The sequence below is a fragment of the Pseudorca crassidens genome, chromosome 14 (genome assembly GCF_039906515.1).
Source record: "Pseudorca crassidens isolate mPseCra1 chromosome 14, mPseCra1.hap1, whole genome shotgun sequence".
Lineage (NCBI taxonomy): Eukaryota > Metazoa > Chordata > Mammalia > Artiodactyla > Delphinidae > Pseudorca > Pseudorca crassidens.
In genome coordinates this window covers 15,362,301-15,939,016 of record NC_090309.1, presented here as the reverse complement: position 1 = coordinate 15,939,016, position 576,716 = coordinate 15,362,301, and the positions used below count along the sequence as shown (strand labels likewise).

Below are 576,716 nucleotides of genomic sequence, written 5' to 3'. Positions count from 1 at the left end.
AATTTTACATTTTCTTAGACAATAACAAGCTAGCTCTTTCTGGGATCTAAGAAAGAAAGATAACTACAAGTGGATGAAATCATGTAATATTTTGTTACTGAGATTGAAGGCAGGAGAAATTGCCTAGATTTTTGAAATTTGTTAAAGAAGTTTTGAAGCAAAGTGACTAAGTCTTGGGTCACGCTGTCCATCATTAAGACCTTGTGTCATGGTTTAAATGATGCAAAAAGTGATGGTGCATTGTCCCATCAGTGGTGTCTTAGAGTCAACAAAATACAGTATTTCCAATCTTGAGTATTCTCAGTGTTGACTGTCTAATGAAAATTTAGAAATGTGCATATTTATGGAAAGAGATGAAGAGGATTTAATTCAACAAAGTCCCTCCTCTGGAGAGCCCTGTATTTGTGTAGAAGAAATGCTTTCACGGGAGATAGTGAAGTGTCAGGGCTGAGGTCATGTGCTCTGAGATCTGATTGCTTAGGTTTAAATCCCAACTCAATGGTTTAGCAGCAGCTAGACAATTTATCTAGCTGTTCTGTACCTCAATTTTCTAATCTGTAAAATGAGAATAATGAAAGAGACTCCTTCATGAGGTTAAGTGGAAATTAAGTAAAATAATACATGCAAAGAATGAAGACTAGTACCTGATACAGAGGAAGTTTTCAATAAACTGTCATGCTATGGGTATAAGCAGAAAAGGAATTTGTTTACTCCTGCAGAGGAGTAGATGAGAGATAGATGGGAAATTCAGAGAGAGGGGATCTAAGTGATGACAAAAGTTTTTCCTGAGGTGTGATGCTGCCCCCAGGATTCCCCAGGTAAAATCATGCAGATGCATTTATTAGGGAAAACATAAAAAGTGGATACCAGGTGAAACAGAGAAAGCACATGAAACAGAAATAGAAAGCAAGGCCCTGAGAAAGTAAGTCTCTAGGAATTCACCGAATTGAGTAGAAGTCTTTGGATCATCACAGGCCATGCAATTTGGGGTTAGATTCTATTTTACCTAGATTCTCCACCTGAGTTAAAGATATATATATTTTTTTCTTTCTCAAAGATGGCAGTTTGGTCCCATCTTGGGTGCTAGCTCTGCTCAATTGACATGTTGTGCTGAGAAGGATTGGGGAGCTGTGATTTGGGCTTCTCAGAAAACGTCACTGTGAGGGATGAGCAATGTCTGTTCTAGACACTGGAGAACTAAGTCATAACATGTGAACAACATTTTGGCCACCTTGGCATTAGGTCACACTTAGATCCTCATGGTATTAAAATGAAGTAAAAATGAACAAAGCCCCAGCACACAGTACCTCTCTGTTCTCCCTGGCTGGCCCAGGACACTAGCATCTTTGGACAGCTCCCTTCAAAGCACTGGGATGTCACAAAACTCGATTGAGTCTAGGTTTCTGATTCACAGTAAGGTGATTCATTCAACAAGTTCTGCTACATAGGAATTCTCCATCCCCAATCAAGCAACCAGCAGGTATCCAGGGGATTCTTAGCTAATAGACATTCCATCTATATATGTCTAGATCCAGATCTATATCTAGGTATCTCGGCCAAGATACAGATATTCCATCCCTAGGCAGAAAAGTCAGTAGCAGCCAAATGAACTGAAAGTTGTAAAATCCATATTGCTGGCTTGAAAAGGCTTCATTGAAATATGTAGACAGGAAAGAGAGAGAGTAGTTTCAGAGCTCGGATCAACCTTAGCAATCACTCTATTTAAATCTCTCATTGTACACAGGAAGAAATTAAGGTCCAAAGTTAACAGAGCATCAGAGGCAGCTCTAGGATCTCAAGCTTCTGGGATGTGCCTAGCCCAGGACCTCTCCTCCCATAATGCTGGAAATGCATGCCAAGGGATACAATGCAATCTCAGCCCCCGCACCACTCTTGCTGCCCGCTCCCGAAATCCCAGGATAAACCGGACCAATTGGGAAGTTATCTTCTCAGAGAACTTTGACTCCATTAAAAACTCAGCAACCCTCTGCCATGGCAGAGCCATCCATGTGTGTTTCTTCTGAATCCCAAGCCCAGAGGAATTGTCTCAAATTGCATCTATTAGAACCTTATCTCAGAATTTAGCAACAGAGTACAGAAGAGGTTTTAGATCATGCAGCCTCAAAATGAGCCAGCTGTTATTTCTGCTTGAAATGTCAGCTAGTTCCCAAGTCTGTCCCCAGGTGACCTACTGTTATGTTTTATGCCTTTTCTCCAGAAGACTCCTTTTCAATGTAAATATGCTACTTTTGAGGGCACCTTCATAACCCATTAACACTCAAGCATGTTTTGGTTGGTGCAGTTTGCAGAGAACAGAACAAGTCCATGATCTTGGACAAACAATCCCAGAAATTCTTGAGCTTCACACACTTTCTGGTTGGGGAGTATCCCAGGTTGCTTCCTGCTCATCCCCAGCACCAGGGAAGTGCAACAGGGCTTGTGGTACTGTCAGTGGCAGAAGTGATGCCATTCATCAATCATGTTTGTAATATTCACACATGTCATTGTATGTAGCTGTCATTCATTCCTTTTCAATGCTGGATAATATTCCATTGTATGCATGTGCCACAATTTATTTATTCATTTCTCCGTAATAGACACTTGGGTTGCTTCCAATTTGGGACAATTAGGAACAAAGCTGTTATAAACATTGAGTATTGTTTACACATGTTTCCTGGTGCACTTGTGCACACATCTCTCTAGGTATAGCCTCCCAAAAGGATGCCCTGGGTCATAAGGTATGAAGATCTTTAACTGTAGTTTTCCAAGATGTTTGCACCATTTTGTGCTCCCACCAGCATCAGTGAGAATTTCCTCTGCTCCATATCTCACCAACACTTGGTATTTCAGGGTTTAATTTTAGCTATTCTGGTGTTTGGAATGCTATTCCTTGGTGGTTTTATTTTCCATTTCTTTGATGACTAATGAAATTAAGCACATTCTCACATATTTATTGGCCATTTGTATTTCCCTTCCATGAAGAGTGGGTTGAAATCCTTTGTTGATTTTTCTTTTGAATTGTTTATCTTTTTCTTATAAATTTGAAGGAGTCATTTATGTATTCTGTATACTAACCTTTTATAATGATAATTGTTGAAAACCTCTTTCCCACCCCATAGTTCGTCTTTTCACTTTCTTGTTGATGTGTTTTGTTGAGCAGAAGGTTTTAGTTTCAACAGTTGAATAGTTAAATAGTTGGATTTATCAGTCTTTTCTCTAAAGTTAGAGCTTTTGGAGTCTTATTTAAGAAATCCCTCCTTACCACAAGAACACAAAGATGTTGTCCTATATTCACTGGGAAAAGATTTAGAGCTCTGCCTTTCATATTTAGGTCTTTCGTCCCTCTGGCATTCAGACTTACTTGTTCCTTTACCATAGGGCCATAGCATCATGGTTTGAGCACTGACTGGGAGGGAGGCTGCCTGTGTTTGAGTCTGTGTTTGGCTCAGTTACTCCCTAGCTGTGTGACTCTGAGAAGCTGCTTAACTCCTCTGTGCCTCTGTTAAGCCAGCTGTAATAGTGCCTACCTTATTGAGTTTTTATGAGACTTAAATGAGTTAATAAATGTAAAAAGGTTCGAATGAAGAAGGCCTGGCACACAATCAATGCTTTATAGGACTCGGTGATATCTTTGTTCTGCCCTTAATGTTCCTCTGCCAGCTCACGCAGACCCCATGATCAGTCCTTGCCACACCCCAGCCACAGTCAAGGAACAAGGCCCTATGACGCTCCGCGCTGTTGTGATAAATATTCTGCCTGAAGAGTTTCTTCCGGCTGCGTGATTCTCCTGCGTGTGTTGATATCTACGCGCTTCACTTGCCGTCAGCAGGTGCCTTAGCCTCCTACCAAGAGGATGGCCCTAGTTCTGCAGACTTCAGGATCAGAGAGATGTGGAATTCAGTTCTCCCCAGACATTTCTTATGCTCCCTGTGAAGTTAAATAGCTCTGAAAAGAGAAAGGTTTCTGAGCTTTTATCAATCTGGGATGCACATTTCAATCTGGGCGGGGGGTGGGGGTCACTCTGCATGACCTGTCAGAATCTTTTCCTGTCCCTGGGTGGCACCTTTAAGACACCAAAAGTGGCTTCAAGCCAGAAAAGGAAAGGAGCTAATATTTGTTGAAAGAGTTCCAAGTTCTAAGTGCTTCATACATGTTATTCATTATTTAATCCCCCCAATAAGTGTGAGTAGAAGATAATGGATGTGCCAAAATGCTAGAAGAGCTAGTATTCAGGACAAGGTTTTTCTGGCTTCAGTGTGAGAACGCTTTATATCACGCAGCCTCCTGCAGAGGCAGCGTCTGGTAGAATTACTAAGAAGAATCAGTCTCACTCTATTGAATGTTCCACTCATTTTTTTTTTTAATACTGTCACCTCATCTGCCTCCCTGGTCACTTATCCTGGAGCCAGCTTTTGGCTGTACTTAACGCACAAGCTGCTCTCCCTGCAAATGTCAGTACCTAAACGTGACAGCTCACCACACGACTCAGACTGGATTTAGCATCTAAAGCCTCCTTCTCCAAATCGTATGCTAGTGGCTGCCCCTGTGATCTCTCTCCTAGGACTGGCAGCATATGAAGTGTCACAAAACTCCTCCTTTTGCACAGATATATTGATGAATATAGATCAGTTCAAATGTGTTTGTGTGCATGTATACGCGTAAGAAAGGACAGAAGTGAAACAGTAATGACTTGATTAATACGAATCTTTTTTTTTTTTTTTTTTTTTTTTTTGGCTGTGTTGGGTCCTCGTTTCTGTGCGAGGGCTTTCTCTAGTCGCGGCAAGTGGGGGCCACCCCTCATCGCGGTGCGCTGGCCTCTCACCGTCGCGGCCTCTCTTGCTGCGGAGCACAAGCTCCTGACGCGCAGGCTCAGTAGTTGTGGCTCACGGGCCCAGTTGCTCCGCGGCATGTGGGATCCTCCCAGACCAAGGCTCGAACCCATGTCCCCTGCACTGGCAGGCAGATCCTCAACCACTGCGCCACCAGGGAAACACTAATACGAATCTTTGATCATTATATACAGTCGTCTGTGTGTGTGTATGTGTGTGTGTATGACACACACAGTTAAAAGTGTACAATTAAGGTGTGCACTTAATGAAATTTCACATTACCTAACTGGTATTAACTAACTAGAATATTTTTGCTGAACTCCACTTTTTTTTCTGTTTTTTAATTGAGGTATAGTTGATTTAGAATGTTGTGTTAGTTTCAGGTGTACAGCAAAGTGATTTAGCAATATATATATATACACATATATATGTTTGTATATACATATATATATATATATATATATATATTCTTTTTCAGATTCTTCTCCCTTATAGGTTATTAGAAAATATCGAATACAGTTCCCTGTGCTATACAGTAAGTCCTTGTTGGTTATCTATTTTATATATAGTAGTGTATGTATGTTAATCCCAAACTCCTAATGTATCCCTCCCGCTCTGAACTCCACTTTAGAATGATGCAAGTAACTGAGGTACTTGCTGCTATTTTCAAGAATTCACTCAAAAGAGTAAGTTCTGGATTGAGTCTTTAAACAACCCCCTGGGCTCGACACTCTCTGGCATCATGGCCTTGGCTTCTTGGTCTGCAGATCCCAGGCTACATCGCACAGGTTTGGCACGCATAAGAGGATCTTCAACAAATGTTTGTTGTATAAACACATGAAAGAATGAATTGAATCCATTGACATGCAGCCCAACCATCTTTCCACGGCTGGCTCCAGACCATGTCAGTGATCCCTGGAAGTAAGAAATAGCACCCAGGGGGCTGTAGAGGAGCCAAGTCATCAGGTTCATTCCTACAGTCTAACTTAGACTCAATTAGGCAGAAAGTCGATTCAGGCATTTCAGAAATTATTTATACAGCAGGAGTTAAGATTGGAATTTTTCTTCACAACCCTTAACACAGGGCTTCACATGTAGCAAACATTCAATAAATACTAACTGATGGCCTTCAGAAATCTAGATAATTCTCTTAACTAAATTCCTCCTTTGCCATGTGTGTATAGATTAACCAAGGTAAACATTCACGGACACACAAGTGCACCGTCCATCCTGCCACCGCTTCTGTTCTTGGCTTTCCCATCTCCATTTGGGAGCTGGTTGCTAAGGGACCAGGTCTAATTCTTAGAATCTGAGCAAATCCCTTCTCTCCAAACAATATGAGTTTGTTTTTCTTCTTGAGAGTTTGGCAAAAGTTACATTCCCATCCTGCCCCATACACAAGAAGCTATCTCCTACTGCAGGAACCCCATAGCATCAGCACATGATCCCAGCTTGTGGTGGCCTCCTGCCACAGACTGCCTCTTCTTGCCTCTTGCAGTGTGCCTCCAGAAGATACTCAAGCAACCTCAGAAGGCAACCAGGAAAGACATGGTACTTGGATGAGAAGGTGACATAGGCACCTGTACTCCCCGAATTGTTTTATGGGCTTTACATACCTGGAAGGGTACTGCTGAGAATGGTATCTGGCCACTTAATGGCAGGTCAATCCAAGCATGATACAGTCACTTCCACAACTACCAGCAGGCAAGAAGTGAACAGTAAAACAAGATATGACTTAGGCTTTAGGACCGTGTTATGGGCTGAATAGTGCCCCCCCACAAAACTCATATGTTGAATTCTAACCCTCAGTACTTCAGAGTAGGACTGTATTTGGAGATAGAGCCTGGAAAGAAGTAATTAAAGTAAAATGGGGTCGTGTGGGTGGGACCTAATCCAATCTGAAGGTTGTCCTTTTAAGAAGAGGAGATTAGGACACAGACACACACAGAGAAAAGCCCATGTGATACAAGGAGAAGGCAGCCATCTACAAGCCAAGGAGAGAAGGCTTAGAAGAAAACAACCCTGCTGACACGTTGATCTTGGACTTCCAACCTCCAGAGTTGTCAGAAAATAAATTTCTGTTGTTTAAGTCACTCCATCTGTGATACTTTGTTATGGCAGCCTGGGTTGACTAATGCAGGCAGCAAAAAGTCTGGGATCAACCATGACCATTTGTGACATTGGTTAGCACCATAAATACACACCAGAGGCAAAGGGTCATAATTATGAAAGAATAGAAAGTATTAGGGGAACAAGGCACCCCTGTTCTTTTTGTTTATTGAGAAGTTTGCCAACATCTCTGTATCAGTTCTCCATTGCTGCATCAAAAACCATCTAAAGTTTAGTAGCTTAAACACCCACCATCCATGTGCTCACAACTCTGGGAGTCAGCCATGTGGGCTGAGATCATCTGGGCAGTGCTTCTGCTGGTCTCTCCTGAGACTCCCATGGCTGCAAAAACTCTGCAGCTTAACCCGAGAAGGACGCTAGAAGTTGGTCTCGTTCACATGTCTGGCAATTAGTACTGGCTGTTGGCTGTGGTACCTGGGTTCTCACGCTCCAGTAGGCTAGGCAGAGGTGCCTTCCATGGTGGTCTGGGGTCAGCAATCCAAAAGTGTAAAAGCAGAAACTAAAAGGCTCTTTGATACCTAAATTCAGAAGTTTCACAATATCAGTTCAAACACATCCATTTGGTCGAAGTACATCACATGGTCTGATTCAAATGGGAGGAGAATTAAACCCACTTCCTGATAAGAGGTGCAGTAAAGCCCCAGTGCAAAGGTGTATGATCACAGGATGGGAGGTACAGCTGCAGCCATCTTTGCAAACATGTTCCTCCACTCCCTTTGGACTGACCATCAGAATTATCTCCCTGATTATTTAGAAGAATGGATACCAGGCTTCTGTGTGTGAGTGTACCTTAAGGATTAGGAGATTTGTTTATCCATCCATCCATTCTGCAAATAAAAAAATGAAAATTAACTCTGTGCCCAGGTACCAGGAATACAGAAGTGAAAATGACATAATGCTCACCTTCAAGGAAATGTTATTCACTAGGGTCACAGAGATACAAATAAGTGGATCAAAGCAGATTTGCATACAGAGTAGTCAATCCTAGAGAGGAGAAGATCCAGAAAGATTGTGTAAAGGAGAGATTCTTGCCTTAAGTTCAGAAACATGAGGTGCTTTTTCAGATAAATTAGTTAAGAGGGTAAAGTTTTGGGAGAGAGAAAATTCTTGAGTCTTGAGTAGGAGGTTGTATCACATCCTGGCAAGGTAGGGAGGAGGCTTCTCTGCCACGACAAGGAGCATGAGCTTTCTCTGTAGGCAAGAGAGAGACATTGCAGACACTCAGGTTTGGGCTGGTTATGGTCATACTTGCAATTTGGAAAAGTGTGCAGGATTTCTGGAGTCAAGGGAACCAGTTAGTTTCTGCTTTATAACAAAGTGAATCAGTTATATATATACATATATCCCCATATCTCTTTCCTCTTGCATCTCCCCTCCTCCCACCCTCCCTACCCCACCCCTCTAGGTGGTCACAAAGCACCAAGCTGATCTCCCTGTGCTATGCGGCTGCTTCCCACTAGCTATCAGTTTTACATTTGGTAGTGTATATATGTCCATGCCACTCTCTCACTTCGTCCCAGCTTACCCTTCCGCCTCCCCGTATCTTCAAGTCCATTCTCTAGTAGGTCTGTGTCTTTGTTGCCATCTTGCCCCTAGGTTCTTCATGACCATTTATTTATTTATTTATTTATTTATTTATTTATTTTAGATTCCATATATATGTGTTAGCATACGGTATTTGCTTTTCTCTTTCTGACCTACTTCACTCTGTATGACAGACTCTAGCTCCATCCACCACACTACAACTAACTCAATTTCATTTCTTTTTATGGTTGAGTAATATTCCATTGCATATATGTGCCACATCTTCTTTATCCATTCATCTGTCGATGGACACTTAGGTTGCTTCCATGTCCTGGCTATTGTAAATAGAGCTGCAATGAACATTGTGGTACATGACTTTGAATTATGGTTTTCTCAGGGTATATGCCCAGTAGTGGGATTGCTGGGCCATATGGTAGTTCTATTTGTAGTTTTTTAAGGAACCTCCATACTGTTCTCCATAGTGGCTGTATCAATTTACATTCCCACCAACAGTGCAAGAGCGTTCCCTTTTCTCCACACCCTCTCCAGCATTTATTGTTTGTAGATTTTTTGATGATGGCCATTCTGACTGGTGTGAGATGATACCTTATTGTAGTTTTGATTTACATTTCTCTAATGATTAATGATGTTGAGCATCCTTTCATGTGTTTGTTGGCAATCTGTATATCTTCTTTGGAGAAATGTCTATTTAGGTCTTCTGCCCATTTTTGGATTGGTGAAGGGGCCTTTCTAGTTAAGGTACTGTGGTTACAAACAATAGAATACAACTCTGACCAACTGAAGCAGGAGAATTTATCAAAGGCTCTGGAGGATCTCACAGGATTGACAGGGCTGGAAAACCAGGCTTGTAACCCTCAGAAAAGGGATTGCTGAAGAAAGTATGAAGACAAGACCTACTCAGCTCTGCTCCCCACTGGACATGGCTGCTGTCCACACACAGATTCTAGCCATTCTTTCCATTTTGATCATTTTTTAATCAGGTCCCAGCTTTTGGAAGAGAAATTCCAATTGACTGACCTAATGTCATGCTGCTACCTGGCTGTGCCAGGGCTGAGAGAGACTCTCCAGGACCACTCAGAGAAGTCTGTACTGGAAGGTTCAGTATCCACACTTTTGCTCCACAAGACAGAGTGGTAATTCCCCAGAAAGAAACCAGGGTGCTCTTAGGAGGAGGAATGAAAGCTAGGCAGCCCCAAATCGACAATATCCATTATAGGACCATTCTGAGAGCCCAGGTGAAGGACATTGTGCCCCATCTGCTTCACTGGGACAGTGGATGTCCAGAACAAGAGCATAAATACAAAAGCTGCAGGTGATCATGGCCTTAATTTAGCCCATCCTAGATGTTGTGGCCCCAACTCTAGCACCTTACCAATGGCACTCCCTCCTCTACAAGAGAGAAGTTAACCAGTTTGTTAGATTATTTTTCCTGATCAAGAGTATCAAATGAAATAACTAACTCAGTCATGCCTCTGTTTTGACAAAGTTTGAAGAGGTCACCTCTTCCTCACTAAGTTTCCTAAGCATCAGAGACTAACCTTGAACATGATCTGGTACGTACATACATACTCATGCCCCAAGAACTCTACTAGGAAGAGGTTTGTTCACAATATTTAATTTTTTTAAATTCTCCTGTTCCCCCCCAAAAGCAAACATTTATTTCTCTTAAAATAGCTCCTAGTAGCAGCCAGAAAGACAAGAGCTCAAGACCTTCCCATGAAAGTAATGACCATAGCAGTTAATAGCCCAAGGCTATACCATGGGTCATCAACTCCTAGCCCACCATTAATTCTCAGACAGTACTACTAATATAATGCTTTGCAATGTCACTCACAGGGAGAATATCTTCAAATCATTATCCCCCACTTGGCTTATGCTGTTTCTGAGGATGAAGACAATTTCCCTCACTCCAACAATCTACAGACATGACCAACCTCCTGAACGAGTGAGATAGAGCCAGTTTCTGGAGTAGACATTATGGAACCATGGACTTTGGATGCCTGACCAACTTGTTACTGGTCACAGAGTCTATGAAAGAATAGTGATGATGGATTTCTAAATCTGGTTCTAATTTTAAACTTCAACACAGAGTCCCAGAAATGGCATTAAAAGTTTTAGATTTTAGGGACTTCCCTGGTGGTCCACTGGTTAAGATTCCATGCTCTCAATGCAGAGGGTGCATGTTCGATTCTGGGTCAGGGGACTAAAATCCCACATGCCAAATGGCATGACCAAAAAAACAAAACAGATTTTAGATTTTATTTCCAATGAGCCCCATTTAACAGCCATGGAATCTTGTAATAATTGGTTTGATTTTCATGTACTTCCATTTACTAATTTATTAAATGGAGATAATATTCAAGAAGGGTCAAGAAGGGTCAAATAAAAACAAAGTATACAGACTTTATAAACTGTATCTCCCATGTGAGTGAATGGGAGGAGGCATCAATGACTATGTTGACATTTCATAGCTCTGAGACAATTTTTTTTTAATATCATCTTGCTCTCACTAAGCAGAAACTACCTGTGTCAATTTCTCAGTCTGTCTTGCATTGGTTAGCTTGCTAAGAAGCAAACTCTCTGGCCCTAAGAATCTTGAAAGAGAAAGTGGTATAAGGTAGATTAAGCCATTTGTACTTGGAAAAGCCTCCAGTGAGAGCTGGCAGTAACAACCACCCTCCCAATATGGCTGAACTGTATCTTCCCTTCCTTCTCTCTTTCTACTTTTACTTCCATTTTTCTCTCATTCTTTCCTGGATTTCTCCTGTTCATTCACCAATTTATGTATCCACTCACCATCTCTTGCACTGTCTGTTGAGTCTCTACCATGTCCAAGGCACTACACCTGGACAGGTATTCACAGAATGGGTCAAATCTTTACCAGCTGAGGGACCATGGATGAGTTAGTTGTTATTGGGCAAGTGCTCCAGAAATGTAAGACTTCATTACACCTCCACCCCTACCCTGTGCCTTGCACTTGAGGATGACAACATGGTGCCCATTGTTGAATCCTCCATGCATAGAAGTTCTATACATGTTTTTGCTTGATGGAAGCTAATTGAAATCCTTACATAAAGCTTGTACAAAATGAAGCCAAATGCCAGAGTGTCTGCTGTAGGAGTCTCTGAGAAGTATTTTCAGCAAATAGTATTCATCTTCCCACTTGGGTTTTGAACGAGTTGAGAAATAAGATGAAAAGTAAAGATGATGTCAAAAATATCAATGTAATGCTGACTGAGGCTGAATGGGGAGACACAGCTGAGTGTAAGAGCCAACAGGGCCTCTACCTACATCCCAGGTAATGACAGACTTCCCTGTGCTGTCACAGCTGACACTGGGCCAAGGTGGTCCTCCTGCTCAGGAGAGGCCCCTGCACAACTGACAGAAGGGATGACCAGTGGAGAATATTCTTTGTGGGAAGACTTACACTCAGGAAATGCAAGAAGGTGGGAAACAGTTGAGCAACTCATGCCTGGTTATTCTTCTCTGGTTTACAAATAAGTACTCTACCTCCCCAGGGCTGAAGTGACTATAGAAGCGAAGAGAGACCCAGAGTTATAGCTGTCAAGTTTCCTTTAACAGAAGAAGGATAGGAGTGGGGACAAATGTCCCCAATGTCCCCATTAACATCCACTGAAAGAGAGATTTGTATGATTATCACCTTTCTACTTAAATAGAATAAACTTTTTCTTTAGACAATATTCTTTAATTTCATTTTAAGCCACAAGCAGTGCTGCTGCATTCACTATATAAATGATAATTTCTGGAGGCTTTTTATTCTTGTAATCAAACCCGACATACACAGACTAACCCCATGTAAATGATAGGGAAACAGATGACCAAGTCTTACACAGCCAAATAATCTGTTAGTTCTCCAGCTTTTATAATAAGCACTCTTGTAGACTGTTTTCAAATGATTTAATTTAACTTAAAAAATTAACTTAACATCTAACTAGGTGGTAGGTATTCTGTTAGGGACTAACAATATAAAGATGGATGAATCAGAATCTCCCCTCCCAACAAGGTCATGGACTAACATGAGGGACAGACAGGAGAATCAATAACATAATGTGATAAGAACTTCAGCAGAGAAATGAATAGATTGCCATGAAACACAAGTAAGGGAACTGATTACCTGCCAGACAGGAATCAGCAAAGCTATAGAGAGGGGGTAAAACTGGTTTAAAAAAAAAGCAATGAATGAATGGGTTCCCATTTCTGTGATCCAGAGATAAGCTTCCCATGTTCCTCCTCTGTATCTGTTCTTCCTTCTTTGTGAGTAGTCTTGGACCAGTATGTCCAGATTCCTTGTCCTCTCCTTTTTTGCTCTGCCTCTTCATCCAAAGTCTAGAGTCCAGGGAAGACTATAAAACCCAAGTTGAAGGGAAAGGGCACAATGAGAGTATAGCTAGGCCCTATGCATTTAAGAATCTTAGGCAGGGGAGGGCCAGGTGATAACAGCACTTAACACTTTCTGATCACTTATTACATGCACGGTGTTGAGGATCTTAAAAACCAAGACTCAGTCCATCCTTGTGGCAATGAATAATTAATGAGATATTTATTAATTTAGATAGCCTCACCCACCAGAGGGCAGACAGCAGAAGCAAGAAGAACTACAATCTGGCAGCTTGTGGAACGAAAACCACATTCACAGAAAGATACACAAAATGAAAAGTCAGAGGACTATGTACCAGATGAAGGAACAAGATAAAACCCCAGGAAAACAACTAAATGAAGTAGAGATAGACAACCTTACAGAAAAAGAATTCAGAATCATGATAGTGAAGATGATCCAGGACCTCAGAAAAAGAATGGAGGCAAAGATCAAGAAGATGCAAGAAATGTTTAACAAAGACCTAGAAGAATTAAAGAACAAACATCTAGAAAAATTAAAGAACAAACAGATATGAACAATACAATAACTGAAATAACTGAAGGAATCAATAGCAGAATAACTGAGGCAGAAGAACGGATAAGTGACCTGGAAAACAGAATGGTGGAATTCACTGCCGTGGAACAGAATAAAGAAAACAGAATGAAAAGAAATGAAGACAGTCTAAGAGACTTCTAGGACAATATTAAACACATCAACATTCTCATTATAGGGGTCCCAGAAGGAGAAGAGAGAGAGAAAGGACCCAAGAAAATATTTGAGGAGATTTTAGTTGAAAATTTCCCTAACATGGGAAAGGAAATAGTCACCCAAGTCCAGGAAGTGCAGAGAGTCCCAGGCATGATAAACCCAAGGAGAAACATGCCAAGACACACAGTAATCAAATTGACAAAAATTAAAGACAAAGAAAACTATTAAAAGAAACAAGGGAAAAATGACAAATAACATACAAGGGAAGTCCCATAAGGTTAACAGCTGATTTCTCAGCAGAAACTCTACAAGACAGAAGGGAGTGGCAGGACATATTTAAAGTGATGAAAGGGAAAAACCTACAACCAAGATTACTCTACCCAGCAAGGATCTCATTCAGATCTGACAGAGAAATCAAAAGCATTACAGACAAGCAAAAGCTAAGAGAACTCAGAACCACCAAACCAGCTCTACAAGTGCTAAAGGAACTTCTCTAAGTGGGAAACACAAGAAAAGAAAAGGATCTACAAAAACAAACCCAAAACTATTAAGAAAATGGCAATAGGAACATACATATCGATAATTACTTTAAATGTGACTGGATTAAATGCTTCAACCAAAAGACATAGGCTGGCTGAATGGGTACAAAAACAAGACCCATATATATGCTGTCTACAAGAGACCCACTTCAGACCTAGGGACACATATAGACTGAAAGTGAAGAGATGGAAAAAGATATTTCATGCAAATGGAAATCAAAAGAAAGCTGGAGTAGCAATACTCATATCAGATAAAATAAACTTTAAAATAAAGAATGTTACAAGAGATAAGGAAGGACACTACATAATGACCAAGGGATCAACCCAAGCAGAAGATCTAACAATTATATATGCATGCAACATAGGAGCACCTCAATATATAAGGCAAATGCTAACAGCTATAAAAAAGGAAATCGACAGTAACACAATAATAGTGGGGGACTTTAACACCTCACTTACACCAATGGACAGATCATTCAAGCTGAAAATTAATAAGGAAACACAAGCTTTAAATGACCCAATAGACCAGATATATTTAAATGACATTTATAGGACATTCCATCCGAAAACTGCAGATTACACTTTCTTCTCAAGTGCTCATGGAACTTTCTCCAGGATAGATCACATCTTGGGTCACAAATCAAGCCTCAGTAAATTTAAGAAAATTGAAATCATATCAAGCATCTTTTCTGACCACAACACTGAGATTAGAAATAAATTACAGGGAAAAAAACCATAAAAAACACAAACACATGGAGGCTAAACAATATGTTACTGTATAAACAAGAGATCACTGAAGAAATCAAAGAGGAAATCAAAAAATACCTAAATGACAACAAAAACAAGATGATCTAAAACCTATGGGATGCTGCAAAAACTGCTCTAAGAGGGAAGTTTATAGCAATACAATCCTACCTCAAGAAACAAGAAAAATCACAAATAAACAATCTAACCTTACACCTAAAGGAACTAGAGAAAGAAGAACAAACAAAACCCAAAGTTAGTAGAAGGAAAGAAATCATAAAGATCAGAGCAGAAATAAATGAATTAGAAACAAAGAAAACAGTAGCAAAAATAAATAAAACTAAAAGCTGGTTCTTTGAGAAGAGAAACAAAATTGATAAACCTTTAGCCAGACTCATGAAGAAAAAGAGGGAGAGGACTCAAATCAATAAAATTAGAAATGAAAAGAAGTTACAACAGACACTGCAGAAATACAAAGCATGATAATAGATACTACAAGCAACTCTATTCCAATAAAATAGACAACTGGAAAGAAATGAACAAATTCTTAGCAAGGTATAACCTTCCAAGACTGAACCAGGAAGAAATAGAAAATATGAACAGACTAATCACAATTAATGAAATTGAAACTGTGATTAAAAATCTTCCAACAAACAAAAGTCCAGGACCAGATGGCTTGACAAGTGAATTCTATCAAATATTTAGGGAAGAGCTAACACCCATCCTTCTCAAACTCTTGCAAAAAATTGCAGAGGAAGGACCACTCCCAAACTCATTCTACGAGGTCACCATCACCCTACCAAAAACAGACAAAGATACTACAAAAAAAGAAAATTACAGACCAATATCACTGATGAACATAGATGCAAAAATCCTCAACAAAATACTAGCAAACAGAATCCAACAACACATTAAAAGGGTAATACACCATGATCAAGTGGGATTTAACCCAAGGATGCAAGGATTCTTCAATATACGCAAATCAATCAATGTGATACACCATATTAACAAATTGAAGAATAAAAACCATATGATCATCTCAATAGATGCAGAAAAAGCTTTTGACAAAATTCAACATCAATTTATGATGAAAACTCTCCAGAAGGTGGGCATAGAGGGAACTTACCTCAACATAATAAAGACCATATACAACCACGCCCCCAAATGAAATATTCATTAATTAAATTAATGTTTATTGAGTATCAACCATGTGCCAGTACTGCATACAGTAATAAACAAGGTCAGTGACATCCCTGCTCCAATAGACGTTATCCTCTCATAGATTTTATTCACAGAGGGCTAAAGCAATTTGTCCAAAGGCACAATACTAGAAAGTGGTCGAGCCAGGATTGGGACCTTGCTCTTTCTGACTCCAAGTCCTACACTTTCAACACTGTACTGAAATAAAGTCAAAACCAAACAAAATCACGTGTGCAGTCTCAGGAGAGAGGTAAACAACCAATGGAACCAGAGTGTAACTTGAGCCTTTAACCCAGGCATTGGCTACTTCTGGGGTGTGATTGGATGTCTGGGTATTTTTAAGCTGCCCAGGTGATTCTGATGGGCAGCCAAGCGGAGAACCACTGTCCCAGGTGTTGCAAGGAGCTGGTCTGGGATTCCTCGGAGGTAGGAAAGCAGCAAGCCATGCTCCCCCAGGCCCCCTGACTCCAGCTTGAACCTGAGCATCCCCACTTTTATCTTGTTTTTATATTGAGCCTCTGCCTCAGATTGCCACTGATGAAAGAGCCCTGCTGCTAACAAAACAAACAAGTTTGTAAAACATCCATGGGGTTTTTGCATCAAGGAAAATTTTCTCAGCGTCATTTTGAATGTTCCCTACTGGTACCTTAGTTACTGGCATTCCTATATGCTATTGCTGAAAAGAAAAAAATGCTTGAATTATTAGAAAATTGCCATAAACCTAGAGTCTATACTAACCTTTCCATATTCATTCAGTGCATATTTATTGAGCATCACCTATGTTCTAGATGATAAGGATGCCACTTTGAAGTTGAGAGACAAGGTCTGAATTTCAGGAAACATATATTCTAATGGGGGAGGCAAATAGACAAATATATAAATGAGACAGTGTTCAATCATGCACATCTTTCAGTCCAGCGTCCTATCTGCCTGGAGTCCTGTAGAGGAGGACTCAGTATTCCTGCTCGGTCCTCCCAGACCCTGAGGAGCCACTTTCCCTCCTAGCTGGGGGCTCAGTGGCTCAGTTCGTGGGGGTCAGCTGGCATATGTGGCAGCTGCTACTGCTGTGGACTTTGTCCTCAAAGGCTTACCTAAGATCTGATGGAGTCTGGAAACCAGCCTTCCTATGAGGCGGGCCAGGCATTGGTTTCTGGACATCAGAGGGAGGGTCCTTTGATAATGAGCCTTAAGATAACTTCACCTCCCCAAGGCTGCCTGGCTTTTAAACAGTTTTGAAGTGTCCAGAAGCTCATTTTCTGAGAGGTGGTCATTTCGATACATCTTGTTGCTTAGGTCCTGCAGGAACTGACATCCAATGCATTGGATGTCTGGAATTCAGCCTGGACAGAGGATTTGCATCTTTGTCTGGATAAACATTCACAAACAATGAGAGCTTAATTGGTATACTGATATTATCATACAATCCAATTTCAAGGCTAAAGATGGTGTTAATGCAGGAGCAACCACCTATAATCTAACTGGTGGATATATACGAAAGAAGTAAAATAAACATATCAACTGCTGACATGGAAATGAGAATGTTGAAGGTAGTTCAGACTCCGTGGAAACAATCTGTTCTCTTAAAAGTTGTCTTGTCCTTAATATCCTTTTGTAGCCTCAGCAAAAAGGGCTCCTATCTCTTACGGATATGATCGCAAATTTCAAACGAATAAAGTGAATATTAATGAGATTTTTTTTCTTTAAATGGCTATATGAAAACTTCAAACAGTTCTTCCATAGTCAAATCATCCCCATCAGGAATTTCAGACTCATAACTTTCATTCCACTGGGTTCATCTCCCAGATTAAAAGACTTTTTTTATAAAACAGCATTTATTATTTTCTTCTCTTACTGAAAAAGTTATACACACTTCAAAGTTTAAAAACAAATTTAAAGGCACAAAGAAACAGGTTAAATTCACGCAGAAATTTCTAGCTAGAAATATAAATATGAAAAATTTGGAGTCTTTTCCTTCATTCTTACATATTATATAATATTTTTAGATGAATAACAATTCTGCTAAGAACCGAAACTACCCGCACAGCGGGGCAGAGTTCCATAATTAGTGGCAGGTGACTTCCCTGCTGGCGCAGTGGTTAAGAATCCACCTTCCAATACAGGGGACATGGGTCCGGGAAGATCTCACATGCCGCTGAGAAACTAAGCCCGTGCGCCACAACTACTGAGCCTGAGCGCTAGAGCCCGCACCAGAACTACTGAACCCGCGAGTCACAACTACTGAAGCCCGTGCACCTAAAGCCCGTGCTCCGCATCAAGAGAAGCCACTGCGATGAGAAGCCCGCGCACCGCAACGAAGAGCAGCCCTCACTCGCCGCAACTAGAGAAAGTCTGCACGCAGCAACAAAGACCCAACACAGACAAAAATACATATATAAATAAATTTATTTAAAAAAAATTAGTGGCAGAGGTGAAGATAGAAGATGCTCTCTGGCTACAGAATTGGCAAGAAGAGAAATGAATGGCGCTGTAAAAATCCCATGTCTTTCCTTAATGCTTAAAGCTGAGACTTTATTTATAAGGAGATTCTAAATTCCAGTCTGGTCTCACCAGGCTGCCTTTGATAGAGGTAGCCTGTTTGTCATGTTAATGAAGAGAAAAATTCCAAGCTCCACAAAGACTTTTTTCCCCAACAGCTGAAGGGGATAAAGACATATCGGCAAGTCAGGGGCGGAAGTGAGGCATACCCTAAAATAACTTCTTTACCTTTGGGGCCAGCTGGCCTAAAGTCAGGACTGAGGCTGTTCCAGCTCAGGTCAGAGCAGCGGCTGCACAGTGAGAGGTGATGCCCAGAGGCAAAGCTGCTGCCCAGCATTTAAGCAGCCTGGACCATTGTCCACACCAGTGCTTCCCAAACTTGAGCTGGCATCAGAATCCCTCAGAGGGCTTTAAACAACACATCGCTGAGCCCTGTCCCAAAGTTTCTGATTCAGAAGACCTGGGGTGGGGCCTGAGAATCTGCATTTCTAACAAGTCGCCAGGTGATGCCAACACCAGGGGTCCCAGGACCACACTTTGAGAACCACTGGTCTATGCTGACACGTGCTATTGAACACAGGTTCAGAGCTCAGGCTTGCAAGGCAGACAGATCTGATTTTCATTCCTGGCTCCATCACCTATAACTGTGTGAGCCTGGGTGAATAATTTAATTAATCTGAGCCTTTGTTTCCTCACAACTGGAAAGAGACCATAAGATTGTTCCAAGAAATGGATCATGAAAAAAAACAACAAAAAAAGAAATGGATCATGCAATGTAAGTGTTAAGCAGATTACCCAGCTCACAGTAAACACTCAATACATGATTTTGTATTCTTTCTATTAAGTTTCACCTCAACACCCTTCTGGAATCTTTTTGCATTTGCTGGTACTGATCCCCCAGCCCTCTAAAATGCTGGCTCACTCTCTTCCCTTTCCAGCCCACCCTGTGGTAAGGAAACTCCATCTTCCTGCCCCCACTGATCCTCCCAATCCAGCTAGCAAATGCTTCCGACCAGGCTAGTTCTCTGCTGCCACCTTGTGGCCTACACTCACGTAACACCTTACAGGTTAATCTGTCAAGGTGGGGCTTCTGGCGCGGCAACCCCAAAACGGAGCATAAGCAAAGGAGCCAGAGGTGATGCCCACTCGAGCTGCTGGTGGGTAGGAGACCGTGGAGAAGTCTTCCCATCCAGATCAATCTGCAGGGCAATTCAGATCCCGAAGACTGCAAAAAGACACAGGTGCTCACATCAGCACCAGGAGACCAGGATAGCTACCAGGCAGCTGATCCCCAGGCAGGAGTCTGGAGGCTTCCACTGACCTCACACTGGGCCTGGCCAGTGGCCTTCAGAGCAGGACCTCAGTTGTGGTCGTTCCCGAGGACTCCTGGGACCTCCGGGCTTATCTCTTTTGATTCCTCCTGCTGCTGCTGCCAAAGACATGTCAGGGACAAGGCTACTCTAGGGACCCCAACAGTCCCATGCTGGAACCCTTTTTTTTTTTTGGCTGTGACACAAGTCATGCAGAATCGCAGTTCCCCCGACCAGGGATTGAACCCATGCCCCTTTCAGTGGAAGCACAGAGTCTTAACCACTGGACCTCCAGGGACATCCCCTGGAACCCACTTCTGATGAACTGCTCATCATACCAGGTCTCTGGAACACACCCAGTGCTTTAGCAGGGAAAGGAGCAGGACACAGACACAACTGGGCAGCGAAATGAATTCCCAAGATGCTCTTGCTGTCTTGTTTTTCATTCCCGCTGCAAACAGTTCACTGAGGTGTCACAGCTCAATGGGGGAGCAAATGCAAATTACTTTATTTTTAAACGACTTTATCCTTCCCTGCTGGAAAGCAGAGCTCTTAATGACAGTTTTGAACAGAACTCATACTTCTGGGGACACTTCTGGTTATTAAAACTTATTTGGTTCAGTTTTAAACTCTTCTCATGTTCCATCTTTCCACTAAGTACAGGGACCCTGACTCCTAAAAAAGAGGAAGTAGAGGAGGGTCTGGTCTAGCTTGGGGTGTCTCTTTCCCCTTCACTCTGCAGGGTACGGGAGGAGGGTGAGGTCAGGGTCCAATGTCCCTCCACTCAACTGCCGTTCTCAGAGCCCTCTCTCCATTAGCTGCTCTCCTGGAAAACACAAACTGGCCCCATGTGGCAGGAAGCCAAGTGCTGGCTCTCCTGTAGGGACCCCACACAGGGGCTCCTTGGGGCTGTCAAGACTCCCTGAGCACAGTTCCCTCTGGGAGGCGGGGCTCCATCTCCACAGCATCCACCCCCACTGTGACCAGCACTAAAAGTGGACCCAAGGATAATTCGTGCTGGCATCCTCTGGCAACCCTGGTCTGTGGTCTAGTGGATACCTTCCATTCAGTTTCTTTTACCCACAGGAAACTCACATCTTTGTCCACCGAACAACATGAATGCAGGCTGTTTCCATGACTACTCTCATTCCCCAAACACATGGCCTGGACAGATCAGCAAGGAGCATGCCTCTAGGAAATGAAACACCATCTGTCCCTCCTTGCAGGCCCCCCACATCTTCACAGGTGACCTTCTTGGAGCCCCCACCTCACCCCACCCCCTGCCCAGCTGGAGGCGGGGGAGATACACTTTCTCCTTTCCCCAACAGGAGAAACAAGGAAACACCTCTCCTAAGGGACTTCATGCCCTGAGGCTCCCAACACTGATAACATTCCCTCCTTGTGTTCTCTCCTCCCAGAGCAATGAACTCCCCACACAGTGGGAAGTGAGGAAAGTCACCAGAGAGATGCCACCTCTCAGGAAGGTGAGGCTGGGAGAGGGGTACACTTTGGGCTTCTCTCTTTAGAATGTGGGTTATTTGGTACCTCATCATCCACATTTTGGAGCCTCTAGATAACAATTCTGGGCAATTGACAATTCCCACTCAGCATCTGCTCCTTAGACAGTTGGGTGCAGCACTCACGCAGGGCCTGAAAGGAGTAAAAGGCAAAGCACTGATTCTTCTCCAGTGGCTGACACTAGTTCTGCTCTGGATGGGCTCATTTACGACTTGCTTCAGCTCATCATTGCTCCATCTCTGTGTCAGAGTACATGAGGGGTTAGGTCACCACAGGCACCGCCTCCCCTCTCCTCTAGCAGAAGAAAGTAAGACAAGTCAAGGATCAAACAAAGGAGTGGGGCAGGACTTAGCATGGCCAGAGAAATGCAGGGATTACATGGGCAAATCTGGGGGTTGGGAGATATCTACAAACAACTATTTTCCCCTTGACCAGACATGAGCCCAGAAAAGCTTACTTCTTTAAACAGCCTTTTAATAATGCTGCCTTTCATTTTATAAAGTGTGCTACAGTTTGCCAAAGATCTTTTCATTCATTCATTCATTCACATGAGTTTTTTTGTGTGTGGTATAAATCAGTGAGTTTTAACAAATTGATACACATCTCATCACTATCACAAAGTTTTAAACATGTTCATATCCAAACCAAAAGGTTTCTTTGTGTACGTGTGGAGTCAATGTCCATCTCCAACCCCAGCCTCAGACTGCTTTCTGTTACTATAAAGTAGATGTTTCATTTCTAGAGTTTATTAATGGAATAATGCAGTGTTGACTTTATATCTGGATTCTTTTGCTTAGCATAACCCTGTAGAGACTTATGCATGATGATACATACATCAATAGCTCATTCCTTTTTATTGCTGAGTAGTATTCCTCAGTATAGATGTGCCACCATTTGTTTATCCATTCACCTAATGATCATCATTGCGTTGCTTGCAGTTTATTGTGAATCAAACTATCGATATTCATAAACATGTCTGGTGTATATATGTTTACATTTATCTTGGGAAGCTGCCTAATAGTGGCATTGCAGGTTTATATAATAAGTTATGTTTAACTGTTGTTTGTACCATAGTGCATTCCCACCAGCAATATCTGAGAGTTCCAGTTGCTCCATTTCTTCACCAACAATTAGTATAGTTAAAATCAGTAGAAGATATATGTTTGGGTATCTGTCTGAATTCTCTATTCTATTTTACTGGTCTACATTCCATTGATCCATGTAATATTATATCAGTAACACACTGTCCTGAGTACTGTAGCTTTATAGTAAATCTTTAAATGTGTATTGTGAGTCTTCCAGCTTTGCTCTTTTTTTTTTCAAAAGTATTTTGACTGTTCTAGGTCCTTCACGTTTGCATAGAAATCTTAGCGTCATCATTTCAATGTTAAAAAAAGCTTCCTGGGAATTTGATTGAAATTGTATTGAATCTGTAGACTAATTTGGAGAGAATTGATTCTCACAGAATTGTGTATTCTGATTTATGAGAATAGAATATTTCTTCATTGTTTTAGGTCCTCTTTAATTTTTCTCAGCAATGTTTTACAGTTTTAACTGTTCACGTCATACACATAACTCATTAAATATGTCTCTCAGGTTTTTTTATGTTTTTGAATGTTATTGTAAATTACATTTTATACTTCCATTTGCAATATTCCTTGTTGGTGTAGAGTAATATAATAAATTTTTGTATACTGAGCTTTTATTCTGTGACCTTGATAAACACTTATTTGTTCTAGTAGCTTTTTGGTGGACTTCTTAGGATTTTCTACATATAGGATTATGTCCCTGTGAAGAAATAACGTTATTTCTTTTATTTTTGAACTATATGCTTTTAATTTCATTTTCTTGCTGTATTGCATTAGTCAGGACTTCCAGTACAATGTTGAGTGGAAGGAGTGAGAACAGATAATCTTTGTCACGTTCCCTGTCTTAGGGGAAAGCATTGTCTCTTATCATTAGATTTCATATAAGCACTAGGTTTTTGGTAGATGTTATTTTCAGTTTGAGGAAGATTTCTTTTGTTCCTAGTTGGATGAGTTTTTAATCACTGGATGTTGTTTTTTGTTAAATGCCTTTTCTGCCCCTATTGAAGTGATCCTGTTTTTTTTCTCTTTAATACTGTTAAGCATGGTGAATCATATAGATTGATCCCTTCTGTAGGAGTTGTTCCACATGTAGATGTATTTCTGATGTATTTGTGGGGAGGAAGGTGATCTCCACATCTTACTCTTCCACCATCTTTTAGCTCTTCTGATTGATCTCTTAATATTAAATCAACCTTGCATTTCTGAAATGAAATCCCTAATTTTTTTATGGCATACTATCCTTTCTTCACGTTGCCAGGTTTGATTTACTAATATTTAATTAAGGATTTTTGCACCTATATTCATGAGGAATAGTGGAATGTAAATTTACTTTCCTGTGCTTTCTTCGATACCATGATAATGCTGGCCTTATAAGATGAATGAGGCAGTGTTCCCTTCTACTAAATTTTCTGGAAGATTTTGTATAAGATTGGTATTATTTCTTCCTTAAACATTTGATAGAATCCACCAGTAAATCTATCTGAACTTGTAATTTTCTGCCTGAGAATGTTTCTAATTCAGTTCATTTCTAATAAATTCAGTTCATTGAACATATTTAGAAATATCTAGTTGTTCAATTTTTTTAACACCTTTATTGGAGTATAATTGCTCTACAATGTTGTGTTTCTGCTGTATAACAGCAATTATAGTTTCTGCTGTATAACAAAGTGAACCAGCTATATGTATACATATATCCCCATATCCTCCCTCTTGTGCCTCCCTTGCTGTCTCCCTATCCCACCCATCTAGGTGGTTACAAAGCACTGAGCTGATCTCCCCATGCTATGCAGCTTCTTCCCACTAGCTATCTATTTTACATTTGGTAGTGTATATATGTCAATGCTACTCTCTCACTTCATCCCAGCTTACCCTTCCCCCACCCAGTATCCTCAAGTCCATTCTCTTCGTCTGCATCTTTATTCCTGTCCTGCCCTTAGGTTCATCAGATCCATTTTATTTTTTAGATTCCAAATATATGTGTTAGCATACAGTATTTGCTTTTCTCTTTCTGACTTACTTCACTCTGTATGACAGACTCTAGGTCCGTCTACTTCACTACAACTTACTCGGTTTCATTTCTTTTTATGGCTGAGTAATATTCCATTGTATATATGTGCCACATCTTCTTTTTTTTTTTTTTTTTGTGGTATGTGGGCCTCTCACCATTGTGGCCTCTCTCATTGTGAAACACAGGCTCCAGACGCGCAGGCTCAGTGGCCGTGGCTCATGGGCCTAGCCGCTCTGCAGCATGTGGGATCTTCCTGGACTGGGGCACGAACCCATGTCCCCTGCATCGGCAGGTGGACTCTCAACCACTGTGCCACCAGGGAAGCCCCACATCTTCTTTATCCATTCATCTGTTGATGGACACTTAGGTTGCTTCCATGTCCTGGCTATTGTAAATAGTGTTGCAGTGAACATTGGGGTACATGACTCTTTATGAATTAGGGTTTTCTCAGAGTATATGCCCAGTAGTGGGATTGCTAGGTCACATGGGTTTTAAACCTTGCAACCATCCTCGGGTTGGTAGAGGAAGCAGCATTTATTCACTAAGGAGAAAATGGAGATAGGAAATGACTTGCCCAGAACAACAGCATTAACCTCTCTCATGAGTAAAGCACTGCTATCCAACTCTACAAACTTGAACAGGTCTAGCTATTTAACCAGCTTTAAGCACTTGTGTCCAAGGCCTTGAAGGAATGGGGGTGGGGGGGTGGACATGGCACATATAAGTTTGGGTGGAAGGAGGAAAGTGCCAGAATAAGAGCCCACAGACAGGAAGAGTGGGTGCAATTTGGCAGCAGTAGGCAGTAAGTAAGCATAAGCAGTAGGCAGTAAGTAAGCATAAGCAGTAGGCAGTAAGTAAGCATAAGCAGTAGGCAGTAAGTAAGCATAAGCAGTAGGCAGTAAGTAAGCATAAGCAGTAGGCAGTAAGTAAGCATAAGTCCTGAGTGCCTGGACAGAGGGTGAGAGGAAGTTTGTAGATCAACAATCAATCAACAGAAGGCAAACTCGTTTACTTCATATTTTTTCCTCCTTATACAGATCCAAATACTCTCAGATGCACTATGGGAAAATCCCTTCTTGATAACAAAACTTTCTGAGGAAAGAAAGAAAAAACCCCTGAACTAGTTTTAACCATTTTTGTGTTGTTCTAATTTGTCTTAGCAGCAAAGAAACTTTCTTTTGTGAACTCAGGGGCTTCAAAGCCAGCTTTGTTTTCATGTTTGGTATTGATTTAGATTCTCCGGAGGGTATCTTGACATCTCTCCACACCTTCCCTGATTAATCCAGCAAGTCCAACAGGCCCTGCTCCACTGACAGGGAGAGGGAGGTGCAGAGAAATTCAGAGCTTCCTCTGAGGTAACAAAACCTCTCCATAGTGGAGCATGAGCTAAGTACCAAGTCAACACCCAGGGCTGTGTGGGTGCTTCCAAACATCCCAGCATCCTAGCTCTGAGAAAGCACTGAGATCTCTCAGGTGAAAGGGGCCGTAGGATTTTCACATTTTCTGCTTCCTGCCTGACATCATCCCTTGGAAGGCAGCCTCTTGCCTCTCTGACCCTGAGACAGGACTGGACCTGCCATCCAGAATCCTAGTTCCCAGCCTGCCTCACCCACCTCATGGATGGTACTCTGCCATGTCCCCTCTCCTGGCCTCAGTTTCCACATCTGTCAAACAAGAGGCTGGAAGATTTCTCATGTCCTCCTCAGCTGCCTCTTCTCTTTGACGCAATGTCTGGTTGAATCCTTCCTTTGATATGACGTTGAAGTCTTAACCTCAGTCAGCCGGGGCTGCTAGAACAAAATAGCATAGACTGGGTGGCTTAAAAGACAGACGTTTAGTCCAGAACAGGTCTTCATACATGAAACCCTGGTGTGTCTGAAGGAATAGAGAGGAGAGAGAGGCTTGCCAGATGGTTTCAACAAAAATATCTCACACACCTGATAAATATTTATCAGACAAAAAGGGATAACCTTATTCCACTTATATGTCTGATATTTTCACAATTTAGTTCCTGAACATTCAAATCTGACTTCTCAGAGCTGGATTCAGACACTGGCAGCCAGAGCTCAGCAGAACTGTGTGATTTCCAGGTGCTCTGTTTGGCCTGGGGGTAGAGATTATGGGGTGTTACATGATATATCAGAGGAATTTTACTTTGTAGCCTAAACATATTTGTAGCCAGTCTCAGAGACACCAAATCACAGAGAAAAGAAGAAGAAAAATAAGAGAATTCTGTTGTCAGCTGTCTCCCCTTCCTTCACCTAAAAAAAGCAGCTCTCTGTGCTCTGGGTAAGGGGGACATTTGGCAGGATTGGTTAAACTTGCTTACCCAAGATCTGACCCCATCCCTTAGCCTTCAAAACACATGCTGAGAGGAAAGGGAGCTTAGAGCTTGTCTTGGCTGCCTCTCCCGATCCCTGCCCTCTTGGGCCTCAGGTACATTTACCCTGGGGCCTCAACAGAGTGGAAATGGAGAAAACAAGCAGAGAGGGGCAGGGTGGCACCATGGCCTTGGAGAAGATAAAACCGTGAATCCTTGGTTAGTGACTTGGGTTTTCAGACCATCTGGAGCCAGGCATTCAGCCTCAGGTTTCTCATTCATCAGATAGGGACAAAAATACCATCTCACGAGATTAGAGTGTTTTCCTTCCCTTCCTCTCACCCCAAGAGTGCCTGGCATAGACAAATAATTTGAGAATTATTTACTGAATAAACTTCACATTTTGTCCAGAGACAGCACTGAGTTTCCACGTAAAATCTCACTTATTCTCCCCTAATGGATCTTTCTCTCAAGCTGAAAGATGAATCCGGAGTACATCATTTGGAATGTTACCTTGATGTCCAGCTCCTGGCTTATTCTTTTGTCTTTTGTAGTTCTGGGACCTCCCAGCTGAACGCTCTGTTTTCCCAAAGCAGGAGAGAGATAAATAGACCCACAGCTGCAGCAGAGAGGGCAGCTGCTGCTTAATTGAGAGACTGGCCTCCTTCCCATCTGGGACCCCATAGCCTTCATCGTTAGGGTTTGAGATAGAAGGTTTCCAGGTACTGTAAACCTACCACACCTCAGAACTCTCAATCACACAATTAACTTGGGATCTCAAGGGCCAGCTTCTAGCTAAGGAGAAAAAAAATGGAGAGAAATCCCAGCTCCTTCCCCTCCCTCCCCAAAGTCTCAGGAATCAGAAACTTTTGCCTGTTTCCCTTTGATTAAAATTGATTTTAGGTCACCGTTTAGCAGAGACAACAGAACACCACACACAAACCTTGAACTATCCTTAGCCCTTCATCTGGAGCTGGAAATGAATTTTATTTCATGCTCTCACACTATAGCCTGCAGGTAGAAGCAAAGGCTCCACTTCATGAAAGAGTAGGAAAGTCAGGGTGATTCTTCAGAAAGCCCTGTGGTGGAACAGCCTAGCGGGATGCAGGGCTCCATTCCATAACACACCTGCAGGAGAAGATAACTCTGGTTCTCTGGTCACATCATGAAGCTTCCAGTCTTCCTCTGTGATGACATAATTGCTGGTAACAGAAAAGCAGTGGTTCTATTAATTTCCTTTCATGTCAACTCGCCTGCTTTCCTAAGTCACTAACACCATAGACAATTCTCCTCTTTACCTAACAAACTCCTATTGCCATTTCCCTGCACTTCCCTGACTCTGTGTTTGCCCTAAGCTCCAGAACCCGGAACGGAGCACTGCCCGATAGAAACATAATGCTAGCCACACCTGTAACTTCAAATATTCTAGTTACTGCATTAAAAAAGTAAAAAGAATCAAGTGAACCTAATTTTAATCATACATTTTATTCAATCCTATATATCTAAAATAGTATCAATTCGACATAGAATCAATATTTTTAAAATATTAATGAGATATATTCATACTATTTTTTCATCCTATATCTTCAGAACACAGTGTATCTTCTACACTTAGAGCACATCTCGATTCAGATTGGCCACATGTCAAGCACTCAGTAGCCACCTGTGGCTGATGGATGCTGAACTGGACAGTGCAGCCTAATATAACAGCTCACACATTGCAGTCTAATTCGGTGTTGACATGTTCATCTGCCCTGTTAGCATGATGGTCCTTAGGAACAGGACCATTAACAGTGACTGACTCATAGCAGCTGAATAATAACTCCTCGTGGCATGATTGACTGTATTAATAAATCAATGTCACCACTGACCACTGGTAAAAACAGCTCTGCTGAAGGAGGGGAGGGAAAGGGGATGTGTTTGGAGTTAGGTATTTTGAGTTAAAATCTGCTAGGAGATTCTTGGATTATAATGCTCAGAAATAAGTCAAAGATAGAGATTGAGGCTCAGGAAAAGAAAAGGATGAAAATAAAGGCTATGAAGGTATGGTTTGGGAAGGTTTTCCTTACTGCAGAAAGCAGAAACACACCCACCCATTTCACATGAAAACGCTATGGACCATTTCTAAGAAAAATCACAATGGCATTGTAAAAAAAAAAAAAAGAATCCCAGTGCACAAATGCACTGACTACTTCTCTCCTGTGTTATTTACTTGAAGTGCATCCTGGACAAGATGGGAATGTAGGCGGGATCCATATGCAAAGTCCTTCTATGCAGCAGGAGTCTCCCCCTCTGCTAATTGCTCTCTCTTCCTCTCACCCCACTCCTCCAAATGATCAATACTTTCAAACAGAAAAAGAAGACTCTTGGCAAACACCCTCATATTAGAGCAGTGCTTCTCAAACTCTTTTTTTTAGAACAGTGTATATACATCACCCGGGATCTTGTTAAAATGTGGGTTCTGACTCAGGAAGTCTGAGGCGGAGCCTGAGCTTCTACTTTTCTAATGTGTTCCAGGGGATGCTAACGCTGCTGGCCCATGGACCACACTTTGAGCAGCCAGGCATTAGGGGTTAGAGACCTTACCCAGACTTAGATTTTGATTTCTAAAAGAGAATCCCAGAAAGAAAGCACTTTAGCCAACAGGAATAAACAAAATGTCAGGGATCAGATGGGACAACAACAACAACAAAAACTCCCCTGAATCCTGCAAACAAACTCACAAAAGCATCTCTCGTTACAGGTAAGGCCATCTAATTAGTAGGGGATGCTTGTGCTATATAGTACAAATCATGCTGGAATTGAAGCTGAATTTTAATCCCATCTCTTACACTTACTAATGTGATTCTGTGATTTTCCCTTCACGTCTATGAACCTAAGTTTCCTTAGCTGTAAGATAGATATAATATCACATAGCTCACAGGGGTTCTTTGAATTCAAATAACATAGCATATATGACGTTTTCTGACATATGCTAGAGGCTCAACGAATGCTTATTAAATCTCAACCAAAATATTTTCTAGTTACCTGTGTGAGAGTAGCACTGGAATAAACCTGGAAGGATGAGAAAAGAATTTTTCAAGTGAGATATATCTGCTTTTAGGTTGATTAAGGCTCAGTGGTTAGGATATTTATCTTCAACTAAATGCATCCCCTTGTATAAAAGCAATGCAAATACATTCCAAGCAAATGTCTTCAGGGAAAGGGCATAATTTCATCTTTATCTATTTTTATATTTCTTTACAGTTGCCATGAGAGCATTTTAATAACCTCCATGGAGTTGAAAGTGATGCAGGTAATTGCCATAAGTAATTTAAGGGCTATTAAAGCTAACAAACCTCTCCTGTGAAATACCTTGTTAAGCAGTGATCAGCAGATGTAAAAATTGTGTGCAGTGTAAATTCAAGCTCTTTCTCCAGTTAAGCTGAAGTGAAAATATAATTACATTACACATAAAAGGGGGCAGATATTAAAGCTCTTCCTGCTCCAGCCTTGAGTTGACTCAGGCTGAAGACACCCTGGTATCCTAATGAGATCCACTTCCTTCAGAAGAGGGAGGCTCATCTCTGGTGTCATTTCCCGTTACCTGAACTGAGCTAATTTTCCATGCACGCTTCTTAAGATTATAAATCTGAGCATTTCTTGGTGCAGAGCCCACAGGGATCTGGTTCCAGCCTTGGCTTCCAGCCTCGTGACCTGGAGCAATTCTTTTTACCTCCACAGTCATGAACTACTGAAAATATGAAATAAAAAGATTTTATGGTGTGTCCTCAAAGATATCGTTGAGCTCTAAAATTCTCTGACCCTAAACAATTTGTATACTCAGATGCCCCTCTTTTGCCTATTTTAAGTATCAAAAACATAACCATGAATCCAAAGTAGGGAGAAAGGAGGAAAGAAGAAGGAAAGAGAGAGAGAGAGAGAGAGAGAAAGAAAGAAAGAAAGAAAGAAAGAAAGAAAGAAAGAAAGAAAGAAAGAAAGAAAGAAAGAAAGAAAGAAAGAAAGAAAGAAAGAAAGAAAGAAAGAAAGAAAGAAAGAAAGGGAGAAAGAGAGAAAGAAAGAAAGAAAGAAAGGAAGGAAGGAAGGAAGGAAAGAAGGAAGGAAGGAAGGAAGGAAAGAAGGAAGGAAGGAAGGGGAAAGAAGGAAAGAAAGAGAAAATGAGAAAGAAAGAAAAAGAAAAGACCCATAAGTTGATGTTACAAAGTTTACACATTTTATACCTTCCAGAACCTTGTAGGCCACACTCAGAATCAATTTATTCTTCCTTCATATACTGGCCTACTGCTTGATTGCCCTATTTACTAGGCTCACAACACATTAAAAGGGACACAGGCAAGAACACTGACAATAATCATAATCATAAGCAGCTTTTGGCAGGAAGGAGCTCTCTACAGGAGGTCCCTTTTGTCTTCTCACTAACCTTAAGCCAGGCATCCCCATGTTCTATTCATCTCTGTCCATAGCACAACTTTCAAATCTTTTGATCACAATATATCTTGCCTAATCTGTTGTCTCTTTCTGTAGATCAAAGAAGTAGAAATAAGTAACTAACAGATGACCAGATCTCTTCACTTGCTTCCCCTTCACTAATCTTGCAACCAAACTGTGTGGACAAAATAGCATCTAAAAACAAATCATAAGAAGTGGACAAGTCTGCACAGAAGCCTGCACACAGTGGGGGATGGCGATGACTGTGACCCCCATCTCAATGATTAACTGAGATTACTTCCCTTTTTCCCTTTAAAAACTTTCATGGCTGAGCAAAATCTTTGAAGGTGGTTTTGGGGAGTTGCTGAGTCCACCATCTCCCCAGATTTGCAAGCATTCTGATTAAAAGCAACCTTGCTGGGCTTCCCTGGTGGCGCAGTGGTTGAGAGTCTGCCTGCCGATGCAAGGGACACGGATTCGTGCCCCGGTCCGGGAAGATCCCACATGCCACGGAGCGGCTGGGCCCGTGAACCATGGCCACTGAGCCTGCGCGTCCAGACCCTGTGCTCCACAACGGGAGAGGCCACAACAGTGAGAGGCCCACGTACCGGAAAAAAAAAAAAAAAAAGCAACCTTGCTTCCTACCAACATTTGCAAGTATTGATTTTTGAGCAATGAGCAGCTGGACCTGATTTGGTAACATAAAAAGTGAAAGGCCAAAGAAGAAAACAGAAAACTTTAAGAGGGCAGGACGTTTTCTGGCTCATTCTATATACCTATTGTCAAGTACATAGTATATGCACAATAATGATGAATGAATGCAATACTTACAAAAAGCAGATACAATTTTTTTAAGTACAGTGGTCAGGGAACACTTAGTACAGGTACAAACAACCATACACACCTGAAGAGCCTCCTAAAGACTGTTTCACACACTGCAATTTATATCATTTTGTGTATAAGGAAAATTAAACTGTGCTCCATAAGATCTCATTAAGATGGCCAATGATTACTTCTGGTTAAATGTGGTTAAATAAGCACATGTATTTATCTCTGCTGCCTCCTAGTATCCTACTTAAAATGAGAGTAAAGTGATGTGTGTGTCTGTGATCTCCAGGAGGAAAGAGGGGAAATGATCCACAGTGGAAAAGAGATGTTAACAAATATTTTCAGGTAGAAAGCATCAAATGAAATGATCAGAGCTGATAAAGCAGAACAGTGAGGGCCTGCAGAAGGGAACCAAGAAGCCAGCCAGATCAGGCCTCAGATCCCCAGAAAGACTCAGAAGTGAGAGGCACTAGAACAAGGAGGAAAAGGAGCTGAGTTGCAAACAGGATGATTCCTTTAAAGTCTGTTAAGAAAGTGGCTAAATTCTCAGGTTCCTTCTCCCACTTTGGCAGGAAACTAGATGCTTATTTCACAAAGAAAAAATCCAGAGATGGCCCCAGGATCAAAGCAGGTGATAAGGAGAGGCACATGTCAAAAAACAGGGGTGTGGGGCTTCCCTGGTGATGCAGTGGTTGAGAGTCCGCCTGCCAATGCAGGGGACACGGGTTCGTGCCCCAGTCTGGGAGGATCCCACATGCCGCGGAGCAGCTGGGCCCGTGAACCATGGCCGCTGAGCCTGCGTGTCCGGAGCCTGTGCTCCGCAACGGGAGAGGCCACAACAGTGAGAGGCCCGCATACCACAAAAAAAAAAACAGGGTTGTGAATGAAAGTACATACAGATGAGTGAAACCCAGGTGCCCTCATCTCTCTGGACTCCAAAACACTGGCTGCTTGGGGCTACCCCCCTCCTACCACCACACACCCAGGCAGGAAACTGGAGGATTCTTATCTGGAAAAACAGAATACACCCAGAGAAAAGAGCTCTAAATACTGACACTCAGTATTTCCAGATACTAAGTGATACTGACACTCAGAAACTATACTCTCATACAGGATTTTCCCATGAACAGCTGGATCCCAAGCCACATCATATTTGATAAGCCTTGCCTCTCCCTCAAAAAAAGCAACCAATTTGCTCCAATATAATATTCTCAAGTATAAACAGACAAAGAGCACTGGAAGTAAGCCCCCAATAGGAATAACCAACACCAAGCTAACAAAAGAAACTCAGTGAAAATCAAGAGAGTGAAGGGAGAAGAAAACATTGAATGTATATAACTGGTATCCTTAGAGGTAAGAAAAAATATTTATCCATGGCAAAAGAACAGGATGCCCTATTTTTAACAAACAGAAAGAAATTAGAACTCTTAAAATTTGAAAATATAAAATTTGAATTAAAAGATTCAATAGAAAAAAAATGTAATGGAAAGTTTAGAATGTAAAGTCAATAGATGTTCCAGATCAAGATGGCAGAGTAAGAAGATCCTGAGCTCACCTCCTCCCACAGATACCCCCAAACACAACTACATATAAAACTACTATCTCTGAGAACAACATGAAGACTAGCAGAACAGATTTTCTGCAACTAAGGATATAAAGAAAAGACCACATCAGACACATGGAAAGGAGAGGCAGAGATGGGGTCTAGTCAGAACCCACACCCCCAGTGCAGTGACCCAAAAGCAGGAGGGACATCACAACTGCAGAAGTTCCCCCTGAGGAACAAGGGGTACAAGCCCCGCATTGGGATCCCCAGACTGGAGGTCTTGCACTGGAAAGACAAGCTGCCATAACATCAGGCTTGACAAACAGTAGAACTTGCAACCAGAAGAGCCAGAGGGCTGTGGGAAACAAAGACTCTGATCTTAAAAGGTTCACACACAAATTTACTTGCTCCCAGCACAGAGGCAGCAGCTTGAAAAGTACCTGGGTCATATGAGAAGATTTATTGACTAATTTTAGGGTGTGTGCCAGAAGGGCAAGGATCTGGTAGAACTTTCTCTGGGAACAGAAGCACTGGAGGGTGCCTTTTAAAAAATTCTTCTTCCACCTAGCTGGCCCAGCACTCGCAGGCACAATTTCTGTCACTGTCCATAAACCTAGCTAACACCATGTACCCTGCCCCAGCAGTAGCCTGAGGACCCACCCCACTCAATGTGCCCACCCTGACCAGCCCCTCCAAAGCAGCTCCTGTCTCACCCTACCTCTGAAGAAGATTCAGCCAGCACTGGCACCCCTCTAAATTAGCAGCTCCCATTGTGTCCCACTTGATGGGCAGTCAAAATCAGCACCAGACCTCCTCCAAAGCAGCTCCCACTCTGGGGGGCAGGGTTGGGCAGTCTCTCCTACCAGCATGCCTGGAATGGTCACAGCCAGGACCTGCAGGCAGCCAGGCCAGGGACCAGCATCACCCACAAGGTTACCCACAAAAGTCATGGCTGGGCCTCTCAGCCAGCTGGCCTGGGGCACAACCCCACTCACCAGTGTGCCTACAGCAATCACAGCCCAACCACAACAGGAGGGCACACACAGACCACACAGAAAATACCCAGGAGCACCTAGCTCTCATGACCAGGGGGGGATTGTACAACTGGGCCCCACAGAATGCTTTCTACATAAGCCACTCTTTCAAGACTGGGAGACATAGCTGATATACCTAATACATGGAAACAAAAACACGGGGAGTTAAGCAAAATGAGGAAACAAAAGAATAACTTTTAAGGGAAAGAACAAGACAAAAACTTCAGAAAAAGAAATAAACAAAATGCAGGTAAACAGTTTACCATATGAAGAGTTTAAAGTAATAGTCATAAAGATGCTCATCAAACTGGAGAGAAGAATGGATAAACTCAGTGAGAACTTCAACAAAGAGATAGAAAAAGTAAAAAGGAAACTATCAGAACTGAAGAATACCATAACTGAGACAAAAATACACCAGAGGGAAATCAAGAGCAGATTAGAGGGTGTAGAAAGAATGGATCAGTGATCTGAAAGACAGGGTAGAGTCTCAGAAGAAGAGAGAGAGAGAAAGGGACAGAAAATCTATCTGAAAAAATAATGGCTGAAAACTTTCCCAACCTGACAAAGGAAACAACATCCAAGTCCAGGAAGCACAAAGAGTCCCAAACAGGATGAACCCAGAGACTCACATCAAGACACATTATGATTACAATGTCAAAAGTTAGAGATAATTTTAAGAGTAGAAAGAGAAAAACAATGAGTTACACACAAGGAAACTCCCATTAGATTATTAGCTGATTATTTCAGCAAAAATTTTACAGGTCAGAAGGGACTGGCACAAAATATTCAAAGTGCTGAAAGAAATAAAACCAAGAATACTCTACTCATCAAGGTAACCATTTAGAATTGAAGAAGAGATAAACAGTTTCCCAGACAGGGAAAAGCTAAAGGTGTTCATCACAAGTAAACCACCTTACAAGAAAAAAAAATCTCGGGTAAAAGCAAACATATAGAAAAGGTAGTTGATCAACAACATATAAAGCTAGTATGAAGGTTAAAAGACAAAAATAGTAAAATCATCTGTATCTCAAATAATTAGTTAAATGATATACAAAATTTAAAATGTAAAATATAACATCAAAAACAAAACATGGAGAGGGAGGAATAAAAATGTTGTGCTTTTAGAATGCACTCAAACTTAAGTAACCATCAACTTAAAATAGACTACTATATGCATACGTTGTTATATATGAACTTCATGGTAACCACAAATCAAAAATGTATAACAGATACACAAAAATTAAAGAGAAAAAATATAAACATAACACTAAAGAAAGTCATCAAATCACAGTGGAAGAGAACAAGAGAAGAAGAAAAGAACAGAGAAGAACTACAAAAACAACCAGAAAAAAATAACAAAATGGCAATAATTACATACCTGTCAATAATTACTTTAAATGTAAATGAAGTACTCCAATCAAAAGACATAGTGTGGCCTAATGGATTAAAAAAAAATTTAAAAGACCCATATATATTCTGCCTACAAGAAACTAAGATCTAAAGACACACACAGACTGAAAGTGAAGAGATGGAAAAAGATATTCTGTGCAAATAAAAAATAAAAGGAAACTGGAGTATCAATACTTATCTCAGATAAAATAGACTTTAAAAGAAAGACTGTAACAAGAGACAAAGAAGGGCATTACATAATGATAAGGGATCAATCCAACAAGAGGCTATAACACTTGTAAATATCTAAGCACCCAACATAGGTGCACCTAAATATATAAAGCAAATATTGACAGACATAAAAGGAGAAATTGACAGTAATATAAAAATAGTAGGGTAGACAATATGCTACTAAACAATCAGTGGGTCAATGAAGAAATTGAAGGAAGTCAAAAAATACCTTGGGACAAATTAAATGAAAACACAATTTTCCAAAATCTGTGGGATGCAGCAAAGCAGTTCTAAGAGGGAAGTTTATAGTGATACAAGACTACCTCAGGAGGCAAGAAAAATCTCAAGTAACCAATCTAACCTTACACCTAAAGGAAACTAGAAAAAGAAGAACAAGTGCAAAGTTAGTTGAAAGAAGGAAATAATAAAGATCAGAATGGAAATAAATGAGACAGAGACAAAAAACAAAACAATAGAAAAGATCAATGAAACTAAGAGCTGGTTCTTTGAAAATATACATAAAATTAATAAAGATAGACAAAATAATAAAAAATCAGAAATGAAACAAGAGAAGTTACAGCTGACACCACAGAAATAAAAAGTATCATAAGACATTCTATGAAAAATTACATGCCAACAAATTGGACAACCTAGAAGAAATGGATAAATTTCTAGAAAAATACAATCTTGCAAGACTGAATCAGGAAGAAATAGAAAATCTGAGCAGACTGATCTCTAGTAGTGAAATTGAATCAATAATTTAAAACCTCCCAAGAAACAAAAGTCCAGGATGAGACAGCTTCACAGGTGAATTCTACCAGATATTTAATTAAGAATTAAAACCAATCCTTCTCAAGCTATTACCAAGAAAGGAAGAGGACTGAAATCTTCTAAACTTATTCTATGAGGCCAGCATTACCCTGATACCAAAACTAGATAAAGACACTATCAAAAAGATAAATACACTACAAAAAAGCTTAATATCCCTGATGAACATAGATTCAAAAATTCTCAACAAAATATTGGCAAGACAAATTCAACAATACACTGAAGGAATAATATACAATGATCAAGTGGGATTTATCCCAGGGTTATAAGAATGATTCAATATCTGAAAATCAATCAATGTGATATATCACATTAACAAATTAAAGCATAGAAATGATATAATCTTCTCAAAAGATGCAGAAAAGGCTTTTGATAAAATTCTATACTCATTTATGATAAAAACGCTCAACAAAGTAGGTATGGAGGGAACATACCTCAACATAATAAAGGCCAAATATGACCATTATAAAGGCCAAATATGACAAACCCACAGTGAACATAATACTCAACAGTGAAAAACAGAAAGTTTTTCTCTCTAAGATCAAGAACAAGACAAGGATGCCACTCTTTCCACTTTTATTCAACACAGTATTGGAAGTCCTAGCCATAGGAATCAAACAAGAAATAGAAATAAAAGGCACCCAAATTGAAAAGGAAGAAGTAAAACTATTTGAAGATGACATGAAACTATATATATAGTTTTATATATATATATATATATATATATATATATATATAAAAAACCCTAAAGATTCCACTAAAACACTATTAGAACTAATAAATGAATTCAGTAAAGCTGCAGGATACAAAATCAATATACAGAAATCTGTTGTGTTTCTCTATACTAATAATGAACTATCAGGAAGAGAAATTTTAAAAATAATCCCATTTACAATTGCATCAAGAAGAATAAAATACCTAGAAATAAATTTTACCAGAGAGGTGAAAGACCTGTACTCTGAAAACTATAAGACACTGATGAAAAATACTGAAGACAACACAAATAAATGGAAAGATATACCATGTTCATGGATCGGAAGAATCAATATTGTTAAAATGGCTGTATTACCCAAAGCAATCAACAGATTCAATGCATTCCCTATCAGAATACCTATGGAATTTTTCACAGAACTGGAACAAGTAATCCTAAAATTTGGATGGGGCCATGAAAGACCCTGAATAGCCAAAATAGTCTTAAGAAAGAAAAACAAAACAGGAGATATAATGCCCCCTGATTTCAAGCTATATTACAAAGTCATAGTAGTCAAAATTGGATGGTACTGGCACATGGATCAATGGAATAGAATAGAGAGCCCAAAACTAAATCCACATTCATATGGCCAATTAATTTATGACAAAGAAACAAAGAATACACAGTGCAGAAAAGACATTTTCCTCAATTAATAGTGTTGGGAATATATGCAAAAGAATGAAATGGGACTTTTTTTAATACCATAGACAAAAATCAACTCAAACTTAAATGTAAGACCTAAAACCATAAAACTCTTAGAAGAAAACATAGACAGTATGTTCTTTGTCATTGGTCTTAGCAATATATTTTTGGATCTGTCTCCACAGGCAAGGGGAACAAAAGCAAAAATAAATAAACTACATCAAACTAAAAAGCTTTGCACAGTGAAGCCATCAACAAAACAAAAAGGCACCTACTGAATGGGAGAAGATATTTGCAAGTGATATATCTGAGAAGTTAATATTCAAAATATATAAAGAACTCACACAACTCAACATCAAAAAAAAAATCTGATTTAAAAATATGCAGAGGACCCAAATAGATATTTTTCCAAAGAAGACATAAAAGTAGCCAACAGGTACACAATAATGTGCTCAACATCAGTAATCATCAGGGAAATGCAAATCAAAACCACAATGAGATATAATCTCACACCTGTTAGAATGACTATTATCAAAAACACAACAAATGACAATGGTTGGTGAGAATGTAGAGAAAAAGGAAATCTTATGGACTGTTGGTAGGAATGTAAATTGGTGCTGACAGTATGGAAAACAGTATGGAGTTTCCTTAAAAAATTAAAAATAAAGCTACCATATGATCCAGCAATTCAACTTCTGGTTACTTACCTGAAGGAAACAAAAACACTAACTTGAAAAGTTATACTCACCCCATGTTCATGTTCATTACAGCATTATTTACAGTAGCGAAGACATGGAAACAACCTAAGTGTCCATCAATGGATGAATGGATGAAGAAGATGTGAGATATATATGTTAGCCATAAAAAAGAATGAAATCTTGTCATTTGTAACAATATGGATGGTCCTAGAAGGTATACTAATTGAAATGTCAGACAGAAAAAAAACAAAAACAAATACCATATGATTTCACTGTGGAATCTAAAACAAACAAACAAAACAAAACAGAAAGAGACTCATAGGGTCTCTTGCCAGAGGGGAGGAGGACAGGGGTTGGGCAAAATAGATGAAGGTGATTAAGAGGCACAACTTTCTAGTTATAAAATAAATGTCATGGGATATAATGTACAGCATAGGGAATATGGTCAATAATAATGTAATAACTTTGTAATAACTGGATAGAAGGTTACCAGACTTATTGTCATGATCAATTCATAATATATATAAATGTCAATCACTATGTTGTACCCCTGAAACTGATATAATATTGCACATCAACTATGCATCAAGAAAAAAGAAAAAGGAAATAAAAAATAAGAGAATAGTCTCAAGAGTCTCTCAGAAAGCAGAACAAAAAGACAACTATAGGAGAGAAGAGGAAATTTGAGTATCAGTCACTAACCACTGTGTAATAGAGTTCCAGGAAAAGAGAACAGAGTAAAATGAAGATGAAATTATACAAAATATTCTCAGATATGAGAGATGCAAGTATTCAGATTAAAAGAGGCTGCTGAATGTAGAGCACAATGAATAAAGAGATCGCCACATCAAGTTACACTGCTGTGAAATGTCAGAGCATTGGGGATAAAGAGAGGATACTATAATGTTCAATCATTAATAACTAGTTTACATACAAATGATTGGAAATATGAATGTCATCTGACTTCTCAACAACACAGTCAAAGCTATAAGTCAATTGAACAACTTCAAATTTTGAATGAATGTCTGCATCCCAGAATTCTACATTCGGTCAAATTATCAATTAAGTGTGAAGAGAGAATAATACGTTTAATATTGTCAGGTTCTCAAAAAAATATTTCTCATGCATGCTCTTTTAAGAAGCTATTGAAGGATGTGCTCTCCTGAAATTAGGGTATATACTAAGGATGCAAAAAAGGTGGGATTTAGGAAATAAGAGGTACATTTTGGGAAAGAGGCAAAGGGAAGGGGCAGGAGCACATCTGTACAGCACAGCAAGCCTAGAGCACAACTAGCCTGACAGAGCAAGAGGATAGAGGACCCCAGAGTAACATCTCCAAGAACAAAGAAAAACTGAAGATTTGGGCTGGGCAGGAAATAATAGCCATTGCTTTTAAGAGTGAAAACAATTAGTGATAGGACACTATTTGTCTATTAGTGATAGACAAATAAGGAAGTGGGGAAAAAATGAGGTAATGACTAGCTCCGGGAAGGAAAATATTTTAAACAAAAAAGGAAATGTAATCACAAAATACTAAACAGAAAATTGGGCAAACATTTTACATTGTTTTATCTAAAATTTTTGATATACTTAGAAAACAGGGAGGAAAGCAAGGATGTTGGATTATATAGGATGTGAAATTATCACCTAATAAGAAGTTGATAAAAAGTGAAAAATGGTAAAATTTAATAAATCAAAAACCAGCATTCAACTCAAAAGGGATTAGGGAAGAGTAGAGCTGGGGACTTCTGGGTTTGTTTTGCTTTTTGTGTGTGTGTTTTTTTTTTCCTTAAAAGCCTTCTAATTCTGTTTGATTTTGGTAAAAACTTTAAGTGACTTTAAAAATGAAATCAGATTGTCATAAGTAATCTGACCCAAGACAATGGTTATGCTGGAAGTTTTCCCCTAAAGTGAGGAGTACACTAGAGTCAAGTTAGAATGAACATAGCATGAGGGCTAAGGAAAATTGACCAGACCAGCAAATCCAGGATGACCTGAGGCATCACTAAAGTCCAAGGGATCGTGTCCAAAGGGGTGGAGCAAGAAGGACTGAAAATACTCTGGGGTCTGTGCTTGACATCAGGTGAGCACCCATATTTTTAATTAAGATGCCTAAAAATATGAAGGTTGAAGGGCTCTCTGTCTTAGGAAAAATGGCCATGGAGAATATGGGTTAGGCCTCCAGTTCTGCTACATAATAATCAGCCCTGAACTTCAGTCTCTAATGGATAACTGAGTAGCATGTGCTCATGAAAAAGCTCAATAACGTCTGCTGTCTAGGCATGTGAATGTGTCATACTGGGTAGGGACAGTTCAGTGATCATGAAGATACTCAGGGGGTTAATTTTTTTTTTTTAATTTGGCAGTGACTCGCTGCTTGTGGGATCTTAGTTCTCCAACCAAGGATCAAACCCATGCCCCCTTGCAGTGGAAGCACGAGTCCTAACTACTGGACTGCCAGGGAATTCCCCTTAGGGGCTTAAGTCCATCCATATTTCAGTAAGAAACTGGAGCCCCAAACTCAGATTCTACTTTCCGCAGAGGTAGGAACAACCCATGCACACACATGCCCGTGACTTCATTGTCCCCAAGCCTGGGTAGGGTCCGTTCTGCAGATGGCAGACAACACTGGGGATAGAGAAAATGGGGCTGGCATAGGAAGTGACTGACAGAACAAAAATGTCCAACACAAGCCAGAAAGATTCCCTTCAAAATGGTTAAGTTTTATGCTAAGCTTTATTGCTTAAAGCTTCCATTACATGAAATATGCACTTATGTAAAAGAGCTCATTCCCCAGTAATATGAGATTAATGAGGCATCACTGTACATAAAAACTACTGAACTGACTCAGATCAATAGTCTCTCCTGTCCAATACTCTGCCTTTTAGAGGACATAAAAGAATATGAAATTCAAAGACAGAAGCATCTGGATTTAGGGCTTGGAGTCACCACTTTGCATTGTGTGACTTTCAGCAAATTGTTTACCTGCTCCCAGCCTCAGTTTAGTCATCTGTAAAATAGTTCTAATAATACCTTCTTGGTGGTGAGGTGAAAATTCAATGAGATAATACCCTGAAAAGTATCTTTCAGACTATAACATAGTTTAAATATGCTCATTAATTTATCTGAATCATATGTGAAACCTTAATAGCTGTGGTCTATCATGGGTTTCTTTTGTGTCCTGAAGATTGTTAACTTCTTTTTAAAAACCTAATTACTGACTTTTCTATGAATATATTTTTAAAATTCCTAATCTGTTCAGAATTTTGGGTCTCTGATATTCTGATGAAATATTAGCACATTCAACTTCAAAAAAGTGATGGGAAGTTCACAGAATCTTTTTTTTATACCTAGGAAATCACATAACTTAATATTTTCCTACCCCTTCTCACCTGGTACCTGAATCCCTCCAGACCCACCCCATGTTCAATTGTTCTCTTAGTGAAGATCTCCCAGACTGGGATGTTGTGAGTAAGTCTGAAGCTTAACGGGGGCTGGAAGAAAGAATGGACTAAGTTAAAAGATTAGGCTCTAGGGCTTCCCTGGTGGCGCAGTGGTTGAGAGTCCGCCTGCCAATGCAGGGGATACGGGTTCGAGCCCGGTCTGGGAGGATCCCACATGCCGCGGAGCGGCTGGGCCCCTGAGCCATGGCCGCTGAGCCTGCGCGTCAGGAGCCTGTGCTCCGCAACAGGAGAGGCCGCGACAGTGACAGGCCCGCGTACCATTTAAAAAAAAAAAAAAAAAAGATTAGGCTCTAACAGACACTCAGTGAAACATTTTCCAGAAGGCTGCATGAAGCCCAGGCCTTCTCACGTACCCTCAGAAGTTGGGTCGCCCCAAAAGAACTAGGCTAGTGGGTTTGACAGCTGGCTGAACAGGCTTTTCCAGTTGGGGCTCACCACAGGAAGGGGTGTCTGGATATGTGACATAAACAAGGAAGGGACACGGTGCAATTTTGATTAAGAGTCCAATATAAGTTTTCACTTTTTTTATGCCTCTGTTAGGAGACCGTGGTAGGAGGAGTGTTGGATAAAGAGCCAGTCTTAAATCTGGCTTTGCTACCAGCCATGAGACTTTGGACAAGCTACTTCTCCTCCATGGGTTTCAGTTTGTACAAATAAGGGTTATGAAGTAGATCATGGGTTTTCAAGTATGCTTTGTGGATTCTTTGTGTTCTCCAGTTACACATTGGGTCATATCTGGAGAGGCAGAAAGAATGTAAGGACATGGGAGCAAAGGTGTGTCTATGTCTCCCCTCCAGATCCCATGTAACAGGAACAGCTTTCCCATCATCCTTTTTTTTTTTTTTTTTGCGGTACGCGGGCCTCTCACTGTTGCGGCCTCTCCTGTTGCGGAGCACAGGCTCCGGACGCGCAGGCTCAGCGGCCATGGCTCACGGGCCCAGCCGCTCCGCGGCATGCGGGATCTTCCTGGACCAGGGCACGAACCCGTGTCCCCTTCATCGGCAGGCGGACTCTCAACCACTGTGCCACCAGAGAAGCCCTCCCATCATCCTTTATCCATCTTATGTTAAGATTTTTGAAGACAGTGCTCCCTGGCTAAGAAAACAATCCCTGGATTGTATGCCCCTAATGTCCCTTCCAATCCCTTAATTCCCTGATAAATGAACACCCCATGGCACTGGATACATGAAATTGATGAATTCTGGTCTCGGAGGTATAAATTCGCTAGATGTATCCAAATCAGCACACACAGAGTAGCAAAGCTGGCTGGAACCATCCCATATATCTTCAAGAAAATTAATCTGTATTCAATAAAACACTTATTGTTACATAAACATCACGATGTGTTCATAGAAGTAGGAAAAGACACACTCTGCCTTTGTAGGACTTAACACTATTGAGGAGGAAGACTGAAACACATAGGACAATGACAACTCAACCTGTTTCCCCCCAACTCCCCCCCAAAAAAGTGCATAGTTAAGTGAGACATTCTAAGTTACAAACTCTGAATGTGTCTGCATGTAGCAGTAGGGGAAAGCATAGGAGGAGATGGGCCCAAGAAGTGAGAAAAGGCATCGTGAAAGAGAAAAGAGTTTTGAGTTAAGACTTCAAGACAACAACTAAAGTCCAAGGACTAAACACTAAAATACCTTTGAAGGTTTCAAACTGCATAAGCTTAAGTTTAGAAATACGATCAATGTTAACAAATCATGCTGACCTGAAAAATACTCTTTTTTTATAGCAGAACAGTTTCCTTCCCCACCACCACCTTCCCCCATCCCTACCCCTGCTTAACTCCCTACTTCCTTTAAACTTCATTCCAGAAAGGTTTGAGAAGGGAGCTATGGTAAGGAGACATAAGTTTGTTAGCCCAATAATTCAATAATTCATGGAAGTTATGCTATAAAAGGTGTAAATATTAGCCAAGGGAAAAGTATATCTAATATATTTTCATACCACAGAATCTAAAAGACCTGATTTGGAGGCAAGATGGTATTGTGATTTCATACAGAACCTTCGCCTACCCCCTAAAGCAATATGCAAGTCTTAACCTCACTCACACAAAAAAAATATGAGTAGGGAACTATATTCAATATCTTATAATAACCTATAATGGAAAAGAATCTGAAAAAGAATATATATATGTATATATATGTAAATTATTATAAATACGTATATAATATATGACTGAATATATTATATATATTAAATATATTTATTTAATATATTATATATAAATATATTTTTATATATATATAACTTAATCACTTTGCTGTGCACCTAAAACTAACACAACATTGTAAATCAACTATACTTCAGTTTTACAAAATGAGTAGAATGAGGCTTATACTACTGAGGAGGTGACATTGAAACACACAGAAAAACTACAGCACAACACAAAAACAGCCAAAGAGCTGAAGCTCTAGATCTACTGGGCTTGGGCAAGGTAATGGTCCCCGAGGATGTTGGGAGATCAAAGCCAGGCCCCTGGAGTAAAAGCACTGGGATTGGCCTCTCCTTCTGTTACCTAGAAGGCAGGAAAGAGAAAGCAGAGGCAGCCACATGTAGGCTCAGGAATCAGATCTGCAATGTCACTGGAGAAGGATAGCTCTAAGCTATCAGTATAACTCTAGTTCTGACCTGTGGGCCGTTTGAGAAGATTGGATGAAATTGCAAGGATAAGCACAATAAGAATAATGTCATGAACATAAACACCTCCCCTCTCAGCTTACAGTAAAATTCCAAAGTAGGCGAGTAAAACTAATGTCAGAAGAGACAGACACATCAAAAAGACAAGAGATACCAAGTGTTGGCGAGGATGTGGTAAAAACACTTGTGCACTGTTGGTGGAAACATAAACTGGTGTAGCCACTATAGAAACCAATATGGAGACCCTCAAAATTTAAAAATAGAACTACCATATGATCCAGAAATCCCACCTCTGGATATATATTCACAGGAAATAAAAACAGGATCTCAGAGAGATATCTGTACTCCCATGTACACTGTAGCATTATTAACAATAGCCAAGATATGGAAACAACTTAAGTGTCTAATGATAGATGAATGGATAAAGAAGATGTGAGATTGATATATATAGATATTGATATATTGATATATATAAATATATATAAATACTGAAAATTAAACTGTAATCACAGAAGTAAAATAATCTCTGTAGGAAAGGACAATCCGGTAAGTGAGAAGACGATGTTAATAAACTGATTTGGAACACATCAATGTAGAAAATCGATTTTTAAAATAAGAATCAGAAGTTGATATACACGGGAGGATAGACTATGAATCACTCACATATGCCCAGAAGGGGTTGCCCAAAAGGGTTACAAAGGAATATGTGGAGAGGCAAGATTTAAAGAGTTAATGGTCGCTTCTGCTTAAAGAAGCCACTCTTAAAACTCTACTAAAATGACCACGAATGGGTTTTTAAAGGCATAATCCACAAAATAAAAGGAAGAGAAACTATAATACATACATATGTACATACATACATAAAAAAGCTGAGAAGCAGGGCTTCCCTGGTGGCACAGTGGTTGAGAGTCCGCCTGCCAATGCAGGGGGCGCGGGTTCGTGGCCCGGTCTGGGAAGATCCCACATGCCACGGAGCGGCTGGGCCCGTGAGCCATGGCCGCTGAGCCTGCACGTCCGGAGCCTGTGCTCCACAACAGGAGAGGCCACAGCAGTGAGAGGCCCGTGAAACGCAAAAAAAAAAAAAAAAAAAAAAGCTGAGAAGCAGATATGTAGAAAGTGACTTAGTGGACCCAAGAATGCTGAAACCTGAGAGAAGTAAGAGGCAAATTCACTTATACTGTAGAACTCCCAAAGTCTCGAGTTGGTTGCAACAGGTAGCTCTGAAAGATGACGTAAAGGTGATGCTGAGAGCAGGGAAGTTTGCTGAATATCCATCGAACATGAAGTCAGTGGCCCAGACATAAGGAAAGCAGGAGGTCAGAGGAAATGGTTAGTGAAGGAGAGGCCCAACCTCAGTAGAACTACTATTTAATGCCTTTTATACACTGGGCACCATGTAAGATATTGTTTGAGGAAAGGTATTGTCATTGGGGAAAAGTTTTCCCTAAATCATCATCTCACAACATCACAGACTGAGAGTACTGGCTTAACATTCAGCTCAAATATCTTACTGAGTAGTCAGGCAAATATGGGAGGGCCCTGGCCTTAATTAAAAACATCAGAAAGAAGTTCAAATAAGAGCATGAATCTGGGAATGCCAAGGAAGGGTCTAAAGATGAAAACTTCCCATTTTGTTTGTTACATATTAACCTGCATAGTGATTAAACTGCATAGAGTCAGACAGCCAGAGTTGAGTTTCAATGCTACCATTTACTACCCAGCTAACATTGGCAATTTATTAACCTCCCAGGGCCTTGGTTCACTTGACTATAAAAAAATGAGAATATCAATACCTACATCAAAATGTTAATCAGATCTTTCAGGGAGAGAGCAATGTCTGCCAGGTGCTCAAGACAAGAAACAGTCAGCACCCAGAGCACCTTCCTGTCTTTAAACCTTGCTAATGAAGCAGTCATTTGATGGGCTTATAAAAAGGTAAGAATATACTCAAACTAGGCAGTAGTGAGGGCCCCTGATACTCACAGACATAACCTCCTCCAAGTCTGTAAGCTCTGGAGCAGCTATTCTCAACACTGGCTATACAGTGAAATAATGCAATCAACTGAGAAATTTTTTAAACATTTGAAGACACCTCTTCCAAGATAAATAAATAAAGCATAACACGGGTACTAAAAGAGAAAAAAAAAAGACCACAACCAACATCAATCAAATGAGGATTCCTAAAGGTGAGGTAATGTTTAAAGCATCCCAGGTAATTCTAATATACAATCAGGGTTCACAATACATCTCTCTGGACTACTTTCCAACAGTGGCATTACATGAGAACTACCTGGGCACTGGTAAAAATATAGATATGGAACCCCACCCCAGACTAATTGAATCCAAATATTTAAGGCTAGGACACAGGCATTGCTTTTAATTCCTCAAACGATTATTATATGCAGCCAGGATTGACAGTCACTGACTCTAGGGAAAATCCCGGTCAAGACCAGGGTTGGTGATAGGTGTGCCCAAGGAGGCCTTTGGGACACTGCTTAAGTTTACAGACAGTCTTGGACTCTAAACTTCAGCTCAGAAAGAATGCAGACAAATCACGTTCCCCTCATTCTGCACAAACCAGCCCACACCTGAGCTTTACCCTCCAGAACCTGGTCCTCTTCATGTAGAGAAGCAGAGAGGGGTAGGAGGATGAGGCAAACTCAGCCATTCTGCTTTGGCCTAGATGTAATTAGAAGTTCAATCTTGGCCTGAATGGTTATTTAGAATTAAAATAATAAGGACCTTATATACTGATATCACATTTAACTAGCCATCTTATCCAAAGTGTGAGTCTAGCCTCTAGACTCTAGCACAGAGAATCTGGCCATAAGTTTTTGCATGGTGACAAAAATTTGACAGATACATGTGGTTTCTCATCAAAAGCCCCCAGAAGAGGTTTCTGAATGTCTCTTACCTTATTATTTGGTGCCAGGCATTCAGTGATGAATGATCTGTCCCTTCTGCCACTGGCTGGTACAGCCATACAGGTCTCAGCCACAACTGTAAAAGAAAATGCAGCTTGGCATTGCGTTTGGCTTAGCTTTTGCCAGAGACACATTATTGTGTTAAGTATAAGCATCTGCAATGAGAGCTTCCTGCTGATATGAAAAAACACTGAATTCAGAGAATTTCACGTAACAAACAGAACACAGTCACAGGTAACCAAGGCAGAAAATTCCATTCCATTAAGTTCACGGGGTCCTACGAGCATCCATGGATCTATCTGGAGGAGCTTACTAAGGGAAGAGCACAAAGACCATTGCCAAATGCACATGAGACACCCTCAAGGGAGGGATTTCTTTCAGGATTATGAGGTCTTTCATTAGGCAGGTGAGGAGACAGTGAAATTAGACCATTGATATTATTTAATTTTATTCTCAAAAGTTAATAAAGTCTGGGGAAGCTTGGGTTTCACATATTGAGGTAGTAATAGAATTGGGACTTCAAATGAGGGCTCCTGACTCTAGGCACGATACTCTAATTCCAGAGCCATGAACCAACATCTCTGGGTTCTAAAGAACCAGTTATACATTCTAACCAAACAATATAGTCTAGGTTATAGCAGCTTGAAGCCCAGAGGAATAGTTTATTCTACACCAGAAAATTCCCCCAGAATAAATTTCTTATTCGTCATTAGAGATTCATCCTGAGGAGGAAGAAAAAACACATGAACATAAGGATGTGGAAGTACATAGATCTTGCTATACATCAAGTAAGAGTGGTCAATGTGTGTATCTATAGATGTACACATACACATTAAGTATAATTTGCTAATATTACCACAGGAAAGATTTTTAAGTTAATATTTTACTTTAATAATCTCATTTGACAATCCAATTAAATTTTTAGAAAAACTAAATTTTAAAAGGATTGGATTTTTTATTAACTTGGATTTCCACTCTTGTTTTATTATAATGTACTTGTCCTAGTTTTTCTGTGGAGAGTATGATAAGATGGTGTAATGAACCAGATGACAATGTCAACAACAGCAATGACATCTGACCTCCCTGTGATGCTGTACAACACATGAGAGCATGCTGTATATCTTGCCTAAGCATAATCCTAGTGACTCAGTACATAGCTGAATACTCAATTTGTTTGGAAATCTGACACTGTGTAGTTCTTGAATCTATCATGTGTGCTATTCTACTGTTTCACCAAAAGAACTTTTAAAACCCAACTCAAAGACTTTCCATTTGGTTTGGGTGCTGTCATTTGATTTTGAGCTTGAGAGTTGTGAATATTTTGTTTAATACTGGCTTCTTGAATGATTTTCTTGCCACACTCAAATTCTGTTAACAGAAACTAAAATAAACTTCATTTGATTTTTTGAAAATTACACTGACTATCCAGTTGAATTTTAAAGTTTAGTAGGTAAAAAAGAGGAGAGGGAAGATATACATGATTGAAATAATTATGGATTGCAGACTGGTATTTTGCAGAGATAAATTGTCATGTATTATATGCTTTAAATCAATTCATGTATTATAAGCTTTAAATCAATATTATTTTCTACAAAAAGACTTTTTTTCACTGTTATATTAGTTTTTAAATATTTTCTTAACTTTAGACAGTTCATTTTTAAGGCAATATTTCTTATATTTAAACATTTGTAAATAACTGAAATTTTCTTAGTTTCTCCTGCTAATTTTTCACTTAAAGTAAAAATAAAGCTTTGTGTTAAACATATTGTATAGATAAACATTTAATTTAAAAAGTTACTGCGTATGTAATATTATTTACTTTCTTATTCCTGAGGCAGGAGAATAAAGTTTTGTGTTGGGATAAAAACATTTTTGGTGATAGGATAATACACCCATTGTACACTTTACATTTTCTATCACTTGTACATATTAGTTTTTTTGTTGTTGTTCAATGTAAATATTTTTATTGAAGTATAGTTGATGTGCAATATTATATAAGTTTGTACACCTTTATATAAGGTGTACAGTAGAGTGATTCACAATTTTTAAAAGTTATACTCCATTTATAGTTATTATAAAATAGTGGCTATATTCTCTGTGTTGTACAATATATCTTTGTAGCTTATTTTATACTTAATAATTTGTACCTCTTAATCCCCTACCCCTGTGTTGCCCCTCCCCCTTTCCCTCTCCCCACTGGTAGCCACTAGTTTGTTCTCTATATCTGTGAGTCTGCTTCTTTTTTGTTATATTCACTAGTTTGTTGTATTTTTTAGATTCCACATTAAGTGATATCACACAGTATTTCTCTTTCTCTGTCTGACTTATTTCACTTAGCATAACACCCTCCAAGTCCATCCATGTTGTTGCAAATGGAAAAATTTCATTCTTTCTTATGACTGAGTAGTATTCCATTGTAAATATATACCAAATTTTCTTTATCCATTCATCTGTTGTTGGACTCTTAGGGTGCTTCTTTATCTTGGCAATTGTAAATAATACTACTATAACATTGGGGTTCATGTATCTTTTCTAATTAGTGTTTTTGTTTTGTTCAGATATATACCCGGGGTGGAATTGCTGTCATATGGTAGTTCTACTTTTAGTTTTTTTAGAAAGTGCCATACTATTTTCCACAGTGGCTATACCAATTTACATTCCCACCAGCAGTGTACGAGTGTTCCTTTTTCTTCACATCCTCACCAACAATTGTTATTTGTGCTCCTTTTGATGACAGTCATCAAATTTATACAATTCATTGTATATTATTTTCTACAAAAAATACATTTTAAAGCATAGGTCTATCAGCAAGAAAAATGTAAATGAGCATAAGAAGTTATTTCCCAATACTTAAAACATATATACCAAATAAATTATAAAAATTATGAGGTTCAAATCATAAACAGAGTTTTGCCTTATATCTTTATATTTGAGCTCAAAACAATCATGTAATCGCCACAGAAGACTTGACCTTGATGGTTCCAATAACCTGTATGTACTCAGCATCAGAGTCTGATATATGGTAGATGATTAATAAATATTTGTTATCTTCATGGATTAATCATTTTTGGATAGTGAATTTATTTTTAAAGCCGTAAGTTCTATTTTTTCAAGTTTTGAAAAGTAAAGACCCAAATAACTTTTATATGCATTCAAGGATTTAAGCCAAGGTAAAATTCAGTTAAAGACCAAAATTTGAACTAACTCAGGATGTTACCTATCTGTTGCAGAGTGACATCAACACAGGTACTTGCTGTATTATCTGAAAGTTGAGGTTGTATTATCTGTATATTCCAAAGTTATAATCAATACTTTTCATGACCTTTAAAGAATATATTTTTGAATTTGAATATTTTTCCCAATAACTAATCTTTCCTATTGTCTTTTCTCCACTACAAATTGTATCCAGTCAGAAATAACTTTGCTTTGCTCCCAAAGGAAAAGAACAGCTTTACATAGTAAAACAAATTTAAAATGATACCATCAATATTGATCAGACCTTTGTATTATTTTATTAGAATCAATGATGAAAACATACTTCTATTAAATCTTTTATAGTAAATCATATTGATTTATTATTTTTCCACCCAAGGCAAGTGAAATTGTTAATGAAGACTATTTTTTTAGTTTGGCAGGCAACATGAAATCATTTGCCATCTTTGACTAGGAAATCAGTACAGGAAAAATCCTATGCATGTGATGGATGTGGGAAGCCTTGCCAACCAACCTTTGCCACCACTTATTTCACCTGATTTACAGAGCTTTTTATACATCAGAAAATTCACACCAAGAGAAAGTTTTTAAATCTAGAGAATGTGGGAACTCTTCCAGCCAAAATAAATAAATAAATTCCTTCTACATCCCCTAGCCTATGCAAAAGACATTTCAAACACCACACCTAAAACCAAGCTTTGATTTACCCCCAAGTCTGCTCTTTTCTTCCTTCTGTTATTAAATGATGTCAACATTTGCCAAATTTGCTCAGGTCCCCAAACTGAGGGCAACCTTTGACTCCTCTCTTTCCCTTAACCACTACGTTCAATCCAACCACAAATTTTATGTGCACTACCTTCTAAATAGAACCAGAATCAGCCATTTCTTATCTCCTCAATAGCCGAAGTCTAATCCTCTCTCTCATTTTTCACCTGCCCTACTGCAGTAGCCTCTTGACTCCAATCTACACTGATATCTAAGAATCAATCTTTCATCAATTTAAAACTTTTTTCTCCACCGGCTTTTGTCTGACTCAGGCTCCATGAGAAAAGAACCTTCACTATTTTCTCCTTCATTCATTCCCACCTTGTTTGTCTGTTTCTCCTCCCACACTCTCCGTGTTCTATTTGTCACTCCTGGAACCGCTAGTAGTGATAGTGTTACTGAGTCCAAGCTTATAATGCTCAGTGCACAACAGGCCCATAAATCATGAGATTAGTTGTTGAGGCAAGGAATAGTGGGTTTATTTGGAAATCCCACAGACTGAGAGGATGGTGGACTAGTGTCCCAAAGGACATCTTACCTGAATTAGAATTGAGACTTCCATGATACTAAAAGGGGAGGGGGTGTGGCTTGGTTGTGGCAAACTTCTTGGTGCAGGAATCCTTTGTTCTTACATCTCTCCAGGTAAGTCTGGTCAAAATGTTCCTATAAACCTCCAACAATACACATTTATTTTCTGTTCTGCAACTTTTTATCTCTATATGAATGGAAAAGTGTTGTACCTTTAAAGGTCAGAGCCTTGAGAATGGGCTATCATGTATATTTCAGGCTATAGGCAACATTCTTTAACAAAAGGTGCAGAGTCAGCATGACTAAGCACAAGCAACAGAGCTCAAGGGTTAGAGCTAAAGGAATAGATCCAATATGGAGTCAGGTTGCTTCTTCTCTGTTACAATAAGGAAAACATGCAAAGAGGCCCTCATGTGACCCTTCAAAGACTAAAAAGATTTGATCCAAGTGCTATTCACTTTCAGATAGAAATATAAAAGCAGTTGGATTATTTCTCCTTCTAACCTCCCAGTGTGCCTCTTATAGAAATAATGCCTAAAGAGATAGGCAAGCTGAAGAAGGAAAACAACTATGTCAGTAAGAAAAGAAAAATAAATATAAAATATGGTTTTGAGTAATGATCATTTCTCAAAATAAAACAGAATGAGATAAAGAGTTATTTGGGTTATTCAGGGAAAGAAGGTGATTGGATCAAGCCACAAGATTACAAGTTAGAAAGAAGAGCCCAGGACTGTGTGATTTCAGTCAGGACAATGGGCACATCAAAAGTCTGGTATAGGTGCATGAGAGTAAGAGATGAAGATAAAATAAGTTGCTAATCTTGCAGAGAAGGAAATTTGGGAAGATTGCCAGGGAGATTTGCTTCCATACTGTGTTTGGACAGGAGAGATTAGAAGCCAGATTGCAGAAGTTAAAAAGAAGTGTTAATTGAGTCTAGTTACAGACTAAATGTATATAGGATCTCAGTATGATTTGATAGAAAAAGGAATGAGCACAAATAGGAGGTACATAAAAGAAGCAGAATCAAGCAGCTTCCTTATTTTTAATGGACTTGTAAGTTTCCGAATGGGTAAGAAACTAACCCTATAAATATGGGAACCTGAGGATAATACGGAGTGAGTGGGAATTCAGAAGAGTGAACAGAGTTTTAATGAGGTACAGAAGGAAGGGATTCAGAGCCTGGGTGAAAAGAAGACTGTAAATGAAGAAGAGAGAAATTCCTTTCAGTAATAACAGAGGTAAGTGGGAGAAAATAGATTTGGGGAGAGTGTTCTGTGTAGGGAGAAAATGACAGCTGGCATGGGTCTTGTGTAGAGCAGGGAGATTTTTAAGAGGATTAACCCCATCCCCCATGTGTCAATTTCTACCTCTGTGCAATGGAGACTAAATGCAACCACCTCATAGGGTAGTTGTGATGGTTAAATCAGCAATGTGTAAAGAGGCTAAGAACTGAGGGACCTTCAAGATGGCAGAGGAGTAAGACATGGAGATCACCTTCCTCCCCACAGATACATCAAAAATACATCTACATGTGGAACAACTCCTACAGAACACTTACCGAAAGCTGGCAGAAGACCTCAGGCTTCCCAAAGGCAAGAAAATCCCCACCTACCTGGGTAGGGAAAGAAAATCCCCACCTACCATCCCATAGGGATGGGACCTACACCTCTGGAAGGGAGCTGTGAAGGAGGAAAAGTTTCCACACACTAGGAAGCCCCTTCACTGGCAGAGAAATGGGGTGGCTGGGAGAGAAGCTTCAGAACCACGGAAGAGAGCACAGCAATAGGGGTGCAGAGGGCAAAGCGGAGAGATTCCCACACAGAGGATCAGTGCCAACCATCACTCACCAATCTGAGAGGCTTGTCTGCTCACCTGCCAGGGCGGGTGGGCGTTGGGAGCTGAGGCTCCAGCTTTGGAGGTCAGATCCCAGGGAGAGGATTGGGGTTGGCTGTGTGAACACAGCCTGAAGGGGACTAGTGCACCACAGCTAGCTGGGAGGGAGTCTGGGAAAAAGTCTGGACCTGCCTAAGAGGCAAGAGACCATTTTCTTGAGGTGCATGAGGAGAGGGGATTCCTTCCCTGTCTGCCCACAAAATGCAGAGCACCACCTAAATTAGCTCCAGAGAAGGACGTGAGCAGTGGCTATCATCTCAGACTGTAGAGATGGGCATGAAACACTAACACTGCTGCTGCAACCACCAAGAATCCTGTGTGCAAGCAGAGCTCATATCCACACTACCCCTCCTGGGAGCCTGTGCAGTCTGCCACTGACAGGTTCCTGTGATCCAGGGACAAGATCCTGGAGAGAACACACGGTGAGCCTCAGGCTGTTTCAACGTCATACCGGCCTCTGCCTCTGCAGGCTCGCCCTGCATTCCAATTACAACTACCGTACACCCTCCCTCCCCTCAGCCTGAATGAACAAGAGCCTAATCAGCCGCAGGTTTAACCCCATCCTGTCTGGGTGGGAACAGATGCCTGAGGGCAACCTACACACAGAAGTGGGGCCGAAAACAAAGCTGAACCCCAGGAGCTGTGCGAACAAAGAAGAGAAGGGAAATTTATATGTGAAGCCTCGGGAGCAGCAGATTAAATCCCCACAATCAATTTGATGTATGCTGCATCTGTGGAATACCTGAACAGACAACGAATCATCCCAAAATTGAGGCGGTGGACTTTGGGAGCAACTGTAGACTTGGGGTTTGCTGTCTGAGACTAATTTGCTTCTGATTTTTATGTTTATCTTAGTATGGTATTTAGCACTTGTTATCATTGGTGGATTTTTTTATTGGTATGGTTGCTCTCTTCTTCTTCCTTTTTTATTATTATTTTTTTATTTTAATAATTTTTTCTTTATTATTATTTTTTCCTTTTTTTATACCATTCCTTCTTAGCCATGTGGCTGACAGGGTCCTGGTCCTCCAAACTGGTGTCAGGCCTGAGCTTCTAATGGGGGAGAGCTGAGTTCAGGACTACCAGAGACCTCCTGGTCCCACAAAATATCAATTGGCGAGAGGTCTCCCAGAGATCTCTGTTTCAAAGCTAAGACCCAGCTCCACTCAACGGCCAGCAGGCTCCAGTGCTGGACACCCCATGCCAAACAGCTAGCAAGACAGGAACACAAAACCACTCATTAGCAGAGAGGCTGCCTAAAATCATAATAAGTTCACAGACATGCCAAAACACACCACCTGACGTGGCCCTGCCCACCAGAAAGACAAGGTCCAGCCCCACCAACCGGGACACAGGTACCAGTCCCCTCCACCAGGAAGGCTACACAACCCACTGAACCAACCTCACCCACTACAGAAAGATACCAAAAACAACAGAAACTATGAACATGCAGCCTGTGAAAAGGAGACCCCAAACACAGTAAGTAAAACAAAAGGATAAGACAGAGAAATATGCAGCAGATGAAGGAGCAAGGTAAAAACTCACCAGACCAAACAAATGAAGAGGAAATAGGCAGCCTAACTGAAAAAGAATTCAGAGTAATGATAGTAAAGATGATCCAAAATCTTGGAAATAGAATGGAGAAAATACAAGAAATGTTTAACAAGGACCTAGAAGAACTAAAGAGCAAGCAAACAATGATGAACAATACAATAAATGAAATTTAAAATTCTCTAGAAGGAATCAATAGCAGAATAACTGAGGCAGAAGAACAGATAAGTGACCGGGAAGATAAAATAGTGGAAATAACTACTGCAGAATAAAGAAAATGAATGAAAAGAATTGAGGACAGTGTCAGAGACTTCTGGGACAACATTAAATGCATGAACATTTGAATTATAGGGTTACCAGAAGAAGAAGAGAAAAAGAAAGAGACTGAGAAAATATTTGAAGAGATTATAGTTGAAAACATCCCTAATATGGGAAAAGAAATAGTCAATCAAGTCCAGGAAACACAGAGAGTCCAATACAGGATAACTCCAAGGAGAAACATGCCAAGACACATATTAATCAAACTATCAAAAATTAAATACAGGAAAAAATATTAAAAGCAGCAAGGGAAAAGCAACAAATAACCTACAAGGGAATCCCCATGAGGTTAACAGCTGATCTTTGAGCAGAAACTCTGCAAGTCAGAAGGGAGAGGCAGGACATATTTAAATTGGTGAAAGGGAAGAATCTACAACCAAGATTACTCTACCCAGAAAGGATCTCATTCAGATTCAATGGAGAAATTAAAACCTTTACAGACAAGCAAAAGCTAAGAGAATTCAGCACCACCAAACCAGCTTTACAACAAATCTTAAAGGAACTTCTCTAGGCAGGAAATTCAAGAGAAGGAAAAGACTTACAATAACAAACCCAAAACAATTGAGAAAATGGTAATACATAACATACCCTTACATGTTACTGATACATATTGGTAACATAAATATTAATAACTACCTTAAATGTAAATGGATTAAATGCTCCAACCAAAAGACGTAGACTGGCTGAATGGATACAAAAACAAGACCCGTATATATGCTGTCTACAGGAGACACTTCAGACCTAGGGATGCAAACAGACTGAAAGTGAGGGAATGGAAAAATATATTCCATGCAAATGGAAATCAAAAGGAAGCTGGAATAGCAATTATCATATCAGACACAATAGGCTTTAAAATAAAGACTATTACAAGAGACAAAGAAGGACACTACATAATGATAAAGTGATCAATCCAAGAAGAAGATATAACAATGGAAAATATTTATGCAGCCAACATAGGAGCATATCAATACATAAGGCAAATGCTAACAGCCATAAAAGGGGAAATTGACAGTAACACAATCCTAGTAGGGGACTTTAATGCCCCACTTTCACCAATGAACAGATCATCCAAATTGAAAATAAATAAGGAAACACAAGATTTAAATGATAAATTAAACAAGATGGAATTTATTGATGTTAATAGGACATTCCATCCAAAAGAACAGAATACACTTTCTTCTCAAGTGCTCATGGAACATTCTCCAGGATAGATCATATCTTGGGTAACAAATCAAGCCTTGGTAATTTAAGAAAATTGAAATTGTATCAGGTATCTTTTCTGACTACAACGCTATCAGATTAGATATCAATTACAGGAAAAAAATCTGTAAGAAATACAAACACATGGAGGCTAAACAATACACTACTAAATAACCAAGTGATCACTGAAGAAATCAGAGGAAATAAAAAAAAAACTAGAAACAAATGACAGTGAAAACATGACGACCCAAAACCTACGGGTTGCAAAAAAAAGCAGTTCTAAGAAGGAAGTTTATAGCAATACATGCCTACATCAAAAAAGAAGAAAAATCTCAAATAAACAACCTAACCTTACACCTAAAGCTATTACAGAAAGAAGAACAAAAAACACCCAGAGTTAGCAGAAGGAAAGAAATCATAAAGAGCAGATCAGAAATAAATGAAAAAGAAATGAAGGAAACAATAGCTAAGATCAACAAAACTAAAAGCTGGTTCTTTTTTTTTTTTTTTTTTTTTTGTGGTACGCAGGCCTCTCACTGTTGTGGCCTCTCCCGTTGCAGAGCACAGGCTCTGGACACACAGGCTCAGTGGCCATGGCTCACGGGCCCATCGGCTCCGCAGCATGTGGGATGTTCCCGGACCGGGGCACGAACCCGTGTCCCCTGCATCAGCAGGCGGACTCTCAACCACTGCGCCATCAGTGAAGCCCTAAAACCTGGTTCTTTGAGAAGATAAACAAAACTGATAAACCATTAACCAGACTCATCAAGAGAAAAAGGGAGAAGACTCAAATCAATAGAATTAGAAATGAAAAAGGAGAAGTAACAACCGACACTGCAGAAATACAAAGGATCATGAGAGATTACTACACGCAGCTATATGCCCATAAAATGGACAACCTGGAAGAAATGGATAAATTCATAGAAAAGCACAACCTTCCAAGACTGAACCAGGAAGAAATAGAAAATATGAACAGACCAATCAGAAACACTGAAATTGAAATGGTGATTAAAAATCTTCCAGAAAACAAAAGCCCAGGACCAGATGGCTTCACAGATGAATTCTATCAAAATTTAGGGAAGAGCTAACACCTATCCATCTCAAACTCTTCCAAACTATAGCAGTGAGAGGAACAATCCCAAACTCATTCTGCGAGGAAACCATCACCCTGACACCAAAACCAGATGAAGATGTCACAAAAAAAGAAAACTACATGCCAACATCACTGATGAACATAGATGCAATAATCCTCAAAAAAATACTAGCAAACAGAATCCAACAGCACATTAAAAGGATCATATACCATGATCCAGTGGGGTTTATCCCAGGAATGCAAGTATTCTTCAAGATGCACAAATCAACCAATGTGATACACCATATTAACATATTGAAGGATAAAACCATATGATCATCTCAATAGATGCAGTAAAAGCTTTCAACAAAATTCATTTATGATTAAAAACTCTCGAGAAAGTAGGCATAGAGTGAACCTCCCTCAACATAATAAAGGCCATATATGACAAACCCACAGCCATCATCATTCTCAAAGATGACAAAATGAAACCATTTGCTCTAAGATCAGGAAAAAGACAAGGTTGCCCACTCTCTCCACTATCATTCAACATAGTTTTGGAAGACTTAGCCATAGCAATCAGAGAAGAAACAGATATAAAAGGAATCCATATCAGAAAAGATGAAGTAAAACTGTCACTGTTTTCAGATGACATGATACGATACATAGAGAATCCTAAAAATGCTACCAGAAAACTACTAGAGCTAATCAATGAATTTGGTAAAGTACAGGATACAAAATTAATGCACAGAAATCTATTGCATTCCTATACACTAATGATGAAGAATCTGAAAGAGAAATCAACGAAACACTCCCATTTACCATTGCAACAAAAAGAATAAAATACCTAGGAATAAACCTACCTAAGGAGACAAAAGACCTGTATGCAGAAAACTGTAAGACACTGATGAAAGGAATTAAAGATAATACAAACAGATGGAGAGATATACCATGTTTTTGGATTGGAAGAATCAATATTGTGAAATGACTATATACCCAAAGCAATCTACAGATTCAATGCAATCCCTATCAAACATCAAACTACCAATGGCATTTTTCACAGAAATAGAACAAAGAATTACACAGTATGTATGGAAACACAACAGACCCGAAATAGCCAAAGCAATCTTGAGAAAGAAAAACGGAGTTCGAGAATCAGACTCCTGAACTTCAGACTATACTACAGAGCTACAGTAATCAAGACAGTATGGTACTGGCACAAAAACAGAAATATAGATCAATGGAACAGGATAGAAAGCCCAGAGATAAACCCACGTATATATGGTCACGTTATCTTTGATAAAGTATGCAAGAATATACAATGGATAAAAGACAGCCTCTTCAGTAAGTTGTGCTGGGAAAACTGGACAACTACATGGAAAAGAATGAAATTAGAACACTCCCTAACACCATATACAAAAATAAACTCAAATGGATTAAAGACCTAAATGTAAGGCCAGAAAGTATCAAACTCTTAGAGGAAAACATAGGCAGAACACTCTATGACATACATCACAGCAATATCCTTTTTGTCCCACCTCCTAGAGAAATGGAAATAAAAACAAAAATAAACAAATGGAACCTAACGAAACTTAAAAGCTTTTTCACAACAAAGGAAACCATAAACAAGATGAAAAGACAGCCCTCAGAATGGGAGAAATTATTTTCAAATGAAGCAACTGACAAAGGATTAATCTCCAAAATATACAAGCAGCTCATGCAGCTCAATATCAAAAAAACAAACAACCCAATCCAGAAATGGGCAGAAGACCTAAATAGACATTTCTCCAAAGAAGATATACAGATTGCCAACAAACACATGAAAGGATGCTCAATATCACTAATCATTAGAGAAATGCAAATCAAAACTACAATGAGTTATCACCTCACAAAAGTCAGAATGGCCATCATCAAAAAATCTACAAACAATAAATGCTGGAGAGGGTGTAGAGAAAAGGGAACCCTATTACACTGTTGGTGGAAATGTAAATTGATACAGCCACTATGGTGAACAATATAGAGGTTCCTTATAAAACTAAAAATAGAACCTCCATACTACCCAGCAATCCCACTACTGGGCATATACCCTGAGAAAACCATAATTCAAAAAGAGTCATGTACCAAAATGTTCATTGCAGCTCTATATACAATAGCCAGGACATGGAAGCAGCCTAAGTGTCCATGGACAGATGAATGGATAAAGAGGATGTGGCACATATATACAATGGAATATTACTCAGTCATAAAAGGAAACGAAATTGAGTTATTTGTAGTGAGGTGGATGGACCTAGAGTCTGTCATACAGAATGAAGTAAGTCAGAAAGAGAAAAGCAAATACCGTATGCTAACACATATATATGGAATCCAAAAAAATAAATGATTCTGATGAACCTAAGGGCAAGACAGGAAAGATACAGACGTAGAGAATGGACTTGAGGACACAGGGAGACAGAAGGGTAAGCTGGGACGACATGAGAGAGTAGCATTTACATATATATGTTACCAAATGTAAAATAGGTAGCTAGTGGGGAGCAGCTGCATCTCACAGCAAGATCAGCTCTGTGCTTTGTGACCACCTAGAGGGGTGGGATAAGGAGAGTGAGAGGGAGATGTCAGAGGGAGGGAATATGGTGATATATGTATACATATAGCTGATTCACTTTCTTATACAGCAAAAACATAGTAAAGCAATTTTATTCCAATAAAGATGTTAAAAAAATGAAAATTGAAAAAAATAAAAAAGAGGCTAGGAACTGTAACTGATGCAAAGTAACCTCTTACTGCATGTTAGCTATTATCATTCAGTTCTGTCACTTTCCACAACTGCAAAATAATTCTTTCTGCCATAACAATCAATGGGTAGATAGAGCCTTAACATACACAAATTATATTAGTTATTATTATCCTACTTGTTTTTCTGCACAATTCAATTTAGATGCCAAACAACGTAATTTTCATATTGTACAGATGAGGAAGCTAAGCCTCCAACAATGGCTTGTCTCGTTTCACATGGCTGGTGTATAGCAGAGTCATGTCCCAAACACAAGTGTGTGGACCCCAAGTTCTACTGTCTTGACACTAAACTCCCTTTCTGAATAAAGGAGAACTTATGAACAGATTTTCACCCTCCCCCCAAAACTTTTGTCACTGGTTGAATTGCGATTTCCTTGCTTCTTGCCCTTCTCGAGGGAAAGAATTCATTCGAGATGCATAGAGCATTTTTAAGTAGCAAGAGTTTTATTAAGCAAAAGTGGAAGTACTCTCCCGAGGAAGGTAGAGAGCCAGCTGTCTGGAAACCAGAAGCAGCCCTGCAACGGGGTAGGGTTGGGTTTTTTATAGTGTTCCCTCTCTGTGTCCTGCATCATTTGACTGACAAGTTGATTGACAGCTTTTGGTTATATAACTTTTCTCCTAGTGTGTAGGCACTTACCCATAAGCACCCAAGTGAAACCCACGGGGTGGGGGGGCAAAAAATACAATGCTAATTTATTACAAATATAGCATAATGAACCCAAGGTTACCTTGAGTCACCTTTTAGGTCTTGGTGCACCTGCACCATCCTGTGCTGGTGGTTTTATCTTGCTTGGTCCTGATGTGGCTGGAAACCTAGCAGTGGTCCTTGACTACAGGAGGGAGGATCTCTGGGTGTGTTCTGATCATCAGTGTCCCAGTGGGGGAGGAAAAGATGAGCCATCCAGGATGGGGCAAGACCCGCTCATGTCTGACTAGCTACCTAACATTTTGACTAATTGTGGTCATCACCAGACCAAAGATTTTAAAACAACTCAACTTCAACAAATCAGTCCTTCTGTCTCCTTTGCCCCTCGCTGAAAGATGAATGTAAAAAGAGAACCCTTCATCTGATCACAGTGTGGTAGCTCAAACTCTAAATATCATACCCACATTCAAAGCAAGAACAAGGGTTGTAATGATAGAACCGCCATCTACTCTTTTAACAGTAAAACAAAAGTTTCCCCAAAGTTCCCACAGCATCTTCCTTTACATTGGAACGAGGCCACATGACCTAGTCTACGCCTGAGGTCAGTAGGGAACATGGAACAATGGACTCATCTAGGGCTGGGCACATGGTCATCCCAAACAAAATCAGGTCATCCCACACTGGTGATAAGAAGGGGGAATGAATATTGGGCAAACAACTAACCGTGCCAGTCACAAACACTGCATGATTCCCCAAGCTGGCAAGAGGAGAGCCAGGTTCAATAGAAGCAGCCTGTAAGAGAACAAAAAATGAGGGCAATAATGCACTGAGAATCAGGTCTTATCAAGGAATGAGATTATTTTAAGACCTTAGAGAGGTGGCAGGGTTGCCCCATTAATATTTAATTTCTTGCTAACACAGGCTCAAAGCTATACTTACTTTTATTTGTGAAATAGAGTAACATGGGCTTTTTTCTTGCACTTCAAGTATGTGGAACAATCTATCAGCTACATCTGTCTTCTGAGTTCTCTCCTGCTCTACATCCTTTCAGAAACACTGGCATTTTAAAGTAGCCTTCAGTAGAACCCAAAGCAATGAATCATGGAATTTTCAAGCCTTTTGACATTACCAAAAGATGACAAAGCTTTGAGTACAGATGGTTTATGAGGACAAAGATAACTGAAAGAATTGAGCATCACCAAAGAACGTGACCCTTGGGCTGCATACCCAACTGTCTTTCTTTGGACGTCAGTGTGATCCTGAGGAAATCACCTCAAACACACGGGGAGATGGGATTAAAAAGATGTCCCCTTTCATCTGATCTGCTCTTTCCCTCCCAGACACTAGGATGGGATGTTATAAGAGGCCCCCTCATGCTGTTACTTAGTGTACCTATCTGGGACTTGGAGACTGGCTGTTTTTATACATAAATCTTCCCACCAAGTCCTCCCTTCATCCCCTTCCCCATTCACCACCACCTGTCCCAGAACTAGATTACAGATAGGCAAGTCAGTTGGGACAATCTTTTCTTGAAAGATTGCACAGTTCTTATTATGTCATCAATGGAAGCATACCAATTATTCAAGATAGATAAATAGTTCCACATCTCCCAGAAAGCAGGTAATTAAAAATATACAAATGTGAAGATATGTAAATTTTAGCTAAACCTTTAGAGAAGATTTATTATTTATCAAGTAAAAAATAGACCCTTATTTATCAAATAATTTGAGTCCACTCTTCTTGGACCAACTCTACAAGCTCCAGGCCTGCCCCTCCCTCCTCCAGCACAGCCATCTCCTTCTTCAAGACCCAGGCCAGTACCCCCCTCCCTTGCCCACCATCTTCTTCACCTCCTATCTCACTTTTATGCAAATATGGAACAAATGTCCTGTCATCGTTCTGAGACATTGGCTCTGTGACCAACCATTATAATTTTTCCAAGCACACACTATTTTAACTCTACTTTAAACTTTTCATCCAGGTTGTTACCATCACTGAGGAGAATTAAGGGGAGAGTGTGTGCTGACATTTTGATAAAGCAATTGAGACAAAGAAAACAACAATGGACCGGAGCTAGTCCAGAGGCCACAAGATGTGGTGGGCAGTGAGTGAGCAGGGTTGGTAGAGGAGCAGAGAAGGGTGTGCAGAGCTGGACAGCTCCCCAAAACAGAAAGTCACCACCAGGATGTAAAGCACACTCAGCCTTTCTTAAGGAATCTCCAAATCACCCAGAGGAAAAAATCTTGGAAAAAAATCTGAACTTCCTGTAGTTAAGAAAGGACAAGGGCATCTATCCATTGAATTTTGTTATGAAAAGTGAAAGTGGAAATCCCCAGTTACTAAATGGCAGAGTAAAGACATTTCTGCATTCTCAAAATGACTCTTAAACATCATGTAGAAAAGATACAAATAAAAGCTCTTTGATGATCTGGGTGATAACTCTAATCACAGACCATTATTTTTTGTTGTTGTTGTTTTTATATTGGAGTATAGTTGATTAACAATGTTGTGTTAATTTCAGGTGTACAGCAAAGTGATTCAGTTATACATATACATGTATCTCTTCTTTTTCTAATTCTTTTCCCATTTAGGTTATTACAGACTACTGAACAGAGTTCCCTGTGCTATACAGTAGGATGGACCACTGTTTATGAAGACAGACAGCAGACGGATTAATGTCAAGTGACGTGGCAGACCCAGAGAAGAAGTGTCAACTCTAAGTCCCTATGGAATGAAGGAGTGAGGAAACAAATGAGATACAGCCAATTTGACCCCAATATGGAAAAGGGTTAGGAATTGGAGGAACCAATCCAAAGCAGAAGGTGTGAGGAAGTCAGGAGCTAAAAACAGATTGATTGAAAGTTTTTGTTAGGTTGAACCATATGCAATTGCCTATTATTACAGGTTGAACTATGTCCCCTCAAAATTATATGTGGAAGTCCTAACTCCTGGTGTGTCAAAATGTGACCTTATTTAGAAATAGGCTCATTGTAGATGTGATTAGTTAAGATAAGATCATTAGACTAGGCCCTGAGCCAGTATGACCGGTGTCCTTATAAAAAGAGGAAATTTGGACACAGAAACACACACGGGGAGCTCACCATGTAAAAATAAAGGCAGAGATTGTGGTGGTGCATTTAAAAGCCAGGGAATGCCAAAGATTGCCAGTGAACCCCCAGAAGCTAGGGGAGAGGCCTGGAACAGATTCTCCCTCACAGCCCTCAGAAGGAACCAACCCTGCTGACACCTTGTTCTTGGGGTTCTCTCTTCCAGAACAGTGAGACATTAAATTTCTGTTTTTTAAGCCAGCCAATCTGTGGCACTTTGATACAGCAGCCCCAAGAAACAAATCCACCTACATTTGACACTGTTAGTCCAACAAAAAAGCAGTAATTTCACTTGATTCAACCTAAATCCAAGAGATAGTTATACTGTTGGATCCCCCCCTCTCCCCAGCCCCAGCAGAGCCAAGTTTTAGTCTCTGGAGAAAGAGGCAGAGGTACTTCCAAACTTTTGTATGTTAAGCAGATTAAAGCTTAACAACTGCTATTTTAGCAGATGGAGATACATTTAATGACTAGGTAAATCTCAGAAACGGCTGTGTGGCAGGGAGAGGCTAGAGGAGGTGGAGGCTTCGGAGAGGAAGACCAATTTGAGGCCAGATTTACTAGCCCAGGACATTCAGTGAACATGATAGCAGGAGGAGAAGGGGGTGATGCCCTGAGGATGCTGCAGAGTCTCCGAGTTGTAATTCAGAACATCACTTCTCATGGTTTCACATGCCTGGGCTGCACTGGGAGAGCTTAAATGGTAAACTTAAGAATCAGATTCTATGAAAAGACAAGCCACAGACTGTGAGAAAATATTTTCAAATCACATATAGAATAAAGGACTCGTATCCAAGAATATATAAAGAACTTTCAACACACTATAATAAGAAAACAAACAACTCAGTTTTTTAAAAGATTGGCAAAAGATTTGAACAGGCATCTCTCCAAAGATATACGAATTGCAAATAAACAAATGAAAAGATGTTCTGCACCATTAGTCATTAGGGAAACACAAACCAAAACCATAATGAGATATCACTCCATACCTAATACATATATATATATTCTTTTTCATATTATTTTCCATTATAGGCTATTGCAAGATATTGAGTATAGTTCCCTGTGCTATTCAGTAGAACCTTGTTGTTTATCTATTTTATATTTAGTAATATGTATATGTTAATCCCCAAATCCTAATTTATCCCTCCCCCACCCCTTTCCCCTTTGGTAACCATAAGTTTGTTCTCTATGTTTGTGGGTCTATTTCTGTTTTGCAGATAAGTTATTTTGTATCATTTTTTTACATTCAACATGTAAGGAATATCATATGATATTTGTCTTTCTCTGTCTGACTTATTTCACTTAGTATGATCATCTCTAGGTCCATCCATGTTGCTGCAAATGGCATTATTTCATTCTTTTTATGGCTGAGTGATATTCCATTGTATATATGTACCACATCCTCTTTATCCATTCATCTGTCAATTGACATTTAGGTTGCTTCCATGTCTTGGAAATAGTTTTTTGTAAATAGTGCTGCTATGAACATTGGGGTGCATGTATCTCTCCAGATATATGCCCAGGAGTGGGATGGCTAAAATTTAAAAGACTGCTCATACCAAGTGTTGGGTAAGATGTGAAGCAACTAGAACTCTCATACATTGCTGATAGGAATGTTAAAATGGTACAACCCCTTTGCAAAACATTTCAGCAGTTTCTTAAAAAGCTAAATATGCACTGGCCATACAACCCAGCCATTCCACTCCTAGGAATTACTCGAGATGAATGAAAGCATATGTCCACACAAAGACTTGTTCATGAATGTTCATTGCAGCTCTATTCATAATACCTAAAACCTGGAAGCAACCCAAATGCCCATCAACAGCTGAACAGATAAGCAATTTGTTATATATCTAGTCAATGGATACTAACTTAGCAATAAAACTAATCCATTAATTCATGCAAAAAGGTGGATGAATCTTATAATAATTACACTGAGTGAAACAAGTCCAACAAAAAAGGGAACATACTGTATTAATCAACTTGTATAGACTCTAGAAAATGCAAGCTCATCTATAATAACAGTTGCCTAGGGATGGGAAGGGACTGGCGAGGGGTAAGAGGAAGGGATTACAAAAGGACATAAGGAGACTGTTGGGGGTAATGGATATGTCCAGTATCTAATTGTGGTGAGGGTTTCATGGTTTCAGGGATATATATAATATTATGTCAAAACTTACCAATGTTACACTTTAAATGTGTACAGCTTATTGTATATTATTCCACAATAAAGCTGTAAAAAAAATTAAAAAGCTAAGAAAAAAAGAAGTCTATTAAATTGAGATTTTTATGTTTTCCCTTTGGTTCTTTTAAAAAAAATATTTTGGTGTGCTTTAAAACAAAAGACACACATAGAAAAATTGATTAAGCCACAGCGAAGCCATAATAAGAAGGACTCAGGTTACTGGTAATGTTGTTAACACCAGAGGTCATATTAATTGCAAATAAGCATTGTATTTGGTTTTGAGATTCTTGATGACTGGGGAGGAGAGAAGGGCAGGCAATGTAATAGGTTGCACAGTTCTCATTATCTCATAAATGGAAGCATACCAATTATTCAAGAGAAATTCACTCTTGTATTCTGAAAGAAATTTATCCCATGGAGCCTTAGGATGGCCATTGAATGATTTAATGAACAATTCCTCTAACAAATATTCCACAGTAATGGCCAAAACCATCTTGTGTAGCTATTTCCTCAGTTCAGACAAAGGACGTATCATTAAGTCTAAACCATTATGGAGTTAAACCAACATGGTCAGAAAGGTAACATTCTGATCTATCTATAACAGCGAAGTTATATCCTTGCATCCTTAGTTATACAGGTAAACTATGCCCTGAGTCTCCAGGACTCACCTGCTGGTAGATACACACCTGGAGTCCAAGCAAATTTTAGCTTGTTACCTGCCAATGTACATGACCTCAACACTCTGACAAATCTGCTGTCCTCTCAACATTTCTGCCAGATGCCACCCCTGCTTCTACAGAATCTGCAGAGCAGACCTCACCCAGAACAGGGCTGGGTGTTGCACAGGGCTCTGCCAGCTGCTCCGAAGATCACGGTCCCTCACTGGGCCACTTACACTGCTGTCCTCCAGCTTACAAGAGGCCTGCTTCATTACAGTGTGTGACAAAGTAAGGATCCCACCTCCCATTATGTCATTATGTAATGCTCTATTACCAGTTCTGCTGGAACCCAATACCTTACAGAGCTTTCACTGGAAAAACACTCCATTTTTGCTCACCGTCCTCTCACTCCCAAGGTCTGAGACTTGCAACCATGACACTAGGCAGAGGACAGAGTAAAGTGAGTACCTGGGTGTACCCGGCTTCTTCCTCTCTCAGGATGGGTTCTCTCCTAAGAGGGCACTAGCCCCACCTCCACGTGGACCTTGGTTAGGTCATCTGACTCATTCTCCGTGAATGGTTGGCCATCTCCAAATCCATGTAGTTGACACAATGAGCATCAGTGGTTCTCAAACTTTCCCACACGTTAGAATCACCTGGGCATCTTTGAAAAACCACAATGTCCAGGACACATAACAGCCTCCAAGTGATTCCAGTGCACAGACAAGTTTTAAGGCCTGTGGTCCTGACAGAAGCTAAAATCCAGGCTACAAATGCATCAGAAATTCTCTTTTGTCTCCCAAGACTAATGGAATTGAGAGTTAACTTACTTTGGGTGCTATCTCCTCATCCTCAGTCTTGTGCCTTTGCTGTAAACTCACCATCTAGAAGCAAGGAAGCTGAGGAATATTTAATAGAAAGAGAAATGCAAATTTGAAGGTTAAAACCAGGGACTATGAAAAGTCTCAGTACAATCAGAAGAACAAATTTTATGCTCAAGTAAAACACATACCAGGAGTCACCCACTCCCTCCTTTGCTCTCTGCTGTTTGTTTGTTTTGTACAGAAATGATAAGTTTTGTAAAGAAAGCATATTTCAGACTCAGCCTTCCCAGGCATTATGTTTAAGTGACAGCACTTAGGATGATGTATGAATTTTAAAGAGGCAATGTCCAAGCTCATCTCAGGTTTACTTGGGCATTATTATTCATGAAGCCCTTTCCGAGCTCTATTCAAGGATATCTGTAAACTGTCTCCAAAGACCAGGGACCCCTACTGTAATAAGCAAGTCATTTGTATGGAGGAAATGAAAAACCTGCCATGTCTGCCAAATGAAGGCAGACATGCCTAAGCAGAGAAGGATTGATGAAGCAAGATTAGAGAAAGCTGAAAGCTGGGTTAAAATACATCAAATTTGCTGAGTGATGGAGAGCATACCAACAACCACCAGGAATGGATGTTAGTGCCTAGATGATGTTGAATTTATTTATTTTTTTAAGAAAGCAGTACATATGAAAGCTCTAAAACCTAAGATTTACAGAAATTATGGCCCAGGGATTTCAAACACCTGCTACGTCCTGGTGAAGGATGATGGCATTTCTTTTGGCCTCCTTCTCCTGGAACAGCACAGGGTCAATCCTGCTTAAATATATACAGATGTCCTATGCTCTGCAGTCATTGACAGCCCAATTCTCTCCTCAGCACCCAGGAGAACAGCCCTGTCCTGATACACAGACAGTGGCCACCAGCAGGCACTGGCAAAGGTCTCTCATCAAGGGCTGTGACAACCCAACTGTTCTGTGTCCCTTTCATGGGGCCTACCCCGGATCACGAAACCTACAGCCTCATGTTCATTTATTTTATTTAATAATCACTTACAGAGCACTCATCCCATACCAGACACTATTCCAAGCCCCTTATCAATATGAACTCATTCAGTGCTTCCCACAACCCACCCTGTAAGGCAGGTACTACCATGATCTTAATGCTACAGATGCCATGGAAAGGCTGAGTCATGTGTTCAAGGTCACACAAGGAGAAAATGGTAGGGGCAGGGTGTGAATGCAAGCTGACTTCTGGTTTCAGACTCTTTTCCCAACAAGTGTTCTGTACTTCCTTTCGAACTACTCTGTGACCTGATCATGTCTTGCTCTATCACTGTTGTATGACTGCTTACAAACAGGTCTGTGCTATTTAAAGTTCTTTAAAATGAACACGAGGGATATATGCGGGAGGGTGGTATTATTTCTTTTAGACTTTAGGCAAAGGTTGAAAGCAGTGGTTCCCAAATGTTGGCATATGTCAGAACCCCTTGGAGAGCTGGTTAAGACACAGATCCCTGCACCCCTAGAGTTTCTGAGTCAGTAGGTCTGAGTGGGGCCCAAGAACGTACATCTCTGATCAAGTTCTTGGGTGACATTGATGCTGATGCTCTGGGGACCACACTTTGAGAACCACTGGTCTAAAGCATTATTTTTAACCCTTGAGAAACATTAGGCTAGTAAAATTTTGGCTATTAAAGGAGTTCATCTTAAGTCATTTTTATATCATTGGGAATAAAGACAATCTCTCCTGAAGAGAAAAAGAAGAACCAAAGAATACTCTTGAGATTGTGTGAAGACTGAAAGTGAAGATACATGGTTTTCTTAGTTTTTCTGTTTCTGAGAAGAAAAAAAAGATTAAAATTAGTGACTAAACCAGAAGGAAGTTTCAGAACTCCTAAGATTGGTAAGACGGGCCTCTCCAGGAGCCTGTGTTGCAGAAAAAGGTGAGAACTGACAGCACCTGGTGTCCACATGGCATTGGCTCCACTGAAGGGAGAGTGAACATGTCCCTATGAATTTGAATCTTTTTACATATGTCCCCATATGTCACCTTGTTCAAGTAACTAGTACATTATTATGACTAGTTGTCATCCTTGTTTTAGTAAAAAGATATATTGCATAGGTACAATATAAATGGTCAGAATGTATGCTACATTTAGTTTCTCATCAATCAAACAATATTTTCTGTGATTGTGTTATATGCTTAACACTGTGCTAAGGACCAAAATGGCACCAACCAAGTATAAAACATGGCCTCTGCCCACATAAAACTCACAATGCAGCTGGGAAGTCAAGTAACTCTCACTGAAACAGAAAAAAGCAAACAAAATCAGAAGTGAGAGTAATGTTATTTATGATTTATAAAACAATACTTTTTCTTTTTAGTAACATGTACTATTATTTTATCTATTCACTCAGCAAATATGAGTTGGGACAAGTACCATGTTGGACCATGGGAGTAGAAATAAAGGCATGCTTCTTGCCATTAAGAAGTTCATAGTCTGTGGAAGAAAGACACTTAAATATGCATTTATCAAATGTGATCAGAACCATAACTAGTAACAGAAACATGCACAGGTTGTTATTAAAACAGAAAGGAAGATGTGGCTCATCTTCTTAGGCTCAGAGAGTCTTAAAAGTCTCATAGAGAAGGTGATCCTGAGCTGAATCATGAAAGGTGAGTGGGAAATTGTCAAGTATACAAGTTGTACACTAGAGAGGATTCTGCATCCCACAGATGCATGGAGGTCTCACAAGCAAGGCAGATTCCAAGACTTCCAGAGAGATTGTGCAGCCAGAGCAGGTGCCATACAAGGGAGTTGCAGGATAGGCAGTCACCTGTCAGCCTGATGGCCTTTGCGTGCCACAGAAAGGAGATTAGACTTTTACCCAAAACAAAATGAAAGCCATTGAACAGCTATAAGCAAATGTCATGTTTTAGAGAGTACTCTCTGAGAGAATAGAGAATGGAAAGGAAGAGAGAGAGAATACTACAATAATTGATGCATAAGATGATGAGGGTCTGAATTCAGAGAGGAGGAGGGAGAAGGAGGCGAATTATAGAGCTAATTAAGAATATAGACTTGGCACTCGAGGCCTCTCTAAACATAGCTCATGAAGGAGAGGGAGAAGTACAAAACAACAGCATTGAGAGAAAACCTTTGATACATGTATAGGAAAAAATAATTAAATAAGGAAAAAACTTAATCCAAAAGAAAACAAAGAGAAGAAAAAGTATGACAAATAAAAAGCAAAAGCTAAGATTAGCAAAATGAATCCAAATATATTAATAATTATGATAAATATAACTGAACTAAATTCTGAAGTTGAAAGACAAATATTTTCAGGTTGGATTTTAAAAATCCACCTAAATGTCATTCACAGAGAAATGCCTAAAATCATCAGTAGTCAGAAAATTTGAAAGTACAGAAATAGAAAAATTATAGTAAGGAAATCAAAACCAAAGAAGGTAAACATAGCAATATTAATATCAGACAAAACAAACACTAAGGCAAATAACATTTGAGAGAAATGAGAGATGAAAAAGTTCACTAAGGATTTAAATGACCAGAAAGATATAACAATTCTAAATTCATATGTTTCTGATAACAGCCTCAAAATTTATAAAGCAATATTTAAAAACAAAGAAAATCTAGCAAATCACTATTGAACTATGGAATCTTAACATACCTCTCTCAGTAACTAAAAAATAAAGCAAATGAAAAGTCAGTGAGAACATAAAAAATTTTGAGGCACAAAATTAATAAAGTAAATTAATGATATTAACAAAACACTGCATTTAACAGTTGTTGGAAAAGTCAATCCAACATAAAAATGGGCAAGACATATGTATAGGGCATTTACAGAAAAATAGAAAGCATAAATGACTAATAAACATAAGAAGAGATGTTCAACCTCATTAAAAATCAAGTGCAAATTAAAATCATAATGAGATACCATGTCAGCACTACTTTGACATTGGTGAGGATGTGACACCAGAAGAGGCCCAGTGGTGGGAGCTTAATTTGTTTCCACCATTCTGGAGGGTGGTGTGGCATTATTGCCTGAAGTTGACCCTGCATACATCCCTCCATCAGCAGCTTCACTCCTAAGGGAGTGTGTTAGTCTGCTCAGGCTGCCATAATAAAACACAGACTGGGTGGCTTAAAGAACAGAAATTTATATTCTCCCAGTTCTGGAAGCTGGAAGTCCAAGGTCAAGATCAAAGTTGCATAGAAAGTCCATGGTCAATGTTCCAAGACTTCTCCTCTTGGCTTCAGATGGTCATCCTCTTGTTGCTTCTTCACATGGTTGTCCCTCAGGGCACACCTTGTGTCTCTCTGTGTGACCTAATCTCCTCTTCTTTAAGGAAACCAATCAGATTCGATTATTTCCCACCCTAACAGCCTCACTTTTAACTTAATTACTTCCTTCAAGGCCCTGTCTCCAAAAATAGTCACATTCTGAAGTACTGGGGGTTAAGACTTCAATTTATGAACTTTGGACAGGCACAACTCAGTTCAAACAAAGAGCTTCCTTGGAGAAACTCTCTCTTGTGGCACAAAGAAACATGTGTAAGCAACTTTTACTGTACCTGCTATAATAACATATAAAAAGACAAAAAAAAAGGGAAATATTGGAATATAAATGTTCATCATCAGGAGAGTGATAATAAATTGAGATATTTTGGAATAACATACTACTGTTAAAATGAAGTGTAGTTATATATGCTGACATGGGTAAAAATCATAAATACGTATTTTTGAGTGGAAAAAGCAAATTGCAAAAATTCATGCAGAATGACACAATTTATATAAAATTGTAAAATATGCAGAACAGTAGATATTATTCAAGGCATCGTAAATATGTAAATTAAATCAAAAAGACATGCATGGGAATAATAAACAACAAATTCAGGGTGATGCTTACGTGGGATGGGAGGATGGGAATTGCATTTGAGGAAGCATACACAGGGCTTCAATAGTGTTGATTATGTTTTACTTTTTAAGGTGGGAATCAGGTATCCCAGTATTCATTATATTACTATGTATATCTTTTGAATATCTGAAATACTTATCATAAATTAAAGCTAAAATTAAAATATAAGAATTTTGGTTTTCCGTGTTTTCATTTTCTTCTGCAAAGTTATTGATGCTTTTTGAGATTTCTTTTACTTAATAAAGAGTATAAATTTTTAAGACATTTTTAAAGGGGGCTCAACTGTATATAAGAATTCTAAGAACAAAAAGAAGAAATAATAACATAACAATGCTGAAAACATAAAATAGACTATTTCCCCAAAATGAAATGCTACATTACCAAGACAGAGAATGATGAAGGAAGAGTAGAAAAATTGGAAATAAGAAGAGTAAAATGTTTTAAGATGAATAAAGTTGTGGAATGCCAATAATCAATAAATATAAATCAACCTGAAGCACATAACTTAGAAATATATTACAACAGTAAGCACTGCAATCAACTTGGATATCATTCTCATCCTATTCATATCTCTAACTTCCTCATGAGAAAAAGCAAATGTGCCTTTTAGAGTCAAAAGAAAACAATTTTCTTTTCATTTAGCTTTTTCCATAACCGTTAACAAGTCATTGGCACAGGTTTTTGAAAGTCTAGTTATACTTTGCTAAAATGGAAATTAGATATAGACAGCTACTAACAGCTCTCTTAAGAGTTTGAATATTAGACTCATTAATTACATCAGAGAAGAGTGAGATTATGTACAATCAAATATGAATAAATAAAATACAATAGTACTTTATTAATATGTTATTAAAGTTTTAGTAAAATGTTAATACTTTATTAATGACAATTAAGATCCACTAGAATGGTGTAGGTTATAATGAGCACAGCTGATAAAAATATAATCCTTTTTCTCAACAGATTTCTTTGCTGGTGGTGAAAGCCCGGTTTCTTATCACTGACTAATAATGTGCAAAAGGTCCTTCAATTTTCTATGATGGAAATCTCAAGGTCCTGGTCTACTGCAAACATCCCCAACTACTTCAGAGAGGCTATTAAGGTGTCTCCCCTGATGTGATTAATACAGGCCCTTCTGATACCATGTGGTGTCATTTTCACTTCCTCTGCTCTCACTGTCAATCTGGTTCTTTAAGGTCTCAGGCAAAACAATGTGTCATGGTGCATCTTCATCTCCAGCTGACACGCCCCAATGCTGTGCCCAGTGGCACCCAAACCACGCCCTGTGTGACAGTTACACAAGAGGGAAAGACCAGTGACCTGTCTGTGCTACATCATAGCATCCCTGGAGGTGGTAGACTGGACCACATGCAGGTACCTGAGCCAAACACATCCAATCAGAGTTCTTCTCCTGTATTTTCCAGACTAGAGTTGGAAGGACTGGAAACTGGGAACTGTGTCTGTCATTGATTGAGACTTTGGCACATGGTAGGTATTCTCACTGAATGAAGGAAGGAAGGAATGAACCAAGGCACTGTCATTGGCACACCGTGTCAGCCTCAGTCCCTCTTCCCTCGGGATGAGTTTTCTCTACAGGAGCCTCATTTTCTCTTTCACAGGTGACGCCCACCCTACTAACCATCCAGACTTTCTAACACATGGTCGAATTTGGGTAACCATGGTTAGCTTTAAATTGGGACCCCTTTACCTGATCAATTACACCGAAAATGCAACAAGATACTATGTGAAGTAGTGAATTACTCAGTACTCAAAACATATGGGCAGAGAGTGGAAAACCATCTGTTAGAAGTCGGGGGACAGCTTTTCCTTCCATTGGGGGGAGGCTGGGTTACATGACACCTAAGCACATTTCCAACTCTAATGTTTTATTTTCCTAGTAACAGCAGAGTAGTCAGCATCATATTCCCAGGTCTTGAAGACCCCAGCTTTGCTGAGAATCAGGGATTCCTGTAGGTAATGCTGATTTCAGGTATGTCTGCTCTTGGGAAACCAACTGTATTCTTCAATCTTAAGACACATTTTTTTGCACATACTAATATCTCTGAAAGAGTTATGAGTCTTTCAATCAATAGCTTGTCATTGTTTAATTGCCAGTGCTTTTCTTTTTCTTCCTTAGTGGCCCATAAAATAATGGTGTGCCTTACGATTGATGACATCTTTGATTCAATTAAATATGTTAGGCCTTTTTCAGGCTCCTCTGTATGCATAGTCAATGTGTTCTTTTGTTTTTCTTGTGATTTCCGAATATATCTAATCAACACTCTTAAATATATACCCACAGGCTTTGCAGGCAAGCCCCTCTCCCATTTGATAGGGCAAGGACTAATGTTTTGATTACTCAACTACATGGAAGCAAAACAAGCAATGGAAAGATATTTCACAGCATTTAGAGATGTCTTTTTGCAGAGCTGCATTAAGTAACTTGTCTGTCCAGTCCAGACTCATTGGTTACTAAATGAAGCCACTCAGAGGGAAAAGTTCAGTCCCACAACCATAATACACCTCCTATTAAATCAGTGGTAGATATTTGTACATGCTGGGTACTCCCAAATTCTCAGCTTGGAATTTTAGCCATCTTGTTAACAAAGACACTTCTACTTCTTAAGTACTGTAGCCATAGACCCAGGTCCAATCTAAATTTCTCTGTCTTGAAATTTCCTCTTCACCAGAGAGAAATTAAAATCCAGGGAAGAACTCGAAATAGTGTGAATCGTTAACCAAGCCCAAAATTCCAGACTCTGAAAGTTTCTAAAATGTATAAAACTGGAGCCACTGAAGCTGAATCTTTGAGCTGCATGATATTCTGATTGTGAGATGGAGGGTGAATTTCACAAGAAGAAAAAATGTTTGAAAAACAAAAGCCAACCTTCTCTGTCCTTGACCGTTTCTGGGCTCCTGGTTTCCTGTGATGAACATACCCTAAGGTGATCCCCAATGAGCCACATCCTTGTATAATCCGCTCCCCTTCAGTGTGGGCAGAGCCTGTGATTTGCTTCTAACCAATAGAATATGACAGAGGTGATGTCATTCCCACGATGGTATTACATTTTATAAGACCCTGTCTCAGCAGACTGGAAAGTGACGTTCTCTGCTGGCCTTGAAGAAGCAAACAGCCATGTTCTAAATTGCCTATGGGAGAACCACGTTGCAGGGGACCACAGGGCAGCCTCTAAAACCTGAGAGCAGCCTCCAGCCTCCAACCTGTAAGACCCTGGGCTCCTCAGTTATACTGTAAGGAAATAAATTCTGCCAACAACCTGAAGCTCAAAAGTGGATATTTTCCCAGATGAGCCTCCAGATGAGAATGCAGCCCAATTAACATCTTAACTGCAGTCTGGTGACACCCTAAGCAAAGGACCCAGTCATGCATTGCCCCCCCCCCCAGATTCCTGACTCTTGGACACTGTGAGATAATAAATGTGCATTGTTTTAAGTGGTTATATTTGTGATAATTTGTTATGCAGTGATAGGAATCTAACAGTCTCTCTCTTGCTCCTCCACCTCCCTCTTTTCTTTCTATCATCATTGTGTCTGCAAACATTTATTTATTCATTAAGTTAATATATATATTTTTTGAGAATCTACTCTGTTTAATGACCTGGACCAGACTCCCAAGATACAGCAAGGATCAATCAGATTTTGCTCTCCTGGAGTGTACATTCTGGTGAAGGAAGACAGACAATAAGCATAAAAACAACTATTTTTTGAAAAGTGGTTTGAGAAATAAAAATAACCAGGGACATGTTATTTAATTCTCTCTAATTTTATATTTGTTTTTAATTTCTATTCGCCTTTCTTATTTCTTTTTCAATATGGGTAACTACACTTTGGGTAAAATAATAAAATTCATTCTATCAAGTGGATGACCCAAGGATTACTAATTTATCAAAGGAAAGATGGACTAATAGATGAAAGATAAATTACTGCAAAAATAAAATATTCCAGTGAGGCTAACAAAATAAACATGAGCTGGCACTAGGACTCATTAAATAAGAAGGTTTTTAATCACATACACTTCATCCAACTCCCTTTTTGCCTTTCTTTTCCACATAAAGATTTATACCAGCACATTCTGCCACATTCAGATATTTCAACAGTCCCCTCCAAGACTAACTAACCTTCCTCCTCTCCTCTCTTCTCTTCTCTCTCTCTTTCTCAACTAGTTGTAGACAGTGGTAAGGAATCTAGGAACCATGTTACAGAGGGAACATGTAGAGGAATTTGAGTTTCTAGCTTGGATAGGACTTTCCTTGTCCAAGTAACTAACAGGAAATACAACCAAAGTGCTAACAGGAAACTAGACCAATGAGCTCAGGTTACAAATAGATAGATTGCCGACAACTATAAAAATTTTTCTTGATAATTGGAATTTGTTCAAAACATACCAATACACCTAAGAAACTTGTCCCTGGAGGAATTCAAGCAGAGCCTATATGCCTTCCTCTTACAGTTGTTATGGGCGATGCATTTATTACCCCTCTGTATCTAGGTTCGGTTGCAGAGGACAGAATTCACTCTGGCTACTTTAAGCAGAAAAGAATTTACTATGTGTTGTTAGGTGGCTAGTAGAAATACCTGGAGGGCAGGCTCAAGGCTGAGATTTTAGGAGCAACTCGAAGAACAACAGAGCAGAACTCACCCTCTGAGGGAGCCTCTGCCATGCCAGAAAGAAAGCTGAGGAAACAGGAAGCTGCCATCACATCTCCTGGCTCCAGGACCACACTGCCTCTAACCTGATAAGCACGTCCAGAATGGAAGCATCTGCCTCTCTATGTCCACTCTGTCTTCCAAGTCTCATGAGGGTGTGTGCTGCTTGGTGGAAGATAGGACATTTGCAGAGCCCAAGATAAAGGAAGGCTGGGAAATGTAGGCTCTGGGTGCAAGAGAAGCTCTGTAGTATTTGGAAGTTCTCTCTTGGTTCTCTGAATCGTTAAAATCCACCCAAATGTGGTCATTCCCAATTTTAAGTTCCTACTTCTTCCCACAAATGCTCCAACTTTTGCATGTGATCTAGTGAGGCTATGAGCTCAACCTGTGCTGTAAGCCCACATCAGAATCTGGAGCTGACTTTGATTATATCAACTCTTGGCAACAAGCGATAAGAGATTCTCTCAGGGCAGAAGAAACTCACTAGTTCTCTGACTGAGGCTTGAAATGAAATATTAGAAGTTCAAGGTGTTATTTTTGTTTGTTTTTAAATACTATTGGAAGAAGAAAGCCCATCCCCATAGTCCTTCTATTGCTATCCCAGTAGCCACGGTTCTAGTAGGCACTTTCTTCCGGATGAGCCTGGAATTTAGGTAACTTAAGTAACTTTTGTCTCTCCCTGTTATGTCTGGTTTCAGTGCCCATGTTTCCAAACTATACATCCCTTAAAATTACAAATCAAGAGAAGATTGCCTTCCTAACTTTTAATAACTTTCCATAATACTTAACTAAAGTTAAGGAGTTTCTGTTCCTTGCAACCACTGATCTCTGATTAGAGATCATAATATAGCAAATAGCCATTGAATATAAGAAGGATAGCGGTTGAGTGAAGGGTAAAGTTAGAAAAGAGTGTTTTCATGAAATCAGGAAACATGAGTTCTAATCCTAGCTCTGACTCTATCTCCTTGTGTAATTAAACAACTCACTTTACCTCTTGGTGACTACACTTTCTTATCTTTAGAATGAGAATAATATCATCTGTCCCACCTGATTTCCTAAAGAGTTATATGAGATATTGGATGGGAAAAGATTTTTTAAATCTACTGAAATAAAATTACAGGCCAAAGCACACATCAAGAGCCCTAGTTGGTCCTGTGTTTGAATTTAATAACCAGGGAAGGCTGGTCCAAGAAAGCAACTTTTGAGTTGGTAGATGCAACTGGTGGAGAGGATAAAGCAAAGCAGAGAGAGCAGGATTCATCCTGCTCATCCTGTTCACCTGCCCTATCCTCTGAGAAATACATTCAAATGATGCTTCAGTTACCCTGAAATGATCAGTCATTGGGAAGCCAAAGACAGAATGATCCTAGGATAATAAGCCAGTGGTTTCCAGATGTGAATACCAGATCAGTGCATCAACGTCATCTAAGAACTTGTTAAAAATGCAATTCTTGGGCTTCACTCTAGATCTACTATATTAGTTACCTGTTGCTTTGTACAAATTACCCCAAATTTTGGTGGCTTAAAACAGCAAATATCTATTATCTCACAGTTTCTATGGGTCAGGAATCTGGGCGTGGCTTAGCCAGGTGCCTCTGCCTCAGGGTCTCTCACAGGCAGTCAAAATGCTGACCAGGCCTGCAGTCATCCCACAGCTCGACATAGGGAAGATGTGTTTCCAAGTTCACTCACATGGCTAGTGGCTGGCCTCTTGTCCTCATTGGCTGTTAGAGATGTCAGTTTCTTGCCACCTGAGTCCTCTCCACTGGGCAGTTCACAACAGGTAGAGCATCATGGAAACCACAGTCTCTTAATCACAGAAGTGATATTAGACCACTTTTGCTGTATTCTGTTCATTAGAAGTGAGTCTTAAGCCCAGTCCACACTCAAGGGGAAGGGATCGCACAAAGGTATGAACACCAGGAGGGGGAATCTTTAGGCAGGTATCTCAGAGGTTACCCACCAGACCCACTGAATCAGCAAGTCTGAGGTGGGGTCCAGACATCTGTTATAACAGCTCTGCTGGTGATTCAGACACACACTGAAGTTGAAGATCACTGGTCTAGGCTAGAAACAGGTCTCTGCTCAGTGGGATCTTCCTAAAGAGTCTCACTTCTCACTTCCTCCCCAGCCTCACCACAAGCAGAACTGCAACCCACTCCTTTCAGTTCCACACGCGTGATTAGGACTCACAATCGGAGCTGGAGAGAGAAACACCAGTGAAATAATTCCTACTGTCAAGGACCTTACTAAGCCTGGCCACACAGAGTTCAGAGAGCTTGCATCTGCTTTTGCATTTACCAACAGGTACCATTTGCTGGGTATATTCCAGGCATCTGCTGCTATGCTAAATATTTTACAAATAGTATCTGTTTAATCCTCACAAGAACCCAGTGAGATAGGTATCATTATCCCCATTTAGTAAAGGAGGATTTTGAGGCTCAGGCCATGGAGTGACTTGCCCAGAATCACACACAGTAAGTAGCCAAGTTGAGAAGCAAACCCAGGCCTCCTGACTGCAGATTGAATGAGCACCTAAAATCCTAACATCTCTGTCTGTTTCTCCCAGTGACATGTCTCTCTTGAATATCCTGACACCCCACATAATCAAGTCTCAAATCACCATGGCTCTGCTGCCTACAGACCTCATAAATCCTGCTTGCCCCACCAAGAGGAGGAGTTTAGGGAATCAAATGAGAAACTCCAGGTCCCAAAGCCCTATTTCTCTTCCGAAGCTTTCCAGGTCACAAGGGTTCTTTAGGGTCATTCCTTCCATACTTGTGTGAAGAAAGAAATGGATCATAGCCTGGGAGCAAAGCTTCTCTCCTTGTTTGTCAGAAAACTTAAAGTGGTCATCGCTATAGTCGACTGTGTATATTTAAAATGTACGATGTGATGACTTGATACACATATACATTGTAAAATATTTCCCACAATCAGGTTAATTCACACATCCATCACCTTGCATAATTTACCTTTGGATATGTGTGTGTATTCGTGTGTGTTGTGAGAACACTTAAGATCTACTCTCTTCGTAAATTTCAAGTATACGATACAGTACATTAACTACAGTCACCATGTTGTATGTTAGATCCTCAGAAATTACTCATCTTCTAACTGGAAGTTTATACCTCTTGACCACCATCTCCCCTTCCTCACCCCTAGCCCCTGGCAACCACCATTCTGCTCTCTGTTTCTGAGTTCGACTTTGTTTTTAGATTCCACGTGTTAGTGATATTGTGCAGTATTTGTCTTTCTCTCTCACCTGGGAGTTTTTGAAACATCTCAGTGGTGGGCCCCACCTCAGAGTTTCTGCTGTAATTGATCTGGTGTGAGATGCAAGCAGCAGTGCTATTTCAAAGCTTCCCCAGAAATCCTCCTGTGCCCAATTTGAGCATCGCTGCTCCAGTATTTCAGACGCTCTTTAGAGCTGCCAACAAAGGGAACAGGATTTCTTGCCTCCTACTTCTAAAGCCCATCACCCATAAGGACAGGAGCAGAAAGCAGGAGAGCACGGGCTCCGAGTCTCTCCCCTGCTCGCTGTTTCTTCTCCAGCAGAAATCAAACCAAGCACACTGTGGAGGCTCCAGATAGCTCAGAGCAAACAGTCACTACATATGGACTGCGTGGCCTGCACTAGTTTTTAAAATTGTTACGTTTTTAAGCACTTATCTATGCGCCTGATACAAATGATAAAAATACATGGTCTCTGTTCTCTAAGAGCAGGAATGTGCAGTGAAATCATAATGTAACAAACAAAATAAACAAATAAAAATTAAGCCGGACACATGAAAAGATGCTCAACATCGCTAAATTATTAGAGAAACGCAAACCAAAACTACAACAAGGTATCACCTCACACTGGTCAGAAGGGCCATCATTAAAAAATCTACAAATAACAAATGCTAGAGAGGGTGTGGGAATGTAAATAGGTGCAGCCACTATGGAAAAGAGTATTAGAGGTTCCTCAGAAAACTAAAAATAGAGTTGCCATGTGATCCAGCAATCCCACTCCTGGGCATATATTCGGACAAAACTATAATACAAAAAGACACATGCACCCGTATGTTCACAGCAGCACTATTCACAATAGCTCAGACATGGAAACAACCTAAATGTCCATCAACAGAAGAATGGATAAAGGATATGTGGTATATATATACAATGGAATGCTATTCAGCCATAAAAAAGAATGAAATAGTGCCATTTGCAGCAACATGGATGGACATAGAGACTATCATACTAAGGGAAGTAAGTCAAAAGGAGAAAGACAAATACCATATGATATCACTTATATGTGGAATCTAAAATATGACACAAATGAACTTATCTCGGAAACAGAAACAGACTCACAGACATAGGGAACAGACTTGTGGTTGCCAAGGGGGAGGAGGTAGGGGAGGGGTGGATTGGGAGTTTGGGATTAGCAGATGAAAAGTATTATATAGAGGATGGATAAACAACAAGGTCTTATTGTATAGCACAAAACACTAGAATCAATATCCTGTGGTAAATCATAATGGAAAAGAATACGGAAAAGAATGTATATATATGTATAACTGAATCACTTTGCTGTACAGCAAAAATTAACACAACATTGCAAATCAACTATATGTCAATAATATAAATATTTTAAAAAATTAATCCATAACATAGTGTGATTTTTACTCACAGATGGGAGCACCTGTTCATTTATTCATCAAATATTCAATGTGGGCACCTTGTGTGCCAGACACCAGGTCTAAAATGGCAAATGTGGGTGAACAAAGAAAGTTATCTCTACTTTCATCAACCTTGCCGTCTATAGGGAAGATGGACATTAACAGAGCAGCATGCAAATAACTCTAAGCCGAATGTGTGTGCTCATTTCAAGGGTGGAAACAAGCAGACCGCTTCTCTGAAAGAATTAACAAGGGCAAGGAGGGGTTGAAACCTACCTTAAGAGATCCGAGAAGATAGACCTAAAGAATAGCTGGGAAAGACCACGTCAGGCTACGAATGTGCCTGTGGGCCAGAGGTGCAGAGAGAATAAGATGGGGGTGTCCCAGAGCTGGGAAAGAGGTTGGCATGTTACAAAACACAGAGGAAGGAGGGCATGGTGGCTGTGAGTGAGTTGGGTGGAGGTGGGAGAGGGAGTAGGTAGACGAGTCCAGGAAATGGTCACACATGTAGGGTCTTTTGAACTGAGGCTTGACATACATGTTGATCAAAACAGATGTGGTGGAAATCAAAGAGGTTTGCTAATGAGAAGCTCCCCGGGCAGGACCAAGTTTGGTGGGAACTGAAGTTTATGAAAAGAATGCAGGATGGGGAACATAAACTTGCCAGGGGCCCTGGAAGAGCCTTGGAAGGGCAGGGGCAAATAAGAGACGTGAGGCTTAAGCTTGGCTGGTTTTGTGGTAAATCTGTCCACAACCTTGATCCAATTCTGCTTGTCCTGTTGCCTGAAGTCGAAAGGGGGTGTGGGGTGCAGCACGGTGCAGGGGGAGCCTGCCATGCAGCTCCCTAATTAAGACTTACACCCCTTTCTAACCATATGCATTCCCATTCAAGCCAGCATCCCAAAGAAAGCACTAATATCAGGATTCGTTTGCCCATTGAACAAATATGCATGTATTTGCTAGGTTAAGTCTAAAATGTATTAGTTTTCATTGAAAATTATAGAGTACTTAATAGGCTATGAGCATGACCCAAAGAGACATATGTATTTCACATCTAGTGTGTACCAGGTACTATACTAGACTCCAGGGCTACAGCTGTGAATTAGATAGATACACTTGTTCACCTCATGGATTGAGCATCTTAAATTTGCCTTAGCAATTTTCGAGTACGAGAAGGTTTTAGGTCCCCTTAGTAAGTCTAGGCCAGTGACCTGGTCACCACAATTAATGACCTCCCAGAGAGGATGAAGTCCTATAAAAGTAGAACAATCTTGGGCTTCCCTGTTGACACAGTGGTTGAAAGTCCGCCTGCTGATGCAGGGGACACGGGTTCGTGCCCCGGTCCGGGAAGATCCCACATGCCACGGAGCGGCTGGGCCCGTGAGCCATGGCCGCTGAGCCTGCGCATCCGGAGCCTGTGCTCTGCAATGGGAGAGGCTACAACAGTGAGAAGCCCGCGTACCGCCAAAAAAAAAAAAAGTAGAACAATCTTGAAGACTCCTCAAGAATCCTATAAAAGCAGAACAGTCTCAAAGACTGTTCAGCAATCTCATAGAAAGACTGCCTTGTGAGAGAAATGGTGTGATCTCTAGCATTCTGCTACTTGCTGCATTTTGCAGATAATATATATACACATATTATATAATTATATATTATAGTTTATTATGTAGTATGTATTATGCATATATATATATTGCTCCTCTGTGTAAGACATCTTAGTACTTAGTAACTATTTAGATTTTGAAGGCAGATAAAGCCTGGTGAGAAAAGAGGGGCAGAATTTCTGCACGTGGGTTTCCAGGTGTGTGATGTTTGTCTTTTCCAGCAGAAGACTAAGAGCAGGATTCAGCTGTGGCATTGAAGGCTGGATTCCCATGGGGTGATCCTGAGTAAGCCACTGCCCTGAAGTAACTCAGGCAATAATGACTCTGAGAGAAAAGGGAAAATATTGGGTCAACACTCATTTTTTTAAAAAATGCTTTTAGAGAGAGACACATCCTCAACTAGTATTATTATCTACTGTGCAAAAATAGTGCTTAGGCTAAATCGAGTTCAAGTTGAAGTTTCAACAGTTTGACTTTGGATGTCTCTGACGTGGATGTGGGGTGGAGAGGTTATAGGTTTAAATACCTCCGGCACAGAATTTAGAACATTCAAAATCATCTGCTATTTTCTCTCTTTCCTCCATTTCCTTCCTTCCCAGAGTACAACAGTATCTCAAATAACATCTGTTCAATGACCTCCAAACAGTGCCTGGATCAGAATAACATACTGTAGTTTCACCCACAGTAGTCCTAATCACCACTGTCCCAGTTGGCTGAATTACATTCAACACACTCAAAATTCCTGTTGCTTCCTTCCGGTGTGAATTAACTTTATGGTGCATACTTGTCTAGTACAAGGTAAAAGCCTTTAATAAAATGTCTGGCATGGTCTCTTTTGGAGATCACTCAGACAGGTTTCGGTGTATGAGTCTAGGTGACTGGGGGTCTTGTACCCTTACATGTCACCTCCTTTCTATCAGATACAAGAGAAATGTAAGGTAATTCGGAGTATATTGGGAGCATAAAGAATATAGAAAACCACACCTTAGAGACATCATCAAAATGCAGAAGGAAGCAGTTTTGCTGGGGTTTGGCTTTTTTATTTCTGAACTTTGCACATAAAATAATCCCTTTGAGCCTTGCAGAATAGGGTCTTAGAAGTACTTTTTTTTCTCTTGAATATTTATTGAGCACCAAGTAAGTGTGGGGCATGACTGCAGGAGACACACAGAGACATAAAATGCAAGCTCTGCTCTTCAGAATAGACAGTCTGCTCAGGAGGCACAAGATAGAAAAGACTGAAAAAAAAAAAAAAAAAAAAAAGAAGAGGCCCAGCTGAACAGAAAGAGAAGCACAGACAATTTGGGCTCCAGGAAGTCAAATGCCAGCATAGAACCCATGAGATTTGGGGAAGATGGGGGATTGAGAATATTGATGAGAAGGAGGAGCAAGCATTTAGGTTAAAGTGCAGGACAGATTTAACTTACAAGAAGATGGATCTTAGGCAGGCAGGGTGGTCAGAGTGAAACACATGTGGTTTGTCTCAGGGTTCAGACAACGATGGCTCAAGGGCCGCATCCAGCCTGCCATGTGTTTGTAACGCCTGCAAGCTCAGAATGGTTTCTACATTTTTTCATGGTTGAAAACCATCAAAAAATATTTTGTGACACGTGAAAATTATAGGACATTCAAACTTCTGAGCAGACCAAGTTTGACGGGAGCACAGCCATGCCTACTTGTTTAAAATTGTCCCTGGCAGCTTTCTCACTACAGCACCAGAATTAAGTGGTCACCACAGAGAGTTACAACTGGCAAAGCCTAAAATATTTATTATCTGGTTCTTTATGGAGAAAATTGCCACCCCTTGTTTCTCTGACGAGCAATCCCTTGAACAGACCAAAAGGCAGGGGAACTATCGGGGCCCAGATCCTGGTGAGTCTTATTAGGCTTTGGAGTGTCAACATCACTCTCTTTTTTTTTTTTCTTTAAATAAATTTTTTTATTTTATTTTTGGCTGTGTTGGGTCTTCGTTGCTACGTGCGGGCTTTTCTCTGGTTGTGGTGAGCAGGGGCTACTCTTCATTGCAGTGTGCTGGCTTCTCATTGCTCTGGCTTCTCTTGTTGTGGAGCACGGGCTCTAGGTTCATGGGCTTCAGTAGTTGTGGCATGCAGGCTCAGTAGTTATGGCTCACGGGCTCTAGAGTGCAGGCTCGGTAGTTGTGGTGCATGGGCTTAGTTGCTCCACGGCATGTGGGATCTTCCGGGACCAGGGCTCGAACCCATGTCCCCTGCACTGGCAGAAGGATTCTTAACCACTGAGCCACCAGGGAAGCCCTTCATTCTCTTAATAGGGACTCATTGAAGTTCTTGAGCAAGAACAGAGAATGGGGAGAGGTGTGAAGATCAAGACAGGGAAACAATTGTGAGTACTTAGTGGAGGTGTGACCAATACAGACATGACCTGGTTCCCTTCTCTGTTCTCCTAAGGACATTTTCACATTCTCCTTCCTCTTAACCCTCCCCCACTTTCACTTTCAGCTGATGACCTTATCTACATTTCACTGAGAAATATTAAAAAGGAAGATGGAGCAAACAAACAACAACTCCCTCAACCTCCCCCGTGGAGTCCATTGACCCAGAGTTTTGTCCCCCTTCTGCTACACTGAAAAGATACCTGACCTGCAGTGCCTCCCTGAGGCTTTCAGAATAAGGTGCAAACCCAGACCTTGTAAGCAAGCAGGAACCTATGGGGCCTTCCTGGGACAGAGTCCTCCACCTGCCTCTTATTTGTAGAAAAAATTTAGCCTCCTAGGCCTTCCCCAATTTCCAAAAAATAAATCAGAGAAATTTAATCAGAGAAGTGAGAACATGCAGAAATAAAGGAGAACAGTCCAGCAAGAGAAAATAATAATAGTTTAGCCATTAAACAAAGTCAAGGACCTTTAGTTCCTCCTCAAGGACCATAGATAATATTCTGAGCCGTGTTCTTTGAGTTGTTTTGCAGATACTGAAACCCCCACCAGGTGGAAGAAGTTAACTGTATGCTGCCCACAAGCATGTAGACCCCAGATGAAAGGAGCCAGAGGTTGATGATCTTGACTCCCAATTATCTCACCACCAATCAATCAGAAGAATGTCCACGAGTTGGTCATGCACCCCACAACCTCCCTCCCTTACCCTATCTTTAAAAACCTTTCCCTGAAAGCCATAGGGGAATTTGGGTCTTTTGAACACTAGCTACCTGGACTCCTTGCTTGGTGCCTGCAATAAAGTCTGCACTTTCCTTCACCACAACTCAGTATCAGTAGATTGGCTCTACTGTATGCAGGCGAGGGGACCCAAGTTTGGTTTGGGAACAACATCAGGCCCTGCTCCTCTATCTATTCCCAAGTCCCATTGGATTGAATAAGCATGGCTCACAGGATGCACTCCCAAGATGACTTTAGGAAGTGTCATGGACTGAATGGTACCCCCCCCAAAAAAAACAAAGAGCTCAGCAGCCTAGTTCCAGGAATATGTGAATGCTATTTAGAAAAAGGGTCTTGCAGATGTAATTAAGTCTCTTGAGATGAAGAGATCAACCTGGATTATCCAGGGGCCTAAGTCCAATGATAAGTATGTTTATAAGAGACCCAGGGGACACGAGACAGAAGAGGAGAAGATGTGAAGACAGAGGCAGAGATCAGAGCATGCAGCTACAAGCCTAGGAACTCCAAGGAATTCCAACAGTGCCAGAAGCTGGCGAGCTTCCCCCAGAGCCTCCAGAGGGAGAGAAGATATGCCGACCTCTTGATTTCAGACTCTGGCCTCCAGACCCATGAAAGAAGAAACTCCTGTTGTTTTATTACCCAGTCTGTGGTAGTTGGTTATGGCAGAAAACTAACAGGGGGCTATTTTTTTTATCCTGCCCCAATGACTTTTTGGTTCCCAATTAAAAGATTCAGAACCCTAATACTCATTTAAATTACGGAATTGCTTCAGAATTTAGTAATTCCAAGTAATAATCAATCATTTCCACTCAGAGGTAAGGCAGCTGACTACTCTGATCTTCACCATCCCCACCCCCTCCCCCACCAGGCCCAGGGCCTGCTCCAGGCAGGAAGTCCGCTGTCCCGGAGGAGGCGGAGTTGGCCTCACCATCCCCATTTTCCTCACTTAACAGCTGCTGTTATAACCCTTCTGGGGTTGGAACAGGAGAGCAGAAAACTTCTTACTTGGCCAACACCATCATACACTGACTGTGCACTGTCCAGTCTGGGATGATGTTTGAGGATGACTCTTGTTCCCCAGGGGACTTTTCTGGGCTCAGCATCTCCTCCTCTTCACCCCAACCCTGGAAACCTGTCACCTGCAGGTGCCTTGCTGAAGTGACACAGTCTTCTCTGGATTACTGCTTATTCTTTCTCCAGTTGCTGGGACTCACCAAAGACCAACCAGATCACACAGCAGAGGCCTCCCTACCCACGCCGGTGTCAAAATTAAAGTTCTCGCACAGTGAATCATCATTAACTCAGCAGCTGAGATGTTTTCCTTTCCAGATCAGAATCCTAATGAGCTAAAAAGTTATTCAAAGATAGAACGCATTTATTGGAGTAAAAGCCAGGAATGCTGACCTCCACACTGTCAGATCAAATTTCTCTCGAATTACAGCATACCTAACCAGGCTTTTGATCTTGAGCAATTCCAGATCTGACAGAGCTGATAACAGATGCCCAGCCTGATAGAGCTTTGATGGAATTCCTGGTAAAGAAAATGATAAGGAACCACAGTTCCTTTTCCAGGCTGCAGAGACCACCTTGAACCATCCATCTCAACTGTCTGTAGTCAGCGCATGAGTGAGAAGAGTCAAGCTCTGTGCCACAGAAGCCAAAAACAAGGTTCTAACTGGTGCCCGGCCCTCCAGCTTTCTTCTGTCTCATGGCCATAGATCTTACTCTGACCATGCCCCCTGCCAGGGCAAGCCTATCCCTCTTGTTTGTAAAATTCAGGGGGTGGGCAGTGGATCACAGTGGTAATTGTTTGAATAACTGTTTTCTGTACCTTCAATATCCCTGAAAAAGCTATCTATTCCAAGCACCTCCCATCACCTCTAAACTGCTTGGTGATGACGAGCTCCCATGCCCTCCTTACAACCCTCAAGTGAAAAAGGGGTGACTGATTCTTACTCCTGGGCTGACAGTACCCTGCTCTTCCTCTCAGAAAGAGCCTATCCCTTACCACAGCTTCCTGAAGGGGGTGTGAAGCGTTCAAGAAGAAACCTGTTAAGTCTAAGGAAGAAAAAATAGCAATCTTACACCAACTCTTTCAGAAAATTGAGGAAAAAGGAAAACTTCCCAATTACTGTATAAAGCCGATATTATCCTGATACCAAACCCGGCAAAGACATTACAAGGAAATAAAGGTTTGACAAATATCCTTAACAAAATACCAGCAAAATATTCCAGCAACATGTGGCAAGGGTAAGGTCATAACCAAGCAGCATTTGTGAACAGAAATACAAGTTAATGTTTAAAAATCAAACATTTAAATTGACCAAATAAAGGGGGAAAAAATCATATAGACATTTCAATAGATTCAGAAGAATCAGCGGACAAAATTCATCACCTATTCACAATTAAAAAACAAACAACAAAATCATTCGGCTAACTTAGAATAAAGGGAAATTTTCCCCTATGTGTTAAAGGAAGGACATCTATGAACATCCTTGAGCTAGCATCATCTTTAATGGTAAAACACAAAAAAAAATCCTCAAGATTGAAAACTAGGCAAAGATATCTGTTCTCACACCTATTCAACACTGTAGCTGAGTAAGTACAATACAGCAAGGAAAAGAAAAAAAGGGCATGAAGACTGGAACAGAAGTAAATCTCTATTCATAGTTAACATAAATTTTATATTAAAAAAACTAAGAAATCTATTTTTAAAAAACACTAGGTCTAATAAATTCCTTTGGCAGGGTCTTAGGGTAGAGGGTCAATGTACAAAACTCAATTTATGCTTATACATTTTCACAAGAAAAAACTTGGAATATGAAAGACTCAATACTGTCAACCAGCAACCATTTTCAAAATACGCTATAAAACTTAATCTCAATCATCATCCTATAGAAATGAACAAGTTTATTCTAAAATGTATACGGTGTTACAAAAGGCCTAGTAGAGAGTCCAGAAATAGACCTATATGTTTATGGCCAATTGATCTTCTACACAGGCATGAAAGTAAGTTAATAGGAAAAAAAAAGAAAAAAAGGATTTTTCAACAATATTGATAGACCCACTTGAATATCCATAAGGAAAAAAATTCAGTCTTGACTCTACCTCCCCCACACCATGAACAAAAATTGATTCGAGCTTGATATATGAACTAAATGTATAACCTGATATAATAAAGCTTTTATAGGAAAACAGAATATCATCATGAATTTGAGGTAGACAAACATGTCTTAGGATCAGAACGTAGTAAACAGAAAAGAAAAACAGGTATGTTGCTCATGATCAAAATTAAAAACTTTTCATCAAGACACCAATAAGAAAACGAGTGAGCAAGACAGAGAGTGTGAGAAAATATTCATAAACTATCTATCGGAGAAGGTCTTGTATCTAGAATATATAAAGAATTGTCAGAACTCAGAAACAAAAACCCAAAGAAATAGAAGGTAGACAGAAGACTTGAAAAGACACTTCACAAGGGAAGAAATACCAAAAACATAAACACATTGAAAAATGTTCAACATCATTTTTCTCCAGGGAAATGTTAATTAATACCCCTCACACCCCTTACTAGGATGGCTAAAATTTAAAAGATAAAAAACACCAAATGTTGATGAAGATGTAGAACACCAGACTCTCATATTTTGCTGGGGAGAAATTTTCATCCAGCAATTGCACTCCTAGTATCTAAGAAAAAACAGTTTATGTTCACAAAAGACTTGCACATAAAAGATCATAGCACCGTAATCTACCACAGCCAAAAGCTGGAAACCACTCAAAAGGGCCAACAACCAGAGAATCGGTAAACACATTGTGCTATGTCCACACAACGGACTAGAATTCAGCGATAAAAAGAAATGAACTACCGATGCAAGCACTGACTTGGATGAACATCACAGAAATCATGCTGAGTGGAAGAAGCCAAACATAAAAGACTACATACTGTCTCATTACCTTCACATAAATTTCTAAAACAGACAAAAACTCGTCTAAGATGAATAAAAATACAGGTTACCTATTGGGGGGATAAGATGGAACTTCCTGAGATGAAGGAAATGTTCTATATCCTCAAGAGGGTGTGGTTACATACCTTCCTCCATTTGTCAAATGTGCACAGTTAAGACATGCATTTCTGCGTATGTAAATTTTACCTCGACAAAATAGCTATCACAACAAAAACACTGGGGGGAATGGATGGAGGTACAGATCATACAATGATAGCAAAATGTGGATAATTATCAAAGCTGGGTGATGGGTACATGGGAGTTTATTATAATATCATAACCATTTTGTAAATGTTTGGAAGTTTCTGTAATAAAAGCTTTTAAAATGCACTGGGGTCGTGAGCTGAACTTTCACCTTTCATTTGTAGAAATGAAATCAGAAAAACCAGAACTGAATATCCTGCTCAGATATGTTTGAGCTGCTCAGACCAGAGGCGGCAGTGGTTGCAGGAAGGGAGAGAAGTGAGATGAGAGAGTGGCTTCTCAAGACGCTGGGACGGGTGGAGAGGGAAGGTGGGGGAGGGAAGATGAAAGGGGATGGGAAAGGGAAGATGGCAAGTGGGAGAAAGAATCAAGAGGGTGCTGAGCTTCCTAGTTAGGACCTGAGGCATGAGGAGGGAGGGGTTGTCTTGGGATGGGTGTTTAGGGGACAGAACTGGGGGCTGAGCCAGGCCTGGAGCAGCCTGGAATCAGGGGTGGACCCTCAAAAGGATGTTAGGGTCACTGCCCCTCATCTGGATTGTGTCCCTGTCACAAAGCCTGTTAGACAAAAGAAGGATATGTTTGCCCTGGAGGAACCTTGGGTTGGAGGTGCCAACCAGAGAGACCGGAAGTGCCTTCCTCCTCAGCCATCATGTCACCTGGGTCGCCCTGAGCACAAGCAGGAGGCAAGTTCAAGACTTTATGGAGTGACACCAAGCCCTGGCCGAGTCCACTGTCACACACGCATCATGTATATTCTACCCAGGTACCCTGTGGGATGGGGGGGTCATGATCCCCACTTTCAAGACAAGGAAACAGCTACGAGCAGGAACTAAAGTCTACTTGACCCAAAGCCAATCACGACGTGGCCCTTGGCCCAGGCAGAATCCTTGGGCTGTGAAATACATCTCCCGACACCTGCTCTTTGTGTCTCAGCAGCCTGTGCGTGGTTATGGGAGCTCCCAAGACACCTGTTTCCCAGCCCCCCAAGACCTCCTCCAGCCCCTCCCAGGGTCACTGTCCCCAGGCACCTCCTCAAAACGAGCTCTTCCTGGCTCCCTGCCTTTGCCTGGGTGTGAGTCCTCCTTTTTGCATGGCTGGTACCTCCCCAGCCCCTCAGGTACCTACTCATCTCCCTTCCCCAGGAAGGGCTCCCCAAACAGCCTTCTTGAGGTGCTCCTCCTAATATTTTTTGAAGCTCTTGTTTCTTCCAGGGCAGTTACACAATGTGAGAATATTTTGTCTCTCCACTGGAATTGTTTCCTGTTAACAAGCTCCCTTTTAAACAAAAGGATGGATAATAGGTCTCCTGCTTTCTTGCAGTGAATGGCTTAAACCTCAAACAAAGAAATGGAGGCTCTGGGTGGGGAAGGGCAGAGCCCTCCGCAGAACCACAGAAAAACAAAGCATCGTTGAAGACCTTCCATTTCCCAATTAGGCAAAAACTGAAACATGGATGAGCTCCCGCCTAAATCCTAGTGATGGTGATGATGATGATAATGGTGGCACTGACAACAATTAGTTTGCCTTATCACGTGCCAAGGACTTAATATATTTATCTCGAATCTTCAAAACTATCCTACAAGATGGGGACGATTCTATGGATGCATGAGAAAAATGTAACTCAAAGAGATGTAAAATCACTCTGATAAAAGCCCAACTGAAATGTTTACACCCATTCTCTCAAAAGTTTTAGTTACAATGTCCCCTACAGAGCCCACTGAAACACACATATATGCACACGCATGTGCACACACGCTCGTGCACACACACACACTTGTGCACAAACACACACACACACCCTCCATTTCTCCCACTCCCCCCCAGCCCCACGGTGGAATAATAAAAAGCCTCCAAAACCATTTTCAAATCAAGTGGTAGATTTATTGGCTGTCTCTGTTATTCAGTGAGGTTAAAACGTCTCAGCGTAGGACACTCTAAACCTCGCTTTGGCTTCCCGTTGTGCTGCAAGACCAGCAACAGGAGCGCGGGTGGACAGTCAGTGGATGACAGAAGCAAACGGCCGCCGGCTCACATTGCTACAGTGATTCGTCCATAGGTTTAGGGAACATTTCGTTTGTTTTTCTTTCATAGCATCTTCCTCTTTTCAAACTCCTTCAGGAACAGGAGAGAGGGAGAAGAGAGAGGGGATTAAAGATTAAAAATCCAAATTACATTCACGGTCAAAATGATTCTTAAAACGTCTTGTTTTTAGGATCCAATGAGCAACCAAAAATTATAGAAGTAAAATACCAGGATGAGGTTACTGAACACAAAATGACAGTTTTCAAATGAGCGCGTGTCAGTCTGAATTTCACTAAGCTAGATGCGGAGCTTCAACTTTGTCTCCTAAACGCGGGGGCTGCGAGGCTTTGAATTACTCTTGTTTTCTATGGCAGTGTTATCATTAGGAGCTGACAGACCTGACTGTGCTTATCCAAACCTTTAACGCTACACGTGACACACACCAGCCCTTTTAATAAAACAATGGATTTGTTTAGTTTTTCAGAGAATAAAACTGAACACAGATTCAGTTCAGATTTAAACCAAACGTCAAGAACCTCAGAAATATATGAAAAGGAAACAATACTGAAAACCACATTTCTCTAGATTGTAACCATTAGAATGCAGCAAAATGTGTAGGTGCCTGCTGCCACCTACTGGAGTAAAATGGTAACACATGTCTCTGATGTGAATTCAAACATTTATTTGCTTTTTCTCTTCCTTCCCCTCTTTTAAACAAAATTCTTCACACACTCCCTAACCACCCAGATTTCTTTTAAACACTATGGCACACTGTGTCACATTCCACAAGACACGATCATGCAGGGAGTCAATAAAACAAGGAGTTAATTTTATTATCCCTAAGACAATGCCAAAGAAGATTATGCCAAAACATTGTTCCCTCCTGGGAAGACAATCGGGGCCTGTTTTCAGCATGTGCAAAAAGTTTTGTTTTTTGTGGGGTTTTTTTGTAAAGTCCATAATCATCAAAAAAGTAAAGAGAGAGAGAGAGAGAGCCTTAAATGATCACTCAAAGAGATAGGCCAAAAATCACTGCAAAGAGATTATGGAAGACACCAACTAAAATCTGAAAACCCCCAGCCTCTTTAGATCTCCCTCCATCCTGACTCCCAGTTTTCATTTCTTCTTAGTCGGTCTTTAACCTCTCTCCTTGGGAAAAAAACCTATGGAGTTAGCATAGCTATATCCCAAAGGCCCTCGATGGAAAAAAACAAAACACAAGGCAATTCTCTGCACAACCCCCAAAATGGAATTCAGGACACTTACGGACTCTGAAATGCTTTTTTGTATATCATACCTTACTACCCACAAAAGAGCAAATCTAGATGTTTGAAGAATAAAGTTTTTGAATCAGAACACTATTCCTTGTCATGCCCGATTAGAACATTAGGACCAAAAGGTGGAGTTGCTAGAGACTGTTAAGCTGCACACCGGAAAGAAAGAAACAGGAGAGACCCAGAAGAAAACACCATGGTTTCCAGGCACCCTGTGTGGCCTCCCACTTTTAAGGCCAGTAACTTCCGAGCACTCAGGCCACTGTTCCAGCTCACCTTGTATATGGTGGTTCCCAGCTGTGCAGGGGACATGCTGACCACAACTCCCGCACTCTGCAGGGCTGCGATCTTCTCTTTAGCTCCACCTTTTCCTCCAGCAATAATTGCCCCCGCGTGACCCATTCTTCTGCCGGGAGGAGCAGTTAAACCAGCAATGAAGGACACCACAGGCTTGGCCTTGGGACCCTGGAAAATGGGATTTTAGACACTCTGATGAAGAAGTTGATCGAAACTGGACCTCCGACTCATGACTCTGCCAGAAAATGGCAAATGGCTGGGGCCCTTCACTAATCTTCAATAAGAAAACAACACGGGCTTCCCCGGTGGCGCAGTGGTTGAGAGTCCGCCTGCCGATGCAGGGGACGCGGGTTTGTGCCCCGGTCCGGGAAGATCCCACATGCCGTGGAGCGGCTGGGCCCATGAGCCATGGCCGCTGAGCCTGCGCGTCCGGAGCCTGTGCTCCGCAACGGGAGAGGCCACAGCAGTGAGAGGCCCGGGTACAGAAAATAATAAATAAATAAAATAAAAAAAGAAAACAACACAAATATTGAGCTATGACTGAAACCACTGCATTCTCCTTTGAGATGACTTGACTCTTCCTACAAACTCAAAAAAACAATCCTGAAGCAAAACTGTTACCTGTTAAGATATTAAACTTCAAATTCACCCCCACAAGCTGTTTTACAAATACATATGTCACTCTTTCGTTTGAAAAACAAAAAAGCACACTTGAAAATACATAAGTTATGTGATTTGTGATAACGAATTAAGACACAGATCAGGTTGTTTTAGTTCAACATAACTCTGTCTTAATGCTTTTGCATTAAATCTACTGCAAATATGTTAGTTTGGCTGAAGTACAAGAGAAAATCTGGCCTCACACACATATGTACTTGGAAAAGGGAGAAGTATTTTAATATCTGTCAGATAACAGGATATTCCTTGGCACTACACAAACCTCTTCAAATGGTAACCTGAAACCACAGTCCTTTGTTACCTCAAAATTCATTCATCATTCTGGATCTTTTGCCTACAATGATTTTGTAACATCCATTGGTCAGAAGGAAAATACAGATTCACTGAGTTATGTAGCTCTTCCAAGTGCTGATACACTTCCTCATTCAACATCATCAAATCACTCTTCAGTATCACCGCCAATCTCCTTAGAAAAGTCTTTAGTAGGGTGAAGTTCATGGTGGCAGAAACAAGTTTTCCAAAAATATACATTTGCAAGTTCAAACTTTATCACTGTCAACGAATACGAGGAGTTGTTTTCCTTGACACAGCAGGATTGCTTTGTTCATTTTTGAGAAAAGATCCGCCAAATAAATACCAAGGTCTGAACAACCAGTCTGCCTGCCAGACATTCTTTCAAATAAAACGTGTTGCATGAAAAAAGCAGCTAGTTCAGCTCACAACTCAACTGGCAAAGTGCTTTACTTCCCACTTCATCACAAAATACTGACTCCAGGGTCGAGACTTAATAAAATTAATAATTCTTACTGCTTCTTTAAGGACATTCTTAAAGGAAACTGGCTTTTTTTAAAGTGCAAGTGCATGGCAGCGCAAGGTCACTGGCACAGTTCGCTTGGGCTAAGCTGACTCGCGTGAAGGCACCAGCACGCCAGGCTCCGCGTGTCTGACGCTCTTTACTCCAGTCCTGCCCCCACCATTCCTCCCTGCTCTTTACCCTCCAGGAATGCCAGACGGCTCTGCCTCTGGGCCCCTCTCTGCTGAGAAAGTTCTCCATCCTCCTTGGATACCTGGCAAATTCTGACTTAATTTTTAAGGCCTGGCTCAAGCCCCTTCTTCACCCCTAAGCTCTCCAACTCCCAACCCCCCTCCCGCTCTCTCCACAAGTGCTGGTTAGCTGCTCATCTCCTGTTCAGAGACTCTGCTGTGCCTCTGACACATTTCTGCCGTTACCCACAGCACACTGGCTGTAGCTTATTCCCCACGTGCTCCCCTCCTAAACCATGAATCTCTGAACGCCGGGACTACGTTTTCACTTATTTCTGTATGCCCAGCATCTACCATAGTAGAGAACTGAGATGAAAAGACTCTGTAAGTCATTTACTTATTCACTTGTAGGCTCTGCAAAGGATGTGAGCACCTGGTATTCGAGTGGCGCCAGTTTCCACTGGATCCCTCTGTCCCTATCCTCAAATGGTGGGAATATTACACTAGAAAGAAACAAGATTAGGATGAACCTAGAATGTCAAACAAATGTACACTCTGTCCTATTGACGAAGAAGAGTCACTTGAGATTTTTTAAGGAGCGTAAACTAGAATTGAAAAGACTATGAAAAAGCGTAGTCTGGGGCTTCCCTGGTGGCGCAGTGGTTGAGAGTCCACCTGCCAATGCAGGGGACGTGGGTTCGTGCCCCGGTCCGGGAAGATCCCACATGCCGCGGAGCGGCTGGGCCTGTGAGCCATGGCCGCTGAGCCTGCGCGTCCGGAGCCTGTGCTCCGCAACGGGAGAGGCCACAACAGTGAGAGGCCCACGTACCAGAAAAAAAAAAAAAAAAAAAGTGTAGTCTGAGAACAGGATACAGAAATGAGAAGCGTGGAAGCCTAAAAACAGGAAGACAAGTTAGGATGGCATGACTAGAGTCCAAGCAGATGCCCCGGACTGTGGACTCTTGTCCTTGAGCCCAGCAACCTGACTCCTGACCCCTCACAGCGTAAAGCAGAAGTCAGGCAGACCTGGGTAGGAACCTCAGCCCTGGCTGGTTTGCTGTGTGCCTGCCATCGGCAAGCTGCCAGTTTCCTTACTCATAAAAGGACAAAAACATCTAATCCGAGGGTCAAGATTAAACAACACCACTCCTGCAAATAATTACTGTCATCATGATGATAATAATAGTAGTTGTAGCAGGAGGCGACATTACTGAGTGTTCGCTCTGCGTCAGTTACTGTGCTAAGTGCTGAATATGTCACCTGAAATGTCCAAGCTAGAATCTCGTACACAGTAGGCCCTCAATAAAACTTAGTTCCATGAGACCAACCAGGAATAGGAATACATGTGCCAAATGAAACAAAATGTAAAGCTTAGTTTTTCCCACTAAATTCTAAGCTACTCAAGCTATTCATGTATTCTATATACGTTTTTAAATTACGGTGTACAGTTGGCCCTCCATACCCACAGGGTCTGCATCAGAGAATAGAAAATGTATGTGGGAAAAAGATTCCAGAAAGTTCCAAAAAGTAAAACTTAAACCTACCATGCTAGCAACTATTAACAAAGCATTTACACTCTATTAGGTATTATAAGTAATCTAGAGACAAAGTATATGAGAGGATGTATGTAGCTTATATGCAAACACTATGCCATTTTATATAAGGCACTGAGCATGCATGGATTTCTGCAGGGGTACTGGAACCAAACCCATGCAGATACCAAGGGATGACTGTAATGTCATATAACCTAAACTTTTTTTTGTAAAAAGAAGTCAGTTTTTACCTAAATTTTAAACTTCACAAACTTTCTGAGCTCAAGAGACTCTAATAACATTTTACTCCCATCTCCTAACAATTTACTTTATTCTTTCACTATTTGCCATTTACTGGTTCCTAACATGCCAGAGGACTGCGCTGGGCACCAAGTACACCAGCTCCTTGCTCTCCATAATACAGTCTAGAGTGACAGTCAGGTGTTAACTAAGCACGCCTTGCAGAAGGAACAAGCAAAGGCAAGTGAGGATGAAAACAACCGGCACATCAGATGGGACACGGATCTGAAAAGGAGGGTCAGGGTGGTGTGTGAGGGGCTGGAATACCATGCTAAGTCTGCCCTTTGTCCTACATGGATGGCAATAAGCAGGCTGGCGGGGGGGGGGGGGTGGGGGTGGGGGGTGGGGAGGTGGAGGGAAAGAGGAGCAGAGATATCAGGAAAAAAATTACCGAAGTGGTCCAGGTGAGATAAGATGAGAGCCTGCACCAGAGCAGAGGGACTAATTACAGATGACAATGCTCTCAATCTCCACAAACTGCTAAGATCTCAGAGACAGATCTCGGTAACTGAGTGGAAGCAAGAGCTGAGGGAGAAATAAAAGACGGTTCTGGGGTTTCCCTGGTGGCGCAGTGGTTAAGAATCTGCCTGCCAATGCAGGGGACACGGGTTCGAGCCCTGGTCCGGGAAGATCCCACATGCCGCGGAGCAACTAAGCCCGTGCACCACAACTACCGAGCCTGCACTCTAGAGCCCGTGAGCCACAACTACTGAGCCCGTGTGCCGCAACTATTTAGCCTGCGCTCTAGAGCCCGTGCTCCCAACAAGAGAAGCCACCGCAATGAGAAGCCTGCGCACCGCAACGAAGAGTAGCCCCCGCTCGCCACAACCAGAGAAAAGCCCGCGTGCAGCAACGAAGACCCAACCAGCCAAAAATAAAATAAAATACATAAATTTATTAAAAAAAAAAAACACGATGGTTCTGAGGTTTCTGCCTTGGGAACTGCATGAAGTGTGATGCTGATTATACGCAACGACCATTCGCACTTAGGGAACAGGCACTATCTGGGGAAGAATAAAGATGAGAAGAGCCAGGAGGATGAATGGAGGCCCTGGTGACTAGCGCGAGAGCAACGCCAGGGTGGACAGCAGATCCGACAGCAGCAGCGAACAGCTGCTTACTAAGAGTGCTTACCACGTGCCCAGGGCAGCTCTCCTCTATGTTACTGAGCCATAACATAAGAGTCCTACAAGGATGCTGGGAGCAAGACACTACTGTATCCCTATTTTGCCAATGAGGAAACTGAGGCACAGTGAAGTTAAGGAACATGCCCAAGGTCACACAGTTTCTAAGTGGCAGACAGAAGCCAAACTGCTGAGGATCAGGGAGTGAATAAAAAGGAAAAAAGAAAAAGTAAGAGATCCAGAGAGTAACGGGAACTTTTAAAATTACCACAGAAGAAAATCAAGTAGACTCAAAATAGCCCTTGAAAATTCCTTCAATTACATATGCATCACTCTGTATACACTACCCTACAGGTGATATTATCGGTTCCTTTAACTCTCCGTTACTCATTATTTTTCAGCGGCATTTAATTTTGATGCATTCACTCTCAATCTCTTTTACAAGCGTAGACACAAGTTATCTCCCGCCCTCCTGCGCGGCCTCCTGAAGATGCATCTTCACTCATTCGTCAGTGTCAGGAACATCCTGGAAACCATGTGAATGCTCTCCCCAGGTCTTTGCCGCAGTGGTCCAGAGCACACGTTCACTGACTGGGGGCTGGCAGGCACCAGGCTGCTTCCGTCGTTACTGTGCCCTCTCTCTTTCTCTTCCCACCACCCTCCTTCACCCCAGGCACAGAGCTTAATTCCCTTAAGTTACGTGAAATTATGATACAACGCCACACTATTCTTTTTCATTCGAAGGGAGAGGCAACAAGGAAAGCCTTCATAGGACATAGTTAATAAAGCTTTTCTACTTGACCTTTGAAGCGAAGTGCTACTCTACAAGGATAGACTGAAGCTAGAGGGAGGCAAGCTCCTGGAAAAGGGTATAAAGGACAGGTTCTTTAGAAGGTCAGCCTTGACAGAGAAAGAACACACATCCCCTGAGATGAGGAGAAAGGACACCAATGACAGGTGAAAATGGAAATACGCAGGTCAAATGACAGCTTTCAGGCTGATGGCCTGGAAGTTCTCCCTTCAGCAGGAGGCCAACTGACCTACCATGAAGTGTGAGGAGATGCCTGGGGGGAGGATTCATTCGAGAAGCAGAGAACAGGCCCCAGGGGAAACGGGGAGGAGAATCCACCCAGAAAGGGTCCCAAGTTCCCTGAGTGGCCAGTACTCCAGGTGCAGCTCAACAAGGTTTAACTTTATCTTTCACGTTTGCTTAAAAAATTTATCTTTGAAAAAAAACAAAATAACTTCTAAAACAAACCGGTGATATTATTCAAGGGCAAAGAGCTATATATATTTTTTTCCAAACCCAAACTTACTGAATTATGCTGCCTCAAAAATTCTGCAGCATTTTCTTCTGCATTACCACCAATTTCGCCAATCAATATGATACCTTCTGTGGCCGGATCGTTCAGAAAGATTTCAAGGCAGTCAGTAAAATCTGTTCCATTGAAAGGATCACCTCCAATGCCTGGAAAAGTCAAAGAATATCACCAGCTGAAAACTGGATGAATCATATAATTCAGGTCAGGAAATGCTGTTTTACCTGGTTTCTTATTTTGCCTACCCCTTTCTTACCAATATTTTTAAATGTGTCATCACTCTTGCATTTAACATTTAAAAATCACAAAATGCTACATTTATTTCTGCTTATAATATCACATGAATGCTAAACGGTGGTGGTGGGTTCCTGTTAGTCACAAAAACAGCCCTCTTTTTGTTTAACTCCTTATCAAGACTCCTCCCTCCCACAAAATTATTCCTAGATAGTTCTTTAAAAATGAGCTTTCTATATAGTTTCCCTAATTAGGAGAACTTTACTTCTGAAAACACATTAGCTTTTTCAGGGACATGAATTACTGTTTTCTATGTTATAACTTTTAACTTTGTTGGCTTCTGGTGAGTAGTTCATTATCAGTACCTTGTATATAACAGACGATAAATTCTGAAATTAAAAATAATCTGGATTAGCTAATCTGGCGTGTGTGTCTGTCTGTGTGTGTCTGCGTGTTAACATTACCTTCACTGTGGTAGTTCGCTGTGATTTGTTATTTTCACATGAACCGCAAACTTTATTACCATATTGGAGACTTAATACCACATTGGAAATAAATATTGGACATTTGTATTTCTTCTACAGTAAAAAAAAAAAAAAATGAACATTTAAGAAAATGTGTATTGGTGAGAATATCTTCTCTGATTAAACACTTAACCCATTTCTTTGCACAAAGTAACTCTTTCATGAGGGACATTGCACAGGAACCACTTGCAAGTTAAGACACAAGTCCCAGTGAGGGGAGGGGGGGGTGTCTTGATCCCTCTTACCTCTGACCCAAAGTGAGAGATGACAAGAGACCACACACAGAGGCTCCACTATAGGCACATGGCTTTTTAGCACAAGTACTTGGACTCCAGGCAATATTCCCTACAGACTGGCTGACACTCTTAAATTTTTAAGTTATAAAAATGTATTTTATAATAGATAAATACGCAGGACTGGCTCCCTACTCTTCAACACACCACTCAAGAATGAAACTGAGGAAGAGAAGCGGCATCCACTGAGTGCCAGCCACGTGTCATGTCCTGTGCCTTAGCACACGTCGGGCCCGCCATTTCCTCATCCCTCCAAACTCTCTGTGACATGGCAATTATTACTCTTCGTTCACAAATTAAAAACAGAGGCTACAGAAGACAGAACTGCCAACTCTATTTCAAAATCTTTTCTTATTTTCCATCACGCTATCTTGTATCATAGATTGTGCTTCTGCGCATAGAAAAGCTAAATTAATGTTTCATAGTGATTTTACGAATTTGAGTCTTTTTTTTTTTTTTTTTGCGGTACGCGGGCCTCTCACTGCTGTGGCCTCTCCCGTTGCGGAGCACAGGCTCCGGACGCGCAGGCTCAGCGGCCATGGCTCACAGGCCCAGCCGCTCCGTGGCATGTGGGACCCTCCCGGACCGGGGCACGAACCCGTGTCCCCTGCATCGGCAGGCGGACTCTGAATCACTGCGCCACCAGGGAAGCCCACGAATTTGAGTCTTAATAAAAATACTACAGGGTTATATTTTATAATTTTTTATCATAAAATGCTGCCTTTGATAAGCCTCTAAAAGATATTCTAAAAGTTTGAAGGAATATTTATAAAATGAGAACTTCGCCTGGCTTTTGGCAACAAATACCAAGATTATTTCAAAATGTAAAAACTTTTTTATATTTGTAAGCGGGAGGCAGTATGATGTGGCAAAGAGAGAGGTTCCAGGGAGCTCAACCCTCCTCCACCAATAACGCTGCCACAGGACGACATGCCAGCTCAGCGGTGCCTCGGGGGGTTGCCTTAAGAGTGAGATAATGATTGGCAGAGAATTCAGTGACTGTGAAGCACTGAGTGACAGCTGGTAATGATAACAAAATGCGAATTACAGTAATGAAAGTCCTATTTTGAAGGACCCTTTCTTCCCAGCAAGCTAAGTAACAGCTGTTTTCAAGGCCCAAGGCTCTCCAGGAGACACACGTCCCAGGATGTTTGTTCTGAAGCTCGGAAATCAAATCCCAGACCATGAATCTTGAAAATATAACAGTCAGCTTCACGTATAAGCAAATTAAATTCAAGATCACAACATCTTTTTAATAAAATGGCATCAAAATCTCTCACAAATAATCAAATCAATAATTATCATTATACTTATTCAGGGAAGATAGTGAACCCCAATAAAATGAGTTTAGCAAAAAAATCCCTCACCAATGCACAAAGACTGCCCCAACCCAACTTGTGTTGTTTGATGAACTGCTTCATAAGTCAGGGTGCCAGATCTGGACACGATACCTTAAAGAAAGAGAATTCAATAATATTAGGTTGTGTTCATATGACTATCATACAGTAAAATAAATTACAAACACAGGTATCTATAAAACCCATTTTACAATTTGTCAACCAAATAAACGATAACATCAGGTCATGAAATAAGAAGAAAAGACCTAAATTATAGCAGGGAGATTTTAAAAGTTATATAGAGAAGAAAGTGTGTTATTAGTTAGGGTTGTTTTATGACCATAAAAGCAGTTAAGAGAGACCTAAAGTCTTCCACGTAAAACGACTGCAGACATGCAGTAAAATGGAACAATAAACCTATAAAAAGGTCCATAAAGAAAAAAAAAGAAGGCATAAGTTTCAAGTATTAATCTTTGGCTAATAACCCTGATTTAGGAAAATAAATTCATAGTTAGGCTTGCTGTCTCCTGACCACACAGATTCCTCAAGACAGAGCCCTGTTCTCCTACGCTGGTTCGGTAAGAGACTGCCAATGCTGTTGGAGATTCTGCAGTGACTGTCTTTCTTGCTGGACTGGAACCTCCAGGGGGTCAGTAAACAAGACTGTTTTCCCTACACCTGCGTTCCCAGTATCAAGCACAGTTCAGGCACAGAAGGAGCTCAGTAAATATGTACCAAATGGGTCAATACTGAAAATCAATGGAGAACAACCACCCTCTCAAACAAAATCTAATTCCAAGAGTTTTAAGACCATTCACTAACTGGATCCTATTTCACGACAAATGACAACCACTAACACCAACCCCCATCTGTCTCATCCGTCAGTTTTTCCCTATTCTTAGAGCTTTCTTTCTATCTACATTCTCTCTTCTTAACACAGTCCCTCCTCTGTGGGACCTTTCATAACTGAGAAGGTTAGGTAGGTCATGCCTACGTACGTATGCATTTGATGCATTTAGCTTTTAAGTAAAGTACAATCAGTAACTTAATTGTATATCTTTGTGTGAATTACCTAGTCTCCTTTCCACTCCTGATTCTTATGAATAGAATTATGATTGATTAATTGATTTTTATGATAGAATTATGTTCTTGTTCAGGCAACACCCTAGATTACTGGGCAGTACAACTGTTCTATTTATTCTAGTCTTTTAATGGATCAGTATAATAGTGAACAGTAGCACAAGGATTTTGTAATTCTTTTAAGGGGCTTTCATCTAATTATATAAATGATACATAATTTATATAAATGCAAACTGCATACATTTAAGGTAATGAAAGCAATGTTTTTAGGGTAAATTACTCCTGCCATCCTTAAAATACATATATAGTAAAAGAGACTATCACTTAAAAATATCTATCATAGGGCTTCCCTGGTGGCGCAGTTGTTGAGAGTGCGCCTGCCAATGCAGGGGACACGGGTTCGTGCCCCGGTCCGGGAAGATCCCACATGCCGCGGAGTGGCTGGGCCCGTGAGCCATGGCCGCTGGGCCTGCGCGTCCGGAGCCTGTGCTCTGCAACGGGAGAGGCCACAACAGTGAGAGGCCCATGTACCGCAAAAAAAAAAAATCTATCATAAGGATACTTCTGCTTCCAAAAACAGGGGTATTTTCCTGTATTTTTCCTGCTAAGTACAAGTAAAAACCCTGGACATCATATATAAAACAAATATAAGAAATCTCTGAGGGGCTTCCCTGGTGGCGCAGTGGTTGAGAGTCTGCCTGCCGATGCAGGGGACGCGGGTTTGTGCCTCGGTCCGGGAAGATCCCACGTGCCGCAGAGTGGCTGGGCCCGTGAGCCATGGCTGCTGAGCCTGCACGTCCGGAGCCTGTGCTCCGCAAAGGGATAGGCCACAATGGTGAGAGGCCCGCGTACCACAAAAAAAAAAAAAAAAAAAAAAAAAAAAAGAAATCTCTGAAAGATGGAGAGAAGACAGAGTCACTAGGGACCTCAAGACTCAAGCAGTGACACAATGGTGAACAAACCACAAAGAGGATAAATCCAAAGAAATTCCCACCAAAACTCCTAATAAATAAACTTCAGAAAACACAAAGACAAAAAAAAAAAAATCTTGAAAGCAGCAAGAGAAAAGTAACACCTTACCTAAACAGGAAAAACAACTCAAATGACATCAGCTTTCTCATCAGAACCCATGGAAGCAAGAAGTGGAACAACATTTTTTAAGTGCTAAAAGAACTGTCAACCCTAAATCCTATACCCAGTGAAATTATCCTTTAAGGATGAAGGGGAAATAAAGACATTCTCAGATGAGGGAAAAATAAATAATCTGTCACCAACAGTTCCATCATAAAAAAATGGCTAATGGAAATTCTCTAGAAAGAAGGTAAATGATACCAAGAAGGAAGAACACAGCAATAAGCAAAACATGGATAGATAGAAAGACTTTCTCTTGAGTGTCCTAAAAGGAAGAAATAAAACTGTCCCTATTTGTAGATAACATGTTTGTCTACAAAGAAAATGCTAAGGAATCTACCAAGAAAACCCATTAGATTACAGCAACGTTGCAAGATACAAGATAAACAAAAATCAATTGTATTTCTATACATTAGCCATGAGCACATGGACACCAAAATTAAAATACAATAAAATTTACAATTGCTTTCTTAAAAAAAAGAAATAGGTGTAAATCTAACAAAACATATACAGGACTTATATGCTAAAAACTACAAAATGCTTGTGAAAGAAATCAAAGACAATCTAAATAAATGAAAATATACTGCATTCATGGATTGAAATAGTCAACATGTCTATTCCCCCCAGATTGACATAAAGATTTAACACAATTCCCATCAAAATCCCAGCAACAGTTTCTGTAAATAGAGACAAGATCATCTTAAAAATTATATGAAGTAAAGGAACTAGAAGAACTAAAATAATTTAAAAAAGAATAAAGTGCAAGGAAGCGATCTACCTAAAATTTCAAGACTTATCTCTTAGCTATAGTATCAAGATTGTGTGGTACTGGTGAAATCCAGAAATAGACCAACACAAATATGCCAACTGTTTTTCTGACAAAAATGCAAAAGCAACTCAATGGAAGAAAGATGATCTTTTCAATAAATGGTGCTGAAGCAACTGAACACAAGTAGACGAAAAAGAACTTTGATCTACGTCTCACACCTAGAAAAATTAACTGAAATTGGATCATGGGATTTAAATGTAAAACTACAAAACTTTCAGGAACAAGAAAGGTATTTAAGGCTAGGCAAAGACTTATTAGACTTGAGGTCCAAAGCATACTTCACAGGAGAAAAAAATTAGTAAGTTAGACTTCATCAAAATGAAAAACTCTTGCTCTCCAAAAGATCCTGTTAAGAGCATGAATACAGAGTGGGAGAAAATATTTGTAAGCCACATATCCAACAACGTGCTAGTATCTAGAATATATAAAGAACTCTCAAAACTCAACAGTGAAAAAGCAAACAACCCAATTAGACCATGGGCAAAAAAACATGAAGAAACACTTCACTGAAGAAGATATACAGATGACGGACAAGCACCTGAAAAGACGTTCAATATCATTAGCCGTCAGGGGAATGTAAATTAAAACTATTACAATGAGATATCACTGTACACTTATCAGAATGGCTAACATAAAAAACTGTGATACTACCAATGCTGGCAAGGATGCAGAAAAACCGGATCACACATACGCTGGTGACGGAAATGTAAAATGGGTAACAATTTGGCAATTTCTTTAAAAACATGCAACTATCATCCAACCTAGCAACTGCCCTCCTGGGCATTCATCCCAAAGAAACGAAGACTTGGATTATATAAAAACGAGTACACAAATGTTTATAGCAGCCTTACTTGTAACAGCCCCAAACTGGAAACAATCCCAATGTCTTTCAACAGATGAATCATTAAACACACTATGGCATATTCGTACCCTGGAATACTACTCAGTAATAAAAATGAATGAACTACTGACACAACAATCTGGTGAATCTCCAGAGAATTGTACCGAGTGTAAACAGCCAATCCCAAAACGCTACATACTACCTGATATTATTTATACAGCACTCCTGAAATTTAAAATTTTAGAAATGGAGAATTATTAGTTTCCAAGGATTAAGAAGGGAGTGGGAGTAGGAGGGAAGTGGGTGTATCTATAAAAGGGCAAGATGAGGGATCCCTGGAGTGATGGAAAAATTCCTTATGTCTGTATCAATGTCAATATACTAGATGTGACATTGCATTATAGTTTTGCAAGATGTTACCATTGGGGGACACTGGATAAAGGGTACACAGAAATCTGTCTGTATTATTTCTTACAATTACATGTGAATTTACAATTATCTGAATATAAAAAGTTTAATTAAAATAAAATTTTTAAAAAGGATGTAGAAGTCAAGCATGTCACATGTGGTTGAGAGTAAAAAAACGTCTAACATAAGTGAAAAAAATATTGTATAGTTAAATATCTATTTGGAATTCAATCTCTCTTCAATAACATTCAATTAGCTGTTATACAGTTTCATTAGCTATCATTAACACAAACGAGAAAGCCACTATACTATTGTACTGCTGTCATATTACATTACATCCCATTCAGAAATACCCAAGGGACTGAAAAATCCTTCCTTTCCCTAAACTCTTAGCTTAAGGACTGGAAGTCAATGAGGCTTCTGAGAACATTAGTACTAGTATCAAAATAGGAATAGTTAGTACAAAAAATTATCTTTTCTCCTTCACCTCCTTGAAAATCTTGTAGTGTCATATATTTTCTTTTAGGTGAATTTTTTTCTAAATCCTCTGAATTAAAGGCAGTCTCCCAGAGGACTTCCTCATCAATGTGCTACGGCCATCTGGAGAACCAAGGTCTAAAGGACTTCCCTGAACTTTTCTTACTTGTTTTTGAGGTTCATGGGCACCTTAGAAAGCAGGGTAGTGATCAGAAAGGCAACTCAGTACAGGACACACCTTATTCCATGCTCACCTAAGTCTACAGTAGTAGCCATTCCAAGCAGACTGCAGAGTGTAAAGAGTATTCAAATATGTGCAAAAGCATCAGTGGCTATGTGGATCAGGCCCCGACTAGAAATCAGATGGCCTATGGAACTCCCTGCATCCTCCCTCGTAAGAGAACTTGGTAAGTTCTCGACTGGCAGCACGGCTGACAGCTCTAAGAGCCATTAGTAATAAAGAAAAATCATGACCATTAACCCAGTCCTGTAAACTACACAACTGACATTTACTGACTATGTTTAACTATTCTTACTTAGTATTTACAGTCACGGTTTATAGATAAAGTACTGTAAACTCTATTACGGTGGAGAAACAGTATAGCTTAGTGAGAGTTAGGTGTGAAGAGTCTAAAAACCGCCATAATGGGCTAATTCTGAAACGTTAATTTGGTTATTTCCTTGAGGAACTAAACAAGTAGCAGTACAATTTTCCCAAAACATTTTGAGAAAGCCCATAATATCCACTGAGGCAAAGTAATTCTGACAGGACACAGAAAGACTAACAATAAAAATATTCACAGCATGTGTATCTGACAAAGAACTTAAGAGCCGGAATATTTACAGCACCCCCTATAATCAACAATTATATAAAAATTATATAAAAAAGACTACCCAATAAAAAATAATGTGTAAAACACTTGAACAGATATTTCACAACAGAAGATTTATAAATGGCCAATGAGGACATGACATCATTAGTCATGGGGGAAACTCAAAACCATAATGAGACATCATTTTACTCCCGGTAGAATGGCTAAAATTACAGACTAACAGTACTAAATGTCTGTGAAGATGTGGAGTGACTGGAACATTCATACACCGAGGGTGAGGGTCAAGAACGCACAGTCACTTTACAGAACTATTTGGCAACTTCTTAAAAAGTTGAACATGCTTTGACTCTATGACTTAGCAATTCCATTCGTAGGCATTTAACCCAAGAGAAATACCCACAAAAAGACCTGTACACAAAAGTTCACCTTAAATTTATTCATAATGAATCAAACCTGAAAACGACAGAAACATTTGTCAGTAGGAGAATGGACAAATTGTGGTATTCAATAAAATATTACTTACCGATAAAATAAACTATTGATACACGCAAACACATGGAAGAATCCATAGTGTGCTGAGCAGGAAAAGAATCTTTAAAAAAACCCCAAAAACATCTTCACTGATTCTAGAGAATTAGAGTTTCTCAAGCATCAATTCAGGACATAGAATCAATTCACTATAAAACTTCCCTGGTAAATTCTCTTAAAGTTGAATTAATTAAAATGAATTTGATTTGCAGAGTCAAATTCTCTTTGTGAGTTTTGAGCTCAGGACAAGGAATTTTGTTTTTAATCTATAAGAAATATATACTCACCAATTCTTCCTTTCTTGTGAATATGGCCAGGCATGATGCCAATTTTGCATTCTCCAGGCTGAAGGAAAGTAATTCATGGTTTCAGAAAAGTGAAAAAAAAATTGTAACTTCCTAGGTCATACACACAAATATACTTGGACTGATTCAAAGCTAGTTAGCCTTCAGAGGGCTTATTTTTGTTTTGTACACTCACATTGATAACTCCAGGGCAGTTTGGACCAATCAGCCTGGTCTTTTCCTGGCGCAGCAGTTTGTGCTTGACCCGCACCATGTCCTGCTGTGGGATACCTTCAGTGATGCACACGACCAAGGACACTTCCGCCTCGATAGCTTCATTAATGGCAGCAGCAGCAAAAGGAGGAGGGACATAAATGACAGATGCTGTTGCTCCGGTCTGTTCTTTGGCCTGAAACATTAACCACGAAGCACTTTATTATTGGTTAAGTCAGAAACATTGTAAAAGAAATTCAATACCATGATTTTAATGATGTCTTGGGGTCAGGAAAGGACATCACCAGGAGACATCGGATGTCTTCATTCTTCCCATTAACAAGTTCACTTTGCTGTCAGAAAACAGCAGAGTAAGCACGGCCTCCTTTCTGCCCCCTTGGGAAACCCTTCTGCATTGAAAGTTTCTGTGACCTCCCATTCCCTCAGGTGACAGCATGTCAGTACACCTGCAAGCACTGCCTGATTTGCATCTGTGTCCCCTCATTCCTGGGCCATGTTTATTTCTGTTGTTCTACAAGGCACTTACCACCTGTTCGGTACCAAAGACCCTGCACCTCCCCAGGAGAAAAGGACTGGTGAGCCCCAAGCTCCAGAACCCAGCTCTCAACCATCTGTTTAAAAATACATCCCACTTAATAAATAATATCAAGAGGCAGCAAAATGAAGTGGTTTTTTTCCTAGCTGTCAATTTTTACTCTAAATGCATGCTGATTAGAAATAAACTAAAATACACACGCATAAATGGCCACGAAATAAGAATGGGTCAAATAAGGTTAGTCTACTCTACATCACCCCTCACGATGCAAAGCACTGAAAGACCATCAATTTGACCACGCTTCTCTCTCAGTGGTTTCTACATACTCTCTACATGTATCAATACACATGTAGCCTTCTACCCACCTCCACGGTAGCCACGTCTCTTCTCCTGAAAGGAAGCTCCTTGAAGACAGAGACTGTCAGTGATCTCTGGCTCTCCAAGAGTGGCAGCATCTATTCCGTGAGAGGCCCTGAGAGAGACTCTATACAGGCCTCGGATAAGGTTTCACCACAACCCTGCATGCTTAGCATCCCCAGCTACAAATCAAGATGCTGAGGCCAAGAAATATTAAATAACTTGCACAAGGTCACATAGCTAGGAAGTGGTACAGGCAAGATTCAACAATAAGTATATCTGATTCCAAAGCGTCAGTTCTTTTCAGCTACAGCAGGCTGCCTCCCTATAAATGTGAAAATGTAACTTAACCAAGATGCAAATCAAAACTTTTTAGAAGGCTGTGCCATGGGATTCATAATGGATGCAAAAACCAAGTTACGGAACACACAGGTACAACTAGAAGGGACAGAAGTAAAAGACAGGGTCTTTGAGAATCATCCCCAAATGACTCCCCATGTTCCCAGCAACTTAGGGGCTTTCTCTACAGCACCCCGAATAAAAATAGGTATCTTGACAGCGACAGAAGAACAAGTCAAAGGATGCTGACTTGCCAGGGGTTAAAAATAATTCAAAACAATGTTTTTAAAAACTATGTTCAAGATGATAACAGAGAAGTGGGAACCAAAGGAAAAGAGCTAGGATGGAACCAAGTGTAGGTATTTTATGGAAAATATCAATATATCCCATGGGTGCCTACCCCTTAAGGCTACAAACACTTTCAGCAGCTGGACTGTGACAACAGGGTCTGTGCTGGCAAATAATACTGTAGGAAAGGTGTCCGTCCTACTCACTCAGAAAGCTCTTTGAAAGAGCAGAATGGGTGAGAGAGAGTATCTGTCAAAGAACTTACATTATATTCCAAATGTCATATCTATTTGTATCAAAATTAATAATAAATGAATTGCTTAGCAATGAAAACTGTTTTCAAAAGAAAGCAAAAACAGCTCATGACAAAAGAAATCTGCCTAGAGAGATTTTTTTTCTAAAAATGCAAATCAAAAAAAAAAAAACTAAATGATTATTCTACAGAATATACGATTTTTTTTACTCTTTAAAATACAATACACTCAAAACACACATACACGTATACAGTACACCCTATTTTCAAGTTTAAAGTAAAGTGAAAATTCCAATTTGAATATTTGTTTTTTTCTACATTTTAGGATTAAGAATACAAATTAACTTCAATTAGAAGTTAGGGGCTTCCCTGGTGGCGCAGTGGTTGAGAGTCCGCCTGCCGATGCAGGGGACGCGGGTTCGTGCCCCGGTCCAGGAGGATCCCACATGCCGCGGAGCGGCTGGGCCCGTGAGCCATGGCCGCTGAGCCTGCGCGTCCGGAGCCTGTGCTCCGCAACGGGAGAGGCCACAGCAGTGAGAGGCCCGTGTACCGCAAAAAAAAAAAAAAGAAGTTAGTATTCCATAAAGAGAGTACATCTGTAAATGTGTACTGTAAAAAGTGCAATTCTTTAAAACATGCCTGAGAAGTATGTTTATAAAGAGGAGGGGTACATTTTTTAACATCAATACATCAATCCCAAGTACTAAGTTTATTTCCTTGATTTTTTAAATTAAACAGCCAAGAATTTGTACTATGGTTTCTTTTATAATACTACTAGTATTGTACATATTCATTTAAGTGTAGAAAGAGAATGAAAGAATACACATTGAGCTTAAATTAGCTCTCTATAAAAGCAAAACCTGAGAAATGGAAAACACTATATAAAACTTAACTTTACATACTTTTATATCATCTGAAATTTTACAATAAGCAATTAGCTTTGTAGCGAAGAATTAAAGTTTCGTTTAAAATCAATTTAAAAAGTATTAAGAAATCAGCAAATTGGGGAAGAGACTAGAACTCTGTGATTTGTCCATCAGACTCTACAGTCAGGTTTCTCCACACAGGAACACCATACACTACTTACTTACTCTGAGCCAGGCTAAGTCTGCCACTTATCGGTCATGACACTATGTGCAGGACCCTCAACCTGTCTGCTCCTGTCAGCAGCTGGACTGTGACAACAGGGTCTGTGCTGGCAAATAATACTGCATGAAAGGTATCCATCCTACTCACTCAGAAAGCTCTTTGTAAGAGCATCCTTGTCTTTAAAATGGGGATGATAACAGCACCTACCTCGGGCTTGTGGTTCAGCCTGAATGAGGCCATGAATATGAAGCACCTGGCACAGTGCCTTGGCAAAGCACCCACTCGAAGTGTTAGGGTAGGGGGTGGATGCTGACATGTGCACTTCTAACACCCCAGAAGAAGAAATGGGAAGGAAGGAAAATAAGCCAAGCAGAAGCCAAGCCACAGCACTTCTTCCCTATATATATACCTACAGACAAAAATGACCCGGGGGGCTTCCCTGGTGGCGCAGTGGTTGAGAGTCCGCCTGCCGGTGCAGGGGACACGGGTTCGTGCCCCGGTCCGGGAGGATCCCGCATGCCGCGGAGCGGCTGGGCCCGTGAGCCGTGGCCGCTGAGCCTGCACGTCCGGAGCCTGTGCTCCGCAGCGGGAGAGGCCACAGCAGTGAGAGGCCCGCGTACCGCAAAAAAAATAAATAAATAAAAATGACCCAGGCTGCGGAGAAAACATCCTGAGCCTACCTGACTAAAGTGAACACACTGGTTTTTACCGCAATTCAAATTCCTCTAGGTTACTAGAATTTTAAAAAGCAACTGACTCTCCCCAAAGGGGCACAATTAAGATCTTGAACCAAGGCGTACTAGCTCTTCCCCTGCTTTTCTTTTCTTGCCAAACTCAGGTGCCATTAGTTACCTCCTTCACAGTACTGAAGACCGGTAAGCCCAGATGCGTCGTGCCTCCTTTCCCTGGAGTGGTTCCTCCAACTAATTTGGTGCCGTATTCCAATGCCTGCTGGCTATGAAAGGTGCCCTGAGGGGAAAAAGCGAAAGACTAATGATCAGCCAGACTGATCCTGTTACATGTCACTTCTCTGATCAAACTCTGCAATAGTTTTCCGTCTCATTCACAGCAAAAGCAAAAGCAAAAGCATCACACTGGCCACCAAGTCAGTATTCAAGCTGCCTCCTCACATCAGAACCCCTCAACTGCCCAACCTCGCTTCACCCACTGTTCTCCCATCACTCATCCTACTCCAGTCCTGCCTGGCCTCACTGTCCCCTCTGGCTGGAACACCCTTCCCCTAGACATCCACTTGACTCACCCCCAAAGCTCCTTTAGAACTTGACTCAGAGGTCAGGCTTCCCCTGAGCACCCACCCCAACTGCCACCACAACCCCACACACATACAGACACCTCCTTTCTCTGGTTTAGTTTTTCCACAGCACTTATACTTTCTAACGTACCACATAATTTACTCATTGATTTTGTTTCTCTCCCCCGCCACTCCATGAAGGCAATGATTTCTATCTACTTTGTTCACTGAGAGATGGCACCTAAAGCAACACATTCCATACAGTAGGCACTCAATAAGTAGTTGTTGAAAACTGAGTGGATCTATGCGGTCATTCTACAGGGACCAGAAAATGATGACTCACTACTCAAGTTCTATTTCTTAATTCAACGTCTTCATCTTTCAAAACAGGAAACTTAGTCCCGAGCATGTTAACTGACTTATCTTAAGTCAGTGATGGAGTTTTGGAAAGGACCTCAGACCAGTGCTCTCTCTTTAGAGAAATGCCATTCAAAGTGTCATCTGTATACACTAACGGTCTACAGTGAGATAAACACAAAACGAAAAAAGAATGGCAAAAATAATAAAGAAAAATCTAATAAAGAAAACAAAAATGAGAATGTTTGCAGACTTTTATAGCAATATAATATTCCTATGACTTTTACAGTATTTTGTAAAAAATATTCATCTGCATTAGATTAGTGATAAAGCAAAGACACACCCAAACTGGTCTTTCATTCCAGATAGTTAGAGAAGCACTACCCTAGACTACCACACTGTTACATAAATTCCAATGGACAAATTTTTAGTCCTAATGTAGTGCTAAACAGGGATAACATTTCCCGTTAATAAGCTTCTTTCCCGTAATTTTCCCATTATCACCATCCAGTGCAGAGTTAAGAATAGTAATAGCTTTTAGCAGCTCATAACAGCCAGTTCAAGAAATACCACCCACTGGAAATCTGCATTTTTGAGATTTGCTCTGAAATACAAATATTCCTCACTCATATGTGGAACAATGTGTACACTGAAAAAAAAAAGAACTAATGAGACAAAACGCAGATTCTCTACAGAGATAAACTCTAAATTTCAGACCTCATCGTTACGTCTATAAACAGAAACTTAAAACCAACAAATCTTAAGGCTCCCAATTACTCTAAAAAAAAAAGTGAATGAGAAACAGTGTATTTGCCGGTAACTCAGAGACACTGAAACCAACCCTGGATTTCAATATGTAGGCAAATCATTATCTAATTTATGAATCAAAGACAGTTCCAAATAGTGCTTATAGCATGGACAATGGTTCTTAAAAAAAAAGGTCAGAGTTTAAAATGTTGCAGGATTGTATAAAGCTTAGTAAACAGAAAAACAAAATCATACATAATAAACTTAGGTAGAGAATTTGGGTTAATCAAACATTTGATTATATGCTAATAAAATTAACATCTATCCAAAAAGGGACTAAATATGATTTTAATTGGCAGAGGAATGATAAAATGTACTTCATATCTTAGATGAGCATCAACTTTCTTTAGAATGTATATATGTGGAAATGATATTCATAAAACATACGGCTATCAGAATAAGTAAACCAATTTTACCTATGAACAAAATTTCTAAGTTTGGGGTGTTTCTTTTTTCATTGACAGTGGATTGTTTTTTTTAAGACAGTAGAGGAATGGGAGAAAAAGAAGCAAGGTCCACTGCAATTCACATTTTTGTGCCCAATTATTTCAAAAAAAAGTCAGAAAGCAAAAGGACATTTCACATGAACAACCTTCTAATCTAATTCATTTTTAAAAAAAGAACTACAAAATTTTAAAGCAATTCCTAAGTACTTTAAAAACAAAAGTTATAGAATTCTGGATATTTAGGTATCATCCTCTAGATCAGGGGTTAGTAAAATATGGCCTGAAGGACTTGACTTGCCACTGGTTTCGTGAATTAAGTTTTACTGGCATACCCATTCACTGACATATTACCTATGGCTGCTTTTGCTGTTCCAATACTACCAAGTAGCTGTAACAGAGACTGCATGGCCTATTAAGCCTGAAATGCTTACAATCTTGTCTTTACAGAATACGCTTGCCAACTCTTGCTCTAGATCACCAAAACCCTGCAGAATGGATGTGATAATTCTTTTAATCATAGAAAAATCATTAACTTTTAAATTACACAAAAATCATTAATCGCTTTTATTTTGCCATATCTCCTTTAATAATGAAGGAAGGGATACTTTGGGTTAAGGCTGATGGCTATCTTCCAATTGATTTGGTAGTATTCCCTCGTTTAAAACAAGAAAATCTGTGCATCTACTATGGTGAAACCATAAATGTGTACAAATGTTTTAAAGGGCAACTTAGCAATAGCTGTTAAAATTTTAAATACACAGAACCTTTGACACTTTGACATTTTTACTTTTAGGAATCAATTTAACAGACATATATGTATGATATATATTATATACTGTATAATTTGTTTATATATGTGTGTGTGTGTGTATATATATATACACACACACACACACACACACACACAGAGAATGAAAGAGAGAGTGTTCTGTAGAACAAACTCTGTAGAATGCCCATTATATAAGTGTACATATGTTTGTATGAGCAAGAAAAATATCTGGAAGGATACATGTCAACTTGTTATCAGAAGGAATTCCAGAGCAGTAGAATGGTAGGAAGGAAGGAAAGGAGATTCTTATGTTGCATTTTTTTGTGGAATCACGTCACAGTTATATTTAAACTTACATAAGTTCTATGATGTAGGCAGAGGATAGGGACAGAGAATGAATATAAATGAAATACTTCAGGCTATTTTGCCCGCTATTCCCCTGAAGACCATTTGCCCAGAGAGTACAAGACGGGAAAAATCAATGTACTACTTCCTCTTCCCATCACAGTTCCCATGAGCCTCTCTGGGTTTGAGCATTTCCCCACACTGATATGTGCTTAGCTGAGAATTTTTTTTGTACAAGGCCTAAACACAAGCCATCTGCCTTACCTAGACCTTAATTAAAGAAACAGTGATCTGTTCCAATGTTGGAGAAAAACCTGTTGTGTTATACTTGCTGAAAGAAAATATGTGGGTTTCCAACATAATACTGTACTCCTAGGGAGGGATTTTCAAGGTAACATTAAATATAATTTTCATCTTAGAGGCTGACTATAGCACCTAACCCCCTCCTGAGATACAACTCCACTGCTGTACTGTATACTCTTGTGCTACAAACTGTATTATAACTTTTGTGACTTTAAAACAATAGAAAATAATTCAATGTTTTTGTATCTCTAATATACATCTTTTAAAAAGTCTTGAAACACATACCTGCTTACCAGTGAAACCCTGGCAAATAACCTTCGTATCTTTATCCACGTAGAGATGCTTCCTGGAAGTTGTATAGGAGCAATGCCGAATTCCATTCTGTTGCACTGAAAAGTAAAGAAAATATGACACATTATAATTTTTCCAAACTTTTGGACTATGAATTTAACCTGGTGACAAAAAAAAAAAATCCTCTAATTCAGGAGCTATCTTGTGATAATGGCAACTTTAAATGTCACTTTTTAAATAAGATGTATTAAATACAAAAACTAATTAAAGAAACAAACAAGAAAAGACACTGTTGTATTCTCCAGAATCCCCTCTTTACTGAGAACCACAATTTTGTTGCTTTTTCTGAACTGAGAAAGAAGAGGTTACGTTTATAATTTTTATTCCTCAGCAAGAAACCAGGGGCTCACATAAACAGCTCAAATTAAATCCAGGAACTAAAAACTAGGTATCACTCTTACTAATAATGTTTACTAAACAGCCACATGCTTTCCCCATTTGACCCAACATTTTTAAGCCCAACATCAATAAGCAAAAGACGAGCTAAGAGGCAAACTTTGTCACAATTACTAAGAACTACTTTGCAATTCATTCCCCAGTAATAATATTAACATTAAATGTTAAGTCATAGAATAAAACTTATCTAAAGTATAATCCAAAATTACTTAATTTGGTCTCTTCTGATGTAAGTCTCAAGACCTCACATATAAAGGAAGTAGGGAAAATAAAATAAATAGGAAAAGTAGATGAGGGAGAAACATGTAAAAAATATCTAAGTTACTGTCAGCAAACTACCTCAGTGGAAACTGAGAAATCTTAAGTAGCTCCTAAAGCCAGCTCCCCATATTTCAAAAATCAGTAGAAAGTAGAGCACAGATGATTTACGTGGGCTGCCTTCTAAACCCCCATTAGAACCCCAACGTGCTGTCTCTGTGGTCCATTCCTGGCCCTTTCAAAATGCCAGCATCTATCACTAAGGTAGCCCATGAAAGCTAATAGGCCCAGAAAAGAACATCTCATCATAAACTTGTCCAGGGTCCACTCAGTGCTGTTTCTCCTGAATCACTGCTCATACCCTCCTAAATCCTCAGATCTCAGATTCCGTAACTGATCTGCTTCTGGCCCTTTGAACATCCCTTGATTCATCTTCAGCTCACGTACTGACCTCAGCTTCCAACAACTTTGAATTCTGTAGTCCCCTGTACCTCTAAGGAAGAGACAGGCCCGGAATCTGCCCTGACCAACCAGGAGAGACGTATTCTGTGTGCACACAGATCAGATGCATTCTTGGCCTAGACTATGCTGAACAAGGGACCCTGAGGGGGCACTGAGGGCCAAGTCCTGGCTCAGTGTACGCAGCTAAGCACCTTAACCTGGGCCAGTGAACACTACGACAGGAACTGTGGCCTGAGAGCCCACCCTAGCCAGGGCTTGCCCTTGGTTCCCAGTTCTCCCAGCTGGAGACACAGAACCACGATACCTATGGAAGAGCTTTACTCCCCTCTGCTATTCTTGGCAGGACTTGCCCAACAGTCCCTCCCACTCCTGGAATATTCAGTAAATAGCCCATCTATCAGGAGTTTCCAGACAGGAAAGGTACAAGATATGATTACAAGAGCAAATAAGATCAGGACATCTGGAGCCCATACTTGATAAAAGGAAATACTTGCTTTTTGAAGGTAAAGTTTAGTCCTCCACAAGTACTCTTACACTCTACCTTAACAAAGGAGACATCAGACAGTTCAAGTCTCCTTCCATGGGGCAGAAGTGGCCCTGTCACCCTGAGAAAGCACAGGTCTGTCTACATTCATAAAGCATGGTCTCAATACCCAAACAACTCCTATCACTACCTTCTCCTATTCCTTCCCCTACTCCAGACCTCCTGGATCAACTCTATGGAGCTCAAGACTTCACAGCACCAGAATTCTGGTGCTCACAAAAACTACATCCACCAAGTACGATGAAGAGCAGCTCACCTACCAGACAGCCTTGTGGCCCAAGTTGACAAAGGGCCACACCCTTGTGGCCCTTTGTCAACTTGTGCAATGACCCTGCTGTTCTACAGCATCTAGTGAAATGGATCTTGGGAGATTTATCGTGCATATGTGTGTACATGTGCTCTTCCCATCTACGGTATGAGCCCATACCTAGGCTTCAGGTAAGCTAGAACTAATAGACTATCATCACCTTTGAGCCAACCCCAAAATACATGTTCAAAGATAAGGAAATGAAATTCCTGACCACATTCTGTCCCAACAAGAAACCTGTACAATGCCAGACAAGGTAACACTGGTACCGAAATGAGGGGATGCTAGAATCAAGCACTTACGAAACCCAGAGAAAAACCTGAGGCGCCCAGCAAGCCGCGGTGCTCCATAATCACCATACATGCCTTTTTAATTCCAGACACTGGAAGACGAATCTTCCCGATCTCTGGCCCTTTACACCATGCACACTCTCCCAGTTGCCATGGCTGTGAGGAGGACCCCAGACACCTGCCACTCCATGCCACCATGACACAGGTAACAACTGGTGGCCCTATTTAAGGTAATACTGTTATCAAATCAATGATAAGTCTTACCATTGGTGACATCAGAGAATCAAGGAAATTCTTTCTCTTTTGCCATTTGTTTCCATTCAGACAGAAATAATGCAAAATATGTTTATACTCCAAGTAAAACTCACCAAATTTTAAGTCACTTATGTCATTTTCCTTATTCTTCCCCACCACAGACAATCCAAGCCCAGAATCACAGGTTGGAGGCTCCCCAGCGAAAGCAGCCTCTCCTCATCTCCACCTCTGCACCGCTTCACCTTCCCTCCCACAATCCCACCACTCTCTAATCTAGCAAACTACCAGCTGCTATAAATATTAAATCTGTCAGACTGGTCACTTTCTTTCCCTGTTTGATTTCTTCTCCATCCAAATTATCAATTAAATGCCTTAATTTAAAAAAACAAAAAGCCTATTCTACCTCTGCTGAAGAATGTAAAGAGGTTTAAGTACAAATCTTCAATTGTCCGTCCACTACTTAAAGAAGCCCAATCATATTTTGGTTTTAAACACAAACCTGATCTCTATGACAAAACCACCAAGTAACTACAGTAAGCTATTTCCTAAAAAAAAACCTTGAACACAGGACATACGTTAGTGGCCAAACCATCTTATAAATATTTCTCACCTTTCAATCAGAGTCAATGTACTCAATCTCCTGAGAATTTCTCTTGCGTTAATTCATATAAGTTCACATTTAAATAAAACATTGCACAGTGAGGAATCTTTAAATCTCCACATCACATTCATGACTTGTGAATATAATGGGGGGTTTGTAGGGGATCTGAGATTAAGAAGAATGGAAACTGTGAACACTTTCATGCGGTATCTAATCATAAGCACCACACCTGCCCACTGGAGAGCGCACACATTCTGTTACATTCTTTACTGCGTTATTTCTAAGTAAAATTTTTTCAGGCTAAGTTTTCTTTCAAGATTATTTTAAGTCTCATTTAAATACTTTCAGAACTTCTAACTATAAATTCCATGAGTGTAAGGACCACGTCTTGTACACCTTGGTGCCTCCCATGGCATACGGTACAGTGCCTTACAGAGTACGTGCACAGGAAATGTTTGACTGAATTTCAGGACAAGATAGGATCTATGAGAAGAAACACATATAAATATCAGAAGTTCCATCTCTTTCTGTGTGAACTGGAAAAATGTCCATCTTGAACTCCCATTACCAGGAAAGGGGAACAAAACCTACGTCTATTTTTGTACATGCAGAGATTCTTGGTTTCCCAAAAATTCATACAAAGAGTCCAGCCCTAAATGCTACTAGCAATCCTCAAAGTTGTATCAATGTAGTACAAATTCCATGCTAAGCTTTTTTTTTTTTTTCAACAAATGAAATCCAGGAAGCAGTAATGTAATACAAATGGACTATTTCACTACAGAAGAAAAGAACCTAAAGCAAAACACAGCATAGTCAGAGGTAAAGGCAGTGACAGACCAGGAGAGTGGTTTCATAACACCTAACAGGCAAGGAGGACAACCTTAGCAACCTGAGCAACACCAGGGGCCAACAGGATGGAGGGGACCAAAGCCGAACAGAAAAATGGACAAAGGCCATAAACAAGAAACACAATTGGTGACGGATAAATGGTAAATCGACATATGATGTGATATCTGACTTCACTAATATTAAGAAAATGAGTATTGTTAATTAAATATTAGGGCAGCAGAGAGGCCTGAAGTCGGCCACCAGGCAGAATTTCCCAGTGATGAAGGCCTTAGGTCATCTCCAGAGAATGTGGGTGGAGTCGCTTTCTCTTCAGGTTCTTAGAAATAAGCTAGCCTAACCTTGGGACTGCATCCCAAGCAGCTGAAAGCATAGCCCAGGAACCAGACAGGCCTGGGCTCGAGTTTACGGGGCAGGTCTTGTGATCTCCCTTGGCCTTAGTCTTCCCTTCTGTAAGTGGAATAACAGCTGCTCACGAGGAGGCTGTGATGTTGATATGAGATGACACCTGTCAATTGGGTAACAAAGGGTCTGGTACACTCCCTAAACTGGGTTCACATCCTACCTAAGCACAAAAGTCAATCATTTCTAAAAAGAGAGAATATATAATTCATATTTTAAAATCACATAAGTCCAATCAGAAGTGTTTTATGTCTCATGCATATCCTATACATGTTTATGTATAAATATACTAATCCATGTCTACATATAACATATAGTAGGTACACGTATATTAGTAAATTTTTACCATCTAAAACATTTTTAAAGGTGCATCCTCACTGTAAAAATGGGGATAATAATATTATGTACCTCACAGGCAATATGAGAATTAGATGAGTTAATAATATATAGAGCATGCAGAATAATAATTAGCTATTTCACTATTAGCTATTTATTACTGACACAGAATGAAAAGACCAAACTGCTTTGAGATGTTCACTGTGCCAGGATGTCTGCCAGACACAAGGGGCTCAGGGGTAAACAAGATGGACTGAGGACCACGTGAAGCTTCCTGCCCTGTAAGACAGCTAAACATTAAACAAAGAAACACAAAACCACAAAAGTGCCCACTGTAATAAAGGCTGTGAAGTAATGGGACTGAGTAATCTGAGAGAGAAATCTGTATCGGTCAGTCACATGCAGAGTCCTCTCCCCTGCAGAGAGCAACCACATCATTTACAAGATGGTTGCAGGGTGGATGCAAGCTGCGGCCAAAAACCACCTGCCCAATGGGACTCAAACCACAGATGGCATTGTGTGACCAGTACTGTGCTCCTAACCAGTAACCCGAGACTGTTGATGAAAATACTCCTCCAACTCCCCTCTCAAACTATGTCCTTGTTACTCATTTATTCCTGCATGTATTCCTGATTTTAACAAATGTATATTTATTAATCATATGTATTATGCATATATAATCTGCAGGCTATTGGGGTCCCTACCTACAGGACCTTAAAGTATAGCAGAGTAGCTCAGCAGCCGCTTACTTCCAAACCCCAAACAATCCACCGTTCAGATGCGAAATTATATATTCATTCAGTATTTACTTACAAATGAAGTGTAATTGGCTCTAAGTATCATATTTCATCAAATCTAAAACACCACTGATTTTAAGAAGCACTATTAAGCACCAGTATGAAAAAAATGCTGCCAATTTACTGTAAGATACTATCAATTATAAGATACATCCCAATTTTAGAAATGTTATAATGTACAAAAATGTGGGTCTATGGCAACAAAATGCCTGTCCTTTGGTGAAATGAGATTCTTCCCCTATACTTAGAGAAATTATTTTTAACATCCTCAATTAAGTTTTTATGGAAAAACAAGTTTGAGGTCAGAAAATCAAGTCACTTTCTCATGGCTACATTGATACATTTAGATCGAGGCCATTTTGTACTTCTGAAATAAAGATTTGGTTCTTGGATGCAATGACAAGAGACACTAGGTATCAGAAACATCACTATTGAGGGTCCCCTTTTCCAAGCTACACTTCTAAATGTCTTCCAGATTCCAAAAACAGTCTTACACAACTTGGCAAACACATGGAAAAGGCAGGTGACACCTTTGAGCGGAGTAGTAACCTTCTCAACGAACCAGTGAAGTTGCCAAAGAAAAAGAAAAATCAGAGCTTCAAAAAAAGAAGGCTCATGGCTTCCCTGGTGGCGCAGTGGTTGAGAGTCCGCCTGCCGATGCAGGGGACACGGGTTCGTGCCCCAGTCCGGGAGGATCCCACATGCCGTGGAGCGGCTGGGCTCGTAAGCCATGGCCGCTGAGCCTGCGCGTGTGGAGCCTGTGCTCCGCAACGGGAGAGGCCACAACAGTGAGAGGCCCGCGTACCACAAAAAAAAAAAAAAAAAATACTGGCTCTTGAATAGACATTTTCCCAAAGAATACATACAGATGGCCAACAGGGACATGAAGAGGTGCTCAACATCACTAATCATCAGGGAAACACAAATCAAAACCACACTGAGATTTCACTTCACACCTGTTAGAATGGCTATTATCAAAAAGACAAGAAATAATAAGTGTTGGTGAGGATATGGAGAAAGGAAACCCCTGTGCGCCTTTAGTAGGAATGTTATTGGTGCAGTCACTATGGAAAACAGTACTGAGGTTCCTCAAAATACTAAAAATAAAACTGTCATATGATCCAGCAATTCCACTTCCAAGTATTTATCTGAAGGAAATGAAAACCCTAACTTGAAAAGAAGCCACGTTCATTGCAGCACTATTTACAATAGCCAAGATATGGAAACAACCTAAGTGTCCATCGATAGAAGAATGGATAAAGAAAACGTGGTATATTTATTAATATGCACACATGGGCACACAATATGGAATATTATTCAGCCATAAAAAGAGAAAATCTTGCCATTTGTGACAACACACATGGACCTTGGGGGCATTACCCAAAGTAAAATAAGTCAGGCAGAGAAAGACAAATACTGTATGATCTCACTTATATGTGGAATCTAAAAAAAAGAAAGAAAGAAAGAAAAACAGAAACCTGAGCTCACATGTAAAGAAAACAGATTGGTGGTGCCAAAGTTGAGGGGGAGGGGACAAGTGGCTAAAGGGGGTCAAAAGGTACAAACTTCCACTTATAAAATAAGTCATAAGGATGTAATGTACAGCATGGAGACTATAGTTAATAATACTATATTGCACATTTGAAAGTAGCTAAAAGAGAGCAGATCTTAAAAGTTCTCATCACAAGAAGTAAAAATGTATAATTATGTATGGTGATAGATATCACAATAGACAGAGAGACATTACAATATATACAAATATCAAAATATTAGGTTGTACACCTAAAACTAATATAATGTTTTACATCAATTATACCTCAATAAAAATAAAAAACACTAGCTCTTGTTCCCTATTCTCAAAGATCCAACCTACAGGAACTACTGGCTTATGTTTAAAGCAACCTTGCACTACCTCATACTTCTTGAAAAGTTTCACTATTTCAGTTTCAAAGGTGCTTATAAAATCCTTAAGCTTTCTCATGGAAGAAATCTTTCTTATTTTTCATTTTTTTTTCTCTCCCCACTTCAACTGGGTTCTTTCTCTTTTTTCCTAAGAACTGTTTTTTTTTTGGCTCAGTAATTTCTATTGATAAATATTCTAAGCTGCCCCCCAACAGGTCTCTGGAAGGCATCTACAAGTGTTTGGGGTTTTTTCCTAACTCAAATCAACATTGCAACACTCAAGACCTTCAGCACTCCCTAGCAGCTCTAGTTCTATTACTAACCTCAGAGCCTAAATAATTTGTGACTGCCTTTAAAAGAAGTTTGCAATGTGATACTGTTGTGGCTGCGGTTTTTCTAGTGTGAGTGGAAATGGGCTTAGAAATGTGGCATGGGAAAAAGATTTGGGAGATTAAAGGTTTTTAAACATTAACCCTAGAGTTTGTAACCTCTCTAATATAAGAGATACCTTGGTTTTAGATCTCAGACCTCTCAAACCATTAGTGACAGAGTAATCACGTGACTAGGATAATTCAAGGCCACTGCAGCAAGAGAAGCTAAACTAGATAACCTCTTAAGCCCTCAGGATCCTGAGAGTCTAGGAATAAAGAAGTTCCAGCTATGTGAGAACAGGACTGTTAAGTATCGCTAAGGGTGGATTCAAGATCCTGATCTTTTAGACACTCTTTCTTCTCTAGACTCTGCTCCTAAGACAGCAAAGGATTTTTCAGAAATTCAGACAAGCAAGACCCCAGACGAAAAAGACATGGGTATAACAAATCCCTTTTCGCCTTCTGCCTACTAAATTATCCTTTAAATTATATAATAAAAATCTCCAGAAAACATTCCCAAATAAACCCAACTTCTTCCTACTTGCTAAGGTTTGTCCTCAAGTGATCTGGTAACTAAGTGTAGCTACAGAGTGTACAGTCATCATTGTACACTTTCAAAATGTAATCTTCTCAAGAAATGAACTAAGTCTCATCCAATATTCAGTAGCAGCAGTAGAATTAGAAGCAAAGCAGAAGAAAGGGAGAGAGAAGAAAACTAACTTCGGTTGAGCGTCTATCGCATTCCAGGTGCTTTATATAAATTGTTTCACTTATTCTGCATGGTGAACCCAGATCATCCTGTACTTCATCATTTCTAGGATGCACATTTGTTTCATTTTTGTAAACATTTCTTAAATCTGGATGCAACTGATAACCAATGGTGTGTGTCATAATTTTAATTAGCAATCATTTCCCACTTTTAGTGGTAGACCAAACAGCAGTGCATCTTACACGTGATGGTGTCTCAGATTCATTAAAATATGGTAATGTTTTCAAGGTACGTGAAACAGAAATTGAGAAATAGATTTAGAAACATCCCCCAGAGTTATTACATAGACTGTACAGGACTAGCCAGACTTCAAACCCTGATGTGGCTGGTTCCAAAGTCTTTTCCTACACAACCTACCTAACAAACACAGAGACTTTGAACACAGCAAGAATTTTCAGCAGTCAGCGTTACTAGCAACCTTGGGTGTTAAGTTTTCAGGAACTGAAGAATTCACACCGCCTGATGGAGACATTACAAATAAGTTGGTTAAGGTCTCAGCCAACCCTAAGCTTCTAGGAGTTTTCTGGGCTGTGCACCCTTCTGGAGAATCACCCTACAGTCTACAGAAAAGACAATTAAAAGTGTACGACAGTCCTGTTCAAGGCTCAGCCTCATCCTCAAATTTCCTACTGATATCCTCCCCCTACCTCTCAACCCACTCACCCTCCCAGCTTAGTTCATCCTGGACCACTTCACCTCTCACGCCCCAAAAGAGCCTGTCTAGATGCCGCCCCCATCCCGCCGCCACTCATCACCGTGGGATCAAAGGTGTGCCCCCGGATCTGCAGGACTCCAGACCCGAATCCTGGTTCAGCCACTCAAGGTCCCTGCCCGCCAGCTGCCTAAGCCAGGCCCCCGCCCCACATATCCAGCAAAGCTCCCTCCATCCCAGAGGGTCCCCGACTTGGGACCCCCGCCGAGGTCCGGCCCCGGAGGGCCCAGCCGCGTCCTAGACTAGGACGCCGGGCCCAGGGGGTCGGGAACTCGCGGAGGCTTGGAGGAGAGAGCCCCGATCGGACTCACGGAGGAAAGCGCGGGACAGGAGGCGGGCGGCGGCGAGGCCGCTGCTGCCAGAAGTCATGGTCGCAGCAGCAGGGGCAGCAGCTAGGGCTGCGGTCATCCACCAATGACACTCCCAGGCCCCCTGGAAACCAGACAGGAGCCGAGGCGCGAGGAGGAAGTGGGTAGCCAGAGCGTTCGCCGGAACGAATGTCCCTCCGCAGAGACGTCTTCACCCAACACTGGTTCTTGCAGGTGGAGGAGAAAAAGGGCATCTTAACGAAGAAGTAGACAATAGCTCGTCTCTTCCCCGGAAACGTGGGTTTGATTCAACATTAATAACAACGGCAGCTCAAGGGAAACCCCACTGAGGCCGGCCGGCGCGGGGTATTGTGGGAAATGTAGTTCGATGGCCTCAACTTGTTAGTAGTTTAAACGGGGGCCTGCGGGAAGGGAATAGAAGGAGAAAAGGGAGAGTCAAACCCAGGGGATGCGGTGTCAAAAGGAGTGAGGAAACAGTGAGGCGAGGTGCAAAGAGCAATGCAGAACTTTCCAAGGCCCTTCCAAAGCCAAGGTGCCGACCTTTCTTCATTTCCCCGTCTACCATATAGAGAGGATCATACTCCTCACCCCCTACCCTTGCGAGGACCGGGAAGAATTACCAAAGGGAACAGTGACTCTGAACTCGCGCAGTGAAGATGAGGATGTGAAGAGAAAGACCAAAAGCTACTTTCCTGGCACCTAACTTCTTGGAATATGGATCTTTTGGTTAAACAAGCTATCACGCAGCCTTCGGCTAGCACTAAGCGAGTGAGTGCCTCTTCCCTGGGGCTCCTGGAGGACTGAAGTTACAGGTCAAGCGTGACCGCTCCTTGTTCGGAAGGAGCCTCCGAGAGTTCTAGAGTCAAAGGGTTAACAAGAGATAAAGGAATCCAACTCCCTGCCTCCAGCCATGCTTCTGAGAGTCCTCATCATTATCATCAATGAAGTTATGATTCTAACTCACTTTAGTCATGATAATTTACACGGAGATACGTGGTGTAGGAGTGGGATTACCCAGGGAGATTGCCCAGTATTTCCTCTATGACCCAGATATTGCCATCCCTGCTTGGACTTGACTGCGCACAAAATCCCTCCCTCATCTAAGGGATCATGTCCTTGCTATCATTTAAATACTCTCAGTGGTTTCCAGATATGTCCGGTATGAAGAATTATTTTAAATAGCAATGTTCTTCTGAGCTTTCACATGATAATAGTTATATTTTTTATTTCATTTCATTAATTAAATGCATGATGACAAAAAATATATAATTTTGGCATGATTTTAATGAATTTTTACTTCCGCAAGGACCAGGATTTTAGTTTGTTTTGTACACTGACGGTATCATCAGCACCTAGAACAATGCCTGGTACAAAGAGAGAACTCAGTATTTATTGAATTGAACTGAATTGACATATAAAAGAAATACCATATACATTATGTATAGAATCTACACACAATGTTTGATGGACCTAAGGATATTTCAATCCCTTGTAATAACTACACCTCCACCCCAATTCCATAGCTCATTGGTGGGAGGCTATTGCCCTAGACACTAACTATACCATTTATCTTTATATGCAGATTGATTTTGGAGTCAGACAGGTCTGGATTCAAATTCCAGCTCTGCCACGGGCTATGTGACCTCTGGGTCTCAGGTTTTCTCACTGAGATGGGGATGAAACTCTCTAACTCATAATAGGTTTATGACCAATTAATGCATTAATATGTAAAGTTTTTAGTACCTTGTAAGCATTCAATAAATAGTAGCTATTAAAGATAAGAACTTTCTTCTTCACATGACAGGATGATATTTTGAAGTTTTTACTGATGTCAGTAACCAGATGTGGAATAGGATATTTCCATTTGGCAACAAGCCATAATTACCTCCACATCCTATGAAAAGGAGCCTAGAAGCTACCTCTCTCCAAATTTCCTCAAGAGGTGCCCAGACTTCTCTTTGGATTCTCATTCTCACTCCTTGGCACCTCTAATAAGAAAAAGACTGGAATTCATTGAATAAGAGACTTCTTTTTTTTTTTTAACATCTTTATTGGAGTATAATTGCTTTACAATGGTGTCTTAGTTTCTGCTTTATAACGAAGTGAATCAGCTACACATATACATATATCCCCATATCTCCTCCCTCTTGCATCTCCCTCCCACCCTCTCTATCCCACCACTCTAGGTGGTCACAAAGCACCGAGCTGATCTCCCTGTGCTATGTGGCTGCTTCCCACTAGCTATCTATTTTATGTTTGGTACTGTATATATGTCCATGCCATGCTCTCACTTTCTCCCAGCTTACACTTCCCCCTCCCCATATCCTCAAGCCCATTCTCTAGTAGGTCTGCATCTTTATTCCCCTCTTGCCCCTAGGTTCTTCTGACATTTTTTTTTCTTTTTTTTTTCTTTTAGATTCCATATATATGTTAGCATACGGTATTTGTTTTTCCCTTTCTGACTTACTTCACTCTGTATGACAATCTCTAGGTCCATCCACCTCACGACAAATAACTCAGTTTTGTTCCTTTTATGGCTGAGTAATATTCCATTGTATATATGTGCCACATCTTCTTTATCCATTCATCTGTTGATGGACACCTAGGTTGCTTCCATGTCCTGGCTATTGTAAATAGAGCTGCAATGAATATTTTGGTACATGACTCTTTTTGAATTATGGTTTTCTCAGGGTATATGCCCTGTAGTGGGATTGCTGGGTCGTATTGTAGTTCTATTTTTAGTTTTTTAAGGAACCTCCATACTGTTCTCCATAGTGGCTGTATCAATTTACATTCCCACCAACAGTGCAAGAGGGTTCCCTTTTCTCCACACCCTCTCCAGCATTTATTGCTTGTAGATTTTTCGATGATGGCCATTCTAACCGGTGTGAGATGATATCTCATTGGAGTTTTGATTTGAATTTCTGTAATGATTAATGATGTTGAGCATTCTTTCATGTGTTTGTTAGCAATCTGTATATCTTCCTTGGAGAGATGTCTATTTAGGTCTTCTGCCCATTTTTGGATTGGGTTGTTTGTTTTTGTGATATTGAGCTGCATGAGTTGCTTGTATGTTTTGGAGATTAATCCTTTGTTATTTGTTTCATTTGCCAATAGTTTCTCCCATTCTGAGTGTTGTCTTTTCATCTGGTTTATATGGTTTCCTTTGCTGTGCAAAAGCTTTTATGTTTCATTTGGTCCCATTTGTTTATTTTTGGTTTTATTTCCATTTCTCCAGGAGGTGGGTCAAAAAGGATCTTGCTGTGATTTATGTCATACAGTGTTCTGCCTATGTTTTCCTCTAAGAGTTTGATGGTGTCTGACCTTACATTTAGGTCTTTAACCCATTTTGAGTTTATTTTTTAGTATGGTGTTAGGGAGTGTTCTAATTTCATACTTTTACATGTAGCTGTCCAGTTTTCCCAACACCACTTATTGAAGAGGCTGTCTTTTCTCCACTGTATATTTTTGCCTCCTTTATCACAGATAAGGTGACCATATGTGTGTGGGTTTATCTCTGGGCTTTATATCCTGTTCCATTGATCTATATTTATGTTTTTGTGCCAGTACCGTACTGTCTTGTTTACTGTAGCTTTGTAGTATAGTCTGAAGTCAGGGAGCCTGATTCCTCTAGCTCTGTTTTTCTTTCTCAAGATTGCTTTGGCTATTTGGGATCCTTTGTGTTTCCATACAAATTGTGAATTTTTTTGCTCTAGTTCTGTGAAAAATTCCAGTGGTAGTTTCATAGGGATTGCATTGAATCTGTAGATTGCTTTGGGTAGTAGAGTCATTTTCACAATGTTGATTCTTCCAGTCCAAGAACATGGTATATCTCTCCATCTATTTGTGTCATCTTTAATTTCTTTCATCAGTGTCTTATAATTTTCTGTATAGAGGTCTTTTGTCTTCTTAGGTAGGTTTATTCCTAGATATTTTAATCTTTTTGTTGCAATGGTAAATGGGAGTGTTTTCTTAATTTCACTTTCAGATTTTTCATCATTAGTGTATAGGAATGCAAGAAATTTCTGTGCATTAATTTGGTATCCTGCTACTTTACCAAATTCATTGATTAGCTCTAGTAGTCTTCTGGTCGCATCTTTAGGATTCTCTATGTATAGTATCATGTCATCTGTAAACAGTGACTGCTTTACTTCTTTTTTTCCTATTGGATTCCTTTTATTTCTTTTTCTTCTCTGATTGCTGTGGCTAGGACTTCCAAAACTATGTTGAATAATAATGGCAACAGTGGACACCCTTGTCTTGTTCCTGATCTTAGAGACAATGCTTTTAGTTTTTCACCATTGAGAATGATGTTTGCTCTGGGTTTGTCATATATGGCCAAATGTTGTATATATTGAGGTGGTTCCCTCTATGCCCACTTCTGGAGAGTTTTTTTCATAAATGGGTCTTAAATTTTGTCAAAAGCTTTTTCTACATCTATTGAGATCATCATGTGCTTTTTATTCTTCAGTCTGTTGATATGGTGTATCACGTTGATTGATTTGCATATATTGAAGAATCCTTGCATTCCTGGGATAAACCCCACTTGATCATAGTGTATGATCCGTTTTAATGTGCTGTTGGATTCTCTTTGCTAGTATTTTGTTGAGGATTTTTACATCTATGTTCATCAGTGATATTGGCCTGTAGTTTTCTTTCTTTGTGACACCTTTGTGTCACAAAGTGATGGTGGCCTCATAGAATGAGTTTGGGAGTGTTCCTCCCTCTGCTATATTTTGGAAGAGTTTGAGAAGGATAGGTGTTAGCTCTTCTGTAAATGTTTGATAGAATTCGCCTGTGAAGCCATCTGTTCCTGGGCTTTTGTTTGTTGGAAGATTTTTAATCACAGTTTCAATTTCAGTGTTTGTGATTGGCTTGTTCATATTTTCTATTTCTTCCTGGTTCAGTCTTGGAAGGTTGTGCATTTCTAAGAACTTGTCCATTTCTTCCAGGTTGTCCATTTTAGTGGCATATAGTCGCTTGTAGTAAATTTTCATGATCCTTTGTATTTCTGCTGTGTCCGTTGTTACTTCTCCTTTTTCATTTCTAATTCTATTGATTTGAGTCTTCTCCCTTTTTTTCTTGATAATTCTGACGAATGGTTTATCAATTTTGTTTATCTTCTCAAAGAACCAGCTTTTAGTTTTATTGATCTTTGCTATCATTGCCTTCATTTCTTTTTCATTTATTTCTGATCTGATCTTTATCATTTCTTTCCTTCTGCTAACTTTGGGGTATTTTTGTTCTTCTTTCTCTAATTGCTTTAGGTGTAAGGTTAGGTTGTTTATTTGAGATGTTTCTTGTTCTTTAAGGTAGGATTGTATTGCTATAAACTTCCCTCTTAGAACGGCTTTTGCTGCATCCCATAGGTTTTGGGTAGTCGTGTTTTCATTGTCATTTGTTTCTAGGTATTTTTTGATTTCCTCTTTGATTTCTTCAGTGATCTCTTCGTTATTAAGTAGTGTGTTGTTTAGCCTCCATGTGTTTGTATTTCTTACATATTTTTTCCTGTAATTGATATCTAGTCTCATAGCGTTGTGGTCAGAAAAGATACTTCATATGATTTCAATTTTCTTAAGTTTACCAAGTCTTGATTTGTGACCCAAGATATGATCTATCCTAGAGAATGTTCCATGAGTACTTGAGAAGAATGTGTATTCTCTTTTTTTTGCATGGAATGTCCTATAAATATCAATTAAGTCTATCTTGTTTAATGTATCATTTAAAGCTTGTGTTTCCTTATTTATTTTCATTTTGAATGATCTGTCCATTGGTGAAAGTGCGGTGTTAAAGTCCCCTACTATGACTGTGTTACTGTCGATTTTTCCTTTTATGGCTGTGGGATCTTCCCGGACCGGGGCACGAACCCACATCCCCTGCATCGGCAGGCGGACTCTCAACCACTGTGCCACCAGGGAAGCCCCCCCCCCACTATTATTGTGTTACTGTCGATTTCCTCTTTTATAGCTGTTAGCAGTTGCCTTATGTATTGAGGTGCTCATATGTTGGGTGCATAAATATTTACAATTGTTATATCTTCTTCTTGGATTGATCCCTTGATCATTATATAGTGTCCTTCTTTGTCTCTTGTAATAGTCTTTGTTTTAAAGTCTATTTTGTCTGATATGAGAATTGCTACCCCAGCTTTCTTTTGATTTCCATTTGCATGGAATATGTTTTTCCATCCCCTCACTGTCAGTCTGTACGTGTCCCTAGGTCTGAAGTGGGTCTTTTGTAGACAGCATATATATATATGTCTTGTTTTTTTATCCATTCAGATAGTCTATGTCTTTTTGTTGGAGCATTTAATCCATTTACATTAAGGTAGTTATCAAAAGGGAGTTCTTCTGAGTCATGAGTTGTCAATTTAATATTCTTTTTTCCCACTTCCAGGCAAGTTGGTGGGAAAGGGCTCCTAACAACAACAACAACAAAAAATAACAGATGTTAAATCCCAGGCTAACTCCTTGAAGAAATTTATGAGCCCACCATTGTGCCCTAGAGTAGATCAGGTCAAAGAATGCTCAAAAAACTTGAGTTTGGTTGGCCAACCTAACCCAGAGATTATTGTCTGCTTCCTGCCTGGAGAACTCTAGGCAGGAGGCTGGTGGAGCAGCCTTCATTGACAGGCAGGGCAGTATTTGGTGTGGCAAGGTGTGTAATATTCCTGTGGCTGAAATGGATGTTAGGAAAGAAAGCTGAGCTTCCCTCTAAGAGGATCATCTGCTGAGACAATGAACTCTAGAATAAAAGACCATGGAAGACCCTCACCACCTGGAGCAGGAGGGCACAGAGGGAGTTACAAGAGGTCAGCCAAAGAGCACACAACTCACATCAGGATACTATGCAGATGGAGTTCCCTAGTCAGGGAAGGAGGAGAGGAGCTATTGAAAAATCCACAAAGAGCCAGAAACCTAGAGCATGTGGACCCTCAGGATAGAACCACAAATAGTGCCATCAAAGAGATTTTATCCAAACATCACCCCACCCCTGCAGGCCAAGAGCAAGGGAGTAAAGGGGAGGAGGAGTAAAAAGAGAAGAAAAGAGACCTTATTCCTTTTAGCTGCAGATTGGGGAGCCATAGATCATGCCAGACCTGTAAGGGGGGAAGGAGCTTTGAATTAGGTATACTATTGAAGTTTAAAATTGGATTGAATGGGACTTATCATTATTCATTTTTAAAATAGGTTATTTATCCCCATGGATCAAAATTCAAAAGGTACAAAAATTTATATAATGATAAATCTTCCTTCCACTTGTCTCCCCACCACCCAGTTCTTATAGCCTCACATGGCAGTAAGAGGATGAGAGAGCTCTCTGGAGTCCCCTCTATGAGGGCACTAATCCCATTCATGAGAGTATCATCCTTGTGACCTAATCACTTCCCAAAGGCCCCCACCTCCTAATACCATCACACTGGAGTTTAAGTTTTCAACATATGAATTTTGGGGAGACCCAGACATTCAAAACATTGCATCTAGTCCCAATTCTGCCAACTTCTTCCTGGAAAGAAAACTACCCTCTAAAGGGAAAAATGACTGCTTTATCTCTAGTGATAAATGTACACTTAGAACTGTATTGTAGCCAAGAGAAGCTAGTGCCTCTGGGGCTGATGAGCCAGCCTAAACCCTCAGATCCCATTGTAAGTATCACTAATCCTTTCATAAAACAATGTTGAGAATAGGGAGCTTGTATCCCTGGTCTTGTTTATGGGAGACACAAATCAGAAACCCTTAGCCTCAGAGAAAGCTTCAGCTTTTGGAAAATTGGGAGAAGGGCTGGGGATTATTTTTCTCTCAAGTACAGCTTCAAAACAGGGACATAATCACACAGCACAATTTTAAGAAATAACCAGCTAACATCACTGGCTGATGTGAGCAAAGGCAGGCTCTTTCCCCTCTCTCCTTGCAGGGACTGGTACAGCTAACTCAGCTGCCTTTGCCTAAGAATGAGGACAAAGATCTTTCTGACATGCACTCACAGGACCCTCCTCAAAGCCTGTTATAGTTCCTTGAAGGGTTATAGCACCTCTGAAGGGGAGGTTTCATCTGCATTGTACACTTACAGAAATGTCAAGAGCTTTGACCTCTTCTTTAGAAGAAATGGTTTCCAAATATAATTTCTTTTCCCCGTACTTGAGCCCTGTTGCAAATTTGGTCCCTTAGGAAGGAGACTCTGAATACCCTGTGCAAGAGTACCCTGGGGACCAGGTCTTATGGAAGGGAAGAGAAGAGAGAAAGACTGGGCAGAGAGGGAGAGGTCCAGCTGCAGTGCAGGCCCAATGCCAGTCTTGACCAGTGGACTTCAGAACTGCCCTGAACTGGGCAAGATGGTCAGGCCCCTATACCCACCACATGCGTCATCACCACGTGTGAGCAGCCCTGGGAGGGGCATGATCGTGGATCCAGGAAATTCTCAAAAGGGCGGTGGTGGCCGGGGAGACAGCTGAAGTCTCTCTACCGACAGCACTCCCAGTAGGAGGGGGTCAGCACGTCCTCCAGTGAAGGGGCATCTGGGTGGCCCATCACGGTATCAACCAGATGTCCCTTCCAGGAGAAAGCCCGGTGAAAAAGCAAGGATCCTCAGCAAAACCATAAAGAAGACAGCTTGGTTTGGGTGTCACTCCTTTGCCCACTCTGTGACGATCTCCTACTGAAGGGGGACTCCTTTCCTTTTCCCAAGATAACCAGCACTCTCCTGTACTATCCAGCACTGGGCCAGCCATTCCATCACAAGGTTTCTCATCGCCTTGAGAAGTGCAGCAATGCTGTCTCCTAGGGATTAGATACTCTAGGACTATGGCCTAGTTTAATAGATAGTCCCTCCCAAATTATACATTCGCATTTTAACAAAGATCGCCAATGTCTTCACACAAATGAGTGATTCATGTTGAGAATTTCTGGAATTATAGCTGGGAAAGCTGTTTTCTCACAACTCTCTGATTCTTCTAGGATAACTTTCTGTCTTCATCAAGAAAACATCTTTAAAAGTTTTCTCTCTTTCTCTCTCTCTCTTTCTCCATATGTATGTGTATGTGTGTATGCATATATATGTGTATATATATATATGTGTGTGTATGTCTGTACATGTGTGTCTGTGTTTACTTTCTCATTTATTTATTTTTTTTGTAGTAGATGAAAATCCAAGACACAAGGAAAGAGCAAGTTTCCTTGAGAATCTAGGATGTAGCTCAAGACGTAACATTGTGTCCTACTCTGCAGCCTAGTGGAGGGGCAAGAAGAGCCTGCAAGAATTAGTGCTAAAAGGAGAGAAAAGCAAGGCCCTGAGGCCTTGCAGAGGGAAGAAGAGAGTTCTTGAGAAGCTGGTTATAGCCTGAGAGAGGACCCCAACCTGGAGGAGAATGACCCATATTCTTGGAAGACAAAGGATTCCACAGAAAACTACTCCAAAGGCTACTAGGTCATGGAGGCTCTGGCTCAGGCTCATCACTCATCTGTACGCAGCATTTTCATAGCCCAGGGCTCTGAAAATGGCCTTTTCACTGAAGCTTTATATATTTGTGAAGTGAATGAGAGTGTCGGGCTTTGAAGAATGATATCACCTGACAGAAGTTGAAAGGCTCTGCATGTACCCAAGAGGATGCACTCCCTTCCAATTCCGTTCTGGAACACTGTCTAACATGCCCACCAGATTGTTACTTCATTCTCTAGAAGGATGAACCTATATTTAGCTTTGCTTCTTGTTTCATACAAAGGTAATATACTTGTTCATTATATTACATTTCACAGATAATTTCTACTTTTGGATTTATGCTTTTCAATATCTTCCACATACCTTCCAAGGTTAACACATTACTTTTCTAACCAGAAAGAATAATCAATAGTTTGGGTTTTTATGGATGAAATGATGTGATTAGGACCCAGGCTCTGTGACGCTCTATGTTAGCTTATAGATTTTTGTCTGGCAGAGATGCAAATTGTTTCTATCCAGCAGAAAAAGTAACTCCAAAGTTTTGAACCCCCTCCGCCTCAAGTTTTATTGCCCTGCTGGATAATTCCCAGTTTTATATGTCACTTGGAAATATCTGTGCCTCAGTTTCCTCACTTATAAGTAGGGTTGTTGTGTGGATGAAATGAGATATTCCATGTAAAACACTAAGAAAAGAGAATAGTAGATAGTAAACACTCAGTAAATGTTACCCATTATTATCACAGGCTCATTTAACTGAAAAATCCAGGGCATATCCTTCAGGCATAACTCAAATAAGTCATGAGGACTTGTCTCACTCCAAACTTACCTCCTCACAACTCCAATAAAATCCTTCACTGAGAGAATGCTTCCATCTTGGTTCCTCTAGCAAGCGCATTGGGACTAACTGATTGGAAAGACTTGCATGCACTTGTAGGTGCAGGTGTCAGTGGGGTGGGCAGAGATGGGCAGCAGGCATCCCTGGCAGAGGCAAGGCCACAGAAGTGACTCTGCGCCCTGGAATCTGTGTCCTGCTGTCATGGCTCAAGGCCCTAAAGTCATGCACCAACCCCAATATCTCTGCTTATGCCTACTTTGTAATTTTAGCCTGTGACTTTCAAATGCTTAACTAGTAACAATTAACATGGTATCTTTCCTTAAAAATGATTCCCTATGAACTTAGCCCTAAGAGACACAGGATGAAATGGTAAATAGGAAAGAGACAATATTTAAATTGAAAAACAAATGAAAATATCCTCTGCTTGTCCACCCAGTGCTGGTGAAAGGGACACAGCTCACAAATATATGGAACAGAATATACATGGATTTCACCATCAGAAAACCCATGTTACCAAACAGGGTTCTTGGTCTCCTTAATCAATAGAAATTTATCAGAGGCCAGACTAGAAATTCAGGCAAGGCTTTATTGGGGGCCCTCCTGCAGCAGGGGGCAATGAGAACGAATAACATGTTCGCTTGCTTTCTGGCTCACTGAGGAAGGGGGAGCTGGTTCCTTATATGGGTGAGGGTAGGGGCGGGTCCAGGGTTCAGGCCAGAGGGGTGGCTTAGGTGATTTGCCCACCCCTTTGATGGTGTTGTGTGCAGGGGGCATGCACGGTACCCTGCTTTTGCTCCCAGCTCTTCAGAAGTGGCAGTTGAGGTTTTTTTGGTCTTTTTGTATCTTATTGTCCATATTTGCCCCAACTGCGTATGCACACAGTTATTTTTAGTCCCTTATAGTTTCTTTGTATTTTGTTGCTTGTGGAGACATTTGTCCAGGTGCAAACACTGTAGCAAAGGGTCCCAGGTCCCAGACTGTCTCACCTGGAGCTCAGATCTCTGTCCCAGCTGTTTTCAAAGGATCCCAGGGGATTTCCTGTGCTGTGACATAGGTGGCAATTTCTTTTCCTAAAGAAAAGGGAACCCCCCTCCAACACACAGACACATATACCTTCACAAATTTAATCTCCAGAGAGTATCCCTCTTGTATGGCTTTCACGAACCATATACTTTTTATAACTATATATAAAATATGGATCATAACACCTATCTCACAGGGTTATTATAAGGAATAGAAAGAACAACTGCACACAAAAAGTACATTGCATACTTCCTGGCACGTGGAAGGTCCTTGGTCAATGTTAGTCCAATACCTATTGGTATTGGAACTGACATTTAAGGAATGCCTCCAGGTAAAATAGATGGCCAAAAGTTTTGAATCTTCCTGAAAGTGAAATAGAACCAGACAGGCACTTAATGTATCAAGCTACTGAATAGCATCACCTCAAGTGAGAAGTTGAGAGCAGGTTGTTTTCCCAGACCTGTAAACCAACCTGGGCTCTGTCAAGCCCAGTACTCACTATCTCACTCATGAGAGGCAGCAACCCCAGATTCACGGCTCTGTTTTCACCACCACCACTATTCAGGAGATAGCTCCTTGAGGCAGACTTGAACCTCACTTATCAGGGCCTGGCAGACGTGGCCCTGAATGACACTCCAGGTTTTGCAATCAGTTTGTTCTCATTGTCAGAGGCAATCGTAATGTTCTGAGCACAGTTTCTGTAGAGGGGGCCTGGGAGACTTTCCAAGCCTCCCGGGCTTGCTTTCCTGCCAGCAGGACTCAGGCCCCCAGAAGGAGGCAGTTAAAAACCCAGGTGTCACACAAGTGGGAGATGGCAATGAGGGCAGCACGTTTTATTTAAATCCAGGTTTTTCTTGCATTTTATTTTACTCCGATAATTAATCCCCAAACTGGGGAAGCAAAACCCCTCTGTCATCCAAACCAATATACTAATGAGAGAAAAGAAAACTGACACGCCCTAGGTCATATATTTAGAATGAAACAGATCAAAGATTATCACCCACATCCCTTGACACCTAGGCTCAGCGCTGAGTCAGAGCAACAGTTGGAGCCAGTAGGAACCACTGCAGCATTGGCTCAGTGATGCTTCTGCAGGATCTAAGCAATCAGAACCTCCCAAGGGAAGCATCTCAGGAATTTGTATTTTTAAAAAGCTCCGCAGCTGATCCTCATGTAGCCCTGGCATTTGGCGACTCCCTGCCTTTGGCCAGTAGTACTTAGGAGTTCACAATTGCTTATCCTCTGAATGCCTGTTACATACATGCCAGCCCTGCCAGCAGGTATTGACAGAATGTTGCAAAGAGACAGTGTTTCACACTATTTACCAATTGGGAAACAATTAGAAATGAGCTCAGTCATGTTGGGTGGTTCTCTCTGTTTTTATCCGCCCCCTCCACCCTGCCCCCCAGGTTGAGAATATACAATCACCTAGCATAACCATGAGAAGATGAGAAAGAAAACAAAGTTTTTAGTTTTGGGGTTTTTTTTAAGAATGATAGATTTATAGGAAATGCAATGATCATTCAGGAGGTGGAGGATGCCTTGTTACATTGAATGATGGTGAAAGTTCTGCTTCCCATTTGGCCAACTCTGACACCACCCAGGAAGAAAGGAGGAAGGGTGCCTCATTACTGCTGGGTGGGGGTGGAAGTTCAGCATCCCACGTGGCCTCCACTGATACCCTTGCGGGAGGGCTTTATTATTAATGAGTAGGGATGGAAATGCCAACTCCCCACAGGTCTTCTTTGAGGATAGGGGGCACCTTGAGCAAGGATGGAAATTTAGGCTACCCACTTGACCTTTGTTGACAGGCGTGGGGCTGGGGTCATGTTTTTTCCATGGTGTTTGACTGGAGTAGGGTGGTGTCTTAGTCCATTCAGGCTGCTATAAAAGAATACCATAGACAGCGTGGCTTATAAACAAGAGAAATTTACTTCTCACAGTTCTGGAGGCTGGGAAGTCCGAGATCAAGGCGCTAACAGATTCAGTATTTGATGAGGGGTCACTTCCTGGTTCACAGACTCATGTGTCTTCATGTTCAAAAATGCTCCATCACCATAGGATAAATGTTTGTGAGATACTAAGTTTTAAAAAGGAGGTTAAAATTGTGACTTTATACAATGATATTAACTTTGTGAGATAAGGTGGAAAACATTTTATTTTAATGGCTACTAATACTTATCTCTGAAGCCTTCTGTGATATTAGTTTATCCTACACACATCCTTACACTACTTCTTTCTCAAACATAGCTTAACATTTTCCACCATTTTGTACCTCTACTTTAATCATAAAATATAAGGATCCCAATGCCTTGAGGGGCCACCAGTGGGGAATAAGACTTAAATGGTGCCAAAGTAAATTCGAAGTTCCGGGAAAATATAAAAAGCCCCTCCCCATCATCAACTCCTGAGTCTGTCTGCCCCTTTCCAGCTTCACTCACCCTTCAGCCCGCAGACTTCCTGCCAATCTGTGCCGTCCTCCATCCACCTCAAGCTGCCTGCTGTTTATTCTGACCTGCTGCCACCTGGATATAGCTGGGGGAGGGGTGGGAGAGCAAATGGACACTGTGATTGCCCAAGGCCCTAATCTGCTTTTCCACCTAGGCCTGGAAAAAGTCAGGAAACTGCCTCCAAAGGGAGGTGCCTAGAGCTTGATAAGGAGCTGAATTATCTTTTCTGCTGGTTAATAGCTAACTGGCTTGCCTCCTTTATTACCGGTACAGACTCAGCTATCTTCCAGGTTTGCCTGACTGTTAGCCTTTCCCATGTCAAGAAAGGAGGAGTTTCCTTTCACTGCAAAGGCAGTAGAAGAACAAAACATTGAACAGACAGGAGACAAAGATACTAAAGGAAACCTGCTCTACAAAACTATCTGCAGTGTTCCCTGGACCCAGTGGTTAAGAAGGAATTTAATGACTAGAACCAATGAATCACTCGTTCACTCAACAAATACTGATTCAGGATCACCTGTGGGTCTGGACCAGCCCATGATGGTGAGCAAACGAGGCTTCCTGATACTGAGAGGCCTCCAGCTGGGGGCACCAGAGAACAGCCAGGCCACAGGTCTGACGTTTAGTGTCACCCAGGTATTTACTTCTCTTTATTACTTGATCACCATGGACAGAAGTGGTGGATATGGTCTGGAAGTCAGGAGGCCCGGGATTTTGGTCCTGGTACTGATTAAGACTTTTAAAGGTACAACTACTTTATGTATTAAATTTCCCTGTCTCTCAAATGGCAACATGCATTCCTGCCCCTCCTGTTGTCCAGAACTATTTTGAGGATCAAATGTGGACAATAATAGAAGGTGCTCTGTAAATGTAGGTTATGATCATATTATCTGAATGCCTCAAATTCCAGCATCCAAATTATAAGTGGCAAGGGCTGGGCTGGAAAATGAATGAATGAAAACCCAGCTTATCCCTGACAGTTTGAGAAACTGCAGTGTTGTTCAGTGCCCCGTAGCCACACAGCGTCTGGCTCAGATTGTATCCCTGGATGACAAAAAGTAATTCCTGCAACACCAATGAGCCGCCGCCTCTGTTCTTGAAATGAAGGAGACAGAACCAAAGTTTATTTCCTGCATTACAGCCATAGGCAACATAGGAAAGATTTGTTGCTAAATCCCAAGCTCTTGCCAACACTCACCAAATGATGGTAACGATGCTGGGTATGGATTAGAGGCCTTCAGGGTCCGCCCTTGATGAATTCCTGCTAGACTTTCACAAACGTGATTTGGGTCCCACTGAAAGAAGCAGCCAGAGGGCAAGGACTGGACCCCTTTCCCAGGTCAGCAAGGGAACAAAGTCAGCGCTGCCAGCCTGTTGCTGACAACACTCTTTGGACCTGGTACCCAGTCCCTGTCTATAAGGAAAGCTGTAAAGACACGAAAGTACATCTCTGGAGACAGACACCCTACTCTAGGACATCATGATCCCGTGGGATATTTGTATGGGTCAAAGCTGTCTTTTTAAAGGGTTCTGTCTCTTGTGTTCTATGTTCATTGACATACTCTAAAGACACCAGCCCACTTTTATACTCAGATTCGGGAATATAAATTGGGTACTTCGTTCTTAGACATGAAAAGAAACTTGTCCTAAGAAAATAATTCAGATGATTACAATTAGTTATTTAAATAGTTCTTAAAAGCTTAGTCTGCCTTCCCCAACTAGTCATAGGACAGGAGCTACTTTTTATATTTACATGGTTGACTCTTGAACTACATGGTCAGAAGTCTAACAGCAAGGTGTTGGTACCGCTGCATCCCTACTAGAGGCTCTAGAAGAGAATCATTTTCTTTTCCAACTTCTAGAGGCCGCCCACGTTCCTGGGCTCATGGACCCTTCCCTCATCTTCAAAGTGCATCACTCCAACCTCTGCCTCCTTCATCTCACTTCTTTTTCTTTAATTCTCCTGCCTCCCTCTTATAAGGATGCTTACGATTACATAGGGCCCATCTGGATAATCCAGGATAATCTCCCCCCATCTCAAGATCCTTAATCACATCTGTGAAATCCATTTAGACGTGTAAAAAACTGCCAAACTATTTTTCAAAGTGACTGTACCTTTTTGGAGTCCCATCAGCAATGTGTGAAAGTTCCAGTTTCAGCTGTATTTTTAACATCGTAACCTGCTTACTTTGGTTCCTGTGCCGGGCATACTTTCCCACACAGCATCTTTTTGCCTATCCCTCTTGGTCAATAGAGCCTTAATTTGGCGGGGGTGGGGGTAGGCATATGTGTCTAGTCCTAGGTAATGGATCATGATGGTTCCTAGTCATTTATGACAATCCTGTTCCCTACCTCTTCAGCCTTCCTTTCAGCTAGATGTAACCTTTGGACCTTATTCTGGCCAATGAGACATAAGAAGAAATCTAATCTGTTGTAGAGGCTTCTGAGAGAGCTTTTGCTTTTCTGCTATAAAGAGGCAAATATATCCTTTGTCCTTATTCCCTTATTTATCGCTTGAATGACATGATGGCTGGGACTGCAACAACCCTATTGCCATCATAATGAAAAGGCCAAGAGAATCATAAAAACACCAACAACCCTGTTTAATTAAGCCACTGTTAATTGGGTGTTCTGTTACTTGATATCGAACACAACGCTAATGGATACAGTCTTTTTCCTCCCTACTGCTTGGAAGGCTACTGCTGTTAGTTAATGCACAGGATTTTTCTTTCTTTTCTTCATCTTTGCTTTATGCCCAGATATTTGTATTTCAGACATATTCGTCTAGATTTTATTTTGGGGAGGATGCCATTGTGAGAGGCCAAGAAAAGTTAGTGTGTGTTGGGTCTGCTGAAAGCACCCAATGCTCATTGAAATCTCATGTATTTTTACCTCCATGAGTTGGGCAATCCCTATTTTAAACAGGGGAAAAAGCTGACTTAAAAACTTTCTGGATATAGAGTATGGATTTAAAAGGCAGACATGTAGAAGAGGCAATGTCATTCATGAGGCATACCAGGACAAGTTGATTTCAAATGACAAAAATCTGTTCAAACTTATGCCTTTTTGAAAAAGTGTTGGCATTTTTTGGCTCACACAACCAAACTTTGGAAAACACAAATAGCTTTAGAGGTAATGGATCTTGGCATGAAAAGCCATGGGGACTCTAGACTGAGTCCATTTCCCATTAATGCATCTCTATGTGGCCAGCTGTGGTCTTCCCTTTACAGAAGAGGACAGGTCTTCCAGGAGCTCCAGATACATTCTAAAACCACCATGACTAGTGAGGAAGAGAGGATTCTCCCTCCCAGATCCACTTTTTGAAATCTAAGAGAAAGTCTCTGATCATCCCAACTTGAATCACATTCTTACCTCTCAAGTTGTTTATCCTGTTTGAATGTTTTAGTATCTGTCTTTCGTGTGAATCTTTCCTTGAATTGCCTAGTAATTCTTAGTTGTCTGCTTATTTTTGAGAGAGAGGATCTAAAAACTCTACTGGAACCTCCACGCACCCAGATGGAGCTTCTTCAATGAGAATCTCTACAAGGTTGATCTGGCTGGACCACTTAGTTTTAGAACCTCTGTCATCCATACATTCAGATTGTTCCCCTTGGGCTGGTCAGATTCCCCAGAGAAGATTCTCCCAGTCTCCTGCACAGAAGGGTCTAACTGCCAATGTTTTGAGACTAGGGCGACTAACTCATCCTCGTTTGATCAAGACTGTCCCAGTTTTAAAACTGCAAGTCTCCATCCTGGGAACACCTACAGTTCCAGGAAAATTGAGATGGTAGGACACCCTATGCTACTATTCTGGAAGCTAAGTAGGGAAAGATGGTTAGGTGATCTCATAATCTTTTATGCACACATTCAGGTCATCCCACTGTTTTCAGTATGGTGATCCACCCTCAAATGCGCTTAGCATCCATCAGTCTAGAGACTGTTTTACTCACACCAGAGTATAAGTTTCCAGTCTTCTACTACGATTGGGGAGGATGGACCAGATGTGAAGACCTGACCACTTCTTGGACAGAGAGCCATGCTCCTTATTTAAACCCTTATTCAAGAGATGTCTGATACCACTGACACCAGAGTCTTTGGGGATTCTGTAGTGTGTATCAGGTTGGATATTATCCTTCCCCACCATTGCTTACACTCTTTTTTGTGTCTGTTTAATCACTTACCACTTATATTTCTGCCTTCCTGAATCCACATTTTTATAGCTATTGTCTCTTCTCCCATTCTCCTAATGTCTCTGAGTTTATAACTTAAAAAAAAAATCCCTTCTGTAGGGTTGTAGGGAGGAATAAAAGTAGTTTGGCATATTAAAAATGCCACACTTGCCCAAGAGTCTACAGAAATAATCTATTCAAACACTTTTTATTCAAATACCTCAGTGCTTTGGGCAATGTAAGTTTCAGAACTTCCTGCTGTTGTCCACTGTGTGGCACTATCTTCTTACCATTTGAAAACAATTTCTACATTCTGGTATTAGTTTATTGATTTACAACATGTCTTAAGACAACAAAAAATAATGACATAGACTACAAAATCTCGACAGAGGCAAAAATTGACAGCAGTAAGAAATTTCCTAGGAGACAATCTACTGAAGTTAGAATTTTAATTTATCTTGACTTGGTGACTACATTTTTTTTTACACCTTTATTAGAGTATAATTACTTTACAATGATGTGTACGTTTCAGCTGTATAACAAAGTGAATCGGCTATACATATACATATATCCCCATATCTCCTCCCTCTTGCATCTCCCTCCCACCCTCCCTATCCCACCCCTCTAGGTGGTCACTAAACACTGAGCTGATTTCCCTGTGTGATGCAGCAGCTTCCCACTAGCTATCTATTTTATATTTGGTAATGTATATATGTCAATGCCACTCTCTCACTTCGTCCCATCTTACCCTTCCCCCTCCCCGTGTCCTCAAGTCCATTCTCTACATCTGCGTCTTTATTCCTGTCCTGCCCCTAGGTTCTTCAAAACCATTTTGTTTTATTCCATATATATGTGTTAGCATACGGTGTTTGTTTTTCTCTTTCTGACTTACTTCACTCTGTAGGACAGACTCTAGGTCCATCCACCTCCCTACAAATAACTCAATTTTCTTTCTTTTATGGCTAATATTCCATTGTATATATGTGCCACATCTTCTTTATCCATTCATCTGTTGATGGACACTTAGGTTGCTTCCATGTCCTGGCTATTGTAAATAGAACATTGAACATTGAACATTGAAATGCATTGAACATTGTGGTACATGACTCTTTTTGAATTATGGTTTTCTCAGGGTATATGCCCAGTAGTGGGATTGCTGGGTCATATGGTAGTTCTATTTTTAGTTTTTTGAGGAATCTCCGTACTGTTCTCCATAGTGGCTGTGTCAATTTATATTCCCACCAACAGTGCAAGAGGGTTCCCTTTCTTCCACACCCTCTCCAGCATTTACTGTTTGTAGATTTTTTGATGATGGCCATTCTGACTGCTGTGAGGTGATACTTCATTGTAGTTTTGATTTGCCTTTCTCTAATAATTAGTGATGTTGAGCATTCTTTCATGTGTTTGTTGGCAATCTGTATATCTTCTTTGGAGAAATGTCTATTTAGGTCTTCTGCCCATTTTTGGATTGGGTTGTTTTTGTGGTATTGAGCTGCATGAGCTGCTTGGAGATATTTTGGAGATTAATCCTTTGTCAGTTGCTTCATTTGCAAATATTTTCTCCCACTGAGGGTTGTCTTTTTGTCTTTATGGTTTCTTTTGCTGTGCAAAAGCTTTTAAGTTTCCTTAGGTTCCATTTGTGTATTTTTGGTTTTATTTCCATTTCTCTAGGAGGTGGGTCAAAAAGAATCTTTTTGTGATTTATGTCATAGAGTGTTCTCCCTATGTTTCCTCTAAGAGTTTTTTACTGTCTAGCCTTACATTTAGGTTTTAAATCTATTTTGAGTTTATTTTTGTGCATGGTGTTAGTGAATGTTCTAATTTCATCCTTTTATCTGTAGCTGTCCAGTTTTCCAGGCACCACTTATTGAAGAAGCTGTCTTTCTCTCCTCTTTATCAAAGATAAGGTGACCATATGTGCGTGGGTTTATCTCTGGGCTTTCTATCCTGTTCCATTGATCTATATTTCTGTTTTTGTGCCAGTACCATACTGTCCTGATTACTGTAGCTTTGTAGTATAGTCTGAAGTCAAGGAGCCTGATTCCTCCAGCTCCACTTTTCTTTCTCAAGATTGATTTGGCTATTCATGGTCTTTTGTGTTTCCATACAAATTGTGAAATGTTTTGTTCTAGGTCTGTGAACAATTCCGTTGGTAGTTTGATAGGGATTGCATTGAATCTGTAGATCGCTTTGGGTAGTATAATCATTTTCACAATGTTGATTCTTCCAATCCAAGAACATGGTATATCTCTCCATCTGTCTGTAAAGACTTTAATTTCTCCGTCGAATCTGAATGAGATCCTTGCTGGGTAGAGTAATCTTCTTTTTAGGTTTTTCCCTTTCATCACTTTAAATATGTCCTTCCACTCCCTTCTGGCTTGCAGATTTTCTGCTGAAAGATCATCTGTTAACCTAATGGGCATTCCCTTTTATGTTATTTGTTGCTTTTTGCTTGCTGCTTTTAATATTTTTTCTTTGTATTTAATTTTTGATAGTTTGATTAATATGTGTCTTGAAGTGTTTCTCCTTGGATTTGTCCTGTATGGGACTCTCTGCACTTCCTGGACTTGATTGACTATTTTCTTTCCCATATTAGGGAAGTTTTCAACTATAATCTCTTCAAATATTTTCTCATTCCTTTTCTTTTTCTCTTCTTCTTCTGAGACCCCTATAATTCGAATGTTGATGCATTTAGTGTTGTCCCAGAAGTCTCTGAGACTCTCCTCAATTCTTTTCATCCTTTTTTCTTTATTCTGCTCTACAGTAGTTATTTCCACTATTTTATCTTCCAGGTCATTTTTCCGTTCTTCTGCCTTAATTATTCTGCTATTGATCCCTTTTAGAGAATTTTAAATTTCATTTATTGTGTTGTTCATCTCTGTTTGTTTTCTTTATCGTTCTTCTAGGTCCTTGTTAAACGTTTCTTGTTTTTTCTCCATTCTATTTCCAAGATTTTGGATCATCTTTACTATCATTACTCTGAATTATTTTTCAGGTAGACTGCCTCTTTCCTCTTCATTTTTTTGGTCTCGTGGGTTTTTACTTTGCTCCTTATTTGGCTGTGTATTTCTCTGTCTTCTCATTTTGCCTAACTTGCTGTGTTTGGGGTCTCCTTTTCACAGGCTGCAGGTTCGTAGTTCCCATTGTTTTTGGTGTGTGCCCCCATTGGGTAAGGTTGGTTCAGTGGGTTGTGTAGGCTTCCTGGTGGAGGGTACTAGTGCCTGTGTTCTGGTGGATGAGGCTGTATCTTGTCTTTCTGGTGGGCAGGACTGCATCCAGTGTTGTGTTTTTTGGTGTCTGTGAACTTAAAATGATTTTAAGCAGCCTCTCTGCTTGTGGGTGGGGTTGTGTTCCTATCTTGCTTGTTGTCTGGCATGGGATGTCCAGCACTGGAGCTTGCTGGTCATTTATTGGTGCTGGGTCTTAGCATTGACATGGAGATCTCTGGGAGAGCTCTTGCTGCTTGATATTACATGGGTCCAGGAGGTCTCTGGCGGTCCAGTGTCCTGAACTCGGCTCTCCCACCTCAGAGGCTCAGGCCTTACACCAAGTTGGAGCACAAAGACCCTGTCAGCCACACTGTTCAGAAGAAAAGGGAGAAAAGAAAGAAAATAGTAATAAAGTAAAATAAAGTTATTAAAATAAAAAATTATTAAAATAAATAATTTAAAAGTAATAAAATAAAAGAAGAGAGCGACCAAACCAATAAACAAATCCATCAATGATAACAAGCACTAAAAAGTATACTAAGATACACATAAGAATCAGAAAGTATTCAGTCACATAGAGCAAACCCCAAGTCTACTGTTGCTCCCACCATCCACAGCCTCAGTTTTGGGATGATTTGTTGTCTATTCATGTATTCCAAAGATGCAGGGTACATCAGGTTGATTGTGGAGATTTAATCTGCTGCTCCTGAGGCTGCTGGGAGAGATTTCCCTTTCTCTTCTTTGTTCGCACAGCTCCTGGGGTTCAGCTTTGGATTTGGCACCGCCTCTGCATGTAGGTCGCCTGAGGGCGTCTGTTCCTGCTCAGATAGGATGGGGTTAAAGTAGCAGCTGATTAGGGGGCTCTGGCTCACTCAGGCTCAGGGGTGGGTCGGGTACGGGATGCGGAGCAAGCCTGTGGTGGCAGAGGCTGGTGTGACGTTGCAACAGCCTGAGGTGCACCGTGTGTTGTCCCAGGGAAGTTGTCCCTGGATCATGGGACCCTAGTAGTGCCAGGCTGCACAGGCGGGTGGGGAGGTGTGGATAGTGACCTGTGCTCGCACACAGTCTTCATGGTGGCTGCAGCAGCAGCCTTAGCGTCTCATGCCCGTCTCTGGGGTCTGTGCTGATAGCTGCAGCTTGTGCCCATTTCTGGAGCTCATTTAGGTGGTGCTCTGGATCCCCTCTCCTCGCGCACCCCAAAACAATTTTCTCTTGCCTCTTAGGCAGTTCCAGACTTTTTCCCGGACCCGCTTCCGGCTAGCTGTGGTGCACTAGCCCCCTTCAGGCTGTGTTCACACAGCCAACCCCAGTCCTCTCCCTGGGATCTGACATCCGAAGCCAGCCGAAGCCTCAGCTCCCAGCCCCCACCCTCCCCGACAGTTGAGTAGACAAGCCTCTCAGGCAGGTGGGTGCTGGTTGGCACCGATCCTCTGTGCGGGAATCTCTCCACTTTGCCCTCTGCACCCCTCTTGCCGTGCTCTCCTCCGTGGCCCCAAAGTTTTCCCCCCACCCCTCCCCCGTCTCTGCCAGTGAAGGGTCTTCCTAGTGTGTGGAAACTTTTCCTCCTTCACAGCTCCCTCCCAGAGGTGTAGGTCCCTTCCCTATGTTTTGTCTCTGCTTTTTCCTTTTACCCTACCCAGTTATGTGGGGAGTTTCTTGCCTTTTGGGAAGTCTGAGGTCTTCTGCCAGCATTTAGTAGGTGTTCTGTAGGAGTTGTTCCACATGTAGATATATTTTTGATGTATTTGTGGGGAGGAAGGTGATCTCCACGTCTTACTTCTCGGCCATTTGAGGGCCCTCTGTCAGTGACTACTTTTTATATTTACCACATTATATATATTTACTATCACAGGAGTCAGCAAACTTTTTCCTTAAAGACCAGATAGTAAATATCCTGGGTTGAATAGTCTCTATCAAAACTACACAACTCTATTTAGTGCAAAAACAGCTATAGAAAATATCTAAAGAAATGGTCATGGCTGTATCCCAATAAAGCTTTATTTAAAAAAACAGGCAGCAGTCTGGATTTGACCCATAGGATAGTATTCACTAACTCCTACTCTATGCTATTAAGATTCTGATCCCAGTTCCAACCTGTGGCAGAGGGAAGGGTGGTTCTCATCCCAACACGAAATTCTCAGACACCAGCAAAGTGTCTACAATTCAACTCAATTCTGACAAGGATTTACCTGGAGATTGTGTCAGATCCCACAGTTTAAGGGTTCAGTCCCACAAGACTTCCCCCTCTCCCCCACTTTAGACACTAGGCACAAACCCAATCAGCTATAGAATGGAAGCTCCCATGGTCTCTCTGAGCTCAGGGGACCATCAGTGGTCACATGTGAATGACCTGAGGCTCTGAGACCATCAGTGTTGATTTGTTTACTGGATACAGGTTCTTTACAATGTAGCATTTGACAGAGATCCTGACTAATATTTTCAGGAAGAAAAAGGAGTCTTTAGTAGAATTTCTAAATAAAGGAAAGTCATTTTCCTACTATTCTCATTGCATCACACCACATCTAGACTCTCACCTTCAGTTCTGAGAGCCATTTTAGCGTAGAATTAGTAGGAGTTCTGCAAAACTATCATACATAGACTAAAGAAACTGGCATGTCGGGAGGGAGGGATTCAAAGAAGGAAGATTAAGGGAAAGACATTTCTGCCTTCAAATATTTAAAAAGAGATCATGGGGGCAATTTGCAGAACTGACAAGAAAGTAGATTTTGACATCTACCAAAAAAAGAACTTTCTGACAATTAGAACTGTCCAGCAGTGGCATAGAAGTCACACATTTCCTGTAACTGGCAGTGATCAAACATGAGAAGCCTACCTTTTGAGCACCATTCCTGCCTTGTGTATCCAGCAGACCTACTGGACACCCATTCTGTTCTCTTTAATAGCATTTCTTAAATTTAATATGCAATGAGCCACCTGAGAATTATTAAAATGCAGACTGATTCAGGAGGTCTGGGGCAGGATCTGATATTCTGCAGTCTAACAGGCTCCCAGGGAATGCTAATGCTGCTGGCTTATACAGCACATCTTGAATAGCAGGACCCTGTGGCTGAGGCCCTTGGACTTGGTTGGACATTGGAATCACCTGGGGAAGGGGACGCTAGAAAAAACCCTGATGTCTGGGTCTCTCACTCTTAGTTTAATTAGCATGGTGTGTGGTCTGGGTGTCAGGGTTTTCAAAACTCTCTAAGTTACCCCTAACACAAAGTTAAGTTTAAGGAGCACTGCTCTATGGTCTTTCAAAACATTCAACACTGGATCAGAGATCACTTCTGCAAAGACCTTTAATTGGAATAAAATTATCTGGGCTTGGGCAGGTCATCTCATTCATGAATAATTAACATCGATTCAACATTTTTGAGGAAAACTTTGTAATCATCATTAAATCTCATAATGTGTAGGACATTAGACCATAGAATGTCCCACGCCCCCTCCAAATAGCTGAGATGAGAAGCTATTGCCCTGATTCAACATATGTGACTCAAAACCTCCTTTGGCTGTACATTCATTTGACCACAAGGCGGTGATAGAGCAACAAAACATGATACCACAACCACATCCACCACCACCACCCTCACCCCAGAAAGTTGAGCTATGTGACCTATACTTAAGGCCAGAACACTTGCAGACCAGGTATAATTCCCAACTCTGAGGGGTGATTGGTCACAGGCTCCTTTGAGAATTTAACAGCTATAGACAAATGTACACCCACAAACATGAATACAATTTTAAGCAGTTCACAGACCCTGAAATTAAACTGTGAACAGTCAAGCCTAAAGATGAGTTACCCCCCCACCCCAGTATAAATTATATGGAGCCTGAGCACCTCCATCCTTAGGAGCAGCTGACCTTACCTACTGCTTCACAGAGAAGAAAGAAGAAATCTGGTCCAAGTCTACCCATTTACCTAATCCACTTCGACCTTCCTTCCCTCCACACGGAACAGGGTGGCTCTTCTTTACACTGAAGGCTAAATCCTCCACCCGTGTTCCTGATCCCTTCACCCTGGCCTCCAACAAGTTCATGGCCTCTCTATTTTATGCTCTTATATATTTTCTTGTGCTAATTTAAAAATAACTCACTTTTCTCAATACAAAAGTGGTATATGGCTTTTATTTTTAAATATACAGAAAAGCAAAGGATATAACATAAAATACGCATGAATCTCATAAACGCTTATGTTTTTCTTCCGTGGAGTTTGCTGAGTTTACATACACTTGTGCTTTGTTATGCAAACTGTTTTATGACCTACTTAATCTAACATCTTTTAATCTTCATATATTTTCACCTGCCCTTAACCAGAGATGTTCATTTGATTCATCTATAGAAATTTTTAAGCAGATATTTGCCTAAATGCCAATTCCAAAGATTCTTATTTACCAGGTCTGACATGAGCCTAGAAATCTGTATGTTTAGAAAAGCCTCACGTGATTTTGAAGTATAATTCTAGGAGTACGATTGTTACTTTAAAAAAAATGTTTGTGCATAAAGACAATTTTATTATTTCTTGGATAAACTTTACTAAAGTATAACTTAAATACAATTAGCTACACCCATTTTATGTATACATTTTTTAAATTTATTGCAATAACATTGGTTTATGACATAGAAATTTCATGTGTATAACATTATATTCCAACTTCTGTATACACTACAGCATGCTCACCACCAGAAGTTTAGTTTCCACCCATCACCATAGAGTTAACCCCCATTTCCTCCTCCCCACCATCTCCAGTCCCCTCTGAAAATCGCTTCTCTGTTCTCTGTATCTATCTTTTTGGTTTTGTTTGGTTAGGTTTGTTCATGTATTATTACTATTTTATATTCCATATATGAGTGAAATAATATGGTATTTGTCTTTTTCTGTCATTTCATTTAGCATAGTACCCTCAAGATCCATCCATGTTGTCTCAAAGATTTTATATTTTATATTTTATATGGCTGAGTAATATTCCATTGTGCATAAATACCACATCTTCTTTATCCATTCATCTATTGATGGGCACTTAGGATGTTTCCATATTTGGGCTATTGTAAACAATGCTGTGATGAACATAAGGGTGCATATATTTTTTTCTAATAAGTGTTTTTGTATTCTTTGGATAAATAACCAGAAGTGGAATAGCTGGATCATATGGTATTTTTATTCTCAATTTTTTGAGGAATGTCTATACTATTTTTCATGGCGGCTGCACCAATTTACATTCCCATCAACAGTGCTATATTGTTATGATTCTCTTAATTCCTGTGAGTTCAGCAATACAGTTAAAATAATGTGCCTTGGAGTTTATCCAAACATATAGGTGTTTCGCTTCAGGAATTTTTCAGAATATAGTCCACCGTACATCCAGTAGCAGAATTCCATGATTAATATTATGGAATTTTAACTATTAAAGTTGATGGATCTCAGGGCTTCCCTGGTGGCGCAGTGGTTAAGAATCTGCCTTCCAATGCAGGAGACACAGGTTCTAGCCCCGGTCCAGGAAGATCCCACATGCCACGGAGTAGCTAAGCCCATGTGCCACAACTACTGAGCCTCCGCACACCCTAGTGCCCATGCTCCGCAACTAGAGAAGCCACTACAATGAGAAGCCCGCGCACCGCAATGAAGAGTAGCCCGGCTCTCCGCAACTAAAGAAAGCCCATGCGCAGCAACACAGCCAAAAATTAATTAATTAATTAATTAAAAAAAATAAAGTTGATGGATCTCAATTTGTATCTTAGCTCTGCCATTTGCCACTTCTGGACTGATCTTGGGTAAATTACATAACCTCTTTAAGCCTCAATTTCCTTAGTGGTGGAGTAGGTACAATAATACCTCTAAAATAATATGAAGCTGTTGCAATGAATAGTATAATGGTGAAGAAAACTTCACAAAGGATCCGGCATATAAATCTTAACTTCATGTTCACTAAGTTTTAACCATTTTTACTTAGTATTACTGTTTTCTTAATCTAGTTCTCGTAAACCTTTCGTAGCCTAGTTCTTTAGCTATGAAATGGGAATTTTAGGTTTGTTGGAAGTATTTGAGATAATAAATGCAAAACATATAGCACAGTACCTGGTACATAAGGAGCACCCAATAAATAGTAACAATTATTGCTATTTACAAGAGCTCTGAAACAATCAATAGGCAATAAACAAAGCTCTTGTTTGATAATGAATATGACATCTTGCCACATTAAAAAAATAAGTTTGGAGAGATTTGGTAAGTAGTGTTCAATACAGCGATACCTTCATAAAACTCTATGTGTCCGTGTCTTCTATCCTGCACCCTTCTTGGCTCTTGGAATGAATGCTCTTAGCTGCATAAGGTAACGTTAGAATACAATCACCTTCATCGACTAACAAAGAAATTCTTGAACTGAGGAGCAATAAATTATGTCTCCCCCACATAAACTTTGAAAGCAACAGATTAAAATATTCATTGCACATCCAAAATGAAGTCTATTTTGGGGTGTGTGTCTAACACTGCATATTATTATAATATGCTTTTATGTATACTGGGTTGTTTTGATTTTTTTTCATTACTAGTTTATATTTTATTGGCTCTGATTGATTACCTGTGTGTACCTTGCATCTCTGGGGAATTAGTATTTATTATGTCTACATTTGAAGTTTATCTGAATTGTTCTAAACTGAAGTTACTCCATTGCTGTTTGCGGTTCCTGATTAAGGATTAGGAGATCTGTATTCCAGTTTTACCTCTGCCAGGACTAGGTGCCTGACCTGGAGTAAATTATTTACTTTCTCTCTGGGTCTCAGTTCTCTTATTACCAAAATGAGGGTGACTTCCCTGGTGATCCAGTGGGTCAGACTCCACGCTCCCAACGCAGGGGGCCGGGATTAGATCCCTGGTCGAGGAACTAGATCCCGCATGCATGCCACAACTAAGAAATCCGCATGCTGCAACTAAGGGTCCCGCATGCCACAACGAAGGTCCCACATGCTGCAACTAAGACCCGTCACAGCCAAAATCAATCAATCAGTCAATCAATCTTTAAAAAAAAATGAAATGGGGGAGTAATTGGATTGAGTGATCTGTTTTCTCCATTCCAGCTCTATTATTATATGAGTCTCTCCTTTGTAGGTGGTGTCATGCCTGCATGGAAAATACATACCTGAGTATCTTAAGACTGAGAAAATGCAGGTTGTGAGTATGATATGTAAAGCACCTCATACAGGACTTTGCTTTCAAGGCAAGAAACAAATATCAAGGTGTTTTTTTTTAAGGGGGGGGGTACCAAAAAGGACAAAATATAATAATGTTTCAGCGGTGATTATGTCATTTTGGAGGGGCGGTTGAAAACCAAGTCTCTGCCATGTGGTGTAACATTTCCCCGAGGCAGGTAAAAGGCTGCTTCCCCTGATCACTAACCGGGGTAAGGTAACTTCAGTAAGCAACCTGCACGGGGCATCGGTGGGGTCGCTTCCATACAGCATTAGCAGCAGTCTTTGGAGACTTAATCCGGTGGGTCTAAATGCCAAACAAGATCCAGGGTCTGCTTTGGTGAATACGGTGCAGGGACCAATTAATATGGGCTCGTGCTTTGCCTGACATTAAGTCACCTTCCAGGCGGAAAAGAACATCAGCAGAAAAGGACTCGGTGAGGTTTGAGGGGAAGAAGAGCCCGCATTCCTAGCGCCTTAGGACACTCCCGGGAGGAGGTCGGTGGGTGGGGCAGAGACGCAGGACGGTCGCTCCCTTGGAGAGCGGGACGTGAACTGTCTACGCAGGCACTTGATTCTTCTAACCACAGCAAGTTAGATTAAAGCGAATGCCAAGGCAGCCTCAAGCCTCTCGAGGGGCAACAGAAAAGATTCCTGGAGGAGGAGGGAGGTGCAGTGAGCGTGGGCGGTTGATAAGCGAAGGAACAAACATAAGTAACCAACTCCTTTGGCTCCCTCGCCTTCCAGCCCAGCCCGGGAACACTTCCCAGCACGGAGAAGCCGTCAGGGCTAGTGCGAGCTCTCCATCAATCAGTGACGTAAGGAAATTTCCAGAGACAGTCATTGGCTCGACTGCCCGGCACAGTCCTGGACCCAGAGCTGCAGTTGGCTGAGGGGTTGCCGTGGCGACAGGTCGCGCACAGGCGCAGTGAGCCTCAGTGGAGGCCTGGTGGCTGCTAGGCAACGGGAAACATTCTCGGCTTAGAGACAACTTTCTACTAGACCCTGCTTTTTCTCTGTCTCAGGAGACCGTCTGAGGCGGCTGCTGGTCTAGTCTGACTTGGTGAGTCCTGAGGAATCGAGCTGTGGGGCTGAACTCCGAGGCGGGAGACTTATCATGCTTTTGGAGCACATAAGGAAAGGCTCAGAGAGGCAGAGAGGCAGAGAAGGCCAATGGAAAGGCATTTTAGTGATACCTACTACCTACCTAGCAATTTAGAGGGCTGGAAACCGAGGAACAGAGCTATCAAGAGACTTGTCCAAGGTCACACACGGAGTGGTCAGGTCTGGACCTCTGCTAGTCAGTATGGTAACCACTAGCCACAGGGGGCTAGTCTGAATTGAGATGTGCCCTAAAGGTGAAATACTTTGAAGACGTAGTAACAAAAAAGAAACTATCATATTAATAAGTTTTATATTGATTACATGTTGAAATGATAATATTTTGTACATGTTAAATAAAGAACATTATTAAATTAATTTCTTTTTTTGTTTTTGAATGTGGTTACTTGAAAATTTTAAATTGCATAGGAGATTTGCATTATATTTTGGTTGGCCAGTGCTGATCTAGACTAAAACCTGGGCCTGCTGACACCTGGTTCAAGACCTCGTGTGTTGTAATACTGTTTTTAAGGAAAGTATTTCCACCCATCTGGTGGGACCGGAGTGTGAGTGGTGGTGAGGGTACAAGACCGCTACAAAAGGCTCATAGTTCTAGTGTTCTGGGACCTTGCTTATGAATCAGAATCTGCCTTTTCACAAGCTCTTCAAGTGATTCTCATCCACATAAAATCTCCAGAAGCGCTGTTTTATGCTTTAGCCTTCAACTCTTTTTTCCCTTTATTTGGTTTCTCTGTGAGTACCTAGGCTATATATCTCAGATTACCTGCATTAGAATTACCTGCATTTTGAACACTACCCCCACCCCCGGAGATATTTTGCATACTCAGGTGTGAGAAACGATCTCAGTATAATGGCATTTCTCTTCATCCTTCCAAATCTGGACCATTGTGGTCCCCAAATCAGAGGCAGCAACAGCATCACCCAGGAAGTTATTAGAAATGCAAATTCCTGGGTCCCACCCCAGCTACGGGGCTTCTAGAAGGCCAGGCATAGTTCCGAATTTTCATTCCTCTGGTTTAGGTCCTCAGTTTGGGAAGAATGGGGTAACTTTGATAGGTTTTCTTTGGGGATAAGCAAATTCAGCTCTCCGTGGTTCTTAAAACCCCTCCACTTAGCCCTACTTCCCCAATCCTTTTGCTCTACTTTTCATTTTTCTTTTCTTGACCCTAAACCCTCTCCAGGAGTGAAGATGGCTTTTCGTGCCTCAGACAATGAGTTGGACCTGGAAAGTATTGGAGAGCTGATGGAAAACCCTGCGATTACAAGACTGAACAGTATAAAAGCAAAGGGAAGACTGAGTTTTGTAACACCCACAGAAAATGAAGGTGATACACAATTCCTGACATTTAAGCACACTACAAAAGCTCGGGAGAAGACAAGAAAACGACAGCAGCCTATAAAACTAGAGCCTCTGGTAAGTTTGAAAACCAGCATTTTAGCCACTTTTGGCTACAGAGGATGTTGCTTTGGGGGATGGAAGTAATTTCTAGACTCTTAATTAACAAAGAAGGAAAGAAAACCTGAAAGTTAAGACTCATTTATGAAATTGTAAACACACTTATTTATTCAAAATTATTGAGCTCTAAATACTGTTTGAGGTGGTGGGATGCAGTGGTGAACAAAGTTTTCTAGCAGATAAATTCTCTCTAGCATTATGTACAATACGGATACTTAACTATGTAGGCTGTAAGGCTCTTTTAGGTACTGGGGTACCGTTTGATACTAGGAACTTCAGTAAGAGTAATATATATAATTACATAATTTTATTATTTTTAAAGTGAATGCCTAGTGTCCTGAAAAATTTTGTACATGTCTGAAAATAGTTTTAAGAATCCATTTATGCCCTTGGATAATTATATATCCATGTAAAAGACCAGTGAAAGTGCATAAAAAAGTGAAAAGTGAAAGTCCTCACTCGGACTTTCAGATGTTAACTCCTGTTGTTAGTGGTTGCCTTTCAGGCTGTTTTATATGTTTATTCAAATATATATGTGTATATATATATATGTATGTGTTTGTGTATAAACATATAGCTTTAAAGAAAGATTATACAGTACATACTGATCTTCAAAGTACTGATTTCACTAAAACATATGGAAGTCTTTCCAATTTGTGCATACAGAGGTATCTTCTTTTTTTTTTTTAATAGAAGATGTTGGGGATAGAAGTTTATTAATTAATTTATTTATTTTTGCTGTGTTGGGTCTTCATTTCTGTGCGAGGGCTTTCTCTAGTTGTGGCAAGTGGGGGCCACTCTTCATCGCGGTGCGCGGGCCTCTCACTGTCGCGGCCTCTCTTGTTGTGGAGCGCAGGCTCCAGGCGCGCAGGCTCAGTAGTTGTGGCTCACGGGCCCAGTTGCTCCGCGGCATTTGGGATCCTCCCAGACCAGGGCTTGAACCCGTGTCCCCTGCATTGGCAGGCAGATTCTCAACCACTACGCCACCAGGGAAGCCCCAGAGGTATCTTTTCTAACAGCTGCACTGTGTTTTGTTGCATGGATGTGCCATGATAGAGTACCCATTAATTGTTCTCCTAAAAGGAGTTCTGGTTATTTCCTTTTCATTTTGTTGTTGTTATTATTTTGCTATTGCAGATAATGCTGCATTAAATGACTGCCTTTGTACAGATAAAAATGGATTTTCAGAAGTGGCATTTTGTAGGTCATAGAATATGTACATTTTAATTTTGAAAACTATTGCCCAATTGTGCTGAAAGGTTTACCTTTGCACCTACGATGTATAAGAGGTCCTGCTTACCTACATCTTTGCCAAAACTGACGCTATCAGTTCTCTTATTTTTGCTAGACTGATAAGTTAAAATGGCATCACATCTTATTAATGAAGTTAATTGTATTTTCATTCATTCATTGGCATGTATGTAACTTATTTCGTGGATTCTGTTCATAATCACTGTCTACTTTAAAATTAGATTGTTTGCTTTTTTCCTATCAGTTTCTGAGGTTTTTAAAAACATATATATATAATGTATATATGTGTAACTGAATCACTGTGCTGTATACCTGAAATTAACATGATATTGTAAATCAACTATATTTTAATTAAAAAAAATAAATAATAAAAACATATATATACATATATATTATGGACGTTAACCCTTATTCCATTGCTTCTCAAATTTAGGTACTGATTCATGCTGGAGGAAAACATTCTTGAAGGTCCATAGTGCTCATTTGTTATTTTTATTTTAATGTTACTTTATGTGAAAAACGGTTTACCTAGGGATTAATTCAAAATTTTTGATAAACAAATTAACATCTTAAATGCAAAGAAAACTACACAGCCAATTGCAATTCTGATTAACAGAAAATGCAAAGTAACAGATGTTGTTGACACTGAACTTCCATTTGCAAGGTGGGTATGGCACTACCTGCAGCTGCTCTCTTCTCCAGAGAGCAGTGTGCCTGCACTATGCATTGTGGGGAGTTTGGGGGCCTCTCTACTATTTTTTTCCCATGGAATTAGTATTAAACCTTTTACACTTGTTTCTTTCTGACGGGTTTACCTTCATGTGGCAAAAGTGTATAATTAACCCTTGATGATTAAAGTAGTTCCGTTTGACATCAGTGTGATAAATTTATGTATATTGAATTCAACGCCTACTACATGCCAGGCTCTGAGTCATGCTCTGGGGATACAACAGTGAACAAGGGAGAACAGATCCCTGTTGACATTCTAGTAATCCTAAATAATTAAACTGAAGAACGTCATCTAATGATAGGTGCTGTTAAGAAAATAATATAGGGAATGTGGTCAAGACAAACAGCAGGCTACTTTAGATTGGGTGACTACAAAGGTCTCCCTGAGGAGATGTCATCTGAATGAGTCCCAGACTATAGCCTTTATCACCTGCCAGACTGTGAATGGACAAGCCTTCAGAGATTACAGTCCCCAGCCCTTGAGCTGCCTCAGCTGATGTCAAGTGGAGCAGAGGCAAGCTGTCCTCACTGAGCTCTACCTACATGGTAGATTTTTAAGCAAAATAAATGTTGTTGTTCTGTTTTAAGTTACAAAGTTTGGAGCATTTTATTATGTAGTAGGTGACTGGAACAATATAACAAATACATGAATATAGTAGTTCTGCAATATTAAAAATACTAAGGAATAAAGTGAAAATGACATAAATTTCTACCACATGGAGAGAGTAGCTTAGTATTCAAGAGACTAATTTCATGTGTATAGGTACATGTAGTTTGATTTGTTCTGACAGAGTTAGTAATACTATGTTTGTTCTTTTTATCATTGCCATCCTTCCCCTCTCCTCCCCTCCCCTTCTTTGTTCTTTTCTCCTCCTCCTATGCCCACCTCCCCACCTTCCTTCTCCTCTCTCTCTTCTTCTCTTCCCTCTTTCTTTCCCTCTCCCACTCTTCTTCTTTTACATTTTTCCTTACCTTCAATTCTCCAATCTCTGACCCCCATTTCTATAGTATCTGTCATTAACAACAATCTGATGTACATCCTTTCTTGCTTTTCTCCATGCTTAATTTTATATAAATGGATAAATACACACACAAAAATACATATTTTTACATAATTTTTTATGAATACACAAGATAAAAAGATGTAAATTATAACATCAAAAACATAAAATATGTAGGGGGGATAAAATGGAGAGCTTTAGAATGCATTCAAGTTTAAGTTATTATCAACTTAAATCATTACAAATATAAGTTTTTTTAAGTGAGTCTCATGGTAACTATAAAGCAAAAACCTATAGTAGATACACAGAAGATAAAGAGAAAAGAATCTAAGCTACTGAACTACTGAAAAATATTATCAAATCTAAAAGGAAGAGAGCAAGAGAAGAAAAAAGGAGCAAAAGAATCATAAAATAGCCAGAACATAATTTACAAAATGGCAATAAGTACATACATATCAATAATTACTTTAAATGTAAATAGACTAAATTCTCCAATCAAAAGACACAGACTAGCTGATTAGATTTTTTTTAAATAGACCCTTCTATTTTAAATCTCTTATAGGCATCTACATGCTGCCTACAAGAGACTCACTAGAGATGTAAGGGTACAAACAGATTGAAAGTGAAGGGATGAAAAAGGTATTCCATGCAAATAAAACCAAACGAAAGCTGGGGTAGCTATACTTATATCAGACAAATAGACTTTAAGACAAAGACTGTAATAAGAGACAAGATCATTATATAATGCTATAGGGGTCAATCCAACAAGAGGATATAATGTTTGTAAATATGCACCCAATATAGGGGCACCTAAATATATAAAGCAAATACAGATCTAAAGGGACCAAGAGACAGCAATACAATATTAGTAGGGGACTTTAACACCCTTCTTTCATCAATGGAAAAATCATCCCGACTAAAAAATCAATAAGGGAACATTGCCCTTAAATGACAAGTTTGAACTAGTGGACTTAAGAGACGTATATAGAAATTCCATGCAAAAGCAACAGAATACACTTTCTTCTCAAGTGCACATGGAACATTCTCCAGGATGGATTATATGTTAGGCAACAGCACAAGTCTTAATAAATTTAAGAAGACTGAAATCATATCAAGTATCTTTTCTGACCACAGTAGTATGAAACTAGAAATCAATTACAAGAAGAAAATTGGAAAATTCACAAATTTGGTCAAGGAAAATTGGGTCAAAGAAGAAACCAAAAGACAAATTAAAAAATACTTTAAGACAAATGAAAATGGAAATACAACATATCAACACTTATGGGATGCAGCAAAAGTGGTTCTAAGAGGGAATTTCATAGGGATAAATGCCTACATTAAGAAACAAGAAATACCTTAAATAAACAATCTAACTTTACACTTCAAGGAACTAGAAATGGAAGAACAATCAAAGCCAAAAATGAATAGAAAAAAGGAAATAACAAAGATCAGAATGGAAATAAAGGAGATAGACACTGAAAGAACAATAGAAAAGATCAATGAAATTCAATGAAACTAAGAACTGGTTCTTTGAAAGATAAACAAAATAGACAAAACTTTAGCTAGACTTACCAAGGAAAAAAAAGAAAGAGGACTCAAATAAAATCAGAAATGAAAATTTAGATGTTACAACTGATACCACAAAATATGAAGGATCATAAGAGACTGCTATGAACAAATATGTGCCAATAAATTGGACAACCTAAAAGAAATGGTTACATTCCTAGCAACATACAACCAACCAAGATTGAATCATGAAGAAATAGAAAATTTGAACAAACTGATTACAGTAAGGAGATTGAATCAGTCATCAAAAACCTCCCAACCAACAAAAGTCCAGGACCAGATGGCTTCACTGGTGAATTTTACCAAACATTAAAGAATTAATACCAATCCTTCTCAAACTCTTCCAAAAAACAGAAGAGGAGGGAACTCCTCCAAATTCATTTAATAAGGCCAGCATTACCCTGAAGCCAAAACCAGACAAGGATACCACAAGAAAAGAAAATTGCAGGCCAATATCCCTGACAAACATAGATGCAGAAATCCTCAACAAAATATTAACAAACAGAACTCAATAATACCTTAAAAGGAGCTTACACCATGATCAAGTGGGATTTGTTCCAGGGAAGCAAGGATGGTTCAATATCCACAAATCAATCAGCATGATACACCACATCGACAAAACAAAGGATAAAAATCATATGGTCCTCTCGATAGATGCAGAAAAAGCTTTTGATAAAATTCAACATCCATTTATGATAAAAGTTCTCAACAAAGTGGATTAAGAGGGGACATACAACAACATAATAAAGGCCATATATGACAAACCCAAATATAACATAGTATTATGTTAGTATATCACTAACATAATACTCAACAGTGAAAAGCTAAAAGCTTTTCCTCTAAGATCAGGAACAAGACAAGAATGCCCACTCTCAACACTTTCATTCAACATAGTATTAAAAAATCCTAGCCACAGCACTAGGATAAGACAAGAAAAAAGAGATAAAAGGCAAGAAAAAGAGATAAAAGGCATCCAAATTGGAAAGGAAGAAGTAAAACTATTGCTCTTTGTGAATGACATGATACTACATATAGAGAACCCTAAAGAGATCACCAAAAAGCTATTAGAACTCATAAATAAATTCAGTAAATGTGCAGAAAACAAAGTCAAAATACAGAAATCTGTTACATTTCTATACACTAATAATGAACTATCAGAAAGAGAAATTAAGAAAACAATCCCGTTTACAGTTGCATGAAAAAGCAGGAAATACCTAGGAATAAACATAACCAAGGAGGTGAAAATACCTGTACACTGAAAACTCTAAGATGTTGACAAAAGAAATCAAGGAAGACATAAACGGAAAGAAAATCTGTGCTCATGGATTGGAATAATTAATGTTGCTAAAATGCTGATACTACCCAAAACAATCTACAGATTCAATGAAATCTCTCTAAGAATTCCAATGATATTTTTCACAGGAGTGGAACAAACAATCCTAAAATTGTGTGAAACCACAAAAGATCCCAAATAGCCAAAGCAATGTTGAGAAGGAACCATGAAAGATCTTGAATAGCCAAAGCAATTTTGAGAAAGAAGAACAAAGTGGGAGGTATCATGTGTCCTGATTTCAAACTATATTGCAAAGCTATAGTAATCAAAGCAGGATGGAGTTGGCATAAAACAGACACATAGATCAATGAAACAAAATAAAGATTCCAGAAATAAATCCATACATATATGGTCAATTAATTTATGACAAAGGAGCCAGGAATATACAATGGAGAAAGGACAGTCTTTTCAGTAAATGGTATTGGGAAAACTGAACAGTCACATGGAAAAACAAAACTGGACCACTAACTTACACCATACACAAAAGCTAACTGAAAATGAATTAAACATTGGAACAGAAGACCTGAAACTATAAAACTTCTAGAAGGAAACATAGGTTGTAAGCTTCTTGAGATCAGTCTTGGCAATGATTTTTTGGATTTGACATCAAAAGCAAAGGTAACAAAAATTAATATACAGAAATCTGTTGCATTTATATATACCAACAATGAAAGACCAGAAAGAGAAATTAAGGAAACAATCCCATTTACCATCACATCAAAAATAATAAAATACCTAGGAATAAACCTACCAAAGGAAGCAAAAGACCGGTACTCCAAAAACTATAAGATGCTGATGAAAGAAATCAAAGATGACATAAACAGATGGAAAGATATACCGTGTTCTTGGGAAGAATCAATATTGTCAAAATGACTACACTACCCAATGCAATCTACAGATTTAATGCAATCCCTATCCAATCACCAATGGCATTTTTCACAGAACTAAACCCATACACCTATGGTCAATTAACCTACAACAAAGGAGGCAAGACTATACAATAGAGGAAAAAGAGTCTCTTCAATAAATGGTGCTGGTAATGTAAATTGGTACAACTCCTATGGAGAACAGTATGGAGGTTCCTTAAAAAACTAAAAATAAAGCTACCATATGATCCTGCAGCCCCACTCCTGGGCATATATCTGGAGAAAACCATAATTCGAAAAAATACATGCATCCCAGTGTTCATTGCAGCACTATTTACAATAGCCAAGACATGGAATCTACCTAAATGTCCATCAACAGATGAATGGATAAAGAAGATGTGGTACATATATACAATGGTATATTACTCAGCCATAAAAAAGAATGAAATAATGCCATTTGCAGCAACATGGATGGACCTAGAGATTATCACACTAAGTGAAATAAGCCAAAGATGAATATCATATAATATGCCTTATATGTGGACTCTCACTCTCTCTCTCTCTCTCTGTCTCTCTGTCTGTCTCTCTCCCTCTCTCTCTCTCTGTCTCTCTCTCTGTCTCTCTCTCTCTCTCTCTCTCTCTCTATATATATATATATATACACACACACACAAATGAACTTATTTCCAAAAGAGAAAGAGACTCACAGACATAAAACAAATTCATGGTTACCAAAGGGGAAAGGGGGTGGTAGTGGTCGGGGGAGGGCTAAATTGAGAGGTTGGTATTAACATGTACACACGACTATATATAAGGTAGATAACCAACAAGGACCATATAGCACAGAGAACTATGCTCAATGTATAACTGAATCACTGTGATGTATGCCTGAATCTAACACAATATTGTAAATTAACTATACTTCAATAAAAAAATTTTAAATTTATTAAAAACTACAAAAGCAAAGGTAACAAAAGCAAAATAAACAAGCGGGACTACATAAAACTAAAAGGCTTCTGCACAACAAAGTAAACCTTCAACAAAATGAAAAGACAACCTCTGGAAGAAACTATTTGCAAATCATATATCGGATATGAGGTTATAATCCAAAATATATAAGGAACTCATACAACTCATAAAACAATCAAATTTTAAAGATGGGGCTTCCCTGGTGGCGCAGTGGTTGAGAATCTGCCTGCCAATGCAGGGGACACGGGTTCGAGCCCTGGTCTGGGAAGATCCCACATGCCACGGAGCAACTGGGCCCATGAGCCACAACTACTGAGCCTGCGCATCTGGAGCCTGTGCTCCGCAGCAAGAGAGGCCGCGACAGTGAGAGACCCACGCACCGCGATGAAGAGTGGCCCCCACTCACTGCAACTAGAGAAAGCCCACACACAGAAACAAAGACCCAACACAGCCAAAAGTAAATAAATAAATTTTTTTTAAAAAAAAAGGAAAGCAAGGATGTTTAAAAACAAAAAAAATTTAAAGATGGGCAGAGGACCTGAATAGACGTTTTTCCAAAGAAGACATACAGATGGCCGACAGATTCATGAAAATGTGCTCAACCTCACTGATCATCAGGGAAATGTGAATCATAACCACAATGAGGTATCGCCTCACACCTGTTAGAAAGGCTATTATCAAAAAGACAAGAAATAGGAAATGTTTGCAAGGATGAGGAGAAAAGGGAATCCTTGTGTACTGTTGATAGGAATGTATATAAATTGGTGCAGTCACTATGGAAAACAATATGAAGTTTCCTGAAAAAATTAAAAATGTGATCCAGCAGTCATACTTCTGGGCATTTATCTGAAAGAAATAAAAATACTAGCTCAAAAAGATACTTATAGATACGTATAATTGCACCCCATATTCATTACAGCATTATTTACAATACCCAAGACATGGAAGCAACCTATGTGTCCATCAGTGTAAAAACAGATAAAGAAAATGTAGTATATATACACACAATAGAGTATTATTCAGCCATAAAAAGAAGGAAATCTTGCCATTTGCAACAACATGGATGGACCTTGAAGGCATTATGCTAGGTGAAATAAGTCAGACAAAGAAAGACGAATACTGTATGATCTCACATGTGGAATCTAAAGAAAATGAAAACTGAACTCATAGAATCAGAGAACAGATAGGTGTTTGCCAGAGAACGGGTTGAGGGGGTGGGGTGGATGAAATGAGTGAAGGGGGTCAAAAAGTACAAACTTCAAGTTATAAAATAAATGACGTCCTGGGGATATAATGTACAGCATGCTGACTATAGTTAATAATACTCTATTGTATATTTTAAGGTTGCTAAGAGAGAATATCTTAAAAATTCTTATTATAAGAAAAAAAGTGGGGCTTCCCTGGTGGCGCAGTGGTTGAGAGTCCCCCTGCTGATGCAGGGGACACGGGTTTGTGCCCTGGTCAGGGAAGATCCCACATGCTGCAGAGCGGCTTGGCCCATGAGCCATGGCCACTGAGCCTGCGCGTCCAGAGCCTGTGCTCCGCAATGGGAGAGGCCACAACAGTGAGAGGCCTGCGTACTGCAAAAAAAAAAAAGAAGAAGAAAAAAAGTGTAACTATGTGTGATGATGGATGTTAACTAGATTTATTGTGGTGATCATTTTGCAACATATACATATGTTGTACACAGACTAATGTAATGTTATATATCAATTATGTCTCAATAAAAAATAAAATAATATTCAAATAATAGTACTCTTCTAACATATTTGCTGTAAAGATTAATGGGTGTTAAAGTTTTGTCACATAGAAGAAGCTCAATAAATGGTAGTTAATATTGTTATTTTAAAAAAACTATAAACAAAATTTCGGGAATTTGAACCCAACTATATACTATATCATTGCCAGTGGGATTTACCTCAGGAATGTAGGGAATTAACCATTTAAAAAGCAATCACTGTAATTCACCATATTACCCCACTGAAAAAAAAGACATATGATTATATCAATAGATGTAGATAAATCCTTTGACAAAATCCACCACCCATTCCTGATAAAACTCTCAGCAAATTAGGAGTAGAAGAGACCTTCCTCAAGTGAGTAAGGGTCATCCATGAACAACCTACATCTAACCTCAGACTTAATGGTGAAAAATTATGAACAAATAAGGATGTCTGCTCCCAGCATTTCTGTTTAACAATGTATTAGAGGTGGTAGCCATTGCAGTAAGGTAAGGAAAAGAGATAAAAGGAACCCAGATTAGAAAGGAAGAAGTAAAAATTTTCCTTCACAAAGAACATGATCATCTATTTGGAAAATCCAGTGAAAGCTATGAAAAAGTTACTAGAACTGATAATGAGGTTAGCAAGGATACAGAATACAAGATAGTATAAAAAACTAGTTGCACGTCTATGTATGAGCAATTTGAAATTGAAATTAAATAAAAATACTGTTTACAATAGCAACAAAAGTATGAATTGAGGGTAAATCTAATGAGAATGTGCAAGGCCTGAAGAATGAATACTACAAAATATAACAGAGAAATTAAAGAAGCTCTAAATGAAGAATGATACTGTGTTTGTAGTTTAGAAGACTCAATATTTTCAAGATGTCAGTCCTCCTCAAATTGATCTATAAATTTAATGCAATTCCAATCAAAGTCCCAGCAGTATTTCTCCTTTTTGATAGAAATTGACAAGCTGATTCTAAAATTCATAGAAAAATGCAAAGGACTTAGAACAACCAAAACAACTTTGAAAGAGAAGATCAAAGTTTAAAGTCTAATGCTCCTGATTTCAGTACTTACTATTAAACTACAATAATTAAGACATTGTAGTATTGGTGTCAAGATAGACAAATAGACTGATGGAACACAATAGAGAGTCCAGATATAAGCCTATACAATTATGGATTCCACTGGAAGAGTGCCCATGAAAAGTTGCTTGGTTTCCCCCAGACTTTGTGTCATACACCTTTTCCCTTTGTTAATTTTAATTGTTTCCCCCTTTTTCTTTAATAAATAATAACCATGAGTACAGCTACTCATGTAGTTGTAGGCTTTTCGATGATAGCCATTCTTACTGGTGTGAGGTGATACCTTATTGTGGTTTTGATAAGCATTTCTCTAATAATTAGTGATGTTGAGCATCTTTTCATATGCCTGTTGGCCATCTGTATGTCTTCTTTGGAGAAGTGTCTATTTAGGTCTTCTGCCCATGTTTTGATTTGGTTGTTTGGTTTTTCAATATTAAGCTTTATGGGCTGTTTGTATATTTTGGATATTATTTGCAAATATTTTCTCCTATTCCATAGGTTGTTTTTTCATTTTGTTTATGGTTTCCTTTGCTGTGCAAAAGCTTTTCAGTTTGATTAGGTCCAATTTGTTTATTTTTGCTTTTATTCATTTTGCCTTGTGAGACTAATCTAAGAAAACATTGCTAAGATTTATGTCAGAGAATGTTTTGCCTATGTTCTCTCCTAGGTGTTTTATGGTATCATGTCTTATATTTAGGTATTTAAACCATTTCAAGTTTATTTTTGTATATAGTGTGAGGGAGTGTTCTAATTTCATTGATTTACATGTAGCTGTCCAGCTTTCCCAACACTGTTTGTTGAAGAGACTGTCTTTTCTTCATTGTATATTCTTGCCTCCTTTGTCATAGATTAATTGACCATAGGTTTATTTGGTAGGTTTATTTCTGGGCTCTCTATTCTTTTCCATTGAGCTATATATCTGTTTTTGTGCCAGTGCCACATTGTTTTTTATACTGTAGCTTTGTAATATTGTCTGAAGTCTGGAAGGGTGTTGTCTCCAGATTTGTTCTTTCTCCTCAGGATTGCTTTGGCAATTCTCAGTCTTTTGTGTTTCCATATAAATTTTATGATTATTTGTTCTAGTTCTGTGAAAAATGTCATGGGTATTTTGATAGGGATCACATTAAGTCTGTAGATTGTTTTGGGTAGTATGGCCATTTTAACAATATTAATTCTTCCAATCCAAGAGCATGGGATATCTTTCCATTTCCTTTATGAATGTTTTATAGTTTTTAGTATATAGGTCTTTCACCTCCTTAGTTAAGTTTATTCCTAGGGATTTTATTTTTTTGATGCAGTTTTAAACAGGATTGTTTTCTTACTTTCTGTTTCTGATATTTCATTATTAGTGTAAAGAAATGCAACAGATTTCTATATGTTAATCTTGTATCCTTCTACCTTGCTGAATTCATTTATTAGCACTAATAGTTTTTGTATGGAGATTTTAGGGTTCTCTCTATTGCATATCATGTCATCTGCAAAGAGTGACAGTTTTACCTCTTTCCTTCCAATTTGGATACCTTTTATTTCTTTTTCTTGTCTGATTGCTGTGGCTGGGACTTCCAATACTGTGATAGAAGTGGTGAGAATGGGCATCCTCATCTTGTTCCTGAATTTAGCAGAAAGACTTTCAGCTTTTCACGGTTGAGTATTAAGTTGTCTGTGGGTTTGTGGTAAATGGCTTCCCTTGTAACTGCCTTTAGAATCCTATCTTTATCTTTAATTCTCACCATTTTAATTATGATATGTCTTGGTGGGGATCTGTTTGGGTTTATCTTGTATAGGACCCTCTGTTCTTCCTGTACCTGTTTCCTTCTTTAGGTTTGGGAAGTTTTCAGTCATAAATTCTTCAAATACATTTTTGATCCTCTTTTCTCTCTCTTCTCCTTCTGGAACCTCTATTATGCTTAGGTTGGCATCCTTCATATTACTCTCTATATCTCATGTGTTACTTTCTTTTTTTTTTCATTTCTATTTCTGTCTGCTGTTCTGATTGGGTGATTTCCATTATTCTATCTTCCAGGTCACTTATTCATTCTTCTTTGTTATTTAGTGTGCTATTTATTGCTTCTAGATTGGTTTTTATTTCACCAATTGAGTTGTCTAATTTTGATTGGTTTGTCTTTACAGTTTCTAGTTCCTTGTTACAGTGATCTGCATTTCTATCAATCATCTTTCTTAATTCCTTTAGCATTTTTATTATCTCCTTTTTGAACTTGTGGTCTAACAGTCTGGTGAGGTCTGTTTCATTATTTGTTCTTTCAGGAGATTTCTCTCGTTCTTCTAATTGGGAGTAGTTCCTCTGCCTTTTCATTTTACTTAAACTTTCTCTGTCTCTATGAATTCAGGAGAAGCACTTACCTACTGTGGTGTATGAAGGGATATTTTTAAGTGGGAGTGACCCTGTGTAGACTGTGTGAGTCCAGTATTTTTGGTGCAGTGGCTGGGTTTGGTATGAATGACAGCCACATCTTTCCTCATAGTGTGCTGGCCATTATCCCTTGATAGTAGGTATGATTGATGTTGTGGTCTCCAGAGCCTGTGCTGGATGTCAGATGAGACCTCCTCTTTGCTCCATGGCTGTCACAGCCCTGTTGGGGCAGGGTCTGCTCCCCAGTTGTTGGAGTAGAAGCCCTGAGGGTTGGGTTTGATCAGGATCCATTGCCCTTGAGTGTGTGAAATAAAATTCATATTTTATGGCAAGACAAGAAAAATTTAAACATAAAAAATTCTTCTCTGCACTTTGGCCTGCTCTCTTCCCCCACGATGCTTGTGTTTCTGCATTATGCATCAACAAAACCTTCCCCATCAGCAGGAATACCTGCTCAGCCTTAAAGAGCAACATTCTCCCAGCATCAATAAGACAACTCCTTAAAAGATAACATTCCTTCTTGATCTTGTACAGGGTCACATGACCCACCACAATGATGCTTAGATCTGGATCATTTAAACTACCAACAAAATGTCATTTGATGTATAGCCCTCTTTCTCAAAAAAATTTATATAACTGTGCCTTGACTTCTAACAGGTGGAACAGTTCTCAGAGCTTTCTGGGGTGCTCTTTCCTGACTGTAATCCTCAAATTTGGCTTGAATAAAATTTTCCATTTCTTTCTTAGATCGACTGATTAATTTTTCATCGACAAATACATGCCCTGCCCCACAGGAGGTAATTTCTAAAGCAAGTGAGGTCCATGTGGTCACAGTGACCCTGTGGACTGCTTGTGCAGGTGGCGTGGTTCCATCCAGAAGCAGCCCATGGTCACATCTCTTTCTCCGTGTGTTTGTCCCAGACCTACTGCTAGGCTGTGCTGTGGAGTGGGCTGGGGCTGGGGCCGGGGTGCTGTGGCTGCAGGAATCTAGGTGGTCGTGCTGCCACCTGAAACCTGGGCTGCCTCTGTGGCCAACCTCTCCCAGGACCTGTCAGCCGCAGATCCAGCTCCAAGCTGCAGTGTAGAGTGGGCGGGGCCGGAGCGCTTCTGCCAGACACAAAAGAACAGCTGTGTACTCCTGCCCAGGGCCCGTCCACCAGAGACTCAGCGCCCAGCTACTGTGAGTTTCTGTGGCACCACTTAGTGTGCATGCTGACAAACTCTGCATGTGAGTGCCGACAATGGGCTCCAAGGTTCGGTCCGATCCACACCCCAGGCCCTCCAGCCTGTCTCCCTGCAAGTAGATTGAGTCCTCTCCCAGGGCCTGTTGGTCCAAGGTTTGGCACTTTGCCTCTGTGAGTATCTGTGGCCCCATCTGGTGTGCACCTTGAACTGGGAAGTGAGGTGTGGCAGCAGCCGCCAGCACTGGTCTCTCTCTGCCCTGATTGTTAGCAAGCCAGCATGCCCACCCTCATCGGGAGTAGAATTTAGGCTTTTGCAGCCCCTATGTCTGTCCCAGCGGACCTCCCGGCAAGTAAGGGGCCTCTCCAGGGCAAGGGTGTGCCCTTGTGGACCTTCTCTCCTTTACGGATCCCTCCCAGGGGCGCCAGTTCCGTCTCGACGCCTTTTCCCCCTTCCTACCCAGTTGCGTGGAGAAGTTTGTTGAAGCTTTGGTTGTATAGGAGTTCTTCTGCCAGTTTCCCGTTGGTTTTCTGTGAGACTTGTTCCACATGTAGATGTATTTTTGATGTGTTTGTGGCTGGAGGTAAGCTCCATGTCCTCCTACTCCGCCATCTTGATCCCCCTCCAACAATTTTGTTTTTAAAAGCCCAAAAGTGGAAACGACCACCATGTCCATCAAGTGGTGAATGAATAAATTGTGGCGTTTCTACACTATAGGATACTACTCAGCCTTAAAAATAAATGAATTATGGATATATGAAACAACATAGAGGAATCTCAGCATAATTATGCTGAAAGATGGTGGGCAAAAAAAATACATACTATTTTATTACATTTATATAAAGGCCTGGAAAATGCAAACTAATGTATAGTGATAGAAAACAGATCAGTATTTGCCTAGGGAGGAGTATTGGAAAGGAACCTGAAAAGGCTCATGGTTGGGTTCTCTTCATTTTCTTGACAGTTTCATATATATATATATATCAGCACATCAAATTGTACACTTTAAATACATACAGCTTAATGTATGTCTATTATATTTCAGGAGAGCTATTATATCTCAGGAGAGCTGTTAAAATAATCTAAACTGTTAAAAAATGTTCACATTTCCCTGATTGTCTTATAATAATTTTGTTTGCAGCATCCTTGTTAAAATTTAGATCAAAATAAGATCCATGCACTAGCTGGTTAACATTTCTCTTAAGTCTCTAGGTCTGTAAGTTCCCCATCAACTCTTTTATTTTTTCTTAGGAAAAAGTTTTAATGGGCAAAATTTGGTTATTTTTCTATATAGTTCCACAGTCTAATTTTGTTGACTGTATCCCCACTGTGGTAGCTAACCTATATTTCTCTGGTTCTTGTATTTCCTATATGTTGGTAGTTAGGTCTAGAGTCTTAAGTTTGATTTTCTGGGGCCATGAGTACTTCCGTAGCAGGTGTAGTGTTCTTTCATTAAATTGGCATATAGAAGCTGGTTGTCCTTTTTTCCCCAGTTTTATTGAGATATAATTGACATAAAGCACTGTATAAGTTTAACATGTACAACATAGTGATGTGACTTACATGCATCATGAAATGTTTATCATGATAAGTTTAGTGAACAACCATCATTTCGTATAGATACAAAATAAAAGTAATAAAAAAAATTTTCCTTGTAATGAGAACTCTTAGGATTTACTCTTTTAACAACTTTCATACGTAATATACAGCAATGTTAATTATATTTATCATCTTGTACCTTACATCCCTAGTACTTATTTATCTTATAATTGGAAGTTTGTGTTACTGAAGGTTACAATCTATTTACAGTTATTACAAAATATTAGCTGTATTCTCTGCTTTGCAAAATACATTCTTGTAGCCTATCTTACACCCAATAGTTTATACCTCCCACTCCCCAACCCCTATAATATTGCTCCTCCCCCACAACTGGTAACCACTAGTTTGTTCTCTATATCTGAGTCTGCTTTTTTATTATATTCACTAGCTTGTTGTATTTTTTGGATTCCACATATAAGCGATATCATGCAATATATGTCTTTCTCTGTCTTTACTTAGCATAGAGATAGACTTTCTTAACAGTGTTGTAAAATTCACCTCTTATATTTTCATCTAGTACTTTTTTTTCCTTGATCTTTTTTTATTGAAGTATAGTTGATTTACAATATTTTATTAGTTTCAGGTGTACAGCATAGTGAGTCAATATTTTTATAGATTATACTCCATTTAAAGTTATTATAAAATATTGGCTATATTCCTTGTGCTGAACAATATATCCTTGTAGCTTATTTATTTTATACATAGTAGTTTGTATTTCTTCATCCCTTGCCCCTGCTCCCTTCCCTCTCACCACTGGTAACCACTCTATATCTGTGAGTCTACTTCTTTTGTTATATTCACTAGTGTGTTTTATTTTTTAATTCTACATATAAGTGGTAACATATGTCTCACTTATTTCACTTAGCATAATACCCTCCAGGTTCATCCATGTTGCTGCAAATAGCAAAATTCTATTCTTTTTAATGGCTGAATAATAGTCCACTGTATATATATAAGACATCTTCTTTATCCATTCATCTATTGATGGGCTCTTAGGTTGCTTCCATATCTTGGCAATTGTAAATAATGCTGCAGTGAACATGGAGTGCATATATCTTTTTGAATTACTGTATTTGTTTTCTTCAGATAAATACCCAGGAGTGTAATTGCTGGGTCATATGATAGTTCTTTTTCTTTAATTTTTTGAGGAAACTCCATACTGTTTTCCACAGTGGCTGTACCAATTTACATTCCCACTAACAATGTGCAAAAGTTCCCTTTTCTCCACATCCTCGCCCACATTTTTTATTTGTGTTATTTTTGATGATAGCCATTCTGACAGGTGTGAGGTGATATCTCATTGTGGTTTTGATTTGCACTTTCCTGATGATTAGAGATGCATTTCCTCTTTGGAAATGTGCCTATTCAGATTCTCTGCCCATTTTAAAAGTCAGGTTGTTTGGTTTTGTGATGATCTTCAATTAGTTATGGCTGTGGGAAGTGATTAGTGACCTTTGGGTAGAGTGGGAGTTCTGTATGATCCCACAGTAACTGTTGTAGTGAATGGTGGGGGTTTGTATTGGACAATTAGTGAGTATGTGATTTCATGCCTCTGTGTACTTTCTGTCATAATGTCACCCTTAGAAGTATTCATTGGTATTTAAAGGGCAGAATTAATGGAAACCAAGTAGAAAAGTCTTAGTCAAGCAATAGGCCATGGACAATGATGATAGCTGCTAATAATGATTGTGGCTTAGATAGGAAATTAGTCCAGGAAGGTGATCAATTTCCAACAGAGATAGAGTCCAAAGATAGTGAAGAACAAGTTCACATTAATATTTAAAAGATTAACATGTCTTTTTATTTCCCAAAGCCAGTGCTAAAAGCCTACCAAGATCATAAGAAATCAGAATCCATATATGAGCAGAATCGTTACCAGTTAATCACTTCTGGAGTCCTAAAGCCTCCAGGAAGCACTGAAGAAAGAAGTTCTACCAAATCTCTTGTTCAGTTCAAGCGTGAAGATTCTGTGAAAAAGAAAAAACAGGTAAGTATTGAAGTACTTAATTGATCTTTTTAATGTTTGTTTCATACAGCATTGCTAACATGCTTTTAACTCATAAGGATAGTGGCAAAATCTTTTCCCCTTAGGTTATGTAATGGATTGGGGTAATACAGTATTTCCCAGTTCTTCCTATTTAAGGAAAATTTGGACAGTAGAGTAAAATCATAAAGGAAAACTTTTAGCATTCATATAGTGTCTTTTGATCTTCTCTAGAAGACATGTTAAAAGAAGACATAACAGTATTTTGAATGTTATTATAACTTTTATGAAATTTTCATCATTATCCCCCCAAATCTTTGAAGACCTTGGTAAAGGGCAATAAAATGGAAACTGAACCAACTAGAGAGACAACTTTTGTAATTGGTGAGAGTTGTAGAGTGGGGAAGTTGCCTTGCAATGAATAAGTGAATAGTAGTTCTGGGGCAAAATCACTAGAGCCTGGCTTTATGTAAACACCTGTAGATAATTAAACAAAAGAACAGAAGTGGAAGAAAATGTGGAGGACACACCCACAATAAAAATACCAATAAAGCCAAGAATTCTCTGAGCTTTTTATTGAGAGGATCTTTCAGTGCTAGTTGTCTGTCTTTCAGGCTTTGTGCTGCAGTGCTAGAAATTGAGAGTTGAGGACAAGCTCTGTCCTTGAGGATTTCAGAATCTGGAGGTGGGAAATGAACAAGTAAACACTTAAGCGCAGTGAGGTGTGATAAGAGCTCTCACTGATCATTTAAAGTACAAAATAATGGAGAACTGAGCAGAAGAGATGCTTATACTTGGTGGCCAGGGAGATCATCAGTGGAAGAACAGCTACCCTAGGGAACTGCACTAAGCTCGGAGGAATAAGTGGAAAGTTAACAAGGCAAATAAGGTGGGAGAGCTATGGCCTTGGGAGCCATGGGTTTGGGTGAGATTATCCTGAAAGAATATCATATGATAAATTGTATGAAATTGTATAGCTTCAGTTAATTTGGTTTCTGTGAAGTAGAAAGAGAGAACGAGATATTTTAAGTGGGGCCAAGAAAGATCTGATTGTACATTAATTAGCTCATTTGGTATAAAGTGGGTTTCAAGAGCTTGAATTTTAAAAAGAGATTATGCAAACTATTATATTATATATAGGAAGGATTAATAAAACAAGGTCCTACTGTATAGCACAGGGAACTATATTCAATATCCTGTGATAAACCATAATGGAAAAGGATATGAAAAAGAATATATATGTGTAAAACTGAATCACTTTGCTGTACAGCAGAAATTATCACAACATTGTAAATCAACTATACTTCAATACAATTTTTAAAAAATAAAAGCGAGAGAGATTGTGTGCACATCTGGGATGAAGGAAGTAGCTGAAAAGGAATAAGTTATAGGTTATGTTTGGCTGTAACTGTAACTAAGTGAAGAATTCAGTAAAGAGTTAGAGGTTGAATGGAAATGTGGAAGAAAGGGGATATTCTGTTTAAAAGGAGAAGGGTATTTATTCTGAGAAGAGGTTCATTTTTCTGGGTATTGATTTCTCAGAATGAGTTCAGAATGGAAATGTATCTAGTAAGATTTACTGGGAGATGAAGGAAGGAAAGGAAGGAAGGAAGGAAGGAAGGAAGGGAGGGAGGGAGGGAGGGAGGGAGGGAAGGAGGGAGGGAGGAAGGAAAGAAGGACGGAAAGTTGAAGGCTTTGCTTCCGGTAATTAAGAAAGATTGACTTATCGATTGGACTGGGAATCCACCATAGAGGAATATGATAGATGTTCTACAATTTATGAATAAATGCTTCCTCTATTTCCCTCCCCCAACTACTGCAAAATCCAAACATATGTGACTGTTTAAATTGAATCACATCTTCCCACTGAGTTACACAATTAGACATAAAATGAAAATGTTTAGGCCTATTGTTGAAGAAACCTTTCACTTAGAATGCAGTACAACTTTTTAAGAGATATAATAAATAAAATAAATGCATTTCCTGTTAAAATATTAATACTCTTGTCTCAAAAGAGTTAACTACAGCTCTTGTTGAAACATTGGGACAAAGCAATATATATTTTCTCTGGTTCTGGTATCTGGTTTGGCCTCTTCTTTTATATAAGAAAACAGTACCTTTGTTGCTATCCCTGCCCAATAAATGAAAGGAGCATATTTTATCTTTGATTTTAAAGATGTATGTCCTTTAGCTCTGAAATTCCCAGGATTCTCTTCTGAAACTCCTATTCAATGAGGTATTTAATCAGAGAATAATGATCCCTATGAATACAAATCTTATGGGGACGTTGTTCCACAGAGCTTATGGTAATAACTCTCTTATAGAAATGGCAACCTCTATTAACTCTGCTAATAGGCAATAAAGATATCATTTATATATGTACCTCAATTATTCACCAAAGCAGGTGTGCAATACAGATTCTTTTATCTTAAAGCCAGTCCTGTCAGAGAGACAAAGGGATGACTGTTGGAGTTGATGTCACATTTCCTCAAACACGGTTATCAACCTCCTCGGCAGGAGGAGAAGACGTGTTTGATGCTGTCCCAAGTTTGTTGGGGAGGAGCAAAGAAGTGTGAGCGGCACTGAGAGCAGACAGTGGGACCCAGGGATTGGAGCAAAGCTCAAGTGTGTGAACATCGTGGGGACTTAGCCTTGGGGCTCCACACGTGGTCCGGAGCCAGCAGCATCTGCATCTCCTGGAAGCAAGTGAGAAGTGCAGAGTCTCAGGCTCCACCTTGGATTGGCTGGCAGACTCTGCATTTCAACAGGTTACCCAGGTAATTCATATGCACACTGAAATGTGAGAGGCACTGTCTCCAGAACAAACAATTAATTGTGAGTTAATAACATATATGCTTATGCTTAGGACCCACAGGGCGGGAAGCATAAGCATATATGTTACTAACTCAATTGCCTGTTCTGGAGACAGTGCCTCTCACATTTCAGTGTGCATGTGAGGACACATGTACCCCAGTGTTCATTGCAGCACTATTTACAATAGCCAGGACATGGAAACAACCTAAATGTCCAATGATAGATGAATGGATAAAGAAGATGTGGTACATATATACAATGGAATATTACTCAGCCACAAAAAGGAACGAAATTAGGTCATTTGTAGAGATGTGGATGGACCTACAGTCTATCATATAGAGTGAAGTAAGCCAGAAAGAGAAAAACAAATATCGTATATTAATGCATATATGTGGAATCTAGAAAAATGGTACAGATAAACCTATTTGTAGGGCAGGCATACAGACGTAGATGTAGAGAACAGACATGTGGACACGGGGAGGAAAGGGAGGGTGGGATGAATTGGGAGATTATATTTGACATAAATACACTACCATGTGTAAAATAGATAGCTAGTGGAACCTGCTGTATAGCACAAGGAGCTCAGCTCGGTGCTCTGTGATGGCCTAGATGGGCGGGATGGGGGGAGGTGGGAGGGAGGTCCAAGAGGGAGGGAATATAGGTATACATATAGCTGATTCACTTCACTGTACAGCAGAAACTAACACAGCATTGTAAAGCAATTTTACTCCAATAAAAAAATAAATAAAATAAAAGGAGGAAGTTCGAAAAAAAATAACACATATGCTTCTCCAAGGCTATTACATAATACTGATCCCCAATACTCAATGTAACAATCTGTCACATTCATTAAAAATAGTTTATTATGAGTTATGACGACAGCTGTCCAAGATGTCACTCACCAAAAAGCATCAAGGTTGTCAGAAAGAAGTGGGGCTGGTGGGGGGGGGCATGGGCAGGGTGTTGAGGGAAAGGCCCCAGTCAGGGGAGATACAGAGCAACTGAGCAAGGGGAGTGGTGGGCTCTCATAAACACCAGGGAGCTGGTAACATTTTGATGTAATAAACATTTAAGTGAAGGGAGAAGAGAAGGCAATGGGAAGTGTTGCTGGGAGTGCTTGTGGGAAGGAGACGGACATCTGGGCAAGGAGTACTGAGAGGGAATCTATCACTGCCGATCAATAGTTTGAAAGCTTTCAGTTCAAAATTGCTTTCCTTTAAGCCCTAGCTATCTTAGGCAGTGTGGTAATTAGTCCTGGAGGTTAATATTTTGTCACATATATAGGTTTCCCCCCCCTCAAAAAACTAATTTTGTAAAAAACTGGCTTTGTTTAGATCCAATGGCCCTCTGCCGAGGCGTTCTCCCCCTCTCCTGCTAAACTGTCACGTACCAGCACTGGAAGAAGAGGCCTCTACGAGATTAGTTCCTCAACTTACCCTAAGTACTATTTCCACGACCGGGAAGAAGTCATTAAAGCCAACATTCAAGATCCCTTGCAAATCATCAAAATAGTACGTGAAAATGAGCACATTGGATTTCTTTATATGATCTCTGCGGTGCCAAGATCTTCCACTGAGTACAATAGATATAATCTGAAGTGAGTTCTCTTTTATGAAGCAATTTATTTAGCAGCAAAAATTACAAGTAAGATTGCAAATGTTATCCATAATCAATTGCGTGTTAACGATTTATCTGATAAAATATAAGTTGGGTTATCATCCAATGACAAATGAATCTTAATCACAACAATTTTATTTTTCCCATTTATCTTTACTTATAGACATTTTATAGACACTGCTGTGTTTCTATGTTTATATTATATTGATATAATTCCATTTATTTTTAATCGGTATTATAAACATATTTTTGATATTTTTTGATTACTGAGAAAAGAAGACGGCAATGTATAAAAACTAGATGATGCTTGTTTTTTTCACGTCATTTCAGCTTTCCTTAATAGAGTAGAAATAAGGGTTTTTTGTAAGTAAAATGAGCTTGATAATTTAGGGTATTTATATAGATTAATAATACACACACACTCACATATACTCTCTATTGTTGCTAAACACACATTTGTTGTTGAAATAATTTGGAGTCACCCAAATGTGTCTGTGAATTGCTTTAATATTCAGCACAACAGGCAACAGGACTTAAAGATGATGCTGACCTTCCTCTGTGGTGGTTTAGTTGCGTTGAATGCTATAGTTGTTGAGATGGTCTTTCCTCGAAGGTGGTTGTAGTTGAGCATTGCCACCAAATTCTTTGAGCTGCCTTCCCCAGTCTCTGCTGCATAGGAAGATAAAAGTTCTTTCTAGGAATTCTCTTCTCCCTTACTCAGCACTGTAGTTTTGATTGAGTCAGATAACGCTGAAAACAACTCTCCTGCTGGGGAGAAGAAAAACATTTTAATCAAATTTTTAAATGATAGATTTATTGTAAACCTGAAAGAGCTTAACAGGAGTGAGGAACAATTTGTAGAAGGAAGAGAGATGCTTATGAAAATCATTCAGCAAAATGTACTGAGCACGCAATCTATAGCATGACCATTTCTAGGTGCTAGAGCTGTGTTAGGGAACCATCCAGATCAAAATTGCTGCCCTCATGGAGCTTACATTTTAGCAGAGGGAGACAATAATTAATACGATACAGGAGTAAATTATATAGAATGCTAGAATACACTAAGTGTTATACAAAAAAACAGTGTAGAGCAAAGGGGATTGGGAGTTCTTGGAAAGAGGCTCTTAATAAGTTGGGGTGGTCAGCGTGGGCCTCATTGAGAAGCTGGCATTTGGACAAAGACTCGAAGGAGAAGGAGTGAATTATGTGCTATGGGAAGAGGGGAGAAGAGCTTTCCAGACAGCAGCAAAGTGAATACAAATATCCCAAGGCAGGAGCACACCTGGCATGTTGAAGAACCGAACAGCAGGCTGGTGTGACTACAGTAGAATGAATGAGATGACAGACGGTTGATGGCCCTGCCAGCTATTGTAGAAACATTAACTTTTACTCTGAGAAAAATGGAGAACCAAGGAAGAATTTCAAGTAGAGAAGTGCCGTGATCTGAATTACATTTTGAAAAGGACCTCTCTGGTTGTTGTGTAGAGGATGGACTTTTGAGGAGCAAGTATTGAAACAGGAAGACCGATTAGAAGGCTGTAATTATTCACGTAAGAGATAGACCAGGTGGTAGTGGTGGAGGTGGGGAGAAGTGGGTCAAATTCTGGAAGTAATTTGAAGGTTAAGCCAACAGGATTTTCTTTTTAAACTCAACTTTATTGAGATATAATTGACATAATACTATGACCCATTTTAAGTGTAGTTTGATAAGCTTTGCCAAATGTATACATTCATGTAACCACTACCTCAATCAAGAATATTTCTGTCACCTGAAAAATTTCTCATACATACCCTCCACCATGACCACCCCTCCCTGACACCTCAAGCAGCCACTAGTGTAATTTCTATCACAACATATTAGTTATGCTTTTTTAAAAAGAATTTCACACAGAGGGAATCACAGCTGGTTTTTTGTGTCCAATTTCTCTAGCAAAATATTTTTGAGATCCATGTTGTTGCATGAATAAATTTCCTTTCCTTGCTGAGTAGTATTCCATTTTATGAATATACCATAATTTGTTTAGTCATTCAACTGTTGAGGGCTGGGTTTTTTACTGTTTTGTTTTGTTTTGTTTTTATTGGAGTATATTTGCTTTACAATGTTGTGCTAGCTCATGCAGCACAGTGAAGTGAACCAGCCATATGTATACACATATCCCCTCCCTTTGGGATTTCCCTCCCATCCAGGTCACCACATAGCACTGAGTAGACTTTCCCGTGCTATACAGCAGTTCCTCACTAGTTATCTATTTCATACCCAGCGGCATATATATGTTAATCCCAATCTCCCAATTCATCCCACTCCCCCATTCCTGCCCCTGTTGTCCACACATTTGTTCCCTACATCTATGTCTCTATTTCTGCTTTGCAAATAGATTCATCAGTACCGTTCTTCTAGATTCCACATATATGTGTTAATATATGATACTTGTTTTTCTCTTTCTGGCTTACTTCACTCTGTGTGTCTGTCTCTAGGTCCATCCATTCCTCTACAAATGACACAATTTGTACAAATATACCACATCTTTATCCATTAATCTGTTGATGGACATTTAGCTTGCCTCCATGTCCTGGCTACTGTAAATAGTGCTGTAATGAACATTGGGGGCATGTGTCTTTTTGCATAATGGTTTCTCTGGGTATATGCCCAGTAGTGGGATTGCTGGGTCATATGGTCTTTTTGAAGGAACCTCCATACTGTTCTCCATAGCGGCTGTATCCATTTACTTTCCCACCAACAGTGCAAGAGGGTCCCTCTTCTTCACACCCTCTCCAGCATTTACTGTCTGTAGATTTTTTGATCATGGCCATTCTAACCGGTGTGAGGCGATAACTCATTGTAGTTTTGATCTGCATTTCTCTAATAATTAGTGATGTTGAGCATCTTTTCATGTGTCTCTTGACCATCTCTATGTCTTCTTTGGAGAAATGGTTATTTAGATCTTCTGGCCATTTTTTGATTGGGTTGTTTGTTTTTTTGATATTGAGCTGCAGGAGCTGTTTGTATATATTGCAGATTAATCCCTTGTCAGTTGCTTCATTTGCAAATAATTTCTCCCATTCTGAGGGTTGTCTTTTCATCTTGCTTATAGTTTCCTTTGCTCTGCAAAAGCTTTTAAGTTTCATTAGGTCCCATTTGTTTATTTTTGTTTTTATTTCCATTTCTCCAGGAGGTGGGTCAAAAAGGATCTTGCTGTGATTTATGTCATACAGTGTTCTGCCTATGTTTTCCTCTAAGAGTTTGTTGGTGTCTGGCCTTACATTTGGGTCTTTAATCATTTTATTTTTGTATATGTTGTTATGGAGTGTTCTAATTTCATTCTTTTATATGTAGCTGTCCAGTTTGCCCAGCACCATTTATTGAAGAGGCTGTCTTTTCTCCATTGTATATTCTTGCCTTCTTTGTCATAGATTAGGTGACCATAGGTGCATGGGTTTAGCTCTGGGCTTTCTATCCTGTTCATTGATCTGTATTTCTGTTTTTGTGCCAGTACCATACTGTCTTGATTACTGTAACTTTGTAGTATAGTCTGAAGTCAGTGAGCCTGATTCCTCAAGCTCTGTTTTTCTTTCTCAAGATTGCTTTGGCTGTTCAGGGTCTTTTGTGTTTCCATACAAATTGTAAAATTTTTTGTGCTAATTCTGTGAAAAATGCAATTGGCAATTTGGTAGGGATTGCACTGAATCTGTAGATTGCTTTGGATAGCATCATCAGTTTCACAATATTGATTCTTCCAATCCAAGAACATGGCATCTCTCTCCATCTGTTTGTGCCATCTTTGATTTCTTGCATCAGTATAGTATAGTTTTCTGAGTACAGGTCTTTTGCCTCCTTAGATAGGTTTATTCCTAGATATTTTTTTCTTTTTGTTGCAGTGGTAAATGGGAGTATTTCCTTAATTTCTCTTTCAGATTTTTCATCATTAGTGTATAGGGATGCAAGAGATTTCTGTGCATTAATTTTGTATCCTACTACTTTACCAAATTCATTGATTAGCTCTAGTAGTTTTCTGGTGGCATCTTTAGGATTCTCTATGTGTGGTATCATGTCATCTGCAAACAGTGACAGTTTTACTTCTTCTTTTCCAATTTGTATTCCTTTTATTTCTTTTACTTCTTTGATTGACGTGGCTAGGACTTCCAAAACTATGTTGAATAATAATGGCGACAGTGGGCAACCTTGTCTTGTTCCTGATATTAGAGGAAATGCTTTCAATTTTTCACCATTGAGAATGATGTTTGCTGTGGGTTTGTCATATATGGCCAAATGTTGTATATATTGAGGTAGGTTCCCTCTATGCCCAATTCTGGAGAGTTTTTATCATAAATGGGAGTTAAATTTTGTCAAAAGCTTTTTCTGCATCTATTGAGATGGTCATGTGCTTCTTATTCTTCAGTCTGTTGATATGGTATATCACGTTGATTGATTTGCATATATTGAAGAATCCGTGCATCCCTGGGATTCATCCCACTTGATTGTGGTGTATGATCCTTTTAATGTGTTGTTGGATTCTGTTTGCTAGTATTTTGTTGAGGATTTTTGCATCTATGTTCATCAGTGATATTGGTCTGTAATTTTCTTTTTTTGTAGTATCTTTGTCTGGTTTTGGAATCATGGTAATGATGGCCTCATAGAACGAGCTTCGGAGTGTTCTTTCCTCTGCAATTTTTTGGAAGAGTTTGAGAAGGATAGATGTTAGCTCTTCTCTAAACGTTTGAAAGAATTTGCCTGTGAAGCCATCTGGTCCTGGCCTTTTGTTTGTTGGAAGATTTTTAATAACAGTTTCAATTTCATTACTTGTGATTGGACTGTTCATATTTTCTATTTCTTCCAGGTTCAGTATTGGTAGGTTGTACCTTTCTAAGAGTTTGTCCATTTCTTCCACATTGTCCATTTTATTGGCAAATAGTTCCTTGTAGTAATCTCTGATGATCATTTGTATTTCATTTTATTTTTACATCTTTATTGGAGTATAATTGCTTTACAAAGGTGTGTTAGTTTTGGCTTTATAACAAAGTGAATCAGTTATACATATGTCCCCATATCTCTTCCCTGTTGCACCTCCCTCCCTCCCACCCTCCCTATCCCACCCTTCTGGGTGGTCACATACCACCTAGCTGATCTCCCTGTGCTATGTGGCTGCTTCCCAGTAGCTATCTATTTTATGTTTGGTAGTGTATATATGTCCATGCCACTCTCTCACTTTGTCCCAGCTTATCCTTCCCCCTCAGCATATCCTCAAGATCATTCTCTAGTAGGTCTGCATCTTTATTCGCATCTTGCCCCTAGGTTCTTCTGACCATTTTTTTTCTTTTTTTTTTTTTAGATTCCATATATATGTGTTAGCATATGGTGTTTGTTTTCTTCTTTCTGACTTACTTCACTCTGTATGACACACTCAAGGTCCATCCACCTCACTACAAATAACTCAGTTTCCTTCCTTTTTATGGCTGAGTAATATTCCATTGTTTATATGTGCCCCATCTTCTTTATTCATTCATCTATTGATGGACACTTAGGTTGATTCCACGTCCTGGCTATTGTAAATAGAGCTGCAATGAACATTTTGGTACATGACTCTTTTTGAATTATGATTTTCTCAGGGTATATGCCCAGTAGTGGGATTGCTGGGTCATATGGTAGTTTTATTTGTAGTTTTTTAAGGAATCTCCATACTTTCCTCCATAGTGGCTGTATCAATTTACATTCCCACCAACAGTGCAAGAGGGTTCCCTTTACTCCACACCCTCTCCAACATTTATTGTTTCTAGATTTTTTGATGATGGCCATTCTGACCAGTGTGAGATGATATCTCATTGTAGTTTTGATTTGCATTTCTCTAATGATTAATGATGTTGAGCATTCTTTCATGCGTTTGTTGGCAATCTGTATATCTTCTTTGGAGAAATGTCTATTTAGGTCTTCTGCCCATTTTTGGATTGGTTTATTTGTTTTTTGATATTGAGCTGCATGTGTTGCTTGTATGTTTTGGAGATTAATCCTTTGTCAGTTGCTTCATTTGCAAATATTTTCTCCCATTCTGAGGGTTGTCTTGTCGTCTTCTTTATGCTTTCCTTTGCTGTGCAAAAGCTTTTAAGTTTCATTAGGTCCCATTTGTTTATTTTTGTTTTTATTTCCATTTCTCCAGGAGGTGGGTCAAAAAGGATCTTGCTGTGATTTATGTCATACAGTGTTCTGCCTATGTTTTCCTCTAAGAGTTTGATGGTGTCTTGCCTTTCATTTAGGTCTTTAATCCATTTTGAGTTTATTTTTGTGTATGGTGTTAGGGAGTGTTCTAATTTCATTCTTTTACATGTAGCTGTCCAGTTTTTCCAGCACCACTTATTGAAGAGGCTGTCTTTTCTCCACTGTATATTCTTGCCTCCTTTATCAAAGATAATGTGACCATATGTGCGTGGGTTTATCTCTGGGCTTTCTATCCTGTTGCATTGATCTATATTTCTCTTTTTGTGCCAGTACCATACTGTCTTGATTACTGTAGCTCTGTAGTATAGTCTGAAGTCAGGGAGCCTGATTCCTCCAACTCCATTTTTCTATCGCAAGATTACATTTGCTATTCGAGGTCCTTTGTGTTTCCACACAAATAGTGGAATTTCTTATTCTAGTTCTGTGAAAAATACCAGTGGTAGTTTGATAGGGATTGCATTAAATTTGTATATTGCTTTGGGTAGTAGAGTCATTTTCACAGTATTGATTCTTCCAATCCAAGAACATGGTATATCTCTCCAACTATTTGTATCATCTTTAATTTCTTTCATCAGTGTCTTATAATTTTCTACATACAGATCTTTTGTCTCCTTATGTAGGTTTATTCCTAGATATTTTATTCTTTTTGTTGCAATGGTAAATAGGAGTGTTTTCTTAATTTCACTTTCAGATTTTTCATCATTAATGCATAGGAATGCTAGAGATTTCTGTGCATTAATTTTGTATCCTGCTGCTTTATCAAATTCATTGATTAGCTCTAGTAGTTTTCTGGTAGCATCTTTAGGATTCTCTACATATAGTATCATGTCATCTGCTAACAGTGACAGCTTTACTTCTTCTTTTCCAACTTGGATCCCTGTTATTTCTTTTTCTTCTCTGATTTTTGTGGCTAAAACTTCCAAAACTATGTTGAATAATAGTGGTGAGAGTGGGCAACCTTGTCTTGTTCCTGATCTTAGAGGAAATGGTTTCAGTTTTTCACCATTGAGGACGATGTTGGCTGTGGGTTTGTCATATATGGCCTTTATTATGTTGAGGAAAGTTCCCTCTATGCCTACTTTCTGGACAGTTTTTATCATAAATGGGTGTTGAATTTTGTTGAAAGCTTTCTCTGAATCTATTGAGATGATCATGTGGTTTTTCCCTTTCAATTTGTTAATGTGGTGTATCACATTGATTGATTTGCATATATTGAAGAATCCTTGCATTCCTGGGATAAAACCCAGTTGATCATAGTGTATGATCCTTTAAATGTGCTGTTGGATTTTGTTTGCTAGTATTTTGTTGAGGATTTTTGCATCTATGTTCATCAGTGATATTGGCCTGTAGTTTTCTTTCTTTGTGACATCTTTTTCTGGTTTTGGTATCAGAGTGATGGTGGCCTCGTAGCATAAGTTTGTGCGTGTTCCTCCCTCTGCTGTATTCTGGAAAGGTTTGAGAAAGATAGGTGTTAGCTCTTCTCTAAGTGTTTGATAGAATTCGCCTGTGGAGCCATCTGGTCTTGGGCTTTTGTTTGTTGGAAGATTTTTAATCACAGTTTCAATTTCAGTGCTTGTGGTTGGTCTATTCATATATTTTATTTCTTCCTGGTTCAGTCTTGGAAGGTTGTGCATTTCTAAGAATTTGTCCATTTCTTTCAGGTTGTCCATTTTATTGGCATATAGTTGCTTGTAGTAATCTCTCATGATCCTTTGTATTTCTGCAGTGTCAGTTGTTACTTCTCCTTTTTCATTTCTAATTCTATTGATTTGAGTCTTCTCCCTTTTTTTCTTGACAAGTCTGGCTAATGGTTTATCAACTTTGTTTATCCTCTCAAAGAACCAACTTTTAGTTTTACTGATCTTTGCTATCGTTTCCTTCATTTCTGTTTCATTTATTTCTGATCTGATCTTTATCATTTCTTTCCTTCTGCTAACTTTGGGGTTTTTTGTTCTTTCTCTAACTGCTTTAGGTGTAAGGTTAGATTGTATTGCTATAAACTTCCCTCTTAGAACTGCTTTTGCTGCATCCCATAGGTTTTCGGTCATTGTGTTTTCATTGTCATTTGTTTCTAGGTATTTTTTGGTTACCTCTTTGATTTCTTCAGTGATCTCTTGGTTATTAAGTAGTGTATTGTTTAGCCTCCATGTGTTTGTATTTCTTACAGATTTTTTCCTGTAATTGATATCTAGTCTCATAGTGTTGTGGTTGTAAACGATGCTTGATATGATTTCAGTTTTCTTAAACTTATCAAGGCTTAATCTGTGACCCAAGATATGATCTACCCTGGAGAATGTTCCATGAGCAGTTGAGAAGAATGTGTATTCTGTTGTTTTTGGATGAAATGTCCTATAAATATCAATTAAGTCCATCTTCTGTAACATATCATTTAAAGCTTGTGTTTCCTTCTTTATTTTCATTTTGGATGATCTATCCATTGGTGAAAGTGAGGTGTTAAAGTCCCCTATGATGATTGTGTTACTGTCGACTTCCTCTTTTATGGCTGCTAGTGTTTGTCTTATGTATTGAGGTGCTCCTATGTTGGGTGCATAAATATTTACAATTGTTATATCTTCTTGTTGGATTGATCCCTGATCATTATGTAGTGTCCTTCTTTGTCTCTTGTAATAGTCTTTGTTTTAAAGTGTATTTTGTCTGATATGAGAATTGCTACTCCAGCTTTCTTTTGATTTTTATTTGCATGGAATATCTTTTTCCATCCCCTCACTTTCAGTCTGTATGTGTCCCTAGGTCTGAAGTGGGTCTCTTGTAGACACCATATATATGGGTCTTTTTCTGGTATCCATTCAGCCAGTCTATGTCTTTTGGTTGGAGCATTTAATCCATTTACATTTAAGGCAATTATCGATATGTATGTGCTTATTACCATTTTCTTAATTGTTTTGGGTTTGTTATTGTAGGACTTTTCCTTCTCTTGTGTTTCCTGCCTAGAGAAGTTCCTTTAGCATTTGTTGTAAAGCTGGTTTGGTGGTGCTGCATTCTCTTAGCTTTTGCTTGTGTAAAGCTTTTAATTTCTCTGTAAAATGTGAATGAGATCCTTGCTGGGTAGAGTAATCTTGGTTGTAGTATTTTCTCCATCATCACGTTAAATGTGTCCTGCCAATCCCTTCTGGCTTGCAGAGTTTCTTCTGAAAGATCAGCTGTTAACCTTATGGGGATTCCCTTATATGTTATTTGTTGTTTTTCCCTTGCTGCTTTTAATATTTGTTGTTTGTATTTAATTTTTGATAGTTTGATTAATATGTATCTTGGTGTGTTTCTCCTTGGATTTATCCTATATGGGACTGTCTGTCCTTCCTGGGCTTGATTAACTATTTCCTTTCCCATATTAGGGACATTTTCAACTATAATCTCTTCAAATATATTCTCAGTCCCTTTCTTTTTCTCTTCTTCTTCTGGGACCCCTATAATTCGAATGTTGATGCATTTAATGTTGTCCCAGAGGTCTCTGAGACTGTCCTCAATTCTTTTCATTCTTTTTTCTTTATTCTCCTCTGCAGTAGTTATTTCCACTATTTTATCTTCCAGGTCACTTATCCGTTCTTCTGCCTCAGTTATTCTGCTATTGATCCCTTCTAGAGAATATTTAATTTCATTTATTGTGTTGTTCATCACTGTTTGTTTGCTGTTTAGTTCGTCTAGGTCTTTGTTAAACGTTTCTTGTATTTTCTTCATTCTATTTCCAAGATTTTGGATGTCTTTACTAACAGCATTCTGAATTCTTTTTCAGGTAGACCACCTATTTCCTCTTCATTTGTTAGGTCTGGTGGGTTTTTGCCTTGCTCTTTTATCTGCTGTGTTTCTCTGTCTTCTCATTTTGCTTAACTTACTGTTTTTTGGGGTCTCCTTTTGCAGGCTTCAGGTTCATAGTTTCCATTGTTTTTGGTGTCTGTCCCCAGTGGCTAAGGTTGTTGCAGTGGGTTGTGTAGGCTTCCTGGTGGAGGAGACTAGTGCCTGCATTCTGGTCAATGAGGCTGGATCTTGTCTTTCTGGTGGGCAGGTCCACGTCTAGTGGTGTGTTTTGCGGTGTCTGTGGCCTTATTATGATTTTAGGAGCCTCTGTGCTAATGGATGGGGTTGTGTTCCTGTCTTGCTAGTTGTTTGGCATAGGGTGTCCTGCACTGTAGCTTGCTGGTCATTGAGTGGAGCTGGGTCTTGGCGTTGAGATGGAGATCTCTGGGCGATTTTTGCCGTTTGATATTACGTGGAGTTGGGAGTCTCTTGTGGACCAGTGTCCTGAACTTGGCTCTCCCAAGAGCCTGTCCGCCACATGGCTCAGAATAAAAGGGAGAAAAAAAAGAAAGAAAGAAAGAAGAAGATAAAATAAAATAATATGAAGTAAAGTAAAATAAAGTTATTAAAATAAAGTTTTAAAAATAATTATTAAGAAAAAAAATTTAAGTAATAATAAAAAAAAGACAGATTGAACCCTAGGACAAATGGTAAAAGCAAAGCTATACAGACAAAATCACACACAGAAGCACACACATACACACTCACAAAAAGAGAAAAATGGAAAAAAAAAATATATATCATTGCTCCCAAAGTCCACCTCCTCATTTTGGGATGATTCGTTGTCAATTCAGGTATTCCACAGATGCAGCGTACATCAAGTTGATTGTGGAGATTTAATCCACTGCTCCTGAAGCTGCTGGGAGAAATTTCCCTTTCTCTTCTTTATTCGCACAGCTTCCGGGGTTCAGCTTTGTATTTGGACCCGCCTCTGCCTGTAGGTCGCCAGAGGGCATCTGTTCTTCACTCAGACAGGACGGGGTTAAAGGAGCAGCTGATATGGGGGCTCTGGTTCACTCAGGCCGGGCGGAGGGAGGGTTACAGATGCAGGGCGAGCCTGCGGGGGCAGAGGCCGGCATGGCGTTGCACCAGCTTGAGGCACGCCATGCGTTCTCCCAGGAAAATTGTCCCTAGATCACAGGACACTGGCAGTGGCAGGCTGCACAGGTTCCCGGGAGGGGAGGTGTGGTTAGTGACCTGTGCTTGCCCACACGCTTCTTGGTGGCGGCAGCAGCAGCCTTAGCGTCTCATGCCCGTCTCTGTGGTTGGCACTGATAGCCGCGTCTCACGCCTGTCTCTGGAGCTCCTTTAAGTGGTGCTCTTAATCGCCTCTCCTTGCGCCCCAGGAAACAAAGAGGCAAGAAAAAGTCTCTTGTCTCTTTGGCAGCTCCAGACTTTTTCCTGGACTCCCTCCCATCTAGCCGTGGTGCTTTAGCCCCCTTCAGGTTGTGTTCCCGCAGCCAACCCCATTCCTCTCCCTGGGATTCGACCGAAGCCCTAGCCTCAGCTCCCAGGCCCCACCCATCCCGGCGGGTGAGCAGACAAGCCTCTCGGGCTGGTGAGTGCCGGTCAGCACCGATCCTCTGTGCGGGAATCTCTCCACTTTGCCCTTCGTACCCCTGTTGCTGCGCTCTCCTCCACGGCTCCAAAGCTTCCCCCCTTCGCCACCTGCAGTCTCCACCCGCGAAGGGGCTTCCTATTGGTGGAAAACGTTCCTCCTTCGCAGCTTGTCTGCTGATGGGTGGGGTTGTGGGTTCCCGTCTTGCTAGTTGTTTGGAGTGAGGCTTCCAGCACTGGAGCCTGCAGGCAGTTGGGTGGAGTGGGTCTTGGTGTTAAGATGGAGACCTCCAGGAGAGCTCTCGCCAATGAATGTTCCCTGGGGCTGGGGATTCTCTGGTGGTCCAATGTCCTGGACTTGGTGCTCCCACCCCAGAGGCTCAGGCCCAACCCCTGGCTGGGGAACCAAGACCTTGCAAGCCACCTGGTGTGGAGAAAAAGAAAAAAAAAGAGAGGGGGGAAGAAAAAAAACGGACAAACAAAACCCAAGAAAAAAAGCAAAGACCCAAACAAACAAACAACAACAAAAAAAAGGAAAAGAAAACAGACAAACAAAACCCAAGAAAAAAGGCAAAGACCCAAACAAACAACAACAATAAAAAAAGGAAAAGAAAACAAACAAACAAAACCCAAGACAAATGGTAAAAGAAAAACCAAACAAACCAGAAACAAAGCGAATAGAGAAACACACACAGAAAAATCAGTGGTGGGCTGTCCAGGCTCCCAGGTGGGCAGTGACCTGTGATCCTCAGGTGGCAGCGGTGGCAGCAGTAGCCCAACAGGATATTTTTATGGATTGTATACAAGGTGGGCAATCAGAGAAGTGCCCAGGTTGACTTTAATGATCGCTTTGACTGAGCAAGGGAAAGGGGTGAGATGCTATTAAGTAAGACACAGAAGACTGGATGGAACAGATTCTTCAGGGAAAAATAGGAGTTTGGATTTGGACATACTAATCTGGGGATGGCAAAGACAGAAGAGAATCAGGGTGGTTGATGAAAAGAGAATTGGGGTCAAGAGTGGGGACTTTTCTTAAGATAAGAGAAATAGCTTTTTTTTTTAAGATAGGAGAATTAACATATAATGGAATTTAAAGCTATTTGATGTAAAAAATATTCCTTTAATAGTATTGTTATTCCACAACTACCTTACTACTTCTTTTTCTAGTTTTTTATAAGTTTTGAAGAAGAGGTTATGGATCTTTAACCGTGACTCAGAAAAAAATGGTTTATTTGCTCATTTTTACAAACACTTCTTGATTAATGTGTGAAATGTTTTCATAGCTTCCTCCTATTTAAAAAATATTCAGGGCTTCCCTGGTGGCGCAGTGGTTGAGAGTCCGCCTGCCGATGCAGGGGACGCGGGTTCATGTCCCGGTCCGGGAAGATCCCACATGCCGCGGAGCAGCTAGGCCCGTGAGTCATGGCCGCTGAGCCTGCGCGTCCGGAGTCTATGCTCCGCAACGGGAGAGGCCACGGCAGTAAGAAGCCCACATACTGCAAAAAAACCCAAAAAAACAAACAAACAAAAAATATTCAATAACCCAGACATCAAGGAGTGCCATTTGTGATATTAATTCCCCGTTATGAAAGGAGTAAGATTTTGCCAAACAAAATGGATTCTCATCTGTTTACTAGCACAACACAAAGTATTGAAGATGAGTATGGAAATGGTGCTTCTGTTTGATTCAGGAAATTAATTGTCTTTCTAGACTAATGAACACTTCTACTAAGGGAAGTGAGTTGATGTTTTATACTTTTTTGAACTGGCACTAATGATGCTTGTTAGTAATATGCAAGATCTCATTTAAGAAGATGTTGGAATCACGGTTTGTTATTTTATCACGTTTTAGGATGGAGGTTAAATTTTCCGCCCAGCCCCAATTCCAAATATTATAAATCTTATGAGGAAAGACAATTATTTGGATGCCATACAGTTGGAAGCAGCTAAATTGGAAGTTAAAAGTAGTAAATACTGGATCAATGAGATAAGGACACATTATACCAAACTTCTTTTAAAAGTAATGCGATAAAATATAATGTCATCCCATAATTTTTTAAGTGTAGTAAAATACATTAAATGTGCAGTTCTACAATGTTTATCTCTACTGTGGTCCCTCTAAGTGAGAAAATAGTTACATTTACCAAGTTCATTCTAAAGAATAAATTTAGTGGTATGTGTTAGGCATAACAGTTTTGAAGCTTCTTCAAGGAGATGGGTAAATATTTTAGAATATTACCCCGGTAAGCATACAACTGTACACTGCAGATTACCTTGTCCAGCAAGAAGGCATAATGGTGACTCTGGTCAGGTCTGGGGCAAATTAGAGGAAACTAGGTAAAGGATTAGGAACTAGAGAGGTCAGGAAGGGAAAAGAGAACACAGATCAAGAGAAAATAATTCTATTTTGTTAGGACTTTGACCTTGAACAAGAGTGATTGTAATTGAGGTGTAGCCATGAAGTATGGGGGATGGCTGTTGGTTAGAAAGTTTGGTTATATACCCACTTTGTGAGAGGACACCAAAGCAAATCATCACATTTTAAATATCATAAAAGATGATGATTTACTTGTATTTACTACGTTCCAGGCAAAGTGCATACATGAATATACATGTATATATATACATATGTTTTTTAATTCTCACAATAATACTATAAGATAGATACATTTATTACCTCTGTTTTACAGATAAGACACAAAATGGTTAAGTACCTTGCCCCAGGTTGTACGATAAATAAATGACAGTGTGGCTTCTGAATGTATGTTCTTAATTTCTCTGCTCTACTGCCCTGTCAAGATGAAACTTGGTGGTGTCCACGAGACCTCCATGAGACTCAGAGTTTACTTGAAAGAATGTCTTCATTAGCCCCCCAAAAGTGGTGGAAGCCATGGAACCATTTTCTATCATTTCCAAACCTAGCACTATAATCTGCCTCTCATATAAGCCTATTGATTTTTCCAGAACAAATGCAAAATAATGCTTTCTTCCCAATAGAAAATTGATGAATAAAAGTGGAACTGAGATCCCAACTAGAAATCATTCAAAGTTGCACTCTCATCGTGAAAAAAAAAAGAAAAAAGGAAAAAAGACATGTCATACTATTACTGAGACACCTATAGAAAGATATGCTCAGAGAGGAAACAATAAGTTATAAGGTAAACACAGTTTATGTTATTTAAAAAAAGGTTAGAAATTAGGCAACATAATTAGAATTATCTCATATTGGATTTATTAACCACAATAATTTTCCTGTTCTTTTGCCTAAATATCTCATTAGTATGAAAGTGTTATCAAATCAATCAGTAGTACCAAGCAAGCTATATCAACACTTTACTGAAAGATATCCACTCTCCCGGGTAAAGGGGTGGAACTTTTAAAGGCATGTGCAAGAACAAAATATGAAACCAAATTCCATTTTTTGGTTAGCATCTGATCAAGAAGCTCAAGAAGCTAAGAATGCAAGAATACACAATTAATATCTAACGTCAAAATGACTCACTATCGCAGAATTGCAGTTTTACCAGCCTGTGTGGAAATTATTTATTCTATTTGGAGCCAGAAAAGCAAAGGAAATCAATAATACCACTAGATCCACATGTTACATAACAGAGATGACCAAATCCAGGACGTTATTAAAATTTTATTGCATATTGTTGGATGTACAGATATTAATAACTGCTAGATAATAGCACTAGCATCCTTGAAGTGAAGTGTTTGAAGAACTTTGTTCTGTGGAGCAAAAAAGCTACTGGGGTTGAAATATCAAAGGCAAATGAGATATTATGGAAATACTTCTTGAAAATGTATTTTCCATTTAGAGTTTATTCTGATAATCCTGAGATTAAAATACATAATACAGTATTTTATTCACAAAAGACTCCCATATGTAAATGTTTCTCTGCAGTTATGGATTCCAAATTAAATAATATTATCAAAATTGTAACTATAATAAAATCCAATCCACCACCTGACCTTCTGTTTTTAAGCTTTCTACAAAGATATGTGAGCTGAACACCATTATTTGTTGTTTCAGACTTAAATGCCTAAGTGATCCAAAGGAAGAATTTTGTCAAGAATTGGAAAATATTTTGCAAATGATTCAACTTTGTAGATTTAGTGAAGGATAGTTTTTGGTTTTACAGCTAGGTTACTTAACTGACATTTGAGTACCTGAATGAACTTAATAAAAAATATAAGAGCTGCCTGAAAATATATTAACACATACTGACAAAGATTAGGAATTCAAAGCAAAATTTCAGCTTCAGAAAAGTGAAATTTAAAATGGCTCTCTCGTGATTTTTTAGTCATTGTTGAGAATTTAAATCTAAGGAAAAATTAGTAAGTCAAACAAGCGTAACATCTGTGTTTGAGAGAAAGTGTCACCATTGTTTCTAAGGTACTTGATATGGAAATGTTTGGGTTTTAAATCAATTTGTATTATCATAAGAAATTTCAACACCGCATTTATCAAAGCAAGAAAAGGAAAAGCTGTTAGAATTAAAGAATGATGGTACCTCTGGCACATAATTTCAAAAGAACAAGTGATACAAATTCTAGTCAGTGGAAAAGGAAGTTTCCATTCATCAGAGACAGAGCAATAAATCATCATCTGCCATTTGCTGTCTCCCACGTCTATGAAGTGTATTCCTTAGCAGTGGCAACTTTAAGAATTTGAACAGACCATTCATCATGTCTTGATTAGAAATGCAGTAGCTACTTCAAAAATTTATAGTCATAGCTGTGGTTGTTTATGAGCTAGACTTTATTTGGAAGTTTTATAATATTCAGTATTGAATATTTCCCTGAATATTTTGTTTTATTTTTCTTATTATAATTAATGTCTTCACCAGTGTGCCTTATAAAATGTTATCACTGTACAGGTGTGTTGGAACATGTAAAGTTTGGGAAGCATTGCTTCAGAGCAGGGGTCCCCAACCCCCGGGCCGCGGACCAATACTGGACCAGTATTGGTCCATGGCCTGTTAGGAACCATGCCACACAGCAGGAGGTGCGTGGCGGACAAGCAAGCGAAGCTTCATCTGCCGCTCCCCATCGCTGACATTACCTCCTGAACCAACCCCCACACACACACCGTCCATGGAAAAGTCGTCTTCCACGAAACCGGTCCCTGGTGCCAAAAAGGTTGGGGACTGTTGCTTTAGAGGATTGTAGAACAGTTTTCTCCGCATGAGAATCTGGCCTTTGGTTAACTCTGAAGCTCTGTTCCCCTGGTAACTTAATACAAGTAGAATGTCAGTTGTTTCTAGGCAACACTGCTTATGATAAAAATGACCCCTGTTTGGTAAATTATATCTGCATTGAGAGGAACTATAAATGAATTATAAATACCTGAAGGGGAGTCATAGCTTTGGACTTCCCATAGTGCAGCAGTTCTTTTTCTGGGCATGTCTCTGCAGGAACCCTAAAATGTATGCTTATAGTTATTGCAAGAAATATTGGCTCCTCTTAAGCCAGGGTGATTTGCACACCCACGCAATATGGATCTCATGTCCTTGCATCTGAGTTGTCACCTGGGGAGGGGATAGCTCGGGAGTGGCTATTGAATTGTTGCAAGGGGTCCCATGGAAAAGCAAAGACTGATGCTGCCTGGAAGGCAAGAAGTAGTTCCTGTTCTAGCCTTCTAGGTAGAGGGCTGCCAGATATAGTCTATGAAAGTCTAATGAGCATGACCATTTAGTTGAATTGAAGGAGACCCTCTGGTAGGGCAATGTGTAAATATTTCTTTTTCATACTCCTGAAAAAGGAGCCACTGTGATGTCTGACCATTCCCTCCCTAGTACATGAGGGACTTTTTTCCCATATCTATGGAACCTCTCATCTCACTATTGTTTTAATTGTGTATGTCAATATTTTGCTATTTCTTGTTTTGGTCACTGAAATATAAACTTGTTCATATTGGTAAGGAACCGTGGGTGCCTCATAAGGCCATAGTGGGATACCAAGTCTTTACAATGAAATGGATGAGTCCTGCAACTCAATATTACAAACAACAACTCTTAGTTTGTGCCAAATATTGTTCCAAATTCTTTATATAATTAATCTTCATAGCAACTCTACAAGGTGGGTAGTATTGATATGTCCATTTTACAAATGAGGAAACTAAGGCAGAGTTGAGAAATTTGGCAAAGTTCATATACCTAGTGAATTGTGGGACTGGGATTCAAACCCAAGTAGTTAAACTTCAGAACCCAAGCTCTCATGCATTATGCCTAATGTACTCATCCTCAGAATAACAACTACTCCTGACATTTGTGTCACACATTCTGTGCTAGGCATTGTGCTGCGTGCTTTCTGTACATTAATCTTATTTCATCCTGAAAAAAAGCCCCAGTAAAAAGGTATCCTGTATAGTTGAAAGATGAGGAAATTGAGGTAGAGATATACTAAGGACTTTGCTATTTGATAGTGTTTTGTGATTTGCAGACAGGAAATTCAGAATAATGTCTGATGCTCCATCTTTCAATTCTATGATTTAATCTTCTGTGCAATTTCAATTTTAAAATCATTAGAAATCAATGTACAACAGAGTCCTCCTAAATCCTGAGCATCTTTAGGGTCCGAGAAAAGCCAAGAAAGAGGACACAATGTCTCCTCTACCTAAGTGTTTCCCAGTGTGTATTTCCTGGATCATAAGACCTAAGTGATATTAACAGGTGGATAGTAAAAAGACATGTTCTATGATCATGTAAATTTGAGAAACACCAAGTTAAATCACTGATTCTCCCTCTGGAAGACTTTTTGCCCCCTGGGAGACATTTGGCAACGTCCAGAGAGATTTTTGGTTGTTACAACTGGAAAGAGTGGTGCTGCTGGTATGGAGTGGGAAAAGAACAGGGATGCTGCTAAACAGCTGACGGTTCCCAGGATGGTCCCACACAGTGAAGAATTATCGGGCCCCAAATGTCAGTAGTGCTGAGATTGATAAACCTTGGGTTAAATATGATAATTATGCATTTCTGTCCTGTATAACCAAAGAACCTTTTCTTGTGGGATATCTGTTGGGATTAGGATTCTATGAAATATGGTTATGTGATTTGGGCTGTTAGGACTATAAAAATGTCCAAACTGGGTTCAGGCCATATTACTTTCTAAGTGATCAAGTTGGTTCTCAACTAGTTTCTAAGCCTGTTATGCTAAAGTAATTTTTTAGGCAGCTTTTTAAATTTCAGACTAAAGCTGTTCTGTCCTTTCAGCTAGATCACATATTTAGCAGCCTAGAACAGAAAACACAGGTAAATGCCAGCTTGAAACTTTCTCAAGTGAAAGCATTCTAGTTTCCATGTGAGGTCATAATTATAAAAAAACTCTATAATGAGGCATATATGTTATATAATCAGGAACATATCATTTTGAAGCCATATTATCAGAAACCTCCCCAGGTTGCTTAACACAATGACATTTTTCTTGGGCTAGTCCATGAAGAAATTTCAATCAAGTCAAATGTCAGTCAGCAAGTGGAAACACTACAGGTCCTTAGTATTTTCACTTGGATCATCCATCACTTGGATCATCGGATTGTCTCCCTACCCTTCCTTCAGACACACACACACACACACAGGCACCATTTTGGACCTATGACAATTTAGTGGGTGATTACTTCATTTTATACAGAAATTTGAAGAACCTAGAGCAGTGGTTCTCAGCCTTGGCTGCTAGAATCACCCAGGCCCCACCCCCAGAGTTTTATTTAATTGGTTTGTGGTGGAGCCCAAGCAACATCATTTCTTTAAAACTCATCAAATGTTCCCAATATTCAACGAGAGTTGTAGGCCATGGACCTAGAGCAATTGTTCTCCAGCAAGCCCTAAAGGACTTGCAAAAACATAGATTGTTAACCCCCAAGTTTCTGATTCAGTAGGTCTTGAGGGGGCCTCCGAATTTGCAATCCCCACATGAGGTTGATGCTGCCATTCCAAGGACCATATATTGAGAACCACTGACCCTAGAGCACTCTCTTATTGAAGAAACTTCCGTTTCCTCTTACTTACCATTTTGTTTAATTTTCTAGGTGAAAAGGAGTTACTTATCAGATATTTTACCATTTCTGGTTAATCAAACCAGAAGCAAACCAAGCCATTTCTCTTCTCCAGTTCAGGTTAGATCTAGATGCATACTGAATCATGACATTGACCATAATCAAACAGATTGAGGTTTACAAAAGTAAAACTCAGGAAATAGCTAACTTCTTTCCAGGCACTTGTTTGTTTCCCTTTGTCCAATAAATATGTTCAAATCATAATGACTAAAACTGTGTAATAATGAAAATAATGAGACAACTTAAATTTGCATAGGGCCACGTGAGCTCATCTAATTCAACCCAGTACCTTATAGCAGGTAAGGAATCACTCTCTTGTTTGTAGAAATCAGGATGGGAGAAGGGAACAGGGTGGACAAAGACATATGTATTCATTCTATCACAGCCTAAGCTGGAAACCAGCCTGACAGTTGAAAAGGGCAGTGTGTGCACAGAGAAGGAACTAATATGAGACAGGAGGAGGGTGCCACAAACACCCAGCAGAATGATTTGGATTTAATGATATAAGCAATAGGCTGTTCAGAGTTCTTGAGCAGAAGGGTCTCATGAGACAAACCATGCTTCTGCAGTCTTAGTCCAGTGGATCAGTTTAAAAATGAACAGATGCATTTTCCATCACTGCAAGATGTAACAACAGATAGAGATGCTGTTTGAAATAACAACTCACATTGAGATCTTATTGTTTTAGAAAAATTAAGAATTAATTCCAAGAGGAGAAATCATGTTTTTTAGGCCCCCAGTAGATTTCCTTTGAGTTTTATCTGAAATCGACAAGAACAGGACAATTGATGACCTACCACAATCAGCCATGCAATTCTCTCCACGTGACACATCCTTTTAGACATTAATAGAAGCCTTGAGTCTAAGTTTCATTTCAGATGGACAGAGACAGTTTCTACGGCAAAACAATTTGACAAGGGATTCCATGATTCTACACTGAGCAGCAAGAAAACGCTACAGATATTTTTTTTCCAGTAAAGCATAGTTAAGTGGAATTTTATTCAAGACATTCTTCTCAGTCTGATTAACTTGCCAAGGATCTCTGTTTAGTTAATTGGGTCATAAAGTCATCTTCTTTATCAGCAAAGTAGGAATTTTAGAGCACAGCAATTGAGAAAGTTAAGTTCTCTTTTTACATCTTAAAGGAAGACTAATTTTTCTGGTTATTTCCTCAAAGAAAGGCCTTTATGGTACAAACATCCAAAGGAGACAGCTGAGGGAATTCCCTGGCGGTCCAGTGGTTAGGACTCCGTGGTTTCATTGCCAAGGGCCCAGGTTTGATCCCGGGTTGGGGAACTATCCCTCAAGCTGCACAGTGCCAAAAAAAAAAAGAAAAAAATAATAACAAAGGAGGCAGCTGAAGTTTGAGGCTGAATTCTGAATGCCAAGAGGTGCTGAAAAGGCAGCCATCACTTAGGAGTAGTGGATCAACTCCTGGAACAGCTGAGCACTGAGGTTTGTAGTGTGAGGAATGAAGCACAGGAATCCAAGGAGTATATTTAGGGTTCAACCCCTTGGGAACAAACTGCAAAGTCTAAGGAAAATAGGATTCCAGAGAACTGGGCATAGGCCTTCTTAATTTTTGCAAAGATTTCCGTGACCCCACTGCCCCTTCTGCCTACCAACTGGATTGGGCTAGAAGGAAACCCCTGCTGATCTTCAAGAGAAGCATTTCATTAGAGTAGTGAGGAACAAGCCTAGTTTTCAGAAACTTTAAGAAGGAATGGATGGGGAGGATATGGCCATCATAAAGGAAGTTTAAGAGAAGGAAGAAGACAGGGGATTCTAAGTTAAATGGCAGCAGGGTTGAGAAAAAACTTTCTTTAAACTAAAGGGAAGCTTTCTACAAGTTAAAGAGAAGTTCTGCATATTTTTAGATGCAGAGGAAAAGTAGCCAAATGCCAGGAGAGGTAGAAAAAAGTGCTATGAAACCTCTCCACCTCTGTTTGGGTGAAATCCTGAGAGATACACTCAAGGGGATAAAACACAGTGAAGGTGTGAGATTTTCAAGTTGAAGGTACAAGAGAGAACTCACCTTGTCCCCACCATGTTTTCGTTGTTGTTTATTTGCTTTCAAAAAAAGTTCAGTGGTTACAAACATTATTGTGTATCAGAATCACGCAGGGAACTTGTTAAGCTAGAATCTTTGAGTCTCATACATAGAGATTCTGATTCTGTGTTGGACCCAGAAATCTGGATTCTTAAGCACCCCAAGTGATTTTGATGCTGATGATCCAATCTTTCAAAAAGACTCTCATGTGGGCTTCCCTGGTGTCGCAGTGGTTGAGAGTCCGCCTGCCAATGCAGGGGACACGGGTTCGTGCCCCGGTCCGGGAGGATCCCACATGCCGCGGAGCGGCTGGGCCCGTGAGCCATGGCCGCTGAGCCTGCGCGTCCGGAGCCTGTGCTCCGCAACGGGAGAGGCCACAACAGTGAGAGACCCGCGTACCGCAAAAAAAAAAAAAAAAAAAAGACTCTCATGTGTTCGTCTGTCCTGTGCAGAGTAGAGATGTGTAGTAGAGGAAAAGGCTTAGTGGTTTGAGAATGAGAATCTTGAATAGGTAGGAAAATGTAAATAAAAAGGATTTCTTAGTGGTACTGAGCACCAATAAGTTAAAATTCAGTATCATGGACCACATCTGCTACCTTCTAGAAGGGCCTTTAGTAGCAGATAGATTCACACAGGGTGAGTTTTCTAGACACACACCAGGGCCACAGTGAGGTGTTTGTTCTTGCTTTTAGGTTGGTTTGATGATTGATGTTAATGAAACATGTGAAGTTAATTACAGTTTCAAAGACAAGTTGAAATCTCCCACTTTGTAGAGAATCACCTGAAGAATGTCCTAATTATATCTTAAGCTGTTGACAAAGAAAAAAGGAAAAACATTTTAAACATTTTCCATACACCTCACCAGCAACAGGTAATACCTGGCATTTTCCCAGATGTTTCTGGCATGAGTCAACCAGAACACAGACAAAGAGTCCGGCAGTGGCATCAGTTAGGAGCTAAGCAAGTTGAAGTTCTTCTGTTATGGCACTGAATTGGGAGAGCGGCCTTTGAGACTCCCCACTCCACAGCACCATCGGCTCCCCCAGTTCCCTTGTGTGCTCACTTGAACAGCTCTTGCTTTGAGTTTGCTTTCATTCTGGTCCTGTATGCCCTAATTTTAAAAATATTTTTCTTACTCAGTGTTATTAAGACAAAAATAGAGTTAAAACCTAAAAATGATTTTTGCCAATGGTTCGTCATTTTTTGATTAACAGACCCAAAGCATATGAGATTTTGTTCCAACCCCTTAAAAAAAATTTATCATGCATACGTACGTAAATTTGTTTACATACAGCAATTTCAGGGATTTCACAGATGACCTGAAGGCTGTGCTCAAGGGCCATGAACTCCAGGTTCAGAATGCAGAGTTAAGGACTGTAAGAGAAAATAGACGTGGGAAACAGTTGATTTTCACTGGAGTGTTCCCGTCTAAGTTCTTATTTTAAGAAGTTTTAGAGAATCAGCCCTTTCTATTCTCATTCCTTTGTTTCCCACTCCTATTCTTGCTCCTGTTTTTATCCCGTTCTTGCTTTTCTTCTTTACTTGATCAATTTCTTATTATGGATGAGGTTGAAGAATACCCTTGATGAAATAAACAATTTCTTGTTAACGATTATTTTGATATGTGATAAACTGGACATTTTTAAGCTTAATCTGGGTTTTGACTCTAATCTTATCTAGTTCATTTTTTCTTGTTTTGATCTTTCTCATAATTCTGCCAATATTGGGTAGTGTAAAACTCTTTTACACTATTATTATTGAATAGTTTCTGAAGAATCAAAGATAAATAAAAACTTATTTCCATGTAGCGTTCATAAAAATCCATAATTGATTTGTTTTTGTAAAAATCACATTACTGAAACTATCAAGCATATTGCCACAGTTGTGAAATCCTTAAGAGCTATAATAAGTCCAACTGTTGTTAAAAAGCAGCTCCCTTTTCTTGAGTAATTTATTCAATCTAAAAGTAGTCTGTTAGAATATTTTTAATTTTTAAATAATGCTTGTTTTCCAGAAATGTTATATCTTTTTAAAACAGAATAGTAATGCAATTGCTTAATTTTGTGTTGAATACTATATTCACTTGCCCCAATTTTTATTTGTTCAAAGGGTTGTGAGTTATGAGAACATCAGTAAAAATGACTACTATACTATTAGCAAAAATGCAGTAACACATGTTTATAATGATGACATTGAATTTATCGAAATTGATCGATGGGAACAAGAATATCTATATCACAGAGAACTCACTAAGATTCCCGTATTTTCACTTTTCCGGAAATGGAAGGCTTTTAACGTGTGGAAGAAGAATGTCCGCTCTAAAAAAATCAGTGGATGTCGAGAATCTCTACAAAAAGATCTGTTCATTGTTAACCAAGTATGTATTTATTAATCATATTTTAAAAGAATTACTCACAGAAAAACAAAGTATTCGTATAGACTGTCCCTGAAATAGAAGATTTCATCTTTCAAGAGAATTGACAATTTTCATTCTGTTTGTCACTTAAAAGTCTGGTAATCTAGTGTATTTCTACATCTTTTTTTTTTTTTTTACATCTTTATTGGAGTATAATTGCTTTACAGTGTTGTGTTAGTTTCTGCTGTATAACAAAGTGAATCAGCTATATGTATACATATATCCCCATATCCCCTCCCTCTTGCATCTCCCTCCCATCCTCCCTATCCCACCCTTCTAGATGGTCACATAGTACCAAGCTGATCTCCCTGTGCTATGCAGCTGCTTCCCACTAGCTATCTATTTTACATTTGGCAGTGTATATATGTCAGTGCTACTCTCTCACTTTGTCCCAGCTTACCCTTCACCCCCCTCCACCGTGTCCTCAAATCCATTCTCTATGTCTGCATCTTTATTCTTCTACATTTTAACTAGGGTTGCAAAACACTAAAGTATAACAAGAGAGTTGCACAGGTCCCCTTTATTTAGAAGCAGCTTCAGAGGTTTGGATTCATGACCCCCTTTCTTGTTGATCAGGAAAGTTGTATATCCTTTTGAACAGAGCAGGCCAGCAAGCCCTATTACTAATTCTCATTTTTGAGACACTCTGGACTTTATGGTCCAAAATAATTTGGGGGCTTGTTTTCATGGCCCAATAACTCCCAATGTCTCATACATTTTCTTCTATCATGGATTCAGACAGTAGGGAAATTTTAAATATTTACTTTGGAGGAGGGGATTATCATGGAAAAAGAATTATTAAAGGGTAAGTGGCCACATTTAAAATCTGTACTCACTCCTTGAACTTCGACTTGCGGCAGAAGTTTTCTATTTGGCCCCTGGGAATGAGCTGTAACCACCATTACTGTCATGCTCAGTGTCCTCAGCTGTCTATTTTGTGAGACTGGGTCACCTCCCTCTCACATCAGAAGCTTCAAGTTTGCTTTTTACTGGTCATTTTGTTCACTTTGCATATGGTAATCTGAAAGATCATTATCAAGCCATCAGTCACACAATAAAGGAACATTCAAGGAATATGGCTCATATAGGTGTTAGTGCAAAACAGATATGTAAGATGTACCATCTCAGGTCCTCCATCCCATCAAGCGTTCTGGGTTGTGGAAAAGATTCTAATCCTTCTTGACATTGAACTCAACCCCTAGACCTCTAATTTCACTAAGGATCTATCAAGAATTTGAACCTATTTTACTACTTTTTTACCACCTTTCATCTTTTACCTTGTCTTGGACACTATACATTTCATAACTTTATTCCTAGGTAAGTAAAACAGTTCCTCTTGCATTTAACCTGTATCAATTCGTAAGGCTTTTCCTCTTTTTTTAATGTGCTGAGAATTGTCATTCTCTCTGCTCACTATTCATACCAATAGTGCTTTGACCTTGACAATATTTTCTCTTTAATGTAGCCCAAGCAGACTAGAAAGTTCTCATCATTTTAATCTTAGGTTGACGTAACTAATTGAGCCATTGTGTTGGTTTAAATATCTATTAGATGCTATCATTATCCACACACTTACCACTAATCTTTTATTTACAGTGAGTTAATTAAGGGGGTTGATTCTTTTAGACTATGTTGAAGGGATAAATGTGGAGCTGTCCTTGAAATTTTTCTATTTATGATTATTTTTAGTAACCAACCTTATTGGCATCTGTGCCCACATTTCCTAATAACAACTTTATTGAAGTATGATTCATACAATTCATTCTTTTAAAGTATACAATTGAATGGTTTTAATATATTCATAGAATTGATCAACCATCACCACAGTCTATTTTAGAACATTCCCACCATTCCAAAAAGAGTGATCAGCATCACTCTCCATTTCTCCCCAATGCCCCCAGACCACCCCCTGCCCCAGCTCTGGACAACCACTAGTCTATGACTTTTCTCTCTTGATGTGCCTAATCTATTTCATATAAATTCATTTCATATAAATAGAACCATACAGTATGTGGTCCTTTGTGACTGGCTTTTTTACTTAGCATAATATTTTGAAGGTCCATCTATGTTGTAGCATGACATTTCTTTTTATTGGTCAATAATATTCACTTGTATATATATATATATGTTTTATTTATCCATCCACCTATTGATGGATATTGGCGTTATTCCACTTTTTGGCTTTATTATGAATAAAGCTGCTATGAATATTTGTGTACAAGTTTTAGTCTAGACATATGTTTTTATTTCTTTGGGAGTGGAATTGCTAGGTCATTAGTAACTCTGTGTTTAACATTTTGAGGAACTGCAAAACAGTTTTCCAAAGCCACTGCACAATTTTACATTACCACCAATAGCATATGAAGGCTTCAGTTTCTCCATATTCTCACCATTACATCTGCATTTTTCATTATAGCTTTTCTTACTGGTTGTGAAGTGGCATTTCATTGTTGTTTTGATTTCTATTACCCTGATGACTAATGATGGTGAGCATCTTTTCATGTGCCTTTTGGCCATTTGTATATCTTATCTGGAGAACTGTCTATTCAGATACTTTGCCCATTTTTAATTAAGTTACCTGTATTTTACTATTGAGTTGTAAGAATTCTTTATATATTCTGGATACAAATCCCTTATCAGATATATGATTTGCAAAACTTTTCTCCCATTTTATGGGTCTTTGCACTTTCATGATCGTGTCCTTTGAAGCATAAAAGTTCTTAATTTTGATGATGTCTGTTTTGTCCATTTTTTTCTTTTGCTGCTTGTGTTTTTGGTATAAAAATCTATTGCTTCATCTCAGGTCACAAAAATGTAGCCCTATATTTTCTTCTAATAGTTCTATAGTTTTAACTCTTACATTTAGTTCTTCAATCCACCTCAAGTTAATTTTTGCTAATGGCGTGAGGTATGGGTTCACCTTCATCCTTTTGCTTGTGGCTGTCCAGTTGTCCCAGCACCATTTGTTGCAAAGACTATTCTTTCCGCCTTGAATTGTCCTGACACCCTTGTCAGCAACTGCCTGTAAATATGAGGATTTCTGCACTTTCAATTTTTTTCTGTTGATCTATATCTATCCTTATGCCAGTACCACACTATCTTGAGTACTGTAGTTTAGTAGTAAATTTTGAATTTAGGAAGTGTGACTTCCCTGGGCCTCTTGAATTTCCACATGAATTTTAAGATCAGTTTGTCAATTTCTGCAAGGAAGCCAGTTGGGATTTTGATAGGGAATGCTTTAAATCTGTAGATCAATTTAGGAAATATTGCCATTTTAACAGCATTAACTTTTCTAGTCTATGAACATATAATCCTTTTCCATTTATTTAGGTGTTCTTCAATTTCTTTCAAAAATGTTTTGTAGTTTTCAGAGTATATATTTTACATTTCTTTTGTCAAATTTATCCCCAAATATTTTATTCTTTTTGATACTATTATAAATGGAATTGTTTTCTTAAATTTCATTTTGGATTTTTCACTTTATATATGTAGAATATATATTTATTAGAGAGTATATATGTGTATTCTATACATATATGTGTATTCAATGCACATATATATTCTACAATACATATAAAGAATATATCTAAAGGATATATGTATAAATGTATATAAAGAGTGTGTGTGTATATATATATATATATATATATATACATATTCTATATAGCAATACAATTGACTTTTTTTCTTTAACATCTTTATTGGATATAATTGCTTTACAATGGTGTGTTAGTTTCTCCTTTATAACAAAGTAAATCAGTTATACATATACATATGTCCCCATATCTCTTCCCTGTTGCACCTCCCTCCCTCCCACCCTCCCTATCCCACCCCTCTAGGTGGTCACAAACCACCTAGCTGATATCCCTGTGCTATGTGGCTGCTTCCCACTAGCTATCTATTTTACGTTTGGTAGTGTATATATGTCCATGCCACTCTCGCACTTTGTCACAGCTTACCCTTCCCCCTCCCCATTTCCTCAAGTCCATGCTCTAGTAGGTCTGTGTCTTTATTCCCGTCTTACCCCTAGGTACTTCATGACCTTTTTTTTTTTTCTTAGACTCCATATATATGTGTTAGCATACGGTATTTGTTTTTCTCTTTCTGACTTACTTCACTCTGTGTGACAGACTCTAGGTCCATCCACCTCACTACAAATAACTCAATTTTGTTTCTTTTTATGGCTGAGTAATATTCCATTGTATATATGTGCCACATCTTCTTTATCCATTCATCTGTTGATGGACACTTAGGTTGCTTCCATGTCCTGGCTATTGTAAATAGAGCTGCAATGAACATTTTGGTACATGACTCTTTTTGAATTATGGTTTTCTCAGGGTATATGCCCAGTAGTGGGATTGCTGGGTCATATGGTAGTTCTATTTGTAGTTTTTTAAGGAATCTCCATACTTTTCTCCATAGTGGCTGTATCAATTTACATTCCCACTAACAGTGCAAGAGGATTCCCTTTTCTCCACACCCTCTGCAGCATTTATTGTTTCTAGATTTTTTGATGATGGCCATTCTGACCAGTGTGAGATGATATCTCATTGTAGTTTTGATTTTCATTTCTCTAATGATTAATGATGTTGAGCATTCTTTCATGCGTTTGTTGGCAATCTGTATATCTTCTTTGGAGAAATGTCTATTTAGGTCTTCTGCCCATTTTTGGATTGGGTTGTTTGTTTTTTTGTTATTGAGCTGCATGAGCTGCTTGTAAATTTTGGAGATTAATCCTTTGTCAGTTGCTTCATTTGCAAATATTTTTGCCCATTCTGAGGGTTGCCTGTTGTCTTGTTTATGGTTTCCTTTGCTGTGCAAAAGCTTTTAAGTTTCCTTAGGTCCCATTTGTTTATTTTTGTTTTATTTCCATTTCTCTAGGAGGTGGGTCAAAAAGGATCTTGCTGTGATTTATGTCATAGAGCGTTCTGCCTATATTTTCCTCTAAGAGTTTGATAGTTTCTGGCCTTACATTTAGGTCTTTAATCCATTTTGAGTTTATTTTTGTGTATGGTGTTAGGGAGTGTTCTAATTTCATACTTTTACATGTAGCTGTCCACTTTTCCCAGCACCAGTTATTGAAGAGGCTGTCTTTTCTCCACTGTATATTCTTGCCTCCTTTATCAAAGATAAGGTGACCATATGATGTGTGTGGGCTTATCTCTGGACTTTCTATCCTGTTCCATTTATCTATATTTCTGTTTTTGTGCCAGTACCATACTGTCTTGATTACTGTAGCTTTGTAGTATAGTCTGAAGTCAGGGATCTAAATGATATATGTATAAATGTATATAAATAGTGTATATATATATATATATGTATACATATTCTATATAGCAATATAATTGACTTTTGTATATTGAGCCTGTTTCCTGAAACCTTGCAGAATTTATTATTGACTCTAGTAGCTTGATTGTTTTGTATGTGCTTGTGTTTCAATTAATTAATTAATTTAATTTTTATTGAGGTATAGTTGATGTATAATATATATTTCAGGTGTACAACATAGTGAATTTTTAAAGATTATATTCCCTTTGTACTTATTATAAAATATTGAAATAATGCTAATGCTTATCACTTTCAATGGGCACTCTTGATATACCAGCCTAAGAATGAACCATCTAACCCAGATTCCATCGGAAATTTGCAAACAGCAGAAATAATGATGGGAGAAATAAACAAAACACCTTCAGTCTCTCTTACATTCACAACAGCTTTCACGTTTGTCCTTTATGCTGACAGCCAGATATTTAGGTTAGGCCAAAGTAATTTCTTAGATTATATATATTTTTTCTTCCTCCAAATTCCCACTGTCAAACTCTAACTTTTTGGCAGACCATCAATACCAGTTTTGCTGTCCACCTGGATCCTAGCTATGTATCCCTTTACTAATAGAACTTATATTTTTTGGCTCAAGGACTTTTTCTCCAGAGTACACTGGACTTTCTTGCTTTCACTGCCACATTTCAATTACAGACTCATTCCTACTCATGTACTCATGTTAATTTATTTAGTATCTTATCTCAATTCGGAGGCATAGCCTCTAAACTTCTGCTTCTTTTTTTTAAAATTAAGTATAGTTGATTTACAATATTATATTTTTGCTTCATTTTTATCATGAAAATTTCTCCATGAGATGAATCTTAAGGGCTATATGACTTCCTAGATGTTTTGTCACATAAATCTCTTCATTGAGGACTCTACTAATTTTAACTTCCCCTTATTTGTACTTAAAAAAAATAATTAAAGCACTATTTCATGTTGATCTGAATGACTATTGGTTGTCCTATTTTGGAAACTCCTAGAAAAGAGTCCAAGAGTGTGCTATATATAACACTTAAACCAGTGTCACATATAAATAAATTTAAGTTAACTTTTAAAAAATATAATGTTATTGTTCCTCCTTTGATTAGATTAGAAGTGAGGGTGAATGACCTAGAAACAATCTTGGAACATGTGCCTTCAAAGCCACCACCCTAAAACCCTGATTTATGATGATGGCATAGAGGAAGATTAAATTATATTATGTGACATTATTCCACAAATACTTCCACTCATTCTGCCAGCCCACATTGCAAGGTAGACTCTTAATAGTGACTGTTACCCACTGAAATTTTAAAGTTAAAATTTGTCTTTGTTCTATATCATAACCTCTTAGATCAATAGATAGGCCCATCCATTATCCATTATCATTATCATGGTGACTGGACATTGTAAAGTCCTAAGGTAACACTAAGAATCTTTTAATAGCTGTTAGCCAAACCTAGTGAAATTTAAGATATTTCCCCATCCTCTGTTACTTGCCCTCAATTTCATGGTTAAAAGACATGTATTCAAAATGAAAAGAAAGGACTTCAGACAAATTAAATCTGATAATTCAAAGAATACTTTCAGAACAAAATTTCAGAAGTGTTCCTTTTCAATGTACGCACTTTGTAGCTGTAGCTGAAATTAACATATAGAGCTATTTATTTTCCTTAATTAGCATTCTTGCTTTCCCAATATTTTTATACTTCTAAAAGGCAAAGGTTTTGTTTTTTTTACTAAATAATGATAAATTTCTATTTTCATTTAGTATTTGCGACCAGCTCTCCTTAAAATAAATGAATTGTGTTATCAATTGAGTTTTATGGGACTTTGTTATATTGAAAAATATCACACTTACACCCTGCAAGAATTTAAAGTTGCACAAGCCGTATGGCTAGAGGAGGTGAGGAACTTTGTCTACAAGTTTCAAGAATTTTTTTTTTCCCTATTACTGATACTTTGGTACCACTAATGATACATATTTATCAACGTCTAGGTGACAGGGCGCCTAGAAGAATTTCGAAACGAGGCCAAAGAAGTGGTCAGAAAGGCTTGTCGAGTTGCTCTGTGTGCTGCAGGATTTATGCCTGATGACTGTGCATATGAACTTATTGAGGGTATGAAAGGGAAAGAACTCCAACAGATCAGAAGTGGTGGCTTTCCGAAATGTTAACTCGTTTTCATTCCACTTTTCTATTTTAAATAAGGACCCTATTTTTCAATTCTTCCAATCTTTGCTTGATAGATTATAAATTCAATGTATATTGTAGAAGGGGATAAAACAGTAAGTACCACAACTTCCTTGCATTACCCTTGCTTGTGTATAGTATTTCTAAACTGGTTACAGGACCTTTATTTCACAAGCGTTTTATAGTGGACTCAGGGCCTCTCTGCTTAAACGTACGTCCAACCTACTAGTACAGACAATAGGTTTGTTAAAATTAAGGGACTGGATGGATCTCAGAACTGGCCCCAGCTGGTAGGGACTCTAAAGGATAATTTTATGCAGGCAGAAAAGGAGGGTAAATGTGTTCCTGGAAAGAGGTGGCACGGGACAGAAATCAGATCCTGTTAAAGAAGATGTTAGTAAGCTGTCTAGAGGCTTTTGTTAAGTTGAAATCCTTTGATGAGGAATTTGTTTGGATAACTGGGCTGTTTTCTGGAGTCTGAAATAGCTCATGAACCAAAGCATTTTGTCATTTTTGAATTTTACTTGTCTCTTAATCCATATTGAAAGAAATGGAGTTTTTACACAAGAATTCTTGTCTTTGTGTCTTCTGTTGTTCTTAGGTCACTGTAAAATGCCAGAAAGCGGAAGTCTCATTGAGTTGCCTACTTCTGGAGACTCCAAGAAAATGACATACACAGAGCAGGCCAGCAAAAGGCATCACTGCATGAGGCTAACATGGTAAATTGTTATTCTTTCTTTCAAGAAAAACTAGAGCATCCATCCTTCTCAAGTTTCATTAAAGTTAAAGCCATCATCACAGGATTCACTAGTGACAAGGGATTTGGAGGACACAGTAACCTGAATGCAGGCTCCAGAAGCCTGCCCTTCCAGCTGCCACCTAGCAAAGCAGCCAGAGAAGGTGGAGGGCATGTCCAAGGCCAAGAGCTCCTCTTTGATCACTAAGGCTTTGTTTCCCTCTAGCCCAGCCAGGAGCACTGGGCAGGCTGTAGTAAGGAGAAGTCAGGCACACAGAGATTTGTGGGCCTCCTGGAGTGGATCTAGAGGGTCAGCTCCACCTGTCTGGTCCCTAAAGAGCTACAGGCAGCTGCGTGGCCACACAAAGTTCCACCCTCTTCCTAAGGCAGGTTGCCACGGACAGACCAGGGAAGAAAATCCACCTTCCAGGATCTCACCAGGACCTTCCACCTGCTTACCCAACTGGGTCTTGCCATTGTCCCAGAGTTTGGATTCCACGTCATTCTAAAACCTCATCACTGCAACTAACTCTTGCAAACAAAATCACCAAACATTATCTGAAGAGTTGTATGTGGCACTAGAAAACACTGATGACTGTTACTCCGTGCTCACTAACTTGGTCCACATTTTACAACCATTTAATAAATCTTAATTGTGCCCCAGTTTATATGTGAGATAATCTGGTAGTAATGTCTGTATTGCAACAGAAGGCAGTGAAGCAGTCCTGAGGCCACTATCATAGGCTAGAGGCCCTTCAGGCTCCACTTAAGCAGCATAAAAAGTTATTTCAAATGCCTTGCTGACTCAGTTTACATTCTAAGCCCTCAAGTAGGGAAACATTAAATTTTCATCTTTGGGTTAGCAATTGCTGTCAAACAACATTTATTCAATAGCAAAGATTTTATTACCATTAGAATGTAAGTCACAGACATATGCTTACTGATTTCTTCTTTAAAGCATCTTTAAAAAAAATCTTATGGCCCCTAATGAGCTATGTGCTTTTTTCATAACTATATTGCTCATTAAATATCCTACTGAATGGTTAGAATGCCTAGCTAAATTGATGCTGTATATTTGAGTATATTTGTGTTTTAAAGTGAAGAGTGTCTAAGAACAACTGTTCTGGACAATTAATCTCTGATATTGTAATATAAATGGAAAGTCAAAGAGAAATTATGATATTTAAAATTTTAAATATTTGCATTAGAGTCACTTTCAAAAATAGGTAGTAAGTATAGAAAATTGAAGCAGTATTGTTTTTCTTTTTTTTATATTTCAATACTTTAATCTACAGTTACAGTATTTCACTTTTGTCAATTATTTGTTCCAATAATGTCCTTTAAGACATTTTGTTTTCTCTCCAAGAAATGATACAGTTCAAGATCATGTAGTTGTCATGTCTCTAATCTCCTTAACCTATGCTTTTTAGCTTTTCTTTGTCTTTCATGGTAGTGAGATTTTTGAAGAATACAGGCCAGTTGTTTTTTCAGATGTTCCTCAATTTGGATTTACCTACTAAAAACAGTTAGGATTTGTTTGCTGTTTCTCCCCCTAGACAGAGAGCATATAGTGAAAGTACTTGGATTACTCTCTGCCCTGCTCAGTTTGGTTATGTTACACATTTGAAATACAGTTAATTGGATTGATTTGGTTTGTTTGCATTTACTTTAATGTTGTTTTCCCCCATTCTTGTTGGTTCACTTTTATTTTACTGAATATGTAGAATATCAGGATGACTTCAAAACTCAAAACTATACCAAAAGGCATTACTCAGAGATGTGTTCAGTCCCTTCTCTTTATATCCAGCTCTAGGCAACCAAGATCTGATTTCCTTCCCTATAGTTTTTGCCTTTTCCAAAATGTCATATGAACAGATCTATATAATACATAGTCTCTTGTGTCTTTTACTTAGCATGCTTTCGAGATTCATCCATATTCCGTATCAGCAGTTCATCCTTTTTTAGGTATTAATTTCTTTGTTTCTTGCCATAACTTGGTAGATGCTGTTGTCCTCATTTTACAGATGACAAAACGATGCACAGATTAGTTAAATAAGCCCAGGTTCGCACAGGGAGAGTAGAGCCTGGATTTGAACTCTGGCAGTTTGATTTTTTTTTTTTAATTTTGAGATAATCATAGATTTGCAAGAAATTGCAAAAAACGAAGTGAAGAGAGGTTCTGTGTACTCTTCACTTAGTTTCCCTCAGTGGTCACATCTTACATAACTATAAATATAATATAAAAACCAGAAAATTGACATTGTATGGTGTACAGTGTATCATGTTATCACATGTGTAGATTTGTGTAACTACCACCACAATCAAGATACAAAACTATTCCATCACTGTAAATATTGCCCGCATGCTACCCCTTTATAGTCATACTCACTCCTTCCCCCCCCCCACCATCCCCAATCTTTTTTTTTAACATCTTTATTGGAGTATAATTGCTTTATAATTGTGTGCTAGTTTCCGCTGTATAACAGCTATACGTATACATATATCCCCATATCTCCTCCCTCTTGCGTCTCCCTCCCATCCTCCCTAACCCACCCCTCTAGGTGGACACAAAGCACCAAGCTGATCGCCCTGTGCTATGCGGCTGCTTCCCACTAGCTATCTATTTTATGTTTGGTAGTGTGTATATGTCCATGCCCCTCTCTCACTTCGTCCCAGCTTACCCTTCCCCCTCCCCGTGTCCTCAAGTCCATTCTCTACGTCTGTGTCTTTATTCCTGTTCTGCCTCTAGGTTCTTCAGAACCTTTTGTTTGTTTTTTTGTTAGATTCTGTATATATGTGTTAGCATATGGTATTTGTTTTTCTCTTTCTGACTTACTTCACTTTGTATGGCAGACTCGAGGTCCATCCACCTCACTACAAATAACTCAATTTCGTTTCTTTTTATGGCTGAGTAATATTCCATTGTATATATATGCCACATCTTCTTTATCCATTTGTCTGTCAATGGACATTTAGGTTGCTTTCATGTCCTGGCTATTGTAAATAGTGCTGCAATGAAAATTGTGGTACATGACTCTTTTTGAATTGTGGTTTTCTCCGGGTATATACCCAGTAGTGGGATTGCTGGGTCATATGGTAGTTCTATTTGTAGTTTTTTAAGGAACCTCCATACTGTTCTCCATAGTGGCTGTATCAATTTACATTCCCACCAACAGTGCAAGAGGGTTCCCTTTTCTCCACACCCTCTCCAGCATTTATTGTTTGTAGACTTTTTGATGATGGCCATTCTGACTGGTGTGAGGTGATACCTCATTGTAGTTTTGATTTTCATTTCTCTAATGATTAATGATGTTGAGCATTCTTTCATGAGTTTGTTGGCAATCTGTATATCCTCTTTGGAGAAATGTCTATTTAGGTCTTCTGCCCATTTTTGGATTGGGTTGTTTGTTTTTTTGATATTGAGCTGCTTGTATATTTTGGAGATTAATCCTTTGTCAGTTGCTTCATTTGCAAATATTTTCTCCCATTCTGAGGGTAGTATTTTTTTTTCTTTTCAAGCTTTATTCGTCTAAATGACTATCTAATTGAGAACACAATGCATGTCGTAACAGTAAATTCTACTAGCTACCTTTTGGATTATCTCACTGATAAGTTAAAACAGACACCTTCAGCAGATGTCATTCAGAAATGGATTACAGAAGAGAAGCCTGAAGTCGCTGATAAAAAGGTATATTCAGACACAATTAAGAAAATTCATTGGTCAACATTTATTGAGGAGTCCTTACTATGCACTGTGAATTATGCTATTTTCTGTGTACTGGAAAAATAGGAGAAATGCTTAGAGAATTTCACAGTATAATCAGAATCTACCATACACACATGAAATGACAGAATGAAAATCAGCATATCAGCAAGTATCTAATAGCAGAGAAAGCATCCATTGTGCTGAATATTACAGTCTCTCTCACAGGCACTTGCTAAAGGTTCCTCATGTGTTCACTCAATAAATATTCCTTAAGTATCTACTATGTACCAATCCCTATGCTGGGTATTGGGTACATGGTGATGAAAAGCATAGATAGAATACTTGCCCCCAAGAAGCTTACAGTTCAGGGGTCATCGTGAGCATGAACTGGCAGAGAGAAGCAGGGAAGGTGGTATAAATCAAAGATAAACAATGGTTTAGAGGCGAGGAGGAGCAAATCATGGGAGCAAACCTTTGTGCTTTCAGTGAAAAACCTCTTAGGAGGATGTTGGTCTTAGAAACACAGAGTAATGTGAGACATTTGAGATTAAATGCACAAATCTGTGCATTCTAACATAGCTTATCTGATAGCCCAATAAGCTTTTCCCCAGCTCCATCCATGACAGATACCCAAACACATAGCAAAACATGCATATCTGGTTTCATCAAGCTTCCTACCTTCATATCTCTGCTTCCCCCCAGGAGGCCCAATATGCAGTTTCAAGGCCTGTCACTCTTTGCCATAGTTTTCCTTTTCTCCAAAAGTTGAATTTTAGCTGCATACTCCTTTTCATTACTTTCTCTCCTTCCCTATTCTCAATTCCTTTTTTTCCTCAATACTACCACATTTTGAAAGTAACATTTATCTTTCTAATTATAAAAGTAATATATGCTAAGTGCAGAAAATTTGGAAAACACAGAAGTATACAAAGAAAAGCATCCTCTGCTATACCAAGTTAACTATTTCCAAGGGGGAAAGAAAGGAATCATACTTTACTTACTGCTTTATCACCTACTTTTTCCACTTAGCAATGTATTATGAAAAATCTCCCTAATCAGTATGTATTTGTTCCATATAACATTCTCACATAGAAATGTATTATACATCTTGTAAATAATTTTCTATTATTGATCACTTTCTCACTAGTCCAAATAATGCTGCAAAGAATATCTTTGTCTATACATTTTTCATACATCTCTGATTCTTCCCCTTAGAAGAAATTCCTAGATGTGGAATTGTTGGATCAGAAATATGCTCACTTGTTAAGGCTTTTGAAACTGATGCATAACTTTCTAGAACGTTTTGTGTCATTTTACAGTCTTCCTAGCAATGTTCGAGAAGGAGCCTTTGGCCATATGCACACTAGATATTATCATTCATTTCAGTCTTTGTCCATCTGATGGATGTAAAGTAATATGTCACTACTTTTATATGTTATATTCCTTTAACTGCCACCACAGTACGGGGATAAGAGTATAGGTCTCATGATGAGAAAGACCTGGGTGTCAGTTCTGATCTGCCACTTACAAACCAGTGTGTCCTTAATGAAATGTCTTACCTTCTCCAGATCGTAGTTTTCTCATGGGAATAAAAATGACGCCTGCTACATATGATTGGTGTGGGATTTACATGAATAGTTAGCACTGCCTGGCACACAGTAAATACTCAATAAATGTTACTGAATAAACTATTAATATCTTGAGGAAGAGAAGGAGGAGGATGTTGATTGATATTTCCTTTAGAAAATGTCAGATTACGCCCTTTGCCCATTTTTCTATTTAAATATCTTTCTATTTAATATCAATTATGATGTTATTAGTATATATTTCTATTGACTATATCAAGTATATTTCTATTTAAATATAACCAACCTTCTATCTGCATTACTATATACATTACTGATATATTTTTCCAGTTTGTTGTTTGCCTTTCCACCTTGTTGATAGTGTTTTTACAAGGAGAGAAGTTTTACACTGCCATGTAGTCTTTCCATATTTGCCTTTATTTTTTAATTTCTATGGTAGTATTCTTTGAAAGACATGCCAACATTATAACATCAGCTAATTGTGTAAGCTTAAGTTTATGTGCCTTCTGTAATACAGAGGTTTTTTAAATTTTAGACCTTGGTACCTATATCTTTATAACACTGCAGAAGTGCTCATTTCAGGGGGCCCCCGTGTTGGAGAAGCAGGAAGAAGATGAATCTCTCATTCCCATGTTTGTCACAGAACTGATTTTGACAGTCCAGTCACTGCTCTTTGAGCCTCCTTTGGAAGATTTTCTGGTATGTGTTTCCTCCTATAACATCCGTGTATAAATACCTTTCTGGAAAATGAAGCAACTGTTCTACTGTCACATGGTTGGCAGGGTTGCTATTGTCCCTTCTCCAAAATGATCGTAAGGAAAAGACAAAGCATTGTTCTGCACACAGCATGGCATCTACCTAAAAGGTATCTGAAAGTTTAGCACATTTTCTTTAACTTGAGACAGACTAGGGGCTTGGTAGGGTACACCACCGAGAGAACAGAAGCTATACAAAATGTAAAATTGACTAGAGGCATCCCTCCAAGAAATCACTGTGTTGTAAGTACCATTTTTGAAATCTTTTCAAGTATGTTGCATCTGAGCGTTGTTTCGGTATCGACTGCTGTGCCGCAAATTACCACCTATTTGGCAGCTTAAAGCAACAGCCATTTATTACTTCAGTCTCGCGGGTCAGGGATCTGGGCACTGCTTAGCTTCTTCTCCGCTTCAGGGCCTCTCCATGCAGGCTGCCCTTCGGGGATTGTCTGGGCTGAGGTCTCCTTAGAGGCTTGAATGGAGAAGGATCCACTTCCAAGTTCCCTCAGGTGGTTGAAAAAAATTCATCTCTAAGCAGCTATGGGATTGAAGTCCCTGGTTTCTTGAGGGAAGTCCAGTGGGCACCACCCTTAGATCCTAGGAACCACCTATAGTTCCTATAGTTCATGTGGCGAACTCTATAAGCAATTTACAATATGGGTGTTTGATTCTTCAAGACCAGCTGGAGAATCTCCTTTGAGAAGGGCCCAATCCCTCTTTTAAGGGCTTTCACTTGATTCAGACAGGTCTACCCAGGATAATCACCTTTTGGACTAACTCAAAGTCAACCTAATTATATCTGCAAAGTCCCTTCAGCTTTCCCTGTAATATAACATAATCATGGCTGTGGCATCCCATTACATTCACAGATCCCCCCATACTCAAGAGGAGGGGATTACACAGGGCATGTAAACCAGGGAGAGGGGATCTTAGGAGCCATCTTAGGGTTCTGCCTTCCCCATTTGGGTACAGGCATAGATTAATAAACCAATCAGAGTCTATATTTTCTGCCCTTAGCTGTGTATTGGTACAAAAGCACTAGTAGTCAGGATCTCTAGATTCTAGTCTTGACTCAGAATCTCTAGATTCTAGTCTTGACTTTACTCCTATGGGGAAACCACTTACCTCTCTGGGGTTCAGTTTATGCGTCTGTGAGATGAGGAGGCAGATGAGTTTTAAGGTTGCTTCCCCTTCCAGCAGTCTGTGACCCCGTAATTTATCAGATCATCAGGCTATTTTAGGTTATTTACAAGGACAAGCAGACTGCTGAGTTCCCTGTGGTTGGACCTTCATTCAGGACCTCCCACTCAGAGAGGCACTGGGCTCTCATGTCCCTTCTGGGCCAGAAGGCTCTTGGCCTTCACGTGGAAGGCAAAGGTTTCTGTGCAGCAGATGATGCAAGAAAGCTCTCTCCAGCAAGCAGCTGGTTATTCTCCTTAAGCTCCAAGTGACAAGCCTTGAAAACCTTAACATTCTCTGTATTTCCTGTTGTAGGGTCCAACTCCCCACAGGGGTGTTTTTAATTCCTACCCATGAAGTCATAGGCCAAGCATGTTCATGTGTTCACACCACACATAAGATTTTGCTTCATGTAATCCCAAATTAGCCAAGGGCAGTATAAACTGCCATGAGTGGATCACTCATCAATTTTCTATTTTTTCTTGCTCTGATTTTGGTCATTAGTCTTAACATTTCAAACACACATACACACATACAGCTTCGTCTAAAGGAAAATTATATACCTAAATCTTGACATCTGACATTGTTTTTTCTTGGGTTAACTATGGTTTCCTAATACTTGATCCAACATACATTTTCCACTTCTTTTCTTTCCTATTGTGTTTGACAGACCTCCCGTGGCATATGACTCTATTTACTGCTCCCGCCTCTGGAAACAGACTCCCCCTTGGTTTAATTTCTCATGGTTTTACTCCTGTGCCAACATTTTTTCCTTTTCAGTACGCTACCTTGGAGTCACTTTTTTTGTCTGACCTTTGACTGTTGCGATCCTGAAAGGCTCCCTCTTCTTCACATTTTATATGTTCCTCTGGGGGCTTGTGTCCGTGCCTGTTGTTCCAACTACCACTTCTAGAATGGTGACTTTAAATAAATATTTCCATCGTGTACTTTTCTTCTAGACTTCAGACTTGGAGCCATCTGGAAATCTCCACAATTAACTCCAACTCACCAAAATAAATTGAACTTATCAACTTCTTCCAAAACTTGCTCCTCCTTCCATATCTCCATTTCAATGAAAGGCAGTATCCGCATGCCCAAACCAGCAATCCAGGAGTCATCCTAGATCCTCCCTTACCTCTTTGAGATCAAGTCCTGTGTGTTGACCTTAACTGCACCTCCCCTTGATGGGAACCTCATCACCTCTTACCTGGCCTGCTGTGATAGTCTCTTCTGATAGTCTCTGTGATAGTCTCTGCCTGCCCCTCTTCTTTCTAATCCATTTTCTACATTGCTGACTACAAGATTGTTTCATAGGCAAATCTGATCATGTCACTTAAAATTAAATTTCTTCATTGTCTATAGGATGCTCTGTGAGATGTTGATAGGCATTCTAGGAGAAAAGGGTTTGTGATATGCATTTGCACATTAACAAGTATGGAAAATCCTGTTTTGTAGATCCAGAGGAAAATCCTGTTTAACCTAAGGTTTCTTCCCAAACTTATGTGACATTGGGACCCTTTTAACTCAGGGTAGTCCATGGTCACAATCTGGGGAATGCCAGACCACCGGCTAACACTGGAACCCAGCATCACTCACAGGGCCTTTCAAGAAGGGGCCGACTGCATCATGACTGCATTTTTCCACACTGACACTTATGCTCCAGCACCCAGACCTGCCAGCCCCCCTTGGGCCTCTCACACACAATGACTTACAAGGACTGTACTCCCATCTTGTATACTTGACAAGCTCCTGCTCGTCTTTTAAGACTCTTCTCAAGAAGTACCTTTATATCATTTAGTTATATATTATTATAAATTAATTCGTGCTCATGAAACTTCAAAGACATATAAAAAGATTATTAAAATCATCTGTAATACCATGTGTTGGAAATAGAAACAACCTTTTAACATTTTTATACTTTTTTTCCAATCTTGTTTTAGTACATACTGATATACCAACACACCTAACTTACCATGAGATTTTACACACACATTTTTAAAATGGGATGTTATACACCAGTTTCATCCTGCTCTTTTTTTTTAACTTAAGATTACATTATAAGCTTTTTCCCATGTCACTAATCAATCTTTGAAGAGATGCCTAATTTCCATTCATATAAATATACCATAACTTAACCATTCTATTTTTGAACACTAAGGTATTTTTTCTAATTAGTTTTTATTATAATTAATGCTTCAGTGACTGCCCTTCCACATGAATCATTGTTTACCTAACTAATTTTTTCTCTTAGGATTGATATCTAGGATGGAAATTACTGCTCAAAGAATATGAACTTTTAACCCACCTTTTGAACTTTCCCTGATTCTCTTAGGCATACTTTGGCCTTCCTTCCCTTATGACTTTTCTGTGTTTTGCTCATATTTCAGATGAATGTAATATATTTATCTTAATGTGTTGCAACTTTTTGCTTATCTACCTCTCTTTCAATTAGAATACATATTTCCTGAAGACAGGGGCTGTGTCTTCTGATTTGTCATATATTCAGAGTCAACGCCAGTACCTGGCATTGTTGAATGAGTTATTCTTATTTATTTTAGCAGTTTAGAAAATTCAAAACTTTTTATAAATATAACCATGTGTGTGTTTACATTTATGTTTGTGCTTTTCTCTCCAACAGCATGGTATTTCAGGCGCAATTAACCATTTCCAAAACACTGTGTTATCAGTTCCTAATCTTGTGCCTGATTCATATTTTGATGCTTTTACCAGCCCTTACATTAACAACAAATTGGAAGAAAAAACTTGTGGATTTGGTCCAAGCTTATCAGCAGTGTTTGATGATGATAAGAATTTTCACACAATTATCTTTCAAATAAAGGTACACTTTCTTTTACTAAAACTATTTTTATAATATTTTTGATTTTTAAGAAACTGGGTAACATATTTTCTTCCTGTCTTATCTTTAGATTAAATGCTACTTAATCTCTAAATGCTAAAGTGATTTTTTTTAAGTCCTGGTAGATTAGAGCACTGATTATAAGAAAGAGACTTAAAAGTACAAGCTATTCAAGATGGTATCACTTTTTTGGGGGGGGGGGAAATAAGGTTAAAAAGGAGGAAGAGACATTATCTGAACACTGGGTGGTACAGGGAAAATAGAGCAACTGGTGAAAATGTAAGGCCCTGCAAGACAAAAAGAACCAGAAAACCAGAATACACCCAACTCTTTCCCCACAACCAAAAACTAAAATAAAATAATCTGCACATTGCTCTACTGACAAAACAGAATGCCCTTGAATTATAAATTTTGTAAATCACTCAAATCCATGAGCTGAAGAAATTAAAATATATTAAATACCTGAGAAGGTACTATAAGGGGAAAATAGAAAGTGAAAATTAAAATATTCCTTCTCTTCCCTCCCATAAAACATGAAACAAAGGCTGCACTATAAACTAAAGTAAATAGCCTCAATATTAAATCAAAAAAATTCAAAATTTAAAATAAAAATGGAACTTTTTTAAAAAAGACAAAATATCTCAGAAATCAAGACTAAATTGCATCATGCCGGAGAGAATAACCTGAATGAAAATGTGATAATTAGTATAAAGACAGGAAAACAATCAAGAGAATGAAAATAAGCTAGAGATAGAAGTAAAAATGGTCAGAGAGAAAATAATTGAAATAGAAAACAGGCAAAGAAGAAATAACATACATATAATTGGAGTGTCTGAAGGAGAAAAACAAAACAAAGGGTAGAACAAACACATAACTATAGTCCAAGAAAAGAAAATGTGAATCTATATATTGAAAGGGCCCACAGAGTGCCTTGGAAAATTGACCTAGAAAAATCAACTCTGAGATACATCCTTTTAAAACTATTAGCTTTTAAAGCTAAAGAAAAATCCCTCCAGGTCTCACAGCACAATAAAAATAACTTACAAAAGTAAGAGAATTAGACTAGCATCAGGCTTCTCAAAAACAACGTATAAAGAAAGGCAATGATGGAACGGCATTTTTAATGAAACTCAAGAGCAGATAATGCGAATCAATAATTTTTATCTAACCAAGCTAGTCCTTCAAATATCAAGGCTATAGAAAAATAGTTTTAAAAAGGCAAGGGCCTAGGGTTTTTGGTGCTGATCAGGATTTTTTATGAAATTGGGATGAGTTTCATCCAACCAAGAGATAACTTGGCAAAAGGACTGATCTTCCTATTTCTGGATCCACATGTAAGGAGCTTGGAAGTTGCCACTCTATTCTAACAAGTAAAAAGCTGAACACACTGACTGAACAGACTGCTATAGGATCTGTAATAGAGGGGAGGACACAGGGGAAACCACAGCCCTCAAGATTGTAGAGACAGAGAGATGAAGACGGGAGTCATGGCTTCTGAGAGCAGAGACTATGAGCAGAAGCCTCAGTGAGAACCAGTGCCAGACAGGAAAACCTGAACTGTAACTGATGAATTGCAGGAGGCTCAGTGTGAACAACTCGGAGAGTTAAAAATCTCCGGGGACCCAGTTATAGGGAACCCCCACATTATTATGAAATTTACCTGCAAGAACTCAACCAGATTCTCACAGTAAATATTAGAGAAAAATTCTCTCATGCTTCCAGCAGGGAGAGGGGAAAAGGAATAATTTGAAATATGTCAGAGCACCCTCTTCTCAACAAGGCCTACCCTCAGAGGAAACTAGTTAACCAGAACCTAATTTGCTAATGTATTATTTGATCCTAACTTACCTGGGAGAGGGGAAATACACAACTCCAGCCCACTCTAGCCATCTGTCCCACCTAAGGAGAGAGAAAAAATAAGTGAGAAATATTTATGAAGTTCACAGTTCAGAAGCATTGGCTCACTAAAAGACTGAGACCTAATCAAAGGACTATAGAATATATCCCCTCCGCTGACACATACCATCCCCTTACTAAGGACCTATTAACAGCAGTTCCTTTTACCAAATACATCATGTCCAATTATCAAAAAAAAAAGTTACAAGGCACATTAATAAGGGGAAAAAATTAGAAGACAGAGCAAGTATCAGACCCAGACATGGCAGGGATATTGGAAATATCAGACCCAGAATTTAAAACAACTATGATTAATATGCTGAGGGCTCCAATGGATAAGATAAACAGCATGAAAGAACAGATGGGCAATGTAAGCAGAGAGATGGAAATCCTAAGAAATAACCAAAAAGAAGTGCTAGAGGTAAAAAACAAAACATAACAGAAATGAATAATGCCTTTGATGAGCTTATTAGTAGACTAGACACAGCTGAGGAAAGAATCTCTGAGCCATAGAATATATCAATAGAGTCCTGAAAACCAAAAAGCAAAGAGAACAAAGACTGAAAAAAACACAACAGACTATCCAAGAACTCTGTAGGACAACTTCAAAAGGTGTAACATATGTGTAATGGGAATACTGTATGATTCCAGCTATATGACATTCTGAAAAAGGCAAAAACATGGAGACAGTAAAAAGGTCAGTGGTTACCAGGGGGTTGAGGGTGGGGAAGTGAAGAGGCAAAACACTGATTTTTAGGACAGTGGAAACACTCTGTATAATTCCATAATGATGGATAAATGTCATTATATATTTGTCCAAACCCATAGAATGTTCCATACCAAGAGTGAACCATAATGTAAACAATGGATTTTGGGTGATTATGATGTGTCAGTGTAGGCTCATCAATTGTAACAAATATACCACCCTGGTAGGGGACGTTTAGTCTTTCTTTAGAAAGACTGAAAATGAAGTGGTGCTCAGTGGTGTAGAGACAAATGTAAACAATAAGAAAGCAAGATTTGTGATCCTATGAGTCAGGGCTATAAATTTCTATGCACCACATATATATACAGGAAACACTTGCAAAAGGCAAAGAGTTGCAATGAGACACAAATGGAACATAAATAGAAACACTGTGAATAGAAGACTTTAACATGCAACTCTCATCATAAGGCAGGTCAAGTAGGAGAAAAATAAATAAGGGTATAGAAGTCCTAACTAACATAATCAATGACAAATAACAAGGAAATAGCCATCTAAACAGGAAAAAAAAATGAGGGATTGCCTTGCAGACATTTATCCAAATAAATTTGAAAACCTAGATTAAATAGATAGTATTTTTAGGGAAACATGGTAATCTAAATCAACCACATTAAAAATAAAAAGCTTACCAAGCTCCACAGAAGAAATAGAGGAAGTTATCAAAGAAATACCTTGTAAAAAGCACCAGGCCCAGATGGTTTCACAAGGGAATTTTATCAACTCTCCAAAGACCAGATATTCACAATAGCACATAAATTGTTCTAGAATACTGAAAATGCTTGGTGGAAAAAACTTCATTGTTATAACAACAAAGCAGGTAATATATAATATTTAGGAGTAAACCTAATAAGAAATGTTTTAAAAAACCTATATAAGGATATCTTTTTAAGTTTTCTTAAAGGCTTCTGGAAGACACAAAAATAGACTTAAAGAAATATTCTTAGATGGAATGACTCAACATAATAGATATCTGTTGTCCCTAGGTTAATCTATAAATTTAACACAATGCCAATAAAAATACTAATAAGCTTTATCATAGAGCATAAGTTTATAGTAAAGCCTATATGTAATAATAGACATGCATAGAAGCTAAGAAAACCCTAAAAAAGAAAAGCTATTTGGGATATTATTCTTACCAAGTATTAAATATAAACTCTATAACTAAAAGATTGTGGTATTGGCTATCAGACCAGTGGAACAGAATAGAAAATCCAGAAATACACCTAAGTACACATGAAAATTTATTAAATAAAAAACATGGTATTTCAGATCACTGAGATATATTTGGACGTTTTCATAAATAGTGCTGGGATAACTGATTAGCCTTTGGTACAAAGTTAAAGTTAGATACATATCTCACATTGTATATAAAAATAACTGGATCAGAGATCTAAAAATTTATTTAAATCATACAAGTTCTAGAAGAAAACATGGGTGAATTCTTCTATAATCTTGTTCATAAAGAAAGGTTATCTAGCTATGACTCAAAATCCAGATGCAATAATGGCACAAATTGATAAATTTGATGGTATAAAGTTTTTTAAAACTTTTCAAGGCAAAAAAATATATAAACAAAGTAAAAATACAATTACAAACTGGGAGAATCTATTTGCAGCATACAAATCACAGCTAAGGGCTAATATTTTTATACATGAAGAACTCTTGCCAATGGGGAGCAGGGAGGAGACAAAAACTCGGTAGAAAAATGGTCAAAACATATGATAGAAAACTCACCAAAAACAAGAACCTAGACACATGAAAACATATTCTACCTCATAAGAGAAATGCAAATGGAAACAAAATTGAGGTAGCATTTCTCAACTATCAGATTAGCAAAATTCAAAAGTATGACAACACATTCCATTGGCTAGCTTATGGATAAACAAATGCTCTTCACACTTTGCCTTTGAGAATGCAAATAATGGAGAATTTTACAATATATAACAAAACTACATGTTATGTATTTACCATTTGATCCAGCAATTCCACCTTTAAATATGTACCCAGAAGATGCATGACCAGCAATACAAAAGTACATATGCACTAGATTTTGTTAACATTATTATTTTTATAAAATATCAGAAACTCCCAAAATACATAGGATGAACTATGGTACATTTACACAGAGGAGGACTATGCAGCTGAACAAAATAATACGGAAAATATCTACCAACTAATATGGAGCGATTTCCAGGATACATTGTTAGGTGAAAAAAGCAAAGTAGAAAAGAATATCTATAGTGTGCTACTTTTTATGTCAGAAAATAGGGAGGGAGACGAGATAAACCAGAAACTAAGGAAATTTGTTACCTAGAGGAGACAGTGGGAATGGTGTAGACAGGATGGTGGGTATGGAGTAGAAAAGATGGGAAGAGTCACGCTTAGTTCTGAGTATACTTTTTAATATAGCACTTAAAAATCAATAAGAATGGGGAAACAAAACCGTAAAATAGAATACAATGAAAACAAAAGAACTAGACTATATTTCAAATGAATAACATAACCACACTGCAAGGAAGGGGAAAAAAACTAAACCAAGTAACTTTTAAACACACTATTTTGCCCATATACCCTAAGCTAAAGACCACTATAACTATAATAAATATTGAATTCCACTTAGTCTGTTTTTCATAGTGGTATTAGTGTGTTAGCAATTCTGAAATGACTTTCTGTGTATTCTGAAGCTAAGCAAATAACTAAATATTGTGGCTAATGAAATGAGGTTATTCATCCCCATCCAAATATGGAAGAGGAAAAGCCAGAATGGTGTTATATTGGAACTGGAGTTATGAACTCATGATCTTTAATTGATCGATAGAAAGAGCACTATGTATAGGGTTTTGTGTATATATGTATTTATGTGAGGTGTTTGTGTGTATCCTAGATCTGCTTGCTGAGATGACCTAGAAGCAGTGACATCCTAGTAACAATGAGCATATTTGGTGTCCACACATTGTTTTCTGTATATCATTCCAAATCAAAAGGAACCAAATCTCTTTGGAGAAATGGCTTACTCAAAACCTGGGGCAGGGAAAGTACAAGAACAGCCCAGAGCATATTGTTGAACCAAAAAATAACAAGGTGCCTAAGGAGTAATGGCGACATGCAGAAAAAATTAAAAAGCCAACTTGAAGGATCTCCCTGGGACAATTTGACCTTTAAAATAAGTAATGATTATAACAGTCTTTGAATAAAATGAGAATACATGAGTCCATTTTGTGAATGAAGGAATGGAGTGAGAATGGAAAGCTCTTCCTTACAGTAAAATGCCAATTAGTAAACGTAGAAGGAAAACATAAGGAAAAATCACTGCTGTAGAAATAGGCAAGAATCTCTAATTCATACTAGAACGAGTATGCAAAGATATGATGAGGAAAAGGATATTGTCTCAAAGCGTTTCTGCATAGAATATTTATTGATTTAAAGAGAGAAAATAGTAAGTTTGCAGTAACGAAACCTCACAGACAGCACCTTAACTAACATGTTAACATCACCAGTAATGGGACAAATGAACATTCTGTGTCTTTTGACACTATTCACAGGGAACATACATCACTTATGTAGTATTATTGCCAAAAATGTATAACTGAATGTAAGCATTAGGAAGTATAACATACACACACAGGAGATACTTTTCGAAAATGTTAAAGGTCACGAAAGACAAAGATTGAGAAATTGTTCAGATTAAAGGACACTGCAGAGATGTGGCAAGATACAATACAAGAAATACATGATACGATACAAGATACAAGATTCAATACATGATCCTGGATAGGACAGTGGACCAGGAAAAAAAGGTTTTTTATTTTGTTATGAAAGACATTATTGGGACAAATGGCCAAATTTGTATAAGATCTGTAATTGATAATAGTATTAATATCAATGCTAATTTCCTGATTTAGGTCATTATACTATGGTTCTATAAGAAAATATCCTTGTGTTTATTAAACAAACCCTGAAATATTTAGGGGTAAAAATGTCTGTGTCTGCAACTTTCTTCCAAATGGTTCAGGGTAAAATAATATAGAGAAAGAGAATGATAAAACAAATGTGATATATTGTTAAAAATTAGGGAATTTCAGTGGTGATATATGGAATTCTTTGTACTATTCCAGCAAATTTCCTGTGAGGTTTAAAATCATATTTTGAACATGTTGGTGGAGCTTTCCATTTACAGACCTCCCGTTGTGTTTCTAATACCTGCATGATCATGTATCAGAGACTATTAAATCTGCTCAAAGGAGATATACTTTTTTTTTTTTTTTTGCTGTGGGGAAAAGGATGTTCTTTTTTATTATTAATTTTTATTGGAGTATAGTTGCTTTACAACGTTGTGTTAGTTTCTGCTATACAGCAAAGTGAATCAGTTATACGTATACATATATCTACGCTTTTTTAGATTTCCTTCTCATTTAGGTCACCCCAGAGCATTAAGTAGAGTTCCCTGTGCTATGCAGTAGGTTCTCATTAGTTATCTATTTTATACATAGTACTGTACATATGTCAGTCCCAATCTTCCAATTCATCCCACTGCCCCTTCCCCCCTTGGTAACCATAAGTTTGTTCTCTACATCTGTGACTCTATTTCTGCTTTGCACATAAGCTCATCTCTACCATTTTTATTGATTCCACATATAAGCAATATTATATCATATTTATTTCTCTTTTTCTGATTTACTTCACTCTGTATGACAGTCTCTAGGTCCATCCATGTCACTGCAAATGGCACTATTTCATTCCTTTTTATGGCTGAGTAATATTCCATTGTATATATGTAGCACATCTTCTCAAAGGAGACATACTCTGACATAATTTCTTCCCCTCAATTTTTAATGTAAATAAATAAACAGCAGAAATATTCTGGAAGATTACATAAGAACCTATTAAAAGGAAATAAATGAACAAGTAACTAAGCCATCCAGGGTGTGTGCTATTGTTTGTAATGAAACTTTCTACTGCTACCCACTATCCCTAAAGCAAGAGTCTGAATCCATAAAGCAATAACCTAGCACTGATGTGTTGGGAATGAGCAATTCCATTGATCATCTCTAGTTTTCCTTGGGACAAATTGCAGTCATTTGCAAGAAGTCTCGGTAGGAAATGTAAGGGAAGGCAATTGAGTGCAGCCAGGGAATAATGGACCAAGACCAACAACAAACTGATCCTAACTGCTGTTCATAGGCATTGAACTATGATAACATGTATTGACATGGGTATTGTAGGAAAAACTGTGGGGAAGTGGAGGTTGGAGCCAAGGTTAAAGTGAGGGGAAGGAAAGAATTTTATTAGGGCAAATTATGAAGACATTTTGGAATAGGAGACTTGACAGCACAGAGAAGTTAATAATGAGATTAGGCAAGTAATTTTGTAACTATGCTAAATGATTTTGCCCTTGCTCAAAAACACTAACCAAGATACAAAATTTGCAGTTTGGAAAATAAATAGACATTGTCTCTTACCATATATTTACTAGTGATGTATAAGTTCACCATGAAGCTAAAAATATTACAGGTGTGCCTCCTTTCAATCATAAGGAACAATTCTTTGAAAGTCAGATCTGAATGTGTATTTTTTTTTTTTAGTTTCATAAGAGAATACATTAATTGCTTCTTGTCATCCAGGATGGTATCTTTCCTCACTTACGTATCCTCAGGTCAAAGCATAGTGTTGGGCACAGAGAAGGCATCTGTGTTTGTTCAGTTTTATTGAATTGAATTCTGCTCAGGAAAAATATAGTTTGTCTGTTTTTTTATAACATTTAGGAAACCATACAGGCAGCATTTGAATCTGCTCAATTATATGCAGCTACGTTTGAAAAGTTTCAGATATTCTTCAAGGAAAATGAAAGTCTTGATTTACAAGCTCTTAAACTTCAAGAACCTGGTAAGTTTTCTGTTTGTCCTTACTAATTATGTTTGACAGGTATATCAAGGTTTATCATTGTGTATGTTTCTGTTTGGTGGTGTATGGTGACAGAAATGGTAGCCCCAAAGCGTTGGCCTGACAAAATGCAAGAATTTATTCATTTCTAGATTATTTGCTGTAGAGCCACTTTTTTTTTCTTTAGGTTTACTGTTACTGTTTTATTTCAGAATATTATGGGAAAGAATTCCTCCCCAAAAGCTTATCTTTTAGTGTCAAGTTGTACCAGTGCTAAGGTTATATAGCCTTTACATGGGAAGGAGTCAAAAGGAATGTTTACCTCTCAGATTCCTTTAAAAAATGTTTACATAGTGCAACATGTGTCTCAGGAATTCAAGTTACTCTATTTCTGTGGCCATATTGTAACCTGGTGGGTATGAATCCACAACTCTTAGTCATGAGATCAGTTCCAAAGGGAAATTATTTTATTAAACTCGTTATCTTCAACAAAAGGAAATAAAATACAATATCCAAGTGAAATTTCCGGCAAGAAAGTTCCCAAATGTTTACAAAAATTAAGTATATATTATTCATTATTACCATTTAAAAATGTGAAGCATATCATTCATATTCTTTTTTTATTTCATGAACTGGCTTTATTCCTTTATTTTCTTATGCACAAAAATGATTACTCTGATACTTTGCCTCACAAAGCAACACTGATTTTTTCTGTAAATTTTTATGCTTTTGTTTCAACCCATTCTTTTTATTATGCTGAAGTATTTTAAAGTAAATTAGACTTGCCATCCCTAAATGAAATATTTCAATATTCATCTTTAAAAAACATGTCCCTACAGAACCAAATTAATATTATCACACCTAATAAAAAAACCAAGAATTCCTTAATATCAACATTTAGTCCCTATTCAGAATCCCCCAAATAAAGCAGTTTGCAGCTAGTTTGACCCAGTATCTAGTCCAAGAGCAGGCACTATACTCACTTGTTATGTCCCTTAAGTTTTTAAAATCTGAAACAGACCCTTTATTTCAAGACACTGACTTGCTCAAGAAACCGAAGTGGGGTCTTACTTTAGAAAACAAATTAGACAAGTTCATTTCTACTGTTCTTCACCAACACTGTCACACTGAGACTTAGTGTGTGTTGAACTGAAGGGAACTGACAGGGACACAATGGCACCAGGGTGGCAGTAAGGTGTGGAACCTGGCATTTCAGCACATGGAGTAGGCCTAATCCAAATAACCAGTTCTAATCCCCTAGATCTTCTACTCATAACCTTGAGCCAAGGCCTCCTAGTATCCTGTCACCTTGTTCCTCACACTGGATAACTTTACTCCCTCACCAACCACTCATCTGGATGAGGCCACCAAGCTCCCAGGTTGCCCTTCTTCTAGTCCTGCCTTGGCTTGTCAATTCTATCCAATCCTGGAACCAGGGTCTCATAGGTATCAGCTGTTTGTTTTCTGGGACTCTGGAGTGCATTGGTCTGGACCCCTAAACGTTGTGTTCCTCCTTTTGTAGGAACTCCCTGGTACTTCCTAAACCTCGTACCCAACTGTTAGCCAGAGGTTAATAGAATGTAACTTTGCCCCTTGGATACCATGCCATGCCTGTTATCATATTCCCTCAAACTATTCTAACACTGCCTAGCACATATTATAGACACTTAACATATGTCTGTTTAACCAAACTTTTAGCCACACTGACCTCTGTCTAGCCCCAGAAGATGATCAGGGGACAGACTCTGGCTTCCTGAACTAATCAGCCATATCTCACCCCTGAATTTCTATAAATGTCAGTGTTTACTAATAATTTCTATACTTCCTGAGCACTTATGATAGATCCTGTGCTAAGTGATTTTCAGGCATCTCATCTAATCCTCATAATTCTATGAGGCGAGTATTCTCATTTTACAAATAAGGAAGTGAAAATATATAGAGATAAGGTAACTTCAAGTTTACACAGCTAGTCAGTGGTTTAGAAATCGTTTTCTCTGACTTGAAAGTTTGTGTGCTTAACTATTGTACAAACTGCCTCTCCTCTATCTCATAAAGAGAGAACTCTTCTATCAGCTTTACTCTTTTGTTTCCCTTTGAACATGGCTATATATGACCATGGCCAAGTCATTTAACCTCGAATGATCTAAATTTCTTCATGTATGAAATGAAAGTATTGGACCAAATTGGTGTTTCCCAAGCTAGTATTCCTTGAACCACTATTCTGAAGGATATTACATGATACCATGAAAAAATGAAAAAGACTCTGTGTTCAAGTAAGTTTGGAAAATACTTGACCAATCCACATTATACAGGTTTCCTTACCAGAAGTCTTCTCAGATCATTTGATATACTTATTTTGTCAGTTCTCAAAAATACACACATCAGGGCTTCCCTGGTGCGTAATGGTTGAGAGTATGCCTGCCAATGCAGGGGACATGGGTTCGTGCCCCGGTCCGGGAAGATCCCACATGCCGCGGAGCGGCTGGGCCCGTGAGCCATGGCCGCTGAGCGTGCACGTCTGGAACCTGTGCTCCGCAACGGGAGAGGCCACAACAGTGAGAGGCCCAAGTACAGCTAAAAAAAAATAAAATAAAAAATACACACATCAAAACCTTCTGAAATGAGTAGGACAGATAACTGTCATTCCTTTTTTGTATCACGAGGAAGCCGAAGCTCAGGAAGATCGACTTTGGGTAAGTAACTTACCCAAAGCCACAGATGGGTTAAAGACTTGAGCCTAGGTCTTCTAACACTTTGTCTGATTTGTCCTTTTTTAAAAAAATATTTATTTTATTTTATTTAGTTATTTGGTTGCACCGGGTCTTAGTTGTGGTTCATGGGCTCTTTAGCTGTGGCATGTGAACTCAGTTGCGTCATACATTTGGGATCTAGTTCCCTGACCAGGGATTGAACCCAGGCTCCCTGCATTGGGAGTGAGGAGTCTTAACCCCTGCGCCACCAGGGAAGTCCCTGTTGTGTTCTTTATACTGTGTCAAACTCTCCCTTGTATCCAGGAGAGAAGATGATATGAATAAAGGCAAGAATCAACACCCTTTTCTCTTTGGGATGGTAGAGGGGAGGATTAGAGAAGGAAAACAAGAAGCAGTAAGGAAATCAATCTGACTCAAGCAGAGAGAGTAATTGGAAATAAAGTTAACTAAATATTTAAAGGCCGAGAGGTACAGGATTTTGAAAGATGAGTAAAGTAGTTTAGTATTATATGTGTATTAGTAAGAGCTGTTTTTGACCAAGAGTATGATAAAAGTGTATTTAAGGTAATCAGGCTTCCACTGGTTTGGAAAAGGGAGAAAATGGCGATGGGAATATTATCAACATTCAACTTCAATATATGGAAGACACAAATTGACAAAGCCTTAGCCTCGATGAATGTTTACTTTGAGTTACCATGTGGGAGAACCCTTAGATTAAGCCAACTTCAAACCAACCTGACTCTAGAATCTAATCCATTCTAAACCAGATCCTCTAATACAATTACAAGTTATTTTCATGTGCCATTTTTAACAGGAGCCAGAGAACATATTTACATTATTAAATATTAGTTTCAAGAATAAAACATAAAGCATTATGAATTAACATTTTAAAGTTACACAAGGTCCTCTACATATGGATAATACATTATAAATATGTATGTAAATTTATTAATGCAATGATTTTTAATATATCTTTATAATGATCCTTTAAAATCTCATACATATGTTTTATGCTTTATGTGAATTACTTTACCTAGATGTTAAGTTCTTTAGTGAACAACTGGAAAAATATCACAGACAGCACAAGGACGCAGTAGCTCTAAGATGCACCAGGAATGTAGGATTGCTGCTCATTGACACTACGCAACTAAAAGAAAAACTAATTCCATCACCTTTGCGATGCTTGGAGGTAACTATGAACTAAGAAAGTTTTAAATTATGGTCTCTACAACTATTTTATGATTTTTCTCTTGCAAATAACCTATCTTTATTTTCCAGTATTGCAAATATTTAAAATTAACGTTAGTCTATTGCGCATCCTTAATTTCTAGGAAAAGTCCCATATTCTTCTTTCTGTCCCAAGCACAGTCAGCTTTCGGGTGAGGAGACAGCAGCCCTCAGACTAGCCTCTTACACCCATTCCTTTTTCCTTTGTTGGAGCATTTCAAGACTTGCTACAGAAGAGACACCACTGTAACAGCTCAGGATCCTAGTGGGAATGCTGGTTGATTCTAGGATACTGAGATCAAGTTTAGGAGATCATTTCCTGATCTGAAGCTGTCCCTAAAGATCTGATTATATTTTGGTGAGTTGTAGAGCTGAGGAAACTTGATTGCTTCTGCAATAACTTACAGGTCTTCCTTTAGAGTCATATATACTGTCAAATACCTCCAGAGAGATAATGGTGTAGAACAGAGATTGTCAAACTACAACCCACAGGACCAGTCCAGCCTGCCACCTGTTGTGTACGTACGGTTTTACTAGAACACACCCATGACAGTTGGCTTATGTATTGCCTATGGTTGCTTTCTCACTACAAGGGCAGAGCTGAGTAGTTGTGACAGAGACCATATGTCCTGAAAATCTAAAATATTTACTATTTGGCCCTTATAGAAAACTTCTGCTGACCCCTCGTGCAGATGAAAGAAGACAGAGCCCTGTCTAAAAGGCTGCAGGCCTGAGTGCTAGTATCTATTCTGTCACTAATTCGTTGTATGGCATTGGGCTTTCTTCTAGAGCTTTGCTGCTTCATTTGCTGCAAAAGAAAAAATATATAGAATTCAATTTCAGCAAACATTTCTGAGCACTAAGAGCACTACTATATACCAAGCCAAGGAACACTCAACTCAAACTGGCTTCAGCAATCAGAAAATGTATGGGCTATGCATCTAAAAAGTCCAGAGAGTGGATGGCCACCAGGGAGGTGTAATCTAGTGACTCAGTAGTAGTTTTAGTCATTCTCTATACCAAGCCTTCTGATGTGCCAGCTTCAACCTAAAGCTCACATGCCTTCACATTTCTCAAATGGCTGTCAAAAGCTCCATAGGCTAATTATTTCCTTGTTCATGTCCAGGGAGAGAGAACATGAGAGATCTCTCATCCTTAAACAAAAGTCTTGTGTTTCTACTTAACTGGATCAGCTAAGGTCAGAGGTTCGCCCTAATCCGATCACATGAGCCAAAGGAAGCCATGTTCATATTTGCCTTATGACTGATCAGACTCCGTCTTTGTTTCTAAAGGGGAGATCAGTTTCCTCCAAACCACATAACTACCACCCAACAGGAAAGAAGTGGAGTTGATGCTGGGGAGGGCACCACAATGTTCACTATACAGGGCAAAGCAGCAGAAAGGGCACTTACAAAAGATCAGAGCATTTAGGCAAACTTTTTAATAAGTTGTGCAATCCAGCTTGTTCTAGAAATTATCTTCAAAACTAGCCCTTCCTATTGGTTCAATGTGAAAAACACCAGCCCCTTCACATATACTGCTGCTTCCAATACCTGCCGACTTAACAGCCATTCAATTAGAATTTATCTAAAATATATAATAAAATGGAAATACTCAAGTAGTTATGATTCACAGTTCCTTTTTCTTTCCTAGGTGCTAAATTATATGCTTCCTCGTCTAAGCAAGAAAAAAGTGGATGCCCTTGTCTCTGAGGCACAAGATGCAGAATATAAACTTGAATTTGTCCCAACTACCACCATAGAATATGTTAACAACTTACTATTTCTTGATGAAATTCAGGAAAGGGTGAGTTGATTCTTACATAACTCACTATTCCAGATCTTGTGGTGAGTAAGGAAGGCAAGTAGGAGAAATTGAGGGACTGAAGATCAGGAAACAGCTGTCAGAATATCAAAAACACTTTCAGGCAAAGTAAGTATATGCCTTACATCACAGTAGTAATGACAGCTAACATTGATCAAACTCGTACTACTAGCCGGGAATGCATTACATTTTCTACATACATTACATTTTTGATCCTTGCGAAAACTTAAGAAGTATAAAGAATTTTTATTCTCATTCTGCAGATGAGGAAACAGGGACAAAACTAGGTTATGCTGTCCAAGATCACAGAACTTTTTGTAGTGGAGCCGGAATTTACACTTGGGTCTCTGACTGCAAAGCCAATGCTCTCAACCCCAGTTTATTGCAATTCTTATTTGTGATAGATGATAATAGAATTGTAAACTTGATATTAGTCATAATGGAAGTCTTGATCCTCCTTAACCTATATTTGCATAATAGTCAGGAACCTTCCAATTAGAAATAAAAGAAACCCAACTTTAGCTTAAACAGGGAGGCGGGACAGGGAGACAACAGCAGATACGGGGACTCAAGTAACACAAATGCTGGGGTCCGCTCTCTCCCTCCCTCCCTCCCTCTCTCTCTCTGTCTCTCTCTGTCTCTCTGTCTCTCTCTCATACACACACACACACACACACACACACACACACACTCACTCACTCCTTTGTCTCCCTTATTTCTCTCTCTCCGAAAACGTGGTTTCCTCCTCCCATCTTTCCCCTGTGGCACGCAATCTAGCATTTAGTTTCAATAGTCAGGTTTTTCAGTCACACCAGTTGGCATTTAAAATAGAGTTAAATCATTTTCTTAAATATCTGGAAATTGAAGATATGTTACAAATTTAAAAATACAACCTGAAATGTGAAATAAGTCATTAACAACAATAATCTGTTGGATAATGTTATATATTGTTAACAGAATTAATAGTAAAGGCTATTTCATGTACCTATAAAAGTAAAAATTTTGTTTCTCATTTCAAGAAACAACACCTTCTCAAATGTGATGATCTCAAGATGATTGTGGTTTTCCCTCAAGTCTACTTATACATCATCCCAGGAGGCTAAAGATGCCCAGCATTTATTATTATCTGCAGTCAGAAAGACTGTCAAATAACCAAAACCCAGTTGAGGTTTAGCCCTACCTTAGGACAAAATGTGGACCCTATTTAAGGAGGAAGGAATATTCCATGGAACACACTCCACCCACACCCACACCAAGAATGTGACTAGGCTTAGGAACTTACCAGAGCCAGGAATAAGAAGGCTGTGGGAAACCCAGGTGATCCTCTCTCCTCTCTGCATCTCTCTGAGGGTCTGCTTTGCTCCTTTACCTCTGCAAACACATTCCTCCTGCTGTTTCATCCTCAGCAGCACACGTGGCCACCAGCACCTCCCAGGTCACATGTTGCAAGTCTAGTGGGCCACCGAGAAAGAGAATCTCTCTCCTCTGATATCAATTCTAAATGTTTAATGAATGGATTCAGCCCCCACCCTTACCCTGATCCTGTTGTATAAACTGTGGAAGGAAGGATCATGTAGCAGGGGGTAGACTGCTCTCTCTCTGGTTCCAGAACAGGAGAGTCGATGTGCCATATGCAGAAACCCAGACTGTGTCCCGTCTCCATAAGGTTGTCTGTGCATGGCTGGGTGGTGTGTTGGGGAAGCAGCCTTTCTTAGGAAAATGCTCTGCACACACAGACAGCTTTTCTTTGGAACCTAATCCATTAGTTCCAAAAACGTTGTAAGCACTCACTTAGCAGGACACAAGGATGACAACAATGAGTAGACTTGCTTTCAAGGACCTCAGAGTCCTTGAAATGAATGAATGACAGCAGATAACTCTTATACAATGGATAAAGGTACAAGATACTGTTGTGGGCAGGGTGGTGGTGGAGCAGAGGGAGGGTGCAGTCATTCCTATGAGTTACAGAAGGCTTTGTGGAGGTTGGGGCATTTAAGCTTTGTCCTAAAGTCCATCTATTCAGGTAGGCATTCCAGGAAGAGGGAAATTTGCATGCACAGACCTGAGGCAACGTGGCAAGAACAGGATATGGCAGTTGGTATGCTATGTAGAAGGGGTGTTTGGTGGAGAAAGCTGATGAACCATAGCTAAAGTAGTATTTCCAAGGATAGGAGAGAAGGAATGGATTCTAGTGATATTAAGTAAGTAGAATTGAAAGGACTTGGTGGGCAACTGAATGAGGGGACAGCAAAAGAAATTTGAGATAACTCTTAGACACCCTTTTACAGTGAATGGGTAGACCACCAGCCAGCATAGGTAGGGCAGGCCACATAATCACTGTCTGACCAAACATTTTTGAGAGTGAAAGAGGCACCATTAATCATCATGCCAGGACAATACCTTGGTGTAAACCAAGACACTCCCAGAGAAAACAGGACATATGCTTACTCCACGTACCAGAAATCCAGGAAGGTGAGCAGATTTTGGTTGTCAGACTTAGTTCTATTTGTAACTTATTGAAGATGTTAGACACTTTTGGTTGAAAGTAACAAAAACTCACATAGTTAGCTTGGAAAAATGAGAAGAATTATTCTAAGTTTGCAGGGATATCTTTTGGAATCCAAAGGTATGGATAGAGCGTAGCCTTTAAAAAGGGCAGGAACTAGGGACTAGAGCAGCATAGGGAAACCAAAAAGACCTCTCTTTCCATCTCGCATCTCTGCTCCTCTCTAGAACAGTGGTTCTCAAAGGGTGTTCCCGACACCAGCTGCATCAGTGTCACTGGAGAACTTGCATATTCTCAGGCCTCACCCTGGACCTTCTGAATCAGAAACTCTCAGGAGGGGTTCAACAATCTTTGCTTTACCAAACTTGCCAGGGCGATTGGGATGCAGCTAAAGGTTGAGAACCATCTCTCTAAAGCCTCTCTGCAGTTTTCATTTCCTGTTTAGGACATGCTTTGTTACCCCATGGAAGCAAATAGCCTCCGCCAACAGCTGCACCCTAACTCTTCCCAAGTTCAAGAGAGAGATCACACTAAGCTGGTTTCACTAGGTCCCAATTTGACTCTCCCTGGTTCAGCTTGTGGCCAGGAGGTGGGTCAAGTTGTAGAACATGGATACTTGCTCTATAATCTTGTGGCAGAGTGGCAGGGAGGAGGGTTCCCCAAAAACTGGGGAGTCCTTGCCAAAAATGTAGTAAAGGCACTGTCCACTGAAGGAAGGGCATCAAAGCAAAGATGTTTAGTAGTCAGTAATAAAGGTTTCAGAAGCCTTTATTAAAGGGTAGTGTGAGTCTCACCATAGATCAGGGTTCTGAATCTATGGGTACATGGTCCACACACCTCAGGGGCTGCCCTGGGACAGTCACTGCTCAACACACAGGCCTGGAATGTCAGATGTTACAGCTGGGCATCCTCACAGCACCTGTTGTCTCTGAAAACTTCAAATATTGGCACTGTTTAATCTACTAGAGAACAAAACAGAGAGACAAAACTAAACACCTATAACAGTAATACTAACTATGCTCAGCTCTGAAAAACTTACCTCCTGGGCCTTATTACCTGCATCGTAGCAATGACTGTATTTGCCACCCAGCAGGCTCCAGCCAGTTTGATCTGCATTAAACGCACCCCTCTGTGTGCTGGCTCTTCACAGCGTGATATTTCCGATGCACAGCAGCTGTCTCCTATCAGACAATCTTAACGGGTATAACAAGGACTCTGATTTATTTAACGAGCAGCTAATGTTTCTGTTTAGATTGAAAGCCTTGAAGATGAAGGGAATGTAGTGGTTCAGATGTACAAGCTGATTGAACAATATCAGGTTCCCACACCTCCCGAAGACTTTGCTGTTTTTGTCACTATGAAGCCATCCATTGTTGCTGTTCGGAATGCCATTGATAAATCCGTGGGTGACAGAGAAACAAAGATTAAGCAATTTTGTGTGCATCTGGGCAGAGATCTTGAGGATCTAAGCAATGAAGTGAATGAAATAAAGCTGCTAGCACAGGTAAGCTGAAGCAGGATTTAAAAATCTGTGTAAAGGCTGACTATTCCATTTTAATAAACCATTTAGAAAGCATATTTCATTTTAATCTGGTTTAACTTTTGTTTTTTTATGGCTTAATTCTCTGAGCTGCTATTGAAAACTGAAAGTGTTTCTGAACCTCTCTTAGATACCGAATAAATTCTAGGCCATTGCAACTAAAGCATGTATGCAATATTGAATTCTCCTTCTGCTGGTTTCTATTTATTATTATGAAATGAGTGTTTTTATAACCTGTTAGCATATTTTATAGTTATTGTGACAATTTTAGGGTTTGCTTAGCCGCATATTAGAAAATTCCCCCTTAGAAAGAGGTAGAGTATAAATTGATAAATGATAAAGAAGAATGTTTGATTAACTTGCATCAATTTTCCTATACAAAAGATGCAAGAGGAATTATTTTAAGAACTTAGACTAGACATCCGGATGATTCTTTTTTTTTAATTTTTAAATTTTATTTTATTTATTTTTTATACAGCAGGTTCTTATTAGTTATCTATTTTATACATATTAGTGTACACATGTCAATCCCAATCTCCCAATTAATCCGACCACCCTGCCACCAATTTCCCCCCTTGGTGTCCATACGTTTGTTCTCTACATCTGTGTCTATTTCTGCCTTGCAAACCATTTCATCTGTACCATTTTTCTAGATTCCACATAAATGCGTTAATATACGCTATTTGTTTTTCTCTTTCTGACTTACTTCACTCTGTATGACAATCTCTAGGTCCATCCACACCTCTACAAATGACCCAATTTTGTTCCTTTTTATGGCTGAGTAATATTCCATTGTATATATGTACCACATCTTCTTTATCCGTTTGTCTGTCGATGGGCATTTAGGTTGCTTCCATGAGCTGGCTATTGTAAATAGTGCTGCAATGAATATTGTGGTGCATGTGTCTTTTGGAATTATGGTTTTCTCTGGGCATATGCCCAGTAATGGGATTGCTGGGTCATATGGTAATTCTATTTTTAATTTTTTAAGGAACCTCCATACTGTTCTCCATAATGGCTACATCAATTTACATTCCTGCCAAGAGTGCATGAGGGTTCCCTTTTCTCCATACGCTCTCCAGCATTTTTTCTTTGTAGATTTTCTGATGATTCCCATTCTAACCGGTGTGAGGTGATACCTCATTGTAGTTCTGATTTGCATTTCTCTAATAATTAGTGATGTTGAGCAGCTTTTCATGTGCCTCTTGGATCTGTATGTCTTCTTTGGAGAGATGTCTATTTAGGTCTTCTGCCCATTTTTTAATTGGGTTGTCTGTTTTTTGTAATATTGAGCCACATGAGCTGCTCATATAATTTGGAGATTAATCCTTTTCTGCTTTGTTTGCAAATATTTTCTCCCATTCTGAGGGTTATCTTTTCATCTTGTTTATAGTTTCCTTTGCTGTGCGAAAGCTTTTAAGTTTAATTAGGTCCCATTTCTTTATTTTTGTTTTTATTTCTGTTAGTCTAGGAGGTGGGTCAAAAAAGGTCTTGCTGTGATTTTTGTCAAAGAGTGTTCTTCCTATGTTTTCTTCTAAGAGTTTTATAGTGTCCAGTCTCACATTTAGGTCTCTAATCAAATTTGAGTTTATTTTTGTGTATGGTGTTAGGGAGTGTTCTAATTTCATTCTTTTACATGTAGCTGTCCAGTTTTCCTAGCAACACTTAATGAAGAGATGGTCTTTTCTCCGTTGTATATCCTTGCCTCCTTTGTCATAGATTAGTTGAACATAGGTGTGTGGGTTTCCCTCTGGGCTTTCTATCCTGTTCCATTGATCTATATTTCTGTTTGTGTGCCAGTACCATATTGTCTTGATTACTGTAGCTTTGTAGTACAGTCTGAAGTCCTCCAGCTCCTTTTTTTGCCCTCAAGATTGCTTTGGTTATTCAGGGTCTTTTGTGTCTCCATACAAATTTTAAGATTTTTTTGTTCTATTCTGTGAAAAATGCCATTGGTAGTTTGATAGGGATTACATTGAATCTGTAGATTGCTTTGGGTAGTATAGTCATTTTCATAATATTGATTCTTCCAATCCAAGAACATGGTATATCTCTCCATCTGTTTGTGTCATCTTTGATTTCTTTCATCAGTGTCATATAGTTTTTGGGTACAGGTCTTGACCTCCTTAGGTAGGTTTATCCTTAGGTATTTTATTCTTTTTGTTGCAATGGTGAATGGGATTGTTTCCTTAATTTCTCTTTCTGATCTTTCATTGTTAGTATATAGGAATGCAAGAGATTTCTGTGCATTAATTTGGTATCCTGCAACTTTACCAAATTCATTGATTAGCTCTAGTAATTTTCTGGTGGCATCTTTAGGATTATCTATGTATAGTATCATGTCATCTGCAAACAGTGATAGTTTTACTTTTTCTTTTCCAATTTGTATTCTTTTATTTCTTTTTCTTCTCTGATTGCCATGGCTAGGAATTCCAAAACTATCTTGAATAATAATAGCAACCGTGGACACTCTTGTCTTGTTCCTGGTCTTAGAGGAAATGCTTTAAGTTTTTCACCATTGAGAATGATGTTTGCTGTGGGTTTGTCATATATGGCCTTTATTATGTTGAGGAAGGTTCCCTCTGTTCCCACTTTCTGGAGAGTTTTTATCATAAATGGGTGTTGAATTTTGTCAAAAGCTTCTTCTACATCTATTGAGATGATCATATGGTTTTTATTCTTCAGTCTGTTAATATGATGTATCACATCGATTGATTTGCATATATTGAATCCCACTTGATCATGGTGTATGATTCTTTTAATGTGTTGTTGGATTCTGTTTGCTAGTATTTTGTTGAGGATTTTTGCATCTATATTCATCAGTGATATTGGTCTGTAATTTTTCTTTTTTTCTAGTATCTCTGTCTGGTTTTTGTATCAGGGTGATGGTGGCCTCGTAGAATGAGTTTGGGAGTTTTCCTTCTTCTGCAATATTTTGGAAGACTTTGAGAAGGATGGGTGTTAGCTCTTCTCTAAATGTTTGATAGAATTCACCTGTGAAGCCATCTGGTCCTGGACTTTTGTTTGTTGGAAGATTTTTATTCACAGTTTCAATTTCATTACTTGTGAATGGTCTGTTCATATTTTCTCTTTCTTCCTGGTTCAGTCTTGGAAGCTTATACCTTTCTAAGAATTTGTCCATTTCTTCCAGGTTGTCCATTTTATTAGCATAGAGTTGCTTGTAGTAGTCTCTTAGGATGCTTTGTATTTCTGTGGTGTCTGTTGTAACTTCTCCTTTTTCATTTCTAATTTTATTGATTTGATTCCTCTCCCTCTTTTTCTTGATGAGTATAGCTAATGGTTTATCAATTTTGTTTATCTTCTCAAAGAAGCTTTTAGTTTTATTGATCTTTGCTATTGTTTTCTCTGTTTCTATTTTATTTATTTCTGCTCTGATCTTTATGATTTCTTTCCTTCTAATAACTTTAGGTTTTGTTTGTTTTTCTTTCTCTCGTTCCTTTAGGTGTAAGGTTAGACTGTTTATTTGAGATTTTTCTTGTTTCTTGAGGTAGGAATGTATTGCTACAAACTTCCCTCTTAGACCTGCTTTTGCTGCATCCCATAGGTTTTAGATTGTCATGTTTTCGTTGTCATTTGTCTCTAGGTATTTTTTTATTTCCTCTTTGATTTCTTCAGTGATCTCTTGGTTATTTAGTAGTGTATCATTTAGCCTCCACGTGTTTGTGTTTTTTATGTGTTTTTCCTGTAATTGATTTCTAATCTCATAGCGTTGTGGTTGTAAAAGATGCTTGATATGATTTCAGTTTTCTTAAATTTACCAAGGCTTGATTTGTGACCCAAGATGTGATCTATCCTGGAGAATGTTCTATGAGCACTTGAGAAAAAATTGTATTCTGTTGTTTTTGGATGGAATGTCCTATAAATATCAATTAAGTCCATCTTGTTTAATGTGTCCTTTAAAGCTTGTGTTTCCTTATTTATTTTCATTTTTGATGATTTGTCCATTGGTGAAAGTGGGGTGTTAAAATCCCCTACTATTATTGTGCTACTGTCGATTTACCCTGTTATGTTATGTATTGAGGCGCTCCTATGTTGGCTGCATAAATATTTACAATTGTTATATCTTCTTCTTGGATTGATCCCTTGATCATTATGTAGTGTTCTTCCTTGTCTCTTATAATAGTCTTTATTTTAAAGTCTATTTTGTCTGATATGAGAATTGCTACCCCAGCTTTCTTTTGATTTCCCTTTGCATGGAATATCTTTTTCCATCCCCTCACTTTCAGTCTGTATGTGTCCCTAGGTCTGAAGTGGGTCTCTTGTAGACAGCATATATATGGGTCTTGTTTTTGTATCCATTCAGTGAGTCTGTGACTTTTGGTTGGAACATTTAATCCATTTACATTTAAGGTGATTATCAGTATGTATGTTCATATTACCATTTTTCTTAATAGAGAAGTTTCTTTACCATTTGTTGTAGAGCTGGTTTGGTGATGCTGAATTCTCTTAGCTTTTGTTTGTCTCTAAAGCTTTTGATTTCTCCATCAATTCTGAATGAGGTCCTTGCCAATTAGAGTAATCTTGGTTGTAGTTTCTTCCCTTTCACATCTTTAAATATATCATGCCTCTCCCTTCTGGCTTGTAGAGTTTCTGCTGAGAAATCCGCTGTTAACCTTATGGGAATTCCCTTGTATGTTATTTGTCATTTTTCCCTTGTTTCTTTTAATAATTTTTCTCTGTCTTTAATTTTTGTCAGTTTGATTACTATGTGTCTTGGCATGTTTCTCCTTGGGTTTATCCTGCCTGGGACTCTGCGCTTCCTGGACTTTGGTGGCTATTTCCTTTCCCATGTTAGGGAAGTTTTCAACTATAATCTCCTCAAATATTTTCTCGGGTCCTTTCTCTCTCTCTTCTCCTTCTGGGACCCCTATACTGTGAATATTTGTGTTTTTAATGTTGTCCCAGAGGTCTCTTAGGCTGTCTTTATTTCTTTTCATTTTTTTTTTCTTTCTTCTGTTCTGCAGCAGTGAATTCCACCATTCTGTCTTCCAGGTGACTTATCCATTCTTCTGCCTCAGTTATTCTGCTATTGATTCCTTCTAGTGTATTTTTCATTTCAGTTATTGTATTGTTCATCTCTGTTTGTTTGTTCTGTAATTCTTCTAGGTCTTTGTTCTTTAATTCTTCTAGGTCTTTGTTAAACATTTCTTTCATCCCCTGTATCTTTCCCTCCATTCTTTTTCTGAGGTCCTGGATCATTTTCACTATCATTATTCTGAATTCTTTTTCTGGAAGGTTTCCTATATCCACTTCATTTAGTTGTTTTTCTGGGGTTTTATCTTGTTCCTTCATCTGGTACATATGTCATTTTGTCTGTCTTTCTGTGAATGTAGTTTTCATTCCATAGGCTGCAGAATTGTAGTTCTTGCTTCTGCTGTCTGCCCTCTGGTGGATGAAGCTATCTCTGTTTTTACTTTTGTATTGAAGTATTTTTGTATTTTTGCACAGAGGAAGCTGTACATAAGTGTAATAAGTGTACAAGTCAGTGAGTTTTCAGAAAGTGAACACATCCATGTGTCCACTACTGAGATGAAGAACTATTGCTATTGCCATCCTTAGTGTCTCCCCTAGTCACTAACCCTTCCTTCCTCTCCAAAGGCAGCCACTACCTTGAATTCTAAAGCCATAAATTGGTTTTGCCTTTTTATGAACTTCAATTAAATAGAATCATACCTTTATTGTAAATTGTAATCATTCCATTTTTTTGGGGTGTGTGTGTGCTGCATTGGGTCTTCATTGCTGTGTGCAGGCTTTCTCTAGTTTCAGCGAGCAGGGACTACTCTTCATTGTGGTGTGCAAGCTTCTCATTGTGGTGGCTTCTCTTGTTGAGGAGCATGGGCCCTAGGCACACAGGCTAAGTAGTTGTGGCCCATGGGCTTAGTTGCTCCGTGGCATGTGGGATCTTCCTGGACCAGGTTTCGAACCTGTGTCCCCTGAATTGGCAGGCAGATTCTTAACCACTGAGCCACCAGGGAAGTCCCATAAATTGTAATTATTCCTTTATTGTAAAATGATAATTTTCCTTATATCATATTTTCTTCTTTCTTTTCCATATTGTATTCACCTCTCCTTACCTGAAGTCACGTTAGCTGAAACAAATGTAATAAATGAAAACAGATGAGGGAAAATGTATTAGGTATTCTTTAAAAGCAATATTATCCCCAAGTTACTTCTTTATACATTTCTGTAATTTTTACAATGTATATGCATTGCTTTAAATACAGAAAAACAACAATTTTAATATATTTTCTAAAAATTAGAGTGAAAAGAGAATTAGAAGAAATATTTTTTGAAAACGTTTATTAATTCATTTATTTTGATGGTATACATCAAAATAAGAATGAGTAATCAAAACCTATCTTAATTTTACAGGATCCACAGATTTTGGATATTAACGCTGACCAAGACAAAGTAAACGTCATGTTGAATGATCTGCAGTCAGTTCTAGATGATCTTCAAAAACGTGCATTTCAGTATAAATCCTATCAGAAGAATTTTAAGGTAATGACAGCTCTACACATATGTTTCTAAAATATGTGCATAGAAATGGCATTGGTGCATACGCATTTTCAATAATGTGACTGTAAGTATTCAATGTTTGGACACCAATGTGCTAGTCACTGTGCTGGAACAATCTGAAATACAAAATATGACATGTTCTCTGCCTGTGAAGTGTTTAAAGATTAGTACACAGGTTAGACAAAATGTCTTTCTAATTAAAAAGTAATTGTGAATTTTAGACAAACCCTCAGACCAGGGACTGTAGCTTCTATGTTAAAATGTATGTGGATTTTTAAATGTGGTCAATTAAAACCCCTCTATTCTTCCTTAAATAATATTCAAGCTTCTTTTACATTCATGTGTGTATTATGATTCCATCAATATTGCCTAATTTGCCCTGGTTTGATGTGCCAGTTTGATGAAAGAAGACAATTTGGCTAAGCCAGGGCAAAGATGGATACAAAAAGGGTAGGTTTAAAAAGCTAAAAGATATGCCTCAAAAAAATGAAGAGAAATGAGTGAGAGATATAAGTGCTCTGAACAGCTATTAGAGAGACCAAAAAGAAAAGAAAATAGAAAAGATTCCTAGGATCGAATCCAGAGGGCCACCAGCAATGAGGGAGGGGTTAATCAGTTCCCCAAAAGTTTCAGCGGAGTGCATGGACCTCACATGGGGATGCACCTGTCTCTTCCATAGCCCCAAATGGATGGCCAGAAAGTGGTCTGAGCAGTCTGAGTGTCCACTCCAGATCCCAGGGCTTGGTGGAGCAACCTGCAAAATAATGACCTGGCACTAGACAATGCAACTGGTACAATACTTGATTCAGGAGGTTTGTGCATGAGAGAATTAGGGTTCATAGTTTTTCCCAGATTAGTTAACTGACCTGTAAGACAGGAAAGTATGCAGTAGGACGGGAGCTGTGGCGGAAATATTGCTTGATAAAGGCTATAACTAACAGGTGGGCACTCTTGGGTCAGAAAGAATAGCCTTTCTTGAGCCAGAGCCTGAAATAGAAGTGTGTCTCCCTCCTTCCACGTTCCATATCTATACTTTACGATCCTTTAGGATCACCTCATATCAACCTTCCTCTGCAGCTCTCAGTCATTAGGAGGATAGGAGTGAAGGCCTAACTGGCCTAGGAAATCATCTCTAATTCTTAATGAAGTCAAGGCCAGATCCCTAATGTCAGGGTAATGCTAGCCTTGTAAAATGAGTTTGGTAGTGTTCCCACCTCTTCAATTTTTTTGGAAAAGTTTGAGAAATATTGGCATTAATTCTTTTTTCTCCCCCCAAATGTTTGGTAAAATTTACCGGTGAAGTCATCTGGTCCTGGGCTTTTCTGTGCTGGGAGGTTTTGGATTACTCATTCAATCTCCTTATCCTTATTGGTCTGTTCAGATTTTCTGTTTCTTCCTTATTCAGTCTTGGTGGGCAGTATGTTTCTAGCAATTTATACATTTCTTCAAAGGTATACAATTTATTGGCATATACTTATTCAGAGGAGTCTCTTATGATCATATGTATCTCTGAGGTGTAAGGTTTTTTTTTTTAGCATCTTTATTGGAGTATAATTGCTTTACAGTGGTGTGTTAGTTTCTGCTGTATAACAAAGTGAATCAGCTATACATATATCCCCATATCCCCTCCCTCTTGCATCTCCCTCCCACGCTCCCTATCCCACCCCTCTAGGTAGACAAAAAGTACCGAGCTGATCTCCCTGTGCTATGTGGCTGCTTCCCACTAGCTATTTCTTTTAAATTTGTTAGTGTATATATGTCCATGCCACTCTCTGACTTCGTCCCAGCTTACCCTTCCCCCTCCCCATGTCCACAAGTCCATTCTCTATGTCTGTGTCTTTATTCCTGTCTGCTGCAAGGTTCTTCAGAACCTTTTTTTTTTTTTAGATTCCATATATATGTGTTAGTGTACGGTATTTGTTTTTCTCTTTCTGACTTACTTCACTCTGTATGACAGACTCTAGGTCCATCCACATCACTACAAATAACTCGATTTCCTTTTTCTTTATAGCTGAGTAATATTCCATTTTATATATTTGTCACAACTTCTTTCATTCATCTGTCCATTCATCTGTTGAAGGACATGTAGGTTACTTTCATGCCATAGCTATTGTAAATACAGCTGCAATGAACATTGTGGTACATGACTCTTTTTGAATTACAGTTTTCTCAGGGTATATGCCCAGTAGTGGGATTGCTGGGTAGTTCTACTCTTAGATTTTAAGGAACCTCCAGACTGTTCTCCATAGTGGCTGTATCAATTTACATTCCCACCAACAGTGCAAGAGGGTTCCCTTTTCTCCACACCTTCTCCAGCATTTATTTGTAGATTTTTGATGATGGCCATTCTGACCGTTGTGAGGTGATACCACACTGTAGTTTTGATTTGCATTTCTCTAATGATTACTGATGTGGAGCATCCTTTCATGTGTTTCTTGGCAATCTGTATATCTTCTTTGGAGAAATGTCTATTTAGGTCTTCTGCCCATTTTTGGATTGGGTTGTTTGTTGTTTGATATTGAGCTGCATGAGCTTCTTGTATATTTTGGAGATGGATCCTTTGTCAGTTGCTTCATTTGCAAATATTTTCTCCCATTCTGAGGGTTGTCTTTTGGTCTTGTTTATGGTTTCCTTTGCTGTGCAAAAGCTTTTAAGTTTCCTTAGGTCTCATGTCTTTATTTTTGTTTTTATTTCCATTTCTCTAGGAGATGGGTCAAAAAGGATCTTGCAGTGATTTATGTCATAAAGTGTTCTGTCTATGTTTTTCTCTAAGAGTTTTATAGTGTCTGGCCTTACATTTAAGTCTTTAATCTATTTTGAGTTTATTTTTGTGTATGGTATTAGGGAGTGTTCATATTTCATTCTTTTACATGTAGCTGTCCAGTTTTCCCAGCACACTTATTGAAGAGGCTGTCTTTTCTCCATTGTATATCCTTGCCTCCTTTATCAAAGATAAGGTGACTATATGTGTGTGGGTTTATCTCTAGGCTTTCTATTCTGTTCCATTGATCTATATTTCTGTTCTTGTGCCACTACCATACTTTCTTGATTACTATAGCTTTGTAGTATGGTCTGAAATCTGGGAGGCTGCTTCCTCCAGCTCTGTTTTTCTTTCTCAAGATTGCTTTGACTATTCAGGATCATTTTTGTTTCCATACATATTGTGAAATTTGTGGTTCTAGTTCTGTGAAAAATGCCATTGGTAGTTTGATGGGGATTGCATTGAATCTGTTCATTGCTTTGGGTAGTACAGTCATTTTCACAATGTTGATTCTTCCAATCCAAGAACATGGTATATCTCTCCATCTGTTTGTATCATCTTGAATTTCTTTCATCAGTGTCTTATAGTTTTCTGCATGCAGGTCTTTTGTCTCCTTAGGTAGGTTTATTCCTAGGTATTTTATTCTTTTTGTTGCAATGGTAAATGGAAATGTTTCCTTCATTTCTCTTTCAGATTTTTATCATTAGTGTATAGGAATGCAAGAGATTTCTGTGCATTAGTTTTGTATCCTGCTACTTTACCAAATTCATTGATTAGCTCTAGTAGTTTTCTGGTAGATTAGATCTGGTAGTTTTCTGGTGGCATCTTCAGGATTCTCTATGTATAGTATCATGTCATCTGCAAACAGTGACAGTTTTACTTCTTCTTTTCCGATTTGGATTCCTTTTATTTCTTTTTCTTCTCTGATTGATGTGGCTAAAACATCCAAAACTACATTGAATAATAGTGGTGAGCGTGGACAACCTTGTCTTTTTCCTGATCTTAGTGGAAATGATTTCAGTTTTTCACCATTGAGAATGATGTTGGCTGTAGGTTTGTCATATATGACCTTTATTATCTTTAGGTAAGTTACCTATGCCTACTTTCTGGAGGGTTTTTATCATAAATCAGTGTTTAATTTTGTTGAAAGCTTTTTCTGCATCTATTGAGATGATCATATGGTTTTTATTCTTCAATTTGTTAATATGGTTTATCTCATTTTTGATTTGCATGTATTGAAGAATCCTTTCATTCCTGGGATAAACCCTACTTGATCATGCTGTATGATCCTTTTAATGTGCTGTTGGATTCTGTTTGCTAGTATTTTGTTGAGGAATTTTGCATGTATGTTCATCAGTGATATTGGCCTGTAGTTCTTTTTTTGTGACATTTTGTCTGGTTTTGGTATCAGGGTGATGGTGGCCTTGTAGAATGAGTTTGGGAGTGTTCCTGCCTCTGCTATATTTTGGAAGGGTTTGCGAAGGATAGGTATTAGCTCTTCTCTAAATGTTTGATAGAATTTGCCTGTGAAGCCATCTGGACTTTGGTCCTGGACTTTGGTTTGTTGGAAGATTTTCAATCAGTTTCAATTTCAGTGCTTGTGATTGGTCTCTTTATATTTTCTATTTCTTCCTGGTTCAATCTCGGAAGGTTGTGCTTTTCTAAGAATTTGTCCATTTCTTCCAGGTTGTCCATTTTATTGGCATATAGTTGCTTGCAGTAATCTCTCATGATTCTTTGTATTTCTGCAATGTCAGTTGTTACTTCTCCTTTGTCATTTCTAATTCTATCGATTTGAGTCTTCTCCCTTTTTTTCTTGATGAGTCTGTATAATGGTTTATCAATTTTGTTTATCTTTTCAAAGAAACAGCTTTTAGATTTATTGATCTTTGCTATCATTTCATTCATTTCTTTTTCATTTATTTATGATCTGATCTTTATGATTTCTTTCCTTCTGCTAACTTTGGCTTTTGTTTGTTCTTCTTTCTCTAGTTCCTTTAGATGTAAGGTTAGGTTGTTTATTTAAGGTTTTTCTTGTTTCTTGAGGTAGGATTGTATTGCTATAAACTTCCCTCTTAGAACTGTTTTCGCTGCATACCATAGGTTTTGGGCCATCGTGTTTTCATTGTCATTTTTTTCTAGGTATTTTTTGATTTCCTCTTTGATGTCTTCAGTGAACTCTTGGGTATTTAGTAGTGTATTGTTTAGCCTCCAGGGTTTGTATTATTTACAGATTTTTTTCCTGTAATTGATATGTAATCTCATAGTTTTGTGGTCAGAAAAGATACTTGATACAATTTCAATTTTCTTAAATTTTCCAAGGCTTGATTTGTGACCCAAGGTATGATCTATCCTGGAGAATGTTCCATGAGCACTTGAGAAGAAAGTGAATTGTTTTGTTTTTGGATGGAATATCCTATAAATATCAGTTAAGTCCATCTAGTTTAATGTGTCCTTTAAAGCTTGTGTTTCCTTATTTATTTTCATTTTTGATTATCTGTCCATTGGTGAAAGTGGGGTGTTAAAGTCCCCTACCATCATTATGTTACTGTCAATTTCCCCTTTTATGGCTGTTAGCATTTGCCTTATGTATTGAGTTGCTCCTATGTTGGCTACATAAATATTTACAACTGTTATATCTTCTTCTTGGATTGATCCCTTGATCGTTATGTAGTGTCCTTCTTTGTCTCTTGTAATAGTCTTTATTTTAAAGTCTATTTTCTCTGATATGAGAATTGCTACTCCAGCTTTCTTTTCATTTCCATTTGCATAGAATGTCTTTTTCCATCCCCTCACTTTCAGTCTGTATGTGTCCCTAGGTCTGAAGTGGGTCTCCTGTAGACAGCATATATATGGGTCTTGTTTTTGTAACCATTCAGTGAGCCTGTGACTTTTGGTTGGAACATTTAAACCATTTACATTTAAGGTATTTATCGATATGTATGTTCCTATTACCATTTTCTTAATTGTTTTGGGTTTGTTATTGTAGGTCTTTTCCTTCTCTTGTGTTTCCTGCCTAGAGAAGTTCCTTTAGCATTTGTTGTAAAGCTGGTTTGGTGGTGCTGAATTCTCTGAGCTTTTGTTTGTCTGTAAAGGTCTTAATTTCTCCATTGAATCTGAATGAGATCCTTGCTGGGTAGAGTAATCTTGGTAGTAGGTTTTTCCCTTTCATCACTTTAAGTATATCCTGCCACACCCTTCTGGCTTGCGGAGTTTCTGCTTAAAGTTCAGCAGTTAACCTTATGGGGATTCCCTTGTATGTTATTTGTTGCTTTTCCCTTGCTGATTTTAATATTTTTCTTTGTATTTAATTTTTGACAGTTTTATTAATATGTGTCTTGGCATGTTTCTCCTTGGATTTATCCTTTATGGGACTCTCTGCACTTCCTGGACTTGACTATTTTCTTTCCCATATTAAGGAAGTTTTCAACTGTAATCTCTTCAAATATTTTCTCATTCCCTTTCTTTTCCCTTCTTCTTCTGGGACCCTTATAATTTGAATGTTGATGCACTCAATGTTGTCCCAAAGGTCTCTGAGACTGTCCTCAATTCTTTTCATTCTCTTTTATTTATTCTGCTCTACGGTACTTATTTCCACTATTTTATCTTCCAGGTCACTTATCCATTCTGTCTCAGTTATTCTGCTATTGATTCCTTCTAGAGAATTTTTAATTTCATTTATTGTGTTGTTCATCATTCTTTGTTTGCTCTTTAGTTTTTCTAAGTCCTTGTTAATCCTTTCTTTTATTCTCCATTATATTTCCAAGAGTTTGGATCATCTTTACTATTTTTACTCTGAATTCTTTTTCAGGTATACTGCCTATTTCCTCTTCATTTGTTTGGTCTGGTGAGGTTTTACCTTGCTCCTTCAACTGCTGTATATTTCTCTCTCTTCTCATTTTGCTTAATTTACTGCATTTGGGGTCTCCACTTCACAGGCTGCTGGTTCGTACTTCCCATTGTTTTTGGTGTCTGCCTCCAGTGGGTAAAGTTGGTTCAGTGGGTTGTGTAGGCTTCCTGGTGGAGGGGAGTGGTGCCTGTGTTCTGGTGGATGAGGCTGGATCTTGTCTTTCTGGTGGGCAGGACCATGTCCTGTTGTGTGTTTCAGGGTGTCTGTGAACTTATTATGATTTTAGACAGTCTCTCTGCTAATGGGTGGGGCTGTGTTCCTTTCTTGCTAGTTCTTTGGCATGGGTGTCCAGCACTGGAGCTTGCTGGTCATTGAGTGGATCTAGTTCTTAGCATTGAGACGGAGATCTCTGGGAGAGCTCTCGCTGATTGATATTACTGTGGCCAGGAGGTCTCTGGTGGTCCAGTGTCCTGACTCTGGTCTCCCACCTCAGAGCCTCAGGCCTGACACCCAGCCAGAGCACCAAGACCCTGTCAGCCACATGGCTCAAAAGAAAATGGAGGAAAGAAAGAAAAATAAAATAAAGTTATTAAAATAAAAATTTTTTTGTTAAAATTTAAAAAATTAAATAAAGAAAGAAGAGAGCAACCAAACCAATAAACAAATCCACCTATAAAAAGAAGCACTAAAACCTAAACTAAAGGAAAAAAAATCAAACAGACAGAACCCTAGAACAAATCGTAAAAGCAAACCTATACAGACAATATCTCCAAAGAAGCATACAGATACACACTCACAAAAAGAGAAAATGGAAAACATATATATATATATATATATATATATATATATATATATATGAAAAACAAAGGAAGAGAGCAACCAAATCAATAAACAAATCTAATGATAGTAAGCTCTATATACTAAACTAAGATAAACATAAAACCAGAAATAAGTTAGATGCAGAAAGCAAACCCCAAGTCTACATTTGCTCTCAAAGTCCACCGCCTCAATTATGGGATGATTTGTTGTCTATTCAGGTATTCCACAGATGCAGGGTACATCAAGTTGATTGTGGAGATTTAATCCGCTGCTTCTGAGGCTGCACAGAGAAATTTCCCTTTCTCTTCTTTGTTCACACAGCTCCTGGGGTTCAGTTTTGGATTTGGCCCCACCTCTGCATGTAGGTCACCCTCTGGTGTCTGTTCTTTGCCCAGACAGGAGGAGGTTAAAGGAGAAGCTGATTAGGGAGCTCTGGCTCACTCAGGCCTGGGATAGAGAGAGGTACAGAATGCAGGGCGAGCCTGCGGCGGCAGAGACCAGCCTGACGTTGCACCAACCTGAGGCGTGCCATGTGTTCTCCCGGGGAAGTTGTCCCTTCATCACGGGACCCTGGCAGTGGCGGATTGCACAGGCTCCCAGGAGGGGAGGTGTGGATAGTGACCTGTTCTTGCACACAGGCTTTATGGTGGCTGCAGCAGCAGCCTTAGCATTTCATGCCTGTCTCTGGTGTCTGCACTGATAGCTGCGGCTCGCGCCCGTCTCTGGAGCTCATTTAGGCAGTGCTTTGAATCCCCTCTCCTTGCGCACCCCGAAACAATGGTCTCTTGCATCTTAGGTAGTTCCAGACTTTTTCCCAGACTCCCTCCTGGCTAGCTGTGGCACAATATCCCCCTTAAGGCTGTGTTCACACAGCCAACCCCCATCGTCTCCCTGGGATCTGATCTTGAAAGCCCGAGCCTCAGCTCCCAGCCCCAACTCACTCCAGCAGGGTTCCACCGGTGAAGGGGTTTCCTACTGTGCGGAAATATTTCCTCCTTCACAGCTCCCTCCCCGATGTGCAGGTCCTGTCCCTATTCTTTGTCTCTGTTTCGTCTTTTTTCGTTTTCCCTACCTGGGTACGCGAGGAGTTTCTTGCCTTTTGGGAAGTCTGATGTCTTCTGCCAGTGTTCAGTAGGTGTTTTGTAGGAGTTGTTCCACATGTAGATGTATTTTTTATGTACTTGTGGGGAGGAAGGTGATCTGCACGTCTTACTCCTCTGCCATCTTGAAGGGCCCCCTGAGGTATAGATTTTAATGTCTCCTCTTTCATTTCTGATTTTATTTCTTTGCATCATCTCTCTTTTTTTTCTTAGTCTAGCTAAAGGTTTGTTTATCTTTTCAGAAAAAAAGCTCTTAGTTTCATTGATCTTTTCTATTGTTTTTCTGTTCTCTATTTTTTTTATTTCCACCCTGATCCTTGTTATTTCCTTTCTTCTGCTAACTCTGGGCTTAGCTTGTTCTCCTTTTCTAGTTCTTTGTTGTGTAAAGTCAAGTTGTTTATTTGAGGTCTTTCTATTTTCTTAATATATCCATTTATTACTATAAACTTCCCTCTCAGAACTACTTTTGCAGCATCTCATCGGTTTTGGTGTGCTGTGTTTCCATTTTTATTTGTTTCAAGATATTTATTTTTATTTCCCTTTGATTTCCTCTATAAGCCATTGGTTGTTCAGGAGTGTGGTGTTTAGTTTCCAAATATTTGTAAATTTTCCATCTTTCCTCTTGTTGTTGATTTCTATTTTCATACCATTGTAGCTGGAAAAGATAATATGATTTCAGACTTCTTAAACTTGTTAAGACTTCTTTTGTGGCCTATCATATGATCTATCCTGGGGAATGTTCTGCATGCACTTGAAAAGAATGTGTATTTTGCTGCTATTGTATGCAATGTTTAAAGCCCCAGCTTATGGCAAAGCTCACAGTTTCTGTGCAACCAACCTCCTGGGGATTTTCCCACCTCCAAGGCATGAAAACAGCTTCTTCAGATTTTCTTGCAACCTTTCTCTGTCTAGGGTTCATATACAGTCCACTGGGTTAGAAATAGGTAAGAAACTAGGCTGTTCACTCCATCTTTAATCTCCCCATTCCCTCCACCAACTACCACACAAACATCCTCTCCCTCTTCTATCATCTAAGATATAAGCCCTAAAGGATATCATTGCCTCTAAAGACTGATCTGTTTACCCAATAGACCAGACAGGTATATACATGTATGATCCAGCTTGAGAAAGAATGCCCTTAGCACTCTTGTAATATTTGTGTCTTTGGAAAATTTCTAAGTTCTAAGGAAATATAAAGAATTATATTTTGTCACTCAAATAGAAATCTGAATATACATGGGGTTTTGTGATTTGTTTTTTCATTGTTTCTGTCTCTCCTTTTCTTTTCCCATTTGGGTCCCACCCATATTCTGCTAAGGTGTCACTGTATCAAAAATTATTGATAGGAAGATAACATAAGATCTCTATATCAGAAAATTAAATAGTACATTTTGCTTATTATATTTTAAAAGGTAGAAGTGTCCAAGTTTGAAACTTTGGAAGAAGTTAGTGCTGAATTGAAGCTCAAACAATTGCTCTGGGATTCTTTATCTGAATGGGATCAACTCCAACAAGAATGGTTACAGGTAAAAAAAAAACAACAACTTTCATTTCTTAAATCATTTTTGTATTATTTAACCTTAGAAACCTAATGGTATGAATTATAGTTTTTTAAAAAAATAAGCTGGTGTATTCTTAATTTCAGCAAAACATGCAGTGTTATTTTATGGGAATTATTATCAGCTTTCTGGTGAAATGCACAAAGGTCTTTCTGCCACATAAGTCTTTAAGTACCACAGAGAAGACTACATTATTGTAAGGCAGGTTTCTCAGGTCCTCCAAATAAGATAACTAAATGAAGGAGTCATCAAAGGACCTCACAGCATGGCATTTAACTTCTTTGTGGTTTCTGAACACAATGTTGTCCCAACACACTACAGCCAAGTGTTATTAAGGTTTGTAGGATTTTATTCATGATCTACACACATTAGATTTCTGTTAGCCTAGGTTCTGTTTTTATTGTCCTTTTTTTAATTAATTAATTTATTTATTTATTTTTATAATATTGTGAAAGAACTTGACTCATTGAAGGAACATGGTAAGTGTTTTTTTTTTTTTTTAGATGTTAGGGGTAGGAGTTTAATTAATTAATTTATTTTTGCTGTGTTGGGTCTTCGTTTCTGCGCGAGGGCTTTCTCTAGTTGTGGCAAGTGGGGGCCACTCTTCATTGCAGTGCGCGGGTCTCTCATTATTGCAGCCTCTGTTGTTGCAGAGCACAGGCTCCAGACGCACAGGCTCAGTAGTTGTGGCTCACGGGCCCAGCCACTCCACGGCATGTGGGATCCTCCCAGACCAGGTCTCGAACCCGTGTCCCCTGCATTAGCAGGCAGATTCTCAACCACTGCACCACCAGGGAAGCCCTTATTGTCCTTTTAAAAAAAAAAAAAAAAGAAAGAAAGAAAGCCCTTTTGTTCCCTGTGATAGAATAGAATCCCAGTAATGAGATCCAGGATCTTCCCTTGAGAGCTTAATAGTAAATTCTAGTAATAGTAAATTAGGGGACCAGGTATCATAGGGTTTGGTTTTTAGGGTCTACCCTTGCGTTCAAACCTTAACAAGTGTCAACCCTCTAGGAGGCAGAATAGATGACCATCTGTTCTTTCAAGTGTGATATGGACATGTAAGAAATACCATCAACTTCACAAATATTGTTTTACACTTGCTTGTTCAGCTTCCCTATGCTGGTGCCTATAATTAGAAGTCACATATCTGGGTACAGTGATGCAAGAATGTTTCCCAGATAATGTTCTAGGTACAGTAGATACCAGTGGAGAATAAAAAGGACAAAGTCCAAACCCTCACAGAATTTACCTTTCGGTGGAGAAAGTGGAAAATAAACAAACATATATATACTATTATATCAGAGAATTTTAAGTGCTTTTGTGTAACTCATTTATCACTTATCTCAGAATTAGAAAATGCTCCTGAGTAGTAAAGAAGAAGCTTAGAGAGTTTTCTGATTACCACCATAGATTAGAGCAGTAGCTTCTAAAGTGGGACAAATTTACCATAGGAAGTATACAAAAAGACCCATTAGGGAGCAAAAAGAAAATGTTGAATCCAGAAAAAAAAATGAATGTTTATAAATTTTCTTTTTTAAAAATTGAGGCATATTTGACATGTTAGTTTCAGGTGTAAAATATAATGATCCAATATTTCTGTATATTGCACAGTGATCACCACAATAAGTTCAGTTAACATTTGTCACCTTACATAGTTACAAAACTTTTTTTCTTATGAGAATATTCAAGATCTACTCTCTTAGCAGCTTTCAAATATGCAATACAGTGTTATTAACTATAGTCACTGTGCTGTACATTACATTCCCATGATTTATTTATTTTATAACTGGAAGTTTGTACATTTTGACCTCCTTCACTTATTTCACACACACACACCCCTCCTCTGGAAACTACCAATTTGTTCTGTTTTAGTTGTTTTGTTTTGTTTTGCTTTAGGTTCTACATATGAGTTATTCTGTTGTTTTGTTTGCTTTTGGATTCCATATACAAGTGGGGTCATATGGTATTTGTCTTTCTTTGTCTGACTTATTTCACTTTACGTAAAGCCCTCATGGTCCATCTATGTTGTCAAAAATGACAAGGTTTCATTCTTTTTATGGCTGAATAATAGCCTATTGTATACATATACTACATTTTCTTCATCCATTCATCCACTGGTGGCCACTTAGTTTGTTTCCATTTCTTGGCTATTGTAAATAATGCTGCTATGAACTTGGGTGTCTGTATATCTTTTTGAATCAGTGTTTTTGCTTTCTTAGGATAAATAATCAGAAATGGAATTGCTGAATCATATGATAGTTCTATTTTTAATTTTTTGAGGAATCTTAATACTGTTTTCCACATGGCTGTTGTGCCAATTTACATTTCTGTTAGCAATGCACAAGTGTTCCTTTTTCTCCACATCTTTGCCAACACTGGTTCTATTTTGTCTTTCTGATACTAAAATTCTAACAGGAGTGAGGCGGTATTTCATTGTGGTTTTGATTTTAATTTCCCAGTGATTAATGATGTTGAGCATTTTTTCATGTACCTGTTGGACATCTGTTACGTCTTCTTTGGAAAAAATATCTATTCAGATCCTTTGCCCTATTTTTAATCAGGTTGTTTTTCTGCTATTGAGTTCTTTATATATTCTGGATATTAACCCCTTATCAGCTATATAATTTGCAAATTTTTTCTCCCATTAAGTATAGCTTTCCTTTTCATTTTGTTCATGCTTTCCTTTGCTGTGCAGAAGCTTTTTAGTTAGATGTAGTTGCTTATTTTACTTTTGTTGCCTTTGCTTTTGGTGTCAAATCCAAAATATTGTTGCCAAGACCCACCTCAAGGAGCTTATTGCCTATATTTTCTTCTAGGAGTTTTTAGGTTTCAGGTCTTAGGTTCAAATCTTTAATCCATTTTGAGTTATTTTTGTGTGTGGTCCAGTTTCATTCCTTTGCCTCTAGCTGTCCAATTTTCCCAACACCATTTATTGAGAGACTGTCCTTCCCCCATTGTATATTCTTGACTCCTTTCTTGTAAATTAATTGACCATACATGTGTGGGTTTATTTTTGGGCTTTCTCTTCTGTTCCATTAATCTATGTGTCTGTTTTTGTGCCAGTACTATGCTGTTTTGATGACTATAACTTTGGATAGTTGGATAATCTGAAATCAAGGAATTGATACCTCCATCTTTTTTATTCTTTCTCAAGATTGCTTTGGCTATTCTGAGTCTTTTGTGGTTCCATACAAATTTTAGGATTGTTTGTTGTATTTCTGTGAAAAATACCACTGGAATTTTGATAGGGATTGTATTGAATCTGTAGATTTCTTTAGGTGGTATAAACATCTTAACAATATTAATTCTTCCAATCCATGAGCATGGAATATCTTTTCATTTTTACAAATTTTCTATTACCATCAATCCATATGCCCATCTGACATAATATATGTGTACACTTACATGTTTATGTAACTGAGAAATATATTTATAAATACATGCATACATTGGAATGTATGTTTAAATCAGTTATATTAAAGGGCTACATGATCAAATAATAGGAGACTACTTGGTGAGACATTTCTAGGTCACAAGAGTAAACATTAGCTATTTGTAACTTTACAATGGTTGGCCCTCTGGAATAAATTACAGGGATTGCAATACTGCATTTGGTGATATGGGAGAAAATGATATGAGTGTAATAAACAAACAATGCCTGATACACTATTAGAAATCTTAATAAGTAGAGCCATTTCCAAAATATAGAGTCAACTTGGTTTAACAACATAGCTATCAAAAAATGTGAGTAGAGTAAAAAAAATTTACTATTTCAAGTTTGCCTTTTATCATATGTCTTAACTTCTTTGTTTTCCCCTCAATTTTCATAGTCTAAATTTGACTGCCTGGATCCAGAATTTCTAAACAGTCAAGTTTCCAAATATGCCAAATTTGTGACTCAATTGGAAAAAGGCTTGCCACCCAACAGTGCAGTGCCCCAGCTAAAAAGTAAGGTGGAAAATATGAAAGAAAAGGTAAGTTTAGTAGAAATTATTTCCAAAACTCCAGGTCAATCAGTTACTACTTGATGCTAATGAGACCAAAGCCAGGAATTCTTCTCTGTTTAAATTAGTCAGCTTTGCAGAGAGAAGAAACAACAGACAAATTCAGCTACTGTATTGCAGAGGCACAGACTGCATCCCTCTCTTCAACTGGCCAAATCATGCAATTGATTTTTATGAGAATTCTAGTTGTTTCTCATTCTCACCAGCACTTGTTATCAATAGGGAGTTTATTTATTTGGTTTGGTTTGGTTTTCATTTTAACCTTTCTAATAAATGTGTGGTACAGTCTCATAATCATGACGATTTACCTTTTTCTAATGATTAGTAATGTTGAACATCTTTTCCCATGTCCATTTGCCATCCATCTACCTTCTTTGCTGAAATGTCTGTTTGAATATTAGCCCAATTTTTAATTGGGTTGTTTGTTTTGTTATTAGTGAGTTTTCAGAGTTCTCTTTTTTTGGAACTTTAAAATCTATATTTTATTTAATTTTTGACACATAGAGAACAGTGTCCATTGGCAACGATGATCCTTGTTCATTCATTCTTCTGTTGACTCTCAAATAGTAATTAAATAGTACTCAGAAAGTAATGGTAAAAGAGACTACCAGCTTGAAAATTTGTAACACAAATGATATTTGACACACCAAAAAGTTTTTATACATTTTACACAGCAGAAGTTTTTAGAATTTACATTCTAAAGACATTAGGGTCTAACAATTCATAGAAGAACAGCAAAGATTTTTTTTAATTTTTATTTTATATTGGAGTATAGTTGATTAACAATGTTGTGTTATATAGTCATGATATAAGTCCTTTTTCAAATATGTAACTTGAAAATAGTTTTCCCGGTCAGTGGCTTGTCTTTTTAGTCCCTAAACAGTGACTTTCACAGAACAAAAGCCTTAAATTTGATAAAAGTCCAAGTAATATTTTTTTCTTTTACAGATTATCTTTTTAGTATAGAATCTAAAAACTTTTGCCAAACCTAAAGGTCACACAGAGTTTCTTCTATATTTTCTTCTGGAAGTTTTTTAGTGTTGCTTTTTTTTTTAAATTAAAGTATATGATTTGAGTTATTTACATTTTTACACATGGATATTCAGTTGATCCAGAACCATTGTTTGAAAAAAGTATTCTTTCTCCATTGTTTGCCTTTTCATCTTTGTCAAAAGTCAGCTGACCATATTTTTTAGTCTGTTTCTGGACTCTCTATTCTGTTTGGTTGTTCTGTAAGTCTATTCTTTCACCAATACCATGCTCTCTTGATAACTATAGCTAGTAAGTCTTGAAATCAGGTAGTGTTAAGTTCTCCAACTTGTTCTTCTTTTTCACAATTTTGTCAATTCTGATTCCTTTACCTTGTCATGTAAATGTTAGAATTAGCTTATCATATGTATAAAAAATTGCTGGGATTTTGGGTGGACTGTGTCAAATCAATAGATCAATTTCCAGAGAATTGACATCTTAACAAGATTGAATTTTCTAATCTGTTACCTGCCTATCCCTTTATTTAGTTAGGTCTTCTTTTATTTCTTTTCATTAACATTTTATAATTTTCAGTGTACAGATTATGCACATATTTAAAACTAAGTATTCTTTTATGGTATCTTAAATTATATTTTTTTTCATTTCAAATTCTAAGTGTTCATTGCTGGTATGTAGGAATACTATTGACCTTTGTATATTGATCTTATATCCTGTGATCTTAATAAATTCACTTTTTAATTTTAGGAGATTTTTGTACATTATTCAGAATTTTCAACATAGAAAATGATTTCAACTGTGAATAAAGACAATTTTATTTCTTCCATTACAATCTGTGTGCCTTTTATTTCTTTTTCTTGCCTTGTTGCACTGGCCAGGATTTACTGTACAATATTGAATAGGAGTGGTGAGAGAAAACATCCTTGTCCTTTTCCGTATCTTAGAGGGGAAATATTCAGTCTCTTTTTAAGTATGATGTTAGTCAAATTTTTTTATAGATGCCCTATATTAAGATAACAGTTTCATAGTTTCCTGAGAGGTTTCTTTTTTTTATCATAGATGGGTGTTGATAATTATCAAATGATTTTTCTATGCCTATGATCATATGGTTTTTCTTCTTTAGTCTATTAACATGGTGAATTACATCTATCAGTGGTCAAATATTGAAGCAGGCTTGAATTCCTGAACTGAACCTCACTTGGGTCGTGATGTACTATACTCTTTTATATTGCTGGATTCAAATTACTAATATTATTTGAGGATGTTTTTGCGCCTATATTCATGAGGGACATTGATCTTTAGTTTTCTTTTCTTGTAACATCATTGTGTGGTTATGAGTTAATACTGCCTCATAAAATGACTTGGGGAGTGTTCCTTCCTCTTCTATTTTCTGCAGGAGATTATACAGAATTAGTATTATTTTTCACTTAGATGTTTGGTAGAATTCAAGAGTGAAACTATCTGAGCTTGAAGTTTTCTCTTTTGGAGGGATTTTAACAAAAAATTGAATTTCATTCATACAAAATGATGGACAAACCCACAGCCAATATCATCCTCAATGGTGAAAAACTGAAACCATTTGCACTAAGATCAGGAAAAAGACAAGGTTGCCCACTCTCACCACTATGATTCCAAAACCACTATGATAGTTTTGGAAGTTTTAGCCACAGCAATCAGAGAAGAAAAAGAAAAAAAAGGAATCCAAATCGGAAGAGAAGAAGTAAAGCTGTCACTGTTTGCAGATGACATGATACTATACATACAGAATCCTAAAGATGCTACCAGAAAACTGCTAGAGCTAATCAAGGAATTAGGTAAAGTAGCAGGATACAAAATTAATGCACAGAAATCTCTGGCATTCCTATACACTAATGATGAAAAATCTGAAAGTGAAATTTAGAAAACACTCCCATTTACCATTGCAACAAAAAGAATAAAACATCTAGGAATACACCTACCTAAGGAGACAAAAGACCTGCATGCAGAAAATTATAAGACACTGATGAAAGAAATTAAAGATGATACAAATAGATGGAGAGATATACCATGTTCTTGGACTGGAAGAATCAACATTGTGAAAATAACTGTACTACCCAAAGCAATCTACAGATTCAATGCAAACCCTATCAAACTACCACTGGCATTTTTCACAGAACTAGACCAAAAATTTTTACAATTTGTATGGAAACTCAAAAGACCCCAAATAGCCAAAGCAACCTTCAGAAAGAAAAATGAAGCTGGAGGAATCAGGCTCCCAGACTTCAGACTATACTACAAAGCTACAGCAGTCAAGACACTATGGTATCATCACAAAAACAGAAATATAGATCAATGGAACAGGATAGAAAGCCCAGAGATAAACCCACGCACATATGGTCACCTTATGTTTGATAAAGGAGGCAAGAATATACAGTGGAGAAAAGACAGCCTCTTCAATAAGTGGTGCTGGGAAAACTGGACACCTACATGTAAAAGAATGAAATGTGAACACTCCCTAGCACCATACACAAAAATAAACTCAAAATGGATTAAAGACCTAAATGTAAGGCCAGACACCGTCAAAATCTTAGAGGAAAACATAGGCAGAACACTCTATGACATAAATTACAGCAAGATCCTTTTTGACCCACTGCCTAGAGAAATGGAAATAAAAACAAAAATAAACAAATGGGACCTAATGAAACTTCAAAGCTTTTGCACAACAAAGGAAACCATAAACAAGACCAAAAGACAACCCTCAGAATGGGAGAAAATATTTGCAAATGAAGCAACTGACAAAGGATTAATCTCCAAAACATACAAGCAACTCATGCAGCTCAATATCAAAAAAAGCAAACAACCCAATCCAAAAATGGGCAGAAGACCTAAATAGACATTTCTCCAAAGAGGATATACAGATTGCCAACAAACACATGAAAGAATGCTCAACATCATTAATCATTAGAGAAACGAAAATCAAATCTACAATGAGATATCATCTCACACCAATCAGAATGGCCATCATCAAAAAGTCTACAAACAATAATTGCTGGAAAAGGTGTGGAGAAAAGGGAACCCTCTTGCACTGTTGGTGGGAATGTAAATTGATACAGCCATTATGGAGAACAGTAAGGATGTTCCTTAAAAAACTACAAATAGAAGTACCATATGACCTAGCAATGCCACTACTGGGCATATAGCCTGAGAAAACCATAATTCAAAAAGAGTCATGTACCGCAATGTTCATTGCAGCTCTATTTACAATAGCCAGGACATGGAAGCAACCTAAGTGTCCATCAACAGATGAATGGGTAAAGAAGATGTGGCACATATATGGAATGGAATATTACTCAGCCATAAAGGAAACGAAATTGAGTTATTTGTAGTGAGGTGGATGGACCTAGAGTCTATCATACGGAGTGAAGGAAGTCAGAAAGAGAAAAACAAATACCGTGTGCTAACATATATATGGAATCTAAAAAAAAAAAATTGGTCATGAAGAATCTAGGGGCAAGACAGGAATAAAGATGCAGGCCTACTAGAGAATGGACTTGAGGATATGGGGAGGGGGAAGGGTAAGCTGGGACAAAGTGAGAGAGTGGCATGGACATATATACACTACCAAATGTAAAATAATAGCTAGTGGGAAGCAGCCACATAGCACAGGGAGACCAGCTCGGTGCTTTGTGACCACCTAGATGGGTGGGATAGGGAGGGTGGGAGGGAGGGAGACGCAAGAGGGAAGAGATATGTGGATATATGTATATGTATAACTGATTCACTTTGTTATAAAGCAGAAACTAACACACCATTGGAAAGCAATTATACTCCAATAAAGATGTTGAAAAAAAACATGAAAAAAAATTTTTAAATAAAAAATAAAATAAAATAGATTCTCTATTGTTGGTGAAAAAAAGAAAAAAAAATTACGGCTTATATCAAAGATACACAGAAATCAAGTGAAAGAATTTTCAATGGCCCAAGTTGTAATGATTTGACCGAACAATAAATAATACAATATTGTGTTATAACCCAAATTATAAAATAAATATCCATGAATTCATATTGACATAAGTAAACAACTGAGTGGATGAATAGATAGATAAATAGGTAGATAGATAGACAAAGGATAAAAGACAAATCTTCTACAAAGAAAAATTCCAAATAACTTATGAGGATACTGCATCTCAAGACAGTGGAGCTTTATTTATTTTGATGCTCCATTGTTAGATGTATTCACACTTAGTATTACTATTTCTTCTTGGAGAATTGACCCTCTTATCATTTACATATTTTCCCTCTTTATTTTTTATAAGATTTCTTCTTCTGAAGTCTGCATTATCTGAAATTAATATAGTTAGTACAGATTTCTTTTAGAGTTTTCATGATATTACTTTCTCCATTTTTTCACTTTTAACTTTTCTATGTCTTTATATTTAAAGTATTTCTTGAACAGCATATAATTGGTTCCTGCTTTTTTATCCAATCTGATTTTTAAAAAGTCTTTTAAATGACATGTTTAGACCATTAATATTTAGAATATTATTTGTATGGTTGGATTAAAATTGTCATCATGCTGGTTTTTTATTTGTTTGTTGTTTCTTTTTTCCTCTTTTTCTTTCCTCTCTTGATTTAATTGTATATGTTTTATGATTCCGTTTTATCTTCTCTATGGAGTTGTTATTCATACTTCATTAAAGCAATTTTTAGTGGTTATCCTAGATTTAAAATATAGATTTTCAATTAATCCAAAACAACCTTCAAATAATATTATACTGCTTCATGCATAGTATAAAGAGTTTATAATACCATATTCCCAATTCTCCCTCTCATCCTTTGTATTAATGTTGTCATATATTTTACTTTTATATGTAGTATAAACACTACATGTTGCTACTATTTTTGTTTTTTATAGTTACCTTTTAGGAGAATAAAAATAGAATATGAAATTTATTTTACATCTGTTCCATTTCCAATGTTCTTCATTTCTTCGTATGGATCAAAGTTTCTGACTCATAGCATATTCATTCTGCCTGAAGAACTTCCTTTAATATTTCTTACTGAGTAGGTATACTAGCAATGAACTCCCCAAATTTTTGTTTTGAGAAAGTCTTTATCCTTTATTTTGAATGATATTTTCACTGGTATATAATTATGAGTCGGCAGATTTTGTTTTTTCTTTCAACAATGTAAAAATATCCTTTTGTTATCTTTTTACTTGCATGATTTCTGACATAAAGTCTGCTGTAGTTCTTATCCTTGTTCTTCTGTAGATAATATGTGTTTTTTGTCTGGCTGCCTTCAAATTTTTCTCTTTTTCTTGGTTTTTGGCAGTATGAAGTGTGATATGCCTGGGTGTATGTTATTATTGTTGTTTACCATTTATATTTATCCTGCTTGATATTCTCAGAGTTTCTTGGATCTCTGGTTTTGTGTCTGCCTTTAACTTTGAAAAAAATTGAGCCATTATTTCTTTGATATCTCTTCTGCTGTGTTTTCTATCTCTCTTACCCTTCTGGGATTTCTATTACATGTATGTCAGACCATCTGATATTGTACAAAGCTCAAGGATATTCTGTTCTAGGTTTGGATGGGGGCAGGGAAGTATTTCACTGTTTTTTCTCTTTGTGTATGAGTTTGGGTAATTCCTACTCACTTACCTTCAAATTCATGGATTCCTTGTCTGTGTTCATCTCATCAAAGACATTCTTTGTATCTCTTACAGTCTTCCTCATTTCTAACATTTCCATTTGATTTTTAATTATAGTTTCCATCATTTTATTGACATTTCCCTTCTGATCTTGCATGTTGTCTACCTTTTCCATTAGATCCATTAACATATTAATCACAATTAGCTTAAGTTCTATCTGTTAATTCCAACATATGTGTCAGATTTGAGTGTGATTCTGATTAATTTTGTATCTTTTGGGATGTATGTTTGCCTTGCCCTTTCACATACTTCTTAAATTGTTGTTGAAATCCAGACATCTTATGCAGAACAGTAGATACTGAAGTAAATAATTTTTATGCCTGGAAATGATCATGCCTTTCCTTCTACTTGGCCTTCTGTGTGGCATGTTATATTAAATCTGGTTAGAAATTCGGCTAGATTTGAAGTTTGGTGTTGCTGTGGTTGCCCTCAGTATACCACAGTATTCAAATTGTTCTAGTGATACCTTGTGTTTAGTTTGGACTTGTTTGCCAACGGTCATTTTTTCAATTTCTGTTTTCCCTGACCTTGGGTCATTCTTTCGTTTTATGCCCAGAGAAAATCTGTATCTTGCAGCTTTCCACTCTCTATTCCACTGTTATTTTTACTCAGTACTTGTTAGCCTGGTGGAAGAAGTGAGGAGGAATATTCCCTTGTGTTCTGATTAAGTTTCTATCCTAACAAAGCACTGTGCTCCTTTTTCACAAAATTCTGAGCTTCACAGTTGTTCCTGTCCCTCCTCCAGCTTTAGTAATATTTGTAATATTTAGTAATATTTGTAGCCCCCAGGGACTTCACACTCTCATGCTACCCTACATTCAGTCTTAGCAACTTATTTTTAAAATTCAGCAACATCTTCTAACTAGTTTAAACGGCAACCCAAGGCATCTCTCCTAGGTAAGCAAATTCTCGGGTCCTGTTTCTTGCTGTGGAGAAAACTGTGGGTACCAGTGTCTCTTCAAATTTTGACTTCGTTGGTTTCCCTGAAGCCTCACTTTTCTGATGGGTTCAATACAAGTCATTAACTTGCAGTTTGTGCAGACTTTTCTTTGCTGTAAGAGTGTCAGTGGTGTTCTTTCCAGCTCTTTATGTGCCCAAATTGAAACCAGAAGCCTTGGGCTGTTTTTCAGATAAAAAGGATGGTGTCTCTGAGAGTGTTTGTTTTCCAGCTTCCAGTTATCATTGACCTGAGGAACCCAACTCTGAAGCCTAGACATTGGGCAGCTATTGAACAAACAGTTGATGCCACCCTAGTAGACCTTGACATTCCATTAACCTTGGAGAAGCTCTCTGAGTTGCATGTTTTTGACTTTGGCCAAGAAATCCAGGACATTTCTGGACAGGCTTCTGGAGAAGCTGCCTTAGAAACACTTCTTAAAAAGGTAAGCCTGAAAAATGTATATTCTGAAGATCAGGGAATGTAAAGGTTTTCATATTCAGTGAGATCAACTTTTGTTTTATCTGAATGGGTTTTTCAACATTGCAGCTTTCACCCTCTCATTATCAGTTATCCTTGTGCTGTTTCCTTACATTTATATCATTATTATTGTTATCACCTCTATAAATATCTTCTTTCTGCTTAGCTTATAATCCAACAGGAACTTGATGGCAACAAATTTGCATGCTTTATATAAAGAACCACATACCAAGGAAGATCTCTTATGCCAAAATACATTACCTTTCAAACTTACACACTAGAGAAGATTCACTATATGAAATGCTTCAAAATCACATTGAGAAGATTTCTCTACTTAGGATATTTAACCTCCTTACTCCAAAAACACACATCTTCCAAGCATCTATGTAAAAAGAATTTTTTTCTTTTAATTAAAGCATGAAGTGGGAGGGAATACACATGAAAGTATCACAAATTATTCATATGTTTTAATGCTGTTCAATAAAATTAAGCAAATCATTGTCATCTAACCTAGAAGATTTTAAGAATTTTAAAGGCAGAAGGAGATTAGGATAATTATGGAGTTTTCACTTGTTTCATTCCACATGCATTTATCAAGTACCTACACACAAATGAATTGAGCTATCCTAAGACTTGAACTATTTCTAAGGTGGAGGATTCTTGGAAAACAACTGAATTTGTCGTCCTCCCTCACCGTGACTCCAAAGATGTGTTTATCCTGGGTGGCACAGATGACATACAGGTGGGTAACTGGGTTATTGAAACTTATGTTGAAGGTTCTTGTGAGACCTAGTCCTAAATATTCTATGGGAGGTTATTATGAAGGACTGAAATATGAGAGTTGTTAAACAAGGAAAAATCTAATTGGGAAGGCAATACATGAATATGAATAATTGACATGAATACTTGTACATGAAATATTTAGCAAAGCAATAGATATGTTTTATATATATATGAATTATAATCTTGTAGTTGATAACTGTTGAGGAATTTAGAAGAGCAAAGAGATCAGTTGTGGCTGAAGTGATCAGAGAATCCTTCCTAGACCAGGGAAGACATGCTAGACCTTAAAAATCTGGGGGTCTGATAGGCATAGATGGGAATGGAAGGCATTTCAAACCATTTAAATGAGGCAAAAAAGTGTGAATGAACATTTCAGGTTTATATCACACTAAGAAGCTAAATTCACTCCAATTTTTTGAGATTAGGAGTAGATGGTCATGCTCTGTTAACAACAAAAGAAGATAAATCTAACCCATGTGTTTGGAATATTCTTAGTGACTTAAAATCCAAAGGGCACATTTGTTTAGCAAAAGAATCTGGGAATTATGACTCAATTTAAAAAGCAAAGTCCACACAGAGACCTATGTTCAATATCCTGTAATAAACCATAATGGAAAAGAATATGAAAAATTGTACACATATGTATAACTGAATCACTTTGCTCTACAGCAGAAATTAACACAATATTATAAATCAACTATACTTCAATAAATTTTTTTTTACAAAAGCAAAGCCCTGGCCTGTTATGGTGTACCCAGCCCAGAATTAGAGATGAAATGGCTTTGCCAGGTGTAGTCTGGAAGAGCAAGACCAGACGTCACTCTGTGCGGTAGAGGGGAGAGCAGACCCAAGATGGAAATCAGTCAGTATGAGGCCAGGTGATGCCAGGTGATGGGGCTTCTGCTCTCAAGAAGTTTATAATTTAAATAGAGCAATTAAAATTCTTTAGATTAACAGACACAGTTTTTTAAATGTACATGTTCTGCGAGGGGTGCTGTGGTGTAAGAGGAAGGAGTAGGGGAGGGGGGAGGTAGAGGGAAAACTGTCTATAATCATCCAGAGCTTGACATGAATGAGTTCACTTTTCCTCTTCCTCAAGATAATTGAGGGAAAGTGATGTTTCATTGGGTAGGGAAGGCACTTACTTTTTCAAGTTTTGAGCACTTTGAGAAATAAAGACCTGGATGACCAAATGATATAAAGAAGGTACCATATACCTTGTAGGGGGGAGACTGGAGAAGAGTGCTGAGCTAAACAGAAATGTGTGCCATTAATAATTACAGAAACAGCCAGGATTTGACAATCAGAAGTTCCTTGGTGACATTTAAGAGAACATCATAGTGCATTATAAGCCCTAGTGAAGGAGAGAAGGAGGGGAAGTGGATGGGTGGGAAACAGTAAGTGAAATTAAGCTGTTTATTCAAAAAGTTGGCTTTTAAATGGTTTGGGATTAACATATACACACTACTATATATAAAATAGATAATCAACAAGAACCTACTGTATATATAGTACAGGGAACTCTACTCAAAATTCTGCAATAACCTATACAGGAACAGAATCTGAAAAAGAATGGATACATGTATGTGTGTAACTGAATCACTTTGCTGTACACCTGAAACTAACACAACATTGTAAATCAACTATATTCCAATATAAAACTAAAAATGTTAAAATAAAAATAAATGGGCTGTTGGAATTAAATATCTGTAATTATCTTTGAGAGCAAAAACACATGGTGTCGCATGTATTTTCTTCGCCTTTCCTTAAAGGTCCTTCTTGATGACAGCACCATCAACATTGCGACCATTGCCTCATCACGTTACGCTGGCCCACTGAAAACTCGAGTGGATGACTGGCAGAAACAACTTGCTTTGTTTAATCAAACACTGGTGAGTAAGGATCATTTCAATTCATGGACTCAGAGAATTGGATTTAGAAATCATTTGTTCAGTCACTTAAATATTGTACAGTTTAGATATAAGGTTTAATTATTGACATTTTATTATACTCAAAATGTAAGGAAAATGCAAATATATTGAACTCTTCTTTGCAAGACTATACCATTACCCTTGTATTAGTTATTATTGCTGTGAAAGAAAATACCACAAACTTAGTGGTATAAAACAATCTACATTTATAATCCCACAGTTTCTGTTCGTCAGGAGTTCATAACTTAACTGGGTCTTATACTCAGGGTCTCACGAGGGTTCAGTCAAGATGTGGACCAGGACTGGGCTCTCATCAGAGGTTCAACTAAGGAAGGACGTTGGCAGAAATCATTTTCTTGCAATTCCGGGACCGGGGGCTTCATTTTCTCACAGGCTGTCAACCAGAGGCCATCCTCAGCTCCTCCATGTTGCCCACAGTTTTTTTGCATGTGGACTTCCTCAACAAAATCGCTTACTCCATCAGTCGAGCAGGGAAGAGAAAGTCTCCTGGCAAGACAGAGGTTACAGCCTTGTGTACTGTACACATAACTGTGTACATCCTATTATCTTTGTATATTCTCCATAGCTAGAAGCAAGTCACGGTGGCACCCACACTCAAGGGGAGAGGATCACACAAGGTCAGGAAGCCCAGGTCTTGGGGGCCACCTTAAGAGTCTAGCCACAGCAACCTCATATTTACTAAACAAATACTGCTGCTTGAAGTCTCCTTGGCACCCTTCCTGTCATACACACCTTCTCTTTATTTTATTCAACCTCAGATTATCCCATAATAAAGAACCCACTTACTCTGGTCTCACTTTGTTCCCATCCAATCTCTTTCTTAGACTTCATTTTTTTCCCTTGATTTAATTATGTTGTGGTTTTTATATGTTCTAATATGAAAAGGTATCTGTGAAATAATAAAGGCACTAAGTAAGAAAAGGCAATTTGTTCCATCCTCATTTCATAGAGATCTCTATGGTGAATCCATCCTCTTCAATGGACTCTTTTTAATCTGACGCCTGTCCAGCCTTCTGTACTGATGACTGAGCCCCATGAAAGGAGAGACTAAATTTAGATCAAAGTAAAGGGCGTGTTTCCATAGAAGGTCCTTAAAAGAAGCAGTGCTGAATAGTAGGGATCCTCCAGAGAATTAAGTGTGTAGAAAGTGTGAGACCTGAAATAAACCAAGGAGTGGTTGGGACATTAGGGCTTAAGCATAGCCCCCAAATCTAGAGTGAGACACGAGAAACCCTTTCACGGATCTCAGGCCGGCACAAGTGATGGCAGGAGGTGCAGAGGAACGGTGAGGTCTATAGACTTTAGATCTGACCCTGCACTTCTGCTTTCTCTGATTAACAGTGATTGTCTCTAGGAGGAAAGTGATGTGTGATTTTCTTCTTCCTCCCAGTGTTCTGTCTTTGCCACATGTTCTGTCACAAGCAGGTTTTACTTTTTTGATCGAAGAAAATGAATCATATTTCTTCTTAAAAAGAGGGAGAGGGAAGAATGATAGACATAATTGAGGCAAAAAAGAAAACACCTTTTTTGCTAACCTTTTATATTTGGAAATAGTAAGTGAATCACTAAACTTACCACTTCCCAACCCTTCAGATTCCTTTAAGTAAGCATCGTGCCTCCACCTAGAGTGTCTCCTCTGGGCATTTTAATCCTCTTTCTCTGGGTCCATTCTGGTTACCACACAGTAGTAGATTCGTTATAACTCTACTCAGTACAAAAAATGGGTTGAAATTAGGCTGAGGTGAGACTTGGACCTTTTAATGAGGTTTCATTTCAAAGGACCTGTGAGAAGCTGCCAAAAGGAAAAAGATACAGTGAATCCCCATGTAATTATTTTTAACGTAACTGTATTTTTTCAACCTGAGGTTAAAAATCTGGTAATGTCCCTATTTTTCTCCTAGGAAGAGTGGCTGAACTGCCAGAGAAACTGGCTCTACCTAGAGAGTATTTTTAGCGCTCCAGATATTCAGAGGCAGTTACCTGCAGAGGCCAAGATGTTCCTTCAAGTGGATAAGTCATGGAAAGAAATCATGAGGAAGGTGAACCGGCTGCCTAATGCTCTCCGAGCAGCTACTCAACCAGGTAAAAAAGAAACCACAAAGGAATTACAGTTATCTAAAATGTCCATCACCTGTAAGATTCTAATAAAATGTGGTACATTCAACCCTTGATTCCAGTCAGCGTTGATGACCAGGAACATTTGTAGTACATTTGACACTCATGCTAAACAATGTGAATTGAACACTGTTGTTGTTATTTTATTACTATTTTTATTATTATTATCGTCATCATCATCATCATCTTTCAGCTCAGTTCATAGTTTTGGCACACAAGGATGTACTTTTTTTGCTGTTTTTAGAATTAGGGGATTCTGCCACAGAGTATCAGTGATGCTTCCATCTCACAATTTAGGCTACAAAAAATACATTTACATTCAGTTGACCTATTCTGTTAAAGTTCTCACAGACCTATAACCATAAAAATTTCCACACCGTATTTTAAGTAATTCATTAAGACCACTTACGAATATTGCCACTAATGGTAATTCTAATCTCAGGGTTGAAATGTGTTTTATTTATTTTTTAAATTAATTTTTATTGGAATATAGTTGATTTGCAATGTTGTGTTAGTTTCTGCTGTACAGCAAAGTGAATCAGTTATACATATACATATATTCACTCTTTTTTAGATTCTTTTCCCATACAGGTCATTACAGAGTATTGAGTAGAGTTCCCTGTGCTATACAGTTGAAATGAGTTTTAGTAAGTTCTGTTTCTAGGGATGTGGAATCAAAGTCCTTCTGGGTGATTACACATACGTGGTGATTGAACTTTACGGTTTGTATCACAGCCTTAGCAGGATTGGTGGTTGTTCTGCAAATGGCAGCACACTGCCTATCCTGGTGATACGGACAGAGAGCTTCCTTGTCAAGCAGAGGCAGACTGCTGGACTATACTCTTTGCCCAAAGACTCTTACATAAAACATAAACAGGCAGGAAAAACTCTGTGGGATGATAAAATCGAAAACCTTAAAACTTTGGGGCTTCAAGAGGCTGCCCACAATCCTTGGTTCCTGGTCCCCTTCCAGTCACAACTGCATCACTCCAGCCTCTGCTTCTGCCATCACATCTCCTTCTCTGCCACTTATAAAGACCCCTGTGGGGAATTCCCTGGCAGTCCAGTGATTAGGACTCCTCTCTTCCACTGCAGGGGGCACGGGTTCGATCCCTCACTGGGGAACTAAGATCCCACAAGCTGCGCAGCATGGACAAAAAAAAAAAAAGACCCCTGGGATTACACTGGGCCCACTGCATGATCCAAGATAATCTCCCCATCCTATGATCTGTAGCTTAACCACATCTGCCAGGTGCCTTTTTCCATAAAAACTAACATATTCTCAGGTTCTCGGGATTAGGACATGGGTATATCTGAGAGACCTTTATCTTGCCTAGCACATCCACTTAATGTGCATATCCAAACCTTTTGCTGCAAAAATATTAATGTGTTTTATTACAGAGTGCTGCCCCAGTGCCAACTGGACTTTTGTTATATAATGTAACTTTTGAAATTTTTTAAAAAATCCAAAATACATTTGGTCCTAGGGATTTCAGATAAAGGAGTGTGGACCTGTATATATCATTTCAGGTGATGATAAAGCAGTGAAGAAAAATTAAGCAGGGTAAAGGCGCTAGAGAGTAGTTGGGGGCTGCAGTGTGTGTGTGTGTGTGTGTGTGTGTGTGTGTGTGTGTGTGTGTGTGACGAAAGGATTTTTTTGATAAAGTGGCTTTTGAGTAGAGATCTGCAGGAATGAGGAAATGAAACATGTTCGTGGATCTAAGGGAGGATTGTTAAAGGCAGAGAGAAGAACAAAGACCCTGCGGTAAGAGCATGCTTAGCGTACATGACCGTCACCAAGGAAGCCAGAGTGGGGTGGAGTGCAACGCACAGGAGAGGGCTTAGGAGTGAGGCCAGAGAGGTGAGTGTGCTTGGGCGGCGGGTTGGGGATTGGATTAGGTCACTGATCACGTAGAGACTCGGAGACTGTGGAAAAGACCGGATTTGATTCTCAGACAGGTGGGGAAGCCAGGCACTGTGATACACACCAAAACATCAAGTGAGACATGAATCTTGCTCCTAAAGGTGCTACAGTTTAGTGATAAAGACATAGGATGCTATTGCCACAATTTTTTTGCATCTAAATATGGCAGAAAAAACAGAAGACATGAGTAAGAAGGTGACAGAGAATATGTAGTGTTTAGAGAACGGCAACTGTTTGGCTTTGGTTTGCGCACCCCTGGCCCCCAAAGCTGGGGGATGACAGATAAAAAGGTTTCAAGTTAATTACCTGTTCATCTGTGGCAAATATCAAAATTAATGTTATTATTAAAAGTTATAGTTAACATTCTTAGCCAACCCCCCCAATTTTAACTTATTAAACCATTCTTTCATCAAATAAAACCAAAACTTTAAAAATGTTAATATCATATTTTACTTCCACTTAAAATTATATTCTCTATTTATTTTAACACAACTTTACCAGTACCTTTTTTTTCAATGAACAGGACTTCTGGAAACTTTTCAAAATAATAATGCATTACTTGACCAAATTCAGAAGTGTCTAGAGGCATATTTAGAATCAAAAAGAGTTATCTTTCCAAGGTAAGTTTATAAAGCTACCAACAATATTTTTTAGTAGTTAAGAGTATCCATTAATTTGTTAGGATATATATAAAATCAAAACATCAGGGAACCAAAGAGGGAAACAAGAAAGATATTTCATAATAACAATCCAGCTAATATCTTGATTGGAGCGTGTAAGTGTCAAGGATAAATATACAATATTTGGTTTAAGTGGATAAGTACCCAAGGTACTGGAAAGATTCTTGATCACAGCATTGTTTCACTGCTGGGAGTGTATGTGTGTACCTGCATGTGTGTGTGTGTCCACAGATGGGTATGTAAAAAGTTAGAGACCTTTGTTGCCTGAGCTGGTTTCTTTAGGTTAATTGGTGGCCTAAGAGGGTTACTGTAGAAGTCATCTAAGAGGTCATTTCACAAATTCCAAATGAAATTTTTTACTCATCCATTCGTTCTAGAAACATACCAAATGTTTTGCTCAGTGATAAAAATACAAAGAAGAAAAGGCCAGATCCCCACTCTGATGGATCTCATGGTTAACAGGTGGACAGTCATGTAAACACACCATTTCAATATAATTATATATGACTACACTATGACTACCTGATGGTAGCAAGTGCTCCAGACTTCAGTCTTTGGGGCACATTGTACCGTAACACAGACATTATCAAAAAATGGCCCATCTTTCATGGATTTTACCTGTTAGATGTAAAGGAGATGGCTGTTAAGGTCTCTCCTAGGACAAGCACTGAGTCAGCCAGGATTAGGTGCTTATGTGGGTTACTTGGGTAAGAGGGGTTGTTGCTGGGTACCAGGACTGGGTATGTGTGTGCACAAGATATCCAAGAGCTGGAAGATTTGATTGAGTTTAACAGATTCAGGCAACATGGGAAAAGACAGAAGAGTTTGAGGTTTGGAATGTGCCTTTTATTTCACTCTTAAATCAGTGGTTCCTAACTTGAGTCTCCCAAGACCAGAGAAAATCTGTACACTGTTATAATCTTTAAGGAAATCTGGACACAAATTTACCTGTGATAATACTGAACACCAAAAAGCATCAGCTTTTATTTTTCCTTTTGTTTAGAATTACATCAACTAGGTCTACAGTGTTTATTATGTCAGGAGGCTCTGCACACCACTGATTTCATGCTCCAAGCCTTAATGAAGGCTTACTATGAGCCATGGACCAAGTTAGGTTCTGGGGACACAAGGTGAATATAACACTGTTCCTTCTCCCACAGGACTCATAGTCCAATCTTGACAGTTATCTGTTTCATTAGTCGAAAAGAGGCAAGGGTACAAATTATTACCCTATGTGGTATTTTAAAGAAGCAAGACTAATAGGGTGCAACCCAAAACATCTTTGTTTCTAATGACAGCCTCTGTGTTCCCTACTAGGGGCTAGTTTCTTCCTGTCCCTGGCCAAAATCTTGAGCAGGCCTCATGAATTTTTCTGGTCGTTCTCTGATAATAATACAAAAAGTTCTCATTACCTTAACCCATTAAATGATCTATAATAATCAAAACTCTGAACTTCTTTCAAAGTGAAAACATCCCCCTTCTCTGGCCTAAGCCTGTTGCAAGGCTGAAGGCTTAAGTGATGATGAGGATGTGTGGCATCAACCCTCCCCACTTCCTATTAGGTTCCTGAGGTCTCCAGTTTGGGGGCAGGAAAGGGAGGAGAGGCAAGACGGCAGGAGAAGCCTGACTTGGCTGGTACCCAACTGGGCCCCTCTCTCACGTGGGGCCTTCCACGTGCTAATGGGATCCCTCCAATCCCGAGGGATCTCTCATAGGCAGCTTCCTCCACAGGAGTGAAGTGTCTTCTCCAGCCAGACCCTCATCCTTCTCTCTTATCCCTGGGCATCCAGGTGTGCCCCTTCTCCAGTTTTTTTTTTTTTTTTCCTAGGGTATCTTCATGTCTCCAAATGGCCCTGTTGGGCAGTATCTAAGAAAATCCCAGGCAGGATCACACCAGCATGGCCCCCATGTGTGTAGTCACAGAACCAAATAAGGTTCCTGCAGCCACCCATTCATCTATTCAACAAATTATGTACTGAATACCAGGTATATGTGAGGTACAAGGCCAGATTCTAGGGAAAACAAGTAATATATCTTCACTCTAGGAGCTCAAAGCCAAGTAACAGACATACAACCAAATCAGTATCTTAGCAAGTGCTGGCATCTTTACAATTTTTATGAAAAATATCTGCCTTTTATGTACCAGGCACTCATTCCAGATGTTTGAGATGCATCCACCCTAATCTTTATAAAAATCATATTTAGAAACACATGGCCTCCCAGACCCAGGACCCATGGGATAGAGGTCCAGTAAGTCAGTGGATGGGGACGATATGTGCCTAAGGGATTTATCTTTCATGTCCATACAAGGCTTTGCTTCAGTTTCAAGTTACATTTTAAGTATATTCTTTCATCTAGATTTTACTTCTTGTCAAATGATGAGCTTCTGGAGATTTTGGCTCAGACACGAAATCCCCAAGCTGTGCAGCCACACTTGAGGAAATGCTTCGACTCCATTTCAAAGCTCGAATTCGCTCTCGTGCCTCCAACGGAGGGAAGAATTCCTGGCATGGAGGCAGAGCCAGAAAAGATTTACACTAATGATATTTTAGCGATGCTGTCACCAGAGGGAGAAAGGGTAAGGGCTTTTTGTTTATGATTCTTTATGCGTCAACTTTGTTACTCTTCTAGGGTGGAGGGTAGAGGTTTATTCATCATCATGCTAAGCATTCATCAAGTGCTGCTGTGATCTGGTCTTCTGCTGGCTCAGCAATTTCAAAGATAATCAACGATAAAATTCTTGCCCTCGAAGAACTCAAAGTCTAGCAGAGACATAGTCGAACAATTGAAAAGCCCCACAGAAAATGCAGTAACAGAGGCTGTGCTCTGTTCTTGGGAACAGGGTAGAAAGTACTGGAGCCAGTTCTTAACTCTCCATAAGGGGAACAAGAGCCGGGTGGTTAAGAGCTAGTTCTACTGCCCGGACACATGGATTCCACTCCCAATCTTGAACCTCATCTGTAAAACAAGGATTAGTAATACTGCCTGATTAATGAGTTGCTGGGGATTTTCAAGTGTGTATGTAAATTACTTAGAACAGTACTGAGCAGGTGCTATGAAGTATTAGTTGTCATTGTTTGGCAGCAGCCTCTCCAGGGCCCGGCACAGTGCCTGTAAACACCAAGCAAGTGAATGCATTAGTAGACTGTGGGGAATCAGGTGACCAGACAGAGGAGAATCACACATACATACACACAGGCAGCCAAGGAAGGTGGAGAGGAGACATGGGAGGGACAGCATTCCATACAGAGAAATTGTGCAGGGAAATGCCAAGGCTTTCAGTCCAGGTAGAGCACAGTAGTGTATCTATGGGATTGGAAGGAGCCCACAGACATTTTTCTTGTCCTACACATGCACCCAATGCTCATAGCAGCATTATTCACAATAGCCAAGACATGGGAGCAACCTAAGTGCCCACCAACAGATGGATGGATAAAGAGGACATGGTATATGTATACAATGGAATATTACTCTGCCGTAAAAAAGAATAAAATTTTGCCATTTGCCACAACATAGGTGGACCTGGAGGGTTTTATGCTAAGTGAAATAAATCAGACAGAGAAAGACAAATACTGCATGTTTTCACTTATATATGGAATCTAAAAAGTAATACAAACTAGTGAATATAACAAACCAGAAACAGATTCACAGGTATAAAGAACAAACTAGTGGTTACCAGTGGGGAGAGGGGAGGGGGGAGGGGCAAGATAGGGGTAGGGGATTAAGAGTTACAAACTACTATGTATAAAATAAATAAGCAGCAAGGATATATTGTACAGCACAGGGAAATACAGCCATTATTTTGTAACAACTTTAAATGGAGTATAATCTATAAAAATACTGAATCATTATGTTGTACATGTGAAACTAATATAATATTGTAAATCAACTATACCTCAATAAAGAAAATGTTTTTACTTGTCCTAAATTGATCCTCTTGCAAAAGAATTTGTTCATCACTAGTGCAAAAGAGAAAGGGGAAGGCCTAGGCTAGGATCCAGGGAAAACATGACATTTAAAGGGAGTGTAGAAGAAGAACAGATGCAGAAGCCCAGACAACCAGGGCAGTCAGGTCATTGGTAGTCCAAGAAATAAATATGAAAAGGGCTTTAAAGCGTCGATTGGACTGGTTGATTGGGAAAGCACTGGTCACCTTAATGACCTGAACAGATTTAGAGGAGTGGTTGGAGCCAAAAATCAGATGGCAGGAAGTAAGGGAAAAAAGTGGAGGAATTCATTTAGTGCACATAAACTCCTCTTTCCGGGAGTTGGCTCCAAAGGGAAGCAGTGAAATAAAGCACCAAGTGGGGGCGGGGGAGGGGGGCGGTGTAAAGAGAGGTGTAGAGTGGGTATCAGTAGAAGTACCAGTGTTCACGTTCAGGCTTCCATGTTTACCTAGCTCAGGGTTCCGTTACGAAGCACACAGAGTGTACAGCCTACGTGTTACCACAGCCTGATTATCTTCCAGGTGAGCCTGGGGAAAGGCCTCAAGGCCCGAGGCAACGTGGAGGAGTGGCTGGGCAAAGTGGAAGAAGCCATGTTCACATCTCTGCGTCGCCTGTGCAAAGCTGCCATCGCTGACTATCTGGGGAAACCGAGGACAGTATGGGTGATCGCCGGCCACCCTTCTCAAGTAACTTACACTCCTTAAATCTCCGCCTCTGGATCCTGTTTGGGTGAGATGCATCACACACTGAAGAAAGGTGTTTCCATGCAGGTGATCCTGACCATTTCTCAAATCATGTGGTGCCGCGATTTGACGGAGTGTTTGGAAAGAGAAGACGGTGATCATTTAGAGGCCCTGGAAGCTTTTGAAAAAGTAAACTTTGAGGTGAGGTTACGGCAGGGTGACATCGAGCATAGCGCTGTGCCAGATGGTCCTAGTGGCTTTTATTGGCGTGGTTAATGCAAATTCACTACTTCAGAAATTGTAAGCCCCTGACATGACATCCAAAACTTTGGGCTTCTCACTAAAACTATTTCTGTTCAAGTTTTCTCAGCGACACTACCCTGATGTTTGTGTAGTATGTATATGAATATTAAAAATAGAAGGAAAGCGTAACTCAAGAGGAAAATGTCAGGATTATAATGGTTTGCCACCTTTAAGAAGAAATGTTATCCTGGGTCCTGATATCTCTCCTAGAAGTGGATTCAATCCCAGAAAACCACAGGATTTGTGCCATTTCTATTCTTAGGCCCAACATGTGCTTTTCTACTGTTTTATAGAAGCCTCAGGCAACTATCAGTAAAGCAATAAATAACTGAATGAATTAAATACCATTCTACACAAATTTTTGAGCTATTGTTGGGAAATGCAACTTTACAGCCAGGCCACATCTTTAACTCCAAATTCAATTCTACTTCCAAGCAATGTTGCATTTTTAAAGACTCACCCTTAAAACAAAAAAGGAGGAAACAACTTTCTTGAAATAGGAAAAAACCTCTCTCATGAAGGTCCTCGATAGAATTTCAACTCAAAAAGCCCCAGAGAAAAGACTCGCTAAGGAAAGTCCCATTGACCTCTTTGTAGAGGTGGCCCCTGATCAGGGCCAGCCTGAGTGAAAAATCAGCACAGCAGTTCAAGGCTTTCAGAGGCACTGCCCTTCTCTGAAAAAGATTTAACCATTTATGTGAAAATCAGGAACTCAGTCTATCAAAAAATGCTTTCGTTTAATCAATCATTGGCTTGGTTTAAATGCTCAGGATTTCTGACTATTCCCCCCTCCCTCACCAAAAAAAAAAAAAAAAAACTATCCCTGAAAATGAAGAGTACTACCTTAGTCACATTTGATTTTTAGGGAGAACCGTGTTCTCTAGAGACATCATCACGTGGTGGTTAAGAGCATGGGCTTTCCTTGAGGCAAATGTCTACTCAAGTGTAATTTTTTGCTACTTTATGTCAATTTCCTTACCCTCTGTGACCCTCAGTTTCCTCTAATGTGAAACTGGGGTAAAGATGGTATTGTACTTCACAGAAGCCTTATAGGAATTAAATAAGTTAAACTGTTGTCCTGGGTCACAGAATTACAGATTCTTACTAAATTTGGAATAGACATTTGTCAAAACTATCTAATTTTATAGGTATCTAATTTTATAGATAGTTTCAAAAAATGCCTATTCCAAATTTAATAGTAAAAAGATATACATGTAAGCTGATTTTTGAAAATTATATATCACTTTTTTTTTTAATTTTTAGAGATTAAATGCCCTGGCTGCAATAGTCCGAGGCACTCTTCCTAAATTACACAGAAACATCATAACTGCCTTAATTACTATTGATGTACACGCAAGAGACATAGTCACTGAACTTGTTCAAGCCAAGGTAACTCTTTCACTTAAATAAAATCATATATTTCTTTCTGAAATTAATGCATCTAATATGTGTATCATTGTCATCACTTATGTAGGTAGAGGTAGTTGAGTCCTTTGACTGGCAGAGACAACTGCGCTATTATTGGGATATAGACCTGGACAATTGTGTGGCAAGGATGGCGCTCTCTCAGTATACTTATGGCTATGAGTATTTGGGTGCATGCCCAAGATTAGTTATTACTCCTCTCACGGTAAGTTACTGATCATTTAGGTTCATTACTGCTTTTTCCCCACCAAAATAGTTCTGAAAAGTTTCCTCCTACCATTAACCCTTGAAAGGACTTGCCATGAATACATCTTTGTAAAGCAGAGATTTCTGCTTTTTGATCATGTGCCTGGATTTTTTAGTATATTTCAATTGCTATAGAACCTTTCATAAAAAAATAATGACCCTCCTGCTATAGAAAGGAAAGGACTTATGAATTTGTGGCCAGAGTCAGTTCCCTTCAATAATGACAATTTATCAATTTCTTCAGGATCGCTGCTACCTTTGCCTCATGGGGGCTTTGCAGCTCGACCTGGGAGGTGCACCAGCTGGTCCTGCTGGCACGGGGAAAACTGAGACTACCAAAGACCTTGCAAAAGCTCTCGCCATCCAGTGTGTGGTCTTTAACTGCTCTGATGGTTTGGACTACAAGGTATGGTCCTGGCATCTGAACACTAACATTAAGTGTTTTATGTGGCTTTCTCTATTTGCAACATGACATAACAAAAGAAGGAGAGAAAGGGGTGATGGCAAGCTAGGGAAAACTAGTGGGGCAAGGAATGATTAAAGTAGAATAAATAGAGCAAGAGAGGAGAGTCAACACAAGGCAATCTGAGTGGGCCAGGTAGGAATCAAGGCCAGGGGAGGATTGGTCAAATGGTGGTGAGATTAAAGACCTGTTCATGTCAGTAGGTAGAAAGAGGGGAGATGAGATACAAGACAGAATAGCAGGGAAATCTAGGAACAAGGAATAAGCTTACAGGAAGAGACGAGTTACGTATTGAAACGTGTGGTGTTACGTATTCAGAGTTACATATTGAAAATGAAACATGTAGGAGGTGAGAATTCACGGTAAGATTTTTCATTGAGTAGTTCTCAGAATTTTTCACTCTTAAAAATTATTGAGGGCTTCCCTGGTGGCACAGTGGTTGAGAGTCTGCCTGCCGATGCAGGGGACACGGGTTCGTGCCCCGGTCCGGGAAGATCCCACGTGCCGCAGGGCAGCTAGGCCCATGAGCTGTGGCCACTGAGCCTGTGCGTCCAGAGCCTGTGCTCCACAACGGGAGAGGCCACAACAGTGAGAGGCCCGCGTACCGCAAAAAAAAAAAAAAAATTTTTGAGACCTGGGACTTCCCTGGCAGTCCAGTGCTTAAGACTTCACCTTCCAATGCAGGGAGTGCAGGTTTGATCCCTGGTCAGGGAGCTAAGATCCCACATGCCTCATGGCCAAAACATAAAACAGAAGCAATATTGTAACAAATTCAATAAAGACTTTAAAAAATGGCCCACATCAAAAAAAAAATCTTAAAAAAAAAATTATTGAGACTTCCAGAAAGTTTTTGTTTATATGTATGGATTACATCTATTGATATACACCATGTTAGAAATTAAAATTGCATTTAAAATATTTGGGGGGGGGGACTTCCCTGGTGGCGCAGTGGTTAAGAATCCGCCTGCCAGTGCAGGGGACACAGGTTCGAGCCCTGGTCTAGGAAGATCCCACATGCCGTGGAGCAGCTAAGCCTGTGCGCCACAACTACTGAGCCTGCACTCTAGAGCCCGCAAGCCACTACTGCTGAGCCCGCACTCCACAACTGCTGAAGCCCGTGCGCCTGGACCCTGTGCTCTGCAACAAGAGAAGCCACCACAATGAGAAGCCCACGCACTGCAACAAAGAGGAGCCCCTGCTTGCCACAACTAGAGAAACCCTGCACACAGCAGCGAAGACCCAACGCAGTCAAAAATAGATAAATAAATAAAATTTAAATAAATAGCCTTTCTTTTAAATAAAGTAAAATAAAAATATTTATTTGTTTTAAAATAACCATAATAAATTCATTACATGTTAGCATAAACACACTTTTTAAGAAAAATAGCTATTTTCCCAAACAACTATAAATAGTATAATCTATAAAAATATTGAATCACTATTCTGTATACCTAAAAGTAATGTAATATTGTAAATCAACAGTACCTCAATAAAAAACGTTGATGAGGATAATTCTTTATAGAAGAATCACAGCTAATACATGCAGAGGGATAACATTAGAAATTACTATTTTGCAAACTCTAAAAAATTAATAGATCTGGTAATGATCAACTTTGCTAAAACCACATTAAAAGATTAATTGGAAGGTTTGTAATGGATGGATCAGGCTAATTATCCATTGGTCAATCAAAACATCACTGAAGGGGCTTCCCTGGTGGCGCAGTGGTTGACAGTCCGCCTGCTGATGCAGGGGAAACGGGTTCGTGCCCCGGTCCGGGAAGATCCCACATGCCGCGGAGCGGCTGGGCCCGTGAGCCATGGCCGCTGAGCCTGCGCGTCAGGAGCCTGTGCTCTGCAACGGGAGAGGCCACAACAGTGAGAGGCCCGCGTACCACATAAAAAAAAAAAAAAAAAAAAAACCTCTTAAAATAAAAAAATCACTGAATTTGAGACAACCAGGAAACATGTATCTTCTTCTTTGGTACACAATCTGAATTATTCCTGTTCAGAAATTTTTAAACCTCAAACTAATGAATTTAATTAAGTGTCTAGATTTAAATACAGTTTTCAAGAAGTATATAAGGTAGAGAAACATGTTAACCACAAGAATTCAATCAGCCAAATATGGAATGCAAGAAATTCCAAAGGGAAAATAACCTATAGACCTTTAAAAAATAAATTGCATAAAAGGGGGAGGATGCAGAGAACTGTTATAAATTTAAAGAGATTAAAAGACACATTAACCGTAAAATAGATAGCTAGTGGGAAGCAGCAGCATAGCACAGGGAGAACAGCTCAGTGCTTTGCGACCACCTAGAAGGGTGGGCTAGGGAGGGTGTGAGGGAGACGCAAGAGGGAGGAGATATGTGGATATATGTATATGTATGGCTGATTCACTTTGTTACACAGCAGAAACTAACACAACATTGTAAAGCAATTATACTCCAATAAAGATGATAAAAAAAAAAGACACATTAAGCAGTGTTTGGACCTTGTTTGCATCCTTATCCTACTGTAAAAGGATCATTTTAGGACCATTGTGGAAAATTGAACATGAACTGTTGTTAGATGACATCAAGGAATTGCTTGGGTTTTGGTAAAACCAATTACTTGATTTTTGTTTGAATGTGTTAATGGTATTGGTTTGGGTTTTTTTGTTTTGTTCTGTTTTTAGGTTCTTACACATTACAGAATCTGTGATGAAATACTAATGATGTCTGGGGCTTGTTTTAAAATACTCCAACAACAGCATAAAGTGTTGGAATTATTTTAAAAAGAGCAAAATGTTGATGATTGTTAAACTGAGCACCTTCTTTTACCTCTTGTGTATGTTTGAAATACTCTGATACAAAAAGTTCTTTTAAAGTATAAAGCATCAAAATTAAAATGGCAGAAATACCTCCAAAAATTCTTTTTTAATGGTCAATCAATTGCTACACAATTAGTGTCTTTCAAAAAGAGGTGCGGGGGAGAAATTAGCCCCTGACCGCTATCAGCTAAGAGCTGGCCTGGTTCAAACAGACTCTGTGCTTCTCCAGTTGAACTCAAACAGCTTCACAGACCACCAACATCAGACTTGGTCACTTTGTGCCCATGATGCCGTGAGACAAAAACCACACCATAATCAAATCTGAGAACAGACACAAACAAGAACTCTGTCCAAACCACAAAAATGACCGAATATCCTCCTCTCTCCACTAACTGGAGTAACTGCTACATCTTTACTGACACCTTGAGCCACACTGCCCTATAGACTCCTAGATAGATGTTATTATGATACCCATCAGAGAATCACCTCAGCTTTCTGCCAACAAAAATTTAGAGTGACGTGGTGTCCCCTAAAAAGACATGTTCAAGTCTTAATGACTGACAACCTGTAAATCTGACCTGATTTGGAAGTAGGGTCTCTGCAGATATAACCAAGCTAAGCTGAGGTCTTACTGGACCTGGATGAGCCCTAATCCAATAATTAGTGGATTTGTAAGAAGAGGAAAATTCGGTTATAGACACACAGAGAGGAGAAGGCCATGTGAATATACACAGAAGGTGAGCCAAGGAACACTCATCATTGGCTGCAAACATGAAAAGCTATGAAGAGACGAGGAAGAATACTCCCCTAGGACTTTCAAAGTGAGTATGGCTTGGCCAACACCTTGATTTTAGACTTACAGACTCCAGAACTATGCAAGAAATAATTTCTGTTGTTTTAAGCCACCCAGTTTACAGTCATTTGTTACAATCACCCTTCAAAACTAATACATAGAGCAATACCCTGCTTCATTGAACCTTCCTCAAACTTTCCTATAAGAAGTCCTTTTAATGTTCTTTTACTGAGACATCTCATGGTTTCCCATGGTCTGTGGTCTCCCTTTTGCAATAAGCAATAAACCCAATTTTTTTTTACCATGGATGAGTTCCAGTGATCTTTTTTTTTAAACATCTTTATTGGAGTATAATTGCTTTACAATGGTGTGTTAGTTTCTGCTTTATAACAACGTGAATCAGTTATACATATACACATGTTCCCATATCTCTTCCCTCCTGCGTCTCCCTCCCTCCCACCCTCCCTATCCCACCCCTCTAGGTGGTCACAAACCACCTAGCTGATCTCCCTGTGCTACGCGGCTGCTTCCCACTAGCTATCCACTTTACTCTTGGTAGTGTATATATGTCCACGCCACTCTCTCACCTCGTCACAGCCTACCCCTCCCCCTCCCCATATCCTCAAGTCCATGCTCTAGTAGGTCTGTGTCTTTATTCCTGTCTTACCCCTAGGTTCTTCATGACCTTTTTTTTTTCTTAGATTCCATATATATGTGTTAGCATACGGTATTTGTTTTTCTCCTTCTGACTTACTTCTCTCTGTATGACAGACTCTAGGTCCATCCACCTCACCACAAATAACTCAATTTCATTTCCTTTTATGACTGAGTAATATTCCATTGTATATATGTGCCACATCTTCTTTATCCATTCATCTGTTGATGGACATTTAGGTTGCTTCCATGTCCTGGCTATTGTAAATAGAGCTGCAATGAACATTTTGGTACATGACTCTTTTTGAATTAAAGCTATGGGCATTGACTGCAGGCATGCTATAGGGAGATAAATTTTAGCAAATAGCCCATATTGAAGATAAAGATCTGGAATTTTTTAAATTGAGGTGTAATTGACATATTATATTAGTTTTACGTGTACAACATAATGATTTGTTATATGTATATATTCCAAAATGATTACAGTAAGTTTAGTTAACATCCATCACCACCAATTTTCTATGTCTTTGAGTTCATGTTTTTTTTAGATTCCACATAGTAGTGATATCATACAGTATTTGTCTGACTTATTTCACCTAGCATAATGCCCTCGAGGTCCATCCATTACATATTGTCACAAATGTGATGTATATGTCACAGCCAATTTTCTTTATCCATTCATCCATTGTTGGAAACTTAGGTTGTTTCCATGTCTTGGTTATGGTAAATAATGCTTCAATGAACATGGGGGTGCAGATATATTTTTGAGTTAGTGATTTTCATTTTCTTTGGATAAATACCCAGAAGTAGAATTGCTGAATAATATGGCACTTGTGTTTTTAATTTTCTGAAGAACCTTCATAATGTTTTCCATAGTGGCTGCACCAATTTACATTCCCACCAACAGTGCACAGGGGTTCCCTTTTCTTCACATCCTCACCGCACCTGTCATTTCTTGTCTTCTTGATAATGGACATTCTAACAGGTGTAAGGTGACGTCTCACTGTGGTCTTGATTTGTATTTCTCTGATGATTAGTGACGTTGGGTATCTTTCGGGATACCTGTTGACAATTTATTTATGTGTCTTCTTCAGAAAAGTGTCTTTGCCCATTTTGAAATTGGTTTGTTTGTTTGTTTTTCTATTGAGTTGTATGATGTCTTTATATATTTTAGATATTAACCCCTTATCAGATATATGATTTGCAAATATGTTCTTCTATTCCTTAGGTTGCCTTTTCATTTTTTTGATGGCTTCCTTTGATGTACAGAAGCTTTTCAGTTTGATATAGTCCCATTTGACCTGGAATTTTCTTCTTTTAAAACTTCTGTCCCATTAATATCCCTTGAGAAGTCTTCCTGTACCCCCCACCACCCAGGGAATGAAACCATTGCTCTACAACATGAAGGAGTTCCTCAGCTTTGTCATCCATAAGACCAGCTTCATCTTTAGTCTTATCCATTCTGTTGTTTAGTCCATCTATTTCATTTTTGTAATCTTGACTATAATATGATTAATTTCCAGGTATTATTTCTTATCTCTCACTAATTCTTTCTTAGAGCATCTTGTTTTATGATAGGAATGCAATTTCCTCTAAAATCTCTCTGAGGGTTCCATTTGAATTTTTAAATCTTTTCTTTTGTTCTCCAAATTACCTCCATTTTCTTCAGGGTTGCTCATTTAGTTTATTCTTCTTCTCTCTTCCTTGTTGGTGATGTTTCTCAAATATGTGTTGACTTCTACTACTTAGTTCTTAAGTGAGCACTGAGTTGATTAGTGAGAACAAATTGTTTCCTCAAAAGGCCCCTGCCTTAAAAGAAAAAGCTCCCCTGATCTCTGTGGGAGTGTAGTATGTTTGGTTAGCAGGCTTCCCCATACAGTGTGTGGGCATGGGCAGCCAGGAAGCCAGAAACATTTTATAAATGCCAAAATAATAAGGACTTTTCTTCTAGTAGTGAAGTTAAGTGGGTTTCACTCTTGGATGGAGCTGTCCATCCTTTTGACTCTCAGTTGAGTAAAGTGGAGGTCTGAAATCATCTGTCTTTTTTTATCTCTGCTTTCCTTATCTCCCAAGCCTAATGTCTTCTTCCAATATCTCCTTATATCTCCCAAAGACAGACCTCCCCCTTTCTCTACAAGACAGTCCTTGGGTTTTGGGCTGGAGGGAGAGTGTCAGCACTGCCAGCCTTAAGAGCCCTGTTTACTCTACTTGGAATAAGGAGAGGGAAGGACAGAGAAGGGAAGGACCAACAAACCTGATCTTTCCAAGTACTCATCTTTGGCTAATTCCCAAGGATCACCCTGGGACCTGTGTCTGCTTTTCTTGCATGTATTGCTGTTGGGTTCGGAGTTTCTTGGAGACCCCCCTGAAGGGCAGTTCTTCCTTCCCTCTGTCTTGGGCCTGCATTCTGCCCTTCTCAGTTGAGTAATCTGTATCTATGTATTTTCCATCTTCCAAGATTTTTTTTTCAAAACTTTCTTCCTGCTGCTGGTTTCCCTTCCCATTATACTTTTATCAAGCAGGTACAGGTATAAGTGTAGGTACAGAAATGGAGAGAGTTCTACCTTTCTGTCATTCATGGGCATTTAGGAGGAAGGGATGGTAGCAGTATATGCTCAGTTGACCATCTTGAAACAAACAAACAAAAAAACATTAGCTCTATTTTTAAAGAGATAGAGATGGTATAATGCAATATTTGTAAAAATGCTTAACCCAAAATTCAAGTCTCTAAAGGAACTTTCCTGTGTAGATAGCCACAAGTACATATTCATTCTCCTCCACCATTAAGATTCTGCTGTAGAAGAAATTAACAACCATTACATTACCCTGTGCAGCTGTGCTTCTGCTCAGTGGTCCCTGTTTGTTGTCTGCCATGTGTAGTACCTGGTAAAGATGATGAAAGCTTCTACCAGTAAAGTTTTTCAAGGTTTTCTTAAGTCATTAAGTGTGTCTATTCTAGGTGTTAGTTTCTTTGGGAACCTGTGAAGTATTTACATAGGTGAACAGAGGTTATGAAAAAGTAGGAAAATTGGTCAGATTGTCATTTTATTTAAAAATAAAAATTAGCTTCAAATCATTTATAGAGAAGACAAAAAGATAATTCCTCTTAGAGAAAGGTGTTAACTTCTGACATAAGACCAGGATTCACATAAAACCATTGCTGATTTCCAGATACCACCTATTTTCCTTTTACTATTTCAGCTCAAAATTTAACTTTTGAAAGAGTTCAACTCTACAATATATAGTTGAATGTATTTTGATTTCAGATGATGGGGCGCTTTTTCAGTGGTCTGGCACAGTCAGGGGCCTGGTGCTGCTTTGATGAATTTAACCGAATTGACATAGAAGTTTTGTCAGTCATCGCACAGCAGCTCATTACCATCAGGAATGCCAAAGCTGCAAAGGTAAGGCGCTGGTCAGTTGTCTGTGGAGATCGCGTTTCTTAACTTCATAATGAATTTACAGCATGTTGCATCTTAGGAAGGACAGTGCTAACTTTAGCCTCTGTATTCCAAGTTTCCAGTGTCATTGGTGAGTATTACAGCAACGGGACTTAGTTGGATGAATTAATTGCTCATCCAGGCAACACAGAGAAACAACTGAATGGCAGACATTGTGCTGGGACCTGAGGATACAGAGCTGGTGAGACTCAGTCCCTGCCCTCATGGAACCTTGTTCTTCCCACCCTCAACACACGTGCACATGCGCGCACACACACACACTCTTGTACTCCCTGTCCCTTTCTCCTCCACCTCTCTTTTCCTCCTCACCTTTCTTATTCTTGCCTTTGACATATACTTCTCTGCTAGGTTTCTCTAATGCTGCCTTATCTAGGCTCTACTGCCTTCCTCATGACCCCTAGTCTCAGTCTATTGCTGGTAGAAAAATGAGAGAGGAGTCCTGGAAAACCCAGGGGGACCTTGACTCTCCAGAACTCACTGGACTGGAAAAGCCAAGGAGTGTAGGGCCAGATGAAGATATTAAAAGGGCCTCACTATTTAAAATCTGATTTAGCCCATATGAGCATGTTCCTGGAGAAGGGTGTTGTACTGGGAAGGTGATGGCAGTGAAGGATGGGGCCAAGTCCCCTACCACTCTGTGTTGACCTTGTGAGATTATGTCATGAAGTCACCAAAGGGCAGATTGATGGTCAGCCAGTACAAACCAGAACAGCCTTGCCAATTGTTTAATATTTAAATAGTCACTGCCTTGAGCCCCTGGAAGGTCCCCACCATTACCTTGGCCCCTACCTGAAAAGTCTCAGACCTCCTCAGAATCCAGCCAGAAGGGTTCATCCTGACCTACAAAAGGGGCCTCTGGACCCAGCTCCCGCTCTAGGGACAAGAGCCATTCTCATCAGAAAGTGCCCTGCTAAAGAGCTGTTAAATATTTTATTGCCTCTGCAAAAAATCATATTATAGAACAAGTAAAAAAAAACAGAAATTGGACTTTTACCAGCTACTAAATTGTACACGTCATTGTACTTTACACTTATTTCATCTTCACACCAAACCAGTGTGAAGTAGATGGCGTTTTCCCAAGCTACAGGTCAAAAAGATTCAGAGACATTAAAACATTTCTGGGAACAACATAGAACCAAGACACACATCTAAATCTGTGTGACCGTGAGGTCCACGGTCCTCCAACTACACACCCTCTGGGAGGCCCGCATTAAAATCAGGGACCACCAGATATAACATAATGTCAGTCATTATCACCACCCTGAGCGCTTAGCATGCTTAGCAAAGCCTCAGGAGCAAGGGAGAAGGAACCAGAGAGAACGCAGGCAGCCTTGAAGCATTGCCAACTGGAGGGCAACCATGTGAGGTGAAAGGAAGGTAGGAGGACATCTGAGACTAACCAAATCTCACCCTTGACTTTGCCAGTGGTCAGAGGAGATAGTTGGAGTAGAATACGCCCCCTAGAATACGTGAAGAAACTAAAGCACAGCAATTTACAGGTTTGAATAACACAAAAGCCATTAAACAGCAGCAGGACTGGGGTCTCCAGTTATGGGGTCCAGCACTTTCTCCTCCAGGCTATGACACATCACCCCAGCTCTGTCATGGTCTTCCCCTGTATTCTTTGTGACTGAATATAGTGCCTTCATCCAGTCACCCACCTAGAATCCTGGAATTCGTCTTGAATTTTTCCCATTGCCATCAACCCCAGAATCTAAGCCATCACCAAGTCCATTCAATTGTATCTCCTAGATCTCTCTCATCTCCAATAAGAACTCCCTAATTCTGGCTCTCCTCATCTCCCCAATAACACTCCCTACTGGTCCCCCTGTCTGTAGTTTGTCTAACCTGTCCAATGCCATCTTTGGTCCTATCACTCTGCTCAAAACTCTCTGTTTCCGCCCATCCATGGAACAAAATCTAAATTTTTTAGCCGAGCATGCAAGGTTTATGATGCTCAGGGCATAGCCTACTTACACTTTCCTCCTAGAACTTTTCCCTTTAGCAAAGTGAATAGCTGGCCATTCCCTGAACATGCAATGCTGTTTCTTGTTCTTGCTCCCTTTGACTGGAATGGCTGCCCTGTTCATCTATGGGAAATGCCCTCTTCATTCTCCGGGTCTCACACGGGCTTCCCTGCTCCTCATATGAGCTTTGCTCCCTGCAGGCTCTGCACACACCTCCACTGTAGCATTGATTGCACTGCATGGTCATGGTCCTAGGTCTAACCCTACACAACAAGCCCAGGAGTTTCTCAAGGGCTCTGCATGCCCATTCCTAACCCATTGCCTGCCTGGCACAGATGCTCAATGGATGTTTGCTGTTGAATGAAAGTGAAGGGGTAATTCCAATGACTCTAACAGTGGGGCCTCAACCACTCAAGGACTAAGGTCAGATTCGAATTTCTTAGGGACTCCAGAAAGTAGTGGCGGAGAAGGTTTAGTGGCCATTAAATCTAAGTTGAATTGAGGAGTCTCAGCGAAAGATGTTGAGGCCCAGAAGATTACAGGTCTGGGCCAGGAAGGCGGAGACACCTGGGGCAAGGCAGGGGCAGGAAGGCAGAGAGCAGGAAGCACGTAGCCCGGAAGAGATTGGGAGTGGGTAGGACAGAATCAGGAGGGAAACATTCCCAACAGCAAGAGTCAGTAGTCTTTGCTTGAATGCATGTTACACAAGTTTTGTACTCGAGTAGTAATTATGGGAAAGAATTTACAGATGTTGGGGGACGTGTTAGCTTATATTTTCTCTTTCCCTTCAACAGCTCTCTAGATTCATATTTGAGGGGCGGGAAATCAAGTTGGTTATGACTTGTGCAGCCTTCATCACAATGAATCCTGGATATGCAGGCAGAACTGAGTTGCCAGATAATTTGAAAGCCCTGTTTAGGCCCTTTGCGATGATGGTTCCAAATTACGCATTGATTGCAGAGGTGAGCTTCACATTATAAAGCAGCAAAAACTTAAGCTTATTTCTTTTATTTAGTATTTGATTATTGTGGTAGAAAGTTTCCCTTATGAATGCAGTCTAGCCAAGGTTATACAGTATTGTTTCCTCTTAAGTGTGTAGATATCATTACCACATAGAATGTTTTGTTCTGTGTGTATGTGTGTGTGTGTGTGTGTGCATGTGTGTTTGTGTGTATGTGTGTAACTGCTATATCCCTAAAGCCCAGGATGGTATCTGGAATATAGTAAGCCCCCAAAACTGGAATGAATAAGTAAGTATAATTAGCCAGTCCATTGGGGTTCATCAGTTTGTCTCTAGGAATTAAAACGTCTAGATTATTCTAAAAAGACTGTATTATTCTCACTTCTCTCGCTGCATTATTTTTTTTAATTAGAGTCAAGGGATGTTAAGTAAAAGCAATACTAATCACTAATGATGGAGGTCAGGGATTTGTTTCTAGTCTGTATCAACTTAGTCAAAAAATAGCAACATTAATAAGCTAATTCTTTATGATTGTATTTGTTCCTTCTGTATCTATCTAGGAATCTTTCTATTTAAACTTTTTTTTTGTTTCTTCATACTAGTTAACACCCAGTGTATTAAATTTTATATGTATTTTTCTTGGCACTTTTTACCGAGGCATAATTTATATATAGTAGAGGGCACAGATCATAAGGGTACAACAGAGTGATTCCTTACACATGTATTCACCTGTGTGATCACCAAGACCAATATATAGGATGTTTACAGGACTCCGGAAGGCCCCTCATGCTCGCTGCTGTATTTCACAGCAAGGGATGCTACCCCTTTTCGAACGGAGCTTCTCAGAAAGCACATATTACTCCTGTGGCTAATAAATTCCTGACAACAGCTAATTTAAAATATTCCTCTGCATGAATTAAAAGTAATTGCCTAAGAATAGAATAGACCATGCCAAATCCTATCATTAGAAAAAGTACAACTTTTATTAGTATAATGCCTACAGCATCTCATGAGTCCCCCAGTGTCCTCTGTGGGTAAGATGGGGTGGTGGGCAGTTAAAGCAGGTGGCATCTTCACTCCAGACCCCTCTCTGGACAGGACAGTAAATGACTTGCTCATTGTCCAAAGCTGGTAGGAAGAAAACCAGGTTTGGAACTCAGTCCAACATTGTGTTCACATCTCACGTTTTGTCCTATTGTTATATTACTCAGTAATTAATTGGAGAAATTTAAAAATCCAGTCTTCTGAGTGCTATTCCTATTGTTGTTACAGATTAAATGAATCAGGGTCTGTCATCAGTAAATATTTTTAATCACCTGCAGTGCACAGAGTACTGTGCTAATAGGTAGTGATAGAGGAATGAAAAAAACAGACACCAGTATGAAATCTCTGCATTATCTCAAATCACAATTCCAAGGCCAACTGCAGTGATTTGAGTAGATTATGGATTGAAGGAAGTGTCCATATCCACCTCCACGTATCATCACTGATTTATTTAACCAAGGGTGCAGAAACTTGTCAGAGGCAAGGTGGCTTCCTAGGGCAGGGAGAGGCTGCAAATCTTTGTGTAGCTTCCCTTGACTCCCAGGGAGCCTAAAGGGAGTGCATCACTGACACTGTCAGATCAGGGAAGCTCAAGTCTTGCTTTTATACTCAGGCCTCACAGCACCATCCAGCCTCCACGATGTGAACATTTTCACAGTGGGCTCTGCTGCTCCTCGAACCAAATGTCACCAAGACCACATCTTCATCTGTCGAAAGAAAGCAGAATCAGTGCTCAGACATCCCCATATAATATCCCACCTTCCACCTTGTGGCACAAAACCTTTTTCCCTTCAATCTTTACATTTCCTTGTTAAAGGGTATAACAACTTGGAGAGATACAATATAATACCTAAAGTAGATTTTGAATACATTGGTATTATGCTAATATGTTTTTATCAATATAACATAATAGACACTGCATTATATTTTCCCATTCTAGGTAATTCTATATTCTGAAGGATTTGAATCCAGTAAAATATTAGCAAGAAAAATGACTCAGATGTATAAGCTTTGCAGTGAACAGCTCTCTCAGCAGGATCACTATGACTTTGGCATGAGAGCCGTGAAGTCTGTACTGGTCATGGCTGGGTAAGAAACCAAAGTGGGCAAGAGTCAAGTTTCCAACCATGTCATCACTTGCATTTCGTGAGTAATTCACAGATGGCTCTTAAAGCAACTTAGCAAGTGATTAATAAATGTGAGCTGCTGCTGTTGTCATCATGCTTACCTTGACAGCCCCCTGCTACAGTGAAATGGGGCATCTCTCTTCATCCCAAGGTTCTTCACTGTGAGAACCAACATAGCTGCCCCCAGACCAAACCTGAGTCTCCACTAGGCTTTGGGTAACTTTTGTTTCCCCTGAACTTGTCACATACAATGGGTTTCAGTGTACAAAAGGCTTTACCACCATGAGGTAGGATGATGAGAGTTAAAAGACATACAGTTTGTTATGCAGATACACTAATTAAGTCATACACGTCACCTGACAAAGCATACTTCAGTTTCATCATTGCATCCGCAGTCCAAGCTTTTATCCTAGACGCCCCCTCTCTCTTTACAGTTTGGTCCAAGGCTGAGCTTCTTTCTAGTTCCTAGTAGAGCAAGATCCTTTTCTCTTCTCAGGACCCAGTTTCTCTCTTTATAACCTCTTGACATGCCCACCTGTGGCATCCCCAGCTTGTCCAGAGTCTCTGAGGGAATCTATCCTCTCAGGCCGTGACTCGCTGGCTCAAGCTCCGCCCACACAGGACCCCTTCTGCCTGGCTCCTGTACCCCAGGCTTCTGCACAAACCTCCCTGGCTTTCTACCCTCTGTTTCTTCTTTCAACCTCCTAGATACAGTATTTCTCCTCTTTATAGGATTGCCATTAAAGGAAGAGGGATACTAAGGAGTTGAGACACTTGTATTCAGAGAACACGGGCAAGACAGACAAAGGAGCAGTCATCTAGAATATAATGTGTGAGGGCAACCATGGGACTGTGCCCTGGGTTCGTTGGCAGGGGATGGAGGGACTTTCTAGAGGAGGGAATGTCTGAGCTGGATTTTGAAAGAAAAATAAGAGCCAGCAAAAGACCAAAGCAGAGCATTCTGGGATAAGAGAAAAGGGAGTCACAGGGATATGAATCATCATGATGTATTCAGGGAACTGTAAATACAGGTTGGATAAAGTCTGGATTGATGGGGGGAGCTTGAGAAAATGTCCTTGTCATTCTCCTCAAGGCTATGTAGCCTGTGCCTGACTTGTCCGTGTGCTCTCTTGGAGATGGACACTGGGCATGCAAGGGAAAATGGTACCCTCCTTCCAGCAGGAATCTGCAGTGGCGTGCCCTCCACAGCTTTCTGCAAGCAGAATCCCCGACCCACAGGTTTGGAAAATCACATTCCATATTATGTTCTTGCAATGTCATCTGAATTATTCCTTTAAATTTAGGTCTTTAAAAAGAGAGAACCCAGACCTAAGTGAAGATGTGGTATTGATAAGAGCTTTACGAGACTCTAACTTACCAAAATTCCTAACAGATGATGCTGTTCTATTCAGGTAAATTTCTAGGTGCGACAGATAAAGCATAGCTACTGTGTAGAGGTAAAGCATAGTTTATCTTCAGATATGTCTGCCTCTAACAAGGTATCATCTTTTCTAGAGACACCTATTGCAATTTTTAAAATACTAGTTTAAAAGATACTAAAGTTTTAGCCTTAATCCAATCATTTATTTTTTTCAAAATATTTATCACCAAGCTGCATGCTATGCAAATTAGCATTGGGTTACAAACTCCTGACCTAAGAGAAATTCCTGACTCAAAAGAAGCAGATTTGGGCCCCCACATAAATGTGATTGCTTTTATCTATTTCTACTTTTATTATTTAGTTTTATGTTTATCCAAGTCATATAAGTATGTGGTTTTAAAAATAAAATGCTATTATAAGTTACTCTCATGAAAAACAACAGTTCCCTGCCCTTCACCAAGTCCCACTTCCCGAAGGCAATCATTTTTCAATTCATTCATTCGTTCTTTCCTATTTCCCTCCATATTTTTTTAACATCTTTATTGGAGTATAATTGCTTTACAACGGTGTGCTAGTTTCTGCTCTACAACAACCTCCATATTTTTTAGTACCACGTTTATGCCATCTCATGACTTTTCCATTTTAGATGTTATCTATTAAGTTACTAACAGAGAGATGAGGGTATGCACACGCACCTCTCCCCCTCCACCCATCCTCTCTGTGTAGTCATGTTACAATATAACTGGAGCTAAATATTCAGGATTTCCATAATTTATTATAGAAATATAAATGTTACCTAAAACTGCACTATCTTTCCCTTGTTATTAAATTATCTAGCTTTTCATCTTCCCTTCATATATTATCTTAATTTTTGTTTTTTATTCCTTTTACCTACTTTTCTATAAATCTATCACTAATTCATTTCAAATTCTGCCAGAATATAAATCTCCTAAAAACAAAATCAAAAACGACCTTCAATCGTACAAAATATTCTCTTGAATTTGTCTCCTTGGAGCCCTCATCCTCCTCTCTGATCTACACTGGTTGCCCATTACCCCTGGTGCATGTCTGTCATCCTGGGATGCCCATTTATGACCTTGCTGGGGATTCTCTTTGCCTTTATCCACTATCAGATCCCCTGTTACCCAGAACATGTGTCTACTCACTTTTGGCAGAACATGATGAAAATTTCTATACAGTTATGTTTGCACAATTATGATATTGCTATGAGTGAGATCCTAAGAAGTACATTTCCTAGATCATGGGGTATGGACATTACGGATTTACATAGATCCTATCAATATGTCCTCCAAAGACATTTTACATTTATATAAACAGTTTTATGAAAATGCCCATATCCCTTTATATGTTTTGGAGGGAGAGATACCAAAATAGTAGCCTATTTTATGTATATTACTTTAATTATTAGTACCACTGAGCATCATTTCTTATGTTCATTACTCATTTATATTTATTATTCTTAGAGCATTATTCTATTGTGCTCTTTTACTTAGCAGTTTGTGGGAAATCATAAACTTTATCTGGTATAAAAATTGGAAATATTCTCTAAGTATATCACTCACTCTTTATGTTTAAAGGCTTTTGCCTCACAGAAGTTTGATTTTTGCTTGTTTTTATTTTTTCACTTTATCAACTTTTTTAAGTTATAGAATTTTTATCTTTTTGAGGTAGACTTTCTTAACACAGTGTTGTAAAGTTCATCTCTTATATTTTCATGTAGTACCTTTTTTCCTTGCTCTTTTTTTATCGACGTATAGTTGATTTACAATATTGTATTAGTTTCAGGTGTACAGCATAGTGATTCAATATTTTTATAGATTATACTCCATTTAAATTTATTATAAAATATTGGCTATATTCCTTGTGCCGAACAATATATCCTTGTAGCTTATTTATTTTATACATAGTAGTTTGTACTTATTCATCCCCTACCCCTATCTTGCCTCTCCCCCTTCCCTCTCACCACTGATAACCACTCATTTGTTCTCTATATCTTTGAGTCTATTTCTTTTGTTATATTCACTAGTTTATTTTTTTAGATTCCATATATAAGTGATAACATAAGGTATTTATCTTTCTCTGTATGACTTATTTCACGAAGCATAATACCCTCCAGATCTATCCATGTTGTTGCAAATGGCAAAATTTTATTCTTTTTATGGCTGAGTCATATTCCAACGTATATACGTACCAAATCTTCTTTATCCATCCATCTGTTGGTGGACACTTAAGTTGCTTCCATACCTTGGTTATTGTAAATAATACTGCTGTAAATATTGAGGTACAAGTAGCTTTTCAAATTAGTGTTTTCATTTTCTTTGGACTTATACCCACGAGTGGAATTGCTGGATAATATGGTAGTTCTATTTTTAGTTTTCTGAGGACCCTTCATACTATTTTCCATAGTTGGCTGCATCAGTTTCCCACCAAGAGCATAGAAGTGTTCCTTTTCTCCACATCCTCACCAACATTTGTTGTTTGTGGTCTTTTTGTTGATTGCCATTCTGACAGGTGTGAAGTGATATCTCATTGTGGTTTAGATTGGCATTTCTCTGATGATTAGTGATATTGAGCATATTTTCATGTGCCAGTTGGCCATCTGTATGTCTTCTTTGGAAAAATGTCTATTCAGGTCTTCTGCCCATTTTTTAATCGGGTTGTTTGTTTGTTTGATATTGTGTTGTATGAGCTATTTATATATTTTGGATATTAACCCCTCATCATTTGCAAATATTCTCCCATTGTCTTTTCATTTTGTTGATGGTTTCCTTTGCTGTACAAAAACTTTTAAATTTAAGTAGGTCCCACTTGTTTATTTTTGGTTTTGTTTCCTTTGCCTTAGAGACAAATCCAAAAAATGTTGCTACAATTTATGTCAAAGAGTATTCTGCCTATGTTTTCTTCTAGGATTTTAATGGTTTCCAGTCTTACATTTACGTCTTTAATCCATTTTAAGTTCATTTTTTATATGGTGTGAGAAAATGTTCTAATTTCATTGTTTTACATGTAGCTGTCCAGTTTTCCCTGCACCACTTATTGAAGAGACTGTCTTTTGCCGTTGTATATTCTTGCCTCCTTTGTCATAGATTAATTGACCATAAGTGTGTGGGTTTATTTCTGAGCTCTCTATTCTGTTTCATTGATCTATGAGTTTGTTTTTGTGCCAGTACCATACTGTTTTGATTATTGTAGTTTTTTAATATAATCTAAAGTCAGGGAGTGTGATACCTACAGGTCTTTTCTTCTTTCTCAAGATTATTTTGGCTATTTGGGCTCTTTTGTGTTTCCATACAAATCATAAAACTATTTGTTCTATTTCTGTGAAAAAATGCCATTGGTATTTTGAGAGAGATTGCATCAAATATATAGATTGCCTTGGGGTAGTATGGTCATTTTAACAATGTTGATTCTCCTAATCCATGAGCATGATATATCTTTCCATCTGTGTGTCCTCTTCAATTTCTTTCATCAGTTTCTTATAGTTTTCTGAGTACATGTGTTTTACCTCCTTAGGTAGGTTTATTCCTAGATATTTTATTCTTTTTCATGTGATTGTAAATGGGATTGTTTTCTTAATTTCTCTTTCCAATAGATTGTTGTTAGTGTATAGAAATGCAACGTGTTTCTGTATATTAATTTTGTATCCTGCACCTTTGCCAAATTCACTGATGAGCTCTAGTAGATTTTTGGTTATGTCTTTAGGATTTTCTATATATAATATGATGTCATCTGCAGAAAGTGACATTTTTACTTCCTTCTTTCTAATTTGGATTCCTTTTATTTCTATTTCTTATCTGATTGCTGTGACTAAGACTTCCAATACTATGTTGAATAAAAATGGCAGGAGTGGGCATACTTATCTTGTTGTGATTTTGAAATAAAAGTTTTCAGCTTTTCACCATTGAGTATGATGTTAACTGTGGGTTTGTCATAAATGGCTTTTAGTATATTGAGATATGTTCCCTCTATATCCAGTTTCTTGAGAGTTTTTATCGTGAATGAATTTTGAATTTTGTCAAATGCTTTTTCTGTGGCTGTTGAGATGATCATGTGATTTTTATTCTTCCTCTTTTTTGTTAATATGGTGTATCACACTGATTGAATTGCAAATATCAAACCATTCTTGCCTTCCTGGAATAAATCCAACTTGATCATTGTTATAAAGCAGAAACTAACACACCATTGTAAGGCAATTATACTCCAATAAAGATGTTAAAAAAAAAACAAAAAAACAACAACAAAAAAATGATGTATCATTGTTGAGAATTTTTGCATGTATATTATCAGAAGTATTGGCTTGTAATTTTCTTTTTTTTTTTTTTTTAGTGTCTTTGTCTAGTTTTGGTATCATGTAATAGTAGCCTCATAGAATGAATTTGTGACTGTTCCCTCCTCTTCAACTTTTTTGAATAGTATGAGAAAGATAGCTATTAGCTCTTCTGTGTATGTTTGATAGAATTCCCCCATGAAACCATCTGGTCCTGGACGTTTTCTTGTAGCAAGATTTTTTTTTAATTACATATTCAATTTCACATCTAGTGATCAGTCTGTTTATGTTGTCTATTTCATCCTGATTCTGTCTTGGAAGATTATATGTTTCTAGAAATTTATCCATTTCTTCTACATTGTCCAGTTTATTGGCATGTAATTGTTAATAGCATTCTCTTATGATTTTTTGTATCTCTGTGAGATCAGTTGTATATTCCTCTCTTTCATTTCTTATTTTTTTATTTGGTTCCTCTATCTTCTTCCTTAGTGAACCTGGCTAAAGATTTATCAATTTTGTTTATCTTTTGAAAGAAACAGCTCTTGGTTTCATTGATCTTTTCTATTGTTTGTTTGCTTTTTCAATTATATTTATTTCCTCTCTGATATTTATTACTTCCTTCCTTCTGCTGACTTTGGGCTTCGTTTCCTCTCCTTTTTCTGATTTCTTTAGATGGTAGGTTAGGTTGTTTATTTGAGATTTTTCTTGCCTGTATCACTATAAACCTCCCCTTTAGAACTACTTTTGTTGTATCCCATAGATTTTGGAAAGTTATTTTTTTTATTTTCATTTGCCTCAAGGTATTTTCTGATTTCCTCTTTGCTTTCTTCATTGACCCATTGCTTTCTTATTAGCATGTTGTTTAGTCTCCATGAGTTTGTGTTTTTCCCATTTTTCTTCCTGTAATTGATTTCTAGTTTTATACCATTGTGATCAGGAAAAAATGCCTGATATAATTTCTGTCCTCTTAAATTTGTTGAGACTTATTTTTGTGGCCTAGCATATGATCAATCTTGGAGAATATTGCATGTGCACTTGAAAAGAATGTGTATTCTGCTGGTTTTGGATGAGTGTCCTGTAGATATCTATAGGTCCCACTGGTCTAATGTGTCATTTAAGACAACTGTGTCCTTGTTGTTGTTGTTGTTGTTTTTGGTCTGGATGATCTGTCCATTGATATAAGTGAGGTATTAAAATCCCCTACTATTATTGTATTATTGGCAATACCTCCCTTTATATCTGTTAACATTTTCTTTGAATATTTAGGTGCTCCTCTATTGGGTGCATATATGTTAATGAGTGTAACATGCTCTTCTTTTATTGACCCTTTTATCATTAATAATGTCCTTCTATATTGCTTGTTATAGGCTTTGTTTTAAAGTCTATTTTGCCTGAGTATTGCTACCCCAGCTTTCTTGTCATTTCCATTTACATGAAACATCTTTTTCCATCCCCTAACTTTCAGTCTGTGTGTGTCTTTAGCTCTGAAGTGAGTCTCTTGTAAGCAGCACATAGATGGGTCTTGTTTTTGTATCCAGTCAGCCACCCTATATCTTTTTTATTGAAACATTTAGTCCATTGACATTTAAAGTGATTATTAATTGTTATGTACTTATTGCCATTTTATTACTTGTTTTACGGTTGTTTTGTAGTTCTTCTCTGTTCTTTTCTTCTTCTTTTTGTTTCTTCCCTTGTGGTTTGGTGATTTTCTTTAGTGGTATACTTGTGTTCCTTTCTTTCTTGTTTTTGTGTATCTATTGTAAGTTTTGATTTGTGGTTACCATGCTGTTTATATATGTTGACCTATAACTATATCTACTTGATTTAAACTGATAGCCGTTTAAATTCAAACGCCTTCTAAAAGATCTACATTTTTTTATTCCCCTCCCCCACATTTTATGGTTTTAATGTCATATTTTACATCTTCATGTTTATCCCTTCACATTTACTGTAATATAGTTGATTTTACAATTTGTCTCAATCTTTGCACTAGCTTATTTAAGTGATTGATCCACAGCCTTAACCATATATTTGCCCTTACTAGTAGGATTTTTCCTTCCCTACAAATTTTTACTTCTTGTTGTAGCCTTTTCTTTTCCACTTAGAGAAGATCCTGTAACATTTCTTTTAGGGTAGGTTTAGTATTGATGAACTCTTTTTGTTTTTGCTTTTCTGAGAAGTTCTTTATCTCTCCTTCAATTCCAAATGATAATCTTGCTGGGTAGAGTATCTTAGGTTGTAGGATACTCTACCCAGCAAGTAGTTAAGCACTTTCAGCATTTTAAATATAACATGTCACTCCCTTCTGCCTGCAAGTTTCTGCAGAAAAATCAGCTGATAGCCTTAGGGGAATTCTTTTGTATGTGATTCTTTGTTTTCCTCTTGCTGCCTTTAGAATTCTCTCCTTATATGTAACTTTTGCCATTTAATCATGATATGTCTTGGTATGCATCTCTGCATTCATCTTGTTTGAGTCTCTCTGTGCTTCCTGTACCTGGATATCTGTTTCCTTATTTGGGTTTTCTAGTTCCTTATTAGAATTCTCACTGTGCTCATCTATTCTTTTCCCTAGTTCAGTTAGCATTCTTATCACTAGTACTTTGAACTCTTTATCTGATAAACTATTTATCTCTGTTTCATTAGTTGCTATTTTAGATTTCTTTTCTTATTCTTTCATTTGGAACAAAGTCCTCAGACTTCTCGTTTAGCTTAACTTTCTCTGTCTATATGAAATTAGGTGAAAGAGTTACCTATCTCAGTCTTTTAAGAGTGTCCTTGTGTAAGACCCCATATGCAGTCTGCACTGTGCCCAGTGGCTTTGGTGGGAGAGCTGGATCTGAAGTAAGCACAGGCCACATCTTCCCCCAGCGTGTACTGGCAGCAATCCCTGGTGGGAAATGGGGCTGGAAATGGAGGGGCTAGAGCCAGAGTCAGGTGTGAACCAGGGCTTATCCTATGCTCAGTGGTCAACACTTGCCCTGTGAAGGGCAGAGGCAGGTCCCAAGGTGCTGAAGCAGAAGCCCTGAGGTTGGGTCTGAGCTGGTTCTATTCCCTCTAAGTGTGTGATCTACCCCTCCCAGCATCAGCACCTTCACTCTAGAGGAGCAGTGCTGAGTGAGAAGGGCCGGACTGGATGCCAAGTGCAGGTTGGGGCAAGTACTGGGGTGATCCCAACACATCAGAGTTCCAGGCCACTCACAATCCACTGCCTCCATAAGCTCCATCAATAGCCTCCCTTGCCCTATTCAGATGCAGTGCTGGGTCCAAACCCACTCCTTCCCCCTAACTGCACAGTCTCCTTGGCAATGGCAGCCTTCACCCTAGTGGGGAGCTGCACTAGAGCTAGTAGTGCTGGAGCAGGTGCTCAGCATGGGCCAGGGCACAAGGTGGGAGACAGGGGTTGTGGGAAACCAGTCAGAGTCCCAGGCAGTTTCATTCTGTTTCCTCCCCCTTGTTCTTGGGAGTAAACAACCATGGGTACACCCCTCACAAGTGGAGTCTGGGTTTCTTACAGCTCTGCTGGTAGTCCCACTGGCTTTCAAACCAGCTAAGAGGTCTTGTCTTCCCAGTGTCAGCCCCCAGGACTGCAGTGCCCAATGTGGGTCAAACCCCTCACTCCCCAGGGAGGACCTCCAAGCCCATGTAATTCCCTGCCTCTTGTGTGTCCCCTCCAACAGGCACAGGTACCAACCTAATCGCTCTTTCTCTTCCCTTCCTACCTGACTCTGTGTGGATCTTTCTTTACAATTTTGGCCGCAGAAGAGTCTTTCTGCCAGTCTCCAGTTTGTTTTCAGTGAGAGCTGCTCCACATATAGATGTATTTTTGATGTGTTCATAGAGGGAGATGAGCTCACATCCTCCTACTTCACCATCTTGATCTCCCTCATCTTGTACGTTTCTTGTCATTTTATATTAAGTTTTTTACTGCCTCTCAAATGTTTTTGTGTTATGTAGTGTAAGGTGGGAGTTTAGCTTCTTTTTTTTTTTTTTTAAACTGGGCCAACCTTTATTATTTTTTTTTAAACCCCACATTTGTTTATTTATTTTATTTTTGGCTGTGTTGGGTCTTCGGTTCTGTGCAAGGGCTTTCTCTAGTTGTGGCAAGCGGGGGCCACTCTTCATTGCGGTGCGCGGGCCTCTCACTATCGCGGCTTCTCTTGTTGCAGAGCACAGGCTCCAGATGCGCAGGCTCAGTAGTTGTGGCTCACGGGCCTAGTTGCTCCACGGCATGTGGGATCCTCCCAGACCAGGGCTCGAACCCGTGTCCCCTGCATTAGCAGGCAGACTCTCAACCACTGCGCCACCAGGGAAGCCCCTAGCTTCTTTTTTACCCATAGAACCATACCATATTAACTGTTTCCTACAGAAACAGTCCATTTTTCCTTTACTCCCTTTTTTATGTAGTACTAGTTTTCTATTTCTATTTCCATCTTATTTTTCTGAATATTTATATACCATTATAAGCACACATAAGTGCTTTGGGGAAAAGTTGAGATATAATTTTTAAAATAAACTGTTAAATTTGTCACCTGTATGTTTGGTACTATGCCACATATTGTGTATAATACAAAAATGTAAGAAATATTCCCTACCTCCAAAGGCTCCCAATCTACTTAAGAACATTGGTCTACTGTACAAGAAACAAACAAAATCATGCACAATATCAGAGAAATGATAGATTCTGGTATAACACACAGGATAATCTAGTACTGTGTGTTCAGAAGCAAAGATAATGAGAAAAATAGGACCCATAGTAATGTTTAATAAATTAATTGTAACAAACATGGGGAAATATCAACGACCAGTGTTCCTAACTTATTTTCTTTTATTTTTTACAGTGGAATCATATCTGACCTTTTTCCTGGAGTCCAAATTCCAGAACACGATTATGGTATATTGCAGTCAACAATTATAGATGTCATGAAGAGACAAAATCTTCAGCCTGAGACATGTATGGTTAAAAAAGTGATACAGTTCTATGAAACCATGCTAGTAAGGCATGGTGTTATGTTAGTAGGGCCAACAGGAGGTGGCAAGACCACAGTTTACCAAATACTAGCAGAAACTTTAGGGAACTTGAGAAAACTTGGTGTAGACAATCCCTTTTACCAATCCGTTAAAACATATGTTCTTAATCCTAAATCAATTACAATGGGTGAATTATATGGTGAAGTTAATAACATAACCTTAGAGTGGAAAGATGGTTTGATGGCACTAAGTATCCGAGCAGCTGTGAATGATACTTCAGAAGACCATAAATGGATCATCAGTGATGGGCCAGTAGATGCTCTTTGGATTGAAAATATGAATACAGTCCTGGATGATAACAAGATGCTTTGCCTGGCTAACAGTGAGAGGATTAAACTCACACCTCAAATCCACATGCTTTTTGAGGTAAATTGCATATTCCTTACTGTGGAGTGAAATCGTTCATTAGATTAGCATACCATCATTAATTTTTTTCTCTTACTGATGTACCATTGACTATCTGTAAGGCCTACCATGGTGTTTTGTTTACATACTAAATATTTACCAAATTGTCCTTTTATAATAGATTGTCCATTCTGACAACCAAAGTCTCTCAAATGTTTCTGTCTCTCTATAGACAGGAAATACAATAAATTCTAGCTTCCCAAGCATTTGTTTCTTTTCCTTTGGAGGCAGTATATATATATATATATATATATATATATATATATATATATATATATATATATATATATATATATATATATATATATATATAAATTTTTTTAAGATGAATAAATCATCCTTCTGTGGTATGAATATTTGGTGATGGGATTGGAAAAGGAATGTGGGCCAAATACAGCTACAAAATATTATGGAAGATACCACCCCTGCTGTATTCATTCATCAAACATTAATTGAATAACTACTATGTCCTGGGTATTAGGCTAGGTATTGGATATAAGAATGAAAAAGATAAGAAGAAAAACAAAAAGAAGGGAAAAGAAATACTTATACCTTCCCATAAGGATTTGACAGTAGCCTTCTACATTTTTTTTTCTCCTTACGCCTCACTTAACTTTTTCTTCTCCATTTTTAATCACTTATCGCTCCGCCATTCTCTTCCACACAAAGCCTTACAGTGTTAAACTTTAAATGTGTGATTCCTTAACATTGAATTTAGAGGAATAAGGAAGTATCATGTTAGCCATTTCCTGTTCGACGTTTTTCAATTTTAGGTGCAAGATCTAAAGGTTGCCTCTCCTGCAACAGTCAGTAGATGTGGGATGGTGTTTGTGGATCCTGAAGAACTGAAGTGGATGCCTTATGTTAAAACCTGGTTGAAGAGTGTTTCTAAAAAAGTAAGTGCAATCAGACACTCCCCACTGTCTCCATCTGTCAGGGCTCACCCTTCCCTCGAGTGCCCAGATAGCAATTGGTTAACGCCTCACTGTGCTTGATTGAGGGAATCCCTGCATTGTACATAGCTCTCTCCCCAGAATTCTTGGGATCTTCCAGGAAGGTTGTGTAGTTCCCAAAGCTGTCCTCACTTTTTGTTACCCTGCCTGGCTTCTCTCCAGACTGTTTTCTCTCAAATATAAACACTTCCTTGAGTTTCCCCAAACGCAGGTAGAACAACCTGGGGCATTAAAAAAATGACTTTGCAAGAGGCTTGAGATAATGAAAGGGAAGTACCTGGAAGGAAAAGAACAGTAAATCCAAGCATTGTTACAGTTTTTAGATTTTAGGAACCCCTAAAACCTCTCAGAGCCAAGAAGAAGAGAAAACCAGTTTACCTCCCACCCAACCTTAGGTCGATTACCAAAGACAAATTCTAACCTCAGAGGTACCATTCCACCCAAAGTGAAGGAAAGCTTTTACATTACTATTCAGAACAACTCAGTTCCATATTATCTTCTGTGCCCTCTGCATTCTAAAATACGGTTCCTCTTTACCTTAACAAGCGATGTTTTTTTCTTTTTGAGATTTCATTCTTTTTTTTTTTTTTTTTTTTTTGCGGTACTCGGGCCTCTCACTGTTGTGGCCTCTCCCGTTGCGGAGCACAGGCTCTGGACGCGCAGGCTCAGTGGCCACAGCTCACGGGCCCAACCGCTCCACGGCTTGTGGGATCTTCCCAGATTGGGGCACGAACCCACGTCCCCTGCATCGGCAGGAGGACTCTCAACCACTGCGCCACCAGGGAAGCCCTGAGATTTCATTCTTTTTTATTGCTGAGTAGTATTCCATTGTCTATATATACCACTTCTCCTTTATCCACTCATCTTGTTCGTTTTTTATTATTAATATTATTATTTATTTATTTATTTTTGCTGTGTTGCGTCTTCATTTCTGTGTGAGGGCTTTTGCTAGTTGTGGCAAGCAGGGGCCACTCTTCATCGTGGTGCGCCGGCCTCTCACTATCGTGGCCTCTCTTGTCGTGGAGCACAGGCTCCAGACGCGCAGGCTCAGTAGTTGTGGCTCACGGGCCTAGTGGCTCTGTGGCATGTGGGATCTTCCCAGACCAGGACTCGAACCCGTGTCCCCTGCATTAGCAGGCAGATTCTCAACCACTGCGCCACCAGGGAAGCCCTGTTCGTTTGTTTTTTTTACTTGGGGTAGAGTTGCTTTACAATGTTGTGTTAGTTTCTTCTGTGCAACAAAATGAATCAACTATATGTATACATATATCCCCTCTCTCTTGGACCTCCCTCCCACCCACCCCCATCCCACCCATCTAGGTCACCACAGAGCACCAAGCTGAGCTCCCTGTGCTATACAGCAAGTTCCCACTAGCTATCTGTTCTACACATGGTAGTGTATATATGTCAATCCTAATCTCCCAATTCATCCCATTTCTCCCTTCCTCACCATGTCCACATGTCCATTTTCTGTCTGCTTGTCTATTCCTACCCTGCAAATTGGTTCATCTAATGGATAAAGAAGATGTGGTACATATATACAATGGAATATTACTCAGCCATAAAAAGGAACAAAATTCGGTCATTTGTAGAGATGTGGATGGACCTAGAGTCTGTCATACAGAGTGAAGTAAGTCAGAATGAGAAAAACAAATATCATATTTTAATGCATATATGTGGAACAATCTTTTTAAGTGTTTTGCTCCATCTCATCTCAAGAAAGCCACTTCAAGAAAGCCATCTTCTTTCTGCATCTCCCCCTCCAAAAATGAATCAGAAAACTATTGTTTTCCTTATTCTTAGGCAACAACATTTTAATAATTTTGTGGTAAACTCTCTGAGTACCTTATTTTTTTTTAATTTCTTATTGGAGTATAGTTGATTTATAATGTTATGTTAGTTTCAGGTGTACAGCAAAGTGAACAGAGTACCTTATTAAAGACAGTAATTCTCAGAATTGAGACTTTATCATGGGCTGCCAAAAGATGTTAAACATTTCTGAATTCACTCTTTTAATAGACTTTATTATTTAGAGCAGCTTAAGGTTTATAGAAAAATTTAACAGAAAGTATAGAGAGTTGTCGTATAACTTCCCTCCTCCAAATAGTTTCCCCTGTTATTAACATTTTGCGTTGGTGTGGTACATTTGTTAAAACTGATGAACCAGTATGGATGAACCATACAGTCTTATGAACTAAAGTCCGTAGTTTACATTATGGTTCCCTTTTGTGTTGTACAATTCTATGAGTTTTGATAAATAAACAATATCATGTATAATATCATACAGAATAGTTTCACTGCCTTAAAAATCTGTGCTCTACCTATTCATACATCCACACCCTCTCAACCCCTGGCACCACTGATTGTTTTTACTGTCTCCATAGTTTTACCTTTTCCAGAACATCATATAGCTGGAATTATACAGTATGTAGCTTTTTCAGATTGACTTCTTTCACTTAATAGTATGTATTTACGATTCCTCCATGTCTTTCTGTGACTTGATAGCTTATTTTTTTAGCACTGGATTAATACTCCATTGTATGGATTTATCAAGTTTATCCACTCAACTACTGAAAGACATCTCAAAGTTTCCAAGTTTTAGCAATTATGAATAAAGCTCCTATAAACATTCACGTCCAGGTATTTGTGTAGACATAAGATTTCAACTCATTTGGGTAAATACCCAGGACTGTGATTTCTGGATCATATGATAAAACTATGTTTACCTTTGTAAGAAACTGCTAGTCTGTCTTCCAACATGGCTGTACCATTTTGTATTCCCACCAGCAATAAATGAGAGTTCTTGTTGTTCCACATCGTCACCAGAATGTGGTGGTGTGGTATTTTAGATTTTAGCCATTCTAATAGGTATGTCGCGGTATCTCATTGTGGTTTCACTGTGCAGTTTTCTAATATGTTGAGTGTCTCTTCATGTGTTTATTTGCTGTCCATATTTCTTTGATGAGGTGTTCAAATCTTTTGCCCACTTTTTATTAGATTGTATGATTTTTTTTCCACAGATGTCAATGACTACGCATTGTGCTTTATTTTTATTTATTTATTTATTTATTTATTTATTTATTTTTGCCTGCGTTGGGTCTTCATTGCTACACATGGGCTTTCTCTAGTTGTGGCGAGCAAGGGCTACTATTTGTTGCAGTGCACAGGCTTCTCATTGCAGTGGCTTCTCTTGTTGCAGAGCACAGGCTCTATGTGCACGGGCTTTAGTACTTGTGGCATGCAGGCTCAGTAGTTGTGGCTCACAGGCTCTAGAGCGCAGGCTAAGTAGTTGTGGCACAATGGGCTTTGTTGCTCTGCGGCATGTGGGATCTTCCTGGACCAGGGATCGAGCCCGTGTCCCCTGCATTGGCAGGCGGATTCTTAACCACTGTGCCACCAGGGAAGTCCAGGTTATATGTTTTCTTATTATTGAGTTTTGGGAGTTCTTTATATATGTTGGATACAAGTTATTTATCAGATATGTGTTTTGCAAATATTTTCTCCAAGTCTGGCTTGTCTTTTCATTCTCTTGACAATATCTTTCGCAACACACACATTTTTAATTTTAATCATCTAACTTATCAATTTTTCTTTCATGGATTGTGCTTTTGGTGTTATATCTAAAAACTCACTTCCAAACCTAAGGTCACCTAAATATTTTCCTCTGTTTTCTTCTAAGAGTTTTATAGTTTTACATTTAGGTTTATGATCCATTTTGAGTTAATTTTTGTGAAAGGCATAGTATCAATGTCTGGATTCTCTCTATCTCTCCTTTTTTTTTTTTTTTTTTTGCATGGGGTTGTCCAATTCTAGCACCACTGTTGAAAACACTGTCCCTTCTCCATTGGATTGCCTTTGTTCCTTTGTCAAAGATCACTTGACTATATTTGTATGAGCCTATTTATGGGCTCTCTATTTTGTTCCATTAATCTATTTGTCTATATTTTTTTTGCCAGTATCACACTGTCTTGACTACTGTAGCTTTACAGTAAGTCTTGTCAGGTAGTGTCATTCCTTTGACTTTGTTTTCCAATATTGTGTTCACTATTCTGGGTCTTTTCCCTCGCCATATAAACTTAAGACTCAGTTTGTTGATATCCACAAAATAACTTACTGGTATTTTGATTCAGATTGCATCAAATCTATAGATCACATTAGGAATAACTAACATCTTCACAATATTGGGTCTTTCTATGCATGCTCATGAGCTGTCTCTTAATTTACTTAGATGTACTTTGCTTTCTTTCATCAGAATCTTGTTATTTTCCTCATATAGATCTTGGAAATATTTTGTTAAAAATATACCTAAGTATTTTATTTTTTGGTGCTAATGTAAATGGTGTTGTATTTTCAATTTCAAATTCTAATTATTCATTGCTGGTGTATAGGAAAGTAATTGACTTTTGTATATTTACATTGTATCCTACAGCTTTGCTATAACTACTTATTAGTTCCAGGAGTTTTTGGTCAATTCTTTGGGATTTTCTATGTAGATAATTGTTTCATCTGTAAACAAAGACAATTTTTTTTCTTTCTTCCCAATCTGTATACATTTTTTCCCTTTTATTCTCCTATCGCATTAGCTAAGACTTTCAGTACAATGTTAAAAAAAGTGGTGAGGGAGCAACATTTTTTTTTAAATCTTTGGGAATCAGTCCTTTACCTTACACAGATATTTAAAATGTTTCTCTTTATACTTCTTCTTTTTCATTGTTCTTAATTATGAGAGATATCATCAATAGAGATGACTACATGAAATATATGTTGACAGTTTAACAAATGATTATAAAATAAACACCTCTGTACCCATTACCAGATCAAGATGTAGGACATTATCAGTGACCCAGAATCTCCCCCATGTGTCCCTCCCAAGTCATAGAAGGGTTTTCCTTAATTTAACTTGTTCCATATCTTGTGATGCTTATACCCTTTAGTCTAAAATCACAGGATATATTGCAACATACAAGTTGGAACCAACCCTTTTTTTTTTTTTTTTTTTTTGCGGTGTGCGGGCCTCTCACTGTTGTGGCCTCTCTCATTGTGGAGCACAGGCTCCGGACACGCAGGCTCAGCGGCCATGGCTCACGGGACCAGCCGCTCTGCGACATGTGGGATCCTCCCGGACCAGGGCATGAACCCACGTCCCCTGCATCGGCAGGTGGATTCAACCACTGCGCCACCAGGGAAGCCCTGAACCAACCCTTTTTTAACTTAATTATATATTTTATCTGGTCTTGCTAAAATATTATTTGTTTGTTTGATTTTTCAGCTGAATGAAGAAACTCAAGAATATATGTTGAATCTTTTCCAGCGTTATGTTGATGACGGTTTAAATTTTATCAATAAGAAATGCAACCAAGCAATCCCACAAGTGGACATAAGCAAAGTTACTACGCTCTGTTGCTTATTGGAGTCTTTGATACTTGGGAAAGATGAAGTTAATTTGGCAATGGTAGGAAAGGTTTTCTTACTGCTATAAAACTAGGAAAATGTGATTATTGTATACATGCTCTGCAAATAAACAACTCCAAACTTTCTGTCATATGATTATTTGATTTTCAAGTTAATTTTCTAGGGGACTAATGACTATGAATAGATTCATGCAATCTCAGATTTGGAAAGAATTTAGCCTATAGATTACTCCGCTACTCAATGTTTAAACTTCCTTACAGTATAACATAATCACAGTGTGTGTCTACTTAAATACCTTCATGCAGTTATAAACATAGTTATAATAGTTGAAAGACAACCTTGAGCTTTTGTTCTACATGCTCCTTGCCATTCATTTTCCCATCAGAGTATTTAAATATATACTATTATAAACCATCACTCTGTGCACCATTGAATGAAATATAAGAAACATACAATGTGCCCTTTTAAAAATGCATAATTCTAAACAAAACAGACTTTAGACTTTGCAATTTAAGATTCTTTTTACGTTAGCATATAAAATATTAAAATTCTTTCCCTTTGTTCTTTCAGGAGCAAACAAAACTGAACACCGTACTGTGTCAGACTTTTGTATTCTGTTACTTATGGTCTTTAGGTGGGAATCTAACTGAAAACTACTGGGATTCTTTTGATACATTTATTAGAACACAATTTGAAGATAATCCTGATGCCAGGGTAAGAGCCAAATAAAGTTAACTTTAACATAATAACTCTGAATCATTAAAATTAAATTTCAAGACTAAAACTTTAAAAGCCTTGGTCCTACTACAAATTCTTCATGTAAAAGTGTTTCTAAAATTATTCACTTTCTTAAACTATAGGTAACGTTTATTGTATTAAAAATTTTAGGAGTTCTCTCCTGGCCATGTGAAGAAAGTAAGGTATAAAAGTGTATAAAAACTCCCTACTATTAGCAAAAACATTGAATTTTAGTTTGTAAACTTATTTTTTCACAGTGTTATGGTTTAGCAATTCTGAAGCTACTTTCTGTATGTTCTAAAATTGAGCAAATGAATCAATATATTGAAGATAATGGCAACGAGGTTTCTCACTGTTAAGAGAAGGGACTTAACAAATATGGAAGAGAAAGATTAGAATGCACCTTGTGTTATTGGATTGGAATTATAGGTTTTGGTACTCATGGAATATATATATATGGGTCTATACATCCATCCATACATAAATTTCTTACTTCTGTCTGCTGAGAGGAACTAGAAGGAATGACACCTCAATAGCAATGAGCATACTTAGTTACTGATTTCTAAATACTATTCTCCATGAAAGAGAACCAAAGCACCTTAGTGAAACAGCTGATTCCAGTACTGAAGCAGGGAAAGTTCGAAGAGCCCAGAATATCTTTTGTCAGATAGTGAAGAAGTGCTTGAAGAACGACGGCACGTGTCAAAAGAGCACAGGAGAAGATTTTTCACTATGTACTCAGTTTTTTAATAGTAATATCCTATTATCTATTACTCTGTACAGCTGCTGTTGGATTTTTGTTTCTTGCCTTAGTAAATGGCCAGACAGCCATGTAATAGTAGCCAGAACTCAATGAGTGTTATAGATTCTTCTTTCTTTACTGACCTGAGTAAAGTGAATGGATTTTTTCTTCTAATTAATTTTTTTCAAGTATTTCCTCTTCTCTTCTTCCTTGTTGCCTCTGAATAACTCAGGTTCTTTTCATTTCTTTTCTTGGTTGTTAAAATAGCCTATTTATTATTCCCTTGCTTTTGGTCCAGTCCTGTCTAATTCACCTATACACCATTGTTTTTTAGAATTACAGGTTACAATCTATTAATTGGTCATGAAATCAGTTGAAAGACTCTTAACCCAATTTTTAAAAATGAAATATCCACTATCACAACTTTTAGTCAACACTATATTGGTGATCCTAGCCAGTGCAATAATGCAAGGAAAAAATAAACTTTAGAAAGGAAATGAAACTGTCATTATTTGCAGAAAACATAACTGAATATGTAGAAAATCCTAAAGTTTTCTTAAAAATAGAATAGAATATAAAATAGAGTGATAGTTGGGGTGAATATTATACATATTTGAACACACATATATATATGTATGTACCATGTCACCATGTCAAATTGAGTCACTGTCAAGTGTGCTTGAAACACCACTGCTCTGTACAGCTGCCAGAATGAACTTTCTGAAATGTAATCTGATCATGTCACACACCTACTTAGAATCCTTCACTGAACTCTTGCTGCAAGCTCTTTAATAAATGACATTTTTGTAATTTGGCCCCATCTGTGTTTCCAGACTTATCTCTTATAGTCCCCAACATGCATGCCGCTTTCCATGGCTTCCAGACCTGTTTTCTGAGCCTGAACCCTGACTCCTTCTTCCCCATCCCCATCTCATCCCTTCTTTACCTTGCTTGAAGGACAAAGACTGACTCTTGCTTGTCCTTCAAATCTAAGTTGTAGCATCACCACCCCTTAGAAGCCCTCCTAAATCTCTAGCCACAACTATAACTCTCCTGCAAGTAGAAATGAGCCATCTCTCCTTTGTGAGTGTACTAAACTCCACTATAACCCTTATTTCTCCATGAGTATTAACTAATGTGCTTGTGTCCCCCAGGTAGATTACAAGGTCATTGAAGGCAGAGGTTGGGTCTCATTCAGCATTTTCCCCTAACACCAAACACAGTATTTGGCATGGAGTAAGCCCCTGAATGTTGGATTGAATTGAAAATGATTTACAATTCTAATATGGGGTTTTGATATAGTCAATATATCAGGTTTTTACTGTACTGCATTGCATGATTAAGCTTAAAGAATTAGACTCTGATCTTAAACAACTACTTTTCCACAAAGGAACAAAAATCCAAATCCATCCATGTTCCATGACTGCCTTTGTTTCTGTGTAAATATTTCTGTTGCCATGTGTCAATCCTATTGAAAGTGATGTTTAATTTTATACTCTAGCTTCCCAGTTCTGGTGATCTGTGGAGCATTCACATGGACTTTGACACCAAACGGCTGGATCCCTGGGAACAAATCATACCCACCTTCAAGTACAGCCGAGATATTCCGTTTTTTGAAATGCTTGTCCCTACAGCTGACACAGTGCGCTTTGGGTATCTAATGGAAAAACTACTGGCGGTCAGGCATTCAGTGCTGTTTACCGGAATAACGGGAGTTGGCAAGGTAGGAAACCTACATCAAACAAGAAGTTCTGCCCGAAACAAGGGCATGGTGAACTTAGAATTGTAAGCTCCGTAAATAATACCTTATTTCTCAGGGGAATTCCTTTTGAATTTTGATTATTTTTTCAGGAAGAATGTGACTGTGCTGAATCTATATCGACTGCACAGTTTGCCACTTTCTGAATAAATCCTGGGTGTCAATAATATATATAAACCAGAAAACCCTGTGGACCAATCTTCTGTGTTTGGGGGCTTTTATGTTGTGTCCTTTAGAAGTTCTAGGGCTGCCACTGCACAGGTTAAGGTGGGAATTTGTCAAGGCAGTTTGTGTCCCCAATGGACTATTGATGAAGGTCAGTCTGTCCCCTCCTGCCCATTTACTTCTACCCGACACAGCGATGGTGTTTAGAAAAAGTGGAGTATAGAGGAAAAGGCTGATTGTTTGGTCTTCTTCTTGGTTTGGGGGGAATCCATATAAACAGACACTCACTGTTTCCCCTCTAAATTATTTCTGAGTTTCTAAATCTTACTATCAAATTGACTTGGATAGTAACCAAGATGGCTTTTGGTATGATCCTAAAATAAAAACTTTTGCTGAGATAGAGCTGATTAGGATATTTCTTTGGCTCTGATAAATATCATTAAACGGAATCTCCAGGAAGAGAAAGGCAGATATTTCAATCTGGCTTTAACCTCTGTCCTTTTCTGTCCTGTTTCTTACTCATTGTTCTGGAATATTACTGATATAGACAATTGAAAGATTTTATATTGAATGAGAAATCAATTAACATTTTTTTTTATTTTAAAGTCTGTTATTACAAAAGGACTGCTAAATAGAATTCAAGAATCAGCTGGCTATGTTCCTGTTTATCTAAATTTTTCTGCTCAAACTTCATCTGCAAGAACACAAGAGATCATTGAATCAAAACTGGAAAGGAAAAGAAAAAATATTCTAGGTAAGAATTATCCTTGTCATTTGTCTCACACAAATTAATTATTAAATGCTAATAAGTCACATAAACCGTGTATGTAATAAAATTACAATTGGATATTTTCTTTGCTTAATTTATTTGTAAAGGTAATTCTGTTAATGGTATTCTTTCCTGGGTATAGATCTAGATATCTTACTGTTAGCAAGCAGGTAGTTTATTTCTATCATCACCTTCAACTCAGAATATCTTCAATCTCTGCCTCTCCAAGGCTTTCCCTCTCTCCACTCATGCCATGCTTTCAAACCTGCATTGATTTCCCTTTATTTAAAACAAACAAACAGGGGCTTCCCTGGTGGCACAGTGGTTAGGAGTCCACCTGCCAATGCAGGGGACATGGGTTTGAGAGACTGGCAGGATCCCACATGCCGCGGAGCAACTAGGTCCGTGCGCCATGACTGCTGAGTGTGCACTCTGGGACCCGCGAACCACAACTACTGAGCCCCCATGCCACAGCTACTGAAGCCTGTGCGCCTGGAGCCCATGCTCTGCAGCAGGAGAGGCCACCACAATGAGAAGCCCGTGCACCGCAACGAAGAGTAGCCCCTGCCCGCAGCAACTAGCGAAAGCCCGCGCACAGCATCAAAGACCCAATGCAGCCAAAAATTAAAAAAAAAAAATTGAAAAAAAACTCTTTATGTCTGGTGCACTGACTTATCTGAACAAGTAGGGAATAAGCATGAAAATGTTTTGGTGTTTCCTTCAGTCAGCGCTTTCCGCCAAGCTTTGTGGGATCTCTCTCACCCTGCCTTATTAACCGCTTAGATAAATACCATAACCTTCTGGTCACTTGCAATTTTGAGTCTGGTCCAATGTAAAGCTTCAATCCAAACCCCAAAATTTATTTTTGTCTTTTTTTTGTTTTTGAAGTATAGTTGATTTACAATGTTGTGTTAATTTCTGCTGTACTGCAAAGTGATTCCGTTATACACATATATACATTTTTTATATTCTTTTCCATTATGGTTTATCCCAGGAGATTTGATATAGTTCCCTGTGCTATACAGTATGACCTTGTTGTTAATCAGTCCAAACCCAATTTAAAGCTCTTCCTCTCCTCTGCTGTAAGCCAGGTTTGTGGCTGGAGGCGCTGGAGGGATATGGGGGCTCTTTTACTCTTCCCACCCTCCCTCTAGGAGGCTCTAGTGTATCTGGATGGGAGGAGAAGGGAAGGACAAGGTTCTCCCTAACTGAAGTTTAGGTGGGCCTCTGTGGATTGCCCCTGCTTCTCCGTTGGCCTGATGGTTGTCCACGCTTTCAGCGTGGCAGGCTTCCAGGAGCAGGTTTTCTCAGGGCCTCCCAGAAGAATTGTGCACAGGCCAAGCATTGACCTTCCCACTGGAAGGTTCCCTGATGTTGGGAATCACGGTCTCAGCCCCACTTTGTCCCACCCTCCAGTGGCACATCCTGCAGCCTCCTGCTGCTGGGGTCCACTTGCCCAGCCCACAGCCCTCCTGGGTGGAGCACTAGGCAGAGCTCAGGCCCAGCTACCTTCCACATTGTCTATCATCTCACAGGCCCTGTCATGCCAGCTGCTTTCCTAGCCCCTCTCTGTTACCCTTTTCCTGCTCAGGTAGGCGCAGGGCAAAGGAAGCCAGTCTTTCTGGTGGGGGCCCCAAATTTTTATGAATGGTACTCATAGCACGCCTCCCCACCCCTGACCTGCTACTTGGCTTCCAAAGGCCAGAAGATGAAGTGGGGCACTGAGTTTGCCTCATTCTCTTTGGAATTGTCACATGCTGGATGCCAGCGTAGTGGAGTCACTTCCTCTTCTTAAGTTATTCTCTCTTCTGTGTTATCACTCTTTTTTTTCTTCTGAATGTATATATTGACTTTCTGTAAGTTAAATATGCCATTGTACAGCTCCATTGCACTGGCTTTCCCTTTGATGTAATAAGGATGTTTTGAATATCCTGTCCTGTTTTCCCTGTAAGGGGTGGTGGGATGGCATTTATGTAAGGAAACTTTTGGGATTTTTCTGCTTCCTCCTGTGAAAAGGAAATGACTTTACTCACCCCAGGCCCAGGCCACACAGTTGGTGAGGGCAGTGGGAGTGGCTGGGATTGAGGAAGGTCAACTGAAGTGCTAAGATCCACAGCTTCTTGTCGGAGCCTGGATGGGGCCAGAGGGAGATCTCTCGTCCTCAAGACAAGACTCTGCTGGGACCCTTCTCACTCTGTAGAAAACTGAGCTCATTATGACCTGCACGGTGTTCACTGAGTCCAAAGCCTTACCTAAGTCTCGTCTTACGTTTACCAAGGGCAAATAATAATTCTTAAATTCATGTTGTTTCCTAGGAGCACCAGGAAACAAACGAATTGTGATTTTTGTTGACGATTTAAACATGCCCAGACTGGATCACTATGGCTCTCAGCCTCCCATTGAATTACTTCGGCAATATCAAGATTTTGGTGGATTTTATGACAGAAACAAACTCTTTTGGAAAGACATACAGGTTACTTTAGGTTTTAAATACTTTGCATGTTTCAGTTTAAATGGCAGTGAAATATGGTGTATTCATTTGCTAGGGTTGCCATAACAAAGTACAACAGACTGGGTGACTCAAACTATAGAAATTTATTTTCTCACAGTTCTAGAAGGCGGAAGTCCAAGATCAAGATGTCAGTAGGGTTGGTTTATTCTGAGGCCTCTCTCCTTGGCTTATAGATGGCCGTGTTCTCCCTATGTCTTCTTATGATTTTCTCCCTGTATCCATGTCCAAACTGTCTCTTCTTGTAAGGACACCAGTCATATTGGATTAGGACCCACCATAGTGACCTCATCTTAACTAAATTACCTCTTTAAATACCCTACCTCCAAATACAGTCACATTGTGGGTTACGGGGAGTTAGGGCTTCAACACATGATTGGCCAAGAGGAGGCAGAGAAGGACACATAATTCAGCCCATGACATATGGCCTCTGCATTTCTTGTGTGTAACTCAATTCATTCAGTCTGTATTGGCTTCTCGCCATGCTTGATTCATGAGATTTATAGACAACTGAGACAGCCCCGGCCTCCTGGAGGGCTCAGCTTTGGAAGATGGATGAACATGTGTTTATAATGTAGGTTGATAAGTGGAAAGAGACTGGAGGGGAGCAGGGGTGGGCACTGGGTTGATGATGAGAGAATCCTTCCCAGAAGAGGTGATGTCAGAACAGGATTTTGCAGGCAGAGCAGGGCAAAGCAAGGAAAGGGAGTTATTTACATCTCAAAGCAAGTAATATGAGACACCATGGGGGTGTGGAATGTGAGCAGCAAAGCAGCAGGACATGCAAAGGTCAGCCCAGGGGGCCATGGTGCCATGATGAGGAATGTGATTAGGAGCCTCTGAAGGAAACATTGTAGAAAGATCCCCTTGGCTGCAGGGAAGGTATGGACTAGAGAGGAGGCAAGGCCAGAAGCACCTACAATATCATGTATTGACCAGTAGAACATGTTATGACCAGAGGCTCAAAGGAACCTAGCCCTGTATTTCCCCTAGGAGCAATGGTTCAGGGTGCATTAATTCAGTGTTCCTGGCAATTTTATAGAACACAGCTACCACAAAAAACAAGAACTGACTATACTTAGTATTTATTAAATATATTTTAACCTAAGGTACAAATTCTTACAAATTTTTAAGATTAGATTTTTACATAGGAGTATTTATACAAGATAGATGAGTTAGCTAAGTAACCTTGAGTAACTTATTTATCAACCAGGGCCTTGATTTTTTCATCTACAAACCGGAGATAACAACAGTGATCTCCTGAGGTGGTTGTGAGAATTAAGTCAGATAATGTGTTGGAAAATATAACACAATGCTGTCCTAGGGTAGGTCCTCCAAAACTGTTGGTTGAGTCCTACTGTTGGGATGGGCACATTGCATGTCCTTCTTTGCTGGGTGACCCGAGTGGATTTCTCTCCATACAGGATGTAACGATTGTATCAGCGTGCGCACCTCCAGGTGGTGGCCGCAACCCCGTGACCGCCCGCTTCATCCGACACTTCAGCATGTTCTGTCTCCCGATGCCCTCAGAGCACAGTCTGAAACAGATTTTTCAGGTGAGGCTGGATTCCAACTTGGGCAAGAGGGGAAAAGAAAACTTATTTGTTCCAAGATTCACACAGAACAGTCCGTTTCTAGGGAGCCCATCCATCATTTCCTCAGCAGAAACCAGGTAAGCACAGGGGCATCTGGGCAGTAGCTGACAGGCATTTGCATCATGGCCTTCTGCGTTTGTGGTCTCAGAGGTAGTTTTAGGAATGCAGAAAGCTGGTCAGAACACTGCCCCTACCTCTAAAGAAGGCTATGTCCCAGGCCCTTGACTCTCAGCAGATCTCATCCCTACTCAGCCCCGGCCTCTGTGCTCGTCTCCTCGCTGATCGCCATGTCTATGTCCACTTGCCCAGCAGACACCACCCCTGATAACCCAGCGGGCTCAGGCTCAACACATCAACCCAGAATTTATCATCCCTGCTGCCACCACCCCCCCAGCAGAAACAACCACGCTTATTTCTTCCATCTGCACAAACTTCCCCAGGGGACCACTTCCTCGTCCTTTAACTGGGGGAAATAACTGTGTCTGCCCTGTAAGGGATCAGCAGAAGGGTTCAGAAAGTGTAAGGCATTAACCTAAGTAGAATGATGCGAGACCACGAAGCAGCATGACCAGAGCGAGTATGTCATACCAACCAGCAAAGACGCTCAGAGGAGACAGCCAGTGAGCTGAGTCCTACAAGGTGGAATTGACAGGGGTGGACAGAAACACACAGGTGAATGTGGTCACAGAGGCAGGAAGTGGTAATGTGTGCATCCAGGTAGGATGAGACAGGTGACTGGTCTGAAGAAACTGGCTTTGGTTGCAATCACCCAGGAGCCAAAGAGGCAGTGATACAGGCATAAAGTGAGCCTCTGCATTTACCTGCATCAGCCTCTCCTTCCAATGGGGTCTTCTTAGAGGAGAGAAAGGACCAGAACCAGTACATACACAACAGTCAGCTGGAAAGTGGTTTTCATATTGAAATTACATCCATGGGAAATTATTTTTAATAAATTTGAAGTCGTTCCAATAAGCTGTTTAGGAGCTAATGCCAAAAGGATACATAAGAACTGCCACATTTCGGAAAACTTTTAGAGAGTACTTTAGAATAGGAAAGGATGGGAGCTTATCTACCATAATTAAGTAGCAAGTACAGAACATGACAGGAAGTGGGTAATGGGGACCAACACAAGTATTAGACTTTTTTAAATCCTACCTTTTGTTGAGAACCTTTATGTGTATATTCTAAAGTTTGAAGTGAGTGATTCCCACCATGGTATCCTGACACACTTTGTGATGTGATCAGTGGTGAGGGGGTGTCCCAAGTAACTTATGCCTGATGATAAGGTACTAAATTCGCAAATTATTTTACATTTTAACAAATTCAAGCAAATTCAAAGTTACCCTAACAACAACAACAAAATGTCATTCTTAATGATTCCAAAATATATTTTTGGGTGGGAGGAAGAAGGTAGAGTCTGAGCTCCTGGAAATGAAACTGATCCCAACCTTCAGCCTCCTCCCTCTGCCTGTGGGAATCACATCTACGGAAATGTGTCACTTACAGGAACATCAGCCAGCAAACACGTTACAGATGAAAACAGGCAGGAACTGCTTTTTCCCACTGTAACTTAGAGGCTATCATTTAAAACTCACCCTAGCCGTGGGTGGTAATAGAAATGAAATGCAGCAAAACTGAGAGATTCTGGGTTGGACTGCATTCAGATGGGAAGTATATTTTTCTCATTAGCAGAACAGACTGGAGATTTTGTCTGTAGAAAAAAAGGCCTTGGATCCCAAACTTTTTTTTTTTTTTTTTTTTTTTGCGGTACGCGGGCCTCTCACTGCTGTGGCCTCTCCTGTGGCGGAGCACTGGCTCCGGACGCGCAGGCTCAGTGGCCATGGCTCACGGGCCCAGCCGCTCCGCGGCATGTGGGATCTTCCTGGACCGGGGCACGAACCCGTGTCCCCTGCATCGGCAGGCGGATTCCCAACCACCCTGCCACCAGGGAAGCCCCCAAACTTTCTTTTTAATCACAGCCCATCTAAGCAGAGTTCACAGCCCACCTTTCCTGTCCTTATCGTATGGAGGAGAAAGAACTTGGGGATTACCAAGAATTGAAAAAAGCAAAATCAATAAGTTAAAGTAAATTTGTTGTTTTGTATATATATGACAGTATTTATATATATGTAACTATACTATATATTAGATAGATATGGATGTAAACTGTGTTAGTATTTGTGTGATGGAGAATAAACAGACTGGGATTTTTATTTTTGTCATATTAGGATGGTCCTACTCAACATGAGGTCCAAAAAGGAGAATGTTAAATTCATGCTGGGGGCTCGGCAGGACAGTACCTCAAAAAGATAGTCCTCACAAACTGCTTTTACAAATAATGTTTAACAGAAGGCTCATTGAAAACAAATACTTTGATTTATTTCAAACTATGTCATATATGAGCCCCAAATCTAAAGTCACAGGGGCTGACTTGCAAGCATTTGATATGCACTCTGGCGCCTTCTCCCATAAGTAATTCCAAGGCTAATGGTGATGGGAGTTTATCTATTTAAAAATCTAATATGAGTTTCCCTAGCAACTGGGGCTAGAAGGCTAATAAATACGTACTCTCAGCTTGTGGCAAGTGATATATGAGAAGATCAGAGAGCCATAAGCGAGACTGACGGGAGGACTTATCTTAGATTGGGTAGTCAGGGAAGGCCTCTCTGAAGGACATGTAATATCCAACATGAAGGATGAGAAAGTCCCTGCAAAGCAGAGAGCCCTGTGGGAATGGGTCCTGGGGGAGAAGAGAGCATGGGTAGTAAGGCCAGGGAGGCTGACACAGCGTCTGGTGGGGAGAGAGGGTAAGGAGAAGAGGCTGGGCAGGGGCAGAGCATGCACTGGTGGGGGTGCAGGGCCTTATTTCCCTGATTAAAGGTAACAGAAGGTTGATGAGTGGGAATGGAGAGGCCAATGAGTAAGGAGGGAGTGAGGAAGCCCAGATGAAAAGGAGTGAGGACTGGAATGGGGTGTCGTCAAGGGGAACAGAAGGAAGCAGGCAGATTCAAGAAATGTATTCAAGAGCGACTGTGGGGGACAAAGAAGGGCAGGTTTCAAAAGAGACTTCTAGGACTTCCCTGGTGACACAGTGGTTAAGAATCCGCCTGCCAATGCAGGGGACACTGGTTCGAGCCCTGGTCCAGGAAGATCCCACATGCTGCGGAGCAACGAAGCCCGTGTGCCACAACTACTGAACCTGTGCTCTAGAGCCTGCAAGCCACAACTGCTGAAGCCCACGCACCTAGAGCCCGTGCTCCACAACAAGAGAAGCCACCGCAATGAGAAGCCCGCGCACCGCAACGAAGAGTAGCCCCCACTCGCCGCAACCAGAGAAAAGCCCGCGCGCAGCAACGAAGACCCAATGCAGCCAAAAATAAATAAATAAATTTTTGAAAAAGAAGAGAAAAGAGACTTCCAAGTTCCTGATCTGAGTGGAGGGTGGGGCCATACACTGAGCTAGGGAAGCGGAAGGGTGGGGAGTTCACAGGTATCAGTAAGTCAAACTTTCAATATACATGAGGGTGAAAGTCTACAGATTTGTTGGTCATTCACCCATAAGAATCAGAGAGAGGACTTCAGCTCATTTCCAGACAAGTGTGAGCACTCCGTGAAGACCCTCTGGACCCACAGCCAGATGAGGTCTAATTACTTGAGAGTGGGTTCACGGTAAGTCCACTGGTCGGCTGTGAATGCTGCTCAGGCAGCACCAGACAGTCACAGAGGACAGAAGTGAGTCCATTCTGGAGAACATATTCTGAAATGGAAAGAAGAGGGTGTTTTTGTTTTTTGTGTTTTGAGTTTCTTTCATTGAAATGTAGTTGATTTACAATGTTGTGTTAGTTTCAGGTGTACAGCAAAGTGATTCGGTTATATGTATATATATAGTCTTTTTCATATTCTTTTCCATTACGGTTTATTACAGGATATTGAATATAGTTCCCTGTGCTAACCACTAGGACCTTGTTGTTTATCTATTTTATATATAGTAGTTTGTATCTGGTAATCCCAAACACCTAGTTTATCTCTCCCCCAGAAGAGTTTTTCCTTTAATTAATTTTTATTGGAATATGGTTGCTTTACAATGTTGTGTTAGCCTCCACTGCACAACAAAGTGAATCTGCCATACACATACAGATATCCCCTCCCTTTTGGACTTCCTTCCCATCCAGGTCACCACAGTGCATCAGGTAGAGTTCCCTGTGCGATACAGTATGTTCCCATCAGTTGTCTATTTTATACATAGTATCAATAATGTATATGTGTCAATCCTAGTCTCCCAATTCCTCCCTCCCCCCACCCTTTCTCCCTTGGTATCCATACATTTGTTCTCTACGTCTATGTCTCTTTTTCTGCTTTGCAAATAAGATCATCTATACCATTTTTCTAGATTCCACACATATGCGTTATTATACGATAATTGCTTTTCTCTTTCTGACTTACTTCACTCTGTATGACACTCTCTAGGTCCGTCCACATCTCTACAAATAACTCAATTTCATTCCTTTTTATGGCTGAGTAATATACCGTTGTATACATGTGCCACATCTAGAAAAGAAGAGTTTTAACATCCACATGTCCTTGCACTGTAATTTGGTTTTCTACTTATTATTAGAAAAAGTATCATCAGATCTGGAGTATATGAAAGATAAATTTTGGTTAAAAAATAAATCTAACCCTCTCATATTACATTTCTGATTCTAGGCCATCTTAAGTGGCTTCCTAAATGACTTCCCACCAGCTGTAAAACAAACTGCATCCAAAATTGTGGAAGCCTCAGTTGAGATCTATAACAGGATGAGTGTGGATCTTCTGCCTACACCAGCCAAGTCTCATTATGTCTTTAACTTGAGGGATTTATCCAAATGTGTGCAAGGTAGTGTATGGAACCTTCATTCTCTGCCCTGCACCCTCCTTCCATTTCCATTCACCCCCAGATCTCTCAGTAGAAGTGTGTGTACATGGGTGTCTGAGACTTGCCTGGGAATCCCATTACAATGTCCCTGTTCAAGTCACCCTCCACCCCCACCCCAGACTGGCTACTTCACAGCTTTCCTCAAACCACCCTCCCATTTCTCACTCCCAGCTGGTGGCCTGTCTTCTTTTTCACTGAAAAAAAATAGAAGCAATCAAACCAGAAGGGCCTCCTCTTCCAGATCTCCCAGACATCCTGCATCTGCCTTCCCTCCCACTGCAGTGGTTCAGCTGTCCCTGCCCCTTACATGTGCCAATAGTCCCCCCCACCCCAGTATTGAATCGCATCCCCTCCTGCCGACTCAAGGATTTTGCTCTTATAATTCCCCCTTCTCTTCTGCATTGTCAATGCTTCCTCTTCTATCAGATCATTCGTTAACAGCATAAGACCCTGCTATAATACCTCACAACTTAAAAAATAATTCTCTTTAGGCCCCATATCCCCCTTCTGCTACCCTCCCCATTTTCACCACTAATGTGTCCCCAGTTTTGCTTTCAAAAAATGAGCTCACCATTATTATATGTGTATATCCACTGGGGAACCATCCATTTCTGGTAGTGTGGGGATAAAGTTGGACTTAAGGATTTCCTCCTTAATTAAACTACTAGATATTCCACAATTGTAGAATTTTTCTTCTTTTCTCCTTTTCTTAAAAAACAGGTATCCTCCAATGTGATCCAGGAACAATAAGAGAAGAGATACAGATATTTAGACTTTTTTGCCATGAATGTCAAAGAGTCTTCCATGACCGTTTGATTAATAATGAAGATAAGCACTATTTCCATGCTATTTTGACAGAAATGGCCAGTAAATATCAATCTTTATATCAATCTTTATTTAGCTAGGTTTTTTTGTTTTTTAGTAGAAAAACAATTTGGTTTCTAATCTGAGCCATTAGACTACCAGGGAGACACAATTTGGTTTCTAAAATGAGCAAAATGAATTGTAAACATTCATGAGTAAAAGGTTTTTTCTTCATATATTTATATATGACCCAAATATATAACAATATATGAAATATTATGAAAATCATTTCATTGAAATTCAGGAAGGGTTAATATTCTTAATTCAGTATAGCATTTTAAGTAGAGGAGGGAAAGTAGGAAAAAAAATAGCATTTTGTTGGATAAGAAACCAGGATATTTCTAAAGTATTTCTTATTTATTAATATGTATTCAATATCTGTTATTTAATAAAATGTTTACTAATAGTAAATATTCTTAATCTTAAATCTGGGGGATTATCAACCAGACTAAAGTGGTATGGCATTAACATGGCTTTCCCTCAGTTTCATGTGTACCAATTAGGCTTCTAAATAAAGTAACAGGGGTTATTATTCTGTGTATCTTATTATTAATATCCTGCATTCCAGCTTATTGTTATACTAAGAATTGATTTTGTTTTTTGAATAGACAAACATTTTGGAATTGCAATAGGCCTGGAATATTTTTTGACTAAGCCCATCATATTTGGAGATTTCGTTAAGGTAAGTATGTTGTATTGACGACTACATTTGAAGGCTATAAAACATTTACTATTTTCTACTTCAAGTTCATATTCTATAAGAGCTTTGCACATGAGAAGATTAGAGATCTAGACCAGGGGTTAGCAAGCTATGGTCCATAGTCCAAATCCACCCACCGCCCATTTTTGTAAATGAAGTTCTATAGGGACTCAGCCACGGCCCATTTGACTGTACTATGTATATGACTGCTTTCTAATGACTAGGCAGAGTGGAGTAGTAGCAACACAGGCTATACGACCTGCAAAGCCTAAAATATTTACTATATGTCCCTTGAGAGAAAAAGATTGCTGACTTCTGATCTAGTTACATTCATTTTAATAATAGTTTGAATCCGAAACCCATCAGATATTCGATTTGGAAGGAAGCAAAGAGATTTAGTCTCTTAACTCAGGACTCCAATTCCTTTCCTAGAATCCTGTGTAGTTCTTCAGCCTCTGCTCAGAGGTTTCCAGTTATGGGAAGCTAATTAGTTAGCAGTTCTGCCTTCTTCATTTCAGGGTAGCTCTAATTAGTACCAAAATTTTCCTTGTACTAAGTTCCTTAAGTCTGTCCCCCCAACAACATCTACACATAGGCCCTAATTTTACCCTCTAGACCTACCTAGAATAGACTTATTCTAGATGAGTAACATTATTCTATGTTAGAAGACTTCCGTCTAACCACCCTACCTATGTTGACAGATAGCTGTCTTGTTTTACCAAGTTGACTCTTGTTTGGGTACAACATTCCTACTGTCCCTGAGAGGGCAAGGGCCATGTTTGTTTTGTTCACCCTAAATCCCTAGTTTCCTGCACAGAGCTAAGTATATAGCAGGCTCTCAATCAATGCTGTTTAAACAAATGAATGGACTCATCTTTATATCATACACATATGCAATACCTCACCACCCTGATAACCCCTGACAACTAAAAAAAATACTAAACAATTTATTTGTATGAAATATATCTATTTTTTAAATTAATTTTTATTGGAGTATAGTTGCTTTACAATGTTGTGTTAGTTTTTACTGTAAAGCAAAATGAATCAGCTATATATATACATATATTCCCTCTTTTTTGGATTTCCTTCCCATTTAGGTCACCACAGTGCATTAAGTAAAGTTCCCTGTGCTATACAGTACGTTCTCATTAGTTGTCTATTTTATACATAGTATCAATAGTGTATATGTGTCAATCCCAATCTCCCAATTCCCCCCACCTGCCCCCCTTTTCCCTCTTAGTATCCATACATTTGTTCTCTATGTCTGTGTCTCTATTTCTGCTTTGCAAATAAGATCTTCTATACCATTTTTCTAGATCCCACATATATGCATTAATATATGATATTTGTTTTTCTTTCTGACTTACTTCACTCTGTATGACAGTCTCTAGGTCCATCCACATCTCTACAAATGACCCAATTTTGTTCCTTTTAATAGCTGAGTAATACTCCATTGCATATATGTACCACATCTTTTTTATCCATTCATCTGTAAATGGACATTTAGGTTGCTTCCATGTCCTGGCTATTGTAAATAGTGCTGCAATGAAAATTGTGGTACATGACTCTTGTTTAATTATGGTTTTCTCAGGGTATATGCCCAGTAGTGGGATTGCTGGATCATATGGTAATTCTATTTTTAGTTTTTTAAGGAACCTCCATACTGTTCTCCATAGTGGCTGTATCAATTTACATTCCCAGCAACAGTGCAAGAGGTTCCCCTTTTCTCCACACCCTCTCTGGCATTTATTGTTTGTAGATTTTCTGATGATGCCCATTCTAACTGGTGTGAGGTGATACCTCATTGTAGTTTTGATTTGCCTTTCTCTAATAATGAGTGAGGTTGAGCAGCTTTTCATGTGTTTTCATGTGTTTGTTGGCCATCTGTATGTCTTCTTTGAAGAAATGTCTATTTAGGTCTTCTGCCCATTTTTGGATTGGGTTGTTTGTTTTTTTGTTATTGTGCTGCATGAGCTGCTTGTATATTTGGGAGGTTAATCCTTTGTCAGTTGCTTTGTTTGCAAATATTTTCTCCCATTCTGAGGGTTGTCTTTTGGTCTTGTTTATGGTTTCCCTTGCTGTGCAAAACCTTTTAAGTCTAATTAGGTCCCATTTATTTATTTTTGTTTTTATTTCAATATTCTAGGAGGTGGGTCAAAAAAAGATCTTGCTGCGAAATATGTCTATTTAAATGTATTCTTAAAATCAAAATCCGAAGTTTATTTTCAGGTGGTGATTATATTTCCTGTGTGTTTCTAACGATATTATTATCAAATGGGGAAATGAAGCAAAGCAAAAAGAGTAGTTGGACTCTTCTTCCATTGCCTATATGTGTTTTAGTCAACGGTTCCAAAAGAAAATGTCCCTAGGGCAGTTGCTACGGCAAAGACAAGAAATTATCAATAGGTCCAAACGGACACTCAGTTGCCTATAGTTTACACCAAATATCATGCTCAATGATTTATTTAATTAAATGACTGCTGTGTAAAAACTATGTATAGTTCTGGCATGACTTTTTATAACACAATCTGCCATACATAATTTTAAACAATTTTGCTTTTCTGATGTCAACAGCTTAAGAGCAAAAGTATGAAACCAGAGTAAGTTAAAGTGAGAAAAAATTTCAAATCATTTCTGAGCTTCTGTGTGAGTTTTATTGCGAAGATCATTGAAATTCCAATGTACCACTTGAAGAGGTTGAATTAAATGAATTTTTCAGTTAGCCATGAACGTCTGAGTTTCTTTAAACTGATTTCCTTGGTTTTAAAACCCTGCTAGCATATATAAGCAAATGATTAAATAAAAATATAGATAAAAGAATGTTCCCTCCTAAGGTTATGTATATTATATACATTTATATATCAGAATTGATCCAACTTGGTTCTTCTCCAATAAATCATCTAGTTTGGAGCAGATAAGACTGACCGGATTTATGATGACATGCCTGATATGGAGAAAATCGCAAGTGTTCTACAGGACTATCTTGATGATTATAACCTTACAAATCCCAAAGAAGTAAAGCTGGTGTTCTTCCAGGATGCTATAGAGCATGTTTCAAGGTATAGTGCCATAACGTGCCTAATAATGCATTGATCTAATTTCATTTATATTAAAAGGTAAGGATTAAGTTGTAAAACACTCTTTAAATAGATTGCTAGATGGACAAAGGTCTATTAGCAAATCTTGCTGTAACTTAAAAGGTATTTTTGATATATTTAAAATATATATGACATGAACATTTTATGGAATCTCAGAGGTCATTATCTTTGCTAAATATTAATAGATAGTTTTGGTTTTCTAAAATGTCCTATCTCATTCCAAAAAAAAGGCCTAAAGTTGTTTACAGATATGTACAGTATAACCAGGCTGATTAACATGCATGACTAAAGAAATAGGGGGTTTTGCTTTGTTGATAGCAAAACAAGTTGAATGCAAGGATCATACATTCTAACTGCTTTTGAGTCTGACTCATACCCACTGCAAGTATCCTTTAAGGGTCATCCCCAACACCTAGTTATCCAGCCTGAATATCTGTAGTCCTTGGGGCATATACAACTTTTTACAGTGGCTCATGTCGTGTTGAACAATTCTTAAATTGTAAATATGTGTTAAAAGTGTTGAAATGATAAGGTGCTACTGTATAGCACAAGGAGCTATATTCAATATCCTGTGACAAACCATAATGGAAAAGAATATATATATATATATATATATATATATATGTATATATGTATGTATGTATAACTGAGTCACTTTACTGTACAGAAGAAATTAGCACAGCATTGTAAATCAACTATACTTCAATAAAAAAATTTTTTAAGTGTTGAAATGACCCTTCAAGAGTAAGTCAAAATCTACTCGCTGTGACTTCTGATACTCATTCCATCCTTTGGAGTGGTAATAATAATAATAATGGCACTGAGTGTGAATATAAACCGTGATATGGAGTATCTCATTTAACTCTGATAACACCTCTGTATGGCTCAATATCATGATCTTTCTAAATATAAGGCTCAGAGAATGTTCCAGTGGTCTGTTGCTACATAATAATCCACTGTAATACTTAGTAGCTTTGTTTTTTCATTATTTCTCATGGCTCCCAGCCATTCTCTCCTGGAGTCTCTCATGCAGTTGCAGTCAGACAGCACCTAGAACACCTGGCCCATCTCTGCCTCCCTGTGGACTCCACTGTCTCTCCAGCAAGGCAGCATCAGAGTGCAGGGGCTTCTTACACAGTGATTCAGGGCTCCAAAGGCTCGTGCCCCAAGAGAGAGCCAGGCAGGAGGCAAATGGCCTTTCACAACATAGCCTTGGAAGTCACTCAGCATCACTTCTACCATACTCTGTCATTAGAAGCATCATACAGGGCTACCCAGGTTCACAAGACAGGATCAGAGACTCTATCACTTCATAGGGTCAAAGAGCAAGTAGGACCAGAAACATTATTGCAGGCATTTTTGGACAATACCGTGTGCCACAGAGAGATTAAGTGAATTGTCCGAAGCCCTCTAGCTGGTGAGTGGCAGGCTGGGGATCATATCCAATGCTTTGATTCTAACTTCACTGTAGATGCCTCCACCAAAAATGGATCCACTCTTTTTCCTAACAGCCCTCCAAATATTTGAAAATCATGACCAAGTTCTTCTTAGCTTTACCTTCTCCGGGTATAATTATCCCAGATGTTTCACTATTGCCTATTAGCAGTTATTTCCAGTTTTCAACATACTGAGCCCTTTATAACTTTTCGATGTTTCACTTAAAATGTGATACCCAGATTTGATATAGTATTCTGTGGAATAAGCAGTGCAAAATGTGTGTGAGGACAGGATTTCCCATGGTCTACTACCATGGCAAGATTTTAATTGCTTTGTTTGTTTCTCTTGTCAACTGTATTTTAGTGTTGGACCTTGTTAAGACTGACAGATCTCCAGGATTTTTTTCCATAACCATAAGCAAACCAAGTCTTTTGCCCTTCCTATACTTCTGCTATTTAATTAACTCTAATTCAAGGATTTATGTTCATCACAGCTCAAGTGCTGTAACACAAAATAGTTTGTCATTGGGTTGTCAGGATACCACTTGCTTCCCATCTGTCCCCCTGCCAATATACCCACACACTAACTCCTAACAAGTTTTATTCCCATAGCTCAAGCAAGCCCTAAGCCTGAAAGAAAAAAGAAAAGAAAAGAATGGCAGAACTCTGGTCTGAGAAACTTCCTGAAGAATAGACCAGATGATAGGCAAAGTCGGCTTAATTATATTTATACTCTCTCTTTCTTTTGTGAAAGGGAATCACCAGGCTACTCAAGGTTTGCTTAAAATATTACAGAAGGAAATTAAAAACCATTTGTAAAATGGGGGAGATTTAGTTTTCCTGCAAAAAGGACCACCATGTAAGTAACTATGTAGACGTGTTCTCTTTTTTTCTAGAGAGGAATTTCTACTTGTCGTAAGTAAGAGCTCTCAAACACCTACTGCTGATTAGCAATTGGAAAGGACTTCCATTATGAACAAGAGTTTTGGGAAAATCACTAAATATTCAGCAATATAGCTGATACTACATTTCCATTTGTTAACATTCTAGGTTCTTGTTTTGTTTTTGTTGCATAGGATAACTGAATAAAAGCCTTCCCAACTCAGAAAAAATTAAAATTTACTTCAGAGCCTGTGCTTTCGAAGAGCAGTTTGCACCAAGCTGTTTACCTATTACATACCCCCAAAGTTGTCACCATACTGCAAGGATGGTCAAATGGATCTCTCTGTTAAAATAAAGTTACTAATTAGGAGAGCCATCTCTTGCCTACTACAGCAGAGAAAATGTAACTTTGGAGGATTCTCAATGGAGGGAGTTTTTTATCCATTGATATGTAAGTTGACAGAAAAGATAACACTGGGAAGCAGAAAGGACAAGTAATTTGTTTCAAATAATCTCAGATGGAAAAAACAAATTACTATAATGTAAATGAAACAAGGGAAGAGTAACATATAAAGTGCAAGATATTTATGATATTCAATATTTTCATCCACTATAGAGCCCTTGTGCATTATGGGAAGAAATAACAAAACATTATTACATATCCATTCAGCCCTCAATTTTATACTCTCAGAGGTAGCTGAGGAGGTATAAGCAAATGATCTGAAGTGTCGTCTGTTAGATGTGCATTGTGATAGAGATATAGCAGTGGCAATAGTACCTGTGGGTCTTAGTTGTTTTAGGGGAGGAGTTAGCAAAGGATCTGTCAAATGAAAAAAAAGAAAAAAATGCCCAATGTAAGGGTTATGAGTTAAGTTTTATTTGGGGGAAAATGAGGACTATAGCCCAGAAAACAGCCTCTCAGGTAGCTACGAGGAACTGCTCCAGAGAGGTAGGGGCGAGGTGATTTTGGTGAAGGGGGTACGTGCAGTCAAGCACACATTTTGGCAGAAGGTTGCTGCTAGTCACAAGGAACAGATGTCTCCATTAACGATTTTAGTGCTTTTCTAGATATGAGAAGATGCAAGAAATTGAGTTCATAAAATCTCCTGAAAATAGATATCTGAAGATCTGTTCTGCCAGTTTTTCCCAGAGCACAGAGTTCCTCATTCCTCATCTCCACCCTGAACTCCTTTCAGGGTGTGCTGAAGGTCAGAGACTGCAGTGGTTAGTGACTTCATTCTTGTAGAACCAGGTGGCAAGTGAGTTTTTAGTTGGCAGGTCCTAGGGAAAGGAGCTACAACCTTCTTTCATAAAGGGCCAGATGGTAAATATTTTAGGCTCTGCCACAGACCCCGTCACAACTACTCAACTCTGCCATTGTAACACAAAAGCAACCACCGCCACTCAGTGAATAAATGAGCACAGCTGTGCTCCAATAAAACTTCATTTATGGACACTCATGTTGGAATGTCATGTGATAATGTCACATATCATAAAATATTACTCTTTTGATTTTTTGTCAACCATTTAAAAATCTAAACACCACTCTTAGCTCATAGGCCATAAAAAATTTTTTTTAATTTTTTTGAAAAACCTATCTTTGGGTTAAGTTTTGGTCCATAGGCCATCTTTTGCTCACTCCTGTTCTAGACAAAGCAGTGTTATCAAGACTTTCTGGGCAGTGAAACAGCACACTCACCGTAAGGGCAGGAGAGAGTGTGAAGCTGTAGAAGACCAATCTGAAAGTTTAATACTATTTCAGAAGATACTGAATAATGACCTAGGAGTCTGTGCTTTGTCCCAGAGGAGCATTTTCCAATCAGTCCTTGTAGGCTCCCCATTCTAAGCTCATACTACACAGCTCCTATGCCCTGCCACCAAAGCTGATGGCACATAAGAACTATTTAACCACTGTCGTCTAATTCACAGTTTTTAAGGTCTTTAGAAGTTGATTACTTCAATATAGGTGATTTGGTGATAGTGTACTGAATTTCAGAGGTAGTTAGAATGAGAAATCACATGTTTATTTCCTTTTTTCATAAACGTAATTTTACTTATAAAAATGCCTATTACCAAGATCTTTTTAATGATAGAACTACTACATAAGGAAGACATCTTTATATTTCCTACAAGGAAGAAATAGATCTACTTTGTTTTCTTTAAAAAAAAATAGTGATTACTTTTTCTGATTATATACTAAATACACTTATTGCGGAAAATTTACAAAAACATTGTTCATAATTCCACCTCCTCACCTAGAGACAGTCACTTAAAATTGTATGGTGCTTTCAAATATATTTATAAGCATATATAATTTTTTTACAAAATTCAATTATGGCACATAGAGTTAGACATTATGCCTTTAACACATTTCATTTACCTCCACAAGCCTATATAATTAAATATTATTTTAAAGCATGGCTTTAACAACCACATTTATGCCATCCTAACTTATTTTCTAACTTATTTTAATGCAACCTCTTTTTTGTTTCATGGCTTTTCTCTCTCTCTCATGATCTGAAAGGATTCTATTTGCAGCTAGCATTAAGGTTTGTTTTTTAATATTGTCAATATGATAACAAAACCATGAAAAGAACTAAATATCCATCAGTAGGGAACCGATTAAATAAATTATGATATATCTATTGCTGTATTCACTAGCATGAGAATGTCCATAAAGCATTATTTAGCAAAACAGTCACAAAACAAAATGTGGTGTAGAGATTAATTCCATTTTTGTAAACACACACATACAAGTCAACAGACATAAATTTATTTATGAAGCACCTACCGTGTGCTACACACTGTTCCCATAGAGAGCAGGACAGCATCCAGGCCCTCATGATAGAGCTTACAAGTGGTAAAGTGTTAGCAGTGTTTTTTTCCCATCAGTTACAATGATCATGTTTTTCTTTCTTAATTAAAAAAGTAATAAAACCATTATCCTTTTCAAATATTTGAACTTTGTTTTTTCCAATTATCAGCATCATGAATTAAAAATAGAGTAGATGACAGATACCTTCCTATTAAAAAAAAGAGAGAGAGAGATTGAGAGAGAGAAATTAAACCTGCTTTTACATTTCTCCCATGATTTCTTAGTTTCTGATGACCCAATCTGAGATTTTCGGTGATAATTTTTTAAAAAGAATTTTTTTACATTTGCATCTTCTTTTTAATGTGAGTTTATTGACATTACCATTACCTTTTTTTATATATAAATTTATTTATTTTTGGCTGCATTGTGTCTTCGTTGCTTCAGGTGGGCTTTCTCTAGTTGTGGTGAGTGGAGCCACTCTTTGTTGCAGTGTGCAGGCTTCTCACTGCGGTGGCCTCTCCCACTGCCGAGCACGGGCTCCAGCCACGCGGGCTTCAGTAGTTGTGGCTCGCGGGCTCCAGAGTGCAGGGTCAGTAGCTGTGGCGCACAGGCTTCATTGCTCTGCAGCATGTGGGATCTTCCCAGACCAGGTCTCAAACCCGTGTCCCCTGCATTGGCAGGCAGATTCTTAACCACTGCGCCACCAGGGAAGCCCTACCATTACCTTTTTATCTTAACAACAGTATATGAACTTGACTCTCATACAAACTGCTCACTTTTATACTGACATCCCTTCCCCCTTTTTCTTGAGTTTCTGAATTTTATTCATACTTCTCTGTATACCTCCAAGGACTCTTTTAGGAAGGATTTGCAGGTGGTTTACTCTCTGAGAAATAACTTGATAGCTTTCCCTCTTAACCATTGTGGAATGTCATCTTGTAAAAGAGATGCCTGAGGCCAGCCTAAAATTATTTGTCCCTTTGGGAGTAATCTATTATATCTATTTTTCAGATGCTCACAAATTTTCAATTATGTCTAAAATATAGATTTCTCTTTCATACTTTGATTCACATATGCATGCAGGCATACATTCACCTACACACACACACATAGTTTATTTTATATTTATAGATCTCCTAGAAAACATTTAGTGTTTTGCTTGTCTTCTTTGACTTTCTTTCCTGACACTGAGTGACTTGCTCAGATCTAGGGGCTCAGCTCTAGGGGTTTCTTCTGTTATTTCAGCTCTCTCCCCTCTTATTTCTCCTACAGTTCCTATTGTGTGGCCTCTGGGATTCAATTTGTTTCTCCTGTTTACCTTCCATTTTCTCTCTTGTCATTTTTAATATCATTATCTTTTTTTCTCTGAGGCCTGGCTAACTTCCTTGTGTTTGCCTTCTACTTCACCTATTCAATTTTCCACAGTATCCTATTCGTGAGGCCCATCTTCCACTGAGGTTTGCAATTTGGTAGTCAGACTTTCCATCAACAATCAATTTTTCCTACACTTGGATTTTTTTCCCCTTTCTGAGTGCTCACTCTAGTATCATGATTGCAATTTTTTATAAATTCTTATTGTTAACATGAATCAGAAATTTTCTAAAATTTTGTTGATATAGTAAATCCATTTCAGGTTATTCCTGTTGATGTTTTCTGAGCTGCAGTCTCCTCTCCTACATTCAGTGATTTTTCTCTTGCTCATCCTTAGAAATAGAGACCTGCTTGCCCATATAATGGTTAATATAAGTAGTGGCCTAGAGCAGCCAGGCTCCTTAACAAAATCCTTCACGCTTTGAAGAAGGGAGAGGAGATTTTTACCTTACTGTATTTGCGTGACCAAGGCCAACAGCCTATAGGAAATGGGGGAGAGATGGATATAAGGAAACCAGTGGTGCTTTTCTCCCAACCATGAACGTCAGACATACCCTGCTCTTCCCTGTGGCCTTTGGCTGGGGGATGACCCTCCAGAGGCCACCAACCTTCCACACTGGGGCAGGCCCTCTGAGCAGAAGCCTTGTCTGTACACTTGAAATAAACCTTTGTCTGCTTTGTCTCCTGCAGGATCGCCCGCATGATTCGTCAGGAAAGAGGCAACGCCCTGCTGGTTGGAGTGGGAGGCACAGGAAAGCAGTCTCTTACAAGACTTGCAGCTCACATATGTGGTTACAAATGTTTGCAGATTGAATTGAGCCGGGGGTATAATTATGACTGTTTTCATGAAGACCTGAGGAAGCTGTACAAACTGGCTGGTGTAGAAGACAGGAATATGGTTTTCCTCTTCACGGACACCCAGGTACGTATCTAAATAGCCAAAGAGCAAGAACAGGAAAAGGACAAGTGTTACAATCACGTGTGTGAGCTTCAAATAGTTTTTAGGATGTAGTTCAGGGAATCATTCCCTCTAATAACAGAGTTCTTGGGCCTTATGAAAGACTTTAACGATACACTTTTACTTCTTTTACCAACTATTGCTTCCCCCTTTAAATTCTAAGTAAGTAAATGTGATCAGAGGTTAAGAGGGCGAGAAAGGACTTAACTTTTCTTGGAGGGAAAGGGCATAGAAAACAGAGGTAATAAACTATTCCTGTAGAAATAAATATAAGAAAGTAATTCCCTAAGTGAAATCAATTAGGGAAACATGCTTCACTCAAGAAAAGGAAAAAATGATGGATATGTTTTGGTTAAATTAAATTTAAAATTAAAATAAGATTACATCTATGTCTACAACAAATTTAACTGATCCTGAATTTATTCCATAATAGAGGATTGTCTACAGTGATTACACTTTTAATGTTAGGGAAAATAAACATTTATAGAAATCAGCCAAGGAATTAAAAAGTGATAAATCTGGTGCATAAATACTTTAAAATTCATTTTAATTTTGAAAACACTATAAAATGACTAAGTACGAATAAGGTGGGAAAATTGTTTTCAACATCTGTGACAAGCAGTGACCTTATATCTGAGTATGTAAATATTTTTTACGAATGAGAAAAGACCCACAGCTGAGTGTGTGGCCACTGTGTCCTGAGCCGAAGTCACATAACCTCCCCATACCACATGCCCCCGTATTCGGTGCCCTGCCCCACTAGACCTGGCGTCTAGTGCCCCAGCGTGCCCCCACCCACTGCTGAAAGTCTCCCTTACCGAAGTCAGCCCATAAAGTCTGGAAGAGGTGACTGCATCTTCAAATGGGCAGACATCTATGTAAGTCTACAGGGATTGTGAAGAATCAGGGAACCGTGACTCCACAGTAAACCTCCAATAACCGGCCCCAAGAAAGGGAGATCCACAAATTGCCCCACAAAGAATTCGGAATAATTGTTCTAAAGATGCTCAGAGAGCTACAAGAGAACACATACACAATTTCGTGACACCAGGAAAATAGTGCAAGAACAAAGTGACAGCAAGTGACATCGCCAAGATGGTGACATAGGTCAGTCCCGACTTTGCTCCCCCTCACAGGGACACCTAACAGTTATTCACGGATGAGACACGGAGAAAATCCTAGAACCTGGAGGGTGAGGCTGAAGCACACCCCTGCACCACAGAGACCAAGAAAGTCCACGTTAGAAGAGTAAGAGGAGCAGCGACACACTGACCACGTTGCCCTCCTCCCAGGCCAGCACAGCACCACATCAAGAGGTCTCCTCTGAGCCTGGGGTCTCTCCAGTGGGAAGAAAGAGCCCAGGGTGGACATCCAGCTCCCGCAGTGTTCTGGGTAGCGTCTTGGGAGTTTCACTCCAGTTTCCAATCACAGGGATGGTGGAGGAATCTGCAGCACTTGACCTCTGGGAATCTGATTGTGACGGAGAAGGCGTAAGGATGTAACAACCAGCACTCAGATCATGACAAAACAAGTTCTTACCCAAGCGCCCAAGAGTGGTCCAAGCCAGCAGCTTTGCTCATCCGCAGAGCCAGTCTGATCAGGGAACTCAGCTGGGTGCAGGTCTGCCTGATTCGAGGTCCTCAAACGAAGAGCCTTGCCAGCCCTGGAGCCTGGTCCGGTCCCCCCACCCACCCAGTCATACCCTGCTCACTGCTGAGTGTAGCTCCTGGCTCCACCCAGCCAGAAAGCCTGGCCAGAACACCTGGAAAGCTGTGTAGCCCAGCAACGCTCAAGAGGAGAGTATGGCAGACAGAGTAGATGGCCCACAGGGCAAAGCCAGTGGAGTGACACTGCCCAGCCATGGAACTTGGGGTGAAGATCAGCTTGAGTCCAGACCACAAACAAAGAGCCTTTCCAGACTTGAAGCCAGTTTCCTGCTCCTCCCAGGCAAGGCAGCTAATTCACAGTCCCATCTACTGCTTAGTTCCCAGCCCCTCCAAGCAGAAAGCTTGACCAGAAACACCTAGGAAGATATTTGGAACCAGCTCTCCTTCTCCACCTCAGCAAGGGAGCTAATTCATAACAGTGCCCAATGGTGAGTGTACCTCCCTGCCACGCCCCACCCCACCAGACCACAAAAAGCCTTTTTGGGCTTGGAACCCATTCTCCCACTCTGCCAGGGCAGGGAAGCTAATTCATAGCCCCACCTACCGCTAAGTATAGTACCCAGCCCCAACAGTCTAGGAAACATGATAAGAGAACCCAGGCAATCACAGAGCTCATCCTATAGCCTTGCTCATTTAAAACCAAGTCAGAAGTCCTGTCCAACTGTTCTCAGCCAGTTGCATCACCCATGACCTCAGAGCTCAGGCATTATCCCTACCCTAAAATAGACATTGATAGCAAGTCCCACCTGCTCAAAGATATTACCAGTTGATATGTCCAGAAACCCAAACTGAGCTGACTGGTGAAGAACAATCTCTGCCAAAGTGAACCAGTAAAGTCTGGAAGAGAAGATCACTTACTCAAATGTGCAGATGACAATGTAAGGAATCAAGGATCATGAATAATCGGGTAAACATGTTACCACCAAAGGAAACTAATAAAGCCCCAATAACTGACCCTAAAGAAGGGAAGATCTGTGAATTGTCAGACAAAGATTCAAATTAATCCTCTTAAAAAATTTAGTGAACTACAAAAACACACAGATGGACAACTAAATGAAATTAGGAAAACAATGCATAAACAAATGAGAAGTTCAACAGAGAAATAGAAACAATTTTTTTAAAAAACCAAACAGAAATCTTAGAGCTGAAAAATACAATGACTGAACTGAGGAATTCAATAGAGAGCTTCAAAAGGATTCAACCATGTGGAAGAAAGAATCAGTGACCTAGAAGACAGGACATTTAAAATTATCCAGTCAGAAGCATAAAAAGAAAGAAAAAGAGTGAAGAAAACCTATGGAACTGATGGGACACAATCAAAACAAACAATATCCACATTGTGGGAATTTCAGAAGAAGAGAAAGAGAAATGGACAGAAAGTATATATTGTATATGGTATGAGAATGTAGTCCAATTCCTTATGGATGTAGCTGTCTAGTTTTCCCAGCACCATTTATTGAAGAGACTGTCTTTTCCCCATTGTATATTCTTACCTCCTTTGTGTAGATTAATTGCCCATAGAAGTGTGTGTTTTATTTCTGGGCTCTCTATTCTGTTCCATTGATCTATGAGTCTGTTTTTGTTCCAATACCATACTATTTGAATACTGTAGCTTTCTAGTATAGTTTGACCTCAGGGAGCATGATACCTCCAGCTTTGTTCCTCTTTCTCAAGATGAGTTTGGCTATTCAGGATCTTTTTATTTTCATAGAAATTTTAAAAACAAGCTCTGTTTGGTTCTTCTTTATATCTTCTCTTTGTTAGACTTCTTACTGTGTTCATCCAGTCTTCCCTCTAGTTCACGAGGATCTTTACGGTCATTACCTTGAACTCTTTATCAGGTAGATTACTTATCTCCACTTTGCTTAGTTCTTCTTCTGAGGTTTTATCTTGTTCCTTCATTTGGAACATATTCCTCTGTTGCCTCATTTTGCCTAATTCTCTGTTTATATTTCTATGTGTTAAGTAGGTCACTCTCATTGATAGTTGATCTGTAAATAGTTGTAATTTTGGTGTGCCGTGGGAGGAGGTAAGCTCAGGGTCATTCTACTTTAACATCTTGGCCACTCCCCCAGGGTCATCTTCTCTTAAAGATAAAATTAACTCAGTGTGAATTTTAGATCATATATTTGCTTTGTAATATACAGGCAGTAAATGTAAAATGGTTGAATAAGGTATAATGACCACTCTGCTTTCTTCTACAGATTGTAGTAGAAGAGTTTCTAGAAGATATAAATAACATCCTGAACTCAGGTGAAGTGCCGAATTTATTTGAAAAGGATGAACTGGAGCAGGTTTTAGCAGCCACCAGACCAAGAGTGAAAGAAGCAGGAATTTCTGAGGGGAATAGAGATGAGGTAGGACATGTCAGAATGGTAAGAAGGTTTTGGAAAACAAAAAGTTGTCTTAGCCTTTTTCCAGTGGTCCACAAATCCCCTTAAGCAGTCCATGGATAGAATTTTTTCAATATAATTTGTTTCCTTTGTAATCCTATGTATTTTATTTCCTACATTTAAAGCATTGGTTCATCAGGTTTCCAGAAACTGTTATGGAAAGCAGAAAACAGAAACCCTACTACCGCATGGAGATCATAGATCTGTCCAAACTGGAAAGCTTCTCTTATCCTTCTTAAACACAAATTTATTTCACACACACCCAGTGCCCTGCTTAAGGAGTTCAGTACTTTTGACTGCCTTTCCTATTGGCAAGATTATGAAATGCATTCTCCCTCTCTGTCAAACTCTCTCTCTCTCTCTCTCTAACACACACACACACACACACACACACACACAGACACACACACACACACAACACAGCTGCTGTCCAGATCCATTTCTCCAACACCGTGCTACACTCTGTAAGCAGCTATTTGTCTAGCCCAGGCCTTTCTCTTCTTTCTGCACCTTATCTAACTTTTTGGGCCAGTCTTTCTCATATCCTCTCTTCCGTGTCCTTTCATGAGAATTCCCTCCCCTGCTAGGTCAGGACTTATAGGTACAGACAGCCAATGTAAGCAGAAATGGCTTTATTCGAGGGACACAACCATTGGGAAGGCTAAAGAAAGGGATTCCAGGCTGAATTCCTTGGAACGATTATGAAATGACACTGTAGAAGTCAACAGTCAAGGACACTGCTGCCTCTGCCACAACCGTTCTGCTGATCCAGGAGACCTCTAACCAATCAGTGTGCTACTGCTTCAGCTGCCAGCTCCAAAGTCATGTGTCCCCCACCACGTTGGGAGCAGCTGAAGTAAGGAGCCACATCCAGAGATGGTGACCCCAGGTCCATGCCATTTCTGCCAGGCTCTGTACCTGCAAAAATAGTTGCCCTGTACCCTGTCTCTTTCTCCCAATGGTCTCCTACCCCAAGGCAAAGCCTTGTGTGACTACCTCTCTCCACTTTATTCAAGGGGTCTCCTTAAATCCACTGATGAAGAGGACCTACGTCACATGCTAAACCCAAGTTGCAACAGCGTCTGCAAAACGTCATTTAATCTTTCCAGTCTGCATGAGAAAAAGGGGTTGGAATGGGATGTTAAAACAATTCATACATCCACTATGCTAACATTTTTTTAATTTGATATTGGTAGAGTCAGATGCATTAGCCAACACTTATTTTCATAGTTGGTTCAGCCTTATTCTAAATTGAAAATGTCTTTCTTTTTGTCAGGTGTTTCAATACTTTATCAGCAGAGTCCGTCAGAAGCTGCACATTGTTCTCTGCATGAGCCCCGTTGGGGAGGCCTTTCGGTCCCGATGCCGGATGTTTCCATCCCTTGTGAACTGCTGCACCATTGATTGGTTTGTCCAGGTCGGTGACATCACAGGATATCTCTTTGAGAAGTAGGACTCGCTTGATTTTTTTTTTTTTTTTTTTTTTTTTTTTTTTTTTTTGCGGTATGCGGACCTCTCACTGCTGTGACCTCTCCCGTTGCGGAGCACAGGCTCCGGACGCGCAGGCTCAGCGGCCATGGCTCACGGGCCCAGCCGCTCCGCGGCATGTGGGATCTTCCCAGACCGCGGCACGAACTCGCGTCCCCTGCATCGTCAGGCGGACTCTCAACCACTGCGCCACCAGGGAAGACCCGATTTTATTTTTTTAATGAAATATAATTGATTTATAATGTTTCAGGTGTACAGCAAAGTGATTCAGTTACATATATATTCAATTGTATATATATGTGTGTATATATATATGTTTCAGATTATTTTCCATTGTAGGTTATTAAAAGATATTGAATACAGTTCCCAGTGCTATACAGTAGGAACTTGTTGCTTATCTGTTTTATATATAATAGTGTGTATCTGTTACTCCCAAATTTCCAATTTATCCCTCCCCCTACCTTTCCCCTTTGATAACCATAAGTTTGTTTTCTATGTCTGTGAGTCTATTTCTGTTTGTAAATAAGTTCATTTGTATCATTTTTTAGACTCCACATATAAGTGATATCATATGATATTTGTCTTTCTCTGTCTGACTTCACTTAGTATGATAATCTCTAGATCCATCCACATTGCTGCATATGGCATTATTTCATTCTTTTTTATGGCTGAGTAGTACTCCACTATATCTATCTATATCTATATCTATATCTATATCTATACCCATTACATCATTTTTTTTTTTTTCGGTTCGCGGGCCTCTCACTGCTGCAGCCTCTCCCATTGCAGAGCACAGGCTCCGGACGCACAGGCTCAGCAGCCATGGCTTACCGGCCCAGCCACTCCACAGCATGTGGGATCTTCCCATACCAGGGCACGAACCCGTGTCCCCTGCATTGGCAGGTGGACTCTTAACCACTGCACAACCAGGGAAGCCCCATTACATCTTCTTTATGCATTCATCTTTCGATGGACATTTAGGTCTCTCTTCCATGTCTTGGCTATGGTAAATAGTGTTGCTATGAACATAGGGGTGCATGTGTCTTTTTGTATTAGAGTTTTTGTCTTTTCCGGGTATATGTCTGAACTTGCTTGATTTTAAAGTGGTAACACATTGTCCAATAACTCCTCAAGGGTACTTACATTAGAGCTTCAAAGCCCACTAGGGATTTACTCATGTGCAAGGGATGATAATGACAATCATTGAACAAAGGCAGAATGGAATTTATAAAGAAGAGAAGACTATTAAATTTACCAGTGTAGAGTTACCATTGATCTTGACAAGAGCTGTTCCGGTGGAGTGATGGGGTAGAAGGTTCAAGAGAGAAGAAAGGAGGGGAATCGGAGACAACTCTTTCAAGGAGTTTTCCACAAAGGAACACTATGAGATGGGTAATAGCTAGAGGGATATGTGAGGTCAAGAGAGAAGTATTTTTTCAAGTGGAGAACACAAACAACACACGTGTGCTGATGGAAATGATTCAGAAAAGAGAATTATATTGATGGTGCAGCAGAGTTAGGCATTGTTGGACCAGTGTCAATGAATAGGCAAGAAGGGATGTGATGGCTTCACCTGTGAAGGGGCTGACATGGGCAGGGAGCACGCACAGCTCACCCCAGAGTGTAAGCCCACAGATGCAAGTAGAGGGGAAGACGTGGGGGTGAAAATTCATTGAAGTTCTGTTTGCATTGCTTCTATTTTTTTTTTAGTGATGTGGGGAGCAAGGTCATGAACTGAGAATGAAGAGGAAAGAGGAAGTGTTAGCAGTCTGAGGAAGTAACATAGGGTGTGAAATACTCAGGAGGATACAGGAGTGACGGATGAGACGATGTAGAAGCATTTCTGGGCTGAGCTAAGAACCCGCTTGAGCTAGTTGCCATGAATTGACAGCGAGGCCAGTCAGCACAGCTGTGGGGGGTTTTCTCCAGCCGTGCTACCTGCACAGTTGCAGGTGTGGGGTAACAGAGAGTTGCACTTGACTGAGCAGAGAGACAAGAGAGGAGCAAAGGAGTTGAGGTGAACAGGACAGTGATTATAACCGTGAACCTGGCACTCTAACTGTATAATAAACGGAGAGAGGACATGAGGTCCTCATAATGGATGTGATTTTATTCATACAATTATGCTAAAAACACCCACGTTTATTCAATCAATCAAATAGTTTTTGAACAACTTCTGTGTACCAGACACTGTGCTGGGGTCAGCAAATGCAGACCCAGGACCTCCCTCAAATGAGCACAGCCATTCAATTCATGAAACATCATGGACACAAGTAGGAGTTAACAAGCTAAAAGGCGGGACAAGGCGAAAAAGACTTTCAGAGAAATGCATTTTTCTTCATAGTTAAACTGTGTATTATGGAAATAAGCAACAGACTTTCCAAATCATATCTTTATTTACAGTGGCCCAAAGAAGCACTTCTTTCTGTATCAAAGACGTTTTTCTCAAATGTTGATGCTGTAAATGAAGAACTGAAAGAAAAGCTCTCCCTCATGTGTGTGAATGTCCACTTGAGTGTCTCCAGTATGGCGGAACGCTATTACACAGAGCTCCGGAGACGGTACTACACAACGCCCACCTCCTACTTGGAACTCATCAATCTCTACTTGTCTATGCTGAGTGAAAAAAAGAAGAAGTTAGTCTCAGTAAGTTTAATATTATTAACTTAAAAAAAAAACTTCTTTTTTTGCTTGGACTCAAAACTTTTGCCAGAATGAGTGGAAGATCTATGTTCCATCTTGCCTACTGGACCTCTCTCCATCCCATACATGCCCTTGAAAACCTACAATATGACCCAAAAGTGTCTCATGCTGTCAGTCCAAAGGCCTTCCCCTTCTTTGATATTTAGATTTTTTTTTTTTTTTTTTTTTTTTTGTGGTACGTGGGCCTCTCACTGTTGTGGCCTCTCCTATCGCGGAGCACAGGCTCCGGACACACAGGCTCAGCAGCCATGGCTCACAGGTCTAGCCGCTCCGCAGCATGTGGGATCTTCCCGGACCAGGGCACGAACCCGTGTCCCCTGCATCGGCAGGCGGACTCTCAACCACTGCGCCACCAGGGAAGCCCTGATATTTAGATTTTGTCTTCTATCATTACATAAGGGTCCTTGACTCAGGAGCATGATATGGACATTGCAACAGAATTAAAGTTAAGCAGAGAACTAGTCACCTCTGCAATGTTTAGTAAGAAGGAGAACTTTTTGTTAAATAATAGAGATGGGGGTTTGGTGGTCTAACGTGTCAGTGGTTACCATTAAGAGCAAGGACTTCGGTGTCAGGCAGACCAGGTAGCACCTCTGCTCTACCTCTTTCTTCCTGTACAACCTTGAGCATGTTTTGTAACTGTTCCAATCTTAGTAGAAAATAAAGTTTTAAAAAAATATGTATCTACCTCTTGGATTGTTGTAGAATTTAAATAAGATATGATTTGTGAAGTGCTTGGAATATGACCTAACACAGATGAGGTGCTCAGAAAATAGTGGCTACTGTCATCATCAGGCTATTAACGTGACCTAAAATTTTCAACATTTTAAATAGTAAAAATGGAAGCATTTACCATTTAGATATTTTAAATGTCTTTCAGAGGATTTTTACCTGGTAAATGTATGCCTAGTAAAATAACGTGACACATATTTTTGAAACATGACAATTTGAACCACGTTTTCTGTCTCACCCTCAAAAAACAGTTATTCCGAGGTGCCTCCTTTACCAGATACCACTCCTTTGATCCTAGTCAAGAATTTCCTACCACCGGGGAGTAAGGTTTAGATCAGCAACTAGGGCTAAGTACCCAGGACACTATCTCCAGGGGGTCTCAGCCCTGCTGATCCACCCTGAGGAAACAAGCTCCCAGAGCTGTGACTTCCAGGAGTTTCTATTTGAACTCATCCCTCATTCATTCAACATGCCACCAAGCTACCACAGGGAATAAAAATAATACAGTGTGGGCCTTCAGTGACGTCCTACTCCTGTGGCCAGGGGGCATGGATCCAAACCCACTGTGGTGAATATCAGGGCCATTTCCTAGAGTTCTGTTACCTGAAGCTTTCTGTACATTCACAGTGTTAACTATTACAAACCGATTCACCAATTCTGCAGATGTGAAATTCTAGTACATGAGTAAGAGATGCCGGTAAACTTATAATACTCATCATAATAGATATTTTCCTTGTCATCTAGGCACGTGAACGGGTTAAGAATGGTCTCACCAAACTATTAGAAACAAATGTACTAGTAGATGAAATGAAATTAGATCTTTCAGCTTTAGAACCTGTCCTTTTAACAAAGTCACAAGATGTTGAAGCCCTGATGGACAAACTGGCAGTGGATCAAGAAAATGCTGATCAGGTATGCAGCATCACCCGACAGTGGGTGAGAAGGCTTTGACCACCAACTGATCCCTTATATACAATGACAAATGATTGGATTTTTAAATATGTTATGAAAATAATTAAGTGATAGGTCAATTTAGCCATGCTTTTAAGCCTGGCTCTCTCCCTGAGAATGAGTGAACCCAACGAGTGGGACAGAGAGAGTTGTGAGAATAGTACCAGCTGCAAATATAAAGCAGCGAATCTTCTCCTAAGAAGGAACTGTCTGTTCTAATAACTTTGTCTCCATTATTATCAACATGGCATGAGACGGACAAAGGAGAGCATAAAATGCAGTAGAGACAAACTTCTTTCATCATTGATCTAATCCAAAGGGGCAAATGTGACCCACTATGATTGGCTTTGCTTTGAAACATTGAAATTCAAATACTGAGACCACTTAAGCAGTCGTGTTTCAATGGTTAGGTCCGAAGCGTTGTGCAAGAAGATGAAGCGATAGCAAAAGTGAAAGCCGAAGAAACCCAAGCCATAGCTGACGATGCTCAAAGAGATCTTGAAGAAGCTCTCCCTGCACTCGAGGCTGCTAACAAAGCACTGGATTCCTTAGATAAAGCGGATATATCTGAAATCAGAGTTTTCACAAAGCCCCCAGATATGGTCATGACTGTGATGGAAGCCATCTCTATTCTCTTGAATGCCAAGTGAGTACCTCACAATCACCCATTACCAAAATACCTGGTGGAATTTCTTTGCTCCCTTTCTCCATTTTCATTTACATATTTTCATTCTATTCTCCACCCTCTCATCAGTTCGGTCTGTCATTCAACAAATTGATTCCACAAGCATTTTCTTGAACATCTATTTTGCACTAGATGATGGAAAATATAAGTTCTTCCGTACAAGGCACTTACAGTCTAGTAGGGAGAGAGGCATGAAAAATAATTTCAAGACATGTGAGAGTTGCATAGTATTAGGAGTGCCAAGAAAAGAGTGCCTAAGTCCCCCTGCAGAGGTGTGAGCAGGTTTTTTGAGAGACAAAGCTCAGGTGGAGAGTAGACCATGGAGAGAGCTCAGGGATCTTTGATGCTCATGGATTGGGTGGTGCTGGGCAGGAGGGCAGTGATTGAATCATGAACGGTCTTGTATGCTGTGCTAAGCAGTTCAGGTTTCACCTAGAAGATATGCAGTTTTCAAACTTTCTTTAGTAATATAAACTTTTCTTCAATAAAAATTGTGTTATAAGAAACCTTTCCAAGGAAAATTGATCAAAGTGAAGGTAGGGGGCCCAGAGGACTCCCCCGCCAGGCCTCCCTGCTAACCCTCTGGCCAGCACCTCGGTGGGATCTGGGGGCTCTTCAGAGCACAGATGGAGAGCCCTGGCCACAGCGGACTGAGAACCATTGAACATTGTTGACATAATCAGATTTTCATGTGAACCTGGCCAAAGTTCACAAAGAGTGAGTTTGACTGAGAGACAAAACCTGTTCGAAGGTGATTGTAGTGTCCTGGCAAGAGATTTTAAGGATCTAAACCAAGCAAAGGAGATAAAGATGTGAGTGCCTGGGCTGTTTTTGAAGTAAAACTATTATTCCTATAATGCCTTACATTTCTATGACTCTATGATTTTATAATTGTTTCTCTACCAAAACTGTGTTGTATGGAACATTAGTCATCCAACTACTTGTCCCCCCATGAATGGTGGTGCACATAACTACCAATTACTGGGATTATAGTATTGAGATTAAAACTACCCACTTTTGGGGATAACATTTTTAATTAATTTATTTTTATAGAGATATAGTTGACGTACAATATTATGTTAGTTTCGGGTTTGCTACATAGTGATTTGACATTTGCACACATTGTGAAACAATCACCACGATAAGACTAGAAGCCATCTGTGGGATAATATCTTTTCCTTTTTAATTGGACTGGTACTTTAATAGTATTTTTAAAATTTATTATAAGTAACACATAATTGGACAACATTAAAAACACATCTTTGTAACTTCTTTACATTAACTTCAATTTTCTGTCTTGCTTGGAACTAATAATAGTAATAGTAGCAGTAAAACAAACCACATTTTGGGGGGGTAACTAATATAAATGTCATTCTACAAAATTTGAAAGTCAGTTAGATGCAAACAAAATAAATTTTTATAACTGTAGCTCAACCAGTAAATAAGAGCATTTGCAGAAACACCATTTTAAGTATTTTTTAAAAAAACAAACTATACACACTATGAAAGTAAAATTGCATAAATATATGCCTAGAAAACAAAAGTAGTAGCTCGTGGTGCTCTTAAAGCCTAGTAAAATGCTTTCAGTAAATTGTGTTATATTTGCTTTATAATAGGAAAACTCAGAGCAAGTTAAACGTTACATAACTAATAACATAAACAATTGACATAACTCTGTCTGAATTCCATCTAATCATGCCTAAGTGACATATTTTCTTATTTCTTTTTTTTTTTTTTTAATTTTTGGCCACATTGGGTCTTCATTGCTGCACGCAATCTTTTCTCTAGTTGCGGCGAGCCCCCGCACGGGCTTCTCACTGCGGTGGCTTCTCTTGTTGCAGTGCACTGGTTCTAGGCACATGGGCTTCAGTAGCTGTGGCACGTGGGCTCAGTAGCTGTGGCTCACAGGCTCTAGAGCGCAGGCTCAGTAGTGGTGGCACACGGGCTTAGTTGCTCTACAGCATGTGGGATCTTCCCGAACCAGGGCTCAAACCCATGTCCCCTGCATTGGCAGGCGGATTCTTAACCACTGTGCCACCAGAGAAGTTCCTGATTTTTTTTTTAATCTGTGGGATAATATCTTAATGTCCTCAAAGGAATACATTTCTTTTGTTCTTACACTCCCTCATTACAATGCTATTAACTTATCATGTGTATTTTTCAGGCCTGATTGGCCAACAGCAAAGCAACTTCTTGGTGACTCTAACTTCCTGAGAAGACTTTTAGAATATGATAAGGAAAACGTTAAGCCTCAAATCCTGGCAAAGCTTCAAAAGTATATTAATAATCCTGATTTCGTGCCTGAAAAAGTAGAGAAAGTATCCAAAGCATGTAAATCCATGTGCATGTGGGTAAGAGCGATGGATTTGTACTCTCGTGTAGTCAAAGAAGTCGAACCAAAGAGACAGAAACTCCGCGCTGCACAGGTACGTCATCTGTGTTGTGATATTTTGTAGAATCAAAGGCCATGATCATCAATCATTCAAGCTCCCTTTGTGGTGCCGCTGACACCCTACACAATATAGATAGTAATCATGCTCTTGAAAATTAGTTTTTGTTTTAAAAAATAGCTAGCAAAGATTGTTTTTTTCAGAAATGACCTCTGAAATCAGCCCTCTTCCAGCATAAAAGGAAAGTAAGTCCTTAGTATATTCATATCGTCAGGCCTATGGTAATTTTTTACTTTATTTTAGTTCTAGCATCTGATACTCTATGTTTCTATTTGCTAAATACTCCCACACTTGATGAGGTTCTAAAAACCAGCTTAACTACCCACAGTTGGATGTGAGGCCCTAAGCAGAACAAAGAATGATCATTTAGTGGAACAGGTTACCAAAAGAACCACAGCTATAGAGCAGGGGCTGGCAAACATTTTCTGTAAAAATCCAGACAGTAAATATTTTCAGCTTTGCCGGCTCTATGGTCTCTGTTGCGATTACCCAACTCTGCCGTTGCAGCACCAAAACAGCCATCAACAATTCAGACATGAGTTAAGTGTGGTTGTGTTCCAATATAACTTTATTTATGGTCATTGGAAGCCAAATTTCATACAATTATCATGTGTTATGAAATACTATTCTTCTTCTGATTTTTCCCCCCAACCATTTAAAACTGTAAAACGATTCTCAGCTCATAAGCCACACAAAAACAGGCAGTGGGCTAGATTTGGCCTGCAGGTCATAGTTGCAGACCCCTGCTCTAGAGAACTAGTTAGGAAAGATAGTTTTCACTATTGCATGAGTATTTCATTTGTTTTATCATTTAAAGTTAATAGTCCATTTTAGTAACCAATTCATCCTCAAACGCTTGGTACATCTGTTTCTCTAATCCTTCTATGATTTATTTTGTTGGGCTTTGTTTTTGTTTTGTTTTGTTCTGGTTCTGCTTTTATATTTTATTCTCTCATATATGTTTTAACTTTGTATATCATATCACTATCTTTTAGGACAAACTCTTTTAAGAGAAAGAAAACATAAATCCTATTTTTTTAAAATGAACTATTATAAATGGGCAAATTTGAGCTTCTTTGGGGGCCTGTTCTTATTTACTTGATTTTATTAGGCTGAACTTGATATTACAATGGCTACTCTGAGAGAAAAGCAAGCATTACTAAAAAACGTGGAAGATCAAATACAGGCCTTACAACGTGAATACGACAAAAGCGTGAATGAGAAAGAAAGTCTGGGTAAGTAACTCATAAAATTTATGCTGGTCAGGAAATGCCTGATTTTCAAAAGGAAGAAGCGTTTTCCGGCAGTCAGGTCTCAACCTCCATCCAGTATGTAGGGCATATTTGCGTTAGATGGATGGCCTTAACCTTCTAGTATAACATTAGTATATTGTATATATTCAACTCCTATATCTGAATAAGGCTTTGGGGGGGAATGTTACATTATAACACAGAGCAGCACATGAATTTGATCCAGAAAATAAATACCACATGGGCAGAAAGAGAGCGCTATCTTCAGCCAGAGTAAAGGAGTATCAAAAAGGAACTCTCAGCATGGAAGAGGCAAACTTGGACTTGGCTCTGAAATGGGTACTAGTGCTGAATTGGTGTGAGGTTTCCCAGAGATGTATTGACGTCATTAGCTAAGTCATGCTCATTCTGCTATCAGCAGAAGCAGATGAACAAACTTCTTATACTGTAGGCAAATATTGAATAACATAACCCGGTTTTCTTTAAATTTTCTAGCAAAGACGATGGCCCTGACCAAAGCACGTCTGGTACGTGCTGGAAAGCTGACAGCCGCATTAGGAGACGAGCAAATCCGTTGGGAAGAAAGCATCGAGAAATTCAACGAGGAGATATCGAACATCATCGGGAATGTGTTCATAGCAGCAGCTTGCGTGGCCTATCATGGGGCCTTCACAGCCCAGTACAGGCAATCGGTGGGTAAACGTGCTTTCTGTGAGGAGGGGTGAGAAGCAGCTGAAACTGAGGGAGGCGGGGTGTGTGTGTGTCATTTTTCCAAGTGTAGAGGGAGGTTCTCCATGAACCTTAGGTATTCATTCCACTGCCCCCAAGTCAGTGATGGTTACCCCTAGGCTTTCCTTAACACAATCCCCCTTTTCCTCTCCCGCCTTAGAAAGTTACTCATCGCTTGCTTACACAGGAACCTGAGGAAGAAAAAGAGACAGGGAGTCTTCCCGACTTAGGATCGAACGAGGATGAAGTGTTCTGAATTGGTGAGGGCCTGCTACAAAGGGCTCAACGATGGGAAAGAGCAGGAAACTGAATTATTTGGAGATATCTGCAAACCACTTTTATGAAATGCCTTCCTAAAAATGTTTATCCCTGTCCTTGAGTAATAAAACCTGGTTGGTATAGGACTCATACAGATTCTATAGGAGCTCAGGGATCATCTGATGCCAAGCGGGCAGTGGGGCCAGGGGTGCTCTTGGGGGACAGACAGTTCCCTAGTGTGCATGACTGTGCCACTCATTGAAGGAGGTGACATGCTAACACCCCTCTGCTCGATTTACTAATTGCCAGTAGCCCCCTTGGTCATTGTGATAACTCCCAACTTCTCCACGTGCTGCCAGACTCTCCCACCTACACCCGTGGGTGAAGGCTACTGTGACAACCCCTTTCTTTTCTACACGAGAAAACTGAGGTCCAGACAGGGCGTGGGACATGCCCAAAGCCACAGCTGGTTAACGGCGTAGTTCTAGCCCCCAGATCTCTTATTAGTCCACTTCTTGTGTCCTGTGCTCTGATGCCAGGATGCCTGTGGAGTCTGGTAGTGATCTCGGGTGGCCTCGGCCTGCAGCGGCTTGAAGCAGGGTTTCCGTTCCTGGCCAGCGATTGAGGTCGGGTCGTGGTGGTGAGAGCACTGAATCCTTGCCCCTAGACCAGTGGCCAGTGACAAGGCCCTGACACTATGGCTTTGCAGAAAAAGAATTCCCACAAAGACAGAAAGTAGTGAAACAAGTAATTTACTAGGAGGAAAAAAGAGTACAGTACATGTGGATAGACACACGGGCAGGCTCAGGGAGAGTCGCACCCTCATGGCAGTTTGAATCACTTTTATGGGGCATTTCTTCCGGGTTTCCTTTGGCCAATCATTTTGAGTTGCCTGGTTCAAAATATGTATTGGTATAGCTCAGGATTTCCCATGTGTGCGTCCACATCTCTTAGCCAAGATGAATTCTACCGAAGAGGCCTATGGGTAAGTGAGCATTAGTTGACCTCACTCCCCTTTTGACCTCCAAGGAGCCTTTCTGTGCATGTGTAGTCGGGGAGGTCTCCTGACTTCAAGAATGAGGAATATGTATCTTCTATCTGGGCAGGGCCCAGCCTCCTCTCTCAACTGTCCTGTCATTCCCATCTGAGAGTATCGGTCCACAGGAACAAACTCAAACCATTTGCCCCCGGGACCCATCTATCTCCTGCCTAAGTAGGACTTGTTGTGTGTATCTTCATTTACTGAGTATTCCTGACTCTATACAAGCTTTTCTCCTTCTACAGCTTATAGAGTGTTGGATCCAGGACTGTCAGTCTCTAGAGATCCCAATCAATCCTGCCTTCAGTCTCATTAACACTCTTGGCGATCCCTACGAAATACGGCAGTGGAACACAGATGGGCTGCCCCGTGACCTGATATCAACGGAAAATGGCATTCTGGTCACTCAAGGGAGACGGTGGCCTTTGATGATTGATCCCCAAGATCAGGTGTGTAACCAGCGCTTCAGATAAAGAGCAGCCTATTAACTCTGCTTAATATTGCACTATTACAAATTCTAAAAGTGGACTTTAACGTACTTGTAAGAATCTTGGACATTAGACCTAGAAGGGAGTTGAGCTGTCTTCTAGTCCACGTCCCTCATTTTGTGGAGGTAGAAAGTAAAAAGAGAGGAGTCCAAGTGCTCTAAACACTTGATTTTTTAAAAATATTTTTATTGAAGTGTAGTTGATTTACAGTGCTGTGTTAATTTCTGCTGTACAGCAAAGTGATTCAGTTATCCATATATGTGTGTGTGTGTGTGTGTGTGTGTGTATACACACATATATATACATTCTTTTTCATATTCATTTCCATTATGGTTTATCACAGGATATTGAATATAATTCCTTGTGCTATACAGTAGGACCTTGTTGCTTATCCATTCTATATATAATAGTTTGCATCTGCTAATCCCAAACTCCCAGTCCTTCCTTCCCCCACCTCTCCTCCCCCTTGGCAACCACAAGTCTGTTTCTGTTTCATAGATAAGTTCATTTGTGTCATATTTTATATTCCACATATAAGTGATATCATATAGTATTTGTCTTTCTCTTTCTGACTTACTTCACTTAGTATGATAATCTCTAGGTCCATACATGTTGCTTCAAATGACATTATTTTGTTCTTTTTTGTGGCTGAGTAATATTCCATCATATATATGTACCACATCTTCTTTATCCATTCATCTGTTGATGGACATTTAGGTTGTTTCCATTCCTTGGCTATTGTGAGAAGTGCTGCCATGAACGTAGGGGTCTGCACACTTGATATTGATTGGGTTTGTTTAGGGGGTTGACTATTTGTTTTCTGTGGGAGGAGAAATTCATTCCTGTCCTTGTTCTTTGTTCCTAAGAGGTCTAAGGAGTGAGAATGAAGTCAAGGTGTGATGAATTTTAGGGCAATCCTGCCTGGAATATACAGAATCCCATTATCTGAACTTAAGTCCATGGATCAATTGTTCTAAATGGGGTTTAGAAAAAGGAATCCATTTGAAAGCAAGGGAGACAAGCTTGAACACCTTAAGTGTGAGCTTTTTTCCTAGATGGGTCTTTTCTTCATTTGCCCCAAATTTGAACAAAAGCAAGAATCCCAAATGTTAGATTTAAAAGGTATTTTTATTTGCAGTGGGAGTGGTATATTTTTTTTCTTATCTTTCAAACTTGTTTCTAGATTGAACAAAATTTCTAAAGTTTAAAAACTTCCACTTTTTTTACAAACTCGAAAGTAAACATCCTGCTTTGTGCTTTCTCATACAGGCAAACCGTTGGATAAGAAACAAAGAAAGCAAAAATGATTTAAAGGTCATTAAACTCACGGATAGTAATTTCTTACGCACACTGGAAAATTCAATCCGACTTGGTTTACCCGTCTTACTGGAAGAGGTTTGCTTTTTACTTTTCTTTTCTTAGTTTCCAACCTTCAGATCGCATCTGGAATCCTATACAGGCCATGTCTGCCTCACACTAAAGACCCCAGTCAGTGCACTTTTCTAGCTGGTCAAACCAATTGCTTTTCTCCTTAAACAATACACTCTCGCATGGGGAGCAGTCTGTGATTGATCGAATATTTGGAAGATATGCCTTTGGTGTTAAGTGGGATGGGCTCTGTTTTCTAACACTGCTGATTCTCAGGCCTCGTGTGGCTCTTGATCGTTAGCGGCCCCGAAAACTCAAAGCAGCAGTGTCATCAGGGAGTATCTCCTCGCACCAGTGATGTGAAGCCAGTAAAACACCCCAAAGGGCATAAACATTATTTTCCACTTAGACGTAAAGTCAGAATTAGATTAAGGGGTATGATATAAACTTTTATTTTAAAAAAATTGATGTTTGTTGAGTCTACATGCTTTATTTCCTCAGAGTCACTCCAAGAGTGATGTTTTTGAAACTGTTCATTCATTCAACACACATGGTTTGAGAATTAATGGCAAACAGTACAGATGCGGTTCTTGCCCTTAATAGTTTACGATCTAGTTGGGGACAGAGATAATAACCAGAGAAAAGAGAGAGGAAATGAGACAGAAAGGGAGGAAGAGAACTTGCAGTAGGGGCTTTGAAGGGACAAGCCCAGTGCTGACATAGCCTATAAAGGGGTGCGGGGAGCTAAAGTAGATGCATGGCTACAGGTGGTAACATTTAAGCTGTGACCTACGTGATGAGCTCGCCATGGGAGGAGCTCAGAGAGATGGGCTTTCCAGGCAAAGGGGACAGCATTTACACTGGCCTTGGGCACAAAAGAAACTGGGTAATAATTATGGTTTATTTCCCTAATTTCCCATTGTATTTTATGAGAAGGATGAGTAATTGAACACTGTGAGCTGAGCCTCAGTGTAACCGTGTCTAGAAGGATCTCTGCTGCAACAGAATGGTGAGAAGCCCAGAAAAGACTGCAGACCTGGGGCAGCTTAGCTGCAGCCCTGGCATGGTGCCTAGAATAATCAGTAATATTAGCAACAGCTACCACTCACTGAGTGCTCACTGCATGCCAGACTCTGTTGTTGGTATTTAATGTATATTAACTCTTTAATTCACACTGCAACCTTACAAGGTGTGATGAGGAAACTGAGGCACAGTATACCATCTGAGCAGCCTTGACCATCTAGAAAATCCACAGCAAGTTACCATGCTCCCAGCTCAAGCTACAAAAAAAGCACAGGAAGCTTCCATGTGTGGCTTGTGGCCTTGACCAAAATGGGCAAAGTTCTGTAATGGGTCCCAGGCCCCCATTCAAACCCTGAAGTTACAGGAGAGAGTGAGGTCTCCAAAAATCCTTGGCCCAGTTATGTTAGCCCCAAACTAGTTTCTTTCTTTTTTTTTTTTTAATGTGGACCATTTATTTATTTGGCTGCATCGGGTCTTATCTGCAGCACACAAGATCTTCATTGTGGTGCTCAGGCTTTTCTCTAGTTGTGGCGCACGGGCTCTAGAGCATGCAGGCTTAGTTGCCCCACAGTATGTGGGGTCTTAGTTCCCTGGCCAGGGCTCGAACCCGCATCCCCTGCATTGGAAGGCGGATTCTAAGCAGCTGTGCCACCAGGGAAGTCCCCTAACTGGATTCTTAAACCCCAGTTTACGTCGTGACACAGGAGGTCCTGAGGGAATTTCTTTTCTCATGGCAATGGACAAAAGACTTTCTGTGACGTTCTACCCCTGGAGAGCAGAGCCTCTTAGCTGTAGCTGCGTGCTCTTGGGCGTGGGGAGTAGGGCCCTGGTTAGAGCGGGGCCAGGAAGAGGACACTCTGACTGAAAGAGGACTGAAAGAGGACACTTCCCTGCTTTCTGTGACTTGGTGTCATTCGGATTGTACACCTAGCTGCTTTCTACATTTGTGGGGTGGTATTTTCAGACTTTGTCTCCACCCATTCATGGGTGTGAAATCGAGTTAATCGACCTCAATCAGCATTTTTTAATGAAATAGAATAGACTTTTGCTTGTTTGTTTTTAATTCACCTGTATTGGTAACAACTTGTAAAGCAGAATGTGACTTAAGCACTACATTTCATACAGGTCTTTTGTCTCCTTAGGTAGGTTTATTTCTAGATATTTTATTCTTTTTGTTGCAATGGCAAATGGGAGTATTTTCTTAATTTCACTTTCAGATTTTTCATCATTAGTGTATAGGAATGCAAGAGATTTCTGTGCGTTAATTTTGTGTCCTGCTACTCTACCAGATTCATTGATTAGCTCTAGTAGTTTTCTGGTAGCATCCTTAGGATTCTCTATGTATAGTGTCATGTCATCTGCAAACCGTGACAGCTTTACTTCTTCTTTTCTGATTTGGATTCCTTTTATTTCTTTTTCTTCTCTGATTTCTGTGGCTAAAACTTCCAAAACTATGTTGAATAAGAGTGCTGAGAGTGGGCAACCTTGTCTTGTTCCTGATCTTAGTGGAAATGGTTTCAGTTTTTCACCATTGAGAACGATGTTGGCTGTGGGTTTGTCATATATGACCTTTATTATGTTGAGGTAAGTTCCCTCTATGCCTACTTTCTGCAGGGTTTTAATCATAAATGGGTGTTGAATTCTCTGCATCTATTGAGATGATCGTATGGTTTTTCTCCTTCAATTTGTTAATATGGTGTATCACGTTGATTGATTTGCATATATTGAAGAACCCTTGGATTCCTGGGATAAACCCCACTTGATCATGGTGTATGATCCTTTTAATGTGCTGTTGGATTCTGTTTGCTAGTATTTTGTTGAGGATTTTTGCATCTATGTTCATCAGTGATATTGGCCTGTAGTTTTCTTTCTTTGTGACATCTTTGTCTGGTTTTGGTATCAGGGTGATGGTGGCCTCATAGAATGAGTTTGGGAGTGTACCTCCTTCTGCTATATTTTGGAAGAGTTACTGGGCATATACCCTGAGAAAACCATAATTCAAAAAGAATCATGTACCACAATGTTCATTGCAGCTCTATTTACAATAGCCAGGACATGGAAGCAACCTAAGTGCCCATCAACAGATGAATGGATAAAGATGTGGCACATATATACATTGGAATATTACTCAGCCATAAAAAGAAACAAAACTGAGTTATTTGTAATGAGGTGGATGGACCTAGAGTCTGTCATACGGAGTGAAGGAAGTCAGAAAGAGAAAAACAAATACCATATGCTAACACATATACATGGAATCTAAAAAAAAAAAAATGGTCATGAAGAACCTAGGGGCAAGAGGGGAATAAAGACGCAGACCTACTAGAGAATGGACTTGAGGATATGGGGAGGGGGAAGGGTAAGCTGGGACAAAGTGAGAGAGTGGCATGGGCTTATATACACTACCAAATGAAACTAGAAAAGAAAAACTAGCTCTGTTTTAGTGCCTAAAGTATCACAGTATCTCACTTAGTAGAAAGAAATCTTATCTTCCCCTTAAGTAGTTGTCATGCCATACAGATTTTTAAATGTTAACAAAAATAAAGAAATACTTGAAAACATATTATCAGAGGAAATGGAGACAGAGTGTTGAACACGTAGCCACGTAATCCTCAGGTAGAGCTTAGTCTACTTCTTCCACATGGGATGTGTCGTAGAATAGACTTTAAAAAGCACAAAATTGTATCGTGGATAGTAAGGAAAAACCTTATCTCATAGACTTTTGTTTTAAGAATTTGCATGCTTGGGTACCATATCACAATATGAAATGGATTTGTGAATTATTGATTACATCAAATTTTGACAGGGCCCCCCTCACATACATGCTGTACAAAGATGTTCGTCATGGGGTCTGTTGGCAATGTGTGCATGCCCAGGTTCTTACCAAAAATCAGATTTGCTTTGGGGGGAAAAAAATTGCTGTCATGTAGAATAGAGATCCACAAACTTCTATAAAGAGCCAGATATTTTAGGTTTTTCAGGTCACATACAGTCTCTGTACAAATATTCTCTGAACAAATATTCTTCTTTGTCTTGTTTAGTTTGGGGGCTTTGTTTGACAACCCTTTGAAAAGGTAAAAAACATTCTTAGCTCAAGAGCTATACAAAAACAGGCCCCAGAGGACCAGATAGGCCTGCAAGCTGGAGACTGCAGCTCCTGACTTAGAAAAACCATGAAGGTGAACAGAGCTTCCTTTGTCTGGGGTCTGTTCAAGGACCACCCTGTGGGCTCTTCTTTCTTAGCTGCTTTCTCTTGGGGCCGAATCGTGTGTAAGTTTAGTCCAAATAAATATATGTCCTTCCTATGCTCTTATCTCTTTAGAGTATCAATGAAACAATCCCTGGAAAATGTACACTGTTAGAGGTAGTGAGAGGAGTTTAAGAAATATCCATAAGATCACAGAAAAATTGCCCGTTCAGAGTAAAGTCTAAGGCCCAAGAAATTTGGAAAAGTTGCTGCCATCCATTTAATGACTTGTTTTTTATATTTTTGTTTTAATGTTTAAGCTTAGAGAGATCCTGGATCCAGCTCTGGAACCCGTCCTTTTGAAACAGACTTTCATCAGTGGTGGACGAGTGCTCATTCGCCTTGGAGACTCGGACATTGATTACGATAAAAACTTCAGGTTCTATATGACGACCAAATTGCCAAACCCTCACTACCTGCCTGAGGTACGAGCTGCCGGCCTGAGAGGGTTTTAATGGTGTGATGGGTCTCCCACCTCTGTCCCCTCTGCCACACCCCTCCTCCCACCATCCTCCACTCGCTTCTCTTCTGAGTCCTGACCCTGATTCCAGTCACCCTTCGGCTCACCTTCTGGTTGGAACTCAAACCCCTCCCCGCTTGGCCCCCAGGCCCCGCCCTGTCTCACTCCCCTGTGCTCCTTTTCGGCTCATGCCTTGTTCTCCCAGGTCGCCAGCCGCTCCTCGGGACACGGGACACCACTCCCTTCTAATCATTCTTCTCTCTCCTCAGAACAAGGCCATTTGTCCCCTCTTATTTCCCCTCTGAGAAATGAATCAGAGCCTAAGAGAGCCTCTGGGGGAGGGGGTACCTGTCAGTGTCTAAGTGTGCAGGTGCCCAGCAGACAGCCTGCTTAAGAATTCTGGTGACCACCAACATTGGAGAATCATGATTCTAACGTCCAGTGTCTGTACTTAGAGTTCTGGGGAAGGGGCATCTTGTCCCTTCCCCTTCCTCATGCTCTCAGACTATTTGAAGGGAGCTGTGTGAAGCCCACATCCATACACAGGTGTCTGAACCACAGTAAGATCCAGAAGAAGCCCTACTCTTGTGCTGCAGAGCCCAAGGCAGTTGTAACAGAAATGAAGACAGCTGGGACCCCTTTCTCCCTTCCCGCAGGGGGCACAGAGGGGCAGCTCTACCCCAGCAAAGCCCGCTGCAGACTCTGGTCCAGGCACAGCCACTCACTCTGCGGGGTCTTCCCTGCCCCGCGGGCCTCCCGTTCTCTAATGGGGCCCAAGCAGTGAGGAAAGGGACTTCAATCAGAACTTCAGTCCTCCATCCTCCACTAAAAATCATCTTGGGATACAGCATTCCAAAGAGTGTCATTTCATTTTAGTTACTGAATTCCTCATAGCTGTCTGTCTTCCCTAGATGTGTTCTGGTTGAATGAAATTGACACATTTCTTGCATAAAATGAGGGAAATGCTACTGATATTAAAAGCCTAGGTCAGGGTTTTCCTTGTCGACCTCAAGCAGTTTAATTACACAGCTGCTGCCAGAGCTCATATCCCAAGTTCCCTTTTAGAGTTGAGAAAAGTGACCCGTGTGCTGACTCACAGCCTTTGATTTCTCACTTTATTTAACTTTTGAGAGGGAACATCACACACCTCCCCAATCCCAGCTCTGTGACTGCAGGTAAATTATTCCATTTCTTGGATCCTCGAGTCAATCAACTATAAAGTGGAGACAAAGGCCACTTCAAGGATTTGTTTATGAAGATTAAATAAGAATAATGTGTGTAGATAAAAAACAAGGTCCTACTGTATAGCACAGGGAACTATATTCAATATCCTGTGATAAACCATAATGGTAAAGAATATTTTAAAAGTATGTATATGTATAACTGAATCACTTTGCTGTACAGCAGAAACTAACACAACATTGTAAATCAACTATACCTCAATAAAATAAAATAAAAATTTTAAAGAATAATGTGTATACGGACTTCCCTGGCGGTCCAGTGGTTAAGAATCTGCCTTCCAATGCAGGGGATGCAGGTTCGATCCCTGGTTGGGGAACTAAGATCCCACATGCCGTGGGAAAAACTAAGCCTACACCACAACTACCGAGCCTGCGCGCTCTGGAGTCCACGCGCCACAACGAAAGATTCCGCATGCTGCGACAAATGTCCCACATGCCACAACTAAGACCCAACACAGCCAAATAAATAAATAATTTAAGAAAAGAATAATGTGTATAAAATATATGACATTCAAACACTTATTATATTTGTGATTTTTGCTGTTGACTTATTCAATAACATCAGAATATTATAGTAACATTTTTTCATAAAAATAGTATGATGAGACAAAGTATGTAAAGCTCTATGTATTATTAATAAGATCATCTTTTTAACAAAGACAAACTAAGTGAAAGTCGCTATAACTAAGTGATTTTTATTAGCATATTTAGTCCTCACAAATACCCTATGCATTTTTTCTATTTTTCCAATTTTTAAGGATCAGGACCTGAAGCTCAGAATGGACTGGCTTGTCCCACATCCTACATACACTGAAGGGTACAGCTAGCATTTGATCCCTGCTTCTTTCTAACCCTTCACTGGCGCACCTTTCCTTAAAACATCATTCTCTAATGGTGGCATTTGAGAAACAAGATTATCACTCATGGCAGCAGGGAAAATCACATTATAATTTTGTAAGACTAGGATTTTATTGCTTGCTGTGGGGGGGGCGGGCAGTGAGTTCACCATTAGACCCAGGATACATCCAGCTGGGTAATAATGAGCCCTATTCTAATAAAGAAAGCAGTTCCTACTTTATTCGTCTGAACTGATTACTCTATGCTTCTCTTCTAGGTGTGCATCAAAGTTACCATCATCAATTTCACTGTAACCAAATCAGGTCTGGAGGATCAGTTGTTAAGGTAAAAGAAAGGGGGTGGGGGGGGGCAAAGGTTTCCTAATATTTCGTTTAGAAATTTTGACTAAGAAAAAGATTAGCTCGCAAATAGAGGATGGGAGCAAATGATGAAAGAACAAGTGAGGGGAGACGTAAGTTCGCATGTTTAAATGGGAGAGGCTAGAGGTAAAGCACCTTTTTTAGGTGTGACCAAGAATCACTTCATGGAGGTGATGGAATTTCAGAGTCTCCCATGTCAGGTTGGAAAGGACGTTCCAGGCACCATTTCAGCTTGGCACAAGCAACCGTTAGAAACAGAAATTGAATGACTAGAAGACATCAAGCACTGAGCAGGTTTTCCTAAGAGAAGATGAGAAGAAGCCATGGGAGCTGTGGGGTGCAGTTCTCTGAAATACAAGATAAATAATCAGAGCTTATACATAGTGCTTTGAATAGCCACTGGGACACCCAGCAAAAGAGGGCCTTGTGCATGAGGATGTGGCTGGTAGCATTAGTATTCAGCTAAGTAGTATTCAGGATAAGAACAATGAGAAATAGGAAAAGAAAAATAGAAGAAACTTCAGGGCCCTGACAAAGACCTAATTAAGGTCTCATCACTTTGGCATCAGTGATGTCGTGCGGCTTGAGAAGCCTGAGTTGGAAGAACAAAGGATTGAGCTCATTGTGAGGATCAATGCTGACAAAACCCAGCTGAAAGCTATCGAAGAGAAAATCCTGAAAATGCTCTTCACATCTGAGGGAAATATTCTGGACAATGAAGAACTTATTGACACACTCCAGGACTCAAAGGCAAGTAAAATATTTTTATTATTTATAGAAAGTGTGTTAATTTGGGCTTCCCTGATGGCGCAGTGGTTGAGAATCTGCCTGCCAACGCAGGGGACACTGGTTCGAGCCCAGGTCTGGGAAGATCCCACGTGCCACGGAGCAGCTAAGCCCGTGCGCCACAACTACTGAGCCTGCGCTCTAGAGCCTGCGAGCCACAACTACTGAAGCTTACGTGCCTAGAGACCATGCTCTGTAATGAGAAGCCACTGCAATGAGAAGCCTGTCCACCACAACAAAGAGTAGCCCCTGCTCACCGCAGCTAGAGTATAATTGCTTTACAATGTTGTGTTAGTTCCTGTTGTATAACAAAGTAAATCAGCTATACGTATACATATGTCCCCATATCCCCTCCCTCTTGCATCTCCCTCCCACCCTCCCTATCCCACCCCTCTAGGTGGTCACAAAGCATGGAGGTGATCTCCCTGTGCTAACCTGCAGAGTCTTTTAAAGCAAGAGCGGTAGCCACCCCTGAGCTGCCGGGGCAGACACAATAACGTGCCTGGCTAGCAGGCCCCTCACCAACCGAAGGAAAGGTAGATAAAATGTAACAACTGCTCTTCTTGTCTGCATTTTTCAAACAAAGCATGTCACATAAAGAATTGGGACAACATATAAGTTGAAAGGAACGACACAATTACATACACATATTAATGTCACCCCACTTCAGGAAGCTTCCCTGGGTTTTCCCAGCTGGAATGAATGGCTTCCTTCTTGGAACACCTGACACCTTATCTGCACCTCTAATACAGCACTTGTCACTCTTTACCTTATGTCATAGCTATCCAATTACATGTCTTTTCTCTTCTGTTAAGTTGTTAAGTTCCATGCAGCAAGAATCTATTTTACAAATTGTATGAGTTCTTGGCTTTCCCCTTTGCCAGCTCAGAAACTCATTTTCCTGGGTCTGCTAAGTTGTTACCACCCTTCTGTCTGCTATTTCCTCTTCCGTTCCTCCCATTTTTGTGGATTTGCAGTGTTTTTTAAAAATCCCTTCACTATAACTCTGTCATGGTTTCAGTAGGGAGTAAAGGTACATGTATTGTGACTGCCATCTTTATCTGTCAACTAGTTTCTGTTTGCAAGGATTTACCTTGAAGAGGTCCTTTCTGTAGAGTAGAGACAGGACTGATTGCTCCTGGGTTGCATTTCCTGCCACTTCCTGCCTATAGTTCATACTCCCCTAAATTCCCAGAGCCCTCATTTAAAACTAGGTCTATCTTCCCTCACCACTGTGGAAGCCTTAAGTCTCTAGGACATAATGTCTATAAGTAGTTACTAAACTCAACTGAGGTGTATAGTCTTCTAATATTCTCTGGCCAAAAGAAGAAAATGGTTCACTTTGCTTTCTCTTTAGCCCTGGGTTCTGCATTATCAGGGCCTGTGCTCACCAGGGAATAAAGCATTGTTTGTGGGTAGATCTCCATAATTCAACTGCTCCCATGTCAATCTCCCTTTTTCTACTCAGATGTAAAGACTTTAGTTGAGTCCAGTATTGAGACTGGTGTTTCTCACTCAATTCTACCCTTTCTTGCCTCCTCAGGTTCCTAAGGGGTCAACATGGGGAGAATGTGAACCTCTGATTCCGGGGCACAGCTTCTGCACCAAGTCCCTCCCCACCCCCATTAGTGGGCTGGGGAGGACAGTCTAGATAGACTTAGCCACTAGCCACGTGCGGCCGTTGAGCCCTTGAAATGTGGCTAGTCTGAACTGAGATGTGTTGTTAGTGTAAAGTACACACCAGATGTCCAAGACTTAATCTCCCAAAATGTAAAAGTATCTCAATAAATTTTTATGTTGATTATATATTGATATATATCAAGATAGATTAGATTATATTGGGTTAAATATATTGTAAAAATTCATTTTACTTGTTTCTTTTTACTTTAAGTTAGAAAAGTTAGAATTGTATTTGTGGCTCACATTATATTTCCAGTGGGCAGTGTGGCTCTAGACAGGAACCCGATGATCCCCTTCAATAGTGCAAAAACTGACCAGCGAGCCCATAGTGATTGTTCACAGTCCGTGCCCTAGACCCTGTGACTTCCTTGAGACAGAGGATCTCCCAACCTAGGGATGTCCACACCCGAAGAAGATGAGGGGGAGGGGGAGAGCAAGGACAGACAGCCATAGGGAAAGACAGAGAGACTGAGGGAGACAGAGAAAGGTATCTTAGAAAGCCTGAAGGCCAGGATCCCCAGAACCACAAACCCAAAAGACAGAAAACCAAAAGAACAGCAACACACCTTGTAAACATCTCCAAATTACTTACATTTTACAACCCTTCACAAACGACAGCTTCTACCCTTGAGTTTCCCTGTCTACACCTGAGATGCCAGGAAAAGAGAGAGAACATTAGACTTGCTTGTTATTCAAGAGTGGGATGTGGTACCACTTCCTTCCAGCCTCTCTCCACCTGCCTCTTGTGGGCAGTTTCATGGGTGTCCCTTCTCCCTTCATACCTCCTTTTATTACGGGAGCCCAGAATCATTTGAGGACAAGGAAACTGGGGAGCAACTGGGTGTTAGAGTTTCCATGTCAGAAGTTATCCAGGCTCCAGGCTCAGAGAAGTTCTGCTCCACTTCTTCCTGGGCTCCTTGTGTTGCCTATTTCCATTTGCCCATCCCTAACTCTGCCTGGAAAGGAGGTCAGCTCGGCCAGAAGAATGTCATTGAGTCCTGAGACTCAGTCATCTGTCTGGGGGTCCCCTTATTATAATCACAAATTCCTCATCTCCTTCTTTCCTTCCTAGACCTAACTGGATATGTTCCAAAAATCCCACCATTTTTTGGAAACAGATCCTGAAGAACTTGTTTTCTTGTGTTTATTCAGATCACTTCCGGTGCCATTAAAATCAGGCTGAAGGAAGCAGAGTCCACTGAACAGATGATAAACACTGCTCGTGAGAAGTATCGTCCAGTGGCCACTCAAGGCTCTACTATGTACTTTGTTATCGCGAGCCTCTCGGAAATAGATCCCATGTATCAGTACTCACTAAAATATTTTAAACAGGTAAGTGTGTTGTTACTGTTGTTAGTGAAGTTTATCACTGGCTTCTCTTTAAACCCTGTTGAGTTACCTCCTGCCTCAGGCAAATCATGAGTTTAGTTATTGGATAAAATCCTCCAAGAGTTTGAGTTCAGACTATGGTTTAAGCACAGCCCTTAAAGACTCAGGTGGCCGGTATGCACAGAACAATCCACAGAGGATGAAAAGAAAGCTTCTTTGCAAATTTCATTTTTTCTCTTGGCTTCTCAACTAACAGCTTGCTTGTTTTCCTTCTTACCTGCTTTTCTTTTCTTTAAAGAGTCCCAACTCCATTCTATTTCTCTATACTTTCTCTCCAGTAATACAGCTTCCTTTCCACTGTTAGAGTTTTCTGTGTTGCATCCCAAGTCTCAGATAGCTCTGACCTTATGCAGATTGATTTCTGTATCTTTGTTTTTCCAGAACTTGTTATAAAACTCGCTCTCCTCCCAACCCCTGGGTTTTATTTACAGGGGTTTTACTTGCCTTGCCCCCTTTCCTGTGTTCCTTTCCTACTTTCACCATGTAACTGGGAGAATTCCTTTGTTTATTTATGGTTTCTCCACTTGGTCTCCTATTCACAGTTTAATTTTCTCTGATGTCCCATGAGTAGGATATTTTCAACTCTCATCCTCTTTTTAAATTTTTTTTCCATATCCCTTTTTTTTTAACATCTTTATTGAAGTATAATTGCTTTACGATGGTGTGTTAGTTTCTGCTTTATATCAAAGTGAATTAGCTACACATATACATATATCCCCATATCTCCTCCCTCTTGTGTCTCCCTCCCACCCTCCCTATCCAATCCCTCTAGGTGGACGCAAAGCACCGAGCTGATCTCCCTGTGCTATGTGTCTGCTTCCCACTAGCTATCTATTTTAAATTTGGTAGTGTATATATGTCCATGCGACCCTCTGACTTCATCCCAGCTTACACTTGCCCCTCCCCATGTTCTCAAGTCCACTCTCTACGTCTGTGTCTTTATTCCTGTCCTGCCCCTAGGTGCCTCAGAATCTTTTTATTTTATTTTACTTTTAGATTCTATATATATGGTATTTGTTTTTCTCTTTCTGACTTACTTCACTCTGTATGACACTCTAGGTCCATCTACCACACTATAAATAACTCAATTTCGCTTCTTTTTATGGCTGAGTAATATTCCATTGTATATATGTGCCACATCTTCTTTATCCATTCATCTGTAGATGGACACTTAGGTTACTCCCATGTACTGGCTATTGTAAATAGAGCAGCAGTGAACATTGTGGTACATGACTCTTTGAATTATGGTTTTCTCAAGGTATATGCCCAGTAGTGGTCGTATGGTAGTTCTATTTTTAGTTTTTTAAGGAACCTCCGTACTGTTCTCCATAGTGACTGTATCAATTTACATTCCCACCAACAGTGCAAGAGGGTTCCCTTTTCTCCACACCCTCTCCAGCATTTATTGTTTCTAGATTTTTTGATGATGGCTATTCTGACCGGTGTGAGGTGACACCTCACTGTAGTTTTGATTTGCATTTCTCTAATGATTAATGATGTTGAGCATTCTTTCATTTGTTTGTTGGCAACCTGTATATCTTCTTTGGAGGAATGTCTGTTTAGGTCTTCTGCACATTTTTGGATTGGGTTGTTTGTTTTTTTTGATATTGAGCTGCATGAGCTGCTTGTAAATTTTGGAGCTAAATCCTTTGTCTGTTGATTCATTTGCAAACATTTTCGCCCATTCTGAGGGTTGTCTGATGTCTTGTTTATGGTTTCCTTTCCTGTGCAAAAGCTTTTAAGTTTCATAAGGTCCCATTTGTTTATTTTTGTTTTTATTTCCATTTCTCTAGGAGATGGGTCAAAAAGGATCTTCCTGTGGTTTATGTCATAGAGTGTTCTTCCTATGTTTTCCTGTAAGAGTTTTACAGTGTCTGACCTTACATTTAGGTCCTTAATCCATTTTGAGTTTATTTTTGTGTATGGTGTTATGGAATGTCTAATTTCATTCTTTTACATGTAGCTATCCAGTTTTCCCAGCACCACGTATTGAAGAGGCTGTCTTTTCTCCAATGTATATTCTTGCCTCCTTTATCAAAAATAAGGTGATATGTGTGTGGGTTTATCTCTGGGCTTTCTATCCTGTTCCATTGATCCATATTTCTGTTTTTGTGCCAGTACCATACTGTCTTGATTACTGTAACTTTGTAGTATAGTCTGAAGTCCAGGAGCCTGATTCCTCCAGCTCCATTTTTCTTTCTCAAGATTGCTTTGGCTATTTGGGGTCTTTTGTGTTTCCATACAAATTGTGAAATTTTTTGTTCTAGTTCTGTGAAAAATGCCAGTGGTAATTTGATAGGGATTGCATTGAATCTGTACATTGCTTTTGGTAGTATAGTCATTTTCACAATGTTGATTCTTACAATCCAAGAACATGGTATATCTCTCCATCTTTGGTATCATCTTGAATTTCTTTCCTCAGTGTCTTACAGTTTTCTGCATACAGGTCTTTTGTCTCCTTAGGTAGGTTTATTCGTAGGTATTTTATTCTTTTTGTTGCAATGGTAAATGGGAGTATTTCCTTAATTTCTCTTCAGATTTTTCATCATTAGTGTATAGGAATGCAAGAGATTTCTGTGCATTAATTTTGTATCCTGCTACTTTACCAAATGCATTGATTAGCTCTAGTAGTTTTCTGGTCGCATCTTTAGGATTCTCTATGTATAGTATCATGTCAACTGCAAACAGTGACAGCTTTACTTCTTCTTTTCTGGTTTGGATTCCTTTTATTTCTTTTTCTTCTCTGATTTCCATGGCTAAAACTTCCAAAACTATGTTGAATCATAGTGGTGAGAGTGTACACCCTTGTCTTGTTCCTGATCTTAGAGGAAATCATTTCAGTTTTTCACATGGAGAATGATGTTGTCTGTGGGTTTGTCACATATGGCCTTTATTATGTTGACGTAAGTTCCCTCTATGCCTACTTTCTGCAGGGTTTTAATAATAAATTGGTGTTGAATTTTGTTGAAAGCTTCTTCTGCATCTATTGAGATGATCATATGGTTTTTCTCCTTCAATTTGTTAATATGGTGTATCACACTGATTGATTTGCATATATTGAAGAATCCTTGCATTCCTGGGATAAACCCCACTCGATCAAGGTGTATGACCCTTTTAGTGTGCTGTTGGATTCTGTTTGCTAGTATTTTGTTGAGGACTTTTACGTCTATGTTCATCAGTGATATTGGCCTGTAGTTTTCTTTCTTTGTGACATCTTCGTCTGGGTTTAGTATCAGGGTGATGGTGGCCTTGTAGAATGAGTTTGGGAGTGTTCCTTCCTCTGCTATATTTTGAAAGAGTTTGAGAAGGATAGGTGTTACCTTTTCTCTAAATATTTGATAGAATTCGCCTGTGAAGCCATCTGGTCCTGGGCTTTTGCTTGTTGGAAGATTTTTTACCACAATCTCAATTTCAGTGCTTGTGATTGGTTTGTTTATATTTTCTATTTCTTCCTGGTTCAGTCTTGGAAGGTTGTGCTTTTCTAAGAATTTGTCCATTTCTTCCAGGATGTCCATTTTATGGCATATAGTTGCTTGTAGTAATCTCTCATGATCCTTGGTATTTCTGCAGTGTCAGTTGTTACTTCTCCTTTTTCATTTCTAATTCTGTTGTTTTGAGTCTTCTCCCTTTTTTTCTTGATGATTCTGGTTAATGGTTTATCAAGTTTGCTTATGTTTTCAAAGAACCAGCTTTTAATTTTATTGATCTTTGCTATTGTTTCCTTCATTTCTTTTTCATTTATTTCTGATCTGATCTTTATGGTTTCTTTGCTTCTGCTAACTTTGGGAGATTTTTTGTTCCTCTTTCTCTAATTGCTTTGGGTGTAAGGTTAGGTTGTTTATTTGAGATGTTTCTTGTTTCTTGAACTAGGCTTGTATTGCTACAGACTTCCCTCTTAGAACTGCTCTTGCTGCATCCCATAGGTTTTAGGTCGTTGTGTTTTCATTGTCATTTGTTTTTAGGTATTTTTTGATTTCCTCTTTAATTTCTTCAGTGATCTCTTGGTTATTAAGTAGTGTATTGTTTAGCTTCCATGTGTTTGTATTCTTTACAGATTTTTTCCTGTAATTGATATCTAGTCTCATAGCATTATGGTCAAACAAGGTACTCGATACGCTTTCAATTTTCTTAAATTTACCAAGGCTTGCTTTGTGACCCAAGATATGATCTATCCTGGAGAATGTTCCATGAGCACTTGAGAAGAAAGTGTATTCTGTTGTTTTTGGATGGAATGTCCTATAAATATCAATTAAGTCCATCTTGTTCAATGTATCATTTAAAGCTTGTGTTTCCTTATTTATTTTCATTTTGGATGATCTGTCCATTGGTGGAAGTGGTGTGTTAAAGTCCCCTGCTATGATTGTGTTACTGTCGATTTACCCTTTTATGGCTGTTAACATTTGGCCTATGTATTGAGGTGCTCCTATGTTGGGTGCATAAATATTTACAATTGTTATGTATTCTTCTTGGATCAATCCCTTGATCATTATGTAGTGTTCTTCTCTGTCTCTTGTAATAGTCTTTATTTTAAAGTCTATTTTTCCTGATATGAGAAGTGCTACTCCAGCTCTCTTTTGAGTTCCCTTTGCATGGAATATCTTTTTCCATTCCCTCACTTTCAGTCTGTATGTGTCCCGAGATCTGAAGTGGGCCTCTTGTAGACAGCATATATACAGGTCTTGTTTTTGTATCCATTTAGCCAGTCTATGTCTTTTGGTGGGAGCATTTAATCCATTTACATTTAAGGTAATTATCGATATGTATGTTCCTACTACTATTTTCTTAATTGTTCTGGGTTTGTTATTGTAGGTCTTTTCCTTCTCTTGTGTTTCCTGCCTAGAGAAGTTTCTTTAGCATTTGTTGTAAAACTGGTTTGGTGGTGCTGAATTGTCTTACCTTTTGCTTGTCTGTAAAGGTTTTAATTTCTCCATCAGATCTAAATGAGATCCTTGCTGGGTAGAGTAATCTTGGTTGTAGGTTTTTCCCTTTCATCATTTTAAATATGTCCTGCCACTCCCTTCTGACTTGCAGACTTTCTGCTGAAAGATCAGCTGTTAATAACCTTGTATGTTATTTGTTTTTCCCTTGCTGCTTTTAATATTTTTCCTTCGTATTTAATTTTTGATAGTTTGATTAATATGTGTCTTGGCATGTTTCTCCTTGGATTTATCCTGTATGGAACTCTCTGTGCTTTGTGGACTTGATTGACTATTTCTTTTCCCATATTAGGGAAGTTTTCAACTATAATCTCTTCAAATATTTTCTCAGTCCCTTTCTTTTTCTCTTCTTCTTCTGAGACCCCTATAATTCGAATGTTTCTATGTTTAATGTTGCCCCAAAGGTCTCTAAGACTGTCCTCAATTCTTTTCATTCTTTTTTCTTTATTCTGCTCTGTGCTAGTTATTTCCACTATTTTATCTTCCAGGTCATTTATCTGTTCTTCTGCCTTAGTTATTCTGCTATTGATTCCTTCTAGAGGATTTTTCATTTAACCTATTGTGTTGTTCATCATTGTTTGTTTGCTCTTTAGTTCTTCTAGGTCCTTGTTAAACATTTCTTGTATTTTCTCCATTCTATTTCCAAGATTTTGGATCATCTTTACTATCATTACTCTGAATTCTTTTTTAGGTAGACTGCCTCTTTCCTCTTCATTTGTTTGGTCTGGTGGGTTTTTACCTTGCTCCTTCATCTGCTGTGTGTTTCTCTAAATTCTGATTTTGCTTAACTTACTGTGTTTGGGGGGGGCGTCTCCTTTTTGCAGGCAGCATGTTCGTAGTTCCCATTGTTTATGGTGTCTGCCACCAGTGGCTAATGTTGGTTCAGTGGGTTGTGTAGGCTTCCTGGTGGAGGGTATTGGTGCCTGTGTTCTGGTGGATGAGGCTCAATCTTGTTTTTTCTGCTAATGGATGGGGTTGTGTTCCTGTCTTGCTAGTTGTTTGGCATAGGGTTTCCTGCACTGTAGCTTGCTGGTCGTTGAGTGGAGCTGGGTCTCAGCCTTGAGATGGTGATCTCTGGGAGAGCTTTCACCATTTGATATTATGTGGAACCGGGAGGTCTCTGGAGCACCAAGACCCTGTCAGCCACACGGCTCAGAAGAAATGGGAGACAAAAAGAAAGAAAGAAAAAATAAAATAAAATAAAGTTATTAAAATTAAAAATAAAATTTTTAAAAATTATTAAAAATTAAAAAAGTAAAAAGAAAAAGAATGAAAGAAGAGAGCAACCAAACCAAAAAACGAATCCACCAGTGATAACAAGCACTAAAAACTATACTAAAAAACAAAACGGACAGACAGAACCCTAGGACAAATGGTAAAAGCAAAGCTAAACAGGCAAAATCACACAAAGAAGCATATACATACACACTCACAAAAAGAGAAAAAGGAAATATATATATATATATATATATATATAAATAGAAGAGAGCAACCAAATCAGTAAACAAACCTACCAATGATAATAAACTCTAAATACTAAACTAAAATAAACATAAAACCAGAAAGAAATTGTTGCAGAAAGAAAACCCCAAGTCTACAGTTGCTCCCAAATTCCACCACCTCAATTTGGGATGATTCATTGTCTATTCAGGTATTCCAGAGATGCAGGGTACATCAAGTTGATTGTGGAGATTTAATCCGTGGCTCCTGAGGCTGCTGGGAGAGATTTCCCTTTCTCTTCTTTGTTCTCACAGCTCCTGGGGTTCAGCTTTGGATTTGGCCCTGCCTCTGCGTGTAGGTCGCCTGAGGGCATCTGTTCCCTGCCCAGACAGGACGGGGTTAAAGGAGTAGCTGATTAGGGGGCTCTGGCTCACTCAGGCTGGGGGGAGGGAGGGGTATGGGATGCGAGGCGAGCCTGTGGCGGCAGCAGCTGGCATGACGTTACAACAGCCTGAGGCATGCCATGTGTTCGCCTGGGGGAGTTGTCCCTGCATCATGGGACCCTGGCAGTGACGGCCTGCACAGGCTCCCGGGAGGGTAGGTGTGGATAGTGACCTGTGCTTGCACACAGGCTTCTTGGTGGCTGTAGCAGCAGCCTTAGTGTTTCATGCCCGTCTCTGGGGTCCACACTGATAGCCGCAGCTTGCGCCCGTCTCTGGAGCTCATTTAGGCAGTGCTCCAAATCCCCTCTCCTTGCACACCCAGAAACAATGGTCTTTTGCCTCTTAGGCAGGTCCGGACTTTTTCCCGGACTCCCTCCTGGCTAGCTGTGGTGCACAAGCTCCCTGCAGGCAGTGTTCACGCAGCCAATCCCAGTCCTCTCCCTGGGATCTGAACTCTGAAGCCAGAGCCTCCCAGCCCCCACCCATCCCAGTGAGCAGACAAGCCTCTCAGGCTGGTGAGTGCTGGTTGGCACTGATCCTCTGTGCAGGAATATTCTCCGCTTTTCCCTCTGCACCCCTGTTGCTGTGCTCTCCTCCGTGACTCCGAATCTTCACCCCTGCATACTCCCCGTCTCCGCCAATGAAGGGTCTTCCTAGTGTGTGGAAACTTTTCCTCCTTCACAGCTCCCTCCCCGAGGTGCAGGTCCCATCCCTATTCTTTTGTCTCTATTTTTTCTTTTTTCTTTTGTCCTACCCAGGTACATGGGGAGTTTCTCATCTTTTGGGAAGTCTGAGGTCTTCTGCCAGCGTTCAGTAGGTGTTCTGTAGGAGATGTTCCACATGTAGATGTATTTCTGATGTATTTGTGGGGAGGAAGGTGATCTCCACGTCTTACTCCTCCGCCATCTTGAAGATCTCCCCGCTCTCATCCTCTTTTAGGCAGCATTCTAGTATCTTCCAAAAGCAAATTCAATGTCACAAAACTTTGGCAAGCAATGTCAGTTTACCCGAAGATTTCCAGGGGAGACAGAGAGTTTGCATCACTCATCACACAGCAAAATGTATCAAGCATCCACAGGGGTCCCCTCTGTTCACCTCCGGAGTTTCTCTCAGCCCATCCCCCACACGGCCTCTCTGGCTGTTTCCCATCTAGCAGCTCCCATTCCCCTCTTGTCTGTATTGTTCCCTTTTCTGTGCAGAGCAGTTTAGCTCACTCTGGCTTCTTTAATCATTATGTGCTCACACCCATAATACAATTCAAAGGCGTCGCCATACACACCACTCACAGTAGAAAACAGTAATAATTGTAAATAGATCCTCTTTCCCTGCCACACATCTTTACTTCCTGCTACATGCCCTTATACCTCTAGCCAGGGCTGGCTCTCACTCCGGAGGCCAGGCCAGCCCAGGCCTCATGTTTTTAAAACAGTCCTCTGTACTCTGGGAATCCAAAATGGATTTTCACAGACATTGCCCATCAAACACAGTTCAGGTTCCAAAGCCACATCCAACCTGTCCCTGTTCTGTCTCTAGAGCCACATTTCCCACTAGTCCTCTGCCAGCAGCCAAATGGATCCATTCACATTCCCTGGACTCCCCAGATGCTTCTGTGTTTATGACCCTCTCTGTTTAGAATGCCCTCCCTCCCAGATTAAGTGCCACCTTCTCATTAAGTGAAGCCTGTGGATAAGGCTGCAGTCTTCTGGGGCTGGATGTCCAAAATGGTCACTTACGTGGCTGGGATATCAACTCCTACAGTCACCTCTCCATGTGGTTTGGGTGCTCACAACAGGGCTGCCCCAAGAGGGCAGCTCCCAAAAGCAAATGTTCTAAGAAGCCAAGGTAGAAGCTACAAGGCCTCTTCTGACCTAGCTTTGGATGTCAGGCAGCACCACTTGTGCTATAGTCTCTTGGTCAATGGAGTCACTAAAGCTAGCCCAGATTCGAGAGGAGGGGATTTAGGCTCCACTTCTCCATGGAAGGAGTAGCAAACAATTTGCAGCAGTCTTTCTCCAACACCTGTGAATGCCTCATGTGGAACTTCCACCACTCTGCTTGGGGTGGTGGGCTCTTCTCTCCTGCTGAAGTCTGACCTCCCAGAAGGCAGGAAGGAAGTCTCACCCAACCCTGCTTCCCCCCGTGGCGCTTAGCACCATATGACACATCATGAGTGTCTCATGAGTGAAGAGGCTGTTTGCATCCCTCCATTAAAAATGGCTGTTGAAATATTCAAACAATTTTTATATACTAGACCAAGCTTGGTTTTTCCTCTAGATGTCTTGTTTGGTGGTCAGGGGGCTGGCAGCAATAGGAGCTGCAGGAGAGAACGGAAATGAAGAATTGAGAGAAATGAGAGGCATGTTGTGTAGGCACACCTGGGCTCTCTTCCAACAAGAAGTGCATCTGCTGTGGCAGCCTTTAGAAGCCATTTCTACTCGGGTCACAGCTCAGTTCCTCAAGGCAGGGGTTGCCGTTCTCACGCCTCTTCCTTTAGTTGGTGGGTATTAAAACAAGCAAGGTAAAGATTAGTAAATCCTTTAATTCTATCTAAATGACTTTGATAACACTTTTCTCATCCTGGGTGTTTTGGAATTCATGCTTTTCAAGGTTTTAAAAATCTCCTTCAAGAATTAAAAATGAAGATGCCCTGAAAATATCTTGAGCCAACAGAAAAAGGGTTATAGGATGAATCATCAAAACACTGGAGTTTTGCTATTTGGAAGGGAAACTAGAAACCCAAAACACAATTGTAGGTGACAGCCCTGACCAGGACATCCTCTACCAAACCCATCCATAATTCCATTTCACACTGAAGTTATTTAGAGTGTGTCAAGATTCGCCATGTTTTATTTTGGCACCGAACTTACGAGGTCTTCACTGGACTTTAAACTCTCTGCCTCTTGTCAGGTTCTTAAAGAAAACTCTTTGCTTCTAAGTGTATTAAAGTAACAACTCCATTATTCTTTGTTGACCAAACTTTCCAGAGAATTAACAAGGCTTTCCCAGTTCTCTAGAATAAGTGAATGCTTCCTCCAAGCCCTTTTAATTTTAGGGAATGGAGGCCTATCTTTGGGTGAGGAGACAGACAGTCAGATCCTTTCCCCTTGTGCTCCACCCTGTTAGCAGAATGAGTTGGGGGTGGTACAAGGAGGCCTGCACAAGGACAGTGCAGCATTTTTAGGGGCTTGTGAAGCACGGTTCTTGACCTTGATCTGCCTTGGCCCTCAGTTGGTCTCCAGTGTCCAATCTGCTTCAATCTGTCTGATCTCGCCATGAGCAATGCATCTCGATCCCTCTCAAGGTGACCAATGAATTGGGCAGCCCTTCCTCACCTGGCACCTTTGCCCCTTGTGCTGTGGATCCTCAAGGCCGAAGCCATAAGGATGGTCCTCTCATCCCTCATGAGACCCCAGTCTCTGCTGCAAGATCCCCTTGGCCATGACTTGCAGGCAAGCCCCTGAGTTCAGGCTCTGCTCAGATTTGTCACACAGCTCAAGACCCTTGGGAATTTCTGAATCTCCCCTCCCCCTGCCCTTGTGCTACTTGGAAGTGGCAGGAAATGGGTGGGGCTGCCTCTGTCCCTCTCACCTGAGCCTTCCATGCCACCATCTCTGCTGCCTTCCTGATATCCTTGTAATGTGAGTCAACTTTTGGGGAGGAGGCCTGTTCCCAAAATTTCCAGGTGGGAAGCAGGGTGGAAGTCTTCTTTAAAGCTGGTTCCTCTTAAATTTCAAAGAAAATTCTTACACGTTCTTCCCACACCCTAAGAATTATCTTAGGAAAATGCCAAGAAGAGGGCATGACCTTACCTAGTCCTTACACCTCTCATCCAAAGTGATTATCAAATGTGAGTTGAGGATATGAGAAACTCGTTTTGCCAGCTCACCTTTATTTTGCATTTTCTGTCCAAAGTCAATATTATGCCTTTTCAATAGTCAAGAATTTGGCACTGGTCCATTTCTGGAAAATGGGGAGAGAAAGAGGAGTGCACAAAATAAGTATTACATATAAACGTGTCAATTTGGGATGAATTCTGGACTTTTTCATGGTACAGTATTCACCACCTGTGCTGCTATTTACTCACTGAGTTTGGGGCAGTCAGGGTGAGGAGCAGGGATATTTTTTCCTCCATGAAATTGAATTAACTCAGAGACACTGATAGAGTTCTCTTTCACAGTTGTTCAATACAACAATCGAAACCTCTGTGAGGACAGATGATCTACAGCAGCGCATGGAAATTCTACTAGAACAGACTCTCCTAACGGCTTATGTCAATGTCTCGAGAGGACTTTTTGAACAACATAAACTCGTCTACAGCTTTATGCTCTGTGTTGAGATTATGCGTCAGCAAGGAAGCTTAACTGATGCTGAATGGAATTTCTTTCTCCGAGGTTCTGCAGGATTGGAAAAGGTATCTGTGTCAAGATTAGATTGTGAATGTTATTAGATAGAGCCCACAAGCACCTACCAATGCTCCACGGTGACTCTGGTGGCTGAAGGTTATACATTCAGCTGTGTGGCCCGCTAGGGGTCAGGGACCCAGACTATAATTTAGTTCTGTCTTTAGTCACTATATAATGTTGGTAACATTTGACCTCTTTGTGCAGCGATGTCCTCACCTGTAGAAAAGAGATGTTGGGAGTAACCAGTGAACTAGTAGATGGGGACATGTTTTGAAAAGTTGACCATCTTACAAATGGGAAGAGTTGAAATCCAATAAAAGTTGTAATTCACAGATCTGGCCACACTGTTTGTGAAACAATGACCCCCTCTTGCCTGGACCCATCTTTCATTATAAAGCACGGGAAGGACTAGAACTTGATTGTTGACTTCTGTCATACCATAATATTTGCCTAAATTGCCCCAGCCCCTCAAATTGGCCTAACTCACCCATGTACCACAGACCTGGTGGCCCACAGAACTGAGGCACAGTCCCCCAACTCTTGCCTGCAAGTCCATCCAGTCCAGCTCTAAACTCTTGGCTCTGTCTTCAATCTCGAGCCCTACCCTTGGCCCCTACAGACCTGACACCTGCATCTGTTTGCCAGTATTTGAGCCTCAGAGTAACACTGGGACATTGGACTTTGTGCTTTCATTTGACTCTCAGCACCCTGCACTCCCAGGACAAGCCCAAAGAAGACCTCTACACCAGATGGTCCTTCTTTCCTGACCCCCACCCACCCTGTATACATACATATTCTGTTAATCCTTGCTTAACACTGTCTTAACTTCATAATCACAGTTAATAGTTATATAGGGTTTTCTATGTGTTTTATGTATATCTACTCATTTATTTATTTCAGTATTCCTGTTGGATGAGTTCCTAATTTTATCTCTAGTCTGAAGATAAGTTAATTAGGCACAAAGAGATGATGTAACTCATCATGATCACACACTTATTAGGGTTTGGAACCAGGATTCAAACCCTTGCAGTCAAGTCTGTAGAGCTTGCCCTCTTACCCACCTCACTCTGTTACTATTGGTCAGTCACTCAGCTAAGCCCTTCCCGGCATTGTCACCCTTCTTCCTTCACAGTATTCTTGTTAACAGCTGTGTTTACAGGTTTTTCAAGCAAAGGCTCAGAGAGGTTAAAGACCTTTCCAGAATCACATAACTAATAATCATAAAAACACTTAACAAATGAAATAAAAGAGAACTTCTTCAACCAGATAAAGAGCATACACAAAAACCCACAGCTAACATCATACTTAATAGTGAAAGCCTGGATGCATTCCACCAAGGATCAGAAACAAGAAGGATGTTTGCTCTCACCACTTCTTTTCAACATTGTACTGGAAATTCTTGCCAGGACAGATACACAAGAAAATGAAATGAAAGGCATCCAGATTGGAAAGGAAGAAGTAAAACTATCTCTATTTGCAGATGACATGATTTTGTACATAGAAAACACTAAGGAATTTACTTAAAAAAAAAAAACTATTAGAATTAATAAACAAGCTCAGCAAGGTTGCAGGATACAGGATCAATGTACAAAATTAATTTGGATTTCTTTACATTTGCGATGAACAATATAAAGTGAAACTAACAATTCCATTTACAATGGCATCAATAATAATAAAATACTTAGAAATAAATTTAACAAAAGAAGTTCAAACTTATACTCTGAAAACTACAAAACAGGCTGAAAGAAATCAGGACCTAAATCAATAGGAAAACATCCCATGTTCATGGATTGGAGACTTAATATTGTTAGGATGGCAATACTCCACACACTGATCTACAGATTCAGTGATATCCCTATCAAAATTCTAACTGGTTTCTTTTCAGCAATTGCCAAACTGATCCTAAAATTCATACAGGATTACAAGAGATCTAAATCCCAAAGCTTACTACAAAGCAGCAGTAATCAAGACAGCAACATATTAGCATAAGGATAGACATATGGGTAAATGGAATCAATGTGAAAGTCCAGAAATAAAGCGATGAGTCTATGGTCAACTGATTTTGACAAGGATGTACTGATACATACTACAACATGAATAAACCTCGAAAACATTAAGATGTTACAGGATTTGTATTTAGAATAGATAAAGAATTCTTATGAATCCATAATAAAGACAACCCAACTTAGAAATAGCCAAAGGACCTGAATAGATATTTCTCCAAATATATACATAAGCACATGAAAAGATGTCTGACCTCATTATTTATCAGGGAAATGTAAATCAAAATGATAAGGAGATGCCATTCACACCCACTAGAATGGCTAGAATCAAAAGACAGATAATACTAAGTGTTGGTGAACATGTGGACAAATCAGAACCTTCATAAACTGCTAACAAACATGAAAAATGGTGCAACTGCTTTGGAAAACAGTCTGGCAGCTCCTCAAGCAATTAAATGTAGAATTACCACATGATCCAGCAATTCCACTCCTAGGTATATATCAAAGAGAAATGAAAACATAGGTTCACACAAAAACTTAGACATGAATATTCATAGCAGCACTATTTGTAATAGCCAAAATGGTTAAAGCAAGCCAGTCCATCAACTGATGAGCAGGTAAACAAAATGTGGTATATCCATAACAACAGAATATCATTCAATCATAAAGAGGAATGAAGTACTGATACATACCACAACATGAATAAACTTTGAAAACATTAAGCTAAGTGAAAGGAATCAGCCACAAAAGACCACATATTATAAAATTTGATTTATATGAAGTATTCAGAAGAGGCAAATGGGTAGAGACAGAAAGCAGTACCAAACTTTCAAAGTTTTGTTTCAAAGTACTAAATTTTCAAAGAACTAGTTTCAGTTTCTTAGGGCTAGAGGGCATGGGCAGATGGGAGGGGAACTGCTAAAGGATACATGGGGGTTTTTGAGGAGATGAAATGTTCTAAAATTGACTGTGGTCATGGTTACACATAACTGTGAATTTACTAAAATACATTGGATTGTATGCTTTAAATGGGTGAATTGCATGGTATATGAATTGTATCTCAATAAAGCCATTTAAAAATGTGGTATAAAACCTCAGGCAAATATTCATGAAATTTTCAAAGAACAAGTTTCAGTCTACAATCACAGCTGTTTTCCTGTCTCTTTTTAAACTGTTTAGCCACATGCAAAGGCTTCATGGAATATTGCCAGATGGCACAATACTTTTCCCAGAAATTTCTGGGAATATATGAAATGATTAGACGTATACACACTTAGCCCAGCTGGAATGAGATGTTCACTTGTCTTGCTACTGATTTTGCTATACTACTCAACTTTTCCTATCTCCTAGAGGTGAGAACATCTGGGAACTGGATTTAAAAACTAGTTCTCTAGGAAAAAATCATTAATATAAGAATATTTGAGGGGTGGGGAGAGACTGGTGTGACATATTGGAGGACAGGCTAGAAGTAGACTTTACAGATTTTATTTTAACCTTTCACCAGATCAACTGCTCTCTGCATATGTCAACATGAAAAGTTTCATCAGCTGTACTTCTGTTCAAAGGCCAACAAATAGAATTGACTCAACACCATTTCTATCTCACTATATCTTATATTTGTCCTGGGTAAATGGTTATTTTTAACATTCTATTAGAGCTTGATTTTTCACTTAGACAAGGTGAAAGCATATTCTGTGGTTGTCTTTGTGACAACTTTCTGTTCTTTCTGTCTTCTAATAGGAACGCCCACCTAAGCCTGAAGTTCCCTGGCTGCTTACTGCCATGTGGTTCGCATGCTGTGACTTAGAAGAAGAATTTCCAGTTTTTAAAGGACTTACACAATACATAGTGTTACATCCTATTTCCATACGCATAGGTAAGACGTCAAAAAGGCTCTGCTATATGGGGTTGTAAACAAGCTTGTGAATCCTAACTTTAAGGTCTCCTTTAACCTCTTCTGCAATATCAATAATTTTCACTAGGAAATGTCTTCATTATTAAGAAATTGTGAATTATTTGTTTTCCCAATTTCTTGAGTTGAATGCTTGGTCCATGAATTTTCAATATTTCATGTTTACTATTATACCCATTTTAAAAAGATGCATTTACCTCTAGGTATTGCTTTAGCTGCATCCCATACTTTTTTTTTTAACTTTTTATTGACGGATAACATACATATGGAAAAGTACACAAATCAGAATCAGCAATTTGATTATCAAAAACCGACTATACTTATGAGCCACCACCCAAGTCAAGAAATAGACCAGTACCAGCATCACAGAATCCCCTTATACTCCTTCATAGGACCCTTTCCCTTTTCCCCAGAGGTTATGCCTGCTCTAATTATAACATTTTATGTTACTTTTTCCCCAAAAGTTTTACTCTGTAGCCCTTTTGATTCTAAAAGTATACTTTTTAATTCAAACGCATTTACGATTTGGGGGTGCTATCTTTTTATTTTTTATAATTTACTTACATTGTAGAAATTATACTCATGGTTTGCATGAACTTGTTTGTAATTTATTTATACTTCAGTTTATGTAAAATGTTCCATGTGTGTCTTTTCTTGGATGCAAAAGATATGTAATCTTTTGAACTAAAGATATGTAATCTTTAGTTCAAACCTATTAATTGTGGTGTTTATTTTACTGTCTTTTATACTAAATCTGTAAGGCTCACCACTATGATTGACAATTTCTCTTTGTAATTCTGGAATTTCTCCCATTATATCTTGTGGAACTGATGCTGTTAATTATAAATGCGTTTAGGATTACTATCTTTCTAGCAAATTATTCCTTTTTTATTAAATAATATTCCCCTTTACCCTGAATAGTGCTTTTTGCCTTAAAATATATTTTCTAAGGTTAATATTGTTACAGCAGGATTATCTTCATTAGTATTCCCCCTTTATATATTTCTACACTCTTCCTCTTCAAGTCTTTTGTGTCATCGTCATGTTTTCGGTGTATCTTTAGTTGGATTTTGCTGTTTTGAGCAATGTGAGAGTCTCTCTTTTTAAACGGGCAAGTTTTAATCCAATTATTGTAAGGATGGTTATTGATCCATTTCAGTGGCTCTCAACTATGGAAGATTTTGTTCCCCAGGGGACATTCAACAACATCTGAAGACATTATTGGTTGCCATGACTGGGGTGGTGCTGCAGGTATCTAGTAGGTAGAAACCAGAGATGTGACTAAACATCCTACAATGCTCAGAACAACCCTCCACAACAAATGACCACTTGGCCCCAAATGGCAGTAGTGGCAGGGCTGAAGAATCCTGATCTATTTGGATTTACATCTATCATCTTATTTTGTAGGGATTTTTTCCATGGCAGGCTTTTTCTTTGCTTCATTTTTATTTCTTCTTTCTTGCCTTCAAGTGAATTGTCCACATTCTTTTTTTTATTTCCCCTGTACTGATTTGAAGTTCTGTGTTCTATTGCTTTTTTTTTTTTTTTTTTTTTTTGCGGTACGCGGGCCTCTCACCGCCGCAGCCCCTCCCGCCGCGGAGCACAGGCCCCAGACGCGCAGGCCCAGCGGCCATGGCCCACGGGCCCAGCCGCTCCGCGGCACGCGGGACCCTCCCGGACTGGAGCACGAACCCCTGTCCCCTGCATAGGCAGGCGGACTCCCAACCACTGCGCCTCCAGGGAAGCCCTATTGCTATTTTTAGTAATTATTCTTCTACTTCTCATATGAATGTTTATTTACCTGAATATACCTAGTAAGTGCGGTGGTTTAAAAGCTACATGAACCAGAATTTCTGGGATCCTAATATGTTCATTTGATTTCTAAATAAAGACTAGAAAAAATAAAATACTCTTCAATAAATAAATCAAATAAAAATTATGTTTCTATATTGTGGACCAGTTAAACAAGGTAGCTAGAAGTAGAACACAAAAGAAAAAATACTTATAGGAGAAGCCTAGTGATGGACAGTTAGGGACAGATCTGAAGCAAAAAAGGCTAGATGGATCCTCATAAACACAGAAGCAAAGAAAGTGGGAAGAGGTAGAGGCTGAAAGGTTAAGTAATTCTGGGAACAACTCGTCGTGTTTGGACAAAAGGCACCATGTTATTCCTGTCAACTGGGACCAAAATATTAGTAATTTAAAACAACCATCCTGCTTTCATTTGTTAACTTTCAAGGTTGATTCTGGAAATCCTGCAGAATGGTGAAGGTTTGTACATGTCATAGGATGGCTTGTGTTCTAAAACTGAGCTTTGGATCTTTGCAGGTTAAGTTTAATAATTAATTTCAATGCCACTCTTACCTTCAAAGGCTTCCTAATTGCCTCAATCTTGTGTCTTTGATGGTTTCTAAGTGCTTCATGTCCTATTAGTTGAGAGTTATAATTTTAAATTATCATGTCTTGTTAGTCAAAGCCCTGGTGATTATACCAGTAATGAGAACCTGAAGAGAAAAGAAGTCCTTTTGGAATAAGTGGTTCTACTACCTGGTCCTCAGAATAAAGCATCCACTTTCAACTAGAAAACACTGTGGTATGCTGTGCCCTGTGGTCTCATACCATGTAATTGTGTATATTTCATATAGAAATTAGAAGTCTTGCAGAGGTACATACTCCATGGCTCCAGGGCCATGGTCTTAAGTGTCACTACATTTTAAACTGTCACCAGTTCTGTGGTTGCTATTGTTAGGCCCTCAGAGGAGAGTCCCAGTAGGCCAGCTGGGGAAAGTGATTTCCTAGCCCGCCATGGAAGCCAACTATTTTGCCTCATGTTCAACCGCAGCAGCCTGTTTCATCACTAGATGGTTGTGCTGGTTTGCTGGGGGGCTTACACCGTACTGTGCTCCCTGCACCTGCAGGAATTTCTTTTTTTTTTCCTCCCATTCAGTGGGTTGCCTTTCTTTTTTTTCTTTTTTTAAAATCATTTCTTTATTTTTTTCCCATGTTCAGTATTAGTTATCTATTTTATACATATTAGTGTATATATGTCAATCCCAACCTCCCAATTCATCCCACCACCACCACTACCACCCCGCTTTCCCCACTTGTTGTCCATACATTTGTTCTCTAAATCTGTGTCTCTTTCTGCCTTGAAAACTGGTTCATCTGTACCACTTTTCTAGATTCCACATATATGCATTAATATACGATATTTGTTTTTCTCTTTCTGACTTACTTCACTCTGTATGACAGTCTCTAGGTCCATCCACGTCTCTACAAATGACCCAATTTCGTTCCTTTTTATGGCTGAGTAATATTCCATTGTGTATATGTACCACATCTTCTTTATCCATTCATCTGTCGATGGGCATTTAGCTTGCTTCCATGACCTGGCTATTGTAAATAGTGCTACAATGAACATTAGGGTGCATGTGTCTTTGGGAATTATGGTTTTCTCTGGGTATAAGCATAGGGTGGGATTGCTAGGTCACATGATAATTCTTAGTTTTTTAAAGAACCTCCATACTGTTCTCCATAGTAGCTGTATCAATTTACATTCCCACCAGCAGTGCAAGTGGCTTTTCTCCACACCCTCTCCAGCATTTGTTATTTGTAGATTTTCTGATGATGGCCATTCTAACCAGTGTGAGGTGATACCTCATTGTAGTTTTAATTTACATTTCTCTAATAATTAGTGATGTTGAGCAGCTTTTCATGTGCCTCTTGGCCATCTGTATGTCTTCTTCAGAAAGATATCTATTTAGGTCTTCTGCCCATTTTTTGATTGGGTTGTTTGTATTTTTAATATTGAGCTACATGAGCTGTTTATATATTTTGGAGATTAATCCTTTGTCTGTTGATTCCTTTGCAAATAATTTCTCCCATTCTGAGGGTTGTCTTTTCGTTCTGTTTATAGTTTCCTTTGCTGTGCAAAAGCTTTTAAGTTTCATTAGGTACCCATTTGTTTATTTTTGGTTTTATTTCCATTACTCTAGGAGGTGGGTCAAAAAAGATCTTGCTGTGATTTATGTCAAAGAGTGTTCTTCTTATGTTTTCCTCCAAGAGTTTTATAGTTTCTGGGCTTACATTTAGGTCTTTAATCCATTTTGAGTTTATTTTTGTGTATGGTGTTAGGGAGTATTCTAATTTCATTCTTTCACATGTAACTGTCCAGTTTTCCCAGCACCAGTTATTGAAGAGGCTGTCTTTTCTCCATTGTATATCCTTGCCTCCTTTGTCATAGATTAGTTGACAATAGGTGCATGGGTTTATCTCTGAGCTTTCTATCCTGCTCCATTGATCTATATTTCTGTTTTTGTGCCAGTACCATATTGTCTTGATTACTGTAGCTTTGTAGTATAGTCTGAAGTCAGGGAGTCTGATTCCTCCAGCTCCGTTTTTTTCCCTCAAGATGGCTTTGGCTATTCAGGGTCTTTTGTGTTTCCATACAAATTTTAAGATTTTTTGTTCTAGTTCTGTAAAAAATGCCATTGGTAATTTGATAAGGACTGCATTGAATCTGTATATTGCTTTGGGTAATATAGTCATTTTCACAATATTGATTCTTCCAATCCAAGAACATGGTATATCTATCCGTTTGTGTCATCTTTGATTTCCTTCATCAGTGTCTTATTGTTTTCTGAGTGCAGATATTTTACCTCCTTAGGTAGGTTTATCCCCAGGTATTTTATTCTTTTTCTTGTGATGGTGAATGGGATTGTTTGCTTAATTTCTCTTTCTGATCTTTCATTGTTAGTGTATAGCAATGCAAGAGATTTCTGTGCATTAATTTTGTATCCTGCAACTCTACCGAATTCATTGATTAGCTCTAGTAGTTTTCTGGTGACATCTTCAGTATTCTCTCTGTATAGTATCGTGTCATCTTCAAACAGTGACAGTTTTACTTCTTCTTCTCCAATTTGTATTCCTTTTATTTCTTTTTCTTCTCTGATTGCCGTGGCTAAAACTTCCAAAACTATGTTGAATAATAGTAGTGAGAGTGGACATCCTTCTCTTGTTTGTGGTCTTAGTTGAAATGCTTTCAGTTTTTCACCATTGAGAATGATGTTTGCTGTGGGTTTGTCGTATATGGCCTTTATTATGTTGAGGTAGGTTCCCTTTATGACCACTTTCTGGAGAGTTTTTATCATAAATCAGTGTTGAATTTTGTCAAAAGCTTTTTCTGCATCTATTGAGATGTGGTTTTTATTCCTTAATTTGTTAATGTGGTGTATCACACTGATTGATTTGCATATATCGAAGAATCCTTGCATCCCTGTGATAAGTCCCACTTGAACATGGTGTATGATCCTTTTAATGTGTTGTTGGATTCTGTTTGCTAGTAGTTCGTTGAGGATTTTTGCATCTATATTCATCAGTGATATTGGTCTGTAGTTTTCTTTTTTTGTAGTATATCTGTCTGGTTTTGTTATCAGGGTGATGGTGGCCTCATAGAATGAGTTTGGGAGTGTTCCTTCCTCTGAAAGTTTTTGGAAGAGTTTGAGAAGGACGGGTGTAAGCTCTTCTCTAAATGTTTGATAAAATTCACCTGTGAAGCCATCTGGTCCAGAACTTTTGTTTGCTGAAAGATTTTTAATCACAGTTTCAATTTCATTACTTGTGATTGATCTGTTCATATTTTCTATTTCTACCTGGTTCAGTCTTAGAAGCTTATACCTTTCTAAGAATTTTTCCATTTCTTCCAGGTTGTCCATTTTATTGGCATAGAGTTGCTTGTAGCAGTCTCTTATGATGCTTCATATTTCTGAAGTTTCCATTGTAATTTCTCCTTTTCATTTCTAATTGTATTGATTTGAGCCCTCTCCCTTTTTTTCTTCATGAGTCTGGCTAAAGGTTTATCAATTTTGTTTATCTTCTCAAGAAGCAGCTTTTAGTTTTATTGATCTTTGCTACTGTTTTCTTCATTTCTATTTCATTTATTTCTGCTCTGATCTTTATGATTTCTTTTCACCTACTAACTTTGGGTGTTGTTAATTCATCTTTCTCTAGTTCCTTTAGGTGTAAGATTAGATTGTTTATTTGAGATTTTTCTTGTTTCTTGAGGTAGGATTGTATTGCTATAAACTTCCCTCTTAGAGCTGCTTTTGCTGCATCCTATAGGTTTTAGATTGTTGTGTTTTCTTTGTCATTTGTCTCTAGGTTTTTTTTTATTTCCTCTTTGATTTCTTCAGTGATCTCTTGGTTTTTAGTAACATATTGTCTAATCTCCATGTGTTTGTGTTTTTAATGCTTTTTCCCTGTAATTGATTTCTAATCTCATAGTGTTGTGATTGGAAAAGTTGCTTAATATGATTTCAATTTTCTTAAATTTACCGAGGCTTGATTTGTGACCCAAGATGTGATCTATCCTGGAAAATGTTCCGTGTGCATTTGAGAAGAAAGTGTAATCTGCTGTTTTTGGATGGAATGTCCTAGAAATATCAATTAAATCTGTCTGGTCTAATGTGTCACTTAAGGCTTGTGTTTCCTTATTAACTTTCTGTCTGGATGATCTGTCCATTGGTGTAAATGAGGTGTTAAAGTCGTCCACTATTATTGTGTTACTGTTGATTTCCTCTTTTATAGCTGTTAGCATTTACCTTCTGTATTGAGGTGCCCCTATGTTGGGTGTATATATATTTATAATTGTTATATCTTCTTCTTGGATTGATCCCTTGATCATTATGTAGTGTCCTTCCTTGTCTCTTGTAACATTCTTTATTTTAAAATCTATTTTGCCTGATATGAGAATTGCTACTCCAGCTTTCTTTTGATTTCCATTTGTATGGAATATCTTTTTCCACTCCCTCGCTTTCAGTCTGTATGTGTCCCTAGGTCTGAAGTGGGTCTCTTGTAGGCAGCATATATATGGGTCTCGTTGTTGTATCCATTCAGTGAGCTTGTAACTTTTGGTTGGAGCATTTAATCCATTCACATTTAAGGTAATTATCGATATGTATGTTCCTATTACCATTTTCTTAATTGTTTGGGGTTTGTTTTTGTAGGTCCTTTTCTTCTCTTGTGTTTCCCACTTAAAGAAGTTCCTTTGGCGTTTGTTGTAGAGCTGGTTTGTGGTGCTGAATTCTCTTAACTCCTGCTTGTCTGTAAAGCTTTTGATTTCTCTGGTGAATGTGAATGAGATCCTTACTGGGTAGAGTAATCTTGGTTGTAGTTTCTTCCCTTTCATCACTTTAAATATATCATGCCACTCCCTTCTGGCTTGTAGAGTTTCTGCTGAGAAATCAGCTGTTAACCTTGTAGGAGTTCCCTTGTATGTTATTTGTCATTTTTTCCTTGTGGCTTTCAATAATTTTTCTTTGTCTTTAATTTTTATCAGTTTGATTACTATGTGTCTCGGCATGTTTCTCCTTGGGTTTATCCTGCCTGGGACTCTCTGCACTTCCTGGACTTTGGTGGCTATTTCCTTTCCCATGTTAAGAACGTTTTTGACTATAATCTCTTCAAATATTTTCTTGGGTCCTTTTTCTCTCTCTTCTCCTTCTGGGATCCCTATAATGCAAATGTTCATATGTTTAATGTTATCCCAGTGGTCTCTTAGGCTGTCTTCATTTCTTTTCATTCTTTCTTCTTTATTCGTTCCACAGCAGTCAATTCCACCTTTCTGTCTTCCAAGTCACTTATCTGTTCTTCTGCCTCAGTTATTCTTCTATTGATTCCTACTAGTGTATTTTTCACTTCAGTTATTGTATTGTTCATCTCTGTTTGTTTGTTCTTTAATTCTTCAAGGTCTTTGTTAAACATTTCTTGCATCTTCTCGATCTTTGCCTCCATTCTTTTTCCAAGGTCCTGCATCATCTTCACTATCATTATTCTGAATTCTTTTTCTGGAGGGTTGCCTATCTCCACTTAATTTAGTTGTTTTTCTGGGGTTTTATCTTGTTCCTTCAGCTGGTACACAGTCCTCTGCCTTTTCATTTTGTCTGTCTTTCTGTGAATGTGGGTTTTGTTCCACATGCTGCAGAACTGTAGTTCTTCTTGCTTCTGCTGTCTGCCCTCTCACTCTGCAGGAATTTCAATGCTAATTCTTACTACATGTTATAACCAGAGTAAGGGCTAACTAGAATCCTAAGCCTCATGTGAGATGCAAGCCCATTTCTTATAAATATTCCAGGGGGGTTGAGGGCAATGTGTTCTGTTTATTAGGGCATAAAGTTGTAGTGATGTCAATTCATATATTATTTATATGGTAAAAATTATTTATACCAGAATTTTTAATTTGCTTTATCTGTCACAGACTGACAGTTGTGTTATTTCCTATCATTAATATGTTTTTCTGCTTTTTCTTCTGCCTTCAGCAGTGATGGTTTGATGTATTTTTATGCTATTGTCTGACACATATAGGTTTATTTTATTGTGTTTTTATTATTGGGTTTGTATTTTAATTAATATAACTTGAACAATTTCATCCCATTTAATTATATTTGCCTTGAATTTTAAGATATCCAGTGTTACTCTTATCATGGCAGGTGTTTGTTTTTGCTCACATATGATTGATATATCTCTATGCATCCTTTTATTTTTAACTTCTCTGTCATTTGTTTTAGCTTTGCCTTTTGTTAAGTGGTTTGAATTCGTTTTCTGATCCAATTTTAAATTCACTATTTTTTAATTAGGTTGGGTAGGGGGAGATTAAATATATTTACATTTGTGGTAATGTAAAAAGCTAATGGTAAATGTAGAGAGTTTTTAATTACCAAATATATTTATTTAATATCAAAGTCAAAGCAACTTTAATTAAAGCATATTTTTAAATTGTGTTTCCAGGATCTTTTGAGACTTATCTTAACCCACCTGAATGCGAAGCCTATTCTAAAATAAAGGAGGATGATCAACTCATGACAACAGAAAGGGTGCCCACAAACCATAATTTTTGGTGTCCAGAATTAAGTTATTTCCATAAGCTAATTCTTATTAAATGCTGTAAAGAAGAAAAGGTAGGAGATTTTTTCATTAAAGAACTGTGTTATAATTACTTCTACTAAAGCTCACCAGCCAGTTATGATTCATGGACTGAAGTAGATTTGTTTAGAGAGTAGCAATGGCCAAGTTTGGGAGGTGGTTTGTGACTCTGTGTTATTAATAAGAAATAGAGACTTTGTTATTAATAGAACATAATGTTTTATACAGAAAATGATGAAAGATAAGGTTGGAGAGCCAGCCAGGAACCTGGTGGGTCTTCCCTGGTGTGTGCCATGGGAAACTTGTGCTCTCTGCTAGAGAGGGCAGGGATCTGCTGGACAGCATTAGCAGGGGATTGATGGGCCTTTCAGATCTTGGCAGCAATGGGAAGAAGGCATTTGAAGAGAAAAACACCATAGTTACCAAGACCAGTTTGAAGATGGTTGATGTAGTTTATATAAGAAATTACAGCAGTCTGCATAAAAAAAGAACAAAATAATGCCATTTGCAGCAAGATGGATAGACCTAGAGATTATCATACTAAGTGAGATCAGACAAAGACAAATATCATATGATATTGCTTATATGTGGAATCTAATTTTAAAAATGATACAAATGAACTTATTTACAAAACAGAAAAACTCACATATCTTGAAATCAAACTTATGGTTACCAAAGAGGGCCTGCTGTATAGCACAGGGAACTCTACTCAATATTCTGTAATAACCTATATGAGAAAAGAATCTGAAAAAGAATGGATATATATAGAGAGAGATAGGTGTATATATATATATATATATATATATATATATATATATATATAGCACTTTGCTGTACACCTGAAACTAACACAACATTGTAAATCAACTATGCTCCAATAAAAATTTTTCTTTAAGTTATGGCAAACTGAATTAGGATAGAGGTAGTAGATTAAAAAGATGGAGGGGAATGTGGAGATGGGGCAACTGTGTTGCTCCTAGTTTCTTCATGGGTGCCAAAGGGGATGGTTGTATCAACAACTAAGCAAATGTGAAAGGAAAAACATGTCAGAGAAAGATGTCACTGAGTCTGCAGTGTCCACCAGTATCAGAGTGTATAGTAGTATGGAGACCAATTAATATCTGGTTATAAAACTCTAGAGAGAGGGCTTCCCTGGTGGTGCAGTGGTTGAGAGTCCACCTGCTTATGCAGGGGATGTGGGTTCGTGCCCCGGTCTGGGAAGATCCCACATGCCGTGGAGCGGCTGGGCCTGTGAGCCATGGCCGCTGAGCCTGCGCGTCTGGACCCTGTGCTCTGCAACAGGAGAGGCCACAACAGTGAGAGGCCCGCGTACCACAAAAAAAAAAAAAAAAAAAAAAAAACTCTAGAGAGAAATATGGCTTAGAAATAGAGATTGGGGAATCATCAACATTGAGTTGGAAAGTAAAACCACAGGAGTTGTTAAAATGGTAGAGGAATAATAGAATAAGAGGACAAGTGGGCAAAGGATGAAACCCTGAGAAGCACCAACTTTGAAAGGGCAGAGAGAAAGGATGAAGAACCCATGAGAAGGAAGAGGCAGAGGGGCAAGAAGAACACCAGGAGAAAGAAGTGACGTGGAAACCAAAGAAGTATAGAGTTTCGGTACAGCAAGTTATCAACAGAATGAATGAATGGAGGATGTTCCTATGAGAAATGAGAGAAAGAAAACTCGCTGGAGAAAGCCAAAGCATAGCTGGGAAATATTGAGGCTATGCTGTAGGATTTTCTGCCATCTCTGTAGGAACACTGAAAGGCTGTGGGGTCAACCTGGGCTACCAATAATTACAATAGATGAATAGAGGATAAAAAGCCATTGAGACTGTTGGTAAAAGTAGTTCTATAAACGAGGAGAGATCTAAGAAGGAGCTTACAGACTGGGAGAAGAGGAAAAACCTTGAAAGTTTCTTTGGAAGCAAATGTAGTTGGACTAGAGGAGTAGCACAGCTAGAAGGATGGGAGAGATTGTGATCAAAGTTGAACTTAAAATTTCTGATGAGCAGTTCTAAGTGATGACAATGTCCTGAGGGTAGCCATGGGTGTGGGTGACTGAGGAAGTGATGAGATGATCTGCATTAGAGTTAGAGGTCAAGGAACTGTGGTGTTAGGGTGTGGGATGGCCTTATGGACCCTGAACCTGGGTTGTGTCACCCCAGATGGTGAGACACAGTTGATAAATCATTGGAACGGACATGAATGGAGAGGAAAGCTATGAGCAGATGGAAAGTCTTCAGTGAATATGGGACAGTGGCTACCAGGTTGGATGCTGACAAGAATGAAGGATGACTAAGTGGCAGGTGCCCCAAAGAAGAAGGAGTTTTAAAGATTAAGACATGTGCTAGAAAATTCTAGACTATAGGAAATTGTTGTTTTTTCAGGTTCTGTGTCTCTGTGTATGAGCTTAGGTTCTTTAGGTTACAACCATAGAGAGTAAACTTAATAAGTTTAAGAAAAAAATGATTTATTAAAATTAAAAGATACTGGGGGGTAGCTCATTTCCTCTTTCAAGGAAAAGCCAATTAATCACGCTTCAGGAAGAGTAATAATCTGGGCAGTTCAATGAACATAGCTCTGTAGTATTGCAATTATCAGCACTCAGCTCTCAACTATAAACTGTTCCTCTAGTTTCAAATTCTTAAGAGAGAGATTCTGATTGGTCCAGCTTGACTTAAGTTTTACCCCTGGTCCAGTCAGCTATGGATAGGGAAATTGCATCATACAGTAAAAATATGACTACTGGAAGATTTCCTGGAGAAGAGATGCTGGTCGGCTATGTCCATGCAAGATCCCACCTGCTGTGAGGCCTTGTCTCCCAGCCAGCATTCCCATTTCTCTGGTCCAGAGAAGACCAGACTCAGGAAAGACCTGAGAGTCACCTTCCAATATTTGAAGACTGGTAACTTTCTCTTAGCTTCTGTTCATAGAACATTTAACAATTACCTTGGTAAGTAATTATTGTATTCTAGGCACTGAGGCTACAATTGTGAAAAAGAAAAAATTCAAAGTCCATATTCCCATGGGCTCACATTCTAGTGAGAGAGAGGGGAAAAAAAAGAATAAAATATTTTCCATTTGCAAAAAGTTCTTGGAAGGACATGAATGGGAAGTTTCAGTAAAAGTAATAGAGTGAAAGCTAGTTTAGGGTGGGAACCAAGGAGAATCTCTTTGAAGGGGTGATATTCTCAACTTCTCATATAAATCATTTCCTGTGTCAAACCAACATCCAATTTGGTGGGGAGGTAAGGGGTGAGCAGCAGCTAGACGTGGAGTAGTACCCTGGCTGGGGAAGCCTAGCAGGGACTGGAGGGAGGGCCTACTGGGAGAAGAGGGTCCCAGAGGAGAAGGGCCCAGAAGAGCTCAGAGACAGGCCTTCAGGCTGTGGTCAGAGCTGCTGCTCATGGGAGCAAATATGAAATAAATAGAATGGGAAATGGAATCAAGCCCTGAACCGGAAGTGGGCGGAGTCACTCCCCTTGGGCACCACCTAGGCTTTGATAGAAGCAAAGGGGCTTCACAAGGGATACTTGCCCACCCTTCCCAGCCACAGGCTGCAGGTCAGCCTGAGGGCAGGGATTCTTTTTTTCACTTGGACCCTTTGAAGAATATAATGATAGTTGCAGGCCTTCTTAGAAAATGCATGAATGCTCTCCTACATATGATTTTATAATTCTAGGTTAAGAATTCCGATCTTAGGAAATGAAGTTCGTTCTCTTTCTCTCTCTCTCTCTCTCTCTCTCTCTCACACACACACACACACACACACACACACACACACACACACACTTTTTTTTTTTTTTTAACCTTTTCATCCTCTGCACCCATTTTCCCCTCTCTGGCAACCACCAATCTGTTCTCTGTATCTAGGAGTTTGTTGTTGTTGTTGCTGTTCTTAAGACTACACATATAAGAGAGGTAATATATTTATTTTTCTCTGTCTGACTTATTTCACTTAGTGTAATGCCCTCAAGGCCCATTCATGTTGTTGCAAATGGCAAGATTTCATTCTTTTTCATGCCTGAATAATATTCTATTGTGTGTGTACATATATATACCACATTTTCTTTATTCATTTATCCATTGATGGACACAGGTTGTTTCCATGACCTAGCTATTGTAAAAAGTTCTGTAGTTAACATGGGGTGCATATATCTTTTCAAGTTAGTGTGTACATTTTCTTAGCATAAAGACCCAGAATTGTGAGTGCTGGATCATACAGTAGTGCTATTTTTAATTTTTTGCAGACATAGACACTGTTTTCCATAGTGGCTGCACCAATTTACATTCCCACCAACAGTGCCCAAGGGTTCCCTTTTCTCAACATCCTCACCAACACTTATTTCTTGTCTTTTTGATAATAGTCATTTTAGCAGGTATGAAATGATATCTCATTGTGGTTTTGATTTGCACTTCCCTGATGATTAATGATGCTGAGCACCTTTTTCATGTACCTGTTGGCCATCTGTATGTCTCTTTTGGAAAAATGCCTATTCAAATCTTCTGCCTATTTTTTAATTGGATTGTTTGGGGGCTTTTTGCTATTGAGGTGCATGAGTTATTTGTATATTTTGTATATTAGCCCCTTATCAAAGATTTGCAAATATTTTCTACTATTCAATATGTTGCCTTTTCATTTTGTTGATAGTTTCTCTTGCAGTGCATAAGCTTTTTGGTATGATGTAGCCCCAATTATTTATTTTGACTTTTGTTGTTTTTGCTTTTGGTGTCAGATTCAAAAAATCATTACCAAGACCTGTGTCAAGGAGTTTACTGCATATGTTTTCTTCTAGGACTTTTATGGCTTCAAGTCTTATGTTTGAGTCCTTAATCCATTTTGAGTAAATATTTGTGTATAGTGTAACATAGTGGCTGAGTTTCATTCTTTTACATGTGACTGTCTAGTTTTCCCAACACCATTAATTGAAGAAACCATCCTTTCCCCATTTTATATTCTTGACCCGTTTGATGTAATTTAACTGACCATATATGCCTGGGTTTATTTCTGGGCTCTTTGTTCTGTTCCATTGATCTGTGTGTCTGTTGTTATGCCAATATCATACTGCTTTAATTACTTGAGCTTTGTAACATAGTTTGAAATCAGGGAGTGTGATGCCTCCAGCTCTGTTCTTCTTTCTCAAGATTGCTTTGGCTATTAGAGGTTTTTTTGCAGTTCTGTACAAACTTTAGGATTATTTATTCTAGTTCTGTGAAAAATGCCATTGGAATTTTGATAGAGATTGCACTGAATCTGCAAATTGCCTTGGGTATTGTGGACATTTTAACAATATTGATTCTCCCAACCATGAACACAGAATATCTTTCCACTTATTTGTGTCTTCTTCAATGTTTCATCATTAATGTCTTGTAGTTTTCAATATACAGGTATTTCATCTCTTGGTTAAATATATTCCTAGATATTTTATTCTTTTTAATGTAATTGTAAATGGGATTGCTTTCGTCTTTTCTCTTTCATATAGTTTGTTATTAGTATGTAAAAACACAACAGATTTTTGTGTCTTGATTTTGTATCCTGCAATATTACTGAATTCATTTATTAGTTGTAACAGTTTCTTGGTAGAGTCTTTAGTGTTTTCCATATATGACAGTATGTCATCTGCAGACAGTGACAGTTTTATTTCTTCCTTTCCAATTTGGATGTCTTTTTTTTTTTTCTTATTTAATTGCTCTGGCCAGGACTTCCAATACTATGTTGAATAAAAATAGTAAGAGTGGGCATCATTGCCTTGTTCCTGTTCTTAAAGGAAAGGCTTTTACCTTTTCACTACTGAGTATGATGTTAGCTGTGGGCTTGTCATATATGGCCTTTATTATGTTGAGGTATGTTCCCACTTTGTCGGAAGTTTTATCATAAATGTGTATTAAATTTTGTCAAATGCTTTTTCTGCATCTATTTTTTAATATTTATTATTTATTTATTTATGGCTGCTTCAGGTCTTAGTTGCATCACACAGGATTTTTTGTCACAGTGCAAGGGCTCTTCATTGTGGCACACGGGCTTCTCTCTAGTTGTGGTTCATGGGCTCCAGAGCACGTGGGCTCTGTTATTGCGGCACATGGGCTCTCTAGATGTGGCTTACAGGATCAATAGTTGTGGTGTGTGGGCTCAGTAGTTGTGGCGCATGGGCTTAGTTGCCCCACAGCATGTGGGATCTTAGTTCCCTGACCAGGGATAGAACTCGCATCCCCTGCATTGGAAGGCGGACTCTCAACCACCACACCACCAGGGAAGTGCCTTTTTCTGCATCTATTGAGGTGCCTATATGTTTTTTATCTTTCATTTTGTTAATGTGGTGTATCACAGTGACTGATTTGCAAATGTTGAACCATCCTTGCATCCCTGGAATAAGTCCCACTTGATTATGTGTATGATCCTTTTAATGTATTTTTGAACTTTGTTCGCTAATATTTCATTGAGGATTTGGCATCTTTATTCATCAAGGATATTGGTCTGTAATTTTCTTGAGGTGTCCTTGTGTCTAATGACAGTGAGCATATTTTCTTGTGTTTATTGGCTATTTGTAGAACTGTCTCTTCAGATCCTTTGCCATTTTTTAAAACTATTTGTCTTTTTCTTATGGAGTTGAAAGAGTTCTTTATATATTCTAAATAAAATTTCCTTAACAGATACATTATTTGAAAGAAAAAAAGTTCTCCCACTCTGTGGTTGTCTTCACTTTCTTTATGGTGTCCTTTGAAACACAAAATTTTTTTAATTTTTATTTTGGTGATTTCCAATTTGTTTTTCTTTTGTCACTCATCCTTTTGATGCCACATCTAAAAAGCCATTGCCTAATTCAATGTCATGAAGATTTACTCCTATGTTTTCTTTTAAGAGTTATAAAACTTTATCTCTTACATCAAGATCTTTGATCCATTTTGATTTAATTTTTATATAGTGTTAGGTAAGGAGCCAACTTGATTCTTTTGCATGTGAATATCCAGTTGTCCCAGCATCATTTGTTAAAAGACTCTTCTATCTCCATTGAATGATCTTGACACCCTTGCCAAAAATCAATTGGCCATAATTGTGAGAGTTTATTTCTAATATATCAGTTCTAGTCCATTGATCTATATGTCTACCCTTATGCCACTACTGCACTGTGTTGATTATTGTAGCTTTGTGGCAAGTTTTAAAATTGGGAAGTGTGAGTCTTCCAACTTTGCTCTTCTTTTTCAAGATTATTTTGACTATTCTGGGTCCCTTGAGTTTCCATATGAATTTAGGATCAGCTTGGAAATTTCTGAAAAGAAACCAGTCAGAATTTTGATTGGACTCTGTAGATCAATTTAGGGAGTATTTGCATCTTAACATTAAGTCTTCCAATCCATGTACATGGGGTGTTTTTCCATTTATTTAGATCTTCTTTAATTTATTCCAACAATGTTTTATAGTTCTCAGAGACTAAGTTTTGCATTTCTCTTGTTAAATTTACTTCTAAATATTTTGTTCTTTCTGTTGCTATTGTAAGTGGAATTGCATTCTTAATTTCATTGTTGGTTTTCTCACTGCTACTGTAGAGAAATAGTTGATTGCTGTATATTTTTGTATACTGCAAACCTGCTGAACTTGCTTATTCTAACAGACTTTTACTGTGTTTCATAGCATTTTCTATATACAAGATCTTGTCATCTGCAAATAGAGATGGTTTTACTTCTTCCTTCCCAATCTAGATATCTTTTATTTTATTTTCTTAACTAATTGCCCTAGTTAGAACATCCAGGACAATGTTGAAGAGAAGTAATGGCAGTGGATGTACTTGCCTTGTACCTATCTTAGGAGGAAAAGCATTCAGTTTTCACCATTAAGTATGATGTTAGCTGTGGGGTTTTCATTGATACCTCTTAACAGGTTGAGGAATTTCCCCTCTATTTCTGTTATGTTGAGTGTCTCTCAAGAGTGTTACATTATTTTATTAAATTTGTTTCTGGAGGGGGGAAATGTTACTTTATAATTTTCCTTTTATAAAAATATATTAGAATGATAGAATTGTTACCTAAAGAGACATTTTTTTTAATTTACATTGCCTGAGCTATATTGTTTTTTTCCAGATTTACTGAGATATAACTAACAAGTAACATTGTTTAAGAGGTGTAAAACATGATGATTTGATACATACATATATTGCAAAATGATTACCACAATATGGTTAATTAACACATCCATCACCTCACATAATTACCGTGTGTGTGTGTGTGTGTGTGTGTGTGTGTGTGTGTGTGTGGTGAGAACATTTCAGAATTAATCTCTTAACTTTTAAATATATAATATTGTTAACTGGAGTCACCATGCTATACATTCGAATGCTACTACTTATTCATCTTATAAGTGGAAGTTTGTACCCTTTGAAACATCTCCCCATTTCTCCCCCCTCCCAATACCCTGGCAACCAGCATTCTACTCTCTGTTTCTATGAGTTCAGCTCTGTTAGATTCCACATGTAAGTGATACCATACAGTGTTTATCTTTCTCTAATTTATTTCACTTAACATAATGTCCTCGAGGTCCATCTTTGCTATCACAAATGGCAAGATATTCCATTGTATATATTTACCAAATGTCTTTACCCATTAATCTGTGGATGCATATTTAGATTGTTTTCATGTCTTGGCTATTGTGAATAAGGCTGCAATGAATATGGGGGTGCAGATATCTCTTCAAGGTAGTGACTTCATTTCATTCAAATAAATACCCAGAAGTGGGATTACTGGATCATCTGGTAGCTATATTTTTAATTTGTTAAGGAACCTCCATTCTGTTTTCCATAGTGGCTACACCAATTTACATTCCTGCCAACAATGCAAAAGGGTTTCCTTTTATTCACCAACACTACTTATCTCTTGTCTTTTTGTTAACAGCAATTCTAACAGGTGTGAGGTGATAGCTCATTGTAGTTTTGATTTGCATTTCCCTGATAATTAGTGATGTTGAGCACCTTTTTATGTACCTGTTGGCCATTTGTTTATCTCCTTTGGAAAAATGCCTATTTAGATCCTTTGCCCATTTTTTAACCAGATTGTTTGGTTTTGCTATTAAGTTGCATGAGTTTCTTACATATTTTGGATTTTAACACCTTATCAGATGTATGGTTTTAAGATACCTTCTCCCATTCCATAGGTTGCCTTCTTATTTTGTTGGTTACTTCTTTTGCTGTGCAGGAGCTTTTTAGTTTTGTATAGTCCCTTGTTTATTTTTGTTTTCATTGCTTGTGCTTTTGGCGTCATATCCAAAAACTCGTTGCTAAAACTATGTCAAGGAAATTTTCCCCTCTGTTTTCTTCTAGAAGTTTTATGGATTTGGGTCTTATATTTAAATATTTAATTCATCTTGAGTTGATTTTTATGAGTGGTGTAAGATAGCGGTCCAATTTCATTCTTTGCCATGTGAATGTCCAGTTTGTCCAACACCAGTTATTGAAGAGACTATTCTTTCCCCATTGATTATTCTTGGCTTTCTTGTCAAATATTAGTAGTAGACCATATATGTGTGGGTTTATTTCTGGGCTCTCAGTTGTGTTCCATTCATCTACGTGTCTGTTTTCTTGTCGGTACCATACTGTTTTGATTACTACACCTTTGGAATATAATTTGAATTCAGGAAGTGTCCTGCCTCCAGCTTTGATCTTCTTTCTCAGGATTGCTTTGGCAATTTCAGGTCATTTGTGGTTCCATATAAATTTAGGAATTTTTTTCTATTTCTGTGAAAAACATCAATGGAATTTTGATAGGGATTGCATTGAATCTATAGATGGCTTTGGGTAGTATGGACATTTTAACAATATTAATTCTTGCAATCCACAAACACAGGATATCTTTCCATTTGTTTATGTCTTCTTCAATTTCTTTTATCAATGTCTTGTCAGTGTACAAATCTTTCACTTCCTTGGTTAAATTTATTCCTAAGTATTTTATTGTTTTTGATGCTATTGGAAGTGGATAGTTTTCTTTTTTTAATTTATTTTTTATTTTATTTTTATAATTAATTTTTATTGGAGTATAGTTGCTTTACAATGTTGTGTTAGTTTCTACTGTACAGCAAAGTGAATCAGTTATACATATACATATATCCCCTCTTTTTTGGATTTCCTTCCCATTTAGGTCACCACAGAGCAGTGAATAGAGTTCCCTGAGCTATACAGTAGGTTCTCATTAGTTATATATTTTATATATAGTATCAATAGTGTATATATGTCAATCCCAATCTCCCAATTCATCCCACCTGCTCCCTTTCCCCCCTTGGTGTCCATACATTTGTTCGCTACATCAGTGTCTCTATTTCTGTTTTGCAAATAAAATCACCTATACCATTTATCTAGATTCCACATATACGCATTAATATACGGTATTTGTTTTTTCCTTTCTGATTTAAGATAGTTTTCTTTATTTCTCTTTCAGATATTTCACTGTAGTGTGTATAAACACAACTGATTTTGTATGTTGATTTTGTATCCTGCAACTTTACTTAATTCATTTATTAGGTCTAACGGTTTTTTGGTGAAGTCTTTAGGATTTTCTACACACAGATGACCCTTGAACAATGCAGAGGTTGGGGCACTGGCCCTCTGCACAATAGAAAATCTACATATAACTTTACAGTCAGCCCTCTGTATCTGTGGTTGCTCATCTGAGGATTCAACCAACCATGGATTGTGTAGTACTATAGTACATTTCTATTGGAAAAAATCCACCGTATAAGTGAACCTGTGCAGTTCAAACTCATGTTGTTCAAAGGTCAACTGTATAAGATCTTATCATCTGCAAATAGTGACATTTTTACTTCTTCCTTTCTGATTTGAATTCCTTATTTCTTTATCCTGCCTAATAGGTCTGGCTAGAATTTCTGATACATTGTTGAATTGGAACCTCATCCAGTATTTTTGTAATGTTTTTCCTTTCAATTTTCAGGTGGTTTTTGCTCTTACGGACTTTGTAATAGAAACTCTTGGGAAATCCTTTGTAGAGACACCACCCATGGACCTGCCCTCTCTGTATCAAGACATGTCATACAAAACTCCCCTGGTATTTATCTTAAGCACAGGCTCAGATCCCATGGGTGCATTTCAGAGGTTTGCCCGGGACAGCGGGTATTCAGAACGGTAAGGTCATATTGTGCAGTTTTAATAATTCATATGAACATCTCCTTGTTAAAATTTGCCTTTTTTCTTCCCTTTGTGGAGTGTAAATTCCTAATTCAGGTATTCCTTACTAAATAAATTAAGACACTTTAATATTTAGCTATGCATGTTGTTAAATGGTGTTAAGTATCATAAGATCAGATGTAAACTTCATTTGAGCAAAGGGGAGATTGTTTAAAATGTTGAAGTATAATAATCTAATGCAATAGTGATTAGTTATTTAAGACAATTTTAATGTAACTGTAAAAGGATTGTAGTTTATTCCTTATGCTCAAATGTGCAAAAAATTCCATAGCTCTTTATGTTGTATTATTAATCTCATCTTTCTCCTGAGCTTCTACTCTGCTGGTTAAGAGAGGGAGGGGAAAGTTTAAACTTGTGAATTTACAATATTATATTTTCTTCTGGTTTAAATGTCTCCAGGGTAAGTTGATTTGGCTTCTTTCTCATGAAAGTTCAGTCTTCCTGACTCCTTCTTCCCCCACTCCTCCCCAAGATGGTGTCCTGATGGGTAGGAAAGTGCACAAGACCACAGAGTGTCAGAGGAGAGTAGGGGGTCTCATATCTAGGAAGTCATCTCCAGCTCTGACAGGCCCTTGCATGGAGTGGCTGGTCTGGCCTGGTCCCTGGACTGGCAATTACAAGATGATGGATCCCATCTGTTCTTTGAAGTTCATAATCTATATTAGTCAGGCTTCTCCAGAGAAACAGAACCAATGGGATGTATAAAAATATAATATGTATATAATACCCTATCTATATTTTATCCTATATATGTGTATATATATTATGTATGTAAAATAAGAAACTGGTTTACATGATTATGGAGACTGATAAGACCCAAAATCTGCAGTCAGCAAGATAGAAACCCAGGAGAAATGATGTGTAGTTCTAGTCCAAGTCCAGAGGCTTGAAAGCCAGGAGTAATAAGTCCCAGTCTGAAAGCTAGTAAGCTCAAGACCCAAGAAAAGCCAGTGTTTTTATCTGAATCCAAAGGCCAGAAAAAAAGCAATGACCCAGCTCAAACAGTCAGGCAAAAGGATTTCCCTCTTACTCAGCTTTTTTGTCCTATTCAGGTCTTCCATTGATTGGATGGGGCCTATCCACATTAAGGAGGGCAATCTGCTTTACTCAGTTTACTGATTCAAATATTAATCTCACCCAGAAGCACCCCCACAGACTCATTCAGAATAATGTTTGACCTAATGTCTGGGCACCATGTGACCCAGTTAAGTTGACACATAAAATTGACCATCAAATGGTCTTACACATTTGCCTTTGATTCTGAAGTCCTACCAAAGAATTAGTATACAGAACTTTTAAGAGCTGTTGTGAATTAATAAGAAAAAGAAAACAGTTCGATAGGAATAAAGACAAAAAACGTGAAAGGGAAATTCTCAGAAAGGAAATCTAAATCCTGATAAGCATATGAAAAGATGTCCAACCTCACAAGTAATTAGGAAACAACAAATTCAAACCATTAGAAGATGTCATTTCATACTCATCAAATTAGCAAAATGTTGGCAAAGATAGGGAGCTGTAGAAACATTCATATTGCAAGAGGGAGTAAAAAATTGGTTAAAATCACTTTGAAGAATTATTAGCAGTATATTAAAGTTGAAGGTAGCATTCCCCATATCCCAACAATTCACTACTGAATTTGCGTGTTCCAACAAAATCAGTCACAGGCATGCAAGAAGCCATGTTCAAGAACATTTGGAGAAACGTTTATAATACCAAAAAAAAAAACACTGGAAACAACCAAATTACCCACCTAGAAAAATGATTATATAAATTGTGGTTTATTCGTAAAATTAAATACAATACACTATAGCCATGAAAATGAATAACTATGACTACATATATCAATATGGATGGGTCACACAAACTAATATTGAGCAAAAGATTTAAGTTGCACAGAAACTATAGAATATTGGAGAAGTTTGATATAATGTATAAAATTTTTAAACATATATATTATACATTGTTTAGGAAGTCATATTTTTTCAATAACAGTATAAAGAAAAATAGGGAAGTTATACTAAAACCAGGATAGTAGTGACCTTGGGAGGTGAAGTTTGGGTAATGAAAGAAGTGAACAGGGAGGGACACGCTGCAGACTTATATCATGTAGATAATGTTTTACTTCTTAAGCTGGGTTGCGGGTACTTGGATACTTATTGTAAATATTAACTTTATAACTTTTGTATGTCTTAAATATTTCATAGGAATTATTAAAGGTAAAACAATTCAAGACAGCAATCAGAGAATCGAGAGGGGTATTAATAGTAGTTAATGCGTGCTAAGTTCCTGATGTATTCAGGAGGAAAAAAGAAGTACAGAATAGCTCTATATTGCTGTAGGAAAATTTGTAGCTGAATGAGTATGTTGAAATTTTAAGGGAAAATACTGAAATAATATATAATGTATAGCTTCCAAGCCAGCAGAGGGACAAAAGAATATACAATGCAAATTTTAATCCAACATTAGATAGGAGAGAAGAAGAAAAAAATTCAAAGATAAAACATAGTAAACCAAAAAGTCAAACGAAAGAGTAGAAATTAATCCAAATATTTAGTTGGCCAAAAAGTTCGTTCGGGTTTTCCATGTTATGAAAACCCGAACCAACTTTTTGGCCAATCGATACCTAAATAAGAGTAAATATCTCACCTGTGAAAAGATAAAGAAAATCAAACTGGATTTTCAAAACAACATTCAATTCTATACTACTTAGAAAATGTAAATGCAACACAAAAACAGCACAGGAAGATAGAAAATAAAGAGATGCAAAAGATATACTATGCAAATACTAACCAAAAGAAAGCTGTTAACAGTTCCAATGCATATCACGAAATCAAGTTTGAGGAAAGATATATACATGTTAGAGATAAAGAGGGGAATATATGATATACGAGAAAAAAAACCACAAAGAAGAAACACCAATTGTAAACAACTAACAAAGCTTGAAATATGTAAAGCAACAACTGGAGAAATTGATACAAGGAGAAACTGGTAAATCAACATTAATGTGGAAATTTTTAACACATCTATAATGATAACTACTGTGAAGCACATAAGATTTGCAAAATTGGTAAGGATATAAAATATTTCGACAATGAATTAATGAAATTAACAACCTTGCTCTTTACACTCAACAAATAGAACAAATGCAAGATCTTAAGTACATAAGGAACATTTATAAGAATTAACCATGTTCTGAAAAAGACACGTATTTCAAAAAGATGACAAACATTCTCTGCCCACAGTAAATCTTAGAAATCAATCTTAATTTTTTTAATATTTGGAAAAGAAAAAAATGTCCTCTGAACAATCTCTCTGTTCAAGGGAAATCATAACAGCAATTGTCCAATAAGTGGAAGTAAATGACAAAAACAGTGTAACATATCAAAAACCATTAAGGTTTAGAAATGAGGCACCTAACAGTAAATTTATGCATGTTTAATAACTTCTGGTTTCAGAAATGTCAAGCTAATATTCCCACTAAGAATAATTAGGCAATCTGAAACTTAATTATTAAACTCTAACAGAAGGAAAAAATAATAAGCTAAGAGCAGAAATTAGTGACATAGAAAATACACATTCGATGGACAAGATCTAAAAGAACAGAAGTTTTTTTTTGAAAAGTTTAATAAAATATAAATCTCTGCTGAAACTACTGAGAGAGACAGACAGAGAGAGAGAGAAAGAGATACAAAAAAATTGTATCATGAATGAATAAGAGAATATCACTACAGACCAGCAGACATTAAAATGGTCATAAGAGCATGTTACTTTTTTTTAATTTTGCCAATGAATTTGAAAATTTTAATGAAATGGAAAAATTCTTCCAAAAACACAACTTTAAAAGAAACTGAGAATAACCAGAATATCTAAATAGTCCAATAATAGTTAATTGAATTCATTACAAAAAACCTTCCCACAATGCTGGGTTTATTTCAGTAATGTAAGGATGGTTAAAATATTGAAAACTAATTCATCACATTAAAAGAATAAAGGAGAGAAATCCTTTTAAAAAAGAAGAAAACTATTATTTAAATAGACACAGAAAGAGCATTTGTTAAAATTCAACATGCATTCATGGGGGGAAAAGTCCCAGTAAACTAAGAATCTGGAAATCATTTCTTAAAAAGAGAAAACCAGAAATAAGACATTCTTCTACTCTGATAAATGGTATCTTAAAATTATTTAATGGATTTAGCAAGGTTACTGGACATGAAATAGGTTGTATTAATGCATACTAGCAACAGGAACTCCCATTCATTGCTGGTGAGAATTCAAGATGGTACAGCCACTTTGGAAGACAGTTTGGTGTTTTCTTACAAAACTAAACATACTCTTATCATATGAGCCAGCAATCTGGTACTTACCCAAAAGAGTTGAAAACTTATGTTCACACAAGAACCTACTTTACACAAGGATGTTTATAGCAGCTTTATTCATAATTGCCAAAACTGGGTAGCAACATAGATGTCCTTTAGTACATGAATGGATAAATAAACCATGATATATCTATACAATGGAATACTATTCAGTACTCAAAAGAAATGAGCTATCAAGCCATGAAAAGACATGGCTGAATGTTAAATGCATATTACTAAGTGAAAGAAGCCAATCTGAAAAGGCTATATACTGTATGATTCCAAGTATATGACATTCTGGAAAAGGCAAAACTATGGAGACAATAAAAATAAATAAATAATAACAAAGGGTTTATATCCAATGTAAAGAACTCTCAGAAATCAATAAGAAAAATACAAGTGAACCAGTAGAAGAAAAGAGGGGAGGGATATAAAAGGGAATAGCCAAAGTCGAATAAATAAACCTATGTAAAGGGGAAACAATTTAAAACCTCAGTGAGATACCATTATATATCCACCAGGTGTCAGCAAGGATGTGGAAAAAACAAGTACTCTCATCTATTGATGGTAGGTGTGTGGAATGGTGGCATCACTTTGAAAAACAGTTTGATATTATAAAAAAAGTTAAACATACACATACTCTGTCAAACAGCAGTTCCATTCCTAGGGATATACACAACAAAACGGTATACACATGTATGGACTTGCCTGGTGGCGCAGTGGTTAAGAATCCACCTGCCAATGCAGGGGACACGGGTTTGATCCCTGGTCCAGGAAGATCCCACATGCCACAGAGCAACTAAGCCCATGTGCCACGACTTCTGAGCCTGTGCTCTAGAATCTGCAAGGCACAACTACTGGGCCCATGCACCACAACTACTGAAGCCCATGCACCTAGAGCCCGTGCTCCACAACAAAAGAAGCCGCCGCAATTAGAAGCCCGCACACCACAATGAAGAGTAACCCCCACTTGCTGCAACTAGGGAAAGCCACACACAGCAACTTAGACCCAACGCAGCCAAAAATAAACAAATTAAAATAATTTTTTTATAAAAACAGAGTACATGTATATCAAGAGACATCTATGGAATGTTTATGGCAGCATGGTTTGCAACAACTAAGAACCAGAAATAACCCAAATGTCCATCAAGAGCAGAATGGATGAATGAATTGGGATATAAGCACACAGTGGAATATTATTCAGCAATGAAAATGAACTACAATGACACACAATAATATGAATTAATCTAAAGAAATATTGTTGATCGAAATAGACCAAATATAAAAATATATATGCTATTTGATTCCATTTATATAAATTCAAAAACAAGCAAAATTAATCTATGGTGTTAGAATTCAAAATAGTTGTTGCCTTTGAGAATAAGGAAGGATACTGATTGGGAGGGTGCTAGTAATGTTCTTTTTTTTTTTTTTTTTGCCCTATATGGTGCTACATGCGTACATTCCCTTTAGGAGAACTCATTAAGCCGTACACTAATGATTTGTGTACTTTTGTAAATATGTTACACTTCAATTTTTCAAAAGTTTTTTTAAAAACTGACCTATAGCGTTGGAATCAGGACCATGGATACCTTCAGGATGGAGGAAGGGAAAATGATTGGAGTAGAAAGGGGCATAGGAGAAATGTCCCTGGAGTGTTGGCAAAGTTCTCTTTTCAACCACAGATGTTTATCTGAGATAATTCAAAGAACCATAAATTTGTTTTTTGCACTTCTGTGTGTTATAGTAAAAACTATTTTTAAAAACAAGAAAATAAGAAAAAACATTTGCACATCTATCAGAATGAGGATTTGAAATGCGTGCATATGCTAGGCAAGAGCCTACCATATTTACATTTCTTGATACTTGCATTGCTTAAAAATAATATAAAACAGCATTTCATTGTTGTTGTTGTTCAATTCAGGGTGCAGTCAATTTCCCTGGGGCAAGGACAAGGGCCGATTGCTGAAAGAATGATCAAAGATGCAATGAAATCAGGAAACTGGGTATTTTTGCAAAACTGCCATCTTGCTGTTTCTTGGATGTTGGCAATGGAGGAGCTAATTAAAACCTTCACAGATTCAAGTATGTGGAGCACATAGCATTTGTATAATACCTTTTTCGTGTGGCCTTTCTTATTGAATCCAATCCTTGTAATAATTATTTATTGTTGGCATTGTTTTACCCATATTAAAAAGGAGAAATCTGAGATCTAGAGGGGTGTAGTTAAGTTACACAACCCAGATTCAAATAAAGATGTTCAGACTCCAAGCTGAAGGTATGATCCCCTGGATCATTTCTGTTTCATGTTGCCTTCTATGGGAGGCCATTCGAATTCAAACTAAATTATATCTAGGCATGATGAAAAGAAATAGAAACTGGACTTAGGACAAAACAAGGAAATTAAATCTTTCGCTACAGAATGAGAGAAGTTCAGGAACAAGGTTCAAATTAGAACCAATTCTCAGAGTAGTGTTTTACCACTTTTTATCCTCTGTAACCCACATGACAATCAACCTTCACATGTGTCTCATAGTCACACACACACACACACACACACACACACACACACACTCATGGGGGTGCCCAGCATGAGTCATGGTTGCCACCACTAACTATAATATCACCACCTTCTTTCCCACTCAAGAAAGTATAACGGACTGCAAAGAGAGAAGAAGTGGACCTAGAATCTACTCATTTTTATATAATAGTGTAAAAACAGTTGAAACCTTAGGAACTGTATTATTGGTAATAAGCTGTGTGCACCCCACTTTACCACTCTCCCTGGAAGCCATGAAGGAGGATACCCAGCCTGGGATATCCAGGGCCCTTTCTCTGGGGTCCTCCTTTTTGCCCTGACCACAGAGGGCTTTCTAGGAAGGTGAGAGATATGCACATGATCTCGCATGTGACTTTCCTCATTGCTACCTATTAAGTTTGAAGAGATGCTCCTTTACAGTGCGGCCAGCCTGCACTGGTTACCAAGCCACAACCAGGGCTTAGCAGCCTTCCCCTAGAAGGCCCCTCATTCCCTGGGTATCCCCTGCCCTGTCTTCTGCAGGCTGCTTCCATCAAGGATAGATAGTCATTAGCATCTACCATCCAGAATCTCCACTCTTTCCTGCCATCCAGAATCTCCACTCTTTCCACTCTTTGCGATGCAAATAAGAGATGGCTTGCTTCCCGCTGGGCCTGTGGCTTATTTCTATTTACATAATTAAAGAAAAATGACAAGAAGTTCTTTACCACTGTTCCTAATCCTGATTAGGATTATAATTAGGAAAAAAAAATGCTGGGAAGTCATCTAAAAAGCAGTTTGCTGCAGTGGTACTGTGTGAGCCTTCCAAGTATGGACCTGTAGTTCAGCTTCACAATGACCTGGACAAGAGTGCCAGACCTTCAAGGAGGCTGGATGGGCTATGGAAGCCAACGAAGGTGTTGATGGATTTTAAGTGTTTAAGTGGCTAGAAAAATCCTCTCCTGGCCCTCGTTACAATTGTTTATTAACTTAACCATTTGAGTTCTCATGTTTAACTTGAACCAGAAAAAAAAAAAAATACATTCAGGTAATAAACTGAAAAGAGAAAGTGAATGAAAGAAAAAAGAGAGAGAGGAAGAAAAAAACCCTCTGGGCTTGAAATTCTAAGACCTGATTAGAGTTTCACCCCCACCACTTCCTGACTGTACATATCACGCCTCTTCTCTGGACCTCAGTTTCCCCCGCAATAAAATGACTGCATAACGTCATTGCTAGAAGTCCCACAACTAAGATGATTTCTAATTCCATTCCAGCCCTAAACTTCTATGACGTCTATGAAAGTTAAGATTCTTGATGCTTTTGCAATTATAAGAGAAAAGGTACTTTAAAAAAATGCTTCTCTAAACCTGGCCTTTTTCACTCTTTGGTTCTTTTGGTTAATGAAATCATTAGCCCTAAGACTTTGATGATTTTGACTTATGCCTAATAGTTTTTACCATACAAGCAACTTTAGTGCTGTTCTAGAATTGTACTAGAATTAACTTTAAATTTTAGCTATTTAATATAGCTCATGAATTTAGATTACCAAACCAAGAAGCATAAATTCAGCTTTAATCTGCAGTCATTCATTTAATAAATATTCGAGAATCTACCGCGTACCATGCATTGTTCTAGATGCTTAGGGTATGTTGGTGAACAAAATAACCATAGTCATCTGCCCTCATTGAGCTTACATGCTAGTGAGGGGAGAGAGACAATTAACAAACTACATAACAAATAAGTAATTTATAAGGTATGATAGAATGTGTTCGGTGCTTTGGAAAAAATTAAAAGGAAAGTAAGGAGAAACAGAAAGTTTGGGATGGAATGGGGGTGAGGAAGAAGGGTGGATAGCAGTTTTAAATGGGGTGGTCTAGATAGACCTCTTTCAGAAGGTGGCATTTGACCAACACTTGAAGAAAGTAAGGGAGTCTAAAGGAAGAGCATTCAGGTAGAAGGAACAGCTAGTGCCCGGGTCCTGCCTCGGAGGGAGCAAGCCGAGAGTGTTGGAGAAACACCGTCACTTGTACTTAGAGACCAATGCCAAGAAAGGCCTCCTTCGATGATGCCTGTGTCTTCCTGTGATGCGATCAATGATTTTCCCAGCTCTGCTTTGGCCTTTTGAACCTGGAATGGAGCTTGTTCTTTCTTAGGTTCTCTGTCCACAGCTCAGAAAGGAAGCGTATATTGACTTAACTTCTTGATGCTGTATGTGAGGTCTCTGTTTCCCTGCTCCCTGAGCTCCCTTTGCAACATCTCTGCAGAAGGGACAAATTTCTTTTTTCTCCAGAGGGCTTTCTGGCCATGTTCACGCAATTTTCCTTAAATTGAATGGCTAAAAAAATTAAAAATAAATAAAAACAAACAAAACCTAAAACCCCTTCTTGAGCATAAATGTAGTAACTGTCCTCTCTTTCAATTGAAAATTTTCCCAATTTCAGAGGAAAGGCTCTTAGCATCTCTATCATGTATTGAAAATTAACGTGAAATTAAACTGAATAATTGAGAAAATAATTGAGTAATTTCTTTACTCAAATGTGCCAGCCTCTAGACTGCCAAACTGACTTGTGTGAAGAGCTTCTGTAAAGAGTCCCCTCACCTCCATTCTAGAAGATGTTACAACATAAAATACTTAAAATAGAAAACCTAGTCTTTAAACAGAACTTACAGCATATTTTTTTTGCTATGCTATAATAATTATTTCTTACAGAAAAGTGTTACTAAGAGGTATGCATTTTCCTTTTTTGTCGTTTTGTCTTTGTTTTAAACAGATATTGTTATCAAGGACACATTTCGACTTTTTTTAAGTTCCATGCCTAGTAATACATTTCCTGTTACAGTTCTTCAAAATTCTGTCAAGGTAACGTATGGTTGGCCTGTAACATGATTGGCCTCAGGGTGTTCGCCGAGTGGGTCCAGGAAGCCCAGGCTTGTGCCAGGTTGTGTCAGAGTCCGGGTGGCCCAGGTGGGGAAGCGGGAGTCAGTGTCCCTTCACCGGAGAGTGAGCGGGGAAAGAATTTCCCAGGCCATTGCCCATCCTTACGTGCCCTAGTGCTGCTGGTCGTTCAACACCTCCACTCTTCCCCTCTATAAGAAAACGTCAAGGATGCAGAGGAATGAGTACAGAACCCCTCCCAGAGTTAAGAGAATATTTCAGCACTTGGGAAACAGGAAGGCCCACAGGGGGTATGGTTGCTGGATTGCAAGGCTGGAAGTTTCCAATATGTGGGAAGCCTCTGCATATGAATGATCACTCAGGAACCAGGGATGCCTCTTCCCTGTCTGCCCTGTATCATCAAGGCAAAGTGTGGGGTGATGCCGTATGTCGAGATGACCAGAAAATCCAGTGCAGAAAGCCTGAGCATCCTTTCTGGTCCATGTTTAGAGAAATGGACCCCAAATGGAAGTGTCTGAGGTTCTTGTTGAGGTGGTTCACACACTATAGGTCTGAGGACCCCCTATTCTCCAGAGACTGAGGCCAAGCAAGATACACAGCAGGCGCAAACAGGGCAGGAATGCCTCCCAGGCGTTGGTTATTTACGTCCCCTCACTGGCTTCAGCCCATTTGTGTTATTCGGAAATAACGCGTATCTGTACAACCACCCTCTCTGCCGCGGGTGTCTCTACAGGTAACCAATGAGCCTCCAAAAGGTTTACGTGCAAATATCAGACGAGCATTTACCGAAATGACACCTTCATTTTTTGAAGAAAACATACTTGGAAGAAAATGGAGACAAATAATATTCGGCATGTGTTTCTTCCATGCAATTGTTCAGGTACACTCAATTTGTATTTTAATAGAGACAAGAAGTGTATTAGGTTAAAAATAAATCGATAAAAAGAATTAAATAAAAGCTTACAAATGGCATTGTGAAATGCTGAGGGCCCTGTTCTGTCTGAACCCAAGTTGTTTCAACTCAGTCCCTGATCTCTGTACATCCCTTGCCTCTGTATCTCACAGCTTTGCCTCCCAGCTCTGCTCTGACCTAAGGAACACCTCTCCTGGTTGAATGCAGTAGGTCAAATTCAAGAGCACGAAATTGATCTCCACAGCTGTGCTTCACTCACAAAATCTGCTTCCCTTCCAGAGTCTGCTCCTGAAATCGGTGGCCCCATTCTCTCAATCACCTACACTGTTTCAGGATTATTTTTATTCTTCCTCCTTTACACATATATATCTTGTCAGTCGGCAAGTCTTCATTTTTCTTACAATAATTTCACTCTCACCTGCTCCTGTTGGAGTGGGCTTAGACCCTTGACAGCTTCCTCCCTGTGATTAGAGCTCCAAGTCCCCTGAAAAGTGGCCTTCAACTGGGCACTCCTTTCCCCCTCTGTTCAGACCTCACTGCCCTGATCTGGTGCCCATCCTGTGGCCTCGTACTGGGCACTCCTTTCCCCCTCTGTTCAGACCTCACTGCCCTGATCTGGTGTCCATCCTGTGGCCCTTGTACCAGAATTCTGACTCCAGCTCCATATCTCTGTATGGGGTCTTGATTAGACAGGCTGCCTGGTTTTCAAATGTGTGTGGTCTGCAGATGAAGAATCAGTAGAGAAGAAACAAAGATTAAAGATGCAAAATGTGGGATAAATAAGTAAACAAGGTCCTAGAGGAGATCAGAGAGGCTGGGATTGGGGCTCCCAGTGGGAGGCCTTTGTTCTATTAACAAAAGCAGCTGAGATGAGGGATGGTTTAAGATTTAGGGAAATTTTGAGATGGAGAGGAGGAAACATGGTACAGTTGCCAAGATATAGACCAACCTAAGTGTCCCTCAACAGATGAATGGATAAAAAAGATGTGGTATATATATACAATGGAATACTAATCAGCCATAAAAATGAATGAAATTTTGCCATTTGCAGCAACATGGATGGACTTGGAGGGTATTACGCTAAGTGAAATGTCAGGCAGAGAAAGGAAGGACAAACACTATACGATATCACTTTACATGTGGAATCTAAAAAATACAACAGGGACTTCCCTGGTGGTCCAGTGGTAAAGAATCTGCCTTGCAATGCAGGGGACGCCAGTTCGATCCCTGGTCGGGGAACTAAGATCCCACATGCCACGGGGGCAACTAAGCCTGCACACCACAACTACTGAGCTCACACACTTCAGCTAGAGAGCTTGCGTGCCACAAACTACAGAGCCCACGCTCTCTGGACCCCACTCACCACAACTACAGAGCCCACGGGCCCTGGAGCCTGAGCGCCACAACTAGAGAGAGAAAACCCTCATGCCACAACTAGAGAGAAGCCCATGTGCTGCAACTAAGGCCCGACACAGCCAAAAATAAATAAATAAATAAATAATAAATCTGTTTTAAAAAGTTATTAAAAAAAGTTATTTAAAAAAATACAACAGAGGGCTCACCTGGTGGCACAGTGGTTGAGAGCCCGACTGCTGATGCAGGGGACACGGGTTCGTGCCCCGGTCAGGGAAGATCCCACATGCCACGGAGCGGCTGGGCCCGTGAGCCATGGTCGCTGGCCTTGCGCATCCAGAGCCTGTGCTCCGCAACGGGAGAGGCCACAAGAGTGAGATGCCTGCATACCGCAAAAAAAAAATACAACAGAGACTTCCCTGGTGGCTCAGTGTTAAGGCTCCGCACTCCCAATGCAGGGAGCCGGGGTTCGATCCCTGGTCAGGGAACTAGATCCCACATGCATGCCGCAAGTAAGAGTTCGCATGCCACAACTAAGGAGCCCACATGCCGCAACTAAAGAGCCTGCCTGCTGCAACTAAGACCCAGTGCAACCAAATAAATAAATAAATAAAGATTTAATTACAAAAAATAAATAAAAAATAAAAATTAAAAAATACAACAAACTAGTGAATATAACAGAAAAGAAGCAGACTCACAGATACAGAGAACAAAGTAGTGGTTATGGGGTGGGGAGACTATCTGGGGTGGCAGAGGGGGAGGTACAACTTATTGGGTGTAAGACAGGCTCAAGGATGTATTGTACAACACAGGGAATATAGCCAATATTTTGTAACAATTGTAAATGGAGTGTAACCTTTAAAAATTGTATAAAAATTAAAAAATAAATTTAAAGGGACCTCCCTGGTGGCACAGTGATTAAGAATCTGTCTGCCAATGCAGGGGACATGGTTTTGAGCCCTGGTCCAGGAAGATCCCACATGCTGTGGAGTATCTAAGCCCATGCTCCACAACTACTGAGCCTACGCTCTAGAGCCCATGAGCCACAACTACTGAAGCCCGCGCACCTAGAGCCCTTGCTGCACAAGAGAAGCCACCAAAATGAGAAGCCCACGCACTGCAACGAAGAGTAGCCACCACTCACGGCAACTAGAGAAAGCCCACATGCAGCAATGAAGACCCAATGCAGCCAAAAATAAATAAATTTTAAAAGTAATAATAATTTTAAAAATTTTTAAATAAAAAAATAAATTTAAGAAAAGAGGAGGGAACATGGGACCAATCATCTGATACAATCAATAGTTTAGAATTAAGAAATTAGATGAGATAGGGAGATAACAAAGAAAGGGAAAGATTTCACTATGGGGAGTTATGAAACAAGAATTGAGATTCTGGGTATCAGTTTAAAAAAAAAAAAAAGGCCACTATAGAGAAGTCAGCATGTAAACAGCACATCAAGCATGACTGAAAAGCCTGGGTGATAGACAGACTTCTTAGAAGAGTTGGGGGCAGCTCTCTCCACCAGATGGGTGACTAGTGTCAATACTTTTATGCCAAAAGACTCTAGATGGGATAGTTTTCCCTATTTTGATGGAGAAATATTTTATTTTACCATGAAGAACAAATGTTCTTTTGACAAGTCTATCACAGTTTCACATTTCTCGTAATATCAAATTTTCTTTGGGGAAATTGGCAAAAGGCCAGTGTTGGAGGAAGAGGTGCCTGCCCTGTTTGGTGACAGCCAAACTGAAAGCCTGGGTCAAGTTGAATGTCATGATTTTAACCGATTTTGCACAATGAGGATGTTCAACTTCAACAGAAACCTTTTAGTTTTCAGTATTTTACACAATTAATTTTATCAAACTTTAAGACCATTTTCATTTTCTATTCTAGGAGAGAAAAAAGTTCGGCCCTCTTGGTTGGAATATCTGCTATGAATTTAATGACAGTGACAGGGAATGTGCTTTACTGAACCTCAACCTTTACTGTCAAAAAGGAAAGATTCCCTGGGATGCATTGATTTACATCACTGGTCAGTATGCCCACATCTGATGTCCAGCTGTGCACCACACAGTTGTTGGTTTACGCCCACCTGGCTTATACCAAAATGATGTCCTCCCAAGCCTTTGGTGACAGTGGTGATGACTTCTGATACTGCCTTTGAGAAGATAAGACCATGATAAGAATATCATAAGAATATTTACACATAGGAAATGGGATGAATGTTTTCCCAAATAATAATAGCAAAAACTTAGATAGCTCTTGCTACATGCTAAGCATGTTTTAAGCATGTCCCATGAATTAGCAGATTTAATCCTCACAACAACCCTATAAGGTGAAAACTATTATATCCCTATTTTACACGCGAGGAACCTGAAGAACAAGGGTGAAGCCAAGATTTAAAGGCAGGCAGTCCAGCCTCCAGAGTCTGTGCTCTTAAATTCAAAGAATCGAAACATGATTGACTAGTCGAGACCTGTTGAGTTAGGTGTACTTATGAAAAAGGAAAAACTATTTCAGGAATTACGATTTTTAACAAATATGAATTGTGGCCAAATGAGATCTTACTGCCAAAATCAGATACAATTTAGACCATGTAGACCCATATAATGAAGAACAGATTCCCACTGGGAGGTGAGGGAGGGAGAGAGCAGAATGGGAATGGATGGTTTTCATTGGTGAGCAAGGGAAATGGGGAACAGCAGAGAGGTATCAGCTGATCTAGAGCCTTGAACAGCACGTGACACCTTGGAGCATGTTTGAGTGAAGGGCAGCGAAACAGTATGGAGATGCATGAGGACCCATCCCCAGGGTGGACCAAGAGAAGTAGGCATGGAACCTGGGAAGCTACCTTGTACTCCTGCTCTCAGCCACTCCTGTGTGGCCAACATTGCTTAACATAACAGTGAGTTAGGCAGAATTCTTCTCTGGCACCCTCTATGTACCCTGAATTTTCTGCTTCCTAGCTTTTCTCTCCCTTCCTTCTCTCCTAGAACACTTGACCTTTCTGGTTACCTAAACTTCTACTGCTGTGGAAGTAACTGTGTTTTGTTTTTTTTGCGGTACGCAAGCCTCTCACTGTCGTGGCCTCTCCCGTTGCGGAGCACAGGTTCCGGACGCGCAGGCTCAGCGGCCATGGCTCACGGGCCTAGCCGCTCCACGGCATGTGGGATCTTCCCGGACCGGGACAAGAACCCATGTCCCCTGCAATGGCAGGCGGACTCTCAACCACTGCGCCACCAGGGAAGCCCGTAACTGTGTTTTGAAAAGAATAGAAAGGAATGAGACAATGATGTATCTGCTCTCATCACTACTATTCAGTGTTGTGCTGAAGGTTCCAGCCAGGGAAATTAGACAAGGAAAAGAAATCAAAGACATCCAGATTAGCATGGAAGAAGTAAACCTATCTTTATTTGCAGATGACAAGATCTTGCATGCAGAAAATCCTAAGGAATTCACACACACGCACACACACACACACACACACACACACAAACTGGAAGTAACAAATGAGTTTGGCAAGGTTGTAGGATACAAAGTCAATACACAAAAATCAACTGCATTTCTATATACTGGCAATAAACAATTAGAAAATACTTTTAATTCTATTTATGATAACATCAAAAAGAATAAACTACTTAAGGATAAATTTATCAAAAGAAGTGCAGATGTGTGCACTGAAACCTGCAAAGCACTGCCAAAGAAAATTAATCTAAATAAATGAAGAGACATGACATGCTCGTGGATTGAGAGACACAATATTGTGAAAGTGGCGATAATCCCCACACCAATCTATAGATTTAACACAATCCCTATCAAAATCTCAGCTGACACTGTTGCTGAAATTGGCAAGCCGATTACATTTGGATGGAAATGCAAAGGGCTCCAAAAAGCAAAAACAATCCTGAAAAAAAAGAATGAAGTCAGAAGAGTTACATTTCCTGATTTCAAAAGTTATACAAAGCTACAATAATCAAAACAGTGTGAGACAACAAGGACTTACTGTATAGTACAGGGAACTATATTCAATATCTTGTAATAAACTATAAAGGAAAAGAATCAGAAAAAGACATATAGATATATAAACATATATGTGTTAGCGAATCACTGCTGTACACCTGAAACTAACACAATATTGTAAATCAACTAAATTCAATTTTTTAAAAAAAACAATATGGTACTGGCATAAGGATAGACATATAATCAATGGAACAGAATTGAGAATCCAGAAATAAACCCTTATATTTATGGTTAATTTATTTTTTTAATAATTTATTTATGTATTTATTTTTGTCTGTGTTGGGTCTCTTTCGCTGCACGCATGCTTTCTCTAGTTGCGGCAAGCGTGGCCTACACATTGTCGCGGTGCACGGGTTTCTCACTGTGATGGCTTCTCTTGTTGCGGAGCATGGGCTCTAGGCACGCAGGCTTCAGTAGTTGTGGCACATGGGCTCAGTAGTTGTGGCTCGCGGGCTCTAGAGCATAGGCTCAGTAGTTGTGGCGCACGGGCTTAGTTGCTCCAAGGCGTGTGGGATTTTCCCGGGCCAGGGCCCTAAACTGTGTCCCCTGCATTGGCAGGCGGATTCTTAACCACTGCACCACCAGGGAAGTCCCTGGTCAATTTATTTTTAACAAAGGCGCAATAGGAAAAAAAACAATAGGAGAAAAAAAGGCAATGCTTTATCCAGGCAATGATATTTGCTTGTGGTGGGATTTTAGGCAGTCATTTATGGATTAATCCAGAAAATCCAGGTTAGTACCACTGTGCTAAATGCTGGAAATACAAAGATGATGTAGTCCCTGCCTACCAAAAACTCATGGGATGGAGATAATAAATAAATTAGAATATGGTATGACAACTACCCAAATAGAAGTGTGTGGACAATGCTGTGGGAATTCAGAAGGAGCAAATAACGCTACCTGGAGGAATCTGGGAAATCTCCGCCAAGGGGGCAATGGTTGAGTGGGGCACTGGATGGTGGGGTGGGCTCAGCAGGAGAGAAGAGGCAGGAGAGCACACTGGCAGAGAGAACAGTGATGGTAAAGCCCAGCAGTGTCGGGATGTGGCATGCCTGTAGACACTGTGAGTAGTTCATGAGCGCCAGAGCAGAGTATAAAGAGGAGATGTATATGGAGGAAAGCTTTATCTTCAACAAAACTAAAAAACAAAGGTGATCTGCGGGCACATCTTGAAAGCCTGTGTGTGTTGTTAATAAATTTGGGCTCTACCTTATAAGCAACGGTTGGCAATTATAGTCTTTTAGGCTGGGAACAGGTGCAACCACTTCTAAAGCTATAACAAAAGCAAGGTGAAGAATTGAACAAGGGGATACAGCAACACCAAGGGGGAGACTAGACAGGAGAGAATAAACAGAGAAAGATTAAGGAGGCTTTAAATATGGGAAGGTATTTGGGGTTGGAGGGGGTGGGGGACGGTTCTTAAAATTTTATAGAGTAAGCTACAGTGATGCCTAAGTCCAAGAGACAGCTCTGAGCTCAAAGTGGGCAAAGACAGAGCCAGACCTAAGGCCTATCCAGTTTGTGTCGGACCATCCCTGAGCCAGCCCACAGGGACAAGCATGGAAGAGAAGGGGAAGACACCACATCAGGATTTGCAACGAGACCCTCAGGAACTGTGATGCCTGGGCCAGGACAGGTGGTGGACGTGAATGGTAGACGCCCCCTCCCAACATCTGTCTTCTAAACCCAGAAGACTCCGTCCTAAAAGTAAGCCTAAAAGTGAGCCATCTACCCTGAATCAAATTATTCGAGTTCCTGGTTTACTCACTTTGATCCAAGAAAAACATAACACTAAATCTGGACGCAGAATCACAAAGTCTGATGATTTTTAAGGTGAATATTTCTGTGCTACTTCTCAAAATATAAATATTTTTGTTTAAAAAAATTTGTTTGGCCCTGCCGCACGGCATGTGGGATCTTAGTTTCCCAACCAGGGATCAAACCCGGGCCCTCTACAGTAGAAGCATGAAGTCTTAACCACTGGACCGCCAGGGAAGTCCCCGAAATTTTTTTTAGAATAATGCACTTCAGGGCAACATTTTCCTCTCACCAGTGACTAATTATTGGAGTCTGCATTTTTCCGGCCACCCTCCTCTCCCAGACACCATGATGCAATTGAAGAAACTTGACCTTTATATTCCCATCTAGCCCTCAGGATCCAAGTTGGTCTGAAGCTAGATGGACCCACCACAAAGATTTAACCCAACTTTGTGTTGCAAGATTTCCCAGAGAGTGACTGAAGAGTATTCTCAGGAAAGCACAGCAGCATCTCTTTCTTCCCTCTTAGAATTGCTAATACAGGGAGTCAGTTACTCGATCATCAGCTCTGGCACTTACTCCCCAACGTCCTCCCTCTAAGTGGCTGAGCCAGTAAGACTGACCAGAAGTGCCTCAACAGGAGAGGGAAGATAGGTGCAAGCCAGGACGCTACTATCCTGGAAGAAATAAATTACTGAGATTCCAAACACAAATAACTTACTCTCAACCAACCATCTCAGCTTGAAAAAGAATTTTTTAAAAAATCTTGACATAATGAAAGAGATGGAGATGAGAATGGATGAACATTTAAAGGATTCAAAAGTTGGCAATATCAGTATCATAAGTAAAATCCTTTTCAGAAAACTACAGAGGTGAATAATGAATTGTAGCAATGGGTCTGGAATTTTTCCAAGGAATTATATCCTCCAGCAGTACAATCATTCCAATGCAGAATAGATAACTTTCCTACTTGTAACTTGGGGATGATGATGGAGCATAATTTCTCTGTGGAAAGAGATGGGATACCAACAAATTGTAGTTCCCCATAACATAATTTCTGTGAGGCAACTTGTCTCCTTCACTATGGATCTTTCTTCCTTGACTTAATATCAATGATTTATAAGGTATGTATAGAGTTTGAATGGCTTGCTGTAAATGTTTTGGTTTCATTTAGCTCATCGGCCCCCAAAAGAAGCAGTGGTTCATGGAAAGTATGTCTATTTTAGAGTACTACAGTCAATGATGGGATAAGACCCCAAATCAATATTTTTGAAGAAAAAACACAGGAAGAAGAAAGAAATATGTAAACAGATCTCACTGGCTTTAGTATCAGTTATTTGGGAAAAGCAAAATAATTAGGGGAGAGAACATATACTAGATTTTTTTCTGCTTTTTAAAAGTTGACTTTTATTATCTTTGGGGTTGGGGTAATAGAAGAAACTCAATGTGCTATTTCCACTTTCAGTACCAAATAAATGTGTGAATAAATAAACCTATTAGAATGTGGGTATGCATATCAATTAAAAGCAAACAATGTTTTTAAATGCAAACTTCTTTTCAGGTGAAATTACATATGGTGGTAGAGTTACAGATACCTGGGATCAAAGATGCCTTCGTACTGTTTTGAAAAGATTTTTTTCTCCTGAAACATTACAAGAGGATTATAAATATTCTGAATCAGGTGAGTGACTTTTCAATATCATGGAAAACAACTTTTTCCAAAAAGTCATTGACAGCATCTCTGAGTTTTCCATCCAGGAGCTGTCTGTGTCCAGTCCTCACAACCCAGACTCCACACCCTCCCATCCTCATGCTTGACCACCTTCAAAATGGCTTTGGTTGTAAGAGTACAAAGATATCTATTGTACGATAACCATTTTGAATTATTTCTGCTCTAAAGTGGGTGGTATTCTGTGTGTTTTCAAAGTTCCATAAATTCGGAACACACCTCTCAGTAGCACATCCCTGGGTTCTCAGAACCTTGAAATGTTCTGCAGGTTAACACCCTGAAAGGTTAGGACACTGATTAGATGTAAAGGCCTTAAGAAAAGGTAAAGAAACTAGACACAGGGATGAAGGTGAGGAAAAACCATTCCTGTTTCTCTGTGAGGCAGTTGATTATACCCACCATCTGAACAGACAGAGAAGCACCAAACCTGGCAGTACTCAAAGCTCGTCTATTTGAGACATATTGCCTTCTGTGTTTTCAATAACAGGTATCTATTTTGCACCCTTGGCTGACAGCCTACAAGAGTTTAAAGACTACATTGAAAACCTGCCTTTGATAGATGACCCAGAAATATTTGGAATGCATGAAAATGCCAACCTAGTTTTCCAGGTATGTGGCCTTTCTACTTAAAAGACATATTCATATTGTGTATATAAACCTGAAACATCAATAATCACCTCACTGGCTCTGTAAGTTATAATCTTCTTAAATAAACAAATAAAATAAATGTTTCACCTCGACTTCAACATCTGGTTCCAATTTAGCCTGCTCCCTCTGGATCCTTCACAGAATCCTAAGATCGTCATTCATCTTCTTGTCACCAGCCACCCCCTCAGCTTCCAGCCTCTGCTTAGTCCATAATCTACCTGCTAGTCTCCTGCAACATGGAGATTTGGATGATAATCCAGACAGCCCTTTTTCTTTTGCACTTCTCCCTCCATGCTGGGCATATTTGTAACATATTTCACAAAGATTTATGGACCCCCCCCCAGAGGAGTAGGTTATAAAAGTACAATAGCAAATATCCAAGGCAGAGAAATCAAAACACTGTTCTTTAAAAGCACAGTTTATCAATTTTGCCATTGCAACAACATGGATGGACTTGGAGAGCATTATGCTAAGTGAAATAAGTCAGACAGAGAAAGACAAATACTGTATAACATCACTTATATGTGGAATCTAAAAAATACAACAGGAATTCCCCAGCAGTCCAGTGGTTAGGACTCTGTACTTTCACTGCCAAGGGCCTGGGTTCAATCCCTGGTCAGGGAACTAAGATCCCACAAGCCACATGGCATGGCCAAAATAATAAAAATAAATAAAAATAGAAAATACAACAAACTGGTGAATATAACAAAAAATATAACAGGAGCAGGCTCCCAGATATAGAGAATCAACTAGTGGTTACCAGTGGAGAGAGGGAAGGGGGGAGGGGCAAAACAGGGGTAGGGAATTAAGAGGTATAAGCTACTACATATAAAATAAATAAGCTACAAGGATATATTGTACAACAGGGAATATAGCCAACGTTTTATAATAACTGTAAATGGAGTATAACTTTAAAAATTGTGAATCACTCTGTTTTACACCTGTAACTTATGTAATATTGTACATCAACTATATCTCAATTTTTAAAAATAATTTAAAAATTAAATTAAATTAAAAAATAAAAGTACAGTTCATCAAGGTGACAGTACCAGACCACAGCAGTACGTCCAAAGAGCAAACTGGACAATTTTACTCCCCCAAGAACCTCTGATGCCACACCATTACCTAAGGGTAGTCCGAGCTCCTGAGCATGGCAATCAAGGCTCCCCCATGACCGGGCCATTACATACCCTTCCAGTTTTATTATCTGTCATAGTCTGGCATCTTTGGTGAACCAAAGCCACGAAAAGAGGTATGTCCCTGGAGCCCTGGAATACTCTAAAGGTTGGAGACTAGGTTGGCCTCACGAAGCTGAAGGGAATCCCCTTTCTTTTCAACTTAAATTTGACCCCTACAAGTTAGAGACAAATTAGAGGGTAAGGTCTGCGTAGATATCAAAGAATCCATGCAAAACAACAGTGGAAATTCTCAATGATCATGTTCTCAGAGAACATGACATGACCTATGTCATGTTCTCTGCCCTAAAAATTGCTTTGCCATTCAGTGAAGAGTTAGAATATCTTATTTTTCCTGATTCTACTTTCAGGAGGAAAAACAGGTGGCCAAACCTAGTGTTAATATTCAATCATCTGACTGCTTGTTCTGGAGTGGGTGGGCGCGGAGGTGAGAGAAGGGAGAGAGGAATGTGGAAATGGTAGGCTCACTGCATCCCGTGAGAAGCACAGGACTTTTGGGTGGGGTAACACTCTTGGCAGTATATACCTGGGAATGTAGTTTTTTGTGTTTTCATTGGTTCAGAATGACTGAGAATGAGACAGTAGGCATGTAGTGAGCCCCAAGTTATGTTTTTCTTCCCAACCTCCCTTCCTTCATTTTTCTGGTACAGTACATCCCCTACCTCTTTCTTTTGGGAAAATTTCCCCTTCCTCATTCCATTAGATTCTGGTAAAACTTCCAACCACTCTCTACCTTCACAGAGGTGGGCATGTAACTCAGGCCTGGCCAAAGGCAGCACAACACCACCCAGCCCCTGGAATTGGTCCAAGGAGCAGGGACATGGCCCACACTAGGTGCCTGAGATTCCTTTATAGGATATATAGATCCTAGGAGGGAGGAGGGAGGAAAATGCCTTTCCTCTGGAATCACTGGCTACGATGCTGCATCTCTGCAGCATTCTGTGCCCTCATCCCTGACCCCCCACCCCTTCTTCCTACCAAATGGAAGAAGGTCATCTGCCATAGGAAAGAATGAGAGAAACAACCAAATATGCACGAGAGAGAGTGCTAGATCCATCCATGCCTGAAACCCACATGACTTGTGTCTTCTTCTTCCCATCTATATGTGCCAAGAGACCCCTTCTCTTTGCTTTAGCTGGTTTAAGTGAGACAATTCTGCCTCTTGCCATCAACAGAGACTTAATGCAAAAGATACAAATGATTCCTTCTTCAGACCAGCAAACTGTACTTACATAGATGCGTACTAGAGACTAGTAAAGAAAATTGAACCTGGCTGCGCTAAATGTTTCAAGACTTTTATCTAACCAACAAGTCAAGAACTAAAATGGAAAAGTCATAATATTAAACAACTGGCACTGAGCAAGGAAACCAAACTATTTAACCATAACATTAAGTAGATAATGTCACATATGTGTTTAGGACCTAATGAATATGTCAAAAGTCATGTCTGAAAGAAGATCTATTATGTAAAATATAACTTTTACAACCAAGATCTGTAATCCCAGGTTCTGAACTCTTTTCTCAGGTAAGTGGATAACGAGTGTTGTGACTGGTATAAAGAAAACCTCTAAGAGGTTCCAACAAATATACATAAGAAGATACCATGTTTCTGAATTTTAAAAAAAAACTAGAACAATTGAGAATATTTAATTGACCTTGGAAAATGAATTTCTAAGCATAAAAAGCAATTGAAAAATAAATCACATTAGAAAGAGCCAGAACATGTGAGTATATCCAAAAGGCCATAAGAAAATTAAATGACAAAGCAAAACATCTTTGAAACAACAACCAAAAAAAATCAGAAAAAGTTAACTGTCCACACATGGGACACTTTCCAGAATAGACCATATGTTAGACCACAAATTAAGTATCCATAGTTTTAAAAAGATAAATATCATACAAATTATCTTCTCCAACTACGCTGGGATAAAATTTGAAATCAATAAAACTAATGTAATCAAAACACTTGTACTGCATAAAGACAGACATATAGCCTGATGAAGTAGAATAGAAAGCCCAGAAATAAACCCTCACATATATGGTCAAATTATTTTTGACAAGGGTGTCAAGACCATTCAATGGGGAAAGGACAGTCTTTTCCACAAACAGTACTTGGAAAACTGGACATCCACATGCAAAAGAATGAAGTTGGACCCTTACCTAACACCATCCACAAAAATAAACTCAAAATGGCTTAAAGACCTAAATGTAAGGCCAGACACTATAAAACTCTTAAAGGAAAGCATAGGCAGAACACTCTATGACATACATCACAACAGGATCCTTTTTGACCCACCTCCTAGGGAAATGGAAATAAAAACAAAAATAAACAAATGGGATCTAATGAAACTTAAAAGCTTTTGCACAGCAAAGGAAACCATAAACAAGACGAAAAGACAACCCTCAGAATGGGATAAAATATGTGCAAATGAAGCAACTGACAAAGGATTAATCTCCAAATTATACAAGCAGCTCATGCAGCTCAATATCAAAAAAACAAACAACCCAATCCAAACATGCGCAGAAGACCTAAATAGACATTTCTCCAAAGAAGATATACAGATTGCCAACAAACACATGAAAGGATGCTCAACATCACTAATCATTAGAGAAATGCAAATCAAAACTACAGTGAGGTATCACCTCACACCGGTCAGAATCGCCATCATCAAAAAATCTACAAACAGGGCTACCCTGGTGGAGCAGTGGGTGAGAGTCCACCTGCCAATGCAGGGGACACGGGTTCGTGCCCCGGTCCAGGAAGATCCCACATGCTGTGGAGCGGCTGGGCCCGTGAGCCATGGCCGCTGAGCCTGCGCGTCCGGAGCCTGTGCTCTACAGCGGGAGAGGCCACAACAGTGAGAGGCCTGCGTACAGCAAAAAAAAAAAAAAAAAAAAAAAAATCTACAAACAATAAATGCTGGAGGGGGTGTGGAGAAAAGGAAACCCTCTTGCACTATTGGTGGGAATGTAAATTGATACAGCCACTATGGTGAACAGTATGGATGTTCCTTAACAAACCAAAAATAGAACTACCGTACGACCCAGCATCCCACTACTGGGCATATACCCTGAGAAAACCATAATTCAAAAAGAGTCATGTACCACAATGTACATTGCAGCTCTGTTTACAACAGCCAGGACATGGAAGCAACCTAAGTGTCCATCAACAGATGAATGGATAAAAAAGATGTGGCACATGTATACAATGGAATATTACTCAGCCATAAAAAGAAATGAAATCGAGGTATTTGTAGTGAAGTGGATGGACCTAGAGACTGTCATACAGAGTAAAGTAAGTCAGAAAGAGAAAAACAAATACCGTATGTTAACACATATATATGGAATCTAAAAAAAAAAAAAGGTTCTGATGAACCTAGGGGCAGGACAGGAATAAAGATGCAGATGTAGAGAATGGACTTGAGGACACGAGGAGGGGGAAGGGTAAGCTGGGACGAAGTGAGAGAGTGGCATGGACATATATACACTACCAAACGTAAAATAGATAGCTAGTGGGAAGCAGCCGCATAGCACAGGGAGATCAGCTCGGTACTCTGTGACCACCTAGAGGGGTGGGATAGGGAGGATGGGAGGGAGACGCAAGAGGGAGGAGATATGGGGATATAAGGGGATATAAATATACATATAGCTGATTCACTTTGTTATACAGGAGAAAATAACACAACATTGTAAAGCAATTATACTCCAATAAAGACATTTTTAAAAAAAGAACTAAAGATATAAAATTCTTAGAAGAAAACATAGGACAAAAAGCTTCATGACATTAGATTTAGCAATGATTTCTTGGATATGACACCAAAGGCAGAAATAACAAAAGAAAAAAACAGACAAATTGGACTTCATGAAAGTTTATTTTATTTTAATTTTTTCATTTTAATTCAACAGAGAGAAAGGCAACCCACAGAATGGGAGAAAATATTCATAAATTATATATCTGATAAGGGATTAATATTCAGAGTATATAGGGAACTCCTAAAACCCAACAACAAAAAAACAAACAACCCAATTCAAAAATGGTCAAAGGACTTGAATAGACATTCCTCCAAAGAGAAATGTAAAATGGTACAGCCTCTGTGGAAAACAGTATGGCAGTTCCTTAAAAAAAAAATTAGATTTACCATATAATCCAGCAATTCCACTTCTGGGTATATACACAAAAGAATTGAAATCAGGGACAAAAAAAGATATTTGTGCACCCATACTCATAGCAGCATTATTCACAATAGCTAAAACATGGAAGCAACCCAAGTGTCCATCAGTGGATGAATGGATAGGAAAAAAATGGTGTATACATACAATGGAATATTATTAGCCTTCAAAAGGAAGGAAATTCTGCACAGCATGGATGAACCTTAAGGACATGACACTGAGTGAAATAAACCAGTCAAATAAAGAAAAATACTGCATAATTACATTTATATGAGGTATTTAGAGTAGACAAAATTTTGGAGACAGAAAGTAGGATGGTGGTTGCTAGAGGCTGGCGAGAAACGAAATGATGAGTTATTGTTTAATGGGTACAGAGTTTCAGGTTTCCAAGATGAAAAGAGTTATGGAGATGAATGGTGGTGACAACATTATTAGTGTATTTAATACCACTGAACTGTACAGTTAAAAATAGTGCAGATAGCAAATTTTATATTATGTGTATTTTACAACAAGAAAAAAATAGAAAATAGTTAATTATCTTTATTATAGAATTATCTCCTATAAATCAATAGTAATAAACACTAAAACTCAAAATGTACAAAATATATAAATAATTTATAAAGACAATACAGATAGCCAATGAACTTAGTTTTTAAATGTTTAACTCTACTAATCCTCAAAGAAGTGCAAACCAATGAAAAACTATTTTGCGCATCAAATTGGAAAGGATTTTTTAAGCAATGATAGCAATTCTTACAAAGACAGAAAGACAGGTCCTCTGATACACTATTATTGGGAGTGTAAGTCGATACAGTGTTGTTAGAAATCAATATAATAATACACAGTTTAAAAATATGCCTTTGGTAATATATCATGTAAAGAATGTAAATGATAGTGGATGAAATTCATATATAGATATTCTATTCACAGAGTTCTAAAAAAAATCTGGAAAATAGAAATATCCAAAAAGTAAATAAACAACTATATTAATTATAGTGCATTCAAACCAGCGAGGATCAGTCACTTAAAACAGGACTCATGAAGATTTTTCAGTGATGTGAGAAAATGTTCATGAAATTGAAAAAGAATAAATACTACATAAATTGTATGGGTTCAATATTTAAAACTATATGCACATATATACAGAAAATGTCCAGGGGGTGGGGGAGGTAAACTAAAGTTATAAATATCTCTGAAAAGCAAGATCATGAATAATTTTTCTTTATACTTTTCTGTGTTTTCTAAATTTTCAATAATAAGCTATAATACTTTTCTAAATTCTACCACTCTATTTTTTTTTTTTTTGGCTGCACCCCATGGCTGGCGGGATCTTAGTTCCCCCACCAGGGATTGAACCCACACCCTCGGCAGCGAAAGCGTGGAGTCCTAACCACTGGACCGCCAGGGAATTCCCCATAATACTTTTCTAATTGGGAAAACGTTATTATTTTACTGAAGTATAGCTAATCTACAATGTTGTGCCCATCTGTGCTGTACAGCAAAGTGACTCAGTTATACACATAGAGACATTCTTTTTTTTATATTCTTTTGCATTATGGTTTATCACAGGATATTGAATCTAGTTCCCTGAGCTATACACTAGGACCTTGTTTATCCATCCATTTTTATCCAATGTTTATCCATCCTATATATAATAGTTTACATCTGCTAATCCCAAACTCCCAGCCTTCCCTCCCCCACCCCCCACCCCCTCTGCTCTCTATGTCTGTGAGTCTCTGTGTTTTGTAGATAGTTTCATTTGTGCCATATTTTAGATTCCACGTATAAGTGATATCATGTGGTATTTGTCTTTCTCTTTCTGACTTACTTCACTTAGTATGATAATCTCTAGTTGCATCCATGTTGCTGCAAATGGCATTATTTCATTCTTTTTTATGGCTGAGTAGTATTCCATTGTATATATGTACCACATCTTCTTTATCCATTCATTTGTCAATGGACATTTAGGTTGTTTTCATGTCTTGGCTCTTGTGAATAATGCTGCTATGAACATAGGGGTGCGTGTATCTTTTTGAATTATAGTTTTGTCTGGATATATGCCCAGGGGTGGGTTTGCTGGATCATATGGTAATTCTCTTTTTAGTTTTCTGAGGAACCTCCACACTGTTTTCCACAGGGGCAGCACCAACTTACACTCCCACCAACAGTGTAGGAGGGTTCCCTTGAGAAAATGTTATTTAAATAAAAGTATGTTCTAAAACTGAATTCTCATTATTTCTTCCTCACTTTCATAACTGCCTTTTAAATAATTAGCCAAAAATTGTTTAACCATTTTTTACTGTGGTAAAACACATGTAACGTGAAATTTATCATTTTAACCATTTTAAGTATACAGTTCAATGACATTCAGTAAATTCACATTGTTGTTCAACCAAAAATGTTCAACTATAACACTGAGAGCTAAACACTGTCATTTCCAATGAGCACATTTTACCAACTATATCTTCAATATAAAAAACAAAATTTCTGGGCTTCCCTGGTGGCACAGTGGTTGAGAGTCCGCCTGCCGATGCAGGGGACACGGGTTCATGCCCCAGTCCGGGAAGATCCCACATGCCGCGGAGCGGCTGGGCCCGTGAGCCATGGCCACTGAGCCTGTGCGTCCGGAGCCTGTGCTCCGCAATGGGAGAGGCCACAACAGTGAGAGGCCTGCGTACCGCAAAAAATAAATAAATAAATAAAATAAAATTTCCTTGGTTTTGGCCACTGCCATTATTTCTCTAATAAACTATGTGTGAAAAATTACTTTTTTGAGAATTTGGTTCTTCACTGTTCTGTCTCTTCTCACCATTACAGTACAAAGAGACCAACACTTTAATCAACACCATACTTGAGGTTCAGCCGAGGTCATCTTCTGGTGGAGAGGGAAAGAGCAATGATGAGATTGTCCAAGAACTCGTTGCTTCTGTCCGGACCAGAGTTCCAGGTACTAAGTAATTCCTAGCATACATGTACAATGGGACTTTTAGGAATAAACTCCGAAAGCTGAGTGACAGGCAGGTGTCCAAATCTGCTTATTATGCAGATTTTTTCTTTACATAGAGAGCTCTTCTGACGTAGAGCTCTCCACTTATAGACGAGAAGCCTATAGCACCTTGACATCTTAACTGCCAGAAGCATGAGGAACAAGTTGGTTTCTAGCTCAATGTAACTTTAACCAGACTTTTTCCTGAGTTTTCTAACATCTCTAGACTTGTACTGTCCGAGACAGTAGCCGTTAGCCACATGTGGTTACTTCAACTTTAAATTAAATTTAAAATTCATTTCCTCAGTTGCACTAGCCACATTTTAAGTGCTGCCATACTGAACAATGCAAATGGAGAATATTTCCATCATCATAAAATATTCTATTGGACAGCCCTGCTCTGGAATCCATTTCATTTTTTTTTTTTTTTTCTCCAACAGGAGAGGTGGCTAGATTATTTCACTTTGTTTTCTGGTGAGTTAGGGAATCTTCCTGAATCATCACAGATCCACTTTCACACTTTTCTTAGAGTGACTGTAGATTTAGATGTCTTCATATATTGTTCATGGTTGGAAATGTCATTATAGGGGAAAAAAAAGATGAGGCATAAAAAAAAACTAGTGACTGTAAAAGTAAACTGTGTTTCTGTCTCTATTCACAATACTCCGGGATCAAGTGTATGGGTTCCCCCCTACATTAAGCAGTTACTCTCTGGACACCAGCTGGGTGTCCTACAATTCAGTTATGACTTTATCCAGAGTGGGCACAGACCCCACGGTTTAAGGGCTCACAAGTCCCACAAGACTGTCCCCACTTCAGAAGCCAACAAGTCCCCAGGGTGTGACCTGTACTTCTGACCAACCAGCCATAAATCGAGGATTCCCACAACCCCCTTCTGGGGTTCAGTAATTTTCTAGAACAACTCACAGAACTCAGGGAAGTGGTTATTTACATTTACCAGATTACTTAATATGATATACTAAAGGATAAGGATAAACAGCAAGATAAAGAAGTACATAAGGCAAGGTCCAGAAGAGTCCCAAGGGCAGGAGGTTTAGTCCTTCCTGGCACATGATGCATTCACCAACCCAGAAGCTCTCCAAACCCCTTCAGTTAGGTCTTTATGGAAGTTTCATTACGTAGACATGATTGATTAAGTCACTGGCCCAGAAGAGTCCCGAGGGCAGGAGGTTTAGTCCCTCCTGGCACATGATGCATTCACCAACCCAGAAGCTCTCCAAACCCCTTCAGTTAGGTCTTTATGGAAGTTTCATTATGTAGACATGATTGATTAAGTCACTGGCCTTTAGTGATTAACTTAACCTCCAGCCCCTCCCCTCTCCCAGGAGGTCAGAGAGTAGAGCTAGAAGTTCCAACTCTCTAATCACATGGTTATTTCCCCTGACAACCAGCCCCTCGTCTTTAGGGGTGGTCCAAGAGTCAGCTCATTAACATAAACTCAGGTGTGGTTGAAAGGGGCTTGTTATCAATAACAAAAGATGTTCCTTTCACCTTCATCACTCAGGAGCTATTTCAGGAGTTGGGGTCAGAAACCAACAATTATAGAAATGATGCTCCCATCACTCTTATCAATGAGGAAATTATAAGAGTTTTAGGAGCTCTGGCCAGAAGCTGGGGACACAGACCAAAAGACATATTTCTTATTACATCACAGTAACACAGACTAAGTCTTGCCAATACTATTAAGGCCCCCGGAAAAGAAAGGACCTGTGTGACCTCAGAAGTCAGTTATGTTCCTCCTAAAGCAGCCCCTCAAAAGACTCTCTTCTTGAGTGTAGAATTGTGTTGATATTGAAGCAACTGAGTTATTTTAGGAAGCATTTTTAATAAACATAAGATGGAGGACTGGGTGGAAAAAGGGATGAAGGTGGATGGCTGGCTGGCTGGATGGATGGATGGATGGATGGATGTGGATGGAAAGTTAGTATACTTGTTTCATAGAGTTCCATTGACACCTAGGAGGTTTTTCTCTCCACGCTTCATAGTTTGTACTTTTACTGTGAAATGATAAGCCATGCCATCTGCTGAGACAAGGGGCAGGGGTGCAATTGGCTCAACAAGAGAACTGAGGTTCCGAATAGCCCGAGGGGACTGACAAAAGGAGAAGAGTGTAGGCATGTAACCGCAGCCCTGTGGACCCAAGAGCTTGCCCTTACCCACACTGCTGTGTGATTTTTCTACGGCAGCCAAAATGTGAGTGGTTAAGAGGAAATTGATGTACATATCTCAGAGCCACTTGTTTTCTCGCACTTTACTCATCTATGTAAGGAAAATGCAGTCCCTTCATTTTTTAGAGCTTATATGAACCTCCACTGGGTGGATTGTAGGGGAAAAGAAGAGCACAATTTTCGATCCAGTTTGAAACATGGACCCATTTCACAATCCAGTCAGTCCCTTTGAACAACACTCAGTAACCTGGGATAAATGCTGTCTCTCTCCTCTCTCCGGGGGTGTCCTGCCCCCAACCCCTCCTCTCCTAGATGCAACACGGGTGTGTAGGGAAGAGCGAGGCTTACATATGCCGCATACACACAAGGCAGAGGAGACGACTCGGGACCCCTGGTACCTCTGGTCTCAGGGATGTCCCTTGTCTACCAGGTAGCACTTGCCACTGAAGTCCGAGCGGCCTGACTCCCGTTCAGCCTAGGCCCCAGGGACAAGAGAAGTTGGCTTTAAGAAAGGTTAAGATAAGTGCATTCCAATAGCAATGAGATAAGGAGAGAAATCAACAATCATTGATCTGACAAATCAGCCGTGTGTGTTTCAGAAACTCTGGAGATGGAGAACGCTTCTGAGAGCCTTTTTGTCAAGGATCCTCACGGACGCCTTAACTCCTTGACCACTGTTCTTGGACAGGAAGTGGACCGGTTTAACAATCTGCTGAGGCTCATACATGTATGCACGCTCACTGCCATCCTTGCTATTGGGTATCAAAGCTTTGTGCAGAGTGTATAACAATGTGAAGTTTCCATTCCCATCACCTCAACATTTCCATCTGGATATGCTAACAACCCTTCAAGCCCAACTTGTCTAAACCTGAATTCACCCTCCTCTAGTCTGTGTTCCCTAGCTCTAATAATGGCCTAGTGACTATGTGGCCTTACAAACCCTTCATTATCCTAACTTGCACCCTTAGAATTACCATTGACTCATTAGGAATTTGACCAGGAACCTAAGCACTCAGTTAAGAGAGATTCAGTGCTTGTTCCTGATGGCTAGTTTGCTTTTAATATCATAGTCTTTATGAAGACTATGACAACCAGAGTTTCTTAAATTGAGGCCACAAAACACCTAAATTAGGGTCCACTGTGCTGAGGTTCAAATGTAGATTCCCTGATTCCACTTCAGACCTACGGAGTTAGGATTCCTTGAGGAATTCCTGGGGATATGAATTTTAAATAAACTCCCCCAGATGATGTCAGTGCAACTAAAATTTAGGAAGAACTATTTAGACCTTTGCCTTATGCTCAGGAATACTTTCTGAATGGCATTGACTTTGTAATGCTGGCTACAGGACTTCCTGTTGTCTCTGTGCATAACTTTAATAAGGGAAACTATTAGAGACCAAATATTGAACAGTAACAGGAAAAGTTCTACTGCCAAGCAGGGAACCAAATACCTAGCACAGAATCAAGGCTGAGTGATAAGATTGGGAAGGGCAGCTAGGGTAGATCTTTTAAAGACCGTCTCTTCCGTATTAGGAAAGGAAAGTCTCCACATGTTTCTGGTCGTCTGGCAATACCCAGGCTTGTGAGTTAGGGGGCCATTGGGTCAGCTGAATACGTTACGTCATCACCTTGGGCCTATGACATCTGGTTAGATAAACCAGTGTCAGCAGGCCAGGTAGTCAGGTCAGAGCTTATTACCTTCTACATTGAATGAATCAGGGTATAGGTGAAGCTGCTGTGATAAAGATCCCCAAATACAGTGGCCAAAACAGGATAGAAATTCACCACTCTCTCAGTTAAGAGCCCAGACAAAGCTCTGTCTAGGACAGGTAGTTAATCTTGCTTTGTGAGCTCATCCAAGGATCTCAGCTGGAGAGCTGGCTCGTCCAGTCTCAACAGGTAGCTCCCATCTCTGAGACTAAGGTGGCCATTCCAACTGTCCCCTTTTGCCAGCCACTGGGACAGGGGAAAGAGAGCTGAGGGAGAGCAGCTTCCTCGTAAAAATGTAGCCCAGAAGTTGCATACATCATTTTTTCTTGTATCCCTTTAGCCAAAGCTTGGTCACATGGCAACACCCCAGCTGCAAGGGTGGCTGGGAAATGTAGTCCCAATATCTGTATTGGATTGCTCTGTGCCCAGATAAAACTAGGAGGATACTGTTGTTCGGAGGAGGAAGAGGAGATGGCTGCTGCTCATCTCTGACATCTTCCACATCATGTATGGCCTTTCACCCACTTAAAGATGGACAAGTCCAAATGTCACTTCCTCATAAAGTCTTCCTGGAACACCAGCCCTTCCCTCCACCACCAGATGACAGGGACCCCTCCTCAGGGCTCCATCACTTGAGGTGTCTGTGTCCATCACTGTTTTTGTGTACAATGTACCACCTTGTTTTGTAATAACTCCTCCATGAGTATGGCTCCCCCAGTAGACAATGAACTTGAAGAGAAGGAGACTAGTATATAAGTCATCTCTGTTTCCCCAGTGCCTGACACGTCCTAAATCTTCCATGAATATTTGAACATGCAAGTGAACGAATGTGGCTCTCAGGAACAAAGCGGTCACTTCTTCTGGTCAAACAACAGTGTCCACCACTAATGGCAGTACTCACCTAAAAACAAGTAGAAGAGATAGGAGCCCTGGGAGAAGCAGCCTGCAAGGCAATCAGGAGTCAGAGCCAAGCACTCCCATTGGAGGGAGGGGTGGTGGCCACCACTGTATGCTGGGCCTGCACCAGAGATCTCCCTCATCCTGGCACCTGCCCTGTCCTGCCTTGCCCTGGCTCTGTCCCAGCCTCCCTTTCACCTCCCCCAGCAAACAGCAAGGCCTCACAGTGGTAGTGATAAGAAAGGCCAGGGGAGGGCGGGAGCCTCAGGGGCCTCGGGCTGCCATCTTGGTGAGCTCACTCTCCTCCAGACGGTTACAGAACTGTGAGACAGGGCAAGTCCTGGGAGAGACAAGGCCGCTAACCATAAGGGAGAACATTCTGACGTGCGCTCTTGCCGCTGGACATGGCTACATGTTAGCTGCCTCCTCTGAGAGAACTGGCCGCAATGTGACCTCTGTCTACGCTGTTTTGGAAGGCACTAGCAGCCTGGCCTCTGCAGCTCCCTGACTTAAGTGTTCTCCATGAATCTTAGATAAGCCTTCTGCTACCTCTTTCCATTTTTGGTGTCTAAGGTGGAGGGTTGTTTGGGCTCTGGCTGAGGCCCTTTTTCCTGAGCTCTGCTGCAAATGGTTCCTCAGATCCTACTTAACACTCCTCTCTTCTATCACTGCCTCTTGTGAAAAGAGTTGGGAGGAGGGGAATAACTCCATGAAGGAATGGAAGGATGACTAGACCTGTCTTGTCACATGTCGCCCGTCTCTAGAACTATCTGCATGTGGTCCTAGGACTTAGTTTTTTAATCAACATAAGTTTGGTCTCTAACATCTTCCTGTAATATCTTCCCCATGTATGGCAGTAGTTGTCACAAAACTGGAACCCATACAAATCTATATGGCTTGCCTTTATCTTTAGCCAGGTGGCGGATATAACCCTGAACTTCCCATGGCTGCTGTGGGTCCAGCATCTCCCAGGACTACTGCCGGCCTCTGTCTTTTTTTGAGATGAGGGGAGGATAAGGGACATACATTTAAAAAGTGTTTCCAGGGGCTTCCCTGGTGGCGCAGTGGTTGAGAGTCCGCCTGCCGATGCAGGGGACACGGGTTCGTGCCCTGGTCCGGGAAGATCCCATATGCCATGGAGCGGCTGGGCCTGTGAGCCATGGCCGCTGAGCCTGCACATCTGGAGCCTGTGCTCCGCAACGGGAGAGGCCACAACAGTGAGAGGCCCGCGTATCGCAAAAAAAAAAGTGTTTCCAGTATAAGGAGGCTCTCTGGAATCAGCTGAAAGATTGGTCTCATCTAAGAATCTCCCCTTTCTGCTATAACTCCTGGGGCCGCAGGCTCCCCCTGGGCAGAGTTAGAGGTACTTCCCACGTCCTCATCCCCCTGTCCATGGTTCCCAATCACTAATCATTAGGCCCATTCTTCCTTTGGCCTGGACGAGAGCTGGATGATGGCTTTTCTCAACATACTTGGGGGCCATCTCTCCACCTTCCCTTCTTCACTTCACTGGATCCTGCTATTATGCCTGAATCACCTCCCCTACAAGGTCTTACACCCCTCTGGTCACATGTAAAAAAATGCATGAAAGATTGGAGCGTCTGGCCCAGCACATAGTTTACAGAGAGGATGGAACCCAGCAAGCAGGTCCTTGAGCGTAAGGCAACACCTGCTACCATGAACAAGTTTCATTCCCACCTGATAATTACATCTGTGAAGGGCACCAACCCCTTTTTATTCTTTCAGACCTCTCTAGATACGCTCAACAAAGCCATTGCTGGATTGGTGGTGATGTCTGAAGAAATGGAAAAAGTGTATAACAGTTTCCTCAACAACCAGGTTCCCTCTCTGTGGTCCAACACAGCCTACCCATCCCTGAAGCCACTAGGATCGTGGGTCAAAGACCTTATTCTGAGGACTGCATTTGTGGACGTAAGAAAATTCACGTCTTTGGGGTCTGATGAATTTGATGACACGGTTGGCCCTCAAGCTCTTAGGAAGCCCTCGCTAACTGAAATATTGACAACCATCGAGGGATCATCTGAACCCAAAGAAACAGAAATTTCCAGAATAGCATCAGTTTGAAAGTCTTATGCTGATTATAGTAGAGTTTGCCCTAGACCCTTATCCCCACAGTCCATTTTAATTCCAGGTCATCCTTGGAGTTTCAGATCTAGTTCATGAGATCTCACCATGAGGTACAGAACCAATCTGACATGGGTCCAAACGGTCAGGTGTGACCTTGCCGCCCTCTCCCCCTTCTAGAACTTCTGTAATAACCAGGTTCTGGGTTTATGGTCAGCCTGGTGGGTGAGGAAGGGGGACAAGGCAGGCAGTAAGAATGGGGCTGGTGATAACTCAGGACCGGTTTAGATTCTGCCTCCTGGACACCCTCCAAAATACGACTTTGATTTAAAAGACAAATTCTATCTCAGAAAAAAAAAAAAAAGTACATTATGGTGTAATGTTTCTCCTTCAGCTGTGGCTCAAAAGAGGACAGCCTAAGTCCTTCTGGATCTCCGGTTTCTTCTTTCCTCAAGGATTTCTAACAGGTACCAGTGCTTTCCCTAGAAAAATCCCATAGGAACGATCATTATGTGTGATGAGCTGTGCCAGGTTTCTAGGAACTTTGAAAATGGCATGGCTGCTGATGGCCTAACCAAGGGGTTGTTGATTATAAGGCAGCCGAACAAGGCCCTGCTCTTCCTCGCTTGCTGGGGTGGGGAAAGGATGGCAGAAATAGCAGATGTTCCTCCAGCAACCTAATGCCCACTCCTCTCAGGTTACCAGTGCAAATGCTGCTGCCCTGTGAGTGCACACAGCTACCCCACATGCTCAAGGGCACTACCTGCTCTCCACCTTCTCTGGCCCCACCTCTGAGCAGCGTCCTTCCCTCTAAAAAATACTCTTACTATCCCTCCAGTGGCCCTCAGGGATTCTGCCCAGGACCCCAGAGGGGACCAAGGTCTCTGGGCTCCTAGATGCTAATGAGCCCAGCCCTTCATCTGTCTCATCCTGAGTCCCTTCTAAACAGCCTATAGACAGCCCATACAAGACAAGCTACGCAAGATGCTAAAGTTGGGGAGATTGGGCTCTGAAACTGCCTCACGGGCTTGTCTCTCTCATTGGCAGAGCGGTGCACTTCAGACTTGGCCTCCCCTCCCTTCCCAACCAGGACCAAAATTCGCACATGCTTTTGCTCCACCCCTCCCAACTAATTCAGAGTAAGATGTCAATGGTTGGGTCCTCTGGATGGAGAGGAAGCTCTCTAACGCCAGAGCATCCTGGTTGAGGCGAGTGGGGGCCATGTTTGGGCAATAGTAACCCAGGTTTCTGGCTTTCATATTTACAGGAACTCTTCAAAATCATGCTCGGAAATATAATTTGCCTATAGATGAGCTGAGTTTCAAGTACAACATGATTCCTATCTATCGGGATCAAGCCACAGTTATAGACGCTGCCAAGACAGTGCAGTTTGGACAAGAACTGCCCATGGACATGGAGGTATTGTCCCCCTGACAGTTGTTACAGCACAGCAGCTTCTGTCCCACTGTCATCCAGTATCTTAGGCAATCTCCCCTGCCCTACCCCCCCCCACTTTCTATTTGCAGGAGTGGGAGAGGGCAGGGTGGGACTCACAGCCCCAAGACAAGCTCCCCAATTAGCAGTGACCGGATGAGAACTGCCTAAATTAGTCTGACCTGTAAAAGTATATTTTACAGCAATACTGTAGATACCTACAGTAACTTTCTCATTCGTGCGGAGGCAATATGGCAAGAGGTTAAAAACCAGAGTTTCAGCACTGGGCAGCCCTGAGTAAATTCTGACTTTCTCCCTCCCCAGTTGTGTCTGCAAGAGCAATTACTAACATGTCTGCACCTCAGTGTTCACATCTGCAAAATGGGGCTCATGCCACCAACCTCAGAGCTGTAGGGCAGTGTAACTGAAACTTCAGGTGTCATGTGACCAGCACATAGTGAGCCCACAATAAATAACTGTTATCATAAGCTAAACTTATCTGCCTCGTTCACTCAGCTGCCTCCTAGCAGAATTGATATGCTAACTTCATATATCATATAACTGTAACTACATCACATAACCAGTAGGAATGTATCAATACTAAGGAAGCAGTTCAGACTCTTTGCTTACATAGTTTACTCCCTCTAGAGCAGAGGTTCTCAAAATGTGGTCCACAGACCAGCAGCATCAGCATCACCTGGGCACTTATTAAAAATGAACTTATTTACAAAACAGAAATAGACCCACAGATGTAGAAAGCAAACTTATGGTTACCGAAGGGGGAAGGGGGGAGGGATAAATTAGGAGGTTGGAATTAACATATACACACTACTATATATAAAATAGATAACCAACAAGGACCTACTGTATAGCACAGGGAACTATACTAAATATTTTGTAACAACCTATAAGGGAAAAGAATCTGAAAAAGTATATATGTATATGTATATATATATATATAGAGAGAGAGAGAGAGAGAGAGAGAGAGACATAGACATATATATGTTAACTGAATCACTGCTGTATACCTGAAACTAACACAACTTTGTAAATCAACTATACTTCAATTTAAAAAAGAAAAAGAAATGTAAATTCCAAGGACTCATTCCAGATTGAATCAGAGACTGGGCTGGGACCCAGAAATCTATATTTTAACAAGTCCTGCAGGGGGTTCTTAGCCCACTTGAGTTTCAGAACCCCTGCTCTAGAATATCTCAACATCGACTGCAGGTTAGAATCACCTATGGAGCTTTAAAAACATCTGATGCTCAGTCCACACCCAATTACGTCAAAATCACCCCAATTATATCAGTCATCATTATATTTTAAAGCTCCCCTGGCAATTCCAGTATATAGCTGTGAGAGCCACCACTGCCGATCTGAGCTGCCCACTTTCAACGTGCTGAGATATTGATGGGGCAGGGAAACCTCTGCTTCAATGCACCTGTCCACCCCAGTGGGCCTTATTAATGTAATTTTCTATGTGTGCTGTGAAATCAAAGATCTGCTCCAGATTGCTTTTGCCAGGAATGTGTTCACTAGCCGGTCAGTGTAGATGGGGTAAGTGGCTTTTACTAAACCTTTCTTAAAGTATCATGGTATTAGTAGGAATTGTTCCTGGGTAACTTAATCAGTATCCACCCACTCAGATCTGCTTGATCTAGTGTTTGCTCTGATTAGCAAAAACACACAAAGATGAGATTGATCCCATATTCATGGATTACTCTATGAAATGCTGTAATACCCCATGCCTCTTAATTGCCTGTATCTTAAAATGACAATGAAAGAGCTTACGTCTTTAAGGGAATTTGTTTTAGCATCAAAATTTTTTTGATGCTAAAGTATTTGCATGCAAAAGTAGGGGGAAATCAACTGAAAGAGGCACTCCTTGTTATTTTGAGACCCTTCTTAGCCAGGAGGGCATCGGAGGCCCAGGTCAGGACTAACTGAGGCTGCAGGAGGGCAGGACGACACCCACATAAAAGCCCTCATCCAGTCTGTCCTGGATGCTGGCCCTGCTCTGTGCCCGGCGCGCTCCATGTGCCACATAGACTGACTCTGACGGACAGATGTTTACAGTGACCACCGGGGCCTCCGTCCCTCCAGCCTGCCCCAGTCTACACACATCTCCACGTGGGTCATGTGCAGTGAACCACAGTGATGCCTGGGAATGCCGCCTGCCTTCTGTGGAGACTGCAAACTGTATAGTCAGCCCATCTCCTGGTCCTCCCAGCAAATGTCTGCAAGACACAGCGGGAGACTGTTGGATGACTTGAGTTCTGTTACAAACAGCAGGGCCACTGTCAGCCCATTGCCGCCTTTGTGCCATTTAGGAAAAGGCACTCGCTCTGTGTGTGTGCAGACGGCTCCTACACACAGCTTGGCAAGTGGATGGCAGGATGGTTTCAGCCTCTACTCAGGCAAACCTGCACAAGCATATAGAGTAGCCCCCAAAACAGGAAGGCCTTGCTCTACCTTGCTGCACGCGAGGGACAAACTACAGGACACTAGGTAGTAAAGTCCAACCAAAAAGCACTTACCATCCTTTTATTCACTATAAAACACATCCCTTATGACCACACAGCTTGGTCCTCTGCCTGCAGGTGTGAAGCTCCAGTTATCCAAAGGTCTAGGGCCCCAGAACTGGCCAAATTCACTCAATGTTTGAGGAAGGATACACAGAAGCCCACAACTGGAAGAAATTGTATACCAGTGGTGACATCTAATCACAGGACATTGAGGGACAGGGGCTCTGTCTCTGTCTCTCTTTCTCCTGCAAAATTTCTTTTTTTTTTTTTTAATTTATTTATTTTTGGCTGCATTGGGTCTAAGTTGCTGCATGTGGGCTTTCTCTAGTTGTGGCGAGCAGGGGCTACTCTTCATTGCAGTGTGTGTGCTTCTCATTGTGGTGGCTTCTCTTGTTGCGGAGCATGGGCTCTAGGCACGCAGGCTTCAGTACTTGTGGCACACGGGCTCAGTAGTTGTGGCACGCAGGCTTAGTTGCTCCGAGGCATGTGGGATCTTCCCGGACCAGGGATCGAGCCCATGTCCCCTGCATTGGCAGGCAGATTCTTAACCACTGCACCACCAGGGAAGTCCCGCTTCCTGCAAAATTTCCCTTAAAAAACTTTCCATAAAAAAAAAAAAAAAACTTTCCATAGGCACTCTGCAAATATTATTGCCAATATATAACCTCTCTTCTGGAACGGCACCCAGATCTTTGAAAGGCCTTGCTAAAAATAACAGATGATAATCACAGCCCTCTTGTCCATCCACTTCCCATGAGAAGGGGAAAATCCTAATGTCATGATATCAGAGTCTGAAGCCCATCAGTGGGTTTCCCAGGGGTACCCCCTACCGGACAGCCTGTGGGAGTGTGAAAAGTATGAGATTTGGTGACAAACTGAAAAGCAAATTATTTCACCTTTTGGAGCCTTGGCATTCTCCTCTCCAAAATGTGAGTGATAAGAGAATCTCTGGATTGGTTCTTAGAATTGAGTGAGGATGTAGGACTAGGAGGTGGCCCACAAAACTGACCCCTCCTCCTCTTCTCACCTATGAACTTCTGGGTGTCTTTCAGTTGCCCTCTCCTGAGGATGGTGTTCTTGTCCATGGGATATTCATGGATGCTTCTCGATGGGACAATGAGGAGATGGTGATAGAAGACGCACTGCCCGGACAGATGAATCCAATGCTGCCTGTGGTGCATTTTGAACCCCAACAAAATTATGAGCCAAACCCAACACTCTACCACTCCCCACTTTATAAGACAGGGGCCCGGGCAGGAACACTCTCAACCACAGGTGAGGATGTTCTAAGATCAGTATAATGACCGAATGCAAACTACAATCATCAAAGTCCAAATGCTGAACTGTAATGTACAAAGGGTGATCTTGGACCAATTAGCCAGGCTTAAAATAAGACCACTTATAACACACAAATGTATAAATGCTGTAAATTCTATTTGTTTTAATGCTGAGTGTAGATTAATATTATAAAGCCAATACTTGCTTCTATTAGTCTGATGAGTAGAAAATAGTTTATTTTGTGTGTGTGTGTCTTTCAATTTATTTATTTATTTTGGTTGTGCCGGGTCTTAGTTGTGGCCAGCGGGCTCCTATTTGCGGCATGCACGTGGGATCTAGTTCCCTGACCAGGGATCGAAACCGCATCCCCTTCACTGGAAGGTGAATTCTAAACCACTGCGCCACCAGGGAAGTCCCAGAAAGTAGTTTATTGAGCAGTGCCTTCTAATTGAAAAATGATGGACTGAGTAGACACATCTATCTCTGATCAAATCCACTGAGACTCAGCGTAGAAAAGAGATTTTAAAACAAATAAGTGGAATGCCATGCTACAAAAAGAGAAATCTTAGTAGACCTGAAACTGAGATACAGCCCTGAAAAAAAGGAACTGGATAAAAAGATAAGCTGAAGATTGAATGCAGACAGCTAGAGAGTGAGACAAGAGAATGCACTGAGGAAATCCCTCAAAGGACAGCACAGTGCAATATTTTTAAGTGACACTGTGGAAGGAGTTAAAATCACCAACATTTATCTAGCAGGCAATCTGGAAGGAGAAAGGAGAAAAAATGGAAGAGCAGTAATATTTGAAAAACTGGCTGATAATTTCCCAGAACTGAAGAAACAGTTGAGTCCTCAGATTGGGAGATCTCACAAAGTGGTAGGGGTAATTTTTTAAAATATACAATGAACAAATAAACAAATTTTAAAAGAAACCTAGATATATCAGAGTGATACCTAAGACCATCAGAAATAAAGAAAATTCTCAAAGAGATGAAATGCATTAATATACTACAACTAAAATTCCAGAAAATGAGAATCAGATTGACTTCAGACATGTCTCATTATCCACAGTTCATATAAAAATAGAGAAACTTCTTCAAAGGGCTGAGGAAAAACAACTTTGAACCAGAATTGCAAGTGCAACCAAATTATCATCTGAACGAAAAGTTGTAATAAAGACCGTCTTGGACATACAAAGGCTCTAAATTAATCACCACTGATCCTCTACTTAACACACACACACACACACACACACACACACACACACACACACGGTTAAATCTTTAATAGTTTGACCATAAAAATGAATTTATAATAACTTGGAACTAAATTTCCAGATGACAGAAATACGAGAGGGGAGCCAGGAAGAAAGAACTAAAAAATCTTTCTCATTTGAATGGAGAATATAGATACTGATGATATTTATTTTTCTAATAAAATATTCAGTTAAAGGGTGTTCTCTAAGGGTAATGTACAGACTAGAACTAAAATAGACATTCGTGTCACATGACCTCCCACTCCTATGACAAATCTAAAAAAGTATTCAAAGGTATTTTTTAAATTAATAATGGTATTTACAAGTTTTTGTAGGGACATGTACTTTTTTTTTTTATTTTTAATGGTACGCAGGCCTCCTCTCCCGTTGCGGAGCACAGGCTCCGGACGCGCAGGCTCAGTGGCCATGGCTCACGGGCCCAGCCGCTCCAGACCGGGACACAAACCCGTGTCCCCTGCATCGGCAGGCGGACTCTCAACCACTGCGCCACCAGGGAAGCCCTTGCCCATTTTTTAATAGAGTCATTTTTCTTCTTATTATTGGCTAAAATTCCAACAGGAACTCTGTGGTTTTCAGGAAAAGGAACAAAGAAAAGGTAGTAATTAAAATGACAGTGCACTGGCACAAGATTCTATAAACAGATCCAATGTACTGGAGAGAGCACCCAGAAACGCACTGTGCATATATGGGAACTTGACCTGTAATACCAGCATCATTTAAAATTGATCAGGAAGATGGAAATTATTCCACAAATGATGCTGGGACAATTGGTTATACCAAACTTAGATCCTTATCTCCTACCACATACAAAAATTAATCACAGATGGACTCTATAGACTTAATCATCACTAAAATTTAAAATTATTAACCTTAATGAAATAATGGCTCTAAGTAATAATTATCAGCTGCTGCTGACATTCCAACAAAGAAAGACAACCAGACACAAGGCGTTTCCTGATGGAAGTGCACACCACCTAGGAAGTATTCTTGCCAAAAAAACTCAACCCTGAATGTGATCACACCTCTAGATCTAACCACCCTTGCAGGAATAGAGGAACATGTGTAAAGTCACCACAGGGATGCTGTCAACAAGAGCCAGACTCTGGGAAACCTCACAGGAGAAATAGCCTGGTTGTTTCAACAAATATATTACAAGGGGGTGGCAAAAGGAACAGAGGGGAAACTACCTGTTAAACAACACATCACTGTTGCAAGGTATGGACCTTATTTGAATTTCAATTCAAACTAATGGTTACTATACATATACATTCTGCATATGTACTAAAAAATGTCATTCGAGCACCTGCCAAGGCACCATGCAGGGAATGACGTACAAAGATAAGGAAAGGGGAGATGTAGGCATTCTCTGCTGGGGACACCACCACCTGCCCCGACCTCCACACAGATGGGGTTTGCTGTGAAGGCCAGAAACAGCAACCCCATCCTGAGGGCAGGGTCCTCTTCTCAACCTGGTCCTGGCCCCCCTCAACCAGGCACAGAGTGAAGAAATGGTAAAAGTGCCCTCTTACTTCAGATGTCCCAGAGCTGAGGGACATACCTGTGACTGCACTGAGTCATCTCAGGACCCCAGTGCCTACCTACTGGGTGGAACAAAGGATGGATGGATGGATGGATGGACAAGCAGATGGACAAACGGATGGATGCCCAACCTACCAATTGTATCCCCTGAATCCCATTAAAACTCAGGCCTCAATCCTAGTCCAATGCTCCCTGAAACAAACTGCAGAGAACCTGAAACATAGTTTATAAGGTTATACAAGGTCTAAGCTGGACAGGTCCTAAAGGATCATTTGTTCTAACATCTTCATTTTATACAGCATAAAACTGAAATCTGTAGAGGACTATTTGCCCTTCTTCTTTAGAGGCAAAGTCAGGTCTGGAGCCCGGGTGTCTAAACTCCCAGTACAGTGGTTTTTGTATTAAGGGGTTATTCTTTAAAGTAACAACCCTTTTTTCCCTGTATTCTTAACTAGGTCATTCAACCAACTTTGTGGTGACCATCCTCTTACCCTCCAAGCGGTCCAGAGATTACTGGATTGCCAAGGGATCGGCTTTGCTCTGCCAACTAAATGAGTGAAAAGGTGCCACCTCTGTGCTTAAAAAGAACCAGGCCAGAGATCTTTCCTGATGGGGGAGAAAAGTCTGCGTAATTTATATGCGAGCAAAACAGGTTTACTTCTGATCTGGCTTAAAGGTAGCAAGTGTGGCTTTTATTTCTTTTATAACCTAAAATAAAGTGTTTTGAGTTTCTCTTTCTGGTGGTAATTCAAGCTCTGATGTGAAAGCAGTGAGTTCAGCGCTCACCTCTTAAGCCTGCTCCCCCTCCCCCATGCAGGAGGCAGCTTCCCATCAGTAAGGGGGGTGGCTGGGACGGGGGTAGGGGGGTGGGTGCGGGGGGTGGCTGGGACGGGGGTAGGGGGGTGGGTGGGGGGGGTGGCTGGGACGGGGCGGGGAGGGGACTGGGGCGGGGGGGGGAGGGGCGGCGAGTCAGACCTCAGCACTTCCTCATCCGCATGGGCTTCCTTCCTCTTCACGCTAATGTGAAAGGCCCACTGTACACGTCAGTCTCGTGGCCCTACGTTCTTCCATGTCTAGACCAGTTTAAGGCTCAGGGCCCAGCACATGAGATCTGGGCCCATGGTGCCATTCCCCCATGCTGTGGGGCTGGATTACAATCCTTAGAAAAGCCTGCGGTCTTTCACGATTGTGCAGGTCGCTCCCACTCAAGGGCAGAGGAATTTTCCGCTTTGGGGTAAAACTGTATGAAAACTGGCCAAGTCACCCTCCAGGTGCATTGGCGCCCCTGCCACCTCAAAAGCAGTGCTGAGATGGAGCAGCCGCTGTGGTTTGCAAACCATTTTGCGTCAGCCCTGCCAACCGCGTCTGTTGCTTCCTCGGCCCGGATATGAGCCAAAAAATTGGGTACCACCCAGCTAGGATGTGAGCCTCTGGAGAAAGCCACGCCCCCTGCTTACAGGAAGAACAGGGTCAGCCACAGCAATCCTGTAGACTCAAGTCACTGAGAAGCAGGGAGCACCACCTCTATTAGGAATCAGAGGGAAGAGGTGCCTCCTAAGTCAGGGGAGTGGCTACAGCTGCAGAAGTCAGAGGGTTGACATTAGGCACCGCAGCAGCTGTAATCCGAGGTCAGAACGCTGCAGGAAGCTGCACCAGCCTCATGCAGAGCCACTGCACACACTTGTGTCTGCTGGAGCCTGCACATAACTGCCACTACGACCGAAGAAAAAGGTCTTCTGCCCCTTTCACCTTCCAAATCTCACTAAGTGTATCTCATTAGAAGACTCTCGATCATAGCAGCAAGGGAATCTCGGAAAGTTTAGCCCTCCTACCCCTGCAATACAGGGGGCACAGAATGGAGCCAAGGTGGTGAACATGGATCCTGAGTGCCATCACATCACTTGGTAGGACTCAAAGATCTCCTTGGCCCTGGAAATGACCAAGAATGAACCCACAAGAAAGTCTCTGGAAAAAGGAAGGGAAGGCCACAGAGCTGTAAGCCCAGGCAATCAAGGTACCTGAAACCAGATACTTCTTATTGGCCCCATCCAAGTCCTGGGCAGACCCTCTGGGTTTTTATGAGCTGCTCAGAGACCCACGAGAACCAAAAGGAAACTCTGCCACAGGCGGGAGACCCTGGTCTGTAACCATGGTGGCCACAGGGGGAGGGGGGGCGGGTATCAGCTGGGCAGGGCTGAAAGTTCCCATTTCAGACTCAACTAGGGAAATTCTATTTTTAGTCATTTTATATACAGATTCTTCATAAGACTTTATTTGGAAATCACAAAGACATATAAATAATTAAGTAACACACAGGACAGGGACGGGGGGAGAGGATGAAAACCATTTTCTTGCACAACACCCCTGACAAAGCCTACCTATCCACCAGTCTTCAGCATGTGGATGAGACACCCTCACACACTGTACATAATAAAAGCACTTGTCAGAGTGCAGGACCCACACTAGTCACCAGACCTTGAATAGACAGGAGCAGAACAGAAGTTCTACAGCCTACCAACTGTTGCATCCAGAACCAGGAGAGGATGGGGAGAAGAGCAGCAGGAAGGAGGAAAGGGGCAGGGTCCATGGCTGCAGGCAGACCCAGGAGTGGGCCCAGGAGTGCAGCAGGGATAGTATTCAGAGCATGCGAGCAAAAAGAGCTGTTTGCTTGGTATACACACTGTGGCAAAAAATCTACACAAAAGAAGTATTTAATAATTTTCTTACAATTAATTATTTTCATACAGCTCATTACGTTACAAAACTATACACCTCCCCCAAGCATTGCTGGATAACCCAAAGTCATTCCTTGGGAAAAGAAGAATCAACGCTGGCTTTTTAATTTTGAGTCTCTTCTCCTGGGTTGGGCCTATCAGGGCCAGAGCACAGTGTGGAGTACAAAATGGCTGTCCTTCAAGTCCGAGGCATCAGGTCTTGGCTTCTCTGGTCATTACAGGAGGGTTGTCTCTGTTTGGAAAGCCAGCACCAGCACCCATAACATAGGTGTCCAGACAGACAGGCAGGCACTGCTGACCACCATCTGGCTGTGGGGAGACTGCCCAGGGCGAGGGAGCCGCAGCTTGGCGGAGATGCGCCTGTCCAGAACGGGGACCTGGAGCTGTGGGATCCCAGCACTTGGAGGCAAAGAGAAAGACACAGTCTCAGGGCACAGCAAGAGCCACTGGATACTCCGAGGCCCCCAAAGGCCTGCACAGCTCCTTCTCACCTCTCTCCTCCAAAGACAGGAATGTATCTTAGTACGTTAATAGATTTCCTATGTCTTGGCCCTCGTGACTACTGCTACAACAAAACCAAATGATACAGGCACGAAGATTAGCACACTGAACAACTCTCCCCCAGCTATCTGCTTCTTGGTTCAAGGATTATTAAAATTAGTTTCCTCAGACTTGCTAATTATCAGCCTCTGGGCAATGCCAAGCAGGGACCCTCCTCCCTGACCACACAGAGAGGCACCGCCAAGCCAGGAGGATTCCTCTCCGGGTCTCTGGCTCTCTCCCCTACCCCAGCTTGGGTCTCATGTGAACACCACGCAGCCTTCCCAGGTCAAGACAGAACAAGCGCTGGCTCACCTGGTCCTTTCAGCTCAGCTCTGGTGTAAAGTGCCCAATCCCTGCATGGCCACCTTGAAAGGAAATGGCCCAGACTGAGAAGGTACTAAACAGGTCAGTGTATTCCTCCATCAGTGAAGGATGGTTGAGGAGCCTCCCCGTGTCAGGCACCATGGGGCACATGGACACCAACAGGATCTGTCCGTGCTCTCCAGGTTACATCTGGCTGCCAGCTTCTGTCCATTTAAAAATGCAAACCCCACAGCACACGGAATGCCTGCCTCAAACCTTTCAGTGGCACCCTACTTCTCTCAGGCGTGAGATTCTCACAGTGATTCCATCCAATTTACCTTCTAGACCTACCTCACCCCTCTTCCCACTGACCTCCCAGGCTCCAGCCAGAATTACTTCATCTTGGTTCCTTTAACATGATCACTCTCTCCACATCAGACTTTTGCACTGTTCCCCTTGCTGGAACTCCCTCGCCTCCCTGTTCAGTTGTTTACACATTCATTCAACATTCATTATTAAGCACCTATGCAGGTATCAGATGCCTGCATCTCCTGATCCAGACTCAGAAGCTCTGTTCATTGGGCTTCACTTTGTCAGGCTTCTACTCAGCAGCAAGCAAAAGGTCGCTTCCTCCAGGAGGCCCTTCCTGACACCCGCCACCCTAAGTTAGGTAGTAATGTCCAACACACAAACACACACACGCGCGTCCCCGCAGCCCCCTACACTCCCCTTGTGAATAATCAACTCAAAATCCAGCTTCCTCCCCAGACTGTGAGCTCCATGAAGGCAGGGCCAGTGTCGGTCTGGTTCACCCCCAAAGCCACAGCACCAACACAACAGCGGGCACATAGGAAGAACTCAAAAAGTTTGGTATAAATTGAACTGTAGCCTGGATCCCAGGCCTCTCTGGTGTAGTTCTTCCAGCAGAAACCAGGCTGGGTCCCCATCTTTGGCTCCTCTACCCACCTCTGATCCACCCACTGGGCATCTCTGCGAGTGCACATTCTGTGGTCACCATGCTCCCTGCAAAACGTAAGGGCTGAACAAGCCCATTCCTACAGAGGTGCTTCCAGCTCCGGAAAGCTATGAGCTTCTCCCTGATCTGCGGTGGAGAAAGGGCTGGGAAATCAAGTTCTTCTCAACCTTTATTCCAGCCTCATACTACTTTTAACAGACCCACCCATGCCCCCCGCCCTATCTGTTCGTTAACAGAGATAAATATGGGGTCCTGGCCCCGGCCCTGGCTTGAAGCAGTTACTTTTAATCTGGATTCACCTCCACCAGAGTGGACAGAAGACCGCTGTCCAGGCCATGAGAAAGGAGAAAGGTTGCACCGTGATGGTGGGGCCACTCACCCCCTACCACAGCCTTGAACTTCCGCCCCTGAAGCAGTGTGACCCTCATTCCTGGGCTGCCGCCCACCCGCACTTCCGGGGTGAGGACTGACCGGGCGATGGGCTCGTGGCTGGCCCAGGCCGGCCCAGCCACCTCACCTCTCCTCCAGTCGGACCCACAGGTCGATGAACTGCCGGAGCCGCTGCCTCCGCTGCGGCCGCCTCCGCTTCTTCCGGAACTTTCGTCGTGCCTCGCCCGGCAGGTAGGAACTTCTGGGCAGAGGCTGGTGGAGCGGCAACAGTGGGGGCCCGGCAGACCCAGCTTCCGGTACCTGAGCTTCTGGGGCAGGCGCTTCCGGAGCCAAGACGGCAGAGGGGGCGGGCTGTGACAACGGGTTTCTGGTCTCTTCTCTGTAAACAGAGGAGGAAGGAAGAGGAATTGAAGGAAGGTCCCCCAGCATGATGCCCTCCCCCGCCTTTAAGGCTCGGGACCTCACAAAAGGCAGATAATGTGAAAGTTCAAGCCGGCTGGGGAGGCAGGGGTCTCAAAACCACCTCGAAAAGTGATCACTTTGACGCCTTTGTTTCTCCCTCACATACCCTCATTGTACTCTCTCCAAATCCCCTAGCTCTGGGGAAGAAATAAAAGATTCTTTCTTAACCGCTTATAACTACTGCACCTGCCTAACAACGGCTCACCACTGCCTAGAAAGTCACTGAAGATTACGGCGTTTTAAGAGGAGTGAAAAATGTTTAAATGCTCTTTACTTAGAACAATTGAAGTGGCCCTCAACCCTGTTCCTCCCTCCTGTATCCCTATAAGGGCTCTGCTCAGAAAGAGGCTCTTCAACAGCCACAGCAGCCTGCCCAGATCCCTCAAGGATTATCACGTGGCTGCCGAGAAGGGGAAGAAGGAAGGAGGTACCTCCACAGCCAGTGCCCTCGTTATGTCCTCACCCACCCCTTCACTATGGGCATCTCCCTGGTTCTGGGCCCAGAGTCCCTCGCCCCTTCTTCTCCCTGAACAGGAGCTCCTTTAGGGACCTCATGCTCTCTCATGACCTCACCCAGGAGCACCGTAGAGAAAGAAGTGCACCACTGAAAACTCTTAGACGCTACCCTCACAGAACACAGTCAGGACAGCTGCTGCAGCCATCCACATCAAACTCCCCAGGATCGTGGGAGAGGGTGAACCCAGGCCTTTGCACTGGATCTCACAGACTCTGATAGAATTAAGGGTAGGGGCACTGAATAGATCCCTGGCAGAGGAAACTACATGAACAGGGAGGAAGGGGCTGGAAAGCTAAAACTGGGAGAAGAAAGGGCAGAAAGAAAAGGGCTGTGCAGGCGAGGAGTCCGAACTGTATCCTGACTCTGACAAGTTGTGTCACCTTTGGTTTCTTCATCAGTAAAGGAGAAGAAACCCCCACCCCACAGGCTGGTGTTGAGGGTTAACTGAGAGTCGGTGTGAACCAAGTTACCACCTGACAATTGATCAATAAACGTTCCTTCCTCCCCCCGGAAGTGTGAGCAGCCCAGTAAATGACAGGACTGGTTCTCAGCTTTCATTGTGTGTCAGAATCTCACGGAGAGATTTTTTAAATATTGACTCCTGACCTCTCTTCCCCCAGGGGCAGGTGTCAGGGTTAGAGGCAGATTTAAGGAGTCTGAGAACAACCAGCAACACACACACACACACCCATCCACACTCCCAAGCGGGGCCCTCTCTGGCAACCCCAAAGATAGTGTGATAAACCGCAGCCGTGAGAGTCAGCCTGGGGCCAGGGGCTGAGAAGTGATCAGAGGGCCCAGCCCACCCTGCTTTCCAAGAGCACACGGTCCAGTGGGTGAGGAGAGATCCACAGACCCTCTCCGCCAAACAAGCAGAGAATCCCTAAGGGCTGGGCTCTCCCCCCAGAGCTGAAGGAGAACGGGAGGGAGAGATGGATGGAGGTCTGCAGCAGGGCTTTCTCAGTCAGGGGAAGAGTGGAGGGAGACTGCAGACAGTGGAAAGGAAGAGCATTAGCAGAGGTGGAGAGGCAGCGGCGAGGACAAAAGGTTTTCTGATATCAGAGGCAGATCCGTGCTGGGAAAAGGTGGGGTCTGGGTGCCGAGGCATCGTCATGAAGAAACTGGACTTTGGAAGAGGACAACAAGAAACCCTGAAGGTTTCTGAGTCAGGGACACTTGCAAGATTAGTCCCACAGAAAGGTGGAGAAGGGACCAGAGGGCGATGACCTTAGGAACAAAGGGGGCAAATCTGAGAGAGATTTTAATGGAAGAAGCCAGAGGCCTGGTGAAGGTGGAAAATGAGAAGAAGTCTTAGGTGAGGGCTTTTGTAAACTAGAAAGTACTGTGTGAAGAACGGCTGTTACTGATAAACGGAGTGCAAGATATGGAGAGAGGTGGGGGATGAGATAAGCCCAGGATGTAGTCAAGTTTTCCAGAGAATCATGGCTCATTGGGATGGAAAGCGGGCTCCCAAGGAGGAACCTCTGGAGTGACAGGATAGAGGAGGACCTGGCCTGAGACAACATGAGGTGAAGGTGGGTCTTCCGAGGAGAAAGAGGGCACCCGGAGACCTGGAGAAGGGAGCCATCGGGCAGGCACCACAGCTGGACCCCCTCTCCGTCCCCTCAGCAGAGGGCATATATTTTCCTCCTGGAGTCCTCGCACCGCAGCTGAGGGCTCTGCCAGGAGGGGGCGCTGGTGACCACGATCTGGAGGGAGTGGGAGAGGAATGGAAGGTGGGCGAAACTGTGTTCCCTCAAAATTCACATGCTGGAGCTCTAACCCCCAGTACCTCAGAATGTGGCTGTATTTGGAGACAAGACTTTTAAAGAGGTGATTAAGTTAAAATGAGGCTTTTAGGTTGGGCCCTAATCCAGTCTGACTGGTGTCCTTAGAAGAGGAAGTGTGGACACACAGAGACACCAGAGTTGTGTGCACACCAAGGAGAGGCCACATGGGGACAGTGAAAAGGCCACCTGCAAGCCAAAGAGAGAGGCCTCAGGAGAAACCAAACCTGCCGACACCTTGATCTTGGTGTCTAGCCTCCAGAACCATGAGAAAATAAATTTCTATTGTTAAAGCCACCCAGTCTGTGGTATTTTGTTAGGGCAGCCCAGACTGGTACAAAGTGGGTAGGAAGGGCCACCTTGTGCCCACTAGGACTGGACACGGGGCAGAGACTAGCAGGGAGGCCAGCGTGGGGCAGCAGCATTGATGAGGGTGGGAGATCCCGGCCTCCTGAACTCTTTACAGAAGGGGCCACAGGGCAGGAGGGTGACTCTGCATAAAAATGAGAAGTAAACAGACCTGGGGGTAGGAAACAGCTCAGAGAAAGAGAAGGGGCTTTGCTTCTGCCCCGGAGATGGGTCTGACAGACACTCCCAGCATCTCCAGGCCCCCTGACCTTACCTGAGGACTGATTCCACCACCTGCCTCCCTAAAACTTCCCAAGGGCCCAGGTCAAAGGCACTGAGCGTTAAGTCAAATCACCCCTCCTGGGCCCCAGGACCAAAGAGCATCCTCCCCTTACCTTCCTTTCTGCCCCAAGCACTGCTGAGGAAAGGCCAGTGTGGCCTCTACTGCCCAAAGTGCCTGGCCGGCCAACCCAAGTCTGACACAGTCCCAGCCACGAGGGGACGCCAGCTGAGCTGGGGACCGAGTGGCCGCTTGGTGTCCGTGCTGGGGCCCTTGGAGTCTCTCAGGACACAGCCCACCCTGGCGCCCAAGCAGCCCTGTGCGGCTCTCAGCTCCCCTAACTGCTTCCTGACCGGGATAGAAGCACAGGAAGGTTACTTGTTGATGGGTCGTCCAGCGGGGGCGTGCTCTACCTCATAGCCTTCGTGCCGCAGAACATCAAGAACTGTGTTGTTGCCCATGAAATGCCCTGCAGTAAGAAAAATGATCAGAAATGTGGCAGCTCTCGTGACCCCCAAACACACACCCCAGAACCAAGAAATAACCCTGCCAACCCCGTCCCTTCTAACCAGCCCAGTACAGTTCAGAAAGCTTCTGCAAGGGGGCCTCTCAACAGCTCTGCCAGGGTAAGCCGTGTTTCAGAGATAAGGACTCAGGATCAGAACCATGCGGTGAGCTGCCTCGAGTCACACAGCTAAGAGGACACCAAGTTCCAACCTTCCACCTCCGGATCCAGAGCTGACAGTCCTGACCATTCTTGTTTATGTAAGCCAAGCACCTCTGAGACCCCAGGCCCCTTCTGTCCTATGTCTACTTAAAAATGCACAATAAAACCCTCCTTTTAGCAGAAGCCACCAGAGCTGGAAACCTCAACCTGAATTTTATTTCACTTTTTTCTTTTTCAATAAAAAGCAGGGAAGATCAACCAGATAAGCTTACAGTGGCATCGTGAAATAAGTATTTTAAAAGGATAGATCCTGGGATGCATCTTCTTTCATTTCAGGTTTTGATGCTCAGAACTGACATGATCCTCTGGGGTCACAATGCCCCTTTCTGTGACAGTTGGCACGTTAATGTCCTAAATGGCTAATTAAGTTGCAGCGCTCCATCCTCTGATCCAGCAGAACAGAGGCATCGTTATTATCTCCATTTGAAAATGGAAAACAGGTAAAGGAGGCTCAGGACTTCACACACAAAAGAAGCAGCAGAACAGAATCTAAACCCAGGCAGCTTGGCCCCAGAGTCTATGCAATGTGGACAACCGAATACTCAAGAGGCAGAGACCAGGAAAGCAAATTAAGGTCCATCCAAACTCTCCCTTGCCCTGACGCCACAGCACGAAGAAGCAGAGGGAACTTAGAGCAGCCTCTGGGAGCCTGGGGAGCCCGAGGGTGGTGTTTGGGGCAGAAGGTACTGGGCTCTACTGCATTCTTGGGTCCAACCGTAGAGTTTAGGACCCCAAGACTGATGAAGGGCAACTGACTCAGATGAAAGGGACGTTGGCAAGGCCCAGATTAGCCCCGGTGCAGAAGCACAGCAAACTCATGTATAGAGTGTGCCTGGACTCGGGGCCGGGGGAGGAGACTGAGCTTGCAGAGTGTTGCGGCGATGGCTTCCACTCTCCCAGCCGTTACCAAGTCCATGTGACAGGGAGTAATCACAATAATAAAGATAGTTAACATTTCCTGAGCATTACGAGGTGCAGGGCACTGTTCTCAGTGCTTTACACATCATTCAGCCTCCCCCCAACAACAACCCTATAAGGTAGATGTATAATTACCCCCATTTTACAGATGACGAAGAGGCATAGGTGGTGCCCAGGTGGTCTGGCTCCAGCGTCCATGCTCTCAACCAATTAGGAATGAAAACAGGATTTGTCGAGCAAATGAACAGCCCCTATTAGCAATCTTTATCATTAAGGACCAAGCTATTCTGTGTGACTTCAATTTCCTTCTACTCCAAAGGTGAGCTCCATTTCTCATCTTTAAATTTCATCTGCAGATCCCCGTGACAGACGTCGCTGTGGCAGTTTAAACCTCTGGAGCTTTCAGTTTGGGGAGATCCTCACTTTACAATCAAAAGTGTGCTAACCACACAGCATTTTAAATTTCTCACTGCCAAGGCTAAGAGTTTGGGAGCAATTTCTGAATTTCTGTGGTTCCCTCTGGTCAACTCAGCCTTCAGAAGGCACCAGAAGAAATAGACTCATGAGGTGGAGAAAACAGCCCCACAAAGATAACTGCACCCTGGTGGCTATGCAGGACACTCCTGATACCCAGAGTGCCCAGGGGCTGTGAGGTCTCTATCCAGAGCTGCAGCCGTATGCAGAACCATGACTGAGAATCAGGCAAGCCCAGGTGTCCCAGTGTCACCTGTGCCATCTGTCCAGCACAGTCTCCATCTGGAGGGCTGGCCCTCCAAACTGCCCAGGTCCAACCCACCTGGCAGGCTGACGTCCTCTCAAAGCCTCTCCTTGCCCCTCTGGGGCCTGACCCCTGTCGGGGTGCCTGCAGGGTGAGGGCTGACAGCTGAAAGCCATTCATTGACACAGGCCAGACATGGGCACAGCGCCACACAGCACAGTCCACAATCCAACTACGGAACACGGGACTCACGGAGGAGGAAGCCACTCCCAGACCCACCCAGGGCTACCAAGGCCGACACTGCGATTTGTTTCATGATAGAATTTTTCAACAAACAAGGTACAGGAACCTGACCCCTTACTCTTTTCTACAACAGCTTTATTGAATATCATTCACATAACATAACATTCATTCTTTTCAAGTGTACGATTCAGTGATTTGGGGAACATTCACAAAGTGGTGCAACCCTCACCACTAATTTTAAAGCATTTTCGGGAGCTGAGATTTTGATAGGGCTTGCGCTGAATGTGCAGCTCAGTCTGGGGAACGTTGTCATCTTAACACTATTTATTATGTCTTCCAATCCACAAACATGAAATGTCTTTCTATTTACTTAGGTCTTCTTTAATTCCTTTCCATGATGTTTTTAGTTTTTATTTTGCATCTGCTCTTCACTAAATTGAGTCCTTAGTGTTTTTCATGCTGTTGTAAATGGAACTGGTTTCTTTTGTTTTAACTTATTTCTTTTCTTGAAGTATAGCTGATTCACAATGTTGTGTTAGTTTCAGGTGTACAGCAAAGTGATTCAGTTTTATACATGTATATATAAATGTGTATGTATGTGTAAATATATGTACGTATATATTCTTTTCTGATTCTTTTCCATTATAGGTTATTACAAGATACTGAATATAGTGGAACTGGCTTCTTAGTTGCATTTCCACATTATTCATTGCTAGGGTATAGAAAAACAACTGGTTTTTGTATATTGACCTTGTATCCTGAACTCGGTTATTAGTTCTAATAGGCGTTTTTTGTGGATTACTTAGGATTTTCTATCCACAAGATGATGAAAAAAGAGATGGTTTACTTCCTCCTTTCCAATGTGAATGCCTTTTATTTCTTTTCCTTGTCTAATTACCCTGGCTAGAACCTTCAGCACAATGTCGAAGAGAAGTGGTGAGAGCAGACATCGTGTCTTGTTCCTCATCTTAGGGGGAAAGCATTCAGTCTTTCATGATGTCAACTATGAAAAGATGTCAACTTGATGAATGGATAAAGAAGATATGCTATATACACACACACACACACACACACACACACACACACACACACACACACACACAATGGAATATTACTTGGCCATAAAAAAGATGACGTCAACTATACGTTTTTCATAGCAACTTTTTTAACAGGTTGTTAAAGTCCCCTTCCATTCCTAGTCTGATGAGTGTTTTTATCATGAAAGAGTTGCATTTTGTCAAATGCTTTTCTGCATCCATTGAGATGATCGTGTGATTCTTGTCTTTTATTCCATTAATATGGGATATTACATTAATTTTCAGATGTTGTGGTAAGCTAAATAACGGTTCCCCAAAATATATTCAGATCCCAATCCTTAGAACCTGTGAATGTTATCATACATGGCAAAAAACGGAGGTAGATGTTTTGCAGATGTAAGTAAGCTAAGGATCGTGAGATCAGGAGATTACACTGGATCACTCATTCTGCTATTCCGGAAGTGTTTCTCTCCAATCCCCGCATTTTACTGGTAAGAAAAAAAAAATAAGTGGGGTGACTTGTTCAAGTTTATGAAGCTAGTGGAAGAATTGAAAAGAAACCTAGACCAGCAAATACACACTTCTGCACACTACCCAGCCTCCAGCATTTCTGTCCTTAATTCTGGAGGCTGCAAAGATATGTTAAAATCACTCAAGAAGATAAGAGAATTTATTTCAAAAATCCCACAAAAGGAAATAATTTTCCCAGTGTATTTCCATGTATACTACTCATGGTTAATAATAGCTGATGTATCAGCCCCCAGCCTTAGACTTAGGACGCTACAGTCAGGGAGGAGAGAGAAAACAGACGAATTTTAAGGGAAGTTAAAAAACAGAAAGGTGCCAGTAAGAAGTTGGGATTAAGTGCTGAGTTCAGAAGAGGGAGAAATGCCTTCCTGGCTGCGGAGTGTATCAGGAGCCCCACGTGGAGGGAGAGCTAGTGTCACAGGCACCAAAGTTTCAACCACGACGGATACTCTGACATCATCAAAAAGTCAAAGAAGGTGTCACTCCTCTCACCGCGTAGCAGGGCCCACCTCAACACTCCTTCCTCGGGAGAAGCAGCAGAGCCCTGGGTCTAATCAGAAGTAGCCTGCAACTCACCGGCTCCAAAGGCAAAGAAAAAGCCTTTGTCAGGGAACTCCTCCAAAAGGGCCTTCACCCGCTTCCCCATTCTCTTGTTCATCTTGTAGATAAGCTCCCAGCGGAAGTAGCTGTCGATCTCCTGAGCAGCGATGCGCTACACAGGTGGTAGCGTGGCATTAATGAAATCGGGAACCTCCGCCAAAATAAAGAGAAAACGATTAAGGGCAACAGAGTTATGAACAAAGCTGCTTAATTTGAGCATCAAATCACCAAGGCCAGAGGGTCAAGACGCTGTCAAGAAAAAGGTAAAAAGTGACACACGATTCTGGGAGCCTCCTGCCGGCTATTTTTCCAGACAGTAATATCATTCTCTGTAACCCAAGTGAGAAAATATTAAATGAAGTGCCCTGAAAGAACTCTTAGGCTATGTCAAACGGTATTTCTGTTCCATCTAAATGATTCTGTTTGGGGAATTCCCTGGCGGTCCAGTGGTTAGGACTCCTGGCTTCCACTGCAGGGGGCACAGGTTTGATCCCTGGTTGGGGAACTAAGATCCCGAAAGCCACACGGGCAGCCAAAAAAAAAAAAAAAGATTCTGTTTGTTGCCACGTGTTTCTATAAGGAAACCATTTCTGTGCATAGCACGTCACAGTTGTGTGTTTTTTTTAATTGAAGTATAGTTGATTTACAACATTGTGTTAGTTTCAGGTATACAGCAAAGTGATTCAGTTATACATATAGTTTTTTCCAATATAGGTTATTACAAGATCTTGAATACAGTTCCTTGTGCTATACAGTAAATCATTGTTGTTTCTCTGTATTATGTTTAGTAGTTTGTATCTGTTAATCCCAAACTCCTAATTTATCCCTCCCTTCCCTCTTTTCCCTTTGGTAAGCATAAATTTGTTTTCTATGTCTCTGAGTCTGTTTCTGTTTTGTAAATAAGTTCATTGGTATTATTTTTTTAGATTTTACATATAAATGATATCATATATTCATCCTTCTCTGTCTGGCTTACTTCACTTAGTATGATAATCTCTAGGTCCAGCCATGTTGCTGGAAATGGCATTATTTCATTCTTTTTTATGGCCAAGTAATATTCCATTGTGTGTGTGTGTGTGTGTGTGTGTGTGTGTGTGTGTTTATATACACCACATCTTCTTTATCCATTCATCTGTCAGTGGACACTTGGGATGCTTCCACAGCACATCCATAGTTTTAACTTGTTTGATTCACACAAGATTTTTTCATAAAAATAATTTTACACAATTACATACTTTAGAATCAATCATTATGATTCAATTAACAAATACATCGAACTTCTATAGACATTCAACTGTTTTATAAATTCCTTATCTTTACATTTTCATTATTTCTCCAATTCCCATTTCTCCCTCTCGCTCTCTCCACTGTTCTTTGCCCTACTGGTGAATATTTCACCTGATTCTAGCGCACATCTTAGCCAGTTTCAGTATTTTGGCTAACAACAGGGTGCTAATACACCAAAACTGTGACAATCAGGAGTGGTTTTTGCAACACAGTAGCTGTAGGCGAGGCTGACACGTTGCATTGGTTCTCTCCCCAGCCCCAAACCTTGGCCTCGCCCCACCGCCCCCCTCCTGCTCCCTGGAATTTAACAAGGTTAAAAATTACCCTAGTCAGGGCTTCCCTGGTGGCGCAGTGGTTGGGAGTCCGCCTGTGGATGCAGCGGGCAACGGGTTCGTGCCCCGGTCTGGGAGGATCCCACATGCGGCGGAGCGGCTGGGCCCGTGAGCCGTGGCCGCTGAACCTGCGCGTCCAGAGCCTGTGCTCCGCAACGGGAGAGGCCACAACAGTGAGAGGCCTGCGTACCGCAAAAAAAAGAAAAAAAAAATTATCCTAGTCAACTGCAGAGTAGGATATATACCCTACTCCTTCTCCTACTTCCAGTACCCTTCGAAAGACCTTTTGAAAATCCTCACACACTGTAATATAGACATCAATTTCCATTTTCTGGATAACAGCTCTCCTGTTATTTCCTTGAAATGATATTCTTTCATTTTCAAGTCAAGAGCCTTCATCTTCTCCTTTGTCGTCTTTTTTTTTAATCATGTCATTTATGTAAGATCCTTCCCTCCGATTTCCAAAATCTCTTCTCTTCCGCACAGCAGTGCCTTTCCACCAGCAGCCTCTCCACGCAGGCAGCCCCAAATGTGCAAGGTGACCTCCCCCTGCCGTCCTGCTCCACCTTCTAAATGCCAGACATGCCCTACAACCTGCACCACTCGGCCACGTGCCTGGCCCTCATTCCACAACGGCAGGCACATTCCCCATACCCCACAGCACCCGCAGGGGCCCCGTGAACAGGACAGGCGTGGAGGAGCCACAGGAGAGGAACGCGTAAGACAGCTGTCCCCAAACAGCTCTGTCAGCCATGCCATCTGCCCGTATAACTAACTCCCAAGCACCTCCCAACCCAAAGTTAAAAGATTAACTGTTATCTGCCGCCTCAAATTTTAATTTCCCAAGTGACCTTGACCCTTCTCCCCACTTCCCCCACCCAGGGTGTACGTAAGAATGATCACCACCAAACTCTGCTATGTCTTTTTTAGTGTATTTCTTCTTTTCCACTTCCTCTTGCTTGCTCTGCCTTGGTTTTACTTCCTCCTTCTGTAGACTTTCTGGAAAGTTCCTTTTATCTTTTGACATTTGCAGGGTGAGTCCCTCTCCCTGGGACATTCCTTTTTCACCTCTTATACTCACTCCCATTTCCTATGACAGGGTCCCCGGATCTAACAGACCTGGACAGCATCACTCACACCCACCAGCTCCCTCCTCTCTCTTTTCCAGTGCCCTGAAGGTGGGCAAGACAAAACACTCCCCCATGTCAGAAGCTCAGCTGGACTCGCCACTTCCATGTGATCTTAGTGGGGAAGGGAAGGAAGCCAGGGTTTGTCCCACGGGAAGCTTGTTGATCGAAGCATAACAAATATCCATCCTACCTCCCTCCTGTAGGGAGGCTGCCATCCTCTGAGCCCTGGCCGGCCACTTTCTTCCCCTAGGTGGCCCCCAGGTAAGGCCTGGCCTGTGTCTACACTGACTGCACCAGTTCGGCCACACTCACTACAGTACTGCAGGATGGAATCCATGACCGGAAATGCTGGCAGCCTCCCCAGCTTCTTATGTGCCCCTCCGTAAGAATACCAGGAACACTTCCCATTGCATCGTGCTCACATGTTTCTGGAAGTCACCAGAAGCTACAGCCAAAGCTCTGCTCCATCATTTCTCAAAAGTTACCTAAGCCAGCAAGGAGGCTTTCAGACTCAGACCCTTCTCCTCTCTGAAGGCTGGTTCATGCTGCCTGCTGCCTAAGCCATGGGGCCTGCCGCCAAGTCCCTTGAAGCTTCATCCTTTGACTTCGTCTGGGAATTAGCTCTCATCAATGCCCCTCTCAGTTTTTTTTTGTTTTGTTTTTTCAAATGAATTTATTTATTTATTTATGGCTGCATTGGGTCTTCATTGCTGCACGCGGGCTTTCTCTAGTTGCAGCAAGCAGGGGCTACTCTTCATTGCGGTGCACGGGCTTCTCATTGCGGTGGCTTCTCTTGTTGTGGAACATGGGCTCTAGGCGCGAGGGCTTCAGTAGTGTGGCATGTGGGCTCAGTAGTTGTGGCGCACGGGCTTAGTTGCTCCACAGCATGTGGGATCTTCCCGGACCAGGGCTCAAACCTGTGTCCCCTCCATTGGCAGGAGGATTCTTAACCACTGAGCCACCAGGGAAGTCCCCCTCTCAGTTCTTAAGTTTCCTAAAGAATGCTTTTGTTAGCTGCAGCATCCCACTCAACACCTACATATGCCCAATTGTATTTTTAGAGCCCTTCGTGACCTCGATCCTCTGTACACAGGATGTCCCAGTGTCAGCAGGTGACATCCTTATTCTTGCACTTAAATGCACCCTGAGCTGAGCAGGGGATAAGGGCTCTCACCTGGGAGCTGTCATGGCTGAAGATGATGGAACTGAGGTCCCCGCAGTTATAGTGTTTGATGAGGTCCTCTGTTGTATAGGGGATCTGAAGGCCGCCCGCTCACAGGCTCTCCTGCTGCAGGAGGGGCTGGTTTAAAGCAAAGATGACCTGAGGAGAGAAAATATAGGTCTCTTTTAAGTCCTCTGACACAGCAATCATTAGCTGCCGTCTTATTTCTTTTGTCCATGGCTGGCAATAGCCTCACCTGTGTTCGTTATATAAGGAATGGACCCTGCCGCTACAAAAGGGAATGCAGGGCTTCCCTGGTGGCGCAGTGGTTGAGAGTCGGCCTGTCGATGCAGGGGACGCGGGTTCGTGCCCCGATCCGGGAAGATCCCACATGCCACAGAGCAGCTGGGCCCGTGAGCCATGGCCGCTGAGCCTGTGCGTCCGGGGCCTGTGCTCCGCAACGGGAGAGGCCACAGCAGTGAGAGGCCTGCGTACAGCAAAAAAAATTAAAAAATAAAATAAAAAAGGGAATGCAAGTCCCTGGACCGTGTCCAAAGAAAAGGAGGACAGTCCTGCCCAAGTCAGCCCCCAGCAGATGACACCTGGGGAAGTGCCTTAAGAGGGACACCGACAACCTGAAACTCTCCCATGAGAGTGATCAAGAGGTGAGGGTCCCAAAGAGCTGGCTTGTGAGGCCCTGGGGAGGTGGGGCAGGGAGGGACACACAGACAGACACACGAACCAACAGGTTCCAATTACATCAAGGACTGGACAGGACTGGACACAGTACACACAGGTCTTTTCCAACCATCAGGGTGGCATCTGCCAGCTAATGGATTCATTAGGTCCATGGGATGTTAATGGAAGTTATTGTGGGAAAAGGAGGGGAAATGAAGGCTACACAAAATCAAACAGATTTTTATCTTTATGAAACTCTGCCAAGTCTTGACACACTAAAGTGTGCTCTGCTTCTCCCCGAGGAGGCGAGAGCGTGCTGGGTTTCCCAAGCTGATTTCAGGCACACATCACAAGAGAAGGGTTAACTGGAACATCTTTGGGGACAATTCAGACTCAAGGAATTTTACAAAGCAGTGAATTGCCCTTGGCACTGGAGAGCTAGGTCAGAGGGGGAAAGGCGGGGATTCTGGCACCTTTCCAGGTGAGAACTGGGACCAGCCACCCTCTACAAGCCTCCTGACAGCACTGTGGCATTTTCCCTCTCATTCACCCAAGTATGGACACAGACATATCACCTTTGACAGCTGCCCCAGTAATCAGTGTATAGCATACTGCCTTTGCTGGAATGTTCCCCGTCTCCCTCTGGCTGAAATGCAGACAGGCGGGACCTGTCTGATCATGAGGTCTTCAGCAGGGAATTTTCAATTCTCTGGAGATAACACATTGCAGGTCTCAAGTCATCAAATGACACTATGCAGCCCCAATCCCCTTCTTTCTCCTCATCATTCTGAGTGGCGAAGAGCATGGGAGTCTTGTCACCTTGCTTCCCACAGGCCACCACGTGTGAGCCTGCCTGCCACACACACTCCTTCCACACCCCTTCCTCCCTGGGTTACTCTGTCCCTGTCAAGGCACCTTAACCAAATGGGGAGGGGGGCAGCTCCCTCTTTGTATAATCCCCTCCTCTCCTCTCTTCTCTCCACATCCCCCCCTTCCTGTCAGAGACACCTCCTCCATCCTCTCCTGGAGGTCAGCTCCCCAAGGATCTGTAGACCAGCCTCTTCTATCTTGGGACAGGACCCTCTGGGCCATGCTGTGTTCCCACCCTCCCCAGCCCTCCGCTGGTGATGTGAGTTGACAGAAGCAAACATGTCCATGGGCATGTCCGCAAATTTCAGTCTAAGTGAGGAAACTCAAGATGAGCCCCTGGGTTCTAAAGCCATACAGTGAGGACCTATCCACACCACTGGGTGTTGCTAAACGGCTTTCAATCAGCTGGAGGAAGAACCTTCGGAGGGGAGGCCAGGGGGCGTTATGGAAACACCTCTCAGGTTTGCCATGCCCCAGGCTGAGGCTTCACACGTTCTGTCTCAGTATAACTCATCCAAACCAAGATCCCAGGGTCTGATCGGCTCACAAACACCTGCTGATGGCTTTTAGTGTTCTAAAGGCATTCGGGATGAGCCCAGGTTACCTGTTGCTAAGAGACCTTCCTCTAAGAGTTTCCATTGATTCTGGAATGTTTTTATTAAAGTGTTCTTGGTATTTAGAGAAGATTGGGCCACTCATTCTAATAGACTCACCAGTCTGCAAATTGGGGAACACTGTATGGGCCACATTATATTATATTAATAATTATATTATTAACATTAACATTGTTAATGTTATTAAATATAACATTAATGTTTAATAACATTTAATGTTATTAAATATAACATTATATTAATGTTATATTTAACATTATATTTAAATAAGAACTTTGTTTATTCAGTCCCCTCTCAACGTATTCAAGGGTCATCTGTTGACAAGACGCTTACAAAGACTTGCTAGGATGTTTGTCTTTGCTTTTGATGATTAAGGTTTAAATAAGTTTGCATAGCAAAACTAAGCCAGTAACATTATTTTCTGAGTGCTGACTATGTACCCTGCTAAAGAGTTCGCTTCTGTTCTCATTTAATCCTCTCAACATCCTAAAGTAGTAACTACTGTTAAATCTATTTTAAAGAACAAGAAAATGAGGGGGAAAGAAGTTAAATCATTTGCTTATGGTCACATAGCTTAGTAAACCAAAGTGTCCCCACAAAGTGTGTGAACCCAAACAGTTCAATACCAGAGCCCGAGATCTTCACCACCATGCTGTACACGAGGTGCACTGCTACCAAGTTGCGTAACTGACTTCGGTCATATGGTCTCATTTAAATTATTAGGCTTATGCTAAAGACCTAGGAGTCTGAAATTGGGAAGAAGGGAGGGAGGGTTAGAGGAGGGAGGAGAGAGGGAAATGGGAAAGCAGGAAAGGAATCAGAAAGAAGGGCACACTAAAGCTTTTCTTCACCCAGATAAGAGTAGCACTCACACTATACCTAGAAAACAGAAAATTTTATACAAAAGAAGTTTTAAATTGCCCGTAATTTCAACACTCGAGTTATAACTGCTTTTAACAACATGTGGGTATATATTGAGTATATTTTCTTTCAGTTTATTCTATACCTTTTATACAATTGATTGTATTATACATAATATTTAGTATCCTTAACTGTGTCACCTTGCTGTACAGCAGTAATTAACACAACACTCTAAATCAACTACACTTCAATTAAAAAAAAAAAAGTGGGCTTCCCTGGTGGCGCAGTGGTTGAAAGTCCGCCTGCCGATGCAGGGGACGTGGGTTTGTGCTCCGGTCCAGGAAGATCCCGCATGCCGCGGCGCGGCTGAGCCCGTGAGCCATGGCCGCTGAGCCTGCGCATCCGGAGCCTGTGCTCCGCAACGGGAGAGGCCGCAACAGTGAGAGGCCCACGTACAGCAAAACGAAAAAAAAATTAGTATCCTGCACTTTCTGTGTGACAGTGTAAGCATCTCTCACTTGACAGAGTTCTTAGCCTCACATTGCATGTGATAGGTCATCACTTAGCTAAACTTTCCATTGTCAAATAGTTAGGTCTTCATTTTTTTTAAACTATCATGAATAACACCATCAAGAGCATCTGGGAGCAGAAAGTGTTTTGTATTTTCAAATTATTTCCTTGGTATTGATTCCTACCCAGTCAAAAGATATTTACTATTCTTTTTTCTAAAAACCTTTTTACTTTTGCATTTTTCTTTTTTTAGTAAAAATTTAACTCTCCATTAAAACACAAATTCAGTAAGCATTAAGTGGTAATGCAGACAATCTCCCAAAGCCAATTTTATACAGAAGCCCTGCCTCCGGTACGATCTGTACCTCCGTGCCGATGCAGCCCCAGCAGCGTGCCAGGGAAACCGCGCTGCTGCAATTGCACACGCCCACTGTTCCCTCTGCCTGGAAGGCTTCTCCTACCCTCATCCCTATGGCAGACACACACGTGTCTTTTGAAATAGCAACAGGAGAATCTCCTCCTCGTGAAGCCTCTGTCATTAACTCCCAGGCACGGTGAGACCATCTCCTCTTTGCCCAGAGCCTCCTGTGACTATTCTATTACACCGCTAATGGCATCGCCCTGTGTAGCCACCCCGAGAGTAGCAATCGTGTCCTCCTCACCTCTGCATCCTTCCCATCTGGCACACAGGACACGACATGCTGTAAACATTCAATAATTTTTTTTTTTTCTTTGCGGTACGCGGGCCTCTCACTGTCGTGGCCTCTCCCGTTGCGGAGCACAGGCTCCGGACGCGCAGGCTCAGCGGCCATGGCTCACGGGCCCAGCCGCCCCGCGGCATGTGGGATCTTCCCGGACCGGGGCACGAACCTGTGTTCCCTGCATCGGCAGGCGGACCCTCAACCACTGCACCACCAGGGAAGCCCTCATTCAATAAATTTTGACTGAACGAATAAGGTTCAGAAATGGCTCTGCCAAAAACTGAAGTCTGAAGCAGGATGGACACTTATAAAGGAAGCCCAGCAAAACCTCGCCAGCCAAGTCAAATAGGGAGCATATCCAGACAAGTCAGACTCACGAAACTTCTCAGAAAAGTAAGTGGGGGGTGGAGGTAGGGGAGGAGTATTAGGCCTAATGTGGGGGCGTAAATCTTACCCCCAGAGACTCACGTTTCCTTTGAGCTTATCCCTCAGCCAGCTTTGGGAGGTCTGCATTTGGACTTATTCCTTAAATGCTTGTCCCTACCAAGCCTCCATTCTCTTAAACTCCCATATTCTCCTGGTATACATCAGGATAGGCTAAGCTCTGCCACAATAACAAATGAAACCTGAAATTTCAATGGCTTAGCAAATGTCTGTAGATTGCTCACACAAAGTCTGAGCGAGGTAGTGGCTCTCTCTAGTCCCTTGAGAATCCAGTTTGGTTTATCTTGTGACACTCTTCTCCCATCAGCTTCCATGGGAGGCAATGGAGTGAACATGGCAGGTGACCTACTGTTCTTAAATGCCTCAGCCTGGAATTCCCACAATTCATTGGCTAGAAGTAGTCACATGGCCTTGCCTAATCCTCAGAGAGGCTGGGAAATGTAGTTTTCCCATTTGCCTAGGAAGAAGTAATGTCCCTGAGACATTAAAATGGTTGACGGGGAGTTTAGTGCATTAAGTTATTCAGGATATCAGACGCGTCCCTATTCAGAATTACACACAGTCCTGGTGGAAGAAGAGCATCAGGACAGTAACCTGGCTAAAGGTGCTCATCCTGAAGGTTCCCTGGCAGCCTGTGGTCCTCAAGCAACAGAAGGTCTGGGGACAGCAGAGGCTGGGGATGGGGGTGCGGGGAAGCACGGGATATGGAGCAAAAAGCCAGTCGTAATACTGGGTTAGCCTAGAATTCTGGAAATTGAGTGGCTGGCCAACCAAGCATCATCAAGAATGAGAGAGTGTAATGGATCTGAAAGGTGTCATGAAAGGTCATTCTTTTTTTTTTTTTTTTTTTTGAAAGGTCATTCTTGTGTCAACTAACAAAGAACAGAATCACAGCAAGTACAGTGCTAACTATTGCTGAAGTTCATTCATTCTTCTTCCATTCATTAATTCAGCCAATAAATTGTTATTGGTGCCTACTGATCCAAGCACTGAAGATACAGTAATGAACAAGAAAGACAAGATCCTTGCCATCCTAGGGTTTTCGTTTTACCTGGAAGTGCGGGAGGTGATGTCAAGAAGAAGAGGGGGGGCTTCCCTGGTGGCGCAGTGGTTGAGGGTCTGCCTGCCGATGCAGGGGACACGGGTTCGTGCCCTGGTCCGGGAGGATCCCACGTACCGCGGAGCGGCTGGGCCCGTGAGCCATGGCCGCTAAGCCTGCACGTCCGGAGCCTGTGCTCCGCAATGGGAGAGGCCACAAGGGTGAGAGGCCCGCGTATCGCAAAAAAAAAAAAAAAAATAAGAAGAAGGGGACGAATAGGGGGCTGGTGTATCACAGAAAGACATCACCCTCCCAGAGGCAGTGGCCCAAAATTAAACTTTCACTCTATGATTTCAGGCTTGCTAGAACAGCCCATCCACAAGCAAATCTAAACCCTTCCCAGATTAGCCCCTTGCTGCTTTGCCTTGGCAGGAAGGAGGTCCTTCCGTGTGGCACCCGGCAACTCTGAGGCGGCCATACTACAAATACATGTCTTTTAAGGAAGTGTGAACAGTGAACTGTGCATGTGTCTGAGTTGGTACTAAGTCTTTCTTTTTTTCCTAAAAAACCACAGAAACGCCCTTTTTAACTCTCTAACACAACTTCCTATACTCACCGAGTCTTTTCTTCTAGAGCTGCTACAACTTTCTAACTGTTAACCTTGGAGGCTTCAATCCTGTGCTTATTTATAGCCTAACTACTTGTGAGAGGCCTTAAGCATCTTGCAGATGAAAAGCCAGCACCGGATAAGCCATTGACCACTCTGCCTCAAGTGCCCGCCTAACAGATTTAGCGGAAGGGGCTGGGTTTTCTTGGCTGGAAAGAGCAAGGATCCCAGCCCACAGTGCTCCCCGCAAGATCCTGAGCACCAAACACAGGGCTCGTTATCTGTTCCATGAAACGCATTCAGTGAAAGCCAAAGGAAGGCTCAGAGAAGCACCTAAAGGGACAGTCTGGCCCAGGTATTCCTAGAAGGCAGCCACCCCAACTCCTCCCTCCGTGGCTCAAGACGTGGAGACTTTCTGCAGGGACCTGGGCAAGCCTCTGGTGCAGTTTATGTTTAACGGAGAAAAGCTCTTACTGACACTAACTAGACTCCTGGGAGAAAGACCAGACATGGTTTCCTGAGGAATAAGTCTCTGAGTGAGGCCCTGCCAGGGTTTCCTTGGAGCCTAACACACCCAGTGACTCTGAGCCCTTGTTAGCTACCATCTTCACCACCACACAGCCAAGGAGGTGAGTCTCTGCCTCCTCCAAACAGCAGCGCTTTATCACCTCTGCTGCCCAGACCTCAGCTCAATGTCCACTCCTGGGGCCACCAGAACTCTGTCCAACCAGGGGCAGGTCCCCGGAGGCACTGCTGGAGGTGCCTTCCTTGCCGCAAACCTCTGGTGCAAAGCAAGGGTGGCCACTTGTGTCTGCCCCTGAGTAGAGGAGGTCACCACCCCCAGGTCCCTGCAGAAAGTCTCCAGTCTTGAGGCAGAGGGCAGGGAGGACATGAGGGCTCCACAAAAACAACACACAGCCCCCAACTCACCCCAGCTAAAGCCACTAAGGGCCAGATCCAGCTTCCTCAGAAACCTACAGGGGCCTCTCCAAAGAATTATCAACTGTCGATCGTCCTTATGTAGTTTACTCTCCTTGCTGTTCTTGGCAAAGTCTGGGCCAGTCTAACAAATGTGGGGTTCCAGGATGTGACTCACAGAGAAGCAAATTCCTAAGAAACAACTCTGTTTGGCTAAGTTGACCCCAGAGGCATCTTGTCTCCAGTCAATTCCTTTCTTTGGGGTTTCTGCTAACATTTTCTCACACGTTGCACTGGTTAGCTAGGACTGTCTTAACAAACTGTATAATTTAAACAACAGAAACATATTGTCTCACAGTTCTGGAAGCTGGAAGTCCACAATCAAGGTGTTAGTGGTGTCATGCTCCCTCTGAAGGTGTTAGAGGAGGATCTGTTCTAGGCCTCTCTCCTAGCTTCTGGTATTTTCCTGGCTTGGGACAGCATAACTCCAATATTTACATGGCGTTTTCCCTTGTGTGTCTCTCTGTGTCTTAAGTTCCTCTTTTTATGAGGACACAGTCATATTGGATTAGTGCCCACCCCAATGATCTCACCTTAACTTGATCATCTGCAAAGACCCTACTTCCAAATAAGGTCTCGGTCACAGGTCCTGGAGATTAGTATTTCAGTGTGAGAATTTAAGGACACACACACAAAAAAAAAGAATTTGAGGACAAAGTCTACTCCTAAGGCATATCAATCTCAGCTCTACTCTCTTTTGAATAGTTAATATGGGGCTTCCCTGGTGGCGCAGTGGTTAAGAATCCGCTTGCCAATGCAGGGGACACGGGTTCAAGCCCTGGTCCGGGGAGATCCCACATGCCGCAGAGCAACTGAGCCGGTGCGCCACAACTACTGAGCCTGCGCTCTAGGGCCCACGAGCCACAGAACTACTGAAGCCCGCGTGCCACACCTACTGAAGCCCACATGCCTGGAGCCTGTGCTCTGTAACAAGAGAAGCCACAGCAAGGAGAAGCCCGCACACCGCAACCAAGAGTAGACCCCACTCGCCGCAACTAGAGAAAGACCGCGTGAGGCAACAAAGACCCAATGCAGCCAAAAAATAACTAAATTAAGTAAATAACTTTTTTAAAAGATAGTTAATATGCATATGGTAAAAATTTCAAACAGTACAAAGAAATGAATCTCCCTCCCATTCCTGTTCCCCAATCACCCTCTCTAAAAGTAATCACTGCTGCCAGTGTCTTGAATCTCTTTCCAAGGATAGTCTCTGCATGTAAAAACAGACAGATAGATACACAGACAGACAGATAATAGATAGGTAGGTAGATAGATAGATAGAAAGAAGCAGAGATATCACCTCCACCTTTTATTGGTTTTGTTTTTGCTCCTTTGGCCTTTAAGCAGTCAAATAAAAACCTTTCCATAAATAAATACTGAAGCTATACATTACAATGTAATGTAAAACAATCAAGGAATAAAAAGCGAAGTCTTGGCAAACAGAGGTAACTTCCATTGTTTCTGAAGTAAATGCAGGCTGAGACTTCCTAACCACAAGGTTAAATCAATGACTAAGGCGAATCATAGAAAAGGAAAAGGGAAATTTCTGACAGCAAGAAGGGACAAAATGAAGGTTTCCTAGGCCTTTCCAGTGAGAAAGCAGGTTGGATACAGAAGCCCCTTGGAGGCATCCCAGAGGTGACCCCACTGCCCCTAATCCAACGATGTCCTGGGACCTCTGCTCTGGGCTCAGGCTGAGTCAGGCAGATCCCAGGGAGAAATCCCGGCAGAAGTTTACAGTTGAAGATTTCATACAGTCCTACAAGGATTCAGGTTCCTTTCTCCAAGATCTCAGAGGAGCCTCCCCTTCCAAACACGCAGATGGTTTGGTTTTCTCAGAAACCTCCCAAGCCAACTTTTTTCCAAAACACAGATTATAACTCATTATCCATCACATCATCATGGACCTAAATCTCAGCAGGCCTCATGCACCGCTCTGCAGCTCGTTCATCTCCATTCCTCCAGGCATCAGTCCACACGGTGCATCCAGGGCTGCTCCACGCTTCCTAACAGCTGCACATAAACCAGGACAAGCACGTGCACTAGCCCCCTTGGAGGCGCCGCTTCTGTAATGACAGCTCTGCTAGTGTCAAGCACCGCCTACATTCCCCCCCCCCCCCCCCCGCAGGTGACTCCGACATGCAGGCGGGGCTGGGAGCGATTGACTGAATTCAGTCAGGGTCAGAGCTCTAAGAACCTCAAGAGATGAATACCGACTACATTCAACTCTTTCAAATATGAAATGTCTTCCGAGAGCTGCAGTGAGTTACTGGCTGAGTCCTCCGACCCTGACTGACAATTCTCCTCACCATAGTTTGCAGAGTCTGACTCATATCCTCACAAGGAAGGATGTGGGCTATCAGGGTGTTGGCGGATGGGGCCAGCATGCTCCTGGAACAGTACCGTTTCTACGGTTTTTCCACACAAACATAAGCCGTTCTGCGGACTCAACTAACTAGAAACCTCCACTTAAAACATTATTTCAAAAGAAATCCACATTCTGCCTTCTCCAGTCCAGCTTTGGGAATGCACCAGGAAGCTCCAAGAATTCCTCTCTAGGGCTTCCCTGGTGGCGCAGTGGTTGAGAGTCCGCCTGCCGATGCAGGGGACGCGGGTTCGTGCCCCGGTCCGGGAAGATCCCACATGCCGCGGAGCGGCTGGGCCCGTGAGCCGTGGCCGCTGAGCCTGCGCGTCCGGAGCCTGTGCTCAGCAACAGGAAGAGTGAGAGGCCCGCGTACCGCAAAAAAAAAAAAAAAAAAGAATTCCTCTCTAATGCCTCCTATATGGTTGCCATCCTGCCAAGCTACTGTGCTGACATAGCAACAACCAATTCTCTTAAAGAAAAACTGCTGGGTAACAGACACCTTCACACAGGTCCTTGTCACTCACTGTCAATCTGTTAACAGCACCTGAGGGCAAAGCAAGATGCATTAGAGAAGAGAGGATGAGAGGTGGAGGGGGTGGAATATTAGAACTCTGAGCGCCTGGAGGGGACAACAAAGAGATCAGCAGAATGTATTTACAATAATAGTAATAGCAATAATGATAATAATAGCAGCAGCAATCCCTCCCCCACGCTGCAGTCAGCCGTCCTCCGGGAGGTGGAACTGCATTTGGGGAGGAAGATTGGGGCCCCTGCCCTGAGGCATGGCTGTTGGCAGGGCAACAGGACAAAAGGGTCTGTGATGGCAACAGGTCACAGAGGGCAGTAAAGGATAACCACGAACACTCAGTGGGAGCTCAGGCCCAGGTGAAGACCCCAGAGAGAAACCATCACAGTCACTTCCTCACCCCAGAACTATAGTTTGGTCCTCCACATCCAAAAAAAAAAAAAAAAAGGTGACGCCAAGAGCCTCTAAGACCTTAGAGCAAACCAGGCTACTTCCCTTGAAACCTGTAAAGATTTCTGTCCTCAACATGCAGATAGCAGCTTTGCCTAAAGCTTTGCCACCAGCCATTCTTGCTGGCTTCAGGGTGTCCCCCTTGGGCTCATAGGAGGACTTCTGACCTGTTGGGAAAAACCCATTTACCTCTTGAGGGCACCAGGGGAGGGTCCCAGCGGCATCCAGGCCATCCCAGCTGGGGATACAGTAGATAGGCCTGTGTCTACAGCAGAGGACAGGCAGAGCCCAGTGCAATCCTCTGCAAGGAGATGGGCTCAGAGTGCTTCTGAATGGGTCCTGCAAAACCTTTGTTGTTCTCCAAGCCTCACCTAGAAAATGCATTGTATTTGGAAGGACTCACAGAAGCCACCAGTGGGGGATCTGCCTCCTTGGAGAGGTTCCCAGTGGTCTCCAGAGTGTGCCAAGATCTACTTTTTGAACCCCTATTACCCCAAGTCATGTGCTCTGCTCTATCGTGAGACATTTTTAACTATTAGAAAGTCCTTCCTTCTTTTTGAGCTCCCTGTCTCGCCATGATTGCCATGTACTCATTTTTGTATGTATCAATACAGTGTGTGTTTCCACACATGCATAATTTGTGAGCAGCCATGAAAAGAGAAAAAGTACATGTCCCACTTCTAGGAATCACACCTATGGAAATACAAGCACAAGTGTGTAATAAATATGATAGTGTCGCCAGTGAATTTAAGGTTCTTTCTTCATCGTGAAAGAATTTGAAGATGAAGTGATAGGTAAGAATCAGACTTATTTAGAGAGAAATACACTCCACAGACAGAGTGTGGGTCACTGAAAGGCAAGAAGCAAGAGGCCTCGAAATATGGGGTGGTTAGTTTTTATGGGCTGGGTAATTTCATAGGCTAATGAGTGGGAGGATTATTCCAACTATTTGGGGGAAGGGGCGGGGATTTCCAGGAATTGGGCCACGGCCCACTTTTCAGCCTTTTATGATGGGCCTCAAAACTGTCATGGCGCCGGTGGGTGTGTCATTAGCATATGCTAATATATTATAATGAGGCTCAAGGTCCACTGGAAGTCCAGTCTTCCGCCATCTTGGACCCAGTTGGTTCTCACTAGTTTTCATCATGTCCTATGGCTATGTCATTCTTTTAAAGGTTGTGCCCTGCCCCTCTCCCTCCTGTTTCATTAGTGCACAAGGATGTTCCCTGGGGAACTGTAACAGAGCTCTCCCTGACACTGGGACTGTTCAATCAAAATTGGAATGACCCAAGAGGGAGAAGATATGGAGATATATGTATATGTATAGCTGATTCACTTTGTTATAGAGCAGAAACTAACACCCTACTGTAAAGCAATTATACTCCAATAAAGATGTTAAAAAAAAAATTGGAATGACCCTTCTTCTTCGTAAAAACACCAAATGGCGTATGACGCCGGTGCTGGGAGAGGGCCCAGAGGCCCCTGGGGGCCCTGGAATGGGAAGCCCCGGTGACTTCCGCAGAAGCTTTGGCAGTGGCGTCCGGGGTCAGGGTCACAGCCAGGGTCAGGGCCTCAGAGCACATGGAGGCAAGGCTGAGAAGCAGGAGTGGCTCCCCGTCACCAAGCTGGGCCGCCTGGTTAAGGACCTAAAGATCAAGTCCCTGGAGGAGAGCTGTCTCTTCCCTCTGCCCATCACGGAATCTGAGATCACTGACTTTTTCCTAGGTACATCCCTCAAGCAGGAGGTTTTCAAGATTATGCCTGTGCAAAAGCAGACCCGTGCTGGCCAGCAGACCAGGTTCAAGGCATTTGTCACCATTGGGGATTACAACGGACATGTCGGTTTGGGTGTCAAGAGCTCTAAGCAGATAGCCACTGCCTTCCATGGGGCCACCATTCTGGCCAAGCTCTCCATCATGGCCGTGTGGCGAGGCTACTGGGGAAACAAATCAGCAAGTCCCATACTGTAACTTGCAAGGTGACTGGCCGCTGTGGCTCTGTGCTCACGTGCCTTATCCCTGGCCCCAGGGGTACTGGCATCGTCTCAGCCCCTGTGCCCAAGATACTACTGATGATCGCTGCAACTGACGACTGCTACACCTCTGCCAGGGGCTGCACTGCCACCCTGGGCAACTTTGCCAAGGCCACTTTTGATGCCATTTCCAAGACCTACAGTTATCTCACTCCTGATCTCTGGAAAGAGACAGTGTTCACCAACTCTCCGTATCAGGAATTCACTGACCATCTTGCAAAGACCCACACCAGAGTTTCCGTGCAGAGGACTCAGGCTCCAGCTGTAGTCACCACATAGTTTTATATGAGAAAAATAAAGTGAATGAAGCCGTAAAAAAAAATTGGAAAGACCGCATAGAGAGGATTCTTGCCCCCAACAGAGCAGGAGATTGGATGTGATGACCTCAGATGGTCATCTACTTATAAGTCCTTGAGTTTCTCCATCTCAGGAAGCGAGGGAAGCAGACGCCCTGGTCTCACTTTCTGTCCTCTCTGCCTCCCTTGTTTCTCCCCCCTCAGCACAGGCCATGAGGCTCCATGGAACTTTCCATGTCTGTTAATTAATGGCCCTCACCCAGATCACTGTGTCGGGTCAATTTCCACCACTGGGGAAAAAAACTCCACAAAACCATCCTCTTATTTCAGACTTTTTTCTCCGGCTAGGTGTTCCAGAAGTGCCAAATCACTGTGCTCCCTCCTCCCCCAACCCTCTACCCAAACCACAGCCCCTGAAGAGACAGCCCTACATGGGATGTGATTCTGCCTGTCCCCTCCCTCCCCAGGCCATGCCAGTTACACCTGGGTGGACATCTGACTCAATGGTATAGCACTGGGTGAACCACGAGATTTACATCCAAAGAGTACATCTACCCCACAGAATAGACAAAAAATCATCCACAAGCCGAAAATACTCATCTCCAGGCCAAAAAGCAATTGTTTTGTTTCAAGTCTCTTAATCTGCATTGGTTGAGATTGTATGAGGGGTTAAGAGACAGCAAGAAAGGAAGAACTAGTGGAAATTATTGCAATTATGATAAAACTCCAATTAGCATGAAGTTTCTAACAGTGCAAAGACTTAAAGGGACTTACTTTTCCCCTTCGAAAACACAGCTAGATAGACAGATTTCTCCTTTCACTTCAGTGTTTGTCTTTTATTATACTGTCTTTTAGAAAAAACATGATCAGTCCACCCAAAACCATGTCTTGTCAGCTGAATTCACTCTTCCCCTTCCCTCCAATGACACACACTCACCCCATCTGCACTGTCTTCTGAAAAGTTGTGTTCACTGGAAGAAGTAACAAGCTTATTACCTGACAGTTTAATTCAGTGTTCAAATGCCACCCTTCCTTCCCCACTCTCCCCGCCATGTCTCCCTTTCCACTCTCCCCTTGCCTCCCCACATCCCCTCTTCTCTCTCCCTTTCTTTCTAGGCTTGTGGAAAGAATCCATTAAGCTCTCTGTCCAACACGTGCAGCAGACTTCTTTCTCTTTCCCGAGACTTCTTCAGCTGTGGGGAGACCCAGGTCCCAGTTGGGACATTGTTGCGGGAGCCCACAGGCTGAAGGGGCGGGCGAGAGGGCTGGGGTCCGGCAGATGCCTTTTTTGTCGAAGATAAAGGCCTCCCACTCCCTTCGAGCCTCTCCACTTTCCAGCACTTTCACCGCCCTCCGATCAAAGGGCTGCTCTGAATATGAAAGGCACCGCCCATTATGCGGCTCCCGTCAGCCCCACCTCACCCCGCCCCCAGCCGCCCAGCTCTCAAACAAAGCCCCTGGCATCTGTCCAGGCGCAGCCCTCACCTTCTGGGGCGTTGGGTTGTTGCGTCTTCTTTTTTTCTTAGTTCACTTTTGAGAGCCATTCGGTCCCTTGAAGTATAGTTGGGGAGCAGAGGGGAAGATCTCTCTCATCCTCAGAACATTCCGCCCGCATAATTTTTCAAGACACCTTGAGGATTTCCGGTCCTTGCCTCTCCCACCTCACCTGGGTATCCACGCAGTCAGGACGTCCCCCTCAAGCTCATTTATTTCCCCCTTTCCCAGCCACACTTAAAAATCGCTTTTCCAGGGGCTTCCCTGGTGGCGCAGTGGTTGAGAGTCCGCCTGACGATGCAGGGGGGGCGGGTTCGTGCCCCGGTCCGGGAAGATCCCACATGCCGCGGAGCGGCTGGGCCCGTGAGCCATGGCCGCTGAGCCTGTGCATCCGGAGCCTGTGCTCCGCAACGGGAGAGGCCACAACAGTGAGAGGCCCGTGTACTGAAAAAAAAAAAAAAAAATCTTTTCTCCTTCTTTACCTGAAAGGGGACTATGCCCTTGGAAGATTCTAGACCGAACCCTCATGGCAAGACGACGGAGAAAATCCTGCTCCTTTTCTGTCATGTTAATAGATGGTGCCAGACTTAGGAACTAAAGCTTCCACACACATCTCTGAACATGAGGTCTGCTTTTCAGGGGGAGAAAGATGCTTCTCAAAACTTGGACCTGAGTTCTTCTCAGACAAAGGATTCAAGCATAAGGACCAGAGAAACTGATTTTCAGGGATGTTCCGACCTGAAGAAGTGTCGTTTTGTAAATGATGACAATTCCTGAATACCAGGTGAGGACAGGGAGGGAACCTGGAAGAACGCACCAGGCAGACTGGGCCTCTTCTTCTGCAATCCCTGCCACCGCCTTCCTGCACACCCTCCAAGCCCTCTCCTCCCTTGGTCAGGTTCCCCGACCACCCACCCCTTCCACCCAGCCCATATCCTGCCCTGACTTCATGGCTGACTGAGCACATCTGTCTCCTGTTATGGATGTGGACTGAACTGTGCCCCCCCACACCCCCAATTCATAGGCTGAAGCTCTAACCCTCACTATGACTGTATTTGGAGATGATAATTAAGGTTAAATGAGGTTGGGCTTACCTGGTGGCGCAGTGGATAAGAATCTGCCTGCCAACACAGGGGACACAGTTTCGATCCCTGGTCCGGGAAGATCCCACATGCCTCAGAGCAACTAAGCTTGTGTGCCACACTACTGAGCCTGCGCTCTAGAGCCCGTGAGCCACAACTACTGAGCCCACGTGCCACAACTACTGAAGCCCACGTGCCTAGAGCCCGTGCTCCACAACAAGAGAAGCCACTGCAATAAGAAGCCCGCGCACCACAACAAAGAGCAGCCCCCGCTCGCCGCAACTAGAGAAAGCCCACACGCATCAATGAAGACCCAACGCAGCCAAAAATAAATAAATAAATAAATAAAAATTAAAAAAATATATATATATGTGGTCTTTAAAAAAAAAAAGAAAGGTTAAATGAGGTCATTTGGGTGGGGCCCTGATCCAATAGGATTGGTGACCTCTCTCTCTCTCTGTGCAGAGAAAAGGCCATGTGAGGAACCAGCAAGAAGGCAGCCATCTGCAAACTGAGGAGAGAGGCCTCATCAGAAACCAACCCAGCCAGCACTTTGATTTTGTATTGTGAACCTCCAGCACTGTGAGGAAATCAATTTCTGTTGTTTAAACCACACAGTCTATAGTAGCCTGTGATGGCAGCCCAAGCAGACTAGCACACCTCCTTTCCCCAAATCCCACACCATGCTGGGGTAATGATAAGAATTAACACCAATCTCTCCATCTCTAAGGCCCAGTGAAAGTTACAACCTCTGCTAAGTGCTTCAGGACTGTCTCAGTCCCTTCCTAGAAATTTCCATTCTTTTCATTTCTACTGCCCTGAAAGGTAATTTTCCTTTAAATTGTTAAAAGGAAAACAAGATAAACAAGACCAACAAGACAGACAAGCCCCAGGAGCAATAAGCTATGAAGAATGATATGAAGAACGAAATGAAAAGCACAATAAAGCTAACTTCACACACTTAACCACATCTGGACCGGCTACTGGGCCTAATTAGGCATATGTGGTAAGCAGCTCACAAAATGGCTACACACTGTATTTGCTTCTGCCATAAAGAATGTCGCTCGCCATCTGGCTCTACAAGGACTGAGTCACTTGCCACTGCAGTCATTGACCTTCAACACATCCTGAAAGGAGTTCCAGGTGGAGATCAGAAATGAGGTACCCTGTGCTCTGGGAAAACTGGCAGAACAGGGCTTCAGACAGATATTTTTAGGAGAAATGTTTTATGAACCTGGATTCTAGCATCTTCCCATACTTAGAAAAGCGCTAAAATCATTAACAGAGACACCTGTTCCTTGTGACTAGCATCAACCTTCTTACCAAGATGTGTGCCTGGTTGCACGTACCCCCTTCGTCAAATCACTTATAGACTGACTGCCCCACTTACCTCTTGGAAGCAGTTCCTCAGAGTTATGTGAGAGGCTGCCTCCTGGGCTATAGTTCTAGTAATTCCCCAAATAAAACTGAAACACATCTCTCACAAGTGTTTTTATTTCAGTCAACAGCTTTAACCACCACAAAGGGACCCAGAGCAGACTTCTCTCCTTCACCTGAACTCTATAAGGATCCAGAGCCTTGGTACCAGCAGGGTCCTTTGTGCCCATCCACCTCCTCAGCAGGTCCAAACGAATTTACGTAAGCCTCCCCTGGTTCTTGGATCTCCTGATAATTGGTTGATGATCCTGAGCTCTATTTGGTGATATATAACAGGTACCTAGCCCACCAGTTGAAAGACACTGGGAAAAAAGGTGGCCTCCCCCCAGCTGAAAGATACTGGGGGAGCCCAGCTGAAAGACACTGGGATTTGCTCAGTTGAAAGACACTGGGCAGTCTGGACTGGGTGACTAGGTGGGCAGGCCTAAAGTCATTCCTAAACAAGGGGCATCAGAAATCCAGCCTCCAGCGAACACTCCAGCCAGGTGTATGTACTTAACGAAACTTATACTTACAAGTTAGTTATTTAATTGGGTATTAAAGGAAATATCACACTGAAAATGGCCCAAATGGGGCTCTTTTCTTGCATACGCAGTTAACGTAGAGAAAGCTAGCTTGATAAAACATCTGTTCAGAATTCTGACCCTAAGGGAACAAGTCCTTCTAGGAAAAATTTGTATTTCTTTCCCTGTGCGCAGGAATTCTTATCTTATCAGACCATCTCCAATTCCTGAGACTGAGAAAAGGAAAAAACGCTGTATGTCACAGCAGTAGCCAAGTTTCCTTGCCAATTGCATTGTAATCAGGTGTTTAAACTATGCCTTTCAAAGAATTTTCTCATTTATAGACAGTTATTGCTTTACTTTGGTGCTTTTGCAAAAAATCCTTCGTCTTCAAGAAGATTCATAGAAAGAACTTTCTGACAAGAACAGATTTCTGATAAATTTTGGATCGTACCACTGAACTGAGTAAGAAATTAAAGAATCCTAATGGAAAGCCTGACGGCTTCATAAAACTCTTAGCAAAAAAGATCAGTTACATAGGAATGAGTGAACTGGTGAATATCGTCATAATTTTTATAGTTTTTGTCTGAAATATTACTGACTTTTAATCTGTGTTTTCCAGATATAAGGAAACCTTTCCCCTCAAGCTAATTATGACTTACAGCCACATGGTAAATTATACCTTTGTAAGCAGAATTGAAACATTTATCTTTTCTCTCTACCCGATCCCTCCAGAAATTGGGAAACTTATGTTCCCAGCAGCCTTATCAGATGAATAAGAAAGGTCACCTCCTGACAGGTGCAGGAATCGCAAGATATTCTGGGGACCTCAGGAACACAGGAATTCACCCAAATCACAGGCAGAATCTGTGGCAAGCCCTAGGTGTGGCTTTCCTGGTCTTGGGAGGCCTTTTAGAAACTCAATCTGGGGGTTTCCCTGGTGGCGCAGTGGTTGAGAGTCCGCCTGCCGATGCAGGGGACGCGGGTTCGTGCCCCGGTCTGGGAAGGTCCCGCATGCCGCGGAGCGGCTGGGCCCGTGAGCCATGGCCGCTGAGCCCGCGCGTCCGGAGCCTGTGCTCCACGACGGGAGAAGCCACAGCAGTGAGAGGCCCGCATACAGCAAAAAAAAAAAAAAAAAAAACCTCAACCTGAGGTTCCTTATGAAAAGCTCCAGCCCAGCCAGTTTAAAAGAGCCTATGTGATCCATTAACCAGCCTTATTTTGCAAACAAATTAGTCTTAATTTGGCTGTATGTGGTAGAGATTAGGGTAATTTTAGAGAGAAAAAGATTATGTTTCAGTGAATGGTAAATGATAGTTTTGTTCACTGAGGTCTGTATTTACTGCCTCTACTCACTTCCCAGAGAGTTCCTTGTGGTTATATTACATGACTGTTACGTTTAAATGAATTATTAAAAGGACATTCCAAGTTTGTTTCTGAAGCTTATCTCAGTATTCTATCCTTGGAGGAAGACCAGGTGCCCCATGAGCTGCAACCAGGAGATTGTACATACAGGAAAAGGCATCATTTAAAGAACTATCTCCAACCTAGATGGAAGGACCCTTATCGGGTACTCTTAACTAGCTCATGCGAAGTGAAACTGAAGGGAATTGACTCTTGGATTCATATTTCCCACTTAGGAAGGGCCCCTGCACTGGACTGGTCTATTGAGAGGACTGCTGACCTCAAAATCACCTTAAAACAATGTTCAAACAGAGGAGAAAACTATACCCACAGCAGGACAAGAAGATAACATCAGAAGTAGACAGCTATCTCAAGATGCCAGACCTGACCCACATGACTATTTACAGTGTTTTCTTAATTTCTTGGACTTTTGCATAAATCAGTGTTTTTCTATCATGGTCACAAATCCCAGGCAGATTTTAAAAATTAATACAAGTGTTGGGTTTATGGTCAAGTACCTACATCCAGTACTTTGGGGTTACCTTGGTGGGTTTTTCTTCTCTAAGGCTCTAACTGGATGGCCCTTAGGAAATTTATTCTAGAAGAAAGACAGGCTGTAGGTCCGTTCGGGCCATTATTGACATCACTCGATGGGAATCATACTTGTTCTGACCGTGACCATAAATATGAATTTTCTTTAAAAGTTACTCAAGCCCAATCAGAGCAATGAGCTAAATTTCAGTCAAAGAATAGAACCTCCTTCAGTTATGGGATGGATTTATATGGCTAACACCAGGCTGTGATCATTTAAGTTGAAAAGTCCCCTTATGTTGGGAACAATTAAACCATCCAAGGCTAATCAAACTAATAACACTAGGAAATTGGGCTGGTGCTGGTGTGGAACAGACTGGGCAGGCAACTGGGAATATAGTAGCCTGCACCGAATGGAAATTCTTGGCTTAAATTCTTACTTTTGGCCCTATTAATGCTACTAGCTATATTACTTATATTCTACCTATTTTACAAGATCGTTGTTTCTTGCATTACAAAATGTGTTACTGAGACTCCCATAAAAGCGATGACTAGGCAACTTGAAACAATTGACCCAATATATAGCTCTATTTGAGATCAATGATTATAATAGTGTAACTGTAGATATGGAAGGAAGCAACAAGAGGGAATCTTTCCTGGACCATCACGGACTAGTAAGACAGGTGGTCCAGAGACTTTTCGCTACTGTTAACAGGGCCTAGTCCAGTAATAGCACATTGAATGGCCTACCAGCAAAATCCCGGCCTGGCCTAGGAATGAGCATTCCTAGCACTGTGGTACAAAATAGTCAGGAAATGCCTTCCAAACCTACATTAAACTTATGATCATGAGGAGGCACTGCCAAGTAAACAATGTCACTAGCCATCTGGCTGTACCAGGATTGAGTCATTAGCCACTGCAATAGTTGACCTTTAACATAGCCTGACCTCAAGGAAGAGATCAGGAACGAGGCACTCTGTGCTCTGGGAAAACTGGCAGAACAGGCCTTCAGACAGATATTTTTAGGAGAAAATTTTTGCAAACCTGGATTCTTGCATCCTAGCAGCAGCCTTCTTACCAAAATGTGTGTTTGGTCCAATGTACCGCCATCGTCAAAATCACATCTATACTGACTGCTCCCCGTTCCTCTTGGGAGCAGTTCCTCAGAGCTGTCAGAGAGGCTGCCTCCCAAGCTATAGTCCTCAGGAAGTCCCCAAATAAAACTGAAACTCACAGCTCTCACGTTGTGTGTGTGTACTCCAGCCAACACTTCTAGAGTCCAACCTGCCTCTGGCCTTTCTCTTACTTTGCATTTTCTCCAGTATCAGCAATCATGGTAGGTTTTCCTTTACACAACGACCTAGATGATGCTCACGATCAAGTCCGCACAGAGAACAACTCTAAATGGCAGCTATCCCCCTCCCCAAGCTGTCTCACTCCCCAGACCCCACGTGTCTCACTCCTGATGGCCCAGAGTCCAGGGCTAACACAACTGAAGCTGTCAGCCAAGAGGCTAACTACCTCTGACACCCCTGCAGAAGTGACCCGTGTCTCGGCCCCGTCCAGCCCACACTCAGCTACCAGGTGAAATGTCCTGCAACTCTGCTCTTTATGCTCTCACTTCCCCTGGAAAACACCAGTGTTGCCCCCCTGCCCTCAGAGCATGCAGTGATGTCCCTACCTCACACTCGTTCTCCAGCCTCATCACACCTCACCCCTGCACAGCCCAGCCCACCCCCATTCGGCCAGCGCAGCGTGCTTTAGGCCAGGCTCGCCTACACTGCTGGCCCAGCTGAAATATCTCCCCCTGTTTCCTCTGCCTGTGTAAATCCTAGCTTTTCCTTGAAAATCAGCTCAAATGCTAATATGCTTATTAAAGTAAGCTGGATAGCAATTAGAAAGTAATACTGTTGTACCTTTCCCCCATCGATCACATTCTTTAGCAGTCACGTCACCACAGTGGCTGCAGAAAGTGGGCCTCCTCCAGCAGAGGCCACATCGAAAGCCCACCCCACCTGCAGTGGGTCACTTCAACTACCAGCAGCAGAAGGCCTGGAAGGCACCTTCATTTTCAGGCTCTTCAGTCTACATGGTGCTCTCGAGGTTCAGGGCTGGTTTGGAGAGAAGCTATAAAACTGTGCCACAGAACTGGAAACCACTCCTAGAAAGGAAGGGAAGGCCTCCCTAGGGCACCCCACAGCCTATGAGCACACACCTCACGGCCCCCATGAGGTGCGTCCAACTTGCACTGCTGCTGGCCCTGGAGCCACCCACCAGGAAGCTGGGAGAGGCACCCTGCCATTACTGTGCAACCAGCCTCCCTGCCCTGGTGGCAGGAAAGAAGTTACTCTGGGAGGATTAACAGGGGAAGAAGTCAGGGAAAAGACAGAAACAAATCAGCAGAGTCAATGCTGCGGTTTTGGTTGTTTAAGACAGCGTGGCCGGACAGAGTGATGAGAAAACAACGATCTTCAGGAAGTACCTTCCAATTAGGAAATATCACCTGTGCAAGGCACTGTGCTAGACTCATTTAAAAAAAAAAGAAAAAAGTTAAATCAAGAACCTTGCTCTCTAGGAGTTTCCATGCTAGTTTGGGAGCTGAAATTAACAAACACATGGAAAGTTAGACACCAATCTAAGAATTAAATAAACATAAAAAGCCACTACAAGGCAGCAAAAGAACAACTGCCCAGTGGGGATATGGCAACAGATGCTCTTAATTGAGGAGAAAAAGGAATCTTTGGCAACCTGAGGTAACACTCAGAGGCAATACAAGGACAGGGACCAGAATGGTGACCAAGAATAGAGACCAATGGTTCTCAAACTTGAGTGTGCATCGAATCACCTGGAAGGACTGGTTAGACCAAACATTGCCAAGTCCCACCCCACAGCTTCTAATTCAGGAAGTCTGGAGTGTGGCCCAAAATTGTGCGTTCCTAACAATTCCAAGGTGACGCTGATGCGGCCGGCCCAGCACACACTTTGAGAACATTCCGCCTCAGAAGTAGGAAGTGGGGGCCCTAATGACTGATCCAGCTCACAGCTAAATCTTATTAGTACTACACAATGGGCTCACTTTGTTTTAGGTACTTACCAACATTTAAAAACCAGGGCATTTCCCAGAAAAACCCAGACTTCTGACTTCTCTTTTTAAAAAAATAGAAAAGTCTGGCAACTGGATGAAGGTGGTCAAAAAGAACAAACTTCCAGTTATAAGATAAATAAGTACTTAGAGATGTAACAGGCAACATGACGACTGCAGTGAACATTTCTGTGTGCTATCGATGAAAGTTTGTAAGAGAGTCAATCCTAAGAATTCTCATCACAAGGGAAAAAAAACATTTTTTTCTTTGTCCTTTTTTTTGGTTATCTATAGGAGATGATGGATGTTAACTAAACTTATCGTGGTAATCATTTCACAATCTAGCATTATACTGTACCTTAAACTTACATGGTGGTATATGTCAATTATATCTCACTAAAACGAGAAAAAAGAATAAATTATATAATATACTTCCAAATTATGAATTTTAAAAATGGGAAGGTCTGGCCACACTGGGTGCCCATTTCTACGTGGCCAGCAATCGACTAGGACCAAGCAGCCACTGTCCTCTTCACTTGGCATATTCACCCCACAAATGCCACAATTCATGTCACTCCCCACTCCCAACACAGGCCAGTTTCATGCATGCGTATTGCCTACCCAGCCCCTGCAATCCATGATCTACATAAGCACCTTTAATAACCATATGGGATTCAACAACCTGGAGAGACCATAATTTAACCAGTTCCCAGTGGCTGCTGGGATTGCATCAATCACACTGCAATTAATAACAACCAGCATACATCTGTGTCATTTGCTCAATCATTTCATGGGATAAATTCATAGAAGTTGGATTGCTGGGTCAATTTGATACACAGGACCCCTGCAAAAAGGTTAAAGATACCATTTAAAATCAATTATAACACAAAATGAGAAAAACCAGCTAGCTAGATGACACGCTTTTTTCTCCCCCGCCCCCGTTACCCCACACCATGCAGCATGTGGGATCTTAGTTCCCCTACCAGGAATCGAACCCACACCCCCTGCATTGGAAGCACAGAGTCTTAACCACTGAACCGCCAGGGAAGTTCCTAGATGACACTCTTTTCTAGTCGGTCATTTTAAATTAACCAGTGGCAGTTCTTACATCTTCCATTTTGGCTCCACTCTAAGCCCTCTAATACCATAAATATTAACATCCAGTTAAACTTGCCATTTTATTCCATGACTTCTGCCACCTAAAGTTCTGTGACAACATCCTTTAGTGACAGCCTCAAAAACCACTTTGCTACAAGAGAATCAGCCACACTGCAAATGCCTACAGTGTACTCAGCGCTGCTGGAACCCCCTCGCCTCTCCCCATGGCACACACAGGTTTTCACCATGAGGTGGATACTTACAATGAGACACCTTTGAAATGATGCCAAAATCTGCCCCCCACCACCCAAACTCTGCAACTTTACCCTGGGTCCTTATTATGGGCTGAATCGTGTCCCCCCCAAAATTCATGCTGAAGCCCTAACCCCCAGTACCTCAGAATGTGACTGTATTTGGAGAAGGGTCTTTAAAGAGGTAAGTTAAAATGAGGTCACTAGGGTGGGCTCTAATTCAATATGACTGGTGTGCTTATAAGAACAAGAAATTAGATGCACCCCAATGTTCACTGCAGCACTGTTTACAATAGTCAAGACATGGAAGCAACCTAAATGGCCATTGACAGATGAATGGATAAAGAAGATGTGGTATATATATACAATGGAATATTACTCAGCCATTAAAAAGAATGAAATAATGCCATTTGCAGCAACATGGGTGGACCTAGAGATTATCATACTAAGTGAAGGAAGTCAGGCAGAGAAAGACAAATATCCCATAATATTGCTTATATGTGGAATCTAAATAAAATGATACAAATGAACTTATTGACAAAACAGGAACAGACTCACAGACTTAGTGAACAAACTTATGGTTACCAGGGGGGAAGGGTGGGGGGGGAGGGATAGATTGGGAGTTTGGGATTGACATGTACACACTGCTGTATTTAAAATAGGTAACCAACAAGGATCTACTGTATAGCACAGGGAAAGCTGCTCAACATTCTGTAATAACCTAAATGGGAAAAGAATTTGAAAAAGAATAGATACCTATATATGTATAACTGAATCACTTTGCTGTTCACCTGAAACTAACACAACATTGTTAATCAACTATGCTCCAATATAAAATAAAAATTTTAAAGAACGAACAAGAAATTAGGACACAGACACACACAGAGGGAAGCCCACGTGAAGACACAGGGAGAAGACGTCCATCTACAAGGCAAGGAAAGAGGCCCTCAGAAGAAACCAACCCTGCTGACGCCTCGATCCCAGACTTTCAGCGGTCTCTAGAATTGGGAGCAAATTAATTTCCGTTGCTTAAGTCACCCAGTCTGTGGCACTTTGTAATGCCAGCCCCAGCAAACTAATACAGCCCCTTATGTCCACTGAAGGTATTTAACAGCGAGTCTCACTTCATGTCCTAGGGAATAGACCAGAAAAGCAAGATGAAAACTCCAGTCTTGCGCTATCACACAAGACTGACCCTTTACTGCTCCTCGTCTCTTCTGCATAGTCCTTCTCTCTCTCATTGCCCACTGTTTGTCTTTTCTCTCTTCCAGGCACTGGCACCTAGATTCTGAACTGTCACACCCCAGAGCAGAGCAGGGAAAGGGGGAGGGGGAGGGCTGGGGGAGGTAGAGAAGGTGTGAGGTGGGAAGGGGAGGGCCAGAATCGGAGCCCAAAATGAGGGGCTGACAAGGGGGAGTGGGGGCAGAGAGGCACAGCCAGGTATCAGGACCCTGAGCTTGGGTTCGGTCACAAATTGTCTCAGATGTCTACAAACCCTTTCTCTCTGCCCAGCGCTAGGTTTGCGGGGCCATCCAGAAGGGATTTTCACGCTACAGCATCTCAGCATCACTTCTGGACCTGAGGGGAGGTCAAAGATATCAGCAGTCCTGTTGCACAGCAGCCAGTCTATGACCATAACGAATGCGGACAAGGCTGCCTAGTCACAGACAGCACAGGGCATCCCCAGAGCTGGCCTCTCCCTGAGAAGTCAGTCAGCAGTGCCCTCACTGCTGATATTCTGCACAGTGATAAGCAACCTCACCTACCCAGACTCCCCTGGAGAGCAGAGGCTGGTAGGAGCCCGGTTCTCATGTAGGGGGGAGTCAGGGAAGGCAGGAATGGGGTAACTCCACATTTCGTGATTCCAGGCCCCTGCTGAAGCTGACGCCGGAGCCCTGCTCGCTCCCTTTTAAGCTCTGAGTGGCTGTGAATAAAAAGGGAAGGGCCTCGGGCTTCCCTGGTGGCGCAGTGGTTGAGGGTCCGCCTGCCGATGCAGGGGACGTGGGTTCGTGCCCCAGTCCGGGAGGATCCCATATGCCGCGGAGCGGCTGGGCCCGTGAGCCATGACAGGCTCGAGGCCCTCGTACCGCCAAAAAAAAAACAAAAAAGGGGAAGGGCCTCAAGGAAGAGAGTGGGGAGGGAGGGTGTCACAGAAGCATCAGGAGGGAGATAGGAAAACAGAGATGCCATAATGCCCATGGTGTGACATGATACATCCACCTCCAGGGTCCAGGACAGGCCCCCTGCTCCATCCCTAGGCCACAGAGCACCTCCACCTGCAGAGGCCTCACCTGGCTCCTTGCAGCGTCCCGGGTAACAGCTGCCCCAGTCGCACCCGGATACTTCCTCTTCCCCTTCCCCCTTTCCACCAAGCCAGGCAGACTCTGCCTCACCTAATCCTGCTTGGCAGGTGGATTCTTTGGAGGAGGGACAGACAGCTCTCCTCCCCCTCCTAAAGAGACACACTGGGTGTTATTCCTAAAGTCTAGCGTGTCGTGGAGCTGATCCACCAAGAGCTGGCTGCCGGGGTCTCAAAGGAGCTCGCAGGGACATGGGGCCAAAATGCGGCTGCAGCATCCCTTGAAGTGCTTCTCTTATGACCCCAAAGGCAGCCAAGCAGGGTCAGATCCAGCTGAGGTCAGAACCCCAGCAGCACATGTGGGATCCATGCATGTGTACAAAAAGACCTATCTTTTTTAAGTTTGCTTTAGACTTTAGAGGGGCCGCCCAGAGCCAGGGGAAGGCAGGATCAATAACTGCTTTGTCTTTGAATCCCAAAAATGAGAAACAGCGTGCCCAGCCCATGCTGAGTGCTTAAAAAATGTGTCCAAATAAAGACTAGCAGTAAAAGGAAAGGTGACTCCCGAGCAGGCCTGGGCCCAGGTGGAAACACAGAGCTGAGTCTGCGGCGTCTGAACATCACAGCCAGCCATAGGGACACAGTTCATTCAAGTTTCCATTTCTGGTCAAAATATAAGAAATTAAGGGGATGGCCAAGGTGAAGACATGCTGTGGAAGACCCCGCTGGGGGAGCTAGTGGCCCAGCCCATACCTCCAATTTCTGAAGACTGTGCCCACCTACAGCGCCTGGGTTGATGCTCTAGGGGAAAGAAGGGACAGGTTAATTCAAGGACGAGATGTCACGGCTCCTGGGGCATTTACAGTAACTGCAGCACTTCGCCCCGCTCTGTATAAGAACACAAAAATATTATATGGCAATGTTGGGAAAGAATGTTAAAAAGCAAAAGAATGCAGTATAAGCAAAAAGATTGGATTTAATGTGAATTTTAAGATGTCGGTCTATATCTACACAGCCGTCAGAAACGTTGTAATCCACTTTTGTAAGTAATCAGCACACACTCATGTTGTATCCCGGTTTAGCCAAGGTATCCACAAGTTCACTGGTTTCCCGTTGCTCTTTCCAAGCTCTGCCCACTGAAATCAGACTTTCACACGTCCTACCTGGCTGACACATTAGCCAACAACCACTAGTGAGCACCTCCCACGTGCCAGACACCACATTAGGAGCTGGGGTACAAGGACCAAGAGACCGTAGCCCAGCTTTGGAGGAGCCTGCACCTTGGGGAGAGGCAGTCTTCAGGTCTCCTGCAGAGGCTGCCACGGGGACACTGACAGGACAGCAGAGGGTCATCTCTGGACTTAGGAGGCCTTCACAGAGGACATAAGCCGAATCAGCCATCAGCCAGAGGGACAGCATGGGGAGGGTTCCCAGCAGAAGGGACAGTGGGTGCCTACACTGACCTTACATGCCTCCTTCACTAGGCTAGGAAGAATGTTCTTTTTTCTTTCTTTCTTTTTTTTTTTTTTTTTTGGCTTCCCCAACCAGAGATCGAACCCAGGCCCTCGAACCCAGGGAAAGCACAGAGTCCTAACAACTGGAACGTCAGAGAATTCTCGGAAAGATGTTCTTGTTCACAAGCAAAGCTGCCCATATTTTAGGGAGCAGTTCCCTTTCAGAGGTTTCAGGTATTTTTTTCCAGGTATTTATTTTATGTTTTTGTTTTTGTTTTGCTGTACGCGGGCCTCTCACTGTTGTGGCCACTCCCGTTGCGGAGCACAGGCTCCAGACGCGCAGGCTCAGTGGCCATGGCTCACAGGCCCAGCCGCTCCGCGGCATTGTGGGATCTTCCCGGACCGGGGCACGAACCCGTGTCCCCTGCATCGGCAGGCGGACTCTCCACCACTGCGCCACCAGGGAAGCCCCAGGTATTTATTTTAAACCAAACCTATCAAGGAAAGGTAAAATGTCAAGATCTCCATCTTTTTAAATTAAAGTATAATTGATTTACAATGTTGTGTTAGTTTTAGGCATACAGCGAAGTAATTTAGTTACACATACATATCTATATATTCTTCTTTAGATTCTTTTCCATTATAGATTATTACAAGATATTGAATATAATTCCCTGTGCTATACAGTAAGTCCTTGTTGTTTATTTTATATACAGTAATGCATATCTGCTTATCCCAAGATCCCAATTTATCCCCTCCCTCCTTCCCCCTTTGGGAACTGTACGTTTGTTTTCTATGTCTGTGAGTCTGTTTCTGTTCTGTAAATAATTTCATTTGTATCAAGATCTCCATCTTCAAGCACATTCCACCTCAATTATGGAAAATATGGTCAGTCTCAAAGATATGATCGCTTGCTTTTATTGGAATTTATGACTAGGGAGCAGCAGAAACTCCCTCAGCAAATCAGACTGTAAGTCTGGGCAGGTGGCAGGTAGTCTGCGTAGAGACCCTTACCATGCTGGTCAGGCGTCATCCACGAGGGCATCATGAGCTTGACGTACTCAAGGTGGCGCTTAAGGCGGCCGTAAATGTCCCTGGGGAGCACGTCCTGGAGGTTCTCACCTCGTGGCAGCATCTGACAGCTGGTGAGGGCCGAGATAGTGTAAGGGTCCATGAGGTCCAGCTCAAAGTACACGATGCTGCTCTGCTGAAAAGCCTCCTTGGAGGTGTCCGGGATGAAGTCCCAAACCCGGGTGTACGGGACATGGATCGTGCCAGAGAAGTAAGACAGTGGGTCTCGCTTTATGGTCCACAAGAAGGAATTCAACTCATTTTGCTAAAAGGAAAAGAGACAACATCAAGGCATGATATGGAGGGACAGGAACCTGAGAGGTAAATTAGAGAGACAAGTCACCCTGCAGGAGAAAAATGATCAAAATAGTCCAGGCAGATTCACCTACCAGGGGCAGGAGTCCTCAAAGCAGACTGAATTTCAGCATCCCCTCCCTTTTCTCATCGAAATGTTGACTAAAGATGAGAAAGCAATACAGTCACCAGCTTTGAGTTTGCCCCACGCCTGCTCTAGCAGCTGGACAGGAGTTAAACAGGGGATTCTCAAGGGACCACAAGGACGCACCTGGTACAGGTAAAGGGACACCTGAGGAGCCCACTGTTACCTCCCAGGCACACCCGGTGGTTTCTACTTCTTCGGGTCTCAAATTCAACAACCCCAAAGGCAGAGTCTCTCAACTCTGGCTGCACATTTGGAATCACCTCCAAAGCTTCTAGAAGTCTGATGTCTGGGTCTTATCCCAGGTCAATCACAATGGGATCTCTGGAGGTGAGATAAGAGGTTATTATATATATATATATATATATATATATATATTTTTTTTTTTTTTTTTTTTTTTTTTGCAGTACGCGGGCCTCTCACTGTTGTGGCCTCTCCCGTTGCGGAGCACAGGCTCCGGACGCGCAGGCTCAGCGGCCATGGCTCACGGGTCCAGCCGCTCCGCGGCATGTGGGATCTTCCCGGACCGGGGCACGAACCCGTGTCCCCTGCATCAGCAGGCGGACTCTCCACCACTGCGCCACCAGGGAAGCCCTAGGTGATATTTTTAAAGCTTCCCTGGTGACTCCAAGGTGCAAGCCAAGGTTGACTCCACAGTCCTAAGAAGCCCCTGATTGCACAGTTTGCCCCTGTCCCTTTAGGACATGCATCGTCCTGCATTTCTCTCTTACAAAAGCCTTCTGCTTCAGCAGCAGAGAACTGGATGGTTCCACGATGTCTCCCAACAGTTTTATAGGCTGAGCACTGGTTACATCCTGAGGCCAAGCCACTTTGCCCTTTGGCCCCGAGTGTCTCTCAGTCTCAACAGCGGGCATTTATGAAACATCTGTTTATTAAGAGCTACTGTACAAAGAAGTGCACAGGGCAGCCCTCAAGGAGTTCAAGTGTAAAGGTCAGATATATGCATGGGGTGAGCCCCACATCAAGCAACCCAGAAATGTGAAAATCCAGGTTTTATAGGAAAGAATATTTGGAATTCATTCTCTGTCAAAGGCTTCGTTTCAGCAGCCCTTTAAGTAGCATGCTTTCCTGGATGGTGGGGTTTCAGTTTACTGTCAGCTCTCATTATGTATCATAGTTATGTTCTATAAAGTCCCTGTGAACACTGAATTACCGGATACTGAACCACTGCTCCTAGGGGAAACACAGGGTTAGGTTCCTGCGAGCCTCTGGTCACAACGCTTTAGTCAACAGAGCAATACATACCTCGTTTTATGTTTTATGTGTGCTTCTGTTGAAAAGCACCTTCTTTAGTATATTTTGTTGACTTGTGAACATTGAACTCATAGCCAACAACACCGTAACTCATGCCTGCATGAGGCTCATCTAACTCATGTATTTTCTCCCTAAGGCACATCACTGCCCTCCTGTGCTTAGGAACACTAGACAGCACTTCATTTTGAACAGTGAAATCACCTCCAAGAAGCACAAAAATGCAAAAAAAACGTGGCACTAAGTAAACTACAAAAAGTACACTTGTTTACTTGTTTCTAGTTTGAGGGGTGAAAGAGACAAGCCAGAGCACTGACTCATTCGACCTCCGCTGGAAGCCTGTACATCCAGCCACTCAAATTTTTTTGCAGTTCTGGGCACATCTGCACGTGAAAGTGAAAGCACCACAAGCTTGGGGTTCACAATTTTAGCAAGCTGGCAAATTCACAAACATGAAATCTACAAATAATGAGGGTCAACTATATTTGCACTTCTGTGTCATTGTTTCAGCAGCGGCAACCTGGTCTCAAATGAAATATTACACAGAATCTCAAAATATAAGACCGATGAGGGTGGAGCTGGCTGAAGCAGGGGCCCTACTCTCTTCAGCCTGCTCTTCTCCACCTGTCCCCCTGTCACCTTCACAAAAACACCATGGGACCACTCAGAGGAGAGCAGAGGCAGGGAAGCACGTGGGCTGGGGTGACATAACAGCAGGGGGAGGTCAGGGGCCAACAAGCCCACAACTTTCCACAAAGGACATTGGCTAAGCAGCCTCAGCAGTGCTGGCCACAGGGGAACAGGCCTGGTGCCCCAGAAGGGACTTTTCCAAAGAAACTAGAAATCCTGATATTAAATAAAATCTTCCAGTTGGGAAATGAGACCTCAGTTTTCTCAAAACACCATGCACGCCAGATGGAGCTTATCTCATTAGCCTCCAGCCTGTGACCTTGTTTTATAAAGTATTCAAATTATAGTTCTGCTCACACACCCAGCTTTTCAAGAATGCACTAATTATGCTCAATTCTGCTTCTGTCTCAGCCACCCCACTGAGGTTTGGTTTTTTTTTTTTTTGCCGTGCTACATGGCTTGCGGGATCTTAGTTCCCCAGCCAGGGATGGAACTCAGGTGGTGAAAGTCAGATAATAACCCCTATCATAAGTAATGGTAATAAACAAGTTAGACAAGTAAAAGTTAAATGACTGAACGAATGAGAGAAAAAACACATTTTTTAAATAATTTTTAAAACCTGATCCTTTTTGACCCACCTCCTAGAGAAATGGAAATAAAAACAAAAATAAACAAATGGGACCTAATGAAACTTCAAAGCTTTTGCACAGCAAAGGAAACCATAAACAAGACCAAAAGACAACCCTCAGAATGGGAGAAAATATTTGCAAATGAAGCAACTGACAAAGGATTAATCTCCAAAATTTATAAGCAGCTCATGCAGCTCAATAACAAAAAAACAAACAACCCAATCCAAAAATGGGCAGAAGACCTAAATAGACATTTCTCCAAAGAAGATATACAGACTGCCAACAAACACGTGAAAGAATGCTCAACATCATTAATCATTAGAGAAATGCAAATCAAAGCTACAATGAGATATCATCTCACACCAGTTAGAATGGCCATCATCAAAAAATCTAGAAACAATAAATGCTGGAGAGGGTGTGGAGAAAAGGGAACCCTCTTGCACTGTTGGTGGGAATGTAAATTGATACAGCCACTGTGGAGAACAGTATGGAGGTTCCTTAGAAAACTACAAATAGAACTACCATATGACACAGCAATCCCACTACTGGGCATATACCCTGAGAAAACCATAATTCAAAAAAGTCATGTACCAAAATGTTCATTGCAGCTCTATTTACAATAGCCCGGAGATGGAAACAACCTAAGTGTCCATCATCGGATGAATGGATAAAGAAGATGTGGCACATATATACAATGGAATATTACTCAGCCATAAAACGAAATTGAGCTATTTGTAATGAGGTGGATAGACCTAGAGTCTGTCATACAGAGTGAAGTAAGTCAGAAAGAGAGAGACAAATACCGTATGCTAACACATATATATGGAATTTAAGAAAAAAAATGTCATGAAGAACCTAGGGGTAAGATAGGAATAAAGACACAGACCTACTAGAGAACGAACTTGAGGATATGGGGAGGGGGAAGGGTGAGCTGTGACAAAGCGAGAGAGAGGCATGGACATATATACACTACCAAACGTAAGGTAGATAGCTAGTGGGAAGCAGCCGCATTGCACAGGGAGATCAGCTCGGTGGGAGGGGACCGCCTGGAGGGGTGGGATAGGGAGGGTGGGAGGGAGGGAGACACAAGAGGGAAGAGATATGGGAACATATGTATATGTGTAACTGATTCACTTTGTTATAAAGCAGAAACTAACACATCATTGTAAAGCAATTATACTCCAATAAAGATGTAAAAAAAAAAAAAACAACCTGTTAACGGTTGAATTAGTATTAAGAGATGAATGGTGTACAGGGTCTCCAGCCAGTCCTCAGGCATCCTCTTAGGGAGTAATGAGAGTCCCCAGGGTTATTTAAATACTACTTCAAAAAGCCACATGGAAACTGTAGTCTACAGAAAAATGGTTGCCAAAGGCTAATCAAGCAATCAAATGTCTCACTGCTGGTTAAAATTAGATCAAGCTGGTAGAAAAACACTGGTTAGACAGTAATCAAAAGCTGAGGTTGACAGTTATGTCTTTGGTTCATTTTAAATGGGTAACAGAATAATTACCTTGAAATGCAACTGGTTTGCCAGAGCTGGGCTTCCAAGCATAGGTTTAGTTTGTTTTATTTGTTCATTTTAGTGGGAAGAGTTGGTGATCAAAGGGGTCTTGGATGATGATACGATTGGAGACCACTGACCTATACATCTGGTTACACAAGTTCCACACAGTCTACCAAAGGGCTTCTACACAGTTTCCAACTGGAGACATGGCAAATAGTTGAACTATTATTATTAAACACATGGGCACCTGATTCATTGTCATCTATTAGGAGACCATGATAGTAAACAAATATATTCCAAGAAAAACCAAACCCATACTGCAGGATCATAACATGGGGTTGGTGGGGAGTGGTGAGGGGGTGTTTCATTTTGGTTTGGTTTTGGACACTTAATGTCCCTAGTGTCCCATCCTACCTCAAAATGCCTACACTTCTCTTCAGGAACAAAGTCTGTTCAATTACATGTATCCATTCTTAGTTTCTTATTTATTTTATTGTTGTCTTTTCAACCAGTATGAGTCTAAAAATAGGGTTATTGTGTGATCTTTTCACTGAAAACTGCTCAGCTTTTTTTTATATATAATATTTTTCTGAGAACATTTCTTGGTTGATTTTTTTTTTTAATATTTATTTATTTGGCTGCATCAGGTCTTAGTTGCAGCTCGCAGGCTCCTTAGTTTCGGCTCGATGGCTCCTTAGTTGTGGCATGCGAACTCTCAGTTGTGGCACGCATGTGGGATCTAGTTCCCTGACCAGGGATTGAACCCGGGCCCCCTGCATTGAGAGCGTGGAGTCTTAACCACTGCGCCACCAGGGAAGTGTCTGCTCAGGTTTTTTAAAAAACAGTACTCATGTTCTGGCATCCAGCCATGCACTGACAGTCATGATGCTGAAAGCAGCTGGCTGATACTGACTGTTCGCCGTGTGCCAGGCACCATCCAAGCGTTGCACATGGATGGTTCTGCTGCATTTGTTCAACGCTCATTTCTTTCCCAACTATCAATGCTGTGCCCCCCAAGCGCCAGGCACGGCTCTAGGCACGAGGCACTAGGAATACAGCAGTGAATGAAGTATGGGTCTCTGCCTCCGGTATGTTAACGGTAACTGCTGAGGAGAACACAGAAGCAGAAGGGGAACAGGAAGTACTAGTGGAGGAGGGATGTTGTCTTAAATAGGGTGACCAGGGAAGTCCCTGAATGTCCAGTAGGTCATTTAAGCCTTGCCGTGAAGGAGGTAAGAGGTCAAAGTACAGGACTATCTGGGAGCAATCCCTCCAAGAGGAGGCAACAGCAAGTGCAAAGACCCTGGGGCAGAAAGGCCCTCAATGTGTTGGAGGAGCAGGAAAGAGGCCAGCATGACTGCAGCTGGACAGCTCCAGAGGAAGGCAGGAGGCAAAGGTCAGAGAGGTCAACAAGGCCTGGCCGCACAGGGCCCCCGTGTCCCTGGAAGGGTGGAGGCTTTTATGCTGAGTAGGATGGAAGCTGGTGCAGGTTTTTAATGAGAGAAGTGAAACGACCTGAGTTAATGTGTTGACAGGATCACTCTGGCAGCTGTGATGAACAGACTACTGAGAGATGAGGGCAGATGAAAGAAGGTCAGTTAGGAAGTTACTGAGATGACCCAAGTGAGAGAACAGAGCAGTACTGACAGACTTGATGAGAAGTGATCAGAGATGGGATTCAGGCTGTATTCTGGGAGCAAGGGCCAACAGGATTTGCTGATGAATCAATTAATTAAAAGGATGAAGTTACCATCAACCCAGATGGAGAAGACAGGGTGGAACAGGATTCGAGGGAAGGTCAGAAGTTTGGTGCTGGTCCCGCTGAGTCGAAATGTCAAGCAGACATCCAAGTGGGGAGGTCGAGTGGATAGGCGGATACATGAGTCTGGAGTCTGGGAGAGATCTGGGCCCCCGATGAAAAAGAGGGTGTGGTCATTTCGATGTTATTTAAAGCCATAGGACTAGATGAGATCTCCAAGGGACTAAGTGCAAACAGGAGAGAATGGGTCTAGAAATGGTCCAACTTTGTGAAGTCAAGGGAAAGAAGAGAAGCCAGAAGAAGAGAAGTGGCCAGCGAGGTAGCAGGGAAAATCAGAAGAGCAGGAAGCCCACTGGAGGAAGAGCTTCGGGGAGGAGACAGTAAGCCAGTGGGTTGGATGTGGTTGATGGACTAAATAAGCCGAGGATTTGGGCAACTGACCTCTGGATAGAGCAACACGGAGGTCGCTGGCGACCCAGACAAGAACGGTTTTCGTGGCATGGTGGGGGTGAACGCCTGCCCGGTGCCCACATAGGAGAGATGGGGAAGAGAGGAAGAGGGAGGATACACACCTAAGTAAGACACTGGCTGTTTCCAGACGGAGACATCGAGGCCTTGAGAGGTTTATTATGCTACAGAAGGTCTCATAGCTGCTAAGCAGTGGATCCAGGATTTGAAGCCAGGGAGGCTGGCTCCTGAGCCCCAGGTTTTAAACACCGTATCAGGCGGCCTTAGCATGCAGCAGACATCCCCCGCGATTCAGACTTACATCTTTTTCGGTTCGTACTCTGCTAGGTGCACCATCGCTCGGGAGGACCACCTGACTCCACATCTAGAGAGGCTCTGTCCAGCTCCCCATTTGGGGCCTCACTGACCTACCCAGATGAACCCACACTGACATCTTTCACTCCTCAGGGGGCCATCCTTTCCCATTCTCTCTTTAAGGGATAACACAGCTTGGGGGGTGGGGGGCTTTGCCACTTTTTTTTTTTTTTTTTAAGCCAGGGGTTTTAAAGTGGTTTTAAAGAAATGATCCTTATCCTGTGGAGCTTCTTCAATACATGGAGTTCTGTTCTGACCCGGGAGGGCACCCTGTCTCCCACTCTGGCTACTGACACCTGTCTACCAGGCCCTTCTGAAAGGCGAGTCTTCAGGGCTTCTGATCAGGGAGCTCTTACCTTGTCTTTGCCCACAGGTGAGCCCCTAGGCTGCTGCACTGATCTTAGGGGTGCAGCTGCCCCTGCCTCACACCGACACCCTCGGGGGAAGGGCTATTTGTCTCCATAAAAGAAAAACAAAATGGCTCTACCACCCCCCTTTCACTGTAATTGTGGCCCCTACCTACTACTAGAGGGAGTCATTATCTTAACATTCTGATGATTTCAAAGGAAAAAAAAAAAATTAACACCATAACAGGTTTCTTTTAAAAGAAGAAGACATGTCCATGGATGACAGAGACACACGAAGTTCTGCGGACTGAATCACCTTACCGGAGATTTTAACACACGTGTGTAATCCATACAATGAAGTAAAGCAGCACAATGACAGCTTGTGTAACGTGGGCTAAATCCCTAAGCCACGGGCCCGCTCAGCTCTTCCCATCCAGCTCCTGGACCTGAGATAACTGCTCTTTTCCAAGAGGACCCTTCAGCAGACCAGCTGGAATGATATTAAAGTAAGTTGGCTTTAGTGTGCCCTTTTCATTTGAGAAATATTTATTTAGCATCTACTATGGCCAGGCACTCTTGTATGCACTGGGGATGCAGCAGCAAACAAAAATTCCTATGCTCATGGAGATTGGAGGGGGGACAATAAACAAACATTTTTATCAGATGGTGGTTAAGTGCTACACAGGAAAATAAAGTCGGAAAAGCAGATAGGAGGGCAGGGTGGCCGGGGAATGGGGGCGTGACATAATCTTTAATAGGTAATCGGGAAGGGTCTCATTGAGAGAATTTGAGCAGAGCCCAGACGGAAGTATGGGAGCAAGCATGTGGATATCTGGGTGAAGAAACAGCAAATGTGAAACAACGCTAGCAGGAATGGTAAGAACGCTCCAGAGTTGTGTTTGAGTGTTGATAAGGAACAGACTCAACCTGTGTGGCGGACTTTGGCTCAGAAAACCTCTCTAATGATTAATGAAAGTTGAAAACCAAGCCAGCTATCAAGCCACAGTCCTTCCAGAAAGCTACAGGAAGCTGCCACACCGGATGGGAGGCTGGATTCCAGACCCTCACTCTACAATCTCAACACCCCAACCCCCTGGGGGACCCACCCACGGTGCCCTCTACAGCCTGCAGGTCAAGCAGACAGCCCTGCCACTGACTGACCTTCTGACCTCCACACAGGACAAGGCAGTTTGCCCACAGAATAGAACACTGATTCTCAAAGTGTGGTCCAGGGACTTGTGAATGTCCCCAAGTCCCTTTCAAGCAGTCTGTAAGATCAGAACTATTTTCATAATAATACAAAGATATTTTCATTCTCTCACAAGTGTACAAACAGAATTTTCTAGAGGCTACAAGTCTCTAGATAACATCACCCTCCGACAGTCAATGACATGTGTGCTTGTGTATTCTTGCGTTTTATTAATATTTCCATTAACCCACACAAGTGTTTTACTATGAGACCAAAAAGTATGAGAACTGACAGAACAAAAGACCCACGAAGACAGATTCAACAGAAGGGAGAAACAGAGACCTTATCAAGACTCACTCCATAATATTATTACAAGTTGGTAATAGATTCGCAAAAGTGCAAAGCACTCTGCTTTCTTATGAAAGGATGGACTTCTGCCTTGTATAACAAGCCCGCAGCTGCCACACCGCAGCAGAGTTTGGAACGATCCCTGGTGAGGATTTCCCTCTTCGGCCTCCACGCGTCCACGCGTCCGCAGCCCAGGGCGCCCTAGGAACACAGTGCAGCTTCCCGGGCAGCCCTGTGCGCCAGGAACGGCTCAGTGAGGTCACCTTCTCCCTTGCTGTGGTTAAGACGATGAATAAAATCACGGAGGGAAGTGGACGCGGCCCCGGATGCTGCGCAGGTGTCACCGAAGGTGGGCAGACCCCTGAACTCCGGCAACCGGCGTTCGAGGGCGCTCAGTCTACGATCACCCTCCCCAGCGCCAGGGATCCACAGAGACTGGACCCACCGATGTAAACTCGCAAAAGTCAACTTCCACGGAGCTCAGAAGAGAGGGACTTCAGACCTGCAGAAAATTCCGAGCGTAGGAAAATTGATCAGGAAATGGAAACGCTCTTCTCGAAAGAGGCTCAGCCCCGGAGACGCCAGACCTGCCGGGTTTCCGTTCGGCTTCTGCTCCTATAGGGCTGGGTGGACACGGGCAGGTCACTGGGGCTCTCTCACCTCGGCTCCCCTCACCCCAAAACGCTGATGCGAAGATCTAAGGAGGCGCCGGGTGCGTGAACGCTAGGCTGTCAGACCTGGTCTCTCCACGAACGCGCTCTGTAACCTGGAGCACAAAAGTCCCTCTCTGAGCCTCAGTTTCCCATATCAGTAAAACAAGGGGGATGGCTTCAGCTCCCCCCACATTCCACCTAACTCAGGCACTGAATAGACGAAGGTTAAATCAAGCAGCTGCTGGGGGCTATTACCATTTAGAAACAAGCAGAAATGAAACGCTAGGGACGAGCAGGCAGAACAAACTTAAAAGTAAATGTGCCCAAGTCCCGGGCCCACTGGGTCTTCGCGGATTCGTCCCTCAAACGCCAGCGAAGCAGGCTGGCGAGACCCGGGGGACCCGGCCCGGGACTCCCTTCGGCTGACGAATGGCGATGGCTGCGGGACAGGGTCTCTCGTGTGGCCGGAGTTCTGCACCCCCGCCGGAAAGGGGAACCCGGGGGCTCGGCAGGAAGCGCGAGCTAGGAGGCGCCGCCGTGCAAGGTGGGAGCCCGACCCGCTGAGTCGGCTCGGGGTCCAAGAGCACGGGGCTCAGTGCGGTTGGGAAGGTAACCACCCCCAGGAGGTGCCGGGAGGCGGCCGCGCCCGCGCCCGCTGCGCGCCTTACTTGGGCCTTGAGCTTGCAGTTGGCGGAGGCGGGCGCGCCGTGCGGAGGGGCTGCGCTCGCGGGCAGGAGGCAGAGGGTCGGCATCAGGAACCAGCTCCAGGGACTCATCCTCCTCTCGGTGGCTCCGAGGCCTGGGGCGCAGAGGGAAGGAGGGACCCAACAGTGGCCTCCCGGCTCGGCTAGCCCGCGGCCGCTGGGCTGCGTACTCGCCCGGCGCCCGCCATGGCGCGCCGGGCTCGAGGAGCCGGGGGCGCTCGCCCCTTTCCCCGCGCCTCTCGCCGGCTCCCTCCGCGGTTAGCGCGACCGCCTCCGGGCGGGGCTCACCCCCAAGCCCGGAGGCGGCGGCCAAGTGAGGCTGAACCCCGACCCCGCCCAACCCCTCCGCCGCCCGTCTGCCCTGAGCAGAGGCAGCCGCGGGATACGCGGCCCCAGTTCTCCCGCCCAAACCCTGCCCCGGCCGCCGGCCACCCCGTGAACCAGAAGGGAAAAGTGAGGCTCCAGGACTGTCTTCTAAATTCAACCGAAAATCGTACTAGCTCCTGCCCTTACGTCTGCGTTCACGCTGCCAATTCTGAGGGTGGCTCTTGATGGAAAGAAATAGACCAAAGAAATAAATGAAAGGCTATTTTTAAAGGCAAGTTCATGTAAACAAAGGCAATCGCAGGGAAGTTTTGTCTGTAAAAGAGGAGACTAGTCAGTGTGTGCATTCAGTTAAAACCCGGAACCACGAAAACCGGCAGTCCATCAAGTGCCCTCTTAAGGGATTTGGGAGAGTAATAGGAAGGATTAACAGCGAACTCGAAGGATTACTGCAAAGATTAAATGAGGACATTTAGGACGCACATAATAGGTCTGCAAAACGTGGTCGCTCTCTTTCCGCTTTAAACTCCCCAAGGGGTTTTTTCCAGCAGTGACCCTTCAGGAAGAAAAAGTTATAAAAGCAACTGGTTGTGCCTGGCCTCTCCCACCTCCCACCCAAGGCCTGGGTGCACTCCACCACCTTCCTGTACAGCCCAGACTCCTGCCCGATTAACTTCTGAGTGGTGTTTAACGGAGCATTCGTAGGCAGGGTATCTTAATTGTTTTAAGTCCCCGTCCATTTTGGGAATCTGATGTAAACTTTGGAGAATCTCGGGGGCGGGGGGGGGGGGGGGGGGGGGGCGGCGATTTGCTCACAGTGGGAGGAGGAGTTTTCTGAGCCTCTGGTGCCCATCAGCAGTACTTCCAGTTAAGAGCCCCAGGTTTTTAAAAGGCAAGTTTTTCAAGCTTTCATTCAGGTTTTCCAGATGTGTGTGTGTGTGTGTGTGTGTGTGAGAGAGAGAGAGAGAGAGAGAGGGAGGGAGGGAGGGAGGGAGGGAGGGAGGGAGGGAGAGACAGAAGGAGGGAGAGGGGGAGAGAGGGAGAGGGGGATTGAGAGAGAGATCTCAAACTTTTCCCTATTCTAAATTCGAGTGAGGATTTGCTTTCTGGAGTTGACTCTCTCTCCTGTCTTGAAATAACTCCTTCGTTTCAGCCCGGCGGCAATCATTGGTCCCCAGCCGACCCAGAAGGCAGCCTGTCCGGGTTTTCAAGTTGCCAGCGCTGCCACCTACTGGAAAAGGAAGTTCTCTCTGGTTGTGAGATGCAAGCATCAAGAACTCAAAAGGAAGTAATTAACTATTATTTCATACTCTTTCCCCCACTCCAAATGAATTCTCATCCAATCAGCTGTGGCTAGAGGGAAGAGGGGGAGGAATAATGTGTCAGAAAACATGACTGAACTTGTTAGTCTTCTTACTGTCTCTTTTCTGTTCCTTTGATTTCTACTCTTACCTTTATTATTTCCTTCCTTCTACTTACTTTGGATTTACTTCGCTCTTCTTTTTCTAGCTTCTTAAGGTGGAACCTTAGATCACTGACTTTTAAACTTTCTTCTTTTCTAATACAAATATTTACAACTATAAATTTCCCTCAAAGCACTGCTTTAGCTGCATCACACAGATTTTGAAAAGATTTATTTTCATTAGCATTCTGTTGGGAGTACTTTCTAATTTCCCTGGTGATTTTTTTTTTTTCTTTGAACATGGATAACTTAGCAGTATGTTACTTGACTTCCAGGTTATAGATTTTTCCTAGATATTTTGTTTTTACTGATTTCTAATCTAGCTCCATTATAATTATACTCTGTATAATTTCAAATAGCTTAAATTTGCTGGGATTTATTTCAAGGCCCAGAATATAGTCAGACACTGAGTTTGAAATGTCTAGTATATGGATAACTTTGTTTGGTTCTAACATTTTTGAGGTGGAGCTTCCTGCCTTAGTCAGACCCATCATTAAGGAAGATTTATTCTATAAGACACTCAGTGTCCAAACATTCAGTAGAATCACATCTACCCTACATACATTGTCCCCTAACACTCCAGGGTGCTTCCCCAGACCTGGTGACAGGCAGGTGGGCATGGCCTGGTCCTCACTTGCCTTCTAAAGACATCTAAGCTGAAAGTCTTCCTTGCTTCCCTTTCATGGTCAGAAAGGAGATGCTAAAGGTCCCTGTAGCCTCCCCTCTGCCTATGCACAGAGTTTCTGTATCAGGTTCACCTCCCCCAAGTATTGTTCTTGGTCCATACCTCTCACATCCCACTGCCAAAGACCTGGATGTTTTTAATCCTTTCCCTCCTCCTTCTATTTCTCCTTCACGTACAGTTGATACCCTGGAAACCCTCCTTCTGTCCACCTACTCTTAATTTCTTCCTTTGTGCCCCTACCAATGGCTTCCTGAATTTACACCAACCTGTGAGTCTTGGTCCCTTCATAGCAGTCACCTGAGGAAATTATGCCCTGGATATCTTTTTGCTCTTTCCCCAAAATCAGATCTTTCCTCAAAAGCAAAACTTTCAGGATACACAGAGGATTTGCTGTGGCTTCTGCTGCACCTCTGTGCCTTTGCCCTGCCTGGCTTGGCCAGCCTGCAGCCATCCAAGTCCTGAGTCACTTACCGCACCGCAGGCTTCCCAGAATGGTCAAAACAGCTGCCTCCTGGTATTCATACTTTTGTTTAACCCCCTGTCCTTGAGTGTGAGCGGGACCTGGGACTTGCTTCTAACCAATGGAATGTGGCAAGAGGGATGGAATGTGCAAGGAGTGCCAAGGTTGCTAGAGTCTCTCTTCATTGCTGTCTTTGAAAAAGAAGTTGCCTCCCCTAATTCTGCCAACAACCTGCAAGAGCTCAGAAACAGATCCTTCCCCAGTGGAGCCTCTGCTGAGAACCCAGTCCTGGGAAACACCTTGATTGCAGCCTTTTGTTACCCTAAGCAGAGGATCCGGTTAAGCTATGCCTGAACTCCTGACCCAGAGAAACTGCAAGATAATAAATGTGTGCTGTGTGAAGCCACTGAGTTAGAGGTGATTTGTTACACAACAACCGAAAACAAATACACCAGGTGAAGCAGGGTGCCAAGGAATTCCCAGGAGTTCCAGCATGGTGCTCCACCATCAGGGTGTGTTTTCGAAGTGGGCAGCTGAAGACGGATTTCCTACACTTCTAGGTCTTCAGACTCCATGCATTCCTGGAAGGGGGCTAGAGTTTTGCCACACTCCCTTGGTCACCCAAGGTTGGCACCAGAACTTCTAAGTGAGAAAGGGCGGCAGTCATCCCAAAGCTGCATTGGCTTAGTCAGTACACAGATCCTGAGAAGGAAGAAACATCCCCTGACAGCCAGAAACTGACCTGGCTCTATCAGTGAGGACTTGGTTGGCAATATCCACAGCCAGGTTGTGGTGTTCTCCTGCTGAACGTAAATAATTGACAGAATATCAACATCTGCCAAGGCCACTCTGTGACTATGATGGATAAAGACAAAAACAAGCCCACTCCACGATCGTGTCACAACACAGACAAAACACGAACACTATCCAAACCACAGAAAGGACTAAACATCCCCTATCCTGACTAATGAGTGACTGCCGCTTCTTTACCAACCCCAGCTCTAGCCTGCATCATTCCCCCCACCTTATAGACAAGATGTGTTAAGATGCTGTTATGGGCTGAACTGTGTCCCCACAAAATTCATATGTTGAAGCCCATACCCCTGTATCTCAGGAGGTGACTATGTTTGAAGATAGGGTCTTTAAGCAGTGATTATGTTAAATGAGGCTGTTAGGGTGGGTCCTAATCTAATCTGACTGCTGTCCTTATAAGAAAAGGAAAATTGGACACACAATAGATTTGGACACACAGGTGCCCTCGGATTTGGAGGGATGATCATGTTAGGACACAGCAAGAAGGTGACCATCTGCGAGCCAAGGAAAGAGAGCTCAGGAGAAACTAAATCTGCCAACACCTTGACTGTGGACTTCTGGCCTCCAGAACTTGAGAAAATTAACTTCTGTTGTTTAAGCCACCCAGTCTGTGGTATTTTTGTCATGACAGCCGTAGCAAACCCACATAGATGCTCAGTCAGAATTACAACCACTTCCTGAAAACATTTAATCTAGAGCAAAGCCCTGCTTCCTTGAACTTCCCCCCAGGTCACCTAAAAACACAAGCCAAATCCTATAACAAGCCCTCCCAGCACCCTCTTACCGAGATGCCCCACAGTTCCCCAAGGTATGTGTTCTTCCTGGTTGCAAAGAGCAGTAAATCCAACTAATTCAACTTCAGGTGTGTCTCTGGTGGTCTTTGCCTGAAGGGTGTTGATAACTGCAGTTCTGCTTGGGGCCACTTCAACACCTCCCCTAACCATCCCTTGTGCTTCTACTGGTCTTACATCAGACCTGACCTAAGGAGAAAGTTTCCCATTGTTGGCACATTTCCATTCTCCGCCCCCTCCTCCCCCTCTCCAGCCTCTCCCCTCCCCGCATCCGCGTGGGTGACAGGATGCTGAGGTGAATGGTCCCTTGCTCCTGGAAACCTGGCACAACTTTGGTGCCAGGTGTGAATGATTTTTGACAGAAGGGGCTTAATGGTGAATCAGGATGAACTGAGGCCTCCTGGTAGAGCACTGGAGACACTGTGAATGGTCACTGCTCAGCTAGCTCCTGGCTCAGGCTTACTCTGTGGACTATATAAGCAGAGGCAAGTAGCTGAATTACCAGACATTGGAGAGAATTTTTTTTTTCAGAGAGGGGAGGAAAGACAAAGAGACTAGAGACAAAGGAAACTGGAGAAGGCTACTGGGGGGGAAAAAGAAAGCAGAGATGTTGGCCACTGAGGTTTTTATGATGTTTTATTGTCCATAACTAATGAAAATTTCAGGAAAATTTAGTAAATTTCAGGACAATTTTAAAATTTAGTAAAATTTCAGGAAAATTTAAATTACACACCAATCCTAGGGAGGTGGGTTTTGGGGTCTCTGATAGTACAGCATTTAGCTTCAAGGGGCCCTGGGGAGGAGAGAAGGCTTCCAAAGAGGAACCAGTCACACACAAGTGACAACAGTCTAAATGTGTCAGTTTCACTAAACAAAACTACAGACTTTTTTTAAAGTGACCTAAATGATGGGTGCATTTTTACATGACAGGTGACTGATTGTTCTTTAGAAGCTTTCAAAAGCTCTAACTTGCTACCCAATGTATGTTTGGTGTGCATTATATTGATGTTTTTGTCCCCGATGGTTCCTGCATCCCTTCCAGAAACTGCTACATTCATTTCTTCAACACACTTACTAAATACATGAGCATTTCAATGCCAAGTGAGGGGTTTAGAATGATGACTCGAACAGACAGGACGCCTGGCCCCCTGGAGTACTGCTCTCCTCCCAGGATGCTCATCAGACTCAACCTGGGAGACTTCCAAATCTACTGAGGCCCAGGCCCACCGCTGGTTAGTTAACCAGCAACCTTCTGGGGGACTGTGGCCCCAGCATCAGTTTTTTGGGTTTTTTGTTTTTGTTTTTTCTGGGGGCCGTGCCGCGCAGCTTGCGGGATCTTAGTTCCCTGACCAGGGATTGAACCCGCGCCCTCAGCAGTGAGAGTGCGGAGTTCTAACCACTGGATTGCCAGGAAATTCCCCCAGCATCAGTATTTTAAAAGCAGCCCTGGTGATGCTATGTGCAGCCAAGATCAAGAGACAGACCGACAAAAAGAAAATTACAAGGTGGTGGAATGTGTGCAACAAAGGTCCATGGCCACCCATAACCAAGCCCTCCTTCCAGGGAGAGCCTCCCAGCGGAATGTTATCTCAACAGAGACCTACAATTTGAGTAGGAGTTAGCAGGAGAACAGCATTCCAGGGAGAGGGAATGGTGCAGGCAAAGACCAGAGGTGTGAGTGAGAGCTAGCTAGTTCATGGAATTCAGCCTGGTGGACCCATCAGTGGAAGCAGGTGATAGGGAGACAGGGAGATGCCAAGCACTAGCTGGTGAAGGGCCTGCACTCTGGGCAGAGTTGGCCCCCGTCCACAAGGCACTGTTGAGCCCCCAAGAGTCCCAAGCAGAGGAGTTGCACAATCGAATGTGCACTTTAGAAGGATCCCTCGGGCTACAGCGGGGAGGGGAGATCGGAGGTCGCAAGAGTGGAAGTGGTAAGACCAGTCAGGAGAGGCGATGGGGACCCAGACCAGGCTCTGGCAGGGGACGAAGAAAAGTGAAGTGACATCAGGGAAGTGAAACCCACCAGCCGGGTGGTGACTTCGATGTGGGAGAGAGAAGAAACTTCCCAGAATTAGCCCCCAGAAAGGGCCTCCAGACCACACTCTCTGGCCTCTACTCAGCAGCCTTAAGAACCCCAATTCAAAAGTGCTCAGACAGTCCTTCACGCAGCAAGAGCGGTAGGGGAAGGGGGGAGCCTGTCTCTCGTTTTCTCCGTGCTTAGGAACACCAACTTCTTCTAGATGCCCCCAAACTCCTTTATCCCAGCCTCCCCCTGAAGTCTCTTGAGCTCCCCCTGGCCTTTCCAGACCCCCTCCTAGTCTTGCCCACCCTTAGCAGAGTCTTATTGCCTCAGACGGTTTCCCTTTAGTCCAAAACTGTGAAAAAGCCCAACCAACCTGGAGTCCCACCTCATCTGTGCCACTTATTACCTGTGTGACCTTTGGCAAATCAAGTAACCTCGTGGAACCTCAGTAAACTTTAGCTTCTTCATCTGCAAAATGGGACTAATAATACCTGTCTCGCAAAGAAGTGAAGATCAGAGCTAACATAATGTAGAAGAAGCCAAGCAAAGTATATAAAACTAAAAAGAAATGATACCCATGATATAGAAAAGCACATCATTTTTAAAAAGGCAAGAAAGAAGAAAGGACATAAGTCTGGTTAGAAAATCTGCAAAGATCATAAAGAGGTTGAAGAAAGAAAGAGAAAGAGGGAGGGAGAAGTGGAGGGAGGGAGGAAGGAGAGAGAAAGAAAAATACAAATGTCAATAGATAGATGAGAAGCACCTCATTAATTTATTAAATAAAAGCAAATCACTTCTGGTGAAGGATGGTGGTCACGGTTGCACAGCAATAAGAATGTACGTAATTTCACAGAACTGTACACTCAAAAACGATTAAAATGGTAAATGTTGTTATGTATATTTTACCATGAGTTAAAAGATAAAATGAAATATTCCTTCAACAGAGCAAAACAAAACAACTAAGCACATTTTTCACCTCTTAAATTGGCAAAAGTAAAAGCATGCAACATCCAGTAGGAATGTAAAGGCTCTGTGCAAGGCCATTCAGCACCATTTAAAATATGCATGCCCTTTGACCTCGTTCTACCCTTTGTACAGATTCTGCTATAGGAATCTGTCCAAAGGAAATATTGACACATATGTGCAAATACACACACATCCCCCACAGTTTGGGAATCACCAAGCTGGACTCACTGAAGCATTAGAACGATAAGAAATCTCAAACAATCCTTATAATGAAAAGTTATTTGGCCGTTTGAGCAAATGAACGAATGAGGAAGATCTTTATGCTCACACCAAACTGGTGACTTCTGGGGAGCGACATCCGTTTTTACTCTCTATGCTTCTGTCCTGCTGATTTTTTTAATACCAAGCACAGCTTTTATAATTCATCTAATTTTAATGATTTTTTTTGACCGAATGCTTCTTGAGCACTCACTCCGTGGCTTGACCAGTTGGGAGCGTGCCTCCACTTCAAAACCTAACGACCTCCTCATTCTTCCCGGCGGCTACAGAACTCTCCAGAACGGGGCCTGCCTGCTAGTTTTCATGATCACAGATAATTCTGCAGGGAATAGTGCAGGGGAGAAAATCAGGGCTGAGGAAACCGTGGGGATAGTCATCATGCCTATGACTCGGACTTGTCTGTTAGGAGCAGTGGTCCCGAGTGGCTGGTCCCTTCCAAGAGATGGAATGTGCCACCAGCATCCCCAGCCAATGTCTCTCTGCTGTCCTCTGCCGTGACCCCCATTTGGCCCCTGAGACCTCATCAGCCTTTGAACACCACCTTGGCATCTGGCAACTGATACTCTTACGATGGAGGGGGGAGGCTTCTCGTCCTTGCTTCTTCATTCCTTGCCACAGGTCTGTCGTTTCCCAGAATTGCAGATTCTTTTTGCCACATGAATGGTGATCAATAGGCGGCCCGGCCTCACAGACCAATGTTAGTAGCCTTGGTGAGTGAGAATCTCTGCCCGAATCCCTTCTAACCTGTAGGCCATAAGCCATTCTCTCCAGGGGCTCAGAGACCTGCTTTCCTTCTTCCTAAGAACCCTGTGGAACTTCCTTATAGCCCAGAATTCCAGCCCAAGGGTGAGCTTCTTCCCAAGTCTGTATGGACACGCTTAGTCCAAGGACAGAGGTACATCTACAGAGAAAAGTATATTTTACAGTCTTCCAGAAATAAGGCATCCATAAAATTATTTTCTCCAGTTGGTCCTTGTATACACACATGTACAACTTTAAAAAAAATACATTCTGGGCTTCATACTCGATATTTTTCCGTAAAATAACTGCACGGACATGGACAGTGTCCCCAGCTGTCAAGAACCACCCGCCCTTGTTCAGGGAAGCAGAGCACAGCATAGAGAGGTTAAGTCCCTTGCCCAAGTCATTGCATCTAGTAGATGTCAGATTCAAAGTCACATACTCTAACTTCAGAATCCAAACTTTCACCTGCTTCACTGTACCTCCTCTCATTACCAGCTCACATTTTCTTTAAGAAGGAGATATATTTGTTTATATTATTATTATTAAGATTTTTTTTAAACATACACAAAAGAAGGGGGAAGAGTATGAACCCGTGTGTACCTATCACCCAGCTTCTGAAGATCATATGAACATCTCTAGAGCCAGTGTTCCACAGAAGAGTTTGGGAATCCCAGACCTAAGCCAATGCGAGTAGCTCCTTCAGAACTTGGTCAGAAGAAAAAGTTGAGGGTGATCCAGGTGGTACCCAGGAGAAAGCAGACCAGACCCACAGGGGAACCAGAGGGGTCATGAAAGCTGAAGGGGCTGGGGGGGGGTGGAACTCAGAGTTCCTGGGGGGCTGCTGGCAGCAGTCAAGTTCCAACCCTAAGACATTCTTACCCTAAGTCCCCTGGGATGGACACTGTGAGGCACAGCCCAGATGCCCCTTCAAGGGAGGGCTTGCTGCCCTAGCTGGCTGAGAGCACTGTCGTCAGACAGAGGTCAGGTCCTTCAGTATTGTCTGAGCACCTCCAATGGCCGTCTCAGCCCATCTCGGGACAACTCTAGCTCCAGAGGCCAATTGGGGTGTCAAGAGGACTGAGACTGTCACAGCTTGACTTTTCCCTCTGCCCAATCTCACTTCTTTCCTCCCCTTTGACAGGAGGTCATCCTAGGGCACTCCTTAAGAAACATCCTGCACATTAAACCATCTCGGAGTCTGCTTCCCTGGAAACCCAACAAGCAACACTACCTTTCTCTAAAAATCATTATTAATGCAGTCACCCAGAAAGTCATCATATTGGGGCTGTGATAACTACTACACCCCATTCATAGAAAACATACAGATATCAGGACAGGAGAAAGACAAAGCATATGGGAGAGACTTTTACATCATACGTGTCTGGGCAATATGCGACCCATATTTGGGGGGCGGGGGGGACGCAGCTTGCTCTATTTCTCTGGGAGTTCTTGGGAGCCCACTCCGGCATACGGGGAGTGGGTGAGACAATTAAATGTGATTCGGTCTCTTCCTGCTCAAAGCAGAGTCTCCTAGGGCTTCATTCAACTCTCCCCCACCACCCCGGGGAGAAATGCTCAATCTGGGATCGTTCCTTCTCTTTTCCTTTTCCCCGAGGAGGTCCAAGGCCCAGAAGTTCACCTGTCACTGAAGCATCTGATGCTGGTGTAACTCAGAGCCTGTTTTCCTGGCTGACCTGATTTTGCAGGTTACCTGACATCTGACTGCCACTTTTCTTAAATCTCTGGCTTGGGCAGCCTTCCCTGGGGCCTTCTTCACAGGGCCAGTTCACCCCTGCTGTGGTGACACCCTCACCTCTGCAAACTTATCAGCCAGTCCCTCAGGGAACTTCCATATTTCTCACGGAGGCCCTGGGGCGTTCTTGGACCTCTTACACTCGGGCCAGCGGGTCCTGCAGGTCACAGGGAACTAGGTGTTCTCTAAGACCAGGCTGCCTGACTTCTGTGATGGTTTTTTTGATGTGTCAACTTGACTAGGTTATAGTCCTGGCTATTTATTGAATATATATATATATTCAATATGTACATACATAGTCAGGTGGTACGGTAAATGCTATGAAAAAATAATCAAGCTGGGTGAGGCTCTGGATACACAGGGAGGGACATTTAGCACAGAACCTAGCACATAGCTTTAGTTATTTCTATTAATGCCACTACATCACCCAAACCAGCTGGAGACCTCTCTCTGTCACCCACTACATCACATCCACTACTGCTTATTTTCTGCGATGATTAAGTCTCAAATTCTCCAGGTTTTTTATCCCCACCTCCACTCTGTGAGTCTGACCCTCATGACGTCTTACCTGGACAGCCTCCTCCATCCCTCTTTGCATCTTTCCTTGCTCCTCCCTGCCTCAATTCTGTTGAGATTTATACCAACATAGCTTCAAATCACTGCTCTTCCACTCAGGACCATGAGACCCCGGGCAATTTCCTTCGGTTCTATCTTAGTGAGCTTGGGCTGCCATAACAAAACATGATAGACTGGGTGGCTTAAACAAAAGACACTTACCTCCCACTGTTCTGGAAGCTGAGAAATTCAGAATCAAGGTGTCAGCAGTTTCAGCTCTTGGTGAGGGCCCTCTTCCTGGCTTGCAGACAGCCACTTTCTCACTGGTGCACACATGGCCTTTCCTCCGTGCACATGCGGGGGCGGGGGGGGGGGGGAGAGAGAGAGAGCTCCCATGTCTCTTCCCCTTCTTAGATTAGAGCACTAATCCCATCATGAGAGCTCCACCCTCATGGCCTCATCTAAACCTAATTACCTCCCAAAGGCCCCACCTCCTAATACCAATGTATTGGGTATTAGGGATTCAACATACGTATTTTGGAGGGGACACAAACATTCAGTCCATAACAAGCTCCCTAGGTCTTTGTTTCCTCATTAGTAAAATGAGGGTAATGATACTCCCTCCCAAGGATGTCGTAAGGGCTCAACAACCCAGTAGTAGTTGTGGTTGAGATCATTATTATTGAGATAACGCAATTAAAACATATAGCACCAAACTAGCCACATAGAAAAGATTGCATAAATATCAGCTACTATTATTAGTGGCATTACACATGCCTTAAGACTCAGCTCAAGTGTCCACAGCCATGTGGACCAGCCCACGTCATCACTGAATCTGGTGTAGATTCGTCCTGTTATATCCATCACGCATCATCATATCTATTTATTTACGAGTCTGTTTCCCATTACAGACCATGAACATCTCAAGGTTAGAGGTCAAGATGCCTTGGAAAATCCTACACCTGTTCTGCTGCCCAGTCCCTGCCCAGCACCAGGAAATGCTTATTGAATAAATACAGGAGCAAATGAAAGAATGAGCCATGGCAAGTGAAACTCAGATTCCCAGGTAAAGGTTCCCTGGTTTACTCAACCGGTTACAACATGTATTGGCCCATGCTTTGGGGACAAAAGTTCGTATGTTTGCATCAGTTCACAAGAGAGCTAGGAGTCAGAGTTCCTGTCCTGGACCAAACTTGGCACCTGTACTGACATGTGATTTAAATGTTGGTGGGTGTTATCTGCTGAATGTGTCTCCTCCCCAAAGTCATAGGTTGAAGTCCTAACCCCCAGTACCTCAGAATATAACTGTATCTGGATATAAGGCTTTGAAAGAGATGATTAAATTAAAATGAGGTTATTAGGGTGGGGCTCAAATTCAGTCTGACTGGTGTCCTTATAAGAAGAAGGAATATGGACACACAGAGGGACATCGGGGATGTGCGTGCACAGAGGACGACCATGTGAGGACACGGTGAGAAGGCAGCCATCTACAAGCCAAGGAGAGAGGCCTCAGAGGAAGCCAAACCTACCCACACCTTGGTTTTGGACTTCTAGTGTACACAACTGTGAGAAAATTGATTTTTGTTGTTTAAGCCACAGTCTGTGGTATTTTGTTATGTCAATACAAATGGTAATAAAGTAGGTGGCTCCCCTCCCACTTCTGTATCTAGAAACCTCCCCTAACTTCCTGGCAAACATTTTCCAATCAATCCCAGATATCATCTGATTTTAACTTCAGGACTCTGACAGTTTTTTCCACCAATCACCACTATGCCCCAAATGACCCTGTCCCTTTAACCTGTCCAGAAACCTCTTTTGAAGAATTCATATTCAGCTTGGGAGCATTTATTGGGCAACAATGGAATGCAAAAATAGAACAATACTGAGACTAGCTCAGAAAATACTCCAGAGAAGTAATTAGCATAGTGCAGGAAAATTATCAAAATGAACCAAAGTAGTTGAACCACTCCCCTTCATATAATACTTCTCACCTACAAAATTCTTTCAGATAGTTGATCATGAGAGCTCAATTACTATCTTCATTTTTTAGATGAGGAAATTGAAGCTCAGAGAATGAAGTGACCGTCCAAGGACCCAGGGCTAGTACATAATGGTACCAGCACTTGGACCCAGGTCTCCTGAGTCCTGAGGTGCTGTCTGAGGTGCTTCATAAATATATCTACACCTTCATCAGAAAAGAGGGGTTTGCCTGAAAGCACACATTTACCACATTCCTTTCTGGAGGTACAGAAAAACCTTTTTTCTCCTTGCCTGTTATAAATTATTACTCCTTTCCCAGTAAAGCTTGTAATTGGCTTTTCATAAGGCTTCATTGGGAGGAAGCTTAGAAATTTGGCTCCAAGTCAAAGAGTAACACATTACATAAAAGAGACAGAAAAAGAATATGAATTTTCAAATGAGCAAATTAACTAAAAAGAAAATAGAAATTTCACATATTCTTTAAGGAGGAGGATAAAAAAATACAGTATGCAGAAGGGGGCAGTTTTCTAGAAATTATGCAAATTAAAAAGGAGTTAGAAATGAATGAAAATTGTGACAACTACAAAATTGATTCAAAAAGCAGAGAGAATTTATCCTACACAGACGCTTGCCCAGGTTTTGTTTGCTTTAATTCATTTGCATCATTGTTTGTGGTGGTCCCTTGCAGCAGACCCAGGCGAGGGGACCTGGCATTTTAGTGGACTCCCCTCCACACACAAACACCATGCAAACTCTGAGCACAGGCTTCCTCTGCTCTGTGTCCCGGAAGCAAAGGGTGACCGCGCCTCAGTGTCAGGGAGCTTTGTGGGCTGTGCTGCTGACAGCACCAAAAATGATGTGCTTCTGTGTTTGGGGATGATTGGAGTGATAGAGACATTTACCCAAGCTCTTCTGTCACTCAAACTTTTTCTCTCATAGATTCTTGCTTAATGATGATTCCCAGGAGTACCAAGTGCCCATTTTCTTGCTTCTTTTCCTGTTCCAGTCTGTGCCTCCAAAAATTAGCACAGGAATTCCTGCAGCTGCAGGAATCGCTCACAAATTAACACAGTATTCCCAACAGTTGCATATGCAGCTAAGGAATATTTTGCAATAGTAAACGGCTCATATTATTCTTTAATTTGTGTATGTGTAGGTCTGGACATAACACTTATGAAGCAAAATACAGGTTCTTTCCATTGGCCACGAGATGGATGCTGAATGCCAGAACTACAAATAGTTTAGTTTTTATAAAATTATTCATTGAATTCAATTACACCTACAAAAATTTTAATTAACTTTTATTTTTTAAATGTTGATTTATAATTTTGAAATTTATTAAAAATTATTTGTATTTTGCCTTAGAATACTAGATAATGTTACTATTTTAGAAGAAAATATCCTGTTTAAAATATATATGAAATTTAATTTTTCTGTTTTTTACCTAATTGCATTCACATTTTTTGATGAAAATAAAGTGGATCCTCGTTATTCATGGATACCATAGTTGAGAATTACCTACTTGCTAAAATTTATTTTTAACCCCCAAATCAAGCTCACAGCAATTTTGTAGTCATATGAAGACATGCACAGAGCGCTGGAGTATTTGAGCCCCCGACACGCACCTTCCCAGCGGAAGCCAAACAAGGCAACACTCTGCCTTCTTATTTCTGCTCTTATACTATAAATGTGTCCTTTTTTCCAGTCTACTTAGTACCTCGTTTTTCTCATTTTTGTTGGTGATTTCACTGTTTAAAATGGCCGGACCAGAGTGCTGAAGTGCAGCACTACTGTTCCTGAGTGTAAGAAAACTGCGATGTTCCTTACAGAGAAAAATGCACTTTTTACATGAGTTTTGTCCAGGCATTTTATGTTGTTGGTTGTGTGCATTCAATGTGAATGAATCAACAATATATACTAAATAAGTTGTCTTTCAACAGAAACACACACAAAAATAGCTTATGTGTTGATCAGCTGATGAAAATGTTCTGACCATAGGCTTACAGGAACCTAACTCTATTTCTTGGAGCAAGGGTTTGATATTCACTAATTCAGCATTGGTGGTGACTTTATAGTACAAAACTACCCTAAATAATGGAAATCGCCTATATGTTTAAATTTTGTACACTTTGAATACAATTACATTTTAATTTTTGTTTAGGTCATTACCATCTATAGAACACAAGTTATGTAAAAATCTTGTTAACCACACAGTCACTAATTATGCTTAAGTGAGACCAGGAAAAAAATTGTGGAATAAATTTCTAATAATGTATTAGAAATGTTTTTATTAGTATGTCTTAATTGTATTCTTCTTTTAAACATTCCCAGACCATCAATAGAACACCCAGACCTGCATAAGACTTATCAAATTCAATTATCTGTGAGATTTTGCCCACTTTCACTCATACAAAAACCATCACTTGTCACATTTTTAAAATTACATCATGAAATTGAATCTGTTATGCAGGAGGATAAAATATATTTTATTTAACAGTATGTTAGTTTGCTTTATAACTTAAATATTTAGACACTTGGTATGTGAGTCTCCATTTATACTCTTGCCCTGGGATCTGTAAACATTAGGGACAGTAGTTTGCAGTAGCAAACCGCTGAAACAATATAAATGTAAATCAATGTGTATAAATTACTGTATGATTCATCCATATAATAGAATCTTATACAGCCTTTAATAAGAAAAATTAAAAATAGTGGACTTGGAAGCAAATGGCTAGGATTCAGATCCTGGCTCTAGCACTTACTAGCTGTGTGACCTTGATTTATTTAACCTCCCTGTGCCTCAGTTTCTTCATCTGTAAACGGGGAATTACTAGTACTTTGCTCGTAGGACTCAGAGTCAATATGTGTAAAGTGCTTAGAACAGTGATAAACACATAGAAGTTGTATGTAAATTTCACTCTCAGAATTAAATGTTCAGTATTTGCACTGGCATGATACAATCTCTAAGACAGAGTAAGGGAAAAAAGTAAAGTGCAGAGAGTGTAGCAATATACTATCATTTGTGAAGATAAAAGAATACGTATGTGTACATATATGCTTTTATCTCCACAAGAAACTGACAATAGTGATGGCTTCCAGGGAAGGAAATGGGAGATCTGGGGCTTGGAGGTGGGAGAGAGATTTTTCACGGTATGTCCCAGTTACTCCGTAACAAATCCAGCCCAAAAGCTTAGTGGCTTAAAACAGCAGTCATGTATTTTTCATGGGTTCTAGGAAATCTGACAGAGCCCAACAGGGAGGCTCATCCCTCTTCCGTGATGTCTGTGGTCTTTCCTCTCTCGTTGCCCTTATTTCATTTAGCCGATATTTTAGGTTGATTTTTCAGGTCTGTGTCCTCCACCAGACTATATGATCCCCGAGGACAAGAACCACAGCTTATTCATCTCTGCGTCACTCACAGGACATAGCATAGGTGCTCAGAAAAATCTTGGTGGAGTAAATGAAGAAGTAAGAATTCATGTCCCAATTAACACAACACTGTAAATCAACTATACATCGATTTAAAATAAATAAATAAAAGAATCTATGTCCTCATTTTTTCTATAGTCCTTTTGTTTGTTTGTTTTTGGTTTTTGTTTTTTTTTGCGGTACGCGGGCCTCTCACTGTTGTGGCCTCTCCCGCTGTGGAGCACAGGCTCCGGACGCACAGGCTCAGTGGCCATGGCTCACGGGCCCAGCCGCTCCGCAGCATGTGGGATCTTCCTGGACCGGAGCACGAACCCGTGTCCCCTGCATCGGCAGGCGGACTCTCAACCACTGCGCCACCAGGGAAGCCCTCTATAGTCCTTTTATTCTTCATTTCCTAATCCCAGGTATGCCCCCTACCTCTTCACTGGCTAATACCATGCCACAGAGGTTGAAATTTCACAACCTTAGGAACAACCTCCTTTGTTTTTAGGTAGATGCATCTTGTATCAGAATGACTTTTCAAAGAATTTTATCAACTAAGAGCACTGGTGCTATAGACTGAATGTGTCCCTCCGAAACTCATATGCTGAAATCCTAACCCCCAAGGTGATGATATTAGGAGGTGAGGACTTTGGGAGGTGCTTCGGTCATGAGAGTAGAGTCCTCATGAATGGAATTAGTGCCTTATAAAAGAGACTCTGCAGAGCCGCCTTGCCCCTTCTGCTATGTGAGGACAGTGAGAAGACGGCTGTCGATGAAACAGGATGCACGTCCTGACCGGACATCGAACCTGCCAGCGCCTTGACCTTGGACTTCCCAGCCTCCAGAACAGTGAGAGATAAATTTATGCTGTCTATAAGCCACTCAGTCTATAATATTCTGTTACAGCAGCCCCAACAGACTGAGTCAACTGGAGTAGAAAATAAAGGACTGAAGCGCATTGGCAAGTACTGGTGCAGAGAGCAGATTTCACATACAGATCGGGGCAGGCAAAATCCAGGACCTCGGGGCTTTCCTCTGAGATATATACAAGCAGGGATGGGGGATGATATTCATTCGGGGAAAAAAATAATTCTTTAACATTTAAATGAAAGGAAAACACAGAAAACAGGCTATCCTGTCAAAAGACACAAGTAGTAGTATCTTAACAGCTAACACTGAAAGTCCACTGAGGAAGGGAACCAGCTTCAGAGGAATGTCTCCATCAGTTGCTTGTGGTACAGAGAAAGGCCCAGAAATCTCCTTTCAGCAAAAACCAAGGTAGCAGAGAACAAGTACACTGTTCTGCTGGAGAGAAAGAGGGGAGTTGGTATTTCTCAAAGGGAAGAATGGAGAGAAGAAGGAGGGAATCAGAAAATGGAAAAGAGGACATAGTGAGAAAGTGGGAATTTGGGGCTACCTAGGAAAAGCACAGAGTGGGGGATCTCCCAAGGCACCCAGAGGGCTTTTAGGATCAAGGATGTGTCATAAAAAATATAGATTTTTCCCCTCCCCTTAACCCACAAAACTTTGGTAAAAGGAATGCTGCACACACCAGCCTTATAGTCATAGTTGCTTCGAAAAACGAAATCAAGGCCAAGGGCTGTCCATGTTTGGAGATGCATCAGTGTGGACCAAAAATTCAGAGAGACCGGAAGTAACCATAAGAGCAGAATATTCCGGAAAATTCAGAGAAACCATGGGAAAGCATCAAATAGGATGTCTTCATGAGACCCCAGAGGATAACTGGATTACACATAAAATTGCAGAAGCATGTGTTGTGGAAGTGAAAGGAGAATTTAGAAGTTAAAGGGTTGATCTCTGAATAATAGATGCTAAGCCACTGATTGAATAATCCCACTTCAGCAGTGTTTGAACTGCTGGCCATGACGAATTAGTGGGTGATAAAATCAAATTGGCAGGTCACAACTAGTAATTTTAATGAAATGATAAAGTGTAAAGGGATAGTTCAACCCCACTAGCCAGGAGGGAAATGTAAATTAAAACCCTGATGAGATATAATTCCATGCCTATTAGAACAGCTAAAATTAAAAATAGTGACAATACCAAATACTGGTGAGGATGCTGAGAAACTTGATCTCTTATATATTGGTAGTGGGACTGTAAAATGGTGCAGCCACTCTGAAAAGTTGTTTGGAAGTCTCCTACAAAACTAAGCATATACTTACCACATAACCCAGCAGTCACTCCCCGGGACATTTATCCCAGAGAAATGAAAATTTATGTCCACACGTACCAAAAAATGTACACAAATATTCATAGCTGCGTTATTTTTAATAGCTAAAAACAGGAAACAGTCAAAATGACCTTCAATAGGTGATACATTCATACCAGGCAATACCACTCAAGACATAAAAATGAACGAACCACTGGTACATTCAACAACTTGCATGGATCTCAGGGTCATCACGATGAGTGGAAAAAGCCAACCTCAAAAGACAAAATTTTGCAGATGGAGAACAGATCAGTGGTTGCCAGGGGTTATAGCTGGGGGTGGTGTGCTGGTAGATGAGATTATAAGAGTAAGTAGCACCAGAGATTCCCTTTACGGTGTTAGAACAGGTCTGTATCTGGACTGGGGTGGTTGTACAAATCTATACACGTGATAAAATTGCATAGAACTACACACACACACACACATACACACAGGGAAGAGTGCATATAATTGGTGAAATCTGGAAAAGGTCTAAAAATTGCACCAATGTCAGTTTGCTGGGTTTGATACAAGATTACCGTTGTGTGAGATGTTGCTATCTCGAGTACACAAAGGACTTCAGTGTACTGTCCTTGCAACTTTCTGTGAGTCTATAATTATTTCAAAACACAAAGATTTTTTAAACGAAAAGGAATAGAACAGAGAAAGAGGGCTTCACTCACAGTAAGAGTATCAGTTCTGGTGAAACATTTGTTTCATTTTTGTGTGCTCATGTGAGTCCTGGGTCACCGTGTGAAATGTACTTCTTGGGAGATGGGAGGGCAGTCATCAAGGTCAAAACCAGTTTGAAAAGCACTGCTTTAGAGCAAGCTTGGAAGACTCAGAGACCTAGAAGGGGCCAGGCGGATGGTATGAAGAAGCGAGACAGGTCTGGTTCATTCAGATGTCATCACCTCTCTTTTTCCCGTGTATCAGTCATAGTTCTTACAGTGGCAGGTCTCATAACGATATAAATATTCTTTACTTCCACAGACACATATGCTTTTTCTTAATTTTTTTTTAACTACGTGGCACTTTTGATCCACGTGTTCTCCCACTTTTGATAGTGAATTCGTTTTTCTATTGCCAAGAAACAAATTACTCCAAATCTTAGCAACATAAAACAGCATTTATCATATCACGGTTTCTGGGAATGGCTAAGCTGGATGGTTCTAGCTCAGGGCCTCCCAGGAGGTTGCAGTAGAATTGTCCGTCACAGCTGCAGCCTTCTGAAGACTCAAATGCAGCCAGAGGATCGACTGCCAAGCTCACTAGTTGACAATCTTCAGCTCCTCACTGACTGTTGACCAGAAACTCACCATGCAGGCATCTCCTTAGGACTGTTCCCAACATGGCAGCTAGCTTCCCCTAGAAGGAGAGATACAAGAGAAAGAGAGAGAAAGTCAGGCACCAAATAGAAATTCATCTTGTATAACTTAATCTCAGAAATGGCATACTATCTCCTCTACCATATGCCATTGGTCACACAGACAAACCCTTGTACAATAGAGGAGGGTTGGACATGAGTGAGAACAAGAGGCAGGACCGTTAGGGGCCATCTTGAAGGCTGATGTCTACAGATAGAGACCTGGGAACAAGAAATATTTACCTATTATAAGTAAAACACCCATACATATATAATACATGGCAATTGACACTGGTCTCCATGCTGCAAAGACATTAGGGAGTGTTGGAGAATCCAGTAAAGTGAAGTTGACATACCCCATTTCAAGGGGGCAGCTGCTAATCATGGTGCTGCCATGAGAAAATATAGACCCAGGGTTGCTAGATCTTCAACTTGGAAATCTTCCAATGTTTGAGTATTGCCTTAAGTTTTTTGTTGAGTTTAATGTGGCCAAACAAAATAAATAAACCATCTGGATCCAAGTTGCAGGTTACAAACCCTGCTGCAAGGTCCAGGTGAGGGTGGTGCCGCGGTTGAGAGCTCAGGGTTTGGAATCAGACGTGGATTCAAGTTCCAGCCACGCCAATTTACCTGCTGTGTGACCTTGACGACGCCTCAGAGCCTACCCCGTAAAGCAGAGTTGATCAAAATAGTGCCATTTCACAGTGTTTCGGTGAAGTTTAAGTGAGATAATACATAAAGTTCTTCTCTCAGGGCCTGGAACACAACAACTGCACAAAAATATTAGTTGCCCTCATTACTGTTACTCTAACACCAGAGGTGAAAACTGAAACAATAACTTCCTCACCCAGACTGTACTGGGACTGTTAGCCACTGGGGCAACCTCAGCAACTGCCAGGCTTGATTTAGGGGTTCATCCACACATCTCCAGAGCAGAACAATCATTACTGAGGCTGAACCTCAAAGGCCCACTTTACTTTCTTCACCATTTTATCTTGGGGAGTCCTTAAACTCCATGACCTACAAAGAGAAACGGTGTTTGAATGGTATGGAAAACAGAGACGTCGCATCTTGATCTCTTTCCTTCCCATACCTCCTTGGTGTGAGAGTCACACAGCTATTTTCAGGCTGGCAAAGCTGACAACCAAAAGGAGGCTGTTTCACACCTGGAATAACAGCACAAGAAGGACCCGGGAGGTCATCTAGGGAGAAGCAGTCTTGCTCACTTGTGAACCTACTGAAGCCCAAGGTCTGAATCATCTCTATCACAGTCCACATACCTGGCTATCCACTCCTCATTGAATGCCTCCAGGGATAGGGAACTCATCACCTCCCCCAGAGTGGCTTATTCCATTTTGGGTAAGAATTTTATGCATTTGTTCAAAGAATATTGATTGAGCACTTATTATATATCAGGCATTGCATTTGGCGTTGGTGATGCAGTGGTCAATGAGACAAATGAGGTCTCCCATTTCCTAGTGTGGGAGACAGACAATAAAGAAATGAATTTATAACATGTTTGGTAGAGATAGATTTGTTGATGAAATAATCAATAAACAATCTATAATAGGAAAAGAGTTTTATCTGAGTCAAACTGAGGACTATAGCCCAGAAGACAGCCTCTCAGTTAACTCTGAGGAACTACTCCAGAGAACCATAGTTTTCAGCACAGTTTTATATCTTGTCAGAGCAAAGAACATTAAACAAGTCAGGGATACATTCCTTCAAGATTTCAGAAAAAAAAAAAAATAGATCAGAACACACCCAGCGAGTCAGTATGGCCTTGGCACCTGGGAAGGGAGTCATTTCATTGAAGAAGTACTAGCATTGGTGTCCCAGGAAGGGAAGCATTTAATCTTTATTTTTAACATGGGCATTCTTTACTTCTGGTCAATGCGCCCTTTTCTTCAATGATTAAAACAGATGTACAATGTACGTTTGATAGGCCACAAATTCAAGTTAACGCATGTGTAAACCAGAATGACTTCCCCATACCTCAATATGTACAAATTTCTTTCATCAGATTCTAAGAAGAAAAATGAAACAGGGTAAAACTTTAGAGAATGTCAGGGGTGGTCAAGGAGGGTTCTCTGAGGAGAGGATGCTCAAGCAGTTTTCTTAATGAAACGAGAAGGTACACAATGTGAATATCTAGACTAAGAAGAACATCTCCCATGAGCATTTCATCAAGGAGTAAACAAAGCGGAAGTAAATGTCTTCCTAACATTCAAAGGAAATCTGGACTGAACTCTTTCTGCTTATTCATACAGCCAGAAATCTCACTGCCACTTGAGAGTTAATCCTGTGACGTCTCCCTGTACTTGCAGGGTTAATGGTCAGGCAGAGAACGCTCTGCATCTGTCCCGATCAGGTTCATTTCATCATATTTTGTCCATTTCTCCACTGGATCCACTTTGCTTTGGCATTTACAGTGTTGCATCCTTCCTAATATAGTCAGCATTCTATCTACATCCCCATTCAAGTCCCTAAAAAAAGTCGTCAAATTGGCCAGGTCTGAGGGCTGGAGTCCCATGGCAAATCTCCAAAGGCTACCCCCCGCCCACCAGATTGACAGTCATCAAGACTCCCTTTGGTCTCTCTTATTAGCTCTTCGATTTCCCGTGCATCCTTCTCAATGAAGATGGAAACGTAATTGGAGTTGAGTGGTCCTCCTTTCTCTACACCATCTGTGAACAGTACACAATCCGTTCCAAGCAGCAGGCTGATGTGTTGTCAGACAAATGACGCCCCAAGACATAAGGAAACACAGGGCACAAGCATGAGCTTGTTGACTGACTCAGAGTCATTCAGTTACTACATAGACTTGTCACTAAGAGTCTCATCATCTTTCTATCTTCCACATCCAGAATACTGACAGATGCCCCGTGGGCATTTGATAAACCTCTGTTGAAGAGTACGTGTGTGAGTATTATAGAAGATATTTAGGGAAAAATCCCCAAATGAGACCTAAGACCCTGGCACCCCTAAGTTATGATTTTTCTATCTCATGGGAAAATGAGTTGTGTTGCTACGTAACAAAAATTCCCAAGACTTAGTGACTTACAAAAACTGCAACATTTATTTTGCTCATGAATCTGGAATTTGGCCCGGGACAGCCTGTGTCTGCTCTACTCAGCATTACCTTACGTGCTTGCACGCTTAGTGGTTGATGCTGGCTCAGACCTCAGCTGAGGCTTGTGGTTGGAATGCCTGCAAGTGGCCTTTCCTTAGAGGTGCTTGGTTTTCTCAGAGTGTGGAGGCACCCAGAGAGAGAGTCAGGCAGAGCTCTGTGGCTCATAAATCGAAAAGCATAATTTCTGCCACATTTTATTCACTAGAAGAAAGTCACGAAGGACAGTCTATACTCAGGAATTAGTGGGACAAGTGTCAAAGAATATGCTGACTTTTAAAACCATCACCCGTAGGATTGAATGAGACTAATAGGTTTGACCGTTGTTCTTAAGCAACAAATGCCTGAGAGGATCCCTGCTTCCTTAGAGATGGGCCACAGAAGTGCACTGAGTGAGAATAAAGAATGTCTGCAAGTCTACTTAGAGCTCCTTAGTTTGGAAATCATGCAGGCTTGATATATTTGAAACATGTGTCTCTACAACTGTATCGAGAAGACAATATTCCCTTGTTTCCCAAATAAAAGGAAGTTGGAATTGGACTTCACCAAGGGTCCAAATTAGGACAACTTCACAGGCCATAGGTGGGACCCAGGAAGGTAATACCTAAATAACACTTGGCATTGCATCTGTAGAGGAATCCAGTGCCACTGAGACGCTCCAAAGAGTCGACGTCTCTGGATGTCTGGATATTTTCATGCTCAAGTCTGGCAGATCCTTCAATCGTGTATGGTAGAGACAGCTCCAAGACCCTCCACCCCTGCTCTTACTCCTGGGCACACAGCTTGACTACATTTCCCAGCCTCCCTTGCAGTTAGGTGAGATCATGTGACTGAGTCAGGCCACAGAGATGAGGACAGAACTCATGGAGACTACTTCCAACCTGGTCCATAAAAACTCTAGTGCAGTCCTCTGTCTTCTCTTTTCCCATCCACTGGCTAGATGGAGTAAAAATCCAGGACCTAGAGGGCAGAGAGATGAGAGAGAAGGTACATGAGTCACTACATGGAGGAAAGCTGCCTGAACAGAAACAGCATAAAATGTTGCTGCGTGAATGGAGAATAAACCTCCTTTGGAGGTTGTTTGTTACGGTTGTTTGCCTGACTGTGAAGTTGGATTTTTATTTAAGAAATGTTCATTCACCTCCCTATCCCACCATGGGTGGAATATAATACTTCTCCATTCCATTGAGGGTGGGTTTGGCCTATGGGATGTTAACAGACAAGAGGTGACATGACATGCTTTTACACACACTTCAACACTTCTGCACTCTCTTTTGCAACAGCCGTCTTGCTGTTTTCCTATCACCTTGAGAAGAACAAGTTCCAGCTAGATCCTGGGCCAGAGCATGAGACAGCTGTGGAGCAGACCTAGATCCAGTGAGCCTAGCTAGCTCAGCTAGCTCAACCCAGCAGCTCCTGCCTGCAGGCGAGTGAGTGAGAATAAGTGATTACTGCTTTAAGCTACTGAGTTTTGTGATAGTTTGTTACACAGCATACTGTGGCAATAGTTGGCTAATACACTAATGAAGTGTGTGTGCCATTCTCATGGGGCTGCCATGTTAAGCTTCCACTTGATGCCTCCTCTTCATCTCATTTAAGTTTTATGCCAAAACTCTTTTACATATAAAGAGGTACAAGGAAAGACTTGCCCAAGGTCACACAAGGAGTTTGGTATATCAAATTCATGAGCCCAAATTTATTTCCTTCTGTTCCAAACGCACTGAGGGAATGTGAAAAAAAGCGGTTAAAATCAGGAAGGGATGGAACAGAACTTAGGATGTTTCCATCAAATGCCACTTCAAAAGTGTTTGGTAATACGCCTTGACATTTGGAAACTTCAGGACAAATAAAACAATGACCAGCTTCACCTCCTGGGTTGTTCATTTGTGGAACTAAAGATGTTGCACAGGATGAAGATACAACTTTTCTAAGAAAGATTTGAATAGTTGCAGTATACCACTCCCATAATGGGTTAAAAAGGGAAACAAGAACCTTTGTAGGGACACCTTCAAGGTTAACTCAAGGAGGAAAATGGAACCTGGGGACACAGCATCCCCAGGAGCCCTGTGAGAGAAAGAACACCGCAAGGCCCTGGGGACGGCCTGCTCTCACCACCGCCTTTCAAACCATGCTTGCATCAAACATCTAAGGGAGCACCAGCCACGGGTCCTGCAGGAGTTGCCCAGCTCAGGGAAGGGAGACAACCGGCCCCCAACCTGAGCAAGGAGCAGTGGAAACCTATCTGCAACCCTCACCCCCACCCCGTCTTTTCATCTCTAGGACCCTTGGCTCGAATTCTTTTAGTGTGAGACCCCGCAGGGGTTCACCTCCCCGAGGAGAGGAAAAGGGGGTGGGGTGGGGGGTTTCTGGTGTGCTAAAAGCCAAAGACGCGCGGACTGCTCAGGGGTTGGGTGTCTCCTGCGAGCGGGGACGGCTGCAAAGCGCGCGAGCACGCCAGAACACCCATACTCACAACGACACGCTACACACCCACACCCACACCCAACCATACACCCCTCCCCCGCTGGCCCCCCACGCGCCTCCTGCGGGTGAGGAGCAGACTCCCGGAAAGGGGAGTGCAGCACCCTATAAAACTGAGGGCCTGGCGCCCACCCTGGCCGCGCCTGCAACCTCCACGCTGGGGACCCGGAGAGCTGTGGGCACTGGGCGCAGGGGCCCCGCGCGCGGGAAGTGCCGCGCCCAGCCCGGCGGGTAGCCAGAAGGAGGGCACGGCGGGAAAGCTAGCCGCCCGCCCTGGCCCCGCCCCCCCCAGCCGCCGGTGCCGCCCCCGCTGCGGCGGGCGAGGGGCGGGGCGGGGCGCGGCATATATAAGGCTAGGGGCGAGCGCCGCTCTTTTGTCTCTTGCTGCAGCGACGCCAGTCAGAGCACCGGAACCGCGGGCTTGGAGCGGAACTTTTCGGTGAGCGGTGCGCTGGGGCGGAGGCCCCATCCGGGTGGGGTCGGAGCCGCCCTTCCCCGACGGGACGCCCGGGCCGGCCAGCCACGCCCTAGGGCTGTGGATGGGGTGCGGGACGCGCCCAGATCCTTGGCCTCCGGGCTGCCGGGAACGCCCCGGCCGGAGTGCCACGTCGAGGGGCGGCGGCGGGGAGCGCGGAGGGGGCCGCTGGCCCCGGCTCCGGGCCAACCGCCTTGGTTTGCCCGCTAGGTTTGTCTTAAGAAAATGGCAGACAAGCCGGACATGGGGGAAATCGCCAGCTTCGATAAGGCCAAGCTGAAGAAGACGGAGACGCAGGAGAAGAACACCCTGCCGACCAAAGAGAGTGAGTCCGCCCCCGCCTCCGGGTCCTCGAGCTCCCAGCCCAGTCCCCACCCCGCCCTTCGCCTGAACCGAGCCCCGCACCCCATCCGGCCGATTCCTCCCGTCGGGCAGCCCCAGCCCCCCTTTCTGTTGCACAAGGCGCCTGTCCCCAACCCCAAGCCTCTTTCTTAATCCCCAGACCTCGTGGGTGCCTCGCCCAGCCCAGGTTTGTAAGCGCCTCGGTTGGCGGGTTGCAAGAGGTTCCCATCCCCCAGTGCCCGCTTCCTGCCCTCCACAGCCATTGAGCAGGAGAAGCAAGCGAAGTGAAATTTCCTAAGAACCTGGAGTGTTCTCCACCTCCATCATCTTGGAGACCCTAGTCGTGATGTGGAGGAAGAGCCACCTGCAAGATGGACACGAGCGACAAGCTGCACTGTGAACCCGGGCACTCCGTGCCGATGCCACCGGCCTGTGGGTCTCTGAAGGGACCCTCCAATCGGACTGCCAAATTCTCCGGTTTGCCCTGGGATATTATAGAAAATTATTTGTATGATTAATGAAAATAAAACACACCTCGTGGCATGGCTGGCGTGGTCTGAGTCTGTTAGTTGAGTATGCGTGGGTAGTGCCACTGCAGCAGAGCTCCAGCCACCGGAGTCGGAGTTCCTGCCGCAGAGCGGGGGAGGGGGTCGCAGGATGGGCTGGCTTGCAGGGACCATCTCTTAGTTTTGAGTTTCCCTGCTTCTGTGTAAGATTTTACGGGTTATTAGCCGCCTACTCTTGCAATCCATGCAAAATTTAACCCCACTTTTCATTCCTGGAAGCTGTTTCGGAAAATGCTTTTTTAAAAGCAGAATTTGTTTTTGATAAGCTTTTACGGTCTCACCGTTTTCTCTGGCCTCATAGTTGTGGTGAACACCAGGAGAGAACAGTGATTTAAAGTCTGAGAAGAAAGGGGGAAATGACTGAATCTGGAATGTTGGAAATTGGGCGAGGTCACAAATTCCCCGAGAGGCTTTCTCTTGGAGCTTGAAAAAGGAGGCATTGGAACAAAAACAAAGGCGGGATCCAAGGAAAGAACAGCAAGAACATCACAACTGGAGGAACCAACACCAGAACTAGAGAAGCTGTGGGGGACAGCCTAGCTTTTTGTCTTTTAACCCGGGCTCAGAACCTTCCACAAAAGCGTTAGCCATTAGAGGGAGTGCTGGGCCGAGCAGCCTCCGGTGCTGTGATCAGCAGGGAGAGTGGGATTGTGGAGGGAGGGCTGGCGCCAGCAGGGGCAGCAGCAGAGCCCTGCTGGGTCACACCCGCTGGACCCACAGGGAAGGGGCGGGCCCGTCCAGAGGCCCTAGCGGAGGAGGAGAACCTGGGGCTGCAGGGCATTCTAAAGCACAAGAAACAGGCTTGTGGTTTCAGGGGTGGAGTTTCCTTTTAAGGAGGGAGGAGATGACACATCGTGTAGTGATTTGTCCCATATCTGCCTGCGCGTCAGGGGCCGGACACTGGGTGAGGGCAGGTAATTTGAATGAGGTGTGATCCCAGTCCACGGGGCCTTAAAATGCAGTGGGTGAGATCTCCGCCACAGTAGACCACAGTCAGGGATACCAAGGCCAAGGGAGTCACTGCCCATGTGACATGGAGTGGCTTGACAGTGAAACCTGTGCTGTGGAGGGTAAGTGGGCCTGGGGAGGAGAAATAAGGAAGGGACACATTAAGAGACCACCGGGGCAAGGGACACTAACCTTTACTGAGGTAAGATTAAGATTTCTGAAGCGATAACTCACAGCCCGCTTGCCTATCTGCCTCTCCTTTCCCCACCTTGGCGAGGCCCCAGTTAACTCATTTTCTGAGTGTAAAACAAGAGTGCCCTTAAGTCTCCTGGATTTTTGTCTTCTTAAATTCTTAGGAAGAGCAAGGCTCTCATGGGCACCCACCACCTCAGAATAGAAAGGATTTTCAGAAATCTTTAAATTTCTTCAGAAATTTTAAATCAGAAATCTTAAATCAGCTGTGGGCCAGGCACTGTGCTTGGAGCTTTAATTCTCAAACTCTTATTAAGGCAGTATGATTATCATCCCATTTTATAGACGGGGAAACTAGGGTTCAGAGAGACTAGGAATTTGCTGAAGACACACAGCCAGTGAGTAGTGGAGCCGGAATCTGGGGCCAAGGGTGTGCTTTGGGGGATCTTATAACCCCAATGTTCAGGACATCCACTGCATCCAGCGTTTCATGAGCATCCACTACTTGAAGCATATTTATAATTGCCCCTGTTGGGGTCCATTGTTGGGAGGTTGAGGAAAAGGAAACAAATCACTACTACCTTCAAACAGTAACACAGTTGGTGGTGAGAGGGCTTTGGCATTCCCAGGACCCTCTTACTCTCAGAAGATTCCCATGACTTTCTCACCTGCTCCGCAGGAAATCCTTTCTATTCTGAGGTGGTGGGGTGCCCATGAGAGTCTTGCTCTTCCTAAGAATTTAAGACAAAAATCCAGGAGACTTGGGCTTCCCTGGTGGCGCAGTGGTTGAGAGTCCGCCTGCCAATGCAAGGGACACGGGTTCGTGCCCCGGTCCGGGAGGATCCCACATGCCGCGGAGCGGCTGGGCCCGTGAGCCATGGCCGCTGAGCCTGCGCGTCTGGAGGCTGTGCTCCACAACGGGAGAGGCCCCAACAGTGAGAGGCCTGCGTACCACAAAAAAAAAAAAAAAAAAAAAAAATCCAGGAGACTTAAGGGCACTTTTGTTTTCCACTCTGAGACAATGAGCTAATTGGGGCCTCGCCAAGGTGGGGAAAGGCGATGCGGATAGACAAGCGGGCTGTGAGTTATCCCTTCAAGAATCTTATCACACCACATTGGTTTACAAGGTAAGGCTGGCCTTCCTCAACCCATCCCAGCTCCTGAGCTGCTTCAATGTGTGCACATCTCTTGGTCTGAATGGCAGAAACCCCGTAAGACAGACCCAGAAGGCCAAGCACTGGCCAGGAAGGCTGCCTTCCTAGGCCCCACCTCTCTCCCCATGGTGGATTGCAGGGAATCCCGTGGGCATCACAGTGGAGTCAGCACCAGAACCTGGAGTGTCAGAGAACATTGAAGCACCTCAGGCCCACCCTTACCTTCCTTCCTCCCTCCCTTATCCCACCATTTCTATTCCTTGCCACCTGGGAATACTGACACCCTTGGGAGAATTATACTGAATTACCGGTTTCTGCCCTTTTCCTCCTATCTAAGCATTCAGGAACCAATTATGAGTCTAATCACAAAACAAGGCTTGCTCTGAAACTAAAATACAATTGTAACTTTTCTTTTTAAACCTGGATTTCTGGCTTCATTTTCTTATTTCATCCCTAAGGCAAGCGTTAATAATTCGGCCTCCATGTGATGAATGGGGCTCAGGGCTTGGGACTTTCCACTGTCTTTGTTAGGGTGCACCAGGGGACTCAGGACGACAGAAGGTCCCCATACACACACTCCACCTCCTATTCAATAAGCTGAGTGCCTGGTATGTACCCCAGGCTGCTCAAGGTGCTGGGAAAACAGATGGAGGCTGCCTCAGGGAGCACCTAGGCTAGATTAGAAGGAAGACCCAGCCTGTCTTCCCAACACTTCCCAATCCCCCAGATCGCTCTCCCACCCTCTTCTCTCATCCTCAGGCAAGCACTTCCTCTTCTCAGGCAATATTAGGTGCCTTAAAATAATAGTCTCTCTAGATCCCTCACTCAGCATCCCCTAACGTTAGCATCTTACTTCATTATAGTCCAATTATCAGAATCAAGAAATTAACATTACACTACTATTAATCCCACTCCTGGTCATGTACCCAGACAAAACTATAATTCGAAAAGATACATGCGCCCCTACGTTCATAGCAGCACTATTTACAATAGAGAAGACACAGAAATAACCTAAATGCCCATCGACAGATGAATGGATAAAGGCGTGGTACATATATACAATGGAATATTACTCAGCCATAAAAAAGAATGAAATAATGCCATTTGCAGCAACATGGGTGGACCTTGAGATTATCATACTAAGGCGAAGTAAGTCAGAAAAAGAAAGACAAATACCATACGATATCGCTTATATGTGGAATCTAATATATGACACAAATGAACATTCTATGAAACAAAACACTCACAGACATAGAGAACAGACTTGTGGTTGCCAAGTGGGAGGGGGCTGAGGGAGGGAAGGATTGGGAGTTTAGGATTAGCAGATGCAAACTACTATATGTAGCATGGATGAACAACAAGTTCCTACTGTATAGCACAGGGAACTATATTCAATATCCTGTGATAAAACATAATGGAAAAGAATATGAAAAAGACATATAACTGAATCACTTTGCTGTACAGCAGAAACTAACACAACATTGTAAATCAACTATGCTTCAATAATTTTTTTTAAAATTATACTACTATTAACTAAGCCAAAGATCTTATTCAAATGTCACCAGTTTTTCCACTAACGTCCTTTTTCTGTTCCAAGATCCTACCCAGGACCGCACATAACATTCACTTATTTCTCTTTAGTCTCCTGCAATCTGTAATAGTTCCTCAGTCTCTCCTTGTCTTTTATGACCTTGACACTTATAAAGAGTATGGCCAAGTATCTGCTGAATATATCTCAATGCGGGTTTGTCTTATGTTTTCTCATAACTGGACTGATGTTCTAGATGTATTTTTTGGTAAGCTGCACCACGTTCTTTTTGGAGTGGAAAGAAAAGATTAAGTGCCTTAGTTCTCATGCTTTTTGCCACCTTCTGTCATTTCCCTCGCATGGGAAAAAACACTCCTGTGTTTCCCCTCTCTACTCTTCCTGCACTACTCAACCATACGTGCAGGAAAAACTCCTCTGTTTCTCCTTTACTCCAGCATTCTACTCACAGAATACCCTACCTCAGGTCACCAAATGGGTGGATTTTCCACACCAAGCAATTCTCAGATTCTCCAGACACCAGCTGGGTGTCCCACAATTCAATTCAGTTCTGACACCATCTACCTGGAGTTAGCATCAGAGCCCACAGGTTAAGGGCTCAGTACCACAAAACTGCCCCCTCCTCCCACTTCAGACACCAATTGCAAGTCCAGCTTGACAGTATGCATCTAATAGACTGAGGCTGAGCAGAGCTGTCCTATGACACAGTGACCCCAGGCCTCGTGATACATTCCAGAGGGACGAGTGCATGTGTCCACCAAAGAATCTGTCCAAGAATGTTCCATTCATATTGGTCAAAGAGCAAAAACAACCCAAATGTCCATCAACAGAATGAATAGACAAATCTGTTTTATTCACACAGTTAATCACTGAGTTACTCAACAATAAAAAGGAACCAAGTGCTGATATCTAATATTGTATGATTAAATCTAAACGACAGGGCTTCCCTGGTGGCGCAGTGGTTGGGAGTCTGTCTGCCGATGCAGGAGACGTGGGTTCGTGCCCCAGTCCGGGAGGATCCCACATGCCGCGGAGCGGCTGGGCCCATGAGCCATGGCCGCTGGGCCTGCGCATCCGGAGCCTGTGCTCCACAACGGGAGGGGCCACAACAGTGAGAGGCCTGTGTACCGCAAAAAAAAAAAAAAAAAAAAAAAAAATATATATATATATATATATATATATAAACGACATTCTAGAAAAGGCAAAAATAATTTTTGACGATAAAAGTCAACAGAACCTGGGGTGATGGAAATGTTATATATCTTGATCAGAGTGGTAACTATGTGAGTGTGTAAAAAATTATCAAGATAGACACTTAAGATTAACACTTATATACACTTCACTATATGTATGTTTTACCTCAATACAAAGATTTTTTAATCCTATGAAGAACTAAGGATTCCCAGCTTTTAAGACCACATACCACTAGCTCAGAGAGAAGATCAGAAGATTGTATAAACAGAGCCTGTATCTGGTTCCAAGGGGCAACAGGAAAACATGTTTCTCTGGCCCTTTCCTTCCTTCTTTCCTGCCTTTGAGTATTTCCCCCCGTTTGAATGACCCTCCATCTCTTTTCTAATTGGTCAAATATTAGCCTACAAGGCCTTACCAATCACCACCTTCTCCGATTAGCCCACCTCATTTCCCAACCAATGCCATTCTCTCTGTCCTGTCAGCTCCTATCTGCCCCTCTCTACGGGTACTTGGACATGTCACCTTCTCAGTTAGACTGAATGGAGAAGGATCTGTATTCATTGATACTGGTGGCACCCACAGTAGCCAGTACATAGTAGACACTCAATAAATAATTATTGAATTGTCACTGAAATACCCCACTGGCCTCACCTGCTACATCTTGGCCATACTACAGCCAGGCTGCTATCAGGCCCCCTACTGTCTTACTGTGGGTTCTCTTCTGCATTGAAAGGGCCTAAGCATTATCGGCATGTGGGAGTGACCATAGTTCAGGGAAGCCAAATAGCTTCATTACCCTCCCAGAACCAGAACAGGATGCAATCCTATGACAATGAAGGGAAGTACAGTGAATTCACAATTGAGGCTATTGATGGAAAGCTATTTATTAATTACCCAGATGGCAACTGTGAGTCTCAACCAGTTAAAAGAGTTTAGATATTGGGTTGCTGATTTCTGTGAAATACAGAGTCTGTGCTTTTGTTCAGTTTAATTCAGCAGGCATTTTTTGAGTGCTAGTGAATTCCTATCACTGTACTAGGGCTGTGGAAGCTGTAAAAGACTAGGGCTGTGGAAGCTGTTAGTAGACCAACTAACTACACAAAAGGTGGAATGAAGTAAATGGTAAAGAGGGAGATCAGCAAAGCACCATGGGAAGGTATATGAAGGAACCGTGAACTCTGGACAGGTGGTTGCTTCATTGGGAAGAAGCATTTGAATGAAGACCCAGAGGAGTGAGAATGGGAGCAGGGCTTTCTTAACAGAAGGAGGAGCAGTGCATTGTGATACCATAGCATGTTCCGTGGAGGGAAAGGGCAATGGTTCAGTGAAAATGGAGGACACCTCAAAATTAGCCTAGAAAGGTAAGTTGAGTTCTTTATCCTATAGACAGTTGAGAGCCACTGCAGATTTGAGGTTGGGGCAAAGTGATCTGGAATGTATTTGATAGCATGAGAAGGATGTTGTGGCAGACACAGAGGGTTATCTACCCGACCACTATCACCATCACCACCAATTCTACCATCGCCACCATCACCACCACTACCACCACACACTTCTCATCCTCTGCTACCCTGCCTTCTTCATGGCCAAGGGAAGCCCAGTTGTATTTAGATATAAACAGTTGATGAACCTCAAGGGGCACAGCCCCAGGAGCAATGCTTGATTATATAAACCTAAAGCACCCAGGGGTTCAGCATTATAGAAATTTGTGAGGTTGTTTTGTTTCAGTTTGATTGTCATAAAGATTAAGGGACACTGTCGATAGTTCATGGACAAGGATCAGGAATGTCTGACATCCTGCAATGCACAGGGCAATCCCATATATCAAAGATTTGTCCCATGCCCTGCATGACTTTTTTAAAGATCCTTGGGCTTCCCTCGTGGCGCAGTGGTTAAGAATCTGCCTGCCAATGCAGGGGACACGGGTTCGAGCCCTGGTCCAGGAGGATCCCACATGCCGCGGAGCAGCTAGGCTCGTGAGCCACAACTACTGAGCCTGTGCGTCTGGAGCCTGTGCTCCACAACGGAAGAGGCCGCGATAGTGAGAGGCCCGCACACCGCGATGAAGAGTGGCCCCCGCTCGCCGCCGCTGGAGAAAGCCCTTGCACAGAAACGAAGACCCAACACAGCCAAAAATAAATATAAATAAATTAATTAATTTTAAAAAATGGTCCACATTAAAAAATCTTTAAAAAAAAAGACTATTGTGGTATAATTACGTATAGAAAAGTACACAGATCATTAAGTATACAGCTCAATGAATCTTCACAAACTGAACACAGCCTAGTGTCTCCTTCCAGTCATATACTTATTCTAACTGCAAACAGCATGTACACAGTATGTCCATTTTTGAACTTTATATAAATGGACCCATGACTTGTGAATAAACCACTAGACATTCATGTAGATGAAATATCTCTTTATAATCATGTGACTCCAGCAACAGCCAATTTTATTCTACATTTTGCATTTTCCTGGAATGCAACCGCCATGTAAATGTAAATTGAAGGAAGCCTTTTTTTTTTTGGCCAGGCCTTGTGGGATCTTAGTTCCCCCACCAGGGACTGAACCCAGGCCCTCGGCAGTGAAAGCACAGAGTCCTAACCACTGGACCGCCAGGGAATTCCCCCAGGGATGCCTTTTTTTCAAACTCAGAGCTTTACAAAGAGTTGATTGCCATTGCAGAAAATTGTGGCATGGAGAGCAGTATCTCTTTTAGGTTTTGAACTGTTGTTACAACACAATTGTATCAGTGTTCGTCTGAAGCTGTGGACTGCTTCTTTCTGTGCAGAATATTGTTGTGCCATATTATATTAGTCAGCTTTTGATAGGTTGTGAGGCAGTAACAAACAACTCCAAAAATCCCAATGGCTTACAACAACAAAAATGTATCTTCTGTTGCTGTTCATATATACATCAGTTGAAGCTCTGTTCCTGTTGCACATGTCTTTTTCATTTTGAGAGCCAGGATAAAGGAGCAGCCCTATCTGAGACATGCTGCTGTCATAGCAGAGGAAAAAGGTATAGCAGAACCACGCAATGGCTTTTCAAGCTCTTCTCAGATGTGACACTTCCATTCACATTACACTGACCAAAGCAAATCATAAAGCAAGCGTGACATCAGTTGGGTGAGGCAGTGCAAGTCCCATGCCCTCAGGCTGGGATATCTAATTCTGGTATAGGGAAGGCAGGAAATAATTTGGAGTCATAATATAATTTACCATATATATTGAAATGCATATGCATATAATTTTTGCCAATTATCTTTCTTTATTTCACCTTTATATTCCAATGAGAGCTTGTATTGATTTGTTTTTCAAGTGCATGTGTGGATACATTATATTATCTTTGATTTTCATTTCATGAAAGAGGAGTGCCATAAAATATTTACACAAAAAGAGATGTTGGTTCTAAGAGGTTGAGAACCGGCAGTCTGAACCAATCACGGTAATTCCATTACCCTGCAGTGACTGACTGAAGAATAGGTATGGGTTGCAATTCTGGCCAAGGAGACCCAAGAGGAAGCCTGCAGGGGGGACTTCAGGGAAGATGGTATCTGTACTTTGAAGACATAAGGAAAAGTTGCATGTGTCACTGTGTGAGGATGTGAACCTCGAACCACAGCTGTCATCTCGAAGCCATGAATGGCCATGCCCAGATGCTGAGAGTGGAAAAATGGAAAGAATCTGGGTACTTGAGGAGTTCTTGAGCTGCTGAGTTTTCCTGAAAATGCCTCATCTTTGAACTTTCTGTTATATGAAATAATACATTTTTCTTACATTTAAGAAATCTATAATTGCGTTTTCTGTTCCTGGTAGTCAAAAGTATTCAACAATGATCACCTGGAAATGGGAAGACTGTGTGGGTAGAGGTGTTGATTTGTAGGATACTGTTATAGTCCAGGCAAGAGGTAATGAGGACTTGAATGAGGGGAAGACATGCACATAGTGGTGTGCTGGTATGTGTTTCACAACCAGCTCTCAGTTCGGGGTGGAGGTGGAAAGGAGCTGAATTTGTAGCATCTGCCAATGTCTATGGTGTAAGTATTGCCAATTTCAAGCTGCCAACAGTTTAACCACCAACTTCCCTGCTTTCTGAAAATTTAACAAATGGATCTTTGCAAGCTAGCGCCAATTGGCTTCAGCACACCACTGGCTGGGGGGAGTAGGAAATCAGGACAGATACAAAAGATTTTGCAGAAGGAGAATTAGTAAGACTTCAGATTGTGTGGGCAATTATAGAAGTTGTAATCTGACAAACAGGAAAACAGAAACAAACCTTTGCTTGTCCATGTGACTTCATTTCTGTGCTTCAAGAGTGGAAGATCAGGGCTTCCCTGGTGGCGCACTGGTTGAGAGTCCGCCTGCCGATGCAGGGAACACAGGTTCGTGTCCCGGTCAGGGAAGATCCCACATGCCGCAGAGCGGCTAGGTCCGTGAGCCATGGCCGCTGAGCCTGCGCGTCCGGAGCCTGTGCTCCGCAATGGGAGAGGCCACAACAGTGAGAAGCCCCCATACCGCAAAAAAAAAAAAAAAAAAAAAAAAAGTGGAAGATCAAAGCATCCAATAACCAGGGCATTTCCCGGAAAGTACATTGGGAGACACAGTATCACTTTGGAGGCAATTTTACAGTCCCCAAATCAGTATCATAAATTAATTTTATGGCCAACACATTGTACAGAGATACAATAAAACAAGGCCATGATAAAGTGGGTGTGTCTGGCACTGAGCCCTGGGAAGGGCAGGGTGAACTTGTAGGACCTCACAGCGTCCTAGAACCTGCGTCAGGCAAAACATCAGTGGGAGTCTGCGTGGAAACACCCGGTGGGAGGAAAGCAGGCCAGGTTGGCCAGAATCAGCGAGCTATTAGGGCCAGCCAAAGTGGAGATGCTATAGTTCATTAATCGATCGATCCATTGTTTTCTCCATTTATTCACCACAATTTATTCAGCACCTGTTAAGTACTGGGTCCTAGGCTACGCATGCTCAGGATAAACAAAACGGATTTCCTGGACCTCATTCTCTTACAGGTAAGATAAACAGGTAACCTAGATTACTGACAAAATACAGGAATTCTGTATTCTGATTTAAAACTAAAAGGGCACTAGTATTATTTTTTTACCTCCTCAGTGAAATTTAGAAGACTGAACCCTTAACACTGGAAGATGACCCTGTTGGCTCAGCCCTGGCTTTTTTCAGCATTTATTCTGAATTTCTGTAGCATTTATTTCTATCTCTGTATTGTTAAATTGATGTGTTTCATAGAAATCAACAAGATCAGAAGGACTTTGTTATTGGTAAGAACATAAAAACCACTGGCCCCATGAATGCTACTGAAGATTATCAAGGGACTTCCCTGGTGGCACAGTGGTTAAGAATCCACCTGCCAATGCAGGGGACACGGGTTCAAGCCCTGGTCCGGGAAGATCCTATATGCCGCGGAGCAACTAAGCCCGTGCGCCACAACTACTGATCCTGTGCTCTAGAGCCTGCGAGCCACAACTACTGAAGCCCATGAACCACAACTACTGAAGCCCGCGCTCCTAGAGCCCGTGCTCTGCAACAAGAGAAGCCACCGCATGAGAAGCCCGGGCACCACAACAAAGAGTAGCCCCCGCTCACTGCTACTAGAGAAAAGCCCGTGCACAGCAACGAGGACCCAATGCAGCCAAAAATAAATTAATTAATTTTTTTAAAAAATCGAGCACCCAAACCACAGCTAAGAATATTTTCTACATTATGGAGGAATCCTTTTCTTTAGGAAACAGAAAAATTCTCACTTTTGTATCAGTGCAGCCCCAAGACCTTCATCTGAGGCATCTGTGACTAAAAAGAACCGATTCTTTGAGTTATTTTTTTGTCCAAGTGTTATCTCCTGCCAAGCTGTCCCTTACTTTGTTTCCTGCTACTTAGGTGCCAGGTTATTTGATATGGCTTGTTCTTAGGAAAAAACTCAGTGGAGTGCATGATCTTATCCTGAGGATTCTTTGGTGTTTTATTCTTAAAAATCCTATCCAACCTGGCTTAAGCAAAAAGGATTTATTTACTCACGTCAGTGAGAAATTCAGGGAGTAGTTTCTGCTTCAGGTGTGCTGATGTGAAGATAGTCAAATGATGTCACAGGGACGTGGTTTCTCTCTCTCCAACTCTCACCTCAAACTTTTCCTTTTCAGGCTAACCCTCCCCCTCATGGTGACAATACAGCTGCTAGTGCCCAGAGACTGCATTCTTCCCATGCGTAAGAACAGTTGAAGAGAAGAGAGAACTTCTCTTCAACCAGTTCAAACATAAACCCTGGACCTAACTTTCAACGGCCTGAATTAGGTCAAGTGTCCATCCCTGACACAATCACACTGGCCGAGATAAGGGAAGACAGAGCTTAGTTTAAAACTAGGTCCCATAATTACCTATATGGGAAAAGAATCTAAAAAAGAGTTGATATATGTATATGTATAACTGAGTCACTTTGCTGTATAGCAGAAACTAACACAACACTGTAAATCAACTATACTCCAATAAAAATTAATTTTAAAAAGATAAAATAAGGGGATTTCCCTGGCGGTCCAGTGGTTAAGACTCTGCGCTTCCAATGCAGGGGGCTCAGGTTCGATCCCTGGTCGGGGAACTAAGATCCAATTAAAATAATTAAATAAGATTAAAAAAACTAGGTCCCGTGCTATCCCTGGAGTTAGGAGATGGGTCAGCTTCACCAGAATCACAGGGACATCACATGCAGAAGGAGTACATGTGTGAATGAAAATCAAGGACTAGGGGCTTCCCTGGCTGTCCAGTGGTTAAGACTTTGCCTTCCAATGCAGAGCGTGCGGGTTCGATCCCTGGTCGGAGAGCTAAGATCCCACATGCCTCCCGGCCAAAAAACCAAAACATAAAACAGGAGCAATATTGTAACAAATTCAGTAAAAACTTTAAAGAAAAAAAGAAAATCAGGGACTATTATTAAGAACAGGGTAGGACTTCCCTGGTGGCGCAGTGGTTGAGAGTCCACCTGCCGATGCAGGGGACACGGGTTCGTGCCCCGGTCCAGGAAGATCCCACGTGCCGCGGAGCGGCTGCGCCCGTGAGCCATGGCCGCTGAGCCTGCGCGTCCGGAGCCTGTGCTCTGCAACGGGAGAGGCCACAACAGTGAGAGGCCCGCGTACCACAAAAAAAAAAAAGAACAAGGTAAATGGATATTAAGCACCCAAACTCCTCCATATCCACCACAGTCATGTGCTAAACTGGAGTCTAAAGGTCCCATTTTAACCTCTTAACCCCTGGGGACTGCAGGGGCTACTGTGAGTCTGATCCTGGGGGTAGGCAGATGTGAACTGGTGGAGAAAACCTAACTTCTCTGTTATCACAGCCCTATTCCCAATGTCCCTGCCAAAAACCAGGGCTGGGGCAAAGGCCCACACACACACACACACACACACACACACACACACACATCACCTGTGTACATACATACATATATGTATACATGTATAGATGTGTGCATGTTCCTGCACATATATAAAGAGGTTTTTAAGGAATTGGCTCACAGGATTATGGAGGCTACTGAACCCAAACTCCATACAGCAGGTCAGCAGTCTGGAAACTTGAACAGTTCTTCCATGCTACAATCTTAAGGCAGAACTTCTTCTCTAGGAAACCTCCATTCTTGCTCTTCAAGCCTTCAACTGATTGAACAAGGCCCACCCTTATTATGGCAGGTAATCTCCTTTACTTCCAGTTAACTGATTGTAAATGTTAACCGCATCCACAAAATACCTCCACAGCAACATCTAGACTGTGGGGTTTTTTTGGGTTTTTTGCAGTACGCGGGCCTCTCACTGTTGTGGCCTCTCCCATTGTGGAGCACAGGCTCCGGATGCGCAGGCTCAGCAGTCATGGCTCACGGGCCCAGCCACTCCACGGCATGCGTGATCTTCCCGGACCGGGGCACGAACCTGTGTCCCCTGCATCGGCAGGCGGACTCTCCACCACTGCGCCACCAGGGAAGCCCTAGACTGTGTTTGACCAAACAACTGGGCATCACAGTCGAGTCAAGTAGACACGAGAAATTAACCATCATCACAGTGACTGAGGTTGATTGTCCATTTCATCCTCACAAGCACCCGGATTCCAGCAGCCATTGTCTCCTGGGATCTGGGCACCGGACCATGCCATGCCAAGCTTGGCTGGCAGCAAGGAACGCCCAGTGCAGAAGTCTGGCTCCCACTCCCACCCTGGGCCAGGAAATGAACTATATGTTGGATGATGGAGCAGAAAGCTGGAAGGAGCCTCAGTTCTGAGCCTGGGATCTCCATGCCACTATGCCAGACTTGGGTTGCCTACTTCCGGACTTCTTTTGAGGGAGAGGAAGAAGCTTCTATGATGTTTAAGTCATTGGGTTTGGTGGGCTTCTCTGTTATACGCAGCTGTTACATGAGCCCAATTCTATGTAATACAAAAACCAAAGAAAATGAAGCTCACTTAAGAAAAGATGATAAAGGACTAAACAAGAAAGCATTTTTTTTAATAAAGCATAATTCAAGATGATGGAAATAAGACTACAGAGATTTTTTTTTTTACCATAAATATAAATTAGTTTTAAAAATCCTTCTAAAAGACTCAGACTGGGTCAAAACCATTTCAATCATATTTTTTCAGGGAAGGTACATCAGCAAAAATTTTCAGAAAGGTTAGGGTGTTAATAACAAACAAAGTAAAATTCAAGCCAGAAAACAGTCAACAATTAAAATGTTGTTTAATATTGCCACTGTCTTAAAAACATTCACAAACTTTTATGCACTGAATAACATACACACACACATGCACACACACAGGCACATACATGCCCATTGTTACCACTTAGAAGAGTGCCAGGCCCAGATGGTTTCACAGATGATTTCTTTCAAAGCTGCAAGAAAGTAGTAACTTCACTACCTCAAAATTTGTTTCAGTAGCTAGAAAAAGACATATGCTACCAAAACATTTTACACAGCCAAACTGATCCTGAAAACAAAACCTACTATGAATATTGTTGCAAAACTAAATAAAATACTAGCAAAATTAATCAGGAAATAAACTAAAATAATACTACAACAATGCTGCTAATTAAAGTTTACTACAAGAATGCAAGGATTGGGACTTCCCTGCTGGCGCAGTGGTTAAGAGTCCGCCTGCCGATGCAGGGGATACGGGTCCGAGCCCTGGTCCGGGAAGATACCACATGCCACGGAGCAGCTAAGCCCGTGCGCCACAGCTACTGAGCCTGCGCTCTAGAGCCGGTGCTCTACAGCAAGAGAAGCCACTGCAATGAGGGGCCCGCACACCGCAAAAAAGAGTAGCCCCCACTCTGGCAACTAGAGAAAGCCCGCGTGCAGCAACGAAGACCCAACGCAGCCAAAAATAAATAAATAAATTTATTTAAAAAAAAAAGAATGCAAGGATATTTCAATATCAGAAAAATTACTGGTCATATTTCAGCACATTCATTGGGAAAAGGAATATATATATATATATATGTTTATCTTGATATGAGCCACAAAGTTTGCTTTTTATTTCAGCTATATTTGATTTTTTAAAGTTCTTGGTAAATTAATCATAGATGAGTTCTTTCTTAACAGGACTAAAAATATCTGGTTCATACTAATTAGCCAACATTATTTAATGGTGAAATATTAGAGTAATTTCCTTTAAAATCAGGAAGGATATCAGGTTGTGAATTAGCGTCACTGTGTTTTAACATCGTTCTGGAAGTCTTAACTATCACCATAAGAAATAAGAGGCATTATTATGGAAAGGAAAAGAGAAAAATGTCATTATTACAAATAATTATCCAAATTAAGATTCAGCAAATAAATGTTAGAATTATTCAGAGAGTTTGGTTAGATTATTTAAACCACAAAATAACCATAAATCAACTGCAGCTATAATCAGAATATATAAAGAAAAAATGCCATTCATAAAGTTAAAAAAAAGACCTAGCAGATTATATTTTCAATAAACTCTGGCAGACTGTATTTTTTATTTTTTATTTTATTTTATTTTTTTTGTGTGCTATGCAGGCCTCTCACTGTTATGGCCTCTCCCGCTGTGGAGCACAGGCTCCAGACGCGCAGGCTCAGCGGCCATGGCCCATGGGCCCAGCCGCTCCGCAGCATGTGGGATCTTCCCGGACCAGGGCACGAACCCGTGTCTCCTGCATCGACAGGCGGATTCTCAACCACTGCGCCACCAGGGAAGCCCCCAGACTGTATTTTTTAAATTCTCAGCAACAGTAAATCCCATCCCACATGCTCTTCCTCAGTGTGTCCTGGCCACTCCCCTATAAGAGACAGAGTCCAGGTCCCTGGCCCTTGAATCCAGGCTGGCCTTGTGACTTGCTTGGAACCAAGAGAATTCAGCTGACTTCTGAGGCTAGGCCAGAAAAGGTCAGGCCTTGTTCCCCCTGGATGCCTGCCCCCATCCATATGCCAGGTAAGAAGTCCTATCCTCTGAGGCCACCAGGTTGGAGGGGTCACTCTTAGCACTCCAGCCCACAGGCTCCCACAGTCCCAGTTGAGCCCAGCCTTCCAGTGTCCCCATCAAGGGGCCAGATGTGTGATGACTCCACTTTGGAACTTCTAGACTACCCCATTTGCTAGCTGAGTACCATGAAGTACCATGAAGTACCATGAAGTGACCTCAACCTCAATGCCACAAGGAGCAGAATTGCCCAGTTGAACCTGCTCAGACTCCTGACCCACAGAATGCAAAATGGTGCAGCCACCGTGGAAAACAGTTTGGGGATTTCTCCAAAAGTTAAACATAGAACTATCATCAGACCCGGCAATTCCACTCCTAGGTACATATCCAAAAGAACTGAAAGCAGAACTTGAACAGATGTTTGCACACTCAAGATCGTAGCAGCATTATTCACAATAGCCAAAAGGTGGAAACAACGCTAGGGTTTTTCATCAACAGTTGAACGCTAGGGTCCATCAACAGATGAACGGATAAATAAAATACGGTATATATGGACTTTGGAATATTATTCAGCCACAAAAAGGAATTAAATTTTGATACATGTTTCAACATGGATGGACCTTGAAAACATTATGCTTAGTGAAATGAACCAGACACAGAAGGACAAGTATTGTATGATTCCACTTATATGTGGGACCTAGAATAGGCAAATTCATAGAAACAGAAAGTAGAATAGACGTTACCAGGGGCTGGGGGAAGGGAGGAGTGGGGAGTTATTCTTGATGGGTACAGAGTTTTTGTTGGAGATGATGAAAACGTTTTAGGTATAGATAGTGGTGATGGTTACAAAATACTTTGAACGTATTTAATGCCACTCACTTGTACACTTTAAAATGGTTAAAATAGGAAATTCTATGTTGGGTATACTTTATCACAATAAAAAAAAAATGTCCCTGATCCACAGAATACGTGAGATACAGCAAAATAGTTGTTTTAAGCCACTAATTTTGGAGTCATTTGTTAAGCGGAAGGAAACCAGAACACAACACGTTTAGGAATAAATTTAGCAAGAGATGTACAGAACACTACCAAAAGTCTACTGGTGGAAACTGAGCATGATTTGCATAAGATGGGAGATAAATTAGTCAGAGTTCTCTAGTCAGGGTTTCTAGACAAACAGAAGGTCCTGCCACTTCCTCCCTAGTCTCTTCCTTTGGGGTCAATCTACATCATCCCTCTCTCCCTCACTAGGGCAGCCTAAAGCATGTTAAACCCAACAGAGTTTGCTTCCCACCAGCACTGCTCACCAATGTACCTGTCACGCAGGACATGATTTGTACCAAGAGACGTTTGCCCCACTCTCATCTTTATCAAACTCGTAAATAAAATAAACACTTATAATAACACCTTCATGTAAATGTAGTAAAGACATCTCTAGACAATGTTGCTCTTTTTATTAAGCTGCAAAAGGGTGTCCTTACAAAGCAAGTCTGTAGGTACCTCCCTCATTCCCACGCCACAGATCACCCTCTTCCAAGCACATTGCTGCCTAGCCCCTTCTTTTCAGAAATTCTAGAGGCCTTACCAACTACTGACACAAGGCAGATGAATGGCCCTTTAGCCAAGGCTGTGCCAGCGCTTCTGCCCAGCTTACCTGGAGGTACCTACCGGCTGCTGGAGGCCCTCACATGGCTGTGTCCCCCTCTTCTGCCCACAGGCTCAGGGTGCTGAGGGGGTCTTTCCAGAACCTCTCGGTCACACTCGGGGCGGGGCGGGGGGCGCAGGGCCTGTCTGCCTGGCCCACCCAGATGCCAGGCTTAGTCCTCGGCCTCGTCAAGCCTGGATGCCACGGGCGGATTCAGGGCAGGTCTAGGCAAGTGGGATGCGCAGGGCTATTATTTTCAACTCAAGCGTCATGAGAGCGTCTGATGACTCGGGCGGCAATTTCTTGAGCCAACACCGTCCATCATGTGGGAAGGAATTGAGCCTGAGGGTGTTCAGAATCAGCCATGGGGCAGGATGGAGTGGAAGGCACCCCCCAAGGCCGGTCTCTACTGGGCTCAGGGCTCCGTGGCCACGTAGAGCAAGAAGCGGCTTGAGATCCAAAAGCGCCATGCTCCGTGCCCGGCAGCGGCGTTGCACAACTCATGGGATACCCGGAGGCGCCATTCTCACAGAATCCAAAGTAAAGTTGCCCCTTGGAATGAAGCGCCGCTGTGGTCCTGTCTCAGCCTGTGAGGGACCCACAAGCCAGTGGAGGAGAGAGCACGCTTGAGCTGGACCGCGAATGAGGTGAGGAAAGGGAGAAAGGGCCTTCCGGACAAAGGGCGTGTGCCCAGCGCAAAGGCTGTGAAGGGTCTCGGCATGCGGGTCTGGCTAGAGCCTAAGTGCATGGAATTTGGATGGAAAAAGAGGGTAGGAATAGCTGTGAAGCTTCCCCAGGGCCATTCTGGGGAGTTAAGGCTTTATCCTGGGCCACACATTTTTTTTTTTTTTAATAAATTTATTTATTTATTTTTGGCTGCGTTGGGTCTTCGTTGCTGCACACGGGCTCTCTCTAGCTGCGGCAAGCGGGAGCTACTCTTCGTTGCGGTGCGCAGCCTTCTCATTGCGGTGGCTTCTCTTGTTGCGGAGCACGGTCTCTAGGCGCGCGGGCTTCGGTAGTTGCGGCACGCGGGCTCAGTAGTTGTGGCTCTTGGGCTCTAGAGCGCAGGCTCAGTAGTTGTGGAGCACGGGCGTAGTTGCTCTGCGGCATGTGAGATCTTCCCTGACCAGGGCTCGAACTCGTGCCGCCTGTATTGGCAGGCAGATTCTCCACCGCTGCGCCACCAGGGAAGCCCATCCCCCAGCCATTTTAAATGTAAGAAGCTTGCAGATATGCATTGCTAGGCCAGCACGGTGTTTTAAGAAATTTTAAGTTGGCATGGCTTCAAGAGGAGCTCATGCTCTCAACCAGACCCCACCAAGACCTGTAGTCTGCAAACATGCCCAGCCTCACCCCTATGCATCATTTCCCCAGCCCTGAAGCACATGAGTTTATGACTGTGCAAGGTCGTGGGGTGTTGGCTCTGGACGGCACACGTAGGAACTGGCAGAGGAAAGAGGGGGTACCATCAGACTCCATTCCCTCTCACTGGATGATTGGGGGTGAAGTGCCCCCCCAATCATCATCACGATATGAGGTGCCCAGGCTTCCAAGGAAAGGCTGTGCCCTGGTCCCTACCAGGCCCTGGACACAGAGCACTTACTTCAGGGTCAGCTTTCCTGTCCTTGCTTAGACCAACACTGTCTGGGCTGCCCCTATTTCGAGGATTGCCCCTTCCTCCCTGGCCCAGGACTCCCCATTCTCTGTGACTCTGTCCTCTCCCAGGGGAGCACTGGATGTGTTAGAGGGAGAGCAGACTTCTCTCATGCAGGGTTGGAGGGACACGAAGGAACTCAAACCACCGGCCTGCAGGCAGCCACAAGCAGGTTCCAGGTACACCAGGGCACAGGTGGTGGCTATTGAGCCAAAGACCTTAGGAGGGAGAACGAGCGCCATCTTGTGTCCATTTCTGGAGTGGCAGCAGAGAACTGGGACACGTTTCTATATTTTGTTCCAACTCTGTTCCAGGTCTCGAGCAAAGCAGAAAAAATACAGACAGTAGTGTAGTATCGAAAGCCCACAGCAGACCAGAAACAACAAATGTAAAACATTCCCTCTTCTCTGACCACAGCTGACCTCCTCCATGTTCCCCAGACAGTTCACACTGGGAGGGTTGAGGATGGAGGATCCTTTATGAGTTTTTGACCTCAGAAAGCTTCCTCCTGCTTTGATCCAACTTCGGAGTTCAGTTTGGGCTCTCAGGAGGTTGGGGGCTTCCCTACAGATCCCTGCACTCTACCAACTCTTGTTCAGCACTCTACAGCTTGTTTACTTTTAAGCTTGAGAAGCATTTAGAAGTAGAAGGAGATGCAACTTTCCTAGAGGAGGCCTTCAGAGGACCCTTAAAAGAGGGTGTTAGTGCAGCCACCAGGGCCTCAGCCGGGTCTCTGGTGGGATTTTTCCTCCTTTCCAAAGCTGCTTTTCCACCCATACTCACACACTTGTGTTGGGCACCTCTCAACACAAGCCCTATCTGAGTGGGTAGAGTCCCAAACCCAGACACATGGGCCCTTATTATCACCTTGACTGCTGAGCACCACTCGGAGACAGACAGGAGAGCAGGTCTGAAGGCATTTTGAAGAAAGCAGGTCTGGGACCAATGACCCCTCCCCAAACTGTCTGTAAGAGGAGAAGATGCCCCAGAGCTTAGATGTTTTCTTAATTAAGGATTATAAGTTTGCATGGAATATTTCTGTTTGATGATCCTTGCAATTCTCTCCCTGGACAATGTTTTTTCTTCTTCTCCTTTTCTTATTTTGTTGCACTGTTAATTTTTTTTTTTTTTTTTTTTTTTTTTTTTTTTTTTTTTTGGTACGCGGGCCTCTCACTGTTGTGGCCTCTCCCGTTGCGGAGCACAGGCTCCGGACGCGCAGGCTCAGTGGCCATGGCTTACGGGCCCAGCCGCTCCGCGGCATGTGGGATCTTCCCGGACCGGGGCACGAACCCACGTCCCCTGCATCGGCAGGCGGACTCTCAATCACTGTTCCACCAGGGAAGTCCTGTACTGTTAATACTCTTAAGGTCACCTTAAATCCATTCTGGCATAAGGGGGGTGGTATACATATATAGGTATGTGTACTCAGAGGCTGGCAAATAAGAGGTCTTTTGAATTCGTGAGTGAGTGATTCATGAGGCAATGTAATACCAAGGTTGGAAAAGGAGGGGGCATAGGTGAGCACGAGAGTTGTGTTCAGGTCACAGAAGGGGACAAACAGAAGCAGGAGACAGTCAGAAAATGAAGCAGGTGTTGGTGTCCAAAGGCTGCTTCAGCCAGCAGCTCATGGCAAAATGGACAAGCATCACTAACGCACCAGTGGAAGAAGGGAACTGAGTCAGTCAAGAATACAGATTTCTGGGCTTCCCTGGTGGCGCAGTGGTTGAGAGTCCGCCTGCCGATGCAGGGGACACGGGTTCGTGCCCCGGTCCGGGAAGATTCCACATACCGCGGAGCGGCTGGGCCCGTGAGCCATGGCCGCTGAGCCTGCGCGTCCGGAGCCTGTGCTCCGCAACAGGAGAGGCCACAACAGTGAGAGGCCCACATACCGCAAAAAAAAAAGAATACAGATTTCCCCCCGCCCACCCCAAGGTGGCACAAATGCTATAAAAAATAAAAACATGCTAGACTGGTCCAAAGTCCAAGGGCAAGCAAATCTTCAACTCACACATATTTTTTATAAACCCCTAAATTCACAAGCAATTGCCAGGTATAATAATAGTGCTTCCTGAGTAAACATTTTCAGAAATATTTTTTTGTATAGAAAACATTTAATTAAATTAATTTCTTTAATTTTTTTAAAGAAAATGCTTCAGCCATCAAATTTGTCAGCAAAATGAAACAAGGACACTACATACTAAAATGCCAAAGTTACATGAGCAAAACCAACCAACAACAAGCCAAAAACACCTGATTTTTTTTTTTTTTTTTAGGGCTGCATTCTGATGTATGTAGGGATGGAGTGATGTCCGGCATTTGCTTTAAACTTCTTCAATAGAGACTAAAAGAAGAAAAATGAAAAGGAGAGGATAGGTAGACAAAACAAATGTGGGGAAATGTTCATATGTGTTGAATCTGAGCAATGGGTACATGGGGATCCTTTTTCTATTCTCCGTACTTTTGAATATGTTTGAATGTGTTCATGAAAAAATATGAAGACTTCCAGTTTCAGCTAGAACATGTAAACAGCTTGGAAATTGTCATCCCCTACCTCACAACAAGAAGAAAGTGAAAACTAACAACTTTTCTTAGATCCATCAAAAAATTGAAGAGGTAGGGCAAATCTCCATGATGAAAAATGGAGAGAAAGGGGAGTAGAGATCCTCAAAGCCAAGCAGACATTGCTGGAGCCAGAAACTGGTAGGGAACTTAACAGCTATTTTGACGAATGCCTGGAGGCTAAGTGTGGACTAGATTGAGAGTGAGAAACCCCTGGGGGTCCAGTCTTAGGGGCTCCACATTTTCATGAGTTTTGGACACCAGGAACCCCATCTGGTTCTCACTGTAAAGATCCAAGAAAAATCTCCTGATGTTTCAGGTAGGGAGAGGGGAAATGTAACCATTGTGAAATATGCCCAAGTCATTCTCCATTACAAATGTCTGCCCACTAAGGGCAACTACTCTACCAGAGCCTTATCCGACTTGGGGGTGGGGATGGGGGCAGCATTAGGCAACTCCAGCCCCCTCTAGCCTTCCTGTCTCAAGTCAGGTGAAGGAAAAAAAGTCAAGGAAGTGCTTCTGAAAGTCACAGCTCAGGGACTCAGGCCCTCCCCTCCCCCACCCCCCAAAAGAACAGAGACGTAATCAAAAGATTATAGAATCCAATACCTTACTACCACTTCAGCAGGACTCCTGCATAATAACAGTGGATTACCACTGAGATAGTTGGAATATACAGACTGTATTTAAGAAGGAGTTCTTGGAGATGGAAGCAACTTAAATGTCCATCAACAGATGAATGAATAAAGAAAATGAGGTATATACGTATGATGGAATATACCTATCCATTCTTTATGAAGAAGGAATTCCCGTCATATGCTACAACATGGATAAATCTTGACGATATCATGCTAAGTGAAATAAGCCCATCACAGAAAGACAAATAGTGCCTGATTCAACTTATACGAGGTATCTAAAGCAGTCAGGCTTACAGACACAGAAAGAAAATGGTGGTTGCCAGGGGCTGAGGGGAGTGAGAGGCAGGGAGTAGGTGTTCAGTGGATGTTGGATTTCATTCCGGATGGGGAGGTGCTGGGGATCAGCTGCATGGCAATCTGCATGGGGTTGACGGTATTGTACCACATACTTGGAAATTGTTGAGAGGGTGAATTTTATGTTATGTGGTTTTTTGCCACAATTTTTTAAAAGGCGTTCTCGGAAAACTAAAGACAACAATGAAGGAAAAAAAAATATGGTAACTACAGGAAACTGAAGCCTCTGGCACCTACAGCTATAGTATACACTAAACACGGCCCGGCTATGTCTAACCAGATTAACATAAACCTTTCACATGAAAGCTTAATTATCTCAGTTTCTATCACCAATACATCATGTCTAGTTTTCAACAAAAACTATAAGGCATGCTAAAAGATTTTTTTTTAATACAATTGAAGAAACAAAGAAAACATCAGATTCAGATATGACACAGATTTTGAAATTATCAGATAGGGAATTTAAAATAACTATGTGTAATATGGTAAGGGTGCGAATGGAAAAAGTAGACAACAGGCAATAACAGATGGTTAATGAAGCATAGAGGTGGAAACTCTAGAAAGAATCAAAAGGAAAAGCTAGAAAGAAAAAACACTGTAACAGGGAATTTCCCTGGCAGTCCACTGGTTAAGACTGGTGCTTTCGGGCTTCCCTGGTGGCACAGTGGTTGAGAGTCCGCCTGCCGATGCAGGGGACACGGGTTTGTGCCCCGGTCCAGGAAGATCCCACATGCCGCGGAGCGGCTGGGCCCGTGAGCCATGGCCGCTGAGCCTGCGCGTCCGGAGCCTGTGCTCCACAACGGGAGAGGCCACAACAGTGAGAGGCCCGCGTACCGCAAAAAAAAAAAAAAAAAAGACTGGTGCTTTCACTCTCAAGGGCACATGTTCAATCCCTGGTCAGGGAACCAAGATCTCATAAGCCGCGTGGCGCAGCTGAAAAACAGAACAAAATAAAACAAGTAACAGAAATGAAGAATGCCTTTGATGGGGGACTTCCCTGGTGGTGGACTGGTTAAGAATCCACCTGCCAATGCAGGGGACATGTGTTTGATCCCTAGTCCGCGAAGATCCCATGTGCCGCGGAGCAGCTAAGCCCGTGCACCACAACTACTGAAGCCCGTGCACAGCAACAAAGATGCAATGCAGTGAAAATTAAATTTTTTTAAATGTTTAGGATGATAAATTTAAAAAAAGAATGCCTCTGATGGCCATATGAATAGATTGGACATGGCCAAATCAGTGAGCTTGAAGATATGTCAACAGAAACTTCACAAACTGAAATGTAAAGAAAGAAAGAAAAACAAGAACAGAATAGCCAAGTACTGTGGGGCAATTTCAAAAGATATAACATATATGTAATGGGAACACCAGAAGAAGAGAGAACAGATTAGAGAAATAACTAAAGTAATAATAACTGAGAATTTTTCAAAATTAATGACCGCTTAAAACCACAGATCCAGGAAGCTTTGAGAATACCAAACATAATAAATAAAAGGTCTACACCTGGTTATATATTCAAACTGCAAAACCAAAGGCAACAAGAAAATATTAAAAGAAGCCAAAGGAGAAAAACAGCTTACCTATAGAAGAATAAGGATAAGAATTACATCCAATTTCCCATCAGAAACCATGTAAACAAGAAGAGAATAGAGTGAAATATTTAGTGTTGAATGAAAAAAACACCTACCTAGATGTCTGTATCCAAAAAAATTATTCCTCACAAGTGAAAGAAAAATAAAGACTTCCCAGACAAAACTTGAATTTGTCATTCATAGACCTGCCCTTCATTTTAACAAAAAATGTTGTTTTTCAGAGAGAAGAAAAATGATAAAAATCAGAAAATCAGATCTACATAAAGAAATGTTAGAAAGTAATGCAACATTGTAAATCAACTATACTCCAATAAAATTTTTTAATAAAATAAAATAAAAAAGAAGTGTTAGAGAAGGAATAAATAAAGGTTTAAAAATCTTTTTTCTAACTCTTAATTGATCTAATTGATAATTGTTCAAAGTTATGATAGCAACAATGTATTTGGCAATTATAGCATCTGGGTAAATGAAATTAATGACAGCAATCTTACAAGGGACAAGTGGAAGGAATTGGGAATGCTCTATTACAAGGTACCTGCACTACTTGTGATACTCATGAAGTGGTATAATCTTATTTTAAAATACATCTAGTTCATTGCAAATGTATACAACAAACTCTAGGATAACTACTAAAAAAGAAATATACTTGATATGCTAAGAGGAGAAAAATAAAATTTAGAAAATACTCAACTAAAACCAGAAAAGGCAGGAAAAGCAGGGAAGATAAAAAAGAAATAAAGAAAAGCAGGAACTTGAACAGATACATATATAAGGATGTTCATAGCAGCATTATTCACAATAGCCAAAAAAGGAAACAACTTTTATCAAAACAATAAATGTCCATCCATCAACAGAAGAATGGATAAACAAAATACGGTATATCAATACAATGGATTATTATTCAGTCTTAAAAAGAAATGAAATTCTGGGCTTCCCTGGTGGCGCAGTGGTTGAGAGTCCGCCTGCCGATGCAGGGGACACGGGTTCGTGCCCCGGTCTGGGAAGATCCCACGTGCCGCGGAGTGGCTAGGCCCGTGAGCCATGGCTGCTGAGCCTGCGCGTCCGGAGCCTTTGCTCCGCAACAGGAGAGGCCACGGCAGTGAGAGGCCCGCGTACCGACAAAAAAAAAAAAAAAAAAAGTATGCTTTCAAACCATGGTGGAATCAAACTAGAAATCAGTAACAGAAAAATTGCTGGAAAATTCCCAAATATTTGGAGATTAAACAGCACACTTCTAAATAACACAAGTCAAAGAAGAAGTCACAAGAGAAATTTTTAAATATTTTGAACTAAATGAAAATGAAAATACAACTTATCAAAATGTGTGGGATGCAATGAAAGCAGTGCTTAAAGGGAAATTTATAGCATTGATTGCATATAATAGAAAAGAAGAAAGATCTAAGAATAAACAATCTAAGCTTCATATTATTATGAATCTAGAGAAAGAAGAGCAATATAAGCCTAAAGCAAAGAGAAGAAAAGAAATAATAAAAATTAGAGCAGAAATCAATGAAACTGAAAACAGGAAATCAATAGAGAAAAATCAATGAGCCAAAAGCTGTTTCTTTGCAAAGACCAATAAATGGATAAACCTCTAGCCAGGCTAAGCAAGAAAAAAGAGAAAAGACACAGATCACTAATAACAGAAATAAAAGAGGGGTCATCACTACTGATCCCAAAGACACTGTAAGGATAATAAAGGAATATAATGAACAACTCTATACCCACAAATTTGATAACCTAGATGAAAACGGACCAGTTCCTTGAAAGACACAAACTACCAAAATCCACACAAGGAGAAATAGATAATCCAAATAGGTTTACACCTATTAAAGAAACTGAATCAATAATTAATAACGTCCCCAAAGGGCTTCCCTGGTGGCGCAGTGGCTGAGAATCTGCCTGCCAATGCAGGGGACACGGGTTCGGGCCCTGGTCTGGGAAGATCCCACATGCCGCGGAACAGCTGGGCCCATGAGCCACAATTACTGAGCCTGCGCGTCTGGAGCCTGTGCTCCGCGACAAGAGAGGCCGCGATAGTGAGAGGCCCGCGCACCGCGATGAAGAGTGGCCCCCACTTGCCACAACTAGAGAAAGCCCTTGCACAGAAACGAAGACCCAACACAGCCATAAATAAATAAATAAAGCAAACTGTCAACAAGTAAAAATAAACACTATAAAAATAAATAAATAATGTCCCCAAAAAGAAAGTACCAAGCTGAGATAGTTTCATTGGTGAAGGCTTCCAAACATTTTTTGAAATAATATCTATTCTCTACAGTCTCTTCCAGAAAATAGAAGCAGAGAGGACACTTCTGATCTATGTTTTCTTAGACTTGGTATTTATCTATTTGTCATCTATTAGTCATAGGCAAAGTTATTTACCTCTCCCCTTCAATCCAGAGCCCTTACCCTTTATCTAACTCTCACAAATAAAGACAATATTTCTCCTGGCCTAAATCAATCCAGGGTCAAATACCAGACACCTAGGAACAGCCCTGATGTCCCAAAGCCCACCAGAAGTATTCAAACTAGCCAGTCCTAAGCTGTTTCCCTTACCTGCCTTGCCTTTTCCATGGAAAACACAATAAAGGCTCTGCCCCAGACTTTCTTGCTCCCTCTGCCTCCTGACCAACCTTGGTGCTTCCTCACATGCCCCTGCCTGCAGTGGCATGCCCTCCTTCTCTTATGAAATGGAAGTAATAAGTTATTCTTTCAAAAGTGGTTGTCTTTGTGTCTGTCACCTTACCATACCTGGTTAAAACAAATCCTGAGAACACATTTTAGAACAACTTCCTAACTCATTGAATGACGCCAGGCTTACCCTATCACCAAAATCAGATAAAGATATTATAGGAAAGGACAACTACAGATCAATATCCCTCATGAACATAGATGCAATAATCCTCATCAAAACATTAGCAAATCTTGGGCTTCCCTGGTGGCGCAGTGGTTGAGAGTCCGCCTGCCGGTGCAGGGGACACGGGTTCGTGCCCTGGTCCGGGAAGATCCCACGTGCCACGGAGCGGCTGGGCCCGTGAGCCATGGCCACTGAGCCTGCGCGTCTGGAGCCTGTGCTCCGCAACAGGAGAGGCCACAACAGTGAGAGGCCCGCATACCGCAAAAAAAAAAAAAAAAAAAATTAGCAAATCCAATCAAACAATGCTTAAAAAGAATTATACACCGTGACTAAGTGGGATTTATTCCAGGTATGCAAGGCTGATTCAACATTCAAAATCAATTAATGTAATCTAACATGTCAACAAGATAAAGAAGAAAAATCTTATGATCATATTGATGGATGCAGAAAGTGCATTTGACAAAATCCAACAACGATTCATAATAAATGAACACCCAATCAGCAAACTAGGATTAGAGGGGAACTTCTTCAAGTTGATAAAGAATATCTACAAAAACCTCACAGCTAACATCATACATAATGGTGAAAAACTAGATGCTTTCCCCCTAAAATCAAAAACAAGGAAAAGATATCTGCTCTCATCAATCTTATTGAACGTAATACTGGAGGTCCTAGCTTGTGCAATAAAATAAGAAAAAGAGGGGGAAGGGTATATGAATTGGGAAGGAAAAGATAAAACTATCTTTGCTTACAAATGACGTGAATGTTTAGGTGCCTAAAGAATCAATAACAACAAAAAATTCCTGGAACTAATAAGCATTATAGTAAGGTTTCAGGATAAAAGGTAAATATACAAAAGTCTATTACTTTCCTACATACTACCACGAACCATTGGAATTTGAAATTAAAAACACAATACAATTTACATTAGCAGCCCCAAAAGATAAATATTAATACTTACGAATATGTCTAACAAAATATGCACAGGATCCATTTGAGGAAAACTATAAAACTCTAACTAAAGAAATCAAAGAAGATCTGAATAAATGGAGAGAGACGTTCACGGATAACATTTAATATTGTTAAAGTGTCAATTCTTCCCAAATTGATCTGTAGGTTCAAGGCAATCCTAATCCAAATCCTAGCAAGTTGTTTTGTGGATATCTACAAACTGATTCAGAAGTTTATATGGAAAGACAAAAGGCTCAGCATAGTCAACACAATACTAAGGAGGAAGAAGAAAGTCAGAGGACTGACCCTATCCGACTTCGAGACTTACTGTAAAGCTTCAATTATCGAGGCAGTGTGTGGTATTGGCAAAAGAACAGGCAAACAGATCAATGGAACAGAACTGAGAACCCAGAAATAGACCCTCACAAATATAGTCATCTGACAAAGGAGCAAAGTAGTTCAGTGGAGAAAAGACAGTCTTTTCAACAAATGGTACTAGAATTAATAGACATGCATATATAAAAATAATAATGATCTAGACACAGACCTTACACCTTTCACAAAAATTAACTCAAAATGTATAATAGATCCAAAGGTAAAATGCAAAACGATAAAACTTCTAGAAAATAACGTAGGAGAAAACCTAGATGATCTTGGAAACAGTGATGACGTTCTAGATACGACACCAAAAGCACAACACATGAAAGGAAAAAAATGATAAGTTGGACTTCATTAATGTTAAAATATTCTGCTCTATGAAAGGCACTGTCAAGAGAATGAAAGATAAGCCACAGACTAGAAGAATATATTTGTAAAACACATATCTCATAAAGGACTTGTATTCAAATATACCAAAAATCTTTGAAAATCAACAGTAAGAAAAGAAACAACCCATTAGAAATTGGGCAAAAATCTAAACATACCGCATCAAAGAAGGTATACAGATGGCAAATAAATATATAAAAAGATGTTGAACATCATATGTCATTAGGGAACTTCAAATTTAAACAACACTGAGAGAGCATCACACATGTATGAGAACGGCTAAAAAAATTTTTTAATAAGAAAGAAACCTGACAATATCAAATGCTGGTGAGGATATGGAGCAACAGGAACTCTCACTGATTGCTGGTGGGAATGCAAAATGGTGCAGCCACATTGGAAAGCAGTTTGGCAGTTTCTTATAAAACTAGACATAGTCTTACCAGGGAATCCAGCAATCACAGTCCTAGGTATTCACTCAGTTGAGCTGAGAACTTCTCTGTAGGCAAAAAGCTGCACATAAATGTTTGTGGCAGTTTTATTTATAATTGCCAAAAACTTGGAAGCAATCAATGGAACATTATTAAGTGATAAAAAGAAATGAGCTATCAAGTCACGGAGGAATCTGAAATGCATACGACTAAATGAAAGAAGCCAATCTGAAAAGGCTGTATGATTCCAACTATCTGACATTCTGGAAAAGGCAAAACTCTTAGAGGTGGTAAAAAGATCAGTGGTTGCTGGGCGCTGGGAGGTAGGGGATGAAAAGGTTAAGCATAGGAGTTTTTAGGGTGGTGAAACTATTCTATATGATGCTTTAAGGGTAGATACAAGACATTATGTATTTATCAAAACCCATAGAACTATAGACACAAAGAGCAAACCTTAATGTAAACTAGAGACTTTAGCTAATAATAATGTATCAAAAATATTGGCTCTTTAATTGTAGCAAATGCATCACGCTAATGCAAGATGTTAATAATAGGAGAAACTGTGTAGGAAGTTGGTCTTGTGGGAACTCTCTTTACTATCTGCTCACTTTTTTCTGTAAATATAAAACTGTTCTAAAAATGATCTATTAATTTTATTTTTTTTAAATATTCATTTATTTATTTGGCTGCGCCGGGTCTTAGTTGAGGCACGCGAGATCTTCGTTGCCGCTGTTGCGGCATGCAGGATCTTTAGTTGCGGCATGTGGGCTCTTAGTTGTGGCATGCAGGATCTAGTTCCCTGACCAGGAATCTAACCTGGGCCCCCTGCATTGGGAGTGTGGAGTCTTAACCGCTGGACCACCAGGGAAGACCCTAATTTAAAAAAATATATGAAGCTTTTATTGATAGCTAGCATTGCAATATAAGTGAGCACAAATGTTTTTGCCTGTGATTTCCTGCTACCCCATGATTCTCCCTATCTGGGCAGCTAGAACAAGAGTCTCCCCCTTCCACTGGTTAATGGCAGGGCTATTATAGAGGAATGAAGAAGAAAAGAGTCTGAGTCTTGGCTTTAAGTTTTCAAAACTCCAAAGATGATTTAGAAGACTATTCTATCCATTAGGTAAGGTTTTCCCATGAAGGAGGAGGGAAGAAATGTGCTGGAGTGAGAGAGAAGAGCTGAAGGGGAAGCAGGAGGGTGAAAAAGACCTGAGAAGCTCCACATCTCCATCCAGATAGCTTTAACAAAACATCATAGACTGAGTGGCTTGAACAACAAACACTATTTCTCATGCTTCTAGAAGCTGGGAAGTCCAAAATCAAGGTGCTGGCAGATTCCATGTCTGAGAGGGCCCTCTTCCTGGATTGCAGTTGGTCGTCTTCTCCTTATGTCCTCACATGACCTCTTGGTGTGTGCACAAGGAGAGGGAAAGATCTCGTGTCTCCTCTTTTATAAGGACACTAATCCCATCATGAGGGCCACACCCTCATGACCTCATCAAACTCTAATTACCTCCCAACGACCCACATCCAAATACCATCACATGGGAGTTAGGGATTCAACATATGAATTTGAGGGGTACACAAGAGTTCAGTCTATAGTAGTCCCCCAAGCTACAGGAGAGGCCAAGAAGAGGGAATAGTGAGAGAAACCCAGAAAGGCATGGGTGATAGTCCAGGGGCAAAGAGGCCTACCCTTCCCTTCCTGGGGAGGGAGAGACTCTGGGGCTCCCTTGTGGGAAGGGGGAAGAGGCCCAAGACAGCCTCGGGAGCCTGACTTCCCAGGCTGGAGCCTGAGGAAGCATGGCCAAATTTCTCCCTCGCAGGAGCTGTGAAAAAACGAGAACTGTGGGGACCCTCAGTCAGGAGAAGCAATGACACAGCAGTGACTTTGATGGACCAGAAGGACAGTGTCCACCACAGTGGACACCAGCCTGACAGACAACAGCAAGGATGGACTCCCTGCTCATCCAAATCCCCACCTGATGCTGTGATCCCCTCCACGTTCCTCAAAAAATCAGACTAACAATTAATCGAGGAAACTCTGACTGAAAAATAGAAGTTAGGTTGAGTTCTTTAAGTACAGAAAATTACATGTCTTATGCACCTGAGTTTGTGGGTTAGGATTCACTCACACAAAGACTAGATAAACCTTCCTTGCTTCAGCCTCCAGGGTAAAGACGCGCTCTCTCATTTACTGCTCTTTTAGCACTCTTTTCTCATCAAAGGCATCCATCATAACTTTCAAAGAATGCCTTAAAGAAGAAAAAAATTATTTTTTCAAACACAGCATGCTTTCTCCCTTAAAACAGGGTATGTAGCAACACATTCAGAGGTGCATGTTAAACCAGCATCTGAAATGCCTTCCTGGATAACACAGTCTACCCAGGAGCAGCAGTTCTTCCAAATGACGTTTCTGATACACAAATAGAGTGGAGACGAAAAATTAGTTAAATATTTTTGCTGCCTTTGGTAACAAGGATGATCTGAACAGATTGTTACCATACACAGAAGCTTCTGTGTGGACAGCTCTACCTACCCTCCATCCCACCAGATCCCATGCCCATTCCAAGCCTCCCTTTCACACCTGGTACTTGAAATGTGACTTAATTATCTTTTCTTACCCTGTATACAGCTCTGATTGGATGATTATATAATAATTGTATATACTTACATATCATTATAGGTATAGATAATGATTATATATTATCTATATATATGTGTAATAATTATGTTTACTGTCTTTTTAGAGGATGGAAAGACATAGAAACATGAGATACAGGGCTAAACCCTTTAATGTAATGGAGAATGGTTAACTTTTATTGGGTGATTACTATGTACTAGGTTTTCCATTCATTAACCCTTTTAGTCCTCACAGTCCTATGAGAGAGGTGCCATTATTGTCCCAATTTTTTAAGTTAAGGACCGTGAGGCACAGAGAGGTTAAGCAATGTGTTAAGCAAGGCCACACACACAGGAATCCAACACCAGAGGCCATGCTGGTAAGGACTGTGGCTTACTGCCTCCCATCATGTGAGTCTCATGTAATGACATTTACATACATTATTTACTCTTACTGTAGTACTACAAGTTAGACGTCATCCCCAATTTTCTAATGAGAAAACTGTGACCCAGAAAGGTTAAGTGATTTTCCCCGCAAGACACCCAAATATTAAGTGGTAGAGGTGGAATTCCATTCTCAGAGAATTTTCCATCACACCAGTAGAATGCAAGGTCAGTGAGGGCAGAGATTTTTCACTTTTGCTCATTGCTGTTTCCCCAGCACTGAGAACATTGACTAGCACACAGCAGGTACTCAATATATGTGTGTTAAATAAATGAAGGCTTCCCCTGCTACAAATGCCGAGATAAGCAACAATTATTGTCAGGAGGTTAGGATCACGTATCCATGCAGACAGCCTTGATTTCATTGTGCAAGATTCGGGGATCTCCCAGCTGTTTGCAACTCAGATTCTTCAATTTACATATGAGGGGAAAGTTATATGATATACATCTACTCATCTAACCTTCATCTTTTTCCAGAAAGAGTTTAAGGAAGTTTACAGGCTTATAACCAAAGAGAGATGAAAACTGAGGCAAAAATATGATGGAGACAAAGTAAAGCCAAGAATGGGGCTCAATAATTCGGAGCTTAAGGAACTCAATGGTTGCTAGGTGGGCCTTATATTATGCTCCAGGCTTCCTAACAACCTGTGCGAAAGGAATATCTGATTAGTTACACAATCCACAATGTCTGTGAGATGAAGGCAAACTCCTGGATCCGAAGAAGTACAACTGTTCTTAGTGCTAAAATCAGAAAAACCTCTATATTGGAATTTCTCATGAAGGTGACTTGTGTGCGTTTTATTAGAAACTCAAAAAGTGAAACCAGAGGAGGAAGGTCCCAGGGTAAGAATTTAACTGAGACTTTACATAGTCTAACAGAGCTTATAGCTCAGTGCACTGGATTGCATGCTAAGAAACAAGTCCCTACGCCTTGTCAGAGTGATATGCCATTGTGTGATAGACCTTACAGTTTTCTAGTTTACTTAGCTGAGGACACAGCAGTAAGCCTGCATAGAAGGGATGTTCCTAGTGGAACTCCACTGGCCCCTCTCAGATCCATGGGGATGCACTGGTGACTATTCCCTTAGCTGCACTAAGACATGACCAACATTAATTCTCTTCAGTTGTTTAGTTACTCCAATCCTTCAGTTAAGTCTCTTCTAGACATATGGAATTACAAAGTGATCATGGTGGTGATGGTGGTGGTGGTGATGGTGGTGATGGTGGGGTTGGTGTTGGTAGTGATATTGGTAATAGTAATGGTGTTGGTGGGGGTAGTGATGGTGATAGTGATGGTGGTGATGCAGGTAATGGCAGGGGTGGTGGTGATGCTAGGGGTGATGGTGGAGATTATGGTGATGGTGATGGTGGTTTGCAGAATACAGGGAATGGGCAGTAAAGCTAAAGCAAGTGTAGCCTACTGCCACATTTCTACAAAGTTGGAAGAAAACACAAACCACAAAGGAGACTAATCCTAGGATTTCTGGGCACTGACCAGCAGCCACAGGAGAAGCACAAAGGTGACCTACCTCTTTTGCAAGGCAGTACCTTCCGGAAGGGCCAGGATTCTCCTCAGAAAATAGTTTTACATTCCTGTAGGTGCACAGGCAAAAGAGACCTCAAAGTTCTACTCTAAATGACCTGGCCAGGGACTTCCCTGGTGGTCCAGTGGTTAAGACTTCGCCTTCCGGGCAGAAGGTCTAAATAGACATTTCTCCAAAGAAGATATACAGACTGCCAACAAACACATGAAAGAATGCTTAACATCATTAATTATTAGAGAAATGCAAATCAAAACTACAATGAGATATCATCTCACACCAGTCAGAACAGCCATCATCAAAAAATCTACAAACAATAAATGCTGGAGAGGGTGTGGAGAAAAGGGAACACTCTTGCACTGCTGGTGGGAATGTGAATTGGTACAGCCACTATGGAGAACAGTATGGAGGTTCCTTAAAAAACTACAAATAGAACTACCATATGACCCATCAATCCCACTACTGGGCATATACCCTGAGAAAACCATAATTCAAAAAGAGTCATGTACCAAAATGTTCATTGCAGCTCTATTTACAATAGCCCGGAGATGGAAACAGCGTAAGTGACCATCATCGGATGAATGGATAAAGAAGATGTGGCACATATATACAATGGAATATTACTCAGCCATAAAAAGAAACAAAATTGAGCTATTCGTAATGAGGTGGATAGACCTAGAGTCTGTCATACAGAGTGAAGTAAGTCAGAAAGAGAAAGACAAATACCGTATGCTAGGGCTTCCCTGGTGGCGCAGTGGTTGAGAGTCCGCCTGCCGATGCAGGGGACATGGGTTCGTGCCCCAGTCCGGGAAGATCCCACATGCCGCGGAGCGGCTGGGCCCGTGAGCCATGGCCGCTGAGCCTGCGCGTCCAGAGCCTATGCTCTGCAACGGGAGAGGCCACAACAGTGAGAGGCCTGCGTAGTGCAAAATAAATAAATAAATAAATAAATAATAAAATAAAATACCGTATGCTAACACATATATATGGAATTAAAGAAAAAAAAAGTCATGAAGAACCTAGGGGTAAGACAGGAATAAAGACACAGACCTACTAGAGAATGGACTTGAGGATATGGGGAGGGTGAAAGGTAAGCTGTGACAAAGCGAGAGAGAGGCATGGACATATATACACTACCAAACGTACGGTAGGTAGCTAGTGGGAAGCAGCCGCATAGCACAGGGAGATCAGCTCGGTGCTTTGTGACCACCTGGAGGGGTGGGATAGGGAGGGTGGGAGGGAGGGAGATGCAAGAGGGAAGAGATATGGGAACATATGTATATGTATAACTGATTCACTTTGTTATAAAGCGGAAACTAACACACCATTGTAAAGCTATTATACTCCAATAAAGATGTGAAAAAAAAAAAAAAAGACTTCACCTTCCAATGCAGGGGGTGCAGGTTCGATCCCTCATCAGGGAGCTAAGATCCCACATGCCTCCCAGCCAAAAAACCAAAACATGAAACAGAAGCAATATTGTAACAAATTCAATAAAGACTAAAAATTAAATAAATGACCTGGCCAAAATGGTTTTCTTCAAAAATGTATGAAGGAAGCTGAAATCTGACACCTGACTCGGCCAAAATAAACACTTATTCAGTGACGCAGAGAACCATTGCCCAGCTTTGAGCAATGCTGCCTCCTCGTGCCCCTCTCCACCCATGAGGTGTTTGCAAAACTGCAAGATGGCATGGAAGGGTGACTTGATTGTTTAGGTCAGGGGTAGGCAACCTTCTCCCATCAAGGGACAAACAGCAGATAGGCTCTGCAGGCCATATGATCTCTGTTGCAACTACTCACCTCTACTGCTATAGGGCAAAAGCAGCCACAGACAATATGTAAAGAAACAAGTGTGGCTATGTTCCCATAAAACGGTATTTACGAAAGCTGATATTTAAATTATGTATAGGGCTACCCTGGTGGCGCAGTGGTTGAGGGTCCACCTGTCGATGCGGGGGACACGGGTTCATGCCCCGGTCCGGGAAGATCCTACGTGCTGCGGAGCGGCTGGGCCCGTGATCCATGGCCGCTGAGCCTGCGCGTCCGGAGCCTGTGCTCCGCGACGGGAGAGGCCACAGCAGTGAAAGGCCCGCGTACCGCAAAAAAAAAAAAAAAAAAAAAAAACCCCAAAAAATGTATAATTTTCGCAAGTCCTGCAATATTATTCTTCCTTTGATGTTTTTCAACCCTTTAAAAATGTAAAAACTATTCTAGCCTTGCAGGTCCTATAAAAACAGGCGATAGACTGGATTTGGCCAGCAAGCCATAGAATGCCAATCCCTGGATTAGAATGCCAGTTTCTAAACCAGTCAAGAGCTGGGGAACTTCTACCAGAAATCACAGATTGAGTTTTAGATTCATTGAACTGTGGGACCTTCTTTCTGATGACAGTTCTGCCAGCTGGGACCCCTTCTATCTATTTCAGTGTGACAGAGCCATCTCTTCATCTGTGACAGAAAGCTGGTCTTTCTGTCCTCTGCAGCAGAGGCTGAGCTTCCATTCCAAAGCTGGCCCAGATCATTAGGAAGAATGTTATAAAGAAGGGAAAAGAGGGAGGGTAGAAAACAGTTCCCAGGCCACCCCACCCCCCGGAGGCTCTAACTGCTTTGCTTCTATTGCTGTTGGCTGTCCTGGTGGTGCTACTTTTTTTCTTTCTTTTTTCCTGTGTTCGGTCTTCGTTTCTGTGTGAGGGCTTTCTCTAGTTGTGGCAAGCGGGGGCCGCTCTTCATCCTGGTGCGTGGGCCTCTCACTATCGCGGCCTCTCTCGTTGCAGAGCACAGGCTCCAGACGCGCAGGCTCAGTAGTTGTGACTCACGGGCTTAGCTCCGCAGCATGTGGGATCTTCCCAGACCAGGGCTTGAACCCGTGTGCCCTGCATTAGCAGGCAGACTCTCAACCACTGCACCACCAGGGGCTTCCCAGCTTTGAGCAATGCTGGGGCTTCCCACTACTTTGTGGGCAGAAGAAGGAACCAAGTTCTAACTTCTGAGGGGGCAGACCTGGGGAAGGCACTGGTCTACAGGATAGGCGTGGAAGTCACAAAAACGCCAGCCCCAAGCCTTGATTTTTCATTCTTTCTCTAATGCCTGTTATCATATTCTTAACAACTGTCATGTCAAAGTATAGCATTAAAGGGATTTCCCTGGTGGTCCAGTGGCTAAGACTCTGCACTCCCAATGCAGGGGACATAGATTCAACCCCTGGTCAGGGAGCTAGATCCCATATGCCGCAACGAAGAATTTGCATGCCACAACTAAAAATCCCACGTGCCACCACTAAGACCTGGAGCAGCCAAATAAATAAATAAATAAATATTTTTAAAAGAAACATATAACATTAAAAATATAACAAAAAGTCACCACCATTGGTGGGGAGCACCCTAGCTAGAGCCTTAGCTTTGCTTCTGTAGTTCCTGCCGCAGAGTCAAAGGCAGTAGAAATATCAACAAAAGCTTTAAATTGGGTGGTGGTTCCAAGTTCAAGGTCTAGAGTCAGGTAGGCCTGCTAGTTACTAGCTCTGAGATCTCAGTCAAGTTACTTGAAACTGCAGTCTGTACTCCACTGCCATGGCTACTGAGAATAGTCCCTACTTGTCCACCATCTTTGGGTCAGTCCTTCCAGATTGTTCTACCTGGGGGAAGCTCTGCATTGGCTGAGCCTGTCACATGGCAGCACCCCAGTTGCCGGGGGCAAAGCATCTGGCCACCTTTCAGCTTCTACCTTGCTTCCTATCAAAGTATGTACATTGGGAGATGCTCCCCAAATAGGAAGGAATACAACTAAAAATGACACTTCACTGAATTAATTACATTGTAGAATTATTGTAGAATAATACTTAAGGACATAGAAAAAATGCCATTTATTGGTAGGTCAAATTTTAAAAGATTACAAAGTGAATGTATACAGTATGATTTTATATATATGTATATATATGTTAATGGAAAAATTAAGACCAAAAAGTTAAAAGTGGGTACCTCCAGTAGGATGATAGGATTATGGGTGGCTTTTATTTTCTCATTTGTGGTTTTCTATATATCCCACCAGGGAATACCCACTAAGCTGGCTATAATCAAAAAACAGATAATAACAAGTGTTGACAAGGATGTGTAATGGTGCAGTCACTTTAGAAAATAGTCTAGCAGTTCCTCAAAAGGTTAAATATAGAGTGACCATAATACCCAGCAACCCCACCCCCAGGTATATTCCCTAGAGAAAAAAGAAATATATGTCCACATATAAACTCGTACACAATGAATGGATAAACAAAATGTGGCATACACATACAATGGAATATTATTCAGCCTTAAAAAGGAATGAAGTTCTGATACATGCTACAACATGAGCGAAGTTTGAAGACATTATGCTAAATAAAATGTCAGTCACCAAAGAATAAATATTGTATGATTCTATTTATATGAGGTACTAAGAATAGGCAAATTCACAGAGACAGAAAGTAGAATGATGGTTGCCAAGGGCTGGGGGGAGGGAAGAATGAGGAGTTATTCTTTAATGGGTAGAGTTTCAATTGGGGAAGATAAAAAAAGTTCTGGACGTAGGTAGTGATAGTGGTTGTACAACAGTGTGAAAGTACTTCATGCTCCTAAACTGTACACTTAGAAATAACTAAAATGGCAAATTTTATGTTTATGTCTATTTTACCATAATTTTTAAAATAATTACCAAAAGTTTTAAAAAGAAGTGGAAATGAAACAAATATAGTTCTATAAATGTAAGCAAATTATTTTATACACTTAATAAAGTATTCTACAATAATTTTATAATGATTAATATGGTAACTTTTTTTTTTTTGGCCGGGCAGCTTATGGGATCTTAGTTCCCTGACCAGGGATTGAACCCAGGCCGTCAGCAGTGAAAGCACAGAGTCCTAACCACTGGACCACCAGGGAATTCCCTGGTAAATTTTATATTATTCATATTTTACCACAATAAAAAAATGTGTACGTGAATATTCACAGTAGTCAAAAAGTAGAAACAGGGACTTCCCTGGTAGTGCAGTAGTTAAGAATCTGCCTGCTAATGCAGGGGACATGGGTTCAATCCCTGGTCTGGGAAGATCCCACATGCCGCAGAGCAACTAAGCCCGTGTGCCACAATTACTGAAGCCTGCGCGCTCTAGGGCCCACGTGCCACAACTACTGAGCCCATGTGCTGCAACTACTGAAGCCCATGCGCCTAGAGCCTGTGCTCCGCAATAAGAGAAGCCACTGCAATGAGAAGCCCGCGCACCGCAACAAAGAGTAGCCCCTGCTTGCCGCAACTAGAGAAAGCCCGTGTGCAGAAACGAAGACCCCACTGCAGCCAAAAATAAATAAAATTATTTTTTTTAAAAGTAGAAACAAACCAAATGTCCATCAACTGATGAATAGATAAAATGTAATATATCTGTACAATGAACTGTTATTTAGCAATAAAAAGGAACAGAGTACTGATACATGCTAAAACATTGGTGAACCTTGAAGACATTATGCTAAGTGAAAGGACGGACACAAAGGCTATATATGGCATAATTCCATTTATATGAAATGATAGAATACACAAGTCCATAGAAAATGAAAGCGGTGCCTGGGGTTGGGGAAAATTTCTCCTGGCGAGTAAATGTATAGTTGCTACTGGCTGGGTTTCTTTTGGGGATGGTGAAAATGTTCTGATTGTAGTGGTGGTTGCACAACTCTGTGAATGTATTAAAAGCCACGAGTTGTACAATCTAAATGGGTGAATTGGAGCATATGTGAAGTCTGTCTCAACACAACTGTTACCAAAAGCAGTTAATGGGGGGAAAAGCAATCTATAAAGGCATAAGCAATTTTAAATTTTAAATGCTAGATGGTAGAGACACAGATTAAATAGTAAAAACAACCAAAACAAATGTTAAAACTATTCAAATCCAGGGCTGACCTCTCCTTGAGACGCCATATTCCTCTAACAGTCTTTGGTTCCACAGGGCCTGGGGGTCCTGTCTGGTACAAGGTTGCTATGGTCTGAATGTTTGTGTCCCCCCAAAATTCCTATGTTGAAATCCTAACCCCCAAGGTGATGGTATTAGCAGGTGGGGGCGTTTGGGGGGTCATTGGGTTATGAGGGTGGCGCCTTCATGAATGGGATTAGTGCCTTATAAAAGAAACCCCACAGAGCGCCCTAGCCCCTTCCTTCATGTCAAGACACTGAGAGAAGACAGCTGTCTATGAACCAGGAAGCAGACCCTCAACAGACACTGAATCTGCTGGCTCCGGGAACTTGCACTTCGCAGCCTCCAGAATGGTGAGAGACAAGTTTCTGTGGTTTATAAGCTACCCAGTCTGTGGTAGTTTGTTCTAGCAGCCTGTGAGGACCAAGCCAAAGATGAAGTATCATGCAACCATCCTAAGGCAGTTCCAGACTGAAGGTTTCCTGCTGAGGGGTGCCTGAGAAAGCTGGCAGAAATACAGCCGCTTTCCTAGGGCAGAGCACGTGCTCAGGAGGCCTACGCTGGATTGGGACACTCGTAATGTTTCAAAGATGCATGAAATTTCATATCAAAGTCTCATGTGCCTCTACGCCTCAAAAAAAAAAAAAAAATCCCATGTACCTACATGGGCTGAACCAGGGTAGCAACTGCCCCATGTATAAGGCACGGATCTCACGGCTTCTACAGCACCCCACTCCTACCTGACTCCCAGTAGGTACTCACACTTGCTTTACCTGCCTGGTCCCAACCCCCTGCTTAAGGTTTCTAAGGGCAATGAGGGAGTCAGTTCATCAACTCACCTCTTTGGTTTGAGGGGGTAGGGGGATCACCCTGGGGCTGTTTTTTTGCCTTTAAAGAATGTTCTGCAATTCTTGGCTAAATTTAAAATGTGAATCAGAAAAGAAAAGGCTTGGTGGTGAGAGAGGCAAGGGACAAAATCCCTCCCCGGGGGGAAAACAAGTCTAGATTTAGAAATTACCAGGAGCTGGGCTCCTTGAGCCACCTTGGCCTTGAACGTCCTACAAAAGAAGGACATCAGTGAGGATTTAAGAGGTACTTAAGACCCCGCCCTTGTGGTGGCCTTTACAGTTTGGTTTCAGTTTTCAACACGTGGCTTTAAAAGGGACTTTCCCTATCAGTGCAGGAAGCGTTGACAACAGGAACAGCCCCAGAGCAAGAAGCAAACTGAGCTGAATTCAGCTACAGCTGGTGAGCAATAAGCTTGAGATGCTGGATTGTCCCACAGCTGGCAGCAGCTGGAACCAGCCAGGGGCCCGTCAGATCGGAGACTAGGGACCTGACACAGACCAAACCCTGAGGCTTGTGAAAGCACAGAGCCTTTCTTAGGAGGTGGAAAAGGAAATGAAAGCCAACATTAGGTTGAGCAGCTACTGGCAACGCTGAAAGTTCAGGCCAAGTCCACGTGAAGAAAGATGCCCCAGGTGGCCTTTCTGATGCAGGATAAAGGCATCATCTCGATGAACCTCAGCCAGGGACCCCGTCCCAGACACACAAATTACCATTCCCCTCCCTGTCCTCAGGTAAGGAGAGTAAGGAGAGGGGTGCCTTTAAAAAAAAAAAATAGACAATACATTAAAATTGTAAATGGTGGCCTTATTTGCAAAGCAGAAATGGAGACATGGAGAACAGGTGAGGGGAACAAATGTAAAGATACCAAGAGGGAAGTGGGGAGTGGGATGAATTGGGAGATTGGGATTGACATATATACAATCTTGATACTACGTATAAAATGGATAACTAATGAGAACCTACTGTATAGCACAGGGACCTCTACTCAATGCTCTGTGGTGACCTAAACGGGAAGGAAATCCAAAAAAGTGGGGATATACGTATACGCATAGCTGATTCATTTTGCTGTATAGTAGAAACTAAAACAACATTGTAAAGCAACTATACTCCAATAAAAATTAATTTAAAAAAATTTTAATGGTGAGAAGTACACATTGAAGTTTCCCTCTCATCGTCTCTTGGACACCCAGTTCCTCTCCCCAGAAGAACTGTAAGTTTCTTTTGTTTCCTTACAGAACTAGTTTATACATAAACGAGATATATATATATATATATATATATATATATTTACATATATGTATAATTTTTATATATATATTTTTTCTAAAAACGGCAGCATATTATAACGCAGTTCAGACACTTGCTTGTCCACTTCTCAGTATATCATGGAGAATGTTCCAGATCAGCACATACAGAGCTTCCTCTTTGGTTTTACAGTTGCATAGGATTCCTTTGTGTGGTTGCACCATCTTTTTTATTAATATTGAACATTAAGGTTATTTCCAGTCTTTGCTATTACCAACAGCGCTACAGTGAAAAACCTTGCACATATGTAATTTCTTGCATGTGCAAGGAAAGTACATTCCTGAAAGAGAAAATGCTGGAAAATTTTTGCTCGTTATTGCAAAATTTTCCTACATAAAATCCATGCCAATTTACCGTCCCCCCAATTTGCAATTCAGGGCATGTGCTCCAGGTAGGAATTGAGATGATTCTGCCCCGGGGGAAAGGGCTGCTCCTTCCTTCCAGAGCTCTTCCTTTCTACCTGTATTATTCGTAATCATCAAATTCAGACTGGTCATTTGGTCAGTCTCCCCAGCTCTGGCCTGTGAACCCCACAAGAGCTAAAAATTGGGCCTTATCCACCTTTGTACCTCCAGTGTCTGGTCCAGAGCAGGTGATCAATAAATGTTTATTAGATGCGTGAACAAATTAATAAATTGGGCTCCTAGCTTCCATCTAGGAAAAAGAATTGGAAACTGTAGAATAAGGACTAAGCCTGTAATAACCGTAAGAGATTTCTTAACTCTCTGCAACTTTCCTGTGTTTGGGGGTTTTGTCTTCTCATCTGTATTTCCCTAGAGAGATTAACAGTTAAATATCAAAACTCTTCTATTTGGCTCTTGCTGAGTCATATCCTTTATAAGAAACTGGTGAATACAAGTAAATTGTTTCTCTGAGTTCTATGAGCCATTCTAACAAATTACTGAACCTGAAGAGGGGGTTGTAGAAACCCCCGATGTATAGCTGGTTGGTCAGGAGTACAGGTGGGAACCTGGGCCTTCCTATTGGCATCTGAAGTAGAGGCATGCTTGTGGGACTGAGCCCTTAACTTGTGGGATCTGACGCTAACTCCAGGTAGGTAGTGTCAAAACTGAATTGAATTGTTGGACACCCAGATGGTGTCTGGAGAGTTGGCGAACTGGTTGTTGTGAGGAAAACACCCACACATTGGATGTCAGAGTATCGTAAGTCAAAACAGTTCAGGCCTCCCCAGCTCCCAAACCGGAAAACCTGGCATCATCTTAGATGCCACCCTCCCACTGCCCACCCTTACCACTAGCCAATACCACCCTTACCAATACCTTGACAACTTATCCTGACTCAACCTCTCAAATATCTCTCATCTCCCCTCTTCACCTTTTATTCATCCGTTTACTCATTCAGTCCGATATTTACTAATTACCTTTTCTGTGCCAAGTTTTATGCCGGGCATTGGAAACCAATGAGACCTGGCCCCTGACTTAGGAAAATCACACTCTGGTCATGACTTAGAAAGAAAAATACAATCATAAAGCAATGGAATTCACGCAGAGACAGAGAAATGCCCAGAACCCCATGGAGCCCAGAGCAGGGGTCCCTCGCCCAGCTGGGAGAGGTGGGGGATGGGATGGAGATGTCAGTAAACTTTTCTTGGTGGAACGATGCCTGCGTTTTAAAAGTTTAAAGACTGAAGGGGAACTGGCCATGCCAAGAGGAGGGAAGAGGACATAGTAAGCGGAGTAGGCAGCCTTGAGAATGGCCCAGAGGTCAGGGCAGCATGGACAAGAGATCGTTAACGGCTCTCCCCTCCCATTCTCCTCCACCAGAAAATCTCTCTAAAGCTCAAATTTGACTTCCTGTCTCCCCTGCTTGCTGCCCTCTGCTAGTTCCCCTTCCTGATCTGTGGCTTCTCAGCGTCACCTCTGTTCATAAACTTCTTAGGGTGCCCTGGACAGTATTTCCTGTCTCTGCACCTTCATCTCTGCTCTTCTCTCTGTCTGGAATTTCCTGCCCTGCCTTGGTGGATTTGGCGAACTCCTATTCCCACTTCAGTGTGACTCAGCTGTGACTCAGATGTGACTCTTGCGCAAAGATCCCCTCCCACTCGCACTCACCTCTGTGGTGCACGTATTCCAGGGCCGTGAACTTCACCTATTTCCAAGTCTCCCTCCCGCTCCGGCTGTGCGGGGACAGACCTCCTGGCACTGGCACCCACTGGCACCAGGACTGGCACCCACTGGCACCAGGACTAGCCCACAGCGGATCTTCAGCAAATGAGGAAATGAGGGCTACTGACCAGGTGAAAATGCAGCCGATGACCCGGAAAGCAGAAGCTGCTGGAACATTCCTGAGACCCTTTAGAGCTAGAAGGGGCTTGATGTTGGGGGTTGGGGGATGCTGACTGCAGAAGGCCTGAGCTGAGGCTTGATGCCTCTGTCTTCAGCTCTGCCGCAGACCCTGGCTCCAGACACAGCCTCAAGCCTCCCAACCAAGGCTCTGACCTGGCTTCTCAACCAACCTGCCTCCTCTTGTCCATGGATCCGTGTAGACTCCCATTTATAACCATGAGATGCCGTGGCTTAGAGGCACCGTGTAATGGTGATTGTGTGGTTATTATGATCGCGAAGTTGTTCTGTTTTACGTAGCATATAACTTTATGTACATCGTGAATAAGACTAGTAAAATTCTCTGAATTAAAAAAATCCCAATTGAATTTTATTTAATTACAAAAGCAAAGCTCTCTCATTTTGAATGTGCACAATATTCAGCAAAGTCAGGAAAAGAGCCCATCAGTCCCAACCTCCCACTTTCCCAATCCTAATCACTAGGTGTGACTACTGTTAACAGTTGGGTGTGTGTCCTTGAAGGTGTATGCAATTTTGCTCCCTCCCCCGAAAAAAATATACATGTATATATGTAAACAACTTGATGGACATCTCTGTCAAAACACCTAATTCTATTTGATTCTCTTTAATAGCTACATAGTAAGAATTCATCATATCAGAGGTGAGCAAACCATGACCTCCACACCAGAGATGGCCCAGCACCTAAATAAAGCTTTACTGCCACACAGCCAAGCCCATTCATTTACATATTGTCTGTGGCTGGGTTTGCGCTACAGTCACCGAGATAAGCAGTTGCATCAGAGACTCTATGGCCCACAAAGCCTAAAACATTACTATCTGGTCCTTTACAGAAGAAGTGTGCCAGCAAATTCCCTGGCAGTCCAGTGGTTAGGGCTCTGCGCTTCCACCGCAGGGGACACAGGTTTGATCCCTGGTCGGGGAACTAAGATCCCACAAGCCGTGAGGCTCGGCCAAAAAAAAAAGTGTGCCAACCCCTGAAATATATGGCTGTCCCATGCTTTATTTAATCTGTCCCTTATTAATCACATTTACATTGTTTTCATTTGTTCACCATTACAAACAATTCCACCATGGGGATCAGTGAGCGAGAACATGACAGAATGTGAAATCAATGTGTTCACACAGAAAGACTTCCTTTAGGGACTTCCCTGGCGGTCCAGTGGTTAGGACTCCACGCTTCCACTGCAGGGGGCACAGGGTCAATCCCTGGTCAGGAAACTAAGATCACACAAGCCATGAGACGCCCCCCTGCCCCCCCCCGCCAATAAAAAGAGATTTCCTTTAAAGGGGGTCTTCAAGTTAATAGACCAAGTGGCTCATGAGGGGTTTCTGGGATTCTGAGCAATTGTTAAAGTAATTGAGATCTCGTTTTCATGAAAAAGAACCAGGACACCCACCAAAAAGCATCAAAGCACCCTCCAGGATCCAGGATTAGATGAAAATTCAGGGATGTAAGACAATGAAAAATAGATTCTAACAACCAGTGGCCTCCTCTCTATGATGGCGGGACATAAAGGAGCCAAAAAATAAGGAAAGAGAAGGAAAGGAAAGGAAGAG

The 576,716-nt window shown here is 40.9% G+C and overlaps 4 protein-coding genes, 1 long non-coding RNA gene and 1 pseudogene across 6 annotated transcripts; 4 read left to right on the top strand and 2 right to left on the bottom strand.

Moving 5' to 3' along the window:
- Nucleotides 1-94,064: 94,064 nt before the first annotated feature.
- SUCLG1 (succinate-CoA ligase GDP/ADP-forming subunit alpha) lies at nucleotides 94,065-127,977 on the bottom strand. Its single transcript, XM_067704540.1, has 9 exons — nucleotides 127,819-127,977; nucleotides 118,194-118,297; nucleotides 114,482-114,598; nucleotides 110,731-110,943; nucleotides 110,538-110,595; nucleotides 104,154-104,237; nucleotides 101,733-101,884; nucleotides 95,778-95,966; nucleotides 94,065-94,317 (listed from the first exon to the last, which is right to left on the bottom strand). Exons 1-9 carry the CDS (start codon nucleotides 127,913-127,915, stop codon nucleotides 94,291-94,293), a joined length of 1,041 nt encoding a protein of 346 aa, XP_067560641.1. The 5' UTR covers nucleotides 127,916-127,977; the 3' UTR covers nucleotides 94,065-94,290.
- A 29,093-nt stretch (nucleotides 127,978-157,070) lies between these two features.
- On the top strand, nucleotides 157,071-449,024 carry DNAH6 (dynein axonemal heavy chain 6). The gene is made up of 77 exons (XM_067703886.1): nucleotides 157,071-157,205; nucleotides 158,446-158,678; nucleotides 176,215-176,388; nucleotides 180,534-180,796; nucleotides 204,613-204,880; nucleotides 211,995-212,129; nucleotides 212,223-212,343; nucleotides 213,017-213,134; nucleotides 216,671-216,839; nucleotides 219,026-219,142; nucleotides 223,016-223,216; nucleotides 231,656-231,776; nucleotides 235,522-235,673; nucleotides 237,365-237,517; nucleotides 241,294-241,545; nucleotides 247,975-248,103; nucleotides 258,064-258,177; nucleotides 262,044-262,187; nucleotides 270,063-270,275; nucleotides 270,960-271,052; nucleotides 272,866-272,985; nucleotides 274,947-275,127; nucleotides 277,608-277,704; nucleotides 280,123-280,342; nucleotides 282,233-282,397; nucleotides 282,482-282,595; nucleotides 283,961-284,086; nucleotides 284,172-284,327; nucleotides 284,613-284,774; nucleotides 292,354-292,491; nucleotides 295,310-295,477; nucleotides 297,461-297,609; nucleotides 298,952-299,059; nucleotides 308,155-308,710; nucleotides 309,523-309,645; nucleotides 314,972-315,154; nucleotides 315,685-315,828; nucleotides 318,096-318,317; nucleotides 319,125-319,272; nucleotides 321,603-321,760; nucleotides 323,221-323,352; nucleotides 328,096-328,267; nucleotides 329,027-329,173; nucleotides 329,779-329,852; nucleotides 332,775-332,929; nucleotides 340,163-340,394; nucleotides 344,302-344,454; nucleotides 345,767-345,907; nucleotides 348,382-348,624; nucleotides 350,158-350,325; nucleotides 350,775-351,010; nucleotides 353,214-353,475; nucleotides 354,611-354,734; nucleotides 355,245-355,441; nucleotides 357,021-357,224; nucleotides 358,533-358,658; nucleotides 363,159-363,323; nucleotides 365,714-365,781; nucleotides 366,386-366,566; nucleotides 369,435-369,614; nucleotides 380,669-380,902; nucleotides 384,638-384,773; nucleotides 393,594-393,763; nucleotides 404,667-404,857; nucleotides 411,200-411,360; nucleotides 414,565-414,653; nucleotides 415,423-415,569; nucleotides 418,849-418,987; nucleotides 424,295-424,414; nucleotides 424,950-425,071; nucleotides 433,294-433,423; nucleotides 436,251-436,378; nucleotides 440,005-440,190; nucleotides 440,738-440,810; nucleotides 441,611-441,762; nucleotides 445,358-445,580; nucleotides 448,854-449,024. The coding sequence occupies exons 2-77, from the start codon at nucleotides 158,454-158,456 to the stop codon at nucleotides 448,955-448,957; spliced, it is 12,465 nt and encodes a 4,154-aa protein (XP_067559987.1). The 5' UTR covers nucleotides 157,071-157,205; nucleotides 158,446-158,453; the 3' UTR covers nucleotides 448,958-449,024.
- Nucleotides 449,025-450,706: 1,682 nt separating this feature from the next.
- TRABD2A (TraB domain containing 2A) lies at nucleotides 450,707-504,743 on the bottom strand. Its single transcript, XM_067703956.1, is given in 10 exon segments — nucleotides 450,707-451,532; nucleotides 453,473-453,724; nucleotides 457,118-457,208; nucleotides 461,487-461,661; nucleotides 465,434-465,580; nucleotides 475,033-475,131; nucleotides 476,098-476,231; nucleotides 479,634-479,762; nucleotides 493,997-494,363; nucleotides 504,362-504,743. Coding segments are annotated over 10 exon segments (1,686 nt in total). The 5' UTR covers nucleotides 504,470-504,743; the 3' UTR covers nucleotides 450,707-451,348.
- LOC137206019 (small ribosomal subunit protein uS5 pseudogene) lies at nucleotides 477,506-478,418 on the top strand (annotated as a pseudogene).
- Nucleotides 504,744-505,523: 780 nt separating the features above from the next.
- LOC137206020 (uncharacterized) lies at nucleotides 505,524-507,730 on the top strand. Of its 2 annotated transcripts, XR_010934411.1 has the most exons (3): nucleotides 505,524-505,613; nucleotides 505,875-506,009; nucleotides 507,418-507,730. It is a non-coding gene; the product is annotated as an uncharacterized lncRNA (long non-coding RNA). The 2 variants fall into 2 exon arrangements; XR_010934410.1 differs by having other exon boundaries at nucleotides 505,875-507,730.
- A 22,386-nt stretch (nucleotides 507,731-530,116) lies between these two features.
- Nucleotides 530,117-531,192, top strand: TMSB10 (thymosin beta 10). The gene is made up of 3 exons (XM_067704539.1): nucleotides 530,117-530,271; nucleotides 530,518-530,632; nucleotides 530,909-531,192. The coding sequence occupies exons 2-3, from the start codon at nucleotides 530,533-530,535 to the stop codon at nucleotides 530,935-530,937; spliced, it is 129 nt and encodes a 42-aa protein (XP_067560640.1). The 5' UTR covers nucleotides 530,117-530,271; nucleotides 530,518-530,532; the 3' UTR covers nucleotides 530,938-531,192.
- Nucleotides 531,193-576,716: the final 45,524 nt, after the last annotated feature.

Coding starts and splice junctions, on each gene's coding strand:
- TMSB10 (XM_067704539.1), top strand. CDS start 530,533: ATGGCAGACAAGCCGGACATGGGGGAAATCGCCAGCTTCGATAAGGCC. Junction 530,633..530,908: donor CACCCTGCCGACCAAAGAGA/GTGAGTCCGCCC, acceptor TGCCCTCCACAG/CCATTGAGCAGGAGAAGCAA.
- DNAH6 (XM_067703886.1), top strand. CDS start 158,454: ATGGCTTTTCGTGCCTCAGACAATGAGTTGGACCTGGAAAGTATTGGA. Junction 282,596..283,960: donor TTGAAAAAGTAAACTTTGAG/GTGAGGTTACGG, acceptor TTTAATTTTTAG/AGATTAAATGCCCTGGCTGC. Junction 297,610..298,951: donor TCTGTACTGGTCATGGCTGG/GTAAGAAACCAA, acceptor CTTTAAATTTAG/GTCTTTAAAAAGAGAGAACC.
- SUCLG1 (XM_067704540.1), bottom strand. CDS start 127,915: ATGACCGCAGCCCTAGCTGCTGCCCCTGCTGCTGCGACCATGACTTCT. Junction 95,967..101,732: donor TTTTGAGGCAGCATAATTCA/GTAAGTTTGGGT, acceptor CCCATTTTCCAG/GGTCCCAAGGCCAAGCCTGT. Junction 94,318..95,777: donor TGGGAACCACCATATACAAG/GTGAGCTGGAAC, acceptor CTGTTCCTGAAG/GAGTTTGAAAAGAGGAAGAT.